Source organism: Anabrus simplex, chromosome 5, assembly GCF_040414725.1.
Source record: "Anabrus simplex isolate iqAnaSimp1 chromosome 5, ASM4041472v1, whole genome shotgun sequence".
NCBI classification, from domain to species: domain Eukaryota; kingdom Metazoa; phylum Arthropoda; class Insecta; order Orthoptera; family Tettigoniidae; genus Anabrus; species Anabrus simplex.
The window spans coordinates 18354997-18842583 of NC_090269.1; the positions used below are offsets into that span (position 1 = coordinate 18354997).

The 487587-nt window shown below is 38.8% G+C and overlaps 3 protein-coding genes and 1 pseudogene across 5 annotated transcripts; 2 read left to right on the forward strand and 2 right to left on the reverse strand.

Annotated features, from left to right (window-relative positions):
- Window positions 1-17880: 17880 nt before the first annotated feature.
- Window positions 17881-19188, forward strand: LOC137500979 (piggyBac transposable element-derived protein 4-like; annotated as a pseudogene).
- Window positions 19189-85126: 65938 nt separating this feature from the next.
- Window positions 85127-87641, reverse strand: LOC137500956 (uncharacterized). The gene is made up of 2 exons (XM_068227718.1): window positions 87080-87641; window positions 85127-86724 (listed from the first exon to the last, which is right to left on the reverse strand). Exons 1-2 carry the CDS (start codon window positions 87292-87294, stop codon window positions 86478-86480), a joined length of 462 nt encoding a protein of 153 aa, XP_068083819.1. The 5' UTR covers window positions 87295-87641; the 3' UTR covers window positions 85127-86477.
- Window positions 87642-161657: 74016 nt separating this feature from the next.
- Window positions 161658-221680, reverse strand: Uch (Ubiquitin carboxyl-terminal hydrolase). 3 transcript variants are annotated; one of them, XM_067147897.2, is made up of 7 exons: window positions 221630-221680; window positions 202327-202455; window positions 194105-194250; window positions 193868-194009; window positions 183527-183602; window positions 171459-171517; window positions 161658-162740 (listed from the first exon to the last, which is right to left on the reverse strand). In XM_067147897.2, the coding sequence occupies exons 1-7, from the start codon at window positions 221636-221638 to the stop codon at window positions 162654-162656; spliced, it is 648 nt and encodes a 215-aa protein (XP_067003998.1). In that variant the 5' UTR covers window positions 221639-221680; the 3' UTR covers window positions 161658-162653. The 3 variants fall into 3 exon arrangements, with proteins under 3 accessions (XP_067003998.1, XP_067003999.1, XP_067003997.2); XM_067147898.2 differs by lacking the exon at window positions 221630-221680 and adding an exon at window positions 221197-221382; XM_067147896.2 differs by lacking the exon at window positions 221630-221680 and adding an exon at window positions 212777-212842.
- A 1430-nt stretch (window positions 221681-223110) lies between these two features.
- On the forward strand, window positions 223111-487168 carry LOC136874273 (inositol polyphosphate-4-phosphatase type I A). The gene is made up of 17 exons (XM_067147899.2): window positions 223111-223178; window positions 223354-223488; window positions 252086-252241; window positions 266288-266488; window positions 285717-285871; window positions 286199-286513; window positions 290914-291116; window positions 305692-305852; window positions 336962-337145; window positions 348675-348762; window positions 374990-375103; window positions 412207-413502; window positions 427076-427317; window positions 439507-439826; window positions 463465-463596; window positions 467732-467867; window positions 483154-487168. The coding sequence occupies exons 2-17, from the start codon at window positions 223365-223367 to the stop codon at window positions 483284-483286; spliced, it is 3960 nt and encodes a 1319-aa protein (XP_067004000.2). The 5' UTR covers window positions 223111-223178; window positions 223354-223364; the 3' UTR covers window positions 483287-487168.
- The last annotated feature ends 419 nt before the right edge of the window (window positions 487169-487587 follow it).

Consider the following 487587-nt stretch of genomic DNA (forward strand, 5'->3'; position numbering starts at 1 on the left):
CTACAGCAATGAATTACGTTCATTGAAGACTTCCGCCGTTTCCACAGAGTTCTATAGCATGGTAATGAGTTCCGTTGAACAGCGAGCTATGTCTGCAAATTATTTTCAGTTACAGTACAACTCTTTCTCTCTTAAGGTGAGTCCACACCAAGATGTTTTCGTCACTGTGTTAATAAACACTGTTATGGCTAGTCCACACCAAATTTAATAAACAATGTTAACAAAATAATGTTAATAAACAATGTTAATGAAAATATTTCTCAATAGGGCATACTTCTGTTCGCTTTCCTTTTTCAAAAAATTGCTTTACGTCGCACCGACACATGTAGGTCTTATCGCAACTATGAGATAGGAAATGGCTAGGCATGGGAAAGAAGCAACCGTGGCCTTAACTGAGGTACAGTCCCGGCATTTACCTGGTATGAAAATGGGAAACCACGGAAAACCATCTTCGAGGTTGCCGACAGTGGACTTCGAACTCACTATCTCCCGAATGCAAGCTCACAGCTACGCGACCCTAACCGCACGTCCAACTCGCTCGGCAACTTCTGTGGTTTCAGGACGAGTTTAAATGATGCCAATTTGCTCAAAACAATGTATTTTACTTTTCTAACATACGTATTGGATAAAATTAAGAAATAGCATAGGCTAGCATGGACAAGCTATAGAAATTATAACACTGAATCTTCCGCGCAAGAGTCCGTTCTCGTGTCAAGAAGTTTACAACCATTCTAATCTATTCCAAACTGTGTGTATAAATAACTAGAATCATAAACTAGACAGAAATCAATGAGCAAGCACATAGCCGACAATTTAAATTATGGTAAAGAAAAATACGTATTAGAAAATTAGAGAGCAGGAAAATGTTCTACTTTTCATGTTGAGATATGCAACAGTTATTAACAATTCCACTTAAAATCACACGCAACGTCCTCAGGAGCAATTGTTTAGATAGTTAATTATATGAAACACGGAGTGTTTTTAATTTGGTGGGTAATTTTTGCAGGCGTACTAACTACCAATCAATCAATCAATCAATCAATCAATCAATCAATCAATCAATCAATCAATCAATCAATCAATCAATCAATCAAAACTGATCTGCATTTAGGGCAGTCGCTCAGATGGCAGATTCCCTATCTGTTGTTTTCCTAGCATTTTCTTAAATGGTTTCAAAGACATTGGAAATTTATTGAACGTCTCCCTTGGTAAGTTATTCCAATCCCTAACTCCCCTTCCTATAAATGAATATTTGCCCCAATTTGTCCTCTTGAATTCAAACTTTATCTTCATATTGTGATCTTTCTTATTTTTAAAGACGCCACTCAAACTTATTCGTCTACTAAGGTCATTCCACGCCATCTCTCCGTTGACAGCTCGAAACATGCCAGGTAGTCGAGCAGCTCGTCTTCATTCTCCCAAGTCTTCCCAGCCCAAACTTTGCATCATCTTTAGCCGGAAAACACCCAGAACCAATCGAGCTGTTTTTCTTTGGATTTTTACAGTTCTTGAATCAAGTAATCTTGGTGAGGGTCCCATACACTGGAACCATACTCTAGTTGGGGTCTTACCAGAGACTTATATGCCCTCTCCTTTACATCCTTACTACAACCCCTAAACACCCTCAAAACTATCTGCAGAAATCTGTATCCTTTAATTACAATCCAATTTATGTGATTACCCTAATGAAGATCTTTCCTTATATTCACACCTAGATATTTACAATGACCCCTAAAAGGAACTTTCACCCCATCAAAGCAGTAATTAAAACTGAGAGGACTTTTCCTATTTGTGAAACTCACAACCTGACTTTTAACCCCGTTTATCATCATACCATTGGCTGCTGTAACCTCACAACATTATCGAGGTCATGTTGCAGTTGTTCACAATCTTGTAACTTATTTATTACTCTATACTGAATAACATTATTTCTATAGCTTGTCCATGCTAGCCTATGCTATTTCTTAATTTTATCCAATACCACTTCTTTACTCATATAATTTATATGTATAAGAAAACATAAAGGTCCAATAATACTGCCTTGAAGAATTCCCCTCTTAATTATTACAGGGTCAGATAAAGCTTCGCCTGCTCTAATTATCTGACATCTATTTTCCAGAAATACAGCAACCCACTCAATCACGCTCTTGACTAGTCCAATTGCACTCAATTTTGCCAGTAGTCTCCCATGATCCACCCTATCAAATGCTTTAGACAGGTCAATCGTAATACAGTCTTCACCGGGAGGTACACCTCAACCCCGCACATTTAAAAGAAGCGCCTTAACGAACGCTATCTCTCATACACATCTTGAAACAGCTAATGCATGAAGTTGGGACATTAATCGGAAGATGTCACTCATAAATAACAGAGTAATGTGTTATTTTAAAGTTTCCTAAACTGACTGGATTTATTTGTTTTGTTTTGGTGTACAGCAAGTAGTCTGAACTTTTCTCCATAGATGTTCTTACAAAAAACTGAGGTCATGCACTATGGTGCAAGATGGAACAATTAGTGATCGAAAGAAGTTTTGTGTTTATCGGTTTTCATAACTAAAACAACTTGCATTTATTTTGATATTTCAAGGTTTGGAACACTTCCTGCTCATCCCGCCAGCTTTTGAATCTGGCCAATTAGAAATTTTTGTATTTATTTTTCAGCCTATCACAGGCTTGTTGTAGCTTTATATTCGTCCAATAAAAATGAGAGGGTGTGTCCGGATTTAGTCCAGAGCCTTCTCGAACCATCCTCTCGGGTATATAAGCTGCGGCTTTTCCAAGCTACCTTGTCTTATAGATCGCCGAATTTCTGACAGGCGAAGTGCCTCATTTTTCGGCAGGCAGAACATCAGCCCAGGTAATGGCCACCAGTTTTCTATCGTTGTAGCTGTCTCCGCAAACTTATCCGAGGGTAAGGTACTAATCTTTAACTATGTAACCACTAGTTTTCTAAAAATGTAAATTACTTCTTGCTAATGTAAAACTTCATAAAGTATTTAACTGTAAATCGGGGATAGAGAATGCGTTAACATCTTGAGATCCCCTTCAATTTATCTCGAGGTGAATACGATTTTGTAACTGTTTCTCTTTCAGTAAAACATTAATTAACCTTCTTTCTAGTCACCTCAGTAGTTTGGGATTAGCCTCTGCATAATCGGGCCACAGTCCCAAGTACGGTTTTAACCTAAGTTTTCAAGAAGCGCAAGTGTACGCCTCCATACATTTTGAGCTTGGGCCAATATAAACCTGCTCTTCCTTTTTCACGTAGACCCACTAGTATGAGTACTAGATACCCCTGTGTAAAGGTGTTGTAAGTTGTGTGTTGTGCCTAGAGAGGCCGAGGAATATAATATATCGTTTGTGTAAACTTAAAGGGGGAGCTTGTAAGTTCTTTGGTTGTTATGAAAGAGATTGCTGTAACATTGAGGGGTGCCTCTGGAAGGCTGTAAATTGTAACGCTTGGAGCAAAGTGCTCTGGAACTGCGTGTCGAAGTAAACGCTACAGTGGCAACATAGTAAATTTGTGAATTAGGGACTTGAAGCCCAAATGTGTTAAATTCCCTATTCTGGGGTTTTCTATCCTATTATCGAAATTGTCATTGTACCTGATACATTGTTGTTTTCACTAAGTGAAGAATGTTGCTAAGTTTGATTTTCTGAAAAGAAATATAACCTTTGTTTTAAAGTTTTAAAAGAATCTGAATTTCGTAGACAGACCCGTTCAGCCCGCACCTTCTTTCACCTCTCTGAGATCCACGGAAACCCGGTAACACAGTCCGTTTGACCTCCTGAATCCAAGATATCCGCTATATCTTGCTGGAATCCTACAAGTTGAGCTTCAGTGGAGTACCCTTTCCTAAAACCGAACTGCCTTTCATTGAACCAGTTTTTAATTTCACAAACATGTATAATATAACCTCTTGAGGCCCAGAAAATGTTTGGAAATATATTTTCTTCTAATCATACTCAAATACAGGTTTTAACTATTCTATGACGACACATACCAATAATAATGAGAAAGTTCACATTGTTCATCAGTAACAGTGATTTAAATAGTGTCCTCAATTGAGGACATTGGGTCTGAAATGATACTTAACATTGACAACACCGAAATCCAAATCACGTACTTATGAATGGAACAGAACAAAGCAGTTTTGACCCTTGTTGAGATACGGGAACACTTTACACTTGATACAACGCGTTCTGCTCTTCCCACGGCATCCTTCACGACGGCAACGTTGTGGTTAGGTAGTTCCACAATTTCAAGAAGATGAACCACCCCCTTTTCCCTTGCTTCTTGACAAGGAAGTTTAACTACTTTACTGGGTGGCTCATCGGCATCATCTTCACTACGGTACTTGTTTCGTTTGTGCTGTCCTTTCCTGTAATTAGTTCTTCAGCAAGAAGAATGCGAAAGTTCAAGAGCTACATTATGTTTTTTTTGTTTTTTTGTTTTTTCGAGCAATTCCCCGTATCTTGCAATCTTCTCGATACTGGAACCAGGCGTTAACACAAGAAAGGTCGATGAAATGGAAAATTGTGCGGAGAGCCCACCTGTTTGTGCGATATTTATTGCGATAATATGCGGTCATTCAAATCCACTCCACCCATGAACTCATTGTAGAATTTGATCATATTTGGCCGAAGTATTTCTATCACTCTCTTTTCTTTTTTACACCACCTCCTGCACTTGCCAACTGGTAAAGAATCTTGACTAGAGGACATGACTATAATTCCCTTGTTATCGTACCATTTTATTAAAGACATTTTTCCATCATCACGTACAAATTGTTCGGATGACCTACGGGGTTGTTTAGAGAGTTTTTTGTCTGGTGTTAGGGGAACAATTGGAGCTCGGTTGGTTTGAATGGTACCAGTTACACATAGATAGATTTTTGGAGCAAGAAATCGACCAGTTTATGAGATGTGAAGTACCTGTCTGTGTAAATGCATGATGCAGGTGGCATTGTCTCACAAAGATGAATGACAGCCGATTAACCAATACCTATAGAGCGTTCCAACCTTAAATTGCAGTACAGCGTAGATGGAGCGCGCTGTTGCGAAATCGACTCGTGAAGATCACGCTCGAGTGTGACTCAAACAGGGAGTCACAGTTCCACATTTTTCGTTTGTAATTTTGTAATTTTAACTTCATTCATTCATAAATTAATATTTGTAGGATGGTAAAATAAATACAACATACCTTAATCACTGGCGTTGCTCTCAGACATTGGACGTACACCTTCTAACGTTTCTGCAAGGCCTGGTGTTCCCGCTTTGGATGAACCGGGTTCGGGAGATGAACGTGAGGATGATCCGGACGATGCAGAAAGTCGTATTAAAAACTTTTCATCGTCGACATCGTCCTGTAATTCGTCTGCATTCCACAAATCTCTTTCATTTTTCTTTACTTCGTTCACGTAATTTGCCCAATTGTCTTATGTTTTTGTGGCATAAAAATGTTAGTTCAGCATTATGAACAAAACCATGTTCATTACCCGCGTGGACTAAGGCAAATCACGGTCCTCAGCTTTTCGGTGGCCTAAGTCCCGAAATCACCCCTTCAATGGCGACTGGCCGTGCACTTTTCACTGTCGTATCCTTCCATTCTTTTGTCACTGTCTGCCCAATATTTACCCACGATTCATCTGTGTAAATTATAGCTTTATTTTGTGCCCTCAAACATTTTATCTCCCTTGAGATATCTGTGCCTCCAATTAATAATTTCATCGGTTTCAATGAAAGCTGCTTTATTACCCCGTCTTAAATAACGGAAGCTTATAGCATGTAAGAAGCGATACAACGTAGTTTTGGAAAATCGTGGCAAAGAATCTTCTCCATTTACCCGACTCAAAATCACGTTCAATGTCGGTGGTATGTTAGCAAATAAAAGAGAGTGAACCACCCGACGCACTCCACTTCGCACAATTTCTGATCATATTTAATTTTCCTTCCATTTTTCTGCCGTCCTTCTCTTTTTTTTGCTTTTTTTGCGGGAGTTCGCAAAGGACCATGTGTGTGTGTGTTCCTTCCTTATAGCATAGATTGTTCTTTCGGAACAACCTGTAGCTTTAGCTCTTTCACTGACTGCGCTGTTCATAGTCATAGTCTTTAAAAAATAATCCAGGATACTCCTTATAATATTGCGTTCTTTTCCCCTGAGTTTACCTACGGAACGTTTCTTTTTAATTTGACGATCCATTGTACATCCTTCTGCACTTTTTCTTCGAACTAAGAACCCCCCGCAAGAGCAGAAACTGACAACTACACACACTACACAAACACAACAAACACAATCCACTTGTCCTCAAGAACTATAGATTTATTACTGATCTTGTCCGGCCCCATGGCTTAAATGATTAACGTGCTGGCCTATGGTCCAGAGGGCCCCGGGTTCGATTTTCTCCCGGGTCGGGGATTTTAACCTTCATTGGTTAATTCCAATGGCTCGGGGGCTGGGTGTGTGTGCCGTCTTCAGCATTAGAATTCATCACAGGTAGGGCCACATTCTTATAGACGCGCAGATCGCCTATGTGGCGTCAACTCGAAAGACCTGCACTCGGCCTCCTCGGAGGCCACATGCCATTAAATATTATATATATCACTGATCTTTATATAATCAATCTTATAATACTGATAAAATGAACACCACTGCACACGGCTGTCAGTATATTTAAAAGCTCAGCCAGCCGAGTCACTCGTGAAACGTAAACAAACGAGACGTTCTCCCTGTCATAAATTAAGAGATAACGAGATAAAGACTTGAGGTATGATTTAAAAATAACTTCCATATCCGAAGACCGTTTGCTTTGCTTTAACCACGCCATGATCCTTCTGCACTTTTTCTTAGAAATTAGATCCCCACGCACGAGCACGAACTCACGAACCACACAAACGAAATACACTTGCCCTCAAGAATTGTACATATGTCACTGATATGTATTTAATCACTATTATACATACTACTGACGAAATGAGCACTGCACTGCATGCGACTGTCTGGAAATGTTAAAAGCGCACATTTGGGAGATCATTACCGTACTTCAGCCAGCCAGACAGCCAGCCAGCCGAGTCACGCGCGAAACCAAAATTCAAGGATATATTCTTCCTATCACAAATTAAGAACTAAGCAAGATAAGGACTTCGGGATTGTTTTAAAAATAACTTCCATATCTGAAGACCATTTGCCTCGCTTTGACCCCCCATGTAAATTCAATAGGAAAGGCGCTGGCCAGCGACTGGCTTTTTCGTGCCTGCACATAAAATTCCCGGAACATGACTGAAAATAAACGCATATAACTGCATTTTGTTATTTTTTAAATTTAAAAATAAACTTATCTACATCGAGCTGAAATGTTTCTTTACCAGCAGTGAAAAAATGAGGAAAATTATGAATATAAGATAGGAGTTATGACATGATAAGTTCTATGCAATGAAGATTTTGCATTTGGCGAAACTTTCCATTATATTGCCATTTTCACACTAAATTATTTTTTTACATTTTTTTTGTTAACGGCATCAAATGCGCCTTGAAATTCTGTACACAACACGATATTCACCCATTTTAAACGATAACATTCTGATTTACGGATATTTGGCAAACCCGCTGCATGAGAGTAGGACAGCGCTACCCGCAAAACACGGGAGAAGGAAAGAGACGGAATTATCCCATTACTGCTGTACTGCAATTTAAGGTTGGAACGCTCTATACATCCCCAATGTCTTTAGAATTAGCAAATGATGTTCCTTTCCCCTGATAAACACAAAAGTCGAGCACTAATCGTGATGGTGATGCCAAAACAAATTTTTTTCTGTCCAGCGGGATTGGGCTTTCCTTTTACATACTGCTTAAGAGATGTGCTCCCTGTGAAGGGAATAATTTGTTCATCAATTGACATGTGCTTGGGACGTGGGAGCTTCAAGCAGCCTGAGCGAACAGCATCTAATAGTGGTCGAACTTCCCACAGCTTTTCTTTATCTCGCTGCTCTTGTGAAACATCATTGTCATTGACAGGTTTGAAATTATTTCTGATGTCAAAATACCTTTGCCTTGAAATATAACTAGCACTCATAGGAACCCTGGTACTCCTCTTCCAGAACATTCTAATTTGTGGGTAATTTAGACTAGCCGTAAGAATTCCAGCACCAATAAATTTCTTAACTTCACCCTTGGTTACATTCAAACTATTTCCATTATTTTGTACAGATCGTATGTTAGTGTTCAAGGCCATTGTTTCACAAATGTCTTCAGGCACATATTGTTGAAAATAATGAATTGCAGACCACTCTGTCCTATTATGAACATCCTTCGCGGGAGGCTGAATGTCATCCCCAATTTCTGGATTTTGAAACTGATAGTGTTTTCTCCATTTATGAAGGCGTAAATCATCTTTGGAAGAAACAGATGGCTGGATAATATCCCCTTGCAACTCATTTTCAGTAATTTCAGATGCAACTACATCCACATCATCCTCCCCTTGAACCACTCCCCGATTCTCAATATCGACCTCATACGATGCAATGTCAGGAAAGGAAGGATCTGAAATATTGTGTTCAATAGCATTGTCATCTTCAAAATCAGATACATTGCCACTTTCAATCAAATCCAGAATTTCATTTGCAGATAATGCATTCCTCAGTGGCAGTCTCTCTGTAAACAAAATAAAATTGTAAAAATAAGGACTAAATAACCCAATCTTATCAGTAATTGCCGTGGAGTAGCACATAGGTAAACAATGGGACTTGTGATGTAAAATAAATAAATCCCGCCTATTCCAGTTAACAATTCTGTTACCATAGGACAGTCTAATTGTCCTCAAATGAGTACAGTTGGTCTCAAATACTGTCAGTGGATTAAAAACGGAAAATTATGACAAAACATAAAACACAATGTCCTCAATTGAAGACACTTTATGTAGTCGAGCCTCAAGAATGCTTTCCCAAAACTTACATGCAACGCATGACAAACTTACTGGCCTGTAATTTTCAGCTTAATGTCTATCACACTTTCCTTTATATACACCGGCTACTATAGCAACTCTCCATTCATTTCGTATAGCTCCTTCAACCAAACAATAATCAGATATGGGACTATATTCCCTTCCAACTCATTTTCAGTAATTTAAGATGTAACTACATCCACACCATCCTCCCCTTGAACCACTCCCCGATTCTCAACATCGACCTCATACGATGCAATGTCAGGAAAGGCATAGGGGCTGGGTGTATGTGTTGTCTTCATCATCATTTCATCCTCATCCCGACGCTCAGGTCGCCTACGGGAGTCAAGTCGAAAGACCTGCACCTGGCGAGCCGATCATGTCCTCGGACACTCCCGGCACTAAGTATATCCCCAGAAATCTAACCAATTCCAGCCGCTTTTCTAGTTTTCAACTTTTGTATCTCATTATAAATGTCATTGTTATCATATGTAAATTTTAATACTTCTTTAGCATTAGTCACCTCCTCTATCTGGACATTATCCTTGTAACCAACAATCTTTACATACTGCTGACTGAATACTTCTGCCTTTTAGAGATCCTCACATACACACTCCCCTTGTCCATTAATTATTCCTGGAATGTCCTTCTTGGAACCTGTTTCTGCCTTAAAGTACCTATACATACCCTTCCATTTTTCACTAACATTTGTATGACAGCCAATTATGTTTGCCATCATGTTATCCTTAGCTGCCTTCTTTGCTAGATTCAATTTCCGAGTTAAGTTCCTTCAATATCTCCTTACTTACACAGCCTTTCCTAACTCTATTTCTTTCCAGTCTGCACCTCCTTCCTAGCCTCTTTATTTCTCTATTATAATAAGGTAGGTCTTTAGCATTTCTTACCACCTTTAAAGGTACAAACCTGTTTTCGCATTCCTCAACAATTGCTTTAAACCCATCCCAGAGTCTGTTTACATTTTTGTTTACCGTTTTCCACCGATCATAATGTCAGGCTCCATGGCTAAATTGTTAGCGTGCTGGCCTTTGGTCACAGGGATCACGGGTTCGATTCCCGGCAGGGTCGGAAATTTTACCCATCATTGGTTAATTTCGCTGGCACGGGGGCTGGGTGCATGTGTTGTCTTAATCATCATTTCATCCTCATCACGACGCGCAGGTCGCCTACGGGAGTCAAGTCGAAAGACCTGCACCTGGCGAGCCGATCATGTCCTCGGACACTCCCGGCACTAAGAGCCATACGCCATTTCATTTACCAATCATAATTACTTTTTAAAAACTGCCTCATGCCTGTTTTATCAGCCATATGGTACTGCCTAATAGTCCTACTTTTAAGACTTTCCTTTCTATCACATTTGTTTTTAACTACGACAAAAACAGCTTCGTGATCACTAATGACATCTATTACTTAGATTTCTCTATAGAGTTCATCAAGTTCTACCAGCACAACATCCCGGATATTTTTCCCTCTAGTTGGTTCCATCACTTTCTGAATCAGCTGTCCTTCCCAAATTACCTTATTTGACATTTGTTAGCCATGCTTCCTGTCGTTCGCATTTCCGTCCCAATTGATATTTAGGAAATTCAGATCTCCTACGACAATCACATTCCTTTTCATGTTGTTTCCCACATAGCTGATTATCTTATCAAATATTTCTGAATCCGTGTCAGCGCTACCCTTTCCCGGTCTGTACACATCAAGCTGCCTATTATCTTCAAAAATGAGCCTTACAACTAAAATGTCATGTTTGTCATCTTTAACTTTTTCGTAGTTTACAAATTCTTCTTTCGCCAAAATGAATACTCTCTTCACAATACTTCTACAGTTCAACACTAACATTTTTATGTCATCCATACTTGATTTCTAGATCTATGTACCCTTACCACCGCTACCTAGACAACCCCGTTTCCCTGAATGTGCCTCCCTATTACCCTTCCAAACAAACTTCCTAACTTATACGTACCCCCGCGGTTTAAGTGAAGGCCATCTGAGCGCATATCCCTATCTCCTACCCACCCATTAGGATCTAGAAATTTCACTCCCAGTTTCGCACATACCCACTCCATAGTCTCATTTAAATCCCCAATCACCCTCCAGTCAGTATCCCTCCTACACAGTATTCCACTGCTAACAATTTCCACTTCCGTAAACTTTACCATTGCTGCATTTACCAGATCCCACACATCCCCCACTATGTTGGTACTTATACCAGCTTGCCTTACGTTGTTGGTACCAACGTGAAACACTACCCACCTTCTCCTTCCCCTCCTCCTTCTCTTATACTTTCTTCAGCATCTGCCTCAATCTAATTCCTCCACAGATATTCCCCACATGTCTAACTATGGAATCCCCCATGACCACAGCCTCAACCCTACCCACCCATTTGATCCCTTCCCCTCCTGGTCAGCCCTATTTTTACTGATAGCTGCAGAAGCTACTTCCTCCTCCCTTTTCTCCCTCCCATGACCCTGTTCCACACGTCTTTTCCTATCCTCTACCCTTCATTTCCCTTTCCTACTTCTTCCTTTCCTCCTACTTCCACACATCTCAGCAACAGTTCCTTGTTCCTCATCTTCCCTCTGTTATTCTACCTGGAGTGACTGGTACCGATTTCTCACAAACACCTGTCCTGAATTCTGATTCTGATCTAATCCCTTAGCCTACATTCTCCTTCCCCTCAGAACATTAGACCACCTGTCTTCTACAATCCCCCTTTTCCTTCCCATCTCTCTTCTACTCCTACTGTAACCTGTACATTGTTTGAGGTAGGCCTAACTTCCTTCCTGTCTTCTGTGAGAATCCTAATTATCTCCCTCAAACTCTCCAACTCCTCCCTCATACCCCTCAATGCCTCGCCACACCCACAGTTCCTACACTTGCACTCCTTATCCATTCTTTGCGGAAGACAAAAGGAGAAGGAAAGGAAAAATAAAATATCGTGTTATGTGCAAACAAAAATAATAAACGGAAGGAAATATTGTCTAGGATAGTACTCAAAGATCTCACGAAAATAAGGTAATTAATATACTACTATACTGCAATACTACTTAGTAGTACTCTATTTTTATCTTACAACACCCTAACAGGATAAAAACTGCTGTTAATTACTGAAAACCGAAATGAATACTATATTGGCGCCCGCAGGATCTTTTCTTGAATATAAAAACCAATATGACGTCAGCAACATTAGCTTGTTAACAGAAATTTCCGGTCATAACAGATGCTAGATGACTGTCAGTAAGTTCAGTTTATGAAAAAATCTTGTTATGATATTAAACAATTGAACATCAACCTTATTAGAATTCCAGAAGGGCAAGCGCCTCACCTTGCTCCCTCTTGCTACACCCCCACCCCTCAACTTGCGGGCGTCCACGGGAATACACAAGAATTACACAATTCTAAACTGAAGTTAAGCCTATCCTACTTACAACAGCAGAATTCTAGTAAGAGAGTTTCTACGGATACCTCTACTACACAAATATTTTACAATAATAAAAGAAGCACGCTAATTTATAATAAGATATTACTGTATACTACTGCACGGTACACTACAATAATTTTAAACTACGTTCAGACGTATCCTAATTAAAATACGGGTACCGTATGCCACAACCAAGCACAAACAGAAATGAAAATTGCAAGTTTGAAAGTTGTAAGAACTACTGTACTCAAAGATTACCAACAAAGCTAAATGCTTAGACAGATTATTATTAATATTATCATTATTATTATTATTATTATTATTATTATTATTATTATTATTATTATTATTATTATTATTATTATTATTATTATTATTATTATTATGCTCTAATAGATACACACACAAAGATACACACGAATACAGCAGGCAAAATACGGTGCTATCTAAATATACCGTACCTACACTATAACTCTCAACTGAAATGTGGTTATATAATTTTTACCGCTGGTGAATTACTATGATTTCCCCTACTACGCGGGACGGAGAATAAAGTGTCCTTAAATGCTGAAAAATAAGAGATTGTCTACAATAATGTCTGTCAAAACTACGCCGGGGGGCCTTGAACTGCAATAGTATTACGATAGGCCCTATAGGAATTTGATTATTAACTTTCACTCAATCACGGCCGTGACTCGATGAATATACAAAGGTGCAAAATACAAAGTATGCCGGGAACTTAGACTACAAATTATCGTAATAAATCAGCTGATTTTGTATTTGTTTACACAACTACCATGTGCATGTAGCAACAGTCGTCAACAATCCAAAAACTGTTAAGTACCGTAATTATCCAGTAAAATTACCGTGTATTCTCTTTAAACTTCTTTTAAAATTCAAGTTTACGGGCGTATCGTGTTATTTAATGTAATAAATTATTACCTTCGTGATAGTTTGAACGGATATCTATACGAAATACCGGAAAAGTTGCGGCGGAGGTTAAAACTCCTTACGATAATCTGCCTTTGTAAGTATTATACCAACGAACCTACAGATATTTTAAATATTTTTTTAAAATTAATATTATTACCTAAAGTATTTCCTAAACCTAAATTCGAAACAAGGTACACCTAGCTAGCCTACTTAACCTAGAAAACGTAATATACTGAACAGCAAACGGAATTACTTGTTATAAAATTCAAATAAATATAACTACTACCAGTTTCTACCAACGAGCACTAAACGCCGATATATGATTAGAACGCATTAACAATTTTACGAACATATATTTAGAGTATTTAACGTTTTGAATATCGAACGGCACACAAGCAGTCAGCTGAATAGCTCGGCTGGTTAAGGGCTTGCCTCCAGTACTCAGAGTTGTTGGATTGTACCCCTATGAAGTTGGTCGACAGTTAAGAGTGGTGGTGGTGATTATTGTTTTAAGAGGAAGTACAACTAAGCAACCATTCTCCATATAACACTAATCATAGAGAAAAAAGGAAGGGATCCGACACTTCGAAAAATGGAGGTATCAGCCAACCAAGGACAACTAAGGACGAGAAAATGAAAGACTCCCTAGTCGTCGAAAGCTCTAATAGCATTGGGGTCGGAAAAGAACAAGAACAAGAGTTGACGAAGGTCAGATAGGGTAGATGAAAGTGGCACAAGTAATTGGAAGCAATGCCAGGACTCAGCTAAAGGCCCCGTGGTTGCCAACCTACGTTCCTAAGTTGAGAGCCCCTGGGGCGTCTCTTAGTCTCCCTTTTACGACAGGCAGGGGATACCGTTGGTGTTATTCTACCGCTCCCATCCACAGGGGGAGAAAATGAAAGACTCCTTTAACCTCGCAACCTAAAACCGTGGGAATCGAAACATAAATAGAGTTGGCCAAGGAATGTTAGATAGTAAGAGATGGGAGAGTGAGGAGCCTGGTATACGTAAGTGGAAACAATGCCAGACTCAGCTAGCAGTCCCATGGTTGCTAATTCACACTCCCGAACTTGAGAGTCCACGAGGTTCACTTTCAATCCCCTCTGACGTCAGGTTAAGTATACCGTGGATTTATTCTACTGTCTCCGCCCTCATGGGAACAAGAACACATACATACATACTGATACATACAACAATCATAAGGACGATCAGTAGTCAGTCACATAAGGCGATAGTTCTTATAGCCGTAAGATATCCCTTGCGATCTTGTTTGGAGCCTTAAAACACTATTCACCATCATCATCATAATCATCATCCTCCGCACTGCTAAGGAACTCATATTCAAACCGATGCAGCCACTTATTTCAATAGTCAGGTATTATCATTATTATTATTATTATTATTATTATTATTATTATTATTATTATTATTATTATTATTATATGCGAATAATCCCATTAGGACTACGCAAAGTAGAAGCGTGTATTTGCCTTACTCTGTGCCCATTTGTCCTTCAATCAACCAATCAATCAATCAATCAATCGCTGCTGATCTGCATTTAGGCAGTCGCCCAGGGGGCAGATTCCCTATAGGTTGTTTTCCTAGCCTTGTCTTAAATGATCGCAAAGAAATTGTAAAATTATTGAAAATCTCCCTTGGTAAGTTATTCCAATCCCTAACTCCCCTGCCTATAAACGAATATTTGCCCCAATTTGTCCTCTTGAATTCCAACTTCATCTTCATATCGTGATCATTCCTACTTTTAAAGACACCACTCAAACTTATTCGTCTACTGATGTCCTCCCACGCCATCTCTCCACTGACAGCTCGGAACATACCACTTAATCGAGCAGCTCGTCTCCTTTCCCCCAAGCCTTCCCAGCCCAAACTTTACAACATTTTTGTAACGCTACTCTTTTGTCGGAAATCACCCAGGAAAATTCGAGCTGCTTTTCTTTGGATTTTTTCCAGTTCTTGAATCGAGTAATCCTGGTGAAAGTGCCATACACTGGAACAATACTCTAGTTGGGGTCTTACCAGAGACTTATATGCCCTCTCCTTTACATCCTTACTACAACCCCTAAATACCCTCATAACTATGTGCAGAGATCTGTACCCTTTATTAAAAATCATATTTATGTGATTACCCCAATGAAGTTCTTTTCTGATATTAACACCTAGGTACGTACAATGATCCCTGTTATTGGGTTACCCATGGAACGCAGAGGTGAAAGGAGATGCCGGGGTGAATGGGTCTAACTACAATGTCAAGAAGTAAATTTAAAACGTAAACTGAAGGTTATATTTTCGAAAAACAACAAGTTAACAAATTCTAACTTAGTGAGATGACAATGACATTTCAGGTACAAAATAGAACTTTGGAAACAAGGTTTAGAAAACACCAGATTTCAGAACTTTAACACCCTTGGGCTTCAAGCCCCTAGTTTTACAATTTAAATTCATAGAGCACTTGCTCCCAAAATACAACATCTAGCCTTCAAGAGGCATACAGCCATCTTACTTTGGAACAGAGCTAACAGGCTCTCAGTTTTCAAGCCTACTCAAGGCTACACCAAAAATATCTTACACCTTTTGGCCTTCCATGGCCCAACTTACAAATTGAAACAGGGGTATCTCGTACCCAACCTATAGGGCCTTCGTGTAAAAGAAAATAACAGTTAGGTAAATGGCCCGAACACAAAATGAAAGGAGGCGAATGCTTGTACTCCTAGATATGAACACTTAAAACCTAAGGGGAGCTCGAGAGGGGACATCACTCTCTATCCCCGATTTACCGTTAAAGATTTTATGAAGCTTTTACATTAGCCGGCAGAAAATTACATTTTTACGAAAACTAGGTTACATAGTTAATGATTCGGACCTTTCCCTCAGGTTAAACTGCGGAGCTAGCAAGAAATAAAGATGTTATGTGGCCATTACCTTGTCGGTGTACTGCTGCCTGATGAAGGAGGCACCTCCCGCCTCCTGCTTGACACACACTCTAGGTTAGATGGCGATCAATTGGCCAAGAGACGTGAAAATCCGCAGTTTATAAACCCTCGGGGAAAGTTCGAGACCTTTCACGAATAAATCAGCCACACCCTCTAAATTTATTGGTTGATTTAAAGGTTACACTCAAAATCGGAGAAGAAGGCTATGATAGGTTGAAAATTAATTACAGAAATTTGGGATGGGCTATATTCAAAACTGGCGGAAAGAAAAGATCAATATTGCCAACCCAAAAATAAATGAACATCATTTAGTAAAAAAAACTTATGAATACAAAACTCCTTTAAATCAAAAGTTCTTTCACTTCGCACCAGGGTGCATGATCATAGTTTTTAGCAGTGACATCTATGGAAGAATGTCCAAACTTCTTGATGAATGACAAACAAACCAAGTAGAAAAGCAGTCAGTTCAGGAAACTTCACAATAACAAACTTACATCAAATTTCTGTGGTGACATCTTCTGAGTAAATTTATAAGTTGGTCCAGTTTCAATTTCACGGTTTCTTCGGCAGAGGAGTTCTTTTAGGCGCCAGTTTTAAATGCGCGGCGTTGAGGTGTACCTCCCGGTACAATCCTTGAAAGGAACTTTCACCCCATCAACATAGTAATTAAAACTTAGAGGACTTTTCCTATTTGTGAAACTCACAACCTGACTTTTAACCCCGTTTATCATCATACCATTGCCCACCGTCCATCTCACACCACTATCGAGGTTACCCTGCAGCCGCTCACAATCTTGTAACTTATTTATTACTCTATACAAAATAACATCATCTGCAAACAACCTTATCTCTGATTCCACTTCTTTACACATATAATTGATATATATAAAAGAAAACATAAAGATCCAATAATTCTGCCTTGAGGAGTTCCCCTCTTAATTATTATAGGGTCAGATAAAGCTTCGCGTACTCTAATTCTCTGAGTTCTATTTTCTAGAAATATAGCCACCCATTCAGTCACTTTTTTTCCTAGTCCAATAGCACTCATATTCTTTTATTATGGGCTTCCTTTCTGTCTCCATACCAGGTTGTTCCAGTCTTCTTTTTTGGTCGTTCCTCTTGCTCAACTTGCCATTTGTGAAGTTTGGATCTGAAGATTACCCAGTTTTGGACATCTGCTGGTGTAATTCCTGCCTTCTTTAAATCCGTTTTAACCTTCAGTCGCGCGCTGCTGATCAGATTGATACAGGTCGAAATTCTTTGTCGATTGTCTGTCAACAATCGAGAGCAGTGACTCCTTCTCCCTAATAGCTTCCTCTCTCTCCTCTATCTCTCCATTGTCATCAGGTGCATAATGTGACCGACTGTTCTGTTGTGAAGATATCTTCTAAGTGATCAAATTGATATATTGCCCCCGTTCCCGTTACATTTCAATATTACCTCTATTTGGTTATGTACACAGCACGGTGGGTAATACAACACTGCTTTAGACTGTACAATGTATTTCTTTTGGAGTAGTTTGAATGTTCTTTTATATACAAGAAAAAAATGGATGCACCGCGCCCGAATGTGTTATTTTATAGGTCTTTTCATATTTTAGGTCAATACATTTCATCATGGCAGACTGCAGTAAGCGGTATAATCCCCTCGACCCACAGCATGCTGAAGAAATCCAGAAACTGCTGTTCGAAGAGGAGAACAACGAAATGGAAGAGGATTTCCGTGATTAATAAGATGCATATGGTGACGATAAAGTTGAAATGCGCCAAGGAGAGTCGGAAACTGAGGAAAAGGACAGTGAAGGTGATGAGGAAGTATGTGAGGGAAGTGATAGTTATTTTGTAGGACGGGATAAAGAGACAAAATGGAATAAAGTTCCTTCATCACAAAGAGTGTCCGCCTGCGTAGTGTAACGGTTAGTGTTATTAGATGCCGTTTGGGTGCTTGGGTTTGATTTCCGGTACTGCCAGAAATTTTAGAATGGCAGGAGGGCTGGTATGTGGTTGAAATGGTACATCCAGCTCACCTCCATTGGGGGTGTGCCTGAAAAGAGCTGCACTGCCTCGGGATGAGGACACGAATTTACTGTCACAAAGAGTACGTTTCAGGAGCCAGAATATTATTAGGAAATTGCCTGGCCAATACGTGCTGCAAAAGCACCGAGAAAGCCTTTGGAGTGCTGAAGTTGCCCATAGATGGTGACATGTTGAATCTCATTGTTCAGTACACAAACCAGTATATAGAGAAAATTAAAGATTCATTTCAGCGTGACAGGAACACAAAACCTATAGATATTATTGAACTAAAAGCCTTCATCGGTTTCTTGTTCATAGCTGGAGTTAACAAAAGTAACAGGCAAAGCTTGGAAGATCTATGGGGATGGTATTGAAAAATTCTGCCTTGTAATGAACATAAAGTGTTTCAAATTTATCATGCGGTGCCTCCGGTTTGATAGCCTGGAGACTCGCGAAGAAAGGTGTAAATTAGCCAAGATTACAGCGATTCGCGAAATGTTTGCTATGTTTGTACAGAATTGTCAAAAATTGTATTCTTTGGGACAAAATGTTACAGTAGACGAGAAGCTGGAAATATCCCGTGGAAGATGTTATTTTCGGCAATACATACCAAGCAAGCCAAACAAATATGGTATTAAGATCTTTGCCTCGTGGATTACCAGGTGTTTTACATTTATAATTTGGAAATATACACCTGAAGGGTTATTCCAAGTGAGCGACAAACCATTGGATGTTGTTCTGAGATTCTGTGAACCAATTTATCAGTCCGGTAGCAATGTAACAACAGATAACTTGTTTACCAGCATTCAACTGATAGAAGAGTTACGAAGAAAGAATCTTTCATTTGTAGGGATCGTCCGAAAGAATAAACGAGAGATGCCTCTGGAGTTCACTACCAGCAAAGGATGAGCTGTCAACAGTTCACTTTTTGACTTCAAGAAGGGCTGTACTTGGGTATCGTATGTTCCTGCACAAGGAAAGTGCGTGGTGCTGGCATCAAGTTTTGCACAAGCATGACTCAATAGACATTGATACAGAACATAAACAGAAACCTTCCATTGCCACATTTTATAATGGTACCAAAGGTGGAGTAGACACTGCTGACAAGTTGTGCGTATCTTAACTACGTTGCAAGAAATGTGCACCGATGGCTTATGGTTGAATTCTTTGCTATTATCAATATGAGTAGAATCAATGCATAAGTAATCTTCTTTGGCAACAACGAACAGAGTACCTATTCGAAGAATAATGTTCCTGAAACAACTGTCCCATGCATTAGTTTTGCCTCATTTGGCTCGCAGATGTTTGAACACCTCAGGAATCCATATGGATCTTCAGGGGAGACTAAAACGTTATAGACCAACACAAAAAGAAGACGAAGAAAGCAGAGATGATGTAAATGGAAATGGAGTCAAAAGGAGAAGGGGCCATACCTGTACAGTGAAGAAACGATTGACAAAATATTATTGTTAAAACTGCCCCAAGTCAATCTGTTTGATGCACATCGAGAGTTTCTGCTCTGACTGTAGAAAAATCCCCCATTGAAAATACAAAACTCGAATATTCTTTAATATTAATATTTAATATTTTTGTTTCTTCGCCTGGACGTATCGCGAGAACTCTATTGCAGAAATTTGCCACCGTCAAAGCTGAGCGAGAGGCTGTTACCACTCCATGCAGTGGTTACGCTTTGAATCTCGTCTAACACCCAGGTGAGTATTACTGCGCCAAGCAAAGTCCCTCTCCCCTCGACACTGAGATGTATCCTGCAACGTTCTCCGGTCGTGTTACCACAGTCGAAAGTGGAAACAAAAGATTATAACGTAGGAGCTGAGCTGTTCCGTCCGTTCTTTCCGCCGCGCTCAACAGGGCATTGTTCCATTATTGTGTTATTGTTTTCTATTATAATACGATGTGACTTTTCTTCCGGCCAGGTCAGGGATTTTTACCTGGACCTGAGGGCTGGTTCGAGGTCCACTCAGCCTACGTGATTAGAATTGAGGAGCTATCTGACGGTGAGATAGCGGCCCCGGTCTAGAAAGCCAAGAATAACGGCCGAGAGGATTCGTCGTGCTGACCACATGACACCTCGTAATCTGCAGGCCTTCGGGTTGAGCAGCGGTCGCTTGGTAGGCCAAGGCCCTTCAAGGTCTGTAGTGCCATGGGGTTTGGTTTGGTTTTGTGACTTTTCTTGTTAAAGTGTGAATTTATATTTAATTTATGTTAGGTAAGGATAGCCTATAGGACTGCATAACGTATTAAACATTAAAATGAGTCCTGTCACTTCCACCTCGAAAATAAGTGAGTTGGCGTGAGACCACGCCTTAAGAATCGAAAAGAACAGTACGATTTTTTCATGACTCGTGCTATAGCCTATAAATCTGGACTGGTTATGTGGTTGTGCGAAAATGAATAAACTGTACTGTTTGCCATATATTCCATTTTTCTCAGAAATTAATGCTTGGAATAAAGACGGTGTGGACAATTTAGATAGTTTCAGAATTTTAAAGAGACGCCATGAGGTGTCTCGAGCACACATCAACGCTGTTGCCGATATGATAAAAACGCGGTGCGAGCGAGAATGTACTCTCAGAAAGAGAGTCTTAACACTTTTCAAAACGTCACGCGTCGCCACTGTTCTTGTGCTTTCTAGTATTTTTATGAGGCATATTAACGTAAAATCCATTGACTGATATAGTGATCCAACAGGAGTGAAACAACTGAATAAGTGACATTTTCTTCAATTTTTACTGCTGTTTTTATTGGTATTTTTGAATAATTTCTATTTTTGTAAATAATCTAGAAGTTCAATCGTGTATGTCACTGACGGTCATTAAATGTTTGTAAATAATCTAAACGTATACTTCTGTAAGTCAGTGACGGACATTAAATTTTTGTGAAATAAAAACTTTAAATAATTTGGGTTATTCCGTGTTCAAGGACCAAATGTTGGGGCTTAAAAATGTAATTGAAAGACAATTACAGACAATCTCCACATAAATTCCCAATAAAAAGTTGAAAACACATTTTAAATTAAGTGAAAATGTTTTGTGATCATTTTGACACACCGCGCCCGATCTCGTCCCACACAACACCGCGCCTGACTGAAGGTTAATTTCACCAGTCCATTTAATTGTGTCTGTTTTAGCTTTACTCATATTTTCATAGAATTTGACTATTTGTTTGGTAAGTCTGACTGGATGCATTCTTTTAATATGACCATAGAATCTTAGCCTGCGTTTTCTAATGTCACTATGCATATTTGTGTATTGTTTGATTTCCCGCCTGCCTCTAAGTTGGTATTGTCCGTTGGTGAGTTTTGGACCTAGAATTTTTCTTATGATTTTGCGTTCCTTTTTCTCAATGTTTTCAATGTCTGCTTTCCTGTTCAAAATTAGCGTCTCTGAACCATAAAAACATTTTGGTTTAATGACTGTATTGTAATGTCTCATTTTTGTATGCTTGGAGATACATTTTTTCTCAGAGATATTTTGGGTTAGTCGATTTACAGTTTCCATCTTTTGGCATCTAATTTCATTGGCTTTTGTTTCGAATCCATTTTCATTAATTGTTTCACCAAGCTACTAAATTTGTGATACTCGTTTAATTTTGCCATGTTTTGTTTCCATGAATTTTGGTGCATGTTTATTGCAGGTCATGGATTCTGTCTTTTCAAGGTATATCTGAAGACCGACTTTTCCCGCAATTTCTTTCAGGAGTTCAATCTGATTTTGGGTTGTTGAAATGTCTCGGGTTAATATTGCTAGGTCGTTCGCAAATGCTAAGCAGTCTATCGCTAGTTTTCCTCTGCCTAAAGTGATTGGTTGGTGAATTTTGAGGACCAATTTCTGTTTGTGCCATTCTTGAATCACTTTTTCAACAATGCAATTTAAAAGTAACGGCGAGAGTCCATCTTCTTGTCTTACTCCCGTTTTGATTTCAAAGGGATCTGACGTTTCCTCCATGAATTTAACCTTGGACTTCGTGTCTGCCAGTGGCTGTTTTATGATTGAAAGTGTTTTCATGTCTAAACCTTGTTCTTTCAATATTTGAAAGTGATCTTGCGATCAGCTGAATCATAGGCTTTTTGAAATCAACAAATGTGCAGATTAAATTTTTGCTACAATTTCTATGATGTCTCAGCTTTATCTTCAAGATTTGCTCTGGACAAGATCAGCCTGGTCTGAATCCTGCCTGATATTCTCCGATTTGTGGTTCTAGATCTGATTGTGCTCTATCAGGAATACATTGGGATAGAATTCTGTATGCAACAGATACTAGTGACATTCATCTATAGTTGTTTACATCTGTTCCGTCTCCCTTCGTGTGCAGTGGGTGAAAAAATGCATTTTTCCAGTCTTCTGGGATTTTTTTCTGTTTTCCAAATGTTTTGCATGATTTTGTGATTTCTTTTATGGTGTTTAGGCTTGCTGATTAGAGGACTTCCCCTATGATGCCATCCTCAACCGATGCTTGGTTTTTTTAAGTCTTTTGATCTGTCTTGTGACTTCTTCTTCATCTGGTGGTAGTGATTTTGGATTAGTATTTTCACGTTCTTGTGGAGAAAATATTTATGTTGGTTCTGGACATTTCAGTAATTCTTTAAAATATCTGGCGAGTTCCCCGCAGTTTTCTTCGTTGTTTAGTACAAACTGTCCATTTTCTTTCTTGAAGCAGAGACTTTGTTGTTGATATCCTGCAAGCTTAGTTTTGAAGTTCTTATAGAAATTTCGTGTGTTGTTTCTCTCAAAGTCTTTCTCGATTTCATGTAGTTGATCCTTTTCAAATTTCCTTTTGGTCTATCTGATCAAATGAGTTGTCTCTTTTCTCGCTGCCAGGAATGTTTTCTAGTTATTATTCGTCTTTTTTGCTGTCCCAGTTGTTGTATGCATTCTGTCGTGATTGGATTGCTTGTTCACACTCCTCATTGCACCAAGGATGTCTCTTCCTTTTCTGCAGAGGAATTAGTATTTGTGCTGTTGTAATCAGTTTGCTTTTTATTCGTTGCCTATTTTTTGCCTCCTTTTCCTCTAATTCTTCTGTAAGAAATGGTTTGATCCTAGTGGGGTCAAATTTTTGGATTAGTGGTTCCTTTTTTGAGGTTTGAACTGTAGTTTGATTCTTGTCTTTGAGTCTATGTTTGCAACCCTTCTGACTTGAACATTGATAATTTCTCTGTCTTCTCGATAAGAATTGCTACATGGTCAATTTGGAATTCGGCGATGAGTGTTTTCGGTGATCTGCATGCCATTTGTTTTGATGGTTTCTTTTTGAAATGTGTTGACATGATTTTAAGGTTGAATATCCTGCAGAGTTTGACTAATCTTTGTCCATTTTGATTGGTCCATTTATGTGCTGGGAATTTTCCTATTGTTTTTCTGTGTTCTCTTTCTTTGCCTAATTATGTATTGTAGTCGCCTATTGTCGCGGCCACCAAATTAGGCGGGTTAGAGAAATTACGCTGTTGCCAAAGTTATGTAGCAATTGGCGAAGAAATCTCTAACTGAACACATCATTTCGGAGCGCGAGGCAAGTTGTTCTCTCTCAAGCTCCTGATGTTACTTCATGCAATGCTTCAAAACAAATTATATTACAAGCTTCAGAAAAGACTGCTAATTTCAGTGGTATAACCATTTTCCATATAAACTACTTTAAATAATTATTAAAAATAAAATCTTGAACGAGTAAATTTAAATCCGTAGAATCATGTATTGAAAATTTCAGTAAGCGGCCAAGTTTTAATTTCTTCAGGCAATAAAATTTTGTCTGCGGGGGAAAATGTAAAAAATCGCCTGACTTATAGTTTTTATCTGAAGCACATTTCCGTCAGTCTTGTATTTTCCTGGAAAATCGCCCGGAAAGCATTAATGTAAATGTCGCTAGCTGAGGCAGTTCGGGGCACGCGGGCCAGCACAGGCTGCAGGACGCCGTAAATACTTTCGGATTACATATTAATCTGTATCAGTTTCATTACATTATAACTTTAAATATTTGAATACTGTATGTTGTACTGATTAATATAAAAAAACTACTTTAAAGAATAGGTTTACATTAATTTACAATGAATTAAGAATCGGTTTCTAGCTTCAAGGCAGTCTAAGATTTCTTATTCACTGCCATCACTCATCTCACTATCTGTTGAGTTGGCATTTACACTGATGATGAATGGCTCCATTCTCATTCTTTCGTCCCTTACCATTTCCTTGGCCCAATCGTCTATTTGAAGATTTTCCGCACGATTGAAGCACTTTTCCCAATCTGCAGCAGTCATACGGTCGATGGCTTCTGACGTGAGTTTTTCTACGTCCTTTATTTTGAATGTCTTGTTGCTCTCTGCCACTTCTCTCTTGACTTGAGCAAAAATCAATTCACTATCTATCTTCAACTGCACTTACAGTGCGAACTGAACAGCTGCATGACAGGGAATGACTCGGGTAAGGTGGTCCGGAGCGGATGGGCTACAGTTAGGCAGCACTGCACGATCAGCGTTGCCAATCCGTGCTCGGAAATAAGCGACTCTCGACCATCTGTGGCTCTGCCATTCCCATATCTGACGACAGCGCAATTTTCCTCACCCGCTTAATTTGGTGGCCGCAACAATATTAATATTTTGTCGTGGTTTAGAGGAATTTTGGATATTATTCCTTCTAGAATTTCCCAGGATTTGTCTACCTTTTCGCGGTCTGTTTCATTGTCCTCATTGATTGGCATGTGTGGATTAATTTATTAGTGTGTATGTTTTATTTGCACACTTTACGGTGATTGTCATTAGTTTATTGTGTATAGGCTTCACATTTGATACTGAGTTGCGTATATTATCCTTGACTGCAAAAGCGACTCCTAATTGTGGTGTGTTTTTGAGAATCCGTTTGTCTATTTTACTTTTAAAGAGTCTGTAGTTCCCGAAATTCATTGTGTTTTCGTCAGTCAGTCTTGTTTCTTGTTTCTTGTAGTGCCAGTGTCTGTATTTCTAGGTTTTTCTCTAGTTCATACAATTTTCCTGCTCGTATGAGACTATTTATGCTTAGTGCTCCGAAAAAGATTTTGCTGTTTGGGCGAAGTTGGCCAGAGGTCTCTGACTCCCTCTGTTTGCGTGTCAGTCCAGACTCCCCAGAATCCGACAGTCTGGTTCTACTGTTCTTGACAGCAGTGGATTGGTTACCACGTGGGGTAAAATTTCGATATCTAGCACGCTTCATGGTACTTGATTATTACAAGTTTGGACCTAGGTACAGTTCTTAGGACTGTAGTAGTGAGTTCCAGAATATGAATTTCCAGCCGCACCTCGAGTGATCAGACGCTGACCACTTGCTGCAAGTCAGACTCGAAGTGGATTTGAGTTGGTTCTTCCGTCCTCTCTGTCATTGGGATATGTCCCCTTCTGCCTTCGAGGCCGTTGAAATTTTTTCCCTATACCTCAGTAGATCCGCGGGTGTTAATTTGGCTATACCTTATTCACACCTGTCCTGCATATCTACAGGAACTTCCCTTATCAGCCATTGAGACGGGGTTGAGGGGCCCCACCCCAGTGTCTCACTCAGGGTAATGCCTACCTCTTACTCAATTCAGAGCCAAAACCTCGCGCAAGATGACCAGGCACGGTGTGGAGTCCTTGTTCACTAAAGTGCCGATTGACTCGGTCATGTCGCGCATTAATCACCTATTCCCTGAGGACATTACTAAGCTATTTTACCACTGCATGACTTCCAGCTATTTTTTGTGGGGTGGAAATTTTTACGAACAGACGGACGGACAAAGTGGCTATGAAAAGTCCATTTTCACCCGTAGTGGCTAATTTCTTTATGGAGCATTTTGAAGAGGTAGGTATTGCTTCGGCGCCCGTCAAACCTATGATATTTTGGAGGTATGTTGATGATACATTTGTGGTCTGGACAGAAGGTCCTGAGAAACTTAATCTATTTCTAAACCGCCTAAATCGGCAACATCCTTCAATTAATGTTACCATCGATGCTTTCACGGCCCGTACTTATAGACATAAGCCCAAAAGCCTATATCATGTCTATCCTTCAATTAAAGTCATTATGGAGATGGAGTCGGACGGATGCCTTCCTTTCTTGGATGTTCTAGTAAGAAAGAAACCGGACGGCTCCTTAGGACATACCCTCTATCGTAAGCCTACCCACACAAATCACTATCTTCACGCAGATTCTCACCACCATCCAGAACAAAAACAAGGTATTCTCACGACACTCACCAAGAGGGCGAAACGAATTTGTGAGACATCAAACATCCAGGTGGAGACAGACACGCTTAAAGTCACGTTAAGGGTAATGGTTACAGCAATTTGCAGATTCATAGAGCCCTGCATTCCAGAGAAACGACCAAGCAAAGCTCACAGAAGGAAGAGGTGAAGGGAACTGCCTACTTACCTTACTTTCACAACACCACAGATCGAACTGCCAAGGTCCTCCGCAAACACAATATAAAAACCGTGTTTGGGACCGTAACTCTAATTGCTCACAGTCTGGGTAAAATCAAGGACAAATTGTCCCCACTTTTACATCCTGGGTTATACGAAATTCCCTGTATTTGCGGTAAGGTATACTTCAGCCAAACATGCCGGCCCACTGGTACTCGTATCAAGGAACATGAACGTAATATTCGTCTCAACCAGCTAGACAAATCAGCAACAGCTGAGCACGCTCTATCGTCGGGTCATGACGTCATGTTCTAAGATGCTCGAGCTCTTACCCACATTAGACACTACAGGTCCAGGAGTATACGGGAAGCTGTGGAAATACGTAGAAATCCTAACCATTTCAACAGGGACACTGACTATCAATTAAGTAATACCTGGTTGCCAGCCAGCCTGCCCCTTCACTATTGTTATTTCGTTTCGGTGTTTTCCAAATTCGTACGTTCCTCACCGCCAGATGATTCATTCCGGGCTTGTGTCTATGTCATACACCTGTCAATGCCATATGTTGCGTACACATGTTATGTTATGTTATGTGATCCATTCATACTGATTCTGATGATTCCGTCAGCTTCCGCTTCGAACACTAGCGTTGTACCGCGTCCGGGGAGCCATCTGGTGGTGAATGAAGGTACCATTTCCACATCTATTATAACGTCTAAATTCAAAGCTCGTTGTTTTTGAAGCCTTTCTCGGAGACAGTCGAGATTTTCTTCTGATGACGCAGAGCAATGTTCTATGCGAAACTTAAAGAATATCACCTTATTTTCTTGACATGGCACAAGCCAAAGCCTGTACCATGTCTATAAGTACGGGCCGTGAAAGTATCAATGGCAACAGTCTTCTTCTCTTGTTAATTTAAAATTTAGTGCTAGATAATAATGCATTTTTGTGTACCATTTTCCACCGAGGTAGAAACCTCATTTTCAAATAAATGATTTTGATTTCATTGATTTGAGATGAGCCTTACACCTGGAATTTCATGTTTGTTATCTTTAACTTTTTAGTAGCTTACAAATTCTTCTTTCACACCCTCCTACCATTCCTACCCTACCTCTACGATACATACTCCAGTTTCTAGAGAAAATTTCTGCATCCATTATATAATTTCTCAGCCATGACTCAACTCCTGTTACAATATCTGATAAATATATATCTATTAGATTACTTAATTCTATTCATTTCTTTACAATACTTCTACAGTTCAACACAAACATTTTTTGTCATCCCTACCTGACTTCCAGATCCCTGCACCCTTATCACCGCTCCCTAGACCACCCTGTTTCCCTTAATGAACCTCCCTACAAACCTCCTAAACAAATTGCCTAACTTATACGTACCACTGTGGTTTAAGTGAAGGGCATCTGAGAGCAGATCCCTATCTGCTATCCACCCATTAAGATCTACATAGAAACCTCAATCCCAGTTCCCACATTCCCACTCTATAGTTTCATTTAAATCCCCAGTCACCTTCCAGTCAGTATCCCTCCTACACAGTATTCCACTGATAACAATCTTCGCTTCCTTAAACCTCACCCGTGCTGCATTTACCAGATCCCACACATCCCCAACTATGTTGGTATTTATAAATACGGCATTTGCTTTACGTTGTTGGTACCAACGTGAAACACTACCACCTTCTCCTTTCCCTCCTCCTTCTCTTCTACTTTCCTCAACATCTGCCTTAACCTAATTCCTGGATAACACTCTACCCTGGTTCTCTTTCCTCCACACACGTTACCGCATGTCTAACAATGGTATTTCCCATGACCAGAGCCTCAATCCTACCCAGCTCATTTAATCCCCTTCCCTCCTCGCCAACCCTAACTTTCCTGACGGCTGCAGAAGCCACTTCTTCCCTTTTCTCCCTCCCATAACCCTGTTCCACCTCCTTTCCCTATCATCTATTCTACATTTCCCTTTCCTACGTGTTTCATTCCTTCTACTTCGTGTGCTTTAGTCTATATCAATTTAAAATGAATGTCAATTCTACTACACTTTATTCATTCTTATTTTACTGTTAGCTCTATGTAAATGAGAGTTTTAGTTTCACATTAATATCATATCTTTTGATGAATGAAATATTTTTGTCTTTCTTAAGAACACTATAATATTCTCATTCAAAAATACATAATCGCTAAAAATGCTAAATTTAAGACTTCGAAACGCAAACATATTAGGAACCCTTCATATAATCTTTACTGTAGATCTTGAATAGTTGTAGGTCAACCAGCAAAAGAATGGAACAAAAAGTGACGATATTAATTTTTCTACTTTAATATTCTTGTGGTGGTGACTATTGTTTTAAAAGGAAATACAACTAGGCAACCATCCTTAATATAACACTAAACAGAAAAATGGAAAGAATACGACACGTCGAGAAATGAAGGTATTGGCCAAAGAAAGGCAGGGACCACGAACGGTGTGAAAATGAAATACTTCAAAGGCCTTGGGAACCTAAAACCGTCGGGGTCGGAAGTGACCAAGAGTTGACCAGTGGAGGTCGGATAAGATAGATGAAAGTGATGAGCCTGGCGCAAGTAAGTGGAAACAATGCTAGGACACAAAAGGGCCCCGTAGTCGCCAATCCACGCTCTCAAGTTAAGAGCCCCTGGGGCTTTCATGTTCTTGTATAATAATAAGATTCACAGGTTCTTGCCGAAACGAATGGATTAATTTACGGCTACTGAATGGTAATTAAAATTAAACGTAATAAGCGAGAATTCAAGCCTATACATTTTATATTAAAATTACGTTAAACTGAACATGTTATTTATGATTGCTTCTTATATAAGGCGAGAGGGGAACATTTTATGTAGCTATATAAGGGAGTGCCAGATGTTATGGGTCATGCATGTGGACTCTCGGGTCTATGAAAGCGTCGATCGCCCTGTATATCGCGAAGGAAGTGCTCTGAATAACTGGAAATAATATTACGATTCAGTTTTTGGAAACTTGATATGTCGCACTTGTTTCTAAGGAAACGTACGCCCTTATTATTGCCATAAAAACGTATTAATGTATGAGGAAACGGCAGCTTGTAATACAGAACTTCTGTTCTATTGACACAACACATTCGATGCACAGTCAACACCAAGATGCGACGGAAACAAACTATTGAGCGTGATTCACCATCTACAAGATTGCGGTAGTAACACTAATACAGTATTTAATATCCTTAAAGGAATGTGTGTCCTGAATATAATGCGAGAGCAGGAGTTTCACAGCCCAATTCAACAATCCTCCGGTAGGAAACAATATAACATACGAGAGAAACTCAGTTCTTTTTCTTACGACCATATTCGCCAGTGTAACATAAGTTTTAGATGTGGTAGGAAATAATGGGATGGGAGAAGCCTCCCTTCTGTTCTATTGTCACAACACATTCGATGCACAGTCAACACCAAGATGCGACAGAAACTAACTATTGTTGAACATTTCGCTTACTGTGCAGTCCGCATTCAGTTAATATAAGAAGGGTAAGAAAGGTTTTCGCTATTCCCCGTTCACCCAGCACGCGTCCGTAAGGATTCCGGGGGGCGATCAAGCGTGCTGACTCTCTGGATGGTTGCCACGGGTGATGGCGGGGAGGGGCCATCACTACGGGGAAGCCTGCTGCGATCGCAGCTGGTACTCCCCCACTGTACTTGTTAACATCGTCGGGGTGACAGCCGAACTCGACACGAGGTCACTGCTCCTCAGAACAGGGTTTTTCCTCTGTTTGGGGATTCAGTCCCGAGTGTGGGGAACGACTGAAACTTCGGAGATATTAGCAAATACGTGGGATGAGGTGCGCGTCCGAAAGGATTCCGGGGGCGACAAAGCGCATCGACTTACTGGATGGTCGCCACGGGTGATGGCGGGGAGGAGCCATCACCTCTACGAAAGCGTACCGCGTTAGGTCAAGGAAGCATAACTCCCTCATCGTATTTGGTGGTGTCCTTGGGGTAACAGCCGAACTCCAGACGAGGTCAAAGACTGTTGATCTGTTTTGATGATCAGTCTGCGACCGAGTCGCGGGGACGTCTGAATCCTCGGACACATCAGGAAATAAGTGTTGGGTACGGTGCGCGTCATAAAGGAGACAAAGCGCACTTCCTTGTTGCGTTAGTTAGATCAAGAGTGAAGGAGCTCTCTTTGGTTGATTGGTTATGTCCTCATAACCTACTTCCTTTAGCTGCGAGACCGCTGGTGTCTTCCAGCTTCCTCCTAACTTCCAAACTGCCGTTCGAAAACATTCTTCAAAAAAAGAAAAAACCCTCTAAATGTCTATATCATCTCCACGCGTAAGGGCGTGGACTACCTTCACAATTAAGGTACATATCAGAGTACCTTTCTTATATAGCTTCCAGGTAGATCTGCTGAAAGGTGTTGTGTAAAATGTTTCTTCAATACTCTCCTCTGCTTTGTTGTTGCTACTGCTGCTGCTCTTCATGGATTTATCACATACTAGATGCGGCAGATGGACTTAGGAGAAGTTCTGCCCACTATCTGACAAGAGAGAAGAAACATGACTATCTGACAAGAGAGAAGAAATGCGCGGTGAATCGATAAAATGACGAACGTTGAGTTGCTGCGAAGAGATTCAATTGTAAATTTTTGTATTAATGGGTGGTCATAAAATCTATGTATGGATAATGTTGTGTATCCCTATGATATTTGTTAAATAAAATTCAACATCAGTTCTTAACTGCAGTATTCTTTAATATTCAATCGAATATAGAAGACTAAATATATTTACACTATCTTTACTATTCCTAGCTGATGAGTTATAGAAAAACTCACAATCATACGGTTAGCAGGAGATTTAACATATGAAAATACACATCTCTCATAATATCGCAAACCATAGATCCGAGAGAGGGTATTGATTATTTTAATCTTAATTTTCAATACATGCAGTTTACAAAGCTGAACATAACATAACATAACTGAAAAGCATGCAGTAAAACACCAATAAAGATTAACGTGTCCGGAAAATGTCATGAATGAAAATTTAACATTTGTAAGTGATTTAGAAATTGAATAGAGAAAGAATGGCCTGAAAAGAATGTTAGGAACATTATTGTAAATAATGAAAATTCTCGGACATGCTATCGTGGTTCATCAGATACCCCGGAAACATGACCCCAAGAAGGTTACCACAGTAGTCATCCTCAGTACCTCTACATCACGTCCGACTCCTGAAATTAATATTAATATTGGATATCGAAAGAAAAATGCAGAATAATAAAACTAAGACGATAAATTAATTATATGCTATAACTATAATCTACGTGCCTAACTGCTTAGACTTCAACGGAGTTATATTTTCTAGGTTGTCTCAGGCACAATTCTGTTACTAACTAGTCTGTATCACTTCTCTTCCACCAATTTTCTACTCCACATTCCCCTAATAATGATGAATAATTTTCTCATTCTTCACGGATGCATCCACTCTCTGTTCAATAACTTTACAATCGTGCACAGCTGATTTTCGTTACCAGTTTCTGTCATATCAGCCTCATATATACATTTCTCTCTTATTTCCCTTGTATCTAAGCAATCTTTTACAAGGTGTTATCATCCCATTAATCAGGACATAGTAAATATTTATTTTCATCTCTGTTTTGCCTGTATGCTTTATTTGTATGGACCCCCCATTAACCATCATAGTATGCCCCTCATTTATTTATTATACAACCTGTGACAATAAAGTTAGGTGAATGAAGTCAGAACGGTCGATCCGGCAACACTGGCGAAATGCAACGCTGCACCTGCATAGCAGCAGGTTTTGACCACCTGCTCCCAACGTTGTTTAGTTGAGCATCGTGTGTGTGCAGTATAAGAGCTTTTTGACACAGTGCGTGTTTAGTGCGTTGGTTCTGAACTGCGAACAAGAACATCAACGACCAAAAGATCAATGTACAGTTTTGTTCTAAGCTTGGCAGGAGACACCGAAAGAAACGCATGAGATGCTGGTACGTGTTTATGAAGATCAAGCACTGTGCCTTAAGTGTGTATACGAGTGGTTCGCCCGTTTCCGAGGAGGCCGAGAAAGTGTTTCTGACAACCCCCGTAGCGGAAGACCGGACGACTGCCGTCTGTGACGAAAACATTGAGAAGGTGAGGACATTAATCACGAACGATCGGCGATTAACTGTGCGCATGATAGGGGATGAACTGCAGATTAACCGTGAATCCGTGCGACAAATCGTTACCCAGAAGATAGGGAAGAGGGAAACGTGTTCTCGTCTTGTGCCACATCACTTGAAAGACGATCAGAAGCAGACACGTTTAGAGGCTTCACAGGATTTTGTCGGAACGGCGGATGCGACACCAAATTTCTTGAACTGTATCGTCACTGAGGATGAAACCTGGCGTCTCAGGTACGACTCTGAAACGAAACGGCAAAGCATGGAATGGCATTCTCCGGAATCCCCTCGTCGGAAGAAGGTCAGAGCCGAAAAGCACGCATCAAAACGATGCTCATCACCTTTTTCGATAGGCAAGGCATTATCCAAGAGGAATTTCTACCTGAGGGAACGACGTTTTGAACATCATCCCAAAGGAAGCCTTCTTGCAAAGTTTCCAGGACATGTATCGACGATCTCAGCAGTGCATAGTCATGGGAGGGAACTATTTCGAACGACAGTAAGGTCACTGTCGTGCATTGTTCATCTATGTTGATAGTACAGGACTATTCACCGAACTTTATTGTCACAGGTTGTAATATCTATATTTATCCTCATTTTCCCAATTACATTACAAAATCCCTCCTATTTTAACACCGTGAAGCAACTTATTGCTTTTCAATATCATTAAATCTTATAACTAATTTTTCTTTACATATTCTTAACTGCTCTATGCAATCCCTCTCGCAGCAGTATCCCATTCTTATCGCTTCCAAAATGTTCCATACCCCACACAGCCAGTATCCTTGGTTCTGAGGTATTGGTAGGCTATCTGTAACACTTCGCCACCTGATCCGAGCTTCAGTCTCAGCCAATATTTGATTATCTTTTTAAGAAGTATATGCCTGCCGACTTACATCATTGCACATCATTCTCACTCCACAGTTAGCTGTACAACTGGGTAGTCCCGAAACTATTTTATCAAATCTACTCGTAATTGCATCAAGTGTATAAACTTTCCCTTCAACTCACCAGATCTGTGCTCCGTACTGAACCCATGACCTTTGTGCCCTAAGAATTTTAAGTATTAAAATTGTTACGGGGTTACCCGTGGAGCAGAAAGAGGTTAAAGAAGGTGCCGGGGTGAATGGGTCTATCTACAATATCAATGTTGAGTTAAAACTTTAAAAGGTTATATTTCTTTTCCAAAACAAACTTAACAATATTTTTCACTGAGTGAACATAACAATATATCAGGTACAAAAGCAATCTTGAAACAAGACTAGGAAAATCCAAGATTCAGAACTTTAACAATTTTGGGCTTCAAGCCCCTATTTTACAATGTCAGAGATACAGGATCCAGTTTACCAAAACTTTAATTCAAACTAAGGAATCATTTATCCAAGGGCAGAAATCCCCTTAATTCAAGAGCACTTGCTCCCTCAATTACAATGTCAAGCCTTCCAGAGGCACCCTTCACAATTACAAAACTTTGAAAAAGAGCTAACAGGCTCTCAGTTTCTTACGGCCCACAAAGGCAATCATCAAAATGTTACACTCTCTGGCTTTCCATGGCCCAACTACAATTTGAAACAAGGGTATCTAGTACCCAACCTACAGGGCCTTTGAAAAAAAAGAACAGTTTAAGTAAACGGCCCGAAACACAAACTGAATGGAGGCGAACTCTGCGCTCCAGATAATGAAATATTAAAACCTATAGAGCTCTCGGCCGATGAAGCAGGGGCTATTCCCAAACTACTGAGGTGGCTCGCATGGAAATCACTATAACACATTACAAGAAAAAAAAACCGTTACAAAACGAAGTCACCTCAAACCAAGATGAAGGGGAGCTCGAGAGGGTAACTCACTCTCTATCCCCGATTTACAATTAAAGATTTTATGAAGTTTTTACATTAGTCGAAAGAAAGGTTACATTTTAGAAAAGTAGATTACATAGTTAAAGATTCGGACCTTCCCCTAGGAATAATTTGCGGCTACAGCAAGAAAGATGGAATTGGCCATTACCTTGTAGATGTTCTAGCTGCCGACGAAGGAGGCCGCCCGCCTCCTGCTTAAACACACACACTCAGACAGACGACGATCAATTGGCCAGGAAACACAAAAAGCCGCAACTTATATACCCTCAGGGAAGTTTCAAGAGAATCCAAGACTAAGCCAGTCACACCCTCTCAATTTAATTGGTTAATATCCAAGTTACACTCAGAATCGAACAAGAAGCCTGTGATAGGTTGAAAATTAATTACAGAAATTTTTGATTGGCCAGATTCAAAACTGGCGGAAAGAAAAAGGAGGGTTGCCAACCCAAAAATAAATGAACATAGATCAGTTATGGAAAACCTAGAAATACAAAACACCTGTAAGTTCTTTCACTATGCACCAGAGTGCATGATCATAGTTTTTAGTAGTGTCATCTGTAGAAAAATGTCCAAACTTCTTGATGCATAGCACAACAAAACAAGGAGAAATTCAGTTAGTTTAGGAAACTGCACAATAACAACATCACTTAATATTTCAGTGGAGACATCTTCTGATTAAAGTTCTAAGTTCCTGTTGTAGTAGTTTCCACTTTTGTTTGCTAGAGGAGTTCATTAAGGCGCTTATTTTGAATGCACGACGTTGAGGTGTACTTCCCCGTACAAAAATTATTACAGGAGGCCTCATGTCAATGAGGAGTTATCTGACGATGAGATAGCGACCCCGATCTAGAAAGCCAAGAATAAAGGACGAAAGGATTCGTAGTGCTGACCAGAAAACACCACAGGTCTTTGGACTGAGTAGAGTTTGCTTGATAGAATATGGCCCTTCGAGGCTGTTGAGCTATGTGGTTCTGAATAACGATAGACATAGAGAAATGCTGAGATTAAAGAAAAAGGATTAAGCAGGATCATCCTCATAAGAATTGGACCGAGGAAGATTTAACAGGAAGTGCAGAAAAAAGCCGACTTACAACCGTCTCTGTTAGTGGGAGCTACAAAACATTCCTTCAAATAATTGGCTAGTAAGCGAATAATATTCTCGTAGATATGTAGGGTGCCAGGTAAATCAGCATTCCATACGAAGACCTTGATGAAGTCACAGGTGCATCTTGAAGGCCGAACAGAACACGTTCCGAGACCCCGAGGCCCACAAACACTTGATAAATTAGCTTAGTGGGAGTTTAGGCGTTGCTAATGGCTTCCCCGGGCAGTAACAAAAAAATCACTACAGCCTTTGTTTGTACAACTTTCGTAATATGTGTATTAGTATTGCACTATATTGAGAAATAAACACAAGATTACCTTATTGTAATTTCCAGCATTTAAATCAATTGAATATTCCACTGAGGAAAATCAATTTACTTTCACCATAGACACCAGTGTAAAGTATATTGGTACCTTGCATATGGACTTTCAAGAAATTAATATCAGACAACGACAATGACAACTGCAGCCTAATTACCTTAATTATCAATAAACATTGTACAGGTCAACAGACGATTCTTTTATATGGACTGAATGACCTACAAGAATAGAAGGTAGTAAATTGCCATTGTGTAGCTTAACCGCCTTTAAACTTCTCTTTGAACTATCGATGAAGTTCATATGAGACATTCATAACATTAAAAACCCCAGCTATGTCGTTACAGAACACCATTTTTTCAGCCTGTCATGCCACGCTCCTGATAAAGTATTCAAAAATATCTCATTCCTATATCAATGTTCGAAGGAAGAGAATGTATTTTCTTGACAAAGGCCTTCCTTGCTTGTGCTAGTCTGCATTTTATGTCCTTACTCGTTCCATCGTTAGTTATGTTACTATGCTTTACTCCCTTCAAGACTTCTTCCTAATTTAATTTTTCCTGTGTCACCCGACTTCGTTCGATTGCACTCCATTACTTTTGTTTTGTTCTTCTTCTCCAAGACCGTGTACATCCCATTCAGCAAGTTGGGTTCCCCTTTGGGTGAGGATGATACATGCAGGGTATCCCCTGTCTGATATAAGAGCTGACTGAAAGGGGGAGTGGTGGTGGTGGTGATTATTGTTTTAAGATGAAGTACAACTGGGCAACCTTCCTCTAAATAACACTAATCAGAGAGAAAAAATTGAAGGGATTCAACATTTCGAAAAATGAAGGTATCGGCCAAAGAAAGACAAGGGCCACGAAGGGGTGAAAATAAAAGATTCCTTAGGCCTCGAATGCTCTAATACCGTCGGGGTTGTAAAAGATCAAGAGGTGACCTAGGGAGGTCGGATAGGATAGGTGAAAGTGAGGAGCCTGGCACAAGTATTAACAATGTCAGGACTCAGCTGAGGGCCCCGTGGTCGCCAACCCACGCTCCCAAGTTAAGATCCCTGGGTCCCTTTTTAGTCGCCTTTTACTACAGGCAGGGGATAACATGGGTGTTATTCTACCGCTCCCACCCACAGGGGGCTGAAAGGGGCACCAGGGGTTCTCAACTTGGAGCGAACATCGGCGAATATGGTTTCCTAGCTCAATATAGTATTGCTTCCACCTACTTGTGTCAGGTTCGTCACTTTCAGCTTTCCTAACCGACCACACTTGGTCAACTCTTGTTCTTTTCCGACCACGACGTTATTAGGTTTACGAGTCGTAGGGAGTCTCTCATTCTTACGGCATTCATGGCTTTTCCTTATCTTTTGCCGATACCTTCATTCTTCGAAGTGTTAGGCATCGTCCTTCTTCCCCTGCTGATTACTGTCAGTAGAGGGTGATTGCCCATTTATACTTTCTCTTAAAACAATATTTACTACCGTCCACATTTGTTAAGTTGAGAGCTTGGGTTGGCGACAACGATGCTCCGAGAACAGTGTGGCGTTGCTGTCACTTATTTGTGCCAGCTTGGTCCCTTTTAGTTTTCCTATCCGACCTCTCTTGTTCAATTCTCTCCAGGCCACGATGTCATTAGGTTTGTGAGGCTTAGAGAGTCATTCATTTTTACGCCTTTCGCTAGTTGTATCTTTTGCTGATATGATACCGAACATTCTTCCTCTGAATGGAGTTAAGAGGGAATATTTGCCTATAGTTGGGCCCACGAGAGTTGAAGTCTGACATTTCAGCGGCGTAAGCAGTAACTACGAAGCACGCTGCGTTGTCATAGTTACCTCAACCTGCGGTATATCACCCTTTCATAAAGGCTGAATATTTAATCAACTATGTAGGCCCAATACAATTCAATAAACTTTGACCCCTTCCTAAGCGTGTTGATAATTCCAGTATTTAAGACAGAACACGTCATTGCCGATGAATATGAGATTTTATAATCACTAAACTGACAAAACCTCAACACATGAACATGTTAAATAGAGAATAGAACTGTACAACTAGCCACTGATTAACTTACAAAAAAAATAAACTAACAACGAAAATAATATTCGGGAAACAAACGCTTAAATAATTATATAAACCAGCAGTAACTAACACAGTACTACTCCGAATAATATTACAAAAGCAACTGACAGCAAGCCAACCCACGTGTTGATAGCTTCCTTAAATGTGGCATCTCTGTTATCGTTACCATAGCACATACCATTTTCGAGCAGCGTTAGTCAACTTTTTCTCGCTAAATGTCAGACTCCAACTCTCGTGCGTCCAGCTATAGTTGCCTAATTTGATGCAGTTCGTGTACTAGAGTTACCTTGTATGGTTTCAATGTTAACATTTTCGTAGTCAGCCATGCTGAGCTCTTCGAAACCCCGGCTTCTAATCCGAGCCATCTTAGGGATTTTATAGGCGTATGTTTTAATCTTTCTGCGATTTCATTTACTTTTTCCACGTTAAGTACACGTGTTTTAACACTTCGCTTCTTATCGAGTGAAGAACCAGTTCCTCTCAATTTGTTTAGAGTTTCCACACGGTATCTCTATGTGGAGGACGTAAACCTGGGAATTGTGGTTACAAATCGCCTAACGACTTCCCTGCAAAACTCTGTTTTCACATCATTATCGTACATAAATACCCTTTCCTCTACCGTGTTACACCCGGAGGTTTTATGAGAATTATACCCCGAAGTAACACTTCACAACTCGAAAACAGTTGGAGCGACAGACCAACATTTAACACACGTTCTAAACACGGACCTCAACTGCGAAGTGCAGGCATTCCCGTGCTGTCACTGCGCTGTGTAACGGGAAGTGATGAGTCAACGGGAGGCAGATAAGCTGGGCGCGTCTGCCGGCCAACCAATGAGAGAAACTCACTGTACTCCTCCCCCTCCCCTAGTTGTGTCTTACGACCAGATACCCCTCCTGATGCCAACCTCAGTTAAGGAGCTAATTAAGATGAAATGAATGATGGTGAGCGAAACTGGGTAAAGAGATGGAAATATAACCAGAGAACCATCGCTTGAAAATAAAGTAAATTCGTGTCATCGTTCCGAGGTTGTGCAGCTCTTTTCAGGCACATCCCCAATGGAAGTGAGCTGCAAGTTCTATTTTTAACCAGCCCTCCTACCATTCTTAAATCTCTGGCAGTTTCGGGAATCGAACCTAGGCCTCTGAGGACGTCAGCTAATAGTGGTGGTGATTGTCGATTTAAGAGCAAGTACAACTAGGCAAACATCCTCTATATAACACTAATCAGAAACAAAATGGAAGGGATACGACACTTCAAAAATGAAGGTATCGGCCAAAAGAAGACAAGGACCACGAAGGTCTCGACAAAAGAGAGGGAAGGACCACGAAGGGCGTTAGAATGAAAGACTCCCTAAGCTTCGCAACCTAATACCGCCGGGGTTGGAACATGAGTTGACCAATGGAAATCAGATAGGACAGATGAAAGTGAGGAGCCTGGCACAAGTAAGTGGAAGCAATGCCAGGATTCAGCCCAGAGTCACGGGGTCGTCAAAACCACGCTTCCAACTTGAGAGCCCCTGGGGCCCTTTTAGTCGTCTCTTACGACAGGGAGGGGATACCGTGGGTGTTATTCTACCGCCCCCACCCACAGGGGGAACGGCAGCTAATAGCGCTAAATGTTACGCTTACGGAGGCGAACACCATCCCCTTTAAACACTGATCAGAAGAGAAAACAGGAAGAGGTCTGAATATCTGAAAGATGTTAGATGGTGCGAACTGTTGCTTTTAGAGGAAAGTGTTTTTTTACCATTGGATTTACGTCATACCGATACAGACACATCTTACTGTGACGATGGGATAGGGAAGGGCTAGGTGTTGGAAGGAAGCGACCGTAGCCTTAAATAAGGCACAGTTCCAACATTTGCCTGGGATGAAAATGGGAAACCACGGAAAAACGAATACAGGGCTGCCGACAGTGGGGTTCGAACTCACTATCTCCAGGCTTCAAGCTCGCAGCTGTGTGCCCCTAACCACACGACCAACTCTCTCAATAGGGAAAAGTAAGATAATAATCCACAATTAGTATTAGGAAGAAGGAAGTGACGTCTCGTGCGGGGCTAACTGCCTTAGACGGAAGACCCCACGTTGCTGTGTTCGATCCCAACTCAGTGCGGTGCAAACACGCCAGCTTCGTAGACTGACCTTCTTCTTATTTTACCACTTTTCCCACTCCTTGTGGAGTCGCGAGTACGAACTATGTCGCACATGTTGATTTGGACCTGTTCACGGTCGATGCCCAACCTGACACCAACCTTATCTGAAGGGATGTAATCACTAATGCGTGTTTCTGTGGTGGCTGGTAGTGTGGTGTGTCCTCTGAATAAGAAGAGGAGAATGTTGGAACAAACATAAACAACCACTCTCCGAGCCAGAAGAATTAATCACACGCGAATAAAATTCCAGGCCCAGCCGGGAATCGAACCCGGGATGCTCAGAACCGAAATACTCATCGCAGACCATTCAGCCAAGGAAACAGACAGCCTCGTAGACTGACCACGTAAATGAAATTCTAGGGGACAGATAGTGGTGGTGGTGATTATTGTTTTAAGATTAAGTATAACTATGCAACCATCATCTACAGTATATAACACTAATCAGAGAGAAAAAATGGAAGGAATCCGACACTTCGAAAAATGACGACATCGGCCGAAGAAAGGCAAGGACCACGAAGGCGTGAAAATGAAAGACTCCCTAGGCCTCGGGAACCTGATACAGTCGGGGTCGAATAGGAACTAGAGTTGACCAGGGGAGGTCGGATAGGATAGATGCCCCTGTGAGGAGCCTGGCACAAGTAAGTGAAAGCAATGTGAGGACTCAGCTAATGGCCCCGTGATTGCCAACCCACACTCACAAGTTAAGAGCCCCACGGGCCCCTTTTAGTTTCCTCTTACGACAGGCAGGGGATACCGTGGGTGTTATATTACAGCCGCCACGCACAAGGGTATCCTAGGGGACTAATTCTGCCACCTCGACGTTTCTAAAAACCGTAAAAGCAATTAGTGTGATGAGAAAACAATATTATTAGGAATAAGTCACAACAAATGAAGGTATCGATAAAAGAAAATTGTTGAAGGTCGTGAAAGGACACGTAAATGAAAGACTCCCTAAGTATTGCAAATCGAATACACTCAAGGACGGAAGAGAAATAAAGTTGACCAAGAAAGGTCGGATAAGAAGGATGAGTGCGAGGAAATTGGCACAAATAAATATGGACAATACCAGAGTCATATAAGATCCCGGCTGCCACCTTATGTTCCCAAGTAGATAGCGTTTGGGTTCGGGGACCTATGTTAGTAACTCCTCATTCTGAAATTGATAACTCCTCGGAGATGCAACAGGTGAGGTGAAAGTAGAAGCCAGTGGCGTATGCTAGGATTAAGACGTGGGCTATCACTAGACTTAGGTTACCCATTTCGGTAGTTGGTTTAGTGAACGTCAAGACTTCAGCAGCCAGTACCAACCAGAGTATTCTGCTGTGTTGTCCAGACTTTTCTTTTTTTTTTTTTGCTATTTGTTTTATGTCGAACCGACACAGATAGGTCTTATGGCGACGATGGGATAGGAAAGGCCTAGGAGTTGGAAGGAAGCGGCCGTGGCCTTAATTAAGGTACAGCCCCAGCATTTGCCTGGTGTGAAAATGGGAAACCACGGAAAATCATATTCAGGGCTGCCGACAGTGGGGTTCGAACCCACTATCTCCCGGATGCAAGCTCACAGCTGCGCGCTCCTAACCGCACGGCCAAGTAGCCCGGTCTTGTCAAAACTGTTCCACAGACTATTGTCCTGGCCTCTGCTACGGTCAATAATCAACATCGGATCAGTGGGGATGGTAACCTAAGGTTTACCATATTAAAGTCCAGCTTTGTGGCTAAATGCATGGAATGCTTGCCTTTGATTCGATGGCCCCAGTTCAATTCTCAGAATCAAAGCCATCGTATTCCTAATCCTATGGCTTGCGGAGTGTGTGTTTTTCACATTTTCGCCATTCATTTCATCCTCATTAGGTCAGCATCAAGCCTATACTGATGCCATGCACCAGTATCATAATTGTTCCGGGAATATCGTGGAACGCAGAAGTGTAAGAAGGTACCGGGGTGAATGGGCGGACAAGGAAATTACCAGAGCATAAGTTAAGGCATTAAATTTTGAAATTTTATATCTTTCCTCCTTTTTTAGTTTAATATTTGATAGATAGAAAATCTGAATAAACAACAACAATATACTAACGAGCTCGTCAACTCCAACAACAACAATGTCTCAAAATAAAAAATCAGGTACAAAAGTAGAGAGAATTATCAACGTGATAATATACAAGGGGATGAGCATTGTAGCCCCGGACAGGTACACTATTTATAAGAGCATGTTTCCTCCACTAATGTACATAGCCTAGGAGCCTGAGCTCCAAAAGTAAATATAGTCCAGCCTCTCAGAGTCGTAAGTTTCTTACACAGTAATGCCTGACAAACTTTTCAGTCAATTCTGCTCAACAGTCGTTACACACAGGTCTATAAACAATTACAATTTAAATGGGGCAATGAGTGCCCATTCTAAATAGCTTTAATAAAAATTGGGTTTAATATAATCGGCCATGAACAAAAGGCTAGGAGGCGAAAACACTTGCACTCCTTTTAGAAAAGAGGGTTTATGGCCCGGAGTTGCAGAGGCTAAGCCTATTCTACAGAGGGGTGATTAATCGAGAAATATTAAATGCCAAAACTGTGTTAAGAATGTAGAGGTTTCGAAAATTTTAGTAACGCCATACCAAGTTGAGTGGGAATTAATCAGTGGCGTACCCTGGAATCTCCACCGAGACATGCAACTAGTAACCATGCAGTAACACAATGTATTAAGTAAATTTCAATTCTACTCGCCCTAATTACATGTAGGTGAACTCGAGCCAAACAGTTTTACTGTAAGTTTCTGGATTGAACGTGCGTACACAACTATTGTTTTCTGTTTTTAAATTTGCAAGGGAAGGTAGAGGTCTCCCGGCTTTAACTATTTGAATCTTTTCATCAAACGAACGGCCAGTAAATGGCTTTTCAAACTGATTTACAATTATATCCGTTTTAGACTCATCCATCGTTAATACCACATATGCACAAAATATAATAAAATACCGAAAACGACGATAGCAGAGGAACAGCACGCACAGCATGAACTCACTAAGCAGCAAAACACACAATGAATGAACTCACTAGTTAGCTACAACTCAAGCACTGGAGGTAAGTCACCCCAGTGGTACTGGTCAGTTTCGTCACGTTGAGTTCTCGCTGGTGGGTAATCTGTGGGTCCCGTTCGCTGTAAACTTGAACATGCCGACTTTCTCCAAGTTGCAAACAGATGGCAGTGGGTAGCACGTGTATGGGGTGACAAAGTCTGACCAAGTTTCAATTGCAGTGACGTCATTCCGAGGGTTTCAGAACTATGTCCGCCACCGAATGCAATTTTAAGATTGAATGCCTTACATCCTTAACTTCTTCATTTGCTATTTCTTTCTTTCTAGAGTGGAATAGATGGCGAGACTACACCAGCACCACACGTAGCCAAGCAACGAAACTAGTAGAGCTGCGCGGAACTTTTGAACTTCTGAGAAATGAAATCGTTAACATTTGACTTGAAACAACCTAAAATCGTACTTCAGACAGTTCTTTGTGTTATCATAACGCATGCAATGAATGCCTTGCATTCAAGAAAATACGCCCCTGGAATCAACAGAGGGTAACCACACTTTGTTCCCTTTATTTACATGTTTCATAGCTAGGATTTGAACAGAGTCCTCAGACTTGCCGAAAATCTACATTTAGAAGATTAAATTAGAACTTTACATAAAATGAAAGAGGTTTGAAACCCTCCCCTCAAGTTATCTGCCGGAGATATCATATGTAAAGAAAATTCTGCCATTACATTTTTAACAGGGCCTTCCGAACGCCGACCTACGGCCCCTGGCTCCGAAAACACGCCGCACTCAGTGAACTGGAGCGTGCAGACAACAATACGGCCTTAAAGCGGCCAGCTTTTATGGCATTTCGAGGGGAAGTTTTCAGTACTCTTTACAGATAGGCTGGATGCCTTCACACACACACACACACGATTTTAATTGGCTAGAGAAAATATTCCCAAATTTACTGATTGGTTAATAATGCCCAAAATGGCGGAAGGCTGTTAGTGCTCTCTCTCTCTGTGTGTGTGTGTGTGTGTGTGTGTGTGTGTGTGTGTGTGTGTGTGTGTGTGTGTGTGTGTGTGTGTGTGTGTGTGTGTGTGTGTGTGTGTGTGTGTGTGTTCCCAGTTTTCGTTCATTAGCAGGTGTAGGCTAGTAAAGACGTAATTTGTTACGAAAGTAGTGAATCTTATCTTTAAGAGTGCGTGTTATTCACTTCACGACATCACTTAGTGCTGTGCAGTCGATTTTTGTAAATATAAACAAAATTTAATTATGGGAAGAGACAAGAGGAGTGCGGCCAGCCGGGGAACCAGAACTGAGACGGGGCCTGGACCCGGAAGCGGGAGTGAAGCGTCCCTAGCGGACAGCATTGTTCAGCAGGTAAGGGAAGCTCTACAATCGAAAGACATTCTCTCAGCTATCGTTGAGGCAATAACTGAACCTGTTACAAAGGCTGTGGCTGAACAACTCAAGACCACTCTGGACTTCAACACTGAGATTATCAATGAACTTAAAATTGACATTAAAAATAGGGAAACTGAACTGAAAGCAGTGCAGGATGAACTCAAAATGAGTACTGATGTTCTGGAGCAATATCAATGTAGAGGAAGTGTGCGTGTGTTCGGAATTCCCGAATCACCGAATGAGAATACGGACGAACTTTCAGTCAGGTTGTTTAAAGATAAACTTGGCCTTGACATTGCCGTGCAGGACATTTATAGGTCCCACCGTGTTGTAGATCGGGGCCGGGAGTGAAGCGGCCTATTTTAGTAAAATTTGTAAGCTATAGGAAAAAGGAGGAAGTCTTTCGTAACAACAACAACTACTACTACTACTAAAAAACGTTTTCATTCCTCCCCTAAAGGGGGAGGTGGGCCTCCTAGACGGTGACGCCGTCTCTCAGGCCGGGAGATTTTTTACGGTGAAGGAAACGTGCGGAGAAGGTGAGGGGGTGGGCGGCCGTGGCCTATACTACGAACTGTCCCGGCATTCGCCTTAGTGCAGGAGAATGGAAAACCACGGAAAACCATTCTCAGGACAGCCGACGGGTGGGGCCAGGCGTGAAGTCCGGCACTGTGACCCAGACCCGTCTCCCGAATGCAGAGGCGTAGAGCCACGGTAGAGCCGTGGCCAACTTTCCTCTGCTCGGTTGGCCGGTCAGAGTACAGATAATATGGGACAACAACCCACTCTGCATCTACCGACGTCGTACAAGCGCAGGTCAGCAGGCATTGGAATCACTATCAGGGAGGACTTAGGGGAAACCCGACACAACATAACAACAATGGATGAACTGAACTCTCTCAATGAACAATACCATAGTGTAGTATCTCACCCCTCTGTAGATTCTACTCTGAAATAGCTTTCTAGTTCCTTAACTGTTTCTTCCAATGTAATTTCTTAATTTTTAACAAATTCGTAAAATAGTCGTATAACATTCACGAGTCCCACCCACACCTACAAACTCTTTCTCTCTACTTATTTCTGAAATGCTCACCGGCAGGTGCACTTAAAGACTGCGAATACAACACCTTAGCAAAACCCTACTCTACGCTAACTGTTCTACTATATATTAGTGTAATTTTATTAATATCTTTTTTTTTTTTGCTAGTTGCTTTACGTCGCACCGACACAGATAGGTCTTATGGCGACGATGGGATAGGAAAGGGCTAGGAGTGGGAAGGAAGCGGCCGTGGCCTTAATTAAGGTACAGCCCCAGCATTTGCCTGGTATGAAAATGGGAAACCACGGAAAACCATTTTCAGGGCTGCCGACAGTGGGGTTCGAACCTACTATCTCCCGAATACTGGATACTGACCGCACTTAAGCGACTGCAGCTATCGATTTCGGTAATATCCTTATTTGATTATTATTTGTCTTTATTCAAATGTTCAAAATATGCTATGTGTAGGGCCTATGCAATTATTTGCGCGCGCGCGCGCGCGCGCGCGTGTGTGTGTGTCCTCGAAACTACTGTTGCGGTAGATGAGGCATTCCTGAATGTCATTGACCCGAGTGTATTCCAAGACGACAATAACCCTAGTGTACCTTCACCAATTGCCTCCAACCCTCAGCCTACTCATGCCTACTGAACTGCTATAGAAACAATCTCTGTCTAAGTTCTAGCGAAGTCTGCAGTGTTGCCATATCAATTCTCTCACACTCCTCAGTCACATAGATGAAGTTCGTTCGATAATATCAACCTGTAACATGCATATTATGTGTATTACTGAAACGTGGTTGTCTGATAAAATTAACTCTACCCTTGTAAAACTAGAAGGATATACTCTCTATGGGCATGATCGCACTGCCAGGCGCGGTGGTGGTGTAGCAGTATATTGTAGGGATGATATTGAATGTAGAATAATTATTAATTCATCATCTGGCATCACTCCACATACGAAATATATGTTTGTTGAGACAATATTTAACCGTCAAAAAGTATTGATAGGAGTTGTCTGTAAACCACCGAGTGTTACTAACATCTCTGTCTTTGAATCTGACCTTCTCAAATTAGTACCAACCTACGAGCATATACTACTTTTTGGTGACTTTAACACAAATATCTTAGCCCCGACTGGCAAATCAGACCGAATCAGCAACCTATTTACTTCCATCGACATGACGATCTTACCACTAAATGCAACTAATCATGTTCATACGCTTAGATATACAAGCCATACTGGAAATGACCTCCTGATTACAAATAACCCGCATAAAGTTCTTAAGTTCGGTCAATTTCCTGAACCTGGCATCTCAACTCATGACTTAATTTACCTGTGCTGCTCTCTACGTGTACCAAAATTCAAAGCTAAATGCACTAGTTACATGGATCTGAAAAATATCGATTTACAACAACTCCAAAATGATGCGTACAATTTACCATGGGAAGATATAAAGCAGTTACACGATACAGACATGAAAGTGACAAGATTTAACTCTCTACTCATAGGATTATATGACAAGCATGCTAAAGCAACAATGGCTCGCCGTAACACAATGTTCCGCCGATACAAGGAAACAAATAATGAACTAGATTTTGAACAGTATTGTCTTTTACGTAACAGAATAAAGCAATTAATTCGCAATAACAAATGTAATCACATTTAAAATGTAACAAGGAACTTAAATGCACGTGAAACCTGGAACCAACTTCGAGCTATGGGGGTTGGAAAATGCAAAGAGCCACATGTGCCAACTATATCTCATGATAGACTTAACTCTCACTTCGTAACTAACCCAATAAAGGAATCTCAACCGCAAAATCATATCCATCTAAATAAAAGAATAAGTGACCCTACAGAAATCGAACATAATTTCTCTTTTCACCCTGTCAGTGTAAATTATGTAACGCGCATTTTGAATTCAGTTAAGTCAAAAGCTGAAGTAGCAGATAACATCCCAATAGGCTTTATAGAAACATTATTGGCGCGGTTCTACCAATTATTATCCACAATGTAAACTACTGTCTCACCACAGGGACGTTTCCAACTGCATGGAAGGATGCTCTAGTAACCCCAATATTAAAGCATACCACAGCAAATGCGCCATCTGACTACCGGCCTATTTCGATTCTTCCCCCTCTCTCGAAAGTTCTTGAACGAGTTGTACACGAACAGCTAGTAGTATTTTTAACCAGACATTCTCCTTTGACCCATTACAATCTGGCTTCAGAAAGGGACACAGTACCACGACTGCACTTCTTTGGGTAACAGATGACATAAAACTAGCAATAGACAAACGGCAGGTGACGATACTGACACTCCTTGAATTCAGTAGTGCGTTCGACACAGTAAATATAGACATAATATTATCTAAGTTCCGCTCTCTGCATATCGGCCTGATAGCCCTATTTTTTTTAAAGTCGTGCCTTACAATTCGTCGCCAGTGCGTAGTGGTAAACAATCAAAGATCCCAATGGGCGGTAAAATCATCCGGTGTCCCTCAAAGGTCTGTTCTAGGGCCCCTATTGTTTGTCTTGCATATTAAAGACATATCCTTCACACGTCAGTATTGCAACTACCACTTATATGCTGATGATCTGCAGATATACAAACACACCACTACAAACAATTTACATGAAACAGTTCAGCATAATAGTTCAGATATTGAAAGGCTTACCGCCTATTCTAAAAACAACCACTTAATCCTAAATCCTCATTAAACACAAAGTATTATCATAGGAAACTAAATCATTACATGTAATAAGCAATGTCAATCCTCCTCCAATCATAATCAATGACATTGCTGTACCGTACCTTAAAAATGTAACTATTCTTGGAACCTCATTCAATGAGAATCTGGCCTGGAATGAACACGTAACAAATATATGTAGAAAGGTTCATGCAGCTCTATATCGCCTGCAACGTTGCAAGAATTGAAAACTTAAAGTGAAATTAATCCAAGCACTACAATTCCCAATTTTAGACCACTGTGATACGGTACTAGTCAATCTAAATGCTGAACAAGCTTTGAGACTTCAACGAGCACAAAACTCATCCATATGATATGCCTTCCAACTGCGACATGACGCTCATCTTACACTATATTTCAAAACATTGGACGGCTACACATAAACGAACGAAGGAATTTTCACCTATAGACACTTGTTAGCTAACGGCCGTAGCCGTGTTGTAACACCGGATCCCGTGAGATAAGCAACATTGGGCGTGGTCAAGATTTGGATGGATTGCCATGCGCTTTGGTGGGGGTAAGGAAATGGAGGAGCGGAAAGGAACTGGCCACCCTACCGTACGTAAACTCCGGCTCAGGAACACCTCTGCGGAGGTTCGGACCTGCCTTCGGGCAGAATACAACCACCCCTCCCCCCTTTGACACTTGTTTACCAAGTGCTCTCGACGAACACTCCTACTTTCCTATCTTCTAATTTTCGTTTCCTTTCTTCATTCCATAAATGAAATGAAATGTCGTATGGCTCTTAGTGCCAGGATGTGCCCGAGGACTTCGCCTCGCCAGGTGCAGGTCTTTCGATATGACTCCCGTAGGCGACCTGCGCGTCGTGATGAGGATGAAATGATGATGAAGACGACACATACACCCAGTCCCCGTGTCAGAGGAATTAACCAATTATGGTTAAAATTACCGAGCCTGCGGGGAATCGAACCCGGGACCCCTGTGACCATAGGCCAGCACGCTAACCATTTAGCCATGGAGCCGGACTCCTCATTCCATGAAATTAGTACACGTTCTGGTTCCCTACTTGAAATTCCACTGAATCGAACGAATTCCTACAATCATTCCTTTACAGTTACTGCATCGAGACTCTGGACTACACTTCCAATGGACATTCGGCACGTTACCTCCTCTCGTAAATTCAAATCTGCCTACTAATTTTTTTAAAAAATATATATAACTGAGTTGTGTAAGTCATTGTGTGTATGTTATGTGAATGGGTTTTCTTCTACTATTATACACTTCAGTCATTATTCTTATTACTATATTTCCTCTTTATAGTATTATTATTATTATTATTATTATTATTATTATTATTATTATTATTATTATTATTATTATTAGTTTTGCCATACTAATTGCCGTAATGATATGTAACTTACTCTTAGAATTTTCTTTCTTTCTTTCTTTCTTTCTTTCTTTCTTTCTTTCTTTCTTTCTTACTTACTTACTTAATCTGCTTACCATCCAGGGTTGTTTTTTCCCTCGGACTCAGCGAGGGATTCCACCTCTACCACCTCAAAAGGGCAGTGTCCTGGAGCTTCAGACTCTGGGTCGGGGATACAACTGGGGAGGATGACCAGTACCGCGCCCAGGCGGCCTCACCTGCTATGTTGAACAGGGGCCTTGCGAGGGGGATGGGAAGATTGGAAGGGATAGACAAGGAAGAGGGAAGACCGAGCTCGATAGCTGCAGTCGCTTAAGTGCAGCCAGTATCCAGTATTCCGGAGATAGAGGGTTCGAGTCCCACTCTCGGCAGCCCTGAAGAAGGTTTTCCGTGGTTTCCCATTTTCACACCAGGCAAATGCTGGGGCTGTACCTTAATTAAGGCCACGGCCCCTTCCTGTCCCATCGTCGCCGTAAGACCTAACTGTGTCGGTGCGACATAAAGCCAATGGCAAAAAAAAAAAAAGAAAGGAAGAGGGAAGGAAGTGGCCGTGGCCTTAAGTTAGGCACCATCCCGGCATTTGCCTGGAGGAGAATAGTAGGTGAGGCCGCCTGGACAGATACTGTCCTCCTGCCCAGTTGTATCCCTCGACCCAAAGTCTTACGATCCGGCACACTGCTCTTGAGTCGGTAGAGGTAGGATCCCTCACTGACTCTGAAGGAAAAGCCAACCCTGGAGGGTTAACGGATTAAGAAAGAAAGAAAGAATAAATAAGACGAAAATCTACCAACATAGCATATTTTAACATTACGCTTTAGTAAAGAAGTATGGCCATGTTTTTTTTACAAATTTTGTTAGGTTATTAAAACAAATACCTTATTCTTAAAATATGCATGTTTTTATAAATGTAATTTTCAGTCAGTCGAAAGGATTTATATTAAATGCAATCTAATGAAGTCAAATGAGGGGGTTTTATGATGATTTTAAAGGAAAATGGCACATTGGATGGTAAAAACTAATAAACAAGACCTTAACTGACCCGCTAATCGGTAAAGGTTTGCCATCCCTGGCCTAGAGGCTCCAAAACTGTGGCTTCAACACAAATTTTGGTCATTTTGGACACCTTCTTTTTCACCCCTTCTCAACTCCCATGCCAGTGAAAGATGACCTTTGACTTAAACGGCAATCTCAGCGACAATAATGCCCATCGCTTGTGATAATTGTCACAGCTCAACCCCCCCCCCCCCTCCCTTGGTGGTGCTACAGGTGTCACCCCCACAGTATTGGTTTTTCAGGTGTGTACCAAGTTTAGTTGTGAACATATGCTTAACAATACGCACATACGTCCATAATCTCGGCCATTTTTACATTCCTTTTCACCTCTTTTCAACCCCCATGCGGTCGGGGATTGAACTTGGACTTAATCGGCATCCGGAACATCAATATTCATCTCAGCAACCCACAAAACTATCGATTCAACACTAATATTGGTCGCTTTCGATTATTTTTACATGTCACCCCTCCTTATCCCCGCCCCAAAGGGTGTTAGAGGTGTTTTACCCCAACAGTTTTTTTTTTTTTTACTTCAAATAGTCATATGTTTACGAAGTTTGGTTGAGAGCTATGCTGAAACAGACACACATACAACCTTAATCTCTGTCATTTTGGGCATTCTTTTCTACCCCTTCTAACCCATATTCCGACTGGTGCCGAACTTTGACTTAACGGTATCCAGAGTGTCACAGTTCAACTCATCGACCGCAAGGACTATGGATTTGATAATAATATAGGTAGTTTTCGGTTATTTGTTACATTTCTCCCCCTTCTCTAGGGATACTAGAGGAGTTTTGCTACCACAGTACTTTTTTTTTTTTTTTTTCAGATAGTAAGCCATATTTGTACCAAGTTTGGTTGAGAGCTATGCTGGAGCATACACACGTACATGCATAATCTCGGTCATTTGGGGAATTTCTTTTTCATCCTTTCTCAACCCCCCTAACATACAGCCACACCCTGTTATGAAAGGTGAGAAAATGTCGCTCATAGGGTTTGTCGGTACGTGCATTTCAGTAGGCTTTACCGACGGATATGCAATAGCTACTTCTGGCTCGATGAGGAAAATAACGGGGAACAATCTCGCTCCTCATTTCCCTATTATACCTATTCAGAGGCACTTAGAAATCAGCCTTTGGGCTGAAGTGCATCTTTCCTTTATTTCTCACCTGAAACTTTGAAACCCATATTGAAGATAACTTAGCCCTTAATAAAATCAATGGCATATTTAGAAAATAGTTTTCTTCTTCATTGTGAATGAACAACGAAATAACGTGCAGTCAACGTTTATTTCGCTCTTACTGATGGAAAACCATATTCAGCTATTACAAGTGAAAAATAATAACGTACAGATGCAGTAAATAAGAAAGCAAAGATTCAAGAAGTTGTATGTAAAACCAAGTGGACTAGTCAATACAGCATTTTCGAAGCATACGAGAAACAATTCTGGAATTCTTTTCGGACACAAAAGTTGGAAATGTGATACAGATACTGACCACAGTGTTCGGGCTACATCTAAATCCTTCATTAGAAGTTGTCACCTGCTAATATACTGAATTTACTGGAATGTGGCAATAAAGATCTTAATTCTCCCATGCTATCAATGATTCTCTCTTGCTTGGGTCGTTTCTTTTTCTTATACTCCTCCGATTTTACTTTTAGTTTGCTTTTTCTCTTGGTTTTCAGTTTCTTAGGCCCTTCTGACTTTGATGTAATCATTCGTTTTTTCTTAACTACAACTTCTTTCCCTTCTGTTTCATTTACAGCTTGGTTATCTTTCTTGTTTTCTTCATCTTTTATTTCTAGTAATATTTCCTCGAGTTTTTCCTCTAATCGTTCAATTTGTGGAACCTCCTTCTTCACCATTGTAACACTTATTATTCCATTCTCTTCGAGAGCTTTTCTTTCGGCCTCTTTAGCTGAAAGTTTTCTTTTTCTCTTACCGCCCGTTTTAACACTTTTATTGCTCTTTTTGTTGGGTTTTCGTTTGCTCTTCGCTTTTAGTTTCTTATGTACAACCTTTTTAGCACCTTCAACGTTGCGAGAACTCTTCTTACATTTCACTCCAGATTGCTTTTTCCGTTTCAGGGCTGCTTTTTTTCTAGTTGTGTCCTTACTTTGACTATTTCCCTTCAATTTTAACGATTTACGTCGTGAGTCGCTTTTCTTCGATATATTCTTATGAATGGTCCTTTTCTTGACAGGCTTTCTTCCCAGTTTCCTGAAGGCACATTTTCGCGTATGGCATCGCAACGATTTTAACTTTTTAGAGCGAACTTTCTTGGAGTGAGGCTTGTTTTTCAAGCGCTTTACACCATGCTTCCTTCCCTTTTTGCCGGAGCTTTCACGTTTGGATAGAGTCCCATCCTCGGCCTTTTGTTCTTTATCTCCATCATATATGATATTCATACTTTCATTTCTTATTTCAATCCCGTAGCTTTTGTTATCCACTGTCAACTCTCCGTGAGGTTCCAGGTATAATATACCGTTTAGATCAATAGCGGTTCCTTCTTCCCCTGCACTATTTTCATGCAACATTTGGCGTAATTGGTTTGGAAATCCCTGTCCAGGGGCAACTAAATTTAAAAACTTCACTTCAACAGACTTTCCAGTTATATTTAACTTTTCTTTCCTCTCCTTAATTTTTCCATTTTTATTCTTTACTTTCTGTTCACTTCTAGAAATCTCACGGGTAGGCCTACTTTTCTTCATGTTACTTCTATTCTTCGTGATACATCCGCTATTAGAGAACCGACCAAGTTTCCTTGCATTAATACTCCTTTTAGCAACAACTCTAGTTTTAACATGGTTGTTACTACTGAATGGAACAGTTACTTTCCCTCTATTAACTCCTTTATTGACAGTCATGCAACCATTCCTAGGGTAAGGAACCACAGAACGTTTCCTTCCACAGAAGTTATTCCTGTCTGTACGACGTTTGTCGCCAGTAAAAGATGTACATATATTTTTTCTATTTACAGTGCTGTTTATAAACTTTTGGTCCGCACACAGTGAAACAACTTTCCTTCCAGCATTAATGTTACGAAAAGAAGTTCCGCTAGAGAACGGCACATTAACATTTCTTCTTTGAATGTTCCTGTTATTTGTAATACGTCTTTTAAATGGAAATGCAGTGTTTGCCCTTATGCCCACAGAAGAATTCACTATTTGATTACTGTTTACGAAATTTGTTTTATTTGCCCAATATGATGCTGCGATAGCCTTTTCCAATTTGTTCATAGCGGCATTGAAACGTTGTTGTATTTTTATCCTCTCCGACAATCGTTTGTATAACATCTTTCCTGTTGTAACTTCACTGAAGATCACACAAATCGCCCTGTCATAATTTTAACTTTCAGTTCTTACAATATCCTCAACATTTGTTCACTCCAAGAATTGTTAACGAAAAGCTTTTTATATTTCCCACGACATGATTTTAAATAGTTCGAAAATGTCGTAAATTACCTCAATAATGGTTAACGGAATGCATTTAAAAGAATATGTTTTAAATATGATCTTAACTTGTAATTATAGGGTTTTGCTGTCGACATTACGAATGATTTGTAATTATTTTTCTTGTTCTAACCTCAAATGCGATGAAATTTGACCCAGCAAAAGAGCTAGCCACATGATCGTGAGAAGTGAGTAGGCCTACATTATGATATTATAACTTGTAGCTGACTTTACTCACTTATGCATCGTTACGTACTATTCATCCCATTTTATCTGAATACTAGTAATTTACATGGAAGGTTAACAGTCCACTATCATAATTTAGTTTTCAGGTTTGATTAATATTTTACTGTTGCCTAAGACATTATAAAATCATAACAGAATAGGCTTTGCATAAGAGAGCAAAGAAACCCTACTGCTGGGTACATGTGATGGTCTCACGGCAGCTATTTACTCGAAGGTATAACGATCGCATTCAACTCAGCTTCCTCCTTGTCATTTCCAAAGTCTACTGGGGTTCAGTCTTATTTATTTAGCGTATGGCTTTTTGGATACATTCTGAGAAATATAATTACACTCATCACTATGCTATAAACAAATATCTAGTTTTCAGATGTATCCGATGGAATTCGGGGTTGCCATTAGGAATTCCTCATACTCACCTCTGTAAGCTATATTTCTGCAGTTTTCCCCGTTGAATGGTCTGCCATGGTGCGCCGCAGTCAGATGCGGGTGAGCATTGTGCACTCCCCAATCAGACCTACAGAATCCAACATGGCGATAGTCTTGGGCCACGGACTTCGCCACAGTACAGCGTCTGCAGCGAGACTAACATAAAACGATGGGTGTGAGTTTAAAATTATATAACTGGCACTGATAACATTCATAATACCCATGAATGTGAATTGTTATTTGAAATACAAACCGCGTTTCCAAAGTAAAAACCTATGAAACGATATTACTTTATCGTCTAATGAGATGCCAGAAACAAATGAGTAGTCCAGTTACAAACATGGCCACCTCCATTTCTTAAAATTTTTCAGGAGAGGCAAAAAACTGTTTAATACATTTCCTACTTACCTTTTGAGTAAATTTTTTGAATGCAGATTCTCAGCAATATCAGAAACATATTTACATAAATATTTTTATACGATATTCCATAGTTAAGTAGAAAATCACTGTTGAAATATGGAGTTGGCCAAGTTTGTAAGTAAACAATGGAGCTGGCCACCTTTGTAACTGAACTCCACGCCTAATGCACTGATTTAACATAGTAAAATGGTCAGTAATTCTAAAATTTATGACAGATGCATTCAACAAACATGTAATATGTAAAATTGTCAATTTTAATGAAGAAAATTCGATTATTTTATAAATGAGACAAATATAAGAAAGTTGATCTTTCATACATTTTATGATAGTTTTCAGTTGTTTGAAACTGCACAATCACTTCAACAACTTCAAAATCACCCTCAGTATTCTGAATGAGACATTCACAACAATCAGCCTCTGCAGGTACCTCTGGCTTGGTGTCATTTTCGTCAATAATCTTTTGAAACCATTTCAGTTTCTCATGTTTGTTCCACTCCTCTCCATAATGTTTCTGAAGCAAATTTCTCACATCTTGTATCTTCAATGGCTTTACTCTGATGCCAGGAACTAGTTCTGTAGAATTTATATCTTTCGGTCGTTTACCTTTTACCTTTACCGTTTATCTTTTTTCGTAACTGACAAAGACTGCGCAATCTCAAAATTATAGTTGAGTTCCCGACTAACAGTACTCGAGTTTGACTTCCTTGTAAGCACAAGTCTTTTAATTTGTGAAATTTTGAAGTGAAGTGCTCCAGAATCTTTCACACACGTTTTAGCTTCAGCCTTCCAATCAAGATTATTCCAGTGGATTTTCAGGAGCTTTACCATTCCATGTTTCCTAAAAACATCGCTGTAGTCTTCTAGTTGAACAATTGTACCCACTTTCTTTAAATCTCTTACAATTGTTCCAAAAACTCTATCGCTCGGCATGTAAGAATGGCCAGTGATATTTTTCTCCATATCACAAAGTAGCCTTTTGATGTATAATTACCTAATTCCTTTTACGGTCCAATAAAACTATTAAAAACAGCTAAAAATTTCTAGTACAGCAATCGTTCATATCACCCAATATCAACAACCACTGTTTACTTCCAGTTCCCACAAACATCTGTGCCAGTCACGTGATTAAATTGAAACTTATGATTGGTCGACGTGGAATTGGTCGATTTTGTTACCAATGCCTTAAGGAGTTGGACGTTTATGTAACTTAGGTTGATTTTATAATGCTAAATTAACACTGTTATGGCCGATTTTGATACCAACTAATGTCGTAATGAGATTCCCCATATTCTTTACTTTAAAAAATGGAGTTGGCCATGTTTGTAACTAGGCTACTCAAATATTCGACCTTCGTACTCAACCTATTATCTAAGGCAGAGTTCTTCAAATAGCGGACTCCGGTCCGAATGCGAACTCCGATACCCTTCTCCCGAATCTGCATAGTTCATGAGACCTATAGAGCAAGAAAGAAAGGGAAAAAATTACAATTAAAACAGTAAAATTATCCTAGAGAGTAAGATACGACATGCTCTGGCCTCTTCCCTGCCTCCATTAGAAGTGAACTCTTGCTTGCTTTGCACACAAATTCAAAATGACACGTTGTATATATGTCAGTAAGTATTCAATTATTTTAGTGAGCCTTCATGTCATAACTAACTGCAAGAGACGTAAAGTAAACTCTGAAAATCATATTTTCAAGCGTGAAAGGGAACTGCAATTCTTCTTCGGTTCGCTTGAACTATAAACCACCAGAGAAACACACAAAGTGAATACGTCCCCTCCACAGAAGGCTGGCGTCAGGAGAGGCAGCCAGCCGTAAAACTCGGTTAAATCCATAAAAAAAATGCCAACCTCGGGTAATTTGGAAAAGAGCAGGAAGAATAATATGTCCTTATTGACTCACTAATATAGTGATGACAAAAGTACATCATTATTCAGGATACTGCCTGCAGTGGCTTAGACGGTTGAGGCGCTGGCCATCTGACCCCAACTTGGCAAGTTCAACCTGGCTCAGCCCGGTGGCATTTGAAGGTGCTCAAATACGTTAGCCTCATGTCAGTAGATTTACTGGCAAGTAAAACTTATCCTGCGGAGCTAAATTCCGCCTCTTCGGCGTTTCCAAAAAGCGTGGGGATGTAGTTAGTGGGACGTAAAGCAAATAACATTATTATTATTATTATTATTATTATTATTATTATTATTATTATTATTGTTGTTGTTGTTGTTACCTTGGATTGGTGGATCAGCAGAGGTGAAAGAAGGTGCCGGGGTGAATGGGTCTAACTACCAAATCAAAGTTAATTTAAAACTTTAACAAAAGTTATATTTTCTGAGTTTTAACAACTAATAACAACGAAAATCTAACAACTCTTGACTATGTGAAGAAACAAGACTAGGAAGGATCCAAGATTTCAGAATTATAACACTTTTGGGCTACAAGCCCCTAGTTTTACAAGTTTGAGCTCCTAACTCAGCATTACCAAACAATGATTTGTTCAAAGGGCAGAAATCCCCTAAAACATGGAGCACCAGCTCCGTAATTTACCATGTCAAGCATCCTAGGGGCACTTTTACAATACTAGAAAAGAGCTGACACGCTCTCAGTTTTCAAGCCTATTCAAGGCAATATCAGACCTTACAATAACTTGCCATCAAGGCACAATTTACAAAAATGAAACAGGGGTATCTCGTACCCAACCTACAGGGCCTTCGTGTAAAAGAAATAACAGTTAAATAAATGGCCCAAGCACAAAATGAAAGGAGGCGAATACTTGCACTCCTTTATGCAGCTTCTTAAAACCTAACAGGCACTTGGCCGATTAACAGGGGCTATTCCCAAACTATGGAGGTGACCCGTCTAAGAAAGAAATTTAAAACATTAAGGAAAGGAAGAAAATCAGTTACCAAAACGTAGTCATCTCAAAACCAAAATGAAGGGGAGCTCGAGAGGGTAAATCACTCTCTATCCCCGAATTACAGTTACAGATTTTATAAGTTTTTACATAAGGCGGCAGAAATTACATTTTAGAGAAAAAGGTTACATATTAAAGTTTCGGACCTCTCCCGCGGGTTAAACTGCTGAGCTAGCAAGAAATAAGATGTTAAACGGCCATTACCTTGCTGAAGACCTGCTGCCTGATGAAAGAGGCGCCACCCGCCTCCTGCTTCACATCTACACACTTAGATAGACGTTGATCAAATGGCCAAGAGACGTGAAAATCAGCAGTTTATAAACTCTCAGGAAAGTTCAAGACATTTCATGAATAAAACAGTCACACCCACTCAATTTTATTGGGTAGCCTAAAGTTACACACCAAATCGAAGAAGAAGCTTGTGATTGGTAGGAAATTAATTGCAGAAATTCTTGATTGGTTAAATTCAAAACAGGCGGAAAGAAAGTATAAATATTACCAACCCAAAAATGAATGAACGAAATTTAGTAAAGGAAAAACTTATGAAAACAAAATTACTTCTGAAAGGTTTTTTCACTTCGCACCAGTTTTTGTAGTGACCTCTATGAGAGAATGACCAAACTTCTTGATGAATGGAAAACAAAAACAAGTAGAATTTCACACAGTTCAGGAAACTTAACCATTAAAAAATTACGTTAGTGACATCTTCTGAGAAAATTTACAAGTTGGTCCATTTTTAAGTTCAGAGTTCCTCCTGTACAGGAGATTTTATTGGCGCAAGATTTAAAAGTGCGGCGTAGGGGTGTACCTCCCGGTAAAATTATTATTATTATGATTATGATTATTATTATTATTATTATTATTATTATTATTATTATTATTATTATTATTATTATTTGTATTATTGTAACGGATGGTACACCTTTACGCCGCACATTCGAATTTTCCGCCTTAAAATACTCCTCTACAGGAGAACTGTGAACTTAAAACTGGATCTACTTAAATTTTTCCTCTGAAGATGTCACTGTGTGAATTTCGACTTGTTTTTGTTTATTATTTATCAAGAAGAGTGGACATTCTCTCATAATTGCCACTGACTAAGAACTGTGATTTACCGGGCGAGTTGGCCGTGCGTGTAGAGGCGCGCAGCTGTGAGTTTGCATCCGGGAGATAGTAGGTTTCCACTATCGGCAGCCCTGAAGATGGTTTTCCGTGGTTTCCCATTTTCACACCAGGCAAATGCTGGGGCTGTACCTTAATTAAAGCCACGGCCGCTTCCTTCCAACTCCTAGGCCTCTCCTATCCCATCGTCGCCATAAGACCTATCTGTGTCGGTGCGACGTAAAGCCCCTAGCAAAAAAAAATGAACTGTGATCATGCACCCTGGTGCGAAGTGAAGGAACCTTCTTGAAGAAATTTTGCACCCATAAGTTTTGTCCTTGCTAAATTTCGTTCTTTCATTCGTGGGTTGGCAAGATTAATCTTTCTTTCCGCCAGTTTTGAACTTAGCCATTCCAGAAATTCTGTAATTAATTTCCCACCAATCACAGGCTTCTTCTTCGATTTTGTGTGTAACTGTGTACTGTAGCCAATAAAAGCCTGTGGGTGTGTCTTAATTATTCATGAAACGTCTCGAACCTTCCCTGAGGGTATAAAAACTGCTGATTTTCTTGCCTCTCGGCCACTTGAGCAACATCTAACCTAGTGTATGGACGTGTAGCAGGAGGCGGAAAGCGCCTCTTCCATCTGGCAGCAGTTCTCCAGTAAGGTAATAGCCGCTTAACATCTTTTTCTTGCTAGCTCAGCAGTTTAACCCGCGGGAAAGGTCCGAAAACTTTACCATGTAACCTATCTCTATAGACATGTAAATTTCTTCCAGTTTAGGTAAAAACTTCATATATCTTTAACTGTAAAGCGGGGATAGAGAATGCTTTACCCTCTCGAGCTCACCTTCATTATTATTATTATTATTATTATTATTATTATTATTATTATTATTATTATTATTATTATTATTATTATTATTATTATTATTATTATTGTTGTTGTTGTTGTTGTTGTTCCGGGTTATTTGTGGAGCGCAGAGGTGAAAGAAGGTGCCGGGATGAAAGGGTCTAACTACAATGTCAATTTTTAAAATTTTTAAAATTTTCTTAAATTCAACCTTAGCAAATTTTCATAACAATAAAACGTCAGGTACAATGACAAATTTCAGACAAGACAAGAAAATTCAAAATTTAGTGACGGTTTAAAAATCTGGGCTTGAAGCCCCTCGCTTTACAATTCTTGAGCTCCTAGTTCAAATTTACAAAAGAGCACAAATTTACTCAAGGGCAGAAATCCCTCAATACATGGAGCACGTGCTTCCAATTTACAATATCAAGCCTCCAAGAGGAACTTTTACAACGCTTGAAAAGAGCTGACGTGCTCTCACTTTTCCAAGCCTATTCAAGGCAACATAGCATGAAACTCTAATCATCTCTGGCCTTACAAGGCACTATTTACAAATAGAAATCAATTGCACAGAGGTATCTAGTACCCAACCTACAGAGCCTTAGTGAAAAAGAACAGGTTAAATAAACAGCCCGAGTACAATTTGAATGGAGACGAAGACTGGGCTCCAAAAGTTTAAGACCTATAGGGCGCTTGGCCGACGAAACAGGGGCTATTCCCAACCTACTGAGGAAGCACGTATGGAAATAACTTTAATACGTTGCAGAAAACAAAACGTGGCACCTCAAACCAAGATGAAGGGGAGCTCGAGAGGGTACAGCACTCTCTATACCAGATTTACAGTTGAAGATTTTATGAAGTAATTACATTAGCCGGCAGAAAGTTACATTTTTAGAAAAGAAGGTTACATGGTTAACGATTTCGGACCTTTCCCTCAGGTAAAACTGCGGAGCTAGGAAGAAAGACGGAAAGATGTTATGTGGCCGTTACCTTGTCGAAGAACTGCTGCCTGATGAAAGAGGCCTCCCGCCTCCTGCTTGACACACACACACACACACACACACACACAGTAAAATGACGATCTATTGGCCAAGAGACGAGAAAAGCCGCAGTTTATAAACCCTCGGGGAAAGTTCGAGATCATTCAAGATTAAACTAGCCACACCCTCTCACGTTTATTGGTGAATTTAAAAGTTACACTCAAAATCGAAGAAGAAGAAGAAGAAGAAGAGAAGAAGACTGTGATTGGTAGAAAATTAATTACAGAAATTATGGATTGGCTGGATTCAAAACTGGTGGAGAGAAAATATAAATATTGCCAACCCAAAAATAAATGAACATCAATTAGTAAAAGTAACTTATGAATACAAAATTTCTTTAAATCAAAAGTTCTTTCACATCGCACCAGGGTGCATGATCATAGTTTTTTTAGTAGTGACATCTTTGGAAGAATGTCCAAACTTCTTGATGAAGGGAAAACAAAACAAGTAGAAATTCACACAGTACAGGAAACTTCACAATAACAAAATTATATCAGATTTTAATGGTGACATCTTCAGAGTAAAGTTCTAACTTGTTGTATTATTGGTTTCACATTTGGTAGATAGAGGAGTTCTTTTAGGCGCTCATTTTGAACGCGCGGCGTAGAGGTATACCTCCCGGTACAATTATTATTATTATTATTATTATTATTATTATTATTATTATTATTATTATTATTATTATTATTATTATTATTATTATTATTATTATTATTATTATTATTATTATTATTATTTAGAATGTATATCGTATCAGAAGCAGAGTTACATAGAAAGACGTACACAAATGTCTATAGAAAGTAAATGAAAATAAATTTTGCACCACAGATTCATATAATGATGCAACGTCAAGTGCAGTCCCTGTCTCCTCAAACAGTTCTTTCTCAATATGTACATGTGGCAGGGCAAAGATGGCATTCTAGCAGATGAGCCGTAGTCTGCACTTCACCACAGCCACACAAAACAGAATCCACCGAATATGCCCACTTGTGCAGATTGGTCTTGCGCCTCGAAACACCCGGGCGCAGCCTATTTAGAGATCTCCAAGTTGTCCAATACTCCATATGTCCAGCTGGTAATTCTTCACGAGGTGTTTTCCATCGTCCAAGAATCTCAACCCTAGCTCGCCACAGAGTGAGTCTTGCATGCTGTTGTGTTTCCTCAAGTTTTTGTGTGGTGGTCTTCCGTTTGCGTGAACTTAACCGTGATGGTGCTGGTTGGAGTCCATACAGTGGATGAGCTTCGGATTTTAATGAAATATTCAGGATATTAGTTTATACCGAAAGAGATGGCTGCCTTAAAACAATGTTTTATCCACAAATGGCAATGAGTATTTATTTTGATTTTTCTCTAGTTTAATATGCAATCAGAAAGTTGCTTTGATTAAGAATGGGAATTTAAAGCTATTTTTCAACAGTAAGCATTTTAGTTACGACCAACCATTACCACTTGACAGTGATGCGAGAAACCGGAAAGTTAAACAATTGAAAGCTTCATTCGAGACAGGGGTAGTCGCTTCGGCTCTCATACCTACACTTCATGGTCGTATTGGCTCCCGCATCTGAAACGGAATTCTTACTTAGCGGTTGTATTCGCTCTCTGAACTGTTTCTAATCGATTCGATGTTTATGTAACGTCTTTTATTTGTTCCAGGTGCAACTGTCTTCTATCATGAAGTTTATGCGCACTAAGGTAAATAAAGAATTATTGGTGATGACAAATTTTACACTCAGCTTTCATAACAAAAAAAATACTTGCAAGTGGGGTGACCACGTGGAAGTATACTAGACGAAGTTGTAAATCATTTGTGAAGTTGGTGGGCAAGACTTGCGGAAGAAAATCTAATTCACAACCACGAAAAGGAAAACGACAACACGTTCAGCGTGTGCATTAGCCCAAGATCCTGATGATAATGATAACGTTATTGGCTTTACGTCCCACTAACTACATTTATGGTTTCCGGAGACGCTGAGGTGCTGGAATTTAGTCCCGCAGGAGTTCTTTTACGTGCCGGTAAATCTACCGACACGAGACTGACGTATTTGAGCACCTTCAAATACCACCGGACCGAGCCAGGACCGAACCTGCCAAGTTGGGGTCAGAAGGCCAGCGCTTCAACCATCTGAGCCACTCAGCCAGGCCCATGATTCTGAAGAAGGTGATAAATCATATTAAACGTATAAATAAACTATGGTCGGAAAGTGTGTTATTGATAACTTTTATTATGTTTTATTTACCGGTAGGACCACTAATAGCATAGATATTTGAGAAATAAGTTTTAGGCCTTCCCCTAAAACTACCATTTCAGCGATACACAGATCTAAATCTTTTTGAATTCTAAAATTAAAACATTTATTGCAGCAAAATAGCCATACATTTTGAATTCTGAGCAATGTAGGCTACAGACAAAACTCTTATTCTACCAGGTGAGCAGAATAAAGCGGAACCGTTCCATCCTGTGCGCGGGGAATTTCAATCAATCAATCAATACTGATCTGCATTTAGGGCAGTCGCCCAGGTGGCAGATTCCCTATCTGTTGCTTTCCTAGCCTTTTCCGAAATGATTTCAAAGAGATTGGAAATTTATTGAACATCTCCCTTGGTAAGTTATTCCAATCCCTAACTCCCCTTCCTATAAATGAATATTTGCCCCAGTTTGTCCTCTTGAATTCCAACTTTATCTTCATATTGTGATCTTTCCTACTTTTATAAACGCCATTCAAACTTATTCGTCTACTAATGTCATTCCACGCCATCTCTCCGCTAACAGCTCGGAACATACCACTTAGTCGAGCAGCTCTTCTTCTTTCTCTCAATTCTTCCCAACCCAAACATTGCAACATTTTTGTAACGCTACTCTTTTGTCGGAAATCACTCAGAACAAATCGAGCTGCTTTTCTTTGGATTTTTTCCAGTTCTTGAATCAGGTAATCCTGGTGAGGGTCCCATACACTGGACCCATACTCTAGTTGGGGTCTTACCAGAGACTTATATGCCCTCTCCTTTACATCCTTACGACAACCCCTAAACACCCTCATAACCATGTGCAGAGATCGGTACCCTTTATTTACAATCCCATTTATGTGATTACCCCCAATGAAGATCTTTCCTTATATTAACACCTAGATACTTAACAATGATCCCCAAAAGGAACTTTCACCCCATCAACGCAGTCATTAAAACTGAGAGGACTTTTCCTATTTGTGAAACTCACAACCTGACTTTTAACCCCGTTTATCAACATACCATTGCCTGCTGTCCATCTCACAACATTTTCGAGGTCACGTTGCAGTTGCTCACAATCTTGTAACTTATTTATCACTCTATAGAGAATAACATCATCCGCAAAAAGCCTTACCTCCGATTCCACTCCTTTACTCATATCATTTATATATATAAGAAAACATAAAGGTCCGATAACACTGCCCTGAGGAACTCCCCTCTCAACTATTACAGGGTCAGACAAAACTTCACCCACTCTAACTCTCTGAGATCTATTTTCTAGAAATATAGCAACCCATTCAGTCACTCTTTTGTCTAGTCCAATTGCACTCATTTTTGCCAGTAGTCTCCCATGATCTACCCTATCAAATGCTTTAGACAGGTCAATCGCGATACAGTCCATTTGACCTCCAGAATCCAAGATATCTGCTATATCTTGCTGAAATCCTACAAGTTGAGCTTCAGTGGAATAATCTTTCCTAAAACCGAATTGCCTTCTATCGAACCAGTTATTAATTTCACAAACATGTCTAATATAATCAGAAAGAATGCCTTCCCAAAGCTTACATACAATGCATGTCAAACTTACTGGCCTGTAATTTTCAGCTTTATGTCTATCACCCTTTCCTTTATACACAGGGGCTACTATAGCAACTCTCCATTCATCTGGTATAGTTCCTCCGACCAAACAATAATCAAATAAGTACTTCAGATATGGTACTATATCCCAACCCATTGTCTTTAGTATATGCCCAAAAATCTGATCAATTCCAGCCGCTTTTCTAGTTTTCAACTTCTGTATCTTATTGTAAATGTCATTGTTATCATATGTAAATTTTATTACTTCTTTGGCCTTAGTCTCCTCCTCTATCTCGACATTATCCTTGAAACCAACAATCTTTACATACTGCTGACTGAATACTTCTGCCTTTTGAAGATCTTCACATACACACTCCCCTTGTTCATTAATTATTCCTGGAATGTCTTTCTTGGAACCTGTTTCTGCCTTAAAATACCTATACATACCCTTCCATTTTTCACTAAAATTTGTATGACTGCCAATTATGCTTGCCATCATGTTATCCTTAGCTGCCTTCTTTGCTAGATTCAATTTTCTAGTAAGTTCCTTCAATTTCTCCTTACTTCCACAGCCATTTCTAACTCTATTTCTTTCCAGTCTGCACCTCCTTCTTAGTCTCTTTATTTCTCTATTATAATAAGGTGGGTCTTTACCATTCCTTACCACCCTTAAAGGTACAAACCTGTTTTCGCATTCCACAACAATTTCTTTAAACCCATCCCAGAGTCTGTTTACATTTTTATTTACCGTTTTCCACCGATCCTAGTTACGTTTTAGAAACTGCCTCATGCCTCCTTTATCAGCCATATGGTACTGCCTAACAGTCCTACTTTTAAGACCTTCCTTTCTATCACATTTATTTTTAACTACGACAAAAACAGCTTCATGATCACTAATACCATCTACTACTTCAGTTTCCCTATAGAGCTCACCTGGTTTTATCAGCACCACATCCAGGATATTTTTCCCTCTGGTTGGTTCCATCACCTTCTGAATCAGTTGTCCTTCCCATATTAACTTATCTGCCATTTGTTGGTCATGCTTCCTGTCGTTCGCATTTCCTTCCCAATTTACATCTGGCAAATTCAGATCTCCCGCTACAATCACATTTCTTTCCATGTCGTTTCCCACATAGCTGACTATCCTATCAAATAATTCCGAATCCGCGTCAGTGCTACCCTTTCCCGATCTGTACACTCCAAATATATCAAGTTGCCTATTATCTTTAGAAATGAGCCTTACACCTAGAATTTCATGTGTCTCATCTTTAACTTTTTCATAGCTTACAAATTCTTCTTTCACCAGAATGAAGACTCCCCTCCCACCCTTCCTATCCTATCTCTACGATACACACTCCAGTGCCGTGAGAAAATTTCTGCATCCATTATATCATTTCTCAGCCATGATTCAACTCCTATTACAATATCTGGTAAATATATATCTATTAAATTACTTAATTCTATTCCTTTCTTTACAATACTTCTACAGTTCAACACTAACAATTTTATGTCATCCCTACTTGATTTCCAGTTCCCTGTTCCCTTATCACCGCTCCCTAGGCCATCCCGTTTCCCTGAATGTACCTCCCTATTACCCTTCCAAACAAATTTCCTAACTTATATGTACCCCTGCGGTTTAAATGAAGGCCATCTGAGCGCAGATCCCTATCTCCTACCCACCCATTAGGATCTAGAAATTTCACTCCCAGTTTCCCACATACCCACTCCATAGTCTCATTTAAATCCCCAATCACCCTCCAGTCAGTATCCCTCCTACACAGTATTCCACTAATAACAATCTCCGCTTTCTTAAACTTCACCCGTGCTGCATTTACCAGATCCCACACATCTCCAACTATGTTGGTACTTATATCAGCTTGCCTTACGTTGTTGGTACCATTGTGAAACACTACCACCTTCTCCTTCCCCTCCTCCCTCTCTTCTACTTTCCTCAACATCTGCCTCAACCTAATTCCTGGATAACATTCTACCCTGGTTCCTTTTCCTCCACACACTTTCCCCACGTGTCTAACGATGGAATCCCCCATTTTTGAGTGAGTGAATCGGTCGGTGACGAAATACAGTGCCGGATGTACTCAAGACCGCGATACCGCGCCAGGTTTTAGTCTTTGTTGAATGTTTGCAAATGTGGCACGTGTTTTGTTGATGACAGTACAGGCGCGGCTCCATAATACGATCTGCAGAGCTGCAGAACCACCACAATGAAAAATATACAGTAATATATAGCGATTAACGAGCCCATCCTTCATATTGAGTGTTTATATCGAGACAAAGATCGATACCCATAGAGCTGCTGGTGATCTGGCAACCCTGTTTAGATCTAGGCTAAGGAACGACAGAACATTAGAAGAGCCACGGCCGACTGGATCCCTCGCTGCGCTCCAGCTATTCTGCGGACCACCTTTTGAGCAGACTAAAGCGGAAGCGACGTCATTGTCTCGTCACACTCGCCGTGGTTGCCAAATGAGCCGGCGCGCGATTCAAAGTTGTACTCCACCACTATAATACAGCACAGCTCACGGATTGAACATCGAATGAATTAAAAATAATTTATACATTAACGTATGCGTGTTAGAATCCCATACAGTTTTTTAACGGCTTACATCTTTAAGCAATTAATTTACTGAATTACATTTTAATGTGAAAACCTACAATCTGCTTTCCAGTCAATGACCGGGTCAGGGATGGAGTAAATAAAGCCCCATCTTGCAGCGAGGACGGGAATTGAGCCGGCTGCCGAAGCCTGTTTCACTCCTCTGGGGCAATGATTAATGAATAACAGATGAAATTAAATGATACTGGAGAGTGATGCTGGAATGAAAGATGACAGGGAAAACCGGAGTACCCGGAGAAAGACCTGTCCCGCCTCCGTTTTTTTTTTTTTTTTTTTTTTTTGCTATGGGCTTTACGTCGCACCGACACAGATAGGTCTTATGGCGACGATGGGATAGGGAAGGCCGAGGAGTTGGAAGGAAGCGGCCGTGGCCTTAATTAAGGTACAGCCCCAGCATTTGCCTGGTGTGAAAATGGGAAACCACGGAAAACCATCTTCAGGGCTGCCGATAGTGGGATTCGAACCTACTATCTCCCGGATGCAAGCTCACAGCCGCGCGCCTCTACGCGCACGGCCAACTCGCCCTCGCCTACGTTTTGTCCAGCACAAATCTCACATGGAATAACCGGGATTTGAACCACGGAACCCAGCATTGAGAGGCCGACGCGCTGCCACCTGAGTCACAGAGGCTTTTAATATACTAACTACAATTTCACAGTACAATTTCAATAAATTAGTTATTACAAATATATTTTTATAAAAAAAATATAATTTTTCCTCTTAATCTGTTTACCCTCCAGGGTTCGCTTTTCCCTTGGACTCAGCGAGAGATCTCACCTCTACCGCCTCAAGGGCAGTGTTCTGGAGTTTCAGACTTTGAGTCGGGGGATACAACAGGGGAGAATGACCAGTACCTCGCCCAGGCGGCCTCTCCTGCTATGCTGAACAGGGGCCTTGTGGAGGGATGGGAAGATTGGATGGGACAGACAAGGAAGAGGGAAGGAAGCTGCCGTGGCCTTAAGTGAGGTACTATCCCGGCATTTGCCTGGAGGAGAAGTGGGAAACCACGGAAAACCACTTCGAGGATGGCTGAGGTGGGAATCGAACCCAACTCGACTCAGTTGACCTTCCGAGGTTGAGTGGATCCCGCTCCAGCCCTCGTACCAGTTTTCAAATTTCGTGACAGAGCCGGGAATCGCGCTAACCACTACACCACAGAGGCGAACTATAAAAATATTATTATTATTATTATTATTAATATACAGTATATATATAACATTTTATTATTTATTATTGACTATTATTATCTAAATATATGACCTGATTTCTTATTGAAATGAGCTGCTACTCACGGGCGATTTATGAAAAAGGGAGAAAAGTGAGGATTATATATGGGCCTACTCGTACTGGAATTAACTTGGAACTGACATATGAAGTTGAGGATCCAGGCGAAAACCTGTCCCACCTCCACTTTGTCCAGTACAATTTCAATAAATTAGTTATTACAAATATATTTTTATAAAAATGTTATTACATATTATTTTTATTATTTTTATTATTATTATTATTATTATTATTATTATTATTATTATTATTATTATTATTATTATTATTATTATTATTCAGGAGGTTTCAGCGTCAGCTTAGCTTGTGCCGCAGTAATTAATCTGTGTCACTATCGAGTGGCTGCACACCCAAGTCGGAATCAGAACCGGGGTCAGCACACGAGGTAAACTAATCCCGCCGTCAATACTATTCGCTCGGAAATGCTCATAAACAGACAGAATCATATTTCTCTCGCCGGAAGTAAAAATCTTGCGTTTCTTCTTCAACTGATAACAGTCTGGTGAATTTTTCTTAGGATCCATTGCACAATAATATCCAATAACGAGTAAGAAGAAACATACAAACGTACAAAAGACTACAAGAATTATGAATTAGCACACAATACGCACATACACTGTTTTTGTAAAAGCGAAGCACACTGATAAAATTCTCTCACTAATTTTTTAAATAGACTGTGACTGAAACTGCAACCACGTGTTCTTACTGAGTGAGTAAGTATGGCAGCTCCGCATTGACTGCACGATTGCCAAAACTCGCCTTGAGTAGCGCACCCCCCTTGCCCCCTCACCTACCGTGTGACAACACCGAAGGCACTGCCCCTGTCGCCCGCGCCATCCCCTGGTCTATACCTCACTTCCGCTTTAGTCTGCTCAAAAGGTGGTCTGGAGAATAGCTAGTGCGACGCATCAAGTCGGCCGTGGAACACCACACTTAACTACAGCTTTCTTCCGATAGGTGGCTAAGAGTCACCCATAAGGTTCTGTATGAACTGCACGCCTTGCAGTACGTTTGGCCTATTCCCGTGACCATAGAGTTAGTAAATAATACACTAGACAGCGCCACCGTCCGTGAGAGAATCGCTGCAGCGAGTGAGCATGTTGAAATTTCAGCTGTTTGGGAAAAGCTCCCTCCATTTTACTCATCAGTGTAAATAGAGAACTTTTAAAACTGTGTGGATATTGATATGGTTTGAAATTCTTACATGTCAACATTCTCAGATACTACAGTATAGTCGTGATGCTTCTGTTCAGTAGAAAGAAAGCCCAAATAGCTTAAATACTGGATAAATTCGTGATAAAAGAGGATGGTTGTGATTAACTAGCACAAAATCAATTTACTGTTCATGTTAAGTCTTCAAACAACGTACCTTAAGATTGGGGGTATGTGTATTTCTCCATCTTTAGTGTCAATGACCAGAACTTCACCATAATTCTATCCAACGACCGAAAACATTCTTTCGTACGAAGCGAATGAGCGAGTTCTTAGGCCTACAAGTAATCATTACTACGTTTCTCCGTACTGGTAGTGCATTCTTACGAGTTAGGTAACCATGAAAATGAAAACAGAAACGCTAGTACCATCAGATGATGTTCCCCCTCCATTAAGAAAGCCGGCTCCCAAAGATGTATGCAGGTCTCGGAACCTTCGTAAATATGAATGTGTCGATAGGCCAACATTTCTTTTTTTCGATAAACGAAAGAGGGGCCTTATATTTTGTAACGTTTTAATTGTTGTTTTTTGTACAAGTTAGTTATTTATATTGCCGATGTCCCTCGAAATCGGGGTCTTAAAATTGGAGATGAACGTCTACCTGTATAATTCCGGTACATTTTTGAGAACTTCACACTGATAGGACATGGAGTAAAGCGTTTCCGCTGAGTTGGAGGACGGATTCACACGACTTCAGCTGACACTTCCCGTATGCAATACGAATTAAAATTTGTCTATTACACTTACCGTAGGTACTGCAATGGATTGGGCGTCACAGAGCAGAACCACCAGCAGTATTCAGCACGAGCCGCCACTGTGACAGTAGTACAGTGTGTGAATTCAGTGAAATAGTTCAGGTGGCTAAAATCAGGTGTTCCGGGGTATTTGTGGACCGCAGAGGTGAAAGAAGGTGCCGGGGTGAATGGGTCTAAATACAATGTCGAGAAAAGAATTTAAAACTCAAACTGAAGGTTATATTTTCTTAAATTCTACCTTATCAACTTTTCACCTAGTGAGATAACAATGATATTTCAGGTCCAAAATGGCAATTAGAAACAAGACTTAGAAAAATCCAAGATTTCAGAACTTTAACACTCTTGGGCTACAAGCCCCTAGTTTTGCAATTTTTGAGCTCCCAGCTCAAATTTTACAGACGAGCATAAATTTGTTCAAAGGGCAGAAATCCCCTAAATTCATGGAGCCTTGCTCCCAAAATACAACATCTAGCCTTCAAGAGGCATACAGTAATCTTACTTTGAAAAAGAGCTAACAGGCTCTCAGTTTTCCAAGCCTATTCAAGGGAACATCAACTTAAAAATTCTGGCCTCTGAAGGCACCACTTGCAATAGGAAAATGATTATACAGGGGTATTTAATACCCAACCTACTGCGCCTTCATGTAAAAGGGAAAAACGGTTAAATAAATGGCCCGAAAACAAAATGAATGGAGGCGAATGCTTGCACTCCTGGATATGAGCACTTAAAACCTAAAGGGCGCTAGGCCGGTGAAACAGGGGCTATTCCCAAACTACTGAGGTGACTCGTATAAAGATAAATTAGTGCATTACGAAAGGAAGAAAGTCAGTTACAAACGTAGTTACCTCAAACCAAGATGAAGGGGAGCTCGAGAGGGTATGTCACTCTCTACCCCCGATTTACAGTTACAGATTTATGAAGTTTCTGCATTAGCCGGCAGAAAGTTACATTTTTAGGAAAACTGGGTTACATGGTTAATGACTCGGACCTTTCCCTCAGGTTAAACTGCGGAGCTAGCAAGAAATAAAGATGTTATGTGGCCATTACCATGTCGGTGTACTGCTTCCTGATGAAAGAGGCGCCTCCCGCCTCCTGCTTGACACAAACACTAGGTCAGATGACGATCAATTAGCCAAGAGACGTGAAAAGCCGCCGTTTATGAACCCTAGGGGAGAGTTCGAGACCATTCAGGATTAAACTAGCCACACCCTCTCGATTTTATTGGATAATTTAAAAGTTACACTCAAAATCGAATAAGAAAAAGGAGAAGACTGTGATTGGTAGAAAATTAATTACAGAAATTAGGGATAGGCTAAATTAAAAACTGGCGGAAAGAAAAAATAAATATTCCCTACTCAAAAATAAATGAACAACAATTAGTAAAAAACTTATGAATACAAAACCTTTAAATCAAAAGTTCTTTCACTTCGCACCAGGGTGCATGATCATAGGTATTTTGTAGTGACATCTATGGAAGAAAGTCCAAACTTCTTGATGAATGGGAAGCAAAACAAGTAGAAATACAGTCAGTTCAGGAAACTTCACAATAACAAAATTACATCACATTTCTGTGGTGACGTCTTCTGAGTAAACTTATAAGTTGGTGTAGTTTCAATTTCACGGTTTCTCCAGTAGAGAAGTTCTTCTAGGCGCAAGACGTAAATGCGCGGCGTTGGGGTGTACCTCCTCGTACAGACCCCCACCCCAAATGTCCTCCCTAGGGTGGACACAGAATAATTTTGAAAAAATTATTACCAGTTGAAGAAAATTTTCTAAGTTTTTGGAAATAGATAGGTAGAAGGTAGTTTAAATCCAGCTTTAGAGTGTCTTTGTTGTAGTACAATGTGAAATACATGTTGATAAATTTGACGGCAAGTACTGCCGCTGCTGCCGATATCCAGTTGAGGTCGCACGACAGAAAAGGTATTGTTGAAGATTGGAGAGTACAACCTTTATTGGTGATGCCGAGGGGTGGGCGGCGTGGAAGATGTCTGTCTGCCAATTGTGTGGTTATGCAGGAGACGCGTGCTTGGTAATGGCCACTCAGGAATGGTCAGCAGGAAAACCAGAGGGGAAGATCGAACATACAGTTTATATATATATAACAAAATAAAATAATTTGGGGCAGAAGGCCTCCCAAAAAATATAACCTTCAAACTGCTGCTTAACGTTGATGGCTAAGTAAACAAGATTTTACACAGGTTTCACCTGAGATAGGTGAAATCTAAAGAACCTCTCTGTGGCTGGACTGCTTACTAATAAGGTAACCGGAGTCAAAAAATCCAATATGATGCACGGCCCATGAAATCTGGGGGGCAAGCTTGCGCCCGCGGCAACTAAGTTTCTAACCGTGACTTGATCTCCTACTTTAAATTGGTGGGCCTCCGTCCACGATCATATCTTTCTGTAACCTTTTCATGCGACACCTTAAGATTGGCCTTAGCCTTCTTCCAAAGATCTCTAATATTCTCGGGATCTATTGTCTCTGGTATAATATCATTAAGTGACCAAAGGTTACAGAGCGGCGTGTTAAGCACAAATTTAAACATCAGAGAAGCTGGAGTGAACTTATGGGACTCATGAACTGCCGAATTCAAAGCAAAGGCCAACCAATGCAGGGACGTATCCCACCTGGAATTATATTCATGATGAAATGCAATGAGAGCTGATCTAAGATTACGGTTGACCCCTTCAGCCAGAGATGGTTGAGGTTAATACGCCGATGTAGTTACATGTGATATAGACAGGTCAAAACAAATTTGTGGAAGAGGTTGGATGTAAATGCCTTAGCATTATCAGAAACGACATATTGACACGGACCAAAAGAAGCAAAGATGGTATTTAAACAAGAAATAGTGGACTGAGCGGTTGCCAGCTTAGTCGGAAATAACCAGAAAAATCTCGTGAAACCATCTACACACACGAGAATGAATTTGTTGACATTCCCCTTTGATTGGGGGAAGGGTCCGACGTAGTCGATATAGAGGGGTTCCATGGGGCGCGAAGCTTGATGCGAAGATAATAGGCCTTGCTTAGTGGACAAGGTGGGCTTACTAAGCAAGCAAGATTTACAAGCTTTTACCATTTCTCTGATTTCACCATCCATACCTTTCCAAATGAGCAATTCTCGGATCTTTTGCCGAGCTTTGAAGATGCCTAAATGCCCCCCTAATGGGGTCTCATGATAGTACATGAAGATCATAGGTACAAGAACAGCTGGAATCGCTACTTTCATCTTTTGATCATGCCTCGACGGGCAACATAAAACCCCGTTTCTCAACACTTAAGGGACAACATGTTCTCCAGAATAAAGGGCTTCCATAATAGGGGCCAGCACAGGATCTTCACGTTGATGTTTTTCAATATCCCTAAACAACATGGGGACATCAGTTACAATGGCATTTACACCCGAAGGTATGGGCGTGGGAAGAGAAAAAAGAACTAATTTCCTGTTCAAAAGTCTCCACATCATGAGCAAACATGCGGCTTAGTCCATCCGCAACAACATTTTTGGATCCTCTAATATGCCTAACATCAAATTGGAAGGCCAAAATTCTGATGGCCCATTGCGCTATACGACCAATACGACGCGGCCTAGGTAAGACCCAACTTAAGGCTTGGTTATCTGTTTCCAGGTCGAAATGAAGTGTTCCAGATACAGGCGGAACTTCTCTAATGAAAATAAGACTGCCAAACCCCCAAGTTCATAGATGGAATACTTGGCTTCTTGAGTCGATAGTGTCCTAGATTCATAGGCGATGGGTCGCCTTCCGAGTTCAGTTTCTTGAAGAAGCACAGCGGCCACCGCTGACGAGCCGTCTATTTGAGCGATTAATTTCTTCGAGAAATCACGCATCGCAAGTACCAAGGGCATTACAAAGAGCTAATTTCAGATCTTCAAAAGCGGCTTGTTGAGACGGCCCCCACTCGAATTTGACGCCTTTCCTACGAAGTAAGTTCAAGAGCGCCGCTCTGTTAGGGAAGTTAAGAATAAATTTCCTGAAGAAATTCACCATGCCGATGAACATGGCAATACCTTTGATGTCCTTGGGAGGTTTGAAATCACGGACGGCCTGTGTTCTAGAATGATCAATGGACACACCATCGGGCGACACAATATGGCCTAGGAATGACATGGAAGGCTTAGCAAACACTACCTTAGATAACTTCACAGTTAACTCTGCCTTACGAAGGCGATTAAGGACCCCTTTTAGATGATCAAGGTGTTCTTCAAAGGCCTCAGAAAATACGACGACATCATCAAGATAATGGTACAAGTATCCAAATTTGATGTCGGAAAAAACTCTATCTAGCAGTATCGTTAGCACAGCTTCCCCAGTGGGGAGCCCGAAAGGGACGCGGTTGTACTCATACAAGTTCCAATCCGTGGCAAAAGTAGTTAGATGTTTTGATTCTTCTGCTAGAGGGATCTGATTGTACGCCTGATTAAGGTCTAAGATAGTGAAGAACTTAGCTTTCCAAAACCGTGAAAAACAAGAGTGAAGGTCGGGAAGAGGCACAGATTGTAACACCACCTTCCGATTTAAAGTCCTATAGTCAATCAACAGCCTGAAGCCACCTTGGGGTTTCGGAACCAGGGAAATAGGCGATGTATACGCCAACTTAGAGGGTCGCATAATACCATCCTTTAACATATGATCAATGATCTCCTTGAGAGCCTTCATTTTAGGAGGAGATAGCCTATAAGGTGGAAATCTGAGCGGGATCGAGTCCGTAACCTCAACCTTGTATTCAATAAGGTCAGTAACACCAAGAGTATCGGAAAATACATCCGGAAATGACTGATACATCTTACGAATACTATCAGCCTGCTCCTCATGTAGATGTCTAAGGTCTAACAACATCTCATCCTGGGTAGGCGAAACAGATGAACATGATGCAGAATTACATTTAAGCAAAGTAATTTTACAGTTACTAGCAAATTTGAAAGTGCACGACTTGCTCTGAATGTCGAGCACTAGACCAGTAGAAGACATGAAGTCTGCTCCTAATATTATGGGGCAAGACAAGCGCTTAGCCACAAACAATTTAACATTCCAGGTGAATTTAGAAATACGAATTTTGGCAAATAGGAAACATAAGATTTCTAATGGAGAGGATTTAGCCGAAACGCATTGAATTGAAGTCGAACGATAATCAGAGAGTTTACAGACAGACTTTAATTTTGAGGACCATTCAGCCGAAATAGCAGAACAAACACTCCCAGAGTCTAATAGAGCGGTAACGGGCTCACTATTCAATTCCACTTTCAGAAAAGGTAGAAGTGCTGGGGTCTCCGCCGCAATCCTAAGGCATTCCTTAGGGCATTCAAAGGCGGGGTTAGAAGAACTTCTACACTGTTCCAAGCTTTCGGTGGTTTTAACCGGGGCTGAGCCTTGGGAAGATGAATTTGCCGACTCAGCCGATGCCGCTAGTCACTTTCGATTATTCGAGTTGGTGGAGGTTGCACCAGAAGTTGAACAGGAGGCGGTGCTATTGGCATTTGGGCAATTCTTGGTGAGGTGATTAAAGGAGCCACGCTTGAAACATCCTTGTGATGAACCTGCTCCATTCTTTGTCCCACTGGATTTAATCAAAGGGCACTTGTTACGCAGATGATCTGTCGACCCACAAGTATAGCATTTGCGGGTGGTGAAAATTCGGCGAGGTTGAGGCCGAAAGTTGCTCGAAGACGGAGGGGGCTCCTTAGTGACTCGTAAAGTGTCGGCATACCTAACTCCTTCGGCTGAGACCGCCATAGACTCTAATTCAGCAAACGTTTGAAGACGCGACGCAAAACACAAGTACGACCTTTAGGGTGGAGATATCCCTTCAACAATTGTCTGCACGATTTGATCTTCAGGGAAATGATGCACGAATACCCTGGTGTAGAACTTAATGTCCCGGATGAAGTCAGCGAGATTTTCATCCAGTTGCTGTATTCTGTAATAGTACTTCTGTATTAGAGAGGACATTGCCCTAACGGGAATGAAATTCACCAGAAGGTGTGCATGGAAGTCTTCTATAGAAGATTGCTCAGCTATGGCTCTGACTATTTTTCCCGAGAGGACACCTATGGAGTAAGGGTAAATAATTTGAATTTGAGGGGGAGAAATAGAAAACACTAGAGCGTGATCTTGAAATTCAACTAAGAATCTTAAAAATGAAATTACATCATTAAGAGAAAACTTAGAAATTTCCCTAAGTAACATAGCCAAAGGGTGAGGCAAACTACTGAACCTGGGTGACATAGTAGGTAACGGACTAGGGGGTGAAGAAGCTTCAGAGATAGCATTATTTAAAAAGAATGGTGGAATAGATGTACGACGATTTCCTAATGGGGCAGAAGTTTGTTGCGTTGATATAACTTTTATGCTTTCTACATGCTTGGAAGAATCCTCCTTACTTGCTATGTTTACGACAGTGGCTTGGTCGGTTTTGGGAGTAGCTGTCCCAGTTAACAATTGACTAACTTTATTAGACATCTTTGATAGATGATCAATTAAATTACTTGCCTCCTTAGCATGATCTTCCTTTAGATACAAGATATAAATGCGCGGCGGTGGGGTGTACCTCCCGGTACATCAGGTAACGGTAGAACTATTCTGTTGCCCAAAGAGTATTCATTTATGATTCATACGTCCGTACAGAAAGTGTGAGGGCCATAAGGAGATTATTCCAAGAGAAGTTTCCTGATGTTCAAGTTCCAGATCGAATTTCGATTCGTAGATTAGTAAATCATTTACGTAAGACGGGAAGTCTTATTGATAAGAATCGTAATAAACCACGTACAGTACTCACACAAGAACTGCAGGTAACATTGGAAAGCTCTCCTATAAAGTCACTTCGACGACTTGCTCAGGAAATAGAAATTTCCTATGGCTCTGTTCGAACGGGTACAAATTTATTGAATTTAAAGCTGTATAAAATGACTGCAGTGCAAGAACTTAAACCGGGTGAATGGGTTTTGAATGCGATACATGGCTGAGAAATTGACCCTGATCTAATGTTCTTTTCGGACGAATCGTGGTTTCACCTACGTGGATATATTAATACACAAAATTATCGTTATTGGAGTACTGCCACGAAATTTGAAAAGTGGGACGAGGGCTGGAACAGGCTCCACTCAGCCTGGGGAGGTCAACTGAGTAGAGATGGGTTCGATTCTCACCTCAGCCATCCTGAAAGTGGTTCTCCGTGGTTCCCACTTCTCTTCCAGGCAAATGCCGGGATGGTACCTAACTTAAGGTAACGGCCGCTTCCTTCCCTCTTCCTTGCCTATCCCTTCCAATCTTCCCATCCCCCCCGCAGGGCCCCTGTTCAGCAGGAGAGGCCGCCTGAGCGAGGTACTGGTCATCCTCGCCAGTTGTATCCCCGACCCAGAGTCTGAAGCTCCAGGACACTGCCCTTGAGGCGTAGAGGTGGGATCCCTCGCTTTGTCCGAGGGAAAGACCGACCCTGGAAGGTAAACAGATAGGAGATAGGGATCTGCGCTCAGATGGCCTTCACTTAAACCGCAATGGTACGTATAAGTTAGGAAATTTGTTTGGAAGGATAATAGGGAGGTACATTCAGGGAAACGGGGTGGCCTAGGGAGCGGTGATAAGGGAACAGGGACTTAGAAATTAAGTAGGGATGACATAAAATTGTTAGTGCTGAACTGTAGAAGTATTGTAAAGTAAGGAATAGAATTGAGTAATTTAATAGATATATATTTACCAGATATTGTAATAGGAGTTGAATCATGGCTGAGAAATGATATAATGGATGCAGAAATTTTCTCACGGAACTGGAGTGTGTATCGTAGAGATAGGATAGGAATGGTGGGAGGGGGAGTATTGATTCTGGTGAAAGAAGAATTTGTAAGCTACGAAAAAGTTAAAGATGAGACACATGAAATTCTAGGTGTAAGGCTCATTTCTAAAGATAATAGGCAACTTGATATATTTCGAGTGTACAGAACGGGAAAGGGTAGCACTGACACGAATTCAGAATTATTTGATAAGATAATCAGCTATGTAGGAAACGACATGGAAAGAAATGTGATTGTAGCGGGAGATCTGAATTTACCAGATGCCAATTGGGAAGGAAATGCGAACGACAGGAAGCATGACCAACAAATGGCAAATAAGTTAATATGGGATGGACAGTTGATTCAGAAGGTGATGGAACCAACCAGAGGGAAAAATATCCTGGATGTGGTACTGATAAAACCAGATTAATAACTAGTCCGATAGACGGCAATTCGGTTTTAGGAAAGGTTATTCCACTGAAGCTCAACTTGTAGGATTCCAGCAAGATATAGCAGATATCTTGGATTCAGGAGGTCAAATGGGCTGTATCGCGATTGACCTGTCTAGAGCATTTGATAGGGTGGATCATGGGTGACTACTAGCAAAAATGAGTGCAATTGTACGAGACAAAAGAGTGGCTGAATGGGTTGCTATATTTCTAGAAAATAGATCTCAGAGAATTAGAGTAGGTGAAGCTTTATCTGACCCTGTAATAATTAAGAGGGGAATTCCTCAAGGCAGTATTATCGGACCTTTATGTTTTCTTGTATATATAAATGATATGAGTAAAGGAGGGGAATCAGAGGTAAGGCTTTTTGCGGATGATGTTATTCTCTATAGAGTAATAAATATGTTACAAGATTGTGAGCAACTGCAACGTGACCTCGAAAATGTCGTGAGATGGACAGCAGGCAATGGTATGTTGATAAACGGGGTTAAAAGTCAGGTTGTGAGTTTCACAAATAGGAAAAGTCCTCTCAGTTTTAATTACTGCGTTGATGGGGTAAAAGTTCCTTTTTTGGGCTCATTGTAAGTATCTAGGTGTTAATATAAGGAAAGATCTTCATTGGGGTAATCACATAAATGGGATTGTAAATAAAGTGTACAGATCTCTGCACATGGTTGTGAGGGTGTTTAGGAGTTGTAGTAAGGATGTAAAGGAGAGGGCATATAAGTCTCTGGTAAGACCCCAACTAGAGTATGGTTCCAGTGTGTGGGACCCTCACCAGGATTACCTGATTCAAGAACTGGAAAAAAATCCAAAGAAAATCAGCTTGATTTGTTCTGGGTGATTTCCGACAAAAGAGTTACCAAAATGTTGCAAAGTTTGTGCTTAAAAGAATTGAGAGAAAGAAGAAGAGCTGCTCGACTAAGTGGTATGTTCCGAGCTGTCAGCGGAGAGATGGCGTGGAATGACATTAGTAGACGAATAAGTTTGATTGGCGTTTATAAAAGTAGGAAAGATCACAATATGAAGATAAAGTTTGAATTCAAGAGGACAAACTGGGGCAAATATTTTTTATAGGAAGGGGAGTTAGATACTTGAATAACTTACCAAGGGATATGTTAAATAAAATTCCAATTTCTTTGAAATCATTTAGGAAAAGGCTAAGAAAACAACAGATAGGGAATCTGCCACCTGGGCGACTGTCCTTAATGCAGATCAGAACATTCATGTGACGACTGTGTGTAGTGGCTTGTGCGGGAGAATCAAGTGTGAGAGTGAAGGAAGCTATTTAAAGCTGAACTGTCGTCGTCCATAGAGATTTGTGTGGACTTTGAGAATATTCGTTGGGATAAGTCATATTTCAGTAATCACATATTCCAGATGAAAGAACGAGTGGGAGAAGAAATATCCAGCTTCTGTTTGAGGGAAGCGAGCATCCATGCGCACGAGGTCTATAGGGCAGTCGTCATCTGCATCAGAGTCTCCAGCAATATCCGATTCCTCTGTCTGGTTTTCTGTTATACTATCAAGCATTCAAGCATTATACATAACTCTTCGTGAGATATTCCACTTACGCAATCTGTACGTTTTCTTCCCGCCATTTTCTTCTAGAACAAAAAATAACGGCATATTACAGTAAATTCCACATATAAAAACTATTATAAACTAAATACTGAGTTAGCAAGCCCATTAATTCTAAGAAAGCTATAACACTCGATCAAAGTCATCCGAGATCTTTAGTCGTTCGTAACTGCGTTTGTAAATGCCAGTAATAGAAAGAATCGAACTCAGGGCATCTATAAAAGGAACGAAACTGCTCCTCAAAGAAAGCATGGTGGTCGTAAAAAATACTATATACTTCTAATTACCAAAATATCAAGAAATCTTTTATTTCCACATTAAGTTACATCATTCCGCTCTTTTGCATTTCACGCGCGATGCCACTTTCTCACAAAGAACACCTTTGCGCCAAATGAAAATGATCATTCATTCATCATTAGATGACAGAACAATATCAACATTAGAAATAACGCATGAAAAAACAAACAGGCATATAAAAGTGTTTACAAATGGGCAATAGTGCATATAAATACACTTACCTTGCATTGATTGCGGTTTGAAGTCTTCCAAAACACACTGTGTCACACAGAAACAAATCTTCTGACAATCTACTAACGATCTATTGTTGATCAAAGCAGCCAAGAATGCATAATAGCGCTTCACCAACAATAAAACAAGGACAAACTAGCCTACATAGTTGTCCAGAAGGCCAGGTCCCAGAGTGAAACCGGTCATCTATAATTAACCAATTAGAACAAAAACACATCAAATTCACGACTGCCAACCACTGAAAGATGGAATACCTCTCAAATTCATCTATAAATTCCTCATGAACGTCAATAGATTCAAGAGGGTATATTTCAACAAAATGTAAGTCAGGAAAGTGTAATAATAGCTGATGGTTTGTTAAATAACCAGTAAGCATGAAAGGGTTAAAGATTAACTTCCTATTTAAAGGTAACTTGGGCTGTCGAGCGAGGAAGAGAGTGAAAACTGTTTATATTTTTGATCTAATGTAAAAAAAAAAAAAAATAGATTGTACCTTGGAGAGGCTGGAATGTTGTAAATTTTGGAGCTTCGTCTCCTAACTTTTAATTGATTGGAGCAGTAGTACTCTTTGTAACAGTGTGACGTTTGAGCTGCCAAATTCATCTCTTAAAAATCATCAGGCCTATGTCTATTGATTATTCTTAGGTTTCAAATAACTATTGATTCTAGAGCTGACGGAGCTCGCTTTTTGTTTATTCAACTGTTATTTGGTGTTATTCATTTAGATTTTAATAGAAAAAAAGATAAAACAAGGAAAGAAATAAAATTTCAAATTTTAGAGTTTTAAATTAAGATTTGATCTTTTCTCTGGCCACCCATTCACGCCCGTCCTTCTTACATCTCTATGTTCTACGGAAAGTCAGTAATAATAATAATAATAATAATAATAATAATAATAATAATAATAATAATAATAATAATAATAATAATAATAATAATACTCATTTTAAAAATTAATGTACATGGTACTCAAGTATCAGGTCCTGAAAAGCCATTGTAAGTGTCATCATGTGAATCTGTCCCTCCTGAAACTTCGTTATCGACTGCAACCTGCAAGGCAGTGCAGCAACAGCTGTTGTCATAATTTTTACCGGTACGATAGAAAAGGAGTGATATAAGGAAAAGGGCGATAGACAAACCACTTACATAGTAGTTTACCGCATATTCCATACCTTCTTCCTCTGGCGGAAGAGGAAAAATTTGGAGGCTTTTATACTGGATTTCCAGAGCGAGTTGGCTACACAGTTTCGGTCACGTACCTTTTAGCTTGTATTTTGGAGAGGGTGGGTTCTAATTCCACTGTCGGCAGACCTGAAGATGGTTTTCGGTGTACACACGAAGTAAATGCTGGGACTGTTGCTCATTTGAGGCCAGGGTTACTTCCGTCCTAGTCTTGTCCTATTCTATCCCACTGCCACCATAAAATCAGTCTGTGTCGATGCGACGTAAAAAGACAAAACAAAAGTAATGGATTAAACTCTGCTTACATATTGGCTGATAGAAGAACTGTTTCCTTATCTCTCATTCCGGCAGCATCTGAAGTGTATATGACACTCGTTCATCAACATGTTTTATAATGTCGGGTCCGAGTGTCTGTTTAAATACAGATCCTTGGACATCTAGGAATATACAGAGATACCGTATGTAGCAATTATGGCGATTTTTATAAATGAAGGTTTCGAAGAATTCGTTTTCGTACATTTTCCAGGAATAGTCAAGAATGTGAGTAACGAGCTGGCGGAAGGGATAGTGAGAGAGAAGAAAGCGAGATGAAGGTATAATATTGTTATTTATAAGTACTTACTAAGGTGCGGTTAGGGGCTGTAAGGGGCAGCAGGTGTAGTGGATGTTCCTCCCAAAAGTTGGCCTGCAACTTGTATTATGTTACTTTGATATTCTAATACTCCAATGTAACACTGCACTGTAAGGGATACTGTGGAAGATGATACTGGCAAGTAAACGTTTGTCCCATCCCTACTAGAACTGTGGATTTCTTCTCTCTGATTACTGTTAATAGAGGAGGGTTGTCTGGTTGTACTTCCTCTTAAAATAATAATTACCACCACCAACACCTGTCATCAAACATCCTTTCCGCCCTGGAAACCGTATACGGTAGTTATTACACTCAATTAATTCCTGAGTAATGGGCTGCCTCTTCCGCCATCTAAACTGTACCGAAGTCCATCTTCTCTACTGCAGATGCCGTTGAGGTCTTCACTTGTAACTAAGGTCAGTCTAGGAAGGTCTGGTCAGGCTACCACAATCATTTGCGGTGGCGGCCATATTGAGTCTTAAGCATCGTTATGATGTAGGGGAGCCCGATGTGATAATGCGAAATATATTGCATATTTAAGGGAAATAGGTTGCTGCGCTATACAAAATTGTCAGAAAAAGTCAACTGGCGGGATTAGAGTGTTTCGCTTTCCAGTGACAAGCAATGGTGAGCTCTTTGGACACGATACAAAATTACAGGCGAGAAAAATGGCAACCCACTAATAATTCCGTCTTGTTCGAGGTTAGTAAGTTATTGATAACGCCATTTATTTTGTCTGTGAATGAAGATTATATCCTTTTTGTTAAACTAGAGCACAAGGAACCAACCGATGTATTGTCACTTGCATTAAGTATTTACGTGGCCAACGATTTGGGTGTTAATGTGCTTTATACGAAAATGCACTTGCCACCAGAGAACTTCAAATCGATTCTGCTATTGACAGACAAATATTATCTGAAGTATAGCAGTTAAGTGAATCAATGTCAGAAACATTGTTAGGAGAGAATTGGAATTCGTGACAGGGTTATGTTTCTAATAAATTTGTTGAGTGACATAGGCGTATGGTAACAGAAAGGTCATTCAAATAAATTTATTTCTAAAACAAGTATTGATTTATAGGAAGAAGAATTGCTGACTGGAATAATTTACGAAAGGTGCCCTATATCTACACCAATTCGATAAATTTCCAACTTCATTGGAATAATTCAAGAAGAGACTAGATAAACAACTGATAGGTAATCTACCACTTGAACGTCAGTCTTAAATCCAGATGATTGATTGATTGATTGATTGATTGATTCATTCATTCATTCATTCATTCATTCATTCATTCATTCATTCATTCATTCATAAACTGCCACTCTCTGAATCGTATCAGATATTCTCCAGAACTGTTATTTTAGAATACAATCCTATCTTACCTACGAGTATTTCCTGGATCATACTAGTTTATATAAAATACATATTTTGAATTTTTCACATACTGCTTATCTAAATATAGGCTATTTCTAGATAGCATTGGTTCTATTTCCCCAAGTAAAGCATTCTTGAATGAAAATAATAAATGGAATCAGGAATGTAATGTGATATGACGTACTGTGCCCTACTGCACTATAAAGTTCCGTCCAGGCGAAGGCCGGTCTCGAACCTAGAGTACAGTAGTGAACAAACTCTCACAGACGTGAGCTGGTGCACATAGTCTTACCTGAACACTGTCCTCTTCAATTAGCCGGTAGAACGCTCTTCTCAGGGATAACATGGGTATAACGGGGCAACATAAAGATAAAACACTAGGACATGTGCCTACTCAGGTAAGAATTCGACTAAATTAAAAAAATAAAATATCTAACAGAAAACACCGCTGCATTCCAAGTTTAACAAATAGGGATTTATTACATAAAATTGAATTATTTACAAATAAAAGATCATTTCAATATGAGATGGGAAAATGACGCTGAGCCGATGACTATCAGTTCACTGCCTTCACAATAACTCGTGAGCTGCAACAAGCATGTTACAATGGTGTAAGTAACGAAGTTTTGGAGATGGATATCTGCTTAATTACACAAAAACAATGATTCCCATAAAAATTTACAATGCCTCGCGCCGTCGAACCCCGGTGCTAACAAAATCACCACAAAATTTACCATGACCTGACTTGGTCACGAACCCTAGTCCTATGACAGGTAAGGTGTCCAAGATACCTATGCAAACAAAATGAAAGAATCCAATCAACACATACAAGGGTGTCAGTATAAAACGGGCCAGTGTTAAAATATTACGTAAAACAAATGGGACATAAAACAAATCTCTCTCTCTGCTTTCAAAACAAGAAGGTCGTTTCTTCCCCTCCTAGCATACTTGAAATACTGCAGACGACCAACACACCAGCCTGTGACGTCAAGCTCAATGACCTCCATTCTCACCCCTCCACTTGCAGCAGTCCCCCTAATTTATGAGCTCCACCGAGGAGACAGGCTAAAGTCTTGCCTTTCAAAAGTACATTTCACGTAGTCAGCTGTTAAAGCCATCATTTAAATATACCTGGGCTATCTGCCCTCGTCTCCATACCTTCAGCAATCTCGCTCATCTTACTAATGCCTCTCATGGGCTAAATCCTGGTGCTACAAAACACTAATCATTAAGCGATCGTCACATTGCCATACTAGGCATTTCCAAAATATCTTCAATAAACTCTCAATGGTTGGGCTCTCTCATACCAACTGCAAATTCTACTTCTGCCTCTTATGGGCTCAAACCTCTTAAATATTGGACTCGCGCACACTATCAGTGAATCTGGGTGAATTCCTGGTCACGACTTGGTCACCATCTGGTCATAACTATACACTTCTACGTCTGCAGAAACAAATGCCTGAATGGGATCTCATAAAAGTACCTATCTGTAGACTAACCTCCTATGCCCAAATGAGTTCAATCAGACCCTTACAAAAACACGTACAATAAAATAACGCAATTACAATGAACCATAACTTCACTAACAAGGACTTTACAAATAACATCTACCTTAAAGTACGGGGTTCGAGTTTGAGGCCTAGCTCTATATTACAAGGGAACTTCTCCTATTACCACAAATTAGTTGACTGACGGCCCCCATATTCCTATCTAAATTTAAATGACATGCTTGAAACAGAATTGGAAAGCTCTGACCTTAAATTTGAGAACATAGCGGAGCGGCCATCCCTGTGGACCACTGGATCTACCACATTCTGATAGACTGCCGGGCTTGCATCAGATACTGTTGACCACTTGGAGACATTCTTGCTGGTGTAGCGTCTTCGTACAGCTCCCTCTGTAGTCGGAAGGTGTCCTCTTCGATGTTGTGCTGGTCAGGTGCTCCCAACGTTCCTGGATCGATGCCCGTTGTTGTGTTGGCTTCAGCTCCTGGTTGTGGCTTCTGTGCAATGATGCTGTCAAACCCTCGTTCTGACTTGATGCTGGGGTAACTGAAAATAAATTCATATATTACAGACTGTCCAAACTCGATGCCTGTCTTCACTGTTAGCGTGTCTCACACGTCACACTGACCAAGTCTCGTTCAGAGTTTTAACCTGGTACACAAGAGTTTCTTTACTACTCTCCGTCACTGTTCTATCACCCTATCACATGGACAACATATAGTTTTAGAATTCCTAACCTGAGCCAATAATAATTCTAGCATTCCGTCTGCAACCCTTGACCTCACAGAAATATGGAGCTACTAGTTCATTAGTCTCTTGTAAGCAGTACCTCATCTCCCCATAGCATAAATCTCACAGGGAAAATCTTCAATTCCTCTGAATATTCAAGTTGATTACTTACATCTTTGCAGAAATAGCAGTACAGGCAGTCGATGTAGCTTGAAGACAAAGCGTCGTTCTCAGCACCAACACGCAGTATGACGACTCGTTCCCACAGCCTCTCGGTCCAAGAATGACTCTGATATGCCCTGGCGGCCTTAATTTATAATTCCGGGTCGCGTCATCAAGCCGCTTGGCTGCGTGCAATCTTAGCGTGCCCGGGAAACTTTCCCGCATTAATTATATCATGGGCTCAAATTAGCGAATGCATTAATTAATGCAGCCCTAATGCCTATCAAACTAAAGCGGAAATAATACAGGTTGCAATTTTTGTCTCCAATCCAATGCAACTCTTCTGTAACTAAAGATATTAATTTATTTCATTCTTCCCTCCTAGAATAAGTTTAGCCGCGAACTGGAAAGCGTCCCCAAACTTCATCAAGAGGCTTGGCTTGGGACATAACTTCTTTTAATGAGTTCTGGAGATTTCTCATAATGACGCTCGCGCTCACTTCACATAAGAACGCTTCTTCTGGACCCCTTTATGACATATACTGTAAGACATCGGCTTCGTGGGTGGCCTAGTATGATTCCAATATCCAATACTCAAATTAATACAATTGCTTCAATGAACAGAATGGTTCAGTACAGAGGATAAAATGAATTGCGTACGGCAGAAAATAGAGTAGATGTCGGTTTTTATTTTTCCTATGTTATATCCATGAAATAAGGATATTATTGAACTTCCCTGCTAACTCTTTTTTTTTTATTGACACACCATATAACTTCATAATTGATGTTTTATACGTAATTCATGAGGTTGAGAGAATTCTAGTGATACAAATATTGTTCAAATATCACTGATGTACCAATGCCATTAGTTCATACATATATTTCTTGCAAATAGGCCTCTGCGTTACATGTGTCCAGTGTCGACATTTAGTTTAAAATGCTCTATATTTTCAGATGGATCTCCTTATTTTGTCATTTTAACTTAGCATGGTATATTAATATTTGTACGTTATTGTTGACAACTTAGCAATTCAATACGATAATCCGAGGGTTATGTTTATGTATCACAGGCTTGTTTACATTCAACCGATGCGTCGACCCTGTTGATTTTGTATTAAGGTCTGATACTATTTATACAGTTTCGGTCTAGTCCTCTAGCCACCATTTCCACAGTCTTCCACACAGATGGCTTCCTTCCAAGCGAAATGTCATGACCGATTTGGCCACACATGATGCGACTGTACCAGCGCAAACGAACTCCTTACCGTATATGTTTTCCGTTATGGGCGCCATCTCCATGATACCCAGTCCATCATCGAGTTTAACAAGGTCCAGTGCTCATCGGAGTATACGCATCACCTTGACGTAGAATTATTTAATGTTTCACAGAGGCAAGGCAACTGACCTTCAGGTGAACAAGCATCCGGTGATCACAAAGGACTCAAGTGACCATCATTTATTTCAGCAAGGCTCCACTAAAACATGTTCGGGCATAGAGAAATGCATCGCCATCTTCAGCCAAGATACTTGAATTGACCAAATTTATTTAATTCTTGACCACTGGCTTTGTTATGTCCATCCGTCTGGAGTGTCACTCATATACTTCGTTTTCTTTGTGTTTAGTTACAGTCCATTTTTTGCCAACCTGACGTCCCATTTCTGTACGTGTTCCTCAAGAATCTGGCATTCTTCAACAGCACTAGAGTAGTTCACGAGGAATCCGGTAAAATGCCTTCTCCATATCTAAAAAGGCAATGTTAATTCACTTACTCTCGATCCCTCAATACGAGCAGTCTAGCGGTGCCCATCCACCGTACCGGTACCGCTGATCTTAGTTGCTGTACAGATGATGTTATGGGGGTGGCTATCAAGAGCAAGTTAAAAATTATTCAAGGTGCAGCACAGCATCATACACTAACGTCTCCCTTGACCTTCCAGATGGGTACGGTTATGCTGGTGGTCCAGGGCTGGGTTACTATTCCATCTTGCAGAACTCGATTGGACAAGGATTACAGGATTTCGGTATCCCACTAACATTTCAGCTGGAATGTCATCATGGTCTTACCATTATTCTACCTGCAAATCGTCTACCGTTAAGAGTGAACTGCTCAAAGGTTGTACTCAGCACGAAGATTCGGTGGATTCGGCGTCTCCGAAAACCGTAAAATTATTTAGTGGGACGTAAAGCAAGTAACATTATTATTAATCAGTGGACGGGGCAAACACCTAATTGCTGATCTTACTGTAAATTACTCAAACTCAAGCATCATCTTGGCGAAACTAATAGAAGTTGTTGGTTAACTAATAGTAGCCACAGGGACCATCCGAAAACTCTTTTTCAACATCTGCCAAAAAAACTAGCTCTTCTAGTAAACATTGTATAAAACATTTCTCTAACATGTTACGAGCTCAACTTCGCCTACCTTATGGCTGCTTCTCCGTCTTGATTTAGTGCACACTATATTGCGCTGCTCTATGAACCTTCTGCTTGCTATGCTGTCTCACCACTGCTTCATCTGCTACACCGCCACGCGCAATCTCTGTGACGTCACCTAGTTCTAGTGTGTTCTCGAGCTCGCTTCGCTCCATATATATATACTCGCCGCTTTCTCCTGTCCGGCGATCAGGTGTGACTTGGTGTTGTAACCGGCAGTGGGAGCTCAAGCCCTGCACCGGCTGGTCCGAGTGCATTTGGACTTTACTTGGTTCTCCGTTACGTGTTGGGTGAGCAGACTTTTACTGTAATTATTTACCATTCATTTTAATTTCGCCCTCTCGTTCACATTCTCTACTTCCTGCTATTAACTCTATTCATTCTGACCAGGTTCAAGCTTTGCTCACTGAGTTCTCTGACGTTATTACCCCTAATTTGGGCACGGTTAAGAATTTTTTTGCACATATTGATCTAGTGGATTTTACCCCTGTCCGTTCTTCTCCCTATTTTCTTAGCCCTCCTCGGATGAACACTTTAAATCAATTGATTCAAACAATGCTTAAAGATAATACTATTATTCCATCATCTTCCGATTATGCTTCACCTGCCTTTGTGGTCGCCAAGCCTGATGGTTCTGCGAGATTTATTGTGGATTATAGGAAGATTAATGAGAAAATCGTCTATGACGCCTATCCGATGCCTAAATTAAATTCGGCATTCCAACATTTTTCCGGTTCCAAATTTTTTTCAATTTTCGACCTCAATTCTGCTTACAATCAACTTCCCTTAGATGACCTCAGTTCTCGGTATACAGCATTCATTACTCCTACTGGGCTCTATCAATTTAAAAAAGTTCCCTTTGGCCTTAATCTTGGCTCCCAAATAATGCAGCGCTTTGTTGACTCCCTTTTTGCTGACATTAAGTATAAGTATCTTTTTCCTTTTGTTGATGATATCTTAGTTTTTTCTCCGGATTTTGACTCACATTTGTCTCATGTACGCGAAGTCCTTACTCGTCTTCGCAATGTCGGCCTCACCGTTAATCCTTCTAAAGTTTTGATCGCCCAAACTTCGATTAAATTTCTTGGCCACATATTGAGTTCTGATGGCATTGCTGTTGATCCTGATCGTGTCTCTGCCATTAATAAGATACCCCCTCCTACGAACTTGAAACATTTACGTTCCTTTTTGGGAATGGTTGGCTTCTATGCCAAATACATCCCTAATTTTTCATCTATTGCTGATCCATTGAATAAACTCAAAAGAAAAGGGGTCAAATTTCACTGGTCCCCTCAGCAACAAATGGCCTTTGATCTTCTTAAATCGAAACTATCTCATGCTCCCCTCTTACAAATTCCTGATTTTAATTTTACCTTTGAATTATCTACCGATGCCTCAGACATTGCCATTGGTGCTGTCCTTCAACAAACTATTAATGACCGTACGCTCCCCGTGGCCTACTTTAGTCGCCTGTTATCCCCTGCTGAACAAAAGTATTCTACTTACGAAAAGGAAGCCCTGGCTCTTATTCTCTCAATAGAACACTTTTCTGAATATCTCGACCATCGCGAGTATATTGTCAGCACTGATAACCAGGCCCTTTCTTGGCTCTTACATAATGCCCCCAAAATTGGTCGTACTGGTCGTTGGTTACTCCGCCTGTCTCGTTTCAAGTTCTCTTTAAAATTCGTTTCCGGTTATAATAACTCTGTCGCCGATGCTCTTTCTCGTCTCTTTGATGACCACCAGCTTCAACCTTCCGAACTTGATTCCCTTCCTATTAACTCTGTTATTTCCGTCTCTTCCTTAACTAACTTTCCCCTCTCTTTTCAATCTTGCTTGCACCATCAACAGCATGACCCCCTACTGTCAACAAATTTCCCAAGAAATTACTTCTCCTGATTATTCTGGCCCTTTTCGGGTCCACCACCAACTCCTTCTTTTTAAACCTACTCCTAAGGCTACTCCTCGTCTGGTTCTTCCTTCCACTCTCCGGTCTATGGTATTTCAATATTTTCATGATTCGCCTATCGGCGGCCACTTTGGGAGAGCTAAGACCTACGCTCGCCTTGCCTCCCAATTTTTTTGGCCGCAGATGCGTAAAGACATTTTTTCGTGGGTTCGATCTTGCCCTTCTTGTCAGAAACATAAACCGTTAAATCACCTTCCTTACGGCTCCTATGCCGCTTCTCCCGCCACTTACTCGGCTGAAAAGTATTACATTGACATTGTTGGGCCTATTGTTAAATCCTCTAAGTCCAATTCATACATCTTTACTCTGTTAGATGGGTTTTCTAAATTTCTTATTGTTCGTCCTTTGAGAAATATCTCTTCACAAATTGTTATTAATCTTTTGTTCAATTACATTTTTCCTATCACTGGCCTCCCTAAAGTTCTCATTTCTGATAATGCTTCGATTTTCACCTCTAGACAGTTCTATAATTTTTGTTTTTCTCTTGGCATAAAAAAGGTTTGTACTTCCCCCTATCATCCTCAGGCAAATACCGTCGAACGCTACCACCGTAACCTTAAAACATTTCTATCTATTTTTCACTCCCATAACCAGAAATCATGGGATACCGAACTCCCTTCTTTTGTGCTCGCCCTCAACTCCACCATCAATTCTTCTACTGGTTGTACACCGGCTAAACTCTTTCTTGGCCGTGAGTTGAATACCCCCCTTGCCCTTACGTGGGATCTCCCCTCGCTTTTGGATACACCCTCCGATCGTCTTAATCACTCCCAATTGTATTCCGCTTATCAAAAGCTCCTTCAGGCCAGTAAAGTTCATAAAAATCTGTGTAATTCTCGTGCCTTACCTTCTAAATTTAAATTGTTTGATTTAGTTCTTCTTAAAAATCATCCATTTAGCTCTGCACCTCAGAATATTTCGGCTAAACTCTCCCCTCGTTGGCTGGGTCCCTTTCGTATTCTTTCTTTTCCCTCGCCCAATACTGTTCAGCTTCAGTCTATGGAATCCCCTACTGATCTCCGAAAGGCTCATTTTTCTCGACTAAAGCCCTTCCATACCTAATCCCTACGTTTCCCTTTTTTTTCTGTGCGGCGGGAGAGGGGTATTGATCGGTTCTTTTATTCCTTTTGTATTTTCTTGGCTTTACGATATTAATTTGCTGTCCATTACTCTCCTTCCTTCATATTTCTTAATAAATTTTTTTTTCCCTTGTCTCTGCTCACCCAGCTCTTCTGCCACTGCCGAAAATTTCATGCCTGATCCTCCCCCTCTTTTAACTAAGTTTTGTCTTGTTATCCCTTTGGGGTATATTATTGATAAATATTGGAAAATTTTTTTTTACTGTCATATTGTTATGCAGAGCACTAGATAATTTGGTTTGATCATTTAAATCATCCTGTTTGTTTTCTTGCTCTCTCCTTTCCCCCCGTCCTTTTCCCCCTTATTCTCCTCTTATTTTCTTTGGTGACTTATTCTCTTTATTTCTTCTTTCCTATGATGCTGCGTCTTCCTGTCTGGCCCTGAGACCGCGCTTCCTTCAGACTTCGTGGGACCTGGTGCTTCTACTGTCTTCATGTTTTCGTCGGTTCTGCCTTTTTCCCTGTCATCGTTTTCGCCGCAGTTGGATCTCCGCCACTCTTCATCTTCGTCCGCATCGCTTTGGACCACCGGTACTGCTTTCACCATCTTCTGCTCTCATTTGCCGTCTCGTCAACTTTGGACACCAATCCTTCGGATTTCTCCTGGTGGTGGGAGTATGTTACGAGCTCAACTTCGCCTACCTTATGGCTGCTTCTCCGTCTTGATTTAGTGCACACTATATTGCGCTGCTCTATGAACCTTCTGCTTGCTATGCTGTCTCACCACTGCTTCATCTGCTACACCGCCACGCGCAATCTCTGTGACGTCACCTAGTTCTAGTGTGTTCTCGAGCTCGCTTCGCTCCGTATATATATACTCGCCGCTTTCTCCTGTCCGGCGATCAGGTGTGACTTGGTGTTGTAATCGGCAGTGGGAGCTCAAGCCCTGGACCGGCTGATCCGAGTGCATTTGGACTTTACTTGGTTCTCCGTTACGTGTTGGGTGAGCAGACTTTTACTGTAATTATTTACCATTCATTTTAATTTCGCCCTCTCATTCATCACATGGGCTTGAATAACGCTTCGATATTGAACTATCGTCCCTTCAGGACGCAGCGGAATTTCACGGTGCCAAATTATTAACTTTGACTTTATGATGGAAATATGAAGGAGGAAGCGTGCTGGGCTTCGAGTTTTGAACAGTTGTGCTGGAACCTTTTCTCTCGTTTGGAGCGGACATCGTACCCTGGTCAACCCCCTTTCCCTGCTTGAATCTCTTTCCTGATTTTTCCTTCTTTTCGTCTACCTTTCGTACCTCTAGTAACATATTAATAAATTTGTAGCTTGGTGCTCTGCTAAATTTTTACACTTCATCTGGCGTGTGCCTTTCGATTATTCTGGTGTCTACTTGCTTTAAAAAGAAAAAAGGTGTGCCTTAGTTTTAGGGGGATAGCCTGTTCTTTTATCACGTACCTTTGTGAGCACTGGAAAAATTCCTTTTAACTAATGTTAATTTTCTTGTTCCTGTTTCCATAATTCCTTGCTACTTTTGTGGCAATCGCGTGGACATGGTATAAAATTTTATTCTGGTTTCGTGCTTGGCGCCCCGCCTCCCCAAGCTCTATTGTGGTTTGGTGATTACCCCTTTAAGATACGTGCACTAAACAAAAAAAAAAAGAAGGAGAGACAACCTGTTGATAATTTGTACAATTTCCCACTTTAATGGTGTATCAAATGGTCGAAGTTCTCATTCTTATAGTGTAAACAATTGTTATTTCTTGGAGTTATTTTAATATATGTGTTCATTTTTGAAACCTGTGCTTGTGGGAGTTTTCTTGGGTGTTCCCCTCCCCCCCCCTCCTTTTCCACGTGTCCCTACCGCGATAGTTCCTCTGGGGAAAGGCCCCATAATTGAAATCACCACTTGATTTGGGATGTGATCACTGCTATCTGGTTGTTCTAGACACGACATTTAAATATTGGTGTTGCCTCACTTTACGCCCTTCCCTGCGCATTGCTCTGCTGAGTCCTCTTTCCCCCCGCACCGGCAAGTATTTCTTGAGTCCCTTTGCTTACTTTACGCCGAACTTGGTCGGTTTATGCTTAGTGATTGCTGCAAGCACTTGAAAGTACATATCTGTTTAAATGTGTCAAAGCTCAATCGTAACAAACAGCACTTAAATGCTCCATTATGTATATTAGAAAACTACTTGTATGCTTCCTATTTGATATATTATTGCAACTTTCCACCATAATTATTATCATGTTTTGTTACTGTTTTCTCTCTTCACCCTTTTGTATATACAGTATCCAATTTTAATCTTGTTCTGGATGACTCATTGTTATGTACATGCTATTTGTGTTTTATTTCTTTGACAAGCTTTGTCGAGAGTAGCTTTGAATTCAAGGAAGTAATTAAAAGTAAAACTCCATCGATTCAAGATGACATTGCGCTCTCGGAGATAAAGTGAATGGTGTGGTCAACGGCTTCCGTTTAGCAGTTGTGGGATGTGACGAGATGGAATGTCTTCTTTGCTCTCTCTGAACGCTTTAACACAACGCATTATCTAGAAATTCTTCGTCTAAGAGATCCTCATTTCAAAGACCTCTAGTTTTCTTCTGTTGTCTCACTGTCCGGCTCCATGGCTAAGTGGTTAGCATGCTGGCCTTTGGTTCAAGGGGTCGCTGGTTCGACTCCGTCTAGGGCCAGGAATTTTAACTTTCATTAATTAATTCCTAGGGCTCGGGGGCCGGGTGTTTGTGACGTCTTCAGCTTTGGATATCATCTTTGATATGGCCCCATCCTCACAGACGCGCCGGTCGCCTACACAGCGTCAAATCGAAAGACCTGTCCCAGGCCTCTCCCGAGGCCACATGCCATTATTATTTTGTTGTCCTACTTATAAAGTCGACGCTTTTGCTTCGTGTGGTGCTGCCATCTGGATAATCCGCCTTCTATTCATTTTGATAGCATGCGGACTTTGGCACAGAACGTAGAACTATATGTTGGCACTTTATTTACGTTTGCTAAAAGCATGAAAATCTTTGGAAGTAGTCTATCTTTCACAATTTAATATGTAAATAATAGTAAATATTTCAAACCTTGCTGTAAAACCTCATTTTTGGTTAATCTAATTTAAAATATGTGCGAGAAAAATACGTGCCCATGTACTTCTCCTCCGCCAAAACCCGACTTAGTCAAAGGAAAGAAAATATTTATGGAAAGATGTGCACATTGTCACACATTAAAACCAGGTGACAGGTCCAGATCTTGTGGGCCAAATCTCTTTGGATTGTTCGGACGCAAAATTGGTGGGTTAAAGGACTTTTGTTATTCACCTGTTATGAAGAATTCTCCAATAATCTGGGATAAAGTGTCACTCAATGAATATTTCAAGGACCCTAATAAGTGTTTGCCAGAAAGCCAAGCACCAGGAGCACATCAATTAGGAAAAGAGCGTGTAGATTTAATAGGATTTTTAGAGGAGGCTACCAAACCTGAAAACAACTGTGGTGATAAATGAATCTTAACTGATATACATATAATCTATTAAGATGATGAAGGAAAGAGAAATATCGCCATGAAGTCAAAATAACATAATAAAGGAAAAAGCCAAATCCGCATGAAATAAAGAGTTGACGTAAAAATCGCCAATAAATCTACATTAAAGAAAGTTCTTAGTAATGTAGTGACACGATTTTATCCTTTGATAATAGAAGTGCACTAGAATGGCACATTAACTCATTATGTAACACTCTTTAAAAATTGAAATTGTGATTCAGTCAGGTCCTATTATACACAGCAGGACAGCCACAATGGCCTGTGGTAAATACAGAGTTCTTCATATAAAGTACAACAGGCTGAAGGGATTACAAGAATCTGATTTTTACTGGATAGATAAACACATTACTGCACAATTGATTACCAAATCCATCGTTATCTTCGTCTGGCATAGAACCAAATTAAGTATTTATAGTGTGTTAATACGTAACTATCCACGCATCGCCCACACGTACCCAGATTTAATCAACACTTACAGGCAAATAGTTATAGATTATGTATGCTTATTTCGAATATCATGCCGGCCTTAGGTTTTCAATTACAAATCTAGCAATCTAGCAGATGAAGCGTGAGTGGAATGATAAGGTGAATTTTGATCACTGCGCCCAGACATTGATGTTTTGAAACTGTTTAGGATTTAGGTTACAAGAACGGAAATCTTACAAGTCTAAGAAGGACATTGGCCTAATGAACACTGTTAAAGGTGGTATTAGTTAACGCTAATATTATTTGCAGCCATATCCAGCTGCTTATTTATTTGTGGTGCTTGCTTGCCATCGCATTTACGTCAGAATGTTTTCGGCGTCTGTGAGAAAGGGAAGGATCGGGACTGGAAGGGAGTAGCAGTGATCTAAATGACGATTCAGTCACAGCATTTACCTGCCGTGAAAATCAGCAAGAGGGTGGTGTCGATCAACGACAGTGTCGATTACTGTTGTTATTATTATTGTTACCTTGGTTTGGTGGATCAGCAGAGGTGAAAGAAGGTGCCGGGGTGAATAGTCTAACTACTTTGTCAAGAAAGAATTTAAACTGAAATGGAAGGTTATATTTTTAAAAAGCAACAATTTCTCACTGAGTGAGATAACAATAACATAGTAATTTAAAAACAAGATTTAGAAAAACAAAATCCAAGATTTCGAATCTTTAACACACTTCGGCTACAAGCCCCTAGCCTTACAACGTTTGAGCTCCTAGTTCAACTTTAACCAAGCAACAATTTGTTCAGAAGGGCATAAAACCCCTGATACATGGAGCACTCGCTCCCAATTACAAAATCAGGCCTCCCAGAGGCACTTTTAAAACACAAGAAAAGAGCTGACACGCTCTCAGTTTCTCAAGCCTCTTCAAGGCAATAGTAGACTTTACAATTACTTGCCATTAAGGCACCACTTAGAAAATGAAACGGGGGTACCTTGTACCCAACCTACTGGGCCTTAGCAGAAAAAGAACAGGTTAAGTAAATGGCCCGGAATACCAAAAGGAATGGAGGCATGTATATGCGCTCCTACACATGCATTCTTAAAACCTAAAAAGGCACTAGGCCGATGACACAGGGGCTATTCCCAAACTATGGAGGTGACCTGTATAAGAAAGAAATTTAAAACATTAAGGAAGAGATCCAGTTACCAAAACGTAGTCACCTCAAACCAAAATGAAGGGGAGCTCGAGAGGGTAAATCACTCTCTATCCCCGAATTACACTTACAGATTTTATGAAGTTTTTATATAAGCCGGCAGAAAATTACATGTTTAGAAAAGTAGGTTGCATATTAAAGTTTCGGACCTTTCCCGCGGGTTAAACTGCTGAGATAGCAAGAAATAAGATGTTAAACGGCCATTACCTTGCCGAAGAGCTCCTGGCTGAAGAAAGAGACACCACCCGCCTCCTGCTACATGTCCACACACTAGGTTAGATGTTGATCATGTGGCCGAGAGACGAGAAAATCCGCAGTTTATAAACCCTCGGGGAAGTTTCGAGACCTTTCATGAATAATCAAGACACACCCCCAGGTTTTTATTGGCTACATTAAACAGTTACACGCAAAATCGAAGAAATACGGGATTGGCTGAAAATTAATTATAGAAATTATTAATTGGCTAACTTCAAAACCGGCGGAAGGAAAAGCTAAATATTGCCAACCCACAAAAGAATGAACAAAACAAAACTTATGAGTACAAAATTTCTTCAAAAAAGTTCCTTCACTTCTCACCAGGGTGCATGATCATTTTTTTCGGCAGTGACATCTATGAGAGAATGTCCAAACTTCTTGATAAATAGTAAACAAAAACAAGTCGAAATTCACGCAGTGACATCTTCAGAGGAAAGGTGAAGTAGGTCCAGTTTCAAGTTCACTGTTTCTCCTGTAGAGGAGTACTTTAAGGCGGAAGATTTAAATGTGCGGCATAGAGGTGTACCACCCGGTACAATTATTATTAATAATATTGCTATTATGATTATTATTATTATTGATGTGGGGTTTCCGAGGCTCACAGGAGATTAGGAAGCACCTGGTTTGAATGGCTGGACAAGGAATTAACTAGAGAAGAACTTAACAAATTATGACAGTTTTCTCTTTCCTTTTTTCTGAGTTTAAAATTGGAGAAACAGAAAATCTGAATGAATAACAATAATATTAATTATCTCGACAGCTCTAACAATATTGTAGACTAGTCCGAATATCAGGTACCAAGGCTTGAGAGAATTACACAGAAAAGAGTTGAATTGCTCTTGCCAGGTACAAAATTTTGTAAAAGCAAGAAATGCTCACAGAAAATCTACTTCGTAGGAGTCTGAGCTCCAACTATATCATAGTCCATCCTCGCAGAGGCATCAGTTTTCTTATGGGGCACTTGAGCACCAACTGACTAGCTATTGGCTGTCATAAATTAAAGTATTTAAACACCGTTGTCCTGATGTTGGCTTATCTATTTGCTCAACAGTTATAGGTTTCACTGTTCCCAAAGGGAACTAACACCAGAAAAACTCTACACACACCAATAAATGTGCAGGACTTAGTGTAAAAAGGAAAGGAACATGAATGGCCATAAACGAAAGGCTAGGCGGCGAAACACTTGCCCTCCTTATAGAAATAGTTAAAAACCTAAGTAGGCCTATGGTTCAACGGTGAATAATTGAGAAACATTAATGCCAAAAGGTTTTAAGAAATTTAGAAGTGTAAAAAAATTAGTCACCCCATGCCAAGTTGAATGGAAACCAACAGAGGGTAATTGCCCATTGTTCCCTTACATTACATATTCCTCCCGTAGGGAATAGAACAGAGTCCTCAGACTTGCCGAAAATTCTACATTTAAACTACCAAATTTGGAAATTGACATTAGGTAAAAGAGGTTGAAACCTTCCCCGCACACTATCCGCAGGAACTATCACATATCTATGAACATTCTGCCATTCCCTTGAGTCGCTAGATCTTTCTCACGCAGCCCGCGCCCCTGCCTCCCTATGGACACACCTCACTCACAATAACTGGAGCAATTCAGACATTATGGCCCTAATGCGTCCTGCTTTTATAGTACTTTTAAGGGGAATCTCCCAGAACTGTTTACTGATAGGCTAGATTCCTGTACACACCCCAATTTTAATTGGCTAGAGGAAATATATACAAGTTTCTGATATGTTGATTACAATTGAAGGAGGAACCATCTGAAGTATTGACAACTTGAATACATAAACATAACAATCCTCAAAACTTGTCACGTTATATCCTCTTGTATAAATCTAGCAGAGTGAAATAACTTTACGTTTGACATTGTTTGGTTCACGGACACAAGACTGCCAGTTGTTACAGACTTACTTTTATGGATGTATTCTGTTCATAGATGTGTCGTAAATACAACCTTACCTTGAATGAAATATTTTGTTGTTACTGTTTCCGTAAAATAAAAAGTGCCTGCATTTTGACGAACCAATCTGCCAGGAAGGTTTTCTGGTCTGAATATAACATTAGTGGTGATTGCGACAGGACAGATTCCATTCGACGTGAGGAAGCTGTAAGCAAGTCAGGATGGAGAGACTCGTAAAATTGAGAAAAACCACACGTGCAGCATTTACGAAGACTTTTGACTCATTGATGACGGAAACACAACTCGACAAGGTAAAATTATATTTAACTAAGAAAGACTGGCTTTTGAACTGTAAGAAGCTGATGATAAGGTTTTAGACGTGCTTCTCAACAGCAGCGATGACGCGGATTATGAAAGTGAATACAATAAATTGCAAGAATACCGCGATAGATCAGACGAAGCACGAAAGAGGGTGGAGAACTCTTATGCAGTGAATGTAGCAACTGTCACAAGTGAAGGTTTCGATGTGTTGAGTGATAATTTCGGTTCCGCTAAGAGAAAGCTTAAGTTGCCTAAGATCGAACTGACGAAATTCAGTGGTGAAGTTAAGACTGGTTAGGTTTCTGGAGACAGTACCTTAGGATACATGATGATCCGGACATAGAAAGGGAAGATAAACTCCAGTACCTAAGTAAAGCTACTAGAGGGGGCAGAAGGGAGAGAGGCGTCGTAAATAGCTTTCCGCTTACAGCTGATAACTACGAGAAAGCAATTCAGTGTTTACAGAGTAGGTTCGGAAGACAAGAATTATTGGTGGAGTTCTATGTTCGTGAACTGTTTTGATTAGTTATTCAGAATTTCACAGCATTTCAGAAACTCACTCCTTTGCAACTCAGTGATCGATTAGAGTTGCATCTTAGGTCACTGAAACCGTTGGGAATGACCAGTGATAAATATGCAGCCTTTTTATTCTCCCTAGCTGAATCATCACTCCCAGAAGACCTGCTATGAGTGTGGTTAAGAACTGCCATTTTTTTGCCTATAAGTGAAACAGCAGAGAATATTTATTGTGAAAAATTGCCGCAGCTATCACTTTTCCCGAATAAATAAGTGGAGGGAGAACAAATAATTTCTCTGACTCTAGGGAGATTCTACATATCCTCACAGAAACCGGGAAAGCAGAACAGCAAGTTACCTCAATCTGAATGTATACCTACTGTTAGTAATCTGTATGCTGGAGAAGCAAGAGGTACATCAAATGGAAGCAAGTATGTCTTCTGTAAGAGAAACCATGATACGAAAGATTGTTTCAAGATTCATAATATGACTCTGTCTGAGAAGAAAAGTATATTAATGAAAACGGGGTGCTGCTACCAATGTCTGGAACAAGGTCATACTGATAAAGCTTGTAAAGCGACTGTGCCGTGTTAGGTATGTGGGAATAGACACCGTGTTCTTATGTGTCCAAACTTGCCATTGAAGGAGTCGAACGAAGAACATAAGAAGGAGGAGCCAAGTATGGAAAAACACAGTCCAATATTGAGCAGTCAAAGCTATGGTCAAGCGGTTCTCCTTCAACCGTAATGGTGGAGATCCTATCTGGAAGACGAGAACGCATCGTCAGGGCTTTGATCGACAGTGGATCGCAGCGATCTTATTTATTGGAAAGAACTGCTGTGTCTGTTGGACTTCAATTCTCAGGTGCGAAGACCTTAACTCATGATTTGTTTGGACGTGCTGAAACTGACAGGCAGTTGCATTCGACCTACCAGTTGAAGATCTGCAGTGCGGATGTAATATTGTTGTGAGGTCCCTGTGCACAGTTAGCCTGTAATTTGTGGTGAAGTTCCTAGGCTTCAGAGGGGTCCTTTAATGAAGGAACTGAAAAACAGTTTTGTGTTTCTGATTGTGGTCCCAATGGACCTGAAATTCAACTGCTTCTGGGAGGTAACGTGAATGGACTGTTACTGACCGGGAGAATTAAAACTTTGAACTGCGGACCAGTAGCTGTAGAAACCCGTTTGGGATGGGTTGTTATGGGAAGTTTGGCGGGTCGTCATTCCTCCTGTAGTGCTAACATTGCAACATCCTTGCTGACATTGAATTCTAGTGTGACTGAACTGTGGAAATCAGACACTCTTGGAATCAAAGATCCTGTGGAAAATAAGTCCCGAGAAGAAATGGAAATTGCATGACTATTTTAAGAATACCGTTTCTATTAACAGTGAGGGGCACTATGAGGTCAGCTTACGTTGGAATGAGAGGTTCGAGGATCTGCAAGAAAACCTAGAAATTACTAAGAAGAGGTGCAGGTCTACTTCAGTGAAACTGATCTGTGAAGGAAAGTATGGTGATTATGATGAGGTACTTAAAGAACGGCAACAAGAAGAAGTGATAGAAGAAATAGCACTCGAAGAAATGAATTTGAAATGCCACCTACTTACCACACCGGGGAGTGTATAAAGACAATTCCAATACATCCGTCAGGCCGGTATTCGATGCCTCCAGCAAGATTAAGGGATCTCCATCTTTGAATCAGTGCCTAGAAAAGGGTACCAATTTACTAGAGAAAATCTCACCGATTCTGACAAGATTTCTCCGTGATATCAGGAAGGCCTTTCTTCAAATTTCTGTTGCTCCACCTAATAGAGACTTTCTCAGGTTTCTATGGTGGGAGGATTTTTTCCAAGGCAAATTGAAGGCTTTTAGGCATAGACGAATAGTGTTTGGACTTAACTGTAGCCACTTTTTGTTGAGTGGTCTGTTTAACCTTCTTCTGGAGGAGAGTCCACCCGAATTAAGGAATACATCTGAAATGCTAAGGAGGTATTTCTATGTTGACAACTGTGTTACGTTCATTGACACTGAAGAAGAATTGATCCAGTTCATTGATGAATCCACAAGACTTCTTGCAGAAGCAAAGTTCGAACTTCGAGGTTTGGAAAGTAACTGCTTGGAAAGGTCTATGGGACTGCAAAGTGTTAATCCCGTTCTTGGTCTGCTGTGGGAAAAAGAGAATGATGAACTGCTCTGTGATGTTCGAATGATAACTGAAGCTGGAACCATCGCCAGAAAGAAGATCCTGCCTATGGCCCAACGGATTTTTGACCCTGTTGGATTCTCAGGTCCGTTTATTTTGATCCCGAAATTTCTTATTCATAGTAATTGGAACCTCAAGATGGGCTGGGATGGCACGTTGCCTGAAGAGATGTAGAAGAAATTCAAAAGTTGTGAGCAAGAAATTCCGTAACTTTCTGAGTTGCGGGTACCAAGACCTATAAGTGCTTGTGAAAATGAAGAAACTTGGAGTCTCCACACCTTCTGTAACGCCAGCAAAGGTGATTATGCCGCAGTTATTTTCCTGAGAAGTAGACTGGAAGGATCTGTTCTGGTTTATCAATGCCCAGGTTAGAGCTTCTGTCTTGTTGTATAGGGCGTCGTTTGGCAGCCAGTGTAAGGGAGACTTTAGGTTTAAAAATCCCAGAGTATTTCCGGAATGACATTTCTACAGCATTGCACTGGATCAAGACAAATGATTCACGGGGTCCACTTGTCTGTAACCGTGTGAAAGAGATCAGAACACTGACAAGACAACAAGACTGGAGACATATAGCCGGTGATCTGGATCCTGCCGGCTTTCCATCCCGAGGATTTTCTGCACGATCTCTGATTGACTCCCAATGGTGGGAGGGGCCAGATTGTTTAAAACTGGAAGAAAAGGACTGGCCCTTATCATGTGGTTAATGCAGACGAATATGAAAGTCAGCAAGAGAATAAAAGGTCCTCTCCATGCTTGATTTCTACTTCGCACCCAGACATAGCATGGTATCTATAACAGTTTTCCAAATTAACTCAGATCGTCAGGCTTGTAACCTGGATACTACGCTTCGTTGCCAGAACGCTGAGTCAGATAAGGTGTGAAAACGATGACCTCATGGTTGATGAAATAGGAGAGGCTGAAAGAAGACTTCTGAAGCTCGCCCAGACAGAAGCACTAGGAAAGGGAGAAGATGCCAGTATGAAATCACTTTGCATTTTCATTGATCGGGATGGCCTTCTGATGCTGAAAACGAAAATTACTCGAAGGGAAGATAATGAAAATTTCAGATGCCCTATATTATTGATTTCCAAATACAGAATCACAAAACTTCTGATAGAAGAGTACCATGTGAAACATTCGCACGCTGGAGGTAAGGTTTCGTTGGGAGGGTTAAGAGAAAAATATTGGATTTTGAGAAACAGGAAGACAGTTCGTGGAGTAATATCCAAATGTGTTACATGCAGAAGAGGGGTTTCTACATGACGTGCACGTGCTTGGTTTAGAATAGAACGGCGGGGACCAACGGACCACATTTCGGAATCCCGGCGAGAGGCTAGGAGGTCATACGACATGAGTTTGCAGTAAGCGTCGGGCACGCGATATTTGGAACCAATGAAAAGGAAGCATTATACCGATATTGGTTATGCATTGGTTAAAGTGAGAGATGGCCTTAACGAGCATACAACAGCGTCTGTGGAGGTGAATTAATATTTTTTTTTTTTTTTTTTTGCTAGGGGCTTTACGTCGCACCGACAGAGATAGGTCTTATGGCGACGATGGAATAGGAAAGGTCTAGGAGTTGGAAGGAAGCGGCCGTGGCCTTAATTAAGGTACAGCCCCAGCATTTGCCTGGTGTGAAAATGGGAAACCACGGAAAACCATCTTCAGGGCTGCCGATAGTGGGATTCGAACCTACTATCTCCCGGATGCAAGCTCACAGCCGTGCGCCTCTACGCATACGGCCAACTCGCCCGGTGAATTAATAAAAGTAACTAGCGCGTGGGCTAGCTACCCTTATTCGACAGGAGTCTTCGAAGTTGTAACATAGTGAGAAGAAGTGTACTTACGGAAGTGCGGAGTCAGGTATTATGTGTCTTTGATGGTGTGGGGACTTCTAACATTTATCTCAATACGCTCAGACTTCACTTAATTACTCATGATTTAACTTTGATAAATTTGCATTTAATATCTTCACATTTTTGACGGAAGGAACAGTTTCGATATGTACACTTAAGCGCATAGATGTCTGCCTATTTAAAGTAGATTTTTCGAGGAAACGAACGCCACAGTTTCTAGTCCAGCATTTGTGTACTGTTTCCAGATATTTGAGTTGTGACATAACACAGTTGAAGTGTGGAGCGAGTGGGGAAAATCTGACCTAGTTACGGTGTTATAAAAGCGAATAATGTCCCGCGGAAAAATGGGAACTGGTTTTCACGGCCACGAGAAATTACCCCGGCTGTTGTAGATGGTAACTGGCAGGTTTCATTGACCTAGTTGTAATACAGAGAACGAACGGAATGTTTTACTCAAGATCCGAACCGGCAGTAGCAAGAAGACGACAAGAACACGTTTCTCTACGCGAGGATGGAAAACCACGATATGAACGAGTTCCAATTTGAAGGCATCGCAGTCGATATGGCTGGCTAGAAGGGTTGGGAGCGGGCTGTCCGTAAGCAGGTGGCCAAATCAACAAAAAAGATTAGTATTAGCTTTGCAATATAATAATGCATTTGTGCCCGTGCTTTAATGTAGCCAAGACGATAGGTTAGTTTATTTTTATTACGGTATTTAATTTCAGTATGTTTAGCTGTAGGTTGGAAGGACTACGTCATATTTCAGTAAATGTTAGGAAGCTTGTAAATATAAATAACTGTAAAATACATGAGGACCGAGTGCACGAGGTCACAGCTTGCATTTTCCTTTTAATTGGGATTTTATAGCTGAGTGGTTAACGTCATTCTTTCTGCAAGACAGTTTCTTTCTTTTAGCATATTTTTAATTGATGATTTGTTTTTCTTTGATGCTTGAGACGCAGTGGACGTCTCGGGGTTGAAATGTAAATATAAAAAGGATTTAAATTAAGTCAGGAAGGACTAGATTCATTAGACAATGGGACTTCAAAGTGTACGAGAACATACCGTCATGTTTTTTCTGATTTATTGCATGGAGTGTGGATGAGAATGTGTGGGATAATGGAGATTAGATCCACGACCTATGCTAGCGTCATATTCATGATTATTTGAATGTAAAGATGGGTGTGAATTAGTCATTGGTTCACGAGCTCCTCGATCGCAGTTTCGTATTCCAACTTCCGAATATTAGAATCGGTTTTCTTTAAATCTTGTTATTATTATTATTATTATTATTATTATTATTATTATTATTATTATTAATGCGATTTTCACCAGTTGAAAGGGTTAGATACTACAGTAACTTTCTGATTTTCAGACATAATCTATGTCTATGGGGTAATTTCTCTGTTTCTAGTGGTCGTATTAGAGATGGGCACTATCGACTGATAACTATCGAACTAGTCGATAGTTTAAACTATCGTAACAGTCGACTACTTTAAAAAACTAGTCGACTGAATTCAGTCGCATTTCCGTCACGGTTGCTCTCCAGTCAGCACTAAACAAGTCGACTGAATTCAGTCGCACTCCCGTCACAGCGAATGGAACTATCGGTTTATGGTCACTTCGGATATGTAATATAATATGTTAACTTTATAGGTACCTACTTAATATGGCGATTTTCTCTTGTCTTTTATATGCTCTTTATTTCGTTGCATATTTGTTTATATTAATGACGTTATTCATTTATAAGGCATAACTATAATAATAATCTGGAAAGTACAGTAGTACGATAGTGTGTTTGGCTATTCTCATATATATCTTGATTGTGTACTAGAGTAACAAGTTTTACATATTATTATTGTTAGCATTGTTCATGAATAGAGCCCCATTGTCGTCTTTCTACGTTTCACTGTCCATTTAGCACCAAGAAAGGCAATTCGTATGATGTTGGTTCGTATTAAGGGCATCTCTTGTTAGCCCCGTGTACGGACGAGTGCGTAAATCGGATTTTGATCTGCGCAACTGTGAATTCCTCGATAGTGTGATTATATAATCCGGGATTCGGGTATGCGCCCAAGGTACAGTACAATACTATTGTGGCATCTGCCAGGAGTGAATGTAGAAACCCCCATGGAAAACTGGTATCCGCTTCTTATTCCTAATGTGGAGCGGAGTGGACTTCTCGGCTGCGAACGTGGGTCCCTTTGACTAAATTTGTAAGTCACTCAATATAACATTAATTTTTTTCTAACGGGTGTTTATACAAGTAATTTCTAATTATTGGTAAATTGCGTTAAATTGAGTCGAATTCGTAAAAGTACGACTCTCCACTTTTGATACGGAGAGTTTCGACTGGAAACATTCGAATGTTTTTCATGAAATGACTACTTGCGTGATATGAATACTTTCATTCCACTGAAATCATTCGACTGTTCAGTCTTCTCAACATGAAGTAATGAATACTTTTGTTCGACTGAAAACATTCGACTATTCAGTCGATAGTTCGATGGGACTATCGCCCGAATAGTCGATAGTGGTTTTCAGTCGTATCTCTAGGTCGTATTATTACAGAGTTGGCACCGCCGTCTCGATTCTCCTAGGAGGATCGAGACGGCGGTGAGAGTTGGCCATTTAATTTTAAAGTTTAACGTTACGAGCGCGAGTGCTCTGGTATGTGACCAGCGCGGTGTTGTTTCTTTTCCTCGAGCGCGTTGTTATTTTCATAGATGTGCCGCAAATACATCCTTACCTTGAATGAAATATTTTGTTGTTACTGTTGCGGTAAAATAAAAAGTGCCTCCATTTTGACGAACCAGTCTGCCTGTTAGGCTTTCTGGTTTGAATAGAACAAAACCTAATGTTTTCCAACTGCAAAAATAAACATTCCTTTATGAAATAATTAGAGTTCATCCCGTTAGAGGAAGCAATTAAACCGATGGTAGATACATCTAACAGTTGAAGATCAAAGTTTCTTTACACCAACGAGCTAGAAAGAGGACTATAGAGTAGCTAATATGGCTGTTACAGCGCTCTGGGTGGTGCAAGGCGAAATAGTGACGCCATAGTTTAAGCGCCATCCATCCTGTCTATCGGAAACGAGTGGCAGCAGAAGAGACAAATCACATCACAACAATGGTCAATGTAATGTTGTTGTTGATCAGTTTTATGAGTTTTCGATATTGTAGACCTTCACATTTAGTTTTCTTCCGACTCTGTGACATTAGGGTATCTGATATAAAGGGAGTCCTTCATTAATTCATGACTCCCTCTTGTCTCATTCTTCAAGCAACCATTCCTTTACGATTTTTTCTCATTGTTTTATAATTATTCAAAATTTTCCTGGTCGATACGGACCGATGACCACGCCGTTTTACACTTTAAGACAATCATGACAAAAACCATCGCCAGTTAACACGATTGAACAATATGTCCATGTTGGCAATGCTCGACGTTGACATGGACTAAGCAACAAATATCTAAATTCATGAATTCTGTTATCATAGTTGGTACGGTAAAACTGTATTCTCTGTAATTTTGTTATGTAGTGCTCTTTGATAGGATAAATAGCAAAGGTATTTAAAAATTCAATTTTAGGCACTTTCCCCTAAAATACCATTTCATCCAGCGTGAATAAAATTATTTACCGCCTTGACTGTAGTGCCTTATTCCTGGACTTTACATATCGATTTTCGTTAAATTCTTCTCCCATTTTCTCGTGATTCGCTGTTGATATGGACTTAGCAACCAAAATCGAAATTCATAAATATCTCCGTTATCAACAGCTGGTAAGGTAAAAATGTACAAGACATAAAAGATCGGAAATTTAATTCTATATAACTGCAGTTTTGTAGTATTTAGCCGGCCCCGTGGTGTAGGGGTAGCGTGCCTGCCTCTTACCCGGAGGCCCCGGGTTCGATTCCCGGCCAGGTCAGGGATTTTTACCTGGACCTGAGGGCTGGTTCGAGGTCCACTCAGCCTGCGTGATTAGAATTGAGGAGCTATCTGACGGTGAGATGGCGGCCCCGGTCTAGAAAGCCAAGAATAACGGCCGAGAGGATTCGTCGTGCTGACCACACGACACCTCGTAATCTGCAGGCCTTCGGGCTGAGCAGCGGTCGCTTGGTAGGCCAAGGCCCTTCAAGGGCTGTAGTGCCATGGGGTTTGGTTTGGTTTGTAGTATTTATCCATAGGATTCCCAATAATACAGTATAGATATTTGATAATCAAATTTTAGGCCTTCCCCTAAACTACCATTTTACTAAGAGGAACAAAAAAGAAGATTGCAACCCACTGACGAGCTATGATGCAATCGGGCGTTCCCTGGGCATTGGCGAAATCGCCGGCTAATCCCTTCATAACTGAAACATCATCTTGGCCCTTTTTAGGACCATAGTTAACTGTCATCTCATTTAATATAGAAATATATCATAACCAAAAGAGGAACTGCTACAAGAGCTGTGCAGGAAAACCAAGTGCGATGTACTTGTACTATGCATACAGGAGACTCATAGAAGCGATGAAATGCGTATACCGAGAATAAATGGAACGCGACTGAGTAACGAAAAACCCCATCACAAAAGTGAAAGTGTTATATTTGTCCAATCGGATATTCAGGTTATATCAACAGCCTTCACTGATGAAAATGATCTCGAAGTTCTAACTCTGGAAATCAAAGTCTGTACAATCACATCCATATGCATGCCACTTGATACTGAATTCAAAACCAAGGTTCCTACTAACTTTTACAATCAACACACACAAATAGTAATTGGCGACTTTAACTGCCACATCACCACGTGGGATATGAACATGATGAGAACAGAGCAGCATTGTAAGAATAGGCAGAAGACAATCATATGAGCCTTATCCATTATCCTAAGCAACCTGCGACAAAAGAGTGACTGTATGGATGGCTAAAGTTTTAGAAAATATGGCTCAGAGAATTAGAGTAGGAGAATCATTATCTGATACAGTAATAATGATTAAGAGGGTGATCCGGCAAGGAAGTATTATAGAACCTCCGAGCGTCCTTATATACAGGATGTATTTAATTATACCGACAAAAATAGGGATGCGCTAGGTGTTATGTAAAGAACGATAGTGCTATTGGATTGGCGGAGAAAATGAGGTTACTTTGTTATATCCGGGCGCGCGATTCAAACTGACTAACTTGCCGTATTAGCTATGCCAGTCGCTGTCTGTTGCTGTGCGTCACAGGAAGAAAGTGCAGGGAGGGGACAGATATAATGTTCGGAGCCAATGAACAAGTTTCTCGTTCGTTTTGCATAGTCGCCTTTCAGCCCCAGTGAGCAGTGTACAGTTTCTTCTGCACAAACTGACTTCTAAATTTGCGGTAGAAATTGGGGAGGATGGCTCCGTTTTTGTAAATCAACGACGAGGTGGCTGATATGCACATTTTGCGACTTCTCACAGTCAAGGAAAAGAGTGTCCATTATATCGGACATTGGGTATATATGCATGGATTCTGCCAATGAACTTAAACTTTTTGTTATCCTACTCAGTTCACAAGAAAATCACATTACACATAGTTAAGTGAAATAGTGTTACATTTTAAACATGCCTTTACATTTCGACATAGTACACATGGATTATGGCAGTTTTATCTGATAACATCATGTTCAATATGAAATACAATAAAGTAAATTGATAGTCGTTCCCAAGTCCTTTTAATCTGGTACACATAGCTTTCTGACAGCACATGGATTTAATGGAACTCAGCAACGCAGCTGTTTTGCACTGTGAGGCAACGGTATTTTTCACACGCTATGCACCTGACCTTAGTCTTCTGGCGACACCGTGGATTCTTACAGCGCATGCCGTTATTCACATCTGCCATAACAGGCAATTGCTTGTGCTTCTTTCCTGATGGTGTTGACCCTTCACTCTCCATTATTTTCCTTTCCGGCGTGCCTTCCTCCACATTTTCATATGGTCTTTCATCTTCTCTGCTTTGCATTAACTCAGCTATCCCTAACTTGAAATCGTGGAACTGCATGATATTTTTCCTTTGTTCACCTAGACTAATTCGATCAAGCCGGTAAAACCCAGCTATTTGCGATGGCTTAGCCAACAAAGTGCAAAATTGTTCTAACTCTCCAATTTCTGCCCCTTGTACTCACCCTGTAGTAACTGATTATCCTGTTAATTAAGTCAATTTCACACATGCTGAAATTGTACTTGCTGATAATTTTAGGACGAGAAACCTGAAGGTATTTCTTTTCCTTCTTTGACCATCTTCTGCAACTGTCCTGTGGATGTACAACAAGTTTGCTTGAGGTCATCAGCACAGGTTCTGATCATACCACTTTACAATGCATAACTTGTTGTCCTGGCGAACAGATTGATTAGATGTTCCACGTCCTAATCTCATGAGCAACTCATCATCAGTCAAGTGAACGGATGCTGGAATTCTGGATTTCATTATGGTTCCAGTACTGTGAATCTGTTTACCGCACATTTCCAATAGCGACAGTGAAGTGAAGTAGCGGTCAAAACATACATGTGTACCTGGCGGTAACATTTCGCACAATCTTAGAACAGCCGAACCACCAATACCTAGTCCAGCTTTCTGCCGAGTTGATTCAGGAAAAGTTCCTTTGCCCCGGTAAACTTAAAAATCCAGCACTAAATCTGAAGGAGTCTGAAGGTGAACCCAATACAAAATTGTTTAACCCTTCAGGGTTTGGTTTTCTCCTTACGAATGTTTTAACCGGGCAAACTCCAGTGAATCGGATAATCTGTTCATCAGTTGCAACATCAGGTTCCCGTGCAAGATTCTAACAGCCTTTCAGAACTCTATCGATAATCGGTCTAACTTTCCAGAGTTTATGAGCCTTTCTTTGCTCTTCAGTGATACTATTATGATTCACAACCTTAAGGTTATTTCTAATGACGAAATACCTGTTTCTAAAGATTATATCAGCAATGGCAGAAACGCTAGTGGTTTTGATCCAATATATGCGTGTCCTAGGGTAACGAAGGCACGACATCAGGACTGAAGCTCCTGCGAAAACATTCATTTCTTGCACTGTCAGTCTTAGAGGATTCCCTGTGATTGCAAGATACCTCATACTGATAAGTTCACACATTTTTCTATAAATTCTTCATCGAAATACTCATCTACGTAGTCATTAATTTTCCAGTTTTCTCTCAGAGCTAAAGTGTCTTGCAAAACAGGCTCAGGTATGTCAAGCCCTTCAAATCTATAACAAAGGAATGCCGAGATAATACACGTGGTATGGGAGGGACCAAGGTCAAAAAAGTTGTAAACACACTAAACATTCTTAATGAAGTGCAATTAAAAATACAATTATACACACTGTTCTCTCTTCCTCCAGAATTGTCGTCTGATGTGTGGCCAGTTATTATCTTGCCTCACGTCACGTGAATGAATATCAGAACCCTCAACTTCGCTGTCTTCGTCACTATCATCCTCATCATCTTTAGGCAAAGCAGGAGTAATATCATCTTCGTTGATTTGAGAAGCACTATCGAAATTCTGATTTTCATCATCAGTGTCATCCATCATCACTAATGTCTCAATCTGAAGTATCAACATTCACTAAAGCTTCCAGTATTTCACTTGCACCAATGTGGTCTATTGTCCATGTATGAATGGGATGATTATGAAATCATTTCAAAAAGTATACTATGTAAATGCTGCATTTGTTATAAGATTACAAGTAGAAAGACTTCCAGAAGCACGGATACTTGCAGGTTATGTCAAGGCCTAAAAGAGAACAAGCTATACCCTGTGTCCATTACGATAGACAGCGAAACATTACACCTATTATCAGAAGCTAGAGTCACTTCTTGCACTGTATAATATTTACAAAGGATAATCCAGACATTCATTTTAAATAACACTAGCCTGCAAAAAAAAAAACACCTTTTTTTGTGCGGTAAAAACGAAAATAGGTGGGTTTTTGAATTTCTTAACGCAGAATTCGAGAAAAAAATTAGTTTTGGCGTATCACGTCTGCTTTAGTGGCAATGTTACAAAATGCTATTTTGTTCTTACGTAAAATTGTTGTTATTTAGTATTGATTAAATTTGATGTATTAATGTAAATTTCAGCTTGCAAAACGTAACCATATTTTGCATGCATTAAATACACATAAATGCTGCTTTGTAAGTAAGTAAATGGTTTGTATTCTATTTTTAATATGTATTGAAATTCGTGAAACTGAAGCATAAAGCGCCTTTTTAGTTTTGCCTGCACAGTTTCTTTTAAGATAATATAACCGTGCCTTGAATAAAAATTACATGGTTAAACATACATAGTTTTTTACTTACATTATGTGCAGGTTAGATTCACACCTCCGTCTTTTCCCGTTTTCCGTGGAATTTCCGAGTTTTTGAAGTTCCTGAATGATCTCTAGAAGGGTCATCTCTTGCAATCGACCAACAGTAATCGACCATCATATTCACATCCCAAAGTCCCTGATAGCGTCGTTCTGCATCTTTGAGGTCCTAGTGAAACCTTTCACCTTGATCTTCACTGACAGCTCCTAAATTTGGAGGGAAATAATCCAGATGCGAAGCTAAGAAATGAAGCTTAAAGCTCATATTACAACTGAGTTCCTTAATCATTACCAACATTTTCTTACAATTTCTTTGTATTGAGGGTCCTTAATGTTGCCAACGAGTTTAGTCACTACATCTTTGAATACGTCCCATGCCTCTTTCTCGATTTTGGTCATCGTGTCCGTAAAATTTGTTTCCTCCATCAGTTTAGAATCTGTGGTTCATCAAATACGCTTTCTTTGATTTTTGCATCTGATAATGAGGGTAATTTAGTGGATAAATATTGGAAGCATAGGCTACTTTCATCTAATGCCTTGACATACTGTTTCATCAATCCTAATTTGATGTGCAAGGGTGGAAGTAGAATTTTTTCACGGTCAATAAGACTTACATTCAAGACATTTTTGGATCCTGGTTGTAGTTGTTTCCTTTCTGGCCAATTCACTGTATCCCAATGTTTATCCCATGCCTTGCTATCCCATTCGCATAGGAAACAGGGAAATTTTGTATAGCCTTTTTGTTGTCCCAGCAACAATCCAATGATCTTCAAATCACCGCAAATTTGCCACCCATGCTCGTGATATTTCGTTTTTTCAAGCACCAACTTTAAGGTCTCGTATGTTTCAGACATTTTTGTGGAGTGTGCAAGTGGTACGGATGCCTTAACATTTGTATTATGAAGCAAAACAGCCTTTGAACTTCTGTTGGAAGAGTCAATAAAACCACGCCAATTACTAGGATCATACTCTTTCACTCCCAGATGACGTAGAAGATTTGAAACATCCGTACAAAATACAAGTTCGTCTTCGTGAGTATAATACTTTTGGACTGTTATCTTTGCAAGGAAACTGCTTTATCAGTCAATCATAAACATTGCATAAGGGCTGGGGCTTTTAACACGTCTGTTCATTCAAGTGGTCTAAGATGAAAGACAAACGCTCAACTGTCTTATCTTCAATCCCACATACCTCGCGGTCTATTGCGTATCTGGGGGAGTTTGATATGAATTTACCAGGAAACCTCCAACTACAAAATGAAAATTTAGACAGCAATAAACCTATAAGAAAATGCAAACAATAACAAATCAAATCACATAATGGTATTCTAAAAAAAGAAAAGTTGCGCGAGAACATCGCTCAACATTACACCTTACGAATTCATGCAGATACTAAAACACTGAATTGCGTCAAAACTAGACGTAAAATGAAATGTATGGCTTTTAGTGCCGGGATATCCCAGGAAGGGTTCGGCTCGCCAGGTGCAGGTCTTTCTATTTGACACCCGTAGGTGACCTGCGCGTCGTGATGAGGATGAAATGATGATGAAGACAACACATACACCCAGCCCCCGTGCCATTGGAATTAACCAATTAAGGTTAAAATCCCCGACCCGGCCGGGAATCGAACCCGGGACCCTCTGAACCGAAGGCCAGTACGCTGACCGTTCAGCCAACGAGTCGGACAAAACTAGACGTGATAGGAAAAATATAGCATCATTTTCGGAATCAGGGCAGCGATTTCTATAAGAATTACATATTTTCTATTTTACCGCAAAATCATACAGTAATATTTTGAGAAATAAATTGAGGCACTCACCAGGCATGGTCAACGTATTCCAAAGAACTCCTATACTGAGTGGGATTGAATAGCAGTACATATGTCTAGCGTGCAGAGCGCAGCACGTGACTGTTCCCTAAAACGGACGTTCGTATTTGATGCCACAAAACCAGTATCTAGGCCAAATATGACAATACTGGATAGCTTGCGGCTTGCGGTTTTCAGCGAGAAAGTCGGTGGTGCTGCTACCTACGGTGTTACCAACTCTTCAATAACATAATGCCATCTGTATACTTCTTGGCGCACTGGTGTGTTGTTTATTATGTATCAGTGATTGTCACTAAATAGTCTTATATTACAGTGATATTCGAAAACAAGTGTTATGCGCTGAACAAATTACCCAGCAAGATAATGGCATGGGAACTGATAAGGACCGCAAATATTAAAAAAGTAATTACCTTATATTAAGAAATCAATCAAATACTCCATTGAAATGTTAGTGGGACGTAAAATCAATAATATTAACAAATACAGAACTCTAATACACTCAAACTTGTTAAATAGTACCGTACCATTAATTTCACAATTGTAAATTTGCGGGCCTGTAACGTAACGGTCATCGCGATAGTCTTGAAATGTAAGGCCATGAGTTTCGAATAGGGGCGGCCGTACCTTATGTGCTGAAGTGCTGCAGCACACTGTCTGTTGGAAAATAAATTAGTTTAAAAATATTATCTACAATCAAATACAGTGCATTGAAAAAGACGTCAGCCAAAGAATAAGAAATTATTCAACTCCCCTCACAACCAGGTAACTATTGATGCGCTCCACGCCGGGTGCTGTGCGACCACAGCTCAGCGAGAATGTCTAAGCTTTTAGCCAGAAACCAGGAACTCAGCCTTTTGCGCATGCGTGCCCAACGTATCCGAAGATCCGATACAGAGAGAATGTGTTCCGATAGGCTGTGGAAACAACAGCCAAGACATCACTTTACAGCGATTCTTTCGTTCGACCACAGACAGGCAGCACTAGCACTAGTCACACTTGCATTACGACCAATATGAGAAGGTGGCAGCTGGCACCCCTTTGACTCAGCGATAGTATTTATGAGGGGATTGCTCAAAGCAAACAGGAAAACAAAATACTGTAGAGCTGTTCCCACCAGATCTTTTAATACCAAAGAGGATAGAATACTACCAACTTGCCTATTCCATAGCCACATTTGTAAATCGATGAACTATAAAAATTGTACTTTTTATGTTGTCAAAATAAGGACATGATATTGTGATTGTCTTTAATTAAAAATGTCTACTTTATAAATGTCACTATAAAAATATAACATGTTATTTTGCATTACGCCGTTGTTGGTTTTATTGCAATGATGTTGGTGGCATTGGGAAGTTCTGTTTTTGCGCGCTCACCCCAAGTGTTTGAGTTCGTGAATATTTTGCCATTGCAGGTGTTATTGTGTGTTTAATTATATAGTTTTTCTATGAGGAATGTGTATATGTGTTGGGGTTGTTTGCGTGTTTGTTCAGTGTGGAAAACTAAGTGGAGAGCCTCTTGAAAACCTCATACCGGTATGTTTCTAAACATTTTTATTTTTTGGAGTGCTGATTTTCTGAACCAGCCGCCACTGGTTTCGAATCCAGTCGGATAGGCATATTTGTTTTACTGTAAGATGATAACAATTATAATAATAATTTTATTTACGTCCCACTAACTACTTGTACGGTTTACGGAGACGCCGAGGTGCCGGAATTTAGTCTCGCAGGAATTTTGTAGGTGCCAGTAAATCTACCTACACGAGGTTGTCATATTTGAGCACCTTCAAATACCGCCGGAATGAGCCAGGATCGAACCTGCCAAATTCGGATCAGAAGGCCAGCGCCTCAACCGTCTGGGACACTCAGCCCAGCGTAAAAAAATTATTTCATTGTATTATTGAGACAGGCCTGAGCACCAGTCCAACTGATTTAATACGTGTGTATGGTAATTCTTCGTGCATAAATTTGGGAAGAGACTTTTAGGAAATTCTGAACACTTCTTCCTTGTCAGGAACATCGTAGTTCACTCACGTAACCTCAGTATGTATTATATTTACAGATTATGTATTTCTGTCTTCTGTGCTAAAACAGATCATTCAAAGTACAGTAAAAGCGAGATAGCAGCGTGAGGTGAATTCGCCTGCAGAGTTCGGAAAGATCGGCCGTACCGAAGAAGGAGAAGAAGAAGATATTTTTAAAAATTTGCTTTGCGTCGTATCGACGCCAGAAGAAGAAGAAGAAGAAGAAGAAGAAGAAGTCAAAATAATTGACCAAAATTCCTGTTCCTTAATTACAGGAAATCTGGCGCTTTGGCTGAATGCTAAGCGCTTCGTGGCCCTTCTTCCTTTTTGTGATACTTTCATTCTTCGGAGTGTCGGACCTCTTCCATTTCCCTTCTTATTAGCGTTAATAGAGGATGGTTGGCCAGCTGCACTTCCTTTTAAAACAATAATCACCACCACGGAATTGTCAGCGTACAGGCCTTCGGTTCAGAGGCCCTGGTACGATTCCCGGCTGAATCGGAGATTTTAATCGCGTCTGTCAATTCCTGTAGCTTGGAGGGCTACGGGTTTGTGTTCGTATTCATATGCATCTTCAAATACTGTACATCACACGAAAAACAACCTCAGAAACACGTAATAATGAATATATCTCTCCACATATGATTGGTGTTAGGAAGGGCATCGGGCCCCAAAACTGGGCTAAGCCCATACAATGTGCTGAGCCAGGTAATTGGGAAACGTCTATAAAGAAGAGGAGAGAGTAGTATTTAAACATTGCCTCAGAGGCTCGGTGGATCCTCAAAAAATTCTGCTTTTAATTTTTAAGACATAGCGAGCGGCTCGTTTGGAGGCTTATGAAGGAGGCAATTCATATTTTAAAATGTCATTCTTAATTATTATCATTGTCAATTATTTTAACAAAAATATATCCAATGAGTGTAGATGTATTCCTCTCAACTGTAGCACAGACAAGTATGCAGTTCACACCTACACGCTAGATGTCAATCAATCAATACTGATCTGCATTTAGGGCAGTCGCCCAGATGGCAGATTCCCTATCTGTTGTTTTCCTAGCCTTTTCTTAAATTATTTCAAAGAAATTGGAAATTCATTGAACATCTGCCTTGGTAAGTTATTCCAATCCCTAACTCCCCTTCTTATAAATGAATATTTCCCCCAATTTGTCCTTTTGAATTCCAGCTTTATCTTCATATTGTGATCTTCCCTACTTTTAAAGACGCCACTCAAACTTATTCGTCTACTAATGTCATTCCACGCCATCTTCCCGCTGACAGCTCGGAACATACCACTTAGTCGAGCAGCTCGTCTTCTTTCTCCCAATTCTTCCCAGCCCAAACATTGCAAACATTTTGTAACGCTACTCTTTTGTCGGAAATCACCCAGAACAAATCGAGCTGATTTTCTTTGGATTTTTTTCCAATTCTTGAATCAGGTAATCCTGGTGAGGGTCCCATACACTGGAACCATACTCTAGTTGGAGTCTTACCAGAGACTTATAATATGCCCTCTCCTTTACATCCTTACTACAACCCCTATACACCCCCCATAACCATGTACAGAGATCTGTACCCTTTATTTACAATCCCATTTATGTGATTACCCCAATGAAGATCTTTCCTTATATTAACACCTAGATACTTGCAATGAGGCCCAAAAGGAACTTTCAGTCCATCAATGCAGTAATTAAAACTGAGAGGACTTTTCCTATTTGTGAAACTCACAACAAACATTTTCGAGGTCAGTTGCAGTTGCTCACAATCTTGTAACTTATTTATTACTCTATACATAATAACATCATCCGCAAAAAGCCTTACCTCTGATTCCACTTCTTTACTCATATCATTTATATATATATAAGAAAACATAAAGGTCCAAAAATACTGCCCTGAGGAATTCCCCTCTTAATTATTACAGGGTCAGATAAAGCTTCGCCTGCTCTAATTCTCTGAGATCTATTTTCTAGGAAAATAGCAACCAATTCAGTCACTCTTTTGTCTACTCTAATTGCACTCATTTTTGCCAGTAGTCTTCCATGATCTACCTTATCAAATGCTTTAGACAGGTCAATCGCAATACAGTACATCTGACCTCCTGAATCCAAGACATCTGCTATATCTTGATGGAATCCTACAAGCTGTGCTTCACCACCGTCTCTGTTCGCACTTCATGCTGTCGAGATAGAGCTGTCTCCGGCATCGGTGTATTAAAGTATTTGTCTAGGTTACCGCGATGCAAAACCATGAAGTCCATTAGAGTGGACGTCGGGTCTCAGGAGGATACGGGACGGCGGTGCTTCCTACGATCTTTTGGTATTTCCTTTTCCTCCCGATCTGGGCGCTGTAATTTCCTAACAGTCTAGTCGTGTGGGGGATGTGAGACTTTATCTACTGTTTTCTCGAAGGTGCCTCAGTACAGGTGTTTGGTCTCTGGGTTTTTCTATTGTTATTAGTTGTAGTAGTATTGTACCGGGAGGTACACCTCTACGCCGCACGTTTAAATCTTGCACCAATTAAATATCCTCTACAGGAGAAACACTGAACTTGAAACTAGACCAATTTAAACGTTTCCTCCGAGGATGTCACTAGCGTAATTTTGTGATTATGAAGTTGCCAGTACTGTGTGAATTTCAACTTGTTTTTGTTTTCCGTTCATCAAGAAATTTGGACATTCTCTCAGAGACGTCACTACAAAAACTATGATCATGCACCCTGGTGTGAGGTGAAGGAACTTTTTTAAAGAAATTTTGTATTCATAAGTTTTTCCTTTACGAAAATTCGATCATTCATTTTTTTGGGTTGGCAATATTTATCCTTTATTTCCGCCTGTTTTGATTTTAACCAATCAAGAATTTCTGTAATTAATTTCCAACCAATCACGTACTTCTGAGTGTAAACTTTGTATCCTCCAATAAAATTCTGTGGGTGTGTATTGATTATTCATGAAAGGTCTCGAACTTTCCCCGAGGGTTTAAAAACTGCGGATTTTCACGGCTCTTGGTCACTTGATCAACATTTAACTAAGTGTGTGTATGTGAAGCAGGAGGCGGGAGGTGCCTCTTTCATCAGGCAGCAAGTTTTCAGCAAGATAATGGCCGTTTAACATCTTTATTTCTTGCTAGCCCAGTAGTTTAAGCTGCGGGAAAGGTCTGAAACTTTTACCATGTAACCTACTTTTTGCAATGTAATTTTCTGCCGGCTTATGTAAATAACTGTAAATCGGGGATAGAGAGTGCTGTACCCTCTCGAGCTCCCCTTCACATTGGTTTGAGGTGACTTTTGTAACTGGTCTTTTCCTTTTCCGTAATGTCTTAAATTATTCTTATACGAGTCACCTCCATAGTTTGGGAATAGCCCCTGTTTCATCGGCCTAGTGCCTTTTAGGTTTTAGTATGAGTATTTAGGAGTGCAAGTACACGCCTCCATGCATTAGATATTTCGGACCATTTACTTAACCTATTCTTTTTCTGCTAAGGCCCAGTAGGTTGGGTACAAGATACCCCCGTGTCATTTTTGTAAGTTGTGCCTTGATGGCAATTAATTGTAAAGTCTGGTATTGCCTTTAAGAGGCTTGAAGAACTGAGAGCGTGTCAGCTCTTTTCAAGTGTTGTAAAAGTGCCCCTGGGTGACTTGACATTGACATTTTGGGAGCATGTGTTCCAGGCATTAGGGGATTTCTGACCTTAAGTAAGGTTATTAGGTTGAGCGTGTAGCTCAGGATGTGTAAAGTGAGGGTTTGGAGCCCAAGTTCTGTTTGTACCACCAATCTTGTCCTTCCTACACTTGTTTTTTGATACTGGTATCTGTTACCTTGTTACTTGTTGTTTTCTTTTTTTTTTTTTTAAAGAGAGAGAAAAATATAACCTTGTTACAGTTTAAACTTAACTTGGATTTGGTAATTAGACCCATTCACCCCCGGCCCCTTCTTTCACCTCTGCTGATCCACCAACCACGGTAACAATTATTATTATTATTATTATTATTGTTGTTGTTGTTGTTGTTGTACCGGGGGGTACACCTCTACGACGTAAGTTCAAATCTTGCGCCAATTGAAACTCCTCTACAGGAGAAGCTCTGAACTTTAAAAAAGGAATCAACTCTACTGTTGATCAGAAGATGTCACTGTGTGTTTTTGATTTGTTTTGTTTTTCAGTGATCAAGAAGTGTGGACATTCTCTAACAGATGTCTCTACCAAAAACTATGGTAATACACTCTGGTGCAATGGAATGAACCCTCTTGAAGAAAGTTTGTATTCATAAGTTTGGTCCTTACTAAATTTTGTTCTGTCATTGGTGGGTTGCCAATATCAAGTTTTCTTTCCGCCTGTTTTGAATTTAACCAATCCTAAATTTCTGTAATTAATTTCCCACCAATAAGGTGTTTCTTCATTGCCTTGTGTATAAGTTTTTGCTGTCAACCAATAAAATTGAGTGGGTGTGTCTACTCATTCCTGAAAGGTCTCGAATTTTCCATGAGGGTATAAAAACTGCTGATTTTCTTGTCTCCGGGCCACTTCAATAACATCTAGCTTAGTGTGTGGATATGTAGCAGGGGGCGGGAAGCGCCCCGTTCTTCAGGCAGCAGCTCTTCATCAAGGTAATGGCCTCTTAACATCTTTATTTCTTGCTAGCTCAGCAGTTTAACTCCCGGGGAAGGTTCGAAATCTTTAATATGTAACCTATATCTTTAAATATGTGAGCCTTTTCTACCCTTGTAAAAACTTCATATAACTTGAACTGTAATTCGGGGATAGAGAGTGCTTTACCCTCTAGAGCTCCCCTTCATTTTGAAGTTGAGGTGACGACGTTTTCATAACCGTTTCTTATCTTCCTTAATGTATTAAAGTTTTCTCATACGAGTCACCTCCCTAGTTTGGGATTAGCCCCTGTGTAATTGGCCGAGAGCCACTTAGGTTTTAAAATGTGTATTTAGGAGTGCAAGTTCACGCCTCCAGTCCTCTCTGCACTTTGGGCCAGTAACTTACCCTGTTGTTTTTTCTTCATTGCGAAGGCCCTGTAGGTTGGGTACTAGTTACCCCTGTTTTTTTTTTGCTAGGGGCTTTACGTCGCACCGACACAGATAGGTCTTATGGCGACGATGGAATAGGAAAGGCCTAGGAGTTGGAAGGAAGCGGCCGTGGCCTTAATTAAGGTACAGCCCCAGCATTTGCCTGGAGTGAAAATAGGAAACCACGGAAAACCATTTTCAGGGCTGCCGATAGTGGGAATCGAATCTACTATCTCCCGGATGCAAGCTCACAGCCGCGCGCCTCTACGCGCACGGCCAACTCGCCCGGTTTACCCCTGTTTATTTATAAGTGTGCCTTAAGGGCAGTTAAGTGTAGTCGTTTTATGGCCTTCTGATAGGCTTGGATTATTGAGAGCGGGTCAGCTCTTTCCTAAATTTGATCTCTGTGTGTCTCTAGGAGGCTTAACATTGTAATTAGGAGCAAGTGCTCCTTGGTATGATGGGGTTTTCTGCCCCTTAGTTAAAAAGGTACCTTAGCAAAGTTGGGCTTGAAGCTCAAAGATGTAAGGTGGGGGTTGAAGCCCAGGACTTGTAACGAACATCAGACTTGTTCTTTCATTTGGAAAATCATACTTGTACCTGGATTTTGCCTTATGGTAATTTCACCTAGTGAAAATATGTTTAATTGCCTCTAAATTTTAACTTTCCTTATTGGTTGACTTTCTGTTATTTGTTGAAGTCGAAAGCTTTGTGAAATCTTGTTAAGTTTTGGCATTTTTGAAAATATAACCTTTCTTGAAATTTGAATTCGCTTTTCGGACCTGTAGTTAGACCCATTCCAGCCCGCACCTTCTTTCACCTCTGCCTTCCACGGATAACTCCGTAACAATTATTATTATTATTATTATTATTATTATTATTATTATTATTATTATTATTATTATTATTATTATTATTATTATTATTATTATTATTATTATTGCGTGAAGAGCATATGTGGTCTCCAACAACGTATGAACAAAAATTAACTGAAAATGTTGTAACTGTTACAATTTCGTGTATGATTTTATTCCACCTAATTATGTAATTAATAAATCAATAAATGCAATTATTTATTTCTATGATTGCATGGAGTAAGATGAAACTTAATGTTATTGGATTTACGTCCCACTAACTACTTTACGGTTTTCAGAGATGCCGAGGTGCCAGAATTTTTTCACACGGAAGTTCTTTCACGTATCGGTAAAACTACCGACATGCGGCTGACACGTATTTAAATGCCTTCAAATACCACCGGACTGAGCCAAGATCGAACCTGCTAACTTGGGTTCGGAAAGTCAGCGCCTTAACCGTCTGAAACACTCAGCCTGGCGAAGAAGGTATTTCTCCATGCTAGTTCATTAGTAATACGAAAGAGCTTTCCTACACAGCCCATTCCTGTATCGGCCCCATAAGCAGTACTTTAGTCTGAGTCTCATATTAAATGAACTGGTTGTTAATATTATTTTGTTCATGTGGGTAGACCGAACGTGAATGTGTTCATATGGGGACAGTCAACTGCATGTTGGAAAGCAAAGAACCTCTATAGAGATGCATTTTAGTTTCAGTTAACAATACCAGAGATCTCTGCGACCGAGTCCATATGATTGAAATGTTTCATATCTGTTGTAATTAATCGTGATCTAATATTGTATTCTTATATAGGTGTTCCATGACAACATTATAGTGCATTGTGAATGCATTTTCTCTGTGGCTGTAAATTTGGAAAATGTTTTAAGTCAACGTAAGAAACACAACACATATCTTTTGGTCAAGCTTACGGGAAATTATGGGTACAAATTCAAATTGTGGATGCTCATGTGGAGAGTCCACCCGAACCCCAAGACCACCTAAAGGTGCCTACCCTACTGATAAAGGAGATACCTGCAAAAAATCGCCAGACTCCGACGGTCCGAAGAAAGATACCGGTACTTGTGGTTCAAAAGTAGAAGTTCCTCCGCCTCCTCCTCCTCCTCCTCCTCCCCCTCAGAAGGAAGATCCCTGTAGTCGATTCGTAGAAGCTCCTCCTCCTCCACCACCACCACCACCCACAGAACACCCGGACTATATAAGAGGGAAAGAAATTTTTATGAGTTGTTGCGCCAATTGTCATGCGGTGCGAGCAGACGAAGGGTACAAATGTGGACCAAATCTCTATGGTTTATTTGGACGTAGAGCTGGTGCGGCAGAGTACTGTTATTACTCCACTGCTATGAGAAATTCTACGATAGTGTGGGATAGAGCAACACTTCTAAAGTTTTTCAAAAACCCTGACGAAGTCATGCCGGGTACAATCAAGGCAGATTACCACAGATTACCAACAAATGCCGAAGAAGTGCTTACATATTTAGAAGAGGCTACAAAGCTTAAGTGATGGTAGTGATTCATGATAAATAGCTTTTTATTCAACAGCCACAATTATCAAATATGTCGATTAATATTTTTATATAGCATTGAACGTTTGATTTCCATGTATAGTGGAATAAATAGGAAAGTGACGTAAGAATTGTATAACCACCCTATAGAATCCACAGTGCAATGTTTATGGTTACGTTAATTCTGCATCTCTCTATATGTAAAAGTAGGTTTGTATTTTTCTCCTTTTTTCTTGATTCTTGGTTTTCATTGCATGAGAATTCACATCTTTCTTATTGCATCTGATTTAATAGTTGCAAGAGTTTATAGTTTTCTTCGTTCAATAGTTCTCTTACAAAGATATTATTTTTCAATTCTAGATACATATTTTAATCTGAAGTTTTTTAAAATGTAACACCACTAAGCAGTACCGTATGACGTCGATATGAGTGCATACGCGGCAGATGATTCTCCCATGTTAGATCGGAGTAGCCTCGAACTACCAAGGAATCCTCTGAGCTGCTTAAGACTGTACTCTTTCCTTAATTTCTTCCTCTCCTATCCTGACAGCCTAAATGTGTGCGGCTTTCATTCTTCCCAGTCACAAGCTAATGCTCGTGTCGAACTGTGTGATGCATAGCTACTAAAAGAGAAGTCTCTCACTATCCACTCACCGTCCGCCTCCACAGCGTAACTATTAGCACTATTCAGCTGCGGAGCTTGGGTTCGATTCCCGGTTGTTGTTTCAGTCAGCACTCCATTGACTGGTTTGATGTAGTTCTCCATGCCACCCTATCCTGTACTAACCTTTTGATTTCTACATAACTGCTGCATCTTGCATCTGCTCTAACCTGCTTGCCATGTTCATACCTTGGTTTATCCCTACCATTCCTACCGGCTACACTTCCCTCAAAAACCAACTGTGTGAGCTCGCATCCGGGAGATAGTGGGTTGGAACCCCACTGTCGGCAGCCCTGAAGATAGTTTTCCGTGGTTTCCCATTTTCACACCAGGCAAATGCTGGGGCTGTGCCTTAATTAAGGCCACGGCCGCTTCCTTCCCATTCCTAGGCCTTTCCCGCCCCATCGTCGCCATAAGATCTATCTGTGTCGGTGCAACGTAAAGCAAATAGAAAAAAAACTGTACAAGTCCTGGGTGTCTTAAGATGTGTCCAAACATTCTATTTCTTCCTCTTGTCAAATTTAGCGAAATCGATCTCCCCAAACCAATTCGATTCAGTATCTCTTCATTCGTAATTCGATCTACCCATCTCATCTTTAGCATTCTTCTGTAACACCACATTTCAAAAGCTTCTATTCGACTTCTTTCTGACCTAGTTATCGTCCATGTTTCACTTCCATACAATGTCACGCTCCAGTACGAAAGTCTTCAAGAACATCATTCTAATTCTTATATCAATGTTTGAAGTGAGCAAATTTCTTTTCTTAAGAAAGGTGTTCCTTGCTTGTGCTAGTCTGCATTTTATGTCCTCCTTAATTTTGCCATCGTTAGTCATTTTCATACCCAAGTAACTATATTATTCTGCCTCCTTTAAGACTTCATTTCCTAATCTAATATTTCCTGCATCACCTAACTTCGTTCGACTGCACTCCATTACGTTTGTTTTCAAATTTATTTTCATCTTGTACTCCTTACCCAAGACTCTGTCCATACCATTCAGCCACTTCCACAGATCTTCTGCAGTCTCAGATAATTCCCGGTACCGCTACTTTCAGAAATTTAAGAGTGGCAGGAGGACTGGTAAGTGGTTGAAATGGTACATGCAGCTCACCCCCATTAGTGGTTTCCCTCTGTGGGAGGGGGCGGTAGAGTAACACCCACGGTATCCCCTGCCTGTCTTAAGAGACGACTGAAAGGGGCCCCTGAGGCTCTCAACTTGAGAGCGTGAGTTGGTGATCACGGGACCTTTAGCTGAGTCCTTGCATTGCTTTCACTTACTTGTGCCAGGTTCCTAACTTACAGGCCCTAGGGGCTCTCAACTTCGGAGAGTGGGTTGGCGATCACGGGACCCTTAGCCGAGACCTGGCATTGCTTCCATTTACTTGTACCAGGCTCCTCACTTTCAGGGCCCAGGGGCTGTCAAATTAGGGGGGTGGGTTGGCGACCACGGAGTCCTTAGCTGAATTCTGGCATTTCTTCCACTTACTTGTGCCAGGCTTCTCACTTTCATCTATCCTATCCGACCTCCCTTGGTCAGCTCTTGTTCTTTTCCGACCCCAACAGTATTAGGTTTGCGAATCCTAGGAAGTGTTTCATTTTCGTGCCTTCGTGACCCTTGTCTTTCTTTGGCCGATATCGCCATTTTTCGAAGTGTCGGATCCCTTCCAAATTTTCTCTCGTGTTAGTTTTATATAGAAGATGGTAGCCTTGTTGTACTTCCTCTTAAAACAATAATCACCACCACCACCACCACCACCACTTAGTATTTTACCCAACCCCCTGATGCCAAACGACCTCTGGAGTATTTAGCATTGCCTCAGTACATCGGCGCTCTGTTGAGTGCTGATCATATTTTAATTCCTATCTCCATTGTCAAAAACTATTTTTGCATGGTAGTTCCCCTAAAATGGTGTCTATAAGTAGCACTAATAATGGTCCATGTCGAAAAGGGGAGACTAGTAACGAAGCATCAGTCGGCAATTTTGATGGCTTCTGCAAGCAGAGTTGACATACTGTAGAAAGATTTCTGCCGGTAAATCCACTTATGCCGGACTATAATCTATGGTGAAAATCTCCCAGACTCTCAGTCGACGGTACATTTCATCCTTGATGAGATGCTCCCTGTGTAATTGGTTGCCATTTAAGAGTGGTTGTGGTGGTGGTGATTATTGTTTTAAGAGATACCATCCACTTTATAACATTAATCAGAGAGAAAAATGGAATGGATTCGACACTTCGAAAAATGGAGGCATCGGCCAAAGAAATACAAGGACCAAGAAGGGCGTGAAAATGAAACACTCCCTAGTATTCGCAAACCTAATACCGTCGGGGTCGGAAAAGAATAAGAGCTGACCAAGGGAGGTCGGATAGGATAGACGAAAGTGAGGAGCCTAGCACAAGTAAGTGGAAGCAATGCCAGGACTCAGCTAAGGGCCCCGTGGTCGCCAACATACGCTCCCAAGTCAAGAGCCCCTGGGGCCTCCTTTAGTCACCTCTTACGACAGGCAAGGGATACCGTGGGTGTTATTCTACCGCCGCCACCCACAGGGGAATGGCATTTAACAGTGCTTACATGAGCAAGGCTAGTATCAACAGATTTACTGATATGTCAAAGGACCTCTTTTCAGGGCAATATCACAACTCTTCGGTGGCTCTGAAGATATAAAGCAATTGAAGGGTCATTAAACATATACTTTAAGAAGGCACAGTTGTTATATATTCAGAAAAAGGCCCTACTTTTAAACGTCATCCGATAATTTACATCTGTATTTACTGTCGCAAAAAAAAAAAAAATGTGGGTCATGAAATGGGGATGGTGATTAGTGTTTTAGAGGGAGGTTCATACGGTATAGAGAAAGGAACAGGTCTGATCCTCCGAAAACTCCCCGTGGATGAGGGTGTTGGTGTGAAACCACGGTGTCTCCTGCCTGTCGTGGAAGGAGATTGGAAGGGAACCCAGTGGCTCTCAGCATGGAGGCTTCAGTTGGCGACCATAGGGCCGCTGGCTTCTTCTAATATTGGTTTTTCTTTTATCCTGTGGATGGGGGTAGTAGAATACAATCACAATATACCCTGCCTGTCGTAAGAGGTAATTAAAAGGGAGCTCTAAATTTGGGAGCATGGTTTGGTAGCCACGGGGCCCTTAGCTGAGATCTGGCATTGCTTCCACTTACTTGTGCCAGGGTCCTCACTTTCATCTATCTTATCCGAATTCACTTGGTCAACTATTGTTCTTTTCCGACCCCAGCGATATTTTGTTTCAAGACCTAGAAGTCCATTTCCACGCCCTTCGTGGTCCGTGTCTTTCTTTTGCGATATCTTCTTTCTTCGACGTGTCGAAACTCTTCCATTTTAAATCTGATCAATGTGAAGCGAGGATGGTTGCCCACTTGTACTTCGTCTTAACACAATAACCACCACCACCACAAAACCCCTGTGGGTGAGGGTGGTAGAAGAACGCCCACGGGGCTTAGAGGCTCTTAAATTGGGAGCGTGGCCAGGCGACCACGGGGCCCTGAGCTGAGTCCTGCATTGCTTCCACTTACTTGTGCCAGGCTCCTCATTTTCATCTATCCTATCCGACCTTCCTTGGTCAACTCTTGTTCTTTTCCGACCCCTACGCTATTAGGTTTACGAGGGCTAGGGAGTCTTTCATTTTCACGCCCTTCCTGCCCTTACCTTTCTTTAGCGGATACCTTCATTTTTCGAAGTGTCGGATCCCTTCCCTGTTTTCTCTCTGATTAGTGTTATATAGAGGATGGTTGCCTAGTTGTACTTCCTCTTAAAACAGTAATCACCACCACCACGAACACCACCACCACCTCAACTACACAACACCTACTTTTAAATTACAGTAAAACTCCGGTTATCCGAATTTGGTTAACCGAAACCCGGGTTATCCGAAATGTCTCCGAAATCATAAATCCAAAAGTGTTAAAAGGAATTCCAAAATACGAAGACATGGATGTGTGCGAGGTGGATGAATATGTTGCCCCGGACGATTCACAAGAAATCACGGACCAAAAATTGTAGAGAAGTGTTGCAGTCAAATCCTGACTTGATCGAAAAGCCCGAAGTAAACAACGTGAGCGAGTGATAGCTTACGATTGTTCTAGAGCACTAGAGGTAAGCCAAGTTAAGAGTTTGTTATGTCTTTCATTAACAGACTACAGTCTTACTCTTTTTAATGCAAGTGGGTGGGGGCGGTAGAATAACACCCACGGAATCCCCTGCCTGCCATGAGAGGGGGCTAAAAGGGGCCCCAGGGGCTCTGAACTTGGGACCGTTGGTTGGCGACAACGGGACCCTTACCTGAGTCCTGGCATAGCTTCCAACTTACTTGCGCCAGGCTCCTCACTTTCATTCCTTTCATTAACTCTTATTCTTTTCCGACCCCGAAGGTATTAGGTTCCCGAGGCCTAGGGAGTCTTCCATTTTCACACTATTCGTGATCCTTGTCTTTCATAGGCCGATACCTTCGTTTTTCTAAGTTTCGGACCCCTTTCCATTTTTTCCGTCTGATTAGTGTTACCAGAGGATGGTTGCCCAGTTGTACTTCTTCTTAAAACAATAATCACCACCACCACTTAATGTGAAATTTAAAAGTGTACCGTTGTACCAGCTGTAGCCTACTGAATACTGTATACTGATGATGATGCTTCTTGCAGAAACTATTACGTACTGTGTTGTTAGTTTAGGTTGTCCTAAGATTTCTTGAACAATGCAGTGAGTCAACGCCGGCTGATGTCCTGGTAATGAAAAGATGGCGGGATTTTGCTGCTCGAAAACGTGGGAAGGGCTGCAAGAAACAGACAAAAATTACAGAGGTTTCTGAATGAGTAATTCTTACTAAGCATATATTGATATACTGTAATCCAAAAAATGTAATTTGTACTTTAATAAAGAACAAATAACAAAGATATTTATGAATTCCTTTGGCCTTCAAAACACTTCAGAATGACATACTGTAATTAATTTTTTAAAATAGTAATAGATGATCTTATCTTAACCGAAAAAATCGTTACCGAAACGGATTTCCCCATTTTGGTTCGGTTAACCGGAGTTGTTCGAAAGGTGTGCGGAAAACTGCGAACAAGGAATTTTGCGAACACGTCATTAAAGCGGAAATTCACGCACACTAGGGATTATTACTACCTGACTAATAATAAATTAACCTCATGTACTGTACATGCAATTTGTGTGTTCTGCTTCCTTCTTCAAATATTCCACCAGCATGTTGACTTTGGAGTGGGGGTTTCCAACGATAGTATTTAATTTGTTGTGCCATCCTTTTACAGCATCCGTGGTTCTGTGTCTCTTAGGGTGGCGTGCACCAACCAAGAGTAAGTTGTACTTCCGTAGTAAAGTATTCTTGAAGTCAGCATTCGGCGACTTTCATACGAGAGTAATATGTTGAAGAGCACCATCCTGTAGTATATTACTAAAGAAGTAAATAACGCACGAATATAGGTTAGAATTTACTCTCACGCCGTGCATGGAGTAAGCTCAGTTTAGACTTGTTGACTAATGATAATATCGTGCCGTATATGAGAAGAAAGACGTTTCAAACGTGCTTATGGATTACTTAGATTATATTGACGATCTCGACGCAGGAAACGACGGGAATGTAATAGTGCGTAGGCCTACAGTGCGTGAAAGGCGAGAGCCGTATAATGTGCACACGGAGAGTTTCAGGAACGTTTTTGGTTTTAGGAAGGAATCCTTTACTTTCCTTCTAAATCTACTTGGAGATCACTTACAGCTGAATTCCTGTCTTAATTTTGTTGTGTCTCTCCAAGTACAGTTGATGTGTCCCTACGAGTGTTTCGTACCGGAACATTTCAGTACAGTTGCCGGTGATCTAGTTAACGTTTACCGCCCAACTGCTGGCCGTATCTTTCATCGCGTGGTTAAAGCTCTATTGAGGCTAAGAGGGATGTACGCCTGCAAATGATGATGATTGTTCGGAAAATAAAAGGTTATTCTTCTCGTTGGTAGGTTTCCACACATCGTGGGTGCATTTTACTGTGACTGCACGCATATTCCCATTTTTTGCCCTCTCGGTGACAACGGTGAACTTTTCAGAAATCGGATTAGGTACGGTATTTATCTCTTTTTTTTATTTTTCAATTTGCTTAAAGTCGCACCGGCACAGATAGGTCTTATAGCAACGATAGGTTAGGAAAGGCCTGTCAACTCTTCTTCGTTTTCGACCCCGACGGTATTAGAGCATTTGAGGGAGTCTTTCATTTGCACGCCCTTCGTGGCCTTTGTCGTTCTTTGGCTGATACCTTCATTTTTAGAAATGTCAGGTCCCTCCCATTTTTTCTCTCTGATTAGTGTTATATAGAGGACGGTTGCCTAGTTGTACTTCCACTTAAAACAATAATCACCATCACCACCACCACCTCTGAACACAAACCCCTGTGGGTTGGGGTGACAGAATAACATTCACAACATTCATGGTATCCCCTGACTGTCGTACGAGGCGACTAAAAGAGGGGACCAGCGGTTCTCAACTTCAGAGCGTGGGTTGGCAACCAGGGGCTCTTAGCTGAGTCCTGGCATTGCTTCCACTTACTTGTGCCAGCCTCCTCACTTTCATCTCTCCTACCCGACCTCTCTCGGTCAACTCTTCTTTTCTTCCGACCCCAACGGTGTTTTCACGCAAATAGTGGTCCTTTCCTTTTCTTATACGAGTCCATTCTTCGAACGATCGGACTTCTTCCTGTTTCACTTCTGATTGGAATGTACAGAGGAAAACACACAATGACGATATTCAAGGCCAATATTATTTTGTTAGATCTTTGTTCTTTCGTATACCCTACCGAGCTCGATAGCTGCAGTCGCTTAAGTGCGGCCAGTATCCAGTATTCGGGAGATAGTGGGTTCGAACCCCACTGTCGGCAGCCCTGAAGACGGTTTTCCGTGGTTTCCCATTTTCACACCAGGAAAATGCTGGGACTGTACCTTAATTAAGGCCATGGCCGCTTCCTTCCCACTCCTAGCCTTTTCCTGTCCCATCATCGCCGTAAGACCTATCTGTGTCGGCGCGACGTAAAGCAACTTGTAAAATAACTTTCGTATACCTAGGTGCTGTACTGTTCTACGGTAAGTATACCCGCAACATTTCATCAGTTGAAGACTTAATGAAACATTTACCCAGGAGGTGAATAGAAATGTGGTCTTAGAAAGTAATAGTCCACAGGAGATTTATGAGCGGCCCCGGTGGTGTTTATAGCTTTCTGACGTGCACCCCATGCTGCTCAGAGATGTGAGCCTCCGGCTCTTAGTAAAACTGTCACTCGTATATCTGTTTTTTAAACAGTGACAACACAGCTATAAGTAGGCAGGTCGAATATTCCTTGATAATAAACCCTTTAAGGCCCTTCGAAGGATATCTACCTTCCTTACCTATCAGCAGTCGACATATCTTTCTCTTGGGTCGCTTACGGGCTCTTCATCACTTGCTTAGGTAAGAGGGGGCTTTCAGTAATTTAAAAGTAATATCTACAATGAGTGAACTCGACGACTGTTTAACTTAAAAGTTTAGGCTTATTGACCATTTGAAAGGAAATCTGAAAAATTGTGACATTTCACAACAGTTGATCAACGAACTGATACTTGTCCATTAGAAACAAACGAATAGTAATAACGATGGTGAGAGACGCTGGCTTTGGAAACTGTGACTCAATTGCCTGAGCGGCATCCTTACTAGAAACCATCGTCTTAATTTAAGAATAAAATAAAGTCTGGAGATCCCCAAGATCGGCCTCCATGTCTGCATGTACCACCATAATTATTCGTGATAATTTAGCCCCCGTAACACAAGCTCTGGACTCTTGATATAATTAAGGCTGTCCAATCGGTATGTGCCACACAGTGGTTGTACGGCATTGACCCTTAATTGAATCAATGTGACCTGCGATTGTCATGGACCGACATTGAACGCTGTTATCTACGTTAAAGTCATTGTGGATGATGACTGCAAGAATAATGATGCTATAATGGCAGATGGCCCTTATCTAAGTCACGGAGGTTGATGATCCCATGCCCATCCAAATTTCTAGGCTGAAGGCTGAACAAAATTAAGTTAAAGTAGTTGATGATCAAGGTTTCCATATTAGTAAATTTCCAGCACATCTGGTGCTCAACAAATCAAAACAATAAATAAACAACAGCAAACGCTCACAACACTTGTGGCAGTAAAGTCCCTTGATATCGGACATGTCCCCTTAATGGTTACGTTAATATGTTGAATTTTCCCAGCAAATAAAACTAAAATGTCCAGAATACATTTTCAAGTTAGTCATTTGGTTTTAAGCTGATTCTCAAAATAGGGTTTGACTGAATTTAATAAATGAAGTAATCTCATAATTCTGATTAACAATAAATTTATCTATCCCGGACGAAATGGTTTCTTTAAACTCCCTAAATGTTTCAATTAAATTTACGTTATTACTTGGACATTTTTACCAGAAACATTCCTTTAAAGGAAGTTATTTATCTCTGTTTATTCTCACAGTTTTCTTGTTTCGCAACTGTAATACAAAAAGCATGGTCATAACTACCGGTACTATTTGTTTATTTCATTATGTCACTCAACAAGTTTACGTTTTTTTATTTTATGAAATACTTCCTCTCATGCAGAGGCTGCCTTCCGACAAAGTATACTTTTACATTTATTCTTAAAAGAGAAGTAGATATACCGTACTTCAGAAATGTTGAAGGTAACCTAATTGCAACAGTGATTTCTTAGAATTATCAGTGAACCCCTTAAGGCTATGATGGCAATCTCCCGTAACACTGATAATTATTGAGACATTAGCTCGGATAATCCTAATCTTAAATCCTATAATTTACATAAGTTACACGAAACTCAAAATAAAACAACCCATGTTAAACTCTTATGACGTCTACGGTTATCCCTTGGACTAACTCCGGCACCTCCTTCCGATATGATTTCATGGTGATGAGACTCAAGTGTCGTAATGCACCTCACCCAAACTCTAGGGTGGATGGACTTCTGCACTACAATGTGCTCCACAGACATGACCTCATACCACACGAACCTACACATGAGCTTGGAAACCAACAACAACTCATCCATCACGAACTCTATCAATTGACAAGCTATCGTGACATTCAAATAAAATAAATGCAGGGCCTTGGACTTTGGACAATCGTCAACAACACGAAGCAACATTACTATAGATTCTCAAATTTTGACACCCGTGAAAATGGTTATGTGAATCTAAAGTTCTCTACCAAACGATTATCGTATTAAGTAATGAAATCTATTTCCAAACATGTATTATAAATAACAAAATCTCAGTTACAATTCCTTTCTGACAAATGACCTGGCTCGCTCGCCGAAACAAGTGGTGGCTCTACCCGGAGACCCTTCTCGTTATCTTTATGAAAGTAAACACGTTATCTCTTCTAAATGTGTCAAAATGGAATCTTACCTCGTCGGCAACTCGCGTGAAAGACAATACTTAATCAATACAGAATGTGCGAAAGGATTTTATTTAAAACGTCACTTGAAATGTTCCTAGCCACCACGTCCTACGGTTGCACGTGGGATCCTAACCACAGAACACCTAACTATGGAATGACGCTATTCCCATACCATTAAAATACACAAATAAATTCTCGGGATCCCTACAATGGAAATCCCGGCAACAAATATCACTTCAACACTACAGGATTTCAACCACCTGAGCCATATTTCCTCCTAACTCTGCAGGATTTGAACCACTTGCTACCTCAAATTATCTACACGACAATACTACGGAATATCTCTCTTACACGGTCCACTATACCTTTACATAAAACAATCTTGACAAAGTAACCATCTCTCCTCGAATATCTGAGTCTGATAACAAAATATTTAAAAACCGAAACTCACAACTTGACTTACAACATTTTACCGTTATTTTCTCCTCGCCAATTCTCCACATATTTTAATAGACATTTGGAATAACACTTCCCTTCCACAAACCACTTTTGCCCCAGGGGATCTGAACTTTGGAGCATTTCTTCCACTTACTTGTGCCACGCTCCTCACTTTCATCTATCCTATCCGACCTCCCTTGGCCAACTCTTGTTCTTTTCTGACCCCGACGCTATTAGGTTTGCGAGGGCTAGGGAGTCTTTCATTTTCACGCCCTTCGTGTCCCTTGTCTTCCTTTGGCCGATATCTTCATTTTTCGAAGTGTCGGACCCCTTCCATATTTTCCCTCTGATTAGTGTTATATAGAGGATGGTTGCCTAGTTGTACTTCCTCCTAAAACAATAATCACCACCACTCACCACCACAAACCACACGCCAGCTTCGCCTCGTACATTCCTCGAAAAATTTTACAGCCCCGACCACATTACGGTGCGCGCTCCGCAACAGCTGGCGTTCCATCATTACTACACGATCGCTTTAAATGGTAAACCACGGATTACACTTACGGGAATTGCATTTTTACACTGAACAAAATTTCTTGATAAATTAATATCTTAACTTGGGCAAACAACAAATACAGGAATAAACGTACGGAAATGATACCCCACTCTACACATTACATTCGGTTTACAACCATCAAATCCACTATTGTACAGCATTTCACACTCTTGTTTCGCAGCTCTATCGATTATCCAAGAAACATAAAATGGTGACATAATGAAATAAACAAATGCACTTTACAAAGTGTAGCTTACATACCTGGAAGTCGTACGTGGCCTTGCATCGTTACAGGCCCACCAGCCTATCTCAATCTTTTATCTAGCCATCCCAACAGGTAGTGGCTTTACAAAACATACGTACTTTTCCTTTCATCAGGATTACTATCCTGGGTGTAATGTTTAAGACTGATTACTTTATATCATTTATCTGAAAATAATAGCATAAAAACAGAAATGCCCTTCACACGTCTCTTCCTTGAACAGACCGAACACGTGTGTCGAATCACCGATCCAAATACGCAATACTTTGTGATACAACAACATATTTACTACTTCAACTGCAGGATTTCCGCATTAGAATGACCGTATGTTGGCTGTCCCGGAATTTGAGTGATGATTCCACACTTGGAATACCGTCGATTACCCTTTAACCTATCTCCACTTGGAGATGATACATCATCGGCCAAAACGATCTTCCTTTTGGGACTTAGTCTTCCAAACGCAATATTGCTTAGAAAATACGCGGAGTCGCCTCGAATTCACTGGACACAATTGGCCAATCGCAAATAGCGCGGCGAGGTTTTATAAACTTTTCTCCCTCTCCCATGCTGTTTGCATTTACCGCCAAAAGTTTACAGACACAGTTTTACCTCATAAAAAATGTAATTGGGACTGATTCTGAAATAACACACAATTGTTTAGTTTAGTAGCGGTGTTGATAAGCATTAAGAGTTTCTCTTAACAAATTTCAGTCTTTAAATTAACGCATAAGCTAGGCACTATGTTTTGGTCGATGTAACATACTGTAGTTTAGACAAAAAGGCACGTCTTTTCGGTAATTTTCCTTCTTGGGGCACTTGGCGGCCTAAAATCTTTACCACTAGCAATCAAATTGTTTCACAAATGACCTCCTGACGTTAACCACGGCGGTTTCGTCGCCAATTCTCTTTAAAACGGAATGTCAGCTAAAATTAGATTGTATCACTGCACATTCTACGCGTGTGGTGACGTAATTTCTGTTGCGTGAGAATAATAATATCCCACCTGTTCTCCACGTCTCGCCTCTGGTCAGAAATAAAAATGCAACTAGGGCTCCTCATGACCTGGCGCGCTGGAATTAAAGGGTGCCTCGTATAATGAATTTAGGGCCCTGGCTCCTTATGACTCAAAGGTCATGGGTTCAATATTGACCGTGCTATATGAAAATTACGCAACCGTTTGAACAAGATTATCAATCAAATACTCGTATGTCAATGATGACAATGCCAGGAATTACAAGGAATCATATACATCATCATGTGAATATGATAAAACGAAGCCTATTATTTACCTTCGCAGACTGAAGATATCGAATTTTGCCGTAATTTTAATGATGAAGAATTACAGTTTATAATACACTTCCTTTGAATACATATTTAAAGGTACACCTTTATTTTATAACAAGTTTCTTATACAGACGTTCATAGTAAATTCATATCACTTTATCATTTAATATATATATTGCACCCACCACTCCCCCACCATAGGGTCACCGGCGTTAGATCATCAGGGTCGCTTACTGGGTTAATCAAGTGGGCATCAAATATAAAATAACTTAGCGGCATGAAGGGTAGGAGACCACGGGTGTCATATAGTTGAATGACAACAAAATTATTTTAAAGTTTAAAATAAATCAAAGGGGTTTATTGAGCCCTGATGATGATGAAGAATGATACAAATATACAAAGCGAGTACAACAATCGCTTTTTACATCGTTGAAGATTGTTAAAAATATATGTGGGATAAGACTGAGGACTACCATGGTTTACCTAACATGTCATGACTTCACGTGTACGGAATATTTAGCACAAATCACTGAAGCTATTACCAGTTTTACTGGGCGAACGAAATCACAATACTCAAATGTAAACAAATCTGAGTGACACGTAACCTAACACAAATTGATTTCTCAATGGAATAACTTTAGATAATGTACTGCAAACAATACAAGCTTCCGAGGTCTCGGGTTCGGAACGAACACCCACACATATACACAAATTCGCCGCACCAATTGTCAAAACCATTGTCGACGCTGAATGGCAAACAATACAATACACGATAAGCACACATGAGAAATACAAAGTTTATATACACAATACATCTGAGACGCAAGTCATCTGTCCCAAAATTGTGAGATAGCCGTACACAAGCCCAGAACCGAACCGGCGTTCACGATGTCTCCGGGGATCCTGAAAGCCCTACTAATCATTTTATATGCAAGTAAATGAATAAATGAAAGAAAGCCAGGTCACATATTTCCGACGTCTGTCTAATCACCTGAGGAGTTAGGACAAAAATCTACAAGGACAGATAATAGTTTGCAGACTCAACGGTTCGTGTTCCAAGTCACACAAAAATATATTAGGGGCTGGCTCATAACTTCGAGCTCCCTCATGCACCACCCTCACAGCTGGAGGGGCGTGAAAAATGGGACAGACTGTTGCTGTCAGGCGAGAACAATATCGTCCCTTTTTTAAGTATGTAACACATCACATCTAAAAGCAACACAATATTACTTCCTCATTACAGTGAGGTGATTCCTAATTCATCTCGCAATTCATAAGCATCCGCATGTGTACAAACACGATCTGATATCAATATCTCACACCATGAGTCCTGACTTCGAACCATCCTTAACTACATCGTCTGACGCAAATGTCAGCAAACATATTCCTTATATAAGCACACAATCTTACACACAAATGGTTCGATAGTAATCAAGCAAACACAGAAATCTGAATATCAAATCACCGGCTTCTAATATTCTTATACAACCTGTGACAATAAAGTTCGGTGAAGAGTCCTGTACTATCAACATAGATGAACAATGTACGACAGTGACCTTACTGTCCTTCGAAATAGTCCCTTCCCATAACTATGCACTGCTGAGGCGATACATGTCCTGGAAACTTTGCAAGAAGGCTTCCTTTTGGATGGTGTTCAAAAGCCTCGTCACGTTTCGTTGGATGTCAGGAATATCATCAAATCTCTTGCCTTTTAAAGCGAGTATGATGCGTGACTATTCGGCTCTGACCTTTTTCTGACGAGGGGATCCCGGAAAACACAATTCCATGCTTTGCCGTTTCGTTTCAGGGTCGTACCTCAGACACCAGGTTTCATCCCCAGTGACAATACAGTTCAAGAAATTTGGTGTCGCATCCGCCGTTTCGACAAAATCCCGTGAAGCCTCTTAACGTGCCTGCTTCTGATCGTCAGTCAAGTGATGGCGCACAAGACGAGAACACGTTTTTCTCTTCCCTAACTTCTGGGTAACGATTTGTCGCACGGATTCGGGTTAATCTGCAGTTCATCCGCTATCATGCGCACAGTTAATCGCCGATCGTTCGTGATTAATGTCCTCACCTTCTCAATGTTTTCGTCACTGACGGCGGTCGCCGGTCTTCCGCTACGGAGGTTGTCAGAAACACTTTCCCGGCCTCCTCGAAAACAGGCGAACCACTCGTACACACTTCAAGGACAGTGCTTGATCTTCATAAACACGTACCAGCATCGCATGCGTTTCTTTCGGTGTCTTGCCAAGCTTAAGATAAAACTGTACATTGATCTTTTGGTCGTTCATGTTCCTGTTCGCAGTTCAGAACCAACGCACTAAACACGCACTGTGTCAAACAGGTCTTACACGGCACACGCACACAATGCTCAACTAAACAACGTTGGGAGCAGGTGGTCAAAACCTGCTGCTACGCAGGTGCAGCGTTGTGTGTCGCCAGTGTTGCCGGATCAACCGTTCTGACATCATTCACAGAACTTTATTGTCAAAGGTTATATTATTATATTATTATTATTATTATTATTATTATTATTATTATTATTATTATTATTATTATTATTATGAATCCTTTAAAATGGGCCTACTCTTTACCTGATGTGCCTACGTGACTTACATAGTCATTAATCCATCGCTTGATATTTCGTAATAACAGACACACGCGTTAATCAAAATACAAGCACAATGATAATTTCACACGATTCAAAGCGCAACGAGCCCTACAGTTATCAAAACACGTTAAATGAACACAATAAAAATGAAAATAGTCCCTAGCTAAATATCTCATTGGAGGTCATGGTTCGGTTCTCTGGGCGATTCGCACAGTTTCATTTCTTCTTTCACACAACCTAATCTGCACTAATACTATTCAGCATGCATGATAGGTCCGCCGGTTAAGTACCAGCTTCCCCCTACATCATCTATCCCAAAAGCTAATAAAACTACTCATTATCTTGAAAATCATTATAGGGAAACGTAAAAATAAAAAGAGGAACGCATTTTCCCACAAATAAATTTATCCATATTTACAAGTTAAGTCACTCAGACTTGTTACAAAAGAAAAACTCTGGGCCATGCCTTGGCACATTTTGAATAAACTAAATTCCCTGTCAGTTAATAGCTACAGCTTTATAAAGAATTATCCGTACCCCTACGTCATGCTAAAAGAATGGTGTTACTCAGCCTTATTATCCCTGGATAACACCTTGGTCAGCTAGGGTGGCCCATCCTATGGATTTAGTGCAGGCTCATGTTCATTTTGATTACAGCTGATTCCATATGCTGACTGCGGCGGTTAATATCCATCGTCCTTGGCACTGGAAAACTTCAGGTATCTAGGCACAGATACTCACACACAGTTACTACTCTTTCCGATCGTCTGCATCACCGCGCACAAACCGACCCGATAAGTCCCCGAATTAAAGAAAATGAATACAGGGCATTACGACACGACTTGCACTACTCAACCCTGTATCCTAGACCGTAGTAGTCCATGTATTATTGCACGTTCCCTTTGTTATCTCGGGTGATCGTTGAATTTAGGAGTTGAATTTTGTGATCAAGACTCGACACAGTTTAATTCCGCACTTAATTGCATCTCGCGTATTAATTCCCTTCACATTTCACTCGGATTAAGCTGTTCTATCAATTTTCTGTTTTTAACAGTACACAAGACAAAGAAAAACACGGAGCTCGATTTGGACACAGGTCCGTCCCTCGCGAGAAGAAAAACCGAAGTGGCTGGGGCGACGCCTGTACAGCCTTATAATAACTAAGAGACTTCTCCCTCTCCAAATTCGTGTATAGCCTGTTCTCGGCGAATCAGAGGCCTAATAGTGCAACAATCAGGTGACCAGTAATGTTATAATGCAAATAAGACATACCCGTGCGAAATCCGATCGTGTAATCTCTCGTAATCAATAAACATCTTTCTCCAACTTCCCCTTCCCTCACAGGATTCCCCTTGTCAAGTGAGTGTCAAGAGATAAACCACATGGCCCCAGTAACTTTCCGTTGTTATGTAACCATCTATTCCATCCTTTAGCAGAGGCTTACTACCAAAAAGGACGTCACAAAGTCTATATAAATTACCAAATCACGACCAGCTCTTTTGAATCATAATGCGGTGCCGTATTATAAATTTTGATAATTATTTCATTATATAGGACGAAGTTGGTCACGCTGATTTAGCTCCCACATTGCGATGCTAGCCAACTCGGCGACAACCTGAGGTGGGGATAACTTCTCCTATATTCAGATTCGGGATTCCCTGGCTCGGCCACACTTATGGCGTCCCAAGCTATGAGTTCCCGCGAACTCGCTGCCGGACAAAGAAATGCGTGTGGCAATAATTACCAGTCCTACGTTCATGTCTCCGTCGGGTACAATATATAATATTATATATACAGTAGAAACTGATTAATGCGACATGGCTTTTAACGATCTATTGGATATAAGGGCGAAATCTAACGGTCCCATCTAAATCCTATGTAAAACTATTTAGCCGGGCTGAATGGCTCAGACGGTTGAGACGCTGGCCTTCTGACCCCAACTTGGCAGGTTCGATCCTGGCTTATCCGGTTGTATTTGAAGGTGCTCCAATACGCCAGCCTCGTGGCGGTAGATTTACTGGCACGTAAAAGAACTCCTGAGGGACTAAATTCCGGCACCTCGACGTCTTCGAAAACCGTAAAAGTAGCTAGTGGAACATAAAGCAAATAACATTATTATTTTTATCAGTATTTAAGAAATCGCTTAGTAGGACATCGCTTATTACGACATACATCGCAAAAACGGCGAATTTTGTTATCATTTTCAGAGAACTTTGTCGGCTATAACGTCCAATGTTGATTTTTGTTTCTGGCGCGTTTGGGTATTGCTGACAACAATGTAAAGCTTATTCTCAGAGGGTTGTTGTTAGTAGGTATCAAATCAGCCTGCCTGTTGAATAGTCATGGGTAGCATCGCTGTGAAGATGTCGCTCGTGAAAGGAAAGTATTTCATATTGAAGGCAATTACAATATATGGAAACAGACGTCAGCATCGCGAAGGAATTGGGTGTATCACACTCAACGATTTCTACAATCTGGAAGGACACAGAGAACATCTCACTTATTAGGAAAACGGAACTGTTGCTGAGAAGTGTGGAAGTAGGAGGAAGGGAAAAGGTAGGAAAAGGAAATGTGGAGTAGTGGATAGGAGAAGACAGCTGGAACGGGGTCACTGGATGGAGAAAAGGGAGGTGGAAGTAGTTTTTGCAGCTGTCAGAAAAGATAGGACTGACCGGGAGTGGAGGGGATCAAATGAGGTGGGTTGAGGCTCTGCTCATGGGGGCTCCATTGTTAGACATGTAGGGAAAGTGTGTGGAGGAAAGGGAACCAGGGTAGAATGTTATCCAGGAATTAGCTTAAAGCAGATGTTGAGGAAAGTAAAGGAGAACGAGGAGGGAAAGGAGAAGGTGGTAGTGTTTCACGTTGGTAATAACAACGTAGGACAAGCTGGTATAAGTACCAACATAGTTGGGGATGTGTAAGATCTGGTAAATGCAGCACGGGTGTAGTTTAAGGAAGCGGAGATTGTTATCAGTGGAATACTGTCTAGGAGGGATACTGACTGGAGGGTGATTGGGGATTTAAATGAAACTACGGAGTGGGTATCTGGGAAAATGGGAGTGAGATTTCTAGATTCTAATGGGTGGGTAGGAGATAGGGATCTGCGCTCAGATGGCCTTCACTTAAACCGCAGTGGTACGTATAAGTTAGGAAATTTGTTTGGAAGGGTTATAGGGAGGTACATTCAAGGAAACGGGGTGGCCTAGGGAGTGGTGATAATTGAACAGGGAACTGTAAATCAAGTAGGGATGACATAAAAATGTTGGCGCTCAACTGTAGAAGTATTTGTAAAGAAAGGAATAGAATTAAGTAATTTAATAGATATATACTTAACAGACATTGTAATAGCAGTTGAATCATGGATGAGAAGTGATATAATGGATGCAGAAATTTTCTCAAGGAACTGGAGTGTGTATCGTAGAGATAGGATAGGAATGGTAGGAAGGGGAATATTCATTCTGGTGAAAGAAGAATTTGTAAGGTACGAAAATGTTAAAGATGACCAACATGAAATTCTAGGTGTAAGGCTCATCTCTAAAGTTAATAGGCAACTTGCTGTCTTTGGAGTGTACAGACCAAGAAAAGGGTAGCGCTGACGCTGATTCAGAATTATTTGATAAGATAATCAGCTATGTGGGAAACGATAAGGAAAGGAACGTGATTGTAGCGGGTGATCTCAATTTACCGAACGTCAATTGGGAAGGTAATGCGAACGACAGGAAGCATGACCAACAAATTGCAAATAAGTTAATGTGGGAAGGGCATCTAATTCAGAAAGTGATGGAATCAACTAGAAGGAAGAATATTCTGGATGTGGTGCTGGTAAAACCAGATGAGATCTATAGAGAAACCGAAGTAATAGATGGTATTCGTGATCACGAAGCTATTTTTGTGGTAGTTAAAAATAAATGTGAAAGAAAGGAAGATATTAAAATTACGACTATAAGGCAGTACCATATAGCTGATAAAACAGGCATGAGGGAGATTTTAAAAAGTAACTATGATTGGTGGAAAACGGTTAATAAAAATGTAAACAGACTCTGAGATGGGTTTAAAGCAATTGTTGAGGAATGTGAAAATAGGTTTGTACCTTTAAAGGTTGTAAGGAATGCTAAGGATCCACTATATTATAACTGAGAAATAAAGAGATTAACAAGGAGGTGCAGGTTGGAAAGAGATAGAGTTAAAAATGGCTGTGGAAGTAAGGAGAAATTGAAGGAACTTACTAGGAAATTGAATTTAGCAAAGAAGTCAGTTAAGGATAGCATGATGGCAAGCATAATTGGCGGTCATACAAATTTTAGTGAAAAATGGAAGTGTATGTATAGGTACTTTAAGGCAGAACAGGTTCCAAGAAGGACATTCCAGGAATCATTAATGGCCAGGGGAGTGTGTATGCGAGGATCTTCAAAAGGCAGAAGTATTCAGTCAGCAGTATGTAAATATTGTTTGTTACAAGGATAATGTCCAGATATAGGAGATGACTAATACTAAAGAAGTATTAAAATTTACCTATGACAGTATTTACAGTAAGATACAAAAATTGAAAACTAGAAAAGCAACTGAAATTGAAAAGGTTTCGGGGGATATACTAAAGACAATGGGTTGGGATATAGTACCATATCTGAAGTAATTATTTGATAATTGTTCGCTTGAAGGAGCTATAACAAATGAATGGAGAGTTGCTATAGTAGCCCCTATGTATAAAGGAAAAGGTGATAGACATAAAGCTGAAAATTACAGGAAAGTCAGTTTGACATGCATTGCATGTAAGCTTTGGGGAAGCATTCTTTCTGATTATGTTAGACATGTTTGCTAAATTAATAACTGGTTTGATAGAAGGCAGTTTGGGTTTAGGAAAGGTTATTCCACTGAAGCTCAACTTGTAGGATTCCAGCAAGATATAGCAGATATCCTGGATTCAGGAAGTCAAATGGACTGTATCGCGACTGACCTATCTAAGGCATTTGATATGGTGAATCATTGGAGACTACTGGCAAAAATGAGTGCAGTTGGACTTGACAAAAGATTGACTGAATGGGTGGCTATGATTCTAGAAAATAGAACTCAGAGAATTAGAGTAGGCGAAGCTTTAACCGTCCCTGTAATAATTGAGAGGGGAATTCCTCAAGGCAGTATTATTGGACCTTTATGTTTTCTTGTATATATATCAATGATATGTGTAAAGAAGTGGAATCAGAGATAAGGCTTTTTTTTTTTCAGATGATGTTATTCTGTACGGAGTAATAAATAAGTTACAAGATTGTGAGCAACTGCAACATGACGTCGATAATGTTGTGAGATGGACAGCAGGCAATGGTATGATGATAAACGGGGTTAAAAGTCAGGTTGTGAGTTTCACAAATAGTAAAAGTCTCCTCAGTTTTAATTACTGCGTTGATGGGCTGAAAGTTCCTTTTGGGGATCATTGTAAGTACCTAGGTGTTAATATAAGGAAAGATCTTCATTGAGGTAATCACATAAAGATGACTATAAATAAGGGGTACAGATCTCTGCACATGGTTTTGAGCGTATTTAGGGGTTGTAGTAACGATGTAAAGGAGAGGGCATATAAGTCTCTGGTAAGACCCCAACTAGAGTATGGTTCGAGTGTATGGGACCCTCACCAGGATTACTTGATTCAGGAACTGGAAAAAATCCAAAGAAAAGCAGTCCGATTTCTTCTGTGTGATTTCCGACAAAAGAGTAGCGTTACGAGAATGTTGCAAAGTTTGGGCTGGGAAGACTTGGGAGAAAGGAGACGAGCTGCTCGACTAAGTGTTACGTTCCAGGCTGTCAGTGGAGAGCTGGAGAGATGGGCAAGGAATAACATCAGTAAACGAATAAGTTTGAGTGGTGTCTTTAAATGTAGGACAGATCACAATATGAAGATAAAGTTCGAATTCAAGAGGAAAATATTGGGGCAAATGTTCCTTTATAGGAAGGGAAGTTAGGGATTGGAATAACTCACATTACTTTTAACCCCGTTTATCATCATACCGTTGCCTACTGTCCATCTCACAACAATTTCGAGGTCATTTTGCAGTTGCTCACAATCTTGTGACTTATTTATTACTCTGTACAGAATAACATCATCTGCAAACAGCCGTATCTCTGATATATCATTGATATATATAAGAAAACATAAAGGTCCAATAATACTGCCTTGAGGAAAACCCCTCTTGATTATTACAGGGTCGGATAATGCTTCGCCTACTCTAATTCTCTGATTTTTTTTTCTAAAAATATAGCCACCTATTCAGTCACTCTTTTTCCCTTGGCTCGGGGACTTCAATGCTTTTATTGTCCCCAACATCGCTGCAACTCACACAACACACCAAACACTATCCTCCACCACAAAAGTTCACCCCCTGTGGGTGGGGGCGGCAGAATAACACCCACGGTATCCCCTGGCTCTCGTAAGAGGCGACTAAAAGGGAGCGTGACCACGGGACCCTTAGCTGAATCCTGGCATTGTTTCCACTTACTTGTGTCAGGCTCCTCACTTTCATCTATCCTATCCGCCCTCCCTTGGTCAACTCTTTCTCTTTTTCTTTTCCGAACCCGACGGTATTAGAGCACTCGACGCCTAGGAAGTCGTTTATTTTCACGCCCTTTGTGGCCCTTGTCTTCCTTTGGCCGATACCTTCATTTCTAGAAGTGTCGAATCCCTTTCGTTTTTCTCCTCTGATTGAGTGGTTGCCTAGTTGTACTTTGTCTTAAAACAATAATCACCACCACCACCACAAAAACACGCAGTTTCCTATAGGCCCTACACGGCAGATGTCGCCCACCCTCATCGGAAGATCTGCCTTAAGAGAGCTGCACCAGGCTACAAATAGCCACACGAGATGTTAAAGAAAGTAATATCGACGAATTGAAAATCAAAAGGTGATTATTTCCTTTCATCCCTATAAACTCCAAACATATTAAATGCTTAAATACAATTATCGCATGGACATGAAGTATCATTTACAACAAAGGTATACCGATTGTGAGCAAAGGAGCTTAAATATGGCTCGACAAATACAATCAGCAAGGCTTCGACAGTTTTAAAATGACTCCACGACAGGTATGGAGAAGTAAATTTTCTCATCGTCAACTTTTAACTGAAGAAAAATATATGAGCCACACACTAATAAATCTCTTTCTTCGTTAGATTGCTCCATCAATTATTCCTTTGATTCCTGCTTGAACCTATATATACGGAGAACCATGTTGCACATCAATTAGTGCCTGCTTCTATTGATATTCAGATGAACTCGTCCGTGGAACAAGTCGCGTGCTTAATACGAGAGTGGCCTCGCAAAGTTACAACGATCTGGTCACGAGACAAATGGCTCTCGATTCCCCCATCTCACTCGCTCACCTCGGGTCGCCCACGCCTTCCGGTCCAGCAAACATTCAAGTTTTTTTCTTTAGTCTCTCTGTCACGTAGTTTTTATTACTTTCTCTCTACCGCATTTTCACTCGAGCTTTTAAAAACCCAACACTCGATGTTTGTACAATGCAAATGTTTGTCTCTTTGCCTTAAAACAACAATAATCATCACTATCATCAGTCACCACCTAGGGTTTCCAAGATTTTAAGAGTCCAATATGGGACATATTTGACTCTTCAGCCCTCAATCGAAAACGATTGGAAAATCAATTATGGATACTTAAAAACAACACATTACAAATAAATTAAATGTTGTTTCACGTCACTTTCTAGTGAACTAAAGAAAATTTTGAGTTACAAACGGTTCATATCTGTACAAAGCGAAACATGCACATTCGCGTGATATGTAGGGCATGTTCGAATAAAAATGATTGAAGATAAATTTTACATACGGGTACAGTACCGGTTTCAACTCAAAGAAGAGGGTAAATCACAAAACACTAGAACACTGCGCAAAATCAAGTATAAAACTTTTTGAATTATCATTACTTTTACTGAACGGATACTAGGGATTTTACTTTCCTTAGTGGAAATTCTGCCTTTTCTATCCAAGAAATTGTAAATCGTAGCTTGCACGGTTCAACCCTGTATTTTTGCACACGCTCAACGTTCCTTTTTCTTTCAGAAATAATTGAACCTATAAATATAATGTTTGTCGTCGGTATCCACAGGGATTTTATCTACATGGGAGGTGATTTATAGGCCTACTTGAGTAATAATTAAGTCTGATAAAATATTAAGTGCGAGGAACATAAAATGCCATGAGCTCATTCTCTTTTTGAGTGGCGGTGCACTGTAATAAAAATTGTAACGTGTCATTTTTCCTTGAATGTGTAAATATACGAAAATAAAACCACGTTTGTTAATAACCAGCGCAGTGAAAATCACACACGAATATTTGATAAAAGAAGTTTTTCTCGTGATTGTAGTGCCCTTCTTTATGCTGTACTTCAACCAACATTTCGTTGAAAATGATGCGAGGAAAGCTCAGTAATCACAACCGAATGGCCTTCTCCTTTGTCGTACCGAATGTGTTCGCTCTCTCGCCTGACTGTGACGTAGCGTACGCTTGACAGGTAAGCTGCTCGCAGTTACGTCAAGCCTGCCCAGCTGAGCAATTCTGCTTTACACAAACTGTGTAGGGACTCTCCTCTGAATCACGTGGTTTACCAACAGCATCGGGGAGTTGGTCTTGTCAATTTCTTCTCTCTCCATCCACTATGCCTAAATTTCAAATCAGGGTCATTCCTCCATGAATCACCAAAGTGCTTTTTCAGTAGCATCTTCACGCCCTCAATTTTGATGCTGAGACAGGACTTCCAATCCGGATCTTTTTGGTGATACCGGTACGCATGTAAAAGTCTTTCCTTTCTTTAAAACAGTTTGGGCTATCTCAAGATGTCCATGATAGCTGCTTTCCCCTCTGACAAGAACGGATTTTCTGTTTCGAGTGAAGAATATTATTTTGAACTTAGATAATTGGAAAGACAATGTTGATGAACTTTTCATGACGTTGTTGATTTCTGCCCTCCTATTATAAGGAAACCATTGCGTGCCCATTTTTTGTATACTCCCAAAACGTTTAATCACATTTGCATAGTCTTCAGGCTTTATTATTTCATCCATCTTCAGTATTTCCTTCTCTATATTCCGACTCTACTGCTGGAGTTCTTGATATTTTCAGACGGTAGTCTTGATGTTCCCTCCATAATTTAACAATCTCGCACACAAACGTGCTGCACAGTGCTGTGCGTAATGTCCGTTACAAATACCTAATTTAAGAAAGCTTGACAGATTACGCCTAATTTGTAAGTGCATTAGATAAGTTCTGATACGGTGTTTCGTTGCTTACGTTGAGTATTAAGCAGGTTTTGCAATGGAGCCTCGTATTAACAGCGTTTTAAAGAAATGTGTTTGATACAGACGTTCGTGCTCTTTAGTAGCTTCTGTTCCGGACGCCAGTAATAACACAAATTGGCCAAAATGCATCAAGCAGGTTTTGAATTGCAGCCCATCGCATATCAAGCGATACGTATTCTATGTCAAAACTTGCCCATCGAGCTAGATAGTTGCAGTCGCCAAGTGCGGCCAGTATCCAGTATTCGGGAGATAGTGGATTCGGACCCCACCGTGACCTGTCTAAAGTATTTGATAGGGTGGATCATGGGAGACTACTGGCAAAAATGAGTGCAATTGGACTAGACAAAAGAGTGACTGAATGGGTTGCTATATTTCTAGAAAATAGATCTCAGAGAATTAGAATAGTTGAAGCTTTATCTGACCCTGTAATAATTAAGAGGGGAATTCCTCAAGGCAGTATTATCGGACCTTTATGTTTTCTTATATATATAAATGATATGAGTAAAGGAGTGGAATCGGAGGTAAGGCTTTTTGCGGATGATGTTATTCTGTATAGAGTAATAAATAATTTACAAGATTTTGAGCAACTGCAACGTGACCTCGATAATGTTGTGAGATGGACAGCAGGCAATGGTATGTTGATAAACGGGGTTAAAAGTCAGGTTGTGAGTTTCACAAATCGAAAAAGTCCTCTCAGTTTCAATTACTGCGTTCATGGGGTGAAAGTTCCTCTTAGGCATCATTGTAAGTATCTAGGTGTTAATATAAGGAAAGACCTTCATTGGGGTAATCACATAAATGGGATTGTAAATAAAGGGTACAGATCTCTGCACATGGTTATGAGGGTGTTTAGGGGTTGTAGTAAGGATGTAAAGGAGAGGGCATATAAGTCTCTGGTAAGACCCCAACTAGAGTATGGTTCCAATGTATGGGACCCTCACCAGGATTACCTGATCCAAGAATTGGAAAAAATCCAAAGAAAAGCAGCTCGATTTGTTCTGGGTGATTTCCGACAAAAGAGTAGCCTTACAAAAATGTTGCAAAGTTTGGGTTGGGAAGAATTGAGAGAAAGAAGAAGAGCTGCTCGACTAAGTGGTATGTTCCGAGCTGTCAGTGGAGAGATGGCGTGGAATGACATTAGTAGACGAATAGGTTTGAGTGGCGTCTTTAAAAGTAGGGAAGATCACAATATGAAGATAAAGTTGGAATTCAAGAGGACAAACTGGGGCAAATATTCATTTATAGGAAGGGGGGTTAGGGATTGGAATAACTTACCAAGGGAGACGTTCAATAAATTTCCAATTTCTTTGAAATCATTTAGGAAAAGGCTAGGAAAACAACAGATAGGGAATCTGCCACCTGGGCGACTGCCCTAAATGCAGATCAGTATTGATTGATTGAGTGAAAAAGGTGGTTTTCCGTAGTTTCCAATTTTTACACCAAGCTGTAGCTCAATTAAGGGCATGACTGCTTCCTTTTCACCCCTAGCCCTTTCCTCTCCCACCGTCGCCATCTGTGCCGGTGCGACGTAAAGCAACTTGTAAAAAGAAAAAACATGTGCCCGTTACCCAGACACAACCCAGCAGATAGAATTGTGTGTGGTACTTATGCGACTTCTACTGTAGGTACTTTTATGCTTCAATTGGATTTTTCTTTTACGTTTTTTGTTCGATTCGTGTATTATCTGAGTAAGCGGAGGGGTAGTACAGATAATCTGGGATCATTCCTGCGATTGCATATGCATCTTCTACTTAAAACATAATGTAGTATAATAATAAGTGGGGAGATAAGACATATTGTGCGGCCGCGTGCTATACATCGAGTGCGTGGGAGACGCAGCTTGTGGCATCAACTTTCCAGGAAATTATAGTGTCCCTAGGCCTTAAGATCGGTATCGAAGTAAACTCTACAATATGGTTTCTCTCATTACAAAGGAGACTGGTACTTTACTCTGTGAAGGTGCCACGGGCGCCGCTTTGTGCTGAGATCACAAGCCATCAGCTATTGAAGTGATGCCTACCACCTTATATGGCGACCATAACGGCATATTTAATTCGCGTGCTTTCATTTCTTCTATAGAGAGGCGCTCATGGACACTTTCTTCACGCTCATAAAGCATGAAGAGGTCCATATCTCGCATGGAAAAGACAGTCAGTTCCTACATCGTGCGGAAGTTGTGACTGCATAACCATTAGGCCCTCCAGAGACGCATCTTGAGTGAGATTTTTATGACAATTACGGAACCGCAGCCGAGTCTGAAATCACTAACATTTACTCGTGTCAATTAGCTATATTTTCTATTCGATTTATTTTATTTTTTGTTTGTACTATTGGTTTTACGTCGCACCGATACAGATAGGTCTTATGGCGATGATGGGACAGGAAAGAGCTAGAACTGGGAAGGAAGCAGTCGTGACCTTAATTAAGGTACAGCCCCAGCATTTGCTTGGTGTGAAAAGAGGAAACCACGGAAAACCATCTTCAGGGCTGCCGACAGTGGGGTTCAAACCCACTATCTCCCGAATACTGGATACTGGCCGTACTTAAGCGACTGCAGCTATCGAGCTCGGTGTGTTCGATTTCTATAACGAAATCTTGTTATCTTCCGATATTTTTGCCGTTAGACCTGTATTGGCCAGGGAGGCACATAATCTTAATTTGTTTTGCTTTGTTTCCTACAATTCAGGCTTCAATTTTGAGATTTAAAACATTATGTTATTGAAGTGCACCCCTTTTTTATCCTCTATCTCATTTTAATACCTCAAGTTGCTACCTATAGTTCTTCTTCTCCTTCCACAGCTTTTCCCATATCTGTGGGGTCGCGGGTGTGAACTGTGTCGCAAATGTGTATTCGGACCTGTTTACGGCCGGATGCCCTTTCTGACGCCAACCTTATATGGAGGGATGTAACTACTATTGCGTGTCGTGTTTCTGTGGTGGTTGGTAGTGAAGTGCGTTGTCTGAATATGAAGAGGAAAGTGTTGGGACAAACAAACACCCAGTCCCCGGGGCAAAAGTATTAATCACATGCGATTAAAATCCCCGACCCAGCCGGGAATCGAACCCGGTACCCTCTGAACCGAAGGCCTCAACGCTGACCATTCAGCCAATGAGTCGGACAAGTTGCTGCCTATAGTATTCAGATGAAAATCCCATACGTTCCATTGTTGGGAAAAACTGTAGCATTTCTAGGCTTTTCAATCCAAACTATGATACATCATTTTTATTTTTTAATGTTAAATTTATTACTGGGATTAATAAACTGTAATCCAGTTGGTAAATAGTTTATCTTAACTAAAACTACATTTTAGTAAGACACTCCTTTTGGCTTCGAATTAACAACAAATTTTGTGATATTGTATCATATTTAGGGTACCTTACCCTACAAGGTAGTACAGGCAATATGGATTTTTAAGTACAATTTAAAAGATAACTATGCTTAATAATACATAGATTGAAGACTACATAAAAGGAAAGAATAAGAATAATTTGTTTTAGTCCCGCTAACTACTTTTACGGGTTTTGGAGACGCCGAGATGGCGGAATTTTGTCCCGCGGGAGTTCTTTTACGTGTCAGTAAATCTACCGATTCGAGGTTAACGTATTTGAACACCTTCAAATTGAGCCAGGATTAAACCTGCCAAGTTGGGGTTAGAAGGCCAGCGCCTCAACCATCTGAGCCACTCAGCCCAGCATATATATATCGCGTGGTATAGCTGCTCCTATTCACTCAGTGTTATGCAACCAGCAGATTATAGACTAACCTAAAAACATTCACTTGGTTACTCACAGCGATGTCTGGTCTTACTACGCTTTGTATAATTCATTTATTCCTGTCAACAAATCAGCATTAACGATAAAATGCCGATTGACTGTAAAAAAAATCGTGAAAATTCTGTATCACAGAAACTTCATGTACAGAGAATATGATGGCTGAATGAATAGAAGTACTGTTGATATAAACGTGGCAACCGGGAGCTCGCGATAGCGGAGAGTGCTTTAAGTTCGACACCATTTGTTGCCATCTTTCCTCCACCCCACTATAATCTATACCTTTTCTTCAATTCTCTGACATTTTCCCTTCTATTTTATCTCGCTCATTCCCATCATTGCTGTCTGGTAGCCCACTTCTCAGTATCCTCAGAGCACCAGGAACTGCATGTCACTTTAGGACGACGCCTTGTCATTTACCGAGGCCTCGAATCACTCGCACTCATTTTTTAGGTTGTTTGTACCACGGGTTTGTCACTCCCAAAGGCATTTTATTACCTTCTGCCAGCTTCAAATTAGGCCGCTCCTAATATGGAGTCAGACGCCTTTTATAGCTGCTCCCCTGGAGCACACTACGGGTTTGCCCCTTCCGCCATCTCCACCATATCGAAGCCCATCTTCCCTGCCATAGATGCCATTGAGGTCTTCACCCATAACCCAGGGCATGGGCCCTCCATATTTTTGACCCCTGGAGAAAAGGTGCCCCAGTATGTTAATGCCCTCAGGAATTGGGCTATCTGTTGGTCCGCGGGTTGAATCAGATATTTCAACCAGCCTTACGTATTTTACGGACCCCCTATCCACCACCTCGGGACATGCTCTGTAAGGGTCGGTTTCCCCTGGTTACTTAATGGAAATAAACCCCACAAACAAAAGCCGAGGTTATTTCAGTATACAATGAAACCTCTGAATGAGAGTACCTTGGCCTAAGAGTGTTTTGCAAGACGAGCAAACATTTTCAATAAATTGTAACTTGACAAGTGAGTGAAGTTCCACAATACGAGCGTCACGTGTGCCTACGTTCCCCCCTCCCCTCTGCTTCTCTTTCCCGGGAGTGTGTGTAACAATCTCCCGCGCTGGATTTCAGTTTGCATGCCTCGCTCGCATAGTCAACACCGTATGAGCGTACGTTTTGTTTCTTTCATTAGTGTTATAACTGTTCTGCAACGATGGGCCCAGTGAAAGAAAAGAACGCTAAAAAGGAACTCTGTCGGAAGGAGGTGATTACAATGGAAGTTAAGGAAATGGTCGAAAAGCACGAACGAGGTATGGGAGTGGCCGATATTGCGAGATTTTATGACAAGTGTACGTCAACGATTTGCACAATGTTAAAGAAATAAAAGGGGTAGATGCAGAAAAGGAGTCACAACAGTATCACAGCAACGGCCACGTGTTCTGGAGGATGCAGAAAAGTTGCTTGGATAAATAATAATGAACTAGCAGGCGATACTGTGACCGAGAATGTAATCTGCGAGAAGGCAATGATGATGTACGCCGACCTCTTAAGTAAATTACCATGTAGTTCACGTACGTCAATAGAAGTCAAAGAAAGCTTCAAGGCCAGCAGTGGATGGTTTGTTAACTTTAATAGAAGTGGCATCCATAGTGTTAGGCACAGGGAGGCTTCAGTTCCGATGCTAAGGCAGCTGAGTTCCAGAAGCTCATTGTTACCTGCCACAGCAAGTTTTTAACTGCGATGAAACGGAACTGTTTTGGAAAAAGATGCCAAAGAGGGCCTACATTACAGTAGAAGATAATTCAGTGCCCGGTCACAAGCCCATGAAAGACAGTTTAACCCTGTTGTGTGCTAATGCGGGTAGGGATTTAAAAGTAAAGCCCCTGTTTGTGTATCATTCTGAGAATCCACGAGCCTTCAAGAAATGCAAGGTGCAGAAGAGCCAATTAAATGTTATGTGAAGGTCCAACACTAAGGCTTGGGTCAGTCTTATTTTCTTTGTTGAATGGATGAACGAGGTCTTCGGTCCTGTAGTGAAGAAATACCTTTCAGAAAATCTGCCGCTCAAAGTCTTGCCAGTTACGGACAATGCTCCTGCTCATCCTCCTGGCCTTGAGGAAGACTGGCTGGAGGAATTCAAGTTCATTAAGGTTAAGTTCCTTCCTCCCAATACTGCTCCACTTCTCCAGCCTATGGATCAGCAAGTCATTTCAAACTTCAAGAAGCTATACACCAAAGCACTATTTCAGCGATGTTTCGAAGTGACCAAAGGAACAAACCTTACCCTCCGAGAGTTTTGGAGAAATCATTTCTACATCGTGAACTGTCTGAAGATCATCGATAAAGCCTGGGATGGGGTCACCAGGAGAACTCGCACTTCCGTTTGGGGAAAGCTGTGGCCTGACTGTTCTTGGACACGACTGAGGATTGTTCGTGGCAATGAGTCGCCGATTGTCGATGAAATCGAGTCCAAAGGGAAGACCACGGGGCTGGAGGTGAATGACGTGGACATTCAAGAGATGGTGGAAGAACATAGCCAGGAACTTGCCACCAACGAACTGATGGACCTGCATTGCGAACAAAGGAGGAGATTATGGAGATCTTGTCCGAGGAAAAGTCAATGGAATTTCTCCCTTCAACTGAGATTTGGGAGAAGTGCAAAATTTTGTAGAAAAACACCACTCGAATAAGGCTGTAGCAGTGCGAGCGATGAATCTGTTCAATGACAATGCAAGGTCACATTTTCGTGAAATCCTCAGAGGCAAAAGCAACAAAGTTGCACGAAAAGAAAACAGTTCCAGTGAGCCAACAGATAGCACTGATTCCGTTACTGAAATTCATGCTAAACAGCAATTCTCATGTCATCTTTAGTCTCCCTCACATCAACAATGATGCTATTTTAAGGTAAAGTGCAGTTTAATTTGCTTTAAGTTATATCTTGTTTTAGAAATGTTATGCAATTAAATATTTTTGTGTTGTGGACCAATCATCAGCATTTCAATTGTGTATGAGAAAATTTATTCGATATACGAGCACTGCGGATTACAAGCATGTTGCTGGAACTAATTATGCTTGCAATCCAAGGTTCCACTGTATAACATTAAAAATTAAGCGTTCGTTTATATCAGTCTTCATTTGAAACGAGTTAACTATCGCCCACATTATTTAAGCATTTACTACAAAAACATGTTGTACTTTTTCATTTTGCAGTTTCTTTTAGAGAACAGCAGTCCATAGGCATTACTAATGGACTGACATCGCCTTCGAATGTCAAGGAGAGAGCTTGCAAGTGTACATGGCGAGAAAACTATACAGTACCAAAGTTGACCAATCACAGTTTGTGGCAAATGTTTCAGTTTTCTTATTCAGAGTCACCTAACTTCACAGCACTATATCATGGAAAACTATTCCAAACGCAAGCAGAGAAATTCTCACTATTAATTTACATGGGAATAGCCACTCCAAAATTTAACCAGGCACAAGAAAATCTAATCTAACCTCAGAAATCAGTGATGCGCTCTGCCATACGTTGAGGTATATAGCGTTCTTACTTAATTTCAGTGTAGACTATTAAGATTAAAACGTTGGGTGACGTGCCCCCATATGGTGTTAAGCTGGTCTTCAAATGAGATGGTGTGACGCCATATGGAGTTTACATGGCCTGCCTGCTTGCTTCCTCTCCAACAAGTCGGTACTTGTTCTCCACTGGATTATCGCTCACACATTCGATAAAATTATATTTACCAGCAGAATCAATATTAACCCCTTAAGCAGGGAGCTCGATACACACCAGCTCACTCCCAGGTGGGGAGCACTTTCCCTGATTGAAGAAAATATTTAATTACTTGATTAAAAATAATCTTAGACTAAAATGAACTATTGAAGGGCCCTAAGAGAAATACTTACTTGAACATAATGTATTTAATTGTTGAAAAATTATATTTTAATTTTTTAATACTTTGTGCAAAAATATGCTAACTGCTTTCACACTGTGATCGAGGCTGCTTCTTCCTAAAAGCAAAGATCTGGTTTTTGTTAATACAGTAACTTTTACCTGAATACAGTATTTTAGGCAGTTTACTAACAATATCTGCCTGGAAATGTTTCTGTATATGTACATTGTAGCTTTACAAAGTTTACATGTACGTAAAAGATTCACAATGGAATAAATTATAATAATCACAAAATTTTCTGTTATGTTGGTTAACTCTTTTGAGGGATCAAGTTTGGTACCTACAATTCATAAGTGACACACACAATATATTACTCTACACTACAGGTAATATTTACAGTATTTACAGCCTGCACCATGTTATGCCTTTTACAACTGTCCATTATGACACACACAGAAACAGATCATGATATATAAACTGTCTCAGCTTTGCATAATTTGTGATTCCATTCCAAAACACGATAGTTTTCTTGGTATGTATGTATGGTTCACATCAACTGACACTTGGCCATCGGTGTAAAAGCTTCCGAAAATTTTGCCAATAATGGACAAATACTGGATTTATCTTGTACATTTTGGGAGGAATTTGTCCATTATTCACCTCATTGTCAGAGATTTGTAAAATGCTGTGGAGGAAAATCTAATAATAATAATAATAATAATAATATAAGCTTTACATCCCACTAACTACTTTTATGGCTTTCAGAAACTCTGAAGTCCCAAAATTTAGTCTCACAGGAGTTCTTTTGCATGCCAGTAAATCTACTGACAAGAGGCTGACGTATGTGAGCACCTTCAAATACCACCAGTCTGAGCCAGAATCAAACCTGCCAAGTTGGGGTCAGAAGGCCGACCAGCGCCTCAACCGTCTGGGCCACTAAGCCCGGCGAGAAAAATCTCGCCTGTGTTACCAGCTTATAGAAAATAGGCGTAGTTAACAATTTATGAGAAATATAGTGTCCTAATTTAAGTTTCTGTACAATCCCCTGCGGCAACTGTATGGCCATAAGCTTTATTTCGTCCTTATTTGTTCGTACTCAGTATTCATCTCTACTCCGTTTCATCTTATTAAACTGGGTTTTATGTGCAATTTGTTGCTGGGCATCATTTGTCTGTTCAGCTACGTTCTGGCATATCTCGTCATTAAAAAAATTGATTAAAATATTTTGCTCAGTTTTGTTTTCCCTAAAAACTCTCCCTTTATATCCCAATGGAATTTTTTATCGATGCGGGACCTTCTTTGTCCATTTTCAGTATAAACTGAACTAGCACTGGTTGAATTGTAATCGGTATTATTGTCGTCACTGTCATAATCGCTGCATGAACTGGAATAGGGAACATGCATGATCCGGAGTTTTAATTAAAAATATGCTAATCTGATTCAAAATTTCATGCAGATTTCAAAAATGTGATCAGAATGTACAAATAATAACTCTAAACATGATAAAAATCTAAATCAATGTACGAAATTGTCACGTGACGCAAGTACGTGATCTCATTGCTCTGACGTCGTCGTACAGGTTGACTGAATTAGCAGACAAAATAACAGTGTGCTGTGAGAAGCAGGATACACTTCGCGTATTTCTACTTTATGTTAGTGTCTGGTATAGTTAAATTCGAGGTCTATACATTGGATAATAATCTGAGTGGTATATTTTAGACTTAAAATGAATCCTGTGCAGACAGTGATGCAGAAAACTTTTAAATGGTGTCGAGTTCCGATCTGCAATAGCACATCGCATACCATCCTAAACAAATTGTTTATAAATGTTCCAACGACGCTAAAACTAGGGAGAAATGGATTTTGGCGAGCCGGAGAAATGCTGGTGATATATCGGAAAAGTCTACAGTTTATTTGTTTTTAAAGATCATTTTAACGTAAGTTGAATATGTTTGAATTTTCAATCACTTTTCCATGTCAGCTGTTCTAGTGCTACAACTTTAAATTTTAATGTATGATGCTTTATTTAAATGCTTCAATTACATCTTGGAATATGAAAGTAATAAACAATGGATTAATTAATGCTGATTATTAAAGTATTCTCCAAACCTAACCTATGTTTTGGGTGATCCATGTCAAAATAATAAATCAAAGGGGTTATGAACCATTTTGACAGACAGCTCTAATTCTACCAATTTATCTTGGCATGCGAGTTATTTATGTCTTTATTGAAGAGCTTAATTTGTAAAGAAATTTAGGCAAAGTTATATCTAAATACTCTATAATATAACAAAAAATAGGCGTGTACATCACGAAAGGAAACAACGTGAATTTAACAAATGTATAACTCTACACAAAACCAATGCTTGTCTGTTGGGGTCTTATAAGTTAACAATGCTCAATTATAATAATTATCATATTAATGAAATAACATAATTGCACGCAGGTGAAAGTAGTGATATTGGTGTTTAAAATATTATCCAACTTAGCCTAAGTTTTAGGTTATACAAGCCAAGTCAATAAACCGAAGGCTAAAAATACCGGGCGAGTTGGCCGTGAGGTTAGGAGCGTGCAGCTGTGAGCTCGCATCCGGGAGGTAGTGGGTTTCGAACCCCACTGCCGGCAGCCCTGAAGATGGTCTTCCGTGGTTTCCCATTTTCACACCAGGCAAATGCTGAGGCTGTACCTAAGGCCACGGCCGCTTCGTTCCCATTCCTAGGCCTTTCCTATCCCATCGTCGCCATAAGACCTATATGTGACTGTGTGACGTAAAGTAAAAAAAAGTAAAAGTCACAGAACCCAAAGACATTCCTGTATTGAACGACTAAAATGTCACCAGGACACTTTTCTTGACTGATATGCTCAGCCTGTTAAAAGCCAAATATAATTAATGTTATTGGCTTTACGCCCCGCTACTTCTACGGTTTTCGGAGACGCCGATGTGCAGGAATTTAGTCCTGCAGGAGTTCTTTTACGTGCCAGTAAATCTACCGACACAAGGCTGACGTATTTGAGCACCTTAAACTACCACCGGACTGAACCAGGATCGAACCAGCCAAGTTAGGGTCAGAAGGCCAGCACCTCAACCGTCTAAACCACTCAGCCCGACTTGTGAAAACTAGATGACTAGATGAACTCATATTTATCTTTATCATGTTTAACTTTTCCCCTCCATAAAGACATTTAATGTTTCTCTTCAAGGGCCCCAGAAGTGGGTAGGCCAGCTGTCCCAACCATAAATATATATATTATTTGGGAATTATATATTATAGCCCTATAGTACTGTGATCTTTCTTTCCTTCTTTCTTAATCAGTTTATCCTTCAGGGTTGGTTTTCTCTCGGACTCGGCGAGGGATTTCACCTATACCGCTTCCAGGGCAGTGTCCTGGAACGTGAGACTTTGGGTATGGTGATGAAACTGGTGAGGAGGGCCATTACCTCGCCCAGGCGGCCTCACCTGCTATGCTCAACAGGGGCCTTGTTGGAGGATGGGAGGATCGGAAGGGATAGACAAGAAAGAGGGAAGGAAACGGCTGTGGCCTTAGGTGCCTGGAGGAGAAGTGGGAAAATACGAAAAACCAATTCGAAGATGGCTGAGGTGGGATTCGAAACCCCTCTACTCAGTTGACCTTCCGAGGCTGAGTAGACCCCGTTCCAGCCCTCGTACTATTTGTTTTCAACTTTCATGACAGAGCCGGGAATCGAAACCGGGCCTCGGGAAGTGGCAGCTAATCACATTAACCACTACACCACAGTGGCGGACTAGTACTATAATGCTACCTATATGTTAGTGCTGAAATCCGATTTCTTACTTTACTAATGCTGAAAGCCCAAAAATATGTTATTCTTTAATATGGGAATCAGTCTAGAAGGAATGTTGAAAGTGATGTGATATCTATCAAGGTTCGTTGTTATCCTAATACTATGGGTTACAGTACATTGAACGTACATAAAAGACGCCACTTACAAACTTGCTTTTTATCCGCGAATTTCTGCGGCCACGAAAGTCACTATTTTTCAAGAAAGATGACACCTGCACATGGTAGATTGTCTGACTGTGCTGTTTTGAACGTTTCTTCTGTCATTTCGAAGTTATTCGCGATCATGAATAATAAACAATCGGCTTTTAGCAACGGCTGGTAGAGCTGCATGCGGTACTGGATCGTGATGTCACAGCGCACCGCTTACGTCAGAGGCCGTTTCACTCGCCTTGCGGAAAGGCACTATTAAATATTTTTTTAATGGCAGAAAACAAGGAAACTTACCACAATGTAATACGTTTACGTACTACTTCATTGGTGTACTTTTCAAAAAAAATATTTTTGAAAATTATGCATGTTCCCTATTGAACACGTGTTTTTTTCGCGACTGCTGAACATTCGCATCAGCTGGGCCCGAACCCTGTACATGCGAGCCTGCAGTACTTATTCCAGGCAAGTTCCTGTCACTTAAGAATTCCTCTTCGGCAGAACTTGCTTCACTATGATGAATATTCTCCCCACTAAATTACAACATTTCGTTTATCATGGCCAGTAAGTTATCTTCCTCTAACGGGGGGGGTAATTCCTTTTAGACATTTTAACAGGAAAAATTAAGAAAACAGATCGAATAGAACCGTGGTCTCTGCAGTTTGGATGGAAATCATGAATTGTGCCTGTATTACGGATGCATTCGATAATGATGTTTAACTCGCAGTAAACACACTCCAGACGTGAAGGAAGAACACAAGACAGGGGATAATAAATCAGGTCACAGTTCTAAAATATCAGGTCTGTTCAGTATCACAATCTCTAGAAAGCTTCAGCGTGAGGATATTAGGATTTAGGTCGTTCTTGCCTGGACGTAACTTGCGTTCTTTATGATGCAACTCGTGGATGACACATTGGTATTGGAAAAACATAGTTGAAAAAATTCACATCAGAGGACAGATCATCCAGAATACGCTGCTGAAAAAGAAATAAACCTCTGCAGGCAGCCAATTGAGAAAAAAAAAAGTTTGAATCTGTGGATATAGCCGCGTTCCCCGCCGAGCAAGCGAATTGTAGCCGCGGATCTCGCCGCATCGCCCACCGAACGGGTTAAGAACATTTAGAATAGGGTTTGCATCATTTATTGAATACACAAAATAAAAACAACTTACACAGTCATTTTGAAGTGACAAATATTACATGTAAACCACACAATTGTCATGAGCAATGGCTTCATTTCAATAAGCTTCAGGCACACAATTGGAATCACATCTCACAGCCAAAGCAAACTTATGGTAATAATACCAAGTTTGCATATAGCCAGTATTTAAAAACTATTGCCGTGAAATATTTAACAAAAAAATCTCAATATGAAGCAAACTACAATTAACATCAATTTTCAAAACTTGTATAATTCAACACAACACAAGGCTAAGCAATGCATGTAATACTATTTAAATATATTGCAGTCTTCAGTATAAGAGTATTCTGCACTTATAATGCAATTTCTACAAGTAGTCCATTATGATGCAACTAAATCTAGAATAATTTTGATATGACGATTACTTCCAAATACGTTTCTCCTTGCTAGTAATCCTGAGTATTGCTACAGATAAAAATCTGAATACTGGAACAGCTGCTTAGCAAGACATCACATTTTAGCTGAAAACTGGGCAGTAACATTATTGTACATAAATCTTTGGTCACAATCATAGAATGATATTTCAGAAAATATTTACTCCATACCATTTTATTAAAAATCTATCACAGCAAGGAATACTTCTTATAGACTTATTAGCATGATGTAGCACTGATAGTAACTTGACTACAGGTACAAAAGTAAGTACAAGCTCTTCATGTGCTCTCCAAGAAAATTAATTTTTTGTGTACAGACAGAACTGTCAAGTTAAGCTTACATGACCTACATAATGTCATAACCAAATTTAACAGCTTAACAAGGACTACTTGAGCTTATTTCTAACAGTCAACAAAATATTAAAGAATAAAGGAACATTTTAAAGCAGATTCATTGTATGATTGGTGCTTCTTTCAAAGCCCGCAGTACCATCAAAACTCAACACAAATATGGTGGCGATTGCAACAAAATTCCGTTAGTCTTATTTCAAGCAGCAGCAGTTAAGGCCACCACAGTGAAATGGAGTTCATCAGGATCTCTCTTCATATAGGCTTGGCAAACTTTGGCTGCATCCTGCAAATTAAAGAAAGCCTACAGAGACAAGAATAAGACACAAAAGAAAGAAAATATTTAGAATATTCTAAATAAAACAATGTGAATTTTCTCCATATAATTTTATGTTAACTAATCTCATTAATTCTTTAAAATATGTATTTTTTGTTTTCAAAAAATCCCATTAGGAGGGGTGAAAAAGGGGTTGAATGCCTTTAATGAGGATACTTGCATCTCAAAAACTGAAGGCGTTACAGACGTGAAATATGGTATAAATAAGTTTTTTTTTAGAATTAAAAAATTAGTTGAGTTATTTGTATGAAGATACTACTATCTCAAAAATGAAAGATGTTACAGACATGGAAATTGGTATTTGGATCGCCTTTCAAAACAAAGGAAAAACTCATTTTTGGGGGGAAATCATCTTGCAGAGCAGGGGTGAAAAGGAGTTTAATTCCTATTATGAGGAGACATATCTCAAAAACTGAAGCTGTTACAGTTGTGATAATTGGTATTTAGAAGATCCTTTCTTAATAAACTAATATTTTTTTGGAAAATTCAATTAAGGGGGGAGGGGCGGCGGCAAGTGTGAAAAGTGAAAAAAGTGAATTTTTATGAGGATAGTTATATCTCAAAACTGAAGGCAACAGACTTGAACATTGGGTTTTGGAATCTCCTTTAAACACAAAAAACGCCTGTTTTGGGAGGGGGGGAATCAACTTAACTGCCTAATAAATGCCAAAAAAGACCAAAAATAATAAAAAAATTTTTAAAAGAAGGTCCAAAAATTGAAGGGAATTATTCATTTACTGTGAACCATTTTTCACAGAATTCAAAATGAACCTCATTCATTATACTAAAATTTACTTTTCCTTCTTACAGTACAACCATTTTGCTGCCAGCCATTACTATTGATCATTTTACCACTCGTCACTGACCCATTGTTCTTCACAGCTTCAAAATTTGAAATGTTTCCCCCCCTAAAATAATGCCTAAATTTACATTCATCTCTCCATGTATACCATACCAATTGTTTCTGTAAACTCTTGTTTTTACTTAGATTTTCCTCCAATTCTCTGCAACCGATTAACTACCACGAAATAATGAGAAGCTGGCCAGTTTTTTGACTCTTATGTCTTCAATAAAATTCAGTAGCTAGATCAATAGTAGGACCTACTCCCTCCTAAATCGACTATACAAGTTAATTCCCAGTTTAATTTTTCTTTTCGCTAGTATGTTAACACCCCACTAACATTAGGAAGGTTTACGGCGAAGCATGGATGAGAAAAGGCTAGGAATGGGGAGGCAGCAGTCGTGATCTTAATTATGCTAAAGCCCCTGCATTTGACTGGTGTGAAATATGGAGACTTAATTGCAAGCAAGGGTGCACACGGTAGAAATATGAAATCTCACCAGAAAAATATTTTGATCTACAGTATGGCAGCATTGCTTTAGGCACGATTTTCAATTTAGTTTCCTCAGGCAAGATCACAAAATTGTTGGCCATGATCAGTGTATTTACAAAATCTGTGCATTTATAAAAGCAAACTGCTGAGATATGTAGAGTACAGAAAGGCTGGAAAGTGGCCACTTGCCTAGGAAAACAAGGTATATTTAGATCCCAACATGCAAAACAAATTGTAAGCAGGTACCAGGAATATAACCTTTAAATAATAATGTTATTTCCTTTATGTCCCACTAACTACTTTTACGGTTTCGGGAAACACCAAGGTGCCGGAATTTAATCTACAGACACGAGGCTGTCGTATTTGAGCACCTTCAAATACCACTGGACTGAGCCAGGATCGATCCTGCCAAGTTGGGTCAGAAGGCCCAGTGTCTCAACCGTCTGAGCTACTCAGCCCGGTAATATAACCATTCAGCCTACATGCAGGGGTGTGCTCAAAGCAGCTTTAATTTGTGATTTTGCAACCAAATTACAAAAATCAACACTTAAACAGTTGAACACATATTCAAATCAAATAAATCACATTAATACAGGAAAACATGAGCATTTCAGAATTGAATATACCTTGGACGTATTATTACTGGTAAAGCCAAAAAAAGTTTGTCTTTTTTGGCTAGTGGCTTTAAGTCACACCAACACAGATAGGTCTTATGGCGACGATGGGATAGGAAAGGCCTAGGAGGTGGAAGGAAGCAGCCTTAATACATAGGTGACGGGCCCCGAGAAATCTGTTTTATTCAAGACATTGTTTTCGGTATTCCTGTGACATCTCTTGACCACATATTGAACTATTTCGGACTTGCACATTGAGTAGAATAAATCGTAGAAGTATATCTGCCACTTCTTTTAAAATCATGGCCTCTTTTATTCTTTGATTTAGTTTCGAAACATCGACTTTCTGCCGGTTCAGTCAATGACAAGATGGAATGCCCGCGGAATACGGTGTTAGCCAACGATATTTTAGAATAATTATATGCCGATGATCGTTCAAATGGATATAGTGATAATGAATTAGTGGAAAATGAATGTAAGAGTTATAGTGGAAGTGATATTCAAGCCTCTACACGTCGTAATTTACCTAGGGTGCTTATTTATTCAAGTTACTATGACTAGACAACGATGTAAACATTAATTATGTGTTAGGAATTGACGCTAAAGATGGTTTTGTAAAGGCAGATCCACCAACTTTAAAGATAAAATCTTGACTGGTTTAATATTTATGTTCATTTTTATAATCAAGTGCACCGTAGTATGCTTAGTAGAAAAATGTCAAGTCCACGGGGTTTGTGACAAGCTCAAGCATCCGGTCAGCAATGTCTTAAGGTACAGCCCCAGCATTTGCCTGGGGTGAAAATTGGAAACCACGGAAAACCATCTTCAGGGCTACCGACAGTGTGACCAGAACCCACTATCTACCGTGCGTCTCTAACCGCATGGCCAACTCGCCCAGTCAAAAAAAAAATAAACATTGAAAACAAATTTTAAAAATAAATACAGTGGAACCTTGATTCTCCGTTTTTCGAGGGACCATGAAAATAAAATCTACAACATGGGAAAACGGAAAATCCGGGAATGAATTAAAACCATGAACAATTTGGCTAAACACCAAAAAAATGCAATATGTATAATTATAATCTTACAAATTTCCTAAACCAAACCAAACCATAGCCCCAATGGGACTGCCTGCCAAGTGACCGCTGCTCAGCCCGAAGGCCAGCAGATTACGAGGTGATGCATGGTCAGTGTGACGAATCCTCTCAGCTGATATTCCCGGCTCTCTAGATCGGGGTCGCCATCTCACCATTAGATAGCTCCTCAATTAAAGATAATCACGTAGGCTGAGTGAAACTGGAATCAGACATATCCAGGTAAAACTGCCTGACCTGGACGGAATCGAACCCGGGCCCTCTGGATGAGAGGCAGGCAAGTTAGATCGTGAAACCGCATTAATTACCGGTAAGAGAGTTCAAAATCTTGAAAATTTATATTCAATTTTACAGGGGAATCTTTGTCAGTTTCCCATGAAAACTTCTTTCAGTTCAGCAACTTTGATTAGCCAAACTCTTTGGAAAATCTAATAACATTACAAACCATTATTCTCGTCATTATTCCGTATTGAAAAATAGCTGATCACAAAGTTTATACAAGGAGTAATTTTAATACCACCTATTCAATACAAATTTATTCCACTATAGTGTGATTAAACACACATGGAAATTATCAGAAATTTGAAGTACATGTTTCGCCCACTATTTATTGGGCATCATCAGCTTCAATCAATCTTAAAACACATATGGTCTAAGGAGACATGATAACTTACGTAAAAAATATTAATGAATATTTACAAGTGTTAATACTGTGGATGCAAAATGTTTACAGTAAAAAAAAAAAATTGGTATTAAAACAGAACTTATACTAAAACCACTTTGAAAAAATTATGTGTTCATCTAAAAGTAATAGTCATATATTGTTTTTAAAAAGTAGTCCATGTCTGACTCTGAAATGGATCTTCTTGATGAGAAGACAACTCTTCCCTCTACGCTAAAGTGGAACTCACATCTAGAACTTTCTAGAAGCATATACTTGGTTATATATTTTAATTGCGCAACACAGGAGTAACTGTCAACCAAAGACTATCTCAACAAGAGTTTTTACGTGACTTCACAAAGATTTTAGTTGTCAATGTGAACACTTCTGTTACTTTTATCATAATTTGCATATACGGTTTTTCACTTTTGTCTGTCATTCCACCACCATCCCATCCTTCTAGATCCTCTCTCATTTCTCCACATTATTTTACTTTATTTTATCACTATGTCTTTTACTGTAATTTGGCTAGGCTGATGATGGTCCACAGTAGACCGAAACTAGTACCTATTAATATCATTGTAATGTTTCTGTAAAACATCAAATGATTTTTTAGTATTGAGAAGGTGAAATGCTACACAACTTAAGTTATATAGTATTAAATTTCCGATCATTTATGTCTTATACATTGTTACCGTCACAGAGATATTAATGAATTTGGATTTTTCTTACTAAGTCTATATCAGTGCCAGGTCACAAGAAGATTGGTAAACAGGATTAAATGAAAATAGGTATGTAAAGTGGGAGAATAATTAACTAAAATCTACGCTATAAGTACTTTTTAAGGCGCCCTAATATCACAGATTCGAAAGAAAACAATGTGAAGGCCTACAAAGCTCATAAAATTTATCAACAATAATAATATATTAACCGTTGTTTGTTGTGATGCGCTTTGTCTCTCCTGTTGCCACTCATCTCGGATAGATAAAGATTACTGCTGCGTACCGGTTTTTTTTTTTTAAGTTTGCTTAACGTCTCACCGACACAGATAGGTCTTATGGCGACGATGGAATAGGAAAGGGCTAGGAGTGTGAAGGAAGCGGCCTTGGCCATAATTAAGGTACAGCCCCATCATTTGCCTGGTGTGAAAAATGGGAAACGGAATGCCATCTTCTGCACTGCCGACAGTGGGGTTCGAATCCACTATCTCCTGGGTGCAAGCTCATAGCTGAGCGCCCCTAAGCACACGGCCAACTCGCCCGATCGTACCGAGTGTAAGAGCCTGTCTGAATATTGCGGGAAGTAGCTGGGGAGTTAGATAACTTTCTTCTTTACCATGCCATTCCTGTGGTTCAAATTTTCTGATACTACTGGTACGTAACACACTGGTTCATCATAGCATTCGAACTAATGAATTCCTACTCTGAGGCACTGATGGAAATGAGCAGTGTGCATAATATGTAAAGCAATAATGGCAGAGGAGTGTTCACGGCTCTCTGCGGCCTGGGCATTCCAGCTCTGGAACTTTGGACTGTTAGATCGGCACTGTAGTACTGATTGAAATAATAACATTAAGTTATTTATTAGACCACCTGATCAATACAAAATAGTCTTGGATGATTTACATAAATTTGTTAACTAATAGTGGTACATGTTTCGCCTTCCCTGAAGGCATCATCAGCCATAATCTTAACCTTAAATTAAAAATAAGCATCTAAATAACATGTAATAATGAAATGAATTTTAAAATCTTGAAGAGATTTGAAGTAAAATAACATTAAAAGGCTGCTAAAATAAGTGCAATGGATAAAACAACAGATTGTTATACAAGTAGTAAGACTGCATAAAAATAAAGTTGATAGTCTGGCGGTTATAATTAGACGATAGCGAAAAATCTTATATAATCAAAGTAAAGAAGAGAGAATAAAAGTCAAAGTTAGTCGAGAGATCCGAAGTTAATCATGATCTTGAAGATAAAAGATGAAAGTCAGAGGCATATGGTGAAGTTGTAGAACACGTTGAGGATATGAAGTTGTAGAATAGAAGTTGAACAGTTTCAAATAGGATCTCTATGGACCATCTCAAAATTTGAAGTAATGCTCAAATGTTGTAAATTGTGAGTTTGTAGATATTCTAGTTGAAAAAGCATATAATAGTGGAGTCTGTAAAAGGAAGCAAGAAACGTAGGGGGAGATATTTGAAAATATTGAAGTAGAATCGTGTGCACTTACCAATTGACGGTGATAAAGATAGCTTGTAACGTTACGAGTTAGAAGTATTTGCAACAGTAGACTTCTTGCTACGTATGTTATAGCTGAAGGTTTGTGCTGGAGGGGGATCTGTTTGCGTTGACGTAACTATTGGAGGGGGGCTGCTATTGGTTGGAGGGAAGGAAGAGAGTGTATTACTACGCGTGTTGTATCGGTGTAAGGCTATTGGAGGGAGTGATGTTACGGTGGGTGTGGCTATGGGTTTATTGGTTGTATTTGAATTATAGGTACTAGCGGCGGGGGGAAGGGAGGGGGGTATATTAGCTGTAGGGGAGGTGGGAACACTAATTGATGTGAGGTTTAAGGTTTTTAAGAATATGTTGGTGAGGGGAGTTGATTCTCGTAATAAAATAAGAATCTGTTCATACAAGGGGCTTTTTTTATCAATAGTGTCATTTAGGTTCTTATCTTTATTAAAATGTTGGTCGAGGAAAATAAATAAGTTTTCATATTCTGTCATGAGTTTACTTTTAGCGACTCTTTAGGATATGGAGGTCTTGTTCTATTGTGGTGAATTTATGCCGTGTCCCTTATGTGGTTGGCCATTGCGGAGAATAGTTACTCTGGATCAGGAATATACTGATTGAATGCTCTACATGTAATTTTTCTTATGTTGGCCAAACTGGCCGCAGCTTCTCCACCAGATACGCTGAGCATTACAACGCCCAAAGACACAACAAATTAATAGAATTAAATTTCCGACCATTTATGTCATACATTTTTACCATACAGGCTATGATAACATATTTGTGAATTTGTATTTTTGTTGCTAAGTCCATATCGACGCCAAGCCACGAGAAAATGGGTTAACAAAATTTAATTAAAATCAGTATAGAATCGGGGAATAAGAAACTACAGTCTAAGCTATAAATGATTTTATTCACCCTGGATAAAATTGTAGTTTAGGGGAAGGTGCCTAAACTTTAATTTTTAAATACCTGTGTTCTTGGTCCTGTCGAAAAGAACTACATAACAAAAGGTACAGAGAATACAATTTCCGGTCATTATGTTTTATTCAGTTTTACCGCACCGACTATGATGAGTCGTATTTCTAAGTCGGAAGAAAACTAAATGTGAAGGCCAACAATATCGAAAGCGCATAACATTGATCAACAATAACATTACATTGACCATTGTTTGTTGTAAGTTTTTTGTCTCTTATGTTGCCTCTCAACTCCGATATATGGGATTACTGCTGCATACCGAGTATAACAGCCTTACACAATATTGGCGGGAAATAGCCGGGAAGTTAGAAAACTCTTCTTTAGCATGCCATTCCTCTGGTCCATACATTTTCTGATACAAGTGGTACGTAACACACTGCTTCTTCATAGTATTCCAGTTATTCGATCCCTACTCTGATGCGCTGTTTTGAATGAGCAGTGTGCATACTTAAGGCAGAGGCTGATGTAGTAGTGGTAATAGTATGGCCTGGTCTAGAATAACAATTTAGGCCTATTCCAAATTATAGCACCACAATTCAACCCTGAAAAAGAGGCGTTTCTTAAGAAAAGCTTCTTCCTCTTCACTTTTATTAAATTCTACATTCATTTTATTCCAAATTATCAGTGAAGAAGGGCTTTCTACTCTGGCTTTGAAGAAAAATTTGCCTCCAAGTCAGATTTTTCCGCTGCCAGTGTAGTGAATCGATATTTTCCGACTCATCGGGTACTCCTAGGAAACATTAGTAAAAGGGCATAGCTTTGGCCCTGGGAGTCTCCACTATTCGACCCTCTCCCCGCTGAAAAAAGACTTAAGTGTTTTCACGAATGTCTGCGGCTTGGTTGTTCCAGCTCTGGAACTTAGGACTGTCAGATCGGCAGTGTAGTCCTGTTCGCTAAAAGTGAGAAAATGTGTGGTTTGATCGAGTATTTCATATGAAAGCACTGCTTTCAATCGCGCCATTCCTACAGACGTCATTTCAATGACGTATTTTTATTTCAGTTGGGAGAACCACAAAGAGTCTTTCTGAGGATGTAAGAAGGCAGGTGGAGAGTGTGTCAACCATAATGAAAACTCCCCAACCTGATTGTGACTGATGGTATGCAAGCAGATCTATCATTACAGTGAAAATTTCCTAACTTGGTCCTCATATGAGAAAAGATGTCTGGTGACTTCCGTCCCATTTCTAGAGTAACTTTAAGAGCTAGGCAATTTAATACAATTTTGCTCACAACGTGCACACTAGAATTCCGTATACAATGTAGAATTCCGTAGCAAAGCATGGGTACATCAGCTAGTCATATATTTCTTACTCTCAAACTTTTGTACACATTCTTTCATATTTTGTGATAACATTGGTATTTGTGTTATTGTTCAGTATTCAACTTCAGTATGTAATGACATGACATTCATTCCGTAGTGACAACCTACATTCGCAAATGTAACGACAGGAACTTTCCACCTAATCAATACAGTACTTAAGTTTAAGTACTTCATAATATAATAAATGTGTTGATTAGGTGGAAAGTTCCCATCTTTATATTTGTGAATACTTTAACCATCAATACGGACAATGAAGTTAATAGATTATAATAGTGACAACCTACAGTATACACATGACAAAAAGTTCTGGATAATGTTAACACTTCCTTGAGACAATTGTCTCACAGGTCTCGAGCCCAGCAACAGAAGAGACTAAAAAACATCAAATCAATTTCACAAAACTACATAATGAATGAATAACCCACTTACCTCCAGCAAAGTATTACGGGCAGTTGGCCCATGATTGATTGGGAATGCTTTCCTGCCATCTAAAACAAAGATAAAATTAATTCACCCTAAGCTTGCAGACACAAAAATGAACGTGGCAAGCGAGAAAACACGCTACTGAATATAAAAATAAAAACTATCCAACAGGGATATGGAAACACTAGATACGATTTTTCTTAGTATTAGTTCTTAACACCTTCACTGCATATTAGCAGAACATGACATACCCGCCAACCTGAACAAAATAATTGTGTGGGACTCTTTAAAAGTTGTAATTATCGAAGTTTTGTACGTTGGTAGGAGTTCCATCGAACTCGTGGACTTATCCCACTCATGCGCCTGGTGCGTGACCCACACGGTAGTTGAAACCGAGAAGTAATACTGGTCACCAGATGGATCACGCGCGTTGGTGGATTACTGTGCATTATTTACAGCGGATAGCAAACAAATGCATAAGGAATGTTACACACATAAATATATTCATATTTACACTTCTCTATTACAGAATTTGACAAACAAAAATCAAACACTTTGGCTAAATGGGTGGGTCTCGTAACATTGAACGAACCACATTGTCGGCCATGTGCAAAAAAATATAAATAAAATGATAGCATAAGCATCACGACACAGTCAAAAATGATTACTGCACGTTATTTCAAGTTATTTACAAATATGATGCAGGAATAAAGGACAATTAGAAGTTTCGTTTGTGTTATACACATATACGATGCAAGAATAAATACAATTACAAGTTCAGTTCTTTTACTGAACATATTGCAGTAATGAAATTTACCGTACTTATATCAAAAGCGGAATCACTCGTAATTCTCTTGAAGTAATAATAAACAAAAAATGCAGTGTCTTGCCTCGGATTGAAGTGGTCTTGCTGCTCAAAGATCCCATAAATGAATGAAGACGTATGACAACTCTGGAGAGGAAATACGTGGGAAACGGAATACGCATGCGCAAATATGGCTACGGATGGATCTGATAAACTGGACTTACTCGATATGCGGGTAGACAATCAGAGCCTTTCTTACCATGCAGGAAACCTGTGATTCACATTTCCTAGCAACCGTGCCATGACGCGCCAGGCGCGTGCTCCGCACGTGCTTATAAAGTAATGTCACGCGCCCAGCGCGTGATCCGCATTGAACGTGTTAATAATTAAGACATTCAGGGTGCCGACTAAAGCGGAATCTTCTAAGTTTTGTAATATACAGTCGATACAGAACAACGTAAACATGAGATTGTAAAATTAGCATTTAAACGCTTAGTGATGGGCTGTGGAAAATAACCTCCCACCCTAAGGGAGTCAACAGCTTCGGGCGGATGACCTTCCTTAGGAAGGTGATGTCCTTTAGCGAAGGAAATATCACAAATCCATCAAACAAATAATAGGGGTTAGCAGCATTTCCTAAAGGATATTAGGCAAAAGAACATATGTTGATGGTGGGCATCACATACCTGACAATATCTTACATGTGTGGGACAATGGCAGATAAAATATTTCTGGTGAGGAAGGCACGGGGAAATAACTTTTCATTTTCCAAGAAAGTGCCATAAATGTATATGGCAAAGATAATCGTAGCTAGCAACACTGGAAACTTGCAATTGGTAATCGGGTCTGGCAGTACAGGAGGAATGGTTTCCCAGGTCATCAAGCAAGAACCTGCATAAACAGTAAACGTTGCCACATGGACTGTTCATACAACTCTTGAGTCCAGGTAAATTAGAAAAATCAAAGACAAAGGATCACAGTAACAATGTATGGCCTGATCAAGGGGAATTTCAAGTAATTATTCTAGACTAGTGCACTCTGCAATTCTCGAAGGCCAAGTAAGAATAGCAATCCTGCTGGACAAAAGAACTACAGCCACTCTGAAGGATGTAATGGCAATGAATCACAGGATGATGGCAATAACACTCATTACCAGTGTACATATTCACTGTCCTAATCTAAGCTCCAACACGCCGCAATAAAGATGAGGAAGTTTCTAGGTGAAGCTCTCGCAATCATTATGCACAAAAACACACACAAAGATTGGAAATTAGAGATGAGCAGAACACAGATTGATTAACTTCAGATTAACCCTAATACCCATTTTGAGATTTCAATGCAAAAAAACCACACTCATAGCAACCAACGTAACCACTGCATGGTACAATTACAACATTTAAATTTAAAATATTAAATGTCTAATATCTAGATCAAAGTGCAAAGCAGGACAGCAAGAAAAGGAAATGGATGCAGAAGGTATGTGGGCATTGAGGAGAGAGGAGTCTTATGGATTGAAATCACAAAAAGATTAGTCACTTTCTAAGTAGAACATATATTCATTAAAATAACTTTGAAAATTAAAATAAAAAACTGAAGTATAATATAATAAAATAAAAATAAAAGGTTGTGTCAACCAAACATTTTATGTATAATCCTATGTAAAAAAAGGAACGATAACACCCATTAAACTGGTTGTAATGACTCCTAAGGGACGGCCAATTAACGTTCGTTATAGCTGATGGTCACAGATTAATTTTTGCTAAAAATGTAATATCTAAGTTTCAGGCTGCAGCACTTACATAGTTAATTAACAGAATTAACTTCAAAAAAGTAGGAATACCTGAAATAGGTACTGTATTTAAAATACAGTATTTGTGGAGTGGGACCTTTTTTCCTAATGTTCAAACAGTACATACAGCAATAATATGCCAACAAAACATAAAAGCCTATAATGAGCGAGAAAAGAACTTTGTTCAGAGAGATCATTTCCTCTCTGTTCTTCCAAAATGTAGAAATCATCGAGTGTCATAAACACAATTCCTTTGCGACACTAACATAGGTTTCCTCATATGTAAGACCTTTCTTCTTATGACCGCATAGGATAACTTTAGTCAGTCCATCGTTCAGGTCTCTTTGAAGGGACTGTTCGAGTTTTGCGGGCCTCCAAGTACTTCTTCAGATGCTCCGATCTTCATGCCCTTTCCTCGTTTGAAAATACACGTGTTGGTTTGTTTTGTGTAAGGCTAAAGCGGAGGTTTGCATTCAATTTTATCTTATTTGTGGTGTCTTCTGTTGTAAGGCCTATGTGCAAGACCATTATAAAAATTTTCTTTACATCCCACGAACTATTTTTGTTTTCCGGAGACACCGAGGTGCCAGAATTTCACCCCACAGGAGTTTTTACGTACCAGCAAATCTAGAGACAATGTTATTTAAGTATAACACCAGTCGACGAGTATTACTAATAGACTCAGATATTGCCTTAGAGTTCAAATGTCGACGAGAGAGCTCGCTAATGCACATAGCGAAAAATCTATATCGAAGATGATCGATCACATTCAATATAATAGCTGAACTGCATAAATACTGATAATGGAAAAAATTACACACGCTTAACCACTCGTAATAAGTAATGCGTCAGTGATCGGATTCTCACTGTTACCAAAGGATATTCAAGGGACAGAAAAAGCTGTCGTTATAACCGAGTTCTCGCTATATGTCGCACTTGGTATAGCGGACTTCTACTGTATATGCATATTAATAAAAATTTAGTTTGTTTATTAAATATACACGCCTCCACTGATCAGTACCAAAATTAGCACCAAGGCTCATTAGGCAATCAAGGATTTAATAAATAAAATTTGTCACAATGTGACACACAGGTAGGTTTTGTGTGTTCATGCCATTTTTGACACAAAATCTCTTCAGGAATTGACTGAATACACGAAAAGCAAAAGCAAGGAATAATAGACTGGACACACAAAAAGCACGGAAGTAAAGAATATGATCAAACCTCATACAGAAGTTTGTACTTCCCTGCATTTTGCTCTGATGCAATCCAGCAATTTATTCTCAGGAAAATTAACCTCAATCACTCGAAAACAAAAAGTGCATTTACTTTCAACAATTAGTTACAGATGAAATAATTCATATCTCTCAGCCTTAATTTTCAGTAGAGTTGCACTGGATGATGACATGCATTTTCATACTGTCAAACTTGAAGGATCACCGGTCGTCAGCAAGTGGAGCCTTGTACTTTTAGGAACAACTTTTTACATTGCACGACATATGGGGGCATTAGCAGAAGTTTTATAGCTAGAATTTCGTTCAAGCAGCTGCTTCATCCTGTGCTCTTGGTAACTGTCTTCTTGCTTTACAATGCTCAATGCATCACACTGCTGCATGTCCACAGTTTCAAAGTGGGTGACTGCCAGTAGTCTTGTCTTGAAGTGCGAGGTTCAATGTCAGCTGAGGCGTGTAGGCGAAGAACTTCCTGGCCACAGGCGAGGTGGAACGCCTTATATGACTAGGCCCTGGTCTCCCCTCCGACCAGGGGACGCTACACACCTGATATTTTGGACGCGACTTCAGAGAAGGTGACAATCCATAGTCCTCCACCTAAAGCAGACTGATAACTCAGAAATTTGATGTTATGTAGACCATGTTTCATGAGATCAATGATAAATCATTGTACAGTTCTGACTGAAAATGAATAACTTCAGTCACAGTTATTAAGAGTCCTCAATTTCTCTGTAGTTCGTGCAATAGTAGTTTGCGGTATCACGCCAAGCCCGAAACCTGTTAGATGGGCAGTGATGGCACCTCATCTTTTAACTTCTGCACTCTAAGCGAAGCCGCAACAAAAAACTTACTGATGTTCGCAATTTGTTCACCTCAGGATAGTTCCCTCGAACCTCTTCTGCCACTAGTAGGGCATGCACAAGACAAGTGATGCGCACCATTTTGGGGTACAGATTCTCAAGACCTTTTTGCTGCTTTTACCATGTATGGACCAGCACCCATTACAGGAAACACATTCTCTTGTTCTACTATACCAGCCATGACAAATTCATTGCAGTATCAAACAGCAACAAATGAGTTGCCCACCATATCAAACACCTCTCACACCAACAGAAATGTTCCAAGCTGATCATGTTTAACAGGGACTCTAACATTTGCCACATCTATGTTGGTGGTTTTGTTGTTGCCAGCACTATTTCTTATTTTGTTCTTTGTATTGTAACAGGAAACAAATTAATTCTTAATGTGAACACCGGTGTAAAAAAACAAGCTCGGGAGGCAGCCAGCCATAGGGAGGAGTACAAATAGAATTTTATTATTGACCAGATTTGTGTTCGAAAGCTTCCGGCCCTAAGACAATTTGACAAAACCAATTATTAGCAAGGTCCCTTTTCTCTTCTACCTCCTGAGCTATACCTCAACAATCAATTAGTACACAACCTCAAATAAAGCTACAATCAGCTGCTAACAGTTTTTAACAAAGTTTTTAAAGAGAATGATGGTAATCTAGTTCTTTGAAGGGTGCATTTTAAAATATCAAGAAATCTTTTAGAATGTAACCAAAAAAAACCGTCACAGACATTTTCTAAAGATTCCTCGAAGACGAGTTGATTTATTCAATAGTATTCACGAGTGATATTTAATGTGATTTTACTTATTTGTAGTAAGATGCTACAGCTGAAGAATTCTTCCAGTAAGGTGAAAGATGTACCATATGTATTACGCCATTTTCACTTGTGAAGTAAAAAATGGAAATGGCGTATGGCTTTTAGTGCCGGGAGTGTCCGAGGACATGTTCGGCTCGCCAGGTGCACATCTTTCGATTTGACTCCCTTAGGCGACCTGCACGTCGTGATGAGGATGAAATGATGAAGATGACACATAAACCCAGTCCCTGTGCCAGAGAAATTAACCAATGATGGTTAAAATTCCCGACCCTGCCAGGAATCGAACCCGGGACCCCTGTGACTAAAGGCCAGCATGCTAACCATTTAGCCATGCAGCCAGAAGTGATGTGTATTGATTAGGTGGATAGTTGAAATGAAGTTCTTAAGGATATCAAGAGTTCAGAGGGGTGCAGTACAGTGGTGTAGCGAAGGTCATGATGCCATTCTGCAGATCTGAGAAACTTTTTGTAGAAACTAGTAGAATGTCACACTCTCTATTTCCCAAGAACAAGTGACATCACACGGAGAGGCACTGTACAATCGACTGTTGCGACTAGCGATGTTGATGGTAGAGTTTTGTGCACGATACTTCGTGTAGGTTTAGGTTTAATTTCATTCTGAAAAGAATTGAAGTGTCACTCCAGAGGCCTCTGTGGCAAACGCTTCAGTTTTCTTCTTCAAACACAGCGTCACCTAACCGAACCGTTTATGTATCATAAAAACATATTTCAAGCACGAGTGGAGAAATGATAACCTTCGCTAAAAATGTACATGATAACTGCCTTTCTGAAATGTAACTAGACGTGAGAAAATATAACCTAACCTTGAAATCAGTGATGTGCTCTACAGTATCTTGAGGTGTATCACATTCTTACTTAATTTCAGTGTAGTGTTAAAATTAAGCAATATTTTACTTAGCCTTCAATACCAACAAGTTAACGACTGCTATCAACGTTATTTACATATTACGAAAAAGGTTTTCATTTCCTTTCTTCTTTATAGAACAGCATTTGACAGGTATTAAAAGTCTATTTAGGCATCGCCTTCAAATTTCGACGAGAAAGCTCGCTAGCAAGTGAAGTATACGAAAGATAATCGATTGCATGCAATATAATGGCTGGGTGCATAAAGATTTTCAACGGAAAAACTGTGCGCGCTTAATCACTCGTAATAACTGATGCATCTCTGATAGGGCTCTCGCTGTAACTGAAGGATTACAGTTTAATATAGGAATTTCGAAAGGACAGAAAATATCCAACGTTATTGTACCGGCTGGTACACCTCTACGCCAGACATTTGAATTTTCCGCCTGAAAGTACTCCTCTACAGGAGAAACACTGAACTTAAAACTGGACCTACTTAAATTTTTCCTCGGAAGATGTCACTGGGTGAATTTCAACTTATTTTTGTTTACTATTTATCAAGAAGTGTGGACATTCTCTCATAGATGTCACTGCCTAAGAACTGTGATCATGCACCCTGGTGCGAAGTGAAGGAACTTTATTTGAAGAAATTTTGTACTTATAAGTTTTTGTCCTTACTAAATTTCGTTCTTTCATTTGTGGGTTGGCAATATTAATCTTTTCTTTCGCCAGTTTTGAACTTAGCCAATCCAGAATTTCTGTAATTAATTTTTGACCAATAGCGTCTGTCTTCTTCGATTTTGTGTGTAACTGTGTACTGTAACCAATAAAAGCCTGTGGGTGTGTCTTGGTTATTCATGAAAGGCCTCAAATCTTCCCCGAGGGTATAAAAACGGCTGATTTTCTTGTCTCTCGGCCACTTCATTAACATCTAACTTAGTGTACGGACGTGTAGCAGGAGGCGGGAAGCACCTCTTCCATCTGGCAGTAGTTCTCCAGTAAGGTAATGGCCGCTTAACATCTTTCTTTCTTGCTAGCTCAGCAGTTTAACCCGCGAGGAAGGTCCGAAACCTTTACCATGTAACCTATCTCTATAAACATGTAAATTTCTTCCAGTTTATGTAAAAACTTCATATATCTTTAACTGTAAATCGGGGATAGAGAGTGCTTTACCCTCTCGAGTTCCCCTACATTTTGATTTGAGGTGACTACGTTTTCGTAACCGATTTTCTACTCTTCCTTCATGTGTTAAATTTATTCAGTATACGAGTCACCTCCATAGTTTGGGAATAGCCCCTGTTTCTTAGGCCTTGTGCCTTTTAGGTTTTAAAATGTGTATTTAGGAGTGCAAGTACTCGTGTCCATTCCTTTGGTATTGTGGGCCATTCACTTAACCTGTTCTTTTTCTGCTAATACCCAGTAGATTGGGTACAAGATATCCCCGTTTCATTTCGTGTAAGTTGTGCCTTGATGGCAATTTAGTGTAAAGCCTGGTATTGCCTTTCATAGGCTTGGAAAACAGAGCGGGTTAGCTCGTTCAAGTATTTGGATATGTGCCTCTAGAAGGCTTGACATCGCTAGGTGGGAGCAAGTGCTCCATGTTATTAGGGGTTTTCTGCCCTTTGGCAAATATGTGTTTGTGAGCTGAGAGTTCAAAGTGTAAAACTTGGGGCATGAAGCCCATATTGTTATGTCTCTAAATCTTGGCTTTTCCTGGTCTTGTCGGTTATTTGTTGACTTGTTATTTGTTAAATTTTGAAATTCTATGTGAAAATTGTTAAGTTTTGCTATTTTCAAAAATATAACCTTTAATTAAATTTTAATTAATATCTCAGCTTTGTAGTTAGACCCATTCACCCGAGCACCTTCTTTCACCTCTGCTGTTCCACAGATACCTCAGAACCGAGTTTTTGTTATATCCCGCACTTGCTTTAGCTGACTACTACTGTATATCTGTCATTCTATTCCTGAAAACAGAATATTTTAAGAATTATATGACAATCTCTGAAGCTCATTTGTAAGTAATTCTTAGTTGTACATAAAATTACCTCTTCATCTCTATATACATACAATTCAAGTTCAACTGTATAAGGAGCCTTTCACCCACAGATTTTAACAATATTCCAGGTAAATCCCACTACCACCAAGCAAAGATTGCCAAACAAACTTCCTTACGATCAGATGCACAACGATTATGAAATTATGTTTAGAACAATATAGAGTTAAATGTTAAATACCGTATTTACTCGCGTATTAGACCCCCTTTTTTCCCCCCCACTTTTACAGCAAGAAATAGTAAAGGGGGTCCAATATGCGAAAACCTCAAAATTTTATACAGCGAACTCATGACTTCCAGGTTATAAAGAGCTATAAATTGTACGTGTAAACATTCTATACGTACTATTATTTAACAAACTTAGAATGTACAGTAGAAGTCTGCTATAGAGAGTACGGCATATGAGAACCCCGTTATACCGACAACTTTTCAATGTCCCTTCAAAATTCCTATATTAAACTGTGTATTATCCTTTGGTTATAGCGAGAGCCCTATCAATGACGCATCCGTTATTACGAGCGATTAAGTGCGCAAGATTTTTGTTATCGATATTTATGCCCCCCAACGACTATGTTACATGCAATCTATCTTCGGTATCATTTTCTCGCTATGACCACTAGCGAGTTCCCTCGTCGACATTCGAAGGCGATGTCTGAGTCGATTAGTAACACCCGTCGACTGATGTTCTGTAAAGAAAATTTGAATTGAAAGAGGATAAGATTTCGTAATAAATGCTTAAATAACGTGGCCGACAGCAGTTGTCAACTCATTAAAAATAACGGCTGAAGTAAACGATCTCTCTTAATTTTAATGTAATATACTGAAATTAATTAAAAAGGTGATACACCTCCAGATATGGCAGAGTAGGCCTACATCACAGATTTCAGAGGATAGTTCATATTTTCTCGCGTCTAGCTAAATTTTGGAAAGACAATTCACATGCAAATTTTTAGCGAGGATAAATCGGCTCTACATGCGTTTCAAATATGTTTTCACGACATATATACGATTAGGTTAGGTGATGCCATTTGAAGAAGGAAACTCTAAAGTGGTACCATATTTCTCCGAATCCAAGAAGACCTTTTCCCTCAGAATCTCACGCAAAAAATCAAGGGCTGTTTTCCATTCGCGGTCTAACAGGAATGAATACCACTCGCAACTACCATGGTAACCACGCCGCTTCTTTTCACCCCCCGCACGCACACGCAAAATTCGTAGAGAATAAACGACCGCCTCTATTATAAATCGCTAGCCGTGACAGCTGGTTGTACGGTGCCTGTGTGTAACGTCACTGGATCTTGGGAAATAGTGAAGAGAGAATCACATTCGACTAGCCTCTACAAAACCGTTTCTCAAATCTTCAGAATGGTATCAAAACATGCGAGCCTTCGAATTCTTAGAAAGGCCACGGCTACTCAGTGGCAGAGTTATAACGCGTCTAATGTACCTGACTTAGTAAAATCAAGTTTTATAGACAGCAGGAACATTTTCGTGATGGATAGTCGTAAAGATACGTGGAACAGGTATTGCCGGCAAATTTTCAACGGGTTCTCGTCGATACCGTATTATGATGCCAATTTTCAGTTAATTGTTATTAAACACTCGGAAATGTAGAATAATTGTGCAGCTGCAAGAAAATAAGGCATAGGTCTAAGTAAAGCCAATATTTGGCGTCAGCGTGAAAAAGATAGCTAAAAAAATGTGTATTGAACATAAAGTGCATTCAGTGGTCCGCAACAAGGGCGCTTTAAAGAAGTCGAAAATGAAATTGCGAGGTATGTGCACGAAAAACGCAAGGGTCGAACGGCCGTACCGTGGCGCAATAAACTCATTCGTTTACCTTCAGCGTCTGCGATTAAGCCTACACATCACTAGCCGCTGCAGTTGGCCGAACCCACCAAGCGAGACGTGCATGTAGCAACAATCTTTTTAATTGGTTAGCTTTTATCACATTTTAAACTTGCTTTTCTCCAAACATATACCTATATTAGCCCAAGTTATGAGATTTTAAATGACCGCTTTGTTAATGATCTCGCCTCCTGTATAAAAACCGGGAATATTCCTCAACTAAAGTAAACTTGTTTCCTCATCCTGAGGTGGTACAGCTCATTTTAGACACACCCCCAGTGGAGGGGAGTTAGATGTACCGCTTTTACCGCATATCAACCTTCCTGCCATTCGTTAATCTCTGGCAGTACGGTACCGGGAATCGAAGTCAGACCCCCGAAAACAGCAACGAATTGTGCTACCCATTACGCTGGCGGACATCATTAACTACAAAAAACAGAGACATAGCATGACTGATGCATGCTTGCAATGCGCGGGTTGGACACGAAGCTAGGCCTATTCATCTATTTGTGGAACATCAGAGCTGCAGTAGACCTACGCTACAGAGGTGGACATTTCTTAACCACGAAACACAGATGTACCGCATGGATTTGACCCATTTTCATTGCATAGGTCGTACAGATCAAACTATTCACAAATTTGTGCAATGTCATCAGAGCTGCAATAAGACTTGTACACGCTTCGAAGCGGAATCATCGTAGTTCTCTGACAAATTACGTTGGGGGGGGGGGTTATAGGCGATTTTTTCTTTCATTTTCTTCATTTCGAAAAGCCCGGGGGGGGGGGGGGGGAGGGAGGGGGGTCTTAATACACTAGTAAAAATGGTACTACATAAACTCATGTGTTGCCAAAAATATGATCAAATGCTAAAATATGGTCAAATATGTATTTAGGCCTATATGATCAATAAACTGCTTCATTGTGTTCATGAATGTTAGAAATTTATATAAATTAAATTAACTTAGGCATGGAAACAACCCAGGATAAAAATGTAAAAAAAAACCAGTATCCTAATTGTCGCAAATTCCCATGTTATAAACTGTTTATTAACCATGTGCCGCCCCCCCCCTCCCAAAAAAAAATGTTCTAAAGGGACAAATTTTATTACTTTCCCTGTACTTGTGTGTGTAGTTTGTGCAAAATCAGACTTTTGTAAGACAAATACCTGATAAATTAGTGTATACCAAACCGCATGGCACTACAGCCCGTGAAGGGCCTTGGCCTACCAAGCGACCACTGCTCAGCCTGAAGGCCTGCAGATTATGAGGTGTCGTGTGGTCAGCACGACAAATCCTCTCGGCTGTTAATCTTGGCTTTAGACCGGGGCCGCTATCTCACCGTCAGATAGCTCCTCAATTCTAATCACGTAGGCTGAGTGGACCTCGAACCAGCCCTCAGGTCCAGGTAAAAATCCCTGACCTGGCCGGGAATCGAACCTGGGGCCTCCGGGTAAGAGGCAGGCGCGCTACCCCTACACCACGGGACCGGCTTATAAATTAGTGTATATTTGAACACAAAATTAGCCCCATTTAAATTTGAAGACCAGTGAAGTACCATCTACAGAGCATTTCAGTTAGTTTTCCAAATATCTTCAAGGCAACAGAACACAAACCATAATAGAAAATTTTCTTGTAACCCCAGAGAAGGTATACAGGTTTCACAAGATGGATGCAATGTGCACAGGGAAGACCTCAAAGCAACTGCCAGTTCAGACTACCCAACTATTATTCCAGGCAATAATACCAAGGCAACAAGTACATTTTATCTTGAAAGTTGTAATTTAGAGGTAGTAATGAAATGCAAAGAAAACTCACCAAGTTCATACAATGTACCATCCTTTTCAACGAATGCAACAAAGTGGAAGTTTACTGGCTCATCAGATTCTGGAGCCTGAAAATAATAATAATAATAATAATAATAATAATAATAATAATAATTGTACAAATCACACTATTACACAAATGAGAAAATATACACTCCAATCCAGAAAAGAAAAAAATATCAAACCCAAGTGAAAAAAAGAAAAAAATAACAGGGTAAATAAAGCGAACAGGCTTGAAGTTTAACAAGACTGTCAATACAGTGATCATAGCCACGGAACCTCTAGTTTCACATGGAATACAAATCAACAAAATGTGATATTACAGTTTTAAAACACTGCAGACTGGGTGCCTTTCAACACGATGCACTACCTCTGTTCCTGGCCACTTTCTATCTCCAAAGTAAGTGCATGCATACAAATAAACTGCCACCGTTTTCTTTCTATAGGCCTTCCTGAGTAGTCCTAGTACTTCTTTCTCATTTGATAATCCGAATAGCAGAAGTATTAGGGGATCGGTTTATCAATAATCATTCAGACAAGACTTCTTCACCTGCCGCATCAAAATAAAGCCCAAAAAATATCAATTTCCCTGTTAATGACATAAGTCCATTTCAGTGTTTTAGGAGACAAGTTATAAGAATACGACTGAATTCTGCTAATAGTACGGGTTTGTCTAACTCAGCCAACATACTCAAAAAATCCTTGCCAAACGGAAGTTTAGGCTGTACCAGCAATACCTTCAAAATCTTCTAGCCTACATATTATTCATATTTACACTATTTACACACATAACACAGTTATCAGATTTGTTTTGAATCACAGCAGTTCCACGGTGTGAAGGTAAGGCTGTATAATCGTTTGAAACATTTCCACTACAAGATATTTAACCCTTAGCCCTCTTTTTCTTCTGAACACTTGCCTCTCCAGCTCCATTTAAGAATCTGCTTGCAGAGGAATAACAGAGAGCACAAACATATTGACGGCATATTTATAAAAATCAGCTAAAGCAAACACAAAATAAATATAATACAAGTACAATCCAGTATTCACGTGCAATTTTCAGCATTTTCAAACCTAAAATTATCTCAGTCACTTTTTGTCTGTAGTAGTGCATTGTGTGAAGCTTCCCAAAACACTCGGAGGGATGTAATCCAGGCTTTTTTCTGCAGGTATTGCTGAAAAAACCACTCTCGCATCATAATTTAGGCTTACTGTTCATTGCCATATTTATGATTACGCCTAAAAATGCTTTGAATTCAAGTAAAGTAACATCTATCCACGACCCGCTAATAGACTCTCGTGAGGGGCGTAACCTTTTGAATGTTTACACTAGCATACCGGTTAGTCTCGCGCACAATTTCCGACAATAACTCGTCAGTCAAAGGTAATAATTAGAAAAAGTTAAGTTCATTCAACCATGCGGTTGTTTATAACCTGAAGTACCTGTGAATGAGCTTTTGAAATCCAAGTCAGTGGATGATAGGAAAACTTAAAACGGTCCACCTTTTCAATACAAAAATGTTATAGTTTATTTATAACATGTATTTGTACTTGGAACTAGTTTCAACGCTGTTTTGCGTCATCATCAGCGAAAATTGCCAGCATTGCCATTCAGCATAATTTTCTCATTATCGGGATTTTTATCACTCAACTCACCAACACAATCTCATTCCGCAATATCTTTCTCACCATTTAATTGAAAATCACTCCCACTATCGCTGAAATCAATGTCACTTTCACCTAAAAGTCTGGCGATTTCTTTCTCACGCTGCTCGAACGACGCCATGTCGCTAAGCAACCTTTGTTTACAAACTCACATGGTCTGCAAAGAATCTGCACAAAGCCTGATTTCAAAGAGATTATAGCTATACATGGCTTCAAATTTTCGAAGGTTTGCAGTACCTTACTGTACCTGTAATTCATGCACGCGTAACCCGACAAAGGAGTTATAGAGGGAAGAATGTCATGTAGGGCATTGCTCGACATAGGACCTATGCGGGATATTCTCGTTGTCGGGCATGGCCCGCCGCGTGAGTGCTAAGGGTTAATCATCAAATCTTAATATTCACTATTATTTGGACATTCTGAACCTGTATCAGTACACAATACACGACTAATTTCATCTACGTCTAATCCCCGGACGCTGCCATGTTGCTGATGGCATGGCTCTGAAATTTGTAAACATGTTAGGAAATCCAAAGAAAAACTATAAAATTAAGAATGACCGAAAAGAAATGGAACTATCAACTGTGCAAAACAATCCAGAACAGTTCTATCACTGATGACCTACAAATAATAGGTGTATATCCTAAAAGATAGCACAAGAATTCAGTCTGCAGCTAAAATGATAATTCAGGACCCATCTGCAACACACCAGCAGGCAAACAAGAGTTTTCTTGGGACCCACCTGCATTGTGTTAAAATACCACATTTATTGGCCAGGATTTGAATTCCAGACAATTCAAGAGTATCAGAATTATTGCAACTACAGTGGAACCTCGATTCTCCGTTTCTGGTGGGACCACGGAAAAATAAACTTACATGAGAAAACTGAAAATCCGGGAACGAATGAACCATCAACAAATTGGCTCATCACAAAAATAAAATATATATATAATTACGATCTTACAAACACTCCTACATCAAACCAAACTACAGCCCCAATTGGCCTTCGCCTACCAAGCGCCCGCTACTCAGTCCGAAGGCCTGCAGATTACGAAGTGACTCTTAGTCAATGCGACTAATCCACTCTGCCATTATTCCTGGCTCTCTAGACCAGGGTCGCTGTCTCACCATTAGATAGCTCCTCAATTAAAGGTAATCGTAGGCTGAGTGGACCTGGAACCAGCCCTCGTATCGAAGTAAAAATGCATGACCTAGCCAGGAACTGAACCCGGGCCCTCTGGGTGACAGGCAAGCAAATTAAACCGCAGGGCTAGCTTCAAACATTTTCCGGTACACGAGTTTAAAATTGCAAAATTTTACATTCAGTTTTACTGGGAAAACTGTCAGTTCCTGTGAAAACTTCAGTTCAGCAACTTTGATCAAACTCTTTGAAAAATCTAGTAATGCCAAATCAAAAAAACAACCACAAATAGTTTTTAATTATCTAGTCTAATAAAATGAAGTACATTAGATACAAAAGCACCCATCAGAATGGCAAAATCCCTTTTTTTCTTCTACTGTAATTTGGTCACCGGTATATAGCTCGTAGTCAGTATATGGAAATCTTGTACCACGAAAATTATTAATAATAATAATAATAATAAAAAATAATGTTATTTGCTTTACGTCCCGCTTACGGTCTTCGGAGGCGCCGAGGTGCCGGAATTTAGTCCCGCAGGAGTTCTTTTACGTGCCAGTAAATCTACCGACACGAGGCTGTCGTATTTGAGCACCTTCAAATACCAGCGGACTGAGCCAGGATCGAACCAGCCAAGTTGGGGTCAGAAGGCCAGCGCCTTAACAGTCTGAGCCACTCAGCCCGGCACCACGAAAATTAGGCTTACATCGACTTCTAAAGGTTATGCTGAACTCAAGAATATGGTATCGAATGAAAGTATCAATTCTCAAAATTTCTCTTATGCATTACATTCAATTCTGCCTGTCACTAATCACAATCAAATTGGACCGAGAAAGAAATAATTGGAACGTCAGAAATTACGGTTATTCATGACCTTGAGCTCAGCTGAGACGCCGAAGTGTCGGAATTTAGTCCCGCAGGAGTTCTTGTACGTGCCAGTAAATCTACCGAGTCTACCACTCAGTGCAGCAATAATAGAATGAGAATCTTGACTATCTCTAGGGTGTGGGGTAATAAGCTTACTTTTGACAACATACCATATAAGTTCTGGGAAAAGGAGATTGGCGTTCGGTTTCCCCATTAATTTTGAGGTTAAGATATTTTACAGTCATTGAAATAAAACTATGAATTCGTTTGATAGAACAAAATATATTCTTTAAATAATATATAAAAAATAGTGAGTCTTGTTGCGATAAAACAGATGAGAATATGAAATTATGACATTGCAACTGAAAGAAAGCTAGGCATGAATTTGAATTCTTCTTGACCGGACATTCAACAATTTATACGAAATATTTCCCTCACTGATTCACTTGACTGTACCTTCAACACTTTGAGTGTAATTACGACGTATTCTCTTGATCTGGTGTTTACTGTAGATGTGTCACGCCTAACTTGGTGATACATACTTGTGACTGCTTCTTCTCCATATCATCTGACTTCTTTGTAAGTCAATATGATATTACCTCATTGCAGGTGATATCCCTCTCTGACTCCATGGTAAGCCCTTGCGTCCGTGTCTAAGTAAGTAACTAAGTAACCGACCAACCTTGGCCTCACTCTCTCAATGACCAATAATTAATGGCTCACTGAGACTTCTCCATCTCTCGTTCACCGAACGGCCACTTATTCTGTGCCATGGTGTTCGACCACATACAGAGCATCATTGCATGAAATAATAATAAAATAATAATAATAATAATAATAATAATAATAATAATAATAATAATAATAATGATAAAGCCGGGCTGAGTGATTCAGAGCCTGAAAGAGTTCCTGAAGAAATTTCAACTGTCCTTAAGTCTAATTGGAGATATCCAGGAACATGTAGTTCTCAACAAGCAAAATATTATGCTGAGTTCCTACGCAGTGGCCTCCACGGTATGCACTAGCCAGCGTATTGGTGGGTGTGCTAGGTACCAACTGATGAGCCCACCCTAGCACACGAGGGCGAAACGCTGGCAACCAAGAATGAGCTAGCTGGAAAATTTATAATGTCCAATAACGGACCATTTATATTGGTATTATAAATTTGCTCATTCAGGACAAATATTTCAGATTCCCTATGGGAATCAACATCTATATCATCTGATGGCCAAGCAGGCATCAATTTTTAGTGATGAGACAAAGTCTCTTAGTGCATTGGCACTGCCGGTGGCTCCAGTTAGCCTACGCAGTGGCCTCCACGGTATGCACTAGCCAGCGTATTGGTAGGTGTGCTAGGTACCAACTGATGAGCCCACCCTAGCACACGAGGGCGAAACGCTGGCAACCAAGAATGAGCTAGCTGGAAAATTTATAATGTCCAATGACGGACCATTTATATTGGTATTATAAATTTGCTCATTCAGGACAAATATTTCAGATTCCCTATGGGAATCAACATCTATATCATCTGATGGCCAAGCAGGCATCAATTTTTAGTGATGAGACAAAGTCTCTTAGTGCATTGGCACTGCCGGTGGCTCCAGTTAGCCTACGCAGTGGCCTCCACGGTATGCACTAGCCAGCGTATTGGTAGGTGTGCTAGGTACCAACTGATGAGCCCACCCTAGCACACGAGGGCGAAACGCTGGCAACCAAGAATGAGCTAGCTGGAAAATTTATAATGTCCAATAACGGACCATTTATATTGGTATTATAAATTTGCTCATTCAGGACAAATATTTCAGATTCCCTATGGGAATCAACATCTATATCATCTGATGGCCAAGCAGGCATCAATTTTTAGTGATGAGAAAAAGTCTCTTAGTGCATTGGCACTGCCGGTGGCTCCAGTTAGCCTACGCAGTGGCCTCCACGGTATGCACTAGCCAGCGTATTGGTAGGTGTGCTAGGTACCAACTGATGAGCCCACCCTAGCACACGAGGGCGAAACGCTGGCAACCAAGAATGAGCTAGCTGGAAAATTTATAATGTCCAATAACGGACCATTTATATTGCTATTATAAATTTGCTCATTCAGGACAAATATTTCAGATTCCCTATGGGAATCAACATCTATATCATAGACTGATATGAACGACCACAAACATAGCAAGCGAGAATGAGAGCTTGACAATCAATACACACGTCGCGATATACAGGTTTCAATAAACATCGCACATCTGCGTGAATTTCTCGTATTAATAAACATCAAAATTTCATTTGAAAGCAGCCAATGAGCGAAGGACTTCCGGCTACAGGCGTACAAAGCTTAAATGGTGGATCTGGAAACAAATCTTTGAAGTTTACAAAAAAATACGCTAAAATCGGGAGAAATAATAGAATAACCGCGAGGCGAGAAAAACTGTCGAAAATCAGGGTATTCCCACACAAAATCAGGAAAGTTGGCAGGTATGTTGATGTAAACCTTGGTATTGTGCCGTAGAAGACAATGGTAATTTTAATAGCAGTTCTTCTATAAAGAACTGTTGTCTTGTGTACTCGCAGGTTAGTCTCAAAGGAGCATTTATTTGCCAGGCAGAGAGCTTTAAGATACATGGCCTTCACTCTTTCTCGTGTAGGTAGGTTATCCTTTGATAGGCGTACCCAGATAATGTCTAAGGCATATGTCATGATGGGGTCTGTTTGTATGTAGACTTCTCTTAGCAGCACGGAACTTATTAGGAACGCTCTGCCATCTGTTTAATATATCTGGAAGCTGGGAAAGGTTAGAGAATCAAAGAGTATTAGCAGGGAACAATAGTATTCTCCCGTGGTCAGAGGAAGTGTATATTCTGACCTGACAGATAGTAATCAAACATGGCTGTATGCAATGACATACTAAGGATGAAAATCACAATCATACATCAGAATATTAATGAAAGTGTTAATCGCTTAGCAACCTGCTAAGCACAGGATGTATTGCATGTTAGGGTAAGCCTTCGCCTACAATTATTAGAGTGATCCTTTAATGATTTGATTTTATGATTACTCAAAAGTTGGCTGAACTTAGAGACCTATCAATGTCTCATGATTCACCAGTAATTCTGGAGAGAATAAAACAAAAATGAAACAAATCGGTCCAGCAGAACGGACAGACGAATTTGCCAAAGCTGTTTCTAGTAAACTCATAGGGCCGATTGCAGAAACGATGATTAGTTTCAAGCCTTAGACACCGTCTACCTAAACGACGTCTAAAACGAGCATGGTCTTCCATCGCATAAACTATGTTCAGTCGATGTTTAACTAGACATCGCTTCAAGTTTCAATATTGGTTCGAAAATGAAGATAGAAGTATCTATCATGCAACTCTTTGCACGTAGCAACCAATGAAATTCGTTGGTGCACGCGTCGAATGCCAGTCAGCTGTGTCTTACTACACATTACTAAGCACGAGAATGACTTTCCCACAGATAAGAGTATCGCTTTCGGCGGAAATTAAATCTCATAATATTATCGACACTAAGCGACATGCCACCGTATGGGGAAGTGTAGCTTTGATTATAGCATTGTTACAGTGAGTGTAATCTACTCATAAATATGGTAGCTTGGACGAAGAGAGGATAAAGCAATAGTAATGTGTAACCGAGTGTATTGTCCGGGCCTTATAGATGTAGCTTGCATTCTGGAGATCGTAGGTTCGAAACGCACTATCGGCAGCCCTGAAGATTGTTTTCCATAGTTTCCCTATTTTTACACCAGGCAAATACTAGGGCTGTTATGGACACGGCTCTTCTTCCCCAGTCCTCTTTAAAAAATCACCACCACTTTCCTTTTCCTATCTGATAGTTGCCGAGAACTTGTATGATTATATATATTAAAAAACCTACAACCTACTTTAGTTTTCATTATTATGAGTGTTAACTTGGCAGTAAATATAAGTGAATCCCTCCCGGTTGATATATGCAACAGCCCACTGACGATCGGGACACAATTCTCATATGTATGTAGTCGAAGTGACCCATAATTCCATGGAAATGAACCCATGTATATAATAAAATATATCAGTTGCCAAGAATAGTATTCAAGTTGACAATTACCGGACTGTCCCTTTGTCAGTCTCAAGAAACAGTCACTCGTAAAGCAAAACCTTATTTTAAGATCTATCTCCCCGTATATGTCAAACGAATTGCTGCGATTTAGGAGCGGGCGACCCACAGAGAGGCCATCGGACCAACCTTTCTTCCCGGAATAGTCTCAACATAACACAAATTTATGTTTCATGGTACATAACCTTTGATTGTGATTCAGTCCTCTCATTTGGGGTTAAACAGTGCTCTCGGCAACATAGTTGTAGCTTCGGCAGTCCTCCACAACTTCGCTCTGGATGTAGGCGAACTGAATGAAGGAACCACCACAAGATTTAATTTACTCCCACGTGTCCATGGCTTTCTGCCTTTGCTTTTAAGTCCTTCCACAGAATTTTAAGTTGTCTTCACCGAGTTTTCATCACTCGAAGCACTGAATTCTTCCCTCCTACCTTTCCATGGATTTAATTTCTTATCCAGCATCTTTATGAAGTGTTTCTTACACTCTATAACCTTCATTATCTCTACTAACAAGCATTTATCTTTTTCAAAACAATACTCCGTGAGTAACAAACTACTTCTATAGTAGTAACTAAAAGAATAAATTGTACTCTAGCTCTTCGATGTTACTTTTGGAGTAAATAACTCCCGTAGTAGTTCACTTCTATGGACATATTTAGTAGACACTACTTCCAGAGTAATTTACTCCAAAATCGTGCACGCCACCTTTAGTTGGTTAACACATTGCAGATGGGAGACGAGAACTCATCTCCACGAGACTTGTACGTTCGGTGACATCTATCTAAACTTGTGAAACTAGTTGACAGTCAAGGTTACTAGAATGTCTGTGTTGAAGCTTTTGTTTATTTCATGCTAGCTTTGTTTTACGTTCTTCATCTGTTTTATGATTCATCTGCTAAATTTTCCGACCTCATGTTTACATCGTTCAAGGAACAAGAAGTGGGTAAGATTGCGCTTCCCAGACTGAACACTAGCTTAGACACAGGCGAGATTTTTTAATGAATTATATGCGGATAAGTATTCTGATTGCCCCAGTGATGTTGATCGCGAGTTCGATGTTAAAACCTATTTTGACGAAAGTGTCTCGGGTGATGATATACACCCTCCAAAACAACGTGAAGTAGTAGTGGTGGTTGAGAACGAGGCTGAAGGCTGAATGTGATGATGTGTGTGTAAACAGAAGCGATATATCCATTTCTTCTAATGAATGGGTAGAAAATAATAGTTCGCCGACTTTAGAATATTTTCCAAGATTTTTTGGCATAATGGTAAGACTTGATAAACCAAAAAGCATTGACGAAGAAGTAGGGCTAATTTTTTGTGATGATTTCTTTGGACTTGTTGCTGAGCAGACAAACATATCACCAGCAAACTGCTTCTTCACACAAAATATCGCCTAAGAGCTTGAAATGGACTGATGTTACTAGTAGTGAGATATGAAAAGTGTATTGATGGGACATGTAAAAAAGCCATGTTGGAAAGACTACTGATCCCCTCATTGAAAACCCCATATACTCTAAAACAATGAGCAGAAATAGATTTGAGCAGATTCTCACATTCCTTCATTTCAGTGACAACACGATACAAATAAGCTTCACACTGTGGCCTTAAGGTGTGAAAATTGGAAACCACGGAAAACCATCTTCAGGGCAGCCGACAGTGGGGTTCGAACCCACTATATCCTGGGCACAGCTGCGCGCCCCTAACCGCAGGTTGAACTCACCCGGTCGTACTGAGTATAACAGCCTGCCTGAACATTGGCCTGAAACCACTGGTACGTATCACACTGGTTCATCGTAGCATTCGAGCTATTCAATCACTACCCTGAAGCACTGATTAGAATGAGCAGTGTGCATATTTAAGGGAATAATGGCAGAGGAGCGTTCACGGCTGTATGCAGCCTGGTCATTCAAGCACTGGAACTTTGGACTGTTAGATAGGCACCGTAGTGCTGTTAAAAGTGAGAAAGTGTGTGGTTTTTCATTTGATCGAGCATTTTACACGAGAACATTGCACTGATCGAGTATTTTATACTATTCCGTGGCTCAGGCAGCAACCTCTCGCCGCTGGGTTTCGTGGTTCAAAACCCAGTTACTCAATGTGAGATTTGTACTGGACAAAGCGGAGGCGGATAGGTTCTTCTCCGGGTACTCCAGTTTTCCCCGTCATATTTCATTCCAGCAGCACTCTCCAATATTTCATTTCATCTTTCATTCATTAATCATTGCCCCAGAATAGTGAGACAGGCTTTGGCAACTGGTACAATTTCTATTCTCGCCGCTAGATTGGGGCTTCATTCATTCCATTCCTCACCCGGTCGAATGACTGAAAACAGGTTATGGATTTTCATTGCTTTTAATCACTACACTCCTACCGACGTTTTTGTAATGAGCTATGTTGACTTCATTTAGGAAAACCACGCAGACAGTCTTTCTGAGAATCCCATAGCGAAGCAAGGGTACATCAGCTAGTAAACATACTAACTGCTTGCACAAAAATACACAGGAATAAGTGTGTTCAATACTACCTACTCACAACAATGAAACAAAAAGCTCACCTCTGTTTGTCCTTCCAAAGCGAGCTCCTTGTGGGTATTAATGATACCCTCAGCTTTCTGCAAAAGCTCACCCCTTTCTTCTGGTGTTAATGCCATCGAATCATCCAAAAATTGTTTCAAATGACCATCACCAAGTTGGATTCTAAACAAGAGTAAAATTACATCAAAAGTGGCAAAATAATGAAGAGAAATTACATAAAAATTGAAGAAAGTGTTTTTAATTATCTTGTTACTTACTGCTCAGCATTGTTTGCCACACTGTGAATAAGTGCAATTGTACCACAAGCATTTGTAACAGCCTGCTTCAAGTAATAGACATTATCAGAGACAGTCTGTCCCTTCTCATTAATCTCTGCTTCTTGAAGAGCCTTGTGTTCATCATACTGGAAACAGTGAAAACTATTATTATAAAGGACGATAATAACAGACTACCATAACATTAAAACTCCTATGCTTTGCAAGTAGAGATACAAAGTTATGACTGGAGAGTATTTTTGTTATAGTGGAAGGGATTTCTCTTCAGTTTCAACTTAATTTATAACCGAAGTTCTTCAGTTTGCGTAAACTAATATAGGATACATCAAATTAGAAAATACCTGAAGTAAAAATAGAATATACCTGAAAAAATATATAAATTAAAAGCAGAATGTCATTTTTTGTTCTTGAAAGAACAAGGAGATTCTTTCAAATCACATTATTATTATTATTATTATTATTATTGTGACGGAGATATCCATGGTAGAGGTGAAAGACGGTGCGGGCTGGAATGGGTCTAACTACAAGTTCAAAAAATGAATTAAAATTTCAACAAAGGTTATATTTTCAAAACTTAACAGTGGTGACATAGAATTTGAAAACTTAAGTCAACAAGAAGCCAAAATCAGGTACAAAGAAATTACAAGTGTTAGGGGATAATTACAAGATCTGGGCTTCGAGCCCCACAATGACAATCCTTGAGCTATTAGCCCAACTTTACCAAGGCACAGAATTAAACAAAGGGGCAGAAAATCCCATCATGCCAAGGAGCACTTGCTCCTAATTACAATGTTAAGCCTCCTAGAGGAGCACAGAAATCAAATTTAGGAAAGAGCAGACCTGTTCTCAATAGTTCAAGCCTATCAGGAGGCCATAAGCAGACCTTACACTCAACTGCCCTTAAGGCAAACTTGTACATCAACAGGGGCAACTAGTACCCAATCTACTGGGCCTTAGTGTGCAAAAACTAGGTTAATTTAAATGGCCCAAAACAAAAGGATGGAGGCGATTACTTGCACTCCTACACTAAAGTTTTTGTTTTAAAACCTACGTGGCGCTAGGCCGATAATACAGGGGCTAATCCCAAGCTAGGGAGGTGACCCGTATGAAAAAAATTTTAACACATTAAGGAAGAGACGAAACGGTTATGAAAACGTGGTCACCTTAATTTCAAAATGAAGGTGAGCTCGAGAGGGTAAAGCACTCTCTATCCCCGCTTTACAGTAAAAGATATTTGTAGTTTTTACATAGACAGAAGAGGAATTTACATTTTAAAGTGGTAGGTTACATATTAAAAGGTTTTGAACCCTCCGAGAGTTAAACTGCTGAGCTAGCGAGAAATAAAGATGTTAACAGGCCATTACCTTGTTGAAGAGCTGCTGCTTGAAGAAAGAGGCGCTTCCCGCCCCCTGCTACATATCCACACACTAAGTTAGATGTTACTGAAGTGGCCCCGAGACAAGAAAAAATCAGCAGTTTTTATACCCTCATGGAAAATTCGAGACCTTTCAAGAATGGACACACCCCCTCAACTTATTGGATAGCTTAGAGCTACATATCCATATTGAAGAAGACATATACTATTGGTCAAAAATTAATTAAAGAAATTTGGGATTGGCTGAGTTCAAAACTGGCGGACAGAAAGATTAATATTGCCAACCCAAAAAATAAAAGAACAAAATGTAGTAAAGACAAAACTTAATACAAAATTTCTTCCAGAAAGTTCATTCCTTCGCACCAGAGTGCGTAATCAAAATTCACACAGAGCCATCTTCGGAGAAACTGAGTTAATACAGTTTTTTAAAGTTCAGGCTTTCTCCTGTAGAGGAGTTTCAACTGGCGCAATATTTGAACTAGCGGCGTGGAGGTGTACCGCCCGGTACAATATTATTATTATTATTATTATTGTATCGGGCAGTACACCTCTATGCCGCACATTTAAATCTTGAGCCAATTAGAACTCCTCCACAGGAGAAACACAGAACTTGGAACTAGATCTACTTAAACTTGTACTCAGAGGATGTCACCACATTAATTTTGTTTGTGAAGATTCCAGTACTGTATGAAATTCTACGTGTTTTGTTTACCATTTACCAAGAAGTTTGGACTTTAGGCAACAGATGTCACTACAAAAACTATGATCATACAGCCTGGTGCAAAGTGAAGGAACTTTATTTGAAGAAAATTTGTATTCATAAGTTTGTTCTTTACTAAATTATATTCATTCATTTTTGGGTTGGCAATATTGATCTCATCTTTCCGCCAGTTTTGAATTCAGCCAATCCCTAATTTCTGTAATTAATTTTCGGCGTATCACAGGCTTCTTCTTCGATTTGGTGTGTAACTTTAGCTAGCCAATAAAAGTAAGAGGGTGTGGCTTGATTATTCACGAAAGGACTCGAACTTTCCCCGAGGGTTTATAAACTGCCGATTTTCACGTCTCTTGGCCACTTGACCAACATCTAACAGTGTGTTTATGCGAAGCAGGAGGCGGGTGGTGCCTCTTTCATCAGCCTGCAGTTCTTCAGCAGGATAATGGCCGTTTAACATCTTTATTTCTTGCTAGCTCAGCAGCTTAACCCACGGGAAAGGTCCGAAACTTTTACCATGTAACCTACTTTTCTAAAAGTGTAATTTTCTGCCGGCTTATGTAAAAACTTCATAAAATCTGTAACCATAATTTGGGGATAGAGAGTGATCACCCTGTCGAGTTCCCCTTCAGTTTGGTTTGAGGCGACTACGTTTTGGTAACTGATTTTTTTTCTCTTCCTTAATGTTTTAAATTTCTTTCTTATAGGGGTCACCTCCATAGTTTGGGAATAGCCCCTGTTTCATCGGCCTAGTGTCTTTTAGGTTTTAAGAATGCATGTTTAGGAGTGCAAGTACACGCCTCCATTCAACTTGGTGTTCCAGGCCATTTACTTAACCTGTTATTTTTCTGCTAAGACCCAGTAGGTTGGGTACAAGATACCCCCGTTTCTTTTGTGCAAGTTGTGCCTTGATGGCAAGTAATTGTAAAGTCTGATAATGCCTTTAAATAGACTTGAAAAACTGAGCACGTCAGCTCTTTTCAAGTGTTGTAAAAGTGCCTCTGGGAGGCCTGATATTGTAATTGCTGGAGCAAGGGCTCCATGTATGAGGGGATTTCTGCCCTTAAGTAAAGTTATGATCTTTGTAAATTTGAGCGTGTAGCTCAGAAAATGTAAGCGAGGGGCGTGAAGCCCAGGACTTGTAGAATTTACTACCTTGTATTATACTTGACTCATTTCTAACTTGCCTATGGGACCTGTTATATTGTTATTCGTTGATTTTTGAAATTCTAAAGAAGAAAAGAAAATATAACCTTTGTTTAAGTTTTATTTATTTATTTATCTATTTAATAAATGTACCACCAACATAGACACGCTCCAATTATAGGTGGCTTTTACAAATAATTTGAACAAATAACATAGAAATACCAAAAAGAAGAAAATGTGAAAACTATGTAAATGAGATGATAATACTCTGTATGAAATGGATGAAACAATATATCATATACAGAAGCCTGTTAATAAATCAAACAAAAATTTGTGACAAAATCATGTAAATATTATACATATAAACAAACAAACCACTTCGACGAGAAAAATTCTTTTAATATATTTATATATTTATATTCATAAGCAAAGTCAAGATCTATATGATACTTATTAAGTTATTGTATGTTTCACACATATTGATAAACTGAGAGTTCTTAAAAAATACAGTTTTGGAGTCTGGAGTAATAAACAATTGCCGAAATCTTAAATTTCCTTTTCTAACATTAAAGCATAACTCGTGAAGCGAACTATTATCGTCAATTAATGCATTAACCATCTTATAGAGATAAATTTGTTGAGCTATTACACGCCTACTGGCTAGCGATACACATTTAAATTCATTCAACAAAAATCCATATGAAACAATTTCTAAAGGGGAATATCTTATATTTTTTATAATAAATATATCTTAAAAAGAGTTTCTGCACCCTTTCAATTTGATTTTGATAAGATTTATAACATGGAGACCAAATTATACATGAATACTCAAGTTCTGATCGGACAATACTATTTAATAATAAGGCGAGTGCATACGTGTTAGAAAAATCTCTTGAATTTCTAATTATAAAACCCAATTTCTTATAGGAATCATTAACCATTGTATTAATATGCTCCTTGAAAGATAAATTTCTTGTAACAATTACCCCTAAGTCATTAACAGAGTGAACAACTTTGAGTTCTTCATTATTAATTTTATATTTATAATTCAATGTATTTTTCTTATTTGAAATCTGAAGGAAACAGCATTTATTTATATTAAGTTGCAAACAGTTTTCAATAATCCATGCGTATAAGTAATCCAAATCATACTGTAATTTCAACATATCAACATTTTTTATCTCTGTATAAAGTTTGACATCAGCATATAATAAACACTGAGAAAACCTAATTCTAGTGGGCAAATCATTAATATATAAAATAAAGAATAAAGGGCCAAGGTTAGTCCCTTGTGGTACACCAGAAGTAACATTGTATGCGAAAGACTCATGTTGATGATAGTAAACATATTGTTTCCGTGCACTAAGATAAGATGCAAGAAGTTTTAACCAAGGAGGAGTCAGACCAAAGCATGACAATTTTTTCATTAAAATGCTGTGATCTAATTTGTCGAAGGCTTTACGTCTACCTGTCCTTGATTATTCAAAACGGCATACGCATATTGTATAAATTTTAATAGATTAGTCGTAGTTGATCTACCTGGTATAAAACCATGCTGATTGATATGTATACCGACCCTCACATGATTAAATATACGCGTGTACATTATTTGCTCAAATACTTTAGCCGGTGCACACAAAATACAAACAGGGCGATAGTTTTCAATATTTTTACTGTCCCCACATTTAAAAACCGGACACACTTTCGCTATCTTCCATACTTTTGGAAAGGTTTGCGTTTTTACCACGTTATATAAGGCTCGTAAGGGAAAATCCAACACTTTAGAACATGCTTTCAGTATGTACAGCGGTATTCCATCAACACCACATGACCTTTTAGGTTTTAATTTTTTAATAGCTAACATATATTCCTTTTCATCCACTAATTCTAAAGATAATGGATAATTAACATATACATCAGATGAATCAGGAATATCATAGGTTGGTGGAGGTTTCGAATATACCGATCCAAAAAAGGTTGCAAAGCCATCAGCTATACTTTTATTATTATTAAGTAAGATATTGTTAAATTTCATGCCCTGTTGCAGACCCTCCTTGGTATATCTTTTGCATTTCATATAGCTCCAGAACTGATGAACATCACTTTTGATATTCTCTTCAAGTCTAGAAATCTAATTCTTATATGCTTTACTGATCGTATGTTTCGTTTCTCTCCTTAACTGGTTAAATATTTCCCTACTATACTCTGTTTCCTTCGCTTTCTGTGGATTTCCTTCAGTTTCAAGTTATTTATTATGTCTTTAGTAAACCATGGAGGATACTTTTTCTTTGTGTGAAAATTCTTCATTGGTACCGTTTCACAAAATACAGAGTGTACCTGAGCATAAAAATACTCAACAGCCTGGTCAACGTCTGTAAATTCTACAATCCTAGACCAATCAATTCGCTAGAACATTTTATACATTTGAAAGAAATTAGCCCTTCTAAAGTCAAATAACTGCTTAGGTTGTTCAGGTTGTCGTGAAACATGGTTACGCTCTCTGTTTAATAGTAGAGTGACTGCAATTGCAGGATGGTAACTATCCTCCTTAATTAAGGGGCACTCATCTCTATATACTGTTAATGTGTTAACATTCGTAATAAGATCAATTGTATTTCCATTTGCATTGAGAATATTATTGACCAAGTGCAAGCGATAGAGTGACAAACTCAGCTAAGGATCTATATGCAGGTCCAAAATTTACAAGATTACTTTGCTCACCAGTAATTAATGGCAAATTAAAGTCACCAGCTATAATAAGATCTAAATTGGAAAGGTCCTTATTAACTTCAAACAATCTATAGAAGTCCAAATATGCTTCCAATTTGGTTGCAGGTGGAAAATACACTGACATTATTACATAACTGTGACCATTAACTATAATTTTTACACAAACTGCTTCAGTATCACCAAAATCTAACGTTATTTGTCTTGATACTATAGAACCTTTAACAGCTATTAATGCGCCTCCTCCTTTCCTTGTACCTCCACGATCTTTTCTATACACATTAAAATCCCTACTAAACAGTTCACTGTTGGCAACATGAGATTGTAACCATGTTTCCGTTATGAACAGAATATCGTATTCTGATTCACTATTGTTAACATAAAACTCCGAAATTTTAGTGTTTAACCCTCTTACATTCTGGTAGTAAATATTAATTGCATTAAAAATCATTTTTCTCAAAACACAAAAGTTACAGTCTCATTTAATCCATTCACATCGTCCAGGGTTTTTAGATTAAACACCTGCCGATCACCCTCTCTTTTTCGGAGTTTAATGTTACCTCCATGATCTACCCATAGAAAAGCATAATTTCTCTCCTACTTAATTTTTCGAGCATGGCCAAGGACCTTTCTTCGTAGGGACGTCGAACTGGTTTATATACACCGTCTCATACTCAGAAAATCTGAGATGAGACGCATTTAAATCCCTTTTAACCTTGCGTTTTTGAACGAGTTCATTCTTGACACTACGGTGTACGAACTTCACTACAATGGCACCTGAAGCTTGATGCCATTGCCTCTTCAACCTATGACATGCATCAATCGATTCATTCTTGATCTCCACATTTAATACTCGACCTACATGCTTAACAATTTCATAAACATCCTCATTAACTCGTTCAGGCATGCTTAAAATTTCAACCGTGTTTCGACGACCATACTGATCAAGTTCATCTAACTGTATTTGTGTGTCTTAGTTGCTTCTTAAAATTTACATTTTCTTCTCTCAATTTTTCCATTTTCTCCATGCACTGATTTATTACTTCCGACTGCTTTTTAATGAATGTTGCATTCTCATCCAATTTTACGTGAGCTAACTCCAAACTTTTGCCTAACTCTCGCTCAGTCTCTATACTTGATTTCTTAACCTCTGCGATTTCTTTCTTCAACTCAAGTAAGAGCTGATAGATGTCACCAATAGATGGTGCTGTTGCTAGTTCAAAGCCATGTACACTATTTCGTCTCTCCTTTTCACAACGAGCACACCTCCAAACTTGATTTTCAGATGTTAAGAAATTTAATTCAACGTCTCCTATATTAACACATTTGCAATGGAACCAACCTTGACAGTTACTGCACTGAATCTTAGAATTTATATCTGGCCTAGAAACAGCCTTCTGACATGCTACACAAGAGCTCATAGTGGCGAAGAATGGTATCACGATCGATATAAGAATCGACTGTGTAAGTTGACTGTAACTGCTCTTCACTACTCTTTGGAAATATGTTCAAGCTGGCAGCACTTCACCTCAATGTTTACATTAACAGATTCTTCCTCAAATAACTTAAACTTGGCTCGTAATACATCACTAATTAAGATCTAATAAAAATGTAATACGTACATCAATTCTTCAAACCACAGTAATCCATAGGCACACGGTTTCACTTCGTTATTCAAACTACGTACAACCAAAATCACAAGATATTGAGGAGCACTACCGTCACACACCCACTACTGTCCAAAAATCCTCTTCCTGCTAACGTAGTTCACTTATATCAACTACATCTAACTTCAGTGTATCCATCTCCCTTTACAGATTCTCTAATCTACCACCTTTTAATATGCTTATTAAATAAACCCCAGTGAAGAAAGGTTATGCCTGTTCTCTTTTCCTTTTCTGTACCTTTTAAAACCCATCCCTTCTTATCGTTAGAAATGTACTGTACTTTCAAAGTACCAGCACATACAAGACTCCAGCATGCACGTTAGAAAAAAAAAAAAAAAAAACTATAGTGCATATCCTCGTCAGTTTTTATTCGTATATTCAATGCAAATTTCCTTGCTTAACACCTTTCTTTGTCCCCTGCAGAATGTCTTAACAAGCGTTTACTGTATATGAGAACAATGTCTTCTTACTTCTCTTATCTTTGAGTTGTTTAGTATATCAGGAAAACACAACCTGAAATGAACTATCCTACTCTACAGGCTTTCCATAATTTTATGGAATTTAATACACATACCTTATCAGTACAAGGAAACAGCAACAATACGGCAAGAACTGGCCGAGGAACAGTCGCCAGAAGATCAGGGTCCAAACCGTACACATCAACCATTTGCCATTTCTCCGGAACTCCCAAGTTATGCAAATACTAAGAAAAAAAAATACAATTAATTAAAAGGACTGGTGGAATGAAGGAGCCTAACAAATGAACACATCTCATTCACATATCACATTTGTCTAATACATCTCAGCAAGTACATAACAGGATCTTGAACATGCATGAACCTTAAAATGTTGAGATTGAACAAATGCATTTCTGAGCCATTCTACAACAATCAGATCATCAGGTTTACAGGAAACACTGGTGGAATGACTGAGATAAAGTTACAGCTAGGGCCCAGAGATTTACAATTTACATAGTTTACTTTAAATCCAAATGCTTGTTCATTATCTATAAGAATTTCTGAGTTTGTTAAACATAGATTACAGTTTCATATAATTGCACATTTCACCCACATTTATGAATATACTATATTTTTCATTTTCAAGCCTCCCCAATGTTAATTTTTCTATTGGACACATTATCATATGAAAGTAAAGAGTCTGGCAGCTTTATCACAGGCATAAAATGAATCCCTCTGTTCAATACCTTATTAGACATCCCAGCACTCTAATGCCATGTAAAGGTCAACAAATTTTTAATGTCTGCAAGCAGCCAATGCCTGCCAGAACTTCCATAGTCTGTTATTAATGAAACTGTCATAGCTCTTCTCCTTGAGCAGTGAATTACTGTTAGATTCTTAACCCAATCGCTTCAGGCTTAATGGTACAACACACTAGATTAGAAATCAGATTTAAATCACCCTCAACACAAGAACTACCGTGCACCTCTCTGAAATAAATGCCATAAATGGGACAGCAATTAAGAATTTTCATGCAGTTTCCTGTGAAGCATTCAAAATAATTGTATTCACCAATAATGTCAGAACAAAGATTGTGTGGTCAATCTTAAAAACATTCGGGAATATAGAGGCACATCACACACTTTCTGGAGTCTCAACGCATTGATCTTCGCTCCAATATAATTGGATGTGAAGCTTATAAACGCAGGATAGCTCAATGCAGAGGACAAAATAGGCCTTAAATTTTATCCGCAACAATGTCAAACCACTTGCCATCATCTGTTCTTTGTTTTCTATCTGGGTCAAATAATTTTTCTGTAATGTATTTGTTTCCCCACACAATGTGGGAAAACAGGCTCATACTCCAAAAACAGAACTCCAATACAGAATTATCTAAATACTAGCTGATGTAACCCTTCCTTTGTTACGGGATTCTCAGACTGACTGGTTTCCCTAACAGAAGTAAACACAGGTCATTACGAAAATGTCAGTGGAAAGTGGCGATTAAAAGCAATGTTATCATTGATCAAATTAAAAACCGCACATTTTCTCACTTTTAACTAACAGTACCACGGTGCCAACCTAACAGTCCAAAGTTCCAGAGCTGGAATGACCAGGCCGAGGACAGCCATGAACACGCCCCTCCCATTATTCCGTTAAATATGCACACTACTCATTCCAATCAGTGCCTCAGAGTAGGGATTGAATAGCTTGAATGCTAAGATTAACCAGTGTGTTACATACCAGTATTATCAGAAAATTTATGAACCAAAGGAATGGCATGCTAAAGAAGAAAGCATCAAACACCCCAGCTACTTCCCGCCAATATTCAGGCAGGCTGTTACACTCTCTAAGACCGGGCGAGTTGGCAGTGTGGTTAGGGGCGTGCAGCTGTGAGCTTGCATCCAGGATATAGTGAATTCGAACCCAAATGTCAGCAGCCCTGAAGATGGTACTGTGTGGTTTTCCATTTTCACACCAGACAAATGCTGGGGCTGTACCTTCATTTAAGGCCAAGGCCGCTTCCTTCACACTACTACAATGTTAAAAAGAGAGAAGTTTCCACCTATTCAATACAATGATAAACCTCTTTTTAACATTGTGATTCTCAGTTCAATACGGATCAATTATGAAGTTTTTAACTTACTACTAGCATTTTCCTATCCCATCGTCGCCGTAAGACCTATCTGTGTCTGTGTGACATTTAAAAAAAAAATTTAAATATTCAATACATAGCAGTAATCCTATTATCGGAGATCAGAGGCATCAGAAGACGCAAAGCACATCACATCAAACAATGGTCAATGAATGTTATTGTTGATAGAATTTTATGAGCTTTCTATATCGTAGGCCTTCACATTTAGTTTTCTTTCGTCTGTGATATTAGAGCATCTTATAAAATTATAGCGTAGACTGTAGTTCCTTATTCTAACTTTACACAGAGATTTTAATTAAATTCTGTTTACCTATTTTCTTGTGATGCGGCGCTGATTATGGACTTGGCAACAAAAATTCAAATTCATGAATATCTTTGTGATCATAGCCAGTACGGTAACAATGTATAAGACAAATGATCGGAAATTCAATACTATATCACTTTAGTTCTGTAGTATTTATCGATAAAGTCACTAATAAATATTTGAGAATTAAATTTTAGGCCTTCCCCTAAACTACGATTTCACTCAGCGTGAATAAAATTAATCATGGCCTACATTATAGAGACTTATTCCCCAAATTTGCATACCGATTTTCATTAAGAAAAGACTGCTAATAAATATTTGAGAACTAGCTGATGTACCCGTGCTTCGCTATGGAATTTTACCTTGTATACAGAATTCTAGGTTAGGTAGTGTACGTGTAGTGAGCAAGATTGTATTCAAGTCCACAGCTCTTAATGTTACCCTAGAAATGCTACGGCTCTTTTCAGGGTTGAATTTGGAGTTATTTAGTGAATTGTAGTGCTATAATTTGGAATAGGCCTAAACTGTTATTCCAGACCAGGCCATACTACTACTACTACTACTACTAAGTGAGCCTCTGCCTTATGTATGAACACTGCTCATTCAAAACAGCGCGACAGAGAGAAGGGATCGAATAGCTGGAATACTATGATGAACCAGTGTGTTACATACCAGCTGTGTCAGAAAATGTATGAACCAGAGGAATGGCATGCTAAAGAAGAAAGTGTTCTAACTCCCCAGTTATTTCCCACCAATATTCAGTCAGACGTTATACTCTGTATGCAGCAGTAATCCCATCTATCGGAGTTGAGTTGCAGCATAAGAGACAAAACATTACAACAAACAATGGTCAATGTAATGTTATTGTTGATCAATGTTATGCGCTTTCGATATTGTAGGTCTTCACATTTAGTTTTCTTCCGACTTTGAAATACCACTCTTACAATAGTCAGTACGGTAAAACTGAATAAAACAGAAATAATCGGAAATTGTATTCTCTATAACTTTTGTTATGCAATACTTTTCGATAGGACCAATAACATAGGTATTTAAAAATTACATTTTAGGTGCCTTCCCCTAAACTATCATCCAGGGTGAATAAATTTGTTTATAGCTTAGACTGTTGTTTCTTATTCCCCGATTCTATATACAGATTTTCATTAAATTCTGTTTACCCATTTTCTCGTGGCTCGGCATTGATCTGGACTTGGCAACAATTACAAATTCATGAATATCTGTGTTGTCATAGCCAGTATGGTAAAAATGTATAAGAAATAAATGGTCGGAAATTTAAGTCTATATAACTTTGGTTATGTAGTACTTATCGATATGACCACTAATGATATAAATATTTGAGAATTAAATTTTTGGCCTTCCCCTAAACTACCATTTCTAACGGCTTAAATAAAATTATTTATAGCCTAGATTGTAGCGGCTTATTCCCCGACTTCGCATACCGATTTTCATTAAATTCTATTTATCCTTTTTCTAGTAATGCATGTACATACATACAGACAAATTACGGAAAAGTAAAAAGTGCATTTCCTTGTTACTGTGGACATGACCAATACAGAAATACCATTCTTTTCAAATTCTGAGCAATGTACAGACAAAACTCTTATTTTACAAATATATATATATATTACATTTTAGGCCTTCCCCTAAAGTAACATTTCACTCAACGTGAATAAAATTATTTATTACCTACATTGTAGCGACTTATTCCCTGACCGATTTTGATTAAATTCTCTTCAGTGTTTTCTCGTGATGCGTGTACATACAGACAAAAATTACGGAAAATTAAAACGTGCATTTCCTTGTTACTGTGGACACAGCTGACACAGAAATACCATCCTTTTTAAATTCTGACCAATGTACAGGCAAAACTCTTATTTTATATATATTCGCCTGGTTTCCACGACATCCCTGGTTGGTCATCACTATTAACCTACACCGTGTCACTAAGTTTTGCTTTTGCACGCGGGGCTCTAGGTATATTTTCATAGTCATATCAGAACTCATTTTCACTTAAAATCTCTACAGTACCATCATAATCGCCATTACTATCTAAAACAATTTCAAATAACTCAGCAATAGCACTGTCAATGGCCTTTACCCAGAGCCATGGCTAAGAGACTGATGCCTGATGAAATGTGTGTGCTTTCAGTGGCTACAATTGGGCAATTAACACATTCACGCCCATATCCGAGTTATTGCTTATAGTACGTGTCCATGCTCTGGACCATACCCGACTTAGTCTGGATAAGCGCAACCTTGAATTATAGCCGTTCCTACGCAGCTGTGGTTTATTTTTGTCACAAATATGTGTGACAGATGAGGGCAATACCCTTATGAATACTTCTACCTGCATCTACTCACCAAAACCAGATGGCCTTGGGAATTTTCCCTTCTAATGAATTTCTTATTCCGTTTCTGAACGAAGACTAGTGCTGATCACACTAGCTGCGAAGTTGGTTTGTGATTGCACAGGCATGTGTATAGTCAGGGTCTGAAGCGTAACCAAGGCACTTAGGGACAATATAAGTGTTGACGAAATTGCCAACATCCTATTCAATGAAGACTCAGGTGAACTAATTCCTGAACTAAGTGAAAATGACAGTGAAGATTCTCCTGGACAAGAGACAAAGCACAGTACCTGAAGGTGTAACATTAGCTACCACACGTCCAGAGATACTAGAGGACTTCTTTAAGGTATGTGCAAAATTTTGTTTCCATATCTTGTTTAGTTTAGAATTTATTGTGAAATTTTGTTGTTTGCTGTGCCACTAAGAGCTGGAATAGCTGGGCCAGCCATTCAAATAGCCCGTTCAGATGATGGGCGTGAATGTGTTAAGGTACAGTATATGAGATCTGTAACCAAGCCACATTCCTGTTCTATTAACCCTTGCAGCGATCAAAATATAAGCTAGTACACACGACTTGGCACGCGAATGCCGCAGCACTTGAGTTTAAGGCCTGGCCAATGCTCACATGAACATCATGTCAAATGGATTGAGTAGGTTAACAGTTCCATGGCAAGCCCTTTGTGAATTGTAATTTGGGACATACTGTTAACTACACCGACAGTTCAATCTTTGTAAACGATATGAACAATTATCCGAGTGCAACCGCATCTAAAGGAGCTGCAAGTAACAGATACATGAATGTGAACAACTTCCCTCCATAGGTACACTCAAAGCCTTCAAAGTTGGAATTCCCCTTACAGATCTACACAAAGTTATCTTGGAACTCTGGTCAACAGGAGCTCTCATGCAATAGTCTTTTTACTCCCAAGGACAAGGAGCAATGTTTAAGGATTAATCTACTCATCTGTCATGTAGAAGAATTAAAAACCATTATCGTCCTCACCCCGAGAAATCTCCTAGATCAACAAGACATTCTCATCCTGACAAGCCTTTGCAACCAAGGCAATAGATATAGGACTTTACTCTTAACCCTCCCGTGCGCACAAGCCTCATATGAGGTCCCAAAATTATGTTTCGTTTAGTACACTTTTCATTTAATATTGTTATGAATTAGTGGAAAATTATGACTCTGTTCTTCACTTTAGACCTCATGTGAAGTGTGATATTAGTTACAACTATATCCATGAGATGACAGCACTTCCTTGTAGCTGCAAAGTTGTAGGCAGTTGTGGCGCTCTTGTTATTTGTGTGTTTCATACGGAGACTAAATTATTGAAATTGATACGCCCTTTACAAATATATGCAACTGATAAGTAAAAATATTTTATATAGCAGAAAAGCATGCTCTTTCCAATGGTATTAGTATTTTTATTGTACATGCAATTTATTACCATTATTTTGTGTAATAATATAGGGGCCTCATAAGGTCTAAATGTACGAGAGGTTATGGTTCACAGTCATAACCTGAATTAGAACTACATATTGTGTTTTGGTGGAATTTTTTATGCAAACCAAGACAGACTACTGATGTTTCATGGCACATTTGTCATATATTCTCATTTCTATGCATTTAGAACAAAATAGATGAAGAACCAGGGCCGTCTGTAGAAAATGTAGTCTTCACAACGAATGTCACAATATACTCTGCGCCATGTAAGTAATACCTGACAATATGATATACAATCGCTTTTGCGAGATACGGAAGTATTTGCACTTCATTGACAATCAGAACATTCCAGCAGACATCAATGATCGGCTTAGACGTTTACGTCCTATGATTGACCATTTCAAGCACATCTTTAGATGTTCTTCCCAGTCAGAATAATTTTCATTAGGTAATGAGATGGTCCCTTTCAAAGGCCGTTCAAAGCTGAAACAATGTATGAAGAGTAAACCCAAAAAATGGGGCTTCAAAATTTGGGTCTCAACCAGTTCCTCAGGATACATCCATAGCTTTGAGATCCATCAAGGAAAAGTGCAAAATGGTGAAGGTCATTCTGAATTTGGAGCAGTTGGTGGTGATGTTCTTAGGCTGTGTGAAAACGTGAAGTTCAAAAGCCATAAGCTTTCGATAATTTGTTTACGTCTATTAATCTTCTCTAGAAACTTCTTGAAGATGGCATTTATGCTTCTAGGACTATCAGAGCTAACAGGCTTTGTGGTGCTGATCTCAAGCTGCGGTTTGTGAAAACCTTCAAAAAGGAATCGAGATAGTTGTACTCTGTTACATCGCAGTCCAACATCACAATAACCTGCTGGCATGATAATTCATTTTTACATGTAGCATCTACATTTGCTGGAGCAGAACCTGTAGGTGTTGCTAAGAGATGGTGCCAAACTGTGCGCAATCATTGAAATTAAACAACCAAATTTCATCAGCATTTACAATTCCCACATGGGTGGCGTACATCTAATGGACTCACTCGTAGGTCTTTACCGGGATACCATAACGCACAAAAGGGAGTACTTCAGAGTATGCCATTATCTACTGAATGTGAAAACTGTAAACTGTTGGATCCTCTGGAGAATGAACCCAGATTGTGAGAAGCTGGATCTGTTATAATTCAAGTCCTCAGTAACCACTTCTCTCATTTACATGGGAAGCAATCATGAACCCAAAAAAGGAAGACCCGCTTCACAGATGCCACCAGCAACCAAAAAATGGTTGAAAGTGAAGGCTAACTATAAGCTGGGAAAGGATAAAAGTGCCACTTTCACGGTCGTTCAAGGAAAACCAGGTATATCTACCTTCGCTGCTAATATGCCCTTTGTCCATAGTGTTTTGAGGAATTCCATAGCAGGAAATAATAGCCACTCCTTAATGCAAAATTTAGTTTGGTAAAACGTGCGTGAAAAACTGACATCCAGCGCACAGTATCTCCCAAGAAAATTATTCCTCAGTTCAGTTGTGTTGTGGTGTGTGTGGACTCCCTTCACCCACATAGGCCTCATATGAGATCCGTGGAATTTTCAAAGAAAATGAATTATTTCCTTTTCTTTAACATGATTGTATTTTGTAACCTTTCAATGAATAAAAAATCAAGACTATTTTTTTTTACTTCAAACTGAAAATGTGTGCACGAGAGGGTTAACATATCTTCTCTACCCAATGTCCAAGAAGACCTATAAGAGTAAGTAATTCGTCTTTATTCGTGGCAAAGTTAGCACTCAAGGCCCTCTCTTACACTTAACCACAATATTTAAAATAATTAACATACATACCGTATAATATTTAAATACAACAAATCTTTTTAAAATTATATAGTAGTAATAGAAAATATGGAGATTGTAATTTTTTAAAAAAATATTATAGAATGTACAACACAATCTAAACTTACATGATAATAAATATAAAACCAACACTAGTGATAAGAGACGGAAACACAGTAAAAACCTATAACTAGCGAATATATTTCTAATTTTTATGAAAATATGCTCATTCACACTACACACATCGAAAAGTCAGCTAGAAGTATTCAGAAAGTGATTTCGGCAATCTCTTAAATCTCCTACGAGAAGGTATATCCTGTTACTTCAAACACACTATTGGGAAGTTCCTAGTCTCCTGGTCACTGCAGGCAACCAATACTCGAAAGGAAAGGGCTAGGAGTGGGAAGGAAGCGACCGTGGCCTTAAGGTACAGCCCCAGCATTTGCTTGGTGTGAAAATTGGAAACCATTTTCAGGGCTGCCGACAGTGGGGTTCGAATCCACTATCACCCACTCACAGTTGCGTGGCCATTACCGCAAGGAAAACTAATAGAAGGTATACCCTACCTAGCATATGTTGTGACGTGTATTTTTCTTTACCAACTAACAAAATATCTATACCCATACCCCTAACATTCTATATTTATTTATTTATTAGTGCCCTTTTACAGTGGCAAAGTTAAGGCTCCGAGGCCCTCTCGTACACTTAACCACATACTAATCAAAATCTTAAAATACCAAGATACTTAAAATAGTTAACACTACAAAAATTAATAGAATTGAAAATAAATTTAAATAAATCACCTACTACATTAATATTAAAAACTCTTAAAATGATTAATCTGCAGGCATGCACGCACACATTCATACTTAAACCATTCAGTCAGCTGTCCTCAGCAGGTGATCTTAAATCGTGATAAAGAGCTAGTTTCTCTGACCTGAGCTGGCAGGGAATTCCATAATCTGGCGCCGGTCACCACAAATCTCTCTCCACTACATTTGTGCGGTGCAGTGGAATAGAAAAAAAGGATCTAGAATGAGTATTGAAGTTGTGAAATGATGATAAAAGGGTGAATATATAAGAAATATACAGTGCCCGACTTGCTGCTAACACTCTAAACACCATCATTAAAGTGCGTAGCTGCCGACGTTTATCAGTCTTCAGCCATGCAAGAGCCTAATAGTATGGGGTGATATGAACATCGTACCCGATATTGTAAATAAATCGCAGGCAGGAAATCAGTGCTCGTTGAAGTTTAAGTATACCTTCTTTCATCACGTCGACTAAATAGGGAAAATGAGTGACTGCATTAGTTTGGCTTTTAGCTCAAATGGAAATACATCCCTCTGGCATTAAAGAGGGTGAGGCACTCCAAAAATCTTTTTACATATTTCCTTCCTGTGATCAGACCAATCAAGTGTTTCATACATAATTACGCCAAGATTTTTTTAACCATTTTACTGTAGGGAATAATGTTACCATTCAGTAGGATAGGCGGGATTGCGACATTGTTTGAGCAGCTCAGTTGTGATCCAATTATGATTGCCTGAGATTGTGGATTTTTGTGTAAGAATTTCGTTGTGCATATAGAATGAGTCGTCCGAGGTCACTGTTAATATCTTGTCTTGCAGTGTCGGTATATTTGAAGATCAGCATAGAGGTGGTGTGTGTTATTTCCTGTCACAGACGGTATGTCATTGATATAAATACAGAAAAGTAAGGGCCCTAGAATACTGCCCTGTGGGGCACCACCAAGTTTCATTTTCCATTTAGAGGCCTTGTCGTTTACTGTTACACGCTGTTGACGGTTACCCAAGTAAGAACTATAAAACTTAAGCGCAGCCAGGTTGAAATTTAGCAGTTTCATTTTCTTTATCATAGTTGGAATTTCTATAGTGTCAAAGGCGCTACTCTAGTCAAGAAGCATAAGTATAGCGAGCAGTCGTTTGTCCATAGTGTTCCTAATGTCTTCAGTAACCTTCAAATGTGCTGTCGCGGTACTATGACCCTTCCTAAATCTAGATTGCAAAGGGTCCAAAAGAGCATTTTTATTTAGGTATTCAAGAACTTGCTCGTATACTAAACATTCAAAGGCTTTAGAAAGTGCAGGCAGTATGGACACAGTACGATAGTCAAAGGGTGACTGAGGGTCTAAACTCTTAGGTACCGGTATAATATTGGCTGTTTTCCAGACAGTAGGGTAAGTTCCATTTAGTAAACAGTAGTTCTGTATGTGCGTCAATATAGGCAGGACAGCACCCAAAATGTTATGTATGATAGTAATACATGGAAAAGATTATAATCGAGCCATTCGACTTTGCACAAAACAAAAAAACTGAGATTGGTGGGCCTCGGGACCTTCAAAATGAGAGTCCGTGATGTTCCCGCCTCAACCACAGCATCCGGTGTATTTGGTCTTATTTCATTAAATCAATTAAATTTGTTCAATAAGAAATTAAATGTCAACTTACCAGATATCCCCATCTCCTTTCCAATATTAATCCAAAAATTCTTCTGCACATAATGGTTGTGATGATTTTTATGTCTTTTGTCCCATATTGGAGTACTGTCCCTAACCAATTCAATAAGTTTCTCCTTTAAATCACTCATGTTTACGGAGCACAGAACCATACAAAGATACTGAGTACGTATCAGGCTTCCGGGCGATAATATTTGAGTAGGCGGCCTTGGCCTTGAACCAACCAATCGCAGAACAACGATCAAGAAGCACATCACTCCAAAATCAAACTGATTTGATTCTTGAGGGAGGAGCAGAGAGAAGAGGGATGAGTGAAGTGCCGGCATAAACGCTACTATTGAAATGTACGAGTTTGTTTTGCATCTCTCGGCTTCCTGTGTGAAGATAAAGAAGTGATGAGCGCTGAGCAAGGAGTACGTAATCCACTCTGCATGTTCGTGCCCTTAGAAGTGTTCACAAGAAAGGCACTGAAAGAGGAGGCCTATAGAGCACATTAGAAATAACCGAAATATACATTTCAATTTCGGCTGGGTAATTTTTACCCTTATGCACATCCTTACAGGTTAAGAAGCATTGTCCTGTCGTAGCAAGCTTCACAACTGCTGGTCATGCAAAAAGTTAAGAATGAGAAAAGTCTTAAATAATATCTCCCAAAAGTTGAATGAAAGCACTCTCCTGCAAAGTTCAAACTCATTCACTTTAATAATAGAATACAGGAAAATGACCTGGATTCTGCTGCTACTGTACTAGAGAATGTAATTCAATCCTCAAATTATCACAACAAAACAAAACAAAAATTACAAAAATTGTTTAATAAAACCTGCTACTTGCAAAGAAAGAGTCCTTCGAGCCTTCCACATAGCAAAAGCCAGCAATAAGCAAGAAGACATAACTACGTATAGTCACCATAGAAAGGAATATAACAATTTACTCAAAAAGACAATGATTTCACCAAACTTGAAATGGCCAGGATGGCAGAAGAGGCATGAAAAAACCCTTACTTGACACTAAGAACCAGAAAAACACTAACTGCTAGTAACATATGTACATCTTGGAGGTGCACTTGACCTTATATTAAATCAGAAAGGATCCACGGCAGCATATCAGAAGAAAATCGAATCTGATGGCACCAATATGTTTGTTCACAATGATGGAAGTTCACAATGCTGTGTTTAGTTTGAAAAACTGGAAAGCAGCCAGACCAGACGGCATCTTTAATGAGCATATCAAGACTGCAGTTAATATATTACTCCCAGCTTTAACAGACGTAGGGTGGCGTGAACCAACCAAGAGCAAGTTGTACTTCCGTAGTAAAGTACTCGAAGTCAGCATTCGGTGAGTTCCATATGAGAGTAAATTACTTCCGAAGTATTTTATTCCTTTCAGATACTCCTGGAGTAAGTTACCACAAGAGTAAAATGTTGAAGAGCACTATCTTATAGTATATTACTAAAGAAGTAAATAACGCACGTTGTGCACGTAGTAAGCTAATGATATTGTCCATATACGAGAGGAAGATGTTTCAAACATGTTCATGGATTACTTAGATTATATTAACGATCTGGACACAGAAAACGACGGGAAATGTAATAGTGCATACAGTGCGTGAAAAGCAAGAGCTGTATGACGTGCATACGGAGAGTTTCAGGAACGTTTGGTCTTGGGAAGGAATAATGTACAACGGGTGATTGGTTGGTTCGCCCTGTCAATATATTATTAGCAGCAGCAGCAGCAGGGTGATGATACACGTATGTGTGTAAAGGATAGGAGGAACGGGTGGACAATTCAAGTGTTTTTAAATATGTTCCACGTCTTACGTGTTGGGTTACAACAGGCATTATTATAAAAAATAAAAAAACAGAAAAGTGTACATATAGTGATTAGTGTTGAGGTTTTACAGAAAAATACTTAATGTTAATGTGATGAGATGATGTATCTTGAGACTTAAAAAAAGGTAGGTTTTGATGTAAATACGCTGATGAAGGGAGTTAAGGCTCCCAAAACATGTACGTATAAATTATTCAAATACTAAATCAATCACCCGTTTTACATTGTTATTACGAGTCAATACAGACCAATTAAGGATCGATATGGTCAAGTCTGTCGACTTGGGAAGGAATCCTTTACTTTCCTTCTAAATCTACTCTGAGATCACTTACAGCTCAATACCTGTCTTTAATTTTGTTGCACCGCCAAAATTACAGTGGTTGTGTGCCATATGAGTTTCGTACCGGAACATTTCAGTATAGTTGCCGGTGATCTAATTAACGTTCACTGCATGACTGCTGGTCGTATCTTTCACCGCGTGGTTAAAGCACTAGTGAGGTTAAGAGGGCGGTACCGCTCTAGCCACCCAAGAGCACAGATTTTGAATCAGTGGAAAACACCCTCACGGGTGCCCTTAATGATCTTTCTAGATATTACAGCATAAACCAGCTTAAACCAAACCCCTCAAAGACAAGCGTGTGCTTTTCATCTGAGAAACAAGGAAGTACTCGCAAGTTAAAGATAGTATGTTCAGGGGTCGAACTGGAACGCTGCGAGTCTCCAAAATATCTAGGAGCGGCACTTGATAGACCTCTTACTTTCAAGAAGCACGGCATGAACAGCAAATCGAAAGTCTCCACCAGGAACAATCTTTTACGGAAACTGGCCGGATCACAGTGGGGTAGCCAACCTGAAACCATCCGAACTTCTGCAATGGCACTATGCTATTCTGCAGCAGAGTATGCATGTCCTGTTTTGTATAATTCAACACTAGCTGATGTACCCGTGCTTCGCTACAGAATTTTACATTGTATACAGAATTCTAGGTTAGGTAGTGTACGCGTTGTGAGCAAGATTGTATTAAATTGCATAGCTCTTAACGTTACCCTAGAAACGTAACGGGAAAGTCACCAAACGTCTTTTCTCATATAAAGACTGAGTTAAGGAATTTTCATTGTAATGGTAGGGCCACTTGCCTACCATCAGTCACAATCAGGTTGGGGAGTTTTCATTATAATGGTAGACTCTCTCTCCACCTGCATTTTTACATCCTCAGAAAGACTGTCTCAGTGGTTCTTAAACTGAAATGAACATACGTCATTACAATGACATCAGTAGGAATGAAGCGATTAAATGCAATGCTTTCATATGAAATACTCGATTTTTTTTTGCTAGTGGCTTTATGTCGCATCGACACAGATAGGTCTTATGGCGACGACGGGATAGGACAGGGCTAAGAGCTGGAAGGAAGTGGCCGTGGCCTTAAGGTACAGCCCCAGCATTTGCTTGGTGTTAAAATGGGAAACCACGGAAAATCATCTTCAGGGCTGCCGACAGTGGGATTCGAACCCACTATCTCCCGGATGCAAACTCACAACTGCGCGCTCCTAACTACACGGCCAACTCGCCCGGTATGTGAGTATTATAAAACGTTCAATACTCTTATATGGAAATATGTAATACCCATAAAAATTCTATAAATCGTTCACATTTACAAGTACCATTGATCCATTATATGGCTATATTAGTGAATTACAGCTCAGCTGGAAAACACTTGTTTAGTCCGTGTCGTTTCCCGTTAGTTCTTTTATGAAGCCGAACAATTCGTAAAATGACGACTGACATGCGCAGGTATTTGAAAAATTTACTGTCATCCTCATTTAGATCGTCAAACAATGTATACTATAATCCTCTAGTCAGTCGAGAAACAAATATAGAATGTTTCCGCATTTTCCTGACCCTTCGGTTTGTCCTTAATAGAAGAGCAAGAAGATCTTCGTAGGATACCATTCTCTCAACTGACTATTCCCCGGTATGAACCGAGCAATTATTCACAAGTTGCGCCACTAGTCGCCCATGGCTAATAGCGGCCTAAGAAACGCTCTTTTCAGGGTTGAATTTAGAAATTTAGTGAATTGTGGTGCTATAATTTGGAATAGGCCTAAATTGTTATTCTAGGCCAGGCCATTCTACTACTAAGTGAGCCTCTGCCTTAAGTATGCACTCTGCTCGCTCAAAACAGCGCGTCAAAGTAGGGATCGAATAGCTGGAATATTATGATGAACCAGTGTGTTACATACCAGCTGTATCAGAAAATGTATGAACCAGAGGAATGGCATGCTAAAGAAGAAAGTTTTCTAACTCCCCAGCTATTTCCCGCCAATATTCAGTCAGGCTGTTATACTCTGTACGCAGCAGTATTCCCATCTATCGGAGTTGAGAGGCAGCATAAAAGACAAAGGACATCACAACAAACAATGGTCAATGTAATGTTGATCAATTTTATGAGCTTTCAATTTTGTAGGCCTTCACATTTAGTTTTCTTCCGACTCAGAAATACCACTCTTACCATAGTCGGTATGGTAAAACCGAATAAAACAGAAATGATTGGAAATTGTATTCTCTATAAATTTTGTTATGTAATACTTTTCGATAGCACCAATAACATAGGTATTTAAAAATTATATTTTAGGCGCCTTCCCCTAAACTATAGTTTCATTCAGGGTGAATAAATTTGTTTATAGCTTAGACTGTTGTTTCTTATTCCCCGACTATATATACAGATTTTCATTAAATTCTGTTTACCCATTTTCTCGTGGCTCGGCGTCGATATGGACTTTGCAACAAAATTACAAATTTATGAATATCTGTTATCATAGCCGGTACGGTAAAAATGTACGACACAAATGATCGCAAATTTAATTCTATATAACTTTGGTTACGTAGTATTTATCGATACGACCACTAATAATAAAAATATTTGAGAATTAAATTTTAGGCCTTCCCCTAAACTACCATTTAACTCGGCATGAATAAAATGATTTATGGCCTGGATTGTAGCGACTTATTCCTCGACTTCACATATTGATTTTTACCAAATTCTCTTTAGCCTTTTTCTAGTGATGCGTGTACATACATACAGACAGACAGACAGAAATTACGGAAAAGTAAAAAATGCATTTTCTTGTTACTGTGAACATGACCGATATAGAAATACCATTCTTTTCACATTCTGAGCAATGTACAGACAAAACTCATATATAGATATGCCAAACAGGTGGATACAGCTCTCAACGACACTTGCAGAATTATAACAGGTTGCTCGAAATCCACTCCAGTCGAATGGCTCTACCATCTTGGAGGAATAGCACCTCCTCCTGTTTGAAGAGAAATAGCTTCGAACAAGGAAAGAAAGACAGTGGAACAGGAAAGGACCCATCCTCTATATGGGCATTAACTGCACCTGCAATGATTAAAGTCAAGGAAGAGTTTTCTCAGAACTTAGAACCACTACTGAAAAAGCCAGGTTGCAATTATGGAGGGCTACATCCTCCCTTCCCCCTGGCTAAATAAGATTTTCTGAAACTCTACCTCCTGGTCACAGCGAACAATGGATGATCTGGAAGTCCCTGAGTAGAAAGATCTGGAGTTGACAGATCCAAGGTTAATTTGGCAAGATGGGGCTACATAGATCAAGAAGAAATCCAATGTGACTGTGGAGAAGACCAGACAGTCCAACACATGCTCTAATGTCGACTATGTCCAGCCTCCTGCACTGAAGATTAACTATATCAAGCATCAATAAACGCATTGGAAATGGTCAAGTTTTGGGCAAATGTAATATAGTAATTATAACTGTGTACAACATGTATGTTTCTGATATGAGAATAATAGAGTGAGGTATGCCTGCAAACTATTGTTCGAAAAATAAAGGAAATATTTCACATTTACAGGTTCCCATACATTGTGGGTGCAACTGACTGCACGCATATTCCCATTTTTTTTGCCCTCCCGGTGACATCGGTGAACTTCTTAGAAATCGATTTAACATTTTTCTTTTTTACAAATTGCTTAACGTCATACCAACACAGATAAGTCTTACGGCGACGATAGGGTAGGAAAGGCCTAGGAGAGGGAAGGAAGCGGCCATGGCGTTAAGGTACAGACCCAGCATTTGCCTGGTGTGAAAATTGGAAACAATTTGGCTGTGGATGTAGGCGATCTGTATCAAGAAACCACCATCAGTTTTAATTTTTCCTGTGTATCCATGAGTTTCTGCTTTTTTTCTTAGCCTTCGCTTGAAGCCCGTACACAGAATTTTAACTTTCTCTTCACTGCGTTTTGCGTCACTCGAAGCACTGAATTCTTCTGTCACGGCTTTCCATGAATTTATTTTCTTATCCAACATCCCTACTAACAAGCATTTATCTTTTTCGCTTATGTTTTCTATCACACATAAACTTATCTACTTAGATTTCTTTGAAGAAAACACGCAAACACAACTACACTCCGCGAGTAACGAACGCTACTTCTATAGTAGTAACTAAAAGAGTACACTGTTCTTAAAATCTCCGATGTTACTTCCAAAGTAACTAACTCCCGTAGTAATTTACTTCTGTAGTATGGACTTTTTTTAGTAAACGCTACTTCCGGAGTAATTTACTCTAAGATGGTGCACGCCAACCCTAATATATTTGTCTGCAATCAGAGGACATTCCAATGCCATGGAGAACTTAAACAACAAAGGTGCTCCACAAAGGAAAAGAGAATCCTAATTCCTATAGAGGGATCACCCTAGAAAACAATCTATTAAATATGCTTACAAAACTTATGACAAAGACTCACAGAAGAAATTGATAAAATCCCAGAAGAGCAATTTGGTTTTAGAAGATGAAGAAACATGCTCCAGGCAATCCAAAATATCAACGATGAGAGAATGAATGCCCTTGGAACACAAAGGAAAATTCAATGCAGTATTTAGATTTCTTGAAAGCCTTTAAGACCATCATCTCCACAAAACTAGATTCAGTAGTAAAAGAAAAAAGCACTCAATTTTGATCCACAACTTATTAAGAAGCAATAACAATTTCTGAAAACAATTTCCAGACAGATCATACAGATTAACAGTATACTCCAGGAGACCCTCCCCTCAGCACCCTGCTTTTCAATGTCGCCATGCACAATGTTGTTCAAGCAATTAGAGAAGAATGAAAGGAAAAAGATTTACATCTACGCAGATGATATGGTTCTGGGGTCCCACGTCATCAGTTACAAAATGCAACTCATGCTCTGGAGAACTGGGCAAATAACAATGACTTACAATACAGAGAGGACTGAACACGTTTTTCAGGAAGGGTGATGCGTCTCCCCAGATCAATATTTTTCAAAGTAAACCTCTAAAAACTTAATAGCTTCAAATATCTGGGTGTAACCTTACGAATGATAATGAACCCTTTCTCTATCCACATAAAACCATGAGCGACAGCTGCTGCAAAGGTTATAATTTTATATCAGAATCATTACAAGACTGTCCCCGAGGCCTGCCATGGCCCTCTCGACGCCAAAATCGTCCCAATATTCACGTACGGTATAGAAGTAATTTGGGATAAATTAAACATTGGAGATCTTCGAACAATGGAACAGGTAAAAGCTAGATACTTTAATACATAAGTTACTAAATACATCCACTCCAGATTAGTATATGAGCTCGCTCGAGAACCCTTCTTACTGGAGGATTTAAGATTCAGGTTTGTTTTGCCTTCTATGACCAAATGGCAGAGGGTGCTGGAAGAAAGGACATTGAAAAGAGAAATTCAGATAAAATTCTACTTGACCAAGGCCATAATGAACAGAACATGGATGGACGCGAATTAGGACTTGTTTCTTTGTGAACTCTTTAGCTGTGCACAGCTTCGATCATAAAATGTGCAAGAAAATTATACCACGATCCACTCAACTTGTGTCTGAGCTGTGCGGCAGAATTTGTCAACGTTACCACATTCTTAAGTGTATGAATAAAGGAAAACCTATCAAGATTAATTACTGCATGAACTGAAGTGCATCTTTTGTAAATCATGTATTTATTAGACGTGTACTAATTTTATTCTGCACAAATTGTGCACATAAATAATGAATAAACAACTTAAATACAAATACGAGAAAAAATTTGACTCAATTTTGAAAAACATTTCAAAATCCTACTGTGTAGTGTATCAGGAAACTACACAAGAGCTTAAAAATAAGGCCTTGTCCAGCTTTCTGCTTCAATTACAAAAGTAGCATATGCAATTTTAAAATATGTCCATACATTGTTTGAAAAAACTGTTGCAAACACAATTTGAGGAGTTTAGTAAAAGTAATTGCACCATGTATGATACCATATTTCATTGCAATCAGAAATGGTAAGGTAGAATGTCATTGAAAATTTGATATTATCAAAAAATTATCAACACTTGCAGAATATAGTCTACTTATTTCAATCTTGATTTGAAGGCATTTCTTACAGAACCACACTCGTGCAAAGATGAACTTATCATGGCAATGGTTCTGACTTGAGAAAAATACCATTGTTAAACTTACCAAATAAGTATATGAAAAATTAAGACCAATCTTTAAAGTATTCAGAAATAAACCTTTAACACAAACCTTCTTGCACCCTGCAAATAAATTTTAAGTTAGATGCAGACTTGATAGAAAAGTTATTATATAGCCCATTTTCCTATTCAAAGTCTTCCACAGAGATACGTTTAACTTCCTTCATTCACTTCTTTCTTTTAAATACAGATTCTATCAAATTGTGAACTGTCACCAGTCCCAAAACACAACCAATTTGATAACAGTTACCATTTCCCCCTCCTCACTGCGCAATTTAACCCACCCGTACCCAACTGAAGTAATGCCTAGATAACGATTTGGTTATACACTGACAGTCGTTTAGTACCTGAATAGCGGCAATTTCATCCTTGAATAATTTATAGAAAATTGACAAAATGGAGATAACTAGCCACACCCTATGCTACTGGTCCGCTCAACAAGTCGTAAAGATTTTACCATGGATGACGACTCGCTGACAACTCACCTTATTCATGACCTGAAATGAAATAATTTCGAGTTAAGGAAAGTTTCACAGGGAATGAGTGGAATCTTATGTCGATTAATGATTAATCGTACCAAACCATACTTACCTCTGGGTTCGATTCAAGTGGTAACCACGACATGTTTAATGCTCAATTAAATCGAATATATAAATTCAGACTCTTCTTACTCTCGTCACAGCAATTGCTCTATTACTAACTGTCTTCTACACTGATTGCTGCCGATGACTCGCTTGGAATTGTTCAATATTACTGACGCCGGTAACAACAGACATGCGAAGCGCGCACGAAGGCAACGATTGGTTGATTAAAAAATTTACGACATTACCACGAGAATCTTCTATTGGTCCTCTCTTATTCTCCGTAAAATAATATCAATAATCAAGAGTGATACCATTTTCTTAATACTAAATTTCTTCTTCTTCCTAACAAGAAAATTTCCACTTCATAATAATTGCCTGTATATTTGTCCGTTACAAATTAACCTGAAAAGGCACTGAGCAATGTTAGTTTCTTCTCTTATTTATAGTGAATTTCTATTATAAGACGAAACAACGTCGAGGACAACTTAAGTAAGAAACAGAACACTAGGGAATTTCAAGATTCTGTAAGAAACGTTTCCCATCTCGATTTTATACATCAAATTTCTCACTCAGAAATAATATTGTCTATGTAGTTCTCTTACAGAAGCTCACCACGAACCAAGGGCGGTACAACCCTAACAACTTTCAATCCTGATCCTAAAAGTCAAATTGCTGGGGGATGAGATTGGGTTGAGCCAAGAAGGCTTTTTGTTACAGAATGTTAAATCAATGTTTATTAAATTTTACATTTAAGAATTGTTCCGTGATGATAAAAGAGTGTCCGAGGATACGTTCGGCTCGCCAGGTGCAGGTCTTTTGATTTGACTTCCATAGGCGACCTGCGCGTCGTAATAATAATAATGATGATGATGATGAAGATACATACACCCAGCCCCCGTGCCAGCGAAATTAACCAATGATGGTTAAAATTCACGACCCTGCCAAGAATCGAACCCGGGACCTCTGTGACCGAAGGCCAGCATGCTAACCATTTAGCCATGGAGCTGGATATGATAAAAGACATAAATTGTAAGAATACGTCCTACAATTAATAAGGGTCAAAACATGTGTTGAAACACTCTCAGATCGGCGGAAAAAAACCTTCATGTCTTTCTCTGAGGAAAAGAACACCTTCATAAGTGTTACATTGTCAGGATCTTGGCCAAATACATTAAACTCCGTCTTGTGTCCTCATTTCAGACTGAGATAGTCGCTTATGATATGTTCCGTTGACTATTCATTAATACTGCATGAATAAACTTAAACTTTTAATTACAACTGAGTAACTGACAGTTTTACGACTGCTAATCTGGAATGGGAACTGCTTCACAGTTTTTAAAAGGCGCGGCTTGAACCCAGCTGAGCGGGTGGTGGAGTAAAGTGGTAATAACATCATGGCGTCAATCAGTGGTATTTTGCCTGTAAATTTATCTCCAGTAATACGATGAAGGTGGTTTACTAATTCTCTCATTTTGTGTTTTTACGAAGTCTCAGTTATCAGTGTTTCTGATACATCTTTTATCGAGAGTGGTTCTCTCTTCTGACTCAGAAGAGCCTCCCGGTAACAGGGATTGTTCTATTATAATTATTTGTCACACATTGAAACATTGTTCTTTATTTGACAGCACTATCGTTCATGACAATGAGGTTCAACAAGCAGGAACTGACGACACTGGCCACACAGCCGTCGCAGAAATTTGATAAGGAAGGTGTTCTTTTCCTCAGAGAAAGACAGGAAGGTTTTTTCCGCCGCTCTGAGAGTGAGTTTCAACACATGTTTTGACCCTTATTAATTGTTCAAAGCCTTTTAAGAGTTTGCGCTATTGCTGCCTTTTCGCCATTGAATTTGGAATGGCATGCTCGGTTCCCTTATTGAATGTCCCCTAGCATCTATATATGACAAACTTTAACTGTTTCATTTATTGTAGTTTGTAGTTATTTGACATGAAGTTTGTGTACTAGTAGCTCTTTTCTCACGGATGTGTTCACATAGATGATAAGTTTGCTTTATAAATCTCCTACTTATTGTAAGAAATTAAAAGTATAGGAAGGAAAAAAAAAATTAAAAAAGAAACATACTTGTTTCTGTGAAAGTGAAACAGGGAGAGAATTATTGGTACAAGTTACTCCCTCATGCCAATCTGCATCTCTTCTTCATATTTATCGACTCTGAATGGATTTATTTCCTTTATCAAACTTTTCTGGTGCCTGCTGGTAGAGATATTTGTGATTAGGCATTTCATTCATCTCCAGAATCGTACAACTTGCAAACATGAAGTGCTGACCACAAGACACCAGCCAGGCATTGCTTCTGCTACCTCTGACCTAACTTTAGGTTGGTTTGTGCAGTATAGTGCATCTTTCACTTTCCTCCTTTCTATAGCCCTTTTTGCATTTTTGCTGATACCTTCATTCTTAGGAGGTTCAGTTCTTGGCATTTGGTAGAGCTAATAATTCCATTGCATTACCTAATTCAACAACAGTTACCATTCCTCATTCCCGTTAATTTTTGAATAAAGAAATTGGTTGAATATGTGTTCCTTCCCTTAAAAACAAATAACCGCCCTGGCTGTTGGGTTTCATTCCTACCTCTCACCAAAGAAGTATGGCAGACTACATGTTTCTCTTGAGGTGAAAGTTTCAGTTTTGATTATAATAAGATGTACAGTCATGCTGTTTGCATTTAATATTTCTTATCAGCGTTGCCAGGGATTCAAAGTAGGCCCCAAAGAGGGAGGCCCTACAGAAAAGGGGGACCACAAGCCACCTTCATTTACCAAGAAAAGAGACTAACAGCAGTGTCACACTTCAAATATCTTGGCTTGACCGTACAAACATGTGGCATCATATTCAGAAAACACATAGAAGACAAAACAAACATGGCTATCAAGGCGATGAATGGCATAAAACTCATCAATAGACTATCAATTGGAACAGCAATGAAATTATTCAAAATTAAAATCACTCCTATCATAACATATGGACTAGAATTAATATTGATACACTGCACACAGAGAAATCTGAAACAAATTGAGAAAGTGAAAGCTACTTTTCTGAAGAAATTATTATGCCTTTCCAAATTCGCACCATCTCAGCTCGCATACGAGCTCACCAGGGAGTCTTTCTTCCTTGAGGAACTATGACTGCAGCTACTTTTGCCAGTAACTCCTGCATATAAAGGCCTCATGGAAGTGCTTCGGAAAAAGAAAAATGAAATATGGTCCGAGTTCTACACCACAGACGCTATGATCTACAGTGATTGGCAACAAGGGAACTATGAGCTGAGACATTTAGTGAGACACTATGCCGTTCATGGCTTCCACTTCAAGGTGTGCATGACCAGCAAATATCACGATCCCGTCACCTGTGTTTGTGCTTTGTGCGACAGAAGTTGTGATCGATATCACCCAATGATATGCTATTTGTTTTACGTTGCACCGACACAAATAGGTCTTATGGCGACGATGGGATAGAAAAGGCCTAGGAATGGGAAGGAAACGGCCGTGGCGTTAATTAAGGTACAGCCCCAGCATTTGCCTAGTGTGAAAATGAGAAACCACGGAAAACCATCTTCAGGGCTGCCGACAGTGGGATTCGAATCCACTATCTCCCGGATGCAAGCTCACAGCTGCGCGCTCCTAACCGCATGGCCAACTCGCCCGGTCGCAATAATATGCAGTGAAAGGAAGTGTTCATTAAAAATGCTTTGCAGTGAGGGACAGTGACTATCCTAATAACTATCGTTAACCATTGCATTCCTGCACATTGTGTGCTTTTCCTCTTTATTATTATACAGTAATATTTCAAAAGCAAGCAACATTTTAGTTTTAGGCTATATGATTATTAATATTATGATCATAGCTACAAGACCTAGTTAATTTTACATGGAATCCGAACTGCAGTGACGTGTCTTTTTTTTTTTTTTCATTTTAAAAACCCCACATGTATTGGCTAAGTTTTGAACAATGTCCACCTTGGTAAGAAGCCAGTGATGATGCCACTTACTGTCACACCCCTTGACATTCATGTTTTCCCTTGTGTTACAAAAATTCTGTGCTGTTGTTTATGATTATAATTTAACTCAAAATCAAGAGGTAACTTATGAATATTAGTTCTATGTAAATAATTAAAGTAGGGTTCTCATCCATCCCATTTTTTCTGGGACAGTCCTTGTTTCTGTTTTTTTTTTTTTTTAAGCAAAAAGTAGACACACAAACTAGAATTGCTGGGTAAACAAATGGCCTGTTTCAAATTACATAGTGGACAATCAATTGGACAGGCACGTTACCAGTAATTTGTTTCAGATGTGAAATCGCCTGTATTGAAAATATTACGAACTTGATAGGTTTTGGTTATTGTTTGGTTTAGCCGAGAAATAATATAGGAGTGAAACGTGTTTTTTCCTTAATCAGTTCTTTGTGGTCTGACATAAAGAAACGGACTGAAAATTGATACCGCTGAACCAGCAACAATTTTGAAAAGACTTGTTTTAATTGACTGTCTTGTGCAGAATTCTTTGATGTAATATCAGAAGGACCTAAGATCTTTGAAGGAATTCATAAACTTGCACATTCCTTATAAGGCCAGATCAGTTTCAAAATATTGTAACTGGCAGCTTTTAAAGTTTGTGTTAGAAAAAATGTTCTCTCTGATGTGATAATGGAAGGTTTTATAATGGAAAACATTAGTATTGGTATTACTATTTACCCTACATCTTGATTTGTCCCATGTTTGAAATGTCCCAAGATTTTCACTAGTTCACTTATTTTTAAGGAAAACATTATGCGAACCCTAAATTAAAGAGACAAAGAATAAAAGATATAAAATGTAATAGATATTTAAAATTGTACAAACATTTGCACACGAATGTGCCATTTGTAGTTCATTGCATTGACAAAGAGCACAGTATGTACAAAAATGATTAAAAATGTAGCCTAAATTTCATCTCTAGGTCAAAGTTTGTGTATAGATGTATATCCAGGTACTGGGCAAGTTGGCTCTGTGGTTAGGGGTGCGCAGGTGTGAGCTTGCATCGGGGAGATAGTGGGTTCGAACCCCACTGTCGGCAGCCCTGAAGATGGTTTTTCCGTGGTTTCCCATTTTCACACCAGACAAATGCTGGGGCTGTACCTTAGGCGACAGCTGCTTCCTTCCCACTCCTTGGCCTTTCCTGTCCCATCATCGCCATAAGACCAAACTGTGTCGGTGCGACGTAAAGAATCGAAACAATGATAGCCTATATATACAAAAAATACAGTTTGTAGTAATTTGTCATGAAAGTAAAATTTAAGGTACTCATAATTCTTTTCTCGCAGATGTGTTTGTTAGAAATATGCCTTAAAACAGTATTTTACAGGAAAATGAAACTTTATTATAAAGTCACCATTTTAGTTACAGGTGAATGCAACAGATAACAACAAAAATAGTTGACTGTCATAATCCTCATTTGGGTTTAGCCAACAAAATTTACAATAGTGTGTAAGACTGAATACAGTTATAACATACTCCCACTTTGTCAACAAAATCCTGATGAGTTAACTCCCGTTTACATAGACAAGTTATAGCAAGTCTTTATTTTTAAATCTCTAGCTGTTAACTTTGGGAAGTCTATAGTTAATTTCAGTCCTTACACCTTTTCAGTCCTTTCATGAACATTCTTTTTAACTAACTCATTCACATTACATACAGTAAGATTCATATTCAGTTCTGTATTGACGTCAACTATACAGAAACTTTGTCTTAGTCAAAGTCTGTTCAATTTTTAATTCTCAGTGAAATTTTAATGTCCGGCTCCATGGCTAAATGGTTAGCGTGCTGGCCTTTGGCCACAGGGGTCTCGGTTTCGATTCCCGGCAGGGCCGAGAATTTTAACCATTATTGGTTAATTTCTCTGGCACGGGGGCTGGGTGTTTGTGTTGTCTTCATCATCATTTCATCCTCATCATGACGTGCAGGTCACCTCCGGGAGTCAAATAGAAAGACCTGCACCTGGTGAGCCGAACATGTCCTCGGACACTCCCGGCACTACAAGCCATACACCATTTCATTTTTTTTTTTTTTTCAGTGAAATTTTAATAAATACTATGTGAAAATATTAATTTGAACAGTGATCAAATTCATCAAGAAACAGTGCCATATCAGTGTTTTTGACAAGTTCTTTGTTAAGAATTTACAATGGTATTTAGCATTTAGGACTTCTAATAGTGATTCCCTCACATTTATGTGTCTAATGCCAAAATATTTTAATGATTTCCTAGATATTTTAATCTATCAGAGAAAGCTGTGTATTATAAATTCATCTTAGTAACTTTAACCAAAAGTTCATCTTCATTAGTCGTTTTGCTCATTGCTGAGCGTCGAGACCTCATAACTCTTATCATTTCTGCATTGCAGCATTGACGAGATGCCTCCATCCAGACCAGTTTTTAGCTTTCCTTAACATGATCTGAAGAGGCAGGCCTGATCTAACCATCTACTTGCTGTTCTTCCCTGTGGTGTACTGCCTTCAATGTTGCCTTGCAAAATGTTTTTTTTTCTTCTTCTTTTTTTTTTTTTTTTTTCTTTCTGAAAATGTGGCCAAGGAACTGGAGGTAACATTCACTCACGCGGGAAGATAGACATTTCTGGAAGCTCAGTTCGTTCAGAATGGAAACATAGATTCTTCTTTCTGCCCATGGTACATGCAGCATTCTCCGCCATCACCACATCTCAAAGGCATCAATTCAACTTTTGTCTCTAGCATTCACGGTCCAGGTCTCACAGCCATACAGAAAGACTGAGAACACAAGTGATTCCACAAAGCGCATCTTCGTAGCTTTTGATATTGCCCGGTTCTACCAGATCTTGGCGAGTTTAACCATTGCAGCACGACCCAGAACAATACGTCTTTTGATCTCTATTTCACACCTTCCCATGTCATTGATGACTGGCTCAAGGTGTACAAATTCCTTTACTATCTCCACGTCCTTTAGACATCCTGTAAGTTGGATTTGACTTTGTCGATCAACTAGGCCCTACCATTAATTTGGTCTTTTTCATGTTTATCTCTAGACCATAATGAAGGCTAATATTCTTCACTCTTGTAAACACTTCCAGCTATAATAAGGGAATTGCCATTTGCAAATCGCAGCTTGCTAATTTTTCTGCCACCAATTGACATTCCATCATTCCAGCCATCCAGAATTCTCTTGAAGACACACTCTGCATAGATGTTGTAGAGTTGAGGTGATAATATGCAACCTTGCCTTACTCCACTTGCCACATTGAAAATGTCCGAGAGATCACCTTCCATCTTTATGGTTGCTGCATGGTTTTTATAGAGACCATTCAATAACAATATTAAATGCAGTGGAACACCAAATTCCTTTAACACCTTGTTCCACATAACAAAATCAAAGGCCTTTTTGTAGTCAAGGAAGCGAAAAAAGGCAGGGACACAAAACTTGCAACGTTTCTCAATTATCTACCTCATGTTCAGGATTGACTCTCGTGTTCCTTTACCTGCAAAACAGCCTGCTTTTTCTGAGAATGTCTGAGGTTGTGGGATGGTTTTAGGTGTTGATTTATTATCTAGAGCAGGACTTTGCTTGCATGAGATATTAATGCAATAGTACGATAATTGGAACAATCCCTAACGGACCACTTTTTGTGAAAAGGAATTAGTACAGATCTTGATCAGTCCTTGGGCCATTCACTAGTTTTCCACACTATGTTACATACTGAATGTAAAACACGCATGCCATTCTCCCCCATCACTTTCTGTATTTCTCCAGAAATACCGTCAATACCTGGGGCTTTGTAATTCTTCAGATGATTGACGGCGTTCACAATTTCACTGAAAAGAATATCAGGTTCCTTGTCCTACCTCGTAAAAATGTCCTTTTTGGTGGAATTTTTTTCTTTACAATTCAGTGTTTCACAATATTGTTTCCATCGCTCTGTTGCTTTGTTCTTATCAGTAATATGGTTGCCATCTTCAATCACCCATGTACTTGGTTTGAACTCATGGGTAATGCTGTTAATTTTTTTAAAAAGATCACGTGTTTGATTCAACTTTCAGTAGTGGTCTATTTCATCACAAAAATCTAGTGCAGAACCGTGTCTTGTCAGTTCTGAAGTTGTGCTGTATTTTGCGGCAATCAGCACTGTAACTGTATGCTTCTTCGTCTTGCTTCGTTTGAATACCATGTTTCTTCAATAGGCCTATGCTCCTCTCTTCTATGAGCAGGAGAGTGGTGTTCAATATCCAGGGGTGCTTAGCTTGGGGAGGCTAAGTAATTGGTTCAGGGAGAGGTTAAGGTTGTCCCATGTTTGGGAGGTTGGTCCTTCTTTCCGGATTTTCATGGATAACATAATATGGTCACTACCACAGTCTGCTCCAGGATAGGTCTTGCAATCCAGTACAGAAGTCCGCCAATGTAGCCTCATGAAAATTAAATCATTCTGATTTCGAACCCTGTCACCAGGAGAAATCCATGTGTATCAATGCCGTGGGTGATGCTGGAAGAGGGTATTGCAGATAGACAGGTTATTGCTAACACAGAATTCCAGCAGACTCTCACTAAAAGTTATAGAGAATATAATTTCCAATCATTTGTGTCATACAGTTTTACCGTGCTGACTCTAATAATAGAATTCATGAAATTAGACTTTTGTTGCTTAGTCATGTCAACACCGAGCATTGCTAACATGGAAATATGGAAAAAGCATGGAAATTGCTTTTAACTGGCAATGGTTTTTGTCATGATTGTTTTACGGTGTAAAACTGCGTGGTCATTGGTCCATATTGACAAGGAAAATTGTGAAGATGATTATAAAAATGAGAAAAAGTCATAAAGGAACGATTGCATGAAGAATAAGACAAAAGGGAATCATGGAAGAAGGACTTCTTTTATATTATATGCCCTATATCACAGAGTCAGAAGAAAACTAAATGTGAAGGTGTACAACATCGAAAGCTCATAAATTGATCAACAGTAACATTACTTTGATCATCTATTGTTGTGATGTGCTTTGTCTCTTCTGCTGCCACTCATCACTGCTTGTCCCAAGTAAAACAGCCTGCCTGAATATTGGTGCGAAATAGCAGGGGAGTTAGATAACTTTATTTTTTTTTTGCATGCCATTCCTCTGCTTCGTAAATTTTCTGATAACTACTGGTACATAACATGCTGGTTCATCACATTATTCCAGCTAATCGATCCCTACTCTGAGGCACTGACTGAAAGGAGCAGAGAGCGCACTTTACGGAATATGGCAGAGGAGTGTTCATGGCTGTCTGCGGCCTGTCATTCCAGCTCTGGAACTTGGGACTGTTTGAATGGCATTAAAAGTGAGGAAGTGGGCCATTTTTCAATTTTCAGAAGTGACCTGACTGAAAATTGAACTGTACCTTACCTCAATGGTTCTAGTAGTAGCACTTGCTCGCTTTGCTTTGCTTTGCTAGAAGATAAGTATAGTAAGAATGACCTAAGTGTGCAATTAAGAATGCGAATGATTCGGTGCTATGTATTCTCCATTTTTCTCTTTGGATGTGAAGGCTGGACCCTTGACCTAAATCTAGAAAAAAGAATTGATGCTTTTGAAATGTATCTGTATCACTGCCTACTCCGAATACCATGGGTGCTGAAAATTTCAAATGACGAAGTCCTTCATCTGAAGAAACAGAAAGAACTATTACTTACTGTGAAAAAAAGAAAAACCCAATATCTAGGGCACATTATGAGAGGCGAGAAGTACCAGCTATTACAACTCATCATTGAAGGTAAAATACAGGGGAAAAGGTCTGTTGGCAAGAGGAAGAATTCATGGCTGAAGGACATCCAAAGATGGCACAACTGCACTTCAGAAGATGCTTTCCATGCTGCAACATCGCCAACCTCCGCTAGGAGAAGGCGCCTCAAGAAGAAGAAGAATATGTTGAACTGGATGGTTTCTTAAACTTAAATAATTTTGTTGATTGGCTGCCAAGTACACCATTAGGGGTCTTAAGATAGGAATTATGCCAATTGACTATCAGACCCTCTGACTAGGAATCATGAGTTAGACACTTTTCTTCAGATCCATAAAGGTAGATACCGAACTTAACCCCTCAAGTATGAAATTGTTAAACTACAGACTGAACCCACAGTGTGCTTTATTTCGAGCCTACTGCCAATGCTGAATGCGATATTGTATGAATTTCACTATAACTTCCAAACGTGCTGACGTAAAAATACTTTTAAAATGCACAAAAACACATTACATAAATTATAAACCTAGGCTAACCAGATTATCCGTGGACAGCTGCACGTTGGTAATATGCCTTTGTGTAGTAGTCACCCCATGTGTTCGCATTTCTCGGCATATTATGAATCACGTTATCAGTGGCACTATCTTCACTGGATGTTATAGCAAACTCATCCTCTGTATTATTCTCACACTCTGAATTACTTTCCCCACCATTGTTAAATAGTAAATTAGCAATTTCTGTGTCACCACAACTCTGCCAGGTTCTGCCATGTTTACAAACAAAATGGAAACTTGTAACTTTTAACTGTAATGAAATTGCATATGGCTTTTAATGCTGGGATGTGTCCGAGGACTTCGGCTCGCCAGGTGCAGGTCTTTTGATTTGACTCCCGTAGGCGACCTGTGCGTCGTGATGAGGATGAAATGATGATGAAGACGACACATACACCCAGTCCCCTTGCCAGAGGAATTAACCAGTTATGGTTAAAATTCCCGACCCTGCCAGGAATCGAACCCGGAACCCCTGTGGCCAAAGGCCAGCACACTAACCATTTAGCCATGGAGCCAGACATTTTAACTGTGAATATATGGGACATCCCTTGACAATAATAAATAGCTCGAAGTATAGCCGAAAGTTGCCTTTCTCTGCCATCTTATGATAAAGCAGATAACTACTACCAAATCCACATAGCAGGCGCATCATTGCACCATACACGCTGTGAACGTAGCAGACCAGTGGGCGCATCGTTGCACCGCACATGCTCTCTCTCTCTCTGTGTGTGCGTGAGTGCGTGCGTGCGTGCGTGCGTGCATGCGCGCGTGTGTGTGAATCATAACCAGCATTTCTCAGTTACGTGGTATGTCTTGAAAATCTGGTCCTAACGAACATTTTGTGGTCTGAACCTATACATGTTTTTATTCATCTTTTTTTCTCTCAATGATTGGGTCTATTTTCTTCAGTCTGGAAAACATACTAGCAGGTATATTGATTAAGAATCTCTCTATAGTTGTTGCATTTCCTTTCTTTTCTCTTGCAGCTTAGTGCGATTACATATTTCATTCAATGAAGACTTTTTTTTTTTTCCAATGCCATCTTCACACAGGCTCAATTTAGTACTTGGTCAGGGGTTTTGGCCTTCATGTCTACCATAGCAATGACAGTTCTATGTTGACAGAGATAATCTTCTACAACCAGCCTTTACAAGCCATTGTAATAGTCCATATGAATAATTTAATCTTTTTTCTGCCAATCATATATTTCCACAGCCACTTTTGACAACTGTAAAAAACTTCCTTCGGTTTAGCTCACTTGTTCCTTAGGTTGCCATAGTCGTCCTGATTAATTTTGAGTTTTGGCTGGGCATTTTAACCTGGGAAGGACTTGCGGTACCATTTGGTACCAGCACGTACTACTAACGATTTTATTGTAATTATTGAAAAGGGCGCCGTAATTATGGCAACATTGAATGAAAGACAGACCTTTTAAGAATCATTCAGTACAGTTAGTGTGTTTGTATTGTCACGTGTAATCAACAATGGTCTGAATGGCGCGTTTATATAAAGCGACTATGGTTGCTTGTCTGAGGTAACTAACATTATTTATTGTATAAGAAAGTGTACATGATCTTTTCACCATTTCATAACAGATGAAAGGAATGTCAGAAATACCAATGAATACTATAACTTCCCATTAGCTTGATCTGGGGGTAGAAGAAACATGCTGGTACTGTACAGTACCATACGTCCTGTACAGTAGCATTTCATTTTGTTCTGTTATTTCTTTATTTTTATACTAAAAAGTGGATCATTACAAAAGTTAAGTTTCATAAATGCATGAAAGAGATGCGTATAGATATTTATTACATATTTTAAGGCCTAGAGTACAGTGTGTTAAAAAATTCAGGCATAGTAATTTGGTAATTCATTTTCCCTCTCCAGTCGGCTCAATGAGAGTATTACATGTACTGGAAGAGGAAGACACAGGCGTAAGGAATATATAACTGAGTCACTGGATGCCAGATGTACATTCTCATAAGGACTCTGCAGGGGAGAATGAAGGGGGATTTAGTGGACAGTCTTTTCATGATGGCAGTTGCGCACTACCAAAATAGTTTTCAGCCACAGAAGTTATACACAGTGTCATGTTCCCCTTGAAAAGGATTTCCTTACAAGTAAAAGGCCAAAATAAAAAAAATAAAAAAACCCAGGATGATCTCCAGACAGAATCCTAACTGTTTCCCAAATCAGACACACTCTCTCGGATGTTATCACTGAAATATTTGAGTGCTCTTTGACGAAGAGTAAAATCATATGAATGGAAAAATAGGTCGGATGTTGAAGTTGATTCCACAGAATAGACCTGTGTAATGTGTGAAAATAAACTTCCACTTGTTTTGTCGTTACAGCAAACTAAATGAACAGTTGTAAATAATAGTATGCAAATACTGTATACTTTTAAAAATTTTATTTGCCTATATACTTTCAGATTATTTTTCATCCAAATAAAAGATCTCCTGGGTCACATTCGATAATTATGCAACTTAGGCGTATTACCAAACTTCCAAATACAGTATTGGCTCTCATAAGTGTACTGTATGATACCAGGCAGTTATTGACAACCCATAGGGCCATTTTACATGAAAGTAGCTCTTCCTCGCTTTCTATCGATGAATATCTTAAAATTTGATCAAATAAACCAGTTAAGAGAAATATAAAATCTCCATCCTTCCCGGGTGAATATGATTGGGATCGAACCCACCAACTTAAGCCCAGAAAGTCAGTGCTGTACCATCTGAGCATTATTGTTATTATAACAGTGAAAAAATATGTATTTCTGACTTGAAAACAAAGATCACTCAGGAAATTTCACTGTACAATTAATACTATCTATTTTCTTGCATGGCAATAACTTGCATTATAGACATGATGCTGTTTAGGCTTTTGGGCTTATGCCGTGTCAAGAAAATAAGGTGAAATTCTTTACGTTTCGCAGGGAACTGTGCCCTGCGTCTTCAGGAGAAATCTCGACTGTCCACGAGGAAGCCTTTCTCGTGGACAGTTCCCTGCAAAACATAAAGAATTTCACCTTATTTTCTTGACACCGCATAAGTCCAAAAGCCTTGCATTGTTTGTTGGTGCAGTTTTATTTGACCAAGAAATTGCATAATTTGATTTGAAAGTAAAAGAGTTAATTGTCTTCATTCTGACCAATGTAGACTACATTTTTAATTTTTTAAAAAAATATATTGTTTGTTTCATTATTACATCTTTTGAATTTCATCTCTGAGAGAAGAGCTAAATTGTTTGCTATTTTAGAACAGTTCCTTGATGCATTGAAAGGAATTGAAACGTTTAAAAATGTGGTGTTTTTTTTAACTTGGTTGTTAAACGATATGGTAATTTAAGTCCTATGAATTTCCAGTTGTATATTTATACTCGTATTTTACCAATGAAGAATTTTAAGAAGCTGTTATTTAATAAACAGTGCAGATTAGTGTTACTTTAAATTGACTTTTAGTTACTGAATTTCTGTAGAACTCTTGAAATACAGTGCTCAAATTAAATTCAGTATTTCATATGAGAAAAATTATTAGAATGGAAGCATGTGCTGTTTTAATACCCTTTTATTAATTGTTATTATTATTTTTTCTTTAATCTTTTATTTACCTCTTCAACCTGTACTTTGGAGTGGAGTGTAATTCAGTAACATGTGAATATGAATTTACCTGTTGTTTGAATGTAAAATTTCATATTGAAATCTTGCTGTGACTTGAAACAGTCATTGTTTCCTCAAAGTTGTATGTTCATAAATGCGAAACAGGTATGTTTTATAGCATTGATGATTAAATTATTAATAAGTACTTCAATATTCATTTAATGATTCCTTTTTCAAGTATCATTTTAAAATCATACATTTACTTAACTCTTTGAAAAGTGAGTTTTCTTTCAGTTATGACTGAATTTCTGGGATGAATTGTTTAATAAAATAAGAAAGTATATTGCATGCCATTTATTGTTTTCCAAATTTTAATTTTATAAAAATAAGTAGTAAAGTAGCCATGTTATGATGAGAACATGGTACCGCACCAGTGGGAAACATTGCCTGTGTCTTCACAAGCAACACACTGTACACCTGACTGCATCCCACTACATTGTCTTCCAAACTGCTGACTCAAGCAGGTAGACTGTCCATCTCTCCCTATGGCAGGTGGTATAAACCCTCTAGCATGGCCACAGAACCCAGCAACTGACATACCAAAAGCTGTGTATCCAAACATATCTTCAATCTCATGTGCCAAGTGCCATATGAGAAGCTGTATATGTGCACAGGAAGTCAGAACGAAGTCAAACAAAGTTCCAGTAAATAGACAAGAGATGACTCCAATCAACCACAAAGTCAGATGTCAGTTTGTGCTAGTACTGCTTTGATGCAAAGTTCAAAACATACATGTTCATCAGTACCACAGTGGGCTAAATCATCAGCTACTGTACATTTATGACTGAACTACTCAGGGTCTTTGTTACAAAGAGATGCTGTCGTTGGCTGATACTTATATCTGAGTATTCATATTTCTCCTGTTATTCTTCCAATCCTTGAATTAAGGAATGCAAGTTGCCTTTGATGGCTAATAAGACCAATCATGGCATGAAACATAACGACCACATTGCCTGCACCTTATAGAGAGTAGAAGTCATGGTTGAGCCTGGCGTTGTTTACTCATGTATTGTTTTTCTGCTTCCTGTCTATGATGTTTGCGCTCAAATTGTGCAGCAGCAGCTGCAGTAGTTCGGCTCCAGCGAATGCAGTCTTCTGCTATGATATACCAAGTATTTTTATCAGTGAAGGACTTCTTAATCTGATTTTTATAGCGCATCAGAGGGGTACCATGGGATATCCTGCTTGTACTGATTTCACTATATAGCATTTTTTGAGGAAGTCTGTCATCTTTCATACACTGAACATGTCCAGTCCATCTGAGTTGGTGACCAACTATGGTGACCCCTATACTGTTCATCTTTGTTCTATGTAGAACTGTTGTGTTTGGAATGTAGTCATCCCATTTGATGTTCATAATACCAGGTGCATCAAATATAAACCAGAATTTAAAATTAAGAGCTGTGGTAGTGAACGAAAATGGGTGGGGCTTTGAAAGTATGTTGGTGGGGATGTCTGGAGTAGAGGTCTTGATGTGTCACACACCACAGATAAACCCTCTAGTATGGCCACAGAACCCAGCAACTGACATACCACAGATAAATCCTTTAGCATGACCACAGAACCCAGCAACTGACATATTCTGAATTAAATCAGTAGTTATTGAGATATCAGAATCATTGATGCAAGTCTAACTTTTGTCTTTTAAACCTACTTGTGTTTCTGTTTAGATCATTTGTCTTTACAATAGATTGATAGTATCTACTGAGAATTACATTTATTTGTTTGAAGTCCTTGTTCTACAGTAGAGAAATATTATTTAGAACTATAGGCATGGTTACGTGCTAATTGAAAGATATCTTTTTCATGCAAAACTGTATCTACTTGAGTAGGGTAGCTGACAGGTAGGCAGACTCATATCAACACCTGGTTTTTCAGTATAGTGAAATTGTGTAGTAAAGTCAATATGGGCCAAAAAAAGACCAATAAAAATGATCAAATTAATAAATTCTAATTGAGGGTAGCTGACATCAATCTCCATCCCAGCGTTATTCCCGCACTGTAGCAGGATCTGCTTACCAGCACATCCATTTGGCCCGATCCAAGACATCCTCATGGGTGACACCCAAATACTCCCTGCCCTCACTGATGCGATCCATCTTCCACTTCTTGGGTCTACCATATGGTTTCCGTCCACTGGGGTTAAGGTGCATGGCTGTCCTTGCCACTGAGTCCTCATTGCTGCTTGCCTTGTTATCCATGCCATCTAAACCTGGCTTCCTGAAGTTTCAACTCATTGGCGCAACTCCCATTCTTCGTCGAACTGTTCATGGTATGGTCAGATTGCATTGGTTCAAGACACCACAGGAGCACTCGCATTTCCATCACATGCAGAACCTGCTCATGCTTTGCTGTTGCTGGCTAATATTCTGACCCACGGAGGGCTCACTACAGTTCTGTAGGTCTTCGACTTTAAATGTAGGAGCGTCCATTGATCACACAGGACCCCAGTCATTTGGTGCCACTTCATGCAAGTGGTATTTACATGTGCACAAGCATCCAGAACACTGTCGCCGTCGCTGCATATAAGGAAGCCGAGGTACTTCAAGTGTTCTACCGATGCTGATAGTTCCATCGGTTTGGCACCCACATTCTATATATTCCACCATCTTTGTGGTATTCAGGGTAGCTGACGTCAGTGTAGGAAGATATTTTTGTTTAAATAAGTTTATGATTTTGTAATGTGTATTGTACGTCTGTACTACATATTTTACACCACATGCATGGTATGTGAGAATTAAAAGATTTCCTTACCGAGCTCGATAGCTGCAGTCGCTTAAGTGCGGTCAGTATCCAGTATTCGGGAGATAGTAGGTTCGAACCCCACTGTCGGCAGCCCTGAAAATGGTTTTCCGTGGTTTCCCATTTTCACACCAGGCAAATGCTGGAGCTGTACCTTAATTAAGGCCATGGCCGCTTCCTTCCCACTCCTAGCCCTTTCCTGTCCCATCGTCGCCGTAAGACCTATCTGTGTCGGTGCGACGTGAAACAACTAGCAAAAAAAAAAATTCCTGGGTTATGGCTTTTTTAAAAAATACTTTCCAGATGACTCATTCAAGTTGTATCACGAAGTCCAAATGTATGACAAAATGTTTTGTTTGATTTGTTTCATGTATGTCAGAAGATTGCGCATTGATTTATTTGCAAAACAAATGTAAACTCAGTTAGTGGGACCTACATAGTTCTTTTTCTCTGCCATAAAAACAAAAAAGGGAATAAGTAGTTTGAATGAATATTGAATATCGTTTCTTCTAGTAACATTTGGAGTGATTAAAAAAATTCTTCGATTTCCATAATTTTAAAAAAAGTTTTCATAATTCATTGTCTGTAATGCATTTATGAACATTGCTTTGAGGGTTTAACTGTCTTGATTCTCCCATGTTCCCTCTTTTCCTTCCTCAGTGTACTGTATATGTTGCAGTTGATTTGTATGGCTTTAAAATATTTAATCGATAGTGATGGCATGATCCATCCCTTATGTGTGCTATGCCATGCGCCTGTGGGTATTAGGAGCATGCCTAATGTTTTACTTCCAGATGTAGACAAATGCTCTTGCCTGAATTTAAATGTGTGAAATGTGTGTTTGATCTATCCCTCTGCTAGTTATGTTATTACAACAGGTCTTCAGGAGAGCATTATAAATCTACATGTTAAGATTTTGTAAAATTAATTTCATTTCCCTTGTTTAAAGTAAGAGAAATTTTAATGCCATTTTTTACATTTTCCTTATCTTCTTTAAACAGTTTCAGACCATTTTTTCTCTTAATTCATATATTACCTAACGTTTTCATGTTATTTCTTTCATTACTAGTAATTTTCATCTGTTTGTTTTTCTGCCCTTGGTTGAAAATACCTAGTGAATGTAACTATAAGCCTCTTAGGCTGACTACCTCCACTTCTCAACAGACAAATATCTTCATGTTATGTAACATGGTGATGGCAGAAACCATCTTGGTTGGTCGAATGCTATGGTACTCCTGATCTCACATGCCCCTGGAAAATAAGGAAGACATTTTAATGATTATTAAAAAACACTAGATTCTTGGGTCTTGTAAACTTTCCAGGGAAAGACAGCAAAAGAGGGAAAAGATCTAAGAGTCTCCGAGAACTGAGCTGCTATAGTGGAACAAGCAAAGGTACTTTCAATAATAAGCACCAGTAAATAATCATTAGCACTCTTATTGGATTTTCAGATCAGACTCACTAATTAAATATTTATTGAAGGTATTGAAATCATTGGCATACTAGGGTACTGTCTTCTGCTGTAGTTTAAAATAATTACACTGAGGAATTATGTTTGACATTATTCTACCTAATTTGCAGACAATCTTTTATTTTTTTTCCTTCCTAAGCTTTAGCTATTTTATGACAGAATTATTACATTATAATTAGTAAAAGGTTATAATAATCACCAAGTTTCTTTATCTGTGATTATAACGTTGTTTGGGTTATTACAGTAATTCAAATTAATTTTAATCTTGTACAAATTTAGTTTAATTTAAGGTGATTAATTTGCTTTTATATGTATATATAAAAATGATTGGACGTATCACCTATACTTATACAAGTCATGGTCCAACAGCTGTTGCAGTTTGAAAATACTGGTAGGTTTTTGAAAAGAACTATGGCTTGATCCCAATCAGCATTATTAATTAATAGTAATAGACCACACAAATTGTGCATTGATTAGAGAGAATCACTATGTGATATCGAGAGAAGAAATTCATAATGCGTTGCGGATTTTCTTAATATTATGGTAACTTTATACAAAATTCATTAATTAGTTCTGTTTTATAATTACCATTAAACTTACTTTTTTTGTTTTTGATTTAGTTCATTCTTTCTCATTTCATGAAAGAGGAACTAATAAATTACAGTGTTTCAATTTATTTAACACTTGTAATATGTGGATTGTACAGAATTTTTCTGCTGGCAGTACTGAAGTGTGCTTCATAATTTTGAATTATTTGACTAAATTTAAGGGGCTTAAACTCAAAATATTGACTCACCTCAAATTTTCTGTTAATTACAACTGTAGTTACCAACTTTGGAATTGTGACCTCTACATTATACTGTACAGTATGTGGTAAAACAAACAATTTGGAAATTACAAACATGGCCTGAACGTGAAGATACATCATTATAACTTGCAAAGTGATAGTGTGTACAAGTGCATCTGCATCACTACAGCATGTGTTAAAAATGTGCACTGTCACGTATTGTTCATAACATAGTTGTGTATAACAATTTATTGCAAAGCTTTCCTCCTGTTAAATACAGTAAAGTGTTTTGACACTTAAGATTTAAAATCTGTACATGTTTCAGCTCTAAAACGGGCTGTCTTTTTTGTGAACACAAGCCCAACAACACATGTCCACGACCCCCAACAAATGAGGGTTCTACCTTCCCCATCTTTAGTTCCTTTACCTACCTACCCCCATCCCCCCCACCCACCCCACCCCCAGGCCCCTCCTTCCTTGCCCCTCGCATCAGGAGCTCCAGTTCTCTGCACCAAACAGACAACTTAGTTTGCACTAGTCCATGTTAAAGAGCACGCCATTCGACTGGTCAGCTAGCGGTCAGTTCGTTCTTTTCCTGTTTAACTCAACACTCCACCTTTTTCTTCTCTTTTCCAACAAATGAATTTGGTTTTTCTTTTCTTTCGCTGGCATTTCTAACTCTGCAGTTTTTATTGTTGTTTCAATACCTTATTGGCAGCTAGCCACATCTTTATACAAGTCACAGATTACTCAAGACAAGAGGATTTACTACCCTAGTGCAACCATAATGAATTTTACAATTGTAACCTTTCAATTTACTATTATCCATTTGGGACATGAACTCAATCTTCAAGATAAGAATAGTGTACTGTACAATATGTCGGTCGCACATATTATTCCTCAACATAATTTTAATTGGTTTTAATTATTACCATGTTTTAATAGTATTTTCTATTGAAGATGACCAAAATTAGGGCTGAAACCAGTATAGATTTTAAATCTTAAGTGTCAAAACACTTCACTATATTGAATAGGAGGGAAACTTTATAACAAATTGTTATACAACTAAGTTAGCTGTCAATACAGAAACCAGGAAATTTATATCTTGTGGTTGTTCATAACGGTCCTGTAAATTGTAGAACGTGGTGACGAACACAGGTTGACTGTATCTTCTCTCGTAATTCGGGAACATCCTTAGGTGAGGCATCTGATCGGAAAACGGATTCTTTCAGCTTGCCCCAAATTACGAGGGAAGATTCAGTCTTCTTTTTTCTTTGTCCTAATGGCAACCTGTCTTTATCAATGTGTTTGACAATCTATAGGACCGTTATGAACAATCTGTGAGATGGAAGGGTGGATATTTTAACTACATGCTGTACCAATGCAGTTAGATATTTATTGTATGTTATGATGACATATCTTGATGTCCAGAGCATGTCTGTAAATTCAGTACTGTTTGTTTTGCCACAAACTACATTATATTGTAGACATTCATGACTCGGTGATTTGTTTGCAGACCTTGTTTTAAGTTTCCTTGATTTGGTATACTTTTATCTACTTGTAAATAGGGATTAAGTGGATGTAAAGATTTTTATGTACTTTGGAATAAGGATTTTATTGTTTGACAATATTTCATGATAGATTCATGATAGAATAGAATGTTCAGCCCTCTATAATGGAGCTACTGTTTGAATAGACTTGTATATGAGGGTAATTTTGACTCTTCCTTGAGCACTAGAAATATATACATTAAATTCTATCCATGTCTTTTGTAAACTGCAAGACTAGTTTTGCTCTCACATATAGTTTTATAGTTATATTAGGTTTATATGTGATCTTATTACTGAGAGTTGTGATTCTGTCCAGAATGTATCACAAGATGCACCGCAAAGAGTAACTTAATAATATTTTCCCGTATATCCTTTTTAGTGCTAGGCAAAAATGTGAAGGTGCGATTTAAAAGTGCCAGGCTGTTTTAATGGAAAATGTAGGCTTTGAGGCAAAAGAATGTAACTCCTCTGATTTTAAAGATATGAAAGCGAAACTTAATCAGAGAGTGCAAAATATAGTCATCTGAGTTTGGGATACCTTTCAGATCTTTATCAAATTTATTACTCACCTTATTAATTAATTAATTAAAATAATTTATTCAGGAAAATAAAAGTTGAAAAATTTGATTATTCCTATTACCACGTGCTTGCAAGCAGAGTAAAAATGAACACTGGAGAGCACACATACATAATACAAGAACAAAGAAATGCATTTTGTTTGTTCTAAAATTAGATACAGGGGTGCCAAAAATCAGAAATTCTAAAATCTAGCATATTGAAAAAATACACCAACCATGGCAATCACACAAGTAAACACAGTTAATTGATGATAATGAAAATGAACAGATTTGTAGCTAATGACTGACGAGTCAAGTGGTGACCTCTTGGGCTTCGTGACAGTGATTCCGAACTTGGTGACGAATCAAGTGCCAGTTTTGCCTCAGTCCGTCACAGGCTCCACAACAGATTCTGGACTCATTTGTTCTTTAATTTCCTCATCTCTTATACGACTTTTCTTACACTTCGACGCCATGCTTTTACAAGTTGCTCGTAAACAAGTCAAGGAACTTCAGATATCACTTGAGATTATCGATAGACAAAATTCAAAAAAATGTTGTCAGAACATGCTAGCTTGAATGCTCTTTAATGGTCATGTCAAGATTTGGTGCCATTTTCGGTCTAGAAGCCATTGAAAGAATAAAGAAATGATGCGCCTTGGAGCGACGCTGGTAAGTTTCGTACATTTTGTGATGATCGCTCACAGTGACTCTGGCACTAAGCGGGTTAATGATATTATCTAATTTTGCTGTTCTCCCTGGCTTGCAAGGAGAGTTCAAGTTCAAGTTATTTCTCAATTTTCCGTATATGTATATTGTACCGGTAAAACTGATAATTTAAGAAGCATGAAATAAAGTTCTCAGGGCAAATTCTAGTTATTTTAGCTAGGACTTGGACAGGAGGAGAGGTCCTATCTACAAGAAGAAAATTTTTTCTTTTAAAAGAAAGTTTATTCAATCTTATGGCATGTTGGATTTATATCACCTTGGTGCTGTAACTTGTCATCTCCCAAATCACCTTCTAGAATGGTTCTCCAGGCAACCTCATACTCCCGGGTCCTCTCACCACCATAGAATCGAACTCGTTCTCCAGGATCCCCTTGTCACCATGGAATTGAACTTATACTCATAAGTCCGTTCACCAGTATTGGAATCGAACCCGTGCCTCGAACCTGAAGATCTAGAAGCTCTCGAAGTTCTACGACGATCCGGATACGGGGTAATCACTCACGATTTTACTTATACAAGTGTCCACTTTTGTACAGTCCCCCGACACTTTCAGAATCACTTGGCACCAAAGACCGACTTTAACGTAGGCGCAAAACAGGAAAATTTGAAGCATGCCTCAACTTCATTCGACACTTGCAGAGGATATTAAATGTCACTTGAGAAGTTGAAAATGCGGATAGCATTGATTTAAGAAATGAAAGGATTTCACAGTTCATGGTTATTGACCACTGATATAATGAAATTAAATATCGTTAACTTGTAATGGGTTGATGAAATAGATAACAGTTCATGGTTATTTATCACGGAAAATAATGAAATTAAATATAGTTCACTCGTGGCGGATAGCACTGATTCAATAAATCACAGTTCATATTTGTTTGCCACTGAAAATAATGAAATAAACATCGCTCACTTGTAGCACAGGCTGTGGTTACTTTCCACAAAGAGTAATATTATCGCATTTGACCTCTAAGAAATGGCTATTCAAGAGTTTATCCGTAGGACACTGCTGATAGCGATGAAATAATAAATTGTTATTCACTCTTAGCTCAGAGAGTCTTTGGAAATAAAGTTGGAAATAATTATTTACAAGTGTGAGTTCGAATATCGCTCACTTTAAACACAGTTTATTGATCGCAAAATTAATCACCTGTTCTGAAACACTTGAGCGTTGAATTGCACAAGATGGCAACACTTATGTTATTAAGGTGAAATATTTCAAACACTTCAAAGATCACCTTTGCATAGCAATGTAATCGGTCACACTTCACTAAAGAAATACTAATATAAACGCCACAGTTAACAAAATTATGTCTATTCGTATCACTTGGAAAATAATTCACATTTACAACACTTAATGGTGTAGAGTCTAAGTTCAACTACTTATCAGAATATCTTAAAGATTCTCAGAACCAAGTCCACTCGAACAGTATGGGTGGTAGACTTTTAAACAGCACCTTGACGAACAATATGACAATGTTATGTGGTGAGCCTGACAGGTCAGAGCTCCCAGCGATGACTGTGTATCCACTGTCTGGAGGCCTCGTCTTTTATATACTTGTGGCTGATACGTCATTAGACATCGTGATTATTTGTAAGTGGAATTACGCGAAAATCCCTCGGTGGATTTTCTTGAGACTTTGTAGATGAGACGTTCTTGTAATTCCCTACAAGATGACGTATCTCCCAAGGCGATATGATTATTATTATTAAGGGAGTTTTGAAAATTTTCTGGATCGAAAGATCGAGAATATTTGACCTTGTTCTAGAACAGTAGTTTGTGCTGCGTGGCGAGTTGAGGAGTTGGGCGGGTAGTCTACCTCATTCCTGCGCCTACGTCATACACAGCTCTGCTACACGTAAACATATCGAGCTGATAGTTCTGAGCGCGTGTAATAATTAAATGATGATGTTCCTTAAAAAATACTGCATGTACCGCGCGTTCCTGGTACAATATATGTATATAATCCTTATTCACATATTTTTCTGATTTTTGTTATATTTTCACAGACATTTATGAGTTGTACCCCTTTCAGGTCTTATTGCATAAAATGCTCTGGTATTCTATGTTTTATTTTTTTACAACTTTATACTTGTATACCCCCACTGACCACTAAATTATCCTGCTCACTCCTGTCAGTTATTGTTGCAGTCCTTTTTATCATTGTTTGGTTTTTAATTTACAGAATTCCTAGTTATATTTAAAAAAACACCCTGTCCTGATTGTATGTTTATCTGTATATTTTATACAGTAGACCATTTTCATAAACAGTTTGCCTTTCCATGCATAAATCTCTCGCCCAATAATGCATCATTCTTATTCTGTCTAATATTTTTGCTCTGTCCAACTTGCAACATTCTTTTCAATGTTTCATTGGATTCTGATATGCTATCCTTAGAATTATCTGATACCAAATACATGGAATTGAAAGATCCACTCTCTTTCCTCAAAATGTTTTTCTTATAAGATGTCATTAATAAAGAATAAGACTCGTATTCACAATTCATTATTACCACTGTTTTTCTTTGATAAAGCCTTAAAATTCTGAATATATATTTTGGTTGCTGTATTGTATTTTTAAAAATACATTGAGTGTGCTGTAACATCAGGGTAACGACACAGAGATGTATACTCTCTGGATAGAACAGCTGTTCTTCTCATTGGAACTTTTCATTGTAATGAAGAGATACGCCATACTGTGCATTAAATATATGCCCAAATAAAATAATGTTAAGTACTGAATAAATATATTTAGTAGAGTGTTCAGAACATAACAGTTGCTCTAATCATCTTCATTGTATTCTGATCTGAATGAAACTAAAATCGACAGCCTCCCTACTCACCAAATCAAAACGTTCTCCAGTTTGATTACAGTTTGACTCCTTGTTTCTGAATTTTTTTTGTTCATTAATGTTTTTCTACTATTTTATCATCTTATACTCATTCTAAATCCTCTTATACTCATTCTAAATCCTAACTGGAGTCTTAATAGGACTGAACACCCCTCTGCACAATTTATGAGTCTCATTGCCAAGTTTCCTATGTATATATCACTTAGTGTATCGAATAAAGTAATCCTTTTACAATTTATTGAATTTGTATTCTTTCATTTCATCTCACTTGAGAATAAAGTTGTTCTTACTTTCTTTCCAACATGTATAAGATACACCTGAAATTGCTCCTTTCTGGCTTTTCTGTAATAATTCTTTTACTTCATGAATTGAAATTTCCTTACCTAACATTGACCAAGTACACTCTAATCCTCTCAGGACCCCAGTCTATAAGGTATCCAGCCATCTTCACTACTTAATAGATCTTTAAATGCTCAATCCATTCCACATGACTTATGTTAACCCATGTAGTCATTTACTTCTCTAAAAATTTGATTTATTATATTCTACTAATTCTTACTGCATTCTTACTTTACTGATTTAGGTGGTAGTCTCCCCATTTTCGATAGTTTTTCCCGCCTCCCGATTATTCCATTACTTCTTCTGATTTTAGCCTATTTTTTGGTGAACTTCAGACATTTGTTTTCAAATCCTGCCATTTCAGCTTTGTACACCAGTGACCGGGGTCCTTCACTCATTGGCCACTTTCAAATGAAATAGCGACATTTATTAATACGAGAAATGTGTGCAAATGTGTGATGTTTATTAAAACCAGTATATCGCGACGCGTGTACCAATAATCTCTCGTTCTCGCGTGCTGTGTTTGTGTTCGTTCACATCAGTCTAGTCAATTCTAGAGACTAGTTGATAGATTTGGAGTCTTTTTTAGTAATGTAGTGAAAAAATTTCAAAGATGGCGACTAGTGACTTTTCTAGAGATTTTAGGAGCCAGTTGGAGACAAGTCTGGTGAATTTGAATTTATTACTTGATAAAAATGATGATGATGATGATGATGATGATGCTTGTTATTTAAAGGGGCCTAACATCGAAGGTCATCGGCCCCGCTTGATAAAAATAGCATTGTGCTTTGTATAATTGCTCAGGCGCATGATGCAATATATTAATCTTTGCATTTGCTAAATAAGGGCATCTAAGTGTTTGACTGATTCTCATGTGTGGTGGAACATGAGTTTTCGGAATGCTTATCAGAGACCGATCATCTCGCTCACATACTTCCTGTGAGAGAATAGAGATGTGTATTTTTTAGTCTTGTAGCCTCGTATAGCAACAGTTGGGTTTTGAGATGGTAGTTATAATATATGCCATAGTACTCCTGTATTGGGCCGATGACCTTAGATGTTAGGTCCCTTTAAACAACAAGAATCATCATCAGTACTCCTGTATTGCGCAAGACATGTAGAATAAGCAGTTTTGACCAATTTGATTTTTCCTGATTTTCATATCAAAATCTTCTAATTTGTGGTTTTGTAAAGTTGGCAGGTATTTTACTGTCAGGATCTTTTGGATAATCAGCTTGTTTCTCCTGTCATTATTAGTTTGTGTTTACTAATAGTAATGTATTCTCTTTTCTTTTTAAGCAATATGCAGTATTTTCAAGCTCCTCTACTTTCCTGTATTTTAATCCTTTTATTACTTCCATATCTCTCTCACACACATTGTACTGCCCGCAAATTAGTTCTCTAGTTTGCTCAGCCTAGAAAGCCTTTCTCACTATATGTTCAATCATCTTCTCCCAACCTATTGATCCCTGTGATCAGAGACTCAAATTTACCTGTATACATATTGTGACCATTCCTCTCACCAGCAAAGTATTGCCGATTTTCATTTGCCTTACTCACTCCATTAATCCATACCATCAAACTAGAGTCACACACAATATTATCGAGCAACAGAACTGTTTATTTTCTGTTGTTGTTATTGTGCCCATGCTACGCTACGGAATTCTACATTGTACACAGAATTCTACAATTTCATCCAGGGTGAATAAAATTGTTGATAGCTTAGACTGCTCATTCAAAACAATGCGTCAGAGTAGGGATCGAATAGCTGGAATACTATGATGAACCAGTATGTTACGTACCAGCAGTATCAGGAAATGTATGAACCAGAGGAAAGGCATGCTAAAGAAGAAAGTTTTCTAACTCCCCAGCTATTTCCTGTTTCCTGCCAATATTCAGTCAGGCTGTTATACTTGATACGCAGCAGTAGTCCCATCTATTGGAGTTTAGTGGCAGCATAAGACACAATGAACATCACAACAAACAATGGTCAATATAATGTTATTGTTGATCAATTTTAAGAACTTTCGATATTGTAAGTGTTCACATTTAGTTTTCTTCCGACTCCGAAATACCACTCTTATTATAGTCGGTAGGGTAAAACTGAATAAAACATAAATGATCGGCAATTATATTCTCTCTAACTTTTGTTATGTAGTACTTTTCGATAGGATCAATAACACAGGAACTTAAAAATTAAATATTTGATGCCTTCCCCTAAACTACACTTTCATCCAGGGAGAATAAAATTGTTTATAGCTTAGACCGTACAGTAGTTTCTTGTTTCCCGACTCTATATACCGATTTTCATTACATTCTGTTCACCCATTTTCTCTTGGTTTGACGTTGACATGGACTTAGCAACAAAAATACAAATTCACGAATATCTCTGTTATCATAGCCAGTACGGTAAAAAATGTTTAAGACATAAATGATAGGAAATTCAATTTTACATAACTTTAGTTATGTAATATTTATCGATAGGACCACTAATAATATAAATATTTGAGAATTAAATTTCAGGCCTTCCCTTAAACTACCATTTCACTCAGCGTGAACAAAATAATTTATAGCCTAGATTGTAGTGGTTCATCCCCTGACTTTACATACCTATTTTCATTAAATTCCGTTAAGCCGTTTTCTCGTGATGCGTGTAAATACATACAGATAGACAGACAGACAGAAATTACAGAAAAGTAAAAAGTGCATTTCCTTGTTACTGTGGACATGACCGATACAGAAATACCATTCTTTTAAAATTCTGAGCAATGTACAGACAAAACTCTTATTCTATATATGTAGATTATTATTATGTACAGGTTTATTTTTAGTTTATGTGAGTAGTGATTTATATTGTAAATACAATATGTTCTTAAAAGTAATTGCATGATCACATTTGTGAAACAGCTGAAAGAATGGGTTTGGTTTTGGGAGTTTTAATGGGAGATAAATACTATTTAATACAATCAGGCATAATTCCTAGAAGAGAGATTGTATTTTATTTAAGACCTTAACAACTAGTAAACTTTCTGCATCATTAGGAAAACTGAACAATCTGTATATACGAGAAAAATAACCATTGCATTTGCGTGATTTAAAAAAATTATATAACTTGATGAAAGCAAAGAAAGGTACCCTACTATGCCATTGATAATAATGATAATTAACACAGATTGGGGTAACAGAGGTGTCTACTGTTTTGTCTGCATTTAGACATTATATTTTTGCAAATTAAGGCATTGCATGCTGTGTGTTGCTCTTGGAACTAACATTATTCTGCATGCTGCTTTCTCGTACTAGTTTGTCAGTGTAATTTTTATCATTAATCATTTCACTTATGTTTTTGGCTAGTAATATAACCATATGAAAATTAATGATACTTGAAACCCTAATTTATTTTCTCTGAGACTTATCGAATTAATATGTACAGAAGTTTGCTAATATTGCTCTAGTTTTCTTAATATAGTACCAGTACCTTCAAGATCAGTTGAATGAGCCTTTATTTTAAAAAATATATAGTTTCCAACACTTCGCTCTCTCTCTCACTCACTTTCAAAAATTCTCACATTGTCAGTCATATTTCTGTATATGTTAATTCATAAGTTGTATTACATTTTAGCTTCTCTTCACAATTGTATTGCAATAACAATCATTTAATATGTATCACACTGAATATTCTAGGAAATGAAGGTTATTTTTGGGTGAAAAGAGTGTGATACACTTTTACATTGGTTTCATTTGTTCAACAATTAATTCCTAAGAATACTTGCTGAAACTTCTGAAGTGGAATTCGGTTTCTTCCCCTTGGTTTTCTGTATTTCTATATCTAGACATCATCAGGAAATACAATAAATCACAGAGCGATCATTGTGATGAAAAATTTGGATGAATATGCTTTTGGTTCAAAGGTGCTCCACTTGTCAGACAAATGTTTTTGATCTGTCTTTAACTGGGTGAGTTGGCCGTGTGGTTAGGAGCGCGCAGCTGTGAGCTCGCATCCGGGAGATAGTGGGTTCGAATTCCACTGTCGGCAGCCCTGAAGATGGTTTTCTGTGGTTTCCCATTTTCACACCAGGCAAATGCTGGGGTTGTACCTTAATTAAGGCCACGGCCGCTTCCTTCCCATTCCTAGGCCTTTCCTATCCCATCGTCGCCACAAGAAAGTTAAAATCTCGACCACCTCAAATTATAGTAGTCTTCCTGAATGTTGCTTTATTGTATCCTTTCCATTAAATACTGTCAAGGTGTCTTATTTCAAATAATGAATAACTTATGTTTTACTAGCCCCCACATAAGAGTCATTGTAATGCACAGTCTGCCCAGCTCCTTGACTGAATGGTCAGCATAGTAGCCTTTAGTTCAAAGGGCTCTGGGTTTGATTACCTGCCAGGCATGGGTTTTTAACTGTTGCTTATTAATTCCTGTAGCTCAGGGGCTGGATGTTTGTCTTATACACATCTCCATGTAAATATGTCACATCACACTACAAATCACAGCAGCAAAAAACAATAGTACTGTAAATACATCGCTTCACATAGGGTTATTGTCAGGAAAGGCATCTGGCCATAAAACAGGGCCAGTTAATATAAAGTGCCACCCCAGGTAAACAGGAAAGTGCCAGGAAGAAGATGATGGTAATACACAGTCTCTTGCCGTATAATGTCTCTTTACATGTAATACAATGTACAGGACAAGATTTTATCATCTATAACTTCTTAAATGATGTATCAGTAATAAAATAATGAATAATCCTTTATCAAATAAGACTGTTAACTTTAATTATTTAAATCTCAGCTGGTTATGCTTCTATTGCAGTATTCTGTTATAAACCCTACTAACTCTTTTGAATTGATTTGATTGAAGATTCTCTTGCCCTCATCACTTTTATCACTTGTATCACTTTGTATTTATTTAGCAACTTATAGTTCACCACATACAAATGAAATAGTACCTATTTTGAAACATATAATCACAGTAAAGGATCATTCAAAAAATGTATATTTATCTGTTATACATCTATACCAAGGGAAGAATTGAGAATAGCTTTCATCTTGTCATATGTGGAAGGAAAAAACTTCTAGTTTTTTCCTTCTTGTTAAATGAGTGATGTAACATGCATTTTTTCTTGACCCATTGCCAGGAATAGTTGTTTGTGTTCTCAAGGTCAGAAAAGATTGTGGGCATTGAGTCATAAAGATCACTTGTGGGTTGTTTTCCTGTGTCATGTTGCAGACAGGGATAGTTTCTTTTTAAACTTACTCTTTTGTATCTAATTTTTGCTTGGCTTTTTTAAAAATTACATTCATCTAAAATAAGTTTTCTGAGTGCAAAGTTGTAATATGTACAGTATCTAATAGCTATGTCTTACACGTGAATGTAAACAGTCAGTTTGGAGAGATGGTGTCGGCTACGAGGAAACCTGCTTTTCTACTTCAAATCTCGAGAACAGTGGTCTGAACCACTTGGTGTCATCATACTTGAGCAATGTTCCATTAAAGTAGATTCTCCTACTGGAGAGGGGCCGTATGGCTTCCATTTAGGTAAGTATTCACTAAGGACAATTCTGGTTCAATGTGAGATTTATAATTTAGCTGAAATCACATATATATAAGGCTGTAACTTGTTAACAACTAAAGAGAATATCATATGGTAGAATGAATTTTGTGAGATACTCGGCAAGCATTAGGATGTAGGCCTGTAATGTTTGATTCTATTGAAAGAAAGGTCTTTTGAGAAATTAATATGTATATTGATTCAAATGCTGTCATACCCAATATCAATCACAACTCAGTCACTATAATCAATCACTATTGATCTGCATTTAGGGCAGTCACCCAGGTGGGGGATTCCTTATCTGTTGTTTTCCTAGCCTTTTCTTAAATGATTTCAAAGAAATTGGAGATTTATTGAACATCTTCCTTGGTAAGTTATTCCAATCCCTAACTCCCCTTCCTATATTTGCCCCAGTTTGTCCTATTGAATTCCAACTTTATCTTCATATTGTCATCTTTCCTACTTTTATAGACATCAGGCAAACGTATTTGTGTACTAATGTCATTCCACGCCATCTCTCCACTGACAGCTTGGAACATACCACTCAATATAAATGGTACATTATTGGACATTATAAATTTTCCAGCTAACTCATTCCTGGTTGTCAGCGTTTCGCCACCGTATGCTAAGTTGGGCTACATAGCACATCAACCAAGACACATGGCTAGTGCATACCATGGAGGCCACTTTGTAGGCTACTTGGAGCCACCGGCAGTGCCAATGCACTATGTGAGACGTTGTCTCATTACCAAAAATTGATGCCTGCTTGGCCATCAGATGATATAGATGTTGATTCACATAGGGAACCTGAAATATTTGTCCCGAATGAGTAAATTTATAATACCAATATAAATGGTCCGTTATTGGTACGTGTACCAACTGATGAGCCCAACTTAGCACACGGATGGGGGGGGGGGCAAAACGCTGGCAACCAGAAATGAGGTCGCTGGAAAATTTATAATTTCCAATAATGGGCCATTTATATTGGTATTATAAATTTACTCATTCAGGACAAATATTTCAGGTTCCCTATGGGAATCAACATCTATATCATAACATACCACTCAGTCGAGCAGGTCTTCTCCTTTCTCCCAAGTCTTCCCAGCCCAAACTTTGCAACATATTTGTAACGCTACTCTTTTGTCGGAAATCACCCAGAACAAATTGAGCTGCTTTTCTTTGGATTTTTCCAGTTCTTGAATCAAGTAATCCTGGTGAGGGTCCCATACACTGGAAACATACTCTATTTGGGGGTCTTGCCGGAGACTTATATGCCCTCTTCTTTACATCCTTACTACAACCCCTAAACACCCTCATAACCATGTGCAGAGATCCGTACCCTTTATTTACAATTCCATTTATGTGATTACCCCAATGAAGATCTTTCCTTATATTAACACCTAGGTACTTACAATGATTCCCATGAGGAACTTCCACCCCAGCAACACAGTAATTAAAACTGAGAGGATGTTTCCTATTTGTGAACCTCACAACCTAACTTTTAACCCCGTTTATCATCATACCATTGCCTGCTGTCCATCTCACAACATTATCGAGGTCATTTTGCAGTTGCTGACAATATCACTCTAGATCAGAGCTTCTTAAACATTTTGAAGGCTGTACCCCTTACTCATGACTAAAAGTTTGGTATACCCCTACAGTAAAATGTCCCTAAATGACAGATACCTGGAAAATTATCAAGGCAGCTTTTAATTTATTACAAGTGACTTTTTAGTACACATTTTAATTAAGAGGTTGTGAAAGGAAATATGATTTTAAAACACATCACAACAGTTTTAAGAGTTTGTGTCTGTATCAGTATTATGCAGTGAAGGTAAAGTAGTGCAGTACTCTCTGTTTATATGAAAGTTTACAATACATGCAGTGTTAGGGTCCAGTGTCCTAGATATCATCATTATCATATCAGATGTTAGCCTCAGCTGCTAGCAGCGAGCCTAACAAGGTCATTGACAGCAGAGAGCAGAACACGTTTGTTTATTCAAACTAGTACAAGAATACTTTGGTCAAGGTTAAATTTTGGCAACCAGTCGAGCTGAAGAGTTTGACGGTTAGAAAGCAACCAGCATGGTCATCGCGTGACCAGTAGCAGAGTAGCAGATTGACAACAAGGAAGGAAGGAGGACATATTGTTTGGGTTCAGACCAATATCACATCATTTTAATTTTTGGATAAATTAGATGGAATGAAGAATTGGACGAGATTAAGAGAAGATATTCTGATATGAGAGGTGTAGAAAATTATAGCAGACTTTAAGAAGAAAGAAGAGAGCAGAAACATTTTAAAGGATAACTCATTTTATAGATGTTATTTTTTATTTTACGAATTTATATTTATTATTTATGATTTTACGATTTTAGGATAAAGACTATTTATAGATGTTATCTATTATTTTACAAATTGATTTATTTAAGGATTTCCACTAAATGACAAGTAAATGTTAAATTTAGACGAGAAGAAATAATTATTCTTTTAGATGTAAATAAGGACATAAATTAACATATAGAGATTAATTTAATAGATTACATTAGTTAGGAAATTTCCAGTAAAATCTGCAACAAATGACATAGTAAATAGGAAAGGTGAAACTAAGAGAAATTGTTGTAACAATTTTCAAAATTCATATATACTTGTTATATTATACCATTGTACCATAGTCCAAGGATCAATTAATGTTTGGCACCGCTGAAGAAGAGAGCGGTGGCTCTCGAAACATGTACATGTACGGTAATTAAATAAAATGTATAAGTATTGACAAGGTGGTGAAAATATTTTTACAGAAATTTGAATATAAGTCAATACGGACCAACATGGTGAAAATAATCAATCCCGGTCCAAAGTATTGACTTGTCATATGCATTTAAATAAAATAATCTCTGGAAACCAGGCTGGATATTGGAGGGTTCAGATATCACAGAGGCTGGGTTTCATAAACTTAATGGCATAATCATCGATATGAGGAAATTTCTTCACTTTCTGTAACTGGAAGTCTGTCCAAATGAGTGAAGTAATTTTGTGGGCTGTAACAGAATGGAAAACGGCAATGTTGAGCAATCCTACAGTTTTCCATGGGTTTCTGCATGCTCACTTGAGAAAATTGCTGTGCCAAACACGATTTTTAGATTGTGCTTGCGGAGGACCTTTGCAATTCGATCTGTGGTATTGTGGCACAGTCATGAAAATTCCTCACAGTTTAGGCATGACAAATATAAGACCAAGTGTAAGGACTCAGCCATTATAGCATGATAGGTTGTGGTCCTGCCACTGCAAGCACTGCAAGCAGTTATACACAACGCGTGCTCCAGTAGTTCTGGCAAGCCGGGTATAGAGAAGTGCAAGATATTTCAGTGAATAACTTGAATTTTTTTGCTTTCAGTTCCTAAACTCAGTTCATTGAGTTCATGTATCTTATGTGGCTTGATTAATTTAGTAATTCAGCATGCCATACTGTTTTGTGCCTGGCTGCAAATCAGGCTATGGTAGAGTTGTTGATGGTGATATTTAATGTGTCTACATCCCTATAAAGCAGGCTTTAAATGTTGGAAGAAATTGCATAAATTTACGGGAGCTGATCTTCACCTTGTGTATTATTCAGAGGCGTATGTTAGCCCAGAATGTGGTAATGCATAACAAGAAAGTGAAACTGTAAACCCCTCACCCCCACCCCTTTTGCAGAGGGGTGCACATAATTTAAAGTATATAACAAACAAAGTAATGATGTAATAATCCAAAAATAACAAACCTGAAGGAACGTCAGCCGATGATACACCAGGAAAAACATTTTAAATTTCAACAACATACACAGGGCTGCACAGGATTACCAACATGACTACTAAAGAAAGGATATAGGAAGCAGGCCGGGAAAGCCTACAGAGGACATGATCTTACGTGACGTTGTAGGGAAAAAGACATGAGAGCGATTACCCTTCTTTAAGTTTAATAATTAAGAAAAATTTAAAAAGAAATATTACAGCAGTTAAAAGAATAACGTTAGGCAGAAAACAAGATGATACGAAATACGAGATTTCTCTCCATGGTACTTCAGAAAATTAAAATAGCGATAAAGTGTTTACTCTACCTTTTAGGAAGGTGAGCATAGCTTGTCCCATTTCCGAAAGGCGCTGGAACAGGGTACTAAACAACTTTACAGGTGGTGCACGGCATGCTGAATATTGGTCGGTATATACTGTAGATTACGTTTGGTTTGAGTAGTGTCCTTCTCTAGCTCTTCTTTTCCTTTTTCCTTGCAATTATACCAGTAATGTCTGTAATAAGGGATCAGCTGACAGCAATTCTGAGAGCGTTCATTTTAAATTACAATCACAAATACTAGCATGCAATCTAGTTTTCATACAAGTCATAACAGAAAAATATCTTTCACATATACATGTGGAACTAAACATAGAAATAATCTTAGCTGCTTCTCGGTGTAGCTTAGGAAAATCTTCCTTCGACAAATTCTGGTAGAATTCGAGCAAAGTCTTTGTATGGAAAAACAGATCTTTTTGACAATCACCGTTTTGCAAATCTATTAATTCAAATTGCAAATCAGAAGACACACTTTCAACTGCTATCGAAAAGGGCTTTATAAACACATCAAGCATTGGCTGCAGTTCAGTAATATTCTGTGAAGAGAAACACACTTTTTAAAAATAAAAGTTACGTTTTTAGTATATAAAATTACTTTGGAGTACCAAAAGGGACATATGTACATAAAGAGGTATTGTGGACGAATGTTTTCTAATTGCATGTTACGCTTGTACACTTAAAATCTCCTACTTTTTTTTTTACAGTTGGTGATATACTGGTACTTTACCTAGAATCGGTCGCTAAACTCGTTTTCAAGGGATTGTAGCACCTCAACGTACTTTTCAAAGCGTGCTCCTTCCCACACAGATGCTGTCAAACAAAACCATAGCAACGTTTTGAGTAAACCACTTTGTAAAACCTAGAGTATTTATCAAAGATTATAGTATGTATATATATAGCTTACCTAGCTCTGGGAAGTGTTCCGTATTTTTTTTTTTTCTGAAAGGTTGTGTTTGAGGAGTTAAAGTTTCTGTTGGAAAGCCTTAATCTTGCTGACCACATCGTTGATTAGACGATTTTCTTTTTGGGATTTCAGACTTAGATCATTTAGAAGAGCCATAATATTTGCTAAAATCCTAAGTCAGCTGCCCATTCAGGGCCATGTAAAAGTGGCTCTGGAAGTCCTTTTTCCACCAAAAACTCAGCAACGGCGTGGCGTATTCGAAAAAACCGTAAAATCACCTTTCCCTTGCTTAACCACCGTACCTCTGTATGGTAGGGGATATCGGGATACTCTTCCTCAAGTGAAACCAAAAATTCTTTGATTTGGCGATGAGTGAGCCCGTGAGAACGAATATAGTTAACGATACGCACAACTACGTCCATCACGTCTTGAATACCGATAACTTTTGCGCAAAGAGCCTCTTGGTGAGCAAAATAATGAATGGATGGCAAATTCAGCACGTTAAGCTTTTTCCGTAGTAAACCAGTGAACCCTTTTACTTTACCGCGCATTGCTGGCACCCAGTCTGTTGTCACGGAAAATGGCTTTTCCCAAGTGAGTCCTATTCCTTCAGCTGCCATTTCGACCGTGTCTAAAATATCTGCACCTGTAGTAGTGTCCTTCATTGAAATCATATCTAGGAGCTCTTCCGTTACATGCAGATCGTCGTCTACGCCACGTAAAAAAATGGCTAACTGGGATGTGTCGCTAATATCCATTGACTCATCAAGTCTTGAGTTTTGGCTGCTCTATTGGTGAAAAATATCTAATTCCCTCCATGGGAATTTAGAATTTTCCAGTTCCCTGCAGTGTCGCTGATTCGTCGAGTTATTGTCATACTTGACAGTCGTATTCTGCTGTATGCTGGAGCTAATGTAGGATTCATTGGCTCTACTACGTCCAACAAAATACTCTTTATTAGTGGCCCTTCCTTAAACGACTTCCCAGCTTTTGCTAGCCGTAAAGCAACTTTATAACTAGCTCTAAGAGCAGTGTCACTACACCCTTCATCTTCTTCGCCCTAAATTAGATATATTAAAAAAAAAGTGAATTAGAAGTACACATACTCGTACATGTTTGAGAGGAATGTAAACATAATTTTTACAAAATTGCAGAACCCGTAACCAAAATGAAAATGCTACAGTACTGGAACAAACCTCATTAGTGGATATAGAATGCTCTTCTTCAAGATGTTTCAACTTCCTTAATTCTTTCTCTCTGGCGTCTGCTATGATTTCACAATAATTTTCCTAATGTAGTCTGTTGTAGTGTCTTTCAATAGACGATTTTCTTACGCATGTAATTATCGTCCCACAGATTAAGCATTTGGCTTTATCGTCACGACAGACAAAAAAAAATACGAAAGTTCCTAGTTGAATTGAAATGGATTTTCGGAAGTCTTTGCTTTCTTCAAAACAGGTTGTTCCATTATTATGTTGTTGTCATGCGCTTATCTATTTCACTCATAAACAAGCTGTCTATCATCGAACGCTTCGTCGCTCTCAGCACACTACACCATCCGAGTCAAGCCGAGTTGAGGCGAGTTGGACCGATGCACAGTACACAGAGCCTATGCACCTCGCTCTGCATGCGTGAGAGTTTGGGCGTTTGAGAGGCCCTGTTCTAGAGGTTTCGATTGCAAAACTCAGCGATTTCGTGATTGAAGCCTCCACGTGGCAACTACAGGGCGACACAAAAAATGGGTTACAACATGTACACTACTGGAGATCTCCAATACCAAAATCAATGTCTCTTTTTTCTTTTAACACTCCATTATTAAATAAATATAATTGTCTCTTCTGTGAAAATTCTTTAAATCCACAAAATTTCACAACAAATAAAACACAAAAATTTACATAAATTTACAGCAACAAAAAAACAAATATTTAATTGAATTCTTCGAAAATGTCTGAGTTCCTTAGTTTCTTTCAATGACAGTTAAAAATTTACAGCAACAAAAAAAAACCACAAATATTTAATTGAATTCTTCAAAAATATCTGAGTTCCCTAGTTTCTTTCAATGACTGTTTCATGACAAATTTTTAGTATAATGTCAAGAATTAAATGATTCCATCCACTATATGAACTCACCACCGGCGACAGAAACAATCAGTGGATACTTCCATTAAGGAAAAAAATGTGGTTCATGCTGCAGTAAATATCGAAGACTAGGAGAGCTCTGTACCTGAATTCCATACCGGTAGTGCAGTTTGAAACTCTTCGATTGAGAAGTGTTTAGTGTACCATTTGGCTGGGTACGCTGTTAATCACTCTTCTAAATTTATTAAGTGTTCGCCCTGTGCCCATTTTCTACGTGAGCATAATCAAAGTAAATTTATAGTTCTCACTGAAATAAAAGACTTTGGTTCAAGCAACAATGAAGTGTTTTTAACACGTCCTTCGAAAAGTGTATGTGACATTCTTTTCCAGGCCAAGAAAGTAATTAATGGAAAACTGAACTCAAAAGCGATCTGGAGCGAAATATTTTTTGATTGTATCAATTCCATAGAAACAATTTCAGTTGATCCTTCAGGGGCTGGCTCTTGTCTTCAATATGTTATGGATATAATACCCAGACTTGTTTATCATTATCTGAAGTGCTGATTTTTCTTCAGAACGAAAGAAATCTGGCAAGATTCTCAATCTCGAACATCTTCCAAATCTTCATGCAAGCTTTCAAAAGTTCAGTAACTGACAAATTGTGTTGGTAAGTAGAGTTCATGGGTGTTTGTTTTAATATGCTGGGAGTTATGTGCTATTTATCTGTATATGTACACTATTAACCTGTGCTTTCCGCACCAAGCTTGATAGCTGCAGTCACTTAAGAGTGGCCAGTATCCAGTATTTGGGAGATAGTGGGTTCAAACCCCACTGTCGGCAGCCCTGAAGATGGTTTTCCATGGTTTCCCCCTTTTCACCCCAGGTAAATGCTGGGGCTGTACCTCAATTAAGGCCACGGCCACTTCCTTCACACTCCTAGCCTTTTCCTGTCGTATCGTCGCCATAAGACCTATCTGTGTTGGTACAACATAAAGCAACTTGTTAAAAAAAAATTTAAAAATGGGGCTTACCGCAACATGTGATGAATGCCGTACCTCTTATTTCCATTGTACCCTGCCGTGGTATTGTAATTGTAATCTCTCATTGTTTTTTAAAAGACAGTGTAGGCCTATATACTCATCAATAGGCCCCGGATTTTTAGGTTATTAAAAACCACTTTTTAGTTTTTATATTAGCTCAAAATGGTTTTTTTTTAGTTTTTTCCTCCTGAAATAGTTTTTAATAATCATTTCAATCATTACTGAAGTTATACTACTTTACAAAGGAAAATTTAATGTGTCCTCCTATTCAATACAGAACATAACATCTTGTAATAAAGTTATACTATTCATTCAAGCTTTTTTGTACATTAATGTAACCTTCATGCCTCTCTAGTACTATTGTAACCTTCATGCCTCTTTAGTACAAAACTATACCACTTATTTCAAAATATTCTCTAAATATGGGACATAATGGCTTAATGAAAGCATTTCAAATGCATCATACCAATGGAAATTAAAAATAACAAGAATAATTATGCACAAATACAATAAATGGTTCATATAGGTTAAATTTTTGTCACTTCCCATGCATCAAGAAACAAACATTTTCAGAAGCACAGAATACAGTTTTCACTTGCTGTTACGTTGTACAACTACTGTAAATACATTTCCATTTTCTGTCATCTCTCAAAATATTCTTATAGCAGGAAAATGTACGCTCCACACAAGAAGAAGTCATTGGAGCAAACTTCATTGAAGCAATAGCTCTCGGTCCCCATGGTACCTCGTCAGTAACTTATTCTCCCTGAAGTATTGCAGACACATTGTTCATTGTTGAAAATCCAGGGTTCCATTGTAGAATTTTGGTGAGCTTGAGTGAATAGGCTGCAACCAGTGGTCCTGGTATTTCCTTCTTCGGAATGCAGTCCACAACTTCTACTCTATTGCATCTTTTAATAGCAACGATGCCAACTCAACATGCTCAGTAGCTGCAGGAAAATCAGCAAAGTGTGCCCTAACGAAGGCAAATGAAACAGCGTTCTTGTTTATGAGAGCTGTTATAGCCTTCGCTATGCAGAGTGCCTCATCAACATCAAAAGAATTTAAAACAATTTTTTTTATGTCTTCAAAGTGATTGTCATAGTATACGGCTGCTTTGAGCCACGTCCCCCAACGAGTGATGATGGGTTTGGAAGGAAGAGGAGTTTGAGGCAACATTTCCTTGAATATGAGAAGGCAGCTAGGAGCTTTAAGAAACACCTTTTTCACAGGAGAAACAATACTATTTACCCCTAGAATATTATTTCTAACCTCTTCAGCCAGTCTGTGTATGCCATGAACTATGCAAATTCATGCAGCATGTTAGGGTAGAAAATCTTCAATACTTCACCAGCTTTGATCACATATGCCACACTGTCACTCAAAAGAAGTAAAAGCTTGCCATCCTGTTATTCTCTTGGCCAACGAATGTGAATAGCATCTCGGACGGTGCAAGCTATGGTGCTATGGTTTGTTTTTTCCAGCATTTTGCACAGTATAATAGGAGGTTTACCAGGCTTTATAGCATCTAATTTACCTACCACAATGTTTACAATATAACGACCACAACTATCTGTGGTCTCATCCACCGAAAGCCAGATGTAACAATCACCTATATCACCTCTTATGTTTTTGATAGTTTTCTAGTACATTTTTTCCAGTTAACTTTTTTTGTCAATGTGGATTCGTCTGGTATCTTATGGCAACTGATGTCTTCAAGACAGGATTATGCAATGCATTCCATGGCACGCTTGCCAAAACCAGCGCTTCACATAAACGGATATTAAAATTATCCACCGTTGAAGTGGCAGGAAAACTGGAAATTAGTGGCTGGTGCGATGGAAAATTGCTCCTATTTTTTATAGCAGTGTTGCTGATATGTCCTGTAGATTCCTTGTGCTGCACAAAATGTGTTTTTCGTCACATGCTACCTGGAAAAATACGTAAATAAAATTATTATATTTTATTGTATGTACTATTCACTCAACTTTTCATTTTGTGTGGACTCCCTAATACTATTACTCATCCAAGGTTTGCTTTGTAGCATTCGTCTTATGAGCTTTCAACCATAATATTTACGTTAACTCATTTATAATTTTCTATAAAACTTGCTTTTCATTACAGTAATGGGGATTTTTTTTTTGGTGTTGTTAGAGGTATGTTAAATAATTCCTTACCTGCTTTTGACAGACTTGATAAAATATAATTTTGTCATCTGTAGTGAAGTTACCAATCCACTGGCGAATTATCCAGCTTCAAGAAGATGACTTGCCTTTAGGCATCACTACTTCTGAGATGCGTAAGCTTCTTAAACTGCCTTCAATAATTGATTTATAGTGAAAATTTGTTGCACATTAATGTGTATAGAACTAAACAGTAAACAGCGCAGTAATTGGCGGTAGTCGACTGTACACAATGAGATATGCACTGAAGCTGGCAAGTTAGGAAGGCTTGTACCTGTTAGGTACAGGTCAGTGAATGCCAGGGGACTGCCTCTTGATTTGTGCTGTACCCTGGTGGAATAGTATCGTATCAGTTTGTTTCGCTCGCTCAAGTTATACTTACAAACCACTTCCAGTTCCAAACAATGAAGTCGTTTCAAAACGTGGTGCATAATTTTTTTTATTTAAAAAAAATCATTCAATTTCATTAATATTTGGTACTTCTATTTTGTAATAGCGTAATATGGTCTTGAATAGTCTTTTTTTTTTTAGGTTTCATCAACATCTTATTTAGCCATTTTTAGGGTTTATAAGATTTGAGTAATTTACTCCAATGGTAATGAAATGGATAAGTAAGTTAAAATACTGCAGTTAGCTAGCAAGGAATAAAATAGTTTAAAACCTAAAAGACCGAGCTCGATAGCCGTAGTCGCTTAAGTGCGGCCAGTATCCAGTATTCGGGAGACAGTAGGTTTGAACCCCACTGTCGGCAGCCCTGAAAATGGTTTTCCGTGGTTTCCCACTTTCACACCAGGCAAATCGGTGCGACGTAAAGCAAAAAAAAAAACCTAAAAGTCCAGGCCCTACTTACCAGTTACAGAGTAATACATTTCCTCTGGCATCATTCCTAAGACCAACTGTTCGTTTGCTGTGGAGCTTGTCCACTCTAGCGCTGCCTGGTGGGGGGCGCTGGAACTCGAGGAGTCCTCACACTTGTTCTTATTTTCATCATGGTTTAGGTAAAAAGCAACGACAAATTTCCCCACTATTTATTTATTTATTTATTTATTTATTTATTTATTTATTTATTTATTTATTTATTTATTTATTTATTTATTTATTTATTTATTTATTTATTTATTTATTTATTTATTTATTTATTTATTTATTTATTTATTTATTTATTTATTTATTTATTTATTTATTTATTTATTTATTTATTTATTTATTTATTTATTTATTTATTTATTTATTTATTTATTTATTTATTTATTTATTTATTTATTTATTTATTTATTTATTTATTTATTTATTTATTTATTTATTTATTTATTTATTTATTTATTTATTTATTTATTTATTTATTTATTTATTTATTTATTTATTTATTTATTTATTTATTTATTTATTTATTTATTTATTTATTTATTTATTTATTTATTTATTTATTTATTTATTTATTTATTTATTTATTTATTTATTTATTTATTTATTTATTTATTTATTTATTTATTTATTTATTTATTTATTTATTTATTTATTTATTTATTTATTTATTTATTTATTTATTTATTTATTTATTTATTTATTTATTTATTTATTTATTTATTTATTTATTTATTTATTTATTTATTTATTTATTTATTTATTTATTTATTTATTTATTTATTTATTTATTTATTTATTTATTTATTTATTTATTTATTTATTTATTTATTTATTTATTTATTTATTTATTTATTTATTTATTTATTTATTTATTTATTTATTTATTTATTTATTTATTTATTTATTTATTTATTTATTTATTTATTTATTTATTTATTTATTTATTTATTTATTTATTTATTTATTTATTTATTTATTTATTTATTTATTTATTTGGTTCAGGGTACTTACAGGGGTTAGGCAAGGCTGTAACCTTTCACCTTTGCTGTTCGTAATTTACATGGATCATCTGCTGAAAGGTATAAAATGGCAGGGAGGGATTCAGTTAGGTGGAAATGTAGTAAGCAGTCTGGCCTATGCTGATGACTTGGTCTTAATAGCAGATTGTGCCGAAAGCCTGCAGTCTAATATCTTGGAACTTGAAAATAGGTGCAATGAGTATGGTATGAAAATTAGCCTTTCAAAGACTAAATTGATGTCAGTGGGTAAGAAATTCAACAGAATTGAATGTCAGATTGGTGATACAAAACTAGAACAGGTTCATAATTTCAAGTATTTAGGTTGTGTGTTCTCCCAGGATGGTAATATAGTGAGATTGAATCAAGGTGTAATAAAGCTAATGCAGTGAGCTCGCAATTGCGATCAACAGTATTGTGTAAGAAGGAAGTCAGCTCCCAGACTAAACTATCTTTTGATCGGTCTGTTTTCAGACCAACTTTGCTTTACAGAAGTGAAAGCTGGGTGGACTTGGGATATCTTCTTCATAAGTTAGAAGTAACAGACATGAAAGTAGCGAGAATGATTGCTGGTACAAACAGGTGGGAACAATGGCAGGAGGGTATTTGGAATGAGGAGATAAAGTTTAATTTAGGAATGAACTCGATGGATGAAGCTGTACGCATAAACCGGCTTCGGTGGTGGGGTCATGTGCGGCGAATGGAGGAGGATAGGTTATCTAGGAGAATGATGGTCTCTGTTACGGAGGGTAAGAGAAGTAGAGGTAGACCAAGACGACGATGGTTATACTCAGTTTCTAATGATTTAAAGATAAGAGGTACAGAACTAAATGAGGCCCAGCTAGTTGCAAATAGAGGATTGTAGTGACGTTTGGTACATTCACAGAGGCTTGCAGACTGAACACTGAAAGGCATAACAGTCTGTAATGATTATTTATTTATTTATTTATTCATTCATTCATTCATTCATACATTCTGAGTATTGTCCCAATGAGCTATTAGCTCGTGGGAGGGACTGCCCTTTACAATTTTGGTTTTGGAGATAATAAGCAATTAATTAAACTGTGGCATTAATACATATCTATATATTTTTGTAAAAAATATCTAAAACCAGACTTCTTAAATAGTGAAAATGTTTTCATACTCCTTAACTCTGTTGGCAATTTGTTATATGAACTTTCGACATATCAGGTCATGTTCCATACATATAGTGAGTGTTGAAGAGATGTTATGCACAGAACAAAAATGGCCAACTGGAAACCTGTGGGATCCAAACCCTGATAGGTTGAAAGTTCATTTTTATTACAATGCGGTTGTGAAAATTCAATGTTCATTGACTTGGCCCACAACAGGCAGCTTCCACGCTTTCTACAGTGTAATGGCAGTATGATGATGATGCTTGTTGTTTTAAGGGGCCTAACATTGAAGGTCATCGGCCCGTAATGGCAGTAGTGCCACACCTGTAGCTTAGATCCTTTCCAACAGAACAAATATGACTTAGGCCACCATAGCTCTATTGGTAGATCAACCGACCCAAAGTCGGAGATTATAGGTTCGGATCCCCTGGTGTCCGGTTGGCCATTTTTGTTCTGTACTTAACATGTCTTCAACACATACTATATGTACAGAACACAACCTAATAGGTTGATAGTTCATTTTGAAGACAAACTGTTTTTCTTATTGTCAGCCATATTTTCTCCTTGTTACTTAATACTTTTCATATATGGATCTAGTTTTAAGAAGGGCTAAACAGTTGATTGCACTAAAGCTATTAATGCATTTTTATTTTTAGATTGGTTAATCTTTCAAAGGGAATAATAACAGAATTTTTATCCAGTGTTTGAAGGTGGCCTGAGCCAACATTTGGCAGCATACTCAGAGGGTGAAAGAGATGCATGGCTGCAGTCAATTCAGCTGGCCAGTTATGACTGCATGAGATCACAGCTTCTGGCACTTCAGCAAAGGATGGAACTTCGTCGTGGGCAGGATCCAGACCTGGATGTTCATATGTGGAGGATACGGAAGGGTCATACCATGGGTAAGCGCTGATTGTCATTGTCTGAAACTGCAGAGTAAATAAATGATTTAGCATGCTTATGATGGGTTAGTATATGAAACTTATATCATCATCCTGGCATATTCCACGAGTGCAGGATCCACTCTTCTTATCTTTCAAAGCCTCTTTGTTCGACCAGATGAATCTTTAGGGTGCAGGATAATTGAAAGTCTCCTTTCACAGTTGCTTTGGCTGCCCATGTGATTGTTGACCTTCAATTTCCAGGTGGTAAGTGGTTTTGGCTACTGTGGAGGATACTGCCCTCAGGACATGTCCATACCAATCAAGTTGGCTTTCTCTCGTCTTTTCTATAGTTGATGACTCACTAAATTTCTTCCAAATTTTGTCATTGGTTTCATGGTCATGAAGAGAGATACCTAGTATCTATCAGAGTGTTCACATCTCCATGGCATGGAGACTGCTCGTGGCATCCATCATTGCTGCCCATCATTCGGTGCCGTACAGAGTAACAGGGTTGAGAAACAACCTGTAGATTATCAATTGAGCCGGACTGGCATCCTTCTGGCACTTAGCACAACACTGAATTCCCGCCAATGCTTCCAGGCTACATTAACTCTTGCTCACACGTTGCCACGGATGCTACCGTCACTTTGGATATGGGACCCAAGATACTGGAAAATGTCCATCTTTTCTAAATTTTGTCCATTTAATTGGAGTGTTTCAGGAGTTATAGTCTCCAAATACATAATTTTCTGGAGGTTCAGACAGTCCAACATGATTGATGTGGTCATTCCAAGAGTGGTCTGGCCTCTGCATGTCATCGCTAGTAGTAGCAGCAAACATGACATCAGCAGCATAAAGGAGGGTCCAGGGCATTTTCTGCTGTAAATCCTCTGTGATGGTGTCCATGAGCACAATGAACGTAACTAGTGACTGTGCTGAACCTTGATGCACTCCAACCTTCACTGGAAAGCTGTCGGAAAGGCCAGCTGAGCATCACCTGTGGCTATTTGATTTGTGTAGAACATTTTGAGCCAGTTGGGAACACCATGCTCGCAGAGGGTGTACCAGATCCACTCGAGTGGGACGCAATCAGAATCCTTCTCTAGATCTAGCAGTGCCATGTGCCGTGATTGAATCTTTTCCTAGTGTTTTTCTATGAGCTATCATCATCATTTCCCCTTATCCAGCTACTGCCGGGTCGGGGTATTTATGCACTTCTCCATCTTTCTCTTTCCTTCCACCATTCCTCTTCCATGATCTTGTCCCAGTCTAAATTTCGTCTTCACGGATTCAATCCACTTTGTTCTATGTCTTCCTCTTGCTCTCTTGCCCTCACACTTTGCCTCCAGCATCTGTCTTGGAATTCTATTCTCCTCCATCCTCTTGACATGTCCAAACCACCTTAGTTTATTTTTTTCAACTCTTATTTAGCTTTCCTATCCCAACTTCCGTCTTAACATCTTCATTTCCCACTCTGTCTTTCCTTGTCTTTCCTATCATACTTCTTAGGAATTTTATCTCACTGGTTTGAATTCTACTCTCTTGCCTGCTAGTTAGAGTCCAAGTCTCAGCTGCATAAGTTAGCATGGCTACATAGTACATTTTGTACATTATCTCTTTACTTTTCCTTGGTACTTCTTTGGTCCAAACAAGTTTTCTTACACTTTGGTAGAATGCATTACCCTGCTGTACCCTCTTGCTAATCTCCGTGTCTACCCTAGCATTTTGCATTAATTCACTTCCTAGGTGTTTAAAGCTGTCCACATTTTCCAGACTCTGACTTCCAATTTTCACAGTGCCTTTCCTTGCCTTTCCCCTCTCGACATCACTGTAGCCTTGCTTTTCTCTGTACTGATTTTCATGCCATACTTCTCAGTTTTTTCGTTCAGTACATCTGGTTGTTGTTGCACTTCTTTGCTGTTCTCTCCCCAGATAACATCATCATCTGCAAATAGCAGTATCTTGATGTCTTTATCTCCATAGGCTTCCTTTGCTTCCTTTACAAATGCGTCCATAGCCATAAAAAACAAAAGAGGTGACAGCACACTCCCCTGTCTTAGTCCAGTCTTATTCTTAAATCATTCTGTCTTTTCGGCTGGGGTCAGTACTCTGCTAACACAGTTGTTGTACATTGCTTGCATCATTTCCAACATTTCTCTTCCGAGTCTCTTTTTAACCAAGGTTTCCCAAACCTCCTCTCTGGGGACACTATCATATGCCTTTTCTATATCTATGAAAGTTATGACCAGATCCTTTCCATATTCCCAGTTCTTTTCCATCAGCTGTCTCATGCTAAAGATTGGGTCCACTGTAGATCTTCCACTCCTGAAGCCATATTGTTCCTCTTGTAACTCTCCTTCAATCATTCTTCTCATTCTTCTTTCTAATATCCTTTCCAGTATTTTAACTACCTGCGATATAAATGTGATTCCTCTGTAGTTACCACAAACTTTCTTGTCCTCTTTCATAAACACTGGTACAGTAGAACCTCGATAATTCGAAATCGGTTAATTCAAAATTCCACGTAATTCGAAGAAGCTCTTGTTCCCGGAAACATGAGAGACAGTTTTGCATGTTATTTAAATTGTTTAATTCGAAATACGGATAATTCGTAATTCGAAGTACAATGTCGGCCCCATTACCGAAATTCAGACTTTTAATTCGAAACTGCCTTTACATTTTAAAACAATAGTATGTTACAGAGTAATTTCAACTCGAAATTTATCCGCGTCATAATAAAACGCGTGTTCCGGAACGTGGAGGGGTAGCTTTCCGCACTTACACTCACTTTGGTGGGTCTACAGTGCGCTTCATGATTGCCAAGTTGAATGAAATCGGAATTCTTTTGTATTCAACCTTTTAAGGAACACCGTAATACCACGCAACAGGCAGTGTGCGGGAAAACAGAATGCGCGAACACTAGCGATGCCGACAGTTGAAGAAAAAGCGTGGCTCATATAATAAATTTGTAGGCACCGAACAATACTGTCATTGCCGATGAAACTGCATTGCTTTATTTTAATGCGAGCCCAAACGGTCTTATGGTTTTAAAGGAGAAAGTGCCAGCCGGAGAATCGTACAAAGGTCGGTGATCTTTGTTGCAATTGCAATGCACATGGAAGCGAGAAACTTTATCCCTTCATCATAGAAAAGTTCAATAAGTTACAATGTTTTAAGGGCGTCGGGCACTTTCCATCCCAGTACAAAGCATCTAAAAACGCAAACAGTACAGATATCCAAAAAATAATGCATTTGCACAGGGGAACCAGCATAATTTATCCTCGTCTTTGAATTGTGTGGTTTTTTTCTTTCGTTGCGTGAGGTTATGTACGTCAGTGATTTATCCAAGTGCATTATTTGAACATTGTAAATGCACCTTGTTGTATACATTTCAGAAATAGTTTTTCTATGGCATTGGAAAGGTTTAAACTGTGAATGGAGGTGATTTGCATGTATTAATGGGTCTTAGAATACTTTGTGACGCGGCAAGTGTTTACATTTCTGAAGTACGAGAGAAGTGCCGAGGCGGGAAATCGAACAAGGATAGAGTCATAGGAAAGTTTGATTTTAAGGGCATCGGGTCCTTTCTGTGTAAATACAAGGCATCTAAAATGCATACAGTATAGTAATCCAATTAATAAAGCACTTGCACATGGGAGCCAGCATAGATTTCTCCTAGTCTTTGAATCGTGCTTTTTTTTTTTTTTTTTTTCTTTCATTGCGTGAGGTTATATTTGCCAGTGAGATATGCAAGTGCATTATTTGAATACTGTAAATGCACCTTTTTGGATACATTTTGGAAATAGTTCTTTTTTTATGGCATTTGAAAGGTATAAACTGTGAATCAAGGTTAACTGCATGCAGTAACGGGCCTTCGTAACGCGGCAAGGGTTGGTACTTCTCAATTGCGAATTGGCGGTTAATTCAAAATCACATAATTCGAAGTCCGATTTTTGAGTCCCAACGACTTCGAATTAACGAGGTTTTACTGTATTATTATCCCTTTTTTCCAGTCTTCTGGTACACATTTGTGTTTCCACATACACTTTAGTAGTTGGTACAATCATTGCATACCACCATGTCCAGCAGCCTTTATCATTTCCACACTGATTTCATCCATCCCTGTTGCTTTACCCATCTTCATCTTTTGTACCACCTCCAGCACTGTTTATTATCCTCTGTTGTTGAGTTCTCACACTGTATTGCTCCTATCTCCCCTGTGCAGTTGTTCACATTCAGTAGCTTATCAGAATACTCCTTCCATCTCCTCTTTATCTCTTCTGAGTGTGTTAACAATTCCCCATCTTCCTTTTTCACTAGCTTTGTGATAACTCTTTCTGTCCTCTTCTTGTAAGTCCATACAGCCACTTACATTCACTTCCATTTTTTTGTGTAAATTATTTCCAACTCTTCTTTTCTTCTCCTGCCACGTTCTTACATCTCCGTTTGTTGTTGAGATACTTCCTGTTGCTTTCTTCTCTTTGATCTCGGATCCATTCTTGCCAGGCTGTCTTCTTTCCTTTCACCACTTTCCTCACTTCCTCATTCCACCATGGTGTCTCCTTTTCTTTCACTCTTGTAGATGTCCTGTCACAAGCACTCTCTGCTGCACTAACAAATGCCGTTTTAAAATTGGCCCACTCCTCTTCTACATTTTCCGCTTCAGTAACTGGGATTTCCTTGCTTCAATCTCTCCTGAAAAACTTCCGGTATGTTTTTGTCTTTCAATTTCCCTACTTTTATTTTGCTTTTCCATTTTTCCCAACCGTAATTTTGCCACCATAACTCTATGGTCCCCATCAAATGCTTCTCCTGGTAAAGCTGTCACATCCATCAACTTCCTGAAATTTGTCCTTTCCACCAAAAAGTAGTCAATTACTGATTTTGTTCTGTCACCCCACCCATATCTCATAATTTTCCTGCTGTTTTTCTTTCAAACCATGTATTCCCCACTATAAGTCCATTCCTTTCACAGAAGTCTACTGGTTCTCTCACATTCTACCATTTTAACATGCTCTTCCAGTTGCTTCAAAATGATTAGTCCCACTTCGTTTATTGCCTCTTGGCCACCACTCCAGTATAATGTGTATTCTTTCCTCAATTTCTTCTTTCTGTTACCTTTCCATTTCACTTCATTCAGCCCCATCATTTCCACCTCCTTCTCCATGAAATCTACTACTTCCTTCCTTATGATTCTTTTTCCCATATCCATATGGTCCAATGAATTCTTCCTTTCCTTGTCTCTCGTTTCTAACCTGTGCATTCAGATCTCCCAGAATAACCACTTCTGCACCTGAAATTTCTCTTTATATTTTCTCCAAGAATCCTTCCATATCTTCTTCCCTGTTTCCCGTCTGTGGTGCATACACTTGTATGAAGTCCATCACTTTATTCTTCATCTTTAGTCTAATCTTCATTATTCTGTCACACACATTATACCACTTTAACATACTCTTCCAGTTGCTTCGAAATGATTAGTCCCACTTCGTTTATTGCCTCTTGGCCACAACTCCAGTATAATGTCTATCCTTTCCTCAATTTCTCCCTTCCATTATCTTTCCATTTCACTTCACTGAGCCCCATCATTTCCACCTTCTCCTTCTCCATGAAATCTACTAATTCCCTTCCTGTCAGTGTCATAAGATTTACTATTCCTATCTTAATGTTGGTTACTGGTCGCCCATTTCTCACAGTTCCCCCAGTACCCTGAGAACTGCACATGGCTTTAAGCAGGGGACACCCTAACCTTTTCCGAGGTTGATTTACTAGTACCATACCATATACAGTGAAACCTCGGAATGCGAGTAACTTGGTCTACGAGTGTCCTGCAAGACGAGCAAATATTTTAAATAAATTGTAACTTGATAAGCGAGAGAGGTTCTGCAATACGAGCATCATGTGTGCCTACGTTTTCCTCTCCCCTGTTCGTTTGTTGAATGGATGAACGAGGTTTTTGATCCTGTAGTGAAGAAATACCTTTCAGAAAATAATCTGCCGTTCAAAGTCTTGCTGGTTATGGACAGTGCTCCTGCTCATCCTCCAGGCCTTGAGGACGCCTTACTGGAGGAATTAAAGTTCGTTAAGGTCAAGTTCCTTCCTCCCAACACTACTCCAGCCTATGGATCAGCAAGTCATTTCAAACTTCAAGAAGCTATACATCAAAGCACTATATGAATGATGCGTCGAAGTGACCGAAGAAACAAACCTTGCCCTTCGAGAGTTTGGGAGAAATCATTTCCCCATCGTGAACTGCCTGAATATCATCGATAAAGCCTGGGATGGAGTCACCAAGAGAACTCTCACTTATGTTTGTGGAAAGCTGTGGCCTGACTGTGTTCTTGGACATGACTTTGAGGGGATTGTTGGTGAAAATGAGCCACCAATTGCGTCCTTAGGGAAGACTATGTGGTTGGAGGTGAATGACGTGGACTTTCGAGAGCTGGTGGAAGAACATAGCCGGGAACTGTCCACCACCGAACTGATGGACCTGCATCGCGAACAACAGGAGGAGGTTATGGAGGAGATCTCACGCGGGGAAGAGGAGGAGGAAAAGTCAGTGGAATCTCTCACTTTAACTGAGATTTGGGAGAAGTGCAAAATGTGGGAAACGGTGCAAAATTTTGTAGAAAAACACCACCCGAATAAGGCTGTAAAAGTACGAGCGATGAATCGGTTCAGTGACAATGCGTTGTCACCTCAAAAAGAGGCAAAAGCAACAGTCATTGGACAGGTTCCTCGTAAAGTTGCACGAAAAGGAAACAATTCCAGTGAGCCAACAGAGAGCAGTGATTCAGTTAGTGAAATTCGTGCTACACAGTAACTCTTCTCATGTCGTGTCTCGTCTCCCTCATGCCAACAATGATTCTATTGTAAGATAAAGTGCAGTTTAATTTGTTTTAAGTTATATTTTGTTTCAGAACTGGTATGCAAACAAATATTTTGTGTTGTGGACGAATCATCCGCATTTAAATGGTTTCTAATGGGAAAACTTGCTTTGATATATGAGCTCTTTGGATTACAAGCATGTTGCCAGAACGAATTATACTCGCAATCCAAGATTCCACTGTATAGGCTATTATTACGATGGGGTTGCCACTCTCAAAAGCATTTTATACTTACCGTCAGGTGTTATTCTAGGCTGCTCCACTGGAATACAGGCGCCATCTGCAGCCGCTCCTCTTGTGTACAGATGCTACAAGTTTCCCTCTTCTGCCACCGATGCCATACCGAAGTCCACCTTCTCTGCCACTGATGCCGTTGGGATCTTCACTCATACCCTGGATTTGGGCCCTCGATATTTGTGACCCCTAGAGGGAGGGTGTCCCAGTATTTTAAAGCCCTCGGGAACTGGGCTGTCTGTTGGTCCGCGGGTTTTATTGAATATTTCAACCAGCCCTACTGAATTGTAGGGTGCCCCTACCCGCCACCCGGCGACGTAACCTCAAGGGGTTAAGGGGCTCCCCCGAGGGCTAATGGGTTGTAAAAATGGCATCGGTTGTTCCACATCCTTTAGCGAAATCACACTGATTGACAGTGAGTTGAACTATGTTGCGAATTTGCTGATTGAGAAATCTTTCAAGAGTCTTCATGGTGTGAGATAGGAGACAGATTAGATGATAGTTGGCACAATGACTGCATCATCCTTGTTCATCCCTGTGGTTGTGGGCAGTAGAATGCATCCAAGTATTCCCTGCCTGCTGTAAAAGGCCATTAAAAGGGGCTCCAGGGGCTTTAAACTTGAGAAAGTGGGTTGGCGACCACAGGGCCCTTAGCTGACCCCTGGCATTGCTTCTACTTACTTATGCCAGGCTCTTCACTTTCATCTATCCTTTCCAACCTCCCATGGTTGTGGTTTTCTGACCCCTATGGTATTAGGTTGCAAGGCCTAGGGAGTCTCGTTTCCTCACCCTTTGTGGCCCTTCTTTCCTTGGCCGATACTTCCAAGTTGATCAACATATAACTTCTGTTTCACACATTGCAAAAATGAAACAGCAAAACGAAACCAGAATGGAATGTGTCCAAACATATATTATTTAGCACCAGCTAAGCCAGCCCCAAAGCCAATTTCTTATGTATTAATGTGATCACATCTGGAATTGCAAACCCTGACCACAGTCAGACTCTTGATCAGTGATCAGACAATCAACCTAATATGGGAAGTCGTCTTTTGAAATAATTCACTGGTTTGGACAGCTATATAATCTTCCAAACGAAGACACCATTCGGATATAGTGGGGTGTCAGATAGAGGATTGTGGCGAGTCGGAGCGCCCAGAAATGTAATGATCAATCATGCAGATTAATCAAACTAACAATGTATTTAATTTCAATAAACCAGGAAAGTTTTTGTATTTGGCAACATTAAATAGCAATTCATTGATGAAGGTTGGTAAGTTGAAACACCTAATAGATATTTTGAATCAACATAAAATTGTGATCACAGCTCTTCAAGAATTATGTAATACTGATCAGAACCCAATTGAATCAGGAGGGTATCGTCTCTATAAAGGACCTCCAGGTGAAAGAGTCATAAAGAATGTTCCTCAATTTGGAGTTGGTTTCTTGGTATACAATAGAATTCTAGATTCCATTATAGATTTTTCCTTAAATTCATCAAGAGTAGCATTATTATCGATTGAAGTAGAAAGCAAGATCTATACACATGAAAAGAACAGAACTGACAAAGAGGGAACAGATCAATTTTCTGATGAACTTAACCAATTGGTTACAAATATACCTGATACGAACATTAAAATTCTTCTTGGAGATTTTAATTCAAAGATTGGACAGCAAGGCTTAAAAGAAAACTGCATTAATTAATGACTTGGAAAAGTCCAAATGTTAAATTGGGTGGATCCCGGATAGATCATCTGGCCATGGATCATAAATTTCATAAAGAAATTTATAATGTTAAGGTTCTGCTTGGTGTCGATGTTGATTCAGACCATTACATCTCCAAGATTAAATTTAAATTAACTCCTAAAGGAGAAATAAACCACATAACCTTAATAGGAAAAAATTGTATCATCCTAGTTCAGTCATTAACCCTCCAAGTGCTGATCGTTTCACTCTTAAGTGCTAGCATTCTTAAGGCAGCGTGCAGATACATTTAAAAAAAATTATAATAAATACAAATTTGTAACTACATACAGCATATTATATATCAGTTTGTTCAGGAAGAATTAGAGAATAAGAGAATTGTAGGATGTTTTACTTACAAGTATCCAGTAAAAGTGTAATGGATGATTAGTCATATATTTTTAAAAAATCAAAAGATATGCCAAATTTTGAGGTTGGTTACAAGCGGGTAAACCATAGACTTAACTGACATGAGGAAATGCGTGTCAGGCACTGACCGTCTAGTGCATAACAAAGTATCAACACAAAGATCCATGGCCTAGAAGCCAGTGGTAGCGTCTTCAAATTGCTTTTAACAATCAAACGAGCCTCAGATAGAGATAAAAAATAAAACCGAAATTGACAAAGTCTTCGAGCAGATCTGGCAGGTATGACTGCCAACATGGCTCCGATGAAAGACAGATATGTCCGAAGAACAATGTAAGAATTGGGACTGTGAATATTTTGACCCTGACTGGAAAAACTGAAGAACTTATCAATATGATGAAGAGGAAAATTATCCATATTGGGAATGAGTGAAACAAAATGTAGAAACGCAGGTAGCAAGATTCTTAGAGATGGCTACAAATCAGTATGGAGTGGACGCGAGGAAGAGGCCAGAAATGGTGTAGCTTTCCTGATAACAAAAGACATGGACGCCATTACCGAAGTATCCTATAAGAATGATAAGATCATTAAATTATCTATTCAACTGGAGTCCACAAATTACATGGTAGTGCAGGTAAATGCACCACAGGTTGGATGTAGTGCTCAACAGAAGGAACAATTCTGTCAAGATCTAGAATATATAATTGATGATGAAAATGTCATCATCATTGGGGACTTGAATGCACAAGTTGGGACAGACAGACTTGGTTATGAGGAAATCATTGGACCACATGGGTTTGGGAACATAAATGCAGAAGGCGAACAACTGCTTGATTTGTGCAGAAGAAATGGATTGATCATCGAAAATACCTTCTTCCAAAAACAAGACAGCCACAAGATAACAAGATATAGCTGGGATGTAAAACATAAGTCTCTCATCGACTATATCATCACTAACAAAGGAGGAGGGAAATATGTAACTGATGTCAAAGTTATCCCCAGTGAGAGTATGGACAGTGATCATAGATTATTGATTGCAGACCTAAATCGTGTGGCTAACACAACCCCGAAGAAAAGAAAAGGAAAACGTAAAGTGAAGACTTGGAAATTAGAAGAAGCCAAGCTGAAGGAAGAATATAAAATAAGGATACAGAGACACTTACCAAAAGGGGAAATGAATACATTAGAAGAAGAATGGAAAATTATAAAGGAGTAACAGGATTGACCATGAAAGAAAAAGAGACACTTTGGTGGAATGACAGAGTCAGATTGGCTATAAAAGAGAGGAATTGGGCAAAAAAGATGCTAGACACAAAAAAGCAAAGAGATGCACAAGATCCAGGTGGCCAAGAAATAACTAAACTACAGAAACTCTACAGGGCAAAAAACTTACAGCTAAGAGGATAGTAAGAGAAGAGAAAGAGAAAAAATGGAATGAGTTTGTGGAAAAGTTGGAAGAGGACAGCAGAGGAAACAAGAAACTTCTTTAAAGAGTAATTAAAAACAAGAGAAATAACCTAGAAGACATCAAGATAATAGAGCAGGACAGTGGATCAGTAGTACGAGAGGAAGATGGAATCAGGAGAGAATTTAAGACCTTCTTTGACAAGCTCCTGAATGGAGAGGCACCAAATGTAATTCAAAACAGAGAAGAATCTGTAAAAAGTGAAGAGCCCAGTAAAAATATGGAGCACCAGTCACATGGCTGGAGATAGAGAAGAGCCTTAAAAGTATGAAGAAAGGAAAAGCTGTAGGAATAGATGAGTTAAGTGTGGACATGTTAAGAGCAGGAGGAACCCCAGCAATCCAATGGCTATATAGACTCCTAAATGTAGTATGGCAGAAGAATACCATCCCAGAAGACTGGAAGAAAGGTATAATAGTACCTATATTCAAGAAAGGCAGCAGACGGAATTGTACCAACTACCATGGCATCACTCTACTCTCTTATGGACTAAAAATTCTGGAAAAAATTATAGAGAATAGGCTATGAGAAATTGCAGAACCTCTTTTAGAAGAAGAACAATATGGCTTTAGACCTGGAAGATCAACAACAGATTTTATATTTGCTGTCAGGATGCTGCTGGAAAAACATTGGGAAAAAGAGAAGCCTTTATATCTACTGTTCCTTAACATCGAAAAGGTCTTTGACAGCATATCAAGGGAGCTTATTTGGGAGTGCCTGATAAAGCTCGTTCGAGACAGTCTAATTTCAAAAGTTAAGGTGCTTTACGAGAAAACCAGAAGCTGTGTACAAGTCGGTTCTGGACTGTCAGACTGGTTTGAGACAAAAAGGTAGTGCTTTGTTGCTCCTATTATTTATCATTGTAATGGATACCATATTAAAGGCGCTAAAAGAAAAGGGGCAACAAGACGTAAAAGCATTTGCATTTACAGATGATGTAGCAATTTGGGGTAACTCAGAGAAAGATGCAGAAGGGAGACTGCAGGGGTGGAGTCAGGAGTTTGAGAGATATGGATTAAACATCAACAAGGCTAAAACGGTGGTGTTGAAGGTACAGACGGGTGACAGTCAGCCAGAAATCATGCTAAATGGCACTAAGCTGGACAGTGTCACAGAATTTAAGTACTTGGGTAGTATAATGCCCAAACATGAAGTAAACAGTCAAATCAGCAAAGCAATACATTTTTACCTCCAAGTAAGACAGCTACTACGGGATAAACAAGTACCGCTACATTAACAAAAAAGGACAACTCGAAACTCCAAGCAGCAAAAATGAAGTTCCTACGCACAATGATCCAGAAGACCAGGAGGGATAAAATCAGGAATGAAAAAGTCAGAGAAGACGTAGGACTAGAAGACTCCTTACTCCAGAAGATCCAAAAGGCAAGAATGAAGTGGTTTGGTCATGTGAAAAGAATGATTGCTAGCTGGTCTGCAAGAAAGGAGTATGAAAGAGAAATCAGGGGAAAGAGACCAGTGGGCTGACCTAGAGAAAAATGGGCAGACTTAGTGAAGAAGGATGTAGAGGAGAGAGGTCAGGATTGGGAGCGGATTGTGAACGAAGAATGGTTCATGGACAGAACAAAAAGGAAGGGGCTCATATACCACACCTGGAAAACTGGAGTTGGTCAACGATGATGATGATGATGATGTTACAAGCACTACATTATCTGAAATTAAATTCCAAGATATATAAAATGTACGAAATTTCATTACAAGCACAGTGATATACAATATAAACTTCATTGAATAATAAAAAAGTTGCAGGTAAAAAGACTCTGAGGAGTCTGTTGTGGTGGGTCATTAGGCCTAGATGTGCCTGGTAGGGTTAGCACGTTTGGATTGTCTACATCACTATAGTCATGGGTATCTAAATTAGGGTCATATTCTTCCCCACTTCCAGAAGAAAAGTTGTCTACTGATAAATCGTCAGGAAAATCTTCTACATTACCAATGTCGTCTTCGCTTTCATCACTCTCAAGCTCCTCCAATGCTTCTCTAATTACACTTGAACTACTTAGTTCACTCATGTTTATATTATAATAACCTGTAAACTAAATTAAACCATTTAAATACAGTAAATCAGGCACACAATTATCACAAATTGCCTAGCAAACAATAATCTTCAAACGCTCGAAGCAACTGGACAGTTTGAGTAGACGTAAACAAAGACCAGTTCACAGCTGACAAGATCGCCGCTTACTGCTTTCCTTCCCCAACCAAAGACCAACTTGCACTGCCTAAGAGATAGAGAATTTCATTTTGCAGCGAGAATATTCATAAAATCGATTGTTATACTGATTTTACGAGTTGTTATACCGATTTTACGAACTGCCTCACTGCGAGATGATAGCACTTGAGCCGGGATCCTAATCGTCTCATAGCGAGACGATAGCACTTGGAGGGTTAATAATCGAACATACTTTGAGAAATCCACAACACTTTTAAGTGATAGCTGGGAAACTACTATTAACAAACTAAAAGCCATAGCAGAGGAAGTTGCTCCCATTAAAAAACAAAAACATGCTTGGTGGAATGAAGAGTGTATTACAGCAATACTACGCCGGCATAAAGCCTGGTTAAATGATGAACAACAAAAAACAGAAAGCTCTAGAGAAGAACTAATGAATGCTCAGCTAAAGAAATCAGGAGAGTTAAAAGAAATTATCAGAAGGAAACATTAAAATGTATTGACGAAGCTTTAATCGAAATAAAACGAGAGACTATTATATACCAAAAAATTTATATTCCCCCTACTCCTCTGATGAAAGATAAGAACGGAAAGATGGCCCATAATGATTATGACAACTTTGGCTTAATACTTCAAAACATTACTTGATAGTGATGAACCTGAAAAATATTTTAAATTTGATCTATTTCCCAGAAATAAAACAGCTTTGGAGAAGGTCATACCACCAGTTTATGATGAAGTAAGTGCAGCTATTAATTCACGGAAAAATTTTAAAGCAGCAGGAGAAAATCAACTATTAGCAGAACTCTGAAAGAATGGGAATATACAGACTATGCAGAATCTACATAAACATCTCATTGACATTTGTAATACAGAAAAATTGCCTCAAGAATTGAATGTTGCAATTATACACCCAATCCATAAAAATGTGTTAGATCAGATCCTAGTAACTATTGGGGAATTTCTTTGCTGGATGTCACCTATCAAATTTTCTCTAAGATCCTATATTCTAGAATACATGACCAGCTTGATAGTGAATTGGGTGAATATCTGGGTGGTTTTTGTCCAGGACGAAGTTGTCCAGACCAAAATATCAGTCTCAAATGGATCATAAAACATCAATACATTAGGAGCAAAAATTTAGTGATCATTTTTGTTGATTTTCAAAAGGCTTATGATACTATCCATCGTGAATCATTACTACATATCCTTACTGAATTTGGTCTACATTGGAAACTTGTTAACCTTATTGCAGTCGCTCTGAGAAACACAAAGTATAATTTTTTTGGTAATGTTTAATTGTGTGCTGGAAAAAATTATGCATGAATGGAGTAAGGTATGTCCTCCGACTGTTAAGATTGGAAGAAATATTCGACTAAATTGTCTTGCATTTGCTGATGACCTGGTGCTATTAGCAAATAGTATAGAAGAAGCAGAATTTCAATTAGAGGAACTAGGCAGATTAGCAGCGAAGGTTAGGTTAAAAATATCTTTTGAGAAAGTAGAAATGATGCCATCCTTAAAGTTAACTCTCCACATATTATATTAAATAACACTCAGAAAATAAAAGTTGTAAATAAATTTAAATATCTTGGTGAAATTGTCACTTGGAATGCTAATTTAAAAGTATCTATAGATAATAGAACTCTACAAAGCAGCAGGAGAGAATCAAATAGTAGCAGAAATATGGAAGAATGCTAATGATCAGACTATTCAAAACCTACATAAATACATCATTGATATTTGGAACACGGAGAAGCTTCCTGAGGAATGGAATACAGCGATAATCCACCCGCTGCACAAGAAAGGTGATCGCTCCGATCCAAATAATTATCGGGGGATATCCTTACTTGATATTACATACAAGATTTTATCCAAGATTATATACACAAGAATCCAAGAACAACTCGACCAAGAACTTGGAGAATATCAGGGAGGATTTCGACCAGGTAGAAGCTGTCCAGATCAAATCATTAGTTTAAAATGGATAATGAAGCACCAAAGAGTTCGAAGTAAGGGTCTGGTCATCACGTTTGTAGATTTTAAAAAAGCATACGACAGTATTCATCGTGACTCATTATTAAAAAGCCTTAAAGAATTTGGCTTACATCAAAAACTTGTTAACCTCATTAATATGACTTTTAAAAATACGAAGGCAAAAGTTAAATTTAGAGGTGAATTATCAGAATCATTCACTATAAGAACTGGACTTCGACAAGGAGACGGACTTTCACCATTGTTATTTAATTGTGCATTGGAGAAGGTTATGCGTGAATGGAACAAGAAATGCCAACCAACTATCAAGATCGGTAGAAATATTAAACTCAACTGCCTTGCTTTTGCGGACGATTTAGCATTACTTGCAAATACAATAGAAGAGGCTAAATTTCAAATTGAACAACTAGAAATTATAGCTAAAAAAATGGGATTACAAATTTCATTTGAAAAAACAGAAATGATGCCAACTTTTAAAGTTGATTTACCAGTTATTCAGCTGAACAGTAATAAAGAGATTAAAATTGTTCAGAAATTCAAATATCTTGGGGAAATAATAACATGGAACACAAATGAAAAAGAAGCAATAGAACACAGAACAACTAAATTTAAACAAGCACAAAGACTTACCTGGCCAACCTATAAAAAAAAATCTCTTTCGATAAACGCTAAGCTGAAACACTATAATTCCATAGTTAAACCAGAGGCAACCTATGCTAGTGAAACTTTATTCAAATTAAATGTAAAATCTACAACAGACAAATTACAGAAAACTGAGAGAAGAATTCTTAGAACAATTATTAATAAAAAACACCAAGTTGATGGACAGTGGAGATTGTTGCCTAACAACATTGTCTATCGTGAATGTGAATCAATAATATCTACAATGCGTAAAAGAAGAATTTCCTTTTTCTGTCACATATCAAGATTAGCAGACACCAGGATATTGAAACAACTATTCGATTACTTTTTGAAGAATAAAATCAATAATAATTGGTTCAAAGAAGTTCAGGACGATTTGGAAGAATTGGGTATAACTTGGCAACAAATCAAAGACAGAAAAGAGAAGAGGATTTTGAAGAACAAAAGCATAAGTCTCAAACTAAAAGCAGTTGAACGGAAACAATATACTATATCGGACACACAAAGGGCTTCCAGGTCGGAGAGGATGAAAAAGTTCTGGGAGAAGAAGAAGAAGAAGAAGAAATTATCTCATATGTATTGATTTCAGTGCTCCAATGTGGGCGTAAAATATGTAAATAAATAAATAATAATAGAACTCTAAAATTGAGACGAGCACAACAAATTACATGGCCGAGATACAAAAAAACAGTCTCAATTAATGCTAAATTTTGCCATTATAACTCAATCATCAAACCAGAAGCAACGTATGCAAGTGAAACATTATTCAAACTAAATGCCCAAGCAACAACAGACAAACTGCAGAAAGTGGATAAAAGAATTCTCTGGACAATTATTAATAAAAAAACATCAGGTTGATGGCCAGAGGAGACTTTTACCCAATTCAGTAATTTACAAGGAAAGTGAATCGATTATTGACACAATCAGAAAACGGAGGATTGCATTTTTCAGACACATATACAGTTTGCCAAATTCTGTACTCACATTCCCAGATGGTGGAAGTAACCATGAGGATCTTAGGGGAAGAAGTAAGTTCAGAATAGAAACATTCTTTCTGATAATGGATACTTTGATTTCTAGCATAGGGCTCTTACACAAAGTTTTTAAAGCCTTTTTTAGTGGTTTGAATTTTTGGAAAATGTGCACATGTTGGATAGTTCAGAAATTTTAAAGTATTTTGAAGGTCTTGCATATTTTTATGATAGAGATCGTATTTCTGCAGAGCTGACTTCTGAATGTCATCACTTTTGCTTCATAACTTAAAGTGAAAAAGAATGCAGTAATATCCTGGAGGGAATCAGGATTATAAAGCTCTTAATATACCTAATCTATACTTAAATGAAAATATTTTATCAACATTTCCCAGTATGGAAATTGCTATGCTAATTTGGCTTGGCTACTGTTGTACTAAAGGCTCCGTGATCTTCTATGATGTCACCCTTTCTGGGAGGTCCACCTTAGTTTCTTCTAGCCAGTTTATTTTGACCTCCTTTGAATTGATTACTTCAAATAATCTTTTGGGGAGTCTGTTGTCCATTCTATAGATATGGCCACAGAATTTCAGGTGTCTCCTGATTACAGCATTAGTGAACCTGTCAGTTAATGAGTAGAGGTCCTCTGTTCTACTGTTAATCCGCATTCCATTTTCTCTTGTGTGACCATCAATTTTTTGGAGAATTTTTCTTTCTTGCTTTTCAATTCTATAATTTTAGAGTGATCGTCAAGGGATATGGTATCTGAGGCGTATAAAACTGCTGGCAAAACAGCTGTCTTATAGTGTCATAATTTTGCATTATGCGATATGACTCTTTTATTGTAGTCATTTCACGTTAATCTGTACGCCTTATGAAGTATGGTGGCTCTTTCTACATTGGGCGTGCTGTCTAGTCCCATGGTAGTATGATTTCTCCAAGGGATTTGAAGAAGAACAGCTGTAAAATTGTGCCGTTTTCCATCTCTATCCAAGTTTTTTTTGCTATAGTTGATGCAGATTTTCCATGTACTGCGTTTTTTCGTACGATATCTGGAAGCCTGCCTTTGATGCTATATTGTATAATCTGTGTACGGTGTATCTTGTTTCATCATCAGCAAAGGCTAAAAATTTCACCTTGACTTTGCTTCCCACATTTCCGATGCTCACACCTTTGACATCCTTTTCACATTCTCTAATAACTTTGTCTAGAACTAAGTTAAACAGAATAGGGGAGATGCTGTCACCTTAACGAACACCGGTACATATTTCAAAAGGCTCAGAAATTTCCCCAAGGAATTTCACCTTAGAAGTCGTATTTGTGAGAGTTTGCCAGATTAGTTCTCTGGTCCTCTTGTCCACTCTGAGTTCTTCTAGAGTATGAGAAACGGTCTATCTGTCCACAGAACATATGCCTTCTTTATGTCCACAGAAGTGACGATTGTGCTGGTACCTCGTCAGATCCTTCATATTGTCTTCAAATTCCATATTTGTTCAGCTCGTGATTGGCCTTTCCTGAAACCCGCTTGGTACTCATCAATCAGGTGATCTGTCTATTATTCTAAACAGTTTAAGAGAGCTTTAGAAAAAATTTTATATGTGATCGGCAGTAGGGATACGCCTCTGTAATTGTTTGGATCTGCCTTGTCCCCATTTTTTACAAGGGGTGTATTATTGTGCACTTCCAATCCTGAGGAATCGTTTCAGTTTCCCAGATTTCTAATAAGATTGCATGAATTCTGCTTACGAGGTCATCTCTTAGTTACCCCTATCTCTGCAGTGTAGCCGTCCTCTTTGTGGTCTTTATTGTTTTTAATTCTATAAAAAATTTGCAGTTTTTATATCATAACATTTTGCATAGCACTGCCATCTATCACTTAGTATCTGAAGGGGATCTTGAGAAAAACATTGGCATACTTGTTTCCAGTGAGTGAACCTGGGAATACAGTATAAAACTGTTTTCTGGGGAAGTCCTTTTTGTGTACTTGTATCTAGCTGGAAGGCAGTAGTTCAAGATACTTGCCAGATTTATTTTACAGTAGTAGTAAGCTGGTGTACCCACTTTGAATCCAAGATGGTGGTGAACAATAACTTCACCCATATCACTTATATGTCTACCCCTTACTCCCATTTTCTGATACAGGGTCGGGGATGAGATGGGATGATATTTTTATGGCATGCTTTTACAGCCGTATGCCCTTCCTGCTGCCAGCCTCAGTTGAGGAGCTAATGAAAATGAAACGAATTGTGGTGAATGAAACTGGGTAAAAGTAAATTTATTTCCTCATCCTGAGGTAGTGCAGCTCTTTTTCAGGCACATCCCCAATGGAGATAAACTGTATGTACCTAATGAAACTGGGTAAGGAGGTGGAAAGAATCTGCTGTGGCCTATAAATATGAACTATCCTGGCATTTACCTGAAAATGTAAATGAGAAACAACAGAAAGCCATTCTCCAGACAGCCAATGGTGGGGCTCAAACCTACTCCCTTCCTGAATGCAGAGCTTGACTTCATAGCTGTAGCACGTTAATACGCACGGCCTTTCTGCTCGGTACTTCACTCATACACCTATGACCTATTTATTGGATAATGAAATTGTTGAAAACATAACTTTAATAGGGGGAAGGGGTTGAAGAATTTTAAACATTTATTTTGTTTACTTCAGTAATGTAATTGTACCAATGTTAAGTGTAGTTGTTTGGTATGTTATGTAAATTTGAAACCCTTACTATAATATTTTAATTTGCTCTCTTTTTAGATCCATCTGAACTTCCACTTTGTGAAATCTCACTAGCTTGTGATAACCTTCTCTGTGATGGTCATGGTCGTCCTCCCAATCCCGTCCTTGTTGTACATGTTTACATTCCTAATGATGGCGTTTGGATCAAATACGCTAAAACAGAAGTTGTTGAGGTAAGGCAGATTTCTTCTTTAGCTGGGCATTTGCAGCAACTTTTTGGGAAGGGATTTCTTTAACTTCTTTCACAAAACCTTTCAGATGATTCCAAGTAGTTATTCATTGCAAATTTTCCCTCCGTTTCTTTTGCATATGAAATAGTTTGTTAGTCTTCATATTTCTGTTATAAGTATGTGAACATTTATGCTATTAAAGCATTTGCTAAGAGAATTATCCCTATAATTTTGTCTCCCTGGAGAGAATTGTTTCAAACAAAATCCGGTGCATATTATAAAGTGCATTTGTATGTCCATTATGTATTTTTTTTTTCTTTTTCTTTTAAGAGGAGCAGCAATCCAGTGTTTCTCAATACTGTTAGTTTCCGAGCCAGTGATGGACTAAGTAGTGAAACTCGTGTGAGACTGACTGCGTTTGATGTGCGAGAACATGTTTCACAAACAGCTACGCCCATTGGATCATCTGTTGTCACTCTGGGTGCATTTCAAGAAACAGATCGATTACGCATTCCTCTGCGTTCTCCATCTGCTACAACTGTTGGATTTCTAACCTTAACTGTGTGGAACCTTGAGTTAGAAGACAAAGGAGGAAGCACTGAATCAACACCCTGTAGAAGTGCCCCAGAACATGATATGACTACAGTAAGTTCCATCATTTAAAGATACTTCTCTGATGAACTCTTTCCCCTAAGCTGAACATGTCTGTTCTCACCATACTGCAACTTGTTTTGGAAGTACCATCTCACCCTATGAGTAGGGACCATACTGTATTTACTTGAATAATCCCTGCATTATTTTTATGTTGGATGTACAGTTATGCTTTGTGAAACCACAGATGGAAGAAAACTGCCTCCATATGTCATATTTAAATGGAAAACAATTCAGAGTTTTAATTTAAAACTGCATTTATATTTTTTTAAATAGTATTTTACAGATTGCACGTTATAAATTTCATATTAGAGCCCGTATTGTCAGAGTATCAACTTGTGAGTAATGCTTTACCTTACACCTCTCCCCTTACATCAAACTCCCCTCAACCTCCCCTCCTAGTCAGTCCTCAACCACCTTCAAGGACGTCACTCAGTTAGCTTTAGCACTTGAGGTGGAGTGGTCGACATAGGATGGGCAAGGAGGTGAGTGACCGGATGGGCACTCAGTTTACATTTCAGTTGAATTTGTTCTTTAGTTCATTCATATTTTTCCTTTTTGTAGGCCCATATTGTCAACACACAATCAAGTTCAACTTGCATCATCAGTATAACTCCACTTTCTTCATCTAATCAAGAAAGCTATTTTAATGTGGCATAATCATCACACTATTTTATGTACAATATGCATATAATTTTATTCGCACAACCACTCATGTTGTTCTTATAATTGGGCAATTCTATGCATATAACAACATTTTAATCTGTGTTTTAACTGGACTTAATGCTTCTTATCATGTTCATTGTGCACCATTTTAACATTCAAGATTGAGAAGATGCCAACATGCTGCATCACAAGATCTAAAGACTTTTTATTTACTTATTTCAGCGTGTCCTCACCTTATTTTCAATGCTTGTATGTGTGACTGAGGACGAAACAACTTCCTTGCTGGACTCCACTCTTGGTTTCGAACCAACCTGACCTTTCATCCTGAACCTGGACACAACACTTGGTTTCATCATATAATCGTTGTACTCTTGCTATGGTGCCATTGGGCACTTTCTTATGTCTTAAACATTCCCATATATGCCTCTGTGGTACATGGTCATATGCTTTCTCGATGTCTAGAAAAACAGTTATAAGTGTTTTACCTTTTCTCCCAATACTTCTTATAGAGCATTCTAGTGGTAAAAATGAGGTCTATAGTTGATCTATCAGGTCTAAATCCATGTTGTTCCTCCTCAAGTGTAGGTTCAACATATTTTCTAATCCTACTTTCAAGGATGGATTCGTAGATTTTGAGGCCATGTGACAGCACCTTTTTTCAACAGTGGGATGATGACTCCTTGCTTCCAGTCATTGGGTATTACATTCTCTTTCCAGATTCCATTTAGTAAGCTGTACATCCACTGTAAACTCTCCTAGTGCTTTGATCATCTCAACACTTAATTCATCTGATCCAGTTGATGTGTTGTTTTTCAGCTAAGTTATTGCTGTCTTTACTTCCAACCGTGTCAGATTAGTGGTATTTGTGCTGTCAAAATCATAAGGTTCGTCATCTAATGGAGTGACATTTTCATAACAGTTCAGCAAAGTTTCAAAGTGCCTTTGGAACTCATGTAATATTTTGGTCTTATCTCTAGTCACCTGACCATTAGGAAGTTCTACAGATTGGATAGATTTATTTTGAGTTCTTCTATTGTTAACAATACTGTATAACAGTTTTGTTAATTTCGATCCAATATTATTTTGGTAACCAGATCTTCCTTGCATTTCTGCTTTTCAGCTCCAACCAACTGTTTGACCTGTAATTTTTTCTTTCTGTAAAGGGACAGCTTCTTCTCTATTTCATGTTGATCTCCCCGTGTTCTTGCTTGATATAATGATCTTCTTGCATGGTTTCTGTCATTGATAGCCTTTTTAATATCATCGTTCCACCAGGCAGTTTCTTTAGGTTTTCTTATTTGATTCTGTCGTCCACATACTTTTTCTGCTGTACCAACCACAACCTTCTTTAGAGTATTCCATTCTTCATCTACCAATATCAGTTCTTATCTCGGCAACAACCTACGGACACCTTCCCTGAATTCCTCCTTTACACTTGGCTCGGTTAGTCGCCAAGTTTTTATTTTTGGGACTCTTTTGGTTCAGACTTTGGGAGGTCTTTTCTCTGCAATAACTGCAACCAACAGTCTATGGCCTCCACCAAGGTATTCACTTGGAATGACCTTGACACCATTGGCATTTTTCCATACATTTTGATCTATCAGAATATAATCTATTACTGTACCTATTTTATCATCCCAGCTATATCTTGTGTTTTTATGGGAGTCCCTTTTCTTGAACCAAGTGTTACTCACTATCAGGTTGTTTCTCATGCTAGATCTAGCTTATATTCTCCCTCTTCATTTCTGTTTCCTATTCCATGAGGGCCCAATGTGGATTCATATCCTTTTTGTTGTGAGCCAACTTGTGAACTAAAATCACCCATTACAATTAGATTGTCATACTCAGTGTGTTCTTCCAAGTTATCAAGGAATTTGGCCTTCTCCTCTTTTGAGCATCCTACCTGTGGAGCATAGACTTGGATCACATTGTACTTTTTCCCCTCCTAAGTTCACAGATAACTTAATTATCCTTTCACCAACAAACTCAATTTCACTACAAGCATCTATGTCTTTATGTATTAAAAATCCTACTCCATTCTTAGACTCTACTTCATTTCCAGACCAGTAGAGACTATAGCCCAATCTGATATTCATTTTCCCAGTTTTCTTCCACTTTGTTTCACTCAGGCCCATGATCAGAAGTTTCCTCCTTTCCATGAGGTCCACCAGCTCTTCAGTTTTGTTTGTCAATGTCAGGATATTTAATGTTCCCACTCTGATACTTTGTCTTCGTTTGATTTGGGTAGCTGGTGTAACATCGAGCTGTAAACCGTCATTCACACCAAACTGATATTGTTGTCGTGAAATCCTACATCCGAGGCTCGTATTATTTTCGAAAGCAACTTCTTCAGTAATCTCTCTGTTGACCTGACGAGCCTAACACAGACTGAGATTTTCTTTCAGGGTTTTCTCCCTTAGCCTTTGGTGTACAGTCACTTCAACCTACAAGGCAGCAGGTTGTACTCGTATTAATCCCTGAATACAGGGCTGCCCCTTCTGCCATCTCCACTGTACCAAAGTCCACCGTCTCTGCTGTAGAAGTCGTTGAGATCTTCACTCGTAACCCTAAGCTGGGACCCTTACCAGATGTTACACACCAGATCAGTGTGCTCTGGGACTCGCATAGGCAGGGGCACCACTCCCTACATAGAACTGCCTCCGAAAAGGGTCCCTACTTGCTACTAAGAGATAATTGGTAGTGGGAAGAAAGAAAGAAAAAAAAAAAATATGCTGATGAAAAGGTCAGTCAAATCCTTGAAACATGTACGGTGTATGAGGTCCTAACGAATAATTAATTAAAAAACTGTAAGTATTGACAAGGCTGATTTTTAATTATCAAAGGTGTATTTATTGGAGTACAGATTGCAGTCGATATAGACCATTATAAAATCAAACCACAATGGTTAAGTTAATAAACTGTAATACGACAGTGTCGATACTCTGTTGTCAGATGATGATGCTGACATAGATTTCGTAAGCAGCATACCTACACTTCATTATGACATTTGGAATGCCTCCTCATGTATTAAAATTGAAAGTTGTGCAACTGTAATGCTTATAAGAAATATGCTCATGGCCTTGTGTTTAATAAACAATGTGCATATGATAGAGAAATGTATGACAGATATAAAATTAGGAGTCATTAGAGGTGCTTCCAAGAATCAGGTAATTTATCTATCTAGTTAGAATCTATTTTTATCAAAGTTACCATTCAAATCAGCAGTTATCTCCAAATTACTCCATTCATATGTACAAAAATTGATGCACTGATAACATTCTAATTTTCATTTTTCCTGTAGCTGATTTTGAATTATATTTTTGGGAAAACTGTTGCCAGACTACATTTCCTGATGTGAAAGTGTACAGACACTAAATAATTTTTCAAACTCTGCTGCATTATTGTATAAGATTACATTTTTGGGATAGATAACTTGAAATAATGTTGTCTAATGGCATGGCTCAAGTCATGGCCTATGCATATAAGATTTTTTAAAGAAATGTTGCATTATTATGGTTTGTATTCTACATAAAACTGGTGGTCCCGTGGCTATGATCACTATATAACAGCCACATAAAAACTGCAAGCTTTCTTACTTTTTTCTTATAAGTTAACAAATTAGTTAAATAAATATTAAGTAAAAGCTGATATTGTATCCAAAAAAATGCTATTGTAGAAAAATATATTTAAAGCCACAGTTGATGTAGACATAAATTCTTTCCTCATAGGTGTACTCTCATCGGAGATCCCAATCTCTGCCTCCAAGATTGGGAACTAAATTGAAACTTCCACATCAAGGCCATTTACATGTTCTGTTCGCCAGTCCACATGTGCAAACATACCGTTTCCACTCGGGACTGGGTGGTGACATCTGTGTTCATGAAGTCATGGCTGAAAGCAAGTTGACGTTTCATTTTCCGCAACAGCTTCTGTAAGTGTAAAATTCTCATTTTACTCACCTTAATATTTTATCAAAAACTTTGTGAGAAAAAAAAAAGCCATCCTGTACACTGCTGGAAAAAAAAATGCAACATCCTCAAGGACAACATCATTTTATTCACAAGCGATGTGACAGGTAGTTATAATTGCAGGAGTATATGATTACAAATTCAGACCCAGTAAAACACACGTCACAGTAAAGAGAGCCCAAACAGTCGCATCAGTACACAGTGTACCCCCCTCTGGTGGCAATGCAGGAGTGTATTCACGCATGTAAATGATCATAAAGGTTGCAAGTGATGAAAATTCTCAACTATTCAATTAGATAATGTAATTACTATATAGTTACCAACTATTGACATTAGTTTTTATTACAAACATTTACGCTGAATGTTATAATGTAAATATTTTAAAACTTTATCTCAACTGTTCAATTGAACAATGTAAATACTGTATAGTTACCAACCTTTGACATTAATTTTTGGTTACAAACATTGACGCCGAACACTACACCTTTTCTCCCTTAATTGTTATAATGTAAATATTTTTAAACTTTTTTTTCCTATGATTGCGTCAACTGTTTCTCCAGAGCACCACTGCCGAACTCTACTATGTTAATTTTAGGCATTGATGCTGACTTTTCATCTATAAACCTATATGTTCAACCATCACTTTTGTACAACTATTTCCCATACTTAATTTTTGTAATTGTATTAATAATATGTATTAATTTGTACATGTCAACTACTAACCAGTTACCTGATTTTTTGCCTTGAGGTGATATTTTGACTGATGATGCCCTCAATGAAGGGCGAAACATGTCTCAAGAGGAATCAATAATAAATTCCTAATTTATAAAATTTATATGTATTGAATAGGTGGAAAAAACAAACCTTTTAGCATCCTACGATCATAAAGGCGCCGAATGGCATCCTGCGATAGATGGTCTCAAGCATCTTGCACCTATTGATGCAATCGGCAGTGGTTGGTTCTTAGAGGGTCTGGAGAATGCGAAGTTCCCACTTTATCATATCGCATACATGTTCAATTGACGAGAGATCCGATGATCTTACTGGCACATTGTATCGCAGCAGCTGTATGTGGACGTGCATTGTTCTGCTGAAAAAACACATCACCTTCCTATCGAAGAAATGACAGTAGCACGGGGTCAACAACTTGTGCAAAGTAGCGAGCACTGGTTATGTTGTCCTGCAGAAACACCAACTGTGACCACGAGTTGTAACTGATGGCCCCTACCACACCATGAAGCCTTGGGTGGGACCTGGGTGTCATGGAATAGGCCGCTCACCAGGTCTACGCCTTTCACGTGTATGTCCATCACTTACATGCAGACAGAACTTACTCTCATCACTGAAGACAACACCACGCCAGAGTAGCCATGCTTGGCAGTGTTGTGGTGTCAGTGGCAGCCTGGCCAGAGGCACACATGATCGTAATCTTGCAGCAAGCAGACGGTTCCCAATGGTCCTTGGTGACACAGCAGGTGCAACATGTGACCAGATTTCGTTCCTGGACGATGATTGGTCGGCCACCACTGCTCATACAACGCGTTGATCTAGAGCGTCTGTACTATGCAGACGTCCAGAGCCTGGTCTACGGGTGTGAGAACGTTCTACAGGCCACCACTGCTGAAAGCAGCGGTACACCACCGATTGATTGTACCCTACATGTGCAGTAATCTGTCAAAACGTCCATCCAGCTTCCCACAGGCCCACAATGCGACCCTGTTCAAATCGCTACAGTTGTTCAACAGGACCACGTACTTGTCGCAGGACATGGTTGTATGGAGAACGTACTTGTTGGCGGGACATGGTTGTACCCTAGAATGAATGTTGCAAACACTGTTCACCTCTAACCTCAGGACAGTTACTGCCTGCAGAGCTAGAACATAGTGAGCACCATCTGATCGCCGATGTCCATGACAAATGATTCGCCAACACAACTACCCCTCAGTGTGCACATATTATACTGTGGTGCCACTGAACACAGTCCTTGAGAGGATATTGCATGTTGTTTTTTTTTTTTTTTTTTTTTTGGCAATATATATGTGGAGTGTAGTTTGGTGCAAAAGAGTAAGGACATTACTCATTGTTGGTAGCTGTCATCTCCCCACCTAGAGCTCTCTAACAGAACTTAGAATGTAATAGAAATACAGAAACATAAAGTATACCTCTTTGCTGTGTGTGTGCCAGGCTAGGTGGCTCAGACTGTTAAGATACTGGCTTTCTGAGCCTAAGTTGGCAGGTTTGATCCTGACTCAGTCCGGTGGTATTTGAAGGTGCTCAAATTCGTTAGGTCCGTGTTGGTAGATTGAATCCAACTGGACCCTGTCAAGAACATAGACATTTGAAAACACCAGGCATTGCTCCAATCATGGACAAAATGCGCGAGGCTAGACTTCAATGGTTTGTGGCAGATAGCACTGCATCTCTATGTGCCCTAGAAATCGATCATACAGTCAGCCTAAAATACGCTGGCTTGATTGGATACAAGACATCCTGCGTTTTGCACAGCTGAACCTGAACGATGTACTGGATAGGATCAAATGGAGATCGTTGAGCCAAACTGCGGACCATACACCAATGCTGGGAAAAACACTAAAAAAAAGATGCTGTCATATCTCCTCATGATGTAGTAGTGCAGTTAAAGCTTTGTCGCTGTTACACACTTGATCTTGCAGTTTCATCTGCTTGCTTGGAAAGCGATTACATTTTATAAATTAATGCTCTTGACTGTTTTTAAAATTATTTATGCCATTGTAAATACACACTTATACAGGTCTAAAATATACAGGTACAGCTGTATCATGTATTACACTGTTATTAAAATGTATAAACTGTTACAGACAAGGACCTCTTACAGCGAAGAACGGGAGAATTTGACTGATGTTTGCATGTTTTGAGTACGCTATTATGAATCCAGATTGAGGAGCCTTTAAGGGAGAGATTATAGTGAAATTTCATATTTTTCAAGCAAAAAAAAAATAGTTTTGGTTTCAATACCTAAAAAAATTAATGAATTCTCAACAAGAAAACACTTTAATTTTTTTAATTCAGCAATTTTAAAGTCCACAACACTGTTTTCAGATGGTGCTGCGCAGGTATTTAATTTTACCGTGCTTCTCTGATCACAACCTCGTTACTCGCTGTTATGTAATTTTCCTTTCTCAATATCTCTATCAAAGAGGATGAGCTGCATAATGACTTCCGATGTAGTTTCAAGATAATATCAACATATTTTGAAACTGTTATCAGATGCACTACATGAAAGAGGCACCAAGGGAAACACTCAAAATTCAAATGAAAGTCTTTGCAGTGTTCTTTGGAATGAATATTCCAAATAAATCTTTGTATCAAGATGAAAGGTGGAGCTTGATATGGGGAGTGCTGCAAGTGATTTTAACATGGGATGTGTTAAAACCCTTGAAGTTCTTCAGGTTATCAGAGAGAAGGCAGCATCATATTCATCTATGACATCAGTCATCATTGAGATCAAAGGCACATCAAACAAACCAAGAAAAGAACCTGAGGGGGCTGCAAAGTGTTGAGAAATAAGGAGAAAGTGATGAAAATACCACTGGAGGATAGGGAAAAGCAGGTTGAAGGGACTATATATTTTCTTTTACAAAAAAGTCCCTTGAACTCAATTTTAGTTTAATTTGAGTGCAGTTTTGCACACAGGCAGTCAGATAGTGTTTCAAAATTAGTATCGGTTCTTCATTGCGTAAGATTAAACATTTTTTTTTGTAACTAACATCTGTTTGGTATATTTTCTTTTAAAATATTGAACACACATTGAAAAGTATGAAGGACAACATTTGTGGGCAGACTGAGAAATTCCTGGCTTTAAAAACTTGCACCGCTGGGATGAACTTCTATTGAAATCTTTTGAGCTGCTATTTCACGAGTAGCCTTAATCACTTGGATCGCCAACCTTCGTAGGGAGATGGTGTCATTAGAAAAAGAGTCACCAATATACAGGGTTATTACAAGTGATTTGAGCAATTCCAAAGCTCTACAATAACTGTATTGTTTGACATGTTGCCACAAGGCTTTGCACACACACAGAAAAAATCAAACAGTTTTTTTGGACATTTACAAATGTTTGATATGTGTTCCCTTTTAGTAATTCTGCAGACATCAAGCCTATAATCAAGTTCGTCCCACACTTGGCGCAGCATGTCCCTATCAGTGGATTCGAAAGCACGGTTGATGTGAGCTCGCAGTTCTGACAGGTTTGTTGAGAGAGGAGGTGTAAACACAGAGTCTTTCATGTAACCCCACACAAAGAAATCGCATGGGGTTGGGTCAGGAGAGTGTGGAGGTCATGACATGAATTGCTGATCATCAGCTACACCATGACTGATCCATCGGTTTGGCAATCTCCTGTTTAAGAATTGACGAACATCACAATTAAAAGAAACTTCATTATGGTCCGTATTAAACTGGAATTACAGTAAATTGAAAATGTTAAGGGTCCACCTTTTCAATACAATGACAATTTATTGATGCGAGTTAAATCACATATCGTTTATACAAGATTGGTACTAGTTTCGACACTCAAACCGCGTCATCATCAGCCAGTGAATCAATTGAGCAAATCACAACTAATCAAAAAACAATATAAAACACAAGACAAGCACTTACAGTGACAAATATTTAATTAAAACAAGTTAAAATTGTGGTGCAAGATAATGAGAGTATGGTGCGTCTGACCAAGAAGTAAAGTTCTATAAAACCTGAGATGGTAGCACAGTTATTAAATCTAGGTACACAAGAAAAATAGTCCAGCTTGAAACGTATAGATCATAAAATCTATCTTTAGTCTTGTTAAAAAGAAACTGTAAAACATGTGTTATCCATGGGAAGAATAATTCTTGTTCTCTTAATCTGTGGCATTCAACAGGCTTGACTCAGGTGGTCGCGATGCAAACAATGTGGTCGTGTGGAGATCTTAATTTGACCCAATGTTATGATTCCCAGTTTGATATGGAACCGTGGAGACTTGATGAAAAGAATTGAAAGCCAAATTAGGCGTGATAAAAATTATGAAAAGAAAGGCATTGTCGTATTGAAAAGGTGGACCCTTAACATTTTCAGTTTACTGTGAACATCACCATGGAAGTGGGGTGGAGCACCATCCTGTTGGAGGATGAAGTCTGCGCTGTCCTCCAGTTGCGGCATGAGCCAGTTTTTCAGCATGTACAGATACACGTGTCCTGTAACAGAATTTCCACAGAAGAAAAAGGGACCGTACACTTTAAACCGTGAGACTGCACAAAACACACTAACATTCGGTGAATTCGAATGTGATGCACGATAGCATGAGGATTCCCTACCCTCCATATTCGCACATTGTGTCTGTTCACTGCACCATTAACACAAAATGTTGCTTCATCACTGAAGGCAGGTTTTGTACTAAACTCGTCCTCTTCCATATACTGTTGCAACTGCACCGAAAATTCAAGGCGTTTGACTTTGTCGTCGGGAGGTCTTGTAGCAGTTGTAAGCGGTAAGATTTCTGCTTTAGTCGTTTCCATGAGATTTTCCAAATGGTCGGCTTTGGTATGTCCATAATACCAATATAGTTGGTCCGTTATTGGACATTATGAATTTTCCAGCAAACTCATTCCTGGTTGCCAGTGTTTCGCCCCAGTGTGCTAAGTTGGGCTCATCAGTTGGTAAATAGTACACCCACCAACACGCATGGCTAGTGCATGTATAATATAACTATTTATAATAGTTTATTTAAATCTGCCTTGATCAATACACTCATTAAATGAAAGAAACATTATTAATTAAACCATACATGTTTCGGGAAATCTCAACCATTCCCTTCATCAGTGGTTAGATCAAAGAATAACACAATATGACACAATCTTTTGTTTTACAATTTGAAGGAGTATTGTGTCCCAATACATCATATCAAAGAGTAAAGAGAACTTATGAAATATTATAAAAATGGTCAATACATACAATTTTGGTTGAACTGAATGAGAACACTATACAAATTTAGGATCTTCAAGTTTTTCTTCTTTTCTTCTTTTTGTTCCTTAAATGATTATATGCTAGCCTAAACAGTGGGTTATCTTCTGTACTTTTCTCATTTAAACTTGATTCAGAATTACATTTTTGTGTAAGGTAAATTTCTAAATTTTCCAAAACATTCATCAGTTTTCCCTTTTTGGTCGAATGTAATAATTTTTTATTAGACTCCAAAGATACTAACTGTTTAATTAACATGAACCCAGAAATACCTACTTTAAAGGCACCACCGAAAATTCATAAACAAGAAATTCCTATTAGACCAATAGTTAATTTCAGAAATAGTCCAGTGTGTAAGACAGCCAAATTCATACAAATATTTTTAAAAGAACACTATAAGTTTTATAGCCAGATGCACCTAATTAATACTATTGACTTTTGTAACAGAATTAAAAACATTGAGCTAACAGACTACTACACGATACATAGTTGTGGATATCAAAGATATATACTCCAACATTCCTATTGTAGATACTATAAAAATAGTAAGAAAGAATTTAATGCAACACAGCAAATTAAGCAAGGTGGAAATTGAAGAATTTTTAACATTACTAGAATTTACTTTGGAAAATAACTATTTTGTTTTTGACAACAAAATTTACAAACAGTCTAAAGACCTAGCAATGGGTTCGCCGGCTTCAGGTATTTTAGCTAACATATTCATGGATTACATGGAATATAATAAAATAGTGGATAAAATAGATGGATTGATTACATGGTTGAGATACGTCGATGATATATTTGTTATTATCGATGAACGAAAGGTTAAACCTGATGGTATATTACAGTATCTACTTTGGATAGACAAGTGCATTTTACGATGGAATCTGAAAATGATAGGACTTTAAATTATTTAGATTTGACAGTTACTAGAAATTCTGGTCATTTTGATTTTCAAATTTTCAGAAAAGCTACTCAAACAGATACTATTATCAGAAATGACTCCAATCATCCAGGTCAGCATAAAAAGGCAACATTTTACAGTTTAATTAATAGAGCTATGAACATACCTGTGTCTAAGAAGAATCATAATAGAGAGATAAATATAATCCATCAAATTGCTCGTAGCAACAGATATTCCAACAGATTTATTAATAGAATGATAAATAAAGTGAAAAATGAACCTAAAACAACTTTAATTAAAGAGCGAAAAGAGAAAAAGAAATCCGTAGTTCTAACTTTTCGAAATAAGCACTCTTATCAACTGGCTAAAATTTTCAGGAAAAAGAACATCAATGTCACATACAAAACGGATAATAATACTAATAAGATAATTTTCAATTCAGATAAAATAGAGAATAAATGTATATTTAATAAATCAGGAATTTACAAATTAACATGCCAAACATGTAAACAACGATACATAGGACAGTCCGGAAGAAGTTTGGCTATAAGGTACAAAGAACACGTTAATGCTGTCAAACATAAAAGATATTCGGCAATGGGAGAACATATGGTTGAAATGAATCATAAATTTACAGACATTTCCAGTGACATGAAATTATTACATTCGACCAAAAAGGGAAAACTGATGAATGTTTTGGAAAATTTAGAAATTTACCTTACACAAAAATGTAATTCTGAATCAAGTTTAAATGAGAAAAGTACAGAAGATAACCCACTGTTTAGGCTAGCATATAATCATTTAAGGAACAAAAAGAAGAAGAAAAGAAGAAAAACTTGAAGATCCTAAATTTGTATAGTGTTCTCATTCAGTTCAACCAAAATTGTATGTATTGACCATTTTTATAATATTTCATAAGTTCTCTTTACTCTTTGATATGATGTATTGGGACACAATACTCCTTCAAATTGTAAAACAAAAGATTGTGTCATATTGTGTTATTCTTTGATCTAACCACTGATGAAGAGAATGGTTGAGATTTCCCGAAACATGTATGGTTTAATTAATAATGTTTCTTTCATTTAATGAGTGTATTGATCAAGGCGGATTTAAATAAACTATTATAAATAGTTATATTATACATTCAGACCAGTCAATACAGACCTAACACAATATTAACCTATCATGGTTAAGTTTATTAACAGTGGCTAGTGCATATCGTGGAGGCCACTGCATAGGCTACTTGGAGCCACTGGCAGTGTCTATGCACTATGAGAGCCTTTGTCTCATTTCCAAAACTTGATGCCTGCCTGGCCATCATATGATACAGATGTTGATTCCCATAGGGAACCACAAATATTTGTCCCAAATGAGTAAATATTTAATATTTATAATACCAATACATTGGTGGGTATTGGTATTATAAATGTACTCATTCAGGGCAAATATTTCAGGTTCCCTATGGGAATCAACGTCTGGTATCATCTTGGAAATGAGACAAAGTCTCTCATAGTGCATTAGCACTGCCAGTGGCTACAAGTCATCATCATCATAGGCATTTATTCGTCAACAAATATATAGTATATAAATACAATGTAATTTGGACGTATTAATTGTGTCGTCTCAGATGGCTGAACAGTCCAATTCTGGATGCACAGATTTTATGGCAGTTACAGCACACACTAGTAGTTGCAGCAGATGGTTGCACAAGAACGTCATCCCTCGCATTCGTTCATTCTTTCCTGCGGTTCCTCCTCTCAGCTTCTAACCTTCTCCTATCTTTTTCTAGATGTTCAACTCCATTGTGTACAATGCTACACCATTTGAGCCTCTCCTCGGCTGTAGTTTCTCAGTTGATCGTATCAATATGACATCTTTTAAGATTATACTTTAGAACATCCTTATATTGTTAAGCTGCCTTCCATGGTTACACTGGCCATTCTTTAGTTGGGAGTACAAGATTTTGTTTGGGATTCGTGTATCTGGCATGTGGATGATATGACCAGCCCAGCGTAGCTGATGCCTGACTATCTTTGCCTCCATGCTTGTAGTGTTGGCTTCCTCGAGGATACTAATGTTCGTTCGACGATCTTGCCATTTAACTTTCAGGATTCTCCGCAAGCATCGTTAATGGTATTTTTCCAGGCATTTTTGGTTTCTCCTGTAGGTTGTCCAGGTCTCGCAACCATAGATAAGAGTAGGAATTACAACAGCATTTTAAACGTACAGTTTGGTTCTCACACTGATATCATGATTGTCAAACACTCGTCTTAGGAGACGACCGAAAGCCGCACTAGCGCATCTTAAATGATATTGGATTTCTGCCTCAATGTTTGCACATGTCGAGAGATTGCTTCCAAGGTAAGGAAAATGATTTATGTTTTGCAGAGACTGGCCATTGATTGTAATAGCCGGAGGTCTCTTATTGGAATTTGGTGCCGGCTGGTAAAGGATCTTAGTCTTATTAATATTAATTTCCAGTCCGATACTTTCATATGCTTGATTAAAAACATTGAGGATTGATAGCGGATCTTCCTCTGTGTTGGCGTACTGAAGCTCTATAACTGACACTGAGGACACCTTGGTCTTAGCTCGCAGTCTGTTAATATTAAAACAGATTTCCATCAGTTCTATACAGAAGTTCTACTCCTGATGGCAGTTTATCATCCACAAGGTGTAGTATAGTTCCAACAAATAGTGAGAACAATGTTGGAGCAACTACCCAACCTTGCTTGACTCCAGTAGAAATACGGAAAGGGTTTCCTGTTTTTGTATTAGAAAGAACCGTAGCAAACATGCCGTCGTGCAGCAGTCTGAGTATCTGTATGTATTTGTTTGGACATCCAATCAGAGCTAGAATTATTCATAGATCTTCTCGATTAACAGAATCAAATGCCTTGACAAGATCTATAAAAGCCATGTACAAGGGTTGGTTTTGCTCTCTAGACTTTTCCTGCACTTATCTTGCACTGAAAATCATATCAATTGTACTTTTGTTTGGCCTGAAGCCACACTGAGTTTCAGTCAATGGCAGTAGACGATTAGACAATACTCTAGCAAGAATTTTTCCTGCAACAGAGAGTAATGATGTTCCTCTATAATTGCTACACAGAGTCTTGTCCCCTTTCTTGAAGATAGTGATGATGGAAGCATCCTGTAGATCAGCAGGGATTGTTCCCAAGTTCCATATTTTCACAGTCAACATGTGTGTGTGCTGAATTAGCAAAGGACCACCCTCCTTGAAGAGCTCGGCTGGAATTCCATCTTGTCCGGGTGCCTTTTTATTCTTCAGCTGATGAATGACCTTCTCAATTTCTTGAATAGAAGGGACTTCACATAAGTGATCTTGAATTGGCTGTTGTGGAATATCAGCAAACACATCTTCCTCGACATGCGAGTTTCTGTTCAGGAGGTCTTGAAAATGTTCTTTCCAACAGGAAGCTATTGAGTCAGGGTCTTTAAGAACTTCATTACCGTCTTTGGATTTTAGACAATTAAGACCTTTGGTGGAGGGACCATAAATAGCTTTGGTAGCACTGAAGAAGGCACTAGTATTGTTGGAGGCGATTAAATTCTCCATTTCCATTGATTTGTCTATCCACCATTTATTCTTGATCATCCTGCATCTCCTCTGCACTTCCGTTTTGAGTTGTTGATATCTATGTTTCTTGGGAAATGAATTTGGATCATTTTTCCACGTGTTGTAGGCTTTCCGCTTTTCATCAATTAGGTCACATATTTCTTTGTCGTTCTCGTCAAACCAGTCCTGATGTTTCCTCTGATTAACACCAAATGCCTCTTTGCTAGCTGCTATAATAGCTGATTTTAATAACGACCAGTGCTGCTCAGTATCTTCTGGGCATTCATTTGGAAGTTTATCAGCCAATAGTTCTTGATAGGCAGATTTGATATTGTTGTTCCTAAGTTGTTCAGGATTTAGTTTGTGTTTTATCGCCTTCCTCTGAATTCGCCATTTTGGAGGAACCTGTATAGCCATCACAGTTCGAACTAAGCGGTGGTCGGTCCAGCAATCATCAGCGCTGGTCATAACTGTGGTTATATGAACATCACACTTATCTCTGGCGCGGACAATAATGTAGTCGATTAAGTGCCAGTGCTTTGATCTGGGATATCGCCATGTTGTTTTGAATTTATCCTTCTGGTGGAAGAGTGTATTTGTAATGACAAGATCATATTCAGAACACTTCGTGAGTAAAAGGGTTCCATTGGTGTTGATTTTGCCTACACCCTCTTTACCAATAGTTCCAGGCCAAAGTGATGATTCTCTGCCAACCCGAGCATTAAAGTAGCGGGCCCTAACTTCGCCACCAATAAAGGCATTATCTATCTATCTATCTATCTATCTATCTATCTATCTATCTATCCACAGTATGCACTAGCCATGAGTCTTGGTAGGTGTGCCCAACTTAGCACACTGGGACGAAACGCTGGCAACTAGGAATGAGTTAGCTGGAAAATGTATAATGTCCAATAATGGACCAACTACATTGGTATTATAAATTTACTCATTTGGGACAAATATTTCAGTTTCCCTATGGGGATCAACATCTGTATCTTCGGTATGTTCAGTTCCCTTCTTACTCTCTCCGTTGACTTCTCTGGGCTACACGTGAAACTTGCCTGCACACGATCAACTGTTTCTTCAGTCACTGCAGGCCAACCCATTGATTTTCCCTTACAGAGGCATCTTGAAGCTTTAAACTGCACATACCATCGTCGAATGGTGTTAGCTGTTGGTGGATTTTTGTGGAACTTCGCCCTGAAGTGTCATTGCACTGTTATGACAGACTGATTTGAGTGCATTTCAAGCACAACAAATGCTTTCTCAGCTTCTGTCGCCATCTTGTCTCACTGCTCACTGTTGCTGTGCTCTCGTTGTAGAAATCTGAAGTGCGACTTCAGCAGACCAAAACTTTTTGAGGTTTTCTACAGGACTGTTGAGTTTCATGACCATATGTCAATTCATGGAGCTACAGCGAATTTATGAAATCGCTTCAATCATTTGTAATAACCGTGTAGATAAAATTGGATAATACAACCATCAAAAAGATATGTAGTGAATTTTGTACCAAAAAGAAGAAATTATGGGGCAGGGGACTCATTCTGATGTTGCAGGAAAAAACTGTTTTATTTTCTTAAAAAGTACCAGTGTTACAGTTACAGAGATGAAAGTTCATGGTGTTACTACACATTACAGGTTGTAGAGGATGTTCCCAAAAATGTGGGAAGTAACTGTGGGGTTTGGATATATAACACCCCAAAACAACACCAGAAAAAAATCCCAATGAACACATTTCCTACAGTCGATCTTTATGAGTTGCAGACTTTCACAACCTGTGAACGGAGACAGTAGAATAACATCCACAGTATCCCCTGCCTCTCATAAGAGGCAGCTAAAAGGGGCCGCTGGGACTCTGAGCTTGGGAGCATGAGTTGGCGACTACGGGGTCCTTAGCGGCAGACTCCTCACTTTCATCTATCCTATCCAACCTATATGGATAAGAAAGAAATTCCACCTTATCAGTACTGTTTATTGTAAATATAGATTTACATCAGTACCGGTTTTGACCCCATTTGGTCATCATCAGCTGACAAATCATGATATTATATCTATTGAGCATTGGTATTTATTACTTATCCAAAAATATGTTGTCATCTATTAGCACATCTGGATGTCTAATGGGGGTATGAGTTGTATATGTTGTCCTTTTATTTGTAAGTCCGTGAAAGTAAAATTGTTTTGTGGTTTAAGTATGATTGTAAAAACTTAATCTAAGCTTAAAAACTAATTGTACATGCACATTTAAACACATTAAAAACATGTATATAAACCACTTGATAGAATTAAAAGTTCATGTCTTGCATATTCCTTCTTCGGAATTCCAACCTACCTTGGCCAACTCTAGTTCTTGCAAAGACTAGGGAGTCTTTCATTTTCATGCCCTTCATGGCCTTCGTGTTTCTTTGGCTGATAGCTTAATTTTTGGAATTTCGGACCCAGTCCATCTTTCCCTCTAATTAGTGTTGATAGAAGACGGTTGCCCACTTGTACTTGTTTTAAAGATAAAAACTTCATCCTTGGTCCATATTGAACTGAGAGTAACAAAAAGCAATATAAATTGCAAAAGGTCCACCTTTTCGATACAAAATAATTATGTTGTTCAGTTTGAATTACAACATTTAAATCTGGTTACTCGGTACCGGTTTTGACGTTGTTAGACGTCATCATCAGCCGATCTTAGAATAGGGCAAATATACAAGAAATATTCACAGTATAAAATACAATACATAACCCTTTGCACTTAAAAGTTCAATAATTAGATAAAATACAAGAAATGATTGTGCTTGAAGGCAAAGACCCTCTATTTATAACAAGATGAGATCTTGATAATCAATGTAAAACAATTTAAATAAAAACATTTAAATGTTGATTATTGATTAAGTTTCTGCCATGTTTTAAAACTTGAGGTCATGTGTGACATTACTAGTCACGATGTCAATTGACCTTTGTATAAAGGTTTTAGTTTAAAGCTTGAATACACATACATATACATACACACATGCATACTCATCTTTCCACAGAGGAATTTAAAAAAAATTCAAAACCGGTACCAAGTAACCAAATTAAAATGTTTAAATTCAAATGGAACAACATAATTATTTTGTATTGAAAAGGTAGACCTTTTGCAATTTATATTGCTTTTTGTTACACTTGTACTTCTTCTTAAAACAATAATCACCACAACTGTCATCACTTCCAGATCATCAATTGCTGTATGTGAAGTACTGGTGACACACTCCAATTCAGGTAGCTGTCACCATTTTTGTGTACGAGCAGGCATACTGCAGTCTAATACAAGAAGTGCTCAAAATGTCCACTATTTGCCTCAATGCACGCCTAAACATGCCACCTTATTGATTGTCGGACACGTTCAAACACTCCAGGCATTGCACGTATTGAATGGCAACCCTATTCCACATGCTGGCAAAGTACCGTAATATCCGGCATACCTGACTTCAAACTTAATCCTTAATATGAACCTCACCACCACCACCACCACCACCACCATCATTCTAGCTAATAACTAAAGCAGGCTTAGATTGTAAATGATCGGCCGTAGGGCATATGTTCGTAGGGACTACTTGGGGTGTACTATCCATCCCATGATTATTTCCCACATGTTTGGGAACACCCTGTACATCAGGAATACAATTGATAAAAATAAATTGAAAAATGTAAAAGTTGGAAATTTCACTTAACACTAGTGTGTCACTATAATGTTGGGTATTCATCCCGAAGGCTGGTTGGATCCTCAACAGGTCCACCATTAGCTGTCATAGATGGCCTAGGTGTCACTGAGGAGTTGTACTGGGGAAATGAGGAGTGGGGTGGTTCCTGTTGCTTTCCTCACTAGTGTCACTATTAAAAAGTAAAGTTAAATTTTTAAAAAGAGAAAGAGAACATTTCTCTTTATAATAAGTGGAATTTAACTTTTGATTCAAAAGGCTTAAATGAATATAAAAGACGAGAAGACCCTATAGATCTTTATATGAGATTATTTTGTTTAGTGGTATTATTAATAAGTGTATTATCATATTTTGTTGGGGTGAAGCTCACCATTTATTTTTATGCCTAGAGCGCTTTGGATACAAGAAGAGAAGGAGCTATTGCAAGAAGTGGCAGGCATGGGTGAGCTGCACGAGCCATGGCATACACGGCAGGTGGAGCTTCTGGATCGTCATCTTCAGCTGTTGCACTTGTATTCACAAGCAAAGGAGAATCTAGCTGCCCATAAAGGTTAATTTGAATGCCTTCACCTTACTTTATGCTAGCAAGGGTAATACCAAAGATTTCTTGCTGCTGTTTCCATATTATTGTGTGCCCTTTCAGCTCTTAGAGTAAAATAATGGAATGAATGGAACTTGATTTTAATGTTATTTCAAAAATAAGAAATATGAAACCATATCCTCTCTCCAAGGTGTTGATCCCCCCAAGTTTCTACTATTAGCCTGTATTTAGACAACTTACTTCCAGCAAGTAAGAAAAATGTTGGTATATTTAAGTAAAGAGATGATAGTAATAGTTCTTATTTAATAGGAAAGTGTCAGGTAAGAGCAGAACAAAGTCATGATTGTCAAAACAGACAAAAAAGAGTGTCTTGAAATAAAACAACATGAGCTTAAGTATCTTTGTAATATTAAAGGGGAGAAATTAATCTGCATCATCTTCACTCTCAACTGTGGTTCTTGCAGATGTGATGAGTCTTTGCTTTTAGAGAGTTGCCGTTGAATTCAGAAATCCTTCTTGCACTGGACATGAACTGATCAAAATATTCTGAAATATTTTCTTGTCCATTCTGGTTCTCTCTTCTGTTTCACTGTACCGATACTAAAATTCTAGAAATAGAAACATATTCTTAGTTTGTCATAATCAAGATATTCTTAGTTTGACCGATACTTTTATTTTCTTCATGCCTATGACTGGAAAATGTAGGAACATGTATATAAATCTGTCTTTCTGTTACTCAAGGAAGCACAGTAGAAGTCTGTTATAGCGAGTTCTCTTGTCGAGATTCGAAGGCGATGTCGGGGTCGATTAGTAATACCCATCAACTGCTGCTCTATAAAGAAAATTCAAAATGAAAAAGAACATATTTTCATGATAAATGCATAAATAACATGTCTGATAACAGTCGTTCCCTCGTTAGAAATAAAGGCTGAATAAACAATTGCTTAATTTTAATGCTAAATACTGCAATTAAGTAAGAATGGGATACACCTCAAGATATGGCAGAGTGCATAACTGATTTCAAAGGTTAGTTTGTATTTTCTCGTGTCTGGTTAAATTACGGAAAGGCTATTATCATGTAAATTTATAGCAAGAAGGTTATCATTTCTCTACTGGCGCTTGAAGTATGTTTTCATCATAGATATAATATGGTTAAGTTAGGATAAGTGACGCTGTTTGAACAAGAAAACTGAAATGTTTGCCACAAAGTGCAATCGATCATCTTCGGTACTGTATAGTATTCTCGCTATGTGCATTTGTGAACTCTCTCTTCGTCATTCGAAGACGATATTGGAGTCATTAGTAATACCCATCGACTGCTGTTCTCTAAAGAAAATTTGAAATGAAAAAGGATGAAACGTTTTCTTAACAAATACACAAAAGACATGGCTGATAGCAGTTGTAAACTAGTTGAAAATAACGGCTGAAGTAAACGATCTCTTAATTTTAATGTTATAAACCAGTACCAAAATTGAGTGAGAATGTGATACACCTCAAGATAAAGCAGAGTACATTACAGATTTCAGAGGATAATTTATATTTTCTTGTGTGCAGTTAAATTTGGAAAGGCTATACCCTTGTATTTTTTTATTGAGAAGTTATCATTTCTCTACATGTGTTTGAAATATTTTTTCATGATACATATATGGTTAGGTTAGGTGACGCTGTTTGAAGAAGGAAACTGAAATGTTTGCCACAGAATCCTCTGGAGTGATACAGTATTTCTCTGAATCCCTCTCAGAATGTCATGGAAAATCAAGGGTCATCTTTCATTCGTGGCCTAACAGTAATGAACACCATCGGCGACTACTGCGTATATGTATCATGAAAACATATTTCAAACACATGCAGAGAAATGATAACCTCCTCGTTAAAAATTACATAGGAATAACCTTTTTTGAAATGTATAGGCTTTGCGCGCGCACAGAACTCATTGACAATAAGCGACCGCTTCTTTATTATACATCGCTAACTGCGGTAACCAGTTGCAAAGTGCCTCTGTGTAACATCACTGAATCTCAGGAAATAGTAAAGAGCCTCTTCAAAAACATTTCTCAAATCTGCAGAATGGCATCAAAACATGCGAGCCTTCAAATTCTTAGAAAGGTCACGGCTGTTCAGTTGCAGAGTTATAGTCTACTGTACCTGACGCTTAGTAAAATGAAGTTTTATAGACAGCAGGAATATTTTCGTGATGGACAGTAGTATTGTAAAGATATGTGGAACAGGTATTGCCCGCATATTTTCAGAGCATTTTCGTCGATATTATGATGCCATTTTTAAGTTAATGGTTATTAAACACTCGGAAATGTAGAATAATTGTGCAGCCACAGGGAAATATGGCATAGGCCTAACTAAAGCCGGTATTCGGCATTAGCGTGAAGACAAAAAAAGATAGCTAAAAAGTGCATACTGTAAAAAAAAAAAAGAATTCAGTAGCCCATAACAAGGACGTTTTAAACAAGTCAAAGATGAAATTGTGAGGTATGCGCACGAAAAATGCAAAGGCAGAATGGCCATACCGCGCCGCAATAAACTCGTTCTTTGACCTTTAACATCCGCGATTAGGCCTATGCATCGCTAGCCGCTGAAGTTGGCCGAACCCAGCAAGCGAGATATGCGTGTAGCAGTAGCCAGTTATATCTGACCCCGAGTAAAGTAACAGTTTTATAGACAGCAAGAATATTTTCCTCATGGATCGTTGTATTATAGACACGCATGGAATAGGTATTGCTGGTAAATTTTCAATGGGTTCTCTTCAATATTATGATGCCAATTTTAAGTTAAAGGTTATTAAACCTGTAGAAATAAAGAATAATTGTGTAGCCGCAAAAAAACAAAAAAAAAAGACCAGCGTAGCGAAACCAATGTTCGGCATCTAAAAATGTGTACTGTACAAGAAAGGCATTCATATATTTTACAAAGCACTTTTTAAGCCTCATTTAAATTTTAAATTTTTTGAAGGAAAAAAATGGGGGTCATTTTGGATTTGGAGAAACACAAAATTACAGTTTTTCCAGAATGAAATTAAACACTTTCATGTAGTATCGGATTTCGAAAAAACTAACAGAAAAGTCATAATGTGGATATCATCCACGAAAACGCAAGTTTTGAACTGATTTCTTTCATACCGATTTTAATGTGAATGGGAGTTTTCCCAACTTTTACAAAAAAATCAGATATAATGGTAGTCCGCTATAGCGAGTAAATTTTTCACTGTTATGAATTCTCACTATAACGGATGTTTACTGTAAAATTGATTTCAAACTTAATTCCTTTTCAGTCTGTGATGAGCTAGTTTCTGCTTCCCAGCTTTATCATAAGGCCTGGTATCTACAGTATACTCATCGATGGGGCATTTGTTTTACCATATGCCCAGTTTTCTCAACATGCCTGGTTAATAGAGTGAAAATTGGAGGAACAACTTGTTAACCATAGGCCTATTATCATTTTTTATTTCTGTACTATCCAGTTCACTGATGCCATTGAGTAATTAGTGCTTAGGCAGTTTACAGATCAGATATGGATCCCTTTCTAGCAAGAGTAATATGACTTTTTCTTTCTTCTTTTTTGTTTGTGAGAATTACGAGTTAGGTAAACTAATAATTAATTAATAATAATAATGATGGGCGTGTGACCTCCGAAGAGGCCTGTTGCAGGTCTTTCAAGTTGACGCCATATAGGTGACCTGCGCGTCTATGTGGATAGGGTCCTATCCATGATAATTCTAATGATGAAGGCGTCACACACACCCAGCCCCCGACCCATTGGAATTAACCTATCAAGGTTAAAATCCCCAACCCGACTGGGAATCGAACTCGGGACACCTTGGACCAAAGGCCACGCTAACCATTTAGTCATTGAGCCGGACAGGTAACTAAAAATGCCTGACAGTTAATATTTACAGACGTGCCAACTCTCCCGATTTAACCAGGAGATTCACGATTTTTCATCGTTCTTCCCGATCTCCCGATCGGCAGGACCGATCTCCCGATTTTCAGAACAGTTTCAGTAATTTTAGTATTATTTCAAACTCCCGCGCATTTCCTCGTCCTATCGATATATGGCTGAGTATGGCTGATAGATACTAGTTATAATAATGACAACCAGATGGCAGTACGGAGCACGGTGGCCAGTCGAGTGCTCCTCTTTTGTCTATAATACAGTCAAATACTCAAATAGCTTAATAATAGGAAGTGGAAGTCGCAAGTGAGTAACCTAACCTCAGAAGTAGCACGCTATAGATGTCTACCAGGGGCAGGACCTGCATAAGTGCTCGTGTTACGTCATGTAGTAGTGCTTCTTGGTTGTATGTCTTAATATTTATTTTGGCCAGAATGTCAAAAAGAAATATGATGCAGTGTTTAAAAGCGCTTATAAGAAAGAGTTTCCGTGTTTCAGTGAATCCTGGAAGGGACCAACGTTCACATTCTGTACTATATGTAGGTGTGATTTTTCAGTTGCACATGGCGGGAAGTGCGATATACTCAAACATATGCAAACGAAAAAACATAACGAGTATGTCCAGTGTGTAGAAAGAACCAGAAACTAAATGTTTCATGTAAAAACCAAGATGTAAATCCTGTGACGAATGCCGAGGCTTTATTTACATCATTTATCGTAGAACATAACCTGCAATGCGATGGACATAACCTGCCTGTAAATTATGCCGACCACGCGAGACCTTTGTTTCGCAAAATGTTTTCTGTTTCAGAGGTCGCTAAATTATATGGGTGTGCTAGAACGAAAACAGCGGCTATCATTACAGAAATGTGCATGGAAGAAAGGGCAAAAATTGTATCACATTTGCAGGTGAATGCATTTTCTGTTGCTACTAATGGTAGGAATAAAAACGACTTGAAAATATATCCTATTGTTGTAACATTTTTAGGCCTGAACTCAATGAAATTCAGAGTTGTCTACTCTCTGTGCCTAATTTAGAATGGGATGCTACTGGAGCTAACATTGCCAATCTTTTGTTCTCAACTTTTCAGGAATTCCACATTCCATTAAAAAACTGCCTAGTTCTTGGTGCTGATAATGCTCCAGTAATGGTAGGATTAAGGAATGGTGTGGCAGGATGTTTGAGGCGGCAAAATATAACATAATCATCGTAGGCTGCTCTTCTCACCTAATTAATCTTGCTGCAGAGAAGGGTGCAGTGTGCTTACCCGTAAATATAGATAAAGGTATAATTGATATATTTTATTATCTGGAAAGGAGTGCAAAGAGGAAAGAAAAGTTCAGAGTATTTCAGACTTCACACAACACGGAGATCAGGAAAATTCTGAAGCATGTGCCTACTCGATGGTTATCACTAAGAAGGTGTTTAGATAGGATTTTGCTGCAGTGAGACCCTTTGGTACTTTATTGAGGAGCGAAATTGTGAGTAAGGATTCTCAGATAGGAACTTTGAAGACTTACAAAATTCCTAAGCACAGTCCAAGTGCAGATGTGTCTTGTTTGTCTAAAAAGGTGAAGCATTATCATAACATTTCACCACATTCCTCAATTAAAAGGAAAACCCAGTCATCAGTTTCACTAAAAAAAATGAAACTACTGATGACACTAAGAGCCATGCTTTGTCACATGAAGAACGACTGCTTACGGTTCCTTTCATCAAATGTACATTCATCTTTTTGCCTTTTTCTTTCAAGTTTTATGGATATCTTTGAGAATCCAAACGTAGCCCTTCAGTCAAGTATGCCGCACATCCACTTACTGAGGTCAGTTTTGGAGGTACTATTGAAGAATGTGATGGCAAGGTTTGTGAAACCACACTGTATTAAAAGCTCCTCCTCTGTCCTTCGTGTAGATTATCATACTCCAGCAAATCAAAAAGATGATTGTGATCTGATGATAGGGAACTCTGCGTTTGTTTTGGTAAGCACTTTGGAGTCTGAGGAAAAGTGCGTATTCTTTAAGTCTGTTAGAAAAATTTTTCTCTTGATCATACGACTACATGGTACGCAAATGTCCGTTCAAAAATTATGTTTTAATTAATGCCGAAGTTGCAAATATTTCTGCTATAAGTAAGGCATCATTTTCTAGCCTCAGATTGTTCATTAACAAGTTTCCGAACAGTCTGACTAGTGAAACGGAACATTTAGATAAAGAAACTGATATTCTGCACTCCCAGTTCTGCAACTTTCAGCTCGAAGAAACAAGCCTGGCAAAAGGAAGAATTTATGTTCAATGGGCATTGATAGGTCAGATGAAATCGGCTGATGGTGTACTTAAATATGACACTCTCTAAGGTGACGCTTGCTATTTTAATATTCTACATAGCAATGCAGAATATAGAGCCTCCGTGGCTCAGGCGGCAGCGCTCCGGCCTCTCACCGCTGGGTTCCGTGGTTCAAATCCCGGTCACTCAATGTGAAATTTGTGCTGGACAAAGCAGAGGCGGGGCAGGTTTTCCTCCGGGTACTCGTTTTCCCTGTCATCTTTCATCCCACTAACTCATTTCATTTCATCTGTCATTCGTTAATCATTGCCCCAGAGGAGTGCGACAGGCTTCAGCAGCCGGCACAATTCCTACCCTTGCCACTAGATGGGGGCTTCATTCCATTCCTGACCCAGTCAAATGACTGGAAAAAGGCTGTGGATTTTCAGTGCAGAATGTGAAAGGTTGTTTTGCAGAGTCACAGAGACAAAAATACAGTTCAGGTCCTTGCTGTCTGAACAAATTTGGAGAAACTTTTAACCTTAAAATCAGTTCAGCAAGGCAAGTGCTTTGAGCAAAAATTTAGTTCCGAGTTTCTGAAGAGGGCTAAGTCAGTTACGGGTGTGTTGAACAACAATTAGTCATAATTAGAGTTCATAGTTTATGTAGCCTGGTTAGATTATTGCGGCCAAAAAGAAGCATAAAATGTGAACGTCGAATGATGGGGTATATGAGCTAGTTTATGAATATTTCACAGTAAGGTAGGATATACCACTCAAGATGGTGTAAATGTATTTTCAACACAAATAATAACGTCCAAAAATATATCTGAAATTGGCACTTACTCTTCAAGGTAGTCTCGGAAAGCAGGATGATCCAGCTTGTGTATGAGGATATTAGTCTGCAGGCATATCTTCACAGTATCCTCAATGAACGTTTGTTTCTCGCTTTTTGCTCTTTTCGTCATTTCTGCTATTGTGGCTTGGTGCTTGACGGCACGCTGTTCACATGCTGGTTGGGAAAAAAATTGCTCATTTAGTTTCTGCTTTTTGTAGCGTTGGTCCGAGACAACGCGTACACAACAACAATAATAATAATAATAATAATAATAATAATAATAATAATAATAATAAATATTGACATAAAATGTGAATAAAGTAATAGTTAATGATGCAGTGGCAATGAATACACAACAGCACATGGAAACGTGACGGATAACTTTCAATACGCAAAATTAAATAATATACAAGGGAACACTTACAGGCCTAATAATGACAACTAAGAAAGGATGTAGAATGTTCAGGAACCCTATGAGGTCCATGGGAAGGTATGGCGTTATGGGGGAGAAAAGACTTACAAGAAACACCCTCTAGCTCAACTATATTAAAAATAACAAAGAAAGTTTTACAAGAAGCAAGTTAAATTACTCAGCAACTGATGCTTGACTCAACGACAGATATAGGTTGGCTAACCAAAGTGAAAACATAATCAGGATGCTTAAATCCTTTAGTAAAACCAAGTTAAACGTATGTAGAATTACACAAGGCTTGTCAATTAGAATGCAGGTATAAGACTTGAAGTTACAACCTACGAGGATCTAGGGCAAACTCAGACACGTTAAAACAAAACTTTAAAAATTATATTAAGTGAGAAAACACCGAAATGAAAAAGGAGTTAAATTAAATCCAACGAAATCAGAAAACATTGAGAATAACATGAAAATAGCACTTAACGCGGAAAACTTGAGTTCCCAAGGGGAACCCCTCGAGCACCTCCGAACTGGAGGACGGTCAGATGGAAAAGACGCCAAGCACACGCATGATTTTCCCAAAGCCGGCAGAAGACCGGAAATGGGCCGATCACAATTTACCAATGAGAAACAGTTTCCACTAGATTCTCGTTTGCCAATACAATTGCGTGACCATATATGGTCATTTCCTGGCCTACTGACGTGAGAGAAATTACATCACCTGTTTCAACATCGGTAACCGCGCGTGGGTTATAGGATGCTTCAAAATAAAGCATCTTACAAAATTTTACATCAGATTACAATTTTGACATAAAACGTCCCAAATTTTTTTTCTTTTTATGCTTGCTGATATTAATTTAAATTTACGTACAAAAAGAATCACTTCAAAATACCTTTTGCATCTTGCAATGTTCATACTGTTCAATATATCTTGCTGTTTCCTTATATATATAAAAGATTATTAACAAGTTCCAATTAAAAAATATTCCAGCAGAGTCCAGAGTTCTCATTTCTTGATTTCTCAGAATACAAAATATTACAAAGAAAAATGAAATCCTTCAGACACGTTAAATAAAAAAACTTTAAAATTATATTTTCCATAATTGTAGTTCTCCGTCCCACCACATATTACATTCTCCTCCTCCCAAAGTTGAGCTCCGCTCGACAAAAAAAAAAAAAAAAAAAGAAATCTAAATGAAATTAAAGGGAGGCTAAAATGGAAATTTGAAGATTCTCTCAACGCCACAATCGCACCACACCACACCCCACCACAAATTTTTATCTTCATTCTCTTCAGGAACGTCTATACAGGCAAAAGCAAGTAGAGCGGTGGTATCGTCAAACGAAGGCGCAGACCGCGGCCGATGTCAACGTCTCCATCCATATTGTAGTCACACCATTGCTCTCTTACAGCCTCAGCACAGCCCACCAACTTAGTGAACTGGCCCATAATAGGCGAAGGTTGCTGGCGCAGCACTGCCTACTGCCACCACCAGAAACACCTTCCCATTCCACCGTCAGACATTAGTGGCCAATAGGTGCATTGCAGGCTCCAAACAGACACCCCAGGTTGAAGAGAGTCCGTGATATTGCAGTCACTGGAACATAAACAGACACAGCAGAAACTTGGAACTGAAGATATAAGGCCACTGCCCTGAACTATTGAAGACTTAAAACTTGAGTTTCGAGGGTGGTTTTTTTTAAATTTTTTTAACAGTGTGGTTCATGTTTGTGGGTTACTGTAGTCACGTCCTAGTTCGTGAACCATGGGCAACGGCTGAGTGGCCTAGTAAGTGGTCCTGAGAGTCGGGATACCAGTTGCTATGGAATGGGAGTGGGCATCTCGGACATATTCTGAGTCGTGGCCCTCCTTGTGCTCAGGCAGCTAGGACTACACAATTCACCGGTGGTCCATAACCCGTTAGAGGAGAGATCCTCACTTGGACTATGTGCAAGTAGGGCAGCATCCTGCTTCATGAATTTACCGAGCTCAGAACACTTTAAGCAAGCCTCGGACCTATGGGAGTAATGGAGTCCCACTCCCATTTGACAGGCGAGGGACTCCTTGGAAACAACTTGGCGAACGAAATGGAATTCGATGGGGAGCCATCAATATTAATGGGGCTTATGGAAGAAAAAAGGTAGAACTTGCTGAGTCAGCAAAGAGGATGCATCTGGATGTGCTAGGAGTAAGTGATATTCGGGTAAGGGTAGATAAGGAGGAAGAGATAGGAGATTATAAAGTGTACTTGACAGGTGTTAGAAAGGGAAGGGCAGAGTCTGGGGTAGGGCTCTTTATCAGGAATACCATTGCACGCAACATAGTTTCTGTTAGGCACGTAAATGAGCGAATGATGTGGGTAGATTTGTCGGTGGGAGGAATTAGGACAAGAATTGTGTCCGTGTATTCACCATGTGAGGGTGCAGATGAGGATGAAGTTGACAAGTTTTATGAAGCATTGAGTGACATCGTGGTCAGGGTCAACAGCAAGGATAGAATAGTGCTAATGGGCGATTTCAATGCGAGAGTTGGGAATAGAACTGAAGGATACGAAAGGGTGATTGGTAAATGTGGGAAGATATCGAAGCTAATGGGAATGGGAAGCGTTTGCTGGACTTCTGTGCTAGTATGGGTTTAGCTGTTACAAATACATTCTTCAAGCATAAGGCTATTCACCGCTACACATGGGAGGCTAGGGGTACCAGATCCATAATAGACTATATCTTAACAGACTTTGAATTCAGGAAATCTTTTAGGAATGTACGAGTTTTTCGGGGATTTTTCGATGATACAGACCATTATCTGATCTGTAGTGAACTAAGTATCTCTAGGCCTAGGGTAGAGAAAGTGAAATCTGTCTGCAAACGAATAAGGGTAGAAAATCTCCAGGATGAGGAAATTAGACAGAAGTACATGGATATGATTAGTGAGAAGTTTCGAACAGTAGACAGTAAGCAGGTTCAGGATATAGAAAGTGAATGGGTGGCATACAGGGATGCTGTAGTAGAAACAGCAAGGGAATGCCTAGGAATAACTGTGTGTAAAGATGGGAAAAGGCGAACATCTTGGTGGAAAGATGAAGTGAGAGCAGCCTGTAAACGTAAAAAGAATGCTTATCAGAAATGGCTCCAAACAAGGGCCGAGGCAGACAGGGATTTGTACGTAGATGAAAGAAACAGAACGAAACAAATAGTTGTTGAATCCAAAAAGAAGTCATTGGAAGATTTTGGTAACAACCTGGAAAGGCTAGGTCAAGCAGCAGGGAAACCTTTCTGGACAGTAATACAGAATCTTAGGAAGGGAGGGAAAAAGGAAATGAACAGTGTTTTGAGTAATTCAGGTGAACTCAATAGATCCCAGGGAATCACTGGAAAGGTGGAGGGAATATTTTGAACATCTTCTCAATGTAAAAGGAAATCATCATGGTGGTGTTGCAAACAGTCAAGCTCATGGGGAGCAGGAAAATGATGTTGGTGAAATTATGCTTGAGGAAGTGGAAAGGATAGTAAATAAACTCCATTGTCATAAGGCAGCAGGAATAGATGAAATTAGACCTGAAATGGTGAAGTATAGTGGGAAGGCAGGGATGAAATGGCTTCATAGAGTAGTCAAATTAGCGTGGAGTGTTGGTAAGATACCTTCAGATTGGACAAAAGCAGTAATTGCACCTATCTATAAGCAAGGGAACAGGAAGGATTGCAACAACTATCGAGGTATCTCATTGATTAGTATACCAGGCAAAGTATTCACAGGCATCTTGGAAGGGAGGGTGCGATCAGTCGTTGAGAGGAAGTTGGATGAAAACCAGTGTGGTTTCAGACCACAGAGAGGCTGTCAGGATCAGATTTTCAGTATGCGCCAGGTAATTGAAAAATGCTACGAGAGGAATAGGCAGTTGTGTTTATGTTTCGTAGATCTAGAGAAAGCATACGACAGGGTACCGAGGGAAAAGATGTTCGCTATACTGGGGGACTATGGAATTAAAGGTAGATTATTAAAATCAATCAAAGGCATTTATGTTGACAATTGGGCTTCAGTGAGAATTGATGGTAGAATGAGTTCTTGGTTCAGGGTACTTACAGGAGTTAGACAAGGCTGTAATCTTTCACCTTTGCTGTTTGTAGTTTACATGGATCATATGCTGAAAGGTATAAAATGGCAGGGAGGGATTCAGTTAGGTGGAAATATAGTAAGCAGCCTGGCCTATGCTGACGACTTGGTCTTAATGGCAGACTGTGCCAAAAGCCTGCAGTCTAACATTTTGGAACTTGAAAATAGGTGCAATGAGTATGGTATGAAAATTAGCCGCTCGAAGACTAAATTGATGTCAGTAGGTAAGAAATCCAACAGAATTGAATGTCAGATTGGTGATACAAAGCTAGAACAGGTCGATAATTTCAAGTATTTAGGTTGTGTTTTTTCCCAGGATGGTAATATAGTAAGTGAGATTGAATCAAGGTGTAGTAAAGCTAATGCAGTGAGCTCGCAGTTGCGATCAGCAGTATTCTGTAAGAAGGAAGTCAGCTCCCAGACGAAACTATCTTTACATCGGTCTGTTTTCAGACCAACTTTGCTTTATGGGAGCGAAAGCTGGGTGGACTCAGGATATCTTATTCATAAGTTAGAAGTAACAGACATGAAAGTAGCAAGAATGATTGCTGGTACAAACAGGTGGGAACAATGGCAGGAGGGAACTCGGAATGAGAAGATAAAGGCTAATTTAGGAATGAACCCGATGGATGAAGCTGTACGCATAAACCGGCTTCGGTGGTGGGGTCATGTGAGGCGAATGAAGGAGGATAGGTTACCTAGGAGAATAATGGACTCTGTTATGGAGGGTAAGAGAAGTAGGGGGAGACCAAGACGACGATGGTTAGACTCTGTTTCTAACGATTTAAAGATAAGAGGTATAGAACTAAATGAGGCCACAACACTAGTTGCAAATCGAGGATTGTGGCGACGTTTAGTAAATTCTCATAGGCTTGCAGACTGAACGCTGAAAGGCATAACAGTCTATAATGATAATGTATGTATGTATGTATGTATGTTTTTTAACAGTAACAAGACTCCTTAGGGAGTTTCCCTCTCATAGTTCTGGGATACCCCAGCCCACTTGGTAAGTGCTATTTCAGAATTTAAGACAATTTAAAAGACTAAAGGAAAATCTGCCAGAGTTTACCCTAGTACCAAAAACATTACAATATCCCTAACTAAGTATATGAGTAAAATTATAATCTTACCCCCAAAATACATTTCATTACAATATACCTAATACAGTCACAAATGACCATACTCATTACAACAAAGGCAACCCTTAATTAAATTATTAATTATAAGGTCCAAAATAACTAATAACTAAAATTTTGTTTACAACTAAATAAATTCGAAATAACTACTAAATCAAGTTACCGTGTGCATTCTTAATCACACAACATTAAGAAAAGAACCAAAACAAATGAAAGAAAAAATTTAGAATGATGCAAGAAATCTCAAAAAGGGGAAATAAATACTTAATTACGTTAGTTTGCAACCGTTTTCAATGAATTGAGGTTAGTAAGTCACCATTCATTTACCATGTCATGTAGTCATAAAATGTTTGCATAGATAAACTCACATTACGTATTAAATGTCACACCAGTCAATTAAGGTGCAATAAAGCCAGGAATACAAAATCTAAATCACTACCCATGAACAGAAAATTCTAAATGAAACCATGAAATAATTCAAGAGTGTGCATACAGAAATTCAACTCACTGATATAAAAAATGTAAAGGCACAAGTACAACCTTCATACCAGAGATTACCAGATAACCGCACGACACACTAGACTACCAAGCTCATCTGCCCTCCGACATACACACAGACATCACCACCAAACCACAAGAACACAAGTGCGATGATCTGTGAATCAGCATAACCAACCAATGGTAAAAGGCACAAATGACCTCATCACTGACTCTCCATCACAGAACACAGTACACACACACACCAAAACACCCGTGCGATGACACATCAAGAAGTACCCACAATAGAAAAAGGACAGTACATGACCTCAAGTACACTTGAACTATCACACGACTATGAGACTCTTAGGGCCAATATCGTGCTCCCAGGAGAGGCATGGCCTCTCAGCACCTTAAGCCCTAAGTCTCAGTACACACACACCCAAGACAAACACACAATTATTTGCAAAATGGTGGGACAGATAAGGCATGGATACCCGAATTTAGAATCTTACTCAGTCTACATCCCATAGTTCCACAAATTGAGTAAATAAATTTAGAAAACACGAAATCCGTAATGGAAGAAATTTAGCATCAAGAAAATCAAATAAAACAAATAGGCAGGAAAATTAATTGCAGAACTCTTCCTAAATCGTAACACCTACAAAATATTACTACGAGGTTTTGGAGATGAAATTAAAATAACCAAAACAAATCTTAATGATCCGCAAACCAACAATGAATTCAACCGAAATTAATAGCTCGGCATGGTGACACCGAATTGAAAGTTTGCAGAAAATCTTCCTAGTAATCATTCTTCCAGTCACAAGGGACATTGTACTCCATCTAGGCACCTAATACCAAGAAAAAGATTACGAAGAATCTCATACCAGACGCACCAGATTTCAAACATATCGTGAGCACAAGTGCAGATCCGTAACCCGTCAAAATTTACCCAAATGAGCCTCAGCGAAACACTGGTCTATTAATATGGTGAGCATGTTTCACCCTACAAGATTATCACAATTAATGTAGACCCTCCTAGCAAGTATAGACCACACGGGTTAATAAATATACGTGACAAGGAAACAGACACTTACACAGATCGAAAAGCATCACAAGATAAAGTAGGAAACCATCAAATTTAGCAACTAGCTGGGAACCGTTCTAAATAGTCCCATACCTACTCAGAAACAAACCCAAACACAGCAAAAGACCAAAAACAACACAACATGACCGGATTTTTAAGTACATACCGATCTAAAATATGACACCAAAATAATATAAGATGATCATACACGTGGAATATAGCCAAATAAAACACCATAGGCAACAAGAAACAAAATTTCGAAAATACTTTGCTAAAACACGAACTTTGCAAACAGAAAATACTCGAAAAATAGACGAAACTTTACGAACTTTAACCTCAAAATGTTGCCGAACATTTACCAAAACATAAATTTCATCAAACTTCATGAGACATCATGCTATAAAACTTGACCAAAACACACTGATCACTCTGACAATTCACACTACAATTTATGTGGTCTAGAAGGCAAACAAGCAGAACGCGACACGCGATAACTTCGGATGTCGGGAGGGCACTTCGCAGTGGGTCAAATGCTCAGCTGTTTTCAACACACTTCAGCTGTTCAAAGATAACATGCAGTCAGACAAGAAGGTACAATACTTAGTACGATTTCACGACGTAGTTTAAAGCAACAAACAATCACTCAGATGTTAAGATCAAACCCACACGTATCGAAGAAAACTTGACATAATCAAACATATTGAAATTTATCAAAGACGACTTTCGGAACGCGAACACAGCACACGAAATGTGAAGATATAACTTTACCGGTACTACAAAACACGTGGAAAGCGGAAGGCTCACCACCTAAGAAAATTTATTACAATTAATGCAACCAAAAAACTTGTTACAAATAGTGACACACAATTTCCTCCAACCATTAATTACAAGATGAAACACAGCAACACAAACAGCACATCGCGGAACGAAAAACACGTGGAATGTAAAACTCAATAAACATGAAAAGAAATAAATAGAGATTAAGAATACACATGTAACACTTACAACCTATATTCAAACTTAAGATTTAAAATTAATTTTAGAAAAGTTAGCCATGAATGATCATTGTAAATCCTTTCTCCTTCCATAACCTACACTCTGTTAACAATGGAGCGTTGGTTCGAGACCACGCGTACACAGTAGTAATAATAATAATAATAATAATAATAATAATAATAATACTAATAATAATAAATATTGACATAAAATGTGAATAAAGAAATAGTAAAATGACGCAGTGGCGGTGAATACACATCAGCGCATGGAAACGTGACGGATAACTTTCAGTACGCAAAATTAAATCATATACAATGGAACACTTACAGGCCTAATAATGACAACTAAAAAAGGATATAGAAGGTTCAGGAACCCTATGAAGTCCATGGGAAGGTATGGCGTTATGGGGGAGAAAAGACTTACAAGAAACACCCTCCAGCTCAACTATATTAAAAATAACAATGAAAGTTTTACAAGAAGCAAGTTAAATTACTCAGCAACTGATGCTTGACTCAACGACAGATATAGGTTGGCTAACCAAAGCGAAAACATAATCAGGATGCTTAAATCCTTTAGTAAAAACCAAGTTAAACATATGTAGAATTACACAAGGCTTGTCAATTAGAATGCAGGTATAAGACTTGAAGTTACAGTCTACGAGGATCGAGGGCAAACTCGGACACGTTAAAACAAAACTTTAAAAATTATATTAAGTGAGAAAACACCGAAATGAAAAAGGAGTTAAATTAAATCCAACAAAATCAGAAAACATTGAGAATAACATGAAAATAGCACTTACCGCGGAATAACTGGAGTTCCCGAGGGGAACTTCTCGAGCACCTCCGGACTCAAGGGCGGTCAGACGGAAAAGACGCCAAGCACACGCACCATTTTTCCAAAGCCGGCAGAAGATCGGAAATGGGCCGATCACAATTTACCAATGAGAAACAGTTTCCACTAGATTCTCGTTTGCCAATACAATTGCATGACCATATATGGTCATTTCCTGGCCTACTGACGTGAGAGAAATTACATCACCTGTTTCAACATCGGTAACCGCGCGTGGGTTATAGGATGCTTCAAAATAAAGCACCTTACAAAATTTTACATCAGATTACAATTTTGACATAAAACGTCCCAAATGGTTTTTTTTTTTCATGCTTGCTGACATTAATTTAAATTTACATACAAAAAAATCACTTCAAAATACCTTTTGTATCTTGCAATGTTCATACTGTTCAATATGTCTTGCTGTTTCCTTATATATATATAAAAAAAAAAGATTATTAACAAGTTCCACAAGTTCCAATTACATAAAAAATATTCCAGCAGAGTCCAGAATTCTCATTTCTTGATTTTTCAGAATACAAAATATTACAAAGAAAAATGAAATCCTTCAGACACGTTGAGTAAAAAACTTTAAAATTATATTTCCCATAGTTGTAGTTCTCCATCCCACCACATATTACACTTTTGCTGTGTTTATACAAAACAATTTTGTTCTCCCATTCAAGTCTTTGATTGTCAAGTCGGCACATTAATATATTTGTATCGTTTACATAAAAATGTTCCGATTTATAACTCTCTGCATGCTGTTTGATCATCACTTCGCTTCTATCCATGGCTACCAAACAATAAATCGCTACCGTACTTTAAAACCGAACTCAACACCTATGTCAAGATTAACCGACTACGTCCAAGGGTCAGTAGGAAGTGAATGAACGCATGTACTTGAAAGTGCATTAAGCTGTTTGATTGGTTGTTCTTTGCACTGCTCTTTGGCCGTTGAAAGATATACCACACATTGAAAGATTTAAGACGCCATACTAATTCTTTCCCCTGAAATTAACATATATCTTATCTTTAAGAAAAATACATCGTTATTAAAAAGATGTATGTTTGTTTCTCATAAAACTGAGAATTACACATCTAATTCACATAAATTTTATAATTTTGCAATTTAAACCAATTTTGCACTTTATCGCTAATTCAAAATCGCTAAAAAACCCTCATAGAGGTCATATAAGATGAAGCACATTCACTGACAAAGTTTCAACTTACTTCGCATTTATCACAAATGCTAAAAACCGCATACTCTAGTCATAATGTGATCAGCATGTTGAATGATGAGAAGTCACATGTTCCTGAAGTTTTAAGTATGTCCAGTATTTAGTATTCATATATGAATAATGAAAAATATATATATGTAGGCCAAATGGAGTTGTTAATGTATTGAATTATCATGAATTAGTACAAGTTCTTCCATCAGTGATGTGTCATAATACGTCACGATTCGCTGCCAAATTTTGCCTGAGTTTTTGTACTTTTGAAAGTTGGCATGTCTGTTTTGATTAAGGTGTAAGAAATATAACATGATCATCATGTTGTTTGGCTTTCATCTGCTGGAGAAGTTCGATCTTCATGATATCTAGCGGATGTCTTGCAAGTCTTTAGTTACTAGCAGAGTCACTAGATGTCAGGGACAATCAGTTAAGAGGTAAGGGTTCGAGTGACCATTGCTTTTGTCATTTGCCACGTAATTATTGTTCACTGCCAGCGTTTTAGCTCTTCTGCAGGTGGCTGCATGCATTGTGGTACCGTATTTCACAATGCATGAGAAGCTGTACAACACAGATGGAGCTCTTATCCTCATATCAAGCAGTGACTTTGAAGAAAATGAAGATTGGAAAGATTTAATTCAGCCACTGCTGTGTTCAAAGCCAAGGATGAAAAAGGAATATGGGAAGCTTTGCATGAATGAAAATGACTAAAACATTCACAAATATATTTGACTGAACTATATATATTAAAAAAAGATGGCCAGCCTGTCGTTCCTTAACAATTTGAACAAATGCGAGCGGGAAAGTGGAGAGCACAAAGTATTCCGTACAGTGGGCATGGCCAGCAACCATCGTAGGAACCTGTCCCCTCTTGGCCATGCATCCGTACTCCCTTCCCTGGAGTGAAAATGTTAACTTCTATTGTTTCAGCATATCACATCTAATTTTATAATTTCTTAGCTCTCACAAAAGCTGTGTATTAGAGACCTATTCAGATGTATTGTTCCTATCTAGGGACACACAATCAACTAAGATTGACATAAGGAAGTTTCTGCCCACTGATGACTTACGAGGGTTATCCCAAAAATAAGGTCTCCTATCTTTTTATAAATACAGAACTCTGTTCGTGTGGCTGTTGGTCACAATATTGTGAAGAGTGTTTCCCGCGCTTGTATATAAACATGCGCACGCCGCGCTGAGGCACTCATTCTTGGCTTGACAGCTGTTGAGAATGGAACTCCCGTTGGATGTTGCTGCCAAGTGCGAAGTGCGCGCAGTTATTCTGTTTTTGAAAGCAAACGGTACTGAACTACCGTAATTGAAATTCATCGCCAATTGACGGAAGTGTATGGTGAGACGTGCATGGATGTCAAAAATGTTTGTAAGAGGTGTAGAGAGTTTGCAGCCAGTTGGACTGAAATTCACGACAAACAAAGGAGCAGAAGTCCGTCAATTTCCATCAAGACAGTGGAGAAGGTTGAACAAATCATGCGTAAAGTTCTGCGGATCACCCTGGATGATCTCTGCACTTTGTTTCCTGAGATTTTCCGAAGCGTCGCTCACAGAATTTCAACAGAAAAGTTGAAATATCGGAAGGTGTGCGCAAGATGGGTGCCACGCATGCTGACTGAAGACCACATGTGGCAACGAGTTGATTCTTCCCCTGCATTTTCAACGCTTTGCAGCCAAACAGGACAACTTTTTAGACTCAGTTGTCACGGGTGACGAAACCTGGGTGTTCCACTTTACACCTGAGACCAAGCAACGATCACGCCAGTGGCGGCATCCTTCTTCGCCAAAGCCGTGGAAATTCAGGCAAACACAGTCTGCCAGTAAAGTCATGACAACTGTGTTTTGGGATCGAAAAGGGGTATTGTTGGTTGACTTTATGTTCGCTGGGATCACAATTAACGTTGACAGGCACTGTGAGACCCTGAAAAAACTCAGACGGGCAATACAGAACTGGAAAAGAGGAATGCTGAGCAAGGGCGTAAATATTCTCCATGACAGCGCTCGCCCGCACGTCGCCCGGCAAACCCTTGCTATCCCGCAATAGTTTCAGTGGAACATCATCACCCACCCACCCGATAGTCCCAACTTGGCGCCCAGTGACTATCACTTGTTCCCTAAGTTGAAAGAACATTTGGCTGGAAAGTGATTCAGCACCGACAACGAGGTGAAAGATGAGGTTCACAACTTCCTGAACAGCATGGCGGCGAGCTGGTATCACATGGCATACAAAAACTGTCACAGCGTCTACAAAAATGTATCGGCCGAAATGGTGATTATATAGAAAAATAGCTAAATGGTCAAGCTGTAAAATGATGTAAACCATTGTAGAAATAAACAGATCTATGTATTTATAAAATAAGAAATTAAAAAATGAATGAAATGCTGAAATTAGGTGGAAGAGATCTGCTAGAAACCGTGAGAATACTCAACAAGTGTATTAACTCTGGAAGAATACCAGAAAATTGGAAAAATGCTGAAGTGATTCTACTCTTCAAGAAAGGTTTTAAGGAAAATCTAGAGAACTATCATCCTGTGAGTTTGTTATCACACCTTTACAAGCTCCTGACTAAAATTGTAACCAACCCCCTCACAAGAGAACTGGCTTTTTATCAACTTGCCGAGCAAGCGGGATTTTGTAAAGGTTTCTCAACTGTTGAACACATCCAGACTATTCGGCGTCTTCTTAAAAAAAACGCCGAGTACAACATCGAGATTCATCTGGCCTTCATTGATTACAAAAAGGCTTTTGACTCAGTGGAGATTTGGGCAATCATGAAGGAACTCCAAAATGCCGTGATAAACTCAAGGTATATAAAGCTCCTGGAAAACATTTATGACCAAGCAACAATGGTAGTCAGAGTGGACGAAGACCTCATTACCAATAAGATCCCAGTTGGCAGAGGAGTTCGACAAGGTGACACAATCTCTCCAAAGCTGTTTACCCTTTCCCTTTCCTTGGAAGATGGTTTTTTTTTTTTTTTTGCTAGTGGTTTTAAGTTGCACCGACACAGATAGGTCTTATGGCAACGATGGGATAGGAAAGGCCTAGGAGTTGGAAGGAAGTGGCCATGGCCTTAATTAAGGTACAGCCCCAGCATTTGCCTGGTGTGAAAATGGAAAACCATAGAAAACCATCTTCAGAGTTGCCGACAGTGGGATTCGAACCCACTATCTCCCGGATGCAAGCTCACACCGGCGTGCCTCTACCTGCACGGCCAACTTGCCCAGTGGAAGATGTATTCAAAACCCCTCATTGGGATAATAAAGGAATAAAAATTAATGGGTTATATTTGAACCACCTGCGTTTTGCCAGTGACATTGTGCTCATAAGTGAAAATCTAGACGAGCTAGAAAGCATGATCCAAGAATTAAAAACTGCTTCTGGTAAGACTGGTTTGGAAATGAACATTAGTAAAACGAAAATACTAAGCCCAGACAGTCAACCACTTAAAATGGGAAACCAATATATAGTAGCTGTTGATGGAACAGACAACCAACATACAGAAATTCTTTGCAGAATAGGTATGAGTTGGATAGCATTCCGAAAAATAAGATTCATCCTGACTAACAAGTGTGTTCCAATCAACTTGAAGACCAAGGTTTATAATACGTGCGTGCTGCCAGTTACTACTTGCGGTCTGGAAACGATCACTCTGATGAAGGAAAGTGCTTGCAAGCTTCAGCGAACATGAGCCATGGAGCAACAGATGCTAGAGATCAGCCTTAGGGATAAGATCTGTTCAGAGGACATCAAGAGAAGAACGAATGTATCGGACATCCTAGAGAGAGTAGCAAGACTAAAATGGCAATGGGTAGGACATGTATCTTGACAAGACTACAACAGGTGGACCTCTAGGATTGTTCACTGGTGACCATGGGAACACAGAGGCATTGGAAGACCCCAGAAGAGATAGTTCGATGACATAAAGCTGTTGGCTGGAACACGCTGGTTGCAAGTGGCTCAAGACAATGGAAGCATATGGAAGAGGCCTATATCCATCAGTGGATTGAAATAGGCTAGAAAAGAAGAAGAAAGAAGATATATTTATAAAAAATAGGAGACCTGTTTTGGGATTACCTTTGTAGTAGAGTTGAAATTTATTTTATCCAATGTTAGTGAAGTGCTGGACCAGTCTGGGTGGAAACCATATGGAATTTTGTTTATTATGTTTCCTTTCCTGGGAAACTGCAACACACCCCTTGTTACAAGACCCTCTGTACATTACAAACTTACAAGGTTAATAATTTTTTTTTTTTAAATAAATATCTGACTAGTTCTTTGGCGTAGGGATGTGGCAACCCCATCGCCCAGTGGGAAACCACTTCAGTCAGCTACCCGAGTATTGGCGGGAAAACCATAACATTTGCAGGGTATGGAGGAAATGCCTACTCCCAGTCCTGAACAAGTAGGATGAACTTGTAGCGTTTCATTTATCACCAATTCATACTTCATTAATCACCTTTCCAGATCACATCTGGAATTGTAAAGCCTGACTTTGGTCAGAAATATTTTGATCGAAAGATCAGACAATCAGTGATGATGAGTCTTCTAATGAATAATTCCACCGGTGTGGACAAACAACAACAAGGATCTGCACAAAGACGCCGCTCGGAATCGGTGGGGTGTCAAGTAGAAGACCTAGGTGAGTCTGAGCGCCTGGAAGCCCAACAGACAATCGACAGACAGCTGACAGACAGTGAACAAACCCAACAATGTAAGAAGAGACTTAAGTTCAACAAATCAGGAAAATTTTCATATTTTGCAACATTAAACATTAATTCACTAAGTAAGGTGGGCAAGTTGAAACATTTAACTGATGTGATGGACCAACATAGGATTTTAATAATGGCTTTACAAGAACTTAAGAACACAGACCAGGACCCAATTGAATCAGGAGGTTATCGTCTCTACAAAGGACCTCCAGGACCAAGAGTAATGAAGAATGTCCCCCAATTTGGTGTAGGTTTTCTTGTTCATAGTAACATAATAGACTCAACTGAAGATTTTTCTTCAAACTCTTCGAGGATGGCACTTCTAACAGTTAAAGTAGGGAATAAAACTTATACTTTAATAAATGTCCATGCACCAACAAATGGCAGAAACAATAAAGAAGGAGTTGAAAACTTTTGGGAAGAACTTGATTACATATTATCGAAGATCCCTGATGAGCACATAAAAATCTTACTTGGAGATTTCAATGCTAAAATAGGCAGAGGAAAGAAGTACCGCACAGTTGTAGGAAAATGGCCAGCTCATAAATTAACGAACAAAAATGACTTAAGATTAATTGAACTTTGTGCAGATCGTGGACTCATTTTGGAAACCGCCAGATTCATGAGGCGACCACATAAACTTATGACATCGAAATGCCCTAACATAAAATTGGGAGAGTTTCAGATTGATCATGGCTCTATGGATAAAGATTATCACAAAGAAATTTATGTCAGAGTCCTCCATGGGCTAGACATTGACTCGGATCATTATATCTCAAAAATAAAAATCGAGTTAACACCAAAAAAGAAACACAAACGTAATCATCTCAAAGCAAGGAGAAATTATGATCCCAGTTACTTAATAAATAATACAATATATTTAGAGAGATCCAAAACACCTTTAAATGACAAATTAGAGACGATGTTCAACAAACTTAAAACCATAGCTGAAGAAATCGCTCCACTTAAAAGGAGAAAGAAACATGCGTGGTGGAACGGGGAATGTAAGAAAGCAATTCAAGCAAGGCACAAGGCATGGTTAAATGATCAACAGAGGAAAACAGAAAAATCTCGAGAAGAACTAATTAATGCCAGAAGACAAACAGCTAAAGAAATTAGGTCAATTAAAAGAAATTATCAAAAGGAAATGCTTAGCAGTATAGAGGAAACATTCAATCAGCATAAAACAATAGACTATTACAAAACATTCAAGCAATATCAATCCAAGTTTACCCCTCCCATGCTTATGTTAAGAAATCAAAATGGAAAAATGGCACACAATAATCAAGATTATGCTAACTTCCTTGCAGAATACTTTAAAGAATTGCTTAATTGTGAGGATCCTGTGGAACATTTAGAATTTGACCCTAACCCGAAAAATAAAACTCCATTAAAAAAGATTATACCACCAGTTTACAATGAAGTGAAAACAGCAGTTAATGCACTTAAAAACTACAAAGCAGCAGGAGAGAATCAAATAGTAGCAGAAATATGAAAGAATGCTGATGATCAGACTATTCAAAACCTACATAAATCATTGATATTTGGAACACGGAGAAGCTTCCCGAGGAATGGAATACAGCTATAATCCACCCGCTGCATAAGAAAGGTGATCGCTCCGATCCAAATAATTATCAGAGGATGTCTTTGCTTGATATTACATACAAGATTTTATCCAAGATTATATACACAAGAATCCAAGAACAACTCGACCAAGAACTTGGAGAATATCAGGGAGGATTTCGACCAGGTAGAAGCTGTCCAGATCAAATCATTAAAATGAATAATGAAGAACCAAAGAGTTCGAAGTAAGAGTCTAGTCATCACGTTTGTAGATTCCAAAAAAGCATACAACAGTATTCATCGTGAATCATTATTAAAAAGCCTTAAAGAATTTGGATTATACCAAAAACTTGTTAACCTCATTAGTATAACTTTTAAAAATACGAAGGCAAAAGTTAAATTTAGAGGTGAATTATCAGAATCATTCACTATAAGAACTGGACTTCGACAAGGAGACGGACTTTCACCATTGTTATTTAATCCTCGAGCACTCGCGCTGGCGCATTGAGTGCGTCACGTTTAAATAAACGGATGTCCACTGTCACACCAAGAATCTGCTGACCTGTGTTGTTAGGTATTCCTACAGTACAGTTTTAGCTATCTTTATGAGAAGTCAAATAAATATTTCTCCAATAGAAGCGAATTAAACTGCGTTTTAAGTTCACCGCGTCAGAACTGGCGCACTCAGTGAGCCACGCACATCATCATGTAAGTATATTTTTATTTACAAATTACTTCTATATTCACTAGAATTGTCTTGCATTAGTTTTCCGTGGACTGTTTTTTGATTTCTGCGTGAGGCTCCAATAATTGTTTCGTTTATTTAGGGCTGCAAGATATCTGTCAAGTCCACAGCTGAACTGGTTACTGAATGATGATCCTGATCTCGACAAAGCAGATGACTGTGAAAATGGGGAAGACAATTCTTAAATTGAAAATGAGGAAATAATTTTCAGTGAGCATAACTCAGAAAGTGAACAGAATTATGACTCGAGTACAAGTGATGAAACTTTTGGTGAAGTTGTTTTAGCCAAAAGTGATTGTTTCATAGAAAGATATAAAGTTTGTATATGGAAGAAACAATATTCTAGTGGATCCTCTAAGATTAAAGAAAAAAATATTGTCAAAATATTTCCAGGACCGAAGGGTGAAGCTCGGGGTGTAACAAGTGAACTCTCGCTTTTCACAAAATTATTGACATAAATATATTGTAAACTTCACGAATTTGTACATAACTACCAGGTTGGGATAACAATATTATATTGTAATGTAAATAGGGAGGTAAAATAAAGACTAATATTATCAAAAATATTTCAAGAATTAATTGATGAACGATAAAACATAGAATATAGGCTCTCAATTTACTTAACTTCGATAAAAACGTTAACATACTTAATGGAGCACTCAGTATGCCAAGTGATGAAAAAGAACGCGAGCGCTCGAGGGTTAATTGTGCATTGGAGAAGGTTATGCGTGAATGGAACAAGAAATGCCAACCAACTATCAAGATCGGTAGAATTATTAAACTCAACTGCCTTGCTTTTGCAGTCAATTTAGCATTACTTGCAAATACAATAGAAGAGGCTAAATTTCAAATTGAACAACTAGAAATGATAGCAGAAAAAAAAAAGGGATTACAAATTTCATTTGAAAAAATAGAAATGATGTCAACTTTTAAAGTTGATATACCACTTATTCAAATGAACAGTAATAAAGAGATTGAAATTGTTCAGAAATTCAAATATCTCGGGGAAATAATAACATGTAACACAAATGAAAAAAAGCAATAGAACACAGAACAACCAAATTTAAAGAAGCACAAAGACTTACCTGGCCAACCTATAAAAAAAAATCTCTTTCGATAAACGCTAAGCTGAAACACTATAATTCCATAGATAAACCAGAGGCAACGTATGCTAGTGAAACTTTATTCAAATTAAATGTAAAATCTACAACAGACAAATTACAGAAAACTGATAAAGAATTCTTAGAACAATTATTAATAAAAAACACCAAGTTGATGGACAGTGGAGATTGTTGCCTAACAACATTGTCTATTGTGAATGTGAATAAATAATATCTACAATGCATAAAAGAAGAATTTCCTTTTTCTGTTACATATCAAGATTACCATACACCAGGATATTGAAACAACTATTTGATTACTTTTTGAAAAATAAAATCAATAATAATTGGTTAAAAGAAGTTCAGGATGATTTGGAAGAATTGGGTATAACTCGGCAACAAATCAGAGACAGAAAAGAGAAGAGTATTTTGAAGAACAAAAGCATAAGTTTCAAACTAAAAACAGTTGAACGGAAACAATATACTATATCGGTCGCGCATGAGGCCATGAGCAGATTGCCTCAACGTTTGCATTTGTACATTTCACTGAATGATTTGGTCACAATTCAAGATAAAAATACGGCACCACACTTCACTGAAAGCCACCTTAAACCTCATGAACTTAAGAAACATTCTTGGAAATGCAGTCATGTAAGAATGCACTACGCGAGGGGTCGCACAAAGACAATTTGCCGCGGCAGATGCGAGAGTGAAAGAAAACTTAAACTACTCCGGAACGCAGCAGGCAATACACTGACGATAATCAACGTCAGGCGGGGGTGAGGGAGGGGAGGGATAAAACGAGCGCCCTAAGCCCTACAGCGGCTAGCAGTTAAATTATTAACAAATATTTTAAAGTGTGGTAAACTGCCGCGGGCGCGACCTCTCGTGTGTTAAAGAAATATACTTTGACAGTAAAATAATAATAATAATCATATGGCCTCGGCTACCGTGTGCAGACATTTCAATTTGACGCCATCTGGCTGTCTGCTCGTCAATTTCGACGTTCCGTTTTACTCTAGGCCAACTAGATGGCAGACCGAGTAAACCGAAACTCTCTTGGGCGTCTGTGGCTGAGATTTAATGAATTTTGTCGGGTAAACACCAAATGTGTCACCAGAGATCTTTTACATGCCGACATCGTATCAATCCAGTAACACCAAGTCTCACCATATTTTCTTGTTTAACACTATCGACTTTCTTGATTCACTCTCCCGTTATCTGTTCCTGTCCGTTTTTGTTCCGGGGATAAGAGGAACCGTGCATACGCAGTAGTTGCATGTTAAGATCCTTTGTTAACCTCTTCACTGGCAGGTTCTCACAGAGTTCTTGTGCCAGAAAGGTGAGGTTCTTTCATAGAAAATTATATATTTGAAGGAAACAAGGAATTAGTGGCAGTCATTAAGGGAAAATTATGCTAACTCATTCATATAATCTACTGTGGTCATTAAAAACAATACTTTATCATTTATTTACATGTTTTTAATAATAGGCTTTCTACACATTTCTTTCATTATTTTATTGGTCTTTTGATAAGACTGTCTTGTGACGAATACATTTTTATCTTTGGCTTTTTATTTATTCCCATCAACAAAACTACTTCAGTAAACTGCCAAATTTCACAAGAGTTCATTTCTTTCCAAAACCCTGCCCTTGTGTGCGGAGATTTAAAAGTTTTTCAACACATTTTAGCACAAGAATTGTTTTTCGTCACTTCAAAACTTTCAACATTATCCATTCGAAATAGTTTGAAACAGTCAATTGCACTCGTGCAGTATTTTTCCCCACATGTTTACCGTATTTACTTGTGTATTTATTAGACCCCCCCGCTAGTGTATTAGAACTCCCCTGACTTTTCATGACAAAATAAGTAAATTAAAAAATCTTGCATACAAAACCCCGCAACTTGCATACAAAACCCCGCAATGTAATTCATCAGAGAACGACGACGATTCAGCTTCGAAGCGGGTACAAGCCTTACTGCAGCTCTGATGACATCACAGAAATTTGTGAATAGTTTGGTCCATACATCCCTTGCAATGAAAACACACGTCGAGGTTTGGTTGGCATGGTTTAAAAACAGAAAAAGGAACATCTAGCATATTTAAATCAATACACAGAATAGTTATTTAAATCTATATTTATGCAGAAAGTTATGTTATCACATTTAAACAGTTTCATATCAGCCCCCTTCTTCATTACCACAGCTGACTGGTCACATGTCTAAGTGCCATACCCCAGCCTCCATAGCGTAGGCCTACTGCATCTCTGATGATGTCGCAAAAAGCGTCCGACCCACGCATTGGAAGCACGCATCAGTATTGCTATAAGTCTGTGTTTTGTAGTTAAGAATGTCTGCCAGCTTAATGATTATCACAATTAGCTGCCATTCTCGGGAGCCTGAGTTTGATTCCTGGTACCATACTACCAGACATTTAAGAATGGCAGGTAAAAATGGTATATGCAATTCCCCTCCACTGGGGGTGTGTCTATTGTTAAGAAATATTCACGGTTGTTGCTATTAATATAGCAGGCGAGATCATTAACAAAGTGATAGTTTAATATTTTGTAACCTGGGCCAATATAGGTATTTTTTGGAGAGAAGTAGGTTTAAGACGTGATAAAAACAATCCGATCATATAGATTGTTTTACTCGCTGATGTACCTAACAAATAATAATATTAATTTTATGTCCCCACTTTCTTTTAACGATTTTCAGAGATGCCAAACAAAACCTACCGTACTATGCGTTAATAAAAAAATGGAGACACCAAACGTGCAAAATTAAACATGATAATAAAACGCATTAGCCTCAGTGGCTCAGACGGCAGTGTGTCGGCCTCTCACCGCTGGATACCGTGGTTCAAATCCCGGTCACGCCATGTGAGATTTGTGCTGGACAAAGCGGAGGTGGGACAGGTTTTTCTCCGGGTACTCCGGTTTTCCCTGTCATCTTTCATTCCAACAACACTCTCCATTATCATTTCATAGCATCTATCATTCGTTAATAATCACTTTGGGAGTGGCGACCCCATCATACTAACAGCCTATATCTGCTTCATTCATTACATCCCTGACCCCGTCAGTGACTGGAAAACAGGTTGTAGGTTTTCATTTTTTTCATTTTCAATAAAAAGCATTACTGCCACACCTGTAGATATCCATAAATGCGGCAAACTTTCCTGTTATTTATTTTTATACTTTCCATCATGGAACCTCTGGTTTTATCCGGGCACTTGACAGCATACCTAACCTAAACAATGCGGTCTCTCTTATCTCAATTTCAGCTGATTAAGTAAATCTTGATGTGATAAATATAGAGAACAAGCATGAAATAACTTTCAAATAATGTTCTGGCTTTTAACAGCCGCAGTTATCCAGAGAATGCTTCCAGTCGGAAGTACAACTCGTAACATGCGATAATTATCAACTGGTGGTTTGACACGCTTTCTACAGCACGACTTTATTAGGAAGGAGTGGCTTCTTCTACACATACACCATCTGGGAATATCAGAGACCATCTCCAGAAACCATTTGGGAATAGATTCTCATTGTTTGGACTCTATAGTCAGGAACGAAACTATTTTTAAAAGTTTCAGAAAGACTTGACCTCGAAATGCTCTCGATGGCAGTGCATGGCTGATGAGATAGCAGTGAAGATGATGTCATTTGGAATGATGGCACACCTGTAGCAGGTAAGTTGGCGGCACAAGACGATAATTCAAATGAAAGCAGTGATTAGGTTTACTCAGGTTTACTGTGTGGTAGGCCTACTGCTCAACTGATAGAGACAAATGACTGACCATTAAGTTTTTTTTTTTTTTAATCAGTATTGCATACCCTTATCACTTCTCTCTACAGGGTGGAGCATGAAGCGAGATGAATCTTCGTAGCAAGTTTTTACGACCATATCCCCTTCCTGACGGCATCCTCATCAGAGGAGTTAATTAGATAAAACGAATGAGATGACATGAGTAACTAAAACTGACTATATATACTTTGTATGTAGTCTAAAAGTCGTGTTACCATTTATTGTCTTTTTACATTTAGAAATACTGCCTTTCTATGAAAATAGCCAGTATAACTGAAATACATTCAAAAGTTTGTTAAAGAATCGTGTAGAATGTTTACATGAACAATTTATAGCTCTTTATAGCCTAGAAGTCATGTATTCACTTCACAAAATTTGAGGTTATCACATCTTGGATTCCCTTTACTTATTTTGGCAGTAAAAGTGGGGGGAAAAAGGGGGTCTAATATGCGAGTAAATACAGTATATGATCTACATCTCCTACCATTACCGTTGCATATCTGCCAACTTTCCCATTTTAGGCGGGGGAGACTCCCGAATTTGGACAGTTTTTCCTGCTTCCCGATTACTCTATTATTTCTCCTGATTTCAGCTCATTTTTTGGTGAACTTCAAACATTTGTTTTCAAATCCTGCCATTTCAACTTTGTACACCAGTGACCGGTAGTCCTTCCCTCATTGGGCGCTTTCAAATGAAATATTGATGTTTATTACGAGAAATGTGCGTGAATTTGCGATGTTTATTGAAACCTGTATATCGCAACGTGTGTATCGACTGTCAGTGTCTTGTTCTCACGTGCTGTGTTTTTGTTTGTTCACATCAGTCTAGTCGATTCTAGAGACTAGACTCTAGATTTGGAGTTATTTTTAAAAGTAATTTAATGACAGAATTTCAAACACAGCGATTAGTGACTTTTATAGACTTTTTAGGTGCCATTTGGAGACAGTTCTGATGAATTTTAATTTATTACTTGATAAAAGTAGCATTGCACTTCGCATAATCGCATGCGCACGTGATGCAATAAATTAATCTATACATTTGCTAATTAATTTCATCTAAATGCATGACTGATTCACACGTGTGTAGCATGAGTTCATACTATTTTCGGAAGGCTTATGAGAGACCGATCATCTCACTCACATACTTTCTGTGAGGGAATAGAGATGTGTAATTTTTAGCCGTGTAGTCTCATATAGCAACAGTCGGGTTTTGAAACAATAAGTGTTATAATATATGCCATAGTACTCCTGTATTGTGCAAGGCATGCAGAAAAAGCAGTTTTGACTTATTATATCTCCTGATTTCTCCTTATTTTCATATCAAAACCTCCTAATTTTTTGTTAAAGGTGGCAGGGTTGCTTTTGTTTCCGACGTAATATCTTCTTCACTTTCACTAGAAATATCAACAAGATCATGATGCAAAGAATCATTTGAATCATTATCACTGCTATTAGGAATACTAATATCATGTAGAGATACACCTTTGATGTAGTCCCTTATTTTGTCTTCAGACACTGACAAAATATGTTTGCATACTGCTCCTTGAAGAATGCAACTGCGCACACTGCTCTTTCACTTTCTGAATATGAAGGGGGAGGGAGGTTAGAACTTATTTTGGACACTGTTTTGTTAACTACATGCTTATGGTTTACAAAGCTTATGTAGTCAATGAACTTTTGGTTCCTACTTTGTATATTATATGTTTAAGAGCTCATTTATCGGTAGCCAAAGCATGGATCAATGTATTGACTGCTGACACAAAGGTAGGCTCATATTATGGTAAATAAAGTCCACTTTATTCCATTTCGTCTGAGGATATTGGAGTCTTTTATTAAAATGTATGTGTGCATACATTTTGGGTGAAACAGATTTTTATGTTTGTTTTTCAGGAAGTTTCTTCAAACCAAGCTCGAGAAAACATGATCGGACATTGGAATTTGCTCCTGTTAACCTTCACTTACAACGAATGTGGGTGCAAAATGATACTCTACGAAAAACTGGCTTTTATGATATTGTCACTGTGGGCGCTTTCACGGCTCATTCACACAAATCAAAAAACGGAGGCCTTATTAAGTAAGTTTCTGTCATTTTAATTCTCACTAGTAGTTTCTAATAGGCGAATCAAAGGTTTGACTACTAACCATTGCAGTTTGAAGTGAACAGGTACATGATGTAGATGTTGATTCCCATAGGGAACCTAAAATATTTGTCCTGAATGAGTAAATTTATAATACCAATATAATGGTCCGTTATTGGACATTATAAATTTTTCCAGCTATCTCATTCTTGATTGCCTGCGTTTCGCCCTCGTGTGCTAAGTTAGGCTCGTCAGTTGGGACTTAGCACACCACCCAAGACGCAAGGCTAGTGCATACCGTGGAGGCCACTGCATAGGCTATTTGAAGCCACCAGCAGTGCCAATGCACTATGAGAGCTATGTCTCATTTTCAAAAATTGATGCCTGCCTGGTTATCGAATGATGTAGATGTTGATTCCCATAGGGAACCTAAAATATTTGTCCCGAATGAGTAAATTTATAATACCAATATAATGGTCCGTTATTGGACATTATAAATTTTTCCAGCTAACTCATTCTTGGTTGCCTGCGTTTCGCCTTCGTGTGCTAAGTTAGGCTCGTCAGTTGGGACTTAGCACACCACCCAAGACGCAAGGCTAGTGCATACCGTGGAGGCCACTGCATAGGCTACTTGAAGCCACCAGCAGTGCCAATGCACTATGAGAGCTATGTCTCATTTTCAAAAATTGATGCCTGCCTGGCCATCGAATGATGTAGATGTTGATTCCCATAGGGAACCTAAAATATTTGTCCCGAATGAGTAAATTTATAATATCAATATAATGGTCCGTTATTGGACATTATAAATTTTTCCAGCTAACTCATTCGTGGTTGCCTGCGTTTCGCCCTCGTGTGCTAAGTTAGGCTTGTCAGTTGGGACTTAGCACACCACCCAAGACGCAAGGCTAGTGGGAATCAACATCTACATCATTCGATAGCCAGGCAGGCATCAATTTTTGAAAATGAGACATAGCTCTCATAGTGCATTGGCACTGCTGGTGGCTTCAAGTAGCCTATGCAGTGGCCTCCACGGTATGCACTAGCCTTGCGTCTTGGGTGGTGTGCTAAGTCCCAACTGACGAGCCTAACTTAGCACACGAGGGCGAAACGCAGGCAACCAAGAATGAGTTAGCTGGAAAAATTTATAATGTCCAATAACGGACCATTATATTGGTGTTATAAATTTACTCATTCGAGACAAATATTTTAGGTTTCCTATGGGAATCAACATCTACATCATTCGATGGCCAGGCAGGCATCAATTTTTGAAAATGAGACATAGCTCTCATAGTGCATTGGCACTGCTGGTGGCTTCAAGTAGCCTATGCAGTGGCCTCCACGGTATGCACTAGCCTTGCGTCTTGGGTGGTGTGCTAAGTCCCAACTGACGAGCCTAACTTAGCACACGAGGGTGAAACGCAGGCAACCAAGAATGAGTTAGCTGGAAAAATTTATAATGTCCAATAACGGACCATTATATTGGTATTATGAACAGGTACAGCCAAACAACAATTTTGTAGTTTTATGCTATAAATATTTTCTTTCTCCTTGATTGTGTAAACCCATCTTTGACATGCAGTAGAACCTTGACTGTACGTTCCTGGAAACTATGTTTTCCCGGATTATTCGTTCAAATTACGTGGTCCCACGAGCATCCTAATTAAATCCTGCATTATCCGTTCCTTGAAGAAACAAATTCCCAGATCAGTCATCTAGAAATTTCAATCCCATCATTCTAAATCCTCGATCAAGCGTTTTTCAAGAAACTGTATCTCATGAAAGGACAGCTATGGCATACTTATGGATCTTGGTGTTATCGTCCCATCATTGCGATAATTAGAGCAAGTACTGTACCGGAAAACGCGTTCGGTGGTGAACTTCCATCAGGGACCATCTTAGCATCACATTCGGGTGGTACTGTTTAGAGAATCCTTGGAAATTATAAAGCAGAGAGTGGCCACAACAATTGGAAGGAGACAGAGCACATTTCGACAGCTCTACTTGGAAGACGAAACAAGTTTCGTCAATGTTTGTACTATTAAAACATCTAGATTATGTCCAGGGATTAGATGTATATTTTGTTACTTTTTTCTACTGTATCATCCAACAGATTTTTGGCACTTCTCTCAGGGCACTGTATAGTATAGTGGCCTTTCAGGCAGGAATCAAAACTGCTCCTTCTTAACACAAAATTTAGTATTTTAATATTATCGTATAGGATTATGTTATCCAGACCAGAATAAATGTTGCACCTTACATACATAAAGCCATGAGAGGTTTTGGGATTGCCTATTGCTGTTTCGGTCCTAATATAAGATTGGAAATTTTACGTCTTTTTATAAAACCGCAGTCATTTTATTTGCGCATGTTGCGTTAAAAGTTTGTATAATTTCCCATTCGTACTTGTCCAGCGAGCGCACTTTCAAGCAGAGTCGAAGGTCACGAATAACTGTAATTTCTCAATTTTTAATGATATTTTCCTCTCTTTCCAATTTGTTTGTGATTAGTGATGGGCAGAATTGAATATAATGAATTCGAGAACTTTTGAGAATCAGTACCTTCAAAACCATATTCTTGAGTCCCATGTCAATGTAGGCCTAATTTACACGCACAAGATTTCCAGAAAGTGACTACGAACCATATTCCGGTGACCAAATTACAATGAAAGGTTAAAAAAAAAGAGGGGGGGGATTTTGCCATCATGTTGGGTGCTTTTTTATCTAATATGCTTTATTTTATTAGATTAGAGAATCAAAAACTACTTGTGGTCAGTTGTTGTTTGGCTTGGCATTATTAGATTTTTCAAAGAGTTTGTTCGATCAAAGTTGCTGAAGTGAATGAAGTTTTCACGGGAAACTGGCAAAGTTTCCCCCGTTAAAATTGAATGTAAAGTGTAGAGATTTTTATCTCACATACCGGTAAGTAATGTTTGAAGCCGGCCCTGCGGTCTAAGTTGCCTGCCTCTCACCCGGGTTCAATTCCTGGCCAGGTCATGCTTTTTTTGCACCGGCACAGATAGGTCTTATGGTGACGATGGGATAGGAAAGGCCTAGGAATTGGAAGGAAGCGGCCGTGGCCTTAATTAAGGTACAGCCCCAACATTTGCCTGGTATGAAAATGGGAAACCACGGAAAACCATCTTCAGGTATTTTTACCTGTATTTGAGAGCTGGTTCTAGGTCCTCTGAGTCTATGATTACCTTTAATTGAGGAGCCAATTAATGGTGAGATGGTGACCTCGGTCTAGTGAGCCAAGAATAACGGCCGAGGGGATTCATCACGCTGAGCATGTGTCAACACGTAATCTGCAGACCTTCAGGCTGAACACTGATTGCTTGGTAGGTGGAAGCCCATTGGGGCTGTGATTTGGTTTGTAAAATTATAATTATGCATATTTCATTTTTGTGTTGTTTAGCCAAATTGTCAATGGTTCATTCGTTCCCAGTTTTTCCGTTTTCTCGTGTTATACTTTTTTTCCATGGTCCCTCCAAAAACAGAGAATCGAGGTTCCATTGTACATTCTTGTAAATTTTATTCACATTCATCCATTCTTCATGTTTTGTAAATATCAATGAAGATGGAATTCCAGTCGCTGGTAGTTTCAACATCAACACATATTTCAGTCCTTCTTACATTAAAATAATGTTAACCCTTTAATATATTTTTATTTTGCTATCAATCATTCATTTGTTCGTTTGAGGAAATTTTTTGTTTGAATCCTTAGAACGACTTCATTTTTAGCTCTCCTCCACTTTATATAGATAGAGAATTCTCACTACTGCATAATGTATTATCAGCTGTTTGTGAATCACACTCTACTGTCAATAAAAAATAGGAAAATTATTTCCACTCTCTCGGGATATTGAGATATCTCACTCCCTGGTACACTTTACTAATATTATTTCCCAAAATCATGATGCAGTTAAAGGATCAAAGATTCAAAGAGGACTTTCTATAAACAAGATGGCATATTTTATAAAAGCAACATAGGCTCTATAGATTGTAGATATCACCTTTGGATATTATGAAAGTCCATGAATACATTACCACTACATGTTTAGAATTAATTTACAAAATCATAATTGAATTACTGCACTTCCTATTTCAATATGTGATAATGGTTTTACCTATCATTGTATTTAGTATCAGTCATATACTTTGCTTCTGAATTCTACTGTCCAGGTTCTTCTGCAGTCCTGACAAAATGTAGTCCAAGTTGTGTTACCTTATGACTCCAAAATAGTGCACAGTATTATACATTCTTCTATACTACTTTCAACTTCCACCGATGAATGCGAACATTCACCAGGAAAAGCTTGATGTAAGCTCTAACCCAGTGGTAAGAGATGGGTTAGGTTCTCGGGTGTGTGGAGTACAGTAATAGGAACCAGGTACAGAATGAGGCTATGCTTGAGACCATTAGAACAACTCAGTTTTTAACATTTTTATTAATTGAGGTCTAGAGTCTAGCAAATTGGTATGCAATATTAACACCTTCATTTGGACATCTACTTTTTACTGGATAGAGGATGCTGCAACACACTGCCCCCAGGCTCATCTTGAAGTTCCCGGCACTCCAGTTATCATTATAATGGCTGAAAAGTCACTGACGGGAGATCTGTTTTAGTAGGTCCTAAGTACTTGAGAAATCTCCCTCAAAAATAAATTTAACTGAACTACAGTTGGCAGATGCTAACACGTCACTAATTACAGTCAAAACCATTTATTGCAACATCTCTTTTAATGACATATTGGATATAACAACAAAATCTAACGGTCCTGTCTAAATCCTATATAAACACTGTATTTAAAAAATTGCGTAGTACGACATTGCTTATTACAACATATAATATAAAATGGTGTATTTGTATCACATTTTCGAAGGAATGTATCGACTATAATGTCCAATGTTGCTTTTTGTTTGTTAAGTATTTGGGGATTGCTGACAACATTGTAAAGCTGATTTTCGAACTCATTTCAGTAGATTGTAGATTTCAAAATGGTCTGTCTGTTAATTAGTCAAGGCAAGCATTGCTGTGAAGATGTCGAAAAAGAAGGGTAAAGTGTTTAATACTGAAGAAAAGTCTCACATAATATGGGCAATTAGAAAATGGGGAAACAAACATCAGCATCGTGAAGGAATTGGGTCACAGTCAGCGATTTCTACAATTTGGAAGGACAGAGAGAACATCTCATTTATTAGCCAAGACCCTGTGCAACATTATTGATCAATTTACATTGTTGCTATTTCTTTCCTCTCTTATTATTTTATATTTTGCTGCCATATTATTACTGTATAAACATTAGAAGAAACTTCCTGTCAGTCCCACTCCACAAATACTGTATTGCAAATACAATACTTATTTCACTTATGTTTTTTGAAGTTTTAACTTTATTCTGTGTATTAACTGAGTAAGTGTGCATCCTAAAACTTATAGATATGACAATTTTAGCTACAGACAAACAAAATAAGATTGGTCGGTTTATGTGACTTTGGCTATATGTCCATATTGACTTTCATTTAATAATCACAGCACTCAAAAATCACTGGTAATGCTGTGTGTCAGCCTTGTCAATACTATAACGATCGTTAATTGGTGGTCCCTTCAGTCGTTATAACTGGTTTCGGCTGTATTTACACAAAAATGTTTTACTCGTCTAAGGGCCGGTTCTACCATCTGCTGGTAAAGTGGCTGGCAGCTGCCCGGGAGGTAAACTACCTGGAGGTGTAAATCGGCTGGTACTTTGGCTTGCGTCCAACCACCTCCGCGCAAGCGCTAGGTAGCTACCCGGAGCTAGACACTGATATACGAGGTTGGCTAGACTGATTTTCAGCGATTTCTCGCTTTCGAGTGTGGTGCTATCTATCGTCAGATGCATGAAACCCATTTCGATTGTCTTATTTCCCTGTGCTTGCGTCTGCTGATTATCACCAAAAAGCCTAATAAGGGGAGTCTTAAGAGTTATGGACAACGATTCATGTCAAGCTTTCGTGATTTTAATCTATGATCTTCAATATCAATACCTAATTGGGATTAAAATCTCGAGATTACATTTTCTTATGCCAGTTATAACCTGTCATGCAAGGCAGCGTTTTTGAAAGGTATTCTCGTAGTAGACTGGTCAAGTCGCTCGCTCCGTAATAGAAGGTACGCAGGTTTTCATCGTATTTCTAATTTACATTTTAAAGTGTATTTTCGTTCCCTGCCGTTGTTCTTAACTCTCTTTTATGCACTTCCATATACGTATATACACACACATCTTCTTTACGGACTTATTGCCTTTGAGCATTCTATCTGCAGGCTTCTGTGAATTAAGTAAGTATCTCCGCGATGCTCTATTTGCAACTAGTTCTGTGACCTCGTTTAGTTCCAGATGCTTCCATTTATTGATAAAGAATTTCATTTTAATTTTTAACTTTATGAAGATAAAGTTGGAAGGTACTGTAAATGTAAAGAACTAATCGGGATAAATATCCAGTCATAGGAAGAGGAATTCGGGAATGGAATAGTTTCCAATTTCTTCGAAATAATTTACAAGCCTATGTAAACAACTAATAGGGAATCTGCTACCTGGGCGACAGTCCTATGTGCTATTAATCATAACATCACTTGCTATAGGTAGCATACATATAAAGCAATTTTCCTAGTAGACATAATATTGTGATAAGAACGTATGAAAAGAGGCATACAGATTAACACAACGCTAATAATGGAAATAAAAAAGATTCGTCATAATAAAGACTCGAACCTGCACACTTCGTATTACGAAGCGAACGTGTTAACCATTACGCTACGAAAACGCTTGGGTTAGGTAGGATACATACAGTAATATATATCTCGTGTCCGAAAACTGAAAAAGTAGAAAATTAAAGCCCATTTGAAATGATTTCCAAATAGATTTTGATTTTACATCCTTTTAGAGTTTCTTTACGAAAGCTTGACGTATAAAATGTGTTCCCTGCGCTACCGATGCGAGAGGCTAGTGTGACCGTTGCAACTAAAGGGAAGCATTAATGTTCAAAATCCTGCAATACAATATCGATCACTGTTACATTATACTGCTTTTTTCAGTATACTAAGCTAATTTGAGTTGCATATCACCAGAAATACAGCTAATAATGTTCAGCTCTCAGAACTTGCCTAGCAGGTAAAGTCTTATCGGGCCCTCGAAGTGGCCGAGAAATTACGCGCCGGGTAACGACGATTTATGCTGCCGATAGCGCTACCTGGGAGTGGTCGGACGGAAACATCCTTTTACGCGGAGGGCAAATTACACGCTACTTTACCAGTAGGTGGTAGAACCGGCCCTAACTTGATTAAGACTACAAGTAAAATAGCAGGTTAAAGTTCCTGAGGAGAAATGTCACAAATTATTTAGAAAATATTACTTCACCCATCTTACTTGGTGGAGTCCTTCATTCTCAAGCCCGTACAGCTTTTTGCACTATTTTTAAATACATGCTTGTTCGCTTTAATATATATTAATATATTGCTGTTTAACTAAGTCATTTGACTCACAGCCGATCTTTGATGTAGGCTATGCATTGCAAACTGGATGACTAGGCTCTGTGGAGCTGGCTTATTACAGTGTAGTTATATGTGACTTAACCCTTTCAGACCGTGTATGCACAATTGTGCGGGTTCGTATTTTATTTATGTCTCAGCTTATTTGACGTTTTCTTGATGCTAGACCGGACTGCAGTGCTTGTGCCGGACACGTAGCATGTACTTCAGCTGTTTTTATTTAGTTCTTGACCACCAGGGGGGCAGGAAGAAGAGTTTAAAAATACAGTTCATTAGCAAGAGGGGGGGAAGCAGTAATGCCTAAAGTAAATATTTATTTATTGCATTCATATTAATCTACAAGGTTTACTGAATATCAGAATATAATCAATGAAGTGTGTAAATTGTGTAGCAAACGTAAATTGTGAACTTACAACATCGTATGTAATACCATGAGGTTTTGAATGTTGATACGCACATATGTGCAGGCTAGGTTTCCTTACATGGAATTCATGCAGGAGTGCTGGGTGCTGTCACAAAAAGGACTGTGAAAGCAAAACTCATACTCTACATGAGAAATGTAATGTATAAGATTTTAATTGTTTAAAAACGTTCCACACTGTAAAATAGAACATTTGATCATGTACATGTGCATATTCATATGTACTGAGTTGAATTTTTTAATTTTTTTTTATTTTTTGCAAGTAGTGAATGAAGTCCTGACACGCACATTTGTGTGAGTTCTGTTTTTCAGCCGATAGTTCTTATTTTTTTAAATAAACTGTAAAAACCTGTATTTGAGAGCATTTTAGTAAGTTTTTGACGTTTTGACACCTCCAGATTTCTTTCAGGTCTGACGACAAGTTGCTGCTGCCAAAGCAAAACTCTTCCTCAATGTAGAAAATGTAACGTTTACTTATGTTTGAACGAAGATTTAATTGTTTTAAATTATTCCCCACTGTAAAATACAACATTTGATCATGTACATATCGTCCCTGTTCTGCCAAAACAGCGAATGTTACAATGACCTTCCTATCTATTATTTCCCTTAAGACTGGTCACGCCTTCCAGCCGCATATTGATATTCGGTCCATCAGAACAATTTCCGTTGAGTTCGTTTTCCTATGCGCGTGTGTAAAGGAAAATGAACCTTACTGTACCATACTGAAGGAATGTATGTTTGCATGACATTTACGCACTCCTAGATTGTGATGTATTTAAAGTTCATTTTCCTTTACACACGCGCTTAGGAAAATGAACTCAACAAAAATTGTTCCGATGGACCGCATATCAATATATGGCTGGAGGGCGTGAGCAGTCGTAAGGGAAATAATGGATAGGAAGAGCATTGTTACATTCGCCGTTTTGGCAGAACAGGGACGATATGTATATTCAGATGCATTGAGGAATTTTTTCTTTTTTGTAAGTAGTGAATTAAGTCCTGACAGGCACAATTGTGCGGGTGTTTTTTTTTTCAGATTTTAATTTTTATTTTGTAGAATAAACTAAAAATATATGTATTTAAGAGCACTTTAGTCAGTTTTTGACGTACAAACAAAAATTCATACCGCCAGTTTTATTTCAGGTCTGAAAGGGATAAGTGGCCAAGTAGTTCATAATTGCGTTGGCAATGGTTATAATCAGTTTTAAACTGTATGGAGCTTAGACTTGCATTGCTATATAACCAGTTAATGTTTGTTTGCATTCATGGACCTATTGTTAATACAAAATTTGTCTTATAATGGTAGAAATTGATTAATAAGTTTATACGCAGGTGACATGTCAGCTGATGTTGGCTAGAAGCGAGTTGAACACATCATCTTTGGCATGGGTATTGCTAACTCAAGGAAAATACTTTGCAAACTTGACCCTGGACATAATGTGGACGTTTTATAAGTGCAAACATTTGACGAAACTTGTTCCATCTTCAAGCAGAGCTGTCGAAATGTGCCTCCTTACAGTTGTTGTGGCCACTCTCTGCTTTATGATTTTCCGAGATTCTCTAAACAATACCACCCGAATGCGATGCTAAGATGGTCCCTTATGCAAGTTCACCGCCGATTGCTTTTCCAGTACCTGTACAGTACTTGCTCTAATTATCGCAATGACGGGGCGTTAACGCCAAGATCCATAAGAATGCCCTGGCCGTCCTTTCATGAGATACAGTTTATTAAAGAACGATTGATCAAGAATTTTGCATTGATGGGACTGGAATTTCTGGACGGTTGATCCGGGAAATCGTTCCTTCGAGGAGTGGATAATGCGGGATTTTTACAATGTGATTTAATTACGATGCTCGCGGAACCATGTCATTTGAACGCATATTCCGGAAAAACATAGTTTCCGAGAACGGATAATCGAGGTTCCACTGTTATTCCAAATTGTCCGCCTAGACAATGTGCACAGCATCAAGAATATCTCCATGACCATGGTGTTCGGATCACATGTCTCTCTTTGTAGCTCTTCCTCAGATAGCTCCTTGGCCTATGTTGTGCATACCACTTGTGGCACATACATTTTCTTCCTTTTATTGTGTATCTTATGCACTTTACTTCCTCTTTTAGTCCCGTTCTTACAACTGCACCAATTCTGCTTCACAATACAATATATCAAGTAAGTGATATTACAGCAGTCTTGGGACTAGTTTCAGCCACCTAGTGGCCATCTTCAGCCAAATAAAATTAAACAGATTATGTAATAACTAAAACATATGCATAACAGACAAAGACAATCTTGCAGGAATAATTATAACGTATAATAACAAAATGTATGGTTATGATCTTCTTGTCATGATATGATGTCTTTAAGTTCACTTAAGACCTCAGGTAAAGAAGTAAATCTCTAATGTCTGATGTGGAACAAGTACTAACTTGCTGGAGGAAGCAGGCAGTCCATATAACAAAGGAGTGGGTAGAGAATAAGTACTGACTTGTTGTAGGAAGCAGGCAATGTAAACACTGTAAACAAATGAGTCAGATCTAAATAATTGAGGTTTTTTTTGTTCTCTGATTCTAGTGTAAACTTGATATGTGGGTCAATGTGATTAAGGTTGAATAGAGTGGTGATGGCATCAGTTGCTGACAATGTGGTGAATGGTTTGGCGTGGAGCTCTGCAGTGACAGTCTGGAGTAGGCAGCTTGTTCCATTTATATAGTGCATCTTTTCACCAGCCTTGGCACATTGATTCCCATTCCTTAAGCTACACATGCTTCCTGGGTGCTGCTAAATGAGCAACAGCGATACAGGCAGCCGGACTATCCACAGGATCTCCTAGCAATCGTACACTATGATGTTACGAAGAAACTTGTTATTACTGTTTTAGCACAATAATAATAATAACACCACCACCGGGCGAGTCGGCTGTGCGGTTAGGGGTGTGCAGCTGTGAGCTTGCACCCAGGAGATAGTCACCCCACTGTTGGCAGCCCTGAAGATGGATTTTCCATGGTTTCCCATTTTCTCGCCAGGCAAATACTGGGGCTGTACCTTAATTAAGGCCATGCCACTTCCTTCCCACTCCTATCCCTTTCCTATCCCGTCACCGCCGTAAGACCTATCTGTGTCGGTGTGACGTAAAGCAACTTGTAAAAAAAAAAAAATAATAATAATAATAATAATAATAATAATAATAATAATAATAATAATAATAATAATAATAATAATCTCTTTCTCTTCTACAATTATAACCATCTTAAACTCAGCCGATGGTATTCAAACTGAACTTGATGATACATAAAACTTCACATTGATCAACACACAAACATGTGCAGTGCATAATTTGCAACTTGGAAAACATTTCTGATATAACTTTATACACAACCGGAATTGAGAAATGCTAACAAATGCAGGTATAGGTCGAAATTCACTCTCCTCAAATGTTCGCGGTAACATATCTGTATAAAGACATTGCTTGAGGTGATCAGGATATCAACACCTACCTACTGTAACTGATAATAATGTCATTTTTGAAGGGAGACATGATTTTTTTTACCTAATTAATGTGCATATGTTTAACTTATAGGTTATTGCAACAACTTAAGGAGTCTCCAACTAGAGCTGTTTCTTTGCAAGGGCCCACCAAAGTAATGATGGCTCATGATGCAATCCAGGTAATTATATTGTGCATTCTGTACTGAATTTAGATCAACTTCTCTGTGGGAGCTTTTATGTTGATTCTGTTGTCTGAAGAATAACCGTGATACTTCCCCATTTTCCATTTATGTCTATGAATAAATTTCTGTTTTATCTCTCAGTTCCTTTATATCTAAATTAGATTTGTTGAATCATATTTTGCCTGTGACTAAATGATGAACTATTTCATAGTGCCCACAGTTTGGAAAGTCAGGGGGAAAACTTTTGGTCAGGGAAATCTTTGCCATTGATGGATTTGAGGGGATATTTTTAGGCTCGAGTCTGCTGTAACCCAGGCTATTGTTGCACTTCTTTTTCAGGTACAGTGGAACGTCGATTATCTGTTCCCGGAAACTATGTTTTCCCGGATTATGTGTTCAAATTACGTGGTTCCGCGAGCATTGTAATTAAATCACATTGTAAAAATTCTGCATTATCCGTTCCTCGAAGAAACTATTTCCCAGATTAAGCGTCCAGGAATAGGGATTTAGGCAGAGAAAGTTTGCGCCAGATAGCGCTCGTGTACTACTGGGTAAGCGCAAGGGGATCGTCTTATGTTTCTCCCAGTTACGTCTTATGTTTCTCCCAGTTAGCTGCGAGTAATGTATAGAATGTGACCGAGTTTTCTGAGCTAAAGCCGATTGTGCCTTCTCTAATTTTAATAATAATAATAATAATAATAATGTTATTTGCTTTACGTCCCACTAACTACTTTTTAAGGTCTTCGGAGACACCGAGGTGCCGGAATTTAGTCCCGCAGGAGTTCTTTAACGTGCCAGTAAATCTACCGACACGGGGCTGTCGTATTTGAGCACCTTCAAATACCACCGGACTGAGCCAGGATCGAACCTGCCAAGTTGGGGTTAGAAGGCCAGCGCCTTAACCGTCTGAGCCACTCAGCCCGGCATTCTCTAATTTTACTCCAAGACTGTATTAATTAATTGTATAGTTATAACCCCTAGTATATTACGGACGATTTTCAGCGTTTAAGCCTTAAACAGCTGCAATATGAACTACGGACCAGAAACGCTAGAACTAGCGGGAGGAAGGAAGAATTAGTACAGCGGTAATTAGAAAACTAACACGCTTTATTATCCAAATAATGGATAGGAGTCAGCGTGCCTTTTCCTAAAGATTACAATTACTTGAGTATTGTACATTGATAAATATATAAATGTACCTCCACAAGACAAATCATAAATAGATATTTAAACACGCATTTGCTCCCCTTGCTTATAGACTTCGATTCATGTATTTTTTAAAGGTTGATGGCTTATATGAAACTGCAGATACTGCCTTTGTCCACTACCAAAGGTATGTGAATATTCTTGAGTTTCCCATTGTCGGTTCCTTTGAATATTTGACCATCAGCCATAAGGTGAAGATTACTATCACAAATTTGCATCTGATGGATTATTTTGTATTTAGAAAATCGGAAATAGATGCAGCACCTGTTTCTAACTACAAATCATTGTGTTATGCTGGATACAGACTTTACAGTGAAAAGTTTGTTTTGTTTATAAAAGGTTAATTTCAATCGGATGAAATTCTAAAATGCAGTGCTGTGAAATCCGAGTACACAAAACATAAGATCTGTAATGCGAAGCTTATTTTAAGAGTACCTGGTGACATTATAGGAGGGGAATGTGAACGTTTTGCTGGAACATGCCTTAGGGCATGTTGTAAGCATATTGCTTCTGTAAGCTAAGCATTAGAGCACTTTCCCAAGACTGGTATTATTCATTGTTCGGAAACATGCAGCCAAATTTTATAAACTTTTCAGCATTCCCCTACCAAACGGTTGAGGCCAGTTAGCCCTATGAACGTGGAATATTTCCCTTTGAAACAAGTTTCACTATTATAATCTCAATTGAAGCAGTTATAACTCTAGCCGAGGGGTATTTCTGTCTAAAAGCAAGGGGGCTGTTTTCAAGGACATTTTCTCTATCAGGCCAAATATTAAACTCTTTACATTGGCATTACATGAAATTAATCCAAACATTAAATATTCTCCCAACAGTAGTTTTATGGATTCCAAAATTAAGGCCTAGTTCTTTGTCAGATTTGTTGGTCCTTAGCTTCATAACTGTCAAGAAGAAACACAGTCTGGGTTCAAGAGGGAATATCTGTAAATTGTATCTGTTTTTTCCCAGAACAGCAAACACCAAATTACAATGTTGGACGTCTACAAACCCTGTATAAAGCAATATGGCATCAGGATTACGCATTGTTTGCTCAACAACCAAATTACCTGTAGTATATTTTGAATGCTGATGTCTTTGTAAATGGGAGTCACAAATGTAACATTTACTTCTTCGAGTATATTCATGATTTTTTCCCGTACTTCAAAGAAGGGGATTTCTCCATATTCCGATATTGTAGGCTTATCGTGGTAATCTGGCAATTTTCTGGTGTATGGCCTCTTCCTTGTTTTTGTTGTGTTCGTGGTACATGGAAAAAGCGATGGAACAGCGCCCGGTTTTAATCTTGCTCTCTCACCTTTAAATACCCCCCCCCCCCCCATGGCACGACAGCCCTTGAAGGGCCTTTGTCTACCAAGCGACCGCTGTTCAGCCCGAAGGCCTGCAGATTATGAGGTGTCGTGTGGTCAGCACGACGAATCCTCTCGGCCGATATTCTTGGCTTTCTAGACCGGGGCTGCCATCTCACCATCAGATAGCTCCTCAATTCTAATCACGTAGGCTGAGTGGACCTCGAACCAGCCCTCAGGTCTAGGTAAAAATCCCTGACCTGGCCGGGAATCGAACCCGGGGCCTCCGGGTAAGAGGCAGGCATGCTACCCCTACACTACGGGGCCGGCTTCACCTTTAAATACAAACGCATAAATTCGGTGGTTGTTATCAAAATGCTAATCAGTTTATAGGTAGAAAATAGGAATTATTTCCCTTCGTAAATCGCAATTACCCAACAAAGTTTTCGTGAAGTCACCAGGTTGAAAATAATGGGAACACACTTTAATATTTTCAGCCACATTCTTCTCACCGAAATTTATCCTTCTAATAGCATGTAACCATATCTTCCTCATTTCTTTATTTTGTGGAAACTAGTGAAACGAAAGTGGGCTTCGCTGATTTTTTCAAAGAGGAACACTGCAATAGCTCGGCATAGTCACGAAAATAACAATTTAACCAACTTAAATTCGTAGATATTTAGCGGCATAAGTACACAGGAGACAAATTAAAAGCGCATTGCACTTACCCAGTACAACAGCAGTGCGCTCTATCGGTGCTAGTTCTATACATCCCTATTTCAGTCCCATGAACTCTAAATCCTCGATCAATCGTTTTTCAATAAACTGTATCTCACGAAAGGACGCCTATGGCATACTTATGGATCTTGGCGTCAACGCGATAATTAGAGCAAGTACTGTACTGTAAAAGCGATCAGCGGTGAACGTGCATAAAGGACCATCTTTGCATCGCATTCGGGTGGTATTGTTTAGAGAATCTTGGAAATGATAAAGCAGAGAGTGGCCACAACAATATTATAAGATGACACAGCGCATTTCGACAGCTCTACTTGAATGGACTGATCAGTCTAGTGTCAGACCTAAGACAAAACGCTGGTTAATAGAGCAAACACCTGAAAAGCCTTACATCTGATATGTTTTTGACAGCTCTACTTGAAGACGGAACAAGTTTCGTCAAATGTTCGCACATATAAAACGTCCACATTATGTCCAAGGCTAGATGTTTATATTTTACGTTTTTTGATTGTATTGCCGAACAGGTTTTCAGCACTTTCCTCAGGGCACTGTATAGCAACTGGGTTTTCAAACAGGAATCGAAACTGCTCCTTCTTAACACAAATCTAGTACGCGACTAGGTTATCGAGACCAGAACAGATGTTGCACCTTACATTTTAAAAGCCATGGGAGGTCTTGGGATTACCTATTACTGTTTTGGTCCTAATGTAAGAATGGAAATGTTACGTTTGCGTGTTAAAATGCCAGAAACCGCAGTTGTTTTATTTGCGCACGATACATTTAAATGGTTTGTATCATTTCCAACTCGTACTGACATGTGGAGCGAGCGCGCTTTCCAGCTGAGCTCAAGGTCATGAATAACTTTAATTTCTGAAGTTTTGATGATTTTTTCCTCTTTCCAATTTGATTGGATTAGTGATGGGCAGAATTGAATATAATGCATTCGGAAACTTTTGAGAATCAATACTTACATTCGAAACCATGTTCTTGAGTTCAACATAACCTTTAAAAGTCGATGTAGGCCTAATTTACGCGGCATAAAATTTCCAGAAACTTGACTACGAACAGTATACCGGAGACCAAATTACAATGGAAGATTAAGAAAAGAAGGGATTTTGCCATCATGTTGGGCACTTTTGTATCTAATGTGCTTTATTTTATTAGATGAGAAATTTAAAAACTACCTGCGGTCGATTGTCGCATGGCTTGGTGTTATTACATTTTTCGAAGAGTTGGCTAATCAAAGTTGCTGAACTGAAAGTTTTCATGGGAAACTGACGAAGATTCCCCTGTAAAATTGGATATAGAGTATCGAGATTTTGAACTCATGTACCGCTAATTAATGTTTGATGCCAGTTTCGCGGTTTAACTTGCCTGCCTCTCATCCAGAGGGCCTGGGTTCGATTCCGAGCCAGGTCATGCATTTTAGGGCCTGGGTTCGATTCCCAGCCAGGTCATGCATTTTTACCTGGATATAAGGACTGGTTCCAGGTCTACTCTACCTACGTGATTACCTTTAATTAAGGAGCTATCAAATGGTGAGATGGTGACCCCGGTCTACACAGCCAGGAATATCAGCTGAGAGGATTCGTCACACTGACCATGCATCACTTCGTAATCTGCAGGCCTTCGGGCTGAGCAGCGGTCGCTTGGCAGGCAAAGGCCCATTGGGGCTGTAGTTTCATTTGGTTTAGGAGTTTTTGTAAGATTATAATTATACATATTTCATTTTTGTGATGTTTAGCTAAATTGTTGATGGTTTTCATTCATTCCCGGATTTTCCATTTTGCCGTGTTGTATGTTTTATTTTCATGGTCCATCCAAAAATAGAGAATCGAGGTTCGACTGTATTTTTTTTACAAGAAGTGTACAACAATTCTGCAATTTTTTGTGCCCTTGTGACATTTTTTCAACCATTTTTATGTTATTTTTAATTTCAGTTCTAGGATGCTTTCTTGAAACACATGACAATGGCTAACAAGCGGTGTACATTCAGTAAACTTTGGCTAGACAGTAAAATGTTTCCCAAACTGAGTGATTGATTGTACATATTGGTAAATGATGTAACTTCAGCATATTGCAAAGTGTGTTTAAATTGTTCAAACTTAATAATATGGGTAAACAAGCAGTCAGTTCTAATGCTAAAGGACCTACTCTTTGCAAAGAATACTTCTACTCCATTTCCCCTTGAAGATTCACAGCCAAGAGTTAGCACTGCATCCACAGCTACAAAGGAATTAGCAGTGCCAGGAACAAGTCAAAGGAGTTTAAAGACTTTCAGTGTGAAAGAAGATGATGTTACATTGGCTGAAGCCATATGGGCTCTCCAGGTTGTCACTGGAAAGTTATCTCTCAATTCTTGTGATGAAACCTCCGCAGCATTCAAAACAATGTTCCCAGACAGTAAAATTGCTCAAAAGTTTGCTATGGACAAGACTAAGGCTTCCTATATTTGCAGAATGACTTAAAACAGTGCTCTGACTACGTTGTTTGTTTTAATGAATCGTTAAACAAATTTGTCCGAAGAGGACAAATGGACTTGTGTGTAAGGTCTTGGGATGTAAATCTTAAAAAGTTTCGATAAGGTATGGGAATAGTGTACTTGCAGGCAGGGCAACTGTGGATCACTTATTAGATGGGTTTGTACATTGACTCTCCTTACCTTTAGGAAATATTTTGCAAGTCTCAATGTATGGGCCGAATGTTAACCTCAGTTTTATTTTAAAACTTGAAAATTATTTACAAGTGCTAAACCTCGAGGGCAACTTGCTTCTCGATATAGGCATATGCAGTTTGCATACAGTGAATGGAGCCATAAAAACTGGGATCTCCAAAATTGGACCTTCTTCAATTCTCATTTGAATTCAGGTCTCTGTACAGCCTTTTTAAAGATAGCCCTTCTCAACGTGCTAAATATACGGACATAACAAGCGCTGCATTTCCTTACAAGTTCAATTCAATAAGATGGTTGGAAAATGGACGCTGTGTTAGTCAAGCTATTAAATATACACTCATCTTCATAAAAAACAAAACACCTTGAAAGACTAGAGATAGGAAGTTCATATTCACAGGACTTGTGCATTACTATGTTCTGAAGAAATGATCAGCATTTTAACCATGTTGGCCCTCGGGTTCAAGGTCCACATTGATATCTCCACCGACTGGTAAAATGTGCCTGCAGCTCTCGTTGTCACTATAAACCGAAGGTAATGGTAGTTTAGAGGAAGGTGTCAAAAATTTAATTTTTAATTACCGCTCACCTATCTTGTTGGTCATATCGAAAAGTACTACATAACAAAAGTTTTAGAGATTACAATTTCTGATTATTTATGTCTTTTTCAGTATTACCATACCAACAATAATATTGGTGGTGATGGTGATTACATTCTGAAGATGATTATAAGAAAGAGAAAAAAGTCATGAAAGAACGATCGCTTGAATAATAACACAAGAGGGAATCATGCAAGAAAGGAGGACTCGCTTTACATTAGATGCTCTAATATCACAGAGTCGAAAGAAAACTAAATGTGAAGGCCTGCAATATAGAAAGCTCATAAAATTGATCAACAACAATATTGTATTGACCATTGTTTGTTGTGATGTGCTTTGTGTATTCTGCTGCCATTTATCTCCGATAGATGGGATTACTGCTGCGTACAGAGTATAACAGCCTGCTTGAATATTGGCAGGAAGTAGCCGGGGAGTTAGATCTCTCTTTTCTTTAGCATGCCATTCCTCTGGTTCATAAATTTTCTGATACTATTGGTATGTAACACACTGGATCATAGTATTCCAGCTATTCAATACCTACTCTGAGGCTGTGATTGGAATGAGCAGTGTGCACACTTAAACGGAATGACACAGGAGTGTTTGCAGCTGTATGCAGCCTGGTCATTCTAGCTCTGGAACTTTGAACTGTTAGATCGACACCGTAGTAACCATAGTACTTTTCGTTAAAAGTGAGAAAATGTACTGTTTTTCATTTTATCGAATATTTCTTATGACAGCATTGCTTTTAATCGCGACATTCATACTCACATCATTGTAATTATCTATGTTGACTACAGTTGAGAAAACTATAAGGACAGTCTTTCTGAGAATTCCGTAGCAAAGCACGGGTACATCAGTTAGTTATTTGATACAAATAGCATTGCATTTGCTAAGTAATGGCATCTAAGTGCGTGACTGATTCACACGTGTGGAGCATGAGTGCATACTTTTTTTGGAAGACTTATCAGAGACCGATCATCTCGCTCACCTACTTCCTGTGAAGGAATGGAGATGCGTAACTTTTAGCTGTGTAGCCTCGTATAGCAACAGTCGGGGTTTGAGACAATATAAGTATTATATCATAGTACAGTATTGAGCAAGACATGTAAAATAAGCAGTTTTGACCAATTGTATCTCCTGATTTCTCCTGATTTTTCCTGATTTTCATATCAAAATCTCCTGATTTTTGGTTTTGTAAAATTGGCAGGTATGGTGCACTATCAGGAGTGACAGTCCGTCGTCGTTTATTATGGTCTGGGTTACCGGCGCGTCGTCCACTTCTCCGCCTACCGTTGACTAATGTGCATAAATATGCTAGATCGCAATGTTGTATGAAACAACATCACTGGGGACAGGAATGGCAGCAGATGGCATTTGTTTGAAAATGATGGCTGCATTTTGGTTCACCGCAGATAGGTGGGGAGGCATCACATTGACTGCATTCGCACAAGATATACAGTACCACCTCAAGGCCTTATGGTATGGGGTGTTATTGGGCACAACCACAAATCACTGTTGGTGCGTGTCCAGGGCACTGTGACCAGTTTGACCTATGTTAATGACATCCTGCAACCCGTAGCCATACCCTTTCTGCAAGACACCCCAGATGCCATATGTCAGCAGGACAATGCGTAACCACATGTTGCTGCACGAACACGTGCCTTCTTGTTGTCACACGATGTCAGACTGTTGCCCTGGCCCGCCCAATCACCGGACTTATCGCCAATCAAATATGTATAGGATATGATGAAACGATGGGTACGGCACTGTGACCCAGTGCCACCCACCAAAGATGAACTGTGGAACCAGGTGAATGCAGCATGGATGGCTATACCCCAGGACACCATTCGCGCCTTATGTGCATCAATAGCATCACACATGGAACAAGTTATCAGTCAGTGCCCATGGAGGACCCAGTGCCTACTAGGCAACGGGACACATGCTGAACCTAGGTGACTGAAATGCTAATCGTTTCTGCAGAACATACTAATGAACATGTTCTGTGAATATGAACTTCCTATCATTAGCCTTTCAAGCTGTTCTGTTTTTATGAACAAGAGTGTATGATCACATTGACAAATTTGTGAAAGAGTACACTGGAGAAAAAAAAAAAATTCAATACTTAGAGAAGCTGTGAAGAATCTACTACTTAAGGCAAAATGAAGTGCTTTTAGAACTGTTTTGTGAGATGTTGAACCTTTCCTCAGAAAATTTCAAACTCAAACCTCTGGTGCCACCTTTTTACATCACCTGAAGAACTTATGAAAAACATAATGATGGGATTAGTTAAGCCTGAAAAGATAGCTGAAGCAAGTACATCGTAAAAGTTTTAATTTTTAGACTTACAAGATAGGGTCAATCTGCTTTCAGTAGAAAAACTGGATGTTGGTTATGCTGCCAAGGGCTTACTCATACTAGTTAAATGTTCTGAAAAAGAAAATGTTATTTGTGACAACGAGTTCAAAAATCACCATGTTAAAAAAACTCGGAGAGAAAAGTCCTCGAAAATCACATTTAGCTAGAGCCCTAGACCCTAAAAGATATTGCTCAAATCCAGTTTGGCAATGAAAAGGATTGATGTCGTTCTTAAAAACTTGCACAGCTATACAAAAATTTGTGATAAAAGTGCTGAAAAGGGCAAATGACCGTTCTGTCTGCTAACAGAGGAAGCTCAGGACAACACAGGAATCAACAAACAAATTAATGACTTCATTTCTAAAAGAATGGATGACTTGGATTGGATTAATTTTACTACAATCTTTTAGGAGAAGATGATAAATATGAGGATTTCTGGTCTGTAATGAAACTTTGTGTCATTTTATCCCATGGTAATGCATTTGCTGAGACAGGCTTTTCTGTCAGTAAACATTTACGAGTCAAAAATCTTCTAGAAGAATCACTTGTGTTCCAGAGAATAATTTTTGATAGTGTGAAACATGTTGGTGGTTCGAGGAATGTTACTATCAATAGAAGTATGCTGACCTCGATCCAAGCTTCAAGAAGAAGGTATCAGTCATACCTGAAAAAAGAAAAGCAATCAGAAGAGGAAAATAAGAAAATGGAGAAAAGGAAAATTGAATTACAATTGAAAGATTTGGAGGCAAAACAGGAAAAAGTTGAAAATTGAAAGGAAAAGCAAGATGCTGAAATTGAAAGGAAGAAAATAGTTCTAGAAAACATAAAACAAACACAGTAACCTTTTCGATAAGTGCAAGCTTTTATTTTTCATTCTTATCTTTCCTGACTGATTTGTCGTCAAATTTGAAAACTGTTTTGAATATAGACCTAGACTAATTGGAATTCATTATATTCACCTACATTAGAAACACAAAATAATTGTTTTTGATCTGAAGCCACATGAAATAGTATTAGATTGCTGCGGTGAAGTAATTTTATTTTCATATTTGAATTACTCTTTTAATAAGTTAGCTGTACTTTGCTCCTTGAAAATAAGATAAAGGTATATATATATATATATATATATATGTTAGGCCTACATGTTACCTTTAAACAATGTGTTTATATATAAAGTGTCATCACTGTCATTGTTTTTCCATAAATAATTGAAAAAAAGAAAGTGGAAAATTCACTTGTCACTCAGTTTTCATGAGTCAGGGAAATTTTTCTTAGTAGGTCAAGGAAAGTCAGGGGAATTTGAGAGAACATTTCTGTGGACACTATAACTCTTCATAGTTTGTCTACTAAATTATTGTTGTGTATTGCATACATTTCATTTAAACCTGCTGTCGTAGATCTTAATGCATGCTGTATTCAGAAACTGCTCATGCAAGCAGTCTGATGTTTGAATTCTGCTGTTAATGACACTTTTATGAGTGAGACAGGTTTCTTCAAAGTCATTCAGTCACTCATCGTTTGACCCAGGCTAGCTTTCTCAATCCTAGTTCTCAAACTTAATAAAAAGTATATTGTGCTACTTGAAATCTATTAAATGTAGAATTGTAAAAATGAAATGTGCTTATAATTCTGACATAAAAATTAATGGAATGAACCAGCAAGGTAACCTGCTGGTATTAATCATTCAGAATTTTTATGAAATAAGTTACGTCAGAAATAAATTCAAGAAGATTTACTTTTTTTTAGTCCTGTGTATAAATTAAAGATAGAATGGCAAGGGTGAGGATGTGAACAAATGCAGGGGATTAAAAATTATGATTGATCATTGTGGAAAGTGGGATTGTCCGAAAGGAGGGATAAGGATGAAGAAGTGACACAATAGGACAAGAATAGATTCCACATCTTCTTTCACTGCTATCTTCACATAGATGACTCACTCATCACAACAATCCCAGTTCTTCCAGAAACATTTGAGCTCAGCCCTCAACAAGCTCATTTTTGCTTTCCAGCTTCATCAAGAAAGACTATGTCTGCACAGATTATTGAGATCTTCAGGAATGAATGGGAAGTGTAGAATAAGGGAAAAGCTAGTTAAACACAGAACAAGAAATGAGAGAATTTTTTTTATTTTTTTTTTTTACAGATCATGAGAGACATGGACTAGCACAACAGGAGAAAGGGCATGTAAATGGGTTAATATATGAAATAAAAAGGGAACAAACGACATACTATACATACATCTATACATCTTCATTATAGACCATTTTGCTTTCAGCGTTTAGTTTGCAAGCCTCTGTGAATTAACCATCTATCTCTACAATCCTCTATCTCCTACTAGCTCTTTGACCTTGTTTAGTTCTACACCTCTTATCTTTAATTAAAAACCAAGTCTAAACATAGTCACTTTGGTCTCTGTCTACTCCTCTTTCCCTCATGGCAGTCCCTCACCATGGCTAAATGGTTAGTGTTCTGGCCTTTGATCACAGGGGTCCCGGATTCAATTCCCGGCAGGGTCAGGAATTTTAATCATCATTGGTTAATTTTGCTGGCACGGGGACTTGGTGTGTGTGTCGTCCCCATCATCATTTTATCCTCATCACGGCGCACAGGTCGCCTACGGACGTCAAATCAAAAGACCTGCACCTGGCGAGCCGAACATGTACTCAGACACTCCCGGCACTAAAAGCCATACGCCATTTCATTTCCCTCAATGGCAGAGTTCATTATTCTCGTATGTAACCTGTTCTCCTTCATTCGCCTCACATGATCCACCATCAAAGCTGGTTTGTACATACAGCTTCATCTATAGAGTTCATTCCTAACATAGCCTTTATCTCTCCATTCCGAGAACCATCATGCCATTTTTCCCACCTGTTTGTATTTGCAATCGTTCTCGCTACTTTCCTATCTGTTAGTCCCAACTTATGATAAGATATCCTTAGCCCACCCAGCTTTCACTCCTTTACAATGAAATCTATCTGAAACCTAACCGATTTAAAACAGTTTTGTCCAGGAACTGAAACGCCATCTTTCTTACAAAATACCATTGATTGTAACTGTGAGCTAACTGTGTTAGTGAGCCTGCTTCTTACCCAGAGACTTCACGTTTGATTCCCATCCAGGTTAGGGATTTTTACCTGGATCTCGAGGGCTGGTTCGAACTCCACTCAGGTTACACAAAAACAGTAATTGAAGAGTAGTCTGGCAGTGAGATAGTAGCTCCAGTCTGGGAAGCCAAGAATGATGACTTGAAGAGTAGTTGCACAGACCATATATCATTTCATAATCTACAGACTTTTGGACTGAGCAGCGGTTTATTGGTAGGCGAAAGTTACTTATGTATTAAGTGTCCACTATATCTGTATGTTCCCCATCATCTGTTCTATACACCTCCCTGTTCTTCTTGGCATATTTTTGAGCATGTCCAATGTTACAGTGTGAAATGCATCCTCAACAGCATTGCTCAGTTCTTCGTTTGTAGCATAACGACATGCAGATACTTGCACCTTAATGGCTCTCCGTAATGAATTGCCAGGTGTGGTGAGGTCAGGACTTCTTAGTAGCCATTTCAAGGGAGCTGGTGTTGCTAATGAACCACGACCCCACCACCGTCCTGATAAATGTTCGTTTAGGAACTCGCACGCTGCAAGAACATACTGAGCAAGTGCTCAGTCTTGCTGCAGCCATGTACATTCTGTGAGGGCCCTTTCCTCAAGCTGGGTATTAACCATCTTTATAACATGTATAAAAAATTTGCGCCATTTTCAGTCCCTTCAAAAAAGTATGGTCCAAGCAGATGTGATGTCATCGCTGCCCATATTATTACGTGGGGCGGATTCCTTTCCAACTCAACTCTGTAATGAGGATTCTCTTTGGCCCACATGACAACATTTTTAGCACGTGTGGTGCAATAAATAGCACATTCATCTGAATAACCTTGGCACGGCTCACAGCGTTTGGGAATTTAGTTAACAAAGCATGGCATGCTAAAATGCGCTCATTCCGGTCTCTATCCGATAACTCGTTTACGAATGTCGGTCGAAAAGGTCTGAACTTTTTTTTTTTAAATGTAATCACGCACTGTTGTTCTCGGTGTGCCAATTTCTGAAGCACATTTACATGTCGACTTAGGAGATTGTTCAATGGAACACAGACTCAAGCACATGTTTCTTCCCATATCTTCTTCCTTCCACTCCAGGGCCTGTCTTTAACACTGCTCGAGTCAATAGCATGTCTGTCCCAATCGAAAAGTGTTGCTTTTCGTGGTGGAGCCTTATTAAATCTTTCGTGGAATGCTCCCATAATCTGTCTCATTGCCTGCCCTGTGTCTCATCGTTTGTGCACCCACACACTTGCCACTAACTGCTCCTCAGTAGTGTAACTCTTACCACTCACATATGCCATAGCTTCAGACTAACACTCTACTGCAATTATATGTATTCCAACAATTAGTAATATAGCTACCAACCTGCATAGTTTAGATAGTTTATTGCTTTCACCATCAAGTACAGGAAATGTACACTAGGTATTGTCAGTATTAATGAAAATAATCTATAGACAATATCTCAGTCATTAGAAGAATTATTTTAGCTACATATATTAGGTCAGTTTTTGAAATACCACATTCTAGATACTCTTCTACACTATAAAATGCCTTTTTCCTTAAAAATTGTTACAGTAGCCTGTTAAATGCACTATTGTCTAATGTTCAAATTAGTAATGGAAGCTTATTGTACATCTTAAGCTGTTGATAACAGTGGCTGTTTGTGCTTTTACTAAGCCTGGAGTGAGGAGTATCCAGATCATCCTTGTACCCTGTGTCATGCATATGAACTGTAGATCTTTCTCTAAATTCTCTTTCACATAAATAACATAGCATAAATAACATTTGATAGTAAATAGTTACAGGGGTATGGGGACTTACTGCCCACCCTGTAGAGTTACTATGTGTATTTGAAAATAATACAGTAGAAGTCCGATGTAGCGAGTACAGCATATAACGAGAACCCTGTCATCCCGACTACTGTATGTTGTGCTGGCCCTTCAAAATTCCTTTATTAAACTGTGTATTATCCTTCGGTTACAGCGAGAGCCCTGTCACTGACGTATCCGTTATTACGAGCGATTAAGCGCGCGTTTTTTTTCCATTACTGATATTTATGCACCCCAGCGATTATGTTGCATGCAGTCGATTATCTTTGGTATCATTTCCTCGCTATGTCCACTAGCAAGTTCTCTCCTCGACATTCGAAGGTGATTACATAAAATTAGCTTCATGGTCCGTATCGCACTTCAATAGATTCACAACTAAGTATTTATTTATTTTCCACCTAGTCGATACAATGATTGCCTAAGGCAATTTAATGGTTAAAAGTGGTACATGTTTCGTATATTATCAACATCTTCAGCCACATAACACTGTTTAGATGAAGAATACATAAATTGACAAAGTAATACTTTAGAGGAAGTGTCCTTAAAATTAACATCCATAGAAATGCAAGTTTTGAACAAACTGTTTGCCGTTTTATACTGATTTTAATGTGTATGAAGGTTTGCCGACTTCTATACAAAAATAGGATGTAACAACAATCCGCTATAGCGAGTAAGTTTTCCGCTGTTGTGAATTCTCGCTATAACAGATTTCTACTGTAGTATTGTGACAATAAAGGCTGAGATTGCAAGGGGCCTGGCAAGAGACGGTAGTGCCGCCAGGCCATCAGCGAGCAAGACAGAAGTGTCAGCAAATTGTTGAGGCTCGCAATAGGAAGCTGCTAAAGGAAGCTGGAAAATGACTAACAATAGAGCAGGTAGCCAGAACAATCTGGAGTTGGAAACTGCTAGAATCTCCCGTTGGTCTCTATAAATAACAGAGTTAGTCTTGAGTGCGCCAGTCGCGAATTAATGTAAGCAGTTACAAAATTGTTGTGATTTCATGGCGTGCCATTCATCAGGAGTGAATATGTCAAACGACTGTGGAATTCATCAAGACTTGTCGGTTGTGGCATTTCAACCATTATGCCCTTCGGACTGTGAAACCCATCTGTGATTTTCAAGTGACCAGTGCAGTGAGGTGAGACCCTCCTACCCAGGGTAGAGGCTAAATGCAGCAGTACAACATCAGAGTGCCCTTTGAGAGGCTAGTTAACTCTGTGAGATACTTTCACCGCATCAGCATATTAATAAAATCTGAGAGGACTTTTCCTGTTAGTGAAACTTACAACCTGATTTTTCATCCCGTTTATGATCAGACCACTGTTTGATGTCTCTCTCACAGCATTGTTGAGGTCTTCTTGTAATCGTTCACAATCCTGTAACTTATTTACTACTGTATACAGTATAGCATCATCTGCAGAACGCCTTATCTGTGATTCCAGTTTGTTTACTCATATCATTTAATACATAAAAAACATAAATGTCTGATAATACTACCCTGTGGGGCCCCCACATTAATCATTACAGGATCAGATAATTGCTTCACCTACTCTAATTCTGCAAGTTCTGTTTTCTAGAAATTTTGCCTCCAAATTACTCTTTTTGTCTAGTTCAATAGCCCTCACTTTTGTTACCAGTGTCCCATGATCTGCCCAGTCGAAAGCATTGGAGAGATCAAAAGCGATACTGTCCATTTTACATAAAATCAGCTTCATGGTCCGTATCGCACTTCAATAGATTCACAATTAAGTATTTATTTTCCACCTAGTCGATACAATGATTGCTTAAGGCAATTTTTAATGGTCAAAAGTGGTACATGTTTCGTATATTATCAACATCTTCAGCCACATAACACTGTTTAGATGAAAAATGTATAAAATTGACAAAGTAATGCTTTAGAGGAAGTGTCCTTAAAATTAACATAAGATTGACAAGATTAAAACAAACAAATAACTCAAGAGAAAATATATAAATTATTTCTACAATAGAAAGCAGTCGTCAAGGAAACACTTGTACAATATTCCATAGAGAAATTGTCCTAATAAATATTCTTTTCTTAATAATTCATGAAAAAAGATCAATTTATAAATTAAAAATTATACAATTTATAAGTAATTATCGAAATGAAGAAATCCTGATATCACAGTGCGGCTCTTATTATTAATGTAGATGAAGATATAACTAATTCCTAGTTGTCAAATCTTATTAAGCCTGCTTTCCTTTGGAATAGTAACTCCTGTCATTCTTTCACAGTTTTGCGCCGGGTGTAATATTGATGATGCGTTCTTCCTTGCTCTTGCACCTGAGGAGGTGGAGGAGCAGGGGATATAGGTGTGTCAAGAACTTCCTTGCTGTCACCTATAGCTTCAACTGAGGAGGAATAAGTTGTAGGGCTATCTGTAGGAGGAGAAATTCCAATTCTTTTTTCGTGATCCTTCTCAAGCATTTTCAAATATACTAGAATTTGATAATATAATGGATTCTTATATTCTACAGCCTCATTAAGGTTATCATTTTTCTTTACAAGTTGGTCTAGATGAATGTACAGGTCTTCATATGTGTTCATTAAGCTGCCCTTTTTTAACTTTTTTATGATGGTCAGGTCTTGTTCTATGTTGGTAAATTTATGACCTGTGGCAGTCATGTGTGATCCCATTGCTGAGAATCTTCTATGTTTTTCAGCATTCACATGTTCCAAATATCTAACTTTAAAATTGCGGCCAGATTGTCCTATGTATGTATTCTTACATTCAAAGCATGTGAGTTTATATATTCCGGAATCAAAAATTTTTTATCTTTTTCCGAGAGATTTATTGTATCATGGTTGAAAATACTATGTTTCATGTTGTTATTGGTGGAAAATGCAATTTTAAAATTTTTTCTCTTAAATAAATTTGTTATTACATGAATGTTTGGATTATTATATGTGAACTTGATATATTTTTCAGTTTTACATAAACAGGGAGAACCGATTAGACCTATCATAAATTTCAAAAATAGCCCCATTTTCAAAACTTCTAGATTTATACATAATTTCTTATCAAGTAAATACGTATTTCATTGTAAAACACCCATCAAAAACGCAGTGGATTTTTGCAATCTAGTTAAAGATTTTAAACTTGGATCATCTCACACGACATGTTCGTTTGACATAACCAACATGTATACAAACATTCCAATAGAAGACACTATCAGAATCATTAAGAAGAATTTAACGAAGAACAAATTAGTAAGCATACCAGAAATTGAAGATTTTATTAATGTTTTAAAATTCGTGTTAAATCAAAATTATTTTACGTTTAATAATAAAATTTACCGACAAAAAGGACTCTCAATGGGAGCCCCAGCATCAGGAATATTGGCTAATATATACTTAGACTATTTGGAACACACGAAAATTATTAATCAAATAGAGGGTTTGGATTTTTGGACACGTTATGTGGACGATGTTTACGCTATAATAGATAACAGACTCACCGATAGCAATAAAGTTTTAAATATACTGAATAATTTGGATTCCAATATAAAATTCACTGTAGAAGAAGAAGTTGAAAGATCACTGAATTTTCTGGACATAGTCACAACAAGAGAAGAAAAAGGATTTTCTTTCAAAATACACAGAAAATCCACTTTCACACTGACCACTATCAAGAACAACTCGTTACACCCTGAGGCACAGAAAAGATCAGCATATTATAGTTACGTTAACAGAGCGTTTAGTATTCCTTTATCCAAATCTGAAAGGAATAAAGAACTGTTGTTTATCCGACAACAAGCCCTCTTGAATGGTTTCAACAATAACATGATTGATAAAATAATTAATAAATTTTCGGAGAAGCAACAATCTAAATTAGCAGTCGAACCTAGTAAAACTGAAAAATATATCAAGTTCACATATAATAATCCAAACATTCATGTAATAACAAATTTATTTAAGAGAAAAAATTTTAAAATTGCATTTTCCACCAATAACAACATGAAACATAGTATTTTCAACCATGATACAATAAATCTCTCGGAAAAAGATAAAAAAATTTTGATTCCGGAATATATAAACTCACATGCTTTGAATGTAAGAATACATACATAGGACAATCTGGCCGCAATTTTAAAGTTAGATATTTGGAACATGTGAATGCTGAAAAACATAGAAGATTCTCAGCAATGGGATCACACATGACTGCCACAGGTCATAAATTTACCAACATAGAACAAGACCTGACCATCATAAAAAAGTTAAAAAAGGGCAGCTTAATGAACACATATGAAGACCTGTACATTCATCTAGACCAACTTGTAAAGAAAAATGATAACCTTAATGAGGCTGTAGAATATAAGAATCCATTATATTATCAAATTCTAGTATATTTGAAAATGCTTGAGAAGGATCACGAAAAAAGAATTGGAATTTCTCCTCCTACAGATAGCCCTACAACTTATTCCTCCTCAGTTGAAGCTATAGGTGACAGCAAGGAAGTTCTTGACACACCTATATCCCCCGCTCCTCCACCTCCTCAGGTGCAAGAGCAAGGAAGAACGCATCATCAATATTACACCCGGCGCAAAACTGTGAAAGAATGACAGGAGTTACTATTCCAAAGGAAAGCAGGCTTAAAAAGATTTGACAACTAGGAATTAGTTATATCTTCATCTACATTAATAATAAGAGCCGCACTGTGATATCAGGATTTCTTCATTTCGATAATTACTTATAAATTGTATAATTTTTAATTTATAAATTGATCTTTTTTCATGAATTATTAAGAAAAGAATATTTATTAGGACAATTTCTCTATGGAATATTGTACAAGTGTTTCCTTGATGACTGCTTTCTATTGTAGAAATAATTTATATATTTTCTCTTGAGTTATTTGTTTGTTTTAATCTTGTCAATCTTATGTTAATTTTAAGGACACTTCCTCTAAAGCATTACTTTGTCAATTTTATACATTTTTCATCTAAACAGTGTTATGTGGCTGAAGATGTTGATAATATACAAAACATGTACCACTTTTGACCATTAAAAATTGCCTTAAGCAGTCATTGTATCGACTAGGTGGAAAATAAATACTTAATTGTGAATCTACTGTCCATTTTACCGCCTTTATCTATAATATTCGCTGTATCTTGCTGGAATCCTACAAGTTGAGCCTCACTGGATAAACTTTTCTTCATCCCAAACTGTCTTCTATCAAAACAGTTAGCAATTTTGCAAATATGTCCAATATAATCAGAAAGAATGCTTTTCCAGAGCTTACATGTAACACATGTCGAGCTGATTGGCCTATAACTATCTGCTTTCTGTTGTATCACCTTCTCCTTCGTACAGTGAGTCCTCTATAGCAAAGGCCCTTTGGTATAGTGTCTTCATGCGAACAGTAATGCAATCATAATAATTTATGTATTTTAATTTATGTTTTATGGCCTACATTGGACCACTTTAGTCAATTTTATAAAGGATTTCTTGATTTCCTATCAGCCCAATATTTTTTTCATTCTGAGAGAAACTGCCTTTCTTTGTTCTGATGAAAATACCCTCCCATTAGACCTTTTATTGATCTTGGTCTTTAGCCTGGTGTATGTTTTCTTGAAGTATCCTAATTTTTTCTCTTTTGTTTTTGAGATCATCTATTGTTATTTGTAGTTCTTTAATATCCTCCTTAATTTCCGTGATCCATTTAGTCCTGGTCTTGCTATTCCATAATTTTTCAATTCTTCTGCTAATTCTAGTGTCAGGTGTTCTGATAAGATGTCCAGAGAATAATATACGTGTTTTCCTAATCGTGCTCAATACTGGTTCAATTTTACTTTTTGTATAAACTGCTTTATTTGATGCTATTCTCCATTGTCCACTAACTTGATTCTCTTTATTTATGCATGTTCTAATTATTCTTCTTTCTGTCTTAAGTATTTTGTCTGTTTCAGCTGTATTAGTAGTTTTAAAAATGGTTTCACTAGCATAAGTTATTTCTGGCTGTGTGACTGTTTTACAATGTCTTAATTTTACTGCTATCAATAAGCTTTTATTATTGCAAGTGATCTTGGTACCGGTAATATAATTTGCTTCATTTAATGTATTTATTACGTTATGCCAAGCTGGTTTATCATTAAGATTGTAAGTCATAATTTCTCCTAAATACTTAAATTTATCAACACTTTTGTTTTCTTACCCATCAATAGTTTTTTCAAAGGATATTGTAAGACCTATTTTGTGTGCTGTTCCTGTAGATTTAATTTCTGTCAAGTTTCCTGAATATTGTTGGACAATAGAACAAGGTTATAAGCAAATCCTAAACAGTTTAAACTTAAATTTGGTTTGGTGCTTCCAACTTTTATGTTCTGTGGGTTGACCTTGTATCATTCCCTTATTATAAACTAGTTGATGTACCCGTGCTTTGCTACGGGATTCTCAGAAAGACTGTCTTTGTGGTTTTCCTACCTGAAGTCATCCGAAGGAATGTAGTGATTAAAAGCAGTGTTATATAAAATACTTGATCAAATTAATAAACCGCACATTTTCTCACTTTTAACGAACAGTACTATGGTGCCGATCTAACAGTCCAAAGTTCCAGTGCTGCAATGACCAGACCGCAGACAGCCGTGAACACTTCTCTGCCATTATTCTGTTAAATAAGCACACTGCTCATTCCAATCAGTGCCTCAGAGTAGGAATTGAATAGCTCAAATGCTATGATGAACCAGTTTGTTATGTATCAGTAATATCAGAAATTTACCTAACTCACCAGCTATTTCCCGCCAATTTTCAGGCAGGCCGTTATACTCGGTATGACCGGGTGAGTTGGCTGTGCAGTTAGGGGTGCATAGCTGTGAGCTTGGATCCAGGAGGTAGTGGGTTCGAACTCCACTGTTGACAGCCCTTAAGATGGTTTTCTGTGGTCTCCACTTTTTACACCAGGAAAATGCTGGGGCTGTAACGTAATTAACACAGGGGCGGCTTCCTTCCCACTCCTAGCCCTTTCGTATCCCGTCGTCGCCATGAGTCCTATCTGTGTCGGCGCGACGTAGAGCAAATTATAAAAATATCGGCATACAGCAGTAATCCCATCTATCGGAGATGAATGGCAAAAGAGACACAAAGCAAATCACAACAAACAATGGTCAGTGTAATGTTATTGTTGATCAATGTTATGAGCTTTCTGTATTATAGGCCTTCACATTCAGGCCTTATATAATTGTAGCGTAGAGTGTAGTTCCTTATTCCCCAACTTTACATACCGATTTTCATTAAATTCCATTTACCCATTTTCTTGTGACGGCGCTGATATGATCTTAGCAACAAAAATCCATATTCATGAATATCTCCGTTATCATAGCCGGTACGGTCAAAATGTATAAGACATAAATGATCGGAAATTTAATACTATGTCACTTTATTTATATAGTAATTGTCAATAAGACCACTAACAACGCAAATATTCAAGAATTAAATTTTGGGCCTTCCCCTAAACTACCATTTTGCTCAGTGTGAATAAAGTTATTTATGGCCTAGATTGTAGCAACTTATTCCCCGAGTGTGCATACCGATTTTATTTACGATGGAACAACTAATAACAAATATTTCAGAATTAAATTTTAGGCCTTCCCCTAAACTACCATTTCTCTCAGTGTGAACAAGATTATTGACGGTATAGACTGTAGCGACTCATTCGCCGACTTTGCGTACCTATTTTAATTAAGATAGGACCCCTAATAACATAAATATTTGCGAATAAAATTGTATGCCTTCCCTTAAACTACCATTTCTTTCAGAGTGAATAAGATTATTAATAGTTTATATTGTAGCGACTTATTTCAGAACTTTACATATTGGTTTTCATTAAGATAGGACCACTAATACATAAATATTTGAGATTTAAATTTTAGGCCTTCCCTTAAACTACAATTTCTCTCAGCATGAAAAAGATTAATTATGGCCTAGATTGTAGCGACTTATTCCCGGACTTTACATACCGATTTTCATTAAATTCTCTTCAGCCGTTTTCTCGTGATGCGTGTACATATATACATACATACAGACAGACACAGACGGACAGACAGAAATGACGGAAAATTAAAAAATGCATTTTCTTGTTACTATGGACATGACTGATACAGAAATACTATCCTTTTTAAATTTTGAGCAATGTACAGACAAAACTCTTATTTTATATTGTAAAACGTGCTGGCGGGGTAGATGAATAAATAAATGCGTACAGAACCTGGTAGCAACCTATTTCTAAGATTTATTAACTTAGCACTACAATTACAGACTTACACACACACACAGGCGATAGCCGAGCCACAACTTACACACGTACACGGTTACACACTTCATGGTTCGCGCTCTCTCTCTCTCTTTCTCTCTCTTAGTTTCTCATGTCCTATCTACAATGAGAGAGAGAGAGACACACGCACGCACACACACACACACACACACACACACACACACACACACACAGAGTCATCGATATTTACAGTACGCTCTCTCAGCCACTTAGTCACACTCGTTAGCGCTGTCACGGTCCACAGCCTACACGTCAGTCTCGCCGGTCGGGATATATCCGCTGTTCACTCCATCCATCGAACCCCGTTCACAGTCCGCACACGTCGGCACCCAGTGTTCCTTTCGCGCTGCTCCAGAACACTCCAGGTTCTCCTCCAGCAGTCAGCTTCAAGGGACACACACACACGACATCAGGGAAACAGGAACGAGTCCTCAGCTCCAACAGGCAGATAATCCATCAGGCTGCACTCTCCCAGGCCATCACTGACTGCGCTCCAGCGAACTCAATCTCGCTCTCACCCGCTCTTACTCACTAACTCCGTCTAACTCTCACTGACTGTCACTCCAAGTTACTCCTCTCCTTATATACCTGCTCTGGGCCTTTCAGAACAGTCCGGATGCTAGATGTCTCCAGGAACCTCGCGAGATGGAAGACTCCAGATTAATCGTCGAGTAATTTCCGTCGTCGCATGCAGCACGACCACGGACAGAAGAGAGGAGGGCCCGCCCAGCACTTAAATGTTGCTCGTAATTGGCACGCTCCAGCCTAAGAGGGTGGAGCGATGGGTGACGAGCTCGGCGCGTACCGACTTGGCATGGCGGACGCTATAACCATTACATTGCCCCCTCCTTAAGGCTGCTCGTCCCGAGCTGCTCCGCGATACGCTGCAATACGGTTTGTTCGGTTGGCCACCATCTACCCATGGGGAATCCGCTGGGTCCGGTCGACGGTGTCCTCGTCCCCGTTGATGACGATCAGCGAGTCCTCGCGTGGCAGCCGGATCTTCGGTGGTTTTCCTTTCCTCCACACTCGCATCCACTTTCAGGGCTTGAGCGCCTTCGTAGTCCTCTGGTGTGATGCCCGGGACTGGTTTGCTCGTCCCAGATTTAGCCCTGCTGAATTTCCTTTTCTTCCGGGGTGCAGCATTTGATGTTCGTACCAGCACGCAGCTTCGTGCCGGAACAAGTGTCCTGGTCAGGTGGCATCCTTGTTTGTTGGTCATCGGTTCATCTTCCATTGGTGCTCCGTCTGCTAGTACGGGTCCCTTCAGCCGTGCCGTTGCAGTCGCTGCCTCTGTCTCACGGGCCATCATCAGAGCCTCTTCGTAGTTCTCTTTCCTGCCGATCGTCCTCCCTGGACAGATCTCAGCGTCACGGGGTGTATCACAGCCGTTAGCCACCTTGAGCTTGGTGTCACCTCGGGATAACTCTTCCAAAATCACGTCTCTTGGTCGCTCGATCTCGGCGTCGAATTCCCGCGGCGTTACATCGGTGCGCTGACTCCTTTCCTGCAGCTGGACTCGGTAGGTGGCTCTCGGTTGGTGGACACTGCAATGTGCGTCGAGCACTCCCACAACCTCCTCGTTGGTCGAGCTTGGCTGGGGGCTGCGTTGAACTATCATCTTCTGTACACGTAGTCCGGTGATCGGGTATTCGGCACTCTTCTTGGGGGTCGATCCGGTCTCGAACTGGGTCCGGCATGTTCTCTTGGAAGTAATCCCGTCGTCCTGTAGGGTTTCCAACTTCACGATGATGGAGCCGCCGTCGCTGCTAGCAGGATTCATTCGCGCCTCCACAGCCATCGTTTCCGCACACAGGGCACTTGCTTCCACCGCTGGGCCTCGGAACTCCGGACTCCACAACCGTGAGCATCTCTTCGGATCGCTTCTCGTCCAGTTCGTTGTCGTCCCGCACTTCGTCATTGTGGACCTCGGTTTCAAGAGAGTGCACTTCGTCTCTTGACTTTAACTGCTCACTCTTCCTTTCACTTAAATCTGTTTTCAGCTGGTCCAGGTTTGACCTCCGCTCAGATCTCAGTTCACTAATGAGTTCGCCATAACCAGATAATTTTATTTTATTTTCAAGTTCACTAAACTTGCTTAGAAAAATCTGGAGCTGTTCGGAATTCATTTCACTAGTAGAAATGTAACAGACATCCTAGAGATAGTAGCAAGACTAAAATGGCAATGGGTAGGACACGTAGCTCGACAAGACTACAACAGGTGGACCTCTAGGATTGTTCACTGGAGACCATGGGGACACAAGAGAGGCATTGGAAGACCCCTGAAGAGATGGCTCGACGACATAAAGCTGTTGGCTGGAACACGCTGGTTCCAAGTGGCTCAAGACCGAAGACGATGGAAGCACATGGAAGAGGCCTATATCCAGCAGTGGATTGAAATAGGCTAGAAAAGAAGAAGAAGAAGACAAAATACGCTACCAGGTACTCGATTCTGACACCAGTTTTTACGTAAGAGTTTATCCACCAGATTATAGTTTGTCCATCCCACTTCTGACGCCAGTTGTAACGTGCTGGCAGGGTAGATGAATAAATAAATGCATACAGAACCTGGTAGCAACCTATTTCTAAGATTTATTAACTTAGCACTACAATTACAGACTTACACACACACACAGACGATAGCCGAGCCACAACTTGCACACGTACACGGTTACACGCTTCACAGTTCGCGCTCTCTCTCTTAGTTTCTCATGTTCTATCTACAATGAGACACACACACACACACACACACACACACACACACACACACACACACAGAGTCATCGATATTTACAGTACGCTCTCTCAGCCACTTAGTCACACTCGTTAGCGCTGTCACGGTCCTCAGCCTACAGGTCAGTCTCGCCGGTCGGGATATATCCTCTGTTCACTCCATCTGTCGAACCCCGCTCGCAGTCCGCACACGTCGGCACCCAGTGTTCCTTTCGCGCTGCTCCAGAACACTCCAGGTTCTCCTCCAGCAGTCAGCCTCAAGGGACACACACACACACACGACATCAGGGAAACAGGAACGAGTCCTCGGCTCCAACAGGCAGATAATCCATCAGGCTGCACTCTCCCAGGCCATCACTGACTAAGCTCCAGCGAACTCAATCTCGCTCTTACCCACTCTTACTCACTAACTCCGTCTAACTCTCACTGACTGTCACTCCAAGTCACTCCTCTCCTTATATACCTGCTCTGGGCCTTCCAGAACAGTCCGGATGCTAGATGTCTCCAGGAACCTCGCGAGATGGAAGACTTCAGATTAATCGTCGAGTAATTTCCGTCGTTGCATGCGGCACGACCACGGACAGAAGAGAGGAGGGCCCGCCCGCCACTTAAATGTTGCTCGCGATTGGCACGCTCAAACCTAAGGGGATGGGGCAATGGGTGACGAGCTCGGCGCGTAGCGACTTGGCATGGTGGACGCAATAACCATTACAATATATATGGACTTATTCCCGGCTTTACATACCGATTTTCATTAAATTCTCTTCAGCCGTTTTCTCGTGATGCGTGTACATACATACAGACAGACAGAAATTACAGAAAATTAAAAAATGCATTTTCTTGTTACTATGGACATGACTGATACAGAAATACCATACTTTTTAAATTTTGAGCAATGTACAGACAAAACTCTTATTTTATATATATAGATTTTAATGCAGAATTAAATAGTAATGGTGATAAACAGTCTCCTTATCTTAAATCTGTTTTAATAAAAATTGGTTCAGAAACCTCTCCTGTAAACTGTACTTTTGATATGGTATTAGTTGAAGGAAGTTCTATCAGTTTAATTAATTTATGTTGGAGTCCAAACTTCTGTAAAATGTTCAGCACGTAAGGTCTATGTATACAATCATATGCCTTCTTAAAGTCAATAAATGTTATTACTATAGGCTTGTTTTGTTTCCTGTAGTATGCCATTATTAGTTTTAGAGTGATGATCTGTACAGCACAACTTCTCACTAATAATAATAGATGCATGTGTTATGCAACATCAAAACAGGTTGCAAAAAAATATATATAATAAATCTTACGACAACTGTATGTGCTGCTACAATATCAGAACTGGTTATTTTGAAATAGTTTCATCTGATGTATAATATGCCTTTCTGCTATTGTTTCAAGGCCATAAAACAGCTACGCAGAGAGGTGGTGGACGGAATGAGAGCTCTCATGAAGCTTGCCAAGGAGAAACAGACCGCTGGAATGCTGCCTATTTGTGAAGACATGATTTCAAAGGTCAGACATCTTCAGTGTTATATTTCTGAAACAGTGTAGATAAACTTCTTTTTCTCATCTTTCCCATTTATGGATTACTTATGTAATTACATGCTTTTGTTTGTTTCTGTGCATTCAGTCACTTTATGGGAGAACTTCATGGTAAATTATGCTAAAAAAAAGTCCAAATGTAATAAATATCTTCAAATAAACTTTCAATATATAGGGTCATATTCACTACATATGGTAAATATTGGTATGTACTGCTGTGTACAGTAGGTACTGCTAGAATGTTGGATACTCAAAAGTTGTTTTTCCTTCTTTTTTTCTGATTTCTTTAATAGTTTTCTATGGTTTATCTGTAGTCTGTATTATTATGTTTTTTGTTTGTAGATTTAATCTTCAGTTGTGTTCTTGTTGTTTTTATTGTTTTGATTATTGTTATTGTTGTTATTCGTTTTGATGTATTTGTAGTTTAATCCTGACATGTCGAGAAGGAATGTAATTAGGTTTAGGCCTGTGTACCTTCATGTTGTCAAATTAAATAAATAAATAAATAAATAAATAAATAAATAAATAAATAAATAAATAAATAAATAAATAAATAAATAAATAAATAAATAACTATTCTGATGATGAAAATTTCTTCCACCAACAGGACTCAAACTGGTTAACCATGGTGTCAGACCATATAGATTGGAACCTTAATGATCATTGCTACTATGCGGGCTTCAAACACTTGTTGACCTAAAGTTAACACTTAGCTTTGTTACATATTATACTAAACAAAATAGTACGCTGTTAAATAATAACTAACTACAATAGAGAAACATTGCTAAGAAATATAACAGTAATATGTAAAGGCCACCGAAGAAAGTTACTGAGCACAATGCAAATTGCTAGAGGAACAAGGTAGTTTCCCATTGCTTTCTGCACTATGCTAGAAATTGCTGCAACAGTTTGCAAAGCCACCATACCATGTGCACACCATACTCTCTCATCATTCATCACAATGACTAGCTTGTAAGGAATGCTATAACCGAATAGCTTATAAAGATAATAACGGAAACTTCGCTGTAAAAGCATGTGCTCACCAGGAGACAGCGATCACAGTGCCATCTCTCGGTGTGAGCTGACAGCATCACTCTCCTTGCCGCCCATGGCTAGCATTTTTTTAGTGCGCACCGACTGAAATTGCATTGTGATGTTAACATATGTCGTGGCTTGATATTTAGGCAGCAAATAATTTAAAGAGTAGGGTTAAAGGAAACAAAAGATACAGTAAAACCTTGTTAATTCGAAGTCGTTGGGACGCAAAAATTGGACTTTGAATTATGTTATTTTGAATTAACCACCGCTAACTCGAAATTCAGAAATGCCAACCCCTGCTACATCACAAAATATTCTAAGATCCTTTATAGCATGCAATCGCCTTGATTCACAGTTAAATCTTTCAAATGTCGTGGAAAAAAAAAGAATTCCTAAATTTATCCAACAAGGTGCATTTATTAAAATAATGCTCTTGGATAATGCCATACACTGTCAAATGTAACCTCACACCCGGGAAAAATAAAATACGATTCAAGGACGGTAATCTACTGTATATGCACGACGCAATTTTAGCAAATAGGTTATAACCTACCTCATTTAAGTGCAGTATAAAGCACTTGCACAGGGGAGCCAACAAGACTGTCCAAATTGGAAACACAACACACCAACAAAACATTAAAAACCCAGACATATATTTAACACAATTATCATGAATAATAAATAACTTTGTACAGTACCTGAATAGTTCGCAAACGTTTAATGGTCCAGTAGGGCGCTTTTTATTCCCACACATTAGGCTTATTGCCTTTTAAAGAAAGAATGTATGACAGGTTGCTTCCTCTTTTTTTATAAACAGTAGCTACGAACTGCTCCATATGGGCCATAGCCTTAATTGTAGTGTCGTCAGCATCACTTGCACTTATCACAGAATCCAACACGGCTAGAGCGGCAAGCACATCATTTTTTGATGGAATACTTGCCACGTACGCTGTACCTTCATCATGTTCAACATCAGCTGTAGCTGCATCTCCTTCTGGTGTCACGTAATCACAGCTGATCATTATGGTGCGATCCCGCTCTCTTGAAGTAGTCTCTGCATGGTCTATCGCGATGTATTCGGAGAAAGTCATACATCGGACTTCTGCCCTAACTCCTCCCATTCATCTTCATTGTCTTCTCCTCCTTCAACTTCATTTAACAAACCAAAACCACACTTGACGAAGCAGTTCTTGATTGTTGATGAAGGAGTAGCATCCCAGGCAACTGTTACACTCCACATTGCAACAGTCACATTCTACTTGCGTATTTCTCCCGCCAGAATATTTGTAGCAACTTCACGGAGAAAGTAATGCACCATTCGCTTTCTGTAGGCACATTTCACAGATAAAATTGTACCTTGATCTAGGGTCTGCAAGTAGCTCGTAGTATGAGCCGATAGAAAAAAGAAGACGCACATGTTTTAAAATTAAATTTTGTTTGTGTCCGGCGCACAGATCGAACAACAGAAGTATTTTTCTATCCTGGCATGCCATTTTGCGCTTAAGGCATACCAGCCACTCCTCAAAAATTTTGCCTATCATCCAGAAATTTTTAGACGGCTGGTATTTGCACGGAAAGTGCCTGATGCCATTAAAACATTGTGGCTTCTCGAACTTGCCTATGATGAGGGGAGGACATCTCTCGCTTCCGTCTACATTGCAAAACAGAAGGACTGTGACCCTATCCATGTAAGATTTCCCGCCATGGCACTTCTCTCCCTTAAAACCATAAATCCGTTTGGGCTCGGCATTAAAAAACAACGCAGTCTCATCGGCATTGAAGATATTGTTCGGTGCATACGTACAATAGAAGTCCGCTATAGCGAGAACGATATATAACGAGAACCCCGTTATAACGACAAGTTTTTTCTGTCCCTTCAAAAGTCCTATATTAAACTATGTATTATCCTTCGGTTACAGCGAGAGCCCTATCACTGACGCACCTGTTATTACGAGCGATTAAGTGCACACGAGTTTTTCCGTTACCGATATTTATGCACCCAGCTATTATGTTGCGCACGATCGAACACCTTCGGCATCGTTTCCTCGATTATCATATGTATAGTGTGGTTAAGTTAGGATGCCTGATGCTGTTTGAATAAGAAATCGTCTATATCATTCGAAGGTGATGTCGGAGTCAATTAGTAATACCCGTCGATTGCTGTTCCGTAAAGAAAATTCGCAATGAAAGAAAACATGTTTTCATAATAATTGCGTAAATAACGTGTCCAATAACAGTTGTTAACTCGTTAAAATTAAAGGCTGAATAAACAACCTCTTAATTTTAGTGCTAAATACCACAGTTAATGTAAGTAAGAATGTGATACACCTCAAGGTATGGCAGAGCGCATCATTGATTTCAGAGGTTAGTTTATGTTTTCTTGTTTCTGGTTAAATTATGGATGCAAAAGTTTCAAACAAATTTATTAAAAAACCACCAGTCCAATACTTTACAATCTTTAAGTTTAAGACACAAATATTACATATACAGGGTGAAGCGAAATTTGTGCACTCGGGCGTTGCAGCGCGACTCCTCACATGCCAGCAATAAAAAAATGTCTGTCACAAAAGTTCCTCCTGCGAGTATATCCGGCAGAGAAAGGACGTTGAAGAGTGGCAGTCTCGCAACACTGTAACCACATGTAGGGTAACTACCTCTGTCAGCACATATTAGTCGTGCTGTACAGTTGGTGCAGTGGATAGAGTTTTGGGTTAGCATGCAGGAGGTCGAGGGGTGTCGATCCTGGTTTGAGGCATATGTTTTTTATTTCGTAAATGTTGTCCAGGTGGTATGGTATCTGGCATCTTAATCGTCAACAGCGATTGCAGTGCGTCCTCTAGAAACCATTTTCACTTACATACGACGATCCTAGAAATGCATGAACATTCGTTTTCATTGGTCAGCTTCGAAAGACGCCCTTTGCACGTCGTGGGCGTGAATATATTCACACCACTTCATCCACTAGATGCGTTACAACGTGTTCAGCGTTACTAAATTTTGTAAATGTAGCATACATGTGACCTAAGAAACTGTGTCTTACTGTATTACAGTATGTAATGTCCGATGGAAATTATCAAATATAAAAGTGCGCCACAACCCAGGATCGAACCCTCGACCTCCTGCGTGCTAACTCAAAACTCTACCCAGTGCACCAACTGTACAGCATGACTAATATGTGCTGACATAGGTAGTTACCCTACATGTGGTTACAGAATTGCCAGATTGCCACTCTTCAGTGTTTTTTTCTGCCAGATATACTCGCAGGACAAACTTTTGTGAGAGACATTTTTTTATTGCTGGAATGTGAGGAGTCGTACTGCGACGCCCAAGTGCTCGAATTTTGCTTCATCTTGTATGTTAAAATGGGACATGTTTCGCTTAGGCTTTGTAAGCATCCTCAGCCATACTTAATCTAAAGCTAAGTCAGGGCCCGGAACTGGGTTCCTCAAAGTATAATACATGCTTTAATACAAGATAAAACAGTCATAAAAATCTAGTCTGTGGAGAAGGCGATGCTTAAATGCAACTAAAATTCAATAATGAACTTGTCATAGTATTATATGTACATGGAATGAATACTAGTGTTCGTCTAAAAAAGTACAAGTTGGTTATTTGTAGAATGAGATATAATCATAATGATCTGACATACATTTGGATTGTACAGATTATTTGATAGTAATGAAGCGTGGATTAATTAAAATATCGAAAAATAAATCTTCGAACGTTTTTGATTGAGAATCGGGTACGTAGAATTACAGTAGAGTTGTTAACACCAGTGGTTGCGTGATAAGGTCAAAAGGCACTTGAAGCATCAGTATAGAAGTGTTATGTCTCCTTCTAGAATAATCTTTGTAATAGATTGTAGTCGTGAGCAGTCTAGCATAGATTCAATCATATCATATGTATAGTATCGTTAAGTTAGGATACATGACATTGTTTGAATAAGAAATCATCTATATCATTCGAAGGCGATGTCGGAGTCGATTAGTAATACCCGTTGACTCCTGTTCCGTAAAGAAAATTTGCAATGAAAGAAAACATGTTTTCGTAATAAGTGCGTAAATGACTGAAAATGAGACTCATAACATGTAATAAATTACGGATAGCGAGAAGGTTATAATTTCTGTACTAGTGCTGGAAGTATGTTATTATCGTATGTATAGTATGGTTAAGTTAGGATAGGTGATGTTGTATGAATAAGAAAACTGAAACGTTTGCCACAAAATGCGCTCGATCATGTTCGGTACGGTATAGTTTTCTCACTATGTGCATTTGCGAGCGCACTCATCGCCATTCAAAGGCAATGTTCGAGTCGATTAGTAATACTCTTCGACTGCTGTTCTCTGTAGAAAATTTGAAATGAAAGAGGATAACACGTTTTCGTAATAAATGAGTAAATAACATGGCCGATAGCAGTTGTTAACTCGTTAAAAATAAAGGCTGAAGTAAACTATCTCTTAATTTTAATGTATAAGTAAGAATGTGATACAACTCAAGATATGGCGGATTAAATCACTGATATCCGAAGATAGTTTATAAAGGCTGAAGTAAACTATCTCTTAATTTTTTATGTTATATACTGAAATTAAGTAAGAATGTGATACACTTCAAGATATGGCAGAGTAAATCACTGATTTCCGAGGATAGTTTATATTTTCTCGCATCCAGTTATTCCCATGTAATTTTTTAGCGAGGAGGTCATCATTTTTCTACATGCGTTTGAAATGTTTTCATGATACATATACGGTTAGGTTAGCTGACGCCATTTGAAGAAGAATACTGAGATGTTTGCCACAGAAGCCTCTGGAATGATACCATATTTCTCCAAATCCAAGACGGCGTTTATTTCTAAGAATCTCGTGAAAAATCAAGGGTCATTTTGCATTTGCGGTCTAACACTAATGAACACCACTGGCAACTACCGCGGTAACCATGCTGCTTCCTTTCTCCCCCCTCGTGCACACACACAAAACTTGCTGACAATAGACGACCACTTCATTATTATACATTGCTACCCGCGGTAACCGGTTGTACAGTGCCTCTGTGTAACGTCACTGGATCGCGGGAAACAGTGAAAAGAGAATGTCGTTCTATTAGCCTCTACAAAAACGTTTTTCAAATATGCAGAGTGGCATCAAAACATGCGAGCTTTCGAATTCTTAGAAAGGCCACAGCTCAATGGCAGAGTTATAATGCGTCTACTGTAGGCTACCTGGCAGTAAAATTAAGTTCTATAGACAGCAGAGATATTTTCGTGATGGATTGTCGTATGGTAAAGATACGTGGACCGGGTATTGCCGGCAAATTTTCAACGGGTTCTCGTCAATATTATGATGCCAATTTTCAGGTAATGTTTATTAAACACTCAGAAATGTAGAATAATTGTGCAGCCACAAGAAAATACGGCATAGGCCTAACTAAAGCCAATATTCGGCGTTAGCGTCAAGACAAAGATAGCTAAAAAATGCATACTACACAAAAAATGCATTCAGTGGCCCGCAACAAGGGCGCTTTAAAGAAGTCGAAGATGAAATTGTGAGGTATATGCTCGAAAAGCGCATGGCCAGAATGACCATACCACGGCGCAGTAAACTCGTTTATTGACCTTCAGCGCCCGCGATTAGGCCTATACATCGCTACCCACCGAAGTAGCGGACGTTGAGTAAAAGTAACAGTTTTATTAGACAGCAAGAATATTTTCCTTCGTCTTATTGTAGAGACGCGTGGAATAGATGTTGTCGGCAAATTTTCAACAGGTTCTCTTCGATTATATGATGCCAGTTTTAAGTTAATGGTTATTACACCCGCGGAAATAAAGAATAATTATGCAGCCGCTAAAGAAAATACGGCATAACTAAAGCCAGTGTTCGGCGTTGGCTTGAAGACAAATATACTGTAGTCTAAAAATGCGTACTGTACAAGAAAGGCATTCATATGATTTTACAGAGTACTTTTAAAGCCTGATTTAAGTTTTTTCTATTGTATTCAGGGTCGTCTTGGATGAAATTAAACATACACTTTCATGTAGTATCAGATTTTGAAAAATAACATACAAGTAAGCCGTAATGTGGGTATCATCCGTGAAAACGCAACTGATTACTGTTTCATACCGATTTTAATGTGTGTAGAGGTTTTCCGGACTTTTACAAAATATATATATATATAATGACAGCCCGCTATAGCGAGTAAATTTTTTGCTGTTAATAGCGGAATTCTACTGTATTTATTATGTGAGCCATGCTTTCTCGTCAACTATCTGCTTCACTAGTGCTCACTGATTCTGCTTCTCCGTACACTGCCTGCCACGTGATATTATGCTGCTCCTTAAAATGCTGAATCACCGGGCGAGTTGGCCGTGCGCGTAGAGGCACGCGGCTGTGAGCTTGCATCCGGGAGATAGTAGGTTCGAATCCCACTATTGGCAGCCCTGAAAATGGTCTTCCGTGGTTTCCCATTTTCACACCAGGCAAATGCTGGGGCTGTACCTTAATTAAGGCCACGGCCGCTTCCTTCCAACTCCTCGGCCTTACCTATCCCATCGTCGCCATAAGACCTATCTGTGTCGGCGCGACGTAAAGCCCCTAGCAAAAAAAAAAAAAAAATGCTGAATCCACTTGTTTTAACACTGAAACTCGAGCACCATCTTTAGCGCCAGTTCATTCACCTTCCCCTTAATAATCTCGCCATCAACAGGGATATTGTTCGCCCGAACATGCCGAAACCACTCGATCATTTGTACTTTCAAATCAGAGTATTTAGCTCCTCAAACGTGCATTCGCTTTGCTGTATTTACACCCTGCAATTCCTGAGCTTCTATGCTCTCACGATTTTTTAAAAACGTTGAAAGTGTGGACACAGGAATTCCAAAGCCTTTAGCTATTTCAGATATCGTTTTTTGTCCTTTGTTGACCTACAATAAAATGAGGTATATTTTAGGTTCCACCTTTTCAATACAATACTGCTTTTGTTAAACAAATTACATCACAACATGTTTACATGTGGTACTGGTTTCGACACCATATATGTGTCATCATGAGCCGATCGATCAAAAGGTGCAAGATATAAGAACCACAAGTCAATACATACACAAATAACAAGATAAGTAGAAAGTGTTTTGCTTAAAAATAAGTTTGTCCATGATAAAAGTCCACATTAAAGCAAAATCTTTTTCACCATAATTTAACACATTCGACTAAGACATTGTAAGTCTTTTTTAATCTTGATGTGAGGAGAAACACATATATTGATGCTAAGTCTTGAAAAAGCATATGTTTAACCCTCTCAGTGCCGTGCGTATTTGTTAGGTACTAGCCAAGAGTGCCACCCACTTTTTGTCCGACTTGCAAATCTCTAGAAAAAATTCATTACTCTCTCAGTTTACACCCATTCTCTGTGAAATTCTTTTCTGTTATATAGAAGGAATGTCCCTTTGAATTAATGGCAGTTTATACTTAAAATCAGTTATACTTAAAATTAAAATAAATCACAAATTTAAAAATTTTAAATACAGTTAATGAAAATCCACATTTTAAGGCAAATATGTAGTTCTAAAAATCAGTAGGACATGCTAACTGGTGGTGGTGGTTTTTTTTTTTTTTTTTTTTTTTTGTAGCACAGACTCTTGACTGTCGTATTGGATAAAATTATGTTATTTGGAGTGATAATATGTCTTAAAAATCACAATATAAGGTACAGATACAGCATCATGAGGAGGGGCATGTTTTGGTCTGGGTAACTTCACTGAATAATGGCAATGTGTGATATTGTTAATACCAATTACCGTGGAAATCTTCGTTACATTCCGAATTAAATACCCTCGGCAATTGGCGGTGTTTACAAAATCGTTTTCAGAATCACTCTCACTGACTATAACCTCACTAGAAGTATTTCCAACACTATTATGAAGTCCAGTTCATTTTATGACTCGGAATAATTATCGTCATTTCCCAAACTACATATGTAGTCAACTAGACAATCATTATTTGTAAATACGTCGTCCCGTAAGTCCGCCATCACTGTTGACATGTGCACAAGATGTGCGGACACAGCCTTCAAATTTTTTAAATGTTTGTCACATGAAAACAAATCATTTTATGCAGCTCCTGGTGGTAAATTTGGAGACTACACACCTTCTTTGATAAGAATATACTGATATGTGCTGCCATCTAACAGAAAAGGATGAGCTACGATGGTTTCTAAACGAGTCTGCATGAGGGATGAAATATCATTCCTGGCACTTTCGGCAAGTTCACGGAGGAATGATAAATCATCCCTTGGTGCTCAAAGAGTTAAAACATGAAGCTGACAAATTAAAAATCTTAAAATAGTTGTAATTATTTGTCTTGTTGTGACAAATTAAAAATCAGTCACCAATGTGGTATGAAGTGCAGTTTGAATACTGTTGACATTCAACAGCAGCTTTAAAATCTATGTTCAGGCACTTTGTGAGGTGGCAGGATGTACATGTGGAGGTCCTTTGTGTTCTAGACCAAGTTTCTGAGTTTGATGCAGAGCTGGAGTAACCTAATGAAAGTAAACAAAGCCTAATTAGGTGTAAGAAAGGTGTTTAAAGGCAAGGAAACAAAAGAGAAAAACAAATAATTTGAGAATCACCTTGCTCAGCATGTTGGAGAGCTTGACGTGCAGGGAGGAACTGTGAACTTGGAGATGTGTGCGGGAGCAGAAAGGGACATTTTTAAGAAACATAACACAAAAATATATTTTAGAATCGACCAATACTTCAACCCTGACTTAAACTAAACGACATATCAAGAAAACGTAACATCCTTTTCGATTTTCTCATCATTGTTTCAAAAAATGTCAAGTTTTCAAACTAGGGCTCGATCTTCCACGCCGTACATAACACCTATTCGCGTTATTTACCCCTACTGTCTCATCCTTCTGCCCCGCCTTAAATACCCCTCTTCCCCCTTTCCCTCGTTCCTCCCTCCCCCCGTTTTCCTCTTACTCCGCCTCTGTCCCTTTCTGCTGATCAAAATGACATCTGAATATTCCTGACATTTTCTTTGATTTATTTATTTATTTATTTATTTATTTATTTAATTTATTTATTTATTTATTTATTTATTTATTTATTTATTTATTTATTTATATATTTATTTATTTATTTATTTATTTATTTACAGCCTATGGAGGGCCATTTTACACTAATAATAATAAGAAGAAGTTTAAATAAGTATTAAAGATAACAAAGGTATAAACAATAATGTTAAGTAATAACAATAAATTAACAATTTTAACAATAACAATGTAACAACATTATAAGTTAAGAACTTCATTTTCCCATATTGAACTCAGATTCACAATTAGAATTAAAGAAGGTTCAACCTATTCAATACAAAATGTGTTGTACAAGGTGTTCACAACATATTATTTATTATTACTAGTACCGGTTTCAACGCTTAATGGCATCATCATCAGCTAGAAATCACAAAGTGGGCAGAGTACATGTCATAAAAGTTGTGTAGATAATACATACATTGCAAAATACAAATGATAGGCTGTTTTCTCATTAAAAGCTATAAGAATGATGTGTAAAATATGATGATATAATATAACACATAGAGGCGTTATAGTCTAATGAGGCAGGTGAGTATTGTACAATAAAAATGGTCTGATGAATGAGAATAAAAGTCTTCATATGATAATAAAACGATGCAGTAAAATTGTCCACTCTTCTATTGTTGTTCAATGGAGAAGTCCAGGTTCAGTGTTGTATGTGGTTGGCAAGAACATCAAATATTTGTCTAAGGCTGGGACACCTGACGTTGAGAGGTTGAATAAGGTTGATTTTTAAGGTTGTCTCAGCTCAACGTGGGTGGTGAAGCTTAAAAGGAAGAAAAAGCTAAGTTAATGAAATGGATAGCTAAAAATGGGATCGCGGCCGAATGTGATAGGATATGAGACTCACCTTGTTTAGCGTGCTGGTTGTATGTTGTGAGAAGAGTTGTGGACGAGTGAGATGGGTGTGAGTAAGTTGAGTGAGTGTGAAGGTAGGGTGGGAGGAGCGGAAGAGGAGGGGGGAAGGGGAGAGGAATGGAATGGAAGGGATGGGAAGACGGAGTTCAAGGCGGGTCAAGGGGGCGGAATGGCGGTGGTGTGGGACATAGAAGAATGTTTTGGAGAGCATAAAAGATAGATTTCCTCTCCGTGATTTTGATACCTCTAAAGACTTCGATTAGAAAATCGAAAAGGATATTAGGTTTTTCTGAAATTTCATTAAGGTTTACATTAGGATTGAAAAATTGATCTAACTTAATAAAGCATTTTTCCGTAACATCGAGTAAAGGGCCTTTGTTTATGTTTTTGAGAATTTCTAGGTCTTGTTCTATGGTAGTGAAATTATGCTTTGAGTCATGTATGTGTTGGCCTATTGCAGAAAACCTATTATACTTAATGGCATTGACGTGTTCTAAGTATCTAACTTTGAAGCTTCTCCCGGTCTGTCCAATGTATAAGGAAAAACAGTTATTGCATTGGAAACGATAAACACCTGATTTTGCGTGAATGTCGGATTTGTTTATTGACTTGGTATTGTGAACTATATCCATATTTCTATTGTTGGTTCTGTACGATATTTTAATATTATGTTTCTTAAAGATGTTCGTTACACTGTGTATGTTTTCATTAAAAGTGAAGGTGGCGTATAGGGCAGGGTTAAGTCTTTCTTTGGTTAATGTTATCTTTAGTCTATGTTTACATTTGTTGATAATGCATTCTATGAATGAAGAATTATAACCGTTATATTTAGCGATTGCACGTATGGTATTCAGTTCTTTCTTTAGGTTTTCCTTGGATAACGGTATTTTTAATGCACGGTCTACCATACTATAGTAAGTGGCGCACTTGTGTGCGTGTGGGTGTGTGGAGTCTCTTCTGATAGTTGTCGTTGTTTGTGTTGGTTTTCTGTAGATATTATATTCTAGTGAAGAAGGAAGTCTCTTGATTGTAAGGTCTAAAAAATTAATTGAGTTATTGGTCTCGGATTCCAATGTAAATTTTATATTAGGATCTATATTGTTTAAATTGTTAAGGGTGGTAGCTGCATTAACCGTTCTGTCATCCAGAATAACCAGAGTGTCATCGACATATCTGGACCAGAAAAGTATGTTTGAGAAAATATTATTATTATTAATTGCCGTGTCTTCTAGGAAATCTATGTATATCTCCGCCAAAATTCCTGAGGCTGGCGACCCCATAGCCAGTCCATCTTGTTTGTCATATGTGAAATAGTTGTTGTGTATCACTAGTTTCAGGACCTGCATGAAGTCCTGGATCTCGAGTTTACTTAGCCCACTATATGTTTTTAGGTTATTTTGGATTATGGGAAGAAGTTTTTTAGTGTTAATGCTGGGATACACGTTATTGATATCAAATGAATGAAGGGTGTGAAACGGTTGTATTTTAAATTTATTTAGTTTTCCGATTAATTCAATAGTGTTTTTTTTACAGATTTTTTTGACTGAAATTTATAATTTTTACTAAGGAATTTTTGGATGAATTGGGCCAATTTGTATAATGGGCTAGGTCTGTAGTTAATGATGGGGCATATGGGGACACCGGTCTTATGGATTTTGGGGAAAGCTTTGGCGGTAGGCAGACCGGGATTCATGTTAATTAATCGCGTTTTTTCTTGTTCTGTGAAAAGAAATGATGTATTTTTTAAAGTTTGTTTTAGGAGACATTGGATTTGCTGAGTCGGATCTTTTTTAACTATAGAGAAGGAGCCATTCAATGTAATCATTTTTATCCATGATAACGATCGTATTGCCCTTATCGGCTTTTGTGATGATACGGTCGTGATCTTTAATTTTCTTCGCAAGTTTGGTAATGTGTTCTCGTTCTGCGAAGGTTTCTTTGTGTATACTACTATTAGTGCGTTGTTGTTTTGTTTTTTAGGTTATGGATTTTGTTTAATGTCCGTTTAACGTCCAATCTGACCTCATCTTGTAAGTCTAAGGGCATTTTGTTTATGGCTGTTTCAGACTCTATGACTAGTGTGGTAGCGATATTAACTTTATTTGGATATGGCCAATTGTGTTTTGGTCCTTTTTCAAGGATCTCATTTTCCTTGTCTGAAAGTTTTATTTTTGTTAAGTTAGCTACTGGAGGGTGAAAATGTTCTATGAAAGACTCTCGGTTATGGGTACTCGATTTATTAGATATTTTTGTAATTGGTCTATTTAGCCTTGCGTTATTCTTAAGGTTATTAAGTTTCTTCTCATGTGTTGCTTGTTTTTGCTCCAGTATATTGAACAGTTTTTCCGTGAGTTTAGTTTGGAATATGTCCCATTGAGCTTTTGAAAGTAAGTGCGCTGTCTCAAGGTGTGCCTCATATAGTTTGTTATTCAAGAAAGATTTTTTTCTTGTATAAGAATCTTATTTCATTCTTAAGCCACATTTTATTTACTTTGATTTGGGTTTTCGAGTGGTGAGGAGATTTACGTTGTATTTTTTTCAAGTTGGTTTTGAGAAAATTCGGAGTTAAATTGTATGATAAACATTGTTTCAAGAAGTGAATGTCTTTGCCCAATTTTGCGATCTTTATTCTTAGGCCCATGTATTGATGGGCTTTAAATTTTGCTTGGTTAGCTTTCTCATTATAAGAACTTCATTTTCCCGTATTGAACTGAGCTATGTCCCACACCACCGCCACTCCGCCTCCCTGACCCACCTTGAACTCCGCCTTCCCATCCCTTCCATTCCATTCCTCTCCCCTTCCCCCCTCCTCTTCCGCTTCTCCCACCCTACCTTCACACTCACTCAACTTACTCACACCCATCTCACTCGTCCACAACTCTTCTCACAACATACAACCAGCACGCTAAACAAGGTGAGTCTCATATCCTATCATATTTGGCCGCGATCCCATTTTTAGCTATCCATTTCATTAAAGTTTTTTCTTCCTTTTAAGCTTCACCACCCACGTTGAGCTGAGACAACCTTAAAAATCAACCTTATTCAACCTCTCAACGTCAGGTGTCCCGGCCTTAGACAAATATTTGATGTTCTTGCCAACCACATACAACACTGAACCTGGACTTCTCCATTGAACAACAATAGAAGAGTGGACAATTTTACTGCATCGTTTTATTATCATATGAAGACTTTTATTCTCATTCATCAGACCAATTTTATTGTATAATACTCACCTGCCTCATTAGACTATAACGCCTCTATGTGTTATATTATATCATCATATTTTACACATCATTCTTATAGCTTTTAATGAGAAAACAGTCTATCATTTGTATTTTGCAATGTATGTATTATCTACACAACTTTTATGACATGTACTCTGCCCACTTTGTGATTTCTAGCTGATGATGCCATTAAGCGTTGAAACCGGTACTAGTAATAATAAATAATATGTTGTGTACACCTTGTACAACACATTTTGTATTGAATAGGTTGAACCTTCTTTAATTCTAATTGTGAATGTAACAACGACAATGATAACTGGCAAGTGTCGGTTACAGAAATTAGGAAGAAGAAAGGTCGAGGGCTGGAGGGATGGAAAAAAATGGAAACCTGGAGAGGACTCCATTTTTTGTTTGAAGGATGCGAAGAGTGTGAATATGTTGATATTGGGTGGTGAGTTATCAAGAGTGGGGAGACGGTGGATGATGGAGCGTTGTTGTAAGGTTAGGCACGGACGGGACACCTGATGAGTGCGCCGGTTGCGTGAAGGGCGGGGAGGAACGTGCATAGGGAAGAACGCCGGTAGAGTATTACATTTGGTGTAGCCATTGATTATTTTGTGAAGGTAACATAGATCAGAGAACTGTAAATGGCTTCTCAGGTCAAGTATACCCTGGTAGTTCATAATGTCAGATATAGTTTTTTCTTAAAAACGGGATTGCGAGTCTTAACAATGAAAGTGAAAAGGTTAAAAATACTATTTAGTTGAAATATGTTTGTGATAGCAGATGAGACCAAATAGGGGAACAAAAGTCAATAATGGGGAGAAGATACAAGACAAAGTATAATTTTACGGCGTTAATATCATTCATTTCAGTGAACCTGTAAAGAATGCCTAGGCTACGCATAGCACGGGATTTTATAGACTGAATATGAGCAGAGAAGGTTAGTTTACAGTCTGTTATAACACCTAGGTCTCTTACCTGAGAAGCCGATTGCAATGTATTTCCCTTATGTTATAGACAAGAAAGTTTCCACCTTTTCAATACAAATTTATTTATATAAAAATTCAATCTACAGTACCGGTTTCGACCTTTTTACATACTGTCATCCTCAGTTGTACACTATTACCTTCACATAAGTCAGGTTTTATTGATTTGCCTTCTCCATTATAAAAGTCATGATATAGAGTATGTCTTACGTTCTAATTGGGCATGCTTAAAGTTAAAATTAACTATATATACAATCTAAAATAACTGGGTGAATCTTTTTAGGCCTAAAAATCGTGTAGGTGAATTATTATTAAATATACAGGTACATTATCATTTTAAAATATGTGGTACATGTTGAATGGCATGTTAAAATATACAGTTCATGTTAAAATCTGTTAGCCGGCCCCGTGGTGTAGGGGTAGCGTGCGTGCCTCTTACCCGGAGGCCCCGGGTTCGATTCCTGGCCAGGTCAGGGATTTTTACCTGGACCTGAGGGCTGGTCCGAGGTCCACTCAGCCTACGTGATTAGATTTTTTTTATTTTTTTTCTTTGCTAGTTGCTTTACGTCGCACCGACACAGATAGGTCTAATGGCGACGATGGGACAGGGAAGGGCTAGGAGGGGGAAGGAAGCGGCTGTGGCCTTAATTAAGGTACAGCCCCAGCATTTGCCTGGTGTGAAAATGGGAAACCACGGAAAACCATTTTCAGGGCTGCCGACAGGGGGGTTCGAACCTACTATCTCCCAAATACTGGATACTGGCCGCACTTAAGCGACTGCAGCTATCGAGCTCGGTGTGATTAGAATTGAGGAGCTATCTGACGGTGAGATAGCGGCCCCGGTCTAGAAAGCCAAGAATAACAGCCGAGAGGATTCGTCGTGCTGACCACACAACACCTCATAATTCTGCAGGTCTTCGAGCTGAGCAGCGGTCGCTTGGTAGGCCAAGGCCCTTCAAGGACTGTAGTGCCATGGGGTTTGGTTTGGTTTGGTTAAAATCTGTTACAATAAATAGGAACACTTTGTTAAATTGAGTTTGGCGTCTTGCATTCGTCGAATTTTCTTGTTTTTCCAGTATGAATGGACAATGTCCATGTTTCATTCATGAGCGGTGTTCTTATTTTAGTCCTACTATAAATTATGCTTATTCATTAGTTTGATTGATGTACTTCTTCAATTGTTGATAACAAGCTTGATGTATGACCAAAAGTAGTTATGTGCAGCTGTGGTCAAATATTACTAGAAGTATTGGATCTAGTATATTTTTCGGTAAGTGTCAAATGCAGAATGGTGGGTCTTTTCTGGTCTATAGTTGCTGATATGTGTCTGTAAGAAACGAAAGGTAGAATTAAGAATTTATGATCTGATGAATGCTTGTTTGTGTTTCCAGTAGAATACTTACTATTGCTGCTGTGGTTGGGATGTGCTAGCTTTGGCTGCCTGGCATGTACTGTATCGTGTTCTTTTGGTGCTAGTGTCCGCTGCTGCAAGGGGAATGGAGGGGTGGGTGGGGAGAGTTGTTGTCGTAGGAGTAGGGGTGGAGTTTGGCGTGTCCATTATCTGCGCAATGGTGCGTGTTGAACGTTGTTTGTTGATTATTTTAAGATAATATTTTTTTAAGGCGGGGATGGTTTTGTTGAATATGGTGTTGGTTTTTTCTGTAATTTTGTTTATATTGTAATTAGGATTGGTATATTGATCTAGTGATATGTATAGTTCTTCTGTTATATTGAGTAAGGGGCCTTTGAAAATGACATGAAAATAACCCCCAATGTTTGTAAAATTGTGTTTATATTCGTCAATGTGTTGGCCTATTGCGGAGAAGTGATTATGTTTTACGGCATTGACGTATTCATTATATCGTATTGCAGAATTCCTACCGGTACGTCCTATGTAACTTATTTTGTAGTTGTTGCATTTAATACGGTATATTCCTGAGTGGTGGTATTTATTAGTATTATTGTCTTGGTATTATGTAAGATCTTGGTGCTATTGTGTGATGTCTTGAAAGCTATTTTTAGGTTGTGTTTTTTGAATATATTAGTTAGTGGATATATATGCGTATTATTGAAAGTAAATAGTGCGTAGTCTTTTTTTAGGTTTGTCTATTTTCGTTAATCTAGTTTTTGGTTGAGATTTGATTTTTTGAATTAAAGTGTTGATCATTTCTTTCTTGTAACCATTATTTTTAGCTATCTTGTGGATTAATTGTACTTCTTCATTAAAATCAGTTTTTTATAATGGTCTGCTGAAGCTCTGTGGATCATACTGTAATATGCTGCTTTTTTATGAGTATTGGGATGGAAGGAGTCTATTTTGATTGTGTTCATTGTATGTGTAGGTTTCCGGTATATTTCGAATAAGTGGTTTTCGTTCCTGGTTATAGCTAGAACAAGGTAATTTAATTTCCGGTTGTTTTCAGTTTCTTTTTTGAATTTTATGTTCGGGTATATTGTGTTTAATTCTTCTAGTAAGAAGTTTTTGTTAGCATGTCTATTGTCGATGACGACAAATATGTCGTCGACAAATCTATACCAGAAGAATATGCCGTCTGTTTTGTTAATGAAAGTGTATTTCCCTGGATGGTATATGCAGTGTTCATTCCTTGCTTTAGCAATGAAAAGGAAATTGTATTGCACTTCTTAAGATTGGGAGAAAGATTCCATTTCTTAAACCAGTCACCACACGAATTGAGAACACTTGACTATTTTGGGTGCAAAGAATTATGTCATCGATATAGAGAACGAAGGGTAGTGGTCCCAGAATACTGCCCTGAGATACACCTGATAACACAGATAACCATGATGAGGCAGATTTAGGGAGTACCAGTCTTTGTTTTCTGCCAGAGAGGAAACTTGTTATCAATGACAGGACGACTTGATTTGACTTATTTCCTTTAATTCCAGGTGAAACATAGGGCCTCGATGAAATTTCTCGAGCTTGTTCTATCTGCCGCCAGTGCTTTCACCTACCTCCATGTCTTGTTAACTCCAGCAATCTCCTTGTCTATGGTTCTCTTCCAGGTAATCCTCGGTCGCCTTGCCAGCGACTGCCTTGTGGATTCCAACTCCGTTTTTATACGAATGTGAGGGGATCTCCATATTGGTCGTAACTGCAAAAGCTCCTTTGGCTTTATTTATATGACTCACCACATCTCTAAAAGCACCTCCATCCTGGCTTACCATGCTTCCTAAGTAGCAGAATTCCTCTACCCTTTCTATATCCATTCCATCTAGAGTCAAGCTACAATGGTTACGATGGTTTATGCACATTTCCTTAGTCTTTTTGTTATTAATCTTTAAGCCTACTTCTTTAGCTTCTATTTTTAAGTCATTTAGTTTCATTTCCATGTCCCAAAAACATTCTGCAAGAAGACAGAGATCATCCGCATAATTACATGTAATCCAGTTCTTCCAATCGGTTATTTAATCGCCACTGAATGCCATGCTTTCTATTTGTTGCCTCTCTCAGCATACAGTACAATCCTGTGTCATGATAAACAAGATTGGCAACAATAGACATCCTTGTCTTACTCCAGATTTTACAGCAAAAGGTTTAGACAGCTTCCCTTTATGTTCTACTTGACAAGTATATCCATCATACATTGCCTGTGTAAGACGGACTATCTTTTGTGGAATTCCGAACTTTTCTGTAGCCTTCCACATTTTCCTCCAGTTGACAGAGTCATTGAAAAGTATATACAGAGATGTAATGATTAACCTTAGTGTGTTAATCTGATCCACAGTAGACCAACCTTCTCTGAAACCTGCCTGTTCTTGACGTAGTCTCTTGTCAACAGCTATGCTTATTCTGTTCAGTATGACTCTTGACATCAGTTTTTCCCCATATGAGAGCAACGTTATTTCCCTCCAGTTATTGCAATCTGAGAGGTCACCCTTCTTCGGTATCGTGAAGAGGACCCCCTTCTTTCATTCCTCAGGGAGGTGTTTTTCATTCCATATTAGTGTTGGAAGTGGCTCCATAATTTCCGCTGTTAAATCTGGATCTACCTTTAGGGCTTCTGGGATAATGTTATCAACACCTGGTGCTTTGCCACTCTTCATTTGTTTCACTGCTTCTGTAATCTCTTGTCGTGTTGGTGGTTCTACCGAGATGTCTGGATCCTCCAAAATGGTTTCAACTTCTTCAGTTCTTCATTCCTCACCAAGATTATTGAGTACTTCCATGAAGTGATGTCTCCATCTTTCCAATTGTTGTGTCTCAGATGTCAAGGCTACTCCGTTTGCATCTCTCACTGGTTTCTGCCCTGAAAAGTTCCCCCTAGAAAGCTTTCTCGTAATAACATATACTTCTTTGCTGTTGCTGACTCTTGCTGTTTCTTCTGCTTGTGTTGCCAGTTGGTCTGTAAACACTTGTTTATCTCTCCTCACTTTCTTCTTAACCTCCTTGTTGGCCTCCCATTACTACTGCTTTCTGGTTTCTTGTTCTACAGGAGTTGATGAGTGCCTTGCACTCTCTTCGCTTTTGGATTGATTCCCAAGTGTCATCCGAAATCCATTCTTTCCTCCCTGGTTCTCTGCAGCCCACTATCTCTTCACATGTGTCATGAAAGAGTTCCTTGACTGTGTTCTATTTAGTATTTACCTCTTAAATTCATTTTGCATCTCAAGTTTCCCAAATTTCCTGGAGTTGAGTTGAAACATTTCATTCGTACTGCTGCCTGTTTTACTGGTGCTGCCACCTTCAATCTAATATCAGCAATCATAAGGTGATGGTCGCTCCCTATATCTACTCCACGTTTATTCCTCACATCCAGGAGTGAATGTCTCCATCTTTTACTTATTGCTAGGGACCTGAAAAATTAGCCTCTATTTGTTTCAAAATTAGCATCTATTTTTTCCAAAATTAGCATCTATTTACAAAGTTAAAATAATCGTATGGTATTATTCATTTTAATGATTCCAAGTTTATGAAGTGCAGTTATTGTCCTTGGTTCACATACATTACAACTTCATTGTTCAAACGAAAGCATTGTCAGTACTTTGGCATTGCTTTTTTTCAAATTGCAGCGTCTGTCTGTAACCACTGTGTTGTAATGAGACAACATGCGCTCGCTATCTACGTTGTTCATTGGGGTCCACAACAACTCAAGACAGTATTTAGCAAATATGCTGAACTCTGTCTGAACTGCAGTTAATGCAAGCATGATATCACATTTTTCACTTTCTTTCATCTGGGTTTGAATTGCATGTTTCAGAGAACAGTAACCAGACCAGATATCATTTCGTGAGAGATCCGTTACTCCAAACAATTTCTCAAGCTCATCTAATTTATCAGTGTTATTCAAAATTACATTTTTTGGATACAAAGCATGAGAAATTGACACAAAATGCATATAGTTGGGGTCGTTAGCTTTCAATGTGGCTAGCTTGCACTGTGAAGAATGAGCAGCTTTAACAAATGCGTCTTTACATGCAGCCTGCTGTAGAGGAGTGAACTTAATCAAAGCATCATTAGTTGCCGCAGAAAAATTCCCCTCACAAATGAAGGTAAAACTGGCGTCAACGTTATGCAGTTTGGGGTAAAAGAGATGTGAGGTAGGATACAGAGACCCTTCAAGTTCAGTAAGGAGGTCAACCAATCCATCTGCATGATCTGTGACAAAAACCATGTGGGAGTGAAACCTATTCACTTCTCGGTCACTCAGATCAGCCAGGTACTTAGTACCACAGTTGTTGACGTCTTTCATGTCAGACATCTTGAAAAATGTAACAACATCAGTAAAGTAAGCACTCAAATAGAAAACAGCCTGAAACCAGCTATTCCATCGGGTTATGACTTGTGCAGGAAAAATATTTGCTTCCTTTAAGCACCTTACTTCGATGTTAAGAATTGTAAATAATTATATTTTCGCTTTCTTATGTTCAAAAATGCAGACTTCACCATCACAACCACATGATTTAAATCTGCCATCACTGCGACCCAACTATTGCCAACCAAGCTGATCTTATGTGCCCGGCACTGTACATGCATTAAATGATCCCCCATGACCACACTTAATGTTTCATAACACCAGGTCATGTACGGGGCACTGTCACTAACAAACATTTTAACTGCATCATATGGTACACTATAACTGTGCAGAGCTTCTAAAACAGCACGAGAGCAGTTTGTAGCATTTCCTGCATCAATATAGTTCACAGAAACAACGTGCAGCTCTCTTTTTGATCCGGCTGGGACTTGGAATATGATGATAAAAACACAACGGCCCATTCTATCTGTAGTTTCATCACAGAGTATGTTGATGTTCTTCCCCACTAGAGCCTCTGCTGTTCTTTTCTGATGGTCAGATGCAACTTCTAGAAAGGAAGAAAGACCTCAAATTATAACAAAATAATTTAAAATTACTGGATCATTTGGGTATGGGTAAGATAGTTAGATATGGAAATCGTACTCAAATTTGGTATCCTTCCATTTTGCACGTGGTTTCGATGTCGTAATACCTAAACTGTACCCGATCAATGAAATCGAAACGTACCCGGTAAATATACTTTACGTAGAGTTCTCACACATGGCAGCTCTTTATTTGAAAACTCGGTAATTCAGGCTCTTAGCTCTTTGTTTTCCAGCTTTTCCAGACGTATATTTGCTTTGGCAAATACTTTAACTGTGCATTTCGAGAAGTTATCTCTGGAAATTTTTCGTCTTTTACAACTATCTGTGTAAGCACAGAAGATTGCTTTCTTTTAGACGTACTAGCAGCAGGGATTGAACTTTCATTATTGCGTCGCTTACCCACGTGTTTTTCAGATTTAACATGTTTCACAATGCTATCCTTTAATTCCCACCCAACTCGGCAATTACAATACTTGCAAAACACTGTTGCTGAATCTGTGGCATGTAAACCATCCTTTGCATATTGCTGAGCCCTTTCATGTGCAGTTTTTGTCGTGCTCCCCATAACCTAAACAATCACTACTTTCTGCTCTTCACTAGTTTCAGTTTTGAACAACAGGAAAACAACGCTGCGCCTATCTCATTATTTCCGTGACAGGATTTATTATTTTCACAATGTTGGTCCGTATTGACTTATATTAAAATTTCTGTAAAAATATTTTCACCGCCTTGTCAATACTTTATACAAATGTATATATATAAGATATATACAAATGTATATATAAATGTATAAAGTATTGACAAGGCGGTGAAAATATTTTTACAGAAATTTCCGTGACACTCGATTTACATTTCGATAATATTCGATACAGATCTTATTCCCCTTGCTATTCCCATTGTAAATATCGATTAAAGTCAGCAAGCAACAATCGATCGGCTACTTTTCTTCATCGATCGGAACGGTCGAAAGATTTATGCATCATATTTTGAGTATTTCTGATGATTTTACCGAAATATGTTGTTTTCACCAGTAAAATAGCACATTTTTGCAGAATTCGCACCAAAATTGCATATTCATACTAATTTTGCATTTTGGGTTACAATTCGCATTTTGTCGCACTTCTGTTTATGCGTAAAAATGATTTTGTTCCACATTAGAATTATCGTAGGCTTGTATTCAGTACAAGATTCAAAAATTTGCATTTATCGCAAATGCAATTTTTTTCAGGTCCCTACTTATTGCCAAGTGATCAATTTGGTTTTCTGTCCGGAGATCAGGTGACACCCACAAGGTCTTGTGGCAGTTCTTATGTGGAAACAATGATCCACCGATAACCAATCCAAAATTGCTGCATACGTCTATGAATTTCTGGCCATTATTATTTTCTTCTCCTATTCCATGTCTACCCATGATGATTTCTCTTCCTTAATTTTCACTACCGATTTTTGCATTTAGATCTCCCATCAATACCACAATGTCCTTCTTCTTTATCCCTGCCAGAGTTGATGTCAGCCTATCATAAAACTCCTCTTTCTCTTCCTCTTCTGCTACCTTTGTTGGCGCATAACACTGTACTATGGTCGCAGGTCTAACTTTAGTTCTTATTTGTACAGTAATTATCCTGTCTGATACAGGGGTCCATACCATTATGCTATTTTTTGCTTTCTTTGTGAGTAAGACACCCACTCCATTTGGATGCTGATCATTTTCTTCTCTTCCAGAGTAAATGAAGACACCACCCTCTTCTGTCCTCACCTCTCCGTAGCCTGTCCATCTTGTTTCACTCAACCCAAGTATCTCCAGTGTATACCTTTTCATTTCTGCCATTACTTCTCTCAGTCTGCCAGTTTCATACATAGTTTTCACATTCCAGAATCCGATTCATATCCTGTATTTCATTGCAAAAGTTGTCTCCATTAAATCCAGCCGGCATAAATTTTCTCTGGTTTCTGTAATGAGTTTAATTCAGCTGTGCGAGTTATTAGCCCACAGCACCCTAAGTCCAGTGGAGGGGCTGCCTCCTGTCTGTGCTAGCTCGCAGGATTTTTCTGTAGGGGTTATCTCCCTTAGCCTTTAAAGATCCCTCTTTACCACAAGACAGTGGTTTTTTTCTTTGTTTATCCCCAAGAAGAAGGGCTGTCTCCTCCGCCAGCTTCGCCGTACCAAAGGACTCCTTCGCCACCGTTGCTGCTGTTGAACTCTTCACCAGAGCCCCATTAGCCGTCACTTTTCAGGGTTCCTGTAGAGCCTTCACAGCTACCATAGCGGTCATGGGGCACACACAGTCCCCACTGCACATCACCCCTACAGGCAATCCCCTACTTTATGCTGTTGCCCACCTCCCCTGACTGCTTTTTCCACCTTCACTTTCACTCAGGATGCTTATAAAATAACTAATATTTTTTAAAAACATAACATGAAAATTTCTTTTAGAACTAACAATAGAAATCTTGATATCTTACACAACTCTAAATCTCTAAATAAGTCTAATGCTTTTTCTAAATCTGGTGTATACAGATTCAAATGCAACAACTGCAATTCCTCCTACGTTGGACAAACTGGCCGCAACTTCAATATCAGGTACTCTGAACATGTCAACGCCATTAAATACAACAGATTCTCTGCCATAGGACAGCACATACAAGACTACAAGCATAGTTTCACCAGTATTGACAATGACATGAATATACTTAAAATCATTAACAAAGGCCCCCTCTTAAACATTACTGAAAATTGCTTTATCCACCTTGACCAGTACTTCAACCCTAATTTCAGTTTAAACGACATTTCTGAAAAACCCAACATCCTTTTTGACTTCCTAATTCTTCTTCTCAAAAATTTCAAATTCCAAAACCCCAATTCTATTTTCCATGCCTTACAAAGTTCCCACCCACATTTTCTACCTCCAATAACCCACCCTCCTAACCCACCCTAAACTACCCCTCCTTCATTTCCCTATCTTATCCTTCCTCAACACCATCTAACTTCAATTTCTTTTATTCTTTCTCTTATTTCACTATCACTCTTCCTCTGTTAATTTATTCTACCTTTTCTATTAAAAAAAAAATCATCTACCTTCATTTTGGTTCTCCTCTTTCAAATTTTAACTCTTGTCTTGCGCCAACTTCGACTACTTCAATCATGACCTAAATTTTTTCAGTATAAAAAAAAATAAAAAAATAGCGCACTGTGCATATAAGTTTTCATTTGTTTTTCCGATATTGCGCTTTTTACTATATTTTTTTCTCTTTACAATTGTTTTTTCAAGTCAACTGTTTTCCAAGAACTTAGCAGGAGCACAATTACTCATTCAATTATACTGATTTGCGTTGTATATTTCTATATATACATACTTAACTTCCCGTAACCGAGACAAATACTGGACCTTCAGGATATTCTCCATTCTACTTTGGCGTTCGAGACCGCAGCACATGACCTTGAATGTGCCGCGTTGATCACCGGGAGCTGGCGGTTTGCTTCTACAAATCTATTCGTCTGTGACTTCAAGTTATTTATGATCTTCATATGTTATTTGATAGTGTTGTGACTTTGTGCCTGACAGAGTGTGAAAACTGACTTATTTGACCGTTCTCCAATATTCATAAACATTGTGAGACTTCGCCTATCACTGCGTGTACCATACTACCATTCTTAATATTACGGACTGTTTTCTTTTAAGTGACTCACAATTTCTACCCCCATCGTTAATTTATGTTTCATCTTATACCGATCCAGAGTTCACTTAATCTTTTTCTTTTTCATATGCATTGTTTTACATGATTTTACGGCTGACGATGACCTGGACTAGAGTCGAAACCAGTCCCATTTATATTTACTATTAAATAAGAATGTAATCACTACATTTCTTTCTCTTATGTATTGAATAGGTTGAACCTCTTTTTCAATTATTTAATTTTTAACATCATGTTAGCTAACGAGACATTTGAGGGCCTCGAACAGCAAGTACAAGAGTGGAAGGTGCGTCTTGAAAATTTGGGATGAAATTAAATCTGAAGAATACGGAGTACCTGGAATGCGGTGACTAAACTGATGGCACAATCACTGTGGATGGGGTTCAACTTAATAAAGTGACCCATTTCAAATACCTGGGGTCATGCATCACCTTAGACTGCAGTACGATTCCTGATGTCAAGACGAGTCAGCGCTGTATGGATGAAATGACGCGAAGTTACTGGAGTCCTGTGTGATAAGAAAATTCCATTGCATCTAAAATCTAAAGTCTACTGCACAGTGTTTAGACTGGTGACTCTATGGATCTGAATGCTGGCCTACAACATTGAAGCACGAACAGGCACATCATGCAGTGGAAATGAAGATGCTGCGGTGGTCCAGTGGCTTGACTCAGCTAGGCCATATCAGGAACGATGCTGTGCGGAAGAAATTCAAGATTGCCCCTATCAGTGAGAAAATGTGTGAATCACATCTGCGATGATAAGGGCATGTACTCCTTAGCAGTGAAACCTCAGTTGCAAAGACTGCCCTTCAAGTGAATGCGGAGGGTCGCCGACCTCAAGGGCGACCTCAAACACGCTGACTGGATAGGGTGAGAGATGACATGCGGCTCACCAAACTCAGCCCTCGGGATGCTATGGATCGATTGAAGTGGAGGAAACATTGCAAGAAGGCAGACCCCATATAAACGAGAAAATGCAAAGAAGTTGATGATGATGTAAATTACAAGTGTACTGTTACTCAGGGAACACACGTTCCCTTTTGATTCGTTAGTAACTTTTTGGCTTAATTCAGTAATTGTTTTGTTTTATTTTGTACTTCGTTGAATAAATAATTTTGTTTTATTTCAAATTTCTTTTCCACTTAATTTGTTCAGAGAGGATGATTACCTAGTTGTACTTCCTCTTAAAAGAAAAATCACCACCGCCACCACCACCACCATGGGCCCAACTGCAAATTTTCCCTTCCCAGTGGAGATTGTACTGTGACCATATCAGTCATGTACATATTTATTTAATAATTATTTTAGGTAGTGAAAACTTTTGTTAAGCTCCCTTGTACATATTACAGAAAGTTGCATTAGGTTGCATCTGTGTGCACAACGCCCCTAACTTGGTAAACACGAGTCTGTCATAGCTGCAGGAATCCCCAGATAGAGAGCGAGCTATGAAAAGTGACAAGGAAAGAAAATCAATAGTAATAACTCCGCCCACTAAAAATGGCCAAAACACGGCAATGCCAAGGTGCAAGCTTGATTTGTATGTTAAGATTTCGAGATATGCATGACAATTAGTAAGGGAACATGTCATATGTTTTCATAATAGACCTCTGCCAAAATTTGAGTTGTTTATAAAATGTTAACGTGGAAAAATATGTGACCATTTGATTATATAACCACTAGTAGCGTACCCACGCCAACTAAGTACGTAGACTCCGCACAGGGGATTCCCGTAAAGGCACCATTTTGATAATAAATTTTAAATAAACCGCCGATCGATGCGTGTTCCACACATAACAAGAGTACTTAAGAGTCTGATTCACACATTTGAGCCCATTACCGATGTCATACAACACGTGGAACCACTAATACATACATACATACATACATTATCATTATAGACTGTTGTGCCTTTCAGCGTTCAGTCTGCAAGCCTCTGTGAATTTACTAAACGTCGCCACAATCCTCGATTGGCAGCTAGTGTTGTGGCCTCATTTGGTTCTATACCTCTTATCTTTAAATCGTTAGAAACCGAGTCTAACCATCGTCGTCTTGGTCTACCTCTACTTCTCTTACCCTCCATAGCAGAGTCCATTATTCTCCTAGGTAACCTATCCTCCTCCATTTGCCTCACATGACCCCACCACCGAAGCCGGTTTATGCGTACAGCTTCATCCATCGAGTTCATTCATAAATTAGCCTTTATCTCATTCCAAGTACCATCCTGCCATTGTTCCCATCTGTTTGTACCAGCAATCATTCTTGCTAATTTCATGTCTGTTACTTCTAACTTATGAATGAGATATCCTGAGTCCACCCAGCTTTCGCTCCCGTAAAGCAAAGTTGGTCTGAAAACAGACCGATGTAAAGATAGTTTCGTCTGGGAGCTGACTTCCTTCTTACAGAATACTGTTGATCGCAACTGCGAGCTCACTGCATTAGCTTTATGACACCTTGATTCAATCTCACTTACTATATTACCATCCTGGGAGAACACACAACCTAAATACTTGAAATTATCGACCTGTTCTAGCTTTGTATCACCAATCTGACATTCAATTCTGTTGAATTTCTTACCTACTGACATCAATTTAGTCTTTGAGAGGCTAATTTTCATACCATACTCATTGCACCTATTTTCTAGCTCCAAGATATTAGACTGCAGGCTTTCGGCACAATCTGCCATTAAGACCAAGTCGTCAACATAGGCCAGACTGCTTATTACATTTCCACCTAATTGAATCCCTCCCTGCTATTTTATACCTTTCAGCAGATGATCCATGTAAACTACGAACAGCAAAGGTGAAAGATTACAGCCTTGTCTAACCCCTGTAAGTACCCTGAACCAAGAACTCATTCTACCATCAATTCTCACTGAAGCCCAATTGTCAACATAAATACCTTTGATTGATGTTAATAACCTACCTTTAATTCCATAGTCCCCCAGTATGGCAAACATCTTTTCCCTCGGTACCCTGTCATATGCTTTCTCCAGATCTACGAAACATAAACACAACTGCCTATTCCTCTTGTAGCATTTTTCAATTACCTGGCGCATACTGAAGATCTGATCCTGACAGCCTCTCTGTGGTCTGAAACCACACTGGGTTTCATCCAACTTCTTCTCAACGACTGATCGCACCCTTCCTTCCAAGATGCCAGTGAATACTTTGCCTGGTATACTAATCAATGAGATACCTCGATAGTTGTTGCAATCCTTCCTGTTCCCGTGCTTATAGATAGGTGCAATTACTGCTTTTGTCCAATCTGAAGGTACCTTACCAACACTCCATGCTAATTTTACTATCTGTGAAGCCATTTCATCCCTGGCTTCCCACTATACTTCACCATTTCAGGTCTAATTTCATCTATTCCTGCTGTTTTATGACAATGGAGTTTATTTACCATCCTTTCTACTTCCTCAAGCATAATTTCACCAACATCACTTTCCTCCTCCCCATGAGCTTGGCTGTTCTCACAACCACCAGGATGATTTCCTTTTACATTGAGAAGATGTTCAAAATATTCCCTCCACCTCTCCAGTGATTCCCTGGGATCTATTGAGTTCACCTGAATTACTCAAAACACTGTTCATTTCCTTTTTCCCTCCCTTCCTAAGATTCTGTATTACTGTCCAGAAAGGTTTCCCTGCTGCTTGACCTAGCCTTTCCAGGTTGTTACCAAAATCTTCCCATGACTTCTTTTTGGATTCAACAACTATTTGTTTCTCTCTGTTTCTTTCAACTATGTACAAATCCCTGTCTGCCTCGGCCCTTGTTTGGAGCCATTTCTGATAAGCCTTCTTTTTATGTTTACAAGCCGCTCTCACTTCATCATTCCACCAAGATGTTCGCCTTTTCCCATCTTTACACACAGTTGTTCCTAGACATTCCCTTGCTGTTTCTACTACAGCATCCCTGTATGCCACCCATTCACTTTCTATATCCTGAACCTGCTTACTGTCTACTGTTTGAAACTTCCCACTAATCATATCCATGTACTTCTGTCTAATTTCCTCGTCCTGGAGATTTTCTACCCTTATTCGTTTGCAGACAGATTTCACTTTCTCTACCCTAGGCCTAGAGATACTTAGTTCACTACAGATCAGATAGTGGTCTGTATCATCGAAAAATCCGTGGAAAACTCGTACATTCCTGACAGATTTCCTGAATTCGAAGTCTGTTAAGATATAGTCTATTATGGATCTGGTACCCCTAGCCTCCCATGTGTAGCGGTGAATAGCCTTATGCTTGAAGAATGTATTCGTAACAGCTAAACCCATACTAGCACAGAAGTCTAGCAAACGCTTCCCATTCCCATTAGCTTCCATATCTTCTCCACATTTACCAATCACCCTTTCGTATCCTTCAGTTCTATTCCCAACTCTCGCATTGAAATCGCCCATTAGTACTATTCTATCCTTGCTGTTGACCCTGACCACGATGTCACTCAATGCTTCATAAAACTTGTCAACTTCATCCTCATCTGCACCTTCACATGGTGAATACACGGACACAATTCTAGTCCTAGTTCCTCCAACTGACAAATCTACCCACATCATTTGCTCATTTACGTGCCTAACAGAAACTATGTTGCGTGCAATGGTATTCCTGATAAAGAGCCCTACCCCAGACTCTGCCCTTCCCTTTCTAACACCCGTCAAGTACACTTTATAATCTCCTATCTCTTCCTCCTTATCTCCCCTTACTCGAATATCACTTACTCCTAGCACATCCAAATGCATCCTCTTTGCTGACTCAGCCAGTTCTACTTTCTTTCTTCCATAAGCCCCATTAATGTTGATAGCTCCCCATCGAATTCCATTTCATTCGCCACGTTGTTTCCAAGGAGTCCCTCGCCTGACAAATGGGAGTGGGACTCTGTTACTCCCATAGGTCCGAGGCTTGCTTAAAATGTTCTGAGCTCGGTAAATTCATGAAGCAGGATGCTACCCTACTTGCACATAGTCCAAGTGAGGATCTCTCCTCTAACGGGTTATGGATCACCGGTGAATTGTATAGTCCTAGCTGCCTGAGCACAAGGAGGGCCATGACTCAGAATATGTCCGAGATGCCCACTCCCATTCCATAGCAACTGGTATCCCGACTCTCAGGACCACTTACTAGGCCACTCAGCCGTTGCCCATGGTTCACGAACTAGGATGTGACTACAGTAACCCACAAACATGAACCATGGAACCACTAATTTTTTTAAAATATGTGGTGGGGACTGACCGCCGTCTATTGTGTCTGTAGGGGTAATGTTATAAAAGGGGTAGCCATGATGACACAATTTCCACTTGATGCGAAAGATTGAAGGCAGAACCACGGTCTGCTGGTGTTCTTATCTTACCTGTATTTGGGAGTGATAATATATATTTTGCCAATACGCGGTGTGAAAAACCTTGTCCAAGTGATAATATTGAAAGTATTTAAGTAACGTGACCGCGAGAACTGTGTTACAGTTTTGAAAAATTGTGTTTTTGAGTGATGCAACTTATTTTAACATCATTAGAGTTGTTACAGTGAAGAAGAGGACCCTGGGGGAATTTTGAACGTGCTCAGCAGGAATAGAACAGGATTTGAACCTGTGATGTAATATGTAGATCACATAAATTAGGTTAGTAATGTAAATTGCATGTATTCTTGAATTAGAGAGAGAGAGAACTTGTGAGTGGTCTTCATATTGTTTATATATTCATCTAGATGGGGACTGAAGGATATTTCTGTTCTTAAAAATGATTTTGTACCGATTATTTAATGTAATACTTTTGTCATGTCATAAACGAAAGGGAACAAACAACTTCGACATTTAATCGATAAATATTAACAAATATGGGTCATTAAAATTTTTTTAATGAAAGGAGTGATATCTCCAAATTTGTATTTAGTCCATCGGACATTGTATATTTTATTTTCATTTTAGTAGAATTATTCAGGGTTGATTTCAGTTAATCGTAATTTTATCAAGGAATAATAAATAGTTTCTTAAACTTTTTTTTTTTTGCTTGTCATTTTGCCGGAAAAACATTGCATCCTAAATTTCCCTCCGTTCATTTATGGCTTAAAGTTAGTTAAGTGTTATATTATGAGCTTTTGTCGTGAACGCACCCTGGCCCTGGGAGGCCGTTGGTTTGATTCTTTGGAACGGAGGAGTGCAGTTGATCCTTGCACGGTCGAAAGAGCTTTTGCTCACCCATCACTTTGAAGTTTACTTTTCTTCGTTTCCTAGATAAGGTGGCATTTCACTCTTGACTATAAAGGTCCCATACCCTCGAACGCCTTGGCGTATGGTGCTATATGGCGGTAGCCCGAAAGTTTGGGGACAATGATGCTGTCATGTGGTTATATGAGGCAATGGCGTGGGTGGTAAGGTTGCAGTACTTCTTAAGATTATTTCTCAATTATTTTATCAGCTATGGTGGATCATAAAAGAAATAAATCTTTTCTCCATTGACTTCACTAAAAGAGTTCTCACAAGTCACCCCTGAAATCTTTCTCGTCTTTACATTGTTAGCACCCCGATTACAGGCGACAGCTTTTGGTATTAACCCAGTCTGCTGAAGTTCTTTTATCACCTGAACTAGCATATCTTTTATGCATTCACCTTTCATAGCATCCTTGGTTAATAGTACCCTATGATTTGCTTGAAATTTAAATGCAAACCTTTGACCATTACCACCATATCCTGGTTGCACAGTAGTCACAATGCATTTGTGTCTCTTAATTCAGCATCTGAACCAAAGTCTTCAAAACCTTCAAACATCATTGTGTGCACTGTATGTCAAAAGTGATTTTAGAGACATTTCTTCAAATACCCTAGCCTCCATCTTTTCACACTTGTTTTTCAATAAATCAAGGACCATATTGTTTACACCTGGCTTAATCTCTGCATTTTCTAACCAGCTCCGCAGTGATCTAGTGGTTGGTAGACAAAAATATTGTTGCAAAAACCTATATGCCTTTGCTGAGCAAAAATGCAGAGCTAAAGAGAAACTTTTGTCTTGTTCTGTATACCTACATCCCTGAGCCTTCCTGTTTTTAAGTGTTGTCTGAAGATTGATGAAATTTCCTGCAACATCCTTGCACACATTATTCCCTCTAGACACACATTGTACTTCATTCTGTTTTAGTTTAACCTTTAGTTGACAAATTTCAATTTTCAATTTAATATTCAATCCCTTGTACTTGCTCACTGCATTCTGAGACAGTGACCTTAACACATTTTTCACACTGTTTTTCTTCTCTACATTTTATGAAATTTTTACATTAGCCAGAAGAAAGTTACATATTAGAAACGTAAATTACATAGTTAAAGATTCGGACCTTCCCCTTGGAATAATCTGTGGAGGTAACTACAACAAGAAAGATGTAATTATGTGGCCATTACCTTGTAGATGTTCTAGCTGCCGACGAAGAGGCCGTCCGCCTCCTGCTTAACACGTACACTCAGAGAGATGCCAATGAATTGGCCAAGAAACGTGAAAAGCCGCAGTTTATAAACCCTCAGGGAAGGTTCGAGATCATTCAAGATGAATCAGGACACACCCTCTTAATTTTATTGGTGAAATTCAAAAGTAACTCCCAAATCGAACAAGAAGCCTGTGATAGGTTAATTACAGAAATTCTTCATTCGCCAGATTCAAAACTGGCGGAAAGGAAAAGGAAATATTGCCAATAATACCAATATAAATGGTCCGTTATTGGACATTATAAATTTTCCAGCTAACTCATTCCTGGTTGCCAGCGTTTCGCCCCCGTGTGTTAGGCTGGGCTCATCAGTTGGTACCTAGCACACCTACCAAGACGCATGGCTAGTGCATACCGTGGAGGCCACTGCGTAGGCTAATTGTAGCCACTGGCAGTGCCTATGCACTATGAGAGACTTTGTCTCACTACCAAAAATTGATGCCTGCTTGGCCATCAGATGATATAGATGTTGATTCCCATAGGGAATCAGAAATATTTGTTCCGAATGAGTAAATTTATAATACCAATATAAATGGTCCGTTATTGGACATTATAAATTTTCCAGCTAACTCATTCCTGGTTTCACCCCCGTGTGCTAGGCTGGGCTCAACAGTTGGTACCTAGCACACCTACCAAGACGCATGGCTAGTGCATACCGTAGTGAGACAAAGTCTCTCATAGTGCATTGGCACTGCCGGTGGCTACAATTAGCCTACGCAGTGGCCTCCACGGTATGCACTAGCCATGTGTCTTGGTAGATGTGCTAGGTACCAACTGATGAGCCCAGCCTAGCACACGGGGGCGAAACGCTGGCAACCAGGAATGAGTTAGCTGGAAAATGTATAATGTCCAATAACAGACCATTTATATTGGTATTATAAATTTACTCATTCGGAACAAATATTTCTGATTCCCTATGGGAATCAACATCTATATCAAATATTGCCAACCCAAAAATACATGAACATCAATCAGTAAAAAAAAAACTTAGAAATACAAAACTTCTTGATGAACGGCAAACAAAACAAGGAGAAATTCACTCAGTTTAGGAAACTGCACAATAGCAAAATTACATCATATTTCTGTTTTGACATCTGCCGAGTAAAGTTCTAAGTTTGTGTAGTTTCAGTTTCACCGTTTTACCAATAGAGGAGTTCATTTAGGCGCTGAATTTGAATGCGCGGCATTGGGGTGTACCTCCCAGTACAGAAATATTAAAACATTGGTTTTAATCTCTCCCTCTAGTGTTTAAAAACGAGTTGAACACACTTAATTACATATATTAACAGTTACAGTCTTGTTATATATTTTTAAAGTCAGTAAAATTAAAATTTGTGTTTCTGAACTTGTTAAGATTACATTAACCTCCTTTAGCTGTAATAGTGCAATGCGTACACTTTAGGGGCAGATGACCTCACTGTTCTACCCCTTAAAACAACAGTAAATAATAACGTACACTAACAATGCGAAATATTGAAGCATGTTGTTAAATGACAGGCCTACTATGCAGTAGTCACCATGTTTTATAATTACGCTGTTATTTCAATATTAACATTAGGCCTACTATCAACAAACTACAAAGATCTTACCCTTAATAAGTTTTTGTTCCTGAAAACTTTCTCCACAAAGTGGTCTGAGCATACAACATGAGTTCTGTTTAAATGTTCTAGGTCATTCCTTTTCAATGCGTCATCTAAGTCAGCTCTTCGGCTTTGAATAACCCACTACATGCATCTATAAATAAATGAATAAATAAATAACAGAATGATGATGTAAAAGCATTCTGTATTAAAAGAAAACCGAAATATCAGTGTAATGGTAGGCTACTTGTTTACAATAAATTCATACTTACATTTCCTTATTTCTTGGGAACCTGAAGAAAGATTTTGGGTCACTTTGTTGTTTACAATTATTACAGCCATATGTAGCACAAATACTCCCCGTTACCAGCCATTACAATTGGATAATTAGATCATCTACTGGTCAATATTATTTCTTACAATGTTTGATGGGATCTGACAGTTTCAGCTGGTCGTATGCTGCCAACTCAGACTGCTAGGAAGTGCTGGGGAGCGCTGTCGCTTGTTTTGGCAAGGGGTTTACGCCATTATCTTTATAGGCTATTTGTTATTACTATCGTTGCTCATACCTCAGTCATTTTCATACAGTATTGTCAAAACCAAGATGAAACTGATTAAGGTTGATGAAGGTGACAAAACTCATTTTAGTCCATTCCACAAGGCAAAGTGCACTGTAAACACCACATCGTTCAAGAGATGGGTTGAGGCAGACTCACTCACTCACTCACTTACTCACTTAGAAACTGAAATTATTGTGTTAATCTACTGGGTGTCTTCTTTGTTCAGTTACAAATATCACGACCTTTCACACAATTCCGTGAGCAATACTCCAACATATACCGTAGCCGTCTGCTATGTGCATTATTCTTTCAAGTGGCAGTTCGTCAAACTCTTTACCTGGTCAGTGTACCAGTTCGGGACATGTCCTCTGAATTGTTTTCCATCAACTTTGCCTTGGATAATATGCTTCTTGCTGGATGACATGGCCAAAAACTTCAATATTTGCCTTTGGATGTTTGGGAATAGGCGTGCGTTAGGGGAACTTCTTATCTCCTTCAGAATGAATTAACCTGTTCACTGCTGAATTCTCTGACAGGCTGGTGCAGTTAAAGATAAAAAATGTCATAATGTTCCGTATTGAAATGTATCACAATGACATTGAAATAATAAATAAGGTAGTTCAACCTATTCAATACAAATAAATACGAAATGTAGTGTTACATTCCTATTTAATTATAAGTGGAAGCGGTACCGGTTTCGACCCCAATCCGGGTCATCATCAGCCGAATAAAACGCAAAAAACAATGCATAGGTGAGAAAGAAATTAAAGATCAAGTCCCCACAAAAACAGTTGAAGAGGCAAAATAAAACAACGGGGATAGGCACTGTAAAATTCAGAAGTAGAAGGTAAGTCACTTAAAAGAAGCAAGGCGCAATCTTCTTAATAGCAGCATAGCACACGCAAAGTTCGGCATTGTCTCATAATGTTTACGAGAAGCGGAGAACGGTTAAATGAGCCAGCTTGCATACACTATCAGGCGCGAAGTCACAACACAATCCAACAAATGTGAAGATCCAAAATCGTGCAGATTTTTTCAGCGAGTTTAAACATAAAATACAAGCATTAAGTACAGAATAATATTTTGAAATGATATTTTAACTCACCCATTTGTTCCTACAGTGTTGGAGACAGTTCATGTTTGGGATCCAGGGTTTGATTCCACATGAAGTGGCGAAAATTGTGTCATTAGGAAGATGCTTGCAAATTTTAATTTGCGTTATGGGCTATGCCTAGTATATTTACGCATAATACCAAACCATACACATGATTAACAGCAGAAAGATTAAATTAAACACACAATATTGATAAATATAGGACAGAACTTGTCATAAACTTAGGATCAACTGTCTGTTTATAAAATCTGCTTGCTTCGTCCGCTATCCTCGCCGACGTCTCTTCATTGACAAATACCCCGAAATAATCCATTTCAGGGCATTCAGGGGTGAAATTATTATTTGACATAGCTAGGTTTGGTGCTTGAAATGCATGCACCTTCGACGTAAACTCGTCGTCCGACCCCGTGGGCAGGCCTAGGTTAGTGTCATTTCTTCCTCTCTCAGACAGCAAGTCATCACCTCTATTAACATTATTATCACACTGTATCACTTCACTCATATCCTCAATATCAATACCGTTACTGTCGAAATCCATATCAGACTTGATCTCCTCTAAAAGTGTAATATTTCCTCCAGGCGCATCTATGTTCGTTCGCAGCAGCCGTCATTCAAACACGATGTTTACAAGTTTGACAAAAGAATAATGTTTTCCTGCAGAAAATACTCACGGAAATAATATAAACTACTTAGTTTAAAACGTGACTGATAGATGGCAGAAGCATATGACACACAGTTATAAGGCAGATCGAGTATATTTGGCCGCAGCTTTGGCGGCGCAAAGTCTGGCTTGAATATACTGGATCGCAGCACTGGCAGACCATTTCAGGCAACTAGAGTATACTCGATCGCAGCAGTGAAAAGGTTAATTCGTTCTCACTACCCATGATATTTGTAGTGTTTTTACTTACTTACTTACTTACTTACTTACTTACTTACTGACTTTACTTTACTTTACTTTACTTTACTTTACTTTACTTTACTTTACTTTACTTTACTTTACTTACTTACTTACTTACTTACTTACTTACTTACTTACTTAGTATGTTTTATACAAAGTGTGATTATTGTGTATTAATCTGTTGGGTCTTTTTTTTTTTCTGTTACCAGACTAGAATCCTCTTGAGCTTATGGGATCCAGGATTGGTGGAGGAAGCTTTATCTTTTGTTGAAGAACATAAAGTATCTCAGCCAATACCAGATGAACCATTAGATGGTGAAGAAGGTCTTTGCAGTCTAGAGTTGCGTCAACAGCAGACTTTGTCTCCATATCGACGCATAACTCAGCAGCTCAACTTTGACCTCAAATCACCTGATCTGGACGATCTTGTAACACCTGAAAGTCCACGTTGTGCCCAGCATTTTTGGAATCTGCCTCCTGATGGAAGTATTTCAAAAGTAAATGGTACAGATTCAGTTCCGAAAAGTTGTGCAACTCAGGCAACTCTATCATTGTCTCGTTCAGAAAGTGACAATCAGTTCATAATATTCCCAGATACAGAAGAGGAACCGAAGGAAACTATTTGTGATCAGAATTCAAATAACGATGGTGCGTTAACAGAAAGTCATGGCCCTAAATTGGAAAATGTATCTAATAGCAATAACAACAATAATAACAATAATGGAAATTGTGAAGAAAATTCAGTTACAGATGAAATTAAGTGTTCAGTGTTCGCTAATGGCATAGAGTCAGACATTGGACGAAGATTTTTAGATACTCAGGCAATGTGTAATTCACCATCAGCCAATTACTATAAACCTACAGATGAACCTGAACCATGGGATCTGACCCAGTTAAACATTGAGGCAAGTGTTATGTGCCTTGTCAGCAAAGTTAAATTTTTATGTGGACGATGTGGAAGTCCTGCTGTGCGATTAAGATCATCTCAGCGAGGTATAGGTAGGTCACGCAGTTTTCGAGGTGGTCTTGCTTGTCAGCAAGTGCCTTCAGAAGAAATTAATGGCAAAGATGAAGTTGTAACTGTACAGCCAACTAGTGCCTCATCTAGCAGGAATGGCAACAAGACAGATGATATACCTAATAATTCTCCTAAAGAAGAAGTCCAGTTAATGAAGTCAGAAGATAATATTGAACTGACTGCTAGTATGAGTAGTGATGATGTGCTTAATAAGACTGTTGACACAGTTCAGAAAGCTGTGAATGGTGCAGTTGTAAGAAATGGATCTACAGTACGTAATAAATTTACTGAAGGACTTGATTTTGCATCTATCGTTGACTGGACTTGTGAATTAAGACCAAGTATGCGAAAATTACGACAAGCGATGGATGGTTTACTAAAAACTGCTAGACTTACGCACAGTGTATTTAGAGTTCAAGAAGATAGCCGAGCAGCTCAGAGAGCATGCAACATACGGTACCGAAGAGATGTTTGCTTCTCTCAGTCGGTAAGTAACTTGGTTTAATCATTCAGTAAAGCAAAATTGAAACTTACCATATTTACTCGTGTATTACCCCCCTTGGCTTTTCGAGATAAAGAAAATGAAAATATAAATTTCACATACTAGACCCCCCAGTGCAATTTGTCAGAGAAGAACGATTCCGCTTTGAGGCAGGTACAAGCCTTATGCAACTCTGATGACATCACTCAAATTTGTGAATAGTTTCATCCACACGACCCACTCAATGAAAATGCTTCGAAGTCATGTGATACATTTGTGTTTCGTAGTTAAGAAATGTCCGCCTCCGTAGCGTAGGCTTACTGCAGCTCTGATGACATCGCACAAATAGGTGAATAGTTTCGTGTCTGACCCGCGCATTGCAAGCACACATCAGTCATGTATGTGTGTGTGTTTTACAGTACAATTAGCTGCCATTCTCGGGAGCCTGAGTTTGATTTCCAGTACCATATTGCCAGAGATTTACAAATGGCAGAAAGATCGATTTGCAGTAAAAATGGTACATGGAACTCCATTCCACTGGAGGCCTGTCTAAAAAATCACAATTGTTTTACTTGCCAACGTACTTCACAAATAGTGATAATATTGATTTTTTATGTCCACTTACTTTCAACGATTTTCAAAGACGCCTAACAAAACATACTACGGCATGCGTTAATAAAAATGAGAGACAACGAACGTACAAAATTAAACACTTATGATAATAAAACGCATTATCACCACACCTGTAGATATCCATAAATGCAGAAAGCTTTCCTGTTATTTATTTTAATTCTTTCCGTCGTGGAACTTTTGGCACTATCTGGGCGATAGCATACCTAACCTAAACAATGCGGTCTCTCTTTATCTTATTTATTACAGCTGTTTAGGTAAATCCTGATGTGATAAATTTGGAGAACAAGCATGAAATATACTTAAAATTAAGGGTCTAGCCTTTCAACAGCCGCAGTTATCAAAAGAATGCTTCTAGTCGCTATGTATTACCGGTACATTTGGAAATACAACTCGTAACATACGCTAGTTATCAGCTGGTGGTTTGGCACACTTTCAACAACACGGTTTTATTCAGAAGCAGTGGCTTCTGCTACACATACACCAGCCGGGAATATCAGAGACCATCTCCAGAAACCATTTGGGAATAACTTCACGCAGTTTGGACTGTATACTAGGGAACAAAACTATTTTTAAAAGGTTCAAAAAGACGGGACCTCGAATGCCCTTGGTCTCAATTGCTGTGCATGGTTGACGCGGTGGCAGTGAAGATGACGTCACTTGAAATGACGACATGTTGGTAGCAGGGAAGTTGGCGGCGCAAGACAATTAAAATGAAAGCACTGATCCTGTTTACTGTGTGGTAGGCCTACTGCTCAACTGACAGAGACAAATGACTGGCCATTGAGTTATTTTGTATCAGTATTGCATAATATGATAATATTATTAATATTATACCTTTTTTTCTACGGGGTCGAGCATAAAATGAGACAAATTTTCGTAGCGAGTTTTTACGACCATATGCCCTTCCTGACATCGACCTCATCAGAGGAATTAATGAGATGAAACGAATGATGTGATATTATGAGTAAATAAAACGGATTATATTTACTTTATATGTAGGCCTAAAAGTTGTGTTCACCATTTATTGACTTTTTGCATTTAGAAATACTGCCTTCACTTTTTACATTTAGAAATACTGCCTTCCAGTGAAAATAACCAGTATAACTCAAATACGTTCAGAAGTTTGTTAAAGAACAGTGTAGAATGTACAATTTATTGCTCTTTATAGCCTAGAACTCATGTGTTCACTGCACAAAATTTGACGTCATCGCATATTGGACTTGGCTGTATAAGTGGGGAAAAAAGGGGTTTAATACGCGAGTAAATACTGTAAATAGACATTAAGCACAATTGTAATTCTTGACATCATCATCATCATTATCTTATTTTTCATTTTCCTGGCCTTTTCCCAGTTACACGGAGAAGGCACTTTTTGTGAATTAGCCCATTTTTACAGCTAGATCCCTTTTCTGATGCCAACCCAATGTGGAGGGATGTATTCACTATTGCATATTTGTGTGGTGGTTTGTAGTGTGATGTGTTCTATGTAAATGAAGATGTGTATTAAGATGAACTCAAATGCACAGCCCCTGAGCTACAGGAATTAACCAAAGTTAAAATCCCAAACCTTGCCAGGAATCAAAACCAGGGTCCCCCGAACCAAAAGCCACTGCATTGACCTTTCAACCAAAGAGCTGGACAGTTTTATTTCTCAACATCATTGGAACTATATGACCACATCATTATTTACCGCCTTGTAGTTTTCAGGTTCAAAATCCCTTTAAAAATTTCTCCTCAAAATAGTGGCGGTTTAAAATTCTGCACGATCGTTACGGAGCAAATAAAATTTGAATCATTGTTTACTCAGCTTCAATTACAATAAAGATATTAACACAAATGAAGCTGCACATCACAGAGAAATATAGTATTGTAATTGTCAGCAGTTAAAAACTGAGAAAAAGGACTTGTCGAATGGAGCTATACTATAAGGGGCAGTCAAATGAAAACCGGACACCCACTACATGACCATGGTTTTGTTCAAAAGAAATTACCAAAAGCATTAATACATTTATCCCACTGAGTGATGAGACGATCAATTCGAGTTTTGTTGAAAGATGTATGTCGCTGACGGATCCACAACCGTACCCACTCTTGTACTTCTTTGTCCGGATGAAACCGTTGTCCACAAATGTCTTTCTTCAAGTCGCCAAAAATATGAAAATCACCAGGTGAAAGATCCGGGCTTTACAGAGAATGTTGAAGTGTTTCCCAACCAAATCGCTGAAACGTAGCCTTCGCCAGATTGGAAGTATGGAGTTGAGCATTATCATGCAACAGGATGACTTCTTCCTACGACATTCCAGGGCGTTTTGACTATATGGCACATCGCATTTTCTGCAAAGTGTCTTCATAGCGCTGCACATAGATTGTGGTTCTATGCTTGAGGAAGTCGACAAGCATTCAAAGAAGGGGGTCATCATGACTTTACTGGAATTTGTGTGAACAGCTTTGGATTTTTTTTGGCAAGGGATAATTGCGATGTATCTTTGATAATGGCATGCATGGAGCCATGGATGATGCCAACCTGAACACGAATTTCTTCCTCCGTGATTCTTTGTTTTTCTTGATAAGGCCATCAATCACTGGTTCAATGGGCCTGTTATGTGTACGTAGCCTTGCAGTGACGTACGTCCTTCTCGAATCTTTTGTGCCAGTCGTGCATACTCATCATGGACACACAATGTTTGCCATACACAGCAGACATGCTACGATGAGCATCATGTACTCCAGCCCCCTTAGCTACCAGAAAATGAACCACATTTCTCTGCTCTTCTTTGCTTGCCTCCATTTCTACAGCTGGACGAACACACAAGACCAGTCAATGCACCAGCAAGGACATAACCCAACAACTGTGTACACCTGTGAGTTTTCACTATGCAGTTCTCCTACCAGAATGATGGCAGATTCGACACGTAACAATGTTACCATCTTTCTAGCTGAATGTGTGTTATGGTGGGTGTTTGGTTTTCATTTAGTGCCCCTTATCTTATGAAGGTTTGTTTGATCGTATTCTATAGACTCAAAAACTACTGCACCGATTTCATTGAAAATGTCATACTTTGTTCTTATTACTCCTGAGAGGGTTATGGAAGTAGATTGACATGTTAATTCCTCATCATTCCCGAGATTTACGCCCTTTGGCACATCACAATAGGCTAATATAGTCGAAATATCGAATTATTTTTATCGATGCCGATCAATGTAAGTTATATTTAATGGAAATTTTCCGGTGCAAACAGTATTTTTTCTGTTTCTTAAGTGAATCAGCAAATGATATTTTAGGTTATCACTTATAATCGCACCAACATCACAACTGCTCAGACTACGTGAGTTTTGCAAGGCCATTTTGCGCCTTCCCAATGTAAACACAGTGCTTGGTATACGTTTTGTAGAATGCCTGCCTAAACTCGCTGATGGTAATATTTAGAAGGCCATGGATTCTCTAAGTCTAGGTATTGCACTAGAATTGCAAAGTACTTAAGTAACACATTATTCTTGGAGAAAACACTATGTCGGAACATACGAGCACAACAGAAAATCGCGACAATTGACAATCAGCAAAAGACAAACAGCAAATGTTCGGTATGTCAATCTTAGTATTTCAGTTTCACACTGAACTATATTTTCTTTGGACATAGCAACACTATAGCTTTGCTGTAGCAACAAGATATGAAAATGAGTACATATTAAAGTGTGAGTTGTGTTTTTGTACATCATTATTTTATCCTCTCACATATTAATCGGACTTTACCTACACATACAAAATAGAATTATTATTGTTATCGATGCCGATCAATGTATGTTATATTTAATGGAAATTTTCCAGTGCAAAGAGTAATTTTTCTATTTCTTAAGTGAATCAATGAACGATATTTTAGATTATGTGTTGTTGTTTGAGTCATCAGTCCATAGACTGGTTTGATGCAGCTCTCCATGTCACCCTATCCTGTGCTAACCTTTTCATTTCTACGTAACTATTGCATCCTACATCTGCTCTACTCTGCTTGTCATATTCATACCTTGGTCTACCCCTACCGTTCTTACCACCTACACTTCCTTCAAAAACCAACTGAACAAGTCCTGGGTGTCTTAAAATGTGTCCTATCATTCTATCTCTTCTTCTTGTCAAATTTAGCCAAATCGATCTCCTCTCGCCAATTCGATTCAGTATCTCTTCATTCGTGATCCGATCTATCCATCTCACCTTCAGCATCCTTCTGTAACACCACATTTCAAAAGCTTCTATTCTCTTTCTTTCTGAGCTAGTTATTGTCCATGTTTCACTTCCATACAAAAGTCTTCAAAAACATCTTTCTAATTCCAATATCAATGTTTGAAGAGAGCAAATTTCTTTTCTTAAGAAAGCTCTTCCTTGCTTGTGCTAATCTGCATTTTATGTCCTCCTTACTTCTGCCATCGTTTGTTATTTTACTACCTAAGTAACAATATTCTTTTACTTCCTTTAAGACTTCATTTCCTAATTTAATATTTCCTGCATCACCTGCCTTTGTTCGACTGCACTCCATTACTTTTGTTTTGGACTTATTTATTTTTATCTTGTACTCCTTACCCAAGACTTCGTCCATACCATTCAGCACCTTCTCAAGATCTTCTGCAGTCTCAGATAAAATAACACCGGGCAAGTTGGCCGTGCGCGTAGAGGCGCGCGGCTGTGAGCTTGCATCCGGGAGATAGTAGGTTCGAATCCCACTATCGGCAGCCCTGAAGATGGTTTTCCGTGGTTTCCCATTTTCACACCAGGCAAATGCTGGGGCTGTACCTTAATTAAGGCCACGGCCGCTTCCTTCCAACTCCTAGGCCTTTCCTATCCCATCGTCGCCATAAGACCTATCTGTGTCGGTGCGACGTAAACCCCTAGCAAAAAAAAAAAAAAAAGAAGAAGATAAAATAACAATATCATCAGCAAATCTCACGCTTTCGATTTCCTCTCCTTGGATTTTGACCCCCTTTCCAAATTCCTCTTTGATTTCCTTTACTGCCTGTTGTATGTAAACATTGAAAAGGAGGGGGGACAAACTGCAGCCTTGCCTCACTCCTTTCTGGATTGCTGCTTCTTTTTCAAAGCCCTCGATTCTTATTACTGCAGACTGACTTTTATACAGATTGTAGATAATTCTTCATTCTCGGTATCTGATCCCAGTCACCTTCAGAATCGTAAATAGCTTGGTCCAATCAACATTATCGAATGCCTTTTCTAGATCTACGAATGCCATGTACGTGGGCTTGTCCTTAATTCGATCCTCTAAGATCAGACGTAAAGTCAGGATTGCTTCACGTGTTCCTACATTTCTTCTGAAGCCAAACTGATCTTCTCCCAACTCAGCTTCAACTTGTTTTTCCATTCTTCTGTAGATAATACGTGTTAAAATTTTGCAGGCATGAGGTACTAAACTAATGGTGCGGTATTTTTCACACCTGTCAGCACCGGCTTTCTTGGGAATAGGTATAACAACATTCTGCCGAAAATCGGATGGGACTTCTCCTGTCTCATACGTCTTACACACTAAATGGAATAACTTTGCCATGCTGGTTTCTCCTAAGGCAGTCTGTAATTCAGAGGGAATGTCATCAATTCCAGGTGCCTTGTTCCTATTTAGATCGCTCACAGCTCTGTCAAACTCTGACCTCAAAATTGGGTCTCCCATTTCATCAGCATTAACAGTCTCTTCTTGTTCCAGAACCAAATTATCTACATCTTTACCTTGATACAACTGTTGGATATGTTCCTGCCATCTTTCTGCTTTGTCTTCTTTCCCTAGAAGTGTCTTTCCATCTGAGCTCTTAATATTCATACACCTAGATTTCCTTTCTCCAAAGGTTTCCTTGATTTTCCTGTATGCAGCATCTACCTTTCCTAGGACCATACAACCTTCGACATCCTTGCACTTCTCCTTCAGCCATTCTTCCTTAGCTACCTTGCACTTCCTATCCACTTGATTCTTTAATCGCCTGTATTCTTTTTTGCCCTCTTCATTTCTAGCATTCTTGTATTTTCGTCGTTCGTCAATCAGGTCTAGTATCTCCTGAGTTATCCACTGATTCTTAGTTGATCTTTTCTTCCTTCCTAACATTTCTTCAGCAGCCCTACTGACTTCATTTTTCATGACTATCCACTCTTCCTCTATTGTGTTTCCTTCAGCCTTTTCATTTAGTCCTTTTGCAACATGTTCCTTGAAACAATCCCTCACACTCTTTTCTTTCAACTTGTCTATATCCCATCTTTTTGCATTTTTTCCTTACTTCAATTTCTTCAGCTTCAGATGGCATTTCATGACCAACAAGTTGTGGTCAGAGTCCACGTCTGCTCCTGGGAAAGTTTTGCAATCCAACACCTGGTTTCTGAATCTCTGCCTAATCATAATGAAGTCTATTTGATACCTTCCAGTGTCTCCAGGTCTCGTCCACGTATACAGCCGTCGTTTGTGGTGTTTGAACCAAGTATTGGCAAGGACTAAATTATGATCAGTGCAGAATTCAACCAGCCGTCTTTCTCTTTCGTTCCTTTTTCCCAATCCGAATTCTCCTACTGAATTATCTTCTCTTCCTTGGCCTACCACTGCATTCCAGTCTCCCATCACAATTAGATTCTCGTCACCTTTTACATATTGTATTAAATCTTCTATCTTTTCATATATTCTTTAGACTTCATCATCCGCTGAGTTAGTAGGCATATAGACCTGCACTATTGTGGTGGGCATTGGTTTGGTGTCTATCTTGACGACAATAATTCTTTCACTATGCTGGTCGTAGTAGCTTACCCGCTGCCCAATTTCTTATTCATTATTAAACCAACTCCTGCATTTCCCCTGTTTGATTTTGAGTTGATAATTTGGTAGTTGCCTGACCAAAAATCCTGCTCTTCCTGCCAACGTACTTCACTTATACCAACTACAATACATCTAACTTTAGTCTATCCATCTCCCTTTTCAGATTCTCTAATCTACCACAACGATTCAAACTTCTAACATTCCACACTCCGACTCGCAGAATGTCAGACAAGCTTATATCGTGTTACGTTGCTTCATCAAAAAAATATGCCTCCCAAACATTCGCCACTTAGTAGATTTACCAGCGCAGCACATAGAAATAAGATAATTTGAGCTTCTCAAACAAACAAGGAACGACAAGTGAGCAATTGAGCAGATCGTTTACGAATTGCAAATTCATTGCAGTCTGTCAAGTGTGACCAGTATTCAGTATTCGGGAGATAGTAGGTTTGAATCACACTGTCGGGCAGCCCTGAAGATGGTTTTCCATGGTTTCCCATTTTCACACCAGACAATTGCTAAGGCTTTACCTTAATTAACTAGTGTCAGGTCAGGGTCACCCTGCTACCGTATGTGACAGTAGACGGTACTACCTGCAACTGTCTGGCCAAGGGTCAGGCGGCCAGTACCAAACCTGGCAAACTAGGGGAGAACCAACGGCTACGGGCGGATGAGCTCTCCCTTAGTAGGTTTGATGAAGCCTTTGTGTAGGAACAAGTTCAGGGCACTCTCTTACCCTTGGGGTGGAAAACTTCCCCTAAGGGCGGATGAACCATATTGGTCAACGGCGGACCAGGCGTAAGGACAGGAAGTCCCTCCTCGGCTGGAATGGCGGACGAAGGCTGCAGTGACTAGGAACCCTTTAATCGTCTTGCATCGGCTTGCCATTGAAAACAGTTCTTAAGTCATCAAGTACAGTGCGTTTGTTGAAGTGCACCAACACTCTCACTCTAAAGGAATCTCACGCACAGCAGTCTTCCAACAACAGATTGACTCTTCCAAAAGTCCTGTGGTGATCAGGAAGTTGCGACGGGGGCAGGATTGTGATGTCTGGAAGCCTCTAGTGATAACTTGGCACGTAGGCGGTAGATATGTGATCGGTCGTCTTGCTTAGGATTGTGGCTGTAGAGCAATTCGGTTGCTGCATCTACGACTGAGTAGTCCTATTTAGGGTCCACTCTGCTCACCTCACATGGGGAAGGGGCTAGAAAAGGTGCCCTAAACATAGTCAGCCACTTCTAGTACCGATTGGATAGCCACGTCCAGTGGTATCAGTTCAATGCGGTCGAACAAGAAAGAAATTATATTTTGCTACGTGAAATGTAAGAATGCTTAATGATGACCCTTCAAATGAGAGACCCGAAAGGAGAACAGCCCTTGTGGGTAGAGAGTTACGAAGATACAAAATCGACATAGCAGCACTCCAGGAGACCCGTCTTGCTGAAGAAGGTCAGTTGAATGAAAACGGAGCAGGATACACTTTCTTCTGGAAGGGTAAACCTACCAGTGAACACCGAACACATGGAGTAGGCTTTGCTATCAAGAATAAGCTTCTCAGAGACCTGCAGGAGCTTCCAACTGGACGTAATGAACTCATCATGACATTAAGACTTCGATTAAATGGCGACCAGCATGCCACAGTAATTTGCGCATATGCCCCCACATTAGACTCTGATGATGACATCAAAGAAACATTCTATTCAGATTTGGATGACATCCTATCAAACATCAATCGGACTAGATAAAATCATCTTGCTTGGTGATTTTAATGCCAGAGTGGGAAAGGACCATAAAGTATGGAATGGTGTCATTGGCAAGGAGGGAGTTGGCAGTGAAAACTCCAATGGTATTAGACTCCTCTCAAAATGTGCTGAGCATGGGTTGATAATCACCAACACCATCTTTCGCCAAAGGGATCGCTTCAAAACATCATGGCAGCATCCTAGATCGAAACACTGGCACCTCATTGACTATGTGATTGTCCGCAAGCAAGATCTATGCGATGTTCTTATCACCAAAGCAATGACGGGAGCTGATGACTGTTGGACAGATCACCGACTTACTAGATCAGTGATGCATTTGTCACTGTCCACCCAGAGGAGGAAACAACGGAAGAGCTTCAGACATACTTTTGACACCGAGAAGTTTGGCAATGCAGAAATTACTTCAAAATACAGAGAGCTCCTTCATCGGACTTTGCCGAAAGAATATCAACCTGATGTAACGCAACACTGGGAGAGTCTGAAGACCACTATTCAAGATGCTTGCAAAGAAACAGTAGGATATAAGACCAGAAAACATCAGGACTGGTTTGATGAATATGATGAAGAAATTGAAGCATTGATCTCTCAGAAGAGAAAAGCCTTGCAAGTATGGCGAAGGGACATGAACTCCCACTCTAAGAAACAAGCCGTAAATATTGCCAAAGCAAATGTCCAAAGAAAAACCTGTGAGCTCAAGAATGCATGGTGGACAGCAAAGGCAAAAGAGTTGGAATATCTAGCAGATAAAGATTCACGACAGTTCTTCCAAGCAACAAAAGCAGTTTATGGTCCCACCCCCTTTGGGAGGAACCTCTTTGGTCCAGCGATAAAAGTATACTTTTAAAAGATCAGCACTCCATCATGAATAGGTGGAAAGAGCATTTTGAAGACCTCTTGAACCAGGATTCGATTATTGATGAACAGCTGTATGATATATTAAAACAAGCTCCCATCAGTGATGAACTTGGCTCCCCACCAACATTAGATGAAGTTAAGCATGCTGTCAATCAAGCAAAGCGTCACAAAGCCTCTGGTCCTGATGGTATACCAGTGGAAGCTCTCAAAGAAGGTGGTGAGGAACTAGTAAGACACATACATGAACTGATTGTCAAAATTTGGAGCACAGAAGAAATGCCTCCTGATTTCAGAGACGGTCTGGTAGTTCCTATATTTAAGAAAGGGGATCGAACAAACTGCAGTAACTATCGGGGAATATCCTTACTGTCGTGCCTGGGAAAGCTTATTGCTCAAATCTTGGCAAATAGTATTGTACCCCTGGTGGAGAAAATACTTCCAGAGAGTCAGTGTGGCTTCAGGCCTTCTAGAGGAACCACAGATATGATATTCACAGCTCGTCAACTCCAGGAAAAATGTAGAGAACAAAATAGACCTCTTTATATTGCCTTTATTGTTCTTACTAAGGCATTTGACTCTGTGAACCGAGAAGCTTTGTGGAAAATTTTAGCTCAATATGGCTTTCCGCAGAAATTTATTGCCATCTTCAAATTGCTCTACACTGATATGATGGCAGCTGTCATTGGCAACGGCTCTATTGGAGAGCCGTTCCATATCAATACCGGTGTTAAGCAAGGCTGTGTGATAGCCCCCACTTTGTTTTCCTTGTATGTTGCCACTGTCATGGAACTTGTCAGAGATGATCTCCCTCCAGGAATTCATTTAACTTACAGGATGGATGGTAAACTTTTTAATTTGAGCCGTTTAAAGGCAGGAACTCGGACATCGTCTGCAGCATTAGTTGAGTTACAGTACGCTGATGATAATGCTGTCGTAGCTCAGACACAAGAAGAGCTTGTGAGAATCCTGAATGCTTTCTCTGCTGCGTACAACAAGATCGGACTCAAACTAAATACCAGCAAAACACAGATCCTATACCAACCAGCCCCTGGGGAAGGTCAAAGAGATATCAATGTCACAATTGATGGAGTGAGCCTTCAAGTTGTAAACACCTTCCCATACCTTGGCAGCACCCTCTCATCAAGCGCAAATATAGATTCAGAAATCCAACACCAAATTAACCGTGCAGGAGCATCCTTTGCTAAGTTAAGATCTCGAGTTTTTGACAATCACGATGTCAATATCACAACAAAGATTCTTGTGTACAATTCTGTTGTAGTTCCAACCTTACTCTACGGATCTGTATCCTGGACATGCTACAGTCGACACCTTAAGAAGCTGGAACAGTATCATCAACGTTGCTTGAGGAGAATACTGCAAATAACTTGGCAAGACAGGCGCACAAATATCAGCGTTCTTGAAGAGGCACACACCACCAGTATAGAATTGATGGTTTTAAGTCGCCAGCTACGATGGACAGGCCACGTAGTTCGCATGCCCAATAATCGCATTCCCAAACAAGTGTTTTACTCTGAGCTATCAGTAGGTAAACGCTCTGTAAGCGGTCAGAGGAAGCGATTTAAAGATGTAATCAAGGCTAACTTGAAGAGATGTAACATTGATGTTGATAACTGGGAGAGCTTAGCGCTTGACCGTTCATCCTGGAGATCACTAGTCCATTATGGCACACTGTCTTTTGAAGAAAACCGCCGACGTACAGCGAATGACAAGAGGCAACGTAGGAAAGAAAAAGAAGTGCTGAGAAAACATAGAAATAACATGACTGCTCCACCTGGGACTACCTGTCATCACTGTGGCAAATTGTGTAACTCCCGCATTGGACTGTATAGTCACCTCCGAACACATAGATGAAGAGACATCCTACCTGGAAGACAAACCTACTCGATTACGAGTGTTTGCTATCATCATCACCTTCATATGAATCTCATATTTTGTCCCATATTGGCTCAACACAACTAAGGTTATGTTACAAGGAGATTCCCACCTTCCAATACTTGTCATTTTCTTATAGCTAGTTTATTATTTACATGACATAACATAATCCAGCTTAATCTCTGAGTATAATACTAAATAGAACATGTTTCATTCCAGTTATGGAACATTTTCAGTTAAAAGATTTAACAAAAATTGACAAGACAAATAAAACACTTGTGATGATTATGATAATGATGATGAGATAAAAATGTTCATTCATTTTGGGTTAAAATTTTCCAACAAGTCAATGTCGAAGACGCCAGCCCTGTATCATTGGCCAGTTCACAAATTTTGGTGTTCCAATCCGCCAGCAATAAAGCGTTCACATTCTGCACATTGTTATCACTTACTGCAGGATGACCAGGCCGCAGTTCACTAATTCCACGAGTGCGCGCTCAAATCTGCATTTTTGTTGTTGTCGCTGCACAGGTGCCTGGTGTGTTGAGGGCAAGTTGATTTATGCTGAGGGAGGGTGGGTATCTAAGCTACCTCAGGTATACATTATAGTGCCTGCCTACATTTCACAGCATTGTTACAGCATAGTTACACTATTAAAAAATCAACCCATGTAGAAAGAAAACAGAAAATAACAAAGACAATCTTCACATCTTCATATACTGCTGTCATCAAATAGATTAGCTCTCTCCTCATCAATCCCAGTTCCTCTACATCCATTTCTTGTCAGGTTTGTCAGAGACTGCATCAGTGTTGTTGTGTACCAACATTACTACATTAAAAGATGCACAGGTATTTTACAAAGGACAACAACAACAGGTCTTTACACATAAAGTTCTACAGCGATTGGAGAGTTGTGATGGGAGCAGAATTATAATCTTTTAGCTGCCAGTGGCAAACCGACATGTAGACGGCGAGTATGTGATAACTCTTTAACTCGACAGGATGTAGAGCAACTTGTGAGTAAGCAGTCCCATTTGGAATCCACTCTGCTCGCTCTGAATGGGGAGCCCATCTTGTCGCCAACCGTCCAGGTTTGGAAGTGTAGAATTTATATGATATCTCGTACAAGTGGAGTTGAGTAAACTTGTAAATTTACCTCTGTAATAGCCTCCTGGCTTAAAGCTTGTTATACTTCTTTACGTAAGCTGTTGTCTTCAAATTCTGATTGCACTAGATGGCATAAAAGGCATAACAGCTGAAATAGTTTAATTTTCTTCAAAATATTCTCAATTCAGCACTGTTGATGTCACAATGCTGTTTAATGTACCCCTACTGCTTCATGATAATATATTTGTAAAATATCAAATTGTTTACAGGTTATTTTGCATCCTAAGAAACCTATCTCTAGTTAATAAGTTACCATTTCCAATAAATGGCATTACTTTAATTTTAGGAGTTTCCAAAGATCAACCGTACAGTCAAAAGAACTAAAATAATAGTGAATGCATTTTGTTTTACATTATAGTTATGCTGAAAATGTTTATAATCTGGAGAAGGTACTTTAAGATGCTTCCATGTTCTATTGTGATCCATACTTCATCATGGAAAATTCTGGATAATCTGCAATATGCTGATTTTTATTTATAGTTGACTTCTTTGGTGACTGGTCTTATGGCAAAATTGTGGTGTCAAAAGCCAGATCCAACATTTCTCACAGTCCTCACTACTTTGGGCCCTCTGGTATCCTTTGAGGGTTTGCTGAGCTACTATGGTGATGAAATTGATATGTGGGGAGATATGGTCGTAGCCGTTGAAGACTTGGTGACTGTGACATTTACACTTACTCGATGCACTACAAGTAGTGCTAATACAGGAAGCAGTAGTTGCAGGTTAGTAATGTTTAATTTGTTCTGATATTTATTTTATTCCTGGCTGCAGTCTTTGAAATACAGTACAAGCTCTCACATCTGTCCCTCTGAAATCCAAACCCTCCAGTATCCAACGTGGTTTCCGGAGATCAAGTTTTTAAATGCATATGATAAGTTACACAATTAAAAAGGCAGGTTTTATTCCAGCTAGTTCAGTGCACTACTATTCGATCTTTAAAATTGATACAAAATATTATCTAATTATATTAGATTATATAATCTAATGCCTTTTAATTGTGTAAGACAGTCAATATGGATCATAAGATGTTTTTTTAAATTTCCTGTATGATAAGTTAATCTGTAACTGATAAACCTGGGTTGTAGGGACCTTGGGGAATTTTTTTTTTTTTTTTTTAATCAGTGCCCAATGTATGTGATAGCACTGTGCTGCACCTTCCTGTAGTCTCCTACCTCTCAGTTGCCTTTCAGTCTGAAACACTGTTGGACGTGCTTCTCGGTTAGTTTTGTTTCTAAAATGATAGTTGGGTCCCGAGGGCCGACATTTACCTTTAGTGCATTTTTATTCACACCACTTTTATTACTTTTGTTTTTTATTACTAGTTTTCAGAAAAATGAATAAGAAAGGTATTGTAGATGCTCTAAATGAACCACTAGACAGTAATATTGATGATGTAAGTGGAAGTTATATTGACTGTGTGTTAACTGGTTACCTGCCTAGCCAAGCCTCCTATTCCTGGAAATGAATTGGAGCAATAATATTGTCTTGTAGTAATCTTCTAAGTATGCTCAGTGTCTTTGACAGCTTGAATCTGTTCCTGCCATAAAGATAAACAACAGCGGATTGTCAGGACTTACATTATTTTGAGTATATTGTTCGCTGAAGACAATACAGTTAAATATCTTATAAGAAATACATGCAGAAATTTTCATACAGAAGTTCACGGTATGTTTGATTTATATCTTTGAAGAACTACTTATTTTGTTTTTAAATGAATATATTCAATTGTATGACTCAATATTTGTAGTTGAAAAATATTATTTCGTGTATGTATGTTTTTTTTACATTTTCTGTTCTTAATTGTCTTTTCTAATAACTTCTGTAGAAGATAAACAGAAGTAACGAGCGTATCTTCTGGAAAATAATAATAAACAATTATTAAATATATAATATTTAAATCTTACCCATTGATTTCCTTTTATACTTATACTAAATAAAATAAAAAGTTAAACGAGTCCAGTGGACTTAGGTGTACCTTTTGTATTACCTAATTTAGGTGTACCATTTGGGGGTTAATATTTTTTGGGTTGGGATACAGTGAACTACATTACTGAGCTGAACTGTAGCTTAAGAAGGAGTGCAAGGAGGAAGTGCGTACTAAAATTGCGAGGAATGGGGAGGTTGTTGATTTGCACACTCAGCAATATTGTGCACTACTCACTTAATCTCTGTTAGCCAGTCAGTTACTGTACATTATTTATTTTTATTGTGGTAGTGATTTTCTGGCTAAAGTTAAGGTACATAGTTTGTGTCATTTTAATTAGTGTTACAGTCAAAGCATGGCCGGAAAAAGGAAAAAAGACTTCAGCGAGTCAAACAGGCTACAACAACAATCTTCTTAAAAGAGAAAACTGAGTAAAAGGAACATGAACTTAAGTTTTTATTAGTTGTGATTCTTATGTTTGTTTTTTATAAATATACTTATATTTTATACTATATTTAAATACAGTACCAGTATTCTGTTTGATTTTAATTCATTGTGCGCCTAATTGTTTACAAAATAAAGCTCGACAGAGTCTTTTTATGACTTCGGCTGTATCTAATGATACTCTCTGATATCCGGATTTTATATTATCCTGATCACCCAGCGCCACATTAATCCAGGTATCAGGAGTTTTACTGTAATCATTTTTGTATTATTCATTCACATTGGAAGCTTTGGTGTGTAGTAAATCTAGAATTTCCAACATGGTTGATTCCTTTCACAATTATTAGGATTATATTTTGAAAGCCTGAATGTTTCAAATGTATCGTGTGATAAATTTCATATTGACAAGTAATGAACATATAATAAGATAAGAAAGAATCCACACGTATGTTTGGAATAGGTGGGCTCTTTCCTATCTTATTATACATTTCAAACATAGTTGAACATTACTATTTAGATGTGTCATTATATAGTACAATTCATGTTCATTGTTCCTTGATTTCAGTAGTTTGCTTTGAAATTGTATATTATGTTTCAAAAGTTGTATTTTATAAAAATGAGGGAGGAGAATTGAAGTAAATTTTACTGATTGTATCAGGCCTTCCAGTTTTGTATAAGTTGGCCTCACTTGGCCTAAACAAACAAACAAACAACAGAGCTCAATAGCTGCAGTGCAGCCGCTTAAGTGCGACCAGTATCCAGTATTTGAGAGATAGTGGGTTCGAACCCCACTGTCAACAGCCCTGAAGATGGTTTTCCATGGTTTCCCATTTTCACTCCAGGCAAGTGCTGGGACTGTACCTTAATTAAGGCCACAGACAATTATTTCCCACTCCTAGCCCTTTCCTGTCTCATCGTAGCCATAAGACCTATCTGTGTTGGTGCAACGTAAAGCAACTTGTAAAAAAAAAATCAAGCTGATGGCAATACAGCCCTGATGGTTCGTGGCCATCCAAATGCCCTGCATGAAGGCCTGCAGGTTATGAGGTACCGCGTGGTCAGCCGACGAATCATCTCAGCCGTTATTCTTGGCTTTCTAGACCTTGGCCGCCCACTCACAGTCAGATAGCTCCTCGATTGTAATCATGTGAAATATTTGTCCTGAATGAGTAAATTTATAATACCAATATAAATGGTCCATTATTGGACATTATAAATTTTCCAGCTAACTCATTCTTGGTTGCCTAGTACATGAGGGCGAAACATGGAAACACAAAAGGACAAACAGAGCAAGTGGCTGCGTGGTTTAGGTTACGTAGCTATCAGCCTGCATTCGGGAGATAATCAAGCATCGACACTTTTTGAGGAACCATCTTGACGTATCTTCAGTCTGTTGATGTGGAAAGTTAAGGATAAGGCAAAAGCTGACACCTCATAGATGTTTTGAATGATGCATGAAGGATTTTTGAAATGAAACGTCATGTCCCTATATTTAAGGTCCTGGTGCTATGATCATGATATTGACAGTCATGTAAAACTACAAGCTTGCTTACTTTGGTCAAGACCAAAGAACTGTCAAGTGTTGGTGCCCACCTTCCTAGTGGAAGCTGGGAACCAGAATTCAGTTTGTCAGGGACAAAGAATAGTGTAGGCTTCAGATATGAATAGCCATAGATGATTCATGCTCTCTAGCATCTTTGCATTCACCTTTCCATTTTTTTTTGTTTTTTTTATACCAATTGTCATCTACAGTAAGTGTAATTTTTTTCCTTTAGGTTCTTCTATACTTTCATCTTAATTGCTGAAATAGTTTCTGTTTCAAGTCTCAGGACTCTTAGGCCCGATCACCGACTAATTAACAGCGGAGGCCAATAGCCCAGATGTTAGGCACATTAAAAGAGCAGTCATCATCAAATTAACAGTTTACTTTGCGGAACAGACTCTAGAATCTCATAGACCATTGGACCTCTCTCATATGCGCAGAGTACATAATGATGAGCACACCCTTTCTAGCTCCTAAAGTAAACGACGGCAATGATTGCTTGTTCACCATAACTGTGTTCCATTGTAAGTGTTCAGAGCTTCAGTAAGTATATTGACACTTGTGGTGTAGTTTGGAGTGTGCGTGACGTGTGACGTGGTGGTTGCTATGGGTAGGTGTCGTGTTGTATTTTAGATAAAGTATGTACGCTCAGAATATGATCTCGCCATGCACAAGAATGGGAATGGTAAGACAATACACCAAGAAAAACACAAGGGATAAACCAGGATACTAATCCAACTGACGCAGTACCATTCGACGCACGTGATGGCGTAGCAAAATATATATGTCCGTCCGTGCACAAGTTCACAGGTAGTTTTCAATTTTCAAGGTAAAAGGTTTTCAGCAGAGCGCATAAATGGAAGCCTTTTCACTGAGTCCATATATTCAGAGGAACCGAGGTAGGTACAAATTTTGAGGGCAAGAAAAGGCGTACGACAACAAAAAAAAAAAGGGCAAAGAAGAAATAGTTTTTTCATAATAACAATATATTAACAAAAAACACCCAAAGAAACATTTACAAGCCAAAGAAAACAACAATCATCCAAAGGTCAGTTAGTTCTGACTTCCAAAAGAGAAAAAGCAGATGGGACAACCATGTTAATTTTCAGATCAGTTTTTCAAAGAGAACAGCTAGACTCGAAACCTTCAATAATTATACAACCTCTATTACATGAGGAGTGTCCTACACAAGGAAAACAAATTTACGTATGAACATGAAAAAACATTAAAATTTGAAAGACATATGGGCCACTGTACAATAATACATGTAGAAGAAAAAAAAGGGGGGGGGAAGGGATGCGGAATAGGAAGGTGGGGAAAGGGGAGGGACGTGAAAGAAAACGGTATCAATGGCTGCCAACAGGGATTTGGAAAATAGGACCAGCCAGTATCTATGAAATTCCAAAATAGGAAACAGAAGCTAGGTGATAGTTCAATTGATTCTATTCATGCGTTTGCTCGGGAAAACAGTTGAATTTCAATGGTTCATATCGCAGCAATCACTAGACGTATCACAAAGTCCAACTTCGGAGTGAGATGGTAATGTAATTCCAAAGTAAGGTACCGCTATCAATAGCTGCAGTTAAACTTATTATCAACATGAACTGTCATTGGTAGCCAGTAACGGCAATTTGAAAATTAACGAAGTGCAGCATTAAAAGAAAGTTCAAAGAACAACATGGATATGAAATAAATTAAAGTTTTCGCTCACCCGTCCAGCAGTCGTAGCTTTTCAATGGTACACAAAAGCACTTTTTAAAAGAAACATTGCACACAGTCCAGCTGGTAGCAAAATAAAACCAAGTCCTCCCTCCACACAAATCGTCGTATTCATCCCAACTCGCTGCTCAAGCCCAGAGCAGGCCAATTTATATTCAAGTAGAAGCGTCCAGAAAGGACGAGAGCATACAGTACCCAATGCGCAGCGAAGCGGTAGGGGAAGGAAAGAGGGAGGGTAAGCAGCACGAGCAGTTGAAGCTGGACGGGCGAAGAGAGCACAGGCAGGTTAGTAGCGGCATATGCAGCGTAGTAAACGTAGAATCCATAAAACAGTAGAAAAATTCGGAGCACGTTATATACTCCCAGCAGCCGGAGAAATCCGAAGGATTGGGTGTAGAAGCGACGAAAGTCCATTGATGCTCCAGAGGGGCGCCGAACTCAGGAACACGAAGAGAGTGTCGTCGTCGAGGAGGCATAAACAAAAAGCAAGAACAGGCATGAGTTACAAGTAAGAAGAGAAGAGAAAAAAAAAGGGAGGGGCAGAGGGGAGGGGAATAAAAGAGAAAGAACGATCCGGATCGAAAAAAAGGGAGGGAGGAGACAAGAAAAGGAAAAGGGTTACAAAAAAAAGTTTTACAATAAAAGTTACAATATGTGTATATAAGTGGCCGTACAAAAATTTTACAAAAAAGTTAAGTAAATGAAAGTACAATGACAGAGGAGTATTTAATAAGATGGTGTCCCATAAAAAAAAGAAACCCATCAGGGGAAATGATCGATGGGGGAGCCGGAGGAAGCGACGAAGTGTGTGGAGGGAGCATGACCGGGTGAGCGAAAGAAAAAAGCAAAGATATGAACCACAGAAAAGAAAGGGAAAGAAAAGGGGAGGGGGACATGGGTGAACAAACGCAAGTAAAGAAAAAACAATAGTACACTAGGAAAAAAGGATGAAATGAAGTATAAATTGTCCATCCCTGCGGCAAGCCAAGGGGTTAAGCGGAGAACTTTTTTAAGAGGGAAAAATGAGCCTTACGAATATCATTAGGATTGTCCAAGGATTGCAATAAAGCAGTAACAGGGGACGGAAAGGAAAGAATGCGAAAGGGCCCAAGCCAACGGGGAGAAAGCTTAGCAGATAAGTGTTGAGAGGAGGAACTGATGGGATGGTTTTTGAAGAGAACTAAATCCAAAGGTTTGAAGGTGGGAGAGCGAACGCGAGAATTGTAAGTTTTTTTATGGAGGTCTCTGGCTTGAAACAACTTTTTGAGAGCATCTTGCAAATGATCAGGGGTGAGAAGATGAGATGGAGTGTTCAACAAGGGGGACAAATCGCATGTCAAAGAGAGAGGGGTGTGTAATTCACGGCCTAAAAATAATTTAGCCGGAGTATAAGAGGTTGAATTATGAACAGTAGCGTTTGATGCCAAGGCAAAATAAGGCAATTCGGCATCCCAAGTCTGGTGATCATGTGAATGAAAAATAGATAGAAGGGATTTTAGATTACGATGATAACGCTCAACGATGTTAGCTTGAGGGTGGTAGGGGGAAATATTGATTTTCTTAATCCCATGAGAAAAACAAAAATTATAGAAGAGTTTAGAAGTGAAAACAGTAGCATTATCAGACACCAACATTTTAGGAATTCCAGTGATGGGGAAAATTTGGGTAGATAGTAAGTTAATAATTATCTGGGAAGAAATAGTTCGTAAAGGACGAAGAACAATAAATTTAGAAAAACCATCGAGTAAGGTGAAAATATAAGAGTTAGATTTCGACGATTTTACAAGAGGTCCCACAATATCAACATAGAATTTCTCAGCAGGGTAAGTAGGGGGGAGGCAGCATAATTACCATAGGGCTGATGATTGGGGGGCTTATGTTTCTGACACAAGTCACATAAGCGGACCCACGAATATACCTCTTTCCGCATCTGAGGCCAAAAGAACTGAGAAGCAAGACGAGCATAAGTTTTAGACATGCCAAAATGACCCCCAACAGGGGATCCATGGAAATACTGAAAAACCATTTGTCGGAGACTGGAAGGGAGAACGAGACGAGGAGTGGCGCGCGGAGTAGGTTTGAAAATTAAAAGCTGATTGTGGAGACGAAAGGGGCCAGAATAATCGGGAGAAGAAAGATCTTGACAAAGTTGTTGACAATAAGGATCAAGTTTTTGATGATCAAGACATGATTGAAAGGAAAGGGGAAAATTGATAAGGGAAGAAATAGAAGTAACAGAGTTGATAGGAAGTTGATTAAGCTCAGAAAGATGAGATGAAGTATCATCAAAAAGCCGAGATAGCGCGTCAGCAACAGAATTATGATACCCAGAAACGAACTTAAGAGAAAATTTGAAACGGGATAGGCGAAGCAACCATCTACCGGTACGTCCAATTTTGGGGGCATTATGTAATAACCAAGAAAGGGCCTGGTTATCAGTACTAACTAAGAATTCGCGATGGTCTAAGTACTCCGCAAAATGCTCAATGGAAAGAATGAGAGCTAAAGCCTCCCTTTCATACACAGAATATTTACGTTCAACGGGGGTAAGAAGACGACTGAAATAAGCAACAGGTAAAGTTTGATCGTTCTTCGTCTGTTGGAGAACAGCACCTATGGCAACATCGGAGGCGTCAGTGGAAAGTTCAAATTTAAAATCAAAATCAAGGATTTGCAAAAGAGGGGCCTGAGAGAGCTTAGATTTTAACGTATCAAAGGCGGTTTGTTGAAGAGAAGACCAATGAAATTTGATACCTTTACGTTTAAGCAGATTGAGGGGTTCGGAAAGTAAAGAAAAATTGGGAATATATTTGGCATAAAAACCAATCATCCCAAGAAAAGAACGTAATTGCTTAAGATTAGAGGGAGGAGGTATTTTGTGAATGGCAGAAACTCTTTCAGGGTCGACAGCCACCCCCTGTGAACTTAAGATGTGACCCAAAAATTTAATAGATGTCTGGGCGATAAGGACCTTAGAAGGGTTGACAGTTAAGCCGACTGAGCGGAGGCGAGTCAATACTTCACGAACATGGAGTAAATGGGTTTCAAAATCTGAAGAATAAATAAGAATATCATCAATAAAAGGAAATAAGTATTTATATTTTATATCAGCAAACAAGGAATCCACAAACCGCTGCATAATTTGTGAGCCAAGATTCAAACCGAAAGGGACTTTTTTGAATTGATATAGTCCATTCGGGGTAATAAAAGCCGTATAGCGAGAACTAACGTCATCTAAAGGAATTTGATTATAAGCCGAATTTAAATCAAAGATGGTAAAAAACTGAGCATTTGAAAAATGTTGAAAAGCAGATTGCAATTTTCGCATGGGATAGGCATCATAGAGGATGCGAGAATTTAATTTTCTATAGTCCACTATAAAACGAGAGGATCCATCGGGTTTATCGACGATGAAAGCGGGAGAGGCATAATTAGAAGATGATGGAATAATAGTCTCAGTTTGAAGCATTTGGTCAACTAAGGCATTCAAAATTTTCATGCGAGGGGGACTCAAAAAATAAGGAGAAGAACGAACCGGGGTAGGATCAGTAAGATCAATGTGAGCAGAAAAATTTTTAACAGTGCCCGAAGTGGGGGTAATGACATCGGAAAATTCTTCAAGTAAGGACTGAACGCGGTCAGAATGAACAGAATTTATAGGTAAACATGTAGAGGGATGAGAAAGAGGGAAGTCAAAACTATGAACCAATGGAATAGACTTAGAGGAAAAATGAAAGGAGACCGTAGAGTTGACCGAATCCAATATAAGTCCAGTATGGGAAAAAAAATCAAAACCTAAAATAATAGGTGATGATAAGGTCTGAACAACCAAAAAGGTAAAAGGCCAAGAAAAATCTTGGATCTTAATATTCAAAGAAATAGCACCAACGATTTCTAAAGGTTGATTGCAGGCAGAAAGACAACGTACAGTAGAGGGAGAATAGGAGAGCTGGGGACATAAAGATTGCAAAGATTGAAAAAATGACAAACTAATAAGAGAAACAGCAGCCCCAGAATCTAACAAAGCAAGAGAGGGTAGGTTATTAACGGTGACGAGAACATGAGAGGTCGGAGGTAGGAAAGAGGTAGAACAAAGCGAAAAGGAAGAAGAGGTGAAGGGAATGGGTGAAATCATAGAGGTAGGACGAGGTGTCTGAAGAGTGTGGGAAGGCAGATTTTCCCCATGAATACGCCGACTGCCAAGCGGCGAGGGGGAAAGGCGTTTCCCACAGGCAGAGTGGTGCAAAACTTAGAAATATGACCCGGTCCTTTACAGCGAAAACAGACAATGGGGGAACAAACATTAGAAGTAGGCAGAGCAGAAGATGATGTGGAGGAAAAGGAAGACGGAATAGGCGGTGGTGGAACGGAAGAATAATAAGAAGTATCGCTTAACGCAGACAAAGCATGAGATTGAGCCAGATTATATAATTGAAGCATAGAAGTTGGAGGGTTCAGTGCATTAAAAAGTTGTCGAAAGGAGGGAGTAGCATAAAACTGAACAATCGAAATTAATTCAGCAACATTGTGGGCAATATTTAGTACATCACTATAAGTAGTGATAGAATCTAAATAATCATGTGCGGATTCAGTCGGCAGTTGGTGACGACGAATGAACTCGGTACTGAGTTTAAAACGTATCTCATAAGGCAAAAAATAATTATGAATAGCATTACGTAACTCATACCAGGTGGAAAAATGAGACATGTTATCCAACCAAAATTTAGAAAAAAAACCCGTGGTCTTAGCGGATAACAAACCAAGCATTTGAGGAAAAGAGGCTAAATTGAGGTTGAGAAATTTACGAACAGAGAAAAGCCACATAGTAAGGTTACGAGGATCAGTCGCTATTAACTGCAGAACCTGAAGTAAAGATTGTTTGATAATATGAACATTCAAGGAACTGTCAACAGCACTAAGTTGGGGAGTGGATGGAGAAGAATGGGGGCCTAGATCGGGAGCCATGTTGTGATGGTGAAAAAACGGGAAAGATTTGTGATCAGAAAACGGGTTGGTGGATGAAGGAGTCGAACGATAAGAGAAGGAACTCGGAGGAGTAGAAATAGAAAAAGAAATCAAGTCATTGACGGGAGGGTTAGGCAAAGAAAGATTATGATAAGTAGGAGGGGGAGAAGAATTGTCGTCACCCAAAGGGAAATTATCAGAGAAGCATGCCATAATGGAAAATTTGCTAAAAGAAATGGAGTAATGAGAGAAAAAGGTCTGCTACCATTTGTGGTGTAGTTTGGAGTGTGCGTGACGTGTGACGTGGTGGTTGCTATGGGTAGGTGTCGTGTTGTATTTTAGATAAAGTATGTACGCTCAGAATATGATCTCGCCATGCACAAGAATGGGAATGGTAAGACAATACACCAAGAAAAACACAAGGGATAAACCAGGATACTAATCCAACTGACGCAGTACCAATCGACGCACGTGATGGCGTAGCAAAATATATATGTCCGTCCGTGCACAAGTTCACAGGTAGTTTTCAATTTTCAAGGTAAAAGGTTTTCAGCAGAGCGCATAAATGGAAGCCTTTTCACTGAGTCCATATATTCAGAGGAACCGAGGTAGGTACAAATTTTGAGGGCAAGAAAAGGCGTACGACAACAAAAAAAAAAGGGCAAAGAAGAAATAGTTTTTTCATAATAACAATATATGAACAAAAAACACCCAGAAGAAACATTTACAAGCCAAAGAAAACAACAATCATCCAAAGGTCAGTTAGTTCTGACTTCCAAAAGAGAAAAAGCAGATGGGACAACCATGTTAATTTTCAGATCAGTTTTTCAAAGAGAACAGCTAGACTCGAAACCTTCAATAATTATACAACCTCTATTACATGAGGAGTGTCCTACACAAGGAAAACAGAAATTTACGTATGAACATGAAAAAACATTAAAATTTGAAAGACATATGGGCCACTGTACAATAATACATGTAGAAGAAAAAAAAGGGGGGGGAAGGGATGCGGAATAGGAAGGTGGGGAAAGGGGAGGGACGTGAAAGAAAACGGTATCAATGGCTGCCAACAGGGATTTGGAAAATAGGACCAGCCAGTATCTATGAAATTCCAAAATAGGAAACAGAAGCTAGGTGATAGTTCAATTGATTCTATTCATGCGTTTGCTCGGGAAAACAGTTGAATTTCAATGGTTCATATCGCAGCAATCACTAGACGTATCACAAAGTCCAACTTCGGAGTGAGATGGTAATGTAATTCCAAAGTAAGGTACCACTATCAATAGCTGCAGTTAAACTTATTATCAACATGAACTGTCATTGGTAGCCAGTAACGGCAATTTGAAAATTAATGAAGTGCAGCATTAAAAGAAAGTTCAAAGAACAACATGGAAATGAAATAAATTAAAGTTTTCGCTCACCCGTCCAGCAGTCGTAGCTTTTCAATGGTACACAAAAGCACTTTTTAAAAGAAACATTGCACACAGTCCAGCTGGTAGCAAAATAAAACCAAGTCCTCCCTCCACACAAATCGTCGTATTCATCCCAACTCGCTGCTCAAGCCCAGAGCAGGCCAATTTATATTCAAGTAGAAGCGTCCAGAAAGGACGAGAGCATACAGTACCCAATGCGCAGCGAAGCGGTAGGGGAAGGAAAGAGGGAGGGTAAGCAGCACGAGCAGTTGAATCTGGACGGGCGAAGAGAGCACAGGCAGGTTAGTAGCGGCATATGCAGCGTAGTAAACGTAGAATCCATAAAACAGTAGAAAAATTCGGAGCACGTTATACACTGGTCTTGTTTACTTTAGCATGGACCTTTATGAAAGGTGAAATAAAACAAACAAGGAAACCCCATGTTATTACAGCCCTGATGGGCTCTGGCCTACCAAGCGATTGCTCTTCAGCTCAAAGGCTTGCAGATTCCAAGATGACAGGTTGTTGCACTTAGTTTTCTATATCAGAACCACAATCTCACCATCATATAGCTCCTCAGTTGGTTTCTTGGAGGCTCACTTAGATCCCTTAGATCTAGGTAAAACTCTCCGACCCAGCTAGGGGGAATCGAACCTGGGGTCTCCACGTAACAGGCAGGTTTGCCATCCCTAGACTGCATGTCCGGCTTATGAAATATGAGCGGGAGAGGGGGGGTGCTGGAGAATGTTATGCCTATGTAGATAATGGGAATTGTTCTTATAATTTGTGATTGTGATTCTTTTTGCAGCAAAAAAAAAAATTAAAGTGTGTGTTTCTCTGATACAGGACTATATAAATTTGTCATATTTTACGTAGAGTAATCATTTAATGTATTATATTTTAGGTCTCCAACAAAAGGACAATCACAGCACCAGCCAATGCCAAGGGTTATGGGATCTCGAACGGCATTGTCTGTACTTCTGCCAGTGCCAGATGCTGTTCATTCAATGCTTCCACTCACCTCATCTTCCACATCAGCTGTCTCCTTCAATGTTACCCCAGTTTTCTTTAATATTGGCATTAATGAGATGGCCACTTTAGCAGAAAGCCTTGGAAATACCCGTCCTCAAGAGAAAAGTAACTTGGACAATTATGAAAGACTTAATGAATACTATCATCGTTTCCGCAAGCTGCATCTTCCTGTCGAACCTCCTGGTCAGAGAGGTAATGTGTTTCTGATTAACCAAAAGTGGTTCCCATTTAGCATTCACTTAAAAATAATCATATATTGAACATATTATTTAGTTGTATTTAAATTTTACAAAGCATATGCTGTAAATGCATGGTTTGGTTGTTTTCTCTGTTTTGGTCATATTTCAGTCAGATTAGTGTTTTAAAGCCATGTATTGAAGTATATTCTTTAATATGCAAAGTTTGTGACATTATACAAGGTACTTCATTAACAAGTAAGCCATACTTTCCAGTATAGGCTCAGTTAAATAGTGTGTATTTTTATTCTTTGTTCCATAGCATGTTTTTTTTACAGGTATGTTATAGTGTAATATTTACTGTATTTCTCCAAATTCAAGACGACGTTTTTTCTCAGAATCTCATGTGAAAAAGCAAGGGTAGTCTTGCATTTACAACCTAACACTAATGAACACCATTGGCAACTACCGTAGTAGCCATGCTGCTTCCCTTCACCCCACACACACACCCCCTCTTCCCTGTACGCATAACACTCTACGTTCAACGTCTGCATCTTGATTAGGCCTATAGACTACATCACTGGCCATAGCAATCGGTTGTACGGTAGGCGAGCGACAATTCCCTGAATAGATAAAAAAATAATGTCCCTGTATTAGCCTCTACAAAAACATTTCTCAAATCTGCAGAATGGCATCAGAACGCGAGCCTTTGAATTCTACTCAGTCGCCGAGTTATAAGGCGTATACTATACCTGACACTTAGTAAAATTAACAGTTTTACAGACAGTAGGAATATTTTTGTGATGGATCATTGTTTTATATATAAGAAATAAAGTAAATAATAGTGTTATAAATTGTTATAAAGACATCATTACTTGATATATTGTATTGAAAAGGTCAATTTATTTCTTATAGTTGGACAGTGGCGGTTAATACCTAACAAAGTCGTGTACAAAGAGCTAGAACCCATTACAGATACTATGCGTAAGAGGAGACTGGGATTCTTTGGACATATCATGAGGATGCAGGACTCGAGACTTCTGAAACAACTAGTACAACACAATCTCGTCTCAAAAAATACTACAACAGGATGTAAATGGATCAGAGAAGTAAGAGAGGATCTGAAGGAAATAGGCCTTACAACAGAAGACACCAAAAATAAGATAAAATTGAATACAAAACTCAAGAATACAAACCTCCGCTTTACCCTTACACAAAACAAACCAACAACACGCACATTTTCAACTGAGGAAAGGGCACGAAGATCGGAGCGTCTGAAGAAGTACTGGGAGGACCGCAAAGCCCGAACAATCCCTTCAAAGAGACCTGAACGACGGACTGACTAAAGTGATCCTATGTGGTCGTAAAAGAAGAAGAAGAAGAAGAAGAAGTTGCACTTCTTCATTATCATCATCCTTCCAAGTATTGGGCCATGTGGCCCATTATGGTCCTGCATTTTCTTTCCATTGCTTCATTGGACGTCCTATAGATCTTTGTCCTCTTGATTGGTAGCGTAGGATCTCCATCCTTTGAACATATCATTTCCAGTTTTCTTAGTAATCATAGATGTAATTGATTGCTGGTTTAACATTAAGTCCCTTAAGCACATCTTCATTTCTTTTACAATCCCATTTTGTATAGCCTGCTGTTCCATGCACGAATGAAATTTCACGTGCTGTAATTCTGGAAAGATCTTGAGTTCTTATTGTCCATGCCTCCCTACCGTAACAAAGGGTTGGTCTGGCTGAAGTGTTATAAAGACGTAAGCGAGTTGTGTTTTTGGACAAGAGATGGCTTCAAAATGTGATTTATAATTCCTGTTGTTCTGGTAAATATAGTTAATTTTGCAGAGATATCAATTTCCCCTTGGTAAGATAAATTGCATCCCAGATAATTGAGTTGTCAGGTCAGGTACATCCTGCTACCGTATGCGACACCAGACGGTACTACTTGTGACTATCTGGCCGAGGGTTGAGCAGCTGTTACCAAACATGACAAACTAAGGGAGAACTAATGGCTATGAGCAGGGGAGTTCACCCTTAAGGGGCTTGTTGAAGCCATTTTGCAGGAAATGACACATAAATTCAACTGGAAGCTGCCGCCTTGCAGATGTGACAGGGGACTGCTAAAAGCCAAGGGTGATAACCCTGACAGAAAATCTTCTCTATCATTAGCGTAGCAAGTCAATTGGAGAGTAACTGCAATCGCTTTCAACATTTATACGAGCCTCGAATGCAAACAAAGAACTCAGAGTAGACAACAGCACCCGCAGACCCATGCCAGGTATGATGGCTTACAGCCTGATGATCGGCCAAGCTTTACGATTGTACAACAACCCCGGAGAAGACAACACACTCGAATAGGAACAATCAATGTGCTAAGTTTGACTGGGAAATGTAAAGAGTTAGTAGACATCATGGAGAGAAGGAAAATTTAAATCCTAGGACTGAGTGAAACTAAATGGAAAGGTAAAGGGAAGAAAGAGTTGAGGAAAACTATACTCTCTATTGGAATGAAAACAACAGAGAGAAATGGAGTAGGATTGCCATTGTCTAAAGAGTTCAGTGGTATTACAGAGATCCAGTACATCAATGAGAGGATAATAAAGGCAACAGTTCACCTTGGGGAAAGAGAAACTGACAGTGGTGCAAGTGTATGCCTCTCAGACGGGTTGCAAACAAGATGAAAAGAACAAGTTTCTCAAAGACCTAGAAGAGATCATCAGTGAAGAGAGGGCAATCATCATCGGGGACCTCAACGCACAGCTTGGGACAGACAGGAATGGCTATGAGAAGGTGATGGGACCACATGGCTATGGGAGGAGTTCAGAAGGGGAACATCTCCTAGACTTCTGCGTAAGAAACTGTTTGGTAGTAAAAAACAGTTGGTTCAACAAAAGAGTCAGTCACAAGGTTACCCGTTACAGCTGGGATGGAAGGAGCAAGATGGTCATTGGCTATATGTCATTACAGATAAAGAAAGAAGTATACTTGTGACTGATGTCAAGGTGATTCCTAGTGAGAACCTCAATAGCGACCACCGTTTATTAGTAGCAGATCTGAAAGACATTAATGTACCAAAGATAACAACCAGGAAATTACCTGATATTAAGGTGTGGGAACTACAACAGAATGGAAAAAGGCCTGACTATCAGGTTCGTATAAGAGGACAACTGCCTAGAGAAGAAGTGGAGAGTGGACAAGATTTTTTTTTGCTAGGGGCTTTACGTCGCACCGACACAGATAGGTCTTATGGCGACGATGGGATGGGAAAGGCCTAGGAGTTAGAAAGAAGCGGCCGTGGCCTTAATTAAGGTACAGCCTCAGCATTTGCCTGGTGTGAAAATGGGAAACCACGGAAAACCATTTTCAGGGCTGCCGATAGTGCAATTCGAACCTACTATCTCCCGGATGCAAGCTCACAGCCGCGTGCCTCTACGCGCACGGCCAACTCGCCCGGTGGACAAGATTTTTAAAAAAAACACCTTAATAAAAGAAGCAATAAAGGTTTGCAGGAAGACAAGTGCGAGAGTAGGGGTAAAAAGAGACACCCTGGTGGAATGAGAGAGTAAGATCCTCAATAAAGGAAAGGAACATGGCACAAAAAGGAGGAGATAGAGAGAAATCCAAGCCAGGTTTACTGAGACAAGAAATTGAGAGTTAAAAGAGTAGTAGGAGAGGAGAAGATAAAGTGCTGGGAGAAATGTACTTAAAAACTGAAAAAAGACAGTGGAGGCAATATGAAACTATTGTTCAGAGTGATCAAAAAGAAAAGGAATTCAATTGAAACCAACAAAGCAAGTTAGGATCCTAATGGAAACCTGGCCAGGAAAGAAGAGGACATCAGAGAGGTTCTGAGGAATCATTTTGATCCCTTACTGAACAAGACAGAAGCAGATCAGAAAACATAAGAACCATCTGTTGAAACCTGCACAGAGGAACCTCCCATTACATGGGCAGAAATAAAGCTGCCCTTAAGAAGATGCCGCAAGGGAAATCCCCAGGAATCTATGAAATCAGCACGGGCATGATTAAAGCAGCACGAGTCCAGGGTTTACAGTGGCTACTCACAGTGCTCAATGGAGTTTGGAAATATGGTAAGATACCTACTGATTGAAGCAAGGGTATCATTATCCTCCTGTTTAAGAAAAGAAATCACTGAAAATGCTCCAGCTGCTGGGAATAACACTCCTTTCTCATGGGCTTGGTTCTTGAGAAAATCTTAGAGAGTAGATTGCGAGTCATCTTAGCGCCACAGTTTGAAGAGGAACAGTATGGCTTCAGGCCTAGCAGGTCCACAACAGACCTAATCTTCAGTGTCCGTATGTTAATGAAAAAATATTGGGAAAAAGGCAAAGATCTGTTTATGGTTTTCCTTGACATTGAGAAGGCACATGACAGCATTGCAAGAGAGAAGATATGGGAATGCCTGAGAAAAACGAATGTGCCAGAGTGACTGGTGAGGAAAGTTTAGATGCTGTACAAGAACTGTCCCAGCTGTGTGCGATTGGGTGACTGACATTCATCCTGGTTCAAGACCGAAAGTGGAGTCCAGCAAGGCAGTGCACTATTCCCATTATTATTTATCACCATCATGGATGACATAATGAAGAACATCAAGAAAACCTCCGGTGAACTAAATGCAATAGCCTTCACTGATGTTATGATCTGGGGAGAAACTGAGGAAGAAGTACAGTCGAGACTCAGTGATTTGAAGGTTAAGTTCCAGGAGTTCAATCTCAAGATAAGCGAACTCAAAACAGTAGTGATGGCAATAAACAGAGAGGGACGACCAGCTATCATCATGCTAGGTAATGATCTAGAAAGTGCGGAAATCTTTACATACCTTGGCAGTGTAATATCTCGAGACACACTAGCCACAAAGGAGGTGGCATATAGAGTGCAGAAGAGCTCTCACCTTTACCAGCAAGTACAAACACTCCTCTGGGTTCCCAAAGTACCAACAAAATCAAAGCTGGTGATGTTCAACCAGTACTTCATACCAAACGTATGGTATTGAAACCTGCACCCTCACTGTTGCGAACGACGAAACAACATATCAGCCACACATAACAAAGGTCATTTCCATAAGCGCACAAATACAATTTTAAAACAAATCAGATGAAGGACCAGACTGCCCCAAACGAGCAGACACAAACACATCACTCATAAGGTGATTCAGATATTTATTACACATGAATAAAACGCTGCATATTTACACATGGACAACAAAATTCAGAGGTACACCAAAATCCGTGTACTGCTGCCGGTCACCATGTTCAGTCTGATAATTAAAGGGAGGCAGCAGCACGTTGCCAACTGTGACAAATGAAATGCGGCAGGCGAGTTCCAACACAATAGCTGCAACATACTCCCCCCTTTGAGGGATGATCTCAACACTCAAAATCAAAGTCAACTGTCTTATGCACAATCACAGACAAATGAACAAAAATCTTCAGATACAACATAAAACTATACAACATCTTTGGACAATGGGCACAATTTCACTATGGCATGGTGCAAAAGACCAGTTTTAGTCTTTACAAGCAGGATGGGGCTCCTGGATTATACCAGTCTTCCAAACCAGAGGAGGAAGGTTATCCTCCCTTAGGAGCACCAAATCTCCCACAGTTGGAGTCCACTTTCCTGTGGAAGACCATTTACGTCTTTGTTGAAGTGATTGTATGTATTCTTTTGATCATCTCTGTCAAAAAACGTGATACAGCTGTTGCACCAAATTCCATTTAGTTAGACAGGAGCGGGAGCTGTTGGATATGTCTGGAGAGGGGATAGTGGTCAATTGTCTCCCTACTAGAAAATGTCCAGGTGTCAAATAGCATTGATCATTGGGGTCGTCAGTCACTGAACAGAGAGGTCTCGAGTTCAACACAGACTCAATTTGATACAAAAGGGTACTCAGCTCTTCAAAATTAAGAATGCATTTTCCTAGGGTCTGCTTTAAAAGTGATTTTGCGGACTTTATTCCAGCCTCCCAAAGCCCATCGAAATGAGGACTGGAGGGTGGAATAAACTTCCAATTCACATTCAAATTAGATGAATATTCTTCTATTTCAGTAGAACTATTCTTAACAAATCTTAATAACTCATTGTTGGCTCCAACAAAATTTGTGCCTTTATCACTCAAGATGAGATTTGGAAATCCTCTACACGCCGTGGATCTTCAAAATGCGGCGAGGAAGTCCTAAGTCGTTAGACTCTTCACCGTTTCAAGATGTATTGCCTTAGTGACAAGACAAACAAATAGAGCAATGTACGCTTTAAACTTTATCTTACTTCTCGGGTTATCACCCTTAATGATGACTGGGCCACCATAGTCAAGACCAACCTTAACAAAGGGTAATGATGTTTCAACTCTACACAAGGGTAATTGATGCATTATGTGAGTGGTGCGTGGAGGTTTGCTTCTAAAGCACTTGTGACATGAATGGATCACACCATGAATAACTGTCCTCCCATGTGGAATCCAAAATCTGTTATGCAAGGAAAATAATACAGCCTGAGTCCCGGAATGCAATAGCATCTCGTGTTCATGTTTAACAATCAATTTAGTAACAAAGTGTTTCAGAGGAAGAATGATGGGGTGTTTTTCATTGTATTCCAACTGAGAATTCATGAGTCGACCACCGACTCTCAATAACCCATAATCGTTGAGGAACAGATTCAAAGTTTTCTATGAGCTCGAAGAGGCAACTACATTATTAGACCTCAAGTCATGCAGTTCCTTCCCATATTCACTATCTTGCAACAGACTTATTATTTTCATTTCACTAATCCTCAATTCTTCAGGGATAAGTGGACCAACGAAACAAGTATCCTTAGTGGAGCGGACATTGGTAATAAATCTCAGAACTTAGCTATAAACTCGCTTAAGTTTGAGAAAGGACTAAAACTTCTCTAACTCAGGTGGGTGCACGTTAACTAGCAGGACTCTCAAAGAGGGTTTCGATTCTCCATTCACAGCAGATGATGTATTACTGGCAACAAAATCAGGGTACACTGGGGACAGTTCATGCAACCAGGAGGGACCATGCCACCATACATCAAGAGAAAACATTTGTGAGGGCAAAACACCTCGAGACAAGTGGTCAGCTGGATTACTGCGAGTAGGTACATGTCTCCAATCTGAGACTGAAGTGAGGGATTGAATTTTAGCAACTCTATCAGCAACAAAGGTTTTCCAACAATTGGTGGGTTTCAGTAACCAACACAGAACTATCATGCTGTCAGTCCAGCAGTGTGTAGAAAAAGGAATGTGCAATTTCAGAGATTCAGTGACCTTACTCATAAGGCGAGAAAGCAATAAAGCAGCACAAAGCTCTAAACAGGCAATAGATTGCTGTTTCAATGGAGCAACTCTCGATGTAGAATTTAACAGGATCACTGATACCTCATCATTATCAGATACTGTCCTAACATACACTCAACCACCATAGGCACCTTCTGAAGCGTCAGAAAAGCCATGAATTTCAATAACCTTATTCTTAGCAAAGGGCATTATATTTCTTTGCACTCTGAGTTCATTAAGCACTGTAGATAGCTTTCCAGATTTCAATAATTTCAGATGAAGGTTCTAACTTATCATCCCATTCAATTTTCAACTGCCAAAGAGACTGCAGGATAGGTTTGCACTTAACCACGGCACATCCTAACATTTGGAATATGAACACTAAGTTAATTTATTAATTGGACCACGTAATCAATACAATAAGTCTTGTCTTTGTTAATAATTTCGTGTGGCTATTGTTAGCCGAGTGCAGCCCTCGTAAGGCATACCCTCTGATGAGGGTGGGCGGCATCTGCCATGTGTAGGTAACTGCGTGTTATTGTGGTGGAGGATAGTGTTATGTGTGGTGTGTGAGTTGCAGGGATGTTGGGGACAGAACAAACACCCAGCCCCCGGGCCATTGGAATTAACCATTGAAGGTTAAAATCCCCGACCCGGCCGGGAATCGAACCCGGGACCCTCTGAACCGAAGGCCAGTACGCTGACCATTCAGCCAACGAGTCGGACTTGTCTTTGTTGATTTACATTGACATGTTAACTTAAATGGTACATGTTTTGCCTTTTATATAGGCATCATCAGCCATTGCCTTAACCTTGAAATAAAATCAGGCACCTGATTTACATATAAATAAAATAAAACTAATTTATAAAAGGCCTTGAAGAGACTTGAACTAAAATTAACATATGGTAAAAGAAAAAAGTAAACTCATGACAGAATACGAAAATTTATTCATTTTCCTCGACCAGATTTTAACAAAGATAAGAACTTGTTGATTTTAAAAAAAGCCCCTTGTATGAACAGATTTTATTTCTATTACAAGAATCAATTCCCCTCACCAATATACTCTTCAAAATTTTCAACCTCAAATTAATAAGCACTCTCACCTCCTCTACGACTAATACACTCCCCTCCCTTCCCCTCACTGCCAGTACCTCTAATTCAAATGCAACCAATAGATCCATAGCCACACCCACTCTAATATCGCTCCCTCCAATGGCAGCTCACCGTTACAATACGCGCAGCAATACACTTTCCTCTTTCTCTCCCACCAATAGTAGCTCCCCTCCAAGTACTACAAACAAGCCCATAGTCACGCCTTTGCAAACAGATCCCCCTCCAACACAAACCTGCAGCTATAACACTCATAGTAAGAAGTCGACAGTGGTCAATAACTTTTAGCTCATAACGTAACAAGTTACCCTCATCATCGCCAAATGGTAAGTGTACACAATTTCCACTTACACATTTTATTACAATCTTTCACACAATTAACAGCACGCTTCTGGTTTCCTTTTACAGATTCAACTGTCACATTACCTTTTCGACTAGAATGTCAATAAATCCATATTCTTAACAACGTTTTAGCATCGCATCAAATTGAGATGGTCCATAGAGGTCCAATTTAAACATCGTTCATCAACCTTCAACTACAACTTCATATTTTTTTCGTCAAAGTGAACCACAACTTCACCATATGCCATTTGTTATGGGGTTACCCATGGAATGCAGAGGTGAAGGAAGGTGCGGGCTGGAATGGGTCTATCCACAATATGAAACCAAAACTTAAAATTTAACCAAAGATTATATTTTCAATAGACAACAAGATTTAACAAATTTTCACTAGGTGAAATAACAAAAATCAGGTACAAGATATACTTTTTACAAACGAAAGCACAAGTTCAGGGATCTTAACCAGTTCTGGGCCCAATTTGCATTCTTTGGGCTACTAGCCCAACTTTACCCAGGCATACATTAGTTCAAAGGGCAGAAAACCACTTCTTTCAAGGAGCACTTGCTCCCAACTTTTAACCTCAAGCCTCCCAGAGGCACTTTTCAAACACAAGAAATTGCTGATACACTCTCAATTTTTCAAGCCTATTAAAGGCAATACCAGACTTTTACACTAAATTGCCATCAAGGCACCGCTTACATCAAATGAAACGGGGGTATCTCGTACCCAACCTATTGGGCCTCAGTGGAAAAGAACAGATTAAGTAAATGGCCCAAAATACCAAGATGAACGGAAGCGTTGCTTGCACTCCTACATGAAACCTTTTAAAACCTAAGGGGCACTAGGCCGATGAAACAGGGGCTATTCCCAAACTATGGAGGTGACTCGTATGAGAAAACTTTAAGACACAAGGGAAGAAACAGTTCCAAAACGTAGTCACATCAAACCAAAAATGAAGGGGAGCTCAAGAGAGTAAAGCACTCTCTATCCCCGTTTTACAGTTAAAGATATGTGAAGTTTTACAAAAGCGACGGCAAATTACATGTTTCAAGATAGGTTACATAGTAAAGGTCTCAGACCTTCCCCGCGGTTTAGACTGCTGAGATAGTGAGAAATAAAGGTGTTAAGTGGCCATTACCTTGTTGAAGAGCTGCTGCCAGATGAAAGAGGCGCTTCCCGCCTCCTGCTACACTTCCATACACTAGGCTAGATGTTGTTCGAGTGGCCGAGAGACAAGAAAATCACCAGTTTTTATACTCTCGGGGAAGATTCGAGACCTTTCGTGAATAATTAAGACACACCCACAGTCGTTTATTGGCTAGAGTACACAGTTACATACAAAATCGAAGAAGAAAGACACGATTGGTCAAAAATTAATTACAGAAATATTTGATTGGCTAAGTTCAAAACAGGCAGAAAGAAAGGATAAATATTGCCAACCCACGCATGAAGAATGAAATTTAGTAAAACCAAAAACTTATGAGTCCAAAATTTCTTCGGGAAGGTTCCTTCACTTCGCACCAGGGTGCATGATCATCACGTATGAGAGAATGCCCACACTTCTTGATTAATGGAAAACAAAACAAGTTGAAATCCACATAGTATTGACAACTTTGTAATCACAAAATTTATGGTAGTGACGTCTTCTGAGAAAACAAATAAGTTGATACAGTTGTTAAAGTTCAGAGTTTCTCCTGTAGAGGAGTACTTAAAGGCGGAAAATTCAAATGTGCGACGTATAGGTGTACCAGACGGTACACCATTGACTTTCGACTTTTATATCTCATGTAAACAAATAATTACAGGTCACTTGACCATCCTTCGACATTATTTTATTCAACATTATTTTTTGAAGAAATATGATTTTGATCGTCATTGTCTAATTGTACCCGCTGTTCGGTCAACATAATTTTATAGCAGTCTTACCACTTGTTTATAACAGACTGTTGCTTTGTTTATTTTACTTATAATAGTAGCCTTCTAATGTCAATATTGCAAATACTTTCACCAACTGTAAACTCCCCTCGCCCCCCCAAGGTGACGTAGACTGAACTTAGACTTAAACGGCATCCACAATGTCACAGCGCATGCGACTACTTCCTGTGTGTTTTACACCCCCTCACTCATTGCAATATCTTTAAAACCAACATTGTACTAGTCTTTTACCATATGTTAATTTTAGTTGAAGTCTCTTCAAGGCTTTTTATAAATTAGTTTTATTTTATTTATATGTAAATCAGGTGCCTGATTTTATTTCAAGGTTAAGGCAATGGCTGATGATGCCTATATACAAGGCGAAACATGTACCATTTTTGTTAACATGTCAATGTAAATCAACAAAGACAAGACTTATCGTATTGATTAGGTGGTCAAATTAATAAATTAACTTATTGTTAATATTCCAATCAGATATCATCAATACGGATCAAAAATGATATTTATCACATGTAACATCCTAACAATCCAAGGGGATCAAATGTGGAAGCAATGATAGTGAAAATGCTCCTCATAGTGACTTCCTTAGGTGCTTTCTTCAAATCTATTTGAAACTGAAACTCATCACATTTAGGATGGCACACAATACCTAATGTTTTAATAGCTTAATCCTTAGTGAGGTTACAAGGTGACAACATTTCTCTATCCTCTACAGGGACATTGGCAAGAGCTTCTGGACAATTTGACATCCACTTTCTAAGATGAAAATGTGCACTATCAAGCACAGAAGAGATTTCTGATTGAAGCTCCTTGGCTTCTTCAACTGGACTAGTACCTGTCAGCAGGTCGTCAACATAAAAACAAGAGCGAATGATCTCTGATGCATTAGGGTGAGATTTTTTGTGTTCATCAGCAAGTTGAACTGGACATCTCATAGCAAGAAAAGGGGTGGAACTTGTACCGTATGTAACAGTAGTAAGATGGTAGTCCTTGATTTCATCATTAGATTCACGTCAAACAATTTTCTGAAGATTTTGTGTGGTTAGAATGAATTAGCACACATCTGTACATCTTAGCAATGCCACTGTAAGAGCAACAAAATAGGTTCTGAAAAGAATTCAATGCTATCCCATTTGATGATTTACAACTTCCTTCAAAAAGAACTCTCAGCTTGGTTGTAGTGCTAGAATCCTTGAGCACAGAATGATGGGGCATGTATTAGCTTAACGAGTTAGAGGTCTCTGGAGGTGCAATTTCCATGTGACCTGTTTCACTGTATTCATGCATGAAATCAACATACTGTACTTCCTTTTCAAGTCTGGAAACCTAGCAAATTTAATTTCAATCTGTTTGAGCCTTCTAACAGCATTATGCTTAGACTCAGCTACTGGTGGCACCTTAGCAGAAATAGGAAGTTTGACAACAAACCTACCAGAATCATCTCTTTGAACACTATTCACAAAGTGTTCTTCACAAGCCCTTTCTTCAGGAGTAAGAACTGGTTGATGAAGTTCTTCAAGCTCCCAGAACCTTTGGAGTTTAGTGTCAATAGAATCAAGTTTTACAAGATGGGTACGACGAGCCTTGGCATTATTCTTAATGCACGCCTCAGGGAAAGTGCCTGACAGCACCCAACCAAATTTGGTATCTAACAAGGCGGGATAACCTTTCTTATGCAAAATATTAGAAGACACAATTTTGTAGTAGACATCAATTCCTAACAAGATATCGATAGTAGAGAGCTGATTAAATGTTCTATCACTCAACGTAATATCATGACGAATAACCCAATTGGAACAATCAATTTCCTGCACAGGAAGTGGACTTGTGATTGTGTTCACGACTGCACAGTTCAACTTCAGTGTATAATCTGATACATTAGAGAACAAAACAAGGTTACATGTGGAGCTTACAGGAGACGCATTCACATTGCCTATACCAACAATAGGTAGACGACAAGTCCTTGTACGGATACCAAGCTTCTTGACAAGATCAGAAGTACATACATTAAGAAATATGGGTAAGTGGTTCCACCTGTTCAATACTACAAAATTGTGAAATTAATATGTCACATACTTATTTGATCTCATTATTGGGACTGGTTTCAGCAACTATACTTGCCATCATCAGCCTAAGAAAATTGTTACAAGGCATTTAGACAACTCCCGTACACTAACATAATTTTTTAAAAAATTTTGTATGTACATCTTGAACCATTGTTCTTAAACTTTTTTATATTGGGTGTACACCATAAAACTTGTATATTTAAAATACAAAGACTAGAATAATTCTTATGAGATACAATAAAACTCATAAATATTATACAATCTTTGAATATAAAAGTAGTAAATGACGTTGTCAAATTGCTTGTAGATGTTATAAAAGGTTGACAACAGCATTGAGTTTTGTAAAAAAAAAAAAAAAAAAAATCCTAAAATATAACTTGATTGGACATGAAGGGCATTCAATTGGCCTTATTGAGTTATAAACATTTTAAAATTATAATTAAGATACAGTAAAATTGGCTGAATTTCATTTTAGGATATTAAAAGTCATTATACATGCAGAGACAGTCAGTTTGCAGCAACCAGTTTTTGGTAAAAACAGTTCCTCATAGAATATATGTTAATGAACTATGTAGAATGTTCGAGTTTGCCTTGATAGTATCTAGAGTTTAGTGACTAATATCTTGTGTGGATACAGTAAATTAAATTATATTAGTATATGTGTCACATAATATTGATCTTATATTTTGATTATTGAATCCATAAATATGCATAGATTTGAGAATTGTAGACTGATGGATGAGATTTCTTGAAAAAACAATAATTTTGAAAGGATTTTGGTGGATCTAGAAAGATCTCAAACCAAAACGGACCTAAAAGAAGAAAATATATCGCGTATTAGCGTGACGGAAGCAGAGACAAGGAGAATTTTAACAACATACGTTTAGAAGGAGGGCACGTATATTTTGCTATCCTTTGTGTAAATGACCAGGACTTTCCTATGATTCTGTCCAACGACCGAAAATGTCCTCTCTCGTATGAAGCGAATGAACGAGTTTTAATTAGCATTCAGACAACTTTCACTTAAATCTTTTATCCTGTGACTGTACATAGTGTCTTAACGTGTGTTTATTTTATATCAAGTGTTAATGTATTCTTTAAACATTAAACGTACCGGGCGAGTTGGCCGTGCGCGGCTGTGAGCTTGCATCCGGGGGATAGTAGGTTCGTATCCCACTCGGCAGCCCTGAAGATGGTTTTCCGTGGTTTCCCATTTTCACACCAGGAAAATGCTGGGGCTGTACCTTAATTAAGGCCATGGCCGCTTCCTTCCAACTCCTAGGCCTTTCCTATCCTGTTGTCGCCATGAGACCTATCTGTGTCGGTACGACGTAAATCCCCTAGGAAAAAAAAACCTGTTAAACGTTGTTTCATAAGACTGAGAGTACCTAACCACACAATAATTGTTGCCATTGATGCTTTCAGGCCCATACTTACAGACATGATACTGTATAGGCTTTTGGGCTAATGCAGTGTCAAGAAAATAAGGTGAAATTCTTTATGTTTCGCAAAGAACTGTGCTCTGCGTCATCAGAAGAAATCTGGACTGTCCACGAGAAAAGCTTCTTAAACAATGACTCTTTAAATTTAGCCATTATAATAAAAGTGGAAATGGTACGTTCATTCACCACCAGATGGCTCCCAGGACGTGGCACAGCACTAGCATTTGAAGCGGAAGCTGACTGAACCATCAGAATCAGTCTTAAGAGGTTCATATAACGTGTGTACATAACATATGACATTGACAGGTGTATGACATAGACACAAGCCTGGAATGAAACTTCTGGCGATGAGGAACATACGAATTTGGAAAACACTGAGACGAAATAACAATAGTGAAGGGACAGGGAAGGGAACTATCTATGTAAATTCTTAATGGCTGGCAACCAGGTATTACTTTATTGATAGCCGGTGTCCCTGTTGAAATTGTTAGGATTTCTACGTATTTCCACAGCTTCCCATATAATTCTGGACCTGTAGTGTCTGGTGAAGGTAAGAGCTTGAGCATCTTAGAACATGACATAATGACCCGGCGATAGAGCGTGCTCAGCTATTGCCGATTTGCCTGGTTGGTTGAGACGAATATTACGTTCATGTTCTTTGATACCGGTACCAATGGGCTGGCATGTTTAACAGGTGCCAACACCAGATATCTTAAGAATTATTTCAAAGGCTTTTTCAAGAACTCCTCTAAATCTTGTTTACCTGTCAGTACTGACACATTGTATTTTTAACTCATACTACTATTTTAGTTATAAGATGGTTTAACATGAATGTATCGGGATCCCGATGACAATTGATTTTGAGGCTGAGAGATAGGCTGACGATGCCCACAACAAGGGCGAAACATGTCCCAATTTAAGTATCATGCATAAGTTGTAAAAAATTCTCACAAATGTATTGTATTGAATAGGTTGACCACTTCAATAAACTTAATTGTTTGAAATTAATATATTTTCTCCTTTTTCGACAAAATCTACCCGTAACCATGTTTGCAGCGATTTCTTCTTGCCTTTCGTCAGAAGATTTCTCTTGGCGAGTTCATCTTTGAGTTGCTAAGCGGACATCTTTTCTAGTATCACTTGCATTTTGTTCTATTTCGCACTACACTCGCATTCACTCGTAAATTCTTACGCCCTGTGTTGGTCGCCAATGATGTAGCCACAAAGACGCACACAAAATGCTGCCACTCACATACACGGATTTCATTTGCAGTTATTTACAGGTTATACATTAAGCACACAAATCAACAAACCATCGTCTTTAACAACTGCCTATCACAAAACAGTTGACTGCTGACTGCTTACGTTAACATGTCAGCCTAAACACAACACGTGTTCCCAGAAACAACTCCAGCTAATCAATAACTCCACTCCACCATCAAGACCGCTTTCTTATATATGTTGCCTGGCCAGGCTTCTAGAAGGACATGTCACAACATATCTTCTAGTAAATTCTACAGTGCTTAATACATTAGTTACGTTTGGGTGGAAGATTCTATATAGTTCTCATCTTACTTAGTTTTATTCTGGATATTACAATGTGTTGCATATTAGTGTAGTGGATTACAAATCATATATACAGATAATAATAAATTATATACTATTAATTACAGGTTCTTACACTAACAAAACTCATATATGTATACACACAGCATGTTTCATGACATATCCTACCAAAAAAGCGATTGTATCATCCGTGCATATAACTTAACTACGTAAATAATAATAATAATAATAATAATAATAATAATAATAATAATAATAATAATACTGAATGGATGTAAACACTTAATAGCCATACCTCACAAGTAGTAGTAATAGTAATAATAATAATAATAACAATAATTGTTACGGGGATACCCGTGGAATGCAGAGGTGAAAGAAGGTGCAGGCTGGAATGGGTCTATCTACAAAGCCGAGATATGAATTAAAATTTCATTAAAGGTTATATTTTCGAAAATAGCAAAACTTAACAATTTTCATATAGAATTTGAAAATTTAACAAGTAACAACAAGTCAACAAGTAACCGACATTCAGGTACAAGACCAGGAGAAGCCAAGATTTAGAGACAATTTAACAAGCTGGGCTTCAAGCCCCAAGGTTTTACATTTCCTGAGCTCTCAGCTCACAAACACGTATTACAAAAGGGCAGAAATCCCCTAATTACATGGAGCACTTGCTCCCACCTAGCAATGTCAAGCCTCCTAGAGGCACATTTCCAATACATAAAAGAGCTGGCCCGCTCTCAGTTTTCCACGCCTATGAAAGGCATACCATACCTTACAATCACTTGCCATCAAGGCACAAATTACACCACTGAAACGGGGGTATCTTATACCCAATATACTGGGCCTTAGCAGAAAAGGAATAGGTTAAGTAAATGGCCCAAAATATAAAATGAATGGAAGCGTATACTTGCACTCCTGAATGAAACTTCTTAAAACCTAAGAGGCACTCGGCTGATGAAACGGGCTATTCCCAAACTATGGAGGTGACTCGTATACAGACTAAATTGAACACATTAAGGAAGGGTAGAAAATCTGTTACAAAAACGTAGTCACCCCAAATCTAAAATGAAGGGGAGCTCGAGAGGGTAAAGTACTCTCTATCCCCGATTTACAGTTAAAGATATATGAAGTTTTACAAAAGCGACGGCAAATTACATGGTTGAAGACAGGTTACATATTAAAGGTTTTGGACCTTCCCCGCGGGTTAAACTGCTGAGCTAGCAAGAAATAAAGATGTTAGGCGGCCATTACCTTATTGAAGAACTGCTGCCTGAAGAAAGAGGCGCTTCCCGCCTCCTGCTACACGTCCATACACTAAATTAAATGTTGATGATGTGGCCGAGAGACAAGAAAATCAGCAGTTTTTGTACCCTCGGGGAAGATTCAAGACCTTTCATGAATAATTAAGACACAGCCACAGGCGTTTATTGGCTAAAGTACACAGTCACACACAAAATCGAAGAAGAAAGACACGATTGGTCAAAAATTAATTACAGAAATAATTGATTGGCTAACTTCAAAACTGGCGAAAGAAAAGATTAATATTGCCAACCCGCAAATGAAAGGACGATATTTAGTAATAAGGAAACTTATGAGTACAAAATATCTTCAATAAAGTTCCTTCACTTCTCCCCAGGGTGCATGATCATAGTTATTTTGGTAGAGACATCTATAAGAGAATGTCCACACATCTTGATCAAATGGAAAACAAAACAAGTTGAAATCCACACAGTATTGACAACTTCGAAATCACAAAATTTACGGTAGTGACATCTTCTGAGAAACTTATGAGTTGATCCAGTTTTTAAATTTCAGAGTTTCTCCTGTAGAGGAGGGCTTTAAGGCGGAAAATTCAAATGTGCGGCCTAGAGGTGTACCAGCTGGTACAATAATAATAATAATAATAATAATAATAATAATAATAATAATAATTGTACTGGGAGGTACACCTCACCGCCGCGCATTCATAATTAGTGCCTAAATGAATTCCTCTATCAATCAAAAGTGGAACTAATAACAACAACAAGTTAGAACTTTAATCAGATGTCACCACCGAAATATTATGTAATTTTATTATGCAGTTTCCTAAACTGAGTGAATTTCTCCTTGTTAAGTTTGCCATTCATCAAGAAGTTTAGACATTCTTCCATAGATGACACTACCAAAAAACTATGATCATGCGCCGATGTGCGAGGTGTAAGAACTTATAATTTAAAGAAGTTTTGTATTTCTAGGTTTTGTAACTGATTGATGCTCATTTATTTTGGGTTGGCAATATTCCGTTTTGTTCCACCAGTTTTGAATCTGGCCAATGAAATATTTCTATAATTTTCAACCTATCACAGGCTTCTTGTTCGATTTTGAGTGTTACTTTTGAATCTGCCAATAAAATGGAGAAGGTGTGGCTAGTTTAGTCTTGAACGATCTCAAACCTTCCCTGAGGGTTTATAAGCTGCGGCTTTTCTCGTTTCTTGGCCAATTGGTCGTCATCTTCCTGAGTGTGTGTGTTAAGCAGGAGGCGGGCGGCCTCTTTCGTCGGCAGCCAGAACATCTACAAGGTAATGGCCACATAACTTTATTCTTTCTTGCTGCTTCCGCAATTTAATCCAAGGGAAAGGTCCGAATCTTTATGTAACCTACTTTTCCTAAAATGTAACTTTCTTCCGGCTAATGTAAAATCTTCGAAAATCTTTAACTGTAAATCGGGGCTAGAGAGTGAAGTACCCTCTCGAGCTCCCCTTCATCTTGGTTTGAGGTACCTACGTTTTTGTAACCTTTCGTTTCTGCAATGTATTAAAGTTATTTCCATCCGTGCTACCTCAGTAGTTTGGGAATAGTTCCTGTTTCATCGGCCGAGTGCCCTATAGTTTTAATTATCTTTTTTGGAGCACAGTCTTTGCCTCCATTCAAATTGTACTCGGGCCATTAATTTTACCTGTTCTTTTTCACTAAGGCCTTGTAGATTGGGTACTAGATACCTCTGTGTAATAATATTTCTATTTGTAAATAGTGCCTTGTAAGGCCAGAGATTGTCTGATTTTCATGCAATGTTGCCTTGAGTGGAATTGAGAAACTGAGAGCCTGTTAGTTTTTTTTTTTTTTCTTCAAGAGTGCCTCTGGAAGCCTAGATATTTGATTTTAGGTGCTAGTGCACTTTGAATTAAGGGATTTCTGCCCTTGACTAAATGTATTCTCATTTTGAATTTAAATTTGCGCAGGGAGCTCTGGAAATTGCAAAATTATGGGCTTGAAGCCCAGGACCTGTAAAAGTCACTAATCTCGGATTTTCCTAATCTTGTTCCAAGAGTACAATGTACCTGATGTGTTTTATGTTCACCAAGTGAAAAAAAAAATATATACACTGACTGACAGAGCAAATGCAACACCAGGAAGGAGTGGTTTGAAAGGGATGAAAGTTGGGGAAAAAGCAGAGACGGCACGGACGAATAATTGATGTTTATTTCAAACCGATATGCAGGTTACACAATGCGCACGGCATCGACTCAGTAGGATGTAGGACCACCGCGAGCGGCGATGCACGCAGAAACACGTCGAGGTACAGAGTCAATAAGAGTGCGGATGGTGTCCTGAGGGATGGTTCTCCATTCTCTGTCAACCATTTGCCACAGTTGGTCGTCCGTGCGAGGCTGGGGCAGAGTTTGCAAACGGCGTCCAATGAGATCCCACACGTGTTCGATTGGTGAGAGATCCGGAGAGTATGCTGGCCACGGAAGCATCTGTACACCTCGTAGAACCTGTTGGGAGATGCGAGCAGTGTGTGGGCGGGCATTATCCTGCTGAAACAGAGCATTGGGCAGCCCCTGAAGGTACGGGAGTGCCACCGGCCACAGCACATGCTGCACGTAGCGGTGGGCATTTAACGTGCCTTGAATACGCACTAGAGGTGACGTGGAATCGTACGCAATAGCGCCCCAAACCATGATGCCGCGTTGTCTAGCGGTAGGGTGCTCCACAGTTACTGCCGGATTTGACCTTTCTCCACGCCGACGCCACACTCGTCTGCGGTGACTATCACTGACAGAACAGAAGCGTGACTCATCGGAGAACACGACGTTCCGCCATTCCCACATCCAAGTCGCTCTAGCCCGGCACCATGCCAGGCGTGCACGTCTATGCTGTGGAGTCAATGGTAGTCTTCTGAGCGGATGCCGGGAGTGCAGGCCTCCTTCAACCAATCGACGGGAAATTTTTCTGGTCGATATTGGAACAGCCAGGGTGTCTTGCACATGCTGAAGAATGGCGGTTGACGTGGCGTGCGGGGCTGCCACCGCTTGGCGGCGGATGCGCCGATCCTCGCGTGCTGACGTCACTCGGGCTGCGCCTGGACCCCTCGCACGTGCCACATGTCCCTGCGCCAACCATCTTCGCCACAGGCGCTGCACCGTGGACACATCCCTATGGGTATCGGCTGCGATTTGACGAAGCGACCAACCTGCCCTTCTCAGCCCGATCACCATACTCCTCGTAAAGTCGTCTGTCTGCTGGAAATGCCTCCGTTGACGGCGACCTGGCATTCTTAGCTATACACGTGTCCTGTGGCACACGACAACACGTTCTACAATGACTGTCGGCTGAGAAATCACGGAACGAAGTGGGCCATTCGCCAACGCCGTGTCCCATTTATCGTTCACTACGTGCGCAGCACAGCTGCGCATTTCACATCATGAACATACCTCAGTGATGTCAGTCTACCCTGCAATTGGCATAAAGTTCTGACCACTCCTTCTTGGTGTTGCATTTGCTCTGTCAGTCAGTGTATATATAACCTTCAGTTCAAATTGTAAATTGATTTTGATATTGTAGATAGACCCATTCACCCCAGCACCTTCTTTAACCTCTTTCTGCTCCACGGGTAACCCCGTAACAATAATAATAATCACAATCATAAAAATAATAATTATAATTCGAGCTCGATATTGCCATTATTTACCCATGGGTTAAAGAATATTGTTTTCAAGTTATATCATTTCATCACACTTGCGTCACCTTAATAGGTTAACCTTGTAACATCTTCAAGCTATTGAAAATACCAAATGATAAATGGTGACTAAGATAAGTATAAATAACAAGATTGGGCGCCACCTGTAAAACAATTACAGGAATAATTTTGTAGAGTAACGAGCAACTCCCTCTCCCAAGGCGAGTCATCAGGCTGACGAAGCTCCAGACTTACTTTATAACCTTACCAGTTACTGTTTGCCCCTGAAATCAAATTTGGGTAGCATGCCAGATTCATCCTTACTCCAATGATAAAAGATTTACTGCAAGTTTCATTCCATGACCTTACTCCCAAAAATAATAAACTATATGACAAACACCAACAATAATCATCACTTGATGAGACTCACTCATGTTTGCCGTTCACAAAAGGCAAATCTACAAACAAGAACAAAAAACCACCAACAAAAATCATCACTTTATGAAACCAAGTCGTGCTTGCCGTTTACAAAGGGCAAATATACAAACAACTAAGAACCATCAATGAAAATTATTTTCACTATATACATTTCACAATATACTTCCAGGTAGCAGTCCCACTGCACTCCCTACTGCTACAGAAGAAAATCCTTATCTAGTAAAGAATATGATTTCCTTTACCAAGAATTAGCTCTGTGCACAACCACACATCCACTCCAGAATGTAGATTCAGTATACACCACCACATCCACTGTACATTATCTCATAGAAGAATTATAGTATAATTATTATACAGAGTTGGAGTAACAAATAAACACTTAGTAGTGTCTTTACAGAATGGCCACTGGAAACTTGTTAGCATCTGTGATTATAGAGTGCTCACTCTGTAATGAATACTGAAGAACAATAGAACAACGGTTAGGAAACTGCACAAAGTATCTCACATGCATTGGTCCAAATGAGAAACAGAAACAGAATCACTTGTGCGACTACCAGAGCAATACATCTAGAATTCTCATCTGACATGTCAGTAGACCTATTCCTTATGATTTTACAGGGGCCAATTCCTTATGTTAACCTTATGACTTTACAAAGGTTTACAAGTTGTAGTAGCCTTCTACACACAATCTATTGAGATATTCCAAAAACTTTTCAACTTGTATGCAAAGACTTAAAGAAACTGTCTTCTGTCATTGTTTCCTGCAAGGCACACCACTATTTTGTTAAGCATTCCATCACCTAGAAGTTCATTGCTCCCTGGAGAGCTTGGTGGGGAGGATGGTGGGAGCCCATGGTTGCACGACAAACCGTTTTCTAAGAAAAGTCCTGGGGAAAAGACAAGTTGATGAAGAAACCCTAATCACTATTTTAGTGTGAAATAGAAGCTGCAATTGATTCACGACCACTTCTACTGAAAATGGTCAACATTTGACACCAGCTCATTTCCTTCATGGGTGCAAACTGACCATTATTCCCATTGATCCTGAACCACACATCAATGTTTACTACAGAAGGAGCACAGAATTTGTCAAATCATGCAAGATCTGTGGAAGAAATGGTCCAAGGAATATCGGCTAGATCAGCGCCTCTCAGGGTGCATGCACTGTGCACGGTGCAAAAGACGACTTTGCTTGGTTGACCAGAGTGCAAAACCCCACTCCTCGATTTGGAGCAATAGCGCTGTCTCTCTCTTTCCCCACATCTGTCTTGCTCGCTCCGCCTGTCTCCCTCTTCCTCACTTGCTCCGTAGCGCTCCAAATCCGAGCCGAGTTGAACCAAGCTTAGCCGAGTAGCCCAGAGACGAAGCGTTGGTCCGAGCCGAGTGGGACCGATGCACTGTGCACAAGACCTCTGCGCTGCTGCTTGCACGCATGAGATTTTGGGCGTTTGAGAAGCCCTGGGCTAGATCTTCGCAGCTTTTACCAGGTCCAGTCATTCCATGAAAGAAAATGAGAGCTAAGGGTTAGGGAGATTGTTCTCCTTGAAGAACACACGCATCAAAAACCTACATTGGAATGGGCACGCATAGAAACACTACCACCAAGGATATGATGAAAAGTTGAGATCTGTTACGCTCCTCACTCCAGAAAGGAAACCTCTCACAAGACTTGTCCAACTGATCATCCTCTTGGAGATAGACCTGTGGTGGGAAGATGTCTTGGATTGATAGAGACACTCTGACTTTGCTGGATTATTGTGTTGCCAGCACTATTGTATATAATAATCAAGTTGTAGTATAAGTTTATGTTACCTGACCATTTACATATGACTTTCACTTTGAATCCGTCACAACTATTCCACTGGTATGGTCATCTTGTCAAGATGCCAGAGTATCGATACCTACGAACGGCTTGGAACACACACCATGGAGGCGACATTTAGATCATCCTTGAATAAAGTGGAACCAAAACATAGAGGATGCACTGCTTGCAAGAGAGACTGATGGGTGGGAAACCCAGATACAAGCAAGGGATATGAATCAGTGGTGAACTCTACTGTATGCCAAACCTTAACATTGCAAGGTAGACAAGGTCACAGTGAAGAATAAGAAGAAGTTATTAACTATTTGCTGTTTACCCAGAAACAGGATTAAAATCTTTTGGCACACAGGTTTAAAGCTCTGCTTCATAGTGGACCTTTATAGAAAACTAGTCATAGATCTTAATACAATGGGAATATCTTCTTTATCATACATATAGAGGATACATACTCACCAGTAATGATGTTTCAAATTAAGAACTAGGTCAGTAGCACTTAACTTTTTTTTTTTTTTTTTGCCATTGCCTATATGTGTCACTGTGCTCCCTTGCTCATGCACACATCTTTGCCCTGGATAAGTCTTTTTGTTTACCAACTAGACTGCTGTATTCAGGTTAGAGTTGTATTGATCCTTTAACTTAAGTTTTCTTTGGAGTTTATGTTACCACTTATTTTAATTTCTCTTTCAGGCCATTCTTGTGCTCCTTTGCAGCCATCTCTTGCTGATTTAATGGAAAATTTAAGAGTAGTTGTGCATACAAAGCAAAGCAAAAATGTAGACATTCTTCATCTTTCCTCACGTATTTGTCGCAGAATGAAAGGTAAGATTTATTTTCTTCATTTTACAATCAGTGGGGAAAAAAAGGAGGCTTGTTTCCTAAACACCCTTTACTTTCTCAGACTTCCAATTACTATTTTAGAAAATTGTCAGTGAATTATAATTACAAATTATAATTACTTCTAAATTTATGGCATTTTCTCTGTGATCTAGAGGGTTGTTGACAGCTAATGCAGGCTGAGCCCATTTATGCATGTCATTTCTTATGCCTGGCCATACAAACTTGGCAACAATGTTTTTAATTGTTGCTTTCACACCCAGGTGTGCCATATTATGAATCTGTTTAAAGATTTTGGTGTGTAATGACAATGGGACAAAAAGACTGAATGCTTTTAGTAGACAGATCACACCACAACATATTTTTGAACCTAACTGACACTGTTTAAATTTCATTGATATATTTTCTTGTTATAACTGCTTCCGCTCTTCATCATCTTCTTGATATTTTGCTATAACTTCATTAAGCCTTGAGAGTGTAATCACGTTATCTCTGCCACTCACATGTCGTATGTCTGTGAGATGTACTGTAATTGCTGAGATGAAGCCTTTTCATACCTCTTGTTTGAATGTAGAGATGATTGATTTGTGGTCTATAAAAATTGTAAATTCTCTGCCATCAAGTTGGTGTTTGAACTGTTTCACTGCCAGGTAAATTGCAAGCAGTTCCTTATCATATGCACTATAATTCTTCTATAAATTGCTGAGCTTTTTGGGGTAGAAGGCAATGGGTTTCCAACCAGCTCCAATAGCTCTGTTTGAAGCATTCGTGAAGAGGGTTGTGGGCAGGTCTTGAACTGAAATGTTAGGAGTGTAGCATTAATCAGATCTTCTTTACATTTCTCAAATTCCTTCTTGGTTTAGTCTGTCCAATTTTCCTGTTGTTGTTTTTCTTTACTCCCTTCAAATAATCATACAGAACAGCTTGAGCTTCTGCAACATTTTTTAGATAATGGCGATAAAAGTTTATTAAACTGAGAAAGGTGCATAAATCTTGTATGGTCTCAGGTAATTTGTAATCCTCGATTGCTTGTACCATCTTGGGAAGTGGTCTTGAGCCACTTTGGTGTGATTAGATATTCTAGAAATTCTAGTTCTTCTACACCTATTATAGATTTAGTCATGTTAAAACAGAAACCATACTTTGACTGCCTTTCCAAAACTAGGTGTTGCTGGTGCTCTTCAACAGACTTTGAAGCAATTAATTTATCATCCAGGCATAGCGAATAGAAATAGCGAGTGAGAGCACTTTGACTCACTTCCTATTAGAGCAATGGAAAAACTAGTGGCTACGATGTAGAGAGTTGCCACTGCATCATAGTGATTGCTTTAGATGCATTGTGTGCACATTTTTACTTGTAGCAGGAGTAATTTTTCAGTATATTAACTATATTGGGGAATATAGTAAGTATGGTGTGAAAATGCTATCGTGCTTTGTGCTGGGATGTCAATCGGGTTACAGGTCAGATAAAGGTAAACATTTCTTGTCATCACCTGAAAATATGAGCATTTCTTTAAGTGGGCTAGAGCAATTCCACTAAAAGACATGATGCTTACGCATAAGTCTAGGATTTGAGAGTGTCACTTTTCAGAAGATCTCATTATAAGGGTAGACTTGCTTATTGTTAAAGGGGATAAAGTTGAAATTCCAAGAATAAGGTGAAGTTTAAAGCCTGCTGTCCCACACATTTTTCCAAACTTGCCGTCCTATTTAAGCAAGTCCCTGAAAATTCGAAAACCCCCATTGGAACAAGAGTTACTCGAAGAACATGTTGGCAAGGACAATATTAACAGCAGTAGCTTAGAATGTAATGAACTCAATTTTTCCCCTACTTAATAGTGTAGGAAAAAAGAGCCCGATCTGAGTTTGCTCTGTAAAAAACTGATAGTGACGTTGCTGCTTCTAGAATTATTCTATACTTGAGAAGACAAGTTAAAAATCTTTGTAGCAATTTAATTATAACTAAAAAGAAATTAGTTGCATGCAGAGCTAAAAGCAGATTGAAAATAGGGTCAGTGTGTCAATTGAAGCTGAAGTTCCTTAACAAGGAACAAAAAAATAGTTAGGTACACAATGCTCAAGAAATGTAACACCAGCACCGAAGGTGTGCACTATTCTGATTAATTTATATTAGATTGTTTGCTTTTGAAAATCAAATACCCTAAGGGTTACAGATGTTGCTTGAAGCATAAATTTCTTCCTCTCCCTTCTGAAGCTCATTTGAGGCAAATATGCAAAGGGTTCAAATATAATTATAGTGTTAATGGAAATGCTGCAAATGTCTGACTCCTTGGCTGAATGGTCAGCGTTGAGGCATTCGGTTCAGAGGGTCCTGGGTTCCATTCCGACCAGGCCGGGCATTTTAATTGCGTCTGATTAATTTTTCTGGCTCAGGGACTGTGTGTTTGTGTATGTCCCAACACTTTTCTCTTCATATTCAGACAACACACCACACTAATAAACACCACAGAAACACGTAATAGTAAATTCATCCCTCCATATAGGGTTGGCATCAGGAAGGCCATAAAACAGGGCCAAGTCCACATGTGTAACATAATTCGCACCTGCGACCCCACACATGTGGGGAAAAGCAGCAGAAGAAGAAGAATGGAAATTGCCATGAATGCAATTAACAATTCTCATTTAAACGAGCAAGACGAAAACAAGCAACTAGGAATAGTGATTTTTCAAGAAGTGAAATTGAGAGAAGACATTAGATTTAATACAACTATAGTGATAGTTGACAGATTTGTTGATTTAGGACATGGAACTCCCTGTGACAAAAAGCATGTGCTTGCCAATCACATGTTTGTATTTATGTTTATCCCGTTGTTGTATACCTGGATCCAGCCTGTAGCAGTGTATGCTAGCAGGAATGCAACTCCTGGAAATCTGTTGTCTACAATATTAATTCAGGTCATAATTCAACTGGAAAAAGCTAGGGTGAAAGTAATTGACTTTACATGTGATGGAAGTCAGTGTAATAAAAGGGCGTGGATGAATTTGTGAATTTCAGGGAAGAATGATAGAATAAAATGCTCGCTTGAAAACTCTTTAGATCAACAAAGGTGAGTGTGGGCATTTTCTGATTCCAACTTCTTAATTTCTACGTATCTATATCAGGTCCAACCATGTACTGTATTATTTGTATTCATTTCCAATGGTCGTGTATTTAAGATACCATTCATTAACGGCCATTGCATCTTTTCACTTGTTTATACTAATTTTGTTTTAGCTGTACTCAGTCGAAGATATGTGTTAGGAATATTTGTATTAGAGACAAATATTTTTATTATACACGTCTCTTATGCATTAGAACAAGCAATATTATCTTAAATGAAAGGTACAGTGAGAACATATCGTAAATCATTTTATTTATGATGTACTTGTTCATCATTGTTTTGTTTGAAATGAACTTGTGGAAAACTTTTTTCTTTAATGTTGTGTTAGTACTGTCAATTCTCAATTATTCACAGTAAAGGGTGGTAACCACCTCATGGGGAAGTGAAAATGTGGTTAACATGAAATTAGTCATAAACTTGATAAAAAATTATGGTTGTTTAAAACTTATACCAATGAAAATGCCCTGCATCACTGGAATCATTCACTATGAGATATTATAAACTGTTTTATCACAACAGTAAAAGATTAAAACTACTAATAATTTATTTTTGACACTTTCAAAGATTTTTACAGTCTGTTAATACTTTTTGTTTTTTGACAGTTACAAATGTCAGAATGGAGTCTGCACAACATTAATTTATCATTTAACAAGTTACTGTCCCTGTCCTCTTCTAAATAATCCAACACACCCTCAAGATAATTAAAGGCTGCTCCATGTGAAACTTTTTTCTCTGTGCTTTCATCCTCCCCTTCACTATCTGCTGCTATCACTCCCCGCTACTTGTAAGGTGACTGGAACACGCAGCACTACGCCACATTGCTCTTACTGGAGGGAGGACTTTATGAAGTCCAAGCACAATTCACAAGTTTCACAAGGAGGAAAAATTTGGTTAATCATCACACGGATAATCAATTGACTGTAATTCTATTCAAATATTTCCTTTATGTTGTCATAAAATTCCATTCAGACATTTAATATATATATATATTTTAACAGGCTTACGTTTTACAAGTTGCAAGAGTGCTAAGGATCGCACTGGTATGTCTGTGACGTTGGAACAATGTCACATCCTCGTGTCAGAATATGACTTGGCTGAACATGAATTCCAACGTGCTTTAGATTGCATGAGAAGGTAAGTTTTATTGCTTCTGTCCTGCTTTATTCTATATAAAATGTCAAAAAGTGGGATTTGTCAATACCATTGGGAATACCCAAGAAAATTGTATGGAATATTTATGCTAATATTTTTTTTGAAAACTAGTGTACTGTTTCTATTTTGAGGGAACATCCACCAAGAGGGTGGCTTTGAAACAATATACAATACAATACAATAGATTTATTTTGTCTGGCAAGATTAAGGCCATTAGGCCCTCTCTTCCACCTAACCAGAAAATACACTGTTTACATGTGCAAAATTGAAATAAACACACAATTGAAACATCTTGCAACTACTAAACAATACGATATTAAAATAAAAAATAAAAATAGGAGAATGATGATGATGATGGTGATGATGAAGATGATTATTTACACAATTATGACATGATTAGCTAATTCCTATTATCCTTGGTAATAACAGTGGGATTATATAAAGTCTATAGTTTGAGGAAAGCTAAATCTACAATATTTCCATAGCATTACTTAGTAGGTAGCAGTGACAAAGTTGCCTAAAACTAGCAGGTGAGGCTCCTCTGACAGAGACGGGTAGTGCATTCCATTGTCATGCCGAAGAAATAACAAATGAGTTTGTGTATCGTATGGTGCGGTGAGGTGGAATAGATAAGAGTGTATCAGATTTTGAACGTGTTCCAAAACTGTGATTGGATGAGAGGTGGTGAAATTGACTGTACAAGTAGGGAGGTGAGCATGAGGAGAGTATTCGACGAAGAAGGCAAAAGCATGAAGATTACGGCGCTGTTTGAGTTTTAGCCAACCGAGTTCATCGTAGGCAGGTGTAACATGGTCGAAGTAACGTAGGTCACATATATAGCGAACACAGGCGTTTTGCGCGCATTGTAGTTTGTCGTTAAGAGTAGCAGTCAGGTCGTTGTACACGGCGTCACAGTAGTCGAAATGAGGTAATACCAGAGTGCAAATGAGGCATTCTTTTAATACTCGAGAAAATATGTTGCAGAATCTTCTAAGTGAGTTAAGTGTCACAAATACTTTCCAGGAGATGCTGGTAACCTGCTGCTTCCAAGAAAGGTCTATTGAAATTTTTAATTTCATCGGTTAGTCTTTCCGGTTCACAGTCCATGTATAATTGTATATCGTCAGTGTACATGTGGTGTCTGCAGCTGTTTACCGACGACGTAATATCATTGATATACACAAAAAATAGAAGCAGTCCTAGGACAGACCCCTGTGGAACACCAACCTCTATGGATCGCCAGGATGAATATTCATTATTGTTATTTCTTACACACTGCAGATGACTGCGGAGGTATGAATTCATCCACTGAAGACTGTTTGTCGAGAACTTGAGTTTAAATAGTTTGGAAAGTAGTATGTCTATGTCAACAGAGTCAAAAGCTTTAGAAAAGTCAAGAAGAGCTAGTATGGTAACTTTTCTTTTGTCCATCGCATTGCGAATGTCGTCTGTAACCTTAAGTAGTGCAGTACTAGTGCTGTGGTTACGTCGAAAACCAGACTGGTGTTCGTCAAGAATATCGTGTATTTGCAAGTAGTTGGAGACTTGTTGGTGTACAATGAATTCTAGGGCTTTTGAAAGGACCGATAATATGCTCACAGGTCTATAGTCAGTTACGTCTTCAGGCGGTGATTTTTTAGCAAGCGGGACGACAACAGCAGCTTTCCATAAGGAGGGATACGTGCCAGTCATTAGTGAGTGGTTAAATATTTGAGTTATAGTAGGTAAAATTATGTCAATTATTGTCTTAATAAGTTCTATTTCTATGTTGTCTATCGCTTTGGACTTTGATTTTATTCTAAATATGGCTTGTTTAACTTGCGAGGGTGTCACATGTGAAAAGTAGAATTTTTCTCTGTCAGGTGCAGGGGAGTTGTAATTGCTGTATAGTGTTCTATGTTTCCTTTCTCTGTCAATGGTATGTCCGGGAGTGGTAAAATATGTATTGAGGAAGTCCAGGTGTATGTCAATAGGATGATCGTCTCTTTGTTTACCTATTCCCATGTGTCTTAGTTCTTTCCAAGCCATAGCAGGTCTAGTATTTTGTTTTAGCAGGGTATGCGCATGTCTAATTCTAGCGTTGCGTACTGCCTGCAATGTTTTATTTCGTAGCCGTTAAAATGCGTCAAAATTGTCTTGTGTGAGTTGTCGCTTAAACTTTCTATGTGCGGCATCTCGTCTTGCCATTAACTCCTTTAGCTCTAAGTTTAGCCACGGTGCTGGGGCTCGCGTTACCCGTACTGTTTTCGGTGGGGCGTGTCGATCATAGAGCGCTGTCAGATATTTGTTAAATATGTTTACTTTAATGTCAATGTCGTCAACTGTCAGTATATGGTGCCATGGAACATCTAGTGCATCCTCGGTCAACATACTGTAGTCAATTTTAGAGAGATCTCTGAATGTAATAGTCCTTGGTTTTGTCTTTCGGGTCTTTAAGGAGTAGGATATGTATATTAGGTCATGAGCTGAAATTCCTGGTACAGATGTCTGTCCGTGTTGTAGTACTTTGTCTGTATTCTTGACAATCATTAAGTCGATTGTCGTGTGTGACGTGGCGGTGTGGTGAACTCCGATGGGCTACGATTATTTCCAAGAGCAGGAACTCCGGTCGTCTATTGTATTCGCTATCTCAACATGCAATTATCCTAGGCTTTAAACTGGTTTTGACTATCGCTGCTACACCTCCTCCCCTCTTTTACAGCTCTGCTGTTCCTAAGTAAACAGTAGCCAGGTATGTTGAAAGTCTTCGAAGGGATCAGATCATGAAGCCAGGTTTCAGTGAGAAGGCAAACATCAAATTCGTCCGGGACAAGTTCTTTAAGTTCATGGAAATGGGCAGACAATGAATGTACATTTAGATGAGCTATATGGAGACCTTTAAGGAAAAAGGAAACTTTAGCTAGTAGCAGGTCTCTAGTTGAATGAGAAGAGTGAATTTCAGAAGGGGTCAGTGGACAGTTGTCAAAAGGTCGTGTTCTGTTTGTGGAGAGTGGAGGGGTGAGTGAGGCCTTGAAAGGGATTTTGGCTGAGAAGGAATGTTCGGTACTGTCAGAGGAGAGTAACCCATTAGTTCTCGTTGCCAACTTATGAAAAATTAATAATTATATGAATGAGATAATCTAACTAAAGTGAGCTAATCTAATTACCTTATGAAAAATTAATAATTATGTCAATGAAATAATCTAACTACAGTGAGCTAATCTAATTAAATTACACTATGGTGGTATTTAAATAAAATGAAATATAATAAATAGAGATCAGAACAGTCAAGTGAATTGTCCGTTTAGTTGCTATCTCTATCCTGCAATAAGTCACAGAGCCGGTTAATGCGCACTTTGCCCCCATCAGGTTTCTTAATGATGATATCACCGTCTGCAGTCCAACAGTTGGCTACATGGAAACGGTGAATGGCGGCCTTCAGTATGGAGAGTCTAGTGGACGTGAGATCTTCGCGGATGGTAACATGAGTGCCCTTTAGTCTCCTTTTGGTACGGAATACTTCTTGTCGTGTACGATAGGAAGTAAACTTGATAGGCCGAGTTTTCCCTACTGATTTAGGCCAAACGCGGTGACTTCTATCAATATCATTGATGTTTATATTCATGCCTATATCTCTGAAGACGTTTACAGCAAGTTCGTCAGTATTTTCTTGTGAGCTCTCCTGCACTCCAAAGATTCTAAGGTTATTTCTCCTACCATATTGTTCGGGAGAGTCGCTTATAGCTTCGAATTCTGACCTAAGTGCCTGGATTTCCTTGTTCCGACACTCCAGTTTGTTCTTTAAATCCGCTACGAGTTCAGCATTGAACTGGAGAGATTTCTCTAGTTCCTTAACGACAAGTGTGGTCACTCGCTCTGATATCGCCTCTGTAATTCTGTCCAGAAACTTACCCGAGCTGAGAGTCTCGTTCAGGATCCTCGTGACAGTCTCTTCCATGAGGTTGGCACTACCGTTCGCTTCCTTGCTGTTGCGCTTGTTACTCCTGGTCATCTTGTTTCACAATGGAATATTTTAATGAACTGATAAAAATATGACCACGACAGGGAGTCACTTTCACTTTAAACACTTTCAGACTACGTTGGCACACTTCAACACAACGTTTGATATATATTATTAGGAAATAACACCTGCTAATTCACTTTGACTGGGGAGCTGATCTCACGCACGTCCATCAGCCATGAAAGCAAGCAATATAAGCAGGATTGTCAAGCTAGAAAAGAGAAAATAGAAAGGAAGAGTAGCATACTTGGTAAGACCACAGTCGGCACACATCATAAAGTAATATTTTTGCAGATGATGTTATACTGTATAGCCTAGTAAATAAGTTACAGGATTGTGAATGACTGCAAGAAAACCTTGATAATCTTGTGAGATGGACAGCAGACAATGGTATGATGATAAACAGGATGAAAAGTCAGGTAGTAAGTTTCACCAAGAGGAGAAGTCCTCTCAGTTTGAATTACTGTGTTGATGAGATGAAAGTACCTCACGGGGATCACTGTAAGTACTTAGGTGTTAATATAAGGAAAGATCTTCATTGGGATAAGCACATTAAAGAGGTTGTAAATAAATATTACAGACCTCTTCATATGGTTATAAAGATTGTACCGGTAGGTTCATTCAAATGCAGCGCCTTGAAGAATGCTATCTTAAATCTAAAACTTTCAACAACTAATACAAGAAGTTTGGACTTTTCTCTACAGTTGTCTCTACTAAAAACTTACGTTATGCCCTCTGGTGTGAAGAGGAACTGTTAAAATTCTAAAGTAATTTTTTATTTTAACATTTACAACACAGAATTGATTATTCGTTGTTTTTGGTGTGTTAAAGTTTACTACACTTTTGTCTCTTCCTGCCAACTTAAGATGTTGGCCAATAGAAAATTTTGTATATTGATTTTTCCTCCAATCAAACACTTCTGGTGTTTATTTGATCAACCAATTAGAATTGGGGGTGGGTCAGGCCTTAGCCCAGAGTTTTCTGGAACCTTCCTCTCAGGTATAAAAGCTGGCACATTTTCAACCAGGTTGTCTTATTTCATCGCTCCAGTCTAGTGTGTGTGTTTATAAAGGAGGCAGGGTGCCTCGTCCATCATCAAGTAGTCGATCAGCTCAAGCAGTCCTGGTTTAACTAAGTTATATCTTTTTGGCAGCTAGCTCGAGGGGAAGGTTTCCAATCTTTAATAATGTAACTTCAATTTTCTAAAACGTAAATTTCATACTTCTAGATTTCAAACTTTTAATGTAAATCTCAATCAAACCAAAGGAACTAAAACATAATCAGGGAATAGAGAGTGTGCTACTCTTTCGTGTTTCCTATCAACGTGATTTTGAGGTGACTATGACTTGGTAACCGTTTTCTATTTGTAACCTTTGTAACTTAAATATTTTCTCCGTCACGTAACTTTGTAACTTCTTTCCATAAACCCAAATGGGGTTTTAAGCTTTTCATTGCAAATTTCGAGGATTGCAAGTGTCCGCCTCCACCCCATTTTGATTTTTTGGGCCAGTTCCTTTAACCTATTGTTTTTCACAAAGGCCCGATAGAATGGGTATTCAATACCCTGTGAAATTCGATTTCATTCCTTTTATGTTAAGACGTTAGACAGTTGAGCATACTAGACAGTGAATACTGCTTGAAAATATTGAATGGTGCCTTTGGAAAGGTGTACTGTTTGGAGAGTAGTCTCCTAGATAAATTGGTGGAGCAAAGATGCTCTGTTAAGAGTGTACATTTGAATACCATGTTCCAACTACTGGTGTAAAAGAAATTGGGAGATCCGTCTCCTTGACTGTTTGTTGCAAGGAGCTGCAGTGCTCATGGAGAATATATAATTAGGGAGCTTCAAGCTAAAAGTTGTTAATTAACTTTCTAAATTATTATCCCATCTTATGGACTTTTGTATCTGAATTGTTAAAATTCAACATCAACTTGTGAACATTTGAATTTATAATTTCACCTTTACAATACTGTAATTGTCTTTATTGAAAAGACTACATTAAATTATCTCTTGAAACGTGTTTCGTCCTCTTATGGGACATCTTCAGTCACAAATACAAAACATTAAAAATAAGGTGAGGACACGTTGAAATAAGTGAATAAAAAGTCTTTTGTCCTGTGACGCAGCGTGATGGCGTCTTGTCAATCTTCAGTGTTAAAATGGTGCAGCGTGAACATGATATGAAGCATGAAGTCCAATTAAAATCACAGATTAAATTGTATTGTAAATGTGGAATTATAAATTCAAATTTTCACAAGTTGATACTTTGACAATACAGGCTCTAATATGAAGTTTATAATGTGCAAAATACAACATGCCAAAGAAATTGAGAATATCAGAGGAAGAAAATATAGCTATAATTTTAAAGTTTTAAAAGTAATCTTCTGATTGTCTTGTATCGACCCATTCATGCCCCCACCTTCTTTCACCTCTGTAACCTAGAAAACATAGTAACAAGGATATTTAGGGATTGTAATAAGGATGTAAAGGAGAGAGCATATAATCTCTGGTGAAGGCCCAAGTTACAGTACGATTCCTGTGCATAGAACCAACATCAGGATTACTTGATACAAGAACTGGAAAAGATAAAAAGGAAAGCTGCACGATTTATTAATGGGTGATTTGTAACAAAGGCGTAGCGTATTACAAAAAAATGAATTTTATCACTTGCAAAGGAGTAGTGTTTCAAAAATGTTGCGAACTTTGGATCGGAAAGACTTGGGAGTAAGATGACAAGCTGGTTGACAAGCGGAATGATACTATACTTTAATGGTGGACATCAGCCTGCTGGAGTTATTCGCATCATATTATATTTCAGTTCTACCCTATTTGGTTTTCTTGTTTGTCTCAGATCTCATTCTTGTACCTGCTTGCATTTAAAATGTTAGCGCTGGGCTGAGTAGCTCAGACGGTTGAGGCAGGGTCGATCTGGCTCAGTCCAGTGGTATTTGAAGGTGCTCAAATACGTCAGCCTCATGTCAGTAGATTTACTGGCACATAAAAGAAATCCTGTGGAACTAAATTCCGGCACCTCAGCATCTCCGAAAACCGTAAAAGTAGTTAGTGGGAGGTAAAGCCAATATCATTATTATTATAATAAAATGGTAGCATGTGCTATGGCCCGAGCACATGTCTAGCAGTCTTTCACTTTAGCTTTATGCCACGCAGTCACTTCCCATGAACTTTGCTACACTACCGCTCCCCTCCGATATCTGCAACTGAAGTCCTGCCAGCCACAATGCATACTAATGCATTGCATTTGCAATATCTACTAACTTGACCATGATGGCCACAAATGGTCCATATTGACTTAAATATAACAGCTAATTGTGTCTAGGTTCTGCCTAGTCAATAAAATTCAGAATGTATTATTTATTTAAACTATCATTTACTTATATACACACTTATATACAAACACAAGTACATGTTTAGAGAAAACAAATTCTCTTCTTCAGCTTATTAGTAAAATTACATGTATCAAAGACCTTATTTATAATTAACTATGTGCCGACAGATTGTGGATAAAATGACAATACAACAATATTAGAAAATTCAAACATGAAAATCCTTTCATATTATATCCCAATTTTATGAAATGTCTGCATTCTACGGCCTTATTTAAAATTAACTATGTCCCATAAGATTCTCACGTTTCAATTTTTAACATTGTTGTACTGTCATTTTGTCTGCAAACTGTTGGCACATAGTTCATTTTAAATAAGGCCGTGGAATGCAGACATAAAAGAATGAAATTGAATTTTACAAGGATATCAAATACCCATTCTACCGGGCCTTTGTGGAAAATAACAGCTTAAAGTTACTGGCCCAAAAATCAAAATGATATGGAGGCGTACACTTGCATTCCTTGAAATTTGCAATTAAAAGATTAAAACCCTATTTGGGCTTTTGGTCTGAAGTTACAGAGGCTAAGCCTAAACAACCGAGGTGACTAGGTAGAGAGAAAATTTAAATGACAAAGATTTCAAACTGAAACAGGTTACAAAATCAATCAATCAATCAATCAATCAATCAATCAGTCAATACTGATCTGCATTTAGGGCAGTCGCCCAGGTGGCAGATTCCTTATCTGTTGCTTTCCTAGCCTTTTCCTAAATGATTTCAAAGAAATTGGAAATTTATTGAACATCTCCCTTGGTAAGTTATTCCAATCCCTAACTCCCCTACCTATAAATGAATATTTGCCCCAGTTTGTCCTCTTGAATTCCAACTTTCACTTCATATTGTGATCTTTCCTACTTTTATAAACGCCATTCAAACTTATTTGTCTACTAATGTCATTCCACGCCATCTCTCCGCTGACAGCTCGGAACATGCCACTTACATGTAATAAATATCATTTTTGGTCCGTATTGATGATATTAGATTGAAATAATAACATTAAGTCATTTATTAGACCACCTAATCAAAAACTTCAGTTATAACACACGTAGCAAGAAGTCTACGGTTGCAAATTCTTCTAACTCATAATATTACAAGCTATCTTTGTCACCATCAAATGATTCCACTTTTATATGCTTTTTCAACTAGAATATCTACAAACTCACAATTTACAACATTTGAACATCACTTCAAATTTTGAGATGGTCCATAGTGATCCTATTTGAAACTGTTCTTCAACTTCTATTCACCAACTTCATATCCTCAACGTGTTCTACAACTTCAACATATGCATCTGACTTTCGTCTTTTATCTTCAAGATCATGATGAACTTTGGATCTCTCGACTAACTTTGACTTTTATTCTCTCCTCTTTACTTTGATTATATAAGATTTTTCGCCATTGTCTAATTATAACCGCCATGACTATCAACTTTACTTTTATGCAATCTTACTACTTGTTGTATAACAATCTGTTGTTTTATCCATTGTACTTATTTTAGCAGCCTTCTAATGTTAATTTTGTTAATACTTCCACTATTGTATCTCATCACATTGTATTTTCAAACCATCATTGTTATTTTTAACTTTATTTTACTTCAAATCTCTTCAAGATTTTTAAAATTCATTTCATTACTACATGTTATTTAGACGCCTATTTTTAATTTAAGGTTAAGACTATGGCTGATGATGCCTTCAGGGAAGGCGAAACATGTCCCATTATTAGCTAACAAATTTATGTAAATCATCCAAGACGATTTTGTATTGATTAGGTGGTCTAATAAATGACTTAATGTTATTATTTCAAACATGCCACTTAGTCGAGCAGTTCTTCTTCTTTCTGTCAATTCTTCCCAACCCAAACTTTGCAACATTTTTGTAACGCTACTCTTTTGTCGGAAATCACCCAGAATAAATCGAGCTGCTTTTCTTTGGATTTTTTCCAGTTCTTGAATCAGGTAATCCTGGTGAGGGTCCCATACACTGGAACCATACTCTAGTTGGGGTCTTACCAGAGACTTATATGCACTCTCCTTTACATCCTTACTACAACCCCTAAACACCCTCATAACCATGTGCAGAGATCTGTACCCTTTATTTACAATCCCATTTATGTAATTACCCCAATGAAGATCTTTCCTTATATTAACACCTAGATACTTACAATGATCCCCAAAAGGAACTTTCACATCATAGTCACCTCAAAGTCAAGTTGATACAGAATGCGAGAGGGTATCACAATCTCTATTCCCTGATTTTATCTAAGTTCTGTTGACTTGTTTGAAAGTTACATTTTAGAAAATTAAAGTTACATTAGTAAAGATTGGAAACCTTCCCCTCGAGTTAGCTTTCAAAGACTATCACTTAAATATGACTGCCATTACCTGGAGCTGCTGGATTACTCGGCGGTGGACGAGGCTCCCCGCCTCCTTTATTAACACACACACTAGATTGGAGCGATGAATAAGACCACCTGGTCTAAAAATGTGCCAGCTTTTTTACCCGAGAGGAAGGTTCTTGAGAGCTCTGGGCTAAGGCCCGGCACACCCCCAATTCTTATTGGGTAATTAAATACATACAAGATAGCTGTAATTGGTTGAAAAATAAATATACAAAATTTTCTATTGGCCAGCATCCGAAGTTGGCGGTAAGAGATAGAAGTGTTGTCAACTTTAACATACCAAAAAATAAAGAATAACCTTAAAATAACAAATTACTTTGCAATTATAATAGTCGCTCTTCACACCAGAGGGCATAACATAAGTTTTGGGGTAGAAACATATGTAGAGGGAAGTTCAAACTTCTTGCGCTAGTAGTTGCGAGTTTTAGTTTCAAGATGGCATTTTCCAGGGCACTCCCTTTAATTATTATTATTATTATTATTATTATTATTATTATTAGCCACATTGGACCACTTAAATCTTCCATGTATACTTTTTCTTTGAAGGTTGTACTGTTTGATTCTTCTTATCTGCCCAGTACTTCTTCATTCATTCTGATCGCAGTGTTCTTAATTCGTCTGAAATCTCTACAGGCCTTCTGTACATCATTTCAGTTGAAAATTTGTGATTCTTAAAAGGTGTGGTAATTTTATTCTTGTTCTCTGTAACTTTAATTTCAAGTCCAATTGTTTTTAGATCCTCTTGAATTTCTTTGGTCCAATGCCCTCCTGTCTTCTTTCCCAGATTTATCATCGCTAGTTGTCGTGAAATCCTGTTTTCTGGTAATAAATAAATAAATTTGTTATGGAGATATCCGTGGTAGTTAGAGGTGAAAGAAGGTGCGGGCTGGAATAGGTCTCAACTACAAAAGTTCGAATTAAAATTTCAACAAGGTTATATTTTCAAAACTTAACAATGGAAACATAGAATTTTGAGCGTACAACAAATAACAACAGCTAAATCAGGTACACAGCAACTTTACAAATTCTGGGCTACAAGCCCCAAAGTCTGAGCTCCCAGCTCACACTCACAATTTAACAAAGGGCAGAAAACCCCTTCATTACATGGAGCTCTTGCTCCCGCTTAATAATGTCAGGCCTCCTAGAGGCATCTTCCAAAATACCAGAAAGAGCTGACCTGCTCTTGATTTTTTTTTACAAGCCTTATCAAAGGCCACAACAACCCTTACTCCTAACTGCCCTCAAGGCACACATACAGTGAAACAGGGGTATCTAATACCCAACCTACAGGGCCTTTGCATGAAGAAAATAAAACATCAGGATGAGTTACTGGCCCAAAGTACAGAAAGAACTGGAGGCGTGAACTTGCACTCCAAAATACACCTTTTAAAACCTAAGTGGCTCTAGGCCGATACACAGGGGCTAGTCCCAAGCTAGGGAGGTGACCCGTATGAGAAAACTTTAATACATTAAGGAAGAGAAGAAACGGATATAAAAACGTGGTCACCTCAATTTCAAAATGAAGGGGAGTTCGAGAGGGTAAAGCACTCTCTATCCCCGCTTTACAGTGAAAGAGATTTGTAGTGTTTGAATTGTAGGAATTTACATTTTAAAGTGGTAGGTCACATATTAAAGGTTTCGAACCCTCCCCGAGAGTTAAACTGCTGAGCTAGCAAGAAATAAAGATGCTAAAAGGCCATTACCTTGTTGAAGATCTGCTGTCTGAAGAACGAGGTGCTTCCTGCCCCCTGCTACATATTCACATACTGGGTTAGATGTTATACTAGTGGCCAGGAGACAGAAAAATCAGCAGTTTTTATACCCTCGCGGAAAATTCGAGACCTTTCAAGAATGAGTAGGCACACCCCCTCAACTTTATTGGATAGCTTAGAGCTACATGTCCATATCGAAGAAGACATACATGATTGGCTGAAAATTAATTAAAGAAATTTGGGATTGGCTAAGTTCAAAACTGGCAGAAGGAAGGATTAATATTGCCAACCCAAAAAATAAAAGAACAAAATTTAGTAAAGACAACAACTTTTGGATACAAAATTTCTTCAAGAAAGTTCATTCCTTCGCACCAGAGTGCGTAATCATAGTTTTTAGTAGAGACATCTGTTAGAGAATGTCCTCACTTCTTGATCACTGAAAAACAAAAGTAAATCAAAAACACTCAGTGACATCTTCTAATAAACCGTAGAGTTAGTTCGGTTTTTAAAGTTCAGGGTTTCTCCTGTGGAGTAGATTAAATTGGCGCAAGATTTGAACTTGCATCATAGAGGTGTACCGCCCAGTACAAAATTAATAAGAGAAATTACATAATTGAGTAGTATAGTACGTGAAATATTCTTCAAAGTTACGTCATAAATGATAATGTAACATGTCGGGATATTACATGTAACTAATCTCATCATTAGACCCGTATTGAACTATGCTATGATATACTAACAATTTGTTGGTTATTTTGATCCACCTTTTCAATACAAATTACAGTTTGTGTTGCTAAGTTGTAATGTTACAACACTAATTTACCGGGACATGTTTCGCTTTTATTCACAAGCATCATCAGCCTATACAATTGCCTCAAGGTTTGTCATATTTGGGTTGTTGTTACAAATTTCATTACATTGAATGTAAATCTAATTTTAGTGATAACAATATTTAAAACAAGAATAATATACACATTAAAAATTATGACAATATGATTTGCAATGTTAAAATGGATTAACTCTTAATTCTAAAACACATTGACGTCCAAAACACAGTTTTTACAATTTGAAAATTTGGCTAAAAATTGTTTGCAATGTTAAAATAAAATTGATTCAACTATAATTTGGCATTAAAATTTGAGTTATAAATATAAATATTGGATGTTAATATATAGGAGCCATAGTTTCTGAAGTGAGTTGGTTTCTAGAATACAGTAACATTTCAGTGTTGAGAATTTTAGTTAAGAATTGTGCTCTCTAAATAATGTTATTTGAAAAGACTGTAATTTTGCATTATGCGTGATTAGTCATGATGATAATCTAGAATTGAAGTCTTGAGTTCGTTTTAAAATGGCTTCTAGATTTGATGAGGCTTGCTGCTGAAGTTTGGCAATATGATCAGAGGAAGTATTGACATATTTAATTCTTGTTTGTAGCGACCAGACTCTCCATTGGAAGTTGATTGTTTTGATGTAAGTTATGGTTAAAAAGTACCGGTGTCTGATTATGTTTCTTTCGATTTATGGAATGGAAGAAGCATCTGGAACAAATGGAAATGAACTTAAGTAATATTGTGTGTGTGTGTTGTGCTTATAATGTGAGTGTTGATGTTGCATTATCACTTACCCCTTTGTTTGCTGCTACAGAATCTTGTGGGCCTTATTGCGTTACTGTGACTATTGTCTGTTGTGGCTCTACTCCTTGTGTTGTACGTATGAAAGAGCTGTTGTGAAGGGCGGGTAGGAGATTGAGGGGAAGAGATGTTGGGCGGGGCGTTTGCTATTGACGTGCTACGTGGTGGGGAATTCTTATCTGTTGTCGAGGTGGGGGTAGAGGACGATCCTGCAGGCGGGCCGTTAAGCTTTGGCGTGTTATGTGGAGGGGGACTTTTTTGCTTTGCCGAAATGGTTTCAGTTGTGAGTGTATTTAGATTGAATATTTTACAGAATTTGCTTTTATCTGATTTGAGATTTCGTAATAATGTTGGCAACTGCTCTATTAACGGACTTTTTATTTCGACCTCGTAATTCAAGTTTTTTCCCTTATTAAAGTATTGATCCAAATAAATATATATGTTTTCGAATTCTGTCATTAGCTTCCCCTTTTCGATTCTTTTGATTATTGTAAGGCCTTTGTCTATTGAGGTGTAATGATGGCCGGTTTCTTTCATATGATTACTCATTGCGGAGTATTTATTGTGTTTTAAGGCATTAAAGTGTTCCATGTATCTGGTTAGGAAACTGCATCCAGTTTGGCCAACATATGAAGATTTGCACTGTGCGCATGTTAGTCTGTATATTCCGGAGCCTTGAAATTTGTTATTGTAGGCATTTATTGTGTTATGGTTAAAAAATAAGTTTTTTTTTAGTGTTATATGTTTTAAAGGCTATTTGCATATCTCGTTTTTTGAGTGGGTTTGCTATTTGGTGAATCTTTGAACTGGTGTAAGTGCAGGTTGCGTATTTGGATTTTTTAGTCTTTTCCGGTGTGAGGTTTGTGGCTATTTTGAGCTTTACTTTGTTGATGATTCGATTTACTATGTTTGCTTTATATCCATTGGCTAGTGCTAGTTCTTTTATAAAATTTATTTCTTTTGTAAAATTTGCGGGTGATAAGGGTATTTTGTAGGCTCTGTAGACCATACTGAAAAAAGTTGCTTGTTTGTGGGATTTGGGGTGGAGTGAGTCATTTCTTATTGTTATTGGCGTGTGTGTTGGTTTTCTGTATATCTGATAATCAAAGTTGGATTTTAAGCGTGTTACAGTAACATCTAAATAATTCAGTGAGTTGTTTTTTTCGTCTTCTTTGGTAAATTTTACGTATCTATCGATGTTGTTTAAAAATTCAAGGATTTTTCGCTGTTAGTTTTTCGGTTGTCTGTTATTACAAATGTATCGTCAACAAATCTCAGCCAAAGACAGATTCCTTCTATGTTTGGTTTTGTAATGCTATGTTCTGTGTTATCCATATAAATATCCGCTAATATTCCCGAGCTGGGGTCACCCATGGCTAAACTTAATTGGTGGTAAATTTTATTGTTAAAGGTGAAATAGTTATTCTTAACTAAAATTCTCAGTACTGAAATGTTACTGTATTCTAGAAACCAACGCACTTCAGAAACTATGGCTCCTATATATTAACATCCAATATTTATATTTATGACTCAAATTTTAATGCCAAATTATAGTTGAATCAATTTTATTTTAACATTGCAAACAATTTTTAGCCAAATTTTCAAATTATAAAAACTGTGTTTTGGACGTCAATGTGTTTTAGAATTAAGAGTTAATCCATTTTAACATTGCAAATCATATTGTCATAATTTTTAATGTGTATATTATTCTTGTTTTAAATATTGTTATCACTAAAATTAGATTTACATTCAATGTAATGAAATTTGTAACAACAACCCAAATATGACAAACCTTGAGGCAATTGTATAGGCTGATGATGCTTGTGAATAAAAGCGAAACATGTCCTGGTAAATTAGTGTTGTAACATTACAACTTAGCAACACAAACTGTAATTTGTATTGAAAAGGTGGATCAAAATAGCCAACAAATTGTTAGTATATCATGTCGGATATGTTGCAAAAATCTCGTGATTTTTTACTTTTGTTATGTGCACAGAATTTTCAATGGCTTTTAAAAAACTCACTTCTAACTTTTATCCTCTAATTAAATTGTGATATTTGATTATTTGATTGGATTCTTACAAGTTTTATCAGTTTTTAATTGTTTATTTATTATTTTTTAGCGAAGGATGCCGGAGAGAAAACACGTGCAAAAATACAGGGGTTCGTAAGTATGCTTTCAATAGTCTGCAGCTTCTCACTTTACCTCGATTATATAGACCCCCTGCAGGTACTTATGGGTCTGCTCAGACATGAAATTCCAATGAAGTCTTCATCTCAGGTCTGCAGGTCTTTATCATCTACATAGTACATCAGATGTAGTTTGCTGTATCATAATTTTATACATTGAAAAATCAAACAACAGTTGCCATTCCTTTCTAACACAACACAAGAAAAATTTGGTTACATCTCTTTGATTTTTATTATTTTGATTGGAAGGAAAGGTTAAATGTTCCTGACTGAAAATTGTTGTTTCAACATTATCTAGTGTAGGAAAGAAACTCAGTCATTGTACAGTTATAGTCATTGACACAAAATTGTACTTAACGTGCCATGACCCTTATGCACATTTTATTGTATTAGTGTAACAACAAATTAAAATTGTTATTTTTAAGAGACATCGCATAGCTAATAAGTTAGAAAATGCTTTTTATATGTCACAACGCTCAAAATATCTTAGAATATTCCTAACTATTGTTTTTACACATGTAGACATGTTCGGTTTTATATAATTCTGAAATGCTTATTTATTTTCTCTCTTACCAAATTAGTCTTATCAATTGATATTATTGTACATTATTAGCTTTATTTCATTTGGCCTAATAACAGGAGTATGCAAATTGATACTGTCAAAAATAGGCCGATTCATTTTGCAGTTGCATTTATAATATGCTTTTGTTGTATGAAATGATTTTGTTTACTAAAAATTCATAGCAACTGTCGTACTAATTTGTAAATGCGCAAAACTTGGGCTTTATGGTGACCATATTTACTGTATGTATGCTGTATTTCTATTATCTGAAATGAATTTTAAGTTTCTTAATGATTTTCTGCATATAGTGTGCAATTTGTGCCTAGATTAATAATTATATGGATAACTCGACTAATTGAATTAACTACATCGGCCAATTAACAGTTGCTGGCATGTTTCTAGTGTGAAAAATTCCCTAAATCAGATTGAATAAATCAGGAAATTGATGTCTATACAAGAAAAAAGACAGCAGTATTTTTATATGCAGTTACAATGATGGTCGTGAGTGGTTTGATTTGGCATGATAATCTCCATATTAAAGACTGAATACATTTTATTGATGAATTTGCTGACTCTATTAATTTATTAATATAATCATAATTATGATGTTATTCACATGGTTTTTAATTGTTCTGGTCTTTTGATCTAATAATGTTGATGCATTGTACCAGATTACTGTATCTAGCATTAAAGGAACATGCCAGTCTTCTGTGCAAATAATTCTCCATTTTTATGTCAACGTGGGATTCTACAAAGTATGAAATGCTTCAGAATGGCATATCCAAGTCATGAACATTAAGTTTGAATGTATGAGCATCATGCTTCAAAGTATTGTATATTGTTATTATACAGAAAGATAATTTTGTACATAGATGTATGTATATATAGCCTATATATAAATAGATTAGAGGTATAAAACTTCTGGTGGAATATTGTGGAAGATGTACATACTATTTGGAAGTTGACACGTTTAAGTTAACTGCATTTGTAAAAATAGAAGCCTCAGATAGATAATGTTTTAATTATTGTAGAGAATATTATTCTCTTTGTTTTAATTTAATAATATTTATATTGAATTAATAACAATGGTTTCACAAATGACCATGCCTGTTTATAAGCAAATGTCGAGTCTATCATTCTTCTGAGAAAAATGATATGGCTCAAGGTGTTTGAAGTATGAATCATGTTACAGTATATATGGCTCTTTGAATTGTTAACAAATGGTATAAGATGCGGTGAACATATTCTGGAATTCTAACACCCTCCATTGAAGTATAATGCAGTAAGGATAAATCCATTTCTGCATTTACTCCCTCTTTATAATTCTATTATAATATGAAATTTATATTCAGAATAGTTTGATTTAATTTTGTTAAGGAATGGTAAAATTGTATATGCTGTAAGTTACTATTCTCCATTACAACTTTGATTACTCTCTTATTATATATTTCATACTGATTAATCTATGCTCATAATGGAATTTATGTGCAAATTTCTTCTTTTTATTCTTGAATTCTCTTTTGCAGAAACATTTTCTGGTATACAATATCCACTTATATCCAGGGAAACTAATAGAAGAGTATCGCTGACCTATAGTTTCTTTCTGCTTATAATTTTTATTTTTCCTCTGTCTAGAGAAGAGGGGTCTTTTTCCTTTCCTCATTGATTTGTCACTCTTAGTATACAGATCAGTTCCATTGGTCTAATTTTGGAGATTTTGTGGAGGGAATGACAGATGGACCAGTAATTTTCTTTTAATAACCATATCACTAAAATGCCTGTGAAGCAAATACAGTCAGTAGTGTATATGACCTTTTGAATGTGCCTAATTTATATTTTATTTATTGAAAACTTTTGTAGAAGTTTCAAAATTCAGATCTCATAAAATCATAATTTGTTTTTGTGAAATAATGCTGGGATAATGAGGGTAATATAAGGAAAGTTAACAATTTAACAAGGAATATAGCATTTAAAAAATATAAACTTAGAGGGAATATTTATAATTATGTTAAATATAGGAAGATACCATAAAAAATATAAATGTAAAGCGAATATTTATAATTATGTTAAAACCAGTCACTTACTAGTTATTACAGCTCACGTTAGAAATAGGAGAGAAAAGGTAAGGTTTTGAGTAAAGTTTTGAGTTGAAACAAAGGAATCTCTTCTATTATTTAATGAGTCAGATGTTCTTGCCAGATAAGAATAGCTTAAGTCATGTAAATCACCATTTCCTGGAGAAGATAACAGAATGATAAACTAACAAGAATTACCTGTAAGGAAATTGTCATTACACACCAGCTTTTATCTGTAGTTACATGCCTTACATTTTTGTTCATTTCACTAAAACTGCCCGGCTGGATCATAAAGACTATGACGATAGCTGATGATCTGGTAATGGTCATTCCTTTTTTGGCGGATGGTTAAAAGTCACTACGTGATCTGATCCTCAGATGCTCCATTGCTTAATTGAATAGTATTGAAAAATACAAATCAGCTTAATGTGCTTTTATTAACAACTTGTGTTGTAATTTCAGCAACCACCATGCTTCTTCATCTTTTGGTTGGGGGTCTGCACCAGGAATCATTTTTAAGAAATTAAATGGAATGAGTATTTCTATGCTTCTAAATCCTTAAACTCTCAGCTGATTTAACACAGCTTATTAGGCTCTTGGTTTTTACACTCAAGGTTATAGAACTGAATCTTGGCGTAAACGATTAGTATTTACAAGTAATCCAGGGTACTTACACCAGTAGATTTACTGTTGTGTTAAGGAACCCTTTTTCAGAGCAAAATTGTGGCATCCTGATGTCTGAAGAGGCCTATAATATTTAATACATTATTTTATTATTAATTTACAGAATGATAAATACCAAGATATTGTACCCATATTGAGACTACATCATCTGCAGGGTCGTATAAGGTATACAAATACAGAGGTAAGAATTCGAGGAAGTATATGAAAAATGGAGGAAATAATTGAAAGATGAAATTAAAACCAAATTTTATGTAGCAGTCATCGTGTCCCTATTCTTAAAATGATGATTATGAAGATGATCATTATGTATTTATAAAATAAGGAACACATTATTGATGGAAATACATTAAAATTTCTCCTGCTCTGGGTTGCCATTTGAATATTGAAACCAGATAAATATTTATGTACACTTGCATTGCAGATAAGTTCAAAACATCAATTATAAATGTTATTCTGATCTCAAATTGGATATTAAATCAAAGTTTAAACATCTAACATTGAATTCAAACCATTTAGAATTTATTAATGTTCAAATAATGTGAATATTTAATTTACTTACCAAGATTCTAAAATATTATGTTTTGACACATAATTTGAACACACTATTTTGTTTAGAAGACACATTGTTCGAAAGACTTCTTATTCATCATGAGTTCCCTAATTCCAAAACAGTTCACAATATGCATGATGGCTGAATGGATTATAACCATGTAACACTAATACTGTGTGTATTAGTAGATAATTATATAACTTAAAAATACTATTTGTATCGTAAACATATCACTTCCTAATGTAAAATAGTCAAACTGCAGTGAGGTGTACACAAAATCAACACTGAAATTACAATCCTAGCTTTACATAAAATTCACTTCTTCTTCTTCCACAACTTTTTCCCCACACCTGTGGGGTCCCGGGTGCAAATTGAGTCGTACATATGAATTTGGCCCTGTTTTATGGCCGTTTAATTAATATGAGACTTGCACACGTGAAAATCTCATGCTAACAGTTTGAGATTTTATATTTGTTACATGTATCAGTATACAAGA

What these genes read in the sequence shown, in the direction of transcription:
- LOC137500956 (XM_068227718.1), bottom strand. Translation starts at nt 87,294, where the DNA reads ATGCGGGAAAGTTTCCCGGGCACGCTAAGATTGCACGCAGCCAAGCGG. An exon ending in ACTGCTATTTCTGCAAAGAT is followed by an intron (nt 86,725 to 87,079) that starts GTAAGTAATCAA and finishes ATTTATTTTCAG; the next exon opens with TTACCCCAGCATCAAGTCAG.
- Uch (XM_067147896.2), bottom strand. Translation starts at nt 212,827, where the DNA reads ATGTGCAGAAGAATTTTTGGATTAATATTGGAAAGGAGATGGGGATAT. An exon ending in CTTTGGAAGGACAAACAGAG is followed by an intron (nt 183,603 to 193,867) that starts GTGAGCTTTTTG and finishes TATTATTTTCAG; the next exon opens with GCTCCAGAATCTGATGAGCC. An exon ending in CCCGTAATACTTTGCTGGAG is followed by an intron (nt 162,741 to 171,458) that starts GTAAGTGGGTTA and finishes TTTAATTTGCAG; the next exon opens with GATGCAGCCAAAGTTTGCCA.
- LOC136874273 (XM_067147899.2), top strand. Translation starts at nt 223,365, where the DNA reads ATGACAATGAGGTTCAACAAGCAGGAACTGACGACACTGGCCACACAG. An exon ending in AAAAACGGAGGCCTTATTAA is followed by an intron (nt 337,146 to 348,674) that starts GTAAGTTTCTGT and finishes TTTAACTTATAG; the next exon opens with GTTATTGCAACAACTTAAGG. An exon ending in ACAGGAAGCAGTAGTTGCAG is followed by an intron (nt 427,318 to 439,506) that starts GTTAGTAATGTT and finishes ATTATATTTTAG; the next exon opens with GTCTCCAACAAAAGGACAAT.